Here is a 576716-nt window from a genome sequence, read left to right on the forward strand (position 1 = left end):
ACTTGGAAAGACAGAGGTAATATGTGAATATCACAACTTCTCTATAACAATTCTCTTTCCCTCATTTTTCTGTCTTCTTTATCATTGTCCTAAATCTTTTTATACTCATTTTATATCACTAATGAATGTGCTTCTTAGCGTCTATTTTTTCAATTCAGCATTCCACTTATTCAGTTTCATATTCTTCTGGATTTACTGACTTTTTGGAAAGTGGTACTAAAGCTTCACTTATTTATAAAACTCTTTCTCTTCCGAACCCCACTTGAACAAAGTCAGTGTTAGAAGTTCTATGGAAACAGGATCTTGATGTTACTTGGGAGGTTTCTTTTTAGAATATGATATGGGCACGAATTTATAAAGTTTCTAGATTAGCGAGAGCGAGTATTACTCAATCCTTATTTTTTTTTATTTATCGTAGACTATAGTTTACCCCTCTCCTCTGTTCTAGGTTTTCCTCAGACACCTCTGATAGCTGTTGGTCTTGTGAATTTCCTAAGTCAGATCTTATGCATATGATGTTCAGCTGTCCCAATTTGATTTCTTTTTGGCATAAGGTCTGGTCCCAGATTAGAAAGATTTTTGTTTTTGAACATTCCTTTAATATTTTGTATATTTTTTAGGTTCTTTAACTGATTACCTTGTATCATCTTTCCTTAAGCATAAGTTATTGGACATTTTATTAGCAATTGCTTTTCAGCAAATTATTTTTAATTGGAAATCATCATCTAAGTTATTTTATACGATGTGTTGGAATTCGGTGTGTTCACTTCATAAATTAGATGTTGTGTATACTGCTCAATGTTTATCTTCTCACAATGTTGCGTTTTTATGGTTTCCCCTCACTACATTTAGTATTCTGATTATTTTCTTTCTATCTTTTTGTTTTTGTTATTTTTCTTCCCTCCTTCTTTCTCTCCCTTACAAAATTAGAAAGACTTTAGTATTTCTCTCATGTACTTAATGCTATATGTAAGTTGCTAACGATTTATCAGAGTTCTTTATGATGTATTATGATATTTATTGAAACTAAATAAAATCTTTTAACACTAAACTAGTTTTCTGACAATCTGTATCGAAGATGTGGATCTAATGTGGAAGGGCAGCAGATTCCAGAGTCTAGTGGCTCCAGCAAGGAAACAGCTACCACCACATTTTCTTTTCTTGAGTCAAAAGCTCATCACTTTATAGGTTCCCAAAGATCGGAGGTTCCTGCTTGTGGCATACCAGGAGATAGTTTGTCTCAGGAATTCGGGACCCATACCATGCAAGGCCTTAAAAGTAAGACAGAAGGTTTTGAATTTGATCCAATTCCTGATGGTGAGCCAGTGCAGTTCCTTGATGGCAAGGGATACTGAGTAATGCTTAGGGAAGTCATGGCGGCCAAGCTGTGGAGAACCTGCATTTTGTTAATGTATTATTTCTGCAGATTGATGTATAAACCATTGCAATAGTCATTTTTAGATAGCATGAGGGAGGATATGACTGTTTTCCCAGAGTTAATAGGTATATAAGGAAGAATCTTTTTGACAGTTCTTAACTTATTGTAAGAGGCAGATATGGTGGCTTTAACTTGTTTGTTGAGATTAAGTTTATCATCAATAATCACTCCCAAACTATTGACTATGGGAGTCAGCATTGGAAGTGGACTCACTTCTAATGGCCAGCTATCAAGAGTCCAATAGTGAGGATTATTTCCGAAGAGAATAACCTCTGTCTTATCCGAATGTAACTTTAGGCAGTACCTGTCCATTCAGGTGCTGATTTCTCTCATGCAATTATGAAGCTGAGAGCTGGTGTGTTTAGCAGCAGGCCTGTGCACACGTCAAAGTCAAATGCAGAGTAAGTAGTCTTTCTTTCAAAACTTAATAATGCAACAATCACTGTACAGTCGAAAAATAAAGACAAAATGAACAATCTTAAGTATTGTGTTCTTCTTTTAATGTCGAGCGGTTGCCCAGCCAACACGTGTTTCGTCTGGGGAAATACCCCAAGACTTCTTCAGGGCTATAAGGCAATGCCAAGAGGGTATAATGATTCTCTAAGCCAGTTGTAATTCCGTCACGGCTTGTCGAAGGGGATGGGTGTAATCCACAGGTATTGAGGGTCTTGGGTACCCCGTGGTGGAGCCGATTGTGTGCTGCACTCGAGACCGGTTACACTTCCGTCCCGGCTGTGTGGGAGAGCTGAGAGTTAATGAGGTGGCGAAAGGTCCAGATTAGAGACCCCCTGATAAGCCAGTAAGGGCAATTCTGACCCAGCGAGTACGCTTTCTGTCATTGACGATCGCAACATATGGGACCGTCGATGACAGACAGTGTACTCGCTGGGTCAGAATTGGCCCTACTGGCTTATCAGAGGGTCTCTAATCTGGACCTTTGCCACCTCATGAACTCTCAGCTCTCACACACAGCCGGGACGGAAGTATAACCGGTCTTGAGTGAAGCACACACTCGGATCCACCACGGGGTCCCTTTACCCACGACCCTCGATACCTGTGGATTTCACCCATTCCCTACGACAAGCCAGGATGGAATTACAAACGGCTTAGAGAATCAAGATACCCTCTTGGCATTGCCTTATAGCCCTGAAGAAGTCTGGGGTACTTCCTCAGAAAAAACACGTGTTGGCTGGGCAACCGCTCGACCGTAAAAGAAGAACACAATACTCAAGATTGTTCATTTTGTCTTTATTTTTCGACTGTAAAGTGATTGTTGCATTATTAAGTTTTGAAAGAAGGAGTACTTACTCTGCATTTGACTTTGACGTGTGCACAGGCCTGCAGCAATTCTGTGAGACCTTGGTCTAGATTTCAGGGGGTTCAGGGTGGTTCCTCCTCCTGTTAGCACGTCTCACACACCTCAAATCCCAATAGACACGTACACCCGTTGTAGGCACCCTCTCCAAACCACATATGCTCAAAACACTGCCCTTTGCTCGCAGCTGGTGTGTTTAGCCTCATTTACAGCAGATAGAACTATTTGTGTGCCATCTGCGTGGGAGGTAAGTGAAAGACCAAAGTATCGAATCAGGGGGGCAAGATCAGCTACATATAAATTTAAAGGGCTGGGACTGAGCGAGGACCCCTGCGGAACCTGGCATGGTAGCGAGAAGGTGTTGGAACTGAAACTGTCGAGCATCACAGTATTTACCCTATCTTTTAGAAACGATCTGAGTAGCTGTAAGGCTGCACCCTTTATGCCGATCATCTTTAAATGACGGCATAGTATTGAGTGATCTACGGTGTCAAAGGCCACACGTGGGTCCAGCAATATCCCAGCTGCATTGCCACCTTCATCTAGGATGGTTTTAGGTTCATCTGTGGCTTTGATGAGTGCTTTCTCGATGCTGTGTTCTGATCTGAAGCCAAACTGAGAAGGGTCTAACAGATTGTGTTCTTTAATAAACTGTGTAAGTTGAGTATTCATGAATGTTTCTATGATCTTAGCTGGGAAAGGGAGTCTGGAGATAGGTCAGTAGCTAAAGGGGGTATATGGATCAAGGTTGGGGTTTCTTAAAAGAGGAAGAATAGAAGCTTTCTTCCATGAAGAAGGGAAAATGCCTGAGCAGAATATAGAGTTAAAATGTTTGTTAAAACCTTTGCTATTAGTTCAGGGATTTCTTTGAGCACCGAAGGTGGGCAGGGATCATTCAGCGATCCCGATTTCGTGATCCAAATAAGATGCGCAACTTGAGTTGTAGAGACTTGACTGAAACTGGCCATATCGACCAAAAAACAGTGTTTTAACTCTTGTCATTTTCGGTGCTATCCTCTGCTTGGGGTGTGTGGTACTTGTTCCCGGAGGCACTGAGAATTTGTAGATTTGGTCAACCTTGTTCCTGAAGTATTGAATGATGGGGACAGATTGGGATTCCCCCCGCCATCCTAATTCAGCGGTGGGAATTTCCTGCATAATGGCGGAAGGATCGCCACCACCAGCCCTGCAGTGGCGGTCATTCCGCCATCCTAATGAACCCCTTAATGTTCTCAGTAAAGCCTCTGCATTTAAAGCCTCTCTTGAAGCTATTACAATTGATGCTGAAAAAGAATTCAATAGAATACGTTGGGAATGTATGCTCCAATCATTGCCATCGCATGGTTTTGGTCCTAAATTCATAACCCTTATTTCTCTGTTATATTGTGCTCCCCATGCATCAGTACTGGTCAATGGTAGAGTTTCTTCCTATTTCTCACTTCTTAGAGGAGTCCGTCAAGGGTGTCCACTTTCTCCTTTGCTATTTGTCTTAGAGCTGGAACCCTTTCTCTTTCAAACTTGTCATAATTCTTCTATCATTGATTTTCCTTACGGAGATCAGCATTTAAAATGTGCTGCTTATGCAGATGATATTCTTTTGTATTTTCTTCTCCTGATAGTTCCTTGCCCCTGCTTTTACAGGACGTTTTTTAATGTTCATTTTCGCAAGTGTCTGGATATAAAGTAGACAAAGAGAAAATGGAAGCCCTTTCACTTAACAAATATACATTAAGTTAGTCCAACACCTCTCCGGATTAAAATTAACTTTAAAGAATTACATATTAAAATAGATGATATCAGATCTTCCTGAAATCCTTTATTTTTATCTTGGTGGGGGCGTTTAGACTCTATTAAAAAAATGATGATCTCTCCTCTTTTGTTATATCTTCTTTCTATGTTACCAGTTCATATTCCAAAATATTTCTTTAAGAAAATTAATGCTCTTTTTATTAGATTTTTATAGCATAACAAAAACCCAAGAGTAGCTTTAGTTATTTTACAAAGATCCAAATTAAAGGGTGGTATTTTCCGACTTGTTATAATTACCATAAAGCTTTTGCCTTCCGTCAAGCAGCATTTTGGACTTCTGAGCTGACTTTGTCTTTTTCTCTGCTGTGGCTTGAACTTGAAAACGCTCCTTTATGTCTTTTTACATGGAATGAGGTATTATCTTTTTCTTCTACAAAGTTGCTTCTCCAATGTTCTATTTTGGATTTAAATGGTTTCCCTGATTAAATCCACCCATCTTTTAGTCAATTTGACTTCCTCTAGATTTTTACAAATGCTGATATGGTATAAGTCTCTGATTAAGCTGAATAACAGACCTCTATTTTGGTGTACTTGGAAAGACAGAGGTAATATGTGAATATCACAACTTCTCTATAACAATTCTCTTTCCCTCATTTTTCTGTCTTCTTTATCATTGTCCTAAATCTTTTTATACTCATTTTATATCACTAATGAATGTGCTTCTTAGCGTCTATTTTTTCAATTCAGCATTCCACTTATTCAGTTTCATATTCTTCTGGATTTACTGACTTTTTGGAAAGTGGTACTAAAGCTTCACTTATTTATAAAACTCTTTCTCTTCCGAACCCCACTTGAACAAAGTCAGTGTTAGAAGTTCTATGGAAACAGGATCTTGATGTTACTTGGGAGGTTTCTTTTTAGAATATGATATGGGCACGAATTTATAAAGTTTCTAGATTAGCGAGAGCGAGTATTACTCAATCCTTATTTTTTTTTATTTATCGTAGACTATAGTTTACCCCTCTCCTCTGTTCTAGGTTTTCCTCAGACACCTCTGATAGCTGTTGGTCTTGTGAATTTCCTAAGTCAGATCTTATGCATATGATGTTCAGCTGTCCCAATTTGATTTCTTTTTGGCATAAGGTCTGGTCCCAGATTAGAAAGATTTTTGTTTTTGAACATTCCTTTAATATTTTGTATATTTTTTAGGTTCTTTAACTGATTACCTTGTATCATCTTTCCTTAAGCATAAGTTATTGGACATTTTATTAGCAATTGCTTTTCAGCAAATTATTTTTAATTGGAAATCATCATCTAAGTTATTTTATACGATGTGTTGGAATTCGGTGTGTTCACTTCATAAATTAGATGTTGTGTATACTGCTCAATGTTTATCTTCTCACAATGTTGCGTTTTTATGGTTTCCCCTCACTACATTTAGTATTCTGATTATTTTCTTTCTATCTTTTTGTTTTTGTTATTTTTCTTCCCTCCTTCTTTCTCTCCCTTACAAAATTAGAAAGACTTTAGTATTTCTCTCATGTACTTAATGCTATATGTAAGTTGCTAACGATTTATCAGAGTTCTTTATGATGTATTATGATATTTATTGAAACTAAATAAAATCTTTTAACACTAAACTAGTTTTCTGACAATCTGTATCGAAGATGTGGATCTAATGTGGAAGGGCAGCAGATTCCAGAGTCTAGTGGCTCCAGCAAGGAAACAGCTACCACCACATTTTCTTTTCTTGAGTCAAAAGCTCATCACTTTATAGGTTCCCAAAGATCGGAGGTTCCTGCTTGTGGCATACCAGGAGATAGTTTGTCTCAGGAATTCGGGACCCATACCATGCAAGGCCTTAAAAGTAAGACAGAAGGTTTTGAATTTGATCCAATTCCTGATGGTGAGCCAGTGCAGTTCCTTGATGGCAAGGGATACTGAGTAATGCTTAGGGAAGTCATGGCGGCCAAGCTGTGGAGAACCTGCATTTTGTTAATGTATTATTTCTGCAGATTGATGTATAAACCATTGCAATAGTCATTTTTAGATAGCATGAGGGAGGATATGACTGTTTTCCCAGAGTTAATAGGTATATAAGGAAGAATCTTTTTGACAGTTCTTAACTTATTGTAAGAGGCAGATATGGTGGCTTTAACTTGTTTGTTGAGATTAAGTTTATCATCAATAATCACTCCCAAACTATTGACTATGGGAGTCAGCATTGGAAGTGGACTCACTTCTAATGGCCAGCTATCAAGAGTCCAATAGTGAGGATTATTTCCGAAGAGAATAACCTCTGTCTTATCCGAATGTAACTTTAGGCAGTACCTGTCCATTCAGGTGCTGATTTCTCTCATGCAATTATGAAGCTGAGAGCTGGTGTGTTTAGCAGCAGGCCTGTGCACACGTCAAAGTCAAATGCAGAGTAAGTAGTCTTTCTTTCAAAACTTAATAATGCAACAATCACTGTACAGTCGAAAAATAAAGACAAAATGAACAATCTTAAGTATTGTGTTCTTCTTTTAATGTCGAGCGGTTGCCCAGCCAACACGTGTTTCGTCTGGGGAAATACCCCAAGACTTCTTCAGGGCTATAAGGCAATGCCAAGAGGGTATAATGATTCTCTAAGCCAGTTGTAATTCCGTCACGGCTTGTCGAAGGGGATGGGTGTAATCCACAGGTATTGAGGGTCTTGGGTACCCCGTGGTGGAGCCGATTGTGTGCTGCACTCGAGACCGGTTACACTTCCGTCCCGGCTGTGTGGGAGAGCTGAGAGTTAATGAGGTGGCGAAAGGTCCAGATTAGAGACCCCCTGATAAGCCAGTAAGGGCAATTCTGACCCAGCGAGTACGCTTTCTGTCATTGACGATCGCAACATATGGGACCGTCGATGACAGACAGTGTACTCGCTGGGTCAGAATTGCCCCTACTGGCTTATCAGAGGGTCTCTAATCTGGACCTTTGCCACCTCATGAACTCTCAGCTCTCACACACAGCCGGGACGGAAGTATAACCGGTCTTGAGTGAAGCACACACTCGGATCCACCACGGGGTCCCTTTACCCACGACCCTCGATACCTGTGGATTTCACCCATTCCCTACGACAAGCCAGGATGGAATTACAAACGGCTTAGAGAATCAAGATACCCTCTTGGCATTGCCTTATAGCCCTGAAGAAGTCTGGGGTACTTCCTCAGAAAAAACACGTGTTGGCTGGGCAACCGCTCGACCGTAAAAGAAGAACACAATACTCAAGATTGTTCATTTTGTCTTTATTTTTCGACTGTAAAGTGATTGTTGCATTATTAAGTTTTGAAAGAAGGAGTACTTACTCTGCATTTGACTTTGACGTGTGCACAGGCCTGCAGCAATTCTGTGAGACCTTGGTCTAGATTTCAGGGGGTTCAGGGTGGTTCCTCCTCCTGTTAGCATGTCTCACACACCTCAAATCCCAATAGACACGTACACCCGTTGTAGGCACCCTCTCTAAACCACATATGCTCAAAACACTGCCCTTTGCTCGCAGCTGGTGTGTTTAGCCTCATTTACAGCAGATAGAACAATGTGTGTGCCATCTGCGTGGGAGGTAAGTGAAAGACCAAAGTATCGAATCAGGGGGGCAAGATCAGCTACATATAAATTTAAAGGGCTGGGACTGAGCGAGGACCCCTGCGGAACCTGGCATGGTAGCGAGAAGGTGTTGGAACTGAAACTGTCGAGCATCACAGTATTTACCCTATCTTTTAGAAACGATCTGAGTAGCTGTAAGGCTGCACCCTTTATGCCGATCATCTTTAAATGACGGCATAGTATTGAGTGATCTACGGTGTCAAAGGCCACACGTGGGTCCAGCAATATCAAAGCTGCATTGCCACCTTCATCTAGGATGGTTTTAGGTTCATCTGTGGCTTTGATGAGTGCTTTCTCGATGCTGTGTTCTGATCTGAAGCCAAACTGAGAAGGGTCTAACAGATTGTGTTCTTTAATAAACTGTGTAAGTTGAGTATTCATGAATGTTTCTATGATCTTAGCTGGGAAAGGGAGTCTGGAGATAGGTCAGTAGCTAAAGGGGGTATATGGATCAAGGTTGGGGTTTCTTAAAAGAGGAAGAATAGAAGCTTTCTTCCATGAAGAAGGGAAAATGCCTGAGCAGAATATAGAGTTAAAATGTTTGTTAAAACCTTTGCTATTAGTTCAGGGATTTCTTTGAGCACCGAAGGTGGGCAGGGATCATTCAGCGATCCCGATTTCGTGATCCAAATAAGATGCGCAACTTGAGTTGTAGAGACTTGACTGAAACTGGCCATATCGACCAAAAAACAGTGTTTTAACTCTTGTCATTTTCGGTGCTATCCTCTGCTTGGGGTGTGTGGTACTTGTTCCCGGAGGCACTGAGAATTTGTAGATTTGCTCAACCTTGTTCCTGAAGTATTGAATGATGGGGACAGATTGGGATTCCCCCCGCCATCCTAATTCAGCGGTGGGAATTTCCTGCGTAATGGCGGAAGGATCGCCACCACCAGCCCTGCAGTGGCGGTCATTCCGCCATCCTAATGAACCCCTTAATGTTCTCAGTAAAGCCTCTGCATTTAAAGCCTCTCTTGAAGCTATTACAATTGATGCTGAAAAAGAATTCAATAGAATACGTTGGGAATGTATGCTCCAATCATTGCCATCGCATGGTTTTGGTCCTAAATTCATAACCCTTATTTCTCTGTTATATTGTGCTCCCCATGCATCAGTACTGGTCAATGGTAGAGTTTCTTCCTATTTCTCACTTCTTAGAGGAGTCCGTCAAGGGTGTCCACTTTCTCCTTTGCTATTTGTCTTAGAGCTGGAACCCTTTCTCTTTCAAACTTGTCATAATTCTTCTATCATTGATTTTCCTTACGGAGATCAGCATTTAAAATGTGCTGCTTATGCAGATGATATTCTTTTGTATTTTCTTCTCCTGATAGTTCCTTGCCCCTGCTTTTACAGGACGTTTTTTAATGTTCATTTTCGCAAGTGTCTGGATATAAAGTAGACAAAGAGAAAATGGAAGCCCTTTCACTTAACAAATATACATTAAGTTAGTCCAACACCTCTCCGGATTAAAATTAACTTTAAAGAATTACATATTAAAATAGATGATATCAGATCTTCCTGAAATCCTTTATTTTTATCTTGGTGGGGGCGTTTAGACTCTATTAAAAAAATGATGATCTCTCCTCTTTTGTTATATCTTCTTTCTATGTTACCAGTTCATATTCCAAAATATTTCTTTAAGAAAATTAATGCTCTTTTTATTAGATTTTTATAGCATAACAAAAACCCAAGAGTAGCTTTAGTTATTTTACAAAGATCCAAATTAAAGGGTGGTATTTTCCGACTTGTTATAATTACCATAAAGCTTTTGCCTTCCGTCAAGCAGCATTTTGGACTTCTGAGCTGACTTTGTCTTTTTCTCTGCTGTGGCTTGAACTTGAAAACGCTCCTTTATGTCTTTTTACATGGAATGAGGTATTATCTTTTTCTTCTACAAAGTTGCTTCTCCAATGTTCTATTTTGGATTTAAATGGTTTCCCTGATTAAATCCACCCATCTTTTAGTCAATTTGACTTCCTCTAGATTTTTACAAATGCTGATATGGTATAAGTCTCTGATTAAGCTGAATAACAGACCTCTATTTTGGTGTACTTGGAAAGACAGAGGTAATATGTGAATATCACAACTTCTCTATAACAATTCTCTTTCCCTCATTTTTCTGTCTTCTTTATCATTGTCCTAAATCTTTTTATACTCATTTTATATCACTAATGAATGTGCTTCTTAGCGTCTATTTTTTCAATTCAGCATTCCACTTATTCAGTTTCATATTCTTCTGGATTTACTGACTTTTTGGAAAGTGGTACTAAAGCTTCACTTATTTATAAAACTCTTTCTCTTCCGAACCCCACTTGAACAAAGTCAGTGTTAGAAGTTCTATGGAAACAGGATCTTGATGTTACTTGGGAGGTTTCTTTTTAGAATATGATATGGGCACGAATTTATAAAGTTTCTAGATTAGCGAGAGCGAGTATTACTCAATCCTTATTTTTTTTTATTTATCGTAGACTATAGTTTACCCCTCTCCTCTGTTCTAGGTTTTCCTCAGACACCTCTGATAGCTGTTGGTCTTGTGAATTTCCTAAGTCAGATCTTATGCATATGATGTTCAGCTGTCCCAATTTGATTTCTTTTTGGCATAAGGTCTGGTCCCAGATTAGAAAGATTTTTGTTTTTGAACATTCCTTTAATATTTTGTATATTTTTAGGTTCTTTAACTGATTACCTTGTATCATCTTTCCTTAAGCATAAGTTATTGGACATTTTATTAGCAATTGCTTTTCAGCAAATTATTTTTAATTGGAAATCATCATCTAAGTTATTTTATACGATGTGTTGGAATTCGGTGTGTTCACTTCATAAATTAGATGTTGTGTATACTGCTCAATGTTTATCTTCTCACAATGTTGCGTTTTTATGGTTTCCCCTCACTACATTTAGTATTCTGATTATTTTCTTTCTATCTTTTTGTTTTTGTTATTTTTCTTCCCTCCTTCTTTCTCTCCCTTACAAAATTAGAAAGACTTTAGTATTTCTCTCATGTACTTAATGCTATATGTAAGTTGCTAACGATTTATCAGAGTTCTTTATGATGTATTATGATATTTATTGAAACTAAATAAAATCTTTTAACACTAAACTAGTTTTCTGACAATCTGTATCGAAGATGTGGATCTAATGTGGAAGGGCAGCAGATTCCAGAGTCTAGTGGCTCCAGCAAGGAAACAGCTACCACCACATTTTCTTTTCTTGAGTCAAAAGCTCATCACTTTATAGGTTCCCAAAGATCGGAGGTTCCTGCTTGTGGCATACCAGGAGATAGTTTGTCTCAGGAATTCGGGACCCATACCATGCAAGGCCTTAAAAGTAAGACAGAAGGTTTTGAATTTGATCCAATTCCTGATGGTGAGCCAGTGCAGTTCCTTGATGGCAAGGGATACTGAGTAATGCTTAGGGAAGTCATGGCGGCCAAGCTGTGGAGAACCTGCATTTTGTTAATGTATTATTTCTGCAGATTGATGTATAAACCATTGCAATAGTCATTTTTAGATAGCATGAGGGAGGATATGACTGTTTTCCCAGAGTTAATAGGTATATAAGGAAGAATCTTTTTGACAGTTCTTAACTTATTGTAAGAGGCAGATATGGTGGCTTTAACTTGTTTGTTGAGATTAAGTTTATCATCAATAATCACTCCCAAACTATTGACTATGGGAGTCAGCATTGGAAGTGGACTCACTTCTAATGGCCAGCTATCAAGAGTCCAATAGTGAGGATTATTTCCGAAGAGAATAACCTCTGTCTTATCCGAATGTAACTTTAGGCAGTACCTGTCCATTCAGGTGCTGATTTCTCTCATGCAATTATGAAGCTGAGAGCTGGTGTGTTTAGCAGCAGGCCTGTGCACACGTCAAAGTCAAATGCAGAGTAAGTAGTCTTTCTTTCAAAACTTAATAATGCAACAATCACTGTACAGTCGAAAAATAAAGACAAAATGAACAATCTTAAGTATTGTGTTCTTCTTTTAATGTCGAGCGGTTGCCCAGCCAACACGTGTTTCGTCTGGGGAAATACCCCAAGACTTCTTCAGGGCTATAAGGCAATGCCAAGAGGGTATAATGATTCTCTAAGCCAGTTGTAATTCCGTCACGGCTTGTCGAAGGGGATGGGTGTAATCCACAGGTATTGAGGGTCTTGGGTACCCCGTGGTGGAGCCGATTGTGTGCTGCACTCGAGACCGGTTACACTTCCGTCCCGGCTGTGTGGGAGAGCTGAGAGTTAATGAGGTGGCGAAAGGTCCAGATTAGAGACCCCCTGATAAGCCAGTAAGGGCAATTCTGACCCAGCGAGTACGCTTTCTGTCATTGACGATCGCAACATATGGGACCGTCGATGACAGACAGTGTACTCGCTGGGTCAGAATTGCCCCTACTGGCTTATCAGAGGGTCTCTAATCTGGACCTTTGCCACCTCATGAACTCTCAGCTCTCACACACAGCCGGGACGGAAGTATAACCGGTCTTGAGTGAAGCACACACTCGGATCCACCACGGGGTCCCTTTACCCACGACCCTCGATACCTGTGGATTTCACCCATTCCCTACGACAAGCCAGGATGGAATTACAAACGGCTTAGAGAATCAAGATACCCTCTTGGCATTGCCTTATAGCCCTGAAGAAGTCTGGGGTACTTCCTCAGAAAAAACACGTGTTGGCTGGGCAACCGCTCGACCGTAAAAGAAGAACACAATACTCAAGATTGTTCATTTTGTCTTTATTTTTCGACTGTAAAGTGATTGTTGCATTATTAAGTTTTGAAAGAAGGAGTACTTACTCTGCATTTGACTTTGACGTGTGCACAGGCCTGCAGCAATTCTGTGAGACCTTGGTCTAGATTTCAGGGGGTTCAGGGTGGTTCCTCCTCCTGTTAGCACGTCTCACACACCTCAAATCCCAATAGACACGTACACCCGTTGTAGGCACCCTCTCCAAACCACATATGCTCAAAACACTGCCCTTTGCTCGCAGCTGGTGTGTTTAGCCTCATTTACAGCAGATAGAACAATTTGTGTGCCATCTGCGTGGGAGGTAAGTGAAAGACCAAAGTATCGAATCAGGGGGGCAAGATCAGCTACATATAAATTTAAAGGGCTGGGACTGAGCGAGGACCCCTGCGGAACCTGGCATGGTAGCGAGAAGGTGTTGGAACTGAAACTGTCGAGCATCACAGTATTTACCCTATCTTTTAGAAACGATCTGAGTAGCTGTAAGGCTGCACCCTTTATGCCGATCATCTTTAAATGACGGCATAGTATTGAGTGATCTACGGTGTCAAAGGCCACACGTGGGTCCAGCAATATCAAAGCTGCATTGCCACCTTCATCTAGGATGGTTTTAGGTTCATCTGTGGCTTTGATGAGTGCTTTCTCGATGCTGTGTTCTGATCTGAAGCCAAACTGAGAACGGTCTAACAGATTGTGTTCTTTAATAAACTGTGTAAGTTGAGTATTCATGAATGTTTCTATGATCTTAGCTGGGAAAGGGAGTCTGGAGATAGGTCAGTAGCTAAAGGGGGTATATGGATCAAGGTTGGGGTTTCTTAAAAGAGGAAGAATAGAAGCTTTCTTCCATGAAGAAGGGAAAATGCCTGAGCAGAATATAGAGTTAAAATGTTTGTTAAAACCTTTGCTATTAGTTCAGGGATTTCTTTGAGCACCGAAGGTGGGCAGGGATCATTCAGCGATCCCGATTTCGTGATCCAAATAAGATGCGCAACTTGAGTTGTAGAGACTTGACTGAAACTGGCCATATCGACCAAAAAACAGTGTTTTAACTCTTGTCATTTTCGGTGCTATCCTCTGCTTGGGGTGTGTGGTACTTGTTCCCGGAGGCACTGAGAATTTGTAGATTTGGTCAACCTTGTTCCTGAAGTATTGAATGATGTTGTCACAAAAGGCTTGACTACTACTAGTTCCTTTGGCTTCAGGTAGTTTGGTGAGTTTGTTAATAACTTGAAAATGCTCTTTAGGTGAGTTTTTGAGGATTCTATTCGAGTCGTGAAGTGCACTGTTTTTCCTTTAGTCAGGAGCGTTTTATAGCTGGACAGAGAAAGTATGTACAATTCCTTCTCATGGGCTTCATAATTGAGTCTACATTTTCTCTTTTGCCCTCTACACTTTTGCTTTTCTAAGCACAGGGCCTCTGAATACCAAAGCGCTGAGGGTTTGCTCCTATTTTGTTTAACACCTTTAGTAGGGGCTTGTTGGGAAAAGGCAGTATCTAGTCAATTTGAATAATACTGAGCAGCCTTTTCTGTCAGGGGTGCAGATCTTCTGTAAGCTGAAGTTGACTATAATCTAAGTATTTCCATTTTCGTTGGGAGATCAAGACAGTTTGCGTGTTAGAGTCGAGAGTGTCTCTGGAGCCTCTAAGTTAAAAAAGAATGGCAGAGTGGTCGGACCATTAGAGGGGTAGGACATCTAGCCCCATAAGCGATTTGTTATTGGTTAAAATGGCATCCAGTGTATGGCGTGCTAGGATTTTGTATCAGCTGAGTGAGCCAGAAGTCATTCATGGTTTCCAAGAGGGCACTCGTGTATCTCTTCACTTGAGTCTAGATGAAAGTTTAGATTTAAAGTCTGAGTTACATGAGGGAGCAGATGGAGTTGAGAAACCTACTTTTGGGGCCGGGTCGGCAATAGATAGGCAGCCCTCTAAAGGATTTGTTTTTGTTCAATTCAATCCAAAAAGATAGGGCTTCACAGTCTTCATTTGGCATGGCTGCAAACCTAGCATTAATCTGGTACCTATAGATAAGGCCAAGCCCACCTCCTCTTTTCAAGGGTCGATCTAATAATGAAAATAGTGTATATCGGGGGGAACTGCAGTGAGAAGATCTGGGGTGGAGGAACAATTGGCCCATGTTTCTGTAATGAACAGGATGTTAAGTTGATGGGTTTCAATTAGGATAGCCATTTCCATGGCATGTTTAATCAAAGACCAAGCATTGAGAAGTACACCCAGGTACAAGGAAGGGGGAAGACTTGAAGTAACCTCTGAATTAAATGTGGGGAAGCCCAGTGGTGGGGAAGGTGGATCAAGAGATAGTCTGCATAACTTACAGTTTGCGGTGTTTCCTGACCAGAGGGAGAGCATGTTAAAACATGGACATTCGTTAGTACACCTCCTAAATGCAAGTACATCCTTACCTGTGTATCTGATATTCATATTGTGATCTGAGTAGAAGCCGGCAGGGGTTCTGGCGCTGTACACGATCCAGGCACAGCCAGGTGCAAACGGGCTTGCCTTGGCACGCCAGTGGCGCGCCAGCTGCGTGCGTCTGCCGCAAGTCGGTGCCAGACTGCCATTAAATCCCTAAAGGCCCTGAAATGCTACTTCCACTGCACCGCAAGCTGTTCAAGATGGCAGCCGTCAGGGCACACCAGAATAGCATGTGCGTTCCGGCTCCCTCTGCACAAACGGAAAACCCACGGCAGACCGGGGATCTGGAGATGCTAATCATGTAGAGCCAGGAGATGTATGGGAGCTGGAGACAAAGTGCAATTAGCATAAACCACTTGTATTATAAGCAGTGCAAGCTCCTAGTTGCTCTAGTGCTGGCGATATCACCCCCAGTTGCCCAATTGCCCACACAGGAGCCGGAAGCAAAGCATTTAAAAAAGCATAAAAAGTTAAGGAGCCTTTCAAACTATATGACCAAATTAATGAGTCAAACAACCCCCTGCAAGCTCCTGTAAGAGAGTTACTTCTGGTTTAAAAAAGCAGAGAAATTGCCTAGACCTTGGTTGTAACTGATTTGCTGTGTCCGCTGCGCGTCGGCGCCAGACTGCCTTTAAATGCCAAAAGGTGCAGAAATGCTACTTCTGCAGCACCGCAAGCCATCCAAGATGGTAGCCATCAGGGTGCACCGGTAGAGCAAGGCGCCTTCCAGCTCTCTCTGCACAAACGGAAAATGCGCGGCAGACCGTGGATCTGGAGATGCTAATTGTGGAGTGCCTGGAGAGGTATGTGAGCTGGAGACAAAGTGCAATGAGCATAAATAGCTTGTATTCAGCGGCGTCACTATGGGGGTGCGGGGGGTGCGGACCGCACCGGGTGACAACCTCACATGGGGTGACACCAACAGGGCCGGTGTGCGCATAGCAACCTAACCTTTTAGGAGGGGGAGGTGCCTGTGCGCAGTGCGCACTGTCTCCTCTCCTTTCTTTTATTTGCTTCCCTGTGAAATGGATCCAAAAAATAAAATCACTTTGGCTGGAAATCAATGTCGTATTTTTCTGACATTTAATTCCAAAATGCAGCATCGGGAATAAAAGTTTAAAAATATGAAAAATAAATAACTAAATAAAGTAAGACAGAGTGGTAGCAAACTGTCCAGATTGATTTTATTCACACCCAAACACATTAGCGCCACTTTTACAGAGTTTGCCAGTGAAGCGCTTTTTTTGTTGTCTTGGCTTTGTTTTCCCTGGGTTTGGAACTAGTGCACCAATCCTGGAGGTACTGCAATGTGAGGATTGAAAAACAAAATTTGTACTGCTGCTCTGTATCTAGGAATGTTGTCTTTTTTTACCATACTGCTTACGTTTTGTAAGGATATAAGCAATGGCCATTGAAATGGGTCCATTCAGGGCCCTGTTGTCATGTCCTTAATTTTTCAGGCAAAAGCACTCACTGATTTCTGAACAGTGAGTGTAAAAGCATTAAGGTAACCATGTTGTTCCTGCGTACATTTCACATGGTTTGCGAAATTTTGCATTCCCTATGATTGTTTGCTTTTTCCAAGATGCTTTCACGTTTTTTTGTAGGCCACATATTGCTTTTGCCCAGTGCGTAATTTAAATTGAGCCGCATCCAGGTATTTATAGCTGGCAACAATTGGGTTGTAGTTGAAGGCAGTCTGAGTTTTTCTCAGTGGGGCAGTATGGTGTTCAGTGGGGGAGAGGATGTGGCACTATGGCCAGAGCTGCAGAATTTGGAACTGGGGAACCAGGTTCAGCCTTAATAACCAGTCCGCTAGACCACTCTCCTGAGAGAGCACTATCTCATGCTAGACCTTAGAAGGCTTCGCAAGACATTAGAAGCCCCGGTGTCGTAGCACCAGCAGGTGGACCCTAGCATGACAAGTCTGGGTTAACCTTCAAGGCTTGTCCACCACTATTCATACTGAAGATCACCTCCAGTCTTGCGGGCAGGCCTATGAAACAGTACACCCTAGAACAGTGACCCTGTCACTGAGATCACAGGACCCTTGAGAAGGGCCAGCTCTAGGGCGGTGCAACCGGTGTGACCGCACCAGGTGCTCACTTTAGGTGGAGGCATCATTTTTGCAAGTATATTATGGTTTTAAAAGCGCTTGCTGTTCTTCCTAGAGAGAGATCGGAATTTTGTCTAATGGAAGATTTGACTCATGGAAAGGTAGCTCAGAGGGTTAATGTACCTGCTGCAAAGAACATGTACCATTCAGATCACAAAGTGCACATAATGTAAATAGGCCAGTGGGCTACTGCTTTTGTCAGAGAGATCCTTTTGTTACTTGCAGTTTATAAGTTAAAATCCTAACATAGAACAGTGAGCTATTAACTGTCATCTACTCTGCAGCAACACAAGTCACATTTTTTATGAACTTTCGATACGTTTGAGCTACAAACAATTTATTAGTTTAAATGGTCAGATCATGCTGCAGATCTTGCATTATGAGGCAAATATGGCAGAGCCATTATTATTTAGAAAACATTTGCAAACTAGAATTTTTAGCCATTCATGGTTGAACTGCTGTTTTGGAAAAGGGAGAAGTCCTGATGACAGAAACTCAATGGCTCGGAGACAAATGGCTTGTGCTTCCACATTTTATCGTATTTGGGGACATTCTGTGATTAGAAGCATATCCCACTTTGTGAACACATTTTACTGTCAATAACTCATTATAACCTTAAATAATCATGTGTATCCATTGGTTGATAAAACTGGGCAGTGAAACCAAACAAATACAAAAAATTGGGATGTTTGCGCATTCTGCCCACTGATCCAATCCTTGGGTTATTCCCGCCCTCTCATTCTCCGCCCACAGTTCCCCTACTTTTTTTCCCCCACTTCGACCACTGATATATCGTGTTGCTGGATAGTGGGAACACCACACCAGTAAAAAGTACCATACCAATGATATTATAAATTCCAATAAACTGTTGACTAGCATTTAGCCCACTGTACAACCTGATTAACCCCTTGCGTGCGCACGACGTCTCCCGGCCGTCATGCATTACGGTGGGCGTGTGCGCACAACGGCCGGGAGACGTTGTGTTCCCGAATGCCGTTTATTTCTCCCGCACAGCGGGATAAATAAACCCGCACGCAACGGGTTAATGAATCATTATCACACTGTTGTTAACAGGCACATTTTGTAAATATAGGACCTACATTTACAAACGTTACTAAGGATTCTGTATGGTCCCGTTATTTGCCAACTGTGTCCACTGGCGGACTCGGGGCGGACTCGGTCCATGCGGTAAGTCGTGAGGGGGTGACACCATGAGTTACCCGCACCGGGTGACGCCAACCCTAGTGACGCCACTGCTTGTATTACCAGTAGTGCAAGCTCCTAGTTGCTCTAGCACAGGCGAAATCACCCTCCCCCCCCCAGTTGCCCAGTTGCCAAATTGCCCACACAGGAGCCAGAAGCAAAGAATTTAAAAAAGCATAAAGAGCTAGGGAGGCTTTAAAATCATATGACTAAGTTGATGGGTGAAGCAACCCCCTGTAAGCTCCGAAAGTGAGGTGCTTCCGGATTTAAAAAACGGAGAAATCCCTCAGACCTTGGTTGTAACTGATCTGCTGTGTCCAGTGTACAGTATAAAAGTATTTGAAAAGATCAGCCACGTTTAGACGCTTTCTGGCCCAACTGCTGTGCGCCTGCTGCTCCAAAGATGCATGCTGTTAGAAGTCTCCCTGACAGACTAATACACTTAAGAGCACACTAGTTCAAAGAATAAGTAATACTCAAGCATAGCAAATTACAGATGCATTGTTTAAGTGACTAAAATGCAACATCTCTGAAATTTTAGACAGTGTGGGACGCGAATGCCGCATCAAAAATAACAATCTGCTCATAAAAAGGCTCATAAAAAGGCATAAAAGACAAACCGGAAGTAAGCACACAGATTGGATCACTAGAAATGAATACACAATGTTGGCCTTTTAAATGTTCACCTGTGCGATTAAAATATAATTTCTTTGCTTTAAAAAAAAAACAATGCCATTACATGGCAACATTGTTACAGAGAAGAAACTGTCAGCCGGCAAAAGTTGATACATGAGACAATCACTTTAAATACACACCGAAGCCTTGGCTTTCTTGAATATATCGACAGACAATAGCAAGTAACTTTCAATTTGTTACAGTACAATTTAAGAAGAAATCTTTGAATGACATTGTGCTTTTCCCTGAAAGGAAGGGACTGCCAAATGGAAGCCTGCCGACACAACAACCGGAAGAAATCAAAGGCCAATGCGCTTTCTACACGCTTCAGTGAAGAATAGGAAAACGGTGGCCATGTTAAGACAAAGCACCAATAAATCATGTAAGTCGCATTTCCACAAAGGCATAAATGTCAAAAAGTTTGAATCCGACTGAAGCTGGACTGTAACTGCTAGTTTTTTTTATTTTTTTTATTTTTGGCTTCATAGTCTTATTAAAAAAATAGACACATTTGGAACAGACATTTAAAAAGGTAAAACCCGGAGTGAATAAGAGGGGCTGTAGTTATATCAAATATCCCCACATAACTGATGAAAAATGTATTTAATGTATTTATTTTTTCAGTTGTACCCAGTCCTTGGTGCAGAGGAGACCCCAAAACTACAGGGCTCTCAGAACGTTAACACCACATATTAGGGAGTTATATGATTTTCATTTTAGTGCAGGCAACCTGTTAAAAAACAGGTGCCTTGTTTCGGTTTAACTAACACATTATTACAGCCCCTGTTGATGCTTGATTGTAGGAGTATGGAAAATTGAGATCAATAAGACACTCCTAATGTTCAGAAAGTTTTTAACTGGTACATTTTATATTTGTCACAAATAGTTTGTTTTTTAAATTTGTAATTTACGCTTTTTGATGCAAAATTGAAATAAGATGTGGGTTGTTGAAGTATTTCTGACATTGAGTGATGGCTATGTTTTCCAATGCATATGATTTGATATGCACAATGTGTAAAGGAACAATGTTGAAGGCACACTATGGAAAGAGAATGTGGTCATGTTAACTAAATTTCTTGATCAAGTAATAATAATCTTTTGTGTTTGTGAAATTGTTTGAAACAAGGTACATTGTAGTTTTTTGTTGATTTTCATGGGTTCTCACCTTGCTAAATGGACAGACCCAACCTCTTGGTATATACATTCCAAAAGTGGCATTTCTAAAATAGTAATTGGAAATCCAACTTTACTGGTAACAGGACTTATCATTATCATTAGTATGATATATAACCTGATACAGCTACTCCTTTCTAATCAAGATTGGCAGCTTAAAGTAGTATTAAGAAATTCCCAAATTAAACCTATAAGAGGAGTAGGCCTCACAGTATGTAGTAATAAAGTTCAGGTAGCTGATGTGTAGTTTGTAGATTATTTATTAAGTCTTAGTTGCAGGTTGGTAATACATGTACAACAGCCACACCAGGAGCAGCCTGCATGCTGCTCAGCCCATACATCAACTGTCACACCACACCTAAGTAGCACCCAAGCATTCCATTCATCATCACCACTCCAACATTCCACGCAGCACATTCACATTGGCTGAGCAGCTAGGGCCAAAGCAACAGGGGAGAAGCATAAATACATTTACAAGATACTACACAGTAGTTTGTCACTATCAAGACATACAAAACTCAGATTTACATTTCCTACTTTATACTTACACAGCACCCTGCCATATGGACTAACTAAGGCTTACCTTAGGGTTGATTTATGTGTAATAACAAGGGAGTTTCAGGCTTGGCAAGGGGTTTTAAATGCCAAGCCTTGCAGTGGCAGGTCTGAGACAGTTTTGAACGGCTACTTGTGTGGGTGGCAGAAATAGTGCTGCAGCCCCACTAGTAAAATTTTATTTACAGGCCCTTTGTATATGGTATGCAACTTTACAAGGAACTTACAAGTAAAATAAATATGCCAATTGTGTATACACCAATTGTACCATGTTGAGGTGAGAAGCATATGCACTTTAGCACTGATTAGCTGTGGTAAAGGTATCAGAGTAATAAGGCTAACAGAAAGATACAGCAAAAAAGAGGGAAGCAGACAAAGAGGTCTGGGTGGAGACAACCCCAAGGATGACAGGTCTAACTCCCTACAGAGTTTACAAATTTATTGTGTATTTTGGCAGTTTAGGTCCCCAATTATCACTTGCATCAAAGACTACACCCAAGTATGAGAAGTCCTGGGTCAGAGCAACAGGATGGCCTTATACCCTGCATACAATTTTGCCTGGGATTACAAACATGATAAAAGTTTTCATTTGTTTGGTGACCAGGACAAGTGACCCCATAAACATAAAATTCTTGAAATAACATATTAAGACCATTGGGGGTTCTGGAGAGTAAAACAGGGTAATTTGTATAAAGTAAAATGAGAACCTTTTCCTGCCAATTAAGGGGGCATCTGAGACGTTCTTAGACAGGGCTGTGCCTAAACCATTAATATATAGAAGAAACACATACTCTATAGTTTCTGACCAGTGTTATTTATTCTAGGTTTCAACTGTGCACTTTTGAAAGGCTAGAAGGCCATTAACCAATAAAGGAAAAGAAAGGATCTTACAATAATGTTATCCTCATTCTTAGGTATACCTCTCTATATTGTCCCTACTTCATCACCTGACGACTATACCACCTCCACAACATCATGAAGCATTGCATTGTTTAATGTAAATTATTTAAAGTTAAGGGTTATTAATTAGAAAAACAGGGTAAAGGGTTATTGATCAAATAAATAAATAAGTGTGTGGGGATGGAATCTCACACTTCTGAAATTGTGAAATGCCCTGTGATCTAGTGATGGGGATGTCTGGGTCAGGCGATGTAGAGTTAGGTGAAAATGTAACACACAACCCACTGTTGAATAGCCAGCTTGTCAACATTACAAGATCAATGCTTTTACAACTTAGATGTGTCTTTGGAAGATCATGACATTGGTGTGTACTGTTTTACTAAGATAGCCATAAAAACCTGTCGAATTATTTCATTGCTTTTGAATTATCACCAATACATAGTCTAGATTATAACATTTAGCATTAATTGGAACTCATAGACCTTATGTTATTTTCTTTCAACTATACTGCAGAGGTCTCTGGTAGAAGGACAGCACCCAATAAGCATTTCCCTGGGGGTGAGCTCTGTTTTCATTCAAAGCTTGTGAAATATATCCCATCTGAACCCAGTACAGGGCACATTAAGAAGGACGCCTGTTGCCATAAAGCTGCATCTTGCCCATCGGAAAAGCAGTCAGGGCAATGGGAGGAAAGATGAATCTCTTCTCTTGGAGAATACACAGCATTTACGCTACAATTTCTCAACAATGATTGGACATTTTCTGTTTATTGCTCTTTCAGAAAGCGAAGGCAGATCATTTATTTTCGAATATGTAGTTCTGTGTCTACCTGTAGACCTGCTCATCTGATACATATGAAGTGAAATTAGGCCAGCAGCTGGATACCTCTTCTGCGAAATACTGCTGGTTGGACAAAGGAATTGGTGCACATCTACATAGCCTTGTTACTACTAGACCTGGATGTACTCAAGACATTTGGTAAAAGGCACTAGAGACCATATCACTTCTTGCTCTCATTGGGTGGAAGGAATGTTACTGAGATGCAGTAATATTCACCTACAAACTAAAATGGTTTGAAGGAAGTGGGACAGGGTGAACACAGAGTAATTCAACTATAAGTCTAGTCAGGCTAAGGGTATTGACATGGTATCACAACCTTTTAGATCTAACATGGTTGTTAGACCTGACATCCTTGGTGTGGGTTTTACCCCTATCTTTTGCCTCTGCTACCTGGATTTTTGATGCTGTGCTGGATTTCGTTTTTGCTGGTTTAGATGCTTTGGATACTCTGCCACTGCTAATCAGTGCCAGAGTGTAAGTGCTCCCTGTGTAAAATATCGTATTGATTGGATATACCTGATTGGCATATTTGTATCACCATGAAGTCCCTAGTAAAGTGCACTGTATGTGCCAGGGCTGGTGATGACAGATGCTACTAGTGGGCCTGCAGCACTGATTGTGCCACCCACACGAGTAGCCCTAAATGGTGTCTCAGGCCTGCCACCGCAGGCCTGCCTGCAGTCCCTGGACTGCCATGTTCTCCTGGCCAGTGTCCACACTGGCCGGGCCTAACCCTTCCCTTTTTATGCACATCAGTCATCCCTATGGAAGGCCAAAGGTACCCCCTTGGCAGGGTGCAGTGTATGTAAAAGGTAGAGCATGTACTAGTTCAGGTATCATGCTCTGGTAGTGAACAGCGGCCATTTTGTGTGTTCACTGCTGCAAGGTTATCTTGCTCCATAGGCTAACATGGGGGAGGCTGGTGCCAATGGCCATCAGCCTATCTTCTCATAGGAACAAGATAAGACATGAGTGTTTGATATCCCTGAGCTCAGCATTTAATAACACATCTTTTAGGAGAGGTTGTTGTTAAATCCTGAGTTGGAGAACAGTACTTTTTAGAGAGTAGCTGTTCTATTGTCCGACCCTTCTGTGTGCCTGGGCATGCTTGTGGATTGACTGTCTGGTTTGAGAGTGACAGGGGCTGGGGAGCCCCCAGGAGGTTGGATGAGTCAGCCCTTTGCTGAATGACTGCATTTGCAAGTAGAGTGGAGGGAGGAGATAGCACCTGGGAGTGAATAGGGCTGTGCCTGCCTGCCACACTGCTGGCTCCACCTTCTGCTGGGCGGCTGACGACTCTGCCCCTCACTCTGAAAGGAAAGCAGAAGCCAGGAAAACAAAGTGCTCCAGCAACACCCAGAACTGGATCAGACCGGGCTCAGGACCCACTTGCACAAAGACTTCAAAGACTTTTAGGGGGCGCCCCCAGGGCTGGCGAAGCTGGCAAAGCAGCTGTGAGGTTTGGCGGAGCCACGATCAACCCGCTGACCTGAGGCGCCTTGGAATATCCTGCCCGCAATTCACCGCTGCAGCCCGGGGGCCCGAGATCGACCAGAAGCTGTGCCACTCTGCTCCACAGTGCCGCGAAGGAAGGAGCGAGGAGGTCGCGACCGGATTGGCTGGCGGCAGGGGCTTGGCCGAAGGAGCCGCGCTACGATTGGCGGACGCCCGGTGATGTTCGACGTCGTCGCTGGAGGCTCGTCGAGGGAGCCGCAACCTGATTGGCCCACCGCTCGAGAAGCTGCAAGAACCTCGTAGCGAAGAAGGGCTCCGACGCGCCGAGTCCGTGCGCCCCGATCCGCAGCCTGGTGAGTCTGTGTACGGAGAGAAGCGCTACAGTTGTAAGCGCAGGGGCATAGCTGGAGGAGGTACTTTCGGTACCGAGAAAGCCATATACTTTTTGACACCCAACGCTCACAAGAGACTAGAGACTATTCATTTTACATGCCTAGCGATCCGAGAAAGCTAAAGAGAAACGGAAGATTAATGTGCAATGCTATGACGGTTGAATCTTACTGCTGAAACTAGATAAAGTTATATTTTTAATATACTCACCTGTGTGGTCTACATTTGTGGTGTACCGGGGGGGTCATTGTGGTTGTTACTTGCAAATACTTTAGACATTGCCTTGGGGATAAGCCTGTCTGCTCGAGCCAAGCTACCTAGAGGGTGAGCAGGGGTTATCTACCGTGTGTGTCCCTGTACCCTGACTAGAAGCAAGGGTCCCTATTTGGTCTAAGGTACTTACCTCTGCCAACTAGAGACCCCCAGATCTAACAATGGTATTAGTTCACAGTGTTGTCACAGGGATGCAATGAGTATTGCCTGTAAGGCTGGATGTTTCAGGACATTTGTGGTAGAGACAAAAGGGTACTTCACTAGTGGAGGGATAGGCAGAGCGAGGCAGGAACTAGGTAAGCAGTAAACCGACCTTGTGCACTTGGGATCTCCCATTTCAGTAGTTGTCTCCCTGATCTCATACTCTCAACTTCCACCTGGTTTTGTGCCTTACCTCTCTGCCAAATACGCTGGTAAGCAGTATCTTCTTAAGGATTTTGGAGGCACGACACCTTTTGGCAGCCCCCGTAAAGAAAAACTGTGAATATTATTGCCCCTTCCCTACTAATTCAAGACACCATGATTCCAAACAATGCTAAATATGCAAACTAATCTGGGTCACACACAAAATAGTTGAAATATGTCTTGCCCAGGACCCCCAAAATTCCTAAAATAGGCACTGGTGAGAGGGAGATAGAGCTATAGGTTGAGGTAGGCATTGATGGAGAGGGGTTTAGATGGAGAAATAGAATAGGCGGTGGTCACATAGACAGAAAATTCACTTTCTCTGGGGGTCCTTTGGAAGTTGGGGGCCCTGGGCTGTACAAGATGGCACCCTGTTTTCTGCTCTAGCATCGTGCTGTCTTGATGAGCGAGTAATTTTATGCCCTAAAGCGTGTGCCCTTTTAATGTAGACCAAAGAATCTGTTAATGTAATTGTTTCTATCCGTATTTCTTTTTGATACACCCAAATGTGGCCCCAGTTATGTTTGCTAGGAAAACAGAATCCGCTGGCAGCTACCAGTGGCCTTTAACATCAAGAGGGCTGCTGGCGTCTTTCCCATTACTATCTACACTGCAATCTTCTTCTTTGTTTGAGCTCAACAAATTGAAAGACGATGGCGTAAAGATTTAATCTGGAATAGATCCTTTATTTTAGCCAAGCTAGGTTGTAGGAGGATCAAGGAAATGACAGCCACTTTGTCTACAACCTACCACCAGACTTTTTCACCTCAAACTGCACCATCTGAAGGAGCCACCACTCTGGCCCACATCGACACACAGCTCTATACTCATCCTTAGTTTCTAAGGACTGTCAATATACCAGATGTTCCAATTACCCAATTTATGGTGCTCATTTATCCCACTTTGAAGGATTCAAGGTTGGAAAATTGTCCAAAGGAAAAGTGACAAAACGAAAACTGACAAAAAGAATTCTGAAAACGGGTAAAACAAAGAATATTCATTCAACTTAATTCATGCAGTCTCTATATGTATGGAAATTGTTATATGTACATGGGCATATGTGCCAGCATTGTGCCTTCTATTGTTTCCTGTATGCAATTAGAAGGAAACTGGATTCATTCCCTGCAAGGGCATCTCCGCATGTCATCTTCCTGAGATTGCATTGCTAAAAATTAGTATCACCGAGTCACCTCTTAGGAACACCTGTCAATTACAGTAGTACCAAGCAGAAAAATATACTGCAGCAAGTGCTTCATAATCAAAAGTTATAATATGTTTGTTTAAGTATATGACAGACACGCATCAATGTTAAAGTTACAATGGGTGGATGCTACAACACATAGTCTCAACTGTATTGGAACAAATCAGTTAAGGTGCTTTTTAAGAGGAAAACCCAGTTGAACCCTATAAATGGGATGTTGTGCACAGGAATATATATATGATTTTCTGAATGTACTTTCATTAATCTAAACATACATTTGTTGTGCCAGTACAACCATAGATTTAGATGTACTTTGTTGGTTAAAATTTACATTTATTACAATGAAATTGCACTGGTGTTTGTGAACGCACATTCATTACATCAATTGTATATTTGATATGGCTCAGGTTCATGTGATAGGATAAGATTATGTTTTTATGTGCAGAGTTCTCCATCCCAACTGCGGTGTCTCCGCAATTGTAAACTTACTGTTAACTCATAGTTTCTTGAATACCAAAAAAACCTAAACTTACACAAAAGTGTAAGTTTATCTTTGTGAATCAGGCCCAAAGTCTTAGGAAGTTCAAAACGATCCCAATTTACAAACATGGGTCACTTTTTCAGATATCTGTTGTACTGCGCCGTCTCCGCAGGGTCACTCCCAAATGTTCTCCTGTTTGCTGGATTCGTTTTTGTTGGCGTTAGAACTCAGTGCACTTTACCACTGCTAACCAGTGCTAAAGTGCTTGTGTTCACTCCCTAAAGCACGGTAAAATTGGCTTACACCTGAATGGCATATTTAATGTACTTATTAGTTCCTAGTAAAGTGGTATACCATATACCCAGGGTTGGGACATAAAGTGCTACTACACTTTTTGTGCCACCCACTTATGTAGCCATTTAAAACATGTCCCAGGCCTGCCATTGCAACCTGTGAGCAGTTTTAAACTGCCAATCTTACTTGGAAAAATAATCCCTTGTGGGGCCTAAAACTCCCTTTTTATTACATATGTGTCACCTCTGAAGAAGGCCCTAAGCAGCCCATGGGGCAGGATGCCTGGTATTTAAAATGTTAGACATACTTTTACATTTCATGTGTGCTGGTACTGAAAAACTCACAAATTTGTGTGTCAGTAATGTAAGGCCCACCTTTCCCATATAATAACATTTGGTTACATTATTACATTTAATAAATGATAACTTTTGATTGGGAGTAGGTAGATATGTTGTGTTTGGTGTCTACAGAATTGTAATTTTAAAATCCTAATCAATGGTAAAGTCACATTTTATGTCACAATTTAGAAAATGACACTTTTTGAAAAGTTAGTATTTTCTTGTCCTAACCATTTGGTGCCTGCAGCCTGTTACCTGGGTTGCATGGCTATGTGTAGTTGATAGTTTTTCTTTGTGCTTTCCTCCTAGAAAGCCACACAATATAGGGACTGGTGTTGTCAGGATGGGCTATCCAATCAGGATGGGGGGACTGAAGCTGTGGACAGGCCTAATTGAACTTCGAAGGAACTACCTCAGCTCACACACAAAGAACTTCACACTAGTCCATTGTGATTCCAGACAGCCTGGTACCAGGGCAGGGAGGCAGGGAATTACAGACACTTCTGTGGCGGGAAAACCCCAGAAGTTTCTTCCACGCTAAAACTGGCAGCAGATATAAAACTAAGACCCTCAAACCCACTCTTCAGTTAACTTCTGGACCTGCAGAAGGACTCTCAGAGGACTGCCCTGCGGCCTATGGCCTGCTATATACTTCAAAGGATTGCCCTGCTGCACCAGGAGGACTGCCCTGCCGCACCAGGAGGACTGCCCTGCTGCACCAGGAGGCCTGCCCTGCTGCCTGAAGCCTGCCCTGTGCCATCAGAGTACTGCCCTGCTGCTTGAGACTTGCTTTTCAGCTTGACCAAAGGACATCCAGAATGACTCCAACAGGTAGTTGGCTGAACTCCTGATTAGAGGCTCAGGGACAGAAAAGCCTCTAACCATCTTGAACCCACACCTGGCCCCAGCCTGAGTAAATCCTGACCCTCCAAATGATGTCTGTCTAATCCTAGACCATTGGAAGTGGTGCCCAGACAGCTCTTATCCAAAACTTGGGACTTAAAAAAATATTCAGCCAGAAAGTGCTCTGAGAATCAAGAGGAGACAAGGACCAACCTGAATGCCGATCCACCCACAGTGCAACGCCGGTCAGCCTGACTTTACAAAAGCTACTGCTAAGTTCTTCTCCATAGCAGCAAGTACTGTTCAGCGGTTCCTCGCAGAAGGGGTATCCAGCCTCATGGAGTCATTGTCTGCTATAACCTGCAGCTTCATCCTGCTGCAGATTTTCGAGTTCCATATAAGAGACTTAGGCCCAGATTCTTATCTGGTTGTTTTAACACACACCTGAAGCTAAATAAATTGGTATTTGCATTGGTTTGTATAGAATCGTAACGCAAAGCAGGGCGAAACGCTGCTTTGCATTACTTTGTATCACGGGCATTACATGGGTGGTACATGGGCATTCCCATGCAACCACTTATACTCTTTGACACAAAACCCTATCTACTAACTTTAGCAGACAGGCTTGGGAGAGGGGAGGAGAGTACCTAATCTCTGTGAATATGGTGCTCTCCTGCCCTCTCCCTGACACGCAATGCAGCACAACCTTTTTGGGTGCTGCGCTGCGTTACCTGACAGCTACGAGCATCTGGGCCTAAGTCCAATTGTAGAAATCTTCATGGCGACTTCACCCAGCAGATCCAAAATGACAATGCCTCCTCCTCAGACACCACTGGCTGCCTTGCCCGACTTTACCTTCTCAGACATTTTTATTCAAAATTTCCTCTAAGTGCAAAGGTAAGCGAAAATCGGGCCCAACGAGCCATAACTTTTGATTTCGCCCAGTCTCATGCAACCAGATGTTTGCTGTTGGCGCTTTGATCTTTTAAGTGCTGTTTTTCACTTTAAATTTTAAAAATGCATAAGTCTGGTTCTACTGATTGAGTTTTTGTTGTTTTGGTGTCAAATAATTCATTAACATTTACTCTTTTTTTTTTTTATTGGTGTAGGGTTTTTCTGGGGCTTTGTTTTCGCTGTATTGCTATTACGGTTTGAGTGTTGCATAAATTCTTTACGCATTGTGTCTATGGTAAGCCTGATTGCATTTGTGCCAAGATATAGAGGGTTTGGCACATGTTCATATAATGACTTTTTGTGGTTCACCCTGACAAGGAATAATTGTGGCTGTTGCTTGAGTACGGTTTCACCTCCTCAAACAACAACCTATTCTCACACTATCCTATCTAATACACTAATGGGGGCCACTTTTATTTTGGTGCCCAGACTGTACTTTGGGGCCTAACCAGATCCGAATTTACTTTAACAGTCTTACACTTTTCAACAGAATTTCAATTGCAGCGTATGCGTTTTTATCATTCACTTTTAATAGCTTGGAGATATTCATTTTAACTAACCCCATCAATTAATTTCCTCCAGTGCATGCTTATATGTTTTTTAAACTTTGGGCCACATTTACAAGGATTTAATGCCACCAGAACGTCACGTTTTCCGACGTTCTGGTGGCATTACGTCCTTCCCCTTATTTACAAGGCGGCGTTAAGCCACTTAATGTGGCTTAACATCGCCTTGCAATTAATGCCCCTCTGCACACAGCACTTAGCGTGAAAGGGGCACGCAATGGATGTTGCAGTGGGCGTTCTGCCACAACACCCATTGCTTTTTGACACTGCCCCATTTTTACAAGGTATGGGGCTATGCCAAAGATATCGCCAGGTAATACTTGGCCTTAGGCAAGCGATATGAGAAGAAATGCTTTTTTCTCCTCGTATTTTGCTCTTTCCATGGGTGCTGCAGAATGCAGCACATAGAAACAGGAAATCTCCTGTAAAGGTGTCCCTTCCCGCACATAAACAATCACCCCTGCAGCGCAGGCACCCTTGCAACATGGTGCAAGGGTTGCTGAGCTGGTGCTAGGCTGCTTCTTTAGTGCCAGCGCTAGGGAAAATGCAGGGGTGCCCAACATTCTTGTGAATAAAGTGCATACCTGCTTTTTGAAACTGGCGAAGCGTGACACTTAGTAATTTTGGCGTAACACTGCGCTCTACCTGTTTCTAGTAAATATGTGTTCTTTAGAAGTGTACAACTTTCCGCTAAACAGTTTGTAATTGTTCTTTTACGTTGTCATCTTTTGGCGTAATGGTTGTATGCACAAGTTCTATAGCTTTATTGCTAATTGAAAGATTTTTAATTAATCAAACAATAGATACTTACTTACTCGGCGCACGGACCTATTTTATGTCTCATTCCAACCCTGCAAGGCTTTAGATTAGATTCTCTTGGCTGCGGTGAGTAAATGCAACTTTGCCGGAGGAGAAGATATTGATTTAGTTTTTCTCAGGCCCAAAAGCATTCGAGTGGCCATGTTGTGGAATATCTCAAGCCTGCTGATCAGAAATAGACAGTCTTTTTTGATATATGTGGCAAAAGGAGAGACTTTTCCTCAGTATTCTTGGGTTGAGATAACAAGTAGAAGATCGCTTCCTTATGTGGCGAGTAAACGTTAAACCTGAATCAAATGATGCTCAAATTTCATACTGAGTTCACCACCAGCATGTATACAAGCCAGAGGCTGGGGGACACCTGGGAGACGTCCAGATTGAGGGGTAGTCCCTTCATGACAAGCACCTCCATCTTCTGCATGTGTAATTTTAATGTGCTATTTGGCATTGAGTCTGCTACAGCAGTTGAGACATGCTTGTAAGTTACAGGCAGCCTCGGCCACAGAATCAGCTACACAAACAAAGATATGGGTGCTGTCTCCATATGCACAGAAGATCCGGTCAAACTACATGATCAGGGTCTCCAGTGGGGTTATGGATGCATTAAATCAGTGTTTAATTTCTAAAAAGCATAAGCGCCAGGGCCCACGTCATGGGACCACTGCAGCTTGCACTGTCCATTGCCTCTGCCAGCGCTACCAATGGCAGTACCAACACAACTACTAACCATCACACCTCTACAAATGTGACAATTCAGACTATTCCAGGCCCTCTTAACTACAAGAATGGTGTTGGCAGTCGGTATTAGTCACTCTTAATGTATATTAAATGAATACACACCTATTGTTGTTTTAATCTCCAAAGTAGACAAACAGCGCCACCATGTGGAAGACCTTCATAAGTGCCAGTGTTTATAATTAAGTGCCAGTGGTGAGTACCGGAAACCACCTGCTCAAATTAGGCACTGTATTAAATAAAGTAGGTTAAATTGAAGACACTTTGGGCACTTTACACTTGCGAGAAGTAAAGTCCACCTGATGTGGTATCTATCACTATCTATGACGAATCCTGTATTAGAATAGTACTCGAAACAGACTTCACAAATAATTTCTTTAAGTATGATAGCCTTGCGCTGTGTTTACTATAGTGTTAGTGTGGATGGCGTATGATATGAGAATGAAATATTCAGCAGAGTGATTTGTAAATGTGAGCAGACCTCCATAACATTTTACCTGCTGTGCATCTTTTCTATTGGTTTTTTAATGAGAAAAATACATATTTAAAGCACTACAGCATCACACTGCAATATGCATGGTGGGTACATTTGTTCTGCACAGTTTATTAGTGGATTGAAATCGTTAAGTCACAGGGCTAGTGTAATTTCCAAGAACAATAGAACATACATAAATACCTTAGAGCATGGCGTTATTTCCGTGAAATGTAGCTGTCAGACCCCATTTGGGGAGCCATCGGACAGGGAGGGGCTACAGGCCTCCAATCATGGTGGCTGAGGTTGTTTGCTACTGGTGTCCCTCATCAGCTGCTACTAAGGTTCTGCAAACAGAGCCAAGTACAACCCGTTTTGCACCCAACTCTGAAGGTGGAGAAGGCGAGCAATCACAGGCTTCTCCTGGAAGTAAGGTGGGGAGCAAAAGCCTAGAAGTCCTCAGTCAAACAACAGACACAATAATGTACTGTTGAGCCCAGTGTTTACATTTTTGGAAAAGAAAGCACTTTTAATCTCAAACCTAAATACTACATAATTGAATTAAAGCAGTATACAGGGCTGCCATAAACTCTGCTAATCAAGAAGCACTATACACATTCCTTCCCCAGTAACTGCTCTATGAGGTTGCGGTTCCTGGTATTACCATCACCTATACTAGGGATTAGGCTTAGGTGCAGAGTGCTCAAAGGGCATGTGAGGCAACTCACTTTCAAAGTCTTTAAGATAGTTTTTAAGTTGTCAAAGTTTCAGTGAGTCAATTAATAAATCAATCAATCAATCAGAGGTTTATATAGCGCGCTACTCACCCGTGAGGGTCTCAAGGCGCTGGGGTGGAGCTCCGGATCAGTCGAAGAGCCAGTGGCGGTTATACCCACTTGTGTCTCAGTCTCTCTCATACCTAGGTGCAGCTCGGCCCGCAGTAACCTGTATTCGCTCATAGACGTCTGGGCTGAAGAGGAGGTACAGGGGGCTTTCCCACCTGTATGGTGCAAACTCCCCTAGGGCTTGTTCACCCCCATGGTGGCTGGACACAGGACGATCCCTGGGAGTTGGCTCAGGGAGGTTCCCATGGCGGCACCAGTTCTTGGCAGTAGTGGCCCTTCCGGGTTGCTGCAAACTGACAGTTCTTCCGGCAGGGGTTGAGGCCTCTAGATCTAGTGATATTCAAGTAAGCAGGTAGTTATAGCCAGCAGACCAGTTTCAGGCTTTCCACTTCGCCAACAGTTTAGTTCATTGGTTGGTGGTGGTAGAACCAATCACTTCAGCCCGCGGCAGGCTACCACGTCATTTAACAATGGTGCACTTCTGGTACAGTCGTAAGCACAGTGTGACTAACACTGCACAGAGAGAACAGCCCCTGCCAGCCCTCAGCAGAGGTCACTCCTGCATTATTCTCTCAAATTTGCCAACTTCCTCTAGGTACTCCTCATTCTGAGAAATTACTGGTCCATTACTTCCTGAACAGTTTCTCCTGCTGCCGGACTAGGCATACTCCTTCCCTCTCTCAGCAGGCGGGCAGGCAGGCTTCTAGTCTTCTTCAGGCAAATCCCCAGCTCCACCAGCAAAACGTTATGACTTCAGGTGATGTTCCCATGTCATAAGTTCCAGTGGCAGCAAGATAGATTGGTGGGTTACTAGATCTGCTGCACATGCATTAGAAGTTGGCACCTGCAGGTCATAGGCTCTGATTCAAATGAGGTAGATGAGTATGAGTAGTGTCTGCTAGAGCAATTTGTTTTTAAAGGTAAAAGTCACCCGCTGCAAAGCCAGTAGGCTACTTTGATGGATGTTAGGAACCTGAAAGGCATTTGGGCGTCTCCCATCCAGACTGCACAGATAAAGCTTCCTGGATGGTGGCTCTCTTGACACCTTCTGCGGAATCTCCAATCGTCCTGTTTGTGGGAGACTTGCAAATTGTCTGCACACTAGATAAGGTGTGTAAATGTTTCACAGACCACCACTATTACCCTGAAGTGCAGCTGATCCCCATCCATTTATGTTTACCTGTTGCAAATGTACTAAAGCACCTTTATTAACTGTTACTAAACTTAACCATCTCCTGCAAAAACAGACACCGCTGGATCCGGTCCCTCTGACTGGTTCCAGGACCTTCTGAAACCAAGTCTGGTCCAGGGCAAAACATTTTCTTGAAATTCGACAAAACTTGAAAATCTCGCGGGACGCAGAGGCGATATTTAATGCAGTGCTATTTAACCACACCCCTCGGGATCTCAGTGCTATGCATTGAGAATCCGTGAGGAGCAGAGTGCTCCTGTATCAGCTGCAAGAACCTGCAGCCATCAAGGAGTAACAAATGATCATCGGCTGACTCGGATAAGTCTCACACTCCATTTGGTTGTCGCTTGCAGAAATAAATCGAGATTTGTCTCTCCACTCTTTATACTCATGTTGAGTGAACAAGTGTCACTATTGTGAGAAGGGACTTATTTACATCCAATCACTTTTCCATCACGGAGTTATGTCTACATTTGATGGAACCTCAGCACAGAGAATAAGGACTCTGTAACAGCTTGGAGAGAATTCTTGGAGAATCTTAGAGAGTTTGAACTCCACAAATTTTTGACTTAAAAAATTGATGACTTTAGATACTTATGTGTTTTTTAAGTTACTTTCGGGAGAATATATAAGAACAACTTAAAGCTATGTAAGTTGAAAACCGCTCTACTCTTCCTAATTTACCTTGAGTACGGCATGAAGAATCTGTAACCCCATGCAAGGTGTTCTGAGGATCCCCTTGGTAGCAGGCCCCCTCAAAACTTGAGTAAGTGCAGGCAAGTAACTTAAACTACCCAGCCGTAGGCTTATGAATGTAAACAATGGTACTGTACTAACTGACTGCTCTGTTTTAGATTTGGAAAATCCCTCTAGCAGTTATAAAATGAGGAGTTCAAGATCCTAGGCTTACTGGGTAGAATCCAGGACACTCTTGAGTAGGTATAGATCATGGTAGGAAATAGAACTGGCAATTGTTAGAAGACAGGGATCTGAATCCAGGAAGAATGACTAAAACTTCTTTCTTCTTTTAATATGGGGACGCGCAACCTGTGTCTTTTCAGTATTTAATTCTGTTGTTTGAGTTTATTATTTGAGCCAGTCCCCTTCCCCTTGGGCTCATATCATTGCTGCTGCAGTGAACCCTGGCGGTGGTGCTGTGGGAATGAAGGAGTGAGGGTCAGGCGCGCTATGCTCATTGGGCTGAAAGGGCTTCAGATATCCCCCTCCTCCCCGTCTTGTGTCTCAACCTGGCCTGCTGCTGCAGCTCCAGCTGCGGGGGGCTCAGCTGGGCAGTGTCTGAAGTCTTATCTCCGACACACCTGAGTTTTTCACAGGTCTTTAAAGACCATTTGCATATGTAAATACTTTTGTAAACTGGTTAACGAGACTGTTTGCTTTCTGGTTCCCTTACCCCCTGGGGCCCCACTCTGCCTATTCCTTACATTTGGATTTTACTTTTTACTGCCTTAGTCTGAGAATGCATTTCATGAAAAGGAATATAAAGTAGGGTTACCAAAAGAAAAATTCCAGCCATTTGTTGTTTAAAGAGCCTGCAAATGGCTTGTCTTCACACTAAATAAGGTTATAAATAAAATATTATGCATTCATTTGTAATGTGACTTTTCAATCTTTGTTCCCTTTAATTATCAGTCATGGATCATTTATGCTGAAGGATAAACACAGTATTTATTTCCTCCACCGTCGATCCCTGAACCCTGAATAATGCTATAATAGCAATAGTTTAACTTATATCTGAAACTCTAGCCAGCCCCCAATAACATGCTAAGTTACTTCAAGTGTCTGGGAATGCAGCCTGCATTCAGACACTCATTCCTCATTCTCGCCCTTCACTTTCACACTCACCCTGCAGTCATAGGGATCACAATGTACTCACTAGGCCTGGGCGAAGCACTACGCTACGCTCGCGTAGTTTGCGAAGTTCGCGCTACTTCGCACTACGCGAACTGCACGTAGCACAGTGCGAACACGCGTAGCGTAGTGTTGCGTAGTACTGCGGTCATTTTTTGCTTGCTCGCGGTCCTCAACGTCAAGTTGGCGACCGCGAGCAAGCAAAATGACATCCCGGCGAGACTTTTTCCTTGTTCGCGATCAGCAACATCAAGTTGGCGATTGCGAGCATGGAAAATAAACCTCCCGGCGAGATTCCCAACGCGAGGTTTCTCATTGCGAGGGGTCGCGTATGCTCGCGACCGCTCGCGATGAGAAACTACCAGTTCGCGTTGAGAAAGCTGCCGCTCGAGTAAAAATCTACTCGAGCAGCAGAAAACTACAGCTCGCACTGTGCAAGATGCCATTTTCAATGATTGCACAGTGCCGGTTGCTTGTCCGCACTGTGCAATCATTGAAAACAACATCTTGCACAGTGCGAACATGTTACTACGCAGTTCGCGAAGTGCTACGCGTAGCTCGCGTAGTGCGAAGTGCACTTTGCGTAGCTTCGCGAAGTGCTACTTCGCGAACTACGCCCACCCTTAGTACTCACACTGATCACCATGCACTCATACCACCCGCTCACCCTGCACTCACAGTGACCACACTGCACTTACGCCACTAGCCATGAACTCACACAGCTCTCCCTCCACTTACTCTGCGGTCACATGAGCACACTGCTCACTCTGCACTCACAGTGATCACTCTGCATTCACAATGCTCTTGCGCTATTCACCCTGTACCTCACCCTGCAGTCACACGTGCCCACTACACACCCTGCTCATGTGACTCTTCACTCACCTGCCCCCTCACTGCTCACTCTGCAATCTCACTCAAACAAGCCCATCACTAACCATGCATTCATTCGTCCCACTCTGAACTTACATCCGCACCTAAATTCATATGGTCACCTCACTCACCCTACAGTCACTCCTCTCACCCTACTATCACACTGTCGCGTCGCTCACTGTGCACTCACATGGGCATTCCTGTCACCCACACAGTGCAGAGAGCTACTGTGCCTGCTGCAAAGAACGTGTACCATGCTGATCACAGAACTGATTGTGAGTAAACTATGAGTAGCACTGTAAAAAAGTAAAATGTTGGTCAGAAAGGTGCTATAGAGAGATGAGGTGCATTGTTGGTGAGTGGTAGCGAGAGAATTCCTAGAGAAGGAGAAAATGGGGAGGGGGCACCAAAAAAGACAGTTGCACCGTGTGCGACCAGTGTTAGGGCCAGCCCTGACTGGGAGTCTTAGCCGCCCCCCCCCCCTGAAGTTCAGGTCTAGTTGCACCCCTGGTGAGCGTCCATGCTGCTGCCACTATCTTGAGGGAAAAACAAACACTTGTCCCATCGCCCGGCTTGTCAGTGGGTTGATCAGCCTGTTGGGCAAAAGAGAGCATGCAAATGTAAAAGAGTGTCTGTGATTGGGCGAGGGAGTGAGCAACCTCATGGTAATTTGTATTTTATGTTTGGTATTAGATATTGTATGATACAAACTTCATGTACCAGGTAAGTGTGTTATAGACAGCATTTTTATTTTAGCTGAAGCTTCTCAGACTATGTTTAGAATTAGATTTCAAAAACAGAACATGATGATGTTGAGAATAGCAATATCTTTGTAGGACATTACTAAACAGTATACTGATGTAGAATTTGTTTTTATATTGCACATTTTTGTATCACAAATTTACAATTTGCGATACATGAAGGGACATCATTTTGATAGCAATCACAAATGCTGATACTCAGATGATTTTAACCAAGGTATGCAGGTTCTAAGAAAACAATGAGTATATTAAAATGTAATAATAATAAAAGCTGATCTCACAGTGAGAGGTAGAGTGTAAGAGCATATGTACAATTAACATTTTATCTGTTCCTTTGGGGCACTCTCCAACTGTAGAAAAAAGTGCATTCCAATATCAGTAAATTAGATTTTAATAAAAAAAAGACATCCAATAACCACTATTGCCAAGTGTAGGCTAGGATTGCCTTGTTGAAGACACATACCCAGAAAGCATGAACATCTGCATTGAAGATTTTATTCACATTCCCTAGTTTACTCATTAAAACTGCGCAAAGGGTTATGTACTTTTGTCTCAGTTCCATGCTCCTCTTGTCTGGTCATTACTGAGCAATCAGGCTTCAAAGATTTTAATCACTGCTCTGCCTGGTGAAGGGAGGGGGACCACTGCTCAAATGCAATGCTGCAAAAGATCAGAGCCTGGAGTGCTGCTGATGCAGAGTGAAATCCAACCCAAACATTTGCAATCCAAATAGGACCCCTTAGACCCAACTTATTAATATTTTTGATGGGTGTGACACCCCGTACAACCCTCCTGAAGATAATGCCCTGGACTAGGGTCTAGGCACTGCGCCTGGTACCATCCTCCCACTACCCATTGGGCATGGTTTCCAGCTGTGCACAGTAAGCAAGGGCACAGAGCATGGTGTGCACCCATGATCAGCACCCCTCCCTGCAGTACAAATTCGGCACCAGGCACAGGTTAATAGTCCTCTCGATTAGACCCAACACTAGTGAGATATGTAACTTCTTCGGCATGTCAAAATTAGACAGATGTCAGAGCCTAAAAATAAAGTCAGAACTCCAGACGCCCCCTCCTCCCCTCTTGTTTCCCATGTGCCCATTTGCCATGCACCTTCAAGGCCCAACCATGCCTCTTCATGGCCCTCCCAGATCGAGAGTTCTCAAGCAGAACCTTGCGAGGCCGCTGAGGATGTTTCACGTCAGCAGAGCTGGCCCTTGCGCAGAGAGCACCCTGGGCCAAATCAAATTTGGCTCCCCCTTTAATTCAACTTCTGTGACTGTGTTGAAACAAATAGGGGTGGTAGGGGGAAGTTGGGTGGGGGAGGGAACGCATAAAAAACGAGAGCCATGAGTCGAAAATCAGTCAAAGTACAGACGCAAGCACCAGCAGTCTCGGAAACAGTGTTCAAATGCACTTTTCTTTGAAGCCACGTCACAAGAAGCATGCGGCAGGCAGATCGTGCATGCTAGAGGGCGGCCTGCAAGCCCCCCTTCTTCCCAGAGTGTCACGCCTCTGCACATGTCCCCCTCTCTCCCTTCCTTCATCCCGTGTTTCAGCACCATTGAAGAAGTTTGATATAGAAATCTTCATGGATTATTATGAATTAATTCTTAAAATAGGCCATTAGAGATACTAGCCCGGACCTCACTTCAACCTCGATCCTCGCCCCCGGCCCCTGCAGCTATCTCTGACCCTTTTTGTCTCGTCCTTGCATTATCAGATACTACTGCTGATTGGAAAGAATATGCCTTCTAGCTCTGCAGGCCCGCGGCCGCGTGGACTGCGGCGGGAAGCGCTGACGCGGGACGCATGCTAATTAGCCACTGTTCCCAGCGTGCGCACAAAGGATTTTTTCTCTTTGAACGAGTTTCCGTCCCAAAAACCAACTGGCTAATTGAATGTTAATTTGAGGCGCCGGCGTGTCCCGGTGTGACAGGTAATATGTTATCATTTGGAGGCGCGCATCATTTGGAATGTATTCCGGCGGCGGCGCTGAAAACAGGCCCCTGCATTTGCATTTTGATATCACTTTTCTTTTTTTTCCATTTTTTTCTCCATTTTGTGTCTGATGTCAATCCTGCCAAGATCTGAGTGGGCCAGATTCGGAGGGGGTGAACCTGGTGCAGATGCAGGCTGTGACCTTCCAATTCAGGAGTCCTTGAATCTTAAAGCAACCGACGGATACTTGGCATTTTACAAGCAACGGCCGAATAATCTCTTGAGTTTGGGCCAGAGAGAACTGATCGAGGGTGGTCAGAAAATACAACTATAACAGAAACAAGCATTGGCATAGCCAATAGGTCTCGCATTTGGGACCTTATAAGTGTTTAGCAATGCAACAGTTGGTGTTGTTGCACCAAGGATATTCTGCTGCATAACTAAATACTTATAAGGTCCCAAAAGCGAGACCTATTGGCTATGCCAATGCTTGTTTACTTTTTTGTGTAGGAGCAAGGAGGGGGGAGGGAGTCCTGTGTCAGATTCTAAGTGAATTAAGTACAAAGGCTCTAATGATGCGAGGAAGCCATCATGCGTGTTAGGAAAAAAGTGGTATATGCATCATACATATGGTTAAAGGGACCACATGGCAATGGATGTAGTGAAGAAATGTCACAAGTTAGGAGAACTGTGTCCGCAAGTAAGCAAACAAATATCACAGAAACAGCTTCAAAGCTGAACACAGAAACAGTGTTAGGCAGTGCATGGGTTATTTTTTTATTTATTTTTTTGCATATTTATATAGCGCGAACTCGACCCGAAGGTATTGGAGCGCTTTACATGAGAACCGTATTTACATTACACGGTCAGGCATGGAGAGATTAAGTGATTTGCCCAGAATCACAGGATGTGTACGTGTCCCCGAGGCTCGAACCCTGGTTTCCAGCACCAAAGTCGGCAGTCTAGCCGACGGACCACCTCCTCTCCTCATATATGAAATGGGTATCGCAGGAGCCCCACCAGCTTGTGAATCTGAGCTGGAGGTTCCCTTCCATAATTCTGGAGGTGATAAGGTCAACAACCGGGAGAGGTAGTAGTGAGTTCTGAGAGAATTGCTCTTTCTCATCTGGCCCATACCTAACTTTGCGTCATTATTGCCACCAGGAGGCAATCTGGTGCCTTGAAATAACAACAGCAGGCAGCATCGGGAGTCTCCAATTCTCAAGGTGGCAGTGTTTTATCTCAAGACCGAAACTCCGGTAGCCGGTGTTGCTGACGTGTGTAGATCCTGAGACACAAGCAGTATCGGGTGCCTTCGAAATTCCTGGCAACGGCGGCTCAACATGTGGTCCGGTAGCCCTCACTGGTTCAAACACTTAGGGTGGGCAATGAGAAAGGCCCAGCAGCCAGCCCCAGCAGGCTATGGGTCACAGGAATGAACAGGTGGGTCGAGGTCAGGAGATGCCGGACAGCACAGCTACAAGATAGTGGCTCCTTCCGAAAGAGGTCGATAGGTTCAGATCTCGGACGATCGGCGGAAGGGGGCGAAAAGCAGCTTTGGCAGCATTGCTGGAGTTTTTGATGATGATAATACACAGAGTACTTTACTCGGTCGTTTTAGGAGTGTAAAAAAAAAGAAACACGTTTATTGGCTAGGAGTTTCAAGTTTTTATTATGTCAGGAGTAGGGTACTGGCCACCAGCATGTTTCTCAGCAGCAGAAAAGCTCAACTTTAAGTCTGTATACTGAATATATGATTCCTACTGTCCTATCATGTCCATAGCTAACATCAAAGGGAATGATCATTAACCTTTAGGGACAACAGGTGTGGACAAGTGGGTCGAGGTCGGGTGAAGCACATTTGCAAGATGGCGGCTCCTTCCGCAAGGAGTCGATCGGCCCAGATCTCATACGATTGGGGAGGGGGAGAATGAACGGGAACAGCGAAGTGCTGTATTGGCAGCACTGTGGGAGCTCAGAGGAGCCGACCCCTTTCAGGGTGAAAAGGCAGTGGCAGGTTCCAGGACATGGTAAGGGATGGCCTGATCTCCTCACCCACCTCAGAGAAGATGATTGGTTCCTTCGTCTGAGCAGAATGGTCAAGAACTTGGGCGAAGAGTGGGGAGCAGAACTGGCAGCACCAATGACCTTGCAGTCAGTCCCAAACTGGCTGTGGGTCACAAGGCAGAACAAGCACAAGCTTGCCACAAGTGAATCGCCAGACATGCACGCGTTGTAATTGAAGGCAATGAAACGCGTGCACGTTTTTGGCTTAAAAGCCGAATCGATTGCTAAAGGTCTTTTGCCTATGCAGCGCATGCAGGATGGTCAAGAACTTGGGCGAAGAGTGGGGAGCAGAACTGGCGGCACCAATGACCTCGCAGTCAGTCCCGAACTGGCTGTGGGTCGCAAGGCAGAACAAGCACAAGCACGCGTGCCTCACACAGCAGCCAGGGGAGGTGCGCGCACCGCACGGGAGGAGGGGGGCCTGCGCAATTCCCTTGCGGGAGCGATAATTGCTACCATATGGCGCCGCTCGCTCCCGCAAATGAATCGCCAGACGTGCAGGCATTGCCATTGAAGGCAAGAGAATGCGTGCACATTTTTGGCTGAAAAGCCGAAGCGATTGCTAAAGGTCTTTTGCCTAATCAGCGCATGCGCGCTGCGTAGGCGAGACCTAAAAACAAACAGAGTGGACAAGCCACGGGGGAGAGCAATAGTGCAAGCTTCCATTATACCCAAAAGGTACTAAGTGGTAGTTTCAGAGCAAGCTTCATATACAAACTGGACAAGTGAGTAACTCATAGAATCGTTGCTAGGGACCCTCGTGTTGAGAAAACAGCAGTAAGGTAACAACAATGCAAGCTTTCTTCACACACACTGAACTGGTACGATTCATGCAGTAATAGTGCAATTCTCACTCCTTAAATAACAAGTACAGAAGGTGCGCTGTGCATGCATTGTTTGTGCACACAGAAAGGATGCGGCACAGCAACAGCAGCACGTTTCCTCTATCACACAAACCGTAAAGGTGGAGCGCTGGCTACATCAGTGTCTACTTCCCTGGATCACAAGTGCAGCAAGGTCAGTATCTGTGCTAGCTTTAGTCTCAAAGTGCAGGTATTGTGTAGACAGAGGCAAGTACGCCTCCATCCGCACACACATAACAGTAACATCAGAGGTAGCACAATCGAAGCATCTCTCACACAAAGAATGATAAAGCACAACCATTCTCAATGCAACCTTTCCCACACACATAGAACAGATATAAAACAGGCAGCCGCAAATTAAATAAACCTCACTCACACACGACAGCCACATCAGTGGAAGGAGCACCAGCAGCGTTGTTAAAGATGGCAGGTATTGCTGTTAGCATGAGCTAAAAGCCATTTTGTTCCTGGCAGCCATTTTAGTTAGCCATGTGCTTTCTCCCTCTTTCAGAGCCTTGCACAAGCTCAGAAAGGTTTAGCTGATAGAATGCACCTGCTCCTAGTATAGAACTGTCAGGCTATTCTTGCTGATGTAAGGAGAAATATCTCTCCTCCCACTTTGTTGAGCAAGCAAATTTTGTATACCCATATTAGTCAGTAAGTATTATTGTATGTGTCAGGACCTTCCCTTTGTTTTATGCTGACTATGTAACCTATGCATATATAAGGCCCCTGTTCTCTGTACTCCTTAGAATGTCTCCTACAGTGGCCTGAGGGTACTGTGTGACGCAATCTCTCTCATGTGAGGTTAATAAAAATGTTTTCTTGATATTACAGCTTCCGTGCCAATCTCTTCTTTGTTGGTTTAAAGGACCAGGTGTATCAGTGAAACCCTTAGAAGGTTTTTATTTCTTCAGTGTCACTCACACTCAAACAAAGTACAGGGGGGTAGATTTACAAGCCCCATGTACCACATTTACGCCCCTGCTGCGTCAATACCCTGTGCCTGCTTGAAGCAGGCGTAAGGAGTGACGCAGCATGTTAGGCATAGGGCGCCCCTGAACATTGCTGGAGCCACTTCGCGTTTGCGACACGACTCTAGCAATGCGCCGCCCTTACGCCACAGGATGCGACACGCATCACCCTATCCTTCCGCCACAGTGCGCCGCATTGTAAATGCGACGCATTTGTGGTGGCGCAGGGAGGGAATTGCGTGTCACATCTTTTCTGGCGCATCCCTGCAGAACTCGTAAATCTGCTCCAGGATAAGCAGCAGCAGGCCATTCAGGGCCTGACTGGCTGTAGCGGGCACTGGGTGTTACCCCGGTGGGCTGCCAGGTTGGGGTCATTTTTGGACCCTTGGGGGGCCGTTTTTGTTACCGGGGCGGTTTTGCAGCATAGCTGCAATATCGGCCCTCTCTAACAAAAGTGGCAGCGGTGAGATGGGAGTGATGCTTACAACTAGCCTCCCACTCCCCCGGGGGCCAGCCGAGCTGTTTGCCAGGACCGGTTTCGGTTCCCAGTCCGGCTGTGAGGCCAGCCTTCTATTACCAGTGGTCAAAGTGGGCGGGATCGGAGGGGCATAATGTGCCCATAGTTTTTTGATTTATGAAAAAACTTTCCCCTAGCTTTTGTAAAAAGACAACCGTCTGGAATGGTTAATTCCGATAATTTAAATACTTCAGCTGAAGTGTCATTTAGTGCGCCTCCTGTGCTTTGAAACTGAGCTAGGTGCAGACAGCTAAACAAGCCTTGCAAGAGTGCCCGCCTGCCTTAAAGAAATGCAAATTTGCGCAACAAGTTAATCTGCATATGTAAAGGGTAATCTGTAAATGTAAAGGATGCTTGGGAGCCGGTACTGGCTTTAATTGATCAAATCACGCAAGCTTTGTGATGACAAAGATTTATTATTTTGAGTGGTAGTGCAAAGAGTTAACAGCTGAACTGTGAAGTGCGTGCTTTTAATTGTAATTGTATCTATATATCTCTTACTAACCCTGAAGAGATCTTGGCAGGACAGTTATGTAAAAAATGACATTACGTACAGCCAGGGTTAAAATCTATATTTTGAAAGCTCCATTTTATCTTAAACCTTTTTGCGCATTTTGTACTAGTCTACTTTATACTGTATGTAATGTAATTTAAAATAATGACTTGCATATCACAGTGGTTTCTGCCACAGGCTGTGACCTCGTAGCACTAAAAATACACAAGTCATTATGCTTCACTGAACCAACCAAGATTAATTCTGTGGTTCTCTGTTTACACACAGACCCCTGTCGTGCATTAACTAATAGAGGTTTCATAATGTACTCCAGGGCATTTCCCACTGAGTAGCATCTTTTGACATTTATTTTTCATTTCAGCTGTGCGTTATTTTATATGTAGCTACCTAATAGTGAAAGACCAAAAAACCTACAGCATATTTTGTCTTTAGTCACACCTTTGACCCCACCCCCACAATCACTGACTCCACCCCTATTTCATGCAGTATCACAGTTCCCATACTTTTTTAATTCCACTGTCTAATACTCACCAAATATGTACCCGGCCAGAAGAAGCCGCTGCACAAGCTTTTTACAAACAGAGAAAGCAGGTCAATGTGAATGTGTCATTCATGTGAAGAATGGATACCGTGAAAGCAAAAGCCGTGAAGTGTCGCGAATGGTTCTGTCGAAAAAGTTGTGTGTCTGCTAATTAATTACAGCAGGGTACGGCACAGTTCACTGAGGCTGGCCCGGATCTGGTCCAATTTTAGTTACTGGATCTTGAATTCTTCTGGATCTCCCTCTATTCCAGCACTGATCTGCAGAACAGAATTCATCCTGACATGCATAGAACAGGGATAGCACAGGGAGCAGCAGTAAAAGATACCCTGCCACTCACAACAAGACGCAGCATCGTCAAGAGCACGTTAAGCTTCTCTCACTGAGTAGCAGCAAAATAAGAATTAATCTGGGGTGATCTGCTTGGGTGGCATATGATCACACAAATTAAATGCAGAATCAAGAATTCGAGGGTGATGAGGACACAAAGAGGGACAGTAGAGAAGGGTAATTTGAGGGAAAGAAAAGGAAGGAAGAAGAGCACACTTTTTTTTTTTTTTTTTTTGAAACCGTTTATTACAAAGTTCAAAGAATATACAAAGATGGGCCTACAACCTTCAGGCCGGCCGCTAGCAAACAAGAGGAGCATATGATACACACAGTAGAACGCATGCTGCGGCAAAGGGAAACGTACAGGAGTTAGCAGCGTTGATGGCCACACCATCCGGACCCCACATGACGGTTTCTTTTTAACATAAATAACAACAAAAAATCAAACCACAAGGCAACCCACAATCGAAAACAGCAGCATGTGCTCCCCTAGAAGGGGGACCCTACCAATCCATAGGAGTATCAAGGGGGGGAGAAGGTCAGGACAGGGACTGGGTGGACTCAGTGCCCGGTACCGGAGAGCTAAACCGGCTAAGGGGACGGGGCAGGCGATGGATCGGGCAATAACGGCGGGGCACAGATTCCCCCACGGTAGGCATTCCAGGGGCCCCATACTTTCACCCATGTCCCAGGCTTACCTCTCGCTACATACATCCCCACCTTTTCCCGAAACATGCACCAGTCCATATTTTCCTTCCAGGCCGAAACAGTCGGGGACCTCTGGGAACCCCACAGTTGAGCAATATCGCGCTTGGCCACCATATATCCCAGAGTCACCCACCACGTCTGTGGCGCCGAGTAGTCGGTTGGTTCCCACACGTTCAACAGGCATCTCCTCGCTTCGGGCAGCAGCGACACACGCGTAACCACCCGCAGGACCTCATGCACACCACGCCAGAATCGCTCCACCTCTGGGCATTCCCACAAAATATGAAGAAAGGTCCCCAAAGAACCACACCCACGCTTACACAACCCGTCCACAGCATAGCCCATACGCAATAGCCTTGGCCCCGTTATGTAGACCCTATGGAGTATCTTGAGCTGGACGAAGCGAAGGCGGGCCGGTATGGCCACCTCTTTCGGGGAGGCCACCGCAGAGACCCAGTCCTCGTCGTCCAGCTCCAATCCATCGGCAACCCAAGCCTCGCGAAGATTAGTCAGCAATCCCGAGCGGTCATTAATCAGTTTTTTATAGATTAATGAGATCGTGCTTTCCGGTACATGTCCATCCAGCACTCTATCCTCCAGAGGAGAGTACTCCGGGATGGAGGCGACGTCCGGGAAGGCGGAGCATAGTGCATGACGGATCTGCATATACCGAAAGTACTCCCTGTCCTGCAACTGGAATTCTGTCTGCAGCATCCCGAACGTTTTGAATCCCCCCCTCGTCCAGAGATCCCCCACCCTGCTGATGCCTATCATGTCCCACTTCTCGAAGCTCTTCGAGGTCCACAGGGAGCCCAACTGCTCAGATGCGTATAGTGGTGACGCCCGGGTCAAACGATCCTTCCACCCCATCGCTACAGTAGCCGCGTGCCACACTCGTACCATGACACGCGTGGGGCCCGTCAGACGTGCGTCGAGCGAGCTGGAGTAGAGCGCTCGATTATAGTCACCACCCGGCAGTAGCATCTTATCCATTTCAAAGGCCGGGTTTAGGGCGGGCCCGTATAGGCCGTGATTAATCGCAGCCAGCTGGGAGGCCCAATAATACCGTTTAATATCCGGGAGGGCAATCCCCCCGTCATACCACGGGAGCGTCAGCTTCGCCAGGGCGATACGCGGTCTCCCGTCCCAGAACAGGCGGCGTTGCAAACTCTCCACCTCGCGGAAGTAGCGCGCCGGGACGAGGTCCATTGCATTCTGCAGAGCGTACAGGAAACGCGGCAGCGACATCATCTTAAACAATGCCGCCCGGCCGAGCGGCGAGAGCGGCAAACGCCGCCAACGCGCGACATCCTCCCTCAGGCGCTGGAGGGGGGGAAGCAAGTTCCGATCATACCGGGCCTCCGCGTCCAGGGTAATGAAGACACCCAGGTACCTAAATCCCTGCGGGGCGATCTGGATAGGACAGCCCCGCGGAAGGATAGGAGCCTCCCCAGAGAGAACATACACGCACGATTTAGCCCAGTTGATGACAAGGCCGGAGTTACGACCAAATGAATGCAATACATCAACCAGTACTATCAGTGATTTACGTGGGGAAGCCAGGTACAGGAGAATATCGTCAGCGTATAGAGATACGCGGTCCTCATACTCGGGGGTCCAGCGGAGACCACGAATAGAAGGTTCCCACCGCAGCCACTCCGCCAGGGGCTCCATGGCAAGCGCAAAAAGGAGCGGCGATAACGGGCAGCCCTGCCGCGTGCCCCTGCCCAACTCAAACGGAGCCGACACTCTACCGTTCACAACCACCTGCGCCAGTGGGCCAGAGTACAACAATTTAACCCAGCTGATAAACCCTGGGCCAAACCCAAATTTCGCGAGCGTCGCCCAAATATATGGCCATTCAAGTGTGTCAAACGCCATAGTGGCGTCCAAGGACGCCAAGATGGCCGGCTCCCGTATGAACGGGACACGTGCGAGCACCCCATGCAAACGCCGCAGGTTAAGCGCTGTGTTGCGATGGGGGATAAAGCCGGACTGGTCCTGGTGGACCAAGTCACACACTACGCCGACCAGCCGATTGGCCAACACCTTGGCGAGAATTTTGGGCTCCGCATTCAATAACGAAATGGGTCGATAGGATGTGACCCGGTCCCGTGGCCTCCCCTCCTTGTGGATAACAACGATGGTAGCCAGACGCTGGTCTAGCAGGAGGGAACCCACCGAGTGGGCCGCAAGGAACATAGCACGGAGATGCGGCGCCAGCGTATCCGGTCGCAGTTTATACAACTCGATGGGAAGACCATTAGGACCCATGGCCTTGCCGGAAGCGACCGAGCGTATGGTGAGGGCAATTTCTTCGGAGGTTGGAGCGGCGTCCAACGACACTCTGTCCTCCTCCGAAAGGGAAGGCAGCGCGATATCTCTGAGCAGGGCATGGGAATCCTCTTCAGAGCGGGAAGACACCGGGGAATACACCCCACGGAAATAGTCCGCGAAGCAGGAGACAATTTCCTCCGGTTCAGTGACACACACACCATTCGTTTTCTCAATCAACGGGACAACTCGACTCGCTCTCTCTTTTTTGTCCAGCCACGCAATCAATTTACTAGCCTTATCACCCACATCATACAGTCTCCCCTGTTGCTCTCTACTGAGGCCCCTGGCCGCCTCCGTGACGAGGGCCTTATAGGCCGCTTGCTTGAGTTGGAGAACATGTAATTTGTCATCCGTCACCCCACATTCTAGATCACCCTCCAACTCGGTTATCTCAGCTTCAACACGGGCCACCTCCTCCCGCTCGCGCCTCCGAGAGTGGGAAATAAGGGACAGGGCCTCTCCTCGGAGTACTGTCTTGAACGCCTCCCACAGCGAGACCGCCGATGACACAGACCCCACATTCTCGTCAAAATAGCGCTTAAGGGATTTAATCAGCTCTGCGCGAATGGTGGGGTCACGCAGGTACCAGGGATGGATCGGGACCACCCTACCCTCTCCCCTCGGCCAAATATCAAAGTGCAACAAGAGCGGGGAGTGGTCCGAAATACCCCGTGCCAAATGGCGCACCTCTCCCACCCTCCCCACATAAGCCGCTGGGACCAGGACATAATCTAGCCGTGAGAGACTACCATGAGCCCCTGAATGGAAGGTGTACTGTAGCTGCGTGGGATGTTTTAAACGCCAACAATCCACCAGCCCCAGGGTATCCAAGAGGCCAGATAACCACGCTTGGGCCCGGGGGAGATCCCTAGGGGGGTGACGATCCACAGTTCCGGAAACTACAGCATTAAAATCCCCCCCCACCACTAGAATCCCCTCCGGAAGGCCAAGGAGGAGGCGCCCCAGGTCCGCAAAGGTGGTCGTCTGCAGCCCCGGCGGGACATATACTGACACAAAAACGACCACTCTGCCCTCCATTCTGCCCACCAAAACCGTGTAACGTCCCCTATCGCATGGCACACCTCATCAATCTCCAACGGGAGCGAGTTTTTAACCATAATGCCCACACCCCTTGAACCAGACGTGAAGCCCGAATGGGCCACAAGACGGTAGCCCCGTCGATTCATAGCGCAAAAGGAGTTGCCAATGAGGTGTGTCTCCTGCAAAAAAACTATATCGGGCAAAATTCGCTTCAAGAACTGCAGGACCACACCTCGTTTTATCCTGTCCCCCAGTCCATTAACATTCCAGGACAACAAACTCAGTCCCCTACCCCCCATCATAAACAGAAGTCATCACTCGTCCCCCAGAGAGCACTGTAGAGATAACACAATGATACGTTTGCCTTGTGGTGTAAACGAACAACACCCCACCCCAACCCACCCACTCCAACAAAACTCCCCCCTCCCTGCACCCCTGCATGAGCCCGAACAGCCCCCCCAACTTGCAGTGTGCCTGTCGCCCCTATAAAATGAAACTAGCTAGACCCCCTAGAGGAGGAAAGAGTACCCCTTCTAGACCCCACACAACCTCCATGGGAGGGGAATGTACAAAGACAGACGCTTGATCGAAAGTAGCATCGTATTCGTCCAGAGTGAGGCCCAATATTGACCCCTCAGTCCCGATCCAGTGGGCCGTCTCCTCCCGCCGCCCCCCCCGCCATCTCGATCACGATCCCCAGACAGAGTGTCCAGCCAGTCCCCGGCCGCTTCGGGTCGATCAAAAAAGTGCGTGCGACCATCCACCTCCACTCGCAGCTTGGCCGGGAAGAGCATGGCGTATTTTAAGTTCAGGTCCCGAAGTCGGCGTTTGACGCTCAGGAAGCTCAGTCTCTGCTTCTGGACCGCTTGGGTGAAATCAGGGTAAAAGTTCACCTCCATATTTTCCAGCTTAACCGGCCCATGTAGTCTGGAGGCTTGCAGGATCGCGTCTCTGTCCCGAAAGTTAAAAATCCGGGCAATGAGAGGTCGCGGAGGGGCTCCGACCTTCGGCCTTCCCCCGGGAACTCTGTGGGCCCTCTCCACGGCAAAAAATTTACTCAGTCCCCGAGGCTGGAGATGGGTAGCGATCAGGTCCTCCACAAATAGATCCGCCGCCGCTTCCTCCCGTCCCTCGGGTACTCCGATGATGCGGATGTTATTCCTCCAGGCCCGACTCTCGGAATCCTCAAGGCGCCGATCCATAAGTGCACTCGTCTGACTAAGCCGGCGCACCTCCATTTGTAGTGTCGCCACCTCAGTCGTAAGGCCCGATGCGGTTTGGGCCAAAGAATCAACTCGGTCGTTGGTCTTGGAAAGATCGGCCCTCACCAGGCCAACATCCACAAGGACCGCGTCGATCTTCTGTGCCAGGGTGTCGAACCGCTGGCCCACCGAGGCCTTCATCTCGGAAATGGCGCCCATGACGTCGTGGAGAGTCAGATCCGCGGGCAAGTCCGGGGCATCAGAAGGGCCCTCAGGGGACTTGTGCGGTCCGCCGGGAGATCCCCTCTGGAGGGTATAGCGGTCCATGCTGTTGGCCTGATGGACGGTGCCACGCCGGGTCGACTTGGTCTTTGACCGATCTCCATCTTGTTTCGTGGCCATCGCCGCTGGTCCCACAATCGCACCAGCAATGCCGTAGAGGGCAGGCAATCAGGGCCACGAGCTCCGGGGGGGCCACCCCAGATCGGCGGGGTGGGTCACAGCCGGCAGGCAGGCAGGGTCCCCCAGCGAGGCCACACCAGCACAAAAAGCTCCGCGATCTCACTTGCAGAGACGGTGCGAAAGCGAAAGTGCGGGGTACGCGACTCGCCAGGCCCGGCCCGCCGTTGTTGTTCACTTTGCCACTGGGTCACCCCCAACGCAAATCCGGGGTCCGGCGAGAAGAAGGCCGCAAACTTCAATCGGTGCGCACTCCGGCACCCGAGGTCCGATTCGAGAACGGAAAACGGGTACCACCGCAGCTCAGGCTCACCAACACAGTCCCCTCAACCGAGGCAGGATGAATTCAGGATAGACGTAGGAGGTTGCGGAGGTCCTCGGGAGCCTCGCACCTACGCGGCCATCTTGTTTGCGCGCTAGGCTCCTCCTCCGAAGAGCACACTTTTAATATCTAAAATGATTAGTCTGAACCTAATGCGTATGTTATGCATCCATTGACGTAACTGACTGTAAGTACCATTTTTGTGTAACCTCCTTTCACAATATCAGGGTGGAGGGTTCTGCATTTCCTCTTTACAGTGTCTTATCATACTACTAAGGAAAATTATATATCCTTACACCTTCAATCTCAACGTAAAGATCCTATCTAGACTCGATGATCTCCCCGTAATCTGAGAATAGAGAGGAAGCAGGATTGGAATGGTTTATAGGGTAATCTGAACCGTCTAAAAGGTCTCCTCGTCAGACAGGCCAGTGTGTGGATGTTTTTCTTGCTGTTTGTTAGCCTGTTTTATACTCTGGTGGGCTCATTTTTACTGTTAAAGTTACCTGTTACAAACATTGCATGCAGCAAGCACAACTGCATGAAGTTCCCATCACCTTCCAAACACCTATACAGTATAACTGTACAAGTTCAAAACTACCCCAATGTGCAAATGTGGGACACTTTTATATCTATCTGATGCGCAAATGTGCCCACTTATATTTTGGTGCCCTGGCATATTTTCTGTCCCAGTCCGACCCTGAGAAGAAGAGGCCACAGAGAATCCCCATAAATTCCCATCTAAACCTAAGATTTTGGCCTCTTAGATATTTTTCACCCCTGTGGAGGTGGAATGGAAGAGACTCCCAATGTAGGAGAGAGGTATAGCTCTGAAAGAGCAGCTGCAGTCAGATCTCCAAGCCCGGAGAAACTTTGAGTCCCAAAGGACAGAAAGGGAGTAAAAACTGGCACCAGAGAAAATGATGCTACAACAAGAAGAGCACGGGGAAATACCCAGATCCACCCACAGTTATACCAGGGCTTTAAGGGGGCAGGTCCTGCCAGTACCCAGGCCAAGCAGTAATTAAAAACTGACTTTGAAATAGGTCCATACTCGACCCTCTCAGGATGTCAGAAAGATGTTGGTAGAAGAGTGCATGTGATGGAGCAGGTAGTGCAAAATTTTGTATACCTCCTCTATTTTGCATGAAAATACTAATTATATAATCTATTAACTGTAATATTATTAAACGAGTATTGCATGTATACTAATCAATATTATTAAAACTTGAACTACACATGGGATTTGCTATTTGCATGGCTAAATAACTCTTATAACTAAGATCTGTATGCATAATAACAGTAGTATATGTGGTAATAGAATACTGCATGATATATGTTGCTTTTGTGATGTTTGCGTTCCTGATTTGGATCGAAAAGGTGAGTATAAAGGCTTTAAATGTCGCTATATGCTAGATAAATACAAGCACATAGAGGGATTAGCAAGGGATTAACATTAGGATCACCAATTCCATTAATTAATTATTCTTTGTGTTTGTTTCGCTTAAGTTAGCGTTTGGGCCTAAATCCAAGATGGCCGCTGACACCACACGACGAAGTGGCCACAGTCTTTTGAGGCGCGGAGTGAGCTGCGCATGTGCAAGAAATCTCCTAAACCTCGTAGCGGCCTTTGCACAGACTGTCCCTGGTCAAGGATGGCAAATGGGACTTTCGCCAAGAAAGGAGAACAATCAACCTTACAGTAAACCGGAACAATCCGACACTTGGGCTAACAAGTGACATCACCCCTCGAACTGTACAGAAAATCTGGGAATAAGAATCGGACGATCCCAACCAGCCAATCACCACCAATCTTTGCCTAAAAATTGTATCGTGTTAACCTGGCTTTTATTATAAAGATGAGGGGTGGGTTAGGAAAAGAGGTGGGTTCGTTCGTTCACTGGGTTTGAGACGCTTTCCTGATGATCCAGATGCTGCCCGATTGTTTGATGACTGCAAACTTTTCTAAATCTACGGGCTATGATAGATGCTTGCACGGCTTCTGGTCCTTTGATAAATTTGGGACTGTAGCGTGCTGAGCAGAGGACTTTGAGCTTTGGCCTGCTTTTTGGACAATTTACAGCAAAATTTGGTTATGCAGAGCCAATGAATTAGAGGACTTCAAATAGCCAGATTAGGTAAATATGATGTTCTGCAATTTACCTGAATTAATCAAGAAATTTTAAACTTTGACGAGACAAATGCAAATATAAATTCTTATGGTAAATTTAGATAAACCATTATTGATTAACGAGAATTAATGAGTTTGTGGTTCTTCATTAAGAAACATAAAGATTCTGAATCTTAGTAATGTGTTTTAGCTGGTTCTAAATCACCATCAACCAATCCAACTAAATTTGTCCATTCGACCAAGTGGGAGGAGTGCCTTGATGTTTGAGATTAGGAATCTGTAGGCGAAGGATGTCAATGTATATTTTGTAAAATAACATTTCTCTCCCTATAGGTTTTTAGGTATTTCCCCTCACTTGTCCAGCGCTTGAATTACTCATCCCTCTTGTGTGTGCAGACTCGTGAGTGAGAGACGTATGAGTGTTGGTGTTATGGGCCCCACCAATGACTGCGTGTGTGAATGAGCTAGTGTGACGTTGGGTCTGCGACGCAGGGAGGATATCGGTATATTTTGTTCCCCATTTCCCAGTCTTGCGCGAGTTTTTCTGGTAGCAGTATGATGGTTTTTATTGTTTTGGTTTGGTGATTATTGCTTGTAAATTGATTATTGATTATTGATTGTGGGACAAGTATTGGTTTATGTATTAACACTCTATGTTGAGTCGCGTCGAGTTCTATGTTGTTTGACGGCTTCTGGGATGTAGGAAGTCGGAAGTTTGTAACGGTTCCGTAGTAGAGCAGAGGTAAGCGCTGCTCTCGGGAAAGACGGAATTGTTGTTGCCCTGTAGGTACACGGGGAAAACGTGTGACGATTGGAGTTGCACGACGCATTGTCTGGGTTCGATTCAGTAACATCGTCGTGTGTTGCCATTAAGGGTGGGCGTAGTGGGTGTAGTGGGGCTACGTGAAGCAGCGAGTAGTGTGCCCAAATCTACGTACACTTGCGCGCTCCGCGTAGCCCCACTACGTGCCGCCCGCCTCCCGCCCACCCTCCTTTTAAATAATACCCTGCATGCTAAATAATTAAAAGTAAAGAGACTTACCTGAAGCGCGGCGTCTACGGGGCTCCCTCTTCCTGCGCATGCGCATTTGTCACCAGAAGTTGAAAACGAGGAAGAGGGAGCCCCGGAGACGCCGCGCTTCAGGTAAGTCTCTTTACTTTTAATTATTCAACATGCAAGATATGATTTAAAAGGAGGGCGGGCTGGAGGCGGGTGGCGGGCGGCAGGCAGCTACGCTTCGCCCTGGCGTGTGCGTAGCGCTTGCCTGCTTCGCCTACTTCGAAAACTGTGAAGCAGGCAGCGCTACGTGCACTACGTGGGCGAAGCGTAGTGTAACTCCCAGGGTTAGTTGCCATTAGGGACATTTTTTGTATGAGAGAAATGTAGGGTAGCGAAGGTCACCTGTGAAATTTTGGTCTTAGGTACCAGGAGTCCAAAAGGCACTCTGATTACGCTTATCACTGGAAAGGTAATAGGTGTTCCCTAAGCTTGCTAGAAGGATAAAGTAGAGGGAAGTGCTACTTTATTAACGTATGTCATAATTCTGTAGTGGGGCAGACTGTTCGCTGCTCTCAGGAAAGACAGAATTCTGTGTGAATGAACTACATTTTCCGTATGAAAGTGCGTGAATGAAATAACATTCAGGTTAATTGAGAAACTCTGGTTTTATTTCTCAGGAGCAGAGCGTCTCCAACTAGGTGTCTTAATTCTGGAGAAACGGTTAGCTAATCCTTGTAAGAAGGGTAAGGTAGAGGTATGTGCTACTTTATCAACGGAAGTAACGATTCCGTAGTAGGGCAGAGGTAAGTGCTGCTCTTGGGAAAGATGGAATTCTTGTAAGAAACAGATAATGGTGGCGTTTTTATGTCGTTACTAACAGATTTGTGAGTCAGAAAGAACGTAAGAAAGTTTGCTGATAATTTTGTAAAGGAGGGGTCAGCAGAAGCAGGAGTAGCGAGAAAAGATGACGTCAGAAAAACCGCACTGGAATTGGCTAGTCAGAAAGAAACATAAACGCTCCTGATTGGTGCATTAGTGTGTGCTGCGCTGAGAGTGGAGAATTACAGGGTGACGTAGACGCTCCTGATTGGTGCGTTAGTGTGAGTCGCGCTGGGATTGGAGAATTGCAGAAGTGACATAGATGCTCCGGATTGCTGCGTTAGTGTGAGTCGCGCTACGATTGGTTAAAACAACAGAATAGTCGTAGGGAAAATCTAGCGATACACGGAAGAGAAAATTATGTATTACGATCCACCAGAAAAGGGGAAAATGTCCGGGTTTGCAAAGATCAAGAGATTATTTAAAAAGGACAAACCGATTGTGACTAGAGAGGGACAGTTGCTTCCTCCACCAAAATCGCCCGCATCCTTTATGGTTGCGAAATATGGATATCATACTTGTATTTGGTTGGACAATTGGGCAAAGTATACAAAAGATGATGGAGTTTTGGCATTTCCGGAACATGGTTCATTTAATTTAGCGGTTTTGAGAAATTTGAGAGAGAGAATGATGAATCTAGAACCGAGACCTAGACCCACACAGTTTAAAGCATTGACAGAGTGGGAAGATGAAATGCATGACAGAGAAAGACAGAGAAATGGCAGAAGGTATAAGTACATGTTTGGTAGATCATATGGACAGGAGAATCATGATGATAGAATGAGGAGATGACGAAGTGCAAATATGGCTGATGGTTTGTTCCCTGTGAGACATGCTGAAGAAGTTAGCAGTAGAAAATGTATGGAAAAGAGAAATAATATTGAGTCAAAAGGATATGGTGTGCATAAATCGGAGGATGATGTTCTTGACGACATGTTTTATAAAAATCCACCCCCTTATCAGTCAGATTCCACCTTATTGACACCAAGTGCCCCAATGAGAGAGACTCCACAGAATATAAAATTTGAATCAGTATTACAAGAGACAGGAAGGAACAATCCTTTTAAAGAATTAGAGCAAACACAACAGGGCAAAATGGGTAACGAAAATTCAGCTGAACTAGTGAAAACCACTTTAGAATTAACTGAAAAGATTAGGGAATTAACTAAAAATTTGGAAGCCGTAACTGTTCCTGTAACCATAGGACCTGTAATGCCTATTTTTGATAAACAGAAGGATAGTGAGCATTGTCTGACAATTCCTTATAACAGTAATAAACAAACAGAGAGGCCAGAAAAGAATATAGACAAGAACCCATCGAGACAAACAACAAGTATTTCAGAACAAAGTACACCTAAAAATTTGACAGTAAATCAGAGTTGAGTGGATAGAATAATAATGACGACGGAATCAGTTCCAGGATCACCAGAGAGATTAGCACAACAAAACACTGAGAAAGATAGTGTAGGGCCTACTTCAGAAGAATTAAGTGAATGGCTAAGGAGTTTGCAGCAGAAAGATAAAGAATCCCAATCTACAGATGTGGCCAAGCTGAAGGTTGTTTTAGAAGAATTAATGGTAGGGACTATCCTCACAGAAAAGTTAAAAGCTTATCAGGACTAAGAATTACTATTTTTATGTAAAAGCATAACCTGGAGACCAAGAAATCTACATGAAAGACTAGAAGAAGTGGCAAATGAAATTGGTATAGACTTTGAAAAGGTAAAAGCTTTACAAAAACCATACAGAGTAGATTTTGTCTGAAAAAGATATTGAAAATCTGAATACCGCTGGAAGAACAACTCAGATCAAAGACATAATAATTTTGTTAAGAAAATGGGGAGCTGTAGATAAATGGAAGAGTAGATGGTTCAGAAAACGAGATGATGCCTCGGACAAAATGTTTTCAGCTTTTCCCATAAGAGAAGAGGAAAAGGTAGTAACAGAATGTCCCATGAGAGAAATTCCAGGAGGAGGATATGTACATGTCCCTTGGACTAGACAAGATATTTTGTCATTCACCAATGATTTCCCTTGACTACGCGAAAAGCCGGTCGAGTGGTATAGGCAAGTGGATAGGTTCGTAAAGCTATCAAATATTTTATGGATTGATTTAAACAGTCTTTTTGACATAATAGTACCAGCAGATTTATGGACAGAGTGCAAATTCATGATAAATTGGTCTACACAAGAATACCCTAGGGACCCAAAAACGGGGGCCCCTGACCCCGAAGTGATGAAAAAATATGAACAAGTAATGACCTTTTTGAAAAACAAAGTACCTCCCAAGGAGACTTATTGGATAAAAATTGACAGGACTCATCAGGAAGCTAAGGAATCAGTACACGCTTATTATGAGAGGTTGATCCTTGCCTTTAAGCAGTTCAGTGGCGATGAGAATTTGAGTGAAAAGGATTTAAGTCACTTTGTAAACCGATTTGTGTATGGGCTGTGGCCAGAGATAAGTGAAATGATTAAACAGCATACAGTGGACTGGCAAAATAAGAAAATAGATGAAGCACTGAGACATGCAAAATATTTTAGTTATGAAATTGAAGCCAACAGCGTAAGTTAAAAGAAAAGGCTATGTGGGCACAGGTCAAGGTGGCAGAAAGACAGGAAGCTCAATTGATTGAACAGGCAAATGGTGCAGGTATGAAACCAAAATGTAATAATGGAAAAGGAAATGGACAATTTAATATAGAAGAAGCCAAAAAGAAGTGGCCATGTCATAATTTTGGATGAATAGGGCATTGGAAATCCGAGTGTAAATTTCCCCCAAGTACTAATGGTGATAATGCATCATTGAATTCGCAGGTGCAGAAAGAGGTGAGTTGTCCACCACAGCGACAGCAGCAGGTTGTTGCCCAACAGAATCAGGCGCCAAAACCGCCTTTTCTACAGAGCGTAAATCCTCCGAAATTCAGTGATGAGACAGGATTCTACAACGAAGAACAGGTAACTAAGCTGCCGCGTGCTAGTGCTGTTTCACAGTATTGGCTACAACGCGATGAGAGTGAGTCAGAAGAAAGTTATTGACGGTGCCGAGGGGAGGAAGAAGAGTGCGTACTTGGCGCAACTCTAGAAGTAGACCAGATAGGTCCTTTTGTGGATAGAAAGGTAAATGATGAAAATATTACTTTTCTAGTAGATACTGATGCTATTCGATCCACAGTCAGGTCAGCTGATGTTAAAAACCTTCCTCTCTCGGACGAAACGATCCAAGTAGTTGGAGTATCCAACAGACAGATTAAAACGTATCTTACTGAACCAGTAAAGGTTAACATAGGGAAATTTTCTGAAATGCACTGCTTTGTCGTGTGTGATTCAAGCCCTGTAAATTTACTAGGAAGAGATTTGTTGTGCAAAATGAATTGCACCATATTTTGCACTCCCGATGGTATAGCATTTGAGACCCCTGACGGACGAAGATGTACTGTACAAAATGACTATGGCGAATATGGAAACCGAAATTACTGAAGCATTTGCTGTATTTAACCCTGAAGAGCTACCAAAAGAAATGAAAAAGACAGTAAAGGCAGAAGTCTGGGATTTCACAGGAGAAGATGTGGGATTAATGATAAATGTAGACCCTGTAAAAGTGACAGTAAAAGAAGGAATAAGTTACCCAAATATTCCTCAGTATAAATTGACACCCGAAATAATTGAAGGAATTTCTCCTATAATAGAGAAAATGATTAAACAAGGTATTTTGAGAGAAATATTGAGTAGTCCATGTAATTCACCAATTATGGGATTGAAAAAGCCTAATGGAACGTTCAGAATAGTGCAAGATTTGAGAAAAATAAACAAAATAGTTGTGTCATGTTGTCCTATTGTACCAAATCCATCAGTAATTTTGTATCAAATTCCACATGATGCAGAATGGTACACAGTTATTGACCTGTGTCATGCTTTCTTTTCCATCCCATTGCATCAAGACAGTCAGCAGATTTTTGCGTTCCGTTTTGGCGACCGTATTTTGGCATGGTGCTGAATCCCACAGGGGTATACAGAGAGCGCCTCAATATTTAACCAGATATTGAAAAAGTCCTTAGAAGATCTAGAGATGTCCGAGAGCTCAGTACTAGTCCAATATATTGATGACCTGCTTGTGGCGTCTAAAACATGAGAAGCCTGTGTAGTGGATACCATAGCATTGCTAAATCATCTAGCAGATGGAGGACTTAAAGTATCCCCATCGAAATTTGCAATTTTGTCAGAAAGAAGTACAATATTTAGGCCATAAAATTGAAAAGGGACTGAGGAAAATAACAGCAGAAAGAATCAAGATAATAAAAGGAATGAGAGCACCAATGACGCAAAGAGAAGTGAGAATGTTCCTTGGAATGGTAGGATATTGTCGTCAGTGGATAAGTAACTTTTCCCTGATTGCAAAACCTTTGGTACGTCTGACGAGAAGTGATGTAAAAGATCCCATTGAATTGAATAAAGAAGAGTTAACAGCCTTTAAACAATTGAGAGACAGTCTGTGTGAGGCACCAGCACTTGGTATGCCTGATTATGAAAAAGAGTCCGAGTTATACTGCAGTGAAAGGAATGGATGTGCACTGTCTGTATTAATACAGAAACACGGGAAACTGAGAAGACCAATTGCATATTTTTCAGCTATGCTTGACCCAGTAGCTGTAGCGTTACCTGGTTGTCTGAAAGCAGTGGCTGCCACCTGTAAGAGTCTGGAACAGAGTGAAGGAATTGTGATGGGATATCCTGTGCGAGTGTTTGTACCTCATGATGTGGCAATCCTTTTATCAAGGAGCCGCACTCAGTTCATGACACATAGTCGGCTGACTAAATATGAGAAAGTTATATTAGGTGCAACAAATGTGAGCCTTGTGAGATGTCTGAATGTGAATCCTTCAACGTTATTGCCGGATGCTGAGAATGTGGAAGTCAGAGATGATGTGGATCATGACTGTTTGGATGTGCTTGATTTTTGTACTAAACCAAGTCCTGATATAAAAGATGAACCTTTGTCAGAAAGTGATTATGTGATGTTTGTGGACTGGTCATGCTTGAGAACAGACAAAGGAAATCTGAGTGCAGCATATGCAGTATGTACAGTTGCAGCAGTAATGGAAGCATCTTACCTAAAAGGAGTAAGATCAGCCCAGGTAGCTGAGCTCTTCGCATTGACAAGAGCATGTAAATTGGGAAAGAATGTGAGAGTGACTGTGATAACTGATAGTCAGTATGGCTTTGGTGTCGTGCATGACTTTGGCCAGATTTGGTCACAGAGAGGATTTTTGACTTCAAGTGGAACCCCTATAAAGAATGCTGAAGTGGTTGGAAAATTGCTTGAGGCAATACAGCTGCCTAAGCAATTGGCTGTTGTGAAGTGTGCTGCACACTCCAAAACTGGAGATTATGTAGCAGTAGGGAACAGGTATGCAAACAATATGGCTCAATATTGTGTGCGAAACCAGAATTCGGTTTACAGGGCAAACGAGAAGGAAATGAATTCATGTCCTTTGTTGTTTACTAACATTGTGAATACCTGGGAAGAGGTGAAGCAGTTACAGGAAGAAGCAGGAGATGAGGAAATGAGACAATGGGTCAGGGCAGGATGTGCACCAAGGGAAACAGATCATGTGTGGGTATATCGGGATGGAAGACCAGTTATGCCTGATAGCATGGTGTCAGCCATGGCCCAGATGTATCATGGACAAGCACATGTAGGGAGGGATGCCATGCTTAGATTATTTAAGCAGACATGGTACAATGCAAAATTTAGACTTGTAGCTAAGAGTCTTTCTCAACGATGCATTATATGTCAGCAGTTCAATTCTTGATTGAAAAACAGTGGTAAGTCTAGGAACGATAGGTCGAGAAGGAGGTCCTTCCACCAGAATGCAAATCGATGTCATTGAGATGCCTCCCTGTAACAGGTTGAGGTATGTTTTAGTGATGGTCTGCCTGGTTTCTAGATGGGTAGAAGCATATCCCACAAGAAGAAGTGATGGAATAACAGTAGCAAAACTGCTTTTGAGGGAGTTCATCCCAAGATTTGGATTTCCAGTCACAATTGAGTCAGATAGAGGAAAACATGTCCATAATGAAATCATGAAGCTAATTTGTGAGGCATTGAATGTACAACAAAAACTGCATTGCGCCTATCGGCCAAAGGCTTCTGGTGTGGTAGAACAGGTAAATGGTACTATTAAAAACAGATTAGGAAAAATGTGTTTAGCCACAGGACTGAAATGGCCTGATGTCTTGCCTCTGGTACTCATGACTATTAGATCACTTCCAGATAGAAACACAGGTTTTAGTCCCCACGAAATTGTAATGGGGAGAGCAGTGAGACATGTATTCATACCAGTCAACAAGTTATTGCCTATCTCTGATGACTTGGTGTTGGATTACTGTAAGGGGCTGGCTGACGCCGTACATTCTGTGTTTCATCAGGTTGGATCGGATGCCACCACCCTTGAAAAGAAGCCAGCTCATGATCTGAGCCCAGGTGACTGGGTGAGAATTAAAGTGCACAGAAGAAGTAACTGTTTGGTCCCATGTTGGGGAAAACCACGACAAGTGATTTTAACTACAACAACAGCTGTAAAGTGTGCAGGAATAAAGAACTGGATCCATGTTAGTCATACCTTGCGAATTCCAAACCCAGTGGATAACAAGGAAGGAGAGTATTTTGAAGAATCAGAAACTAGCTCTGAATCTGATACTGAAGACACTAGAACAGGAGAAAATTCTGAAAGGGGGGAGTCAGAACCAAATTTGACAGTTGCCCCAGAGAACATTCCGTTGAGGAGGAAGTTGCAGATCTCAGACACCAGCTCAGACTCAGAAACTGAACAAGCCCAAGTACATACAGGAAAAGAGAAAAACAGTGAAGAGTCAATTAAAAAGTTCTCGATAAAGAAATTCCTGATGAAAAACTGAGAGAAATTCCACCTGAAGTAACAAAAGCAGATGGTCAGATGCCAGATATAGAGAGTGAGGGAAAGGTTTTTGCGGAAGACCCCCGATGAGTTGTAGGGAATTCAAACATCTAGTTGGAGGAAGAGACAGTTATTCAGCAGGAAGATTGTGTGCAAGAATCACGAGGAGGGACAGAAGTAGGGAGAATTGAAAAGGTGGTGGAAATAAAAACAGTTGAAGGTAAAAGTCAAGTTGAAACAGAATCAGGAGACAGTGATGAAGAGGTACCTGAACGTCGAGTTCTGAGGAAAAGAGCATGGAGACCTGAGAAGAATGATAAAGGAAATAAATGGAAAAGACCAGCAAAAGATGAAATCTGGCCAAACAAAATAAAGAGATTGAGATACCGATAGACACGAGTGAATTCACCTAGAGCCGAACAAGTGAATGAGGTATCTAGTCAAGAAAAGTTGAAAGACGAGGGGAAACGACAACAGAAGAAAATAAGAGAACCAGATAACCTAACCAGAAGTAAAAGTCGCCGGAATGGCCATATGTGGCGCTGCCTGAAATAAAAGAAGAGGCTGATAGCCAAGAAAATCCAGAGGTGACTGTACCAGAAGTGGTTGAGGAAGACGAAGAATCAGAAATCCTGAGAGTTATCTTGTCCGACATTGGAGAAGAAACGGATGTTCAGGAAGCTCTGTATCAAGATTGTGAAAGAAAAGTGAAAGACGATCAAATGCCAAACTGAAAAGACCAAAAGTGATACCAATGGAAAGACAATAAAATTACTGGAAGAGACATAACTGATAGAACCAAGTAGGTGCTTAGAGCCTTGGGTTAGACAAAACTAGTTGTGGCTAAGTCAAAAGACACTGTTCATTTTTCAAAATGGCAAACACAGAGAATAGAAAAACTAAATGTATATTTCTTAGAAGGTGGTTAAAAATGTGTTGTTGTACACGATTACTAATGCTTCTATGGAGTGCTTTGGCTTTGATGATCTCATTTAAAGTTACACCAGATACAATAGAAGGACATAGTGAGAATAAAACTAATGTAGAAAAGTTTCAGAAAGTATATCCGATTAATATAGATAGAAATTATTCACATAAAGACAGGTCTATTAATGATTTCTCTAACAATGTATTTTCAAAACTACTATATGAATATGTAAAGACAATGGATGTGAGGGATTGCTACGTCTGCATGCAGTTACCTGCATCTGTATCTGAGGGAGTGACCTATCATCACCTCCCAGTAACGTATGGAATAACATGTAGTGTAATAGCAAGTTTGTTTTGCAAAATAGGGAAATTAGAATATTATTTTTCAGATGTAGATAACATATTTTCACAAGTACCTGTAATTAACAAATTGAATAAAGTAAAACCTGCAAAGGTATTAGGTGAATTTTTCTTAGAAACTAAAGAAATAACATTAGAGTCTATGTTTAGAAATAATCTAACTTGTAGTTTAAAGAAGGAGGAGAATGTGTTCTTGGATATGGTTCAAGAAAGGAGATTAAAAATGCAAAAGAAAGTATCTGAGGGAAGAGAGGAAAAGACAGTCTGGGATGTTGAGAAGGAAAAACATTTGAAAGGAGAAGTTAGTCCAACAATGGCTTTAGATTGGCCTCAGAAAGGAAAGCTGTGTATTAGAAGGAATCAAACTGCATATGATAATTATTTTGTAGGTAACAGTGATTGCCATGATACATATCGAATCATGGGTGGATGGGGATTTAAAGGAGGAAATGATCCAGTTTTTCCTGGATTATATTTTATCTGCGGGAACAAAGCATATTATCGATTACCGGATCATTGGTTTGGCACATGTTATGTGGGCCTGGTTTTCCCAAAGATATTCCATGTGGGAAGAGGGAGAGATGGTGTACATGAGCTAGTTAGACAACTAACAAGTAGAAAGAGAGAATCTTGGACAGAAATTGTGGGAGACATTTTTGGAGCATGGATGCCAGCAGTGGGAATATCTCTGAATGCACATAAAATTAGAAAATTATCAACAGTAGTGGATCGCTTTTCAACATGCACCGCTGGAGGATTTTTATTGGTAAACACAGAAATGGTTGCCATGCGCGCCATGGTAATGCAAAATCTTCAGCCCTGGGTGTAGAGTGGGGCAAATCTACTCCCACCCGCACACTTCGCATAGCCACATTACGCGCTGCCCGCCTCCCTCCCGCCCTCATTTTAAAATTAATTAGAACCTTACATATAAAGAAAATTACTTACCTGAGCTTCCGCGTCCCGGGGCTCCATCTTGCTGCTTCCTGGCTAGCTTCTTCCTCACGAATGCGCATGCGCCCACGCATGCGCATTTCTTGGGAGAAATGCGCGGGCGCCCGCGCATGCGCATTCGTGAGGAAGAAGTTAGCCAGGAAGTAGCAAGATGGAGCCCCGGGACGCGGCGGGACGCAGCATCTCAGGTAAGTAATTTTCTTTATATGTAATGTTCTAAGTAATTATAAAATGAGGGCGGGAGGGAGGCGGGTGGCGGGCAACTCTGCTCCGCCGCGGCGTGTGCGTAGTCTGCCCATGCTACGCCTACTTTGCTAAGCGCGAAGTGGGTAGTACTACGCACACTCCGCGGGCGGAGCGGAGCACTGCGCCCACCCTTAATAATTTTAGCAAAAGAAGGTGGAGTCTGTGGAATGCTGAAAGTCCAACATTGTTGAACTTATATTCCAGACGAAAGTCAAGATCTAAAGTCATACATTAAAAATATAACAGATTTGCATGAGGAAATTGCACCACTAGAGGCTGAAAGTGTTTGGGAAAAGGTTGGAAAGAAATTATCTTCTATTAAAGATTTCCTATTAAAATGAGGTAGTACATTTAAAGGTAAAATCTTATTTCCACTAACGTGTGTAATTTTTCTAGTATTAGTTTTAAGACTAGGGTGTTTATGTTGCAAAAGAAAGAAAATACAGAAAAACTTAAAAAGAGAAACATTAAGAAAGAAAGAGAATAAAAGACGAGAAAGAGAATTTGAAGAAGTAGAATTAGAAGAAATGAAAGATAGTATGTATAGAAAAGCGAGAGAAAAAGAAATTGGGGAAACAGAAATGTGAACTAAAATGTAATGAGTTCATTTTCTTTTCATAAAAAAATGTTACTACATTTTGGGTATTGTGGTGATAAAATCACCAAAGGGGGGATTGATGGAGCAGGTAGTGCAAAATTGTATACCTCCTCTATTTTGCATGAAAATACTAATTATATAATCTATTAACTATAATATTATTAAACGAGTATTGCATGTATACTAATCAACATTATTAAAACTTGAACCACACATGGAGTTTGCTATTTGCATGACTAAATAACTCTTATAACTAAGATCTGTATGCATAATAACAGTAGTATATGTGGTAATAGAAAACTGCATGATATATGTTGTTTTTGTGATGTTTGCGTTCCTGATTTGGATCGAAAAGGTGAATAAAATTACTTTAAATGTCGCTATATGCTAGATAAATACAAGCACATAGAGGGATTAGCAAGGGGTTAACATTAGGATCACTAATTCCATGAATTAATTATTCTTTGTGTTTGTTTCGCTTGAGTTAGCGTTTGGGCCTAAATCCAAGATGGCCGCTGACACCACACGACGAAGTGGCCACAGTCTTGTGAGGCGCGGAGTGAGCTGCGCATGTGCAAGAAATCTCCTAAACCTCGTAGCGACCTTTGCACAGACTGTCCCTGGTCAAGGATGGCAAATGGGACTTTCGCCGAGAAAGGGGAACAATCAACCTTACAGTAAACCAGAACAATCCGACACTTGGGCTAACAAGTGACATCACCCCTCGAACTGTACAGAAAATCTGGGAATAAGAATCGGACGATCCCAACCAGTCAATCACCACCGTTCTTTGCCTAAAAATTGTATCTTGTTAACCTGGCTTTTATTATAAAAATGAGGGGTTGGTTAGGAAAAGAGGTGGGTTCGTTCGTTCACTGGGTTCGTGACGCTTTCCTGATGATCCAGATGCTGCCCGATTGTTTGATGACTACGAACTTTTCCAAATCTACGGGCTATGATAGATGCTTGCACGGCTTCTGGTCCTTTGATAAATTTGGGACGTAGCATACTGAGTAGGGGACTTTGAGCTTTGGCCTGCTTTTCAGACAATTTACAACAAAATTTGGTTATGCAGAGCCAATGAATTAGAGGACTTCAAATAGCCAGATTAGGTAAATATGATGTTCTGCGATTTACCTGAATTAATCAAGAAATTTTAAACTTTGACGAGACAAATGCAAATATAAATTCTTATGATAAATTTAGATAAACCATTATTGATTAACGAGAATTAATGAGTTTGTGGTTCTTCATTAACAAAGATAAGGATTCTGAATCTTAAAAATGTGTTTTAGCTGGTTCTAAATCACCATCAACCAATCCAACTAAATTAGTCCATTCAACCAAGTGGGAGGAGTGCCTTGATGTTTGAGATTAGGGATCTGTAGGTGAAGGATTTCAATGTATATTTTGTAAAATAACTTCTCTCCCTATAGGTTTTTAGGTATTTCCCCTCACATGTCCAGCGCTTGAATTACTCATCCCTCCTGTGTGTGCAGACTCGTGAGTGAGAGACGTATGAGTGTGGGTGTTATGGGCCCCACCAATGACTGCGTGTGTGAATGAGCTAGTGTGACGTTGGGTCTGCGACGCAGGGAGGATATCAGTATATGTTGTTCCCCATTTCCCAGTCTTGCGCTGGATCACATGCCTAACAGGAAAATGGTGAACAGGGTTATACAGGGGTGACTGAGACACTTCGAAGTCCACTACCTTTTACACATATTATAGTAATGTATAATTTGCAGTCTCATGTTAACAAAATTGAAACATTTTCAATTCTAATTATTCACAACAATGGCATTGTTAATCATTTATCAGAGAAAGCTAAAACGTTTTTGAAAAAACAATAGGCTTTGATAGATCATAGGGCATGTTTTAGACTTCTGGCCACCTTTTGATACCAGTGTCCCTTTACAGGGTAACGGTCCTTTTTTTTGATTTGTAAAACAATTTAAGTGCCAGGGCCCTTCTTCACTGCAGCCCACACCACCCATTGCCCCTGCCAGTGGTGCCAAATACTGTACAAACACAACTACCAATCATCACACTCCTGCAAGTGTGTCCATTCCAGGCCACTCAAAGCTATAATAATGGCATGCGAGACGGGTATTAATCTTTTTTTAATGGATATTGACTTATTAAACACTGTTGTTGTCCTCATCTCAATATTGGATAGATAGCACTACCATGGGGTGGACTATCACTAGAGCCGGTACTGACAATTAGGTGTTGGTGCTGAGCTTCGGAAATCACCGGCTCTAAGTAAGCACTGGAGTAGTATGTCATTGGTGCAGTGCCATGTGCTCCTGTGTTTCTTATGTTAGTTCTTCTGTCAGACCCAGTATGTTTACCTGTTTAGGGAGACTTGTGACACAGTTTTACTGAAATGTGCACCATATGTGTCACGCCATGGTCATGCACTTTGTCACTGTTGCCCTTGAGTGGTCCTTGACGCCCTGACCGTATTGGGCTCGGGTTATGTTGATTTATCATCACTCATAGTCCTCAGTAAAAAGGCCTCCACTAGGGAAGATGGCTCTTTCTAGAAGGCTGGGTCCCCCCCGAAACTCCTTCATGACTTCAGGAGGGGCAGCCATCTTGGGCGTGGAACTATAAATACCGAGCCCACACACCCAAACCCTGCTTGGTTTTATCTACTTTCCCCCGAGAAAGAGATTACGCTTCAGCGCTCCTTATCTGATTCACTTACTGCATCCTGCTTTCGTCCCTGAAAAAAGGTTATTTCACACTTGTTGACTGCTCCCTGAATCCTGCAACCTTCACCTTCAAAACAGAAAAGAAAGACACAATAAACAAGCATTTGCAATGCAATAGGTCTCGCAGTTACCCGAGTTTAAGGTAATGGCATAGTAAATGACAATGCCTTTTATTTATGTTTTTAAAACGAAACCAAAAATAAAAGGCATTGTTATTTGCAATGTCAATAGCTCAAACTCGCATAAATGCGAGACCTATTGCATTGCACATCACACGTGTTCTTTAACAGCGACCATTTTAAAAGAAATTTCTAAAATCAATTCGCTGCGTAACAGGCAGTAAAGGTATCACGCCAGATAACTGGTTATTTAAATCAAGCACTAGGGAAGAGCACACACTTCTAGGCGCTTTCAAATCTTTTTAGTACGTTTTACTGCAGGTTCTAAGCACAGCATTTGAATGTTTGTCAACACTAATCCGTCACGGACTGGTGGGCACATACAACCAGTTACTCACCCCAGGATCCCTCCACTTGCGATCAAACGGCAGACTCTGGGATCCTTTTTACAGAGAGATCCGCCTTCTGCGTCTTTCCGGCATTTATCATTTGCACTTTTGTGGCAGTATCCAGGGGCCCGGGCTGCTTCCTCTGCGACTCCACAGAGTTAAATTGAACTATTCTCAGTATCGGCACCCCCTCCGCCCGGGAATGTTTATTTAAAACACTTCACTTATTTAGCTGAAAAGTCTGCCAGGCTCCCGGGAGGCTGTAAGCCAAGGCCTAGTTTAAGTCTTTCACTTAAGGATCGCTGTTAGGAGCGGGGATCGGGCTCCTAATGGGGATCCCCATGGCACCGTGCAGATTAAATCGAAGCATTCGACAACGGCGAGGAGGAAAGTTCCAAGCTGTTTACACTTGCCTGTGCACGCTGGATACTCGTGCACAAACAGTGCAGCATCATTCATCCTGTGTTCCTATATAATCCCACGGACAGCGGAGCGGTACAGCTCAGTGTTCCACTTTTAATGGGCCTTCATGTGCACAAATGGATCTGCGTCACCCACCACAGTCCACTTTTAATGGGCTTTATTCACCAGCAGAGTAGCGCAGTCTGTTTTTAATAGTCTACCCATGCACAGAGCAGCAGTTCCTGTATAAGAACAGGCTTCTTAGTGGGTTTCCCGTTCACAAACAGGAGCACACCATCCCTCTCCAGCTGTAACTGCCTCCCAGTGCACACATTGAGCAGTGACAAATATAACAGCACAATGTTATGAAAAGGTTTGCAATGCCGAAAGTGAATGCGATCGCGAAAGTGAAAGCGATCGCGATTGCTCTATTTGCAGAGAGAGGCAGGCACGGTGCGCATGCGGGTTTAGTTGTGTGTAGTTGAAGATTGGAATTCACAGGTAAGAAAGGAGGCAGTCACCCACACACGGGGAGCCAGATCCCAGCATTAATAGATGCACAAAAACAGACGGACGGAATTGTGGGCATGTACACGAGATATGAAAGTCATGAAAAGGTTGGCATGCCGAAAGTGAACGCGATCGCGAAAGTGAAAGTGATCGCGATCGCGAAAGTGAAAGCGATCGCAATTGCTCTATTTGCAGAGGGAGGCAGGCATGGTGCGCGTGCGGGTTCAGTTGTGTGTAGGTGAAGATTGGCATTCAAAGGGAAGAAAGGAGGCAGTCACCCACACATGAGGAGCCAGATCCCAGCATTAATAGATGCACAAAAACAGACGGACGGAAATTATGGGCATGTATAAGAGATATGAATGTCATGAAAAGGTTGGCAATGCCGAAAATTAACGCGATCGCAAAAGTGAAAGCCAACGCGTTTGTAAAAAAAAACTAGCCAGCGTGCACAAAAGTCTCCAATTACAGACGCAGGTTACAGCGAGAAAAACAGATGGCACACTGCATCCCAATGAAAAGAAGTGCAGACAAAGCGTAATTAAACTGTAGTTAGGCGCCACTGAAACGGGACTACACGGAAGTAAGCAAATGGCCAACAACCAACAGAAAGAGAGATAACGAGAAAGGTACCACAAGTAAGCCAATAGGAAGCGGAAAAACAGATTACATGAAGTTTAAGCCAATATATAGATTACTTTAAGTCTTGCTGAGACAGCCCATGCAGCGCATGCGCTGCCAAGGCGAGACCTAAAAATCGAGCAACATAGTAAGGGATATTACCCCTTCCTCCAACAAGGCAAATAAGAATGCAACAAAGAAAGTTAGGGCACTAATCTGTAGTGAGCCATAAGGCCGCAATACGCACTTCGTGCGTCACACTCATCCCAAGGGCTGGGAGCAGCCCAAGGGATTAAAAAAAGGACATCTGGCCACTCAAGCTCAGAGTGCAGAAGACATGAATGCAAGCAGTGGGCTCTGTATGTGGCTTGCAGCCAGGGGTTGGAACGGACCTAGACAAATGGGCCAGGGGAGACCTTACACTGGCGACGAGGCAGGTAACACCTGTCGGGTGGGCTTAGTGGCCTCGCCACGGCTGCTCACCCAGTTCATCGCCTCTGCTCCTTGACGGTTAATGCAAGGCTGTGCCGATGCGCTGTTCGACACTAACAGTGGTGCAGGAGTGCCCTGGTCTCCCTGATGGTTATCGGAGCCAGCTCATCAGCATGCGAAGTAAGCATGCCAGCAGACATTAACCCACAGGCTTGAGTGAACTGCTCTGAAGGTCTGACGTTCGGGCCCACCACGCAGGAGGTGAGGCGTGTGGGTGGGAGAGACATCAGCAGCACGCCATTATGCATTGTTTTCCCACATATGCAGAGACCTGTGGTTGGGGGATACGAAACTGAAACTGGAAGTGCCAGGGTGCCTTTTTCCTGGTGAAACCAAAACTAAAGCCGAAACTGAAACCAAAAAAAGAGAGAGAAGCAGCGGCAATAATACGAATACCGGCATAGTGGGCAGCAAGGCAGCAACCAGACACGCAGAGAAGCAGAGTGAAAGAGACCTGCTGACCCAAGGACATCCTGGTCAGTATTGGAACTCGGGAGCAAGAGCAGTACCACAAAGGTGTGGTAGTTGAAGTCATGTCCACACAGGAAGAGGTGCTGTGGTGAAAGAACTGGAATAGCCAGCACAGCACAGGAGTGGGCAGGCACCTCTGGTGGCGCTGTTGCCTCTCAGCCAACTAGAGGGCCCAGCGACAGCAGCCTAGAGGTGGCGTCACAAGGTTGGAGGACTCAACAACTTCTTTAGGACCACGCATGAGATGGATGGCGCCGTGAAGCACTCACTCATGTTCCACATGGACAGTGATGAACTATGTCACCTTTTTGTGAACTTAATACATACCCAATACAGGAGATCATAACAACTTTGACGTGGCTGTGAATGCGCTTAAAAGACATTTTGACCCGTAGCTGAATCCCGACTCAGAATGATTAAAAATGCGATAAGCGCATCAGCTAGAAGGTGTAATGCTGGACACATTCTTTGCGTGGCTGCGCAAGCTTGCAATTTCGTGCTCAGCAATTGATAAACAGGACAAGATTAGAGCACAACTAATCCAGGAGTATAAAACCTCCAACCTTCGTGTCACCATATCATTCACTGGGTGCACTGGGTGCCGATATCAGCTCTCATCTACACAGGAACCTCAGTTAATGTTATTGACTTTTAACAATTACTGAAGCTGAGCCCGCGACCTTTGATTCTCCCAACAAAGGCCAGGATATATACATATGGTGGCACAGATCCCATTCCGCTGTGAGGGGTTATTAAAGTGGAAGTGCCCAGTGGTGACATGAAGACAAAGGCCAAATTTCATGTAACTCAAGACAGAACCGGAACCCTGCTAGGGTGTCACACTGCTGAGGATTTGGGGCTAGTATTGTTCACCAAGCAGTCTCATGCGGACAATATACTTTCTGAATTCCCACAACTGTTTCAAGGGCTAGGGCGCCTTAAAGGGGTACAAGTGAAACTTCACATTGATGCCACCATAAGGCCAGTAGCCCTGCGTCACCGATGAGTGCCATGTCATCTAAGGCCACAAGTGGAGAGGGAATTAGACCAGCTACAAAGGGAGGGTGTAATTGAGAAGGTAACACCCGACACCCTGGGTATCACCAATGGTAATTGCCCCACAATCCAAACAACCAGGGGCAATAAGACTTTGCATTGATATGAGGCTGCCCAACAAGGCCATTTGCCCAGATCGGCACATAACACCTACTATTGAAGAGATCGTTGCTGATTTAAACAGTGCTAAATGGTTTTCTAAATTGGAGTTGAACTCTGGATTTCACCAACTTTCATTGGAGGAGTCGAGCCGGTACATAACTACTTTCCCACACACATGGGGCTTCGCCAGTTCATGCGACTCAGCTTCAGAGTGTTTTCAGGAGCTGAGGCCTTTCAGGGCATGATTAGAGAAACACTGTCTGCTTTGGTGGGTGTGATCAATGTTGGTGACGACATTCTCATCTTTTCCAGCACCCTAGAAGATCATCACACATGGTGCAGGGCCACTTTGCGTCATCTGGCAGACTGTGAATTAAACCTCCACAGGCACAAATGCCTGTTTTACACTAATGAAATTGAATTCTTCGGCTGTAGGTTCTCAGCAGAAGGACTCCAAGTAAATCCCTGGAAAACCGAGGTCATCAAGACCGCTGCTGTCCCAGGCGGCCCTTTCCGAAATACACAGTTCTTTGGGATGAACAATTATTGCAGCCGCTTCATTCCCTAGCTTGCCACACTCTAGGAGCCTCTGATGGCACTCATAAAAAAAGATGTCCAATGGGCATAGATAGCTAAGCTGCGTTTGCCTTTGTTGATGTCGAAAAAGCCCTTCTACACGTTTCCACTATGGCATACTTTGATCAGGCCAGAAGAACTGAGCTGATTGTGGATGCAAGCCCCGTAGGACTAGGAACCCTCCTACTATAGAGGGAAAAGGAAAGCAAGTGAGCCCCCATAGCATACGTGAGCAGGGCCCTGACGGATGTGGAAACTCGCTATCCACAAATTGAGAGAGAAGCTCTAGCCATTCGATGGGCCTGCAAACATTTCCATCTCTACCTCTGCGGGCAGAAGTTTCAAGTAGTGACTGATCACAAGCCCCAAGTGTCGCTGTTTGCAGAAATATCTCACAGCAGTCCTCTGAGAATAGAGAGATCTGCGATCCGATTACAGCAGTACTCTTTCTAGCTGACCTACTGCCCTTGAGTCAACAGCCCAGCAGACTACCTGTCGAGACATCCAATAATGGCAAAGACAAAATCAGACCAGCAGATTACCAGGAGACCTAGAATTTAGTGAAGATAGTTACGGAGATAGCTTGTCCGCGTGCACTCACATTGTCTGAAATAACCGAACATACCCAGGCAGACCGGTGCTTACAGAAGGTGAAAGCTGCCTTAATGGGATATTGGTGGAGGAATTTTCTTGATGGGGCAGGGGGGCTGACACCCGGAGAACAAGAGACACAAACCCAACTGTGGCTATGTCGAGAGGAGCTCAGTGAGAGTGAGGAAGGACTCGTGCTGCGGGGACATCAAATTTTCATTTCCTACAAGCTATGGGATAAGACCATTGAGCTTCGAATCAGGGGCACCAAGGGATGGCCAAAACTAAAGCAAGGGTAAGAAGCAAGGTGTGGTTCCCTAGCATGGACCAATTGGTCGAAGTGAGAGTCAGGACTTGCCACTCATGTATCATTACAAGGGGGGATCCTCACATCACCCCAGTTATCACAGAGGAGGCCTGTACCCAGCCATGGTCATCGCTCAGTATGGACTTAGGCAGTTTTCGGAATGAAGGGATGACATTAGTCATAATGGACAGTTACTCCAAATTTACCGCGGTAGAGGTGGTCAGCTCTACAGCATTCAATTGTGTTGGACCCGCTCTGGAAAAAATATTTGCATTACTAGGGGTGCCAGAAGAGATCAAGACCGACAACGGCCCTCCTTTCCATTTTGTATTTACCATCACAAGCTTAACATCAAGCATTGAAGCATCACTTCAGTCTGGCTGCAGGGAAATGAAGAGGTGGAGTGTTTCATGAGGACCCTAAACAAGGCTTTGCAAATAGGAATAGAGCAGGGTAAAAATCATGAGTGTAGTCTACACCAATTCCTATGTGCCTATCGAGAAACACCCCCACAGCTCTACAGGGTGTGCTCCTACCGGTAAAGAGACCAATGCAAGATGTCTTACCTGCTGGGCCTCACTGACAACCCACGGTTCTTGATTAACAAGCAACTCAAGAGCTAAGAAAGGCCACCAATGCGAGCGCGAGCCATGATGGGAGTGCAGTGAGCCCTTCCCTTCAAATTGGTGATCGTGTGGTAATAAAGGATCAGCCACTCAGGGTGGAAGTTCCGGACCCCATTTGAGAGAGAAGCATGGGAAGTGGTGCGAATGAAAGGGACCATGCTGACAGCAAAAAGGGGCAGCGCCAAAGTGTCAAGGAACGTGTCTTAGTTCCGGAAACTGCGCAGCAATGGATCAGATGAAAGTGTCCAAGGTGAACCCGATTGGGAAGCCAACAAAAGCATAGACACTGCCAATTAGGAGGAAGCTCCGAGTCCAGAGAGGGAAGGCCCAAACTGCAGTGATGGAGGAGCACTGAACAATAGAGGATGGGCTTCAGGGAAAGTGGATGGTCGCTCTGGTCAGTCGAGACCAAATTAAAGGGCGAACAGCAGGGGCTACTCCTACCTGCTCCGGGAAAACCCTCGTCCTAGTCAAAGGCTCCAGTACTTTGTGTGCCAGATGTCGGTGCTGAGAGTAACAGTGCTGACCCACATACCTCTGATGCTGAACACTGCATGAGGATCATAATGTGTTTTCATTGCCAATTTTATTTATGTTGTTTTTCTTTTCGTTGTTTAATCAGAAAGGTTACAAGGGATGTAGTGAGCCACCCAGCCACAATACCTACTACATGCATTGAATAAAGGGCACCTGGCCGCTCGAGGTCAGAGTGCAGATGACACAAATGCAAGCAGTCGGCTCTGTCTGTGGGTTGCAGTCCGGGGTTGGAATGGGCCTTGACACATGGGCAAGGGGAGATCCTATATTATCCTAAAAGACTAACACAATTGAATTTTTAACATAATTAACAGTGTACGTATACCAAGCGCACCATTGGATTTTCCTCCTAGGTTTTGTGGAACATTTGTGAACTTGTCGCTTAGGAATAGACCCTTCCTAAGTGCATTTGAAAATATCACAAGGTGAGAACAGAAAGGACCTGTCTGCATGTGGGTTCATGTCAGGGGTTTTGGGTCTAAACAAAGATCGCTTAATGATATATGTTTTATTTGTTGGACAGAATCTGAACAAAGGTGAATAAGGATTTGTAGCACAGTGAATGACAAGTCTAGGAAAAGAATGTATAGAAGAGCTAACCTTCCGAGCACCATAGTCAGGAAAAGTAAATACCGAAGGGAGGGACCATTTCTAAGGCCTGGAAACCAGAAAGGAGAGCTAACGCCTAATAATTACAGAATCTTGTTTGTGCTTTTCCTCAGGAGGGTCCCAAGAATCCTAAGATCCCGGAGTGCATGTGTGGAGCAGCTAGACATGAAAACGCCAACGCCCTGAAAGAGTTCGGGCACAGAAAGAAAGAAGGCATTGCACCACTCTAACTCTCTCTCTCTCTCTCTCTCTCTCTCTCTCCCACTCTCTCTCTCTCCCACTCTCTCCAGCCCCATCTCCCCTGGGGACTGTTCATACCACACCACATTATTAAGATTCTGTGAGGGTCATTACAATAGTGTGAGGGGGCATTGCCAGTCTTATCTTCGCTACTGTAGATTCCTGGGATCCAGGTGAGTGACATTGGCCTGACAATATGTTTATGGTGTTACTCCTCTGCAGAGTTCTAGACTTTGATGAAAGAGAAGGTAGACCCAAGTGTGCCCCCATTTTGATATGGGGAAGAACTGCCTACATGTTCAGACTATGACTTGACTGATAATTGTGGCAGTTCATCATATTGTCAGAATGTCATCTGTCAGCAGGTAGGCAGAGGCAACCACACTAGAAAGCAGTGTTTAAAATTCAGAATTTCTTCACCGGACATGGTGTCCTTGGAGCAGGCAAAGAACCAGTGGTGTAGCTAAGGTGCCATGAGCCCTAGTTCAAGCAAAGGTTACTGGGCCCCCTCACCAGGGATACATCTCATTCTGTCAGCTGCCCCAACACTTCTCAACCTCATTTAACAGAGTCTGCATCACCATATCAAAACTCACTACCATTCTCATACACACTATTGTATTTACACTCCCGGCACTGCATTTCAGCAAGTTAAAACCATCACCCTTAAAACCATTACCAAAGCCAGTAGGTTTGGCCTTTGTAAAGTGCATGCACCCAAAGACATAACATGCACGGACCCCACACTCGTATTGCTGCCCTTACATATGAACATTCTTCACGCTGCATTCACACAGACCTATGCCTCATTCTGCACACAGACAGGCACAACTTTCAAACTATAAACCACTTTACCTGCACTCACAAAAGACAACTTTAATCCTGCATTTACACAGGCACATCCCTCACAATGGACTCACAAATCATGGTAGCTATCCTCCAATCACACAGGCACCTTGCCTATTCAGGTACACCACTCACATTGGTCCACTAGTGTAATTCAAAGCTCTTTGAAGTAAGCTACACCTGGACCAACACTGCAGACTACCTGAGTCTGATCTTTGTGGAACTTTGCAGGGGAGAGTCATGGCATTACAAAAGTCCCACTTGCCTTCTAAAAAACAAGGTGGTAATTTTCTGTTCATTGCAAGCATAAGCTAAAATTCAGTAAGAAAGAAAGTAAAACAAAAGAAAATACATGCTGACTAAATGTGAGGGGGTACATGCTTTAATAAATATATTAAAACAAAAAAAGCTTTGCACTGGTCCGCCATTTAGGAACAGTAAAAAAAAACAGAGTGTACAGCATAGTATTTCAAGATGGTGGCATGATTTTGAAGTTTGCTGAGGCCTAGCACTCTGCACATAAAAGTTGTGGTTGGTAGTAATGGCAGCGGAGCTGATGGTACTCTCATTACTCAATTAGCACTAGTCTGAATTTGAAAGTGAGCTGCTGGGGACTGAACTAAAAGAAATATCGCCTCTCGTTCGACTTCACTAGATACAGAGTAAGCAGGTAAAATGCTGTTACCCAGACAATCTGACAACCTAAAGTCTAGCAGTTGTCTATTAGGCAGAGCCAAACATTGTCAACTAAACCAATGGCTGAGGAGGGCTGATGTATTGCCCAATTGTGTGTATGCTATTTCGAAGGGTTGAACTAACATGTGAATAACACTCTATCTGATGAATAACTGAAGTGGTCTTACCTAAAGCCTATTTACGCTAAGCAAGATTATGTACTATTTATGAGAAAATATGTGGCTGGTAAAATAGCCATAAGAGACTTTTTTTTTTGTCAGACCTAAACCACACAGAAATAGATAGAGCACAGGGAGCAGAGTGTATGAGGTCCTGGGCTCACATGAATAAGACAGAATACTGCTCAAGAGCATCACAATCTTTCCTGCAAGACATGGAACAAGTGTGATGCTGCAGGATCAGTGCATGTTTCCTTCAGCGACATGAAACAGGTGCTGTACTGCATTGCCATCCTGTGCAAGCTTCCTTCATTGACATGGAAAAGATGTGGCACTGCAGGGCCAGTCCAAGCTTCAGTCAAAGGCATGGAACAAGTGTGGCCCAGTAGGGTCAGTGCAAGCTTCATTCAAAGCCATGGAACAAGTGGTGTGCTCAGGGCCTGTGCAAGCTTGCTTCAAAGACATAGAACAAATGTGCTATTGCAGTGCCACTGCAAGCTTCCTTGAAAGACATACAAGTATGTACTGGGCAGCACCATTTAACACCTCACTTAAATACAATGGACAAGCAGCATTTTCAGATGTGGTACAAGTGTAAGGACCATCACTGTGGTGTTTGAGTGCAAGCTTGACTCACGCATAGCAAGATCTCCACACACAAAACAGATACAGCATCAGTACACGGTTTCCTCACACCCACAGAAAATAAACAGATCTGGTCAGAAACAATCTACGATCCCCCAACATGCACAGAACACAGACAGCATCTGCAGCAGCAGTCCAAGCCTACACACACATGCAATGTGAAGCATTTGAGGAGTGTACGCTCCCCTCACATGCAGTACAGGTACAGGATGGTTTTCAGCTGTGCAAGCTAAGATATCCTCACATACAAAACAGGTACCACACTGGCAATAACATATAACCTATTTCAGGCATAGAATAGCCAGAGTAAACTGTAGAGGTGGTTGAGCCACTGAAGGCTCGAGCCCGATGCTAGGTCCCGTTTCAGTTTGAAGTCTTCTCAAGCCCAAAATGGGCTGAGTTTTCTTGTTGCTTGTGCCTGCTACTCACACTCTAACCTCATGCACCAAGATTGAAAGATGAAGCATTGCAATTTAATGTCAAACAGGAGCAAAAAAGGGATGCCAATTTAGTGACTGAGTTACACTATGTAGGAGCAGAAAATCTGAGATTAATCCAGAGTTTGCCACTTAACCAAAATGTGTGATCGTAGGCTATTATTTAATTTTATCTTATTGAGCCTCTTATATTTTTTCATTATTGCATATGAATAAACCTTGAAATATGTGCTGTACAAAAATCTCTCTTTTGTTTGGCTTAATGGACTATAATTTTGCTCTTTGCAAAATAAGAGTATAGCCAACATATAGGGTGCACATTTTAACTGACTTTCTCTTAGGTCGCTAATGGTATTGTCGTCGGAGTGAGGGTTTGGGGCATGAACGATTTTATCATTTTTTTACATAATATTTGTTGCACAATATCCATACCAAATGTTTCCATGGCTCAGCTCAGGCTGTATTATTAGAGCCAAGACAGGCTCAGCTCTCCCTGTTAGTTTGTTGACTCACCCAACTCTAGTACAGTACTGTTTATAACAGTTACTCAAGTTCCCTCTCTCTCAGTATCTTGCTCTGGGGAGCAACATCCTGTTTTCAGGGATTTTGGACAGTTTTAATGGGTCTCAGAAGGATAACGATTCCCACTTCTGGATTCAGTAAAAAAGAATTGTGTAGCAACCTCAAGAGTGTGCATTGTTTTAGCATAAAATTAAGCAAACCGATCTCAAATCATTCATTTTCCTAGTTCCACCACTGTGTCCTGTGTAAGACTATGTTTCTTTACTAACTGCCGTCGACTGTGCTTCCCCTGTAAGGCTGAACACAATGATTACTGTGACTGTCATGTCTTAAAAAGCCACCCAGCAGCATGGGCATAACAGCTTCTTTTACCTCTGCTGGCATCAGGCAGCCAGAGCCGTATGGCGCAGTCTGCGTTTAGAAAAGTGAGCATGCCTATTGCTCGGCCATTCGGTGAGCGAACAATGAGCTTTAGCGATACCCCGTGGATGCTTCAGTAGATTCTGCAGGTCAGAATCTGGCCAGGGGCGTAACACAGGCCCCCGCAGCCCCCGCAGTGCGGGTGGCCCCCAGGCTCCAAGGGGCCCCTCAGGATAGCACTCTGGCTGCAGAGCTCCTGTTCGAGCCCGGAGGGGGCCCCTCTACCTGCATTGCAGGGAGGCCCCCTCCCGTTTCGTTACGCCATTGAGTCTGGCTCCTGTAGCTGAGGGAATCGGATGAAGCTAAAAGCAAACTCTCAGTGCTGTAAGAGCTCCTTTGGCCCTAATAGGCACTGGTAAAGGAAAGATTTTCAGACTGGTGGAGATGTCATCAATGTTGCATCACTGAACTCATAGAGATTCTGAAAACTGCAAGTATTGCACAAAGAACAAGTGTTGCAAATAAGCTATACCCATTCAGCAGGACAATGGTAAGGGTGTAGTATATAGCTGGTGTTGCATATAGGAGCACACTGTCACAAATATATTACTAAAACATGGTGTGGTAGCCTCTGTAATTTACAAACAACACATTTTCTGTTGAAATAAACACAAACTTTGGACACAAATTTTTACAGATAAAACTATATAGCGTACACATGCTAGTGTGTTGAAATTGAGTTTACGCAAATATTTGTAATTTGCACTCCACCAAGTAAAGTGTCTCAATTTGTTTTGACCCTATTACAAACTTTGTTTCTATCATACTTTAAAATTAGAAAAAACTGATTAATTTGTGCTTTCCTATTTATTTAGTTAAACATATTTATATAGTTCGTTTACAGGTATTTACATGTCAGCCTATGTTAGATGAAATCGACATCCTACAGTCTTTCCTTTCACACCAGCAAGATTTTCACATAGTTCACTTTACAAACTCCTCACACTTTGCAGTAAGTGTATGAAAAGTAAAAACCAGTCTCTGTTAAAAAAAATAAGCAGCAGTCTGTATAAGACTAGACTGACATCTGACCTCTGTCTTTGAAGGCACAACAAATGTGATAAGATAAAAAAACAAGAAATAAAGTCATCTTTAATGTGCGTTCAACCCAGCATGATTATTTAGGAGCCCTCTCTGGGGAGCTGTTGTAGTTGTGCCCTCTCCGGCCTCTGGTCCCCGGTGCACCATTGGTAGCCACGCCCATAATCTGATTTTTATTCCAGAGTTAATTCCCCAATAATGGCACTAATGGTGGACCAATCCTTAGAATCCGGATGTAATGACAAGGACTGGTTATGTGGTCCACTTCTGTCAAATCAGGTGGATATTTCGGAGTATATTTAGTAAGAATTAGCACTGTGTTTGTATCGCAAAAGTGACACAAATTAACAGAAAATCTTTTTGCGCAAAACTTGTTTTGCACTGGAAAATCACTTGAAAGTAGCGCAGATCAGCGCATAGCGCTGCTTTGCATTACTTAGCACCAAGGGGGCCTTCCATGGGTGGTGCATAGTCGTTTCCATGCAACCAACTAAGGTTTCTGACGCAATAGCCTATTTACTAAAAAAAGCAGACAGGGTTTTCCGTCAAAAAATTGCACCCACTTCAACCAGGCGCTATCACAGAGAAATGCTTTTTTGTCTCTCTTCTTTCCAACGTTTCCTGTGTGCTGCACTGTACAGCAAACATACAAGGTGAGAAAAGTTTGAAAGTCTAAGCATAGTATTCCGTACTGCAAGGGTAACCTTCCAGTTCAAAATCTATGCTAGACTCACGCATACACCCTTGCTCCATGGTGCAAAGGTGTGTGCATGGCGCACAGCAACAGATTTCTGCGCCAGCGCTAGGGAGAGGGGAGGAGAGTACCATATTTCTGTCAATATGGCACTCTCTTGCTCTCTCCTTCTCACGCAGTGTAGTGCAACATTTGTGGCTGCTGGACTGCACTGCAAGATAATTTATTAAATATGGGCCTTGGTAGCAAGGATGTCATATGTCCACTATTCTGCACCTTTGTAGAATGAGATGTTATTTGCCACTATTCTTCCTTCCAGCATGTGTGTTAAAGGGACTAATGACTCTACTAGGAATGCAGAAGTTTGTAATCACTGGACTGTTATGCAGTTTTTATTTAGTGCATGTCCACTTCACTCACTAGGTGTATGTGCTAAGAAAAATGAACATACACTGAGTTAACACTGCATAAAATAGGTGGCTGTGAGAAATGTTCTGCATTCGACTGATAACTGTCCTCACTCACTTTAGTGACTCATACATGTCACTACAGCAGCCCAATCGCCAAAGCATTGCCCAGACATTGAGTTGTCAAGCATTTGGAGGAACACATGTGGAAAATGGGTCTGAGACAGTTATATGTCAAGTTCAGCGGTATCCCAGGGGTTGGGGACTGGATGCCACTGTGCCCAATCACAACTGACCCAGTATTTCCGCACACAGGATTACTGGGAATGGGAACACTGTGCTCCATTTTACTGACAGCTCATTGACTGTGGTCAGAGGCAAAACCCAGCTCCTACTTTACACCCATCATCACCACGGGGAAGGGCATGGAATGCTTCCACCAGCCAGCATAGAGTCTGCCCTACCACCAACCATGGTCAACAGCCTCACCTCTCAGCAGCTGATAAATGGGAGCTAAAAGGGGTGCAATATTCAGAATAGGGATTCACATGCGGTGTTTGGCCCTGTAAAACCCAAATCCCCATTCCGGGCAGATTAATCCATAACAGCACGGTGTTGATCAGGGATAGTGTCTGGAAGTGTTTCAGCCACTGGGTAGTCCCATACCATATCTGGCCACATTTTTATTGGGTCCCTAGTTAAAAAAAAATTGATCTTTGTCCAATATTCTATGAATTCTTTTGCCTCAGCGTAAGATATTTAAGTAGACATTACCCACAATGCCGTCATTTAGACATGGGAGAATACATCAATAACAATTAATTCTCCCATAGTACAGGCTGCCAGCCTATGGAGTGCTTTACCCTTCAGGGAAATAGGAGTTTGAGAACTGGCTGGCTAGTAGTTAAATACATGGCCAGAAATCAGTAATTATACCCTTCCCCTTCTTGAACACTGGAGGCGGTGAGTGGGCTGTGTCCTTCACATAAGTGGGGAATGGTATCTTGCAGTTAGAACTAAGAAAACAGATCAATAGAACAGTCTTCCAACGTGTTTTTACAGCTGCTGTCCTCAGACGCTCTGCCATGTTCGAACATGTGCGTGCGCGAGCGACTGCGTAAATTAGCAGTTAGATGTAAGAACAGGCAACAGTAACAGAGCGCTATTTCCTTATTCTCGCCCTCATACAGTCAGAGTCATAGAGTGTCCTGCACCATTAGTAAGTGAACAGGCCTCTTTAGCTTTCTAGGTAAACATATAGGTAGGCATCAGTAATAATACACATTTCCCATTATCCTGCTAGGTGGAGATCTGTTGAGGTAAGCAAGTGGGAGAGGGGGCTGCGGTGGGCGGGCTACCGTGGGGTCAGCAGAGACAATTGGTAGAGAGCCATATTATTCCACAGTGCCTCGATGGAATTCTCGCCTGCCAACAGTGCCTGGTGGTGCACTTCACCACAACAGTAAGAGGAGAAATAAATTGATATATATCAGCAATAATATTTAACTCGTTTAGTCAGATTGGGAGTAAGATAAGCCGGCTGTGCTGCAGGGCAGAAAATTGATAGAGAAGCATATTTATAAACAACAGTGCCTTGGTGGAATTCTCGCCTGCCAACAGTGCCTGGTGGGGCACTTCACCACAGCAGTAAGAGGGGAAATAAATTGATATATTAACAATAGTATTTTGCTCTTTGAGTCAGATTTGGAGTAAGAAAAGTAGGCTGTGCTGCAATGCAGGGGATGCTGCTAGCAATAGTGAGTTGAGTAGAAAAAGGACTAAAGATACTGACCATAAGTGATTTTCACCTTTTCTTTATGGCCATGTATCCTGAACAATTGAACGTATTTGCTGCAGGGACGCGTGTAGCGGTCCTCATTCTCTCCTCAATGCCTGAGCCCACGGTAACAAAGTGGAACCTGCACCTAATGGACAAGCTCCACTTTGTGAATGACCCACCATCTACTTTGAGGAGTTGTTATGGCAACAGTTGTCTGTGACTGCAATTGTGGTGGTAGGAAATTGATACATTTCATTCTGATTGATAAGGGTTGGGGGCACCTCTTTCACTCCAGCTCTTCCTTCCGATGAGCAAGGAGTTACAATGTCTACATTAGTTGCCAAGATATTTGTGACCCATAATGTACTTTCTGTAAATTGCTACTTAATATTTTGCAGTCACAAAGCCTGGGGTTTTGTCAATTTCAGGCTGTGTGACTGCGAAGCCCTTCAATACTTGCTCACTGGAGATGCGCGGATTACTTTGCAGACAGTTGGAGGTCCAGGCAAGGAAGTTTAGACATTGTTATATTTTGAAAGTTATTTTCAAGTTAATTTATAAGCAGATATTAAAGTTACTGTAGACATAAACTCCTTGAGGTAGCATTTACAAAACTGATATTAGAAGAAGCACAATACATATAGTCCAGCATTATTACAGCTCGCAAGAAGATAATAACTTCAATGCAATCAAATCTGATAAAGATTGAAACAAAAAAAATGTTCTGCTCAGGCAGATCTCAGAGGACACCGAACCACTATCTGAGCACAAACAAAACAATATTCAAATATCAGGAACAGGCATTATGTGATTTCCTAGGTTCCTTAATAACATACTCCGACAGGGCTCAGATTATCTCATACTTTTCCCTTCTCCTTCAGAGTTATCATACATTTTTCCAGAATCAGTGTGTTCTGTGTTGTAACCACCACCTCCTCGCAAACCCATCTTAACAAGCCAATAGAAAATCTTTGGTTTTTATGGTAAAATCTGTGGAGCATATTTACACGTCACTTTTAAAGATGTTGTGCTGGTGATACGGGCTTCGCCTTATTTACAAGGCAGTGTTAAACCACTTAACGCAGCTTAACGCTGCCTTGTAAATAAGGCCCCCTTTCACGCTATACTTAGCGTGAAAGGGGAGGGCAATGGGTGTTCTACCCCAATGCCCATTGATTTTGACGCTGCCCCATTTTTAATAGGGTGGCGTAAATATGGGGAATCCCCAAAATTAAGACCAGGGAAAACCTGGCCTTACCTTGTCGAAACGAGGAGAAAATGTTATTATCTCCTCGTTTTTGCTCTTTCCATGTGTGCTGCGTTCTGCAGCACACATGAAAACAGCAAAACACCTTTGATTGTTTATGTGCAGAAAGGTGTCCCTTCCTGCACATAAACTATCATAAAAAATGACAATTTGCAACTTCTATGTGTGCTGCATTAAGCAGCACACATAGAAGTTTCAAATCGCCATTTCAGATTGTTTATGTGCAGGAAGCGATACCTTCCTGCACATAAACATTCATTCCCCTCAACGCAAGCCTCTTTGCACTATGGTGCAAGGGGGCCTGCTTTGGTGCTAGGCTGCTAAATTTATCGCCTGCGCAAGGGGAAATGCAGGGCTGCACCATATTCTTGTAAATATGGTGCAGCCTGCGTTTCCACAGTGACGGAGTGTGTTGTTAGCCTTCTTGGCTGAACAACACACTTTGCTTGTAAATATGCCCCTGTGTTTGCAGAAACAGCAATGGCAGAGAAACGAAATGCTAATGCCCCCATAGTACCAAACATTCTGCAATTATATGCTCTAGTATGCTTCTCATCTAGATTCTAGGCCAGAATGGATTTTGTATTTTCACCCCTCCTGAATTCCAAAATCAAGAGTGCTATTAAGTCACAAATGAAGAAGAGGAGGAGTATTTACTTGGTTCCATATCACACTCTCACAACTGGCCAATCACCCGAACATGTTCAACAAGGTCTGATGCTTTCTGTGCTAAAATAATCTAAGTGCTGCCCTCAAGTGGTCAGGAAAAGTTGATAGTATATTGTAATTTTCATGAATCAGAACACTCTAGGACAGACACCACAGGGCATTGTAAGCCCAAAGCACATCCCAGGTCTCTGTGACCAAGAGTTCTTCTTGGATACAATTAGGCAAAGTATGAGTTAAGAAGAAATGGACTCCGGTGACTAAAGAGGATAATCATGTACACAATAGGCTTCCTTATCATGGTACCACTTTATATGTTCCCACCAAAGAATTAAGACTAAAACTTTTAACCAATGTCATGACACTCCATTAGCAGGTCATCCAGAAATCCAAAAGACCTTAGCAAACTGTCAGCAATGGGTTTGGTGGCCCACATTGTCCAAGGATATGCATGACGACATTCAGACCTGCCCAATATGGTCTCAAGACATGGCATCCCATTCTGCTCCTTCAGGCTATGTACGAATCTTGCAAGTGCCCTCACATCCTTATCATACCACAAGCATGGACTTTATTGCTGACCTCCCCAACTCTAATGGCTATACAATAATTTGGGTAGTAGTAGATCTTTCTTCCAAGCTGGCGTATTTTATTGCCATAGAAAAATATACACTGCCAAGACCCTCGCAATGATGTTTATTCAACAAATCATGCAATTGCATGGATTCCCCTCGGTTATCATTTGCGATGGTAGAAAGCAATTCATTTCACGATTTTGGTACAGTCTTTGCACATCATTGGGCATTGATGCTTGATTCCTGTCTGCCTATCAAGCACAAAGCGATGAGCAGACATAGCAGGTAAACCAAGTTTTAGAACAGACACTGCGATGTCTATTGACTTCTACATCTAAGGGTTGGGAATTCTTGTTACCCTTCACTGAATTTGTGTACAATAATCCACAGCCTTCAGCCACTGGGATTTCCCCCTGCATGTTACCCGAAAATGTTGTAATGCATTCCAAAAATATACCTGTCATACGAGACTTTGTAAAACATCTGGCTGATTCACAACCTCAGGTGTTATCACTCACACTTACTTCAGGCTAAGCTAAGTATGGTAAAAAATGTTAAGAGACATCAATAACAATAGCCAGACTACAAAGTTGGAGATCAAGTTTGGCTGTCCACTAAGCACCTGCTAATACAGGGTCCGCGTAAGCTACAACCCAGATATGTGTGTTCCTTTTGTATTGAATGAGACATTAATCCAGTAGCTGTGAAATTACAGTTGCCAAAAGAATTACCTGTTCAGTTTCATGTGTCCCTATTGAAGCTCTATTGTGCCCAGACCCGTCCTACTCCCTCTCCTTTACCCATAACTCTTGATGGTCAATTGGAATTCGAGGTACTGAGAATCCTTGATTCTAAGCGTGAGAATAGATGCTTTTTTTTAAATGTATTTGCTTGGAAAGGATATGGTCCTGAAGAGCAGTCTTTGGAACCAGCCAGCAGTGTTCATGCACTTGATCTGGTTCATTCCTTCCATTCCCGCCACCCAGACAACCGCTCCCTGCAGGTCGTTCTTGCAGGGGGAAACTGTCACGATTCCCTCCTGCACCCTTTCTGTTACATTCCCTTCCTGTGCCCCCTGTGTAGTGTCCTAACACGCCCAGCTAATATTGCATTACCCCTGCAGTTCTCTATGGCACATTATGATACCATGGCTGATGTTCCCCAAGACCCATAATTCCATTAGGCTTGAAGCCCATCAAATGCAGCCAAAAACCCTTGAACCAATAGAGTATGTGCACCCCCTGTTACTAGTGCCTTGGATTGGTTTTCCATTGAATCCCTGCAAGCTTACCCCAGAAACCTGTGAGCCAATGGCCAGCCTTGCACCTGCTGTTGCAGGAGCCTTGCTGCCATTTTCCATTATGCACGTTCGAGTGAAAATGATACATTAGTTTTCTGTTATTTGATGTGAATCATCAAGTTGCATCTGCCCATTCTGTAAGGTCAAAGACAGTGTACTAACATGTTTTCTCCAATGGTCAAGAACCTTCCAGACTGCCATGTGTCCAACGTGCCATACGAGATGTAAAGACATCCGTTGAGGTGTCGAGAGGTTCTATAAACCCTGCCCAACACCGAATTGTGGCTTGGCCTCGCACCCTGCGGAACAAGCTTCAACCTTCCCACTCATCTGAGGAATCCTGACGGAACCTAGAAGCACTCCAGTCTCCTTCAAGTCCATCTGAACCCATGGTCCCATGGCTCCAGCACCATCTTCCTCCTCTCTGACTCCTGTACAACTACTCCAGACCCCCCGTGACTCCCTGAATCAAAGCCTCAAGAGCTTCTTCAAACCTCAGTCAAGTGGAAGAACTACGCTAAGTACTTGATATCAGGATAGTGCACACTAATCCTCCTGTAGTGGTAAGCAAGACCGAGTATCCACGTCTTCAAATACTATAGACTTTTCCTCCATGCCCTTTCTGTGATTTACTCCAGCTCTTCTTGTGTGTTTATTGTCCGGACCCTTCCTACAACCTGGGTGCTAGAACTATCGCTGCGCAAGGATTACACACTTTAGCTCTGTGTTTCTCTGACGAACAGTAGTGCCAATTGAAAGCACTTCAGAGTCTTTTATATATGCATTAACCATGTGTCCGAAGTGTATTCTTGGAAGCACAAGTAACTCATACATTTGTGCTGAGTGTATCCTTGGAAGTGTAAGTAACTCCAACCTGTGTTCAGAGTGTATCTTTGGGAGTGCAAGTAACTCCAACCTTTGTTCCGAGTTTATCCTTGGGTGTGACACACTTCAATCTGTGATTTTGGTTATTCTGCTCTCATGCTGTGCTGGTGATGAAACCTGTAAGGCCATGTCACTGAAGTTAATGCATGTTCATTGTATGTAGAGACCTGTTAGTGTACTGAGGGTAAGGGCCGCCTCTTGTTATTTCCAGTGTATTGAATCATCACAAAACCAGAGGTTCTGGTCCAGTGCAAATCAGAGAAGGTCTCAGATGTGATAGATCCTGTTACGTAGTGTCGCACTGCTGCTGAGAACAACGAGTACCTCAAGTCTCTTTTTTTGTTTTGTCCCAACCCTCCTTCCCCCTAGGGGCCATCCATGATCTAAGTAGTTAGGTCCCTTGATCTTGTGAAGCTCTGATAGGGATAGGAGGTTCTAAGGAGTTTGGTCCCTTGGTCTTGTGCCGCTGTGATAGGGATAGGACGTCCAGCATTGGCTCCAGTGTCATCTCCGTGGTTGGGACCAGGTGAGTGCGTGACATGGGCCTGCTCCCATTTGTGCTAGCGACCAGTGAGTGAACTCCAAGCGCTAGTTGGCTAGCCTCCTGTTCAGCTCTAGGAAAACACAAACCAAAGAAGCCCCGTAAGTGCCCAGGTGACCAGTTACAACTGGATTCGCCCTGCACCCCGCTGTTGCATCCCGGGACATTAAGTCCTAGCCCCCAGTAGGTGTACCCCTGGTCTTCGACGCTTGAGTGGGTCTAGAGTGTACTCTTTCACCTGAAAAACACTGCAGCTTGTGAGCCTAGAACTCAAAGATAATGGTTTTAGGAAAGAACCAGAGGCTACCACTGTACTGCTACTTAGCTCCCCGTCATCAAGTGACTTCAGATTACACCCACTGAAAATGTATGGCGGTTTATGGATAGCCTAAATTCCTGTCAGTAACAAAGTCTCATACCGGACATCTGGAATTAGCCTGTCTGCTGACATTGATCCAAGCCACAAAGGACCACGCTGACGAGCCCCATTGACGAGGTAAAAAAAAACCTGAAAAGTTTCTAAGTGCAAAGGTAAAAATTTGGCCAGGACTGACCCAGCCGCTGCACCCGACCGGTACTCCATTGCGGTTGGTCCAAACCTTTGACCCCCGCTTTTGTAGCTCATAGACTACTTCTACAAGGGAAACTGAGTGAATTGCAGTGGTTTATTAAACCCCTGAAAAATATTAACTCCAGTTCCCTTCAACAGATTTTTGTCACTTTGCTGTCTATTTAAAAACAGAAATATGTACTATTTTTATAAATTGGAGTGTGGTTATTATTGTGTTAATTCTTCTACTTGTTAACTGTTTTCATACTGGTAAATACTTTTGACTTGTTTTCCATTGAGTGAACCTGACTACTCTGTGCCACAGCTGACTGGGCTTGAGCTAAGGTTTGAATAAAAGTGACCTATCTTCACCTAATATAGACTAGTGATATTATTACTTGATGGGGTCTCACATCCACACCAACTAATAATCAATTTTTTCACACAGAGTTACACTAAAACACAGAGGGTATGAGACATAGAGTCAAAGAAAAGGTGTTTCTTTTCTATAGAAAGTAATACATGATTCACTACAGTGGTAAGTTACCTAAAGATATTCATCTTGTCTTTAGATATCCACTACAGTCAGCAGAAGTCAGTACCCAGCAGAGTGACCATTCAGAGTGGTGACTTCCAGTGTCTCTGTTCTCTTACTTTTCCCATTCCCCTTTCCCTGGGTCTACGGCGGACAAGCATATTGCTATTGTTTATAATTGACTGTGGATATAGAGATAAGTGTGAAAATGTTCATTGATTACATTGGATCTAGACCTCATGTTTATTGCTAATATGATTTACAGGACATTGATGCTCATCACTGTTTGGGACCATGGAGGCCCACTACTACTTTTTTTTAATTTGTGTCAATAATGTCTTGGTGTACTGATGGACAATACAGCGTCAGTCCATTGATGTTACTTGATTCTTGGGCCTTTATTGCTCATTTTCTTGGGGCCATTAATGTTCATTACTGCCTGGTACCATTAAGGCTCATTTCTGCCAGGAGCAATTACACCTTTTTGCAGCCTAGGTCAGCTGATGCTCAATAATTCCAGGATCCATTGATGGAACTTTGAAAGACTAATATTCATTAATTCTTGAGCTATTCAGACTCATTACTGAATGCGGTAATTAATGTTCATAATAGCATGTTGCAATGGGGAGGTTGAAACTATAGCGCACCTTTTGTGCGAGTGCCCTGCCTACAAAAACCCTCGTGCAAGATGGCTCAGTCCCGTCTGTAGGCAGCTAGGCACTGCGAACTATCGTGTTGCACTTAGAATTTTACAGTCAGTTACCAGTCCACTGCTGGCATGTGGCGTAGCCAAATTTCTTGGCTGGTCATGGATTATTAGATTTAGGTCTCTACGCTTGCTGATATGATATTTCTTCTTTTTAAAATTTATTTATTTGTGACTGTTTTTTAGACTGTCGTTTGTCTTTTTGGGGGGTAGTAATGTTTGGTGTAGCAATGTATCCCTCATTTTATGATTGCTCCCTTTGTAATTATATTCCTTTTATCTTCTTTCCTTTTTAATTCCAGTTACTTTATTTTTTTTAACAAATTTGTATGCTTTTATGATATGTTTTTTATCGAAATAAAGAGTTGATGATGATGATCATAATAGCATCAGTCCTTAGATGAGCCCACAGGTAGTAGCAGGAAGAAGTGACAATCAATACCTCCCTGTGGGAAAGTGCCTCTTTTTGCATGGTCAGCCCCCACTATTTTGCCCGATGTGATTTCAAACTGTAAGTGCACAGGGTCCCTGCTAACCAGTTTCCCAGTGCCAGATCTCTTACCCCAACATTTTCCATGATTGGCACAACTTCAGTTACCACTACAAGTCCCTAGAAAATGGTAACTCTGGTATCTACGGCATGAATATTGATGAGGGTCCTCAGGGGCTGCAGCACTGATTGTGCCACCCCAGCGTTCCCTTGCCGAGGCTATGCACTCTGCCACTCCAGGTTGCATGTCTTGGTGCAGGAAAATCCAAAGAGTCAACATGGCACACAGCCCTGTTTGCCATGCCTCCCATTTGCTGCATAAGATATAGGTAAGCCACCCCTACTGCAGGCCTTCAGCCCTAAGGCAGGGTGTACTATATTGTATGTGTGGGCATATCTGCATGAGCAGATCGGTCCCTACACTATAAAGCCTATTCTGTGATGTTGTAAGTGAACAGGGAAGCCATAAAGAGTACATGGGCTGGATACTGGTCAACACGAGATTGGATTGAATCAAAGTCTGACACCGGAACCAGAAAGGAGGAGTCAACCGGTTTCAGAAAGCGCAGCAGAGTCATGGAATGTTGGCTGCCAAGAACCGCTAGCCGAAAGCGGGTGCCAGCGCACCCAGAGCAGCAACAGTCAGGTGAGCAAGGGGGCTCAGCATACCTACATCGGACCTACATCAGGTGAGCTTAGGGCAAAGGAACCCACCTGCTTCAACGGCCCAATGGATCACCCTCACCTCTCAAGAAAGGGAGTCTGCATTGCTAATTACATAGAATACATATAATCCAGCGAGCACCAGGGAGGCTCCAAACAAATAAGATGGATTGCAAGTCATCACCCTGCAAATTCATTCGCACAGAGGATCCAACCCAAAAGACATAAAGTAGGAAATACTGTCAGCCCCCTCAAGGCCTGCTTCACCTGCAATTGGCCTGATGGGCGACTCTACAGAGACGGGGGATCTCACAGACTTCTTCCTCCAAATTTTGGAACTAAAAATAGAAAGAACTCTTTCTTGAACTAACTGCTAAATCGTTTGGGAAGCCGGCAGAAGCAAGGGAATCACCATCAGAGATTCAACTATCTGATGACAAGGAAGACCCGCACTCGACAGCCACAAAAGAAGCACAAAACACCTTAGCCAGAGCTTTAATATACCAGTATATGAAAATGGAGGTTCAAATAGACTTTCTGCATTCGATAGCGCAGTGCTTGGTGAATCTATGCAGTAGGATGGAGGCAATGGAAGATGACATTCTCAGGAATCTGGATATAAAATCTTGCTCTTGCTCAGGCGCAATAATTATCGATAAGTGGGCCACTTTCCCGGAGATTCTATGGACATAGTAGTGATATCAAGGGGGTGGGGAGCAACACCAATACCCACCAAATTAAGCACTGAGTGACCCCTCCCTGGCCTCAATTGGAAAAGGCGAACTCCCCTCAGTCCAAAAACAAAGGCTGGCTCAAAGCACAAGTCTAGTCAGGGTCCTCAGGGCCCAGCATCATGGCCTGAAGTCACAACCGCCCAATTGGTGACCCCACCGGCGAATGGAAAGTACTTACAAAGAACAGCCACGGTTCAGTAGCACCAACTAGTCCTGCTCTGCCAGATGCCCCTCTATCCAGGCGAACTAAGAAGCTGAGAAAACAGCAAAAAAGGACAAAGTTAAAAGAAGGTTAATACTGCCACTCACCACAAACAGACCCACTCCAAGAAGTAATATTAAAGAAAGACAGCTTTACCCAATGTTTGCTGTTAAACAGGAGGCCAGGCTAGGGGCATTAAAAGATGGAAAGATTCAAGGGCCAGAGACCCCGTCCCTCCACAGCAACACACAGGTACCCGACAGGCCAAAACTAGATCCTGGGCTTAAAGAAGTGCCTGTGATATGCCTCATGAAGATGGACACCAGCACTCAGGCCATGACCACCCCAAGTGCCAAAGTGTCAATAAGCCTGAAAGGGTTTCCCACACTTTCACAGTCAGGATTGATGAAGAAGTAGAGTCTGGCGAGTACATCAGGAGGGGCAAACTCCACCAACATGGAAACATTGTAAGGGTTCCATCAAGTCCAGGCTTTCTAATCAGTTATCAGGGTCAGGGCCGAGGAATAGGAGCAGCATTAACCTCTAAGGAAGCCCCTTGTATCTATGAGGTAGTGCTTACTACTGGATATTACAAGGGCCCTGATTATATCCTGAACAGGAGTAACACCCTTCATCTGTTCAAACATGTAGCATCTCTCGCACAAATCGATTCAGATGACCTGGAATAGATAAGATTCCTAAAACTCCACAGGAACACCCATGGTGACTCGAACCTAGTGGGAGTCCGCCAAGAGCGACTTCAACTCATGGAACAGGGTGAATCGCAAAAGCTAGCTGATTGGGGTATAGATGTTCAGTCTTCCCGGCCAAAGAAATATCCGCATGTCCTTATTTCCAGCTACAGGGAGAAGGCCCCCCTCAGTCCTGCGAGGCACTAACAGCAATAAAGTAGGTAGTAGCAACTAATCTAGCCCATGCGCACCACTAACATCAGGGTTACTTATTTTAATAACCAACGAGTTGCATACAGATGCCAACCTGCACCTGCTCCCATAGAAGCCCGAAGAGTACAGAGGCAGAATTCCTAACAACTATCACAGTCAAGCCTTGGATCATCAGCAACTGTCAATAATCTCCTGGAACATAGCAGGAATTAAGAAAATCATCAAGGATAAGCCAATCAGGATTATCTAGCCAATGGCAATATAGTGTGTCTCCAGGAGGATTGGGCCATGATCACCATTCCATTGGCAGGCTACTACGGATTTCAAGCAGCAGCTTCCAAACTGACCATTTTTTGCCAACCATCTGGAGGACTCCTGGTCTTCCTAAAACATGCATGTAAATGTGTAGTCACAGAAATATCTTCTAAAACACGAGAGATCCAAGCTTTTCTAATTTAAGACCTAAAGCTTAATTCTCAACCCCTTCGTCTTCTGCTAGATTCAGGAGAAGAACTTCATGGAATCCCTAACAAGAAGACTTGACAATCTTCTGACTAACCATGAATCTTATCAAGCAATCATAGCTGGAGATTTCAACATGAGGGACCTGTATAAGTCACCAGATTTGCCCAGGCATATGGGTGAGGCTACACTTTATCTTACCTTCCTCCAAAATCCTAAACTATGCTCGACCCACTCATTAAAGGGAACTCGCTCTCTCTCCTGGTGCCCAAAACCAGCCTTTTGGAATGCGTCTACAATCAACTGGTACATCCATGGGGAATTGTGTTGCCCCAAGTTATGCGAATATTTTTTTGCATAAATTTGAGTTGGACAACATTCTTAATGACAAAACCTGGAAAGCACATTTGGTGTCATACTTTCGGTACATCGATGACATTTTCATAATTTGGCATGGTTCTAGCATATCCCTGATCACAGCCATTGACCATTTAAACTCATTGAATGACCGATTGAAGTTTACATACAACATTGATAACACCCAGATAAGCTTTTTGGATGTTTTGGTGTACATAAAAAATCAAAAAATAGAGACCACCTTATACAGGAAAGACACCGATTGCAATAATTTACTGCACTTTAGCAGTTTTCATCAACCAGCTCTCAAAGCACACTTACCCTACTCTCAGTTACTGAGGATCAAGAGAATAGTATAGGATCAGGAACAACTTTTAATCAATACATCAGACATGGAGAATCGCTTCTGCAACCAGGGTTACCCCAAAGAAATTATAACTAAGGCAAAGAACAGAGCAGCCTCAATTTCCCGATCTCAACTTCTGACCACCAAAAAACAAACCACAGAGACATCTAGAGTGGTGATTGTGACTAAATTTTCAACAGAAACCAGACGTTTCAAAAGAATCATATTGAAACACTGGCCTATGCTCCAAGTTGAACTAGATTTCAGAAACACTTTCTTAGAAAAACCCCTGTTCGTTTATGAGAGAAGTAAGAACTTAGTTGAATATCTCAGACCATTTAAATCAAGAGGACCAAACATGTCATATAAGGTTACCATACCTTGCCACAATTGTGGAAATTGCAACAACATCATCAGAGGGAATACACCCGTCACCCAACCCAGGGTTATAACATCAAACTATATACCACTGCTACATGTGACTCCAAAAATCTTGTATATTTACTCAAATGCCCCTGTGGACTGGTGTATATCGGCAAAACAGAGAGAAAAATAAAAACCAGACTTAATGAACATAAAAGCAACATCAGAAATAAAAATCCGAAATCCGTTGTGGCTGCACATTTCATGAACCACAACCATAACATCAGTCAATTGCGATTCTTAGTATGTGAAGTAGTGGACATCAAAGAAGGAAGAGACAACCGGAAATTTCTGCTGCAACAAGAAACATTCTGGATCAAAAAAATGAACTCGTTGGTGCCGCATGGCCTCAATGATCGCATCGAATATAGCTGTTTTTTATGATTAACCAGATTGATTTTTGTACTGTTCTCAGAAAACTTATTAGCCTTGTTCTTCAATACATTTTTATAGGCTAGTTGTTTCGACACACCTGTCACACTCTTTCTGTACACCCTTCAGTTTTGTTGATTTCTCTTTCACTGCATCTTCATTTATCATTTATTATTCACACCACACAGTTTGAAATGTTTTGTACTGTCTTTTTCTATCATTTGCCCTTTTCTATCATTTGATTTTTCTGTCTTTATTTACTCAGTCGTTTCTCTCTCTTCATAATTCACGCACACTAAGCTGCTCATCTTTATATCAACACAGCTTAATCATGTTCTTTTTCACAATTTTCGTCAGGTTTCCGTTTCTCTAAATTGGATTTTTAATGTTCTATTTACTTGATTAGTTCAGCAATTTAGCTCGCTGTTTACAATTAATATACATGTATTCAGTTATCGATGTCAATTTCAATTACAACTTTATGCACTTACACGTTTTTTTTCCCCCATTTCAATATGGCCACTTCACTTTGGATTCTAACATGGCTTGGACCGTCTTTTATGTTTATCCTATGCACCACTTTTAGAAGCACCTCTTCACTTTCCACTTTCTCAGGTATTTCCGGCATTAACAACCGCACGCAGTTTTTGTGAACAACGGGACTCACTTCGTGAATCCTAATCGTTGGATGAAGGTAACGTTGCACAAATGGAGTTTTCGTTGATTAAGCGCGCCTCAAAGCGCTTGCGTTACGCTTCGTGTTAACCTTGTAGAAGACTCATTTTCATTGATACTACAATTCATGGTAATGCAGCTTACTTTGACTTTAACATTATAATTACGGTTGCTCACACATTTTGCGCCTAAGCACCAGGTTAGGTTTTTCCTTTTTAGCACACCTTCATTTACGGTAACGCTTCAAGTTAACACCACAATTATTATTTTACGATGATTATTATCTTATTGCGTTTTTTTCGTGCCCGTTCACACCTTCTTACCGGAGCACTGGGGTAGGGTTTCCACATTGTTTCACTCATCAACCATATAATCATCACATCGAACTGGATTATCAAAATACGCCTGGCACATATGGGATCTATTTTCATTTTTCTTTGCACACGTCTTACTTAGCAGAACATGAGTTTTAGGCCATAGACATGAGGTCGCCTTATTTCGTCTGTGTTTGTTTTTAGGAATTTATCCCCTGATGAAGGGCAGCACATCTGCCCAAAATGCATTGGGGTTCGCATCTAGATGTTCTAAACATCATGAATAACTAAAAGTGGATTTGTTGAAATAATATGATGATCTCATGAAGATAATGAGCAAATATTATCACAAAATCAATTAAAGAAGTTTTTGATTTGAATATTTGGAACTTTTCTGATTATCTTATGAACTTCATGAACTTTGCATCACTGGCAGTGCGCACAGAGAGACATCTCCCAACAAGGGAGGTGCAACTTAAGTGAAACATCTGTATTCGACAGACTCACCGGACGAGGGGACCACCTCAATGAGTAATTCAGAAGTAGGCGATGCCACCCCCCAAGGTATACCAATTACTGATGGCGAAGTTATAGAGATCATCAATAAAATGAGGAATGATAGAGCACCTGGCAAAATGGGATATCTGCTTCGGTATTTAAAACAGCACTGGTCTTCTGGGCATCAACTTTAACCCCTCTTTTTAATCATGCTTTTTTCACTTGCAATGCCTCTTGGAGGGTTGCATACACTTTCCCATTCACATAAAGGTGACCATTTCAATCAAGCAAACTACAGGCTTGTTGCACTACTCGATTTAGGAGCAAAAGCCCACGCCTGAATCTTCTTGAAGGAGCTGGAGTCATGGATAAAATAAAAAGGAATCCTTGCATTCTTCCAGTCAGGATTTAGATCACACTCCTCAACCATGGACAATATCATAGCACTGGCATATTTATCCACACAAGCGTTCAAGAAGAAGCACCTGCCCCTGTCCTGCATCTTTATAGATTGCAGCACCTCCCTTGACAGGGTGGACCACGTCGGGGAAATTGGCAGCATGGGGAAATTCTCCCACGCTCCTGAAGACAATAATATCATTATATCAGGGGACATAGGTCCAGGTTAAAACAAGCCCAAACACAGTAACTTCACGAGTCGCCACAAACAACGGGCTTAAACAGGGCTGTGTTTTGGCTCCCCTACTTTTTAAGCTTTACACTGCTGATTTACGGGACTCCCTAAAAGGCACTAGCATAGTAGTTCAAAGGCTGGGCAGGGTGAGACTCCCGATCTTGCAATTCACGAACGACACAGCAATAATTGACTATACTGGGGTGGTCCTCCAGAGATCCCACATGAACATTATAACTGGCAGAACCACCTACTGGTCACTCAGAGTAAAACCAAGGTAGTAGTGTTCTAAAAATACCCACATAAAAGGCAAATTCACTGGCACCTGGGAGATCTGCACATTGGGACAGCAACAGCTTATAACTACCGTAGGTAGGACCTGGTTTTCGGAAAGGGCAAATTTGGCTACCAACCTAAAGCACCTTAGCATAAAGGCCAACCGTGCTATCCACACCTTGAAATGACTGAGACCACTGCCTGCTAGGTCCAACAGTCGAACCAATGCTGACAGTTCAAAAAGCAAAATTGACACTGGCCATCAGCTACCGTCACCTGGCTTTTCCTGGAGCCCTGGACCTTAATTGCCGCACAGGCCAAGGCATGCATGTCAGTGCTGCCAGTACCGCGGCATGCCAGAAAAGCAAGTTTGAGGCAGGAGCCTGGCCTTGGCAGGTCAGACCTTGCAAGCCAGGGGGACCTAATAAAGCTCTTCATCAGTATGAGAGCCACAGAAGGTTCACTCAAATACCAATTGAGGATCAGTTTTGAGGAGGGGCGCTTCCCCAGGTATGCGATGAAAGTGGAACATCTTATTTCAATCTTATTTAAATCAATTAACTCTACTGTTAGGTTCCTAGTTTCAGTTAAGTCCTTTTTTGAAACAACGGACAAAAAATGTATTAACATCACGAGACTCGAGAATCATGAACCATACTAAGTCACCGCCCACACTCGGGCCCGGTTCTAGTGTACACAACCCGGTAGCTGCATTCTGATAAATAAACCAAAAGAATATTCCATTTCCAAAAATAAGATGTTCCACTTTCATTACATGCAATGAGTCATTTGTGAACTTCACCACTGCCTTCTAGGCAAACCGACCCAATCAACGTGCTCGTTTAAATGTCCCCGCTGCTCGGCCAGATTTCATTACATTTACAAAACAGCATACATCTTGATCTGCTGCTCTTCAAGCCGAAAATATAAATCCTAGTGAAATACTTGTTGTTTCATAAGAAGCTGACTCACGATTTAAAAACACAACTAATTTTGAATAGCCTCTGTTTCCAGACCTAGAACATCCACTGAATTCTAACAGAATTGGGCCGAGTTTTCCAATGTGCACAATGTATCTAAGGATGTAATTGGCCTTCCTTTAAAGATAGACGGTAACACTGGATTAAGGTTCTAAATAAATACTCTTCACTCCAGAGAGGTCACATGACAGCTAATACAGTGTCTTATACACTTTTCACAGAAATACAAGAATATTACCAGCACTACTCCTGATGAGAACCCCCAGCATTTAGTGGTTCGAAACGCGTCGGCGAGAACCATCAGGGATTTCATTCATTTTTCATCAGTATGTAGAGTGAAAAAGAGAGTGTAAATTCATTAATCCATCCATATTAGAAGATCTTGGAACCACAATCAAAGTACCAAGAAGGTGAGGATATTTTTTGTTGAATTTATAGCACTCTTAGTTATGTTAGGAATGAATGTACAATAATTATTGCACTGTGTTTTTTACACCATTGTTATTATCAAGTGTAGGAATGTACTGTCATTGTTTTTTATATTTTGTGTGGTACATTTGATTGATGATAAAGATGAGTAGTTTCCCTTTTTATGACATGTTAAAAATACAATAATTATGTCTAATAAATGTGAAATGAATACACAGGCCCCAGTTTATTGAGTAACTTGTCCTTGAGTAAAGTGACTTGAATCAACACAGCCAACTTTCTGTTTCTTGTACTCTGTCACAGGCCCAAGGTGGTTGTTTTAGAGGGCCCAACCCCCCACTGTTTCAACTTTTAAAAAGTTGGCATTTTTCTGCTCAAACCAACTGTGCCTTTCTGCCAGTGTACTGGACTAGATGACTGTGAACATCTCTGCTGTTGTAGGTTGTGGACTGCTTCCTGATGGTGAGACAAAGAAGGCCTAGGTGTGAGGGGAGAGGGTCCTCCATAGCTGGGAAGGAGTTGTGCCCTGCCCTGATTACAAAGGGTCCTGCCTAAAGCACACACAAAGAAACATAACTTGAGGCCTGTCCTTCTCTTTGACACCCTAGACATAACATAAGGAACATGTGTATTTGTAAAGCGCACCTTCACCCAAGGACCTGCCTGAGCCCTGCTGCTGGCTTCTGCTGGAGTGAGTCCTGATCCCCGATAGGTACCCCCTAGATCCTAGACCCATGGCTGGCTTCGGTAAGAAGTCCTCCTGAAGGAAAGATGAAGTTACAGAAGTTCTAGGCTCATTGAGACCACAAAATGACCTCTTTGCACCGAAAATCGACTGCCAGTTTCGAAAGCCAAATGCAAATCTCCAGTGGAACCTGCTCTTTGCGCCAACAGTGACCGTCTGCGATGACCGGCAATACGAGACTTGCACTTCACGTCAACAGCAACAGCCGCAATGATTGCCAATGGAATGTTCCAGCAACATTTGGCTCTTCACACTACACCACCGACCCCCCGTGAGACATAACAGACTCTTCGTGCTATAGCAACAACCATCTACGACGCTCTACCTGCTCCTTACACTGAGTCTCCTCCTTGCAGCCTATGCCAACGCTAGCAGCAACCTTCTCTCCGGACTTGAGAAGGTTATTCTTCCAAGGGACTAACCCTGATCCCTGTATCCCATCACGCTCCATCGCGGTCGGCCTGAACATATGATTTTCTCCTGGTCCATCGTTTCTAGCTAACCACGAGTGGCGTTTTGTGCTTCTTGGCATTATTTCCGCCCATAACTAAAAACTCATATCTCTGCGTCTACGGCTTGGATTTTTGTTGTTTTGGAGTCATTTACTCTTTTTTTCTGAATTATTTTGAGATTATTCTTATGTTGTGTTTTCACTTTCTTACTGTTTGAGTGCTGCATATATACTTTACATTTTGCCTCTAAGTTAAGCCTGACTGCTTTCATGCCAAGCAACCAGAGGGTTAAGCATAGGTTAATTTAGTGACTTTTGTGGTTCACATGGACAAGAATTGTGGTGAAAATTTGAGTGGGGCTTCCACCCTCTCTCAACTAATAACCCAATTTCTTACAGACTTTTTTACACTATCCCATAACCAGCCACCTTATTGTCTTCCATCCTGCGCAACCCTCCCTACTTAAACTGCAAAGCTGCACAACTCAGCTATGGACATCACTGATTACATCACTGATAACTTCTCAAATGACATCAATGATGACATCATTCACAGAACTGCCCAGACACCCACTCACATCCACATGCAACATCTCATACACCCACTTACACACCCACACAACCACTCACATACTCATCCACAAACCCATACAAATACTCATGCACCCACTTACTCATTCATACAGCCACTCACACACCCATTCACTCACTCATATGGGCACTCACACAACCAGTCACTCACCCATACAAATACTCACAAACGCGCTCACTTACTCTTACTGATGCTAACACATGTACTCAGTCACCTAAACAGCCACTGAGACAACCACATAGTCTCCCAGAGAGCCTCTCTCACACTCACTTATGCACCCTTACAAGCACTCACACACCCCCTCTCTCACCCAGACAGCCACTCACACACCCACTCACCCATACAGCCACTCACACTGCCACTCACTTACTCATACAGCCACCTACACAGCCACTGACTCACTGATACAAAAACTCACTAGCACTCACTCATCTATAGTCTCTCCCATACCTACTCACTTATCCATACAACTCACACACCCTCTCACTCATCCATACAGAGACTCACACAGCCACTTACTCACCCATACAGACACTCAAACAACCACTTACTCACCCTTACAGATACTTACACGCCCACTTATTCACCCATACAGCCACACACTCACACATGGAGATTCACAGTTAGACAGACTCATGTGACTCGTGTGATCTATGTTTTAAAATAGAATCCTTCATTAGTAATACACAAAGTAAACTACTTTAACTTTTGTGAAACCTTAGTGTATATGTTTAACACTCAAAAGCTTTGAGAAAACGATCACAATCACTGGATGATGTAATTTGAGAAGTCATGGGTGAAGTCACTGGCTATGTCATGAGTGATGTAGTATGTGAGGTCATAAGCAGGGCATTACGAAGGCATAAGTTATAGTTAGCTCAGGTAACTATAAGCGCTGAATTTCACTGGTTTTGTAAGAATGAAATCTGAGCCTCACCTCACCTTTGATTTATTTAGTAAAGTTCTACGGTTTTTAAAATTATATTTCCTAACTACAACTTCTCTGTAACCTTTTTTTCAGAGATATATATATATATATACACACACACACACAGACACACCCAAACACACACATAAAGTCTGACTGGCCATCTAGTTTATTGAGAGCAATCCCTTGTATTAGTACTGAAGTGAGCCTTAACTGCTTACCCTCAGAATCAAGCTCACAAAGGGCCTCATGTAGGTAGCTAAATACCGGTCGGTAAAGGCCGAAATTCGGTAAATATCCCGTTACCGACCGGTATTTAGCTATTTGGGATGTAGGAGGCATAATTCAGGATTCGGTAAATTACCGAATCGGTAAAATACCGAATCGGTAAATACCGAATCCTGAATGTAGGGAGCACTCTAAAGAGTGCAAATTGGAATTAAGAATTTGTTATTTACCACCAAATACAGGTTGGTGATAAATAACGAATACCTTGCAAAACGCAATATTTTGCAGATGTAAGAGTGCCATGTGGCAGACATACATGCCCTTAGGGCATGTATGTGCGCCACATGTGCACACATGCAAGAATCAGGGGTGCAACAAGGTGTCAATGTGACACCCTGCCACCCTTGTATATGCTCCCCCCATTACCGAATCGGTATTTACCGAATCGGTAATGGTGACTGGCTTCCCATTGATTCCTATGGGCCTCCAGGCCCATAGGATTCAATGGGAAGGTATGCCCCATTACCGAATCGGTAAATACCGATTCATATTTACCGAATTTTTCAGATTCGGTAAAATTTACCGAATCATTACCTACATCACATTTACCGATTCATAAATACCGAATCGGTAAAATTCGGTATTTATGAATCGGTAAATGTGATGCTACCTACATATGGCCCAAAGTGAGCCATTATTTCATCCATTTGGGCTGAATTTTATCTACAGCCATGGGGCACCAGTGATAAACAATAGTACCAAGGGTAGAACAGCACAGTATCCACTGGCTACTACCAATATCTGAATTAAAGGCCTCAGAACCATGTCATATTAGGGTACTCCAAATATGCCCCTGAGAGATGAATGGAAGGGTTAACAGGGCAGTGGACTGGCAGTCCTGCATCACCATTCTGGCCAGACTCTGGGTGAATTCAGGGTCTCAAGTCTGTAGGGTCATTTTTAGGATATTGGTAGAGTGGCTATGCTATACAAGGTCGCTCAGAGGTATCTGGTAATCTGATATTTTGATTCAAAATCAGATTTTTGGTCCACACGCGGCTGGTAGGTGGGGATTCGGTAAATGTAATGCTCAACAGGTGACAAATTCAGATTATCGCTAGCCTTTCCATCCTTCAGCGTTCATTTAAAACCGGTGCTAGCAAAATCTGTTATTTCTATTGCTTATAAATGGCAAACGTGAGGTATGCAGAGTTACACAAAAAAAAGTTTATTATAAAACAAGGCCGGGTGAGCTGGGAGCTCTTCACGGCAGGCAATTAGCTCCTGAGTGCACCGTGAATAGGAAAAATCTGCAAAAACTAACGAGTTTGTCATTGTGATAAAGCTACTGCAGAAAAGTAAACTGTTTCTACTTCTCGGCTTATTATACTGCCTGGCTAGAAATAAATGGTTAATTACCACGCTTCAAGCAATTTCAGGCAATAAGGCCGTGTTTCCTCTCTAGAGCTGCGACGATTAATCTTTTCTGTGCATGTTCATATTGCCGTGGAAAATCAGATTTCGCATATTACTGAACAACTCTTTGAAAGAATTGCGGTGTAACAAGGATAGGTTACCAGTAATGAGGCTCAATTGTGTGCTGATATGATGGGAGGCCTGATGGGAGGCCTGCCTACTGTAACACCTCAGTGGATGTTTTCTTAGCTTGGTGTGTAGCTGAACATTTGCTTCCAACACATACACTAGTCTGCAGGTCATGGGTTCAAATAACAAAGAAAGACTAGGCCTCCCATCCTCCTCAGTCGGGAACTTGAGTATTATTAAAGTGAGTATTGAAAACACCTGACATTTACAGGATTTAGAAGCAACAAAAGTCTGGTGAAAAGGGTTACCTATACAGAGACGTTTTAAGGAATGGGCAATTGCCCAGAGCTCCCATCTTTCAAGCTCGCCCCCACCCCCAGGAAAATTAACTTTCTTTCTAATTCACTTCTGTGTATTTCTCTTGCTAACCTTTAATGTATAATTCAATATTGTTAGGTGACATAGGGCTTGAATTAGCGAAAATTGAGGAATTAAATTTAAAGGGGCATATTCACAAGATCGTGTGATAACTACCGCAAGAGTAGCTCAACGCAACTCTCAACATCGCAGCCCATCGTGGGAAAATAACCCTGTGTCAACGTGAAATTCACAACAAGGCAGTACCATGCGATAGCAAGCCAGAACCGCGGACAATGACAGCGATACAACCACCTCGACGGAGATAAAAACACAAACCACAACACCAAAAAACCTGCGATGGGCCATAGCGAAAATAAAACAGTGACAACCAGCGCGAGGGCAGCAATGCACACCCGGAATGCAGGAAAAAGCACAAGAACAGCATATGGAAAATGCCACAGAAAAAAAGCATCAACAGCGGAGTACCACGGATGCACCCTGACCGACTGCAGAGGACAACATGTACACCACAACATCCAAGCACCGTGGAAGAACAGAACCGACCGGCACACCGCATGAAAGAGACCAGTGGCAGACCAATCGGAGCCGCAGGAGCGACTCGCCCACCGTGCAGGTAACGCACATAAGCAGAAGTGCACCTCGACATTGACAACATCCCGGTACAAACAGCAACCCCTCCACAACAGAACAAAGGAAACTACAGGTTCCGCAAATGTGCACAACATGGCAAATCACACCTAAAACCGCAGGGACATGGAACATGACAATGTACAAGTACAACCTGTTACCGGCAAATATGTTTTAATCACACTTGCATCGCTATTGGACATCCTCAATTATCCCACAATTGCCATGGACGGCCACAATGTGACGTGCTCATGAGAAGTAAGTGTCAATGATGGAGTTTCGACGGGCCATTCCTGCCGCAGCTGCTGTGGGATGTGGGACACCTGCCCAATCGTCACCATCATCGTCTGGTACCTCTGGAACTGGGATCCATGGGGCATTGTTGCAAACACAGACGTTGTGCAACACACAACATGCAACGACCATCTTGCACACGATGTCCGGGCTGTACAGGACCTTTCCACCTGTGACCTCCAGGCACCTGAAAAGTGACTTCAACACGCCGAATGTGAGTTCAACTATGCCCCAGGTACATATGTGGGCCACATTGTACTGCCTCTGGGCAGATGTGATGGCAGGCCCACCAATACAGTGACACCTGTGCTGGCTGTGTATGGGGTGAGTGTAACCCAGCCCTCAGGGAGTAGCTGATGTTGGCAACAACTCCAACAGTCATCAGGCACTCAGTGATGCAATGTCAGTAAAACAAGGGGGAATGACACGAGTCGCACAGGGCTAGTGGCCCCAGATGCACAGCGGCCGACAAGGGCCCACCGACATGGGAGGCTGAACTGCACGAGACTGGGTTAGGGTCATGAGGTCATAGCAGGGTCTCGCATGTGTCATATGTGCCTTCCGTGGAGTTTCACGGGGGGAATTGGGGGGCCTACCCCCAGGGCATGATGCAGAGGGCACATGCCAGCTGTGTCCAGCAACATGGCACATACGAATGCCACAGACCCAGGCCCGACACCAAGTCTGTACCTGCCCGTTGCTGATGAAAACCCCCATGCCACAGGCTTAGACACCAACAATGTTCTGCCGGTGGATGACGGTCACTCATGACGCACAAGGTTAGTGGCATCATGTGTCGCAGGCCTGCTTAATGGAATTATGCCACACTGATCGAAGGGAGTCTGGTGCTGTGGCCGCTGCCACGGTCTTGGGGTCACTGCCATTCAGGACTCAGGACACTGTTCCAAATGTGGGACCTACTGGTCCGAAGAGGACACCGGTGGAGCATGTCAATAAGTAAGGAGTGATGTGGGCCAGCGTCGGGGGGGGGGCCAGTGAGGGTCTGCGGAGGCTGCTGAGCTCGCGTGACTGGGACCTGGAGCTTGCACCGGCACGTGTTGGGCCCTCTTCAACACACGACGGTGTCAGCAGCTGAGCAGTGCGGCCGTGGTGCGCTGGGGCGGGCAGGTCTGGTCTGTGCATCAGCGTCCTGGGGTGCAGAGGGTGTCAGCCTCGTTGCAGGCCGCACGGCGCCGCACTGTCAGTGACGTTGGCCTTCCCCGGAGTGGACCACACCCTGCGCAACGGGGTTTGTCACCATACCACTGCACAGCCCTGCGTACTCAGGGCCAAAACACTACGCTCACGCACACAGGGGGGACGCATCGTGCGACACTTCCGCTATCTGTTCCATGGCTGGGGTGACATTGTTGCTTCCACTGCTCACTACTCTCCAGTCACCAGCAGTTGTGGTCTGCATGGACATGTCTGTGGTTTGTATAGCCATGTCTGTCCTGCACATCCACGCCTCACTTCTCGTTGTGTACATTCCCATTCACGGGTCACATGCATCCTCGCACATGGCTGCATTCCGCATCTCCACAAGTTCAGCTGTTGTGTGGCTGTGGTGCCATGGAATGTCTTTATTGGGTGCAGGGGTAGCCCAGGATGACCATGGAGTGGTGCTGTTGTGTCTGGTAGGTGGTCGTGTAGTTTGACATGGTGTATGTGGTTTGGTCGCGTGTGCATTCCCACAGTTGTGCGTTGTGTGTTGGTGGCTTTGGGGTGTGTAATGTGTTAATTTGGCACTTACCAATGAGCAGTCCCATTCCATAGGTGCCATCCTGGAAGCGCTGGCTGATGATGGACTTTCAGAAGATGAAGGAATCATGCACATGCCTGGGTAGTTGGGGACGACATTGGTGAAGAGTCCCCGGTGGTCCACTATTGCCTGCACATTGATGGAATGCTGATGCTTTTTGTTGCGATAGTGGTGTGCAGTATCCGCAGGGGGCACAAGTGGGACATGTGTGCAATCGATTGCCCCCAACACGGCCGGGAATCCGGCTATGGCGTAGAAGCCTTGATTTATCTCCAGCTATTCCTGCGCAGTGTTGGGGAAGTGAAGGTACTGGGGTACGAAGCTGAGGATGACACCCAGGACAGGTGTGATGAACTTTGATAGGGCTGGTTGTGAGACCCCTCCGACTCTGGCAGTTGTTGGTTGAAAGGTACCAGAAGCCAACAGATGCAGCACAGCCAGCAGCTTTGTCTGCGGAGGGATGTTGGTTGTCCGCTGTGTTGGTACCGTCAGTCTGTGAGCAATGTGGGTCAGGATGCGGTGGATGGTTGCCCATTTGAGCCTGTAGTGGGCAATGACTTCAACGGGCGTTAGGTCTGTGAGAGTGGTGCATTTTTGGTAGGTCCACTGTCTTACTCTGCGCTGCCTCTGTGGTGGTCCGTGGGGGGGGTCCGGGTCCAGGGGGTGGTGGAAGTCCTGGGGGTGGTGGCGGTGGGTGTTGTGGCCCTGTTGGGGCTCCGTGCTGCATGATGAGTAGCTCCATGGCGTCATTTGTTCTTCGGGTGTGGCTGTGTGCGTGGTTCCATTGCCTACTGCAGGGAGTCATCCATCTTTACACCTGCTTGAGGCAGGTGTTAAATACCTGCGGCTACCGTAGCTTATGGTGGACTCGCATCGCGGATCTGGCAGTTCGTTGTGAAAGTGGTGTTGTGGTTTTTTCACGTGTTTTTTCACGGGAACGCCTACTCTGCATCTCATTAGCGTTAGTTGCTGGTGTCATCCGTGGCGTTGTTTTTTGCGGCTAGTATCGCAGGTAAATTGGTGATATCAGCTGTTAGCACCCGCTTGTGAATGGTGCGATGAATTTATCACCACTTTGGCTGCTATAAAGTGCCGCTAACTTGGCGATAAGTCCTTGTGTATATCCCCCAAAGTTGTTCCAAACAGTGGTCCTCAAAATATTTTTTAGGCCTGGGTCCCCAAAACTCTCAAGATAACACTGTACATATATACACAAATATGTACTACTCAGACTACTACATTTCTTACTTGCACTATGTATCAAAGATTCATATTTTGTAGACAAAAAATGAATCTATTGAAAGAAGATGTAGTGATAGGGCCAGAGCTGCCCTCTTTGGAATTGGGGAACCATGTTCAAATCCTGGCATCGTCTTACCTTCCTGTGATTTTGGACAAATAACTTAATCTACCCATGCCTAAAAAATGAATCTGACCATGTGTGATGTAACTGCTGCTCATGTAAAGCACTCCAGTGCTGTGTTCGTTTTTAAAGGTTGTGACTTGGCTTGCTTACCAACTGCACACCAATTGTGTTTTCAAAAAGAGACCGCAAAGGGCTACAAGTAGTCAGTGCTGCCTTAACTCATGGGGCCACTGGGCATAAGCATAGGAGCCCCATGTAGACTAGAATTTAACGCAAATTTTCTGCTAAACATTTTTATTCCTGTGAGTGGTTGTGTAGACAGGACCCAGTGCACTGCTTTGCCCGGGGCCCTATAATGCTGTTAAGATGCCCTGCAAGTAGTTCTCTGAAACAGAAAGCCTAGATCATTGAACTAGCGGCTTCGACTCACATAACACCTTTGAAATGTGGCTATAAGTGTCAAGTCGCTCAAATTCATGTGCAATTCCTTCAGCCAATCATGTATTTTTGAGCCCATACATCTAATTTTAGTGGCGAGACTACACGCTGCAGAATGCAACGTGGTCCCTGCTAAAGTAAAACAGGACTGGTTGAAAGTGTCACCTGGAACCTGACATGGGGCTCCTGGGCAGCTATGTTCACCTAAAAGTGAAATGTTCTAGTGAGCTATGTTGTCCTCTTCCAGAGATGCTAGAAATTTGCAGATTCCTCAAGACATCAGGAAAGGTCAGTGAAAGGCCAGAAAAACTGGGGGCCAATTTACCAATTTCTCAAGCAAGTCAGTGCAACAGCAGCAAATGCTGCACTGCGCTGCGTGAGAAGGAGAGCGACAATTTACATAAATATGGCACTCTCATCCCCTCTCCCTAGTGCTGGCGCTGAAATTAGCTGCTGTGCGCCATGGAGGCACCTTTGTGCAATAGTGCAAGGGTGTCTCCGTGAGTCAAGCATAGGCTTTGTACTGGAAGCATACCCTTCTAGTACAAACTACTATGCTAAGACTCATTTTAAACTAACCCTGGGCGAGGACCACGCTACGCTCGCATAGTTTGCATAGTTTGCTCAACTACGTGCTACGCGAATTGCACTTAGCACAGTGCAAAAACGTGTAGCGTAGCAGACATTTTTTGCTTGCTCGCAGCCCTCAACGTCAAGTTGGCGACCGCGAGCGAGCAAAATAACATCCTTGCGAGACTTTTTCCTCGTTCGCAATCAGCAACATCAAGTTGCCGATCGCGAGCGTGGAAAATAAACCTCCTGGCGAGATTCTCAACACGGGGAGGTCAGGTTTCTCATTGCGTGTGGTCGCGTATGCTCGCGACTACTCGCGATGAGAAACTACCAGTGCGCGTTGAGAAAGCCGCCACTCGAGTCCAAATCTACTTGAGCGGCAGAAAACGACCGCTTGCACTGTGCAAAATGCTGTGTGCAATGATTGCACACTGCGGACAAGCAATCAGTGCGAACAGCATTTTGCACAGTGCACTATGCAGTTCGCGTAGCTACGCGTAGCTACGCGTAGTGCGAAGTGTACTTCGCATAGCTACATGTAGCTCTACTACGCGAACTACGCCCAGGGTTATTTTAAACATTTTCCATATTTGTATACGTGCTGTACAGTGCAGCACACATGCGAAGTCGGAAAATAAATGAGAAAAAGCCTTTCTCTTTCATACTGCCTGGTTTAAGGGTGCGCTATTTTCTGACATTAAAACCTGTCTACTTCATTTAGTAAATTGGGTTTAGAGTCAGGAACCTTAGGTGGTTGCATGGGAACACCCATGCACCACCCAAGGTACGCCCACTTGGCGCTAAGTAATCGCATTACTTTCACGTTATTTCCAGCGCTAAACAAGTTTAGCACCGGAAAGAAAATTGGACAAAAAGATTTTGTGGCGGACGCAAACATGGTATAAAATCTTAGAAAATCAGCCCCTAAGAGTCTGATGTACAAAGTGATAGCGATTGGAAACATTGAATTACAGGGTTTGCGACAGCTAAATTACTATTTCTGATGTACTACCCCCATTTTGCAATTTGGAAGGGGCATGTTAAGTACGTTCCTACCAAATTGTGGGTACAATAGATAAGTATCAATGTTTTGGGACCCTAATTCTAGTCACGAACCATTGATATGCTACTGAAGCCCAAGTTAGGATGGTAACTGATCTGCAAAGGGAAAGGGGTCCCCTTTGGAGCACCTCTACTTTTGTAATCAGTGTGGCAGCTTCAGAGGAATAAGCATGGTCTAAGGGAACTCCTGTTCTCACTGAAATTTTCTAAAACGGAACTTACATAGGAATTCTGGCTGATTTAAAAAAAAAAATCATCCCTTTCATAAAGCAATCACAGGAATTGTGATCTGCTGTCTTTCCATTAACTTACCCTGTGATTGTAGCCAATCATAGAGGTCGGAATTTGCGACTTGCCCAATGAATATTAAAAAGGCAGATTGTTCTGCAACACCCTCTGATTCAGTATTTTGTGAAGTGACCTATTTGTGAATTAGGCGGTTCGCAAAATCAGATTGCATTACTAAAAAGTCTGAGCACAATTTCTGATTTTTTTTTGTGCATGTAATTTTTGTGATTCGGAGCCTAACTAAGTTTGAGGGGAAAATTCGTATTCAACGGTTTCAACTTGTACACAGAAAACACTTGCATGCAGTAGCTATCAAAGCCATGCTCTGTAAGTTAGTGGTTCGCTCTGACATGCTCTCTATTACAATGCTCCTGATGCCCTAAAAAAAGAATGAGCAAAAGATTAGTATACAACTCTGGTCCTTTAATGACTCGCATAACATTCTTGACCCTGTACACTCTGGTTTCTGTATGCTGCACAATACAGATCCTTCTCTAATATGCTCTGAGGATCACCTTAGGCTACTGGTGGACCATACTGGCTCCAAAACCCTTATTGGACCTCTCAGCGATGTTCGGCACAGTGGCTCACCACTTCTTGCATCTCATCGTCACCAGGTCAGGATTCACAAGAATGCCATTGTCTAGGTTGCCTCTTGTTTCACAGACGGTGCCCGAGCCATAAATCGTCCACCTTTTGAATCCAAATTTAAGAAAGTTGGCTAAAGGGTAACCAAGTCTACTAACTCAGTCTTCCCCTTTTTAATGACTATGCCTCCCTCATAATTAGGTTCAGGGGCGTAGCTTCAGGGGTGGTGTTTGGGGTCCCCCCCCACCCCTAAAAAGGTGTCTGTCGGATTTCACCCTGAATTTTTACATACCCAAACTGACAAAAACACACACACATGCTATCTCTCATCTCTGCCTTAAAACTTGGTTAGTTTGAAAACTATTGTGTTTTAAGTATCCCTAACAATCCACACTCCTCTCTTTCCACTGCCTGTTAATCCCTCCCCTCGTAACCTGCTTCTAAATTTTAGCAAGAGATGCCAGTGTGATTGTGGGGTAATCTGAAGCTTACCCATAACCCCCCCCCCCACCCCCCTTATCTTACTGGCCAAGCTACGCCTCTGATTAGGTTATTGGATTATTCTCTCCTCTCTCTGATGTCCTGGTAACCAAAAGGTTCTTCGGTCTGTGGGTGCATCTCAAGCAGTATTAGTTCTGTAGTACAGATATTCCAGTAACAAGAAAATAAAACCCTAGCTTAACCGCGACAGCTTTGAATCATGAGCTGCAATAACTATTTATAACTGTCTCAATGCTGATGGTATCAATCATGCAAAAGTGATGGTTGGCCATAGTGAATGCCTCTCCCGCCAAGGAATTATATAGCAACTTTATAAAGCATATGCTAGGAAGACTGCACCAAGGCTGCGGTGAACATGGAATTTAGAGCTGGTTGGCTTTCCTCTTCAAAGGGAGAAATGGATATTACCATTTCGGCAGGGGTGAACATCCTCAAACAGTGTGTGTGCCAAATCACTATATCTTCTGTCTGAAGTTGTGTTTATCTTCACGTGGATTGAACGTTACAACGTCCACAGGAGTTTGTGTTGCACCATCAGTAGAACACATGGTTCTAGTAGAATGGGGGTGTACTCAAAGTTCCCGCCCCCTCAGTAGACTGTGGCAGGAGCGATGGCTGGTGGCAGCTCAAATTCTAAAGAGGAGCACATGCATTTTTATCCTCATCTCGTAGACAAAAACCTTGACCTCCTCCTGCATGTGTTGAGGTTTGGCATGGGACTTGCATATTGTGTGCCCATGTTAATCTTTTGGAGTCTATGGGCCCGATTCACAGAACTAACTTAAGACAAAATCCTAAACTTACTACTTTTGGTATTCACAGAAGTTAGGATTTTGTCTTAAGTTTGTCTTAAGACAAACTTAAGACAGACTTAAGACAGACTTAAGACAGACTTAAGTTAGGATTTTGTCTTAAGTCTGTCTTACGTTTGTCTTAAGACAAAATCCGAACTTCTGTGAATACCAAAAGTAGTAAGTTTAGGATTTTGTCTTAAATTAGTTCTGTGAATCGGCCCCTATGTGCTTAGTAAATTTACCTTCTGCATGAACATGACATTTGCGGCATAAGATGGGGGCTTCCCCTCAAGTAGCTGAGTCTATAATAATTTCCATGCAGACACCTCTCTGCCAGCCCTGTGAATCCATCCGGGAAGGCTGTGATAAAACGTGTTGGTATAATGTAAACTTCAGCTCTTAATTTCTACTAGAGGACAGCAGATTGGCCAAAATTGTTTCGGTGCCGGTAGAGCTCTTCTCCTTATCTTCCCAGAGATAGCTTATACCCGTTTGTGATGTTTACACAGCACATTTCCTAATGCACATCATTGTGGTCAATTGTGGCCGTCCCTCTCTCCCTGTGCTAAGAGCCGTCTAGAACTTACAGAGACTGTGCTCACCGAAGCTGCATGGTTCCCTCTGAAATCAATATTCATGTAACACGGTGGTGAGCCTCCATTACCTCTTGAGTCCTCTTGACATTGTTGAAGACCATACCATCCTATTACCTGCCCCAAAAGAAATTACCTTGGTCCCTGGAAAGTGCCGCGTTGGCTGAGGGTATCCATCTTGATTCCAGGACCACTGGGAGATATTGCAGCTCAAAGGTGTGGTAATATTCTAATTCTTTAAAAATACAAAAAGTCACTAAGGGAGAAGGAACCAGATGCTTAGTATGTGCCTCAGGTCTGTGGGTCATCTTCTCCACTAAACAATTCGACTGTGAGCACTTATTTCTTTTTCAATAAAGGCCCCTAAACTTCATTGCCTCCTTCAAATCTCCTTGGGTTACAAACCCAATTCAAGCCTCAATAGCCAGCTGGAACACTGCCTTTGAAGACCAGTTGTTGGCGTGACCTGTATCCCCGTGAGCTGCGCCTGATGTGAGGACCTTCTGGTATTTTGTATTTTTATATAGCTTTCATTGCACATTCTGTTTTCTGTGTGTGATGCTCGCCCTGACTCCATCACTCCAGCTTGTCAGATACGCCCCACATGGCACATCCTCTCAAATTGCATTATTAACCTGCCTCTCTGATTCTTCGTCAATACATCTGTTCTTGTATCCACCATCCCCACCAATGAGCAACAGCCCACTCAGGTCCTGCCCGCTCAGGTCCTCTTGCAGCTAATGGCACCTGCCACCAGATTTCCTGGGCTGAAAGGTCAGCCCTGCTGTAAATCCAGTAACCAAAACAGACGCATCACTCTGTAAGACTACTTCATAAACAAATGTAACGCCCAATCACAAAAACATATCAGTGACCAGACAGCCTTAGGATCTTTATGCTCTGGAGGTGAACTGGTACCTTTCAGCAGCCAAAGTCTGAAGGTGAAACACCACATTTTATAGTTCTGATGCCATTGGTAATGATGTCACCCGTCCCTAGATAGTGGGTGTTTTTTTTTCTATATTCAATCTCACTTCTTTCAATTTGCCCTCAAGGTTTATATTAATATTTGTAATGTCACTTTTAAAATAACATTCTGGCATATAATCTAGCCTTCACGTCATGCCTTGCACCTCATGCAGCACATACTGCGGCATTGTAAATTGTAAGCATGCCTTGCAGAAACCTTTTACTGGGCTTAGATTGTTTTGTTACAGCTGTTTTGATTTTTTCAACACATGCAACCCTATTCAATTATTTATTCTTATGTATTTATTTGTTTGCTTTTTGAAGGGGCTCTGCACTGTCCTTTGCATGAAAAAATGCACAAAATGCAGATATGGGTGAGGGAGAAATATGGGCCACCTAAATGCGAGATGTGGCACCCCAAGCGAGCGCTCCCTTTCAACATCCTTGTAATGGCCAATGTTTTTGTGAAACACAAGCCTTTTCATTTTTTCTTCACATGTTAATGTGTTTTTGGGAATATATAATTAATTTCGAGCTTTAGGCTGTTTTTAAACTAAGGGAAATCCTCCAGAGTACCTAGAAATGTTATGTGTCTTCCAGTCTGCCCGTCTTCAAGGCCACACGCAGTCGCGTGAGGGTTATTCAACGCTTTCAGATGAATTTGTTACCAGTATCACTGTGGTACATTGACAATTAGCACACATGGCATGAGTTATTGTTGCTTCATATATCCAATGGTCTGCATGGTCATACCCCATCAGTCGTCACTTTTCACGAATTCCCACCCTGGTTTTGTTCCACTTGTGTTGTTGATATTTTTCGATACATATGGTGAAGTTTAAAGGTAATTGACTACTGAGTTTGTGAGTAATGCAATTTCAGTCCAACTCATTACTGAATTTGTGAGTTCTGCTTGCCATGTCACTATTATTCCATTTTCTTTTCCTCTTAACTCCACTACCATAAAACCCTTCATTATCACTAGGGCCTTGCTGAGAATACAGACAGTGTTTCAGCCGCGGTCCGTGCAGGTAACAGAGGTGGGGCGGTGGGGCCAGGTAAGGGGGTATTTCCAGGAACGATGCTGAGGGGAAATAAATAAATAAATAATTTTCCCTCAGCATCGTCCCTCGAAATCCCCCCTTACCTGGCCCCACCGCCCCACTGCTGTTACCTGCATGGACCGCGGCTGCAGTGTTTGCAAAGTAAACTCTTCTAAACTGCCTTCAGAGGTACTTACTCTGTAAGGGGCCCGATTCACAGAATTAACTTAAGACAAAATCCTAAACTTACTACTTTTGGTAGTCACAGAATGCACTTACTACTTTTGGTATTCACAGAATGGATTTACGACTACTAACTTTACGTCCGCACTCGCCGGAACTTGCGGCCCGGAGGCGGAGCTTCCAGAGGCGGAGCTTCCGGCCCGGAGGTGGAGATTTCGGCCATGGCTAAGTCTCCGCCACCGGCCGGAATCCCCACCTCCGGGCCAGAAGCTCCGCCTCTGGGCCGGAAGCACCGCCTCTGGGCCAGAAGCTCTGCCTCGGGGCCAGAAGCTCCGCCTTCGGGCCAGAAATTCCGCCTCCGGGCCAGAATTTCCGGCCCAAGTGCAGACGTAAAGTTAGTAGTCGGAAATCCATTCTGTGAATACCAAAAGTAGTAAGTGCATTCTGTGAATACCAAAAGTAGTAAGTTTAGGATTTTGTCTTAAGTTAATTCTGTGAATCGAGCCCAAGCTGTTCTTATTCTTAAACTAGGAAATAGGCACCATGTGTACCCTATCTTTACATCCATACAGATGTCCTTATTTGTAATAATCAGGTTCAACGTCACCTAGATATGATTATGCTGTGTTATTAGCTGCATGTAAAGTAGACATTTTAGGAATTATATGTTATTGCTGCTGGATACAGAAGTAATTGACTTTCCATGCAACATCTGGCAAATTGAAGCCCAGCATCATCTGTGTATAAATACCCATTATTGAAATTTCATGAATAGCTTCACCTATGCCCTCACCCATCTGCTTATCTGCTTTCTCAGTAAAGGTGTACTCCGTGGAATTCCAAAGTGAATCATGTTACTCTTTCTAATGTAACCCCCAGCGGCTGCACCCCTCTTTAGGCTTATTATGTTTATTTACTTAACATATTAGTCAATTATGTAATTATGCAAAAAGTGTTGCATTCATCAATTTACGTAATTACATAATTATTCAACTAATTATCGTTGGTTATGCGATTATTGACTAGCTGCATTTTCCACAGACATTGAAGAGGTCTAGAATTTATTTGAGCACATACTGTACTCCACCTACATCCAGTGTGGTAAAGTCATAAGCTGACTTAAGTATCCCTGAGACATTTATTTTGGTTTCATCATGTATTAAACGTTTCTGTGCAGCTGCTTCCAAGTGCTTTAAGCAGAAAAAAGCTAAAGATGTCTCAGGAGGTAGCATCACAAGGGATCAACGACTTGGTTTCAACGGTGCGGGACAGGCAGGTCTACCATGTGCCATCCTTCTCAATCCAAAGAACTAACTAACATATTCGCCACTCAAATCGCTTTCATATTTCACTATACTAATTCACCACTAATCCTTTATGGGTTCCGCAGTAGTGTGCTGCTCACCGAAAAAGCATTTTGACGCCTCGTCAGGGGTAGTAAGCGCTATATAAATGCAATTACAATACAATAGAATGGTCCTTAGAAGAAGTTGACATGGCTTTTTCTGGGGTCTTGAGTTTCATCTTGAAGCGACTGTAGTGTCTGGTTAAGCTATTACAAGTAGGAGGGGCTTCCCAAGTCGCACTCCATTGGAACTGAAGGGACGGCTACATGATGTGGACTTCTTGATTTTGGGAATTGTTACGTGAGCCCTTTTTTGTAAATGGTCTAGCAGAAAAATTATGATTTATACCAGCAATATTGTCTTTTAAATGCTGACCTGCAACAATATCGACAGCAATATATCAACTTGCACTAATTCGTCAAAGTAAATAGATGTGTGGAGTTAAAATACGAAAATCAACATTGCCCTAGTTATGTTTACGTTGATGCTATTGTGCAAGTCGATATCTTGAAGTTGATGCTTTTTCTGGTTGGTATTTTGTATAAAGTTTTTTGACATGCAACATCTCCAATGCACCCCCTATAGGATGTATATAGCTGTGTTTTTTTCCTCTTTAAAGTGTAATAGCATTGGATGTCTTTGAGGAATCTGGTGGCTGCTCTTGTATGCTGCACTGGAATGTTATGATTTTATTGAAGATTTCTGGTACACATTTTAGGTAGGCCATGAGTTTTGACAACGTAATGGCCTCTGTCTTTTTATTGAAGTGGGAGCAGCCTTGTCGCCTTCCTAGCTAATAATGGGTGTCCATGGTGAAGGATTCAACCTGTAGATTAATGGTAGCAATCAGAAAGCGCTTTTAGGCATTTAGGTTTTACTGCGGAGAGCTCTCGTGGCTTACCAGGCTCATGCAATTACAAAAAAAGTTAAAACATATAGAGAGTGGATTTGGGCCAGCCCCTTTGTTGAGGTTCTTTATGGCAGCTTAGCATCTGAGTGTGGTATTTTATCCATTTGAGAGGGCTTGCATTGCAGTGCAGGGACTGTGAAATATCTGGGCGCTGCAATGGAGGCATCTTGTTATCATAATTAACACCTACCTCTCCAGAAGATGTACCCCTGAAGCAGCTGCTTAGACTGCTGCTATGCATTGTTCTGTTGCACTGCAAGGCAGAAACAGAAACCCGGCAACAGAAACTGCGGCTCGGTTCTGTGCCTTTCATCTGAGCCATGAGCAGGTCCAGTCTCACATCAGAAGACTCGTAAGAAGGCAGGCCCAGAGATCTCTTATATGAAGTATTTGGAAAATCAAAAGTTGTTGTTTCTAAAGACTTTGAATCCACAGGTCTTCTGTTTTTCCTTGCAGGAGGCCCTCCTCTGCTACTGTTCTTGAGCAGTGCTTTGGCCTCTCTCCTCCACCATCCTACCCTTGGCCTCTCTCCCACACACCAAGATCCACCTTCCCGCACCCCATTGAGGGGAGAGATTCACCCCTGTGTCTGCGTTCCCTGCCTTTCTCCCGAGGTACTGGAAGAGTGGTCTGCTCCACTCTTGTTAGGTCAGCAGGTCCATCACCCTTTGTGTGCTGTGTGTTATTTGGAAAATCTACCAGAAATTGTTATTTAACTACATAGTCCAGCATGCATTTTGTATCCACAGGTATTTGCCTTTCCTTTTACCAAGGCCCTCGTCCACCCACCCTTTATGGCCTATGTTTTGCCTTTTCTCCTCCCACCCTCATGCTCCTGCAACCCACTCACCATGGGAAATTTGAGAACCAACCTTTTAGAACATGTCACTTCGGAAAATTCGATTCCAGTCCTAAAATGTTAGTGCACAATTTGTGACCCATTGTTTGCAAATGTAATTTTCATTCATCTTGCCCTGTGTTCCTTTCACAGCATTGCACTCCTCTGACATCATTTCTCCCGGGTGCTTCGGATGCTCACCGTTTTTGGTTGTGTCCTGTCGCTCCTGGGTCTGGGTACATACCCCCTGGCTGCCTGTAGCCAGTGCATTCCTGTGGGTTGCTCTTGTCACTCCTTGAAGGACTCTTTAGAGCACATAGACTAGTGCATTCCTGTAGTTTATCCTTGGTCACTAGAGCACGAACCCTTGCTGCCTGTAACCAGTGTATTTCTGTGGGTTGCCCCTTATTTTTTTTTGGGTGGACTCCATAGTGCACACACCTGCATTCCTTTCGGGTGTTCTTCTGTGGTTCCTGGGCGGATTCCAAGGAGCATGGTTCCCTGTTATCAAGTGCATTCCTGTGGATTGCTCTCTGTCTAGCTTGTGTGGAATAGCATACATCCTAGCTCCCAGTGAGCTATGCGTTCCTCTGGGATGCTTATCTCTCGCTCCTGTGTTAACTACACAGAGCACAAACCCTGCCTACCTATGCCCAGTCTGTTGATCCTCCCTCACTCATGGGTGGACCTCTTTAGCTCCTGGGTGGACTATGTTAAGCAGATGTGATGGCTTCTAGCAACCATTGTATTCTTGTTGGTTGCTTCTCTCGTGCTCCTGGGTGGACTTCTTTGATAGTATATTCTCTCTGCCTCTAACATCTTTATTTCTGTGGGTTGCTTTGCTGTTGTCCAAATGTAGATTCCATGTATACATATCAGCAGCCTGTAACCAGCACTTTCCTTGTGTCTTTCTCCTCTTTCAGTTCAGTCTCTCTTTGGTGGTCTCTATACAGCATATAACATGACTTCCTTTTACCAGTGCATTCCTATAGGTTCCTTCTCTGTCACTCATGCATGGACTTAATGGCATATACATACTACTTTGTGTGTTACTAGTACATTTGTTAAGTGTCTCCTCTGTCGCTGCTGGGTCCATTCCATAGGGCAGAAAGTCTAGTGGCTTGCAAACAGTGCATTCCTGTGGGTTGCTTCTCTTGTACTCCTGGGGGACATCTTTCTCTCATGGGTGGACTCTACAGACAGTTTATAATGGCTGCCTGTAATTAGTGCATCTCTGGTGATTGCTCCTCATTTGCTCCTGTATGGGGTGAAAAGAACATATATTCTGGATACCTGGAACCAGTGCTTTTAGCTAGATTTCTCTTTAGTAACTCCTGAATGAACTCCATAGAGTAAATATCCGTGCTCCCTGTCATTGGTGCATTCTTGTGGGACGCTTCTTTACCATATCTTAGCGGACCCCTTTCTCTCTTGGGTAGACTCGATAGATATTTACCCTGCCCACCTGTAAACAGTGCATTCCCATGGGCTGCCCCTCTGCTGCTCATGGTTGGACGCTATGGTGTCAATTCTGCTAAGTTTTATGTTTGCTTACGTGTGACATTTACATGTTTTCAGTATTCTTATGTGTGGCAGTTCAAAGCTGTATATTTGACACTATGAGTGACACTTTATCACAAGTACTATCAAAGTTATTTCCATGGAATTAGATACATTTTATAACTGAATGCCTTTTGTTCAATTTAATGTTTCAGAAATTGCCAGTTGCAAAGCACAGAAGTGCTTAGGAATGGTCATTAAACTACATATTTTCATGTATTTTTAAAGAGGTGATTATTTGATGCAAACGGAATGGGTATTTTCTGTTATCAAACTTTAATCAGGTTTGTGTCTCCTTTCCTTAGTGTCAAATAACCAATTCAATGTGGTTAAATAGGGCTTAAAGGATTTCACACAGCAAAACGATTTCATAGGTTACAGAACCACAGACTGCAGCTTTAAAGAGCAGAATCACTCCACAGGGTACACAGGCTCAAAAGCTCTGGCTTTATAAATGAGGGCTGAGCTACCTATCGCACAGCTTTGGTGCAAGTCACCTCAGGTGTATGTGTGAGGCTCTGAACGCATACACACCAGCCGTCTCTCAAGGTGCACATTTTTTCTGGTGTTGGCATTAGCGGGTAGAGCTGTTCCTTAGATTAATTAGATCCGGCAGGCCCTTGCTTTTTAACAGCAGAGCCATAGGCCAGATTTCTAAACCTTACAGGCTCAGAATGTATTTATCAGAGCTATATCTTGTGTTGCACAGGTCTGACTCCCTGAGTCCTTCGGCAGTAATGCTCTTTTTTAGGATATACTGTGGCGGCATGATATTAGCCTCCGTGCCTTTAATAAAATCACGATTTTCTACCCATTAAAACTGTGGAAAATCTGCATTAAATATCAGAATCCAACCAAGCATGTTGTCCAGGATCAAGCTATTTGACATCAAAATGTTGGAAGCTCTTCACTTGAAGTCCAGTGCCAGGGTGGTATTTCCACTCTCCACCCAACTAGTTATTTTATGTTTCATTAGGTATTCCAGAGAATTTACAAGAGATATTTTAATGACTTACATAACAGATTGAGCTTCAGGAGGCTGAACGCTTAAACCCATCAGTGAGCCATCCAGTGAGGCCATTTAATCAGTTATCATCCTCAGTGAAGCTTCCATCCATGCCCTCAAAGTGGACGTGGCGAGAAGAAGCATTGCCATGCCTATCCGCTTCTGGCCATGTCTCATTCTCTTCACAGTATGCCAATATTCTGGTTGGATTTCCAAGTCTCCGCCACTTCATTTTGCAAAGCAGTTTGCGGAGCAATTACATTTGCCACTCCCCCCCCCCCGCCAATACTTCTACATCATTATATGTTTCCCATTAATAGGTTTTGGGAACCAACTGCCCACTCAAATCATGCACAACAGTGGGGTGCCTAAATCTTTTTCTATGGATGTTTAATAGTCGACCTCACTACAATATGGACGGGTGTGTGTGGAAAAGAAATGACTGAATATTATAATTGTTGGACTTTGACTTTTTTGTAGGGTCATCCCTAAACTTTTTGCCTTTCTCCTAGCCTTTTTTTCTGACTTGGTGTTGGTGGTGTTAGGACTCTGGGCACTTTAGCACTGCTGTCCAGTGTAAAGTGTGTGTGCTCTCTGTGATAAATGTGGTAAAGATTGGTCTACACCTGTTTGGCATATTTGATATACCTGTCAGTCCCTTGTAAAGTGGTATCTCAGATACCCAGGGCCAGTAGATTAAATGCCACTGGTGGGCTTGCAGCGCTCACTGCACCACCCACCAAAGTAGCCTTTAAAACATATCTCAGGCCTCTGCCATTGCAGGGCCTGTGCGCGCAGTGTTACTGATGCTGTGACGTGCCACCTAAAGTGCGTGCCATGTCTGTGACCCCCCCCCTTCTTACTGCTTGTCAGTCACCCCTAAGATAGGACCTAGCTAGCCCTATGGGCAGGGTGCATTGTAGGTAAAAGTCAAGTCAAGTCATCAACACTTCTATAGCGCAAACATATCACTCCGAAGAGTCTCATGGCGCTTGCAGCGGCTGGAAGCGGAGAAAGAATTGGAAAAGATTACTGATCAAATAACCAGGTCTTGAGCTTATTTCGAAAGCACCTTAGCATGGGGATGGATCACAAGTCAGCAGGCAACTTGTTCCAGAAAGACAGAGCTAAGTAAGAAAAAGATCTACCACCCTGCCTGGTGGTGTATATTCTGAAGGGGGTAATCAGGGACTTAGTACTAGACCGCAGTGCCCTCTGAGGCTTATACCAACAAAGATTTCTGGACCAGTATTGTGGTTTGTTCCCATAAAGATATTTATGGGTAAGGCATAAAACCTTAAAGAGAATGTGCTTTCTCACTGGGAGCCAGTGCAGAGCTGTAAGACATGGGGCAGAAGAGGTAGGACATGTGCCTTAAGTGCGTGACATGTCCTGGTAGTGACAAACAGCCATTTTGGTTTCTCACTACTGTGAGGCTGCCTTCCCATAGGAATGCATTGGGGATTCCCTGATAAGTGTTTCGGTGGTAATTCCTGATATGAGAGGGGCAGCGTGGTCAAGTTTGGTATATTTGGAATAGTGATAATAAATGCTACGCAATGGTGAGTGCAGATTTATTATAACTATTTTAGAAATGCCACTTTTAGAAGTTGGCATTTGTGTGTGCTATGTGTCTGCCTGCCTAATGTGGATTGTTTGTCTGGCTTTGGAGTGACAGGGGCTGGTGAGGTGTGTGTGGCTCCAGGAGGGGCAGGATGAGTCAGCCCTAGGCTGAATAGGGCATCTGCATTTGGAGTAGTGGGAGGAGTAGTCCCCTGACCCTGAATAGGAATGTGCCTGCCCTAGTGAATGCTGGCTCTGCCCCCCTGTGGTGTGTCTGATGATGAGCCCCCACCCGACAAAGGGGAAGAGGAGCCTTGTAAACAAAGTACTCCAATTCCCCCTGAACCAGTTTAGGCTGGTTCCCCCAAGCCCTGGGACAGGTATGCTCAGACGTGAGTCCCGTGCTCTCCATGCCACTGGAATCAAGTTATCCTGGCTGAAGAGGGGTGAAACCCCAAAACCGGTCCGAGGATGCTTGTTTCCAGTCCAGGGAGGACCTGGCCTGGCAGTTCGGGCTGGACTGTCCCCATTGGGCACAGGGTGAAGACTGATTTGCATATCGCTGGGTCCAAACTGGAATGGCATGGTGAGCAAAAAAACGATGGATTTAGGCCCAGATCTCTGTACTGGGGTGAATGTATGACATTGTTCTGCATTCTGTCCATCAATAGTTCTTTTTGCATTTGTCCCCCAAGCCCTATGCCAGGGCAGACAAAGCAAATATGTACTATAAATATAGGGGCTGTGACCCCATGAGTGTGTGCTGTTCTTGTGACTGGGGGCTTGTTGCTGGGCTCCAGGAGGAACCGCCACGAGGGACTGCCTCCCTGCTGGAGGGCCCTGTTTGCTGGCCTGACTGGGACCAGCCTTTGCCCCCTGGATTTTGGAACCTAGGCCTTGTGATCGCTTTACTGGTATTTTGAAGAGCGCTTTACTTTTATTCTGCTGAGAGGAGCATGTGACCTGGCAGCGAGGGGCTGTGACGTGCCCTGAGGAAATCCCGGCGTGTGGGATTCCCCCTGCGCTGTTTACCGGAGCGGGAGCCCACCCCGCATTTGTGCATTGCTGGCGGGTGCCCAACCCGCATTTGGGTTTATGAGCAGGTGCCCACCCCGCATTGGCCTCTTAGGAAAGCGGGTGCCCACCCCACAGTGCTACCTTCCAAACAGGAGCCAACCCCGCATTACTGCCGAAGAGAAGAGCCGCCACTCTGAGAGCGACCCAAAAGCCAGGCAGACTTGCCTGTTTGTGGGCGGGGCCTGCGGCCTCTTGGACATCCAGAGCCTCGCTGGCTCCATGTTGAAGTCCCGGTCCCAGGAAGGGGGACCGGGTGAAGTGTGGCCGGATCATTCCACGGGCCTCCTGGGAGTTGTAGAGAACCCCGCAGATTCCAGAAGCTGGCGCCAGAGAAGTTCGAGCCGTGCGAGCTCCATTCCGGCCATTCCCTGCCTCTGAGAGGGAGGTGAAGCCCCCACAGGAAACTGGAGGAGTTCCCGAGCAGCCCCGGTGAGTGGGGCTTTACGATTGCACATTGTTGGTGCCGATCGAGGCATATTGTCGGTGCTAATTGCCACAGCTGCCCCGCCTGACAGTGGGCAGCTGCAACGTTGGGGCACTTGTCGTTTAGTAGCCCCAGTGGGGGCTCAGTAGGCACAGTAGAGCCAGCACCATTTTTTCCTGTGGGGGCACATTGTTAGATAATACAAAGGCTATTTTTATACATAACCTTGTGTGGAGTTTCTTCTGTGGAGTGCCTAGTGTGTTGCTGCTGTGTGTGTGTTGCGCAAACACTTTACACATTGCCTCTGGGATAAGCCTGACTGCTCGTGCCAAGCTACCAAGGGGGTGAGCAGGGGTTATCTTCAGCGTGTAACTCCCTTGCCCTGACTAGAGTGGTGGTTTCTGCCTGGCTTAGGCGCAAGCCCTAGCCAACTAGAAATCCCATTTCTAACAATAATTTTTTGAATAACAATCAAATCAATATTATTTTGACAATAATTCACACTTGTAATTCTATGTGGTCAAGGACAAGATCCAAGCACCAAAGCCGGATATATAGAAAAATTACAATATGCAAAAGAGTATTGCATGGTAGTAATGCTCATCCGGAATAAATGATTAAGGGCATTCCATATGGAGAGGATCGTATTTTTTAACCAAGTTTTACTGGTAGACATTGGCTAGCTATAAAGAAAGCATTCTTGTAGGTCGGTCCTCTCTCACGTCAGGGTTGACTCCATGTAGCATATACCTGGTTAGCTGTAACCAGTACATTTCTGAGCGATTCGGTAAATACCGATTCTAAAATACCGACATTTACCGAATCGGTAATTATTTACCTACATTATATTTACCGATTCATAAATACCGAATCTGTAAAATTCGGTATTTAAGAATCGGTAAATGTAATTTACCTACATATGGCCCTTTATGTGCAGGAAGGGCCACCTTCCTGCACGTAAACAATCATACCTGTGGCACTTTTTTTACGCTTCAGTGGCGCTGCACCATTCTCCATATTTACAAGGTGTTGCTAAGCCACTTAACATGGCTTAACGCCACCTTGTAATTATTTCCCTTACAGCTGCAGTCTGCTGCGGCAAATGGATGAGCAATGGGTTTTGCTGTGTGTGTTCCACTGCAACACACATTTCTTTTTTACCCTGCCCCATATTTACAAGGCTGGGGTAGCGTCAAAAACTAGGGCTAGGTAATACCTGGTCTGAGAATGGCGATACGAGTAGAAATTATTAATTAGTAATTTCTCCTTGTGCTTTGCTCTTTCACATAGAAAGAGCAAATTGCCATTACTGATTATTTATGTACATAAACAATCGGCACTTCAGCGCAGGCACCGTTGCAAAATGGTGCAAGGGTACCTGCGCTGGCGCTAGGCAGCTTTTTTAGCGCCAGTGCTAGGGGAAATGCAGGGGCGAGACATATTTGAGTAAATTCAACAAATCTCTGAGTTTTGAAAATGTCGGTGTGCTGTGTAGCCAAATTTGGCGTAACACAGTGCTCCGGTATTTTCTTGTAAATATCCCCCTCGGTTCACTGATACATGCTTTGTGTGGGGCCTCATATCTCTGTAGCTTTGTCCATTGATGCATGCCATATGTTGAGCCACTGATGCCCAACACCAAGCACATTGATGCATGCACTATGTGAGGCCATTGATCACTGTTATCAGATACACTGAGTCATGCTTTGTCCATAAATTCCCTTTTTTTAGGCCTATTGTTAGATATCCTCTCTCGGGACTAATGGCAGCCATTACTAGACCCAATGATGTTTGCACTCTTGCATTAGGCTGAGCAAATGCAGTATCTGCCATTGTAGTGTTTACAACAAACAGACACCTAAACTAGGACAGACCAATTGGTTTTGCCAATGTGTGTTGGCTTTGATATTTATAGGTAGAGGCGAACTCAGTGTCAAAGACTTATTTAAGGGGCCAATCTCCCCGCTTTTGGGGAAGTTGCCAAGATAATACATTCTTCTATGGTTCCATTCGTAAGCTTGGTTCCTACAAATGTGAATACTGGTCCATACAGTAGCAGATGCTGGCATGCTTTTGGTGTCTAAAATAAATACATATGATGGGGCTCAGCAGCCTTTCTGTTTTCAGGAGAGTGCTTCTCACAGTCACGAAGCAATATCTCATTTTCTCCTCTACTTTCTGACTCAGGGCAACCAAGTCCAACAGCTAGGGCTGTCGACTTCAAATCTGGGGTACCTGGGTTCGAGTCTCGGCAACAACGCTCAACATCCTGTGATTCTGGACAAATCACTTAATCTCCCCGTGCCTAAAAAATAGGAATGTGTCCTTATGTAAAGCAACTGGCGCTCATGTAAAGCGCTCTGATACCCAATACCTTTGGGTCAAGTTCGCGTTATATAAAACTCAGATCTGATACATCTTATCTCAATAAGTTTGATATGTAAGTCTTCTACCTGAGCTTGGGTTGGTTATGCATGTGTCATGGTGATGAGGTCTCTCTTATCAGGGAAGTAACTGTATTTTGGATTCTGTGGTCTCGGTCCTGCTTGGGTACACTAATTTATTTACTTATATTGAAGTTCTTTGTTTTAAAATTGAACTTACTTGTGAAGCTGTTTATTAACTTTATTTGAGGTCATGTAATCATTGTACTGATTTTAATAATAATAAAATTATACTGTTTAAAATAGATATGCAAACATTCTGATGGAGTACACTTTTCGTGGAAATATTTGCATATTTGTTGGTTATTTTGAAAACGTGAGTGGAGTATGACACTCATTTCTGGGTGATCTCTCTCTTACCAGTAATCTGTTAAAACTCACCTCAGCTTCATACTCAGATCTGCTGGTGTGGTGTCACTAGAAGGGGGGGGGGGGGCAGATGGGGCTCTTGCCCCAGCTCTATTTGACTCCCCCCTCCCTTGTGTCTCACCATCACAAGTGCTGAATGTACCAGAAGGAGATATAGGAAAAACAGACACAGCACCTTTCCATTCATATCCTTTTAGTGCAAAGCAGTGTAGTTTGCTTAAAATGCTCAGATTTGACATTGTATGTATATATATGTGTATATATGTATATCAAAATATATCTATATCTATATTCACTTAAAAAACCATAGGTTTCACACATGTTATAGTTAGCTGGACATTTCACTCGTGAAAAACCATTGAAATTCCCCCGTTATAGTTAGTGCAGGCAACTATAACTCACGCGACCGCAATCCTCTGCTGATGACGTCAGATATTACATCACTGTATTTAGACACTTATTTACCCATGTCTTCTTCCATTAATTTTTAGCTATACATATATAACAAATAATTTTTTTTCAGAAAGACACATATGTCATCAGTGATGTAATATCTGACGTCATCAGCAGAGGATTGCGGTCGCGTGAGTTATAGTTGCCTGCACTAACTATAACGGGGGAATTTCAATGGTTTTTCACGAGTGAAATGTCCAGCTAACTATGTGTGAAACCTATGTTTTTTTAAGTGAATTTGCAAGGTTTTTTAAATGCTAATTCCTAACTATAACGTGTGTGAAACCTATGGTTTTTTCAGTGAATTTGTACGGTTTTTTAAATGCTAAGTTATGTATTTATGTATTTTTTTTAAGGTTTTTCACCGTACGCGCACCGCACGCCCACGTTACGCAGTTCGCGGAATTTTTCCGTTTCTACCGTACGCGCATGCTATGCGCACTCCGCGAATTTTCAAAACAAAATTAAAAGAAATTTTGGCCCTTGGTGGTCCTTCTGGGACCCCCTGACAAAGGCTGGGGGGTCAGGAATTGTCCACCCTGCCCCCTTTTCATGTTCTCCACCTTTGTTTTTCACCCCCTCAGACTGCGAGAGACAAAATGGCGGCCGACACTTCCTGGTTTCGACCGATTCGAATGTTTACTAAGATCTAACAACCAATCAGAATCGCGCTCGCGCACGACAGCGTGCGCGTACGATAAGTTTTACCGTACGCGCACGGTGCGCGCTTATAGATATATATATATGCTTTTAAATGCTATTTTCTCAGGAAATACTGAACAGATTTACACCAGACCTGCAAAAGGCAAATCCCTGACCTGAGGACTACCTCTCTGCCAAATTTCAAGTAATTCTGTTCAGCCGTTCGGGCTGTAGCTTGGACTAAAGGTCCTATGGAAAAATGCATGGGGAAAACGTGTTTTGGGACCCCCCCTTTTTCTCAGCCCCCGCTTGACGAATCCCCCCGAGACTTTCAGGGAAGGAGCAGAGCGGAGCGGAGCGGAGCGCCCCACCTATTTTGAAAATTTCGTGAGGATTCGTCAATCGGCGCCAAAGTTATTCCAAATAGAATGTTGCAGATTTCCTATGGAAACACGATCCTAACTATAACTATCTACTGGCGACCGCCAGTAGATAATATATATATATGTATAGATATATATATACACACACAAACCTACATTCAAAGCCAGATTTAGACAGTGCTTGATTTCTAAAAGAATGAGTGCTGGTGGGAAAAGCTCTGCTCCGAAGCCTGTGGCCGGTGCTACTAAATTTCAGCGCTCCGAATACAAGGCTGCGCATTATTGAATTAACCTCAGGTCTTTATACACTGTGAAATCAAATCGACACTTGGGAAGTCACAGTATCACATACTTATACTCTGCACACTTTTACAAACCACCCTTCAGGCAAATGTCACTCTTTTAACAGGACCAGTAGCACAACAATATAAAGAAGTACAAAGCTTTTAAAGGCGTGTTCACAGACACCGTTTTCAGTTGCAAATTGCAGGACAAGGGGCAGGCCACAAAACCCCCACCAAAGTCACACAGCACACATGCCCTGGACATACCTGACCCCCAGGCCCAGGTCACTACGAGGGGGTGGGGGCGTGTCCAGCAAAGCCATCGTCCGCCACAACGGAAGTGCTTGACGACGCGAACCGGCAACACAACAATACAGGTACATCCCGTACCCACGCCTTAAGAGCGTGGGTACGAGTCGTACCCCGCCCACACCTACGTCATCCCAACAATGGCGGGAAGGCTGTACCCACGTGGCAAAGGCCTGGGTATGGCCCGCACAAGCATCACATAGCGTGGGGACGGATATGTACGGACCGTACCCACACCCCCGTATGCATGGAGCGTACCCCCACCCCAACAGTGTAAGTACGACCCGTACCCTCACCCGCGTACGTATGGAGCGTACCCCCCACCCCAACAGTGTAAGTACGACCCGTACCCCCACCCCAACCGTGTATGTACGGCCCGTACCCTCACCCGCGTACGTATGGAGCGTACCCCCCACCCCAACAGTGTAAGTACGGCCCGTACCCTCACCCGCGTACGTATGGAGCGTACCCCCACCCCAACAGTGTAAGTACGACCCGTACCCTCACCCGCATACGTATGGAGCGTACCCCCACCCCAACAGTGTATGTACGACCCGTACCCTCACCCGCATACGTATGGAGCGTACCCCCCACCCCAACAGTGTAAGTACGACCCGTACCCTCACCCGCGTACGTATGGAGCATACCCCCACCCCAACAGTGTATGTACGGACCGTACCCCCACCCCAACAGTGTAAGTACGACCCGTACCCTCACCCGCGTACGTATGGACCGTACCCCCCACCCCAACAGTGTAAGTACGACCCGTACCCTCACCCGCGTACGTATGGAGCGTACCCCCCACCCCAACAGTGTAAGTACGACCCGTACCCTCGCCCGCATACGTATGGAGCGTACCCCCCACCCCAACAGTGTAAGTACGACCCGTACCCTCACCCGCGTACGTATGGAGCGTACCCCCACCCCAACAGTGTATGTACAGACCGTACCCCCACCCCAACAGTGTAAGTACGACCCGTACCCTCACCCGCGTACGTATGGACCGTACCCCCACCCTAACAGTGTAAGTACGACCCCTACACTCACCCGCGGACGTATGGAGCGTACCCCCCACCCCAACAGTGTAAGTACGACCCGTACCCTCACCCGCGTACGTATGGAGCGTACCCCCCACCCCAACAGTGTAAGTACGACCCGTACCCTCACCCGCGGACGTATGGAGCGTGCCCCCCACCCCAACAGTGTATGTACGGACCGTACCCTCACCCGCGTACGTATGGAGCGTACCCCCACCGCAACAGTGTATGTACGACCCGTACCCTCACCCCCGTACGTATGGTGCGTACCCCCACCGCAACAGTGTAAGTACGACCCGTACCCTCACCCCTGTACGTATGGAGCGTACCCCCCACCCCAACAGTGTAAGTACGACCCGTACCCTCACCCGCGTACGTATGGAGCGTACCCCCACCCCAACCGTGTATGTACGGACCGTACCCCCACCCCAACAGTGTAAGTACGACACGTACCCCCACCTCGTATGCATGGAGCTAACCCACACCCGTGTATGTCCTAAGCGTGCATATCGTGAAATAGGAGGGGTGGGTGCAGAGTCCTCCCAGCAGTGCCCAGACACAGGAGGGGTGGGTGCAGAGTCCTCCCAGCAGTGCCCAGACATAGGAGGGGTGGGTGCAGAGTCCACCCAGCAGTGCCCAGACATAGGAGGGGTGGGTGCCCATCACTCCCAGCAGTGCCCAGACACAGGAGGGGTGGGTGCCTATCACTCCCAGCAGTGCCCAGACACAGGAGGGGTGGGTGCAGAGTCCTCCCAGCAGTGCCCAGACACAGGAGGGGTGGGTGCCTATCACTCCCAGCAGTGCCCAGACATAGGAGGGGTGGGTGCAGAGTCCTCCCAGCAGTGCCCAGTCACAAGAGTGGTGGGTGCCTAACACTCACATCAGTGCCCCTGCAAAGAAAAGGGTGGATCACCCACAGATCTAATGCCCACAAATGTCAGTCAGGTGCACAAAGATCCTGCAGTACATGTACCACATGTGTGCGAGGCTGGGAGTATACACATGCATACAGCCTAAAAGGGAACATGTCCACATGAAGTCATGTCAACAGTCTACATACACAAGTACAGTGACCACCAAGGATGCCACGAATGATGCAGGTGGAGACATCGCTCTGCATGCCTGTGCAAAGTTGAAGGAGTCCGTCACACCCCCAGCTGATGTAGACACAGCTCAGCACCACATAGTGGAAACACCCTGCAGGGAAGATGTCAGGGTACACAGAGGAAGGAACACACCTTGGGACAATTTCACCATGCAGTAACTGCTTACATGAGCAAAGACACTTAGCTAACACCTTGTGATGGCACACAGATACCAGGGTCCCCACTATGACCAGCACACTACTAAATTTCCCATACACCCAACACATGTTCACCACCCAAAATCATGTAGCAGCCCCACCAACAGCAATACCACAAAAGCTGTAGTGATCTAAGGAAAAAAAAATTGGCTTTATTCAGCATTACGAAAAAATTTGTGAGTGGATAAAGTTCAATATTTACAAAGCCCATAGGGCAGTCCATGAGTCACAGCTGGATGGGGGACACAATGGGACGCGTGTCCCCTAGCTTGCCTGCACAGTCAGACTCCTTCGTCTTCCACAGCGGGGAGGGCATCATGTGGGGGGGAAGTACCAGGCACCGCAGGGACATGAGGGCGAAGGGTAGGCGTCGTGGGTGCAGGGATGGAGGACTCCACCACAGGGGGTGGGGCAGGGCCAAAGGCGGAGGCCAGGATCTCGCTGCACACCTTAGCAAGGTCCTCCAGCGTCTCCCCTGCACCCGAAGGAACCACAGGCCCCAAGGAGGGGGGGGCGGAGGGATGGGTCGCAGCGCCACTGGGGGAGGGTGTGGACAGGGGGGGGGACACAACCACCCTGACCGGGGACTCCCTTGACCGCTTGCGGGGTGGTGTCACAGTGGGGCTCAGGGACAGAGCGGCCATGAAGGAGTCCTTGCCGGATATGTGGCCAGGAGAGCTGAGGGGAGGGGATTTGGAGGGAGTGGATTGGGTGGAATGCGGACTCCCACTCTGGCTGCATGACTTGCGTTTGCCCCCCGACCCAGTGGGTGTGCCTACTTCACCCTGTGTGTGCGTGCCAGGAGGTGTGCGTATGACCTTCCCTGCTGGTGTGGTGCCTGTGTCTGTTGTGGTGTGTGCATGCGTACGTCTGGGTGTACGTGGGACAGGCATGGGAGTGGGAAGTGTGGATGGGGCAGGGGTAGGGGGAGGGACGTAGCGCTGCAGGAGACCCACTGCTGCAGTCAGTGTTGAGTCTATGGACCTCAGCAACTGGCGTTGGTCAGCCTGCGATGAAAAAATGCCCTCCAAGTATGCCTCCATGTTGTGCAGCACTTGGCTGTGGCCATGGAGGACATTAAGGATCGCAGCCTGACCAACCTGCAACTGCCGCTGGATGTCCACAGACTCAGCATTGGCGGCAGCAGTGGAGACAGGGGCAGGGGGTGCGGTGCCTGGCAGGAAGGAGACATGTGGTGACCGGGCACACTGGGAAGGGACACGAGCAAGTGGGAGGCGGCTGATGGCAATGGAGGGGGCAGGGTGCGATGTTGTGCCGCTGTCAGCTGCTGGTGCAGCCTCCGCCCACTCGGAGAGATCATCCTCGGACCCGTCAGCTTCATATTCAGTCGTGCCAGTGGACAGGTCCTCGGCCTCACTCTCCTCCGCCTTAGTACCACTCAATGTGCCAGCCACGATGTCAACGCTGGCACTGGTGCTCGGTCCCTCCGCTCCGTCTGTGCTCATGTCTCCCTCCGTGTCCCCCGACGATCCTGTGGGCAAGGTGAAGAGACAGCAATTAATCACACACCTGTATACATATGTCACATGAGTCCAATCTACATAGGTTACCGTGCATAGCCTGAAAAGAAAGATCCGTAACATCTACAAAACAAGGTACAGATGTAGGGCATGCAACACACAGTTGGTAGACCCACCATGCCACTGAAAATCCATGGAGAGCATGACACAATTGCAAATGACATGAAATGGAGTCTGACATAGGAGCCAGGCCCTGGGGACAATCCAGCACTGCATCTGCACCACACAGCGTTGCCGAAAATAGGGATGAGCAGGGACCATATCCATGAACTTGAGGCGCATGCTGCATAGGTAATACTGAAAACATGGCCAACATGACTGTCCCACTGCACCTTGAGTGTATGTCCAGACAAACATCACACACTGGCCAGACCTAGCAAGGATATTTCAGGTTTTGACATGTAGGCGTTGCCCGCACCAACCACCCCCTACATGAGACAATTTGTTGAGACACAGGAAGCACTTACATCTCTTAGTCTGGGTGAAATACACAGGGGCAGCATAAATGCAAGATTGGACGCCAAATTCCCAAGGTGCGCCTGTCCAAAGAATCATGTACTAATTGCCATCATCAGATGATTGTAACAAGACACACAGGCACTGGCCACTGTGACTATGAACAAGGGAAATCAGGTCAGGCTGTCCAGTGGACACTTGTACTACATTCCACGTCAATATACATGGTGCCAGGGGACAATGGCACAGAGCACAACCTATGCTGTAGACCCTGAGAGTATCCACGTTTTGTGATGACACACATGACACCTAGGAAAATATGCCCCAGGGGACAGTAGTGGCCACACAACTCCATGGTCCTGAATGGGAATGACTGCAACACACGCCACCATCCCTGCACTATGCGTATCGCACACTCATGCACATCATGTCACAGGCCACAACATAGGACATGCGCGCTGTAAGGCATGACACTTGAGAGACTAACTCCCATGTCTGGACTCTGCATCAGTGCCAACTGACATGGAACCCACATGTACTGAACTGGACAGGGCACAGGCAAGGTCCCAAAACCTGTTACACACCACCCCCACACATGATGCTACAGCCATAGTTCACGTGGAGAAAGTGCCAGCCTAGATAACCTTGTGAAGGAGTGACTACACACAGACCAGGGAACACATTGCAAGGAGAGGAAGGGAGGCAGGAGAGCACAGCTATACTGTGGGTAACTGGATCTGCACAGCACCTGTAAAACCTGGCTGTGAATCCATGCAACTGTGCACTTACAAATGCTGGTGACACACAACAAACACACATGTACCTACCCCCTTCCTGCTGCTGCTTCTCCTGTAAGCACCTCTCCAAGTCTGGAAATACCACCGCCAGCACACGCTTGTGGATGTGGGTCAGACGGCGGTGCCCCCGGTTCTTATGGGTCTCAGGTGAGTCCCCCAGCAGGACCCGTGTGATCCTCCGCGTCCAGCACCGGATATCCTGCCAGCGTTTCCTCACCTGGGACAGGCGCCGCTTCCGACCATCCGCACTCCTCACGGCACTGACGGCGGTCAGCCATATCTGCTCCTTGGCAGAGGCGCCCACCTGTGAGGATGAACAAGTGACACTACATCAATACACCAGGCACATGTCACAGAGAGACATATTAGAACAAATGTGCTGTGTAGAACAAGGCATAGTATGCATCCAACACATTGCACCTTTGTCATAGGGACATCATCCTCTGGGGAAGGGCAAAAGCAGTACATGCCATTGAAAGTACACAGGTGGAATGAGGGCAACTACACAATCAATGATCCAGGCTCACACTGTGCATCACAAGGTACACCAGGATAATGTGCAGCACCTCTATGCAGTCACATGCCACAGGCCACTGACGCTACCGCAGCAGAGTACACAGACACACACAGGCACAGGACATTCACCTTCCATTGCCAAATGCTGCGACAAAACTCACTCTGCACATGTGCCACTAGACGGGGGGGCTCACAGGTGTGGGCTGGCTCTGCACGTCAGACATACAGCACTGCTCCCTGCTCACATCACATGGGCAGGGTATATCCATACCTCATGCAGCCCGGGTGCCACACCCCACATATGCACCCACCCACATGACAGGGGACTTACACACACACCGATGTCCAGGGTACGCCCACATCATGTGGACACTCTCAGCACAGGTACACAGAACTAACACACATCTGTGGGTACAGTCACCTGTCACACTGGGCTGACCACATAATCACATGAGGACTGTAGAGGCTACATTCCCAGGAGGGTAAGACAGGCAGAATGTGGTATGCACCATGCAGTGATTGTCACAGTAAACACAATGCAAGTGAGGACGGCAGACATGCACCACAGCATGCTCTGGCTGGGAGACATCAGGCATTCCCCCCCCGGGACCCCCCCTACAGTACATAGCATGTGTGCCACACCTGGACACAATGCCAGAAGTCACAGTCACAAAAAAGGGACACAGTCTGTGCCAGTGGACTCTGCACTCACCTGATACCCTGGTCGCCCATACAGCATGGGGTACTGTGGGAGGATCACATCCAGCAAAGCCAGGTTCTCCTCCAGGGTGAAGGGCTGTGACCTCTCCACAGACCTTGACATGGTTCCAGGGAATCAGTAGCAGCAGCTGGGTCGTGGAATACAATGATGTGCAGGCAAGTGCTCCCTCATGGGACCTGGCTGCCTTATATCTGCCTTGCTGGCCTGTTCCATGCACAGGAGTACAGAGTGATTGGTCACTCACATTTGCATCCTATGTTTCCTCCAATCCCTTCAAACCTAGCACACTCAGTGGGTTCTCATTGTGGTTTTTTCTTCAGCATGATGTCAACTCCTGAAGCACATTGCAACAAAGTAGATTCATTCAAACTGACTACTGCTGTGCACCTGCTTCCAAATATTCAAACTTTAAACTTGGTCTCCATGACAACCAGCATGCATGTAGGCCTTTATACTTGTCCCTCATGTGTCCACTATGTAATTTTGAGCTTCACACATAGGTACGGTGCGTTCCGGGGCCCTAGGGCACCCCAAATGCATAGCAACGGCCCGTACAGGCGTGTGTACGCTCCGTATCACTATGGGTGTTCTCGCGTATGCGTACTCATAGTGGTACGGCCCGTACACGCCTGCGTATGCTCACTATCACTATGAGTACGCATACGCGAGAACACCCATAGTGATAGTGAGCATACAGGCGTGTGTACGGGCCGTACCACTACGAGTACGCATACACGAGAACACTCATAGTGGTACGGCCCGTTCACACGCCTGTACGCTCACTATCACTATGGGTGTTCTCGCGTATGCGTACTCATAGTGGTACGGCCCGTACACGCCTGCGTACGCTCACTATCACTATGAGTACGCATACGCGAGAACACCCATAGTGATAGTGAGCGTACAGGCGTGTGTACGGGCCGTACCACTATGAGTACGCATACGCGAGAACACCCATAGTGATAGTGAGCGTACAGGCGTGTGTACGGGCCGTACCACTACGAGAACGCATACGCGAGAACACCCATAGTGGTACGGACCGGACACACGTCTGTACGCTCACTATCACTATGAGTATGCATACGCGAGAACAACCATAGTGGTACGGCCCGTACATGCCTGCATACGCTCACTATCACTATGGGTACACATACGGCAGCACTCCCATAGTGATAGGGAATGTACACAGGCCCTCTTTGCGAAAGTACGGTGCCTTTCACACATCACAGTGGTGACAGGCAGCACACAGGAAGGAATAGGGCTGACATATCAAGCCATTGTCTGGGCAGTACTACATGTGTGGGGCACAGGTGTGAAAGGCTGTGATGTGGCAACTCACTCCTGAGTCGAGAAGGCACCAGATGTATGATGAGATGTGTACAGATGTTATGTGTGACGGTGCAATGTGTGCCGGGCATGCCCTTGACTCCTTTGACATGTGTGCATGTCGTACTGCACACTTGGGATGAGCGTCACTGGCATGGCACGGTCAACAACACACGCAAGTGTCCCATGATGCCCGCTACAGGGGTTACCACACCAGACAGGTCACTACCCACGGTGCACCTTGTGACTATGTCATGTATGTGTGGGGGGTTCACATTGGGTTGATGTTGGTGCTCCCTCATAAGCATCAGCTGTTGCAGCAACCAACATGTGTCTGTGTGTAGATTGACATGGCACACTGTTCCGCATACCAGGCCACATGTGGTACCCGATGTGAGGTGCGTATGTATGCATGGGACACAGAGTAGCGTAACAAGGACATGTCTCCATCCTCTGTATGAATGTGTGGTGAGTCATCACATGTACACCTTCATGGCAAGGTGTGTGGCCTGTCCTAGTGTAATGTCATGTGACCTGTGGCTCTAGTGTTCCGCTACCAGTCTCTGCAATCGACATCCTACTTCTGCTGATGTGTGGATGTATGTCACTCCTGTCTTGCGTCTGGCTGTTCACTTACACTGGGACACAGCTAGTCCCATGCCATGGCATGTGGAGGTTCACAATCTCCGTGTGTAGCTGGGTCTTGGTAGGAGTGTCACCTGGCAGCCATACGTGTCCAGGGCATGTAGCACATACCTGACTCCGTATGTAGCATATGTGTATTGACAGATTAACATGTGCTCAGTACATATAAATTGTTGTTGTAGTGCACTCACTCTTCCTTGTCACTTCCAAATTACTGCAGAGCGTCGCCTCTTCCCCGACCAATTCCGGACTTGGCTGCCATGCGGGAGAATGACTGTATCCGGTGCTACCGCTTGCCCCAACGGTTGATTCTGGAGTTGACGGCGAGACTGGCACCACACCTGCAACCGCTGCACAGGTATCGTACGGCACTGACACCCAAGCTGAAGGTAATGGCAGCCCTACATTTTCTGGCCACGGGTACCTTCCAAAATACCATAGCTCATGTTGGTGGCATGTCCCAGAGCATGTTCTGCCGTGTGCTGCATGATTTCTTAGAGGCCATGTTGCTTCACCTGGATGACTTCATCCATTTCCCAACCCCTGAAATGTTGACTGGGGTCAAGCGTGGATTCTATGCCCTGGGAGGGATGCCCCATGTCATTGGGTCCATAGATGGGACACATGTGGCTTTGGTACCACCACAGGCACAGGAGGTAGCGTACAGGAATCACAAGCACTACCACTCCATCAATGCCCTTGTGGTGTGTCTTGCCAACATGGTGATTTCACATGTCTGTGCTCGTTTTCCAGGATCAGCACATGATGCCTACATCATGAGGCGTAGCAGGGTGCCTGAAATGATGACGCAGCTGCGCAACAAACGAGCATGTGTTGTTGGTGGGTACACTCTGTCTGTCCTGTATTTTGCGTAGACTTCCAGCACGACCGCTTCTCCTGTCCTACTTATGTCCATGTGCTTTCCATGTAGGGGACGCTGGCTATCCAAACATGCCATGGCTGATCACACCTCTCCGCAACCCCATCACGCCAGCCCAGCTCCGCTACAACACTGCCCATGGCCGGACAAGGCGAGTGATAGAGAGGACATTTGGCCTCCTGAAGAGCCGATTCCGATGCCTCCACAAGACCGGCGGCGCCCTCCCATATGCCCCGGCGAAGGTCTGCAAAATCTTCATGGTCTGCTGCATGCTGCACAACATGGCAGTTGAGAAAGCTGTGCCACTCATCCTGGATCAAGATGATCAGGACCACCCACCCGTGGAGGACGAAGGGCTTGGCAATGGGGCTAGTGATGTGAAGGATGTGGAGCCGCAAGAGGACATCCGGACTCGGCTCATACGCGACTTCTTTGCTTAGTGGTGAGTACCAGTGTCTGAGTGTGCATGCATTGGTCCCCGTGTGGCATGTGTTGCGATGTGTGTGTCCATCTGCATGTATGCCATGTGAGTCAGAGGTGTGTGTGGATGTGTCACTGGAGTGATGGTGCCAGTGATGAGTGTATTTCCCCAGTCATAATTGTGACCTAGCATGTTGTCATCCATACATGTGTCGAGTACATGCACATGCAAGTGGCTGTGCTTTTTGTGGCTGACTTCTTGTGTGTCTCTCTTCCCCAGGTACTTGCGCATGCCGTCTGCTGGTTGCATTGTTGTGGCACTGCTATTCCTCATGGACACGTCATCGTGTGCTGACTCAGCGTTACACGCACGGACAAGTTTGGAAGTCTCCTTAGGGTAAGGGATGCATCAGGGGTGTATTGGGTGTGGCAGTTGTTCACGATGTATGCACACTGCCTCTGTCGATGTTTGGTTCCTCTGCAGACATGTCGCATCACCATGGTACACACGACATGCAGATGGGTACACCTGAATAGATGGTCAGACTTGTTGACAGTCATCAGTGATGGGATTGTGGAATGTGATGATGGCATCAATGTGTGTTACACTGCCCTCGGACACATACGGTTTGCATTGGCTTGACATGGTGTGGGACTTCCACATCAGCGGTTCAATGGTGTATGGCAGGCTCTCCGTGAGCAGCAGGGGGTGTTTAGCTGTTAGCCGACACTTGTGTGCCAGTTCCATGGATATCACGCATTTGTGGTGCAGAAGGGGGGTGCCAGTGTTGGACCCACATGTTACTCCACATGACCTGTTCATGTGTACTCCGAGTTGCCTCTGCAATCCCGAATACATGACTAATAAAGGTGTCCCTATGCCTCCAAGGTGCCTCTTCTCAGTCAATGCTGGTGTGTTGCCATGGGGCATACGGCATGTCTGGCATGGTTTACCGTGATAGTGGCTATGTGTCTATGTGTAGAGTAGCAAGATGCAAGCTGTTTGTGTGGGATTAGACTGTGTATTGTGCATGATGTCCATGACTGTGTGGGTATTGTGACATGTGCCATCCCCATGCATCCAACGTTGGCCAGGCCACCATTATCTGCACCCACCTGACTCAAGCTTGCAGGACATGGTTCTGCCACCTGTCCACACATACCTGGGTACCCCCCAGGACACTCCACATGATCCCTGACCTCTGCGCATGGCTGTCGCTGTACTCAATATGTCTGTCGGCAGGGTTGTGCGGCCCCCCCCTCAGCTGGTTGGGCCCTTCACGAGTGTGTATGGTGCTCCATGTCTGTCTTGCCTAATACACTGTGACCCGTGTGTCCTGTGCCAGACTCAGGCCCCAGGGTTTGGATGGTTGAAGTCCAATGAGAACTCAGGCATGGTTAGACTTTACAAGACACATGTAAGGTAATAATGCAACCAGTAGGCATCTTCTCTTCATGGTGTGACTTTTTATTTTAGTGGGGTTTGACATGAGGGGCTTTCCGGGTGTGTGGAATCCAAAGTTCACTAGGGGAGTTGGTGTCCTTGCCATTTGAAATCCTCAGAGTCCATGCCACAGTCTTTGTCAACATTGGTCAGACAGTGACCAGCAAGGCCATGTGGCAGAGAATGTCTTTTGATGCTGTGCAGCTGTTGCTCCAGTGGGCCAGGTGCCAGGCCAGGTGTCCTGGGAGATGGTGCTGTAGCGCCGACCCTCACGGTCTTTTACGTGGACGACCCGCCCTCCTGCGGGGACCCTCAGAAGCAGGCCGTGACGATGTTTGGGATGCTCCATCGGATGTTTCCCTCTCCTCCTCCTGATCCCTCCCTGTGGGTGGTGATGTTCTACACCTGATGGCACAGGGAGGGTTGCCCATGTTGTCGGCCATCCGACGGAGTGTACTGTGAATTCCCGTGAACACCGTCACGAGCTCAGCCTGTCTGTCCTCCATCCGCCGTTGGTGTTGCTGTAGACAGGCATGTTGCTCCGCATGTTGCTGGGCCTGCTGGGTCTTGATCTCCTCGAGGATGGACACAACCTGGGCCATGCCCGTGGTGTCCTGCCGGTATGTGTCCAGGATGTTTCGGACATGGGAATATACCGGTTCCCCAGCCAACTGGTCAGGCTGGCGCCTCCGCCGTCCTCCACTCCCACCACCCCTGCCCACTTGCACCTGGCCTGCCCTTGTGGGCACATCGGGTCTCCAGGACCCCTGAGGGGTGGCATTGGCGTTGTCGCCTGCCTCCTCCTGGGTGCCCGGGACACCGTGTCCCTCCTGGCCAGCCTGGCTGCTTTGTGGTGGTGGGGCAGGGATCCTGGGTGTCTCCTGGGATGTGGCAGGAGTGGGGGTGGTGGTTGACCCGGTTGTACCTGACGCAGGTGCTGCAGGTCGTTGGACACCAGAGGGGCCAGGTTCGTCGGGTCGGGTTCGTCCACAGGGTGGTGAGAGTCGTCGCTGCCGGTGGCTCCTTCATCCCGCCGAGCCGGGTCCAGTGAGTCTTCCCCCCCAGTGTTGGGGGGTGATCCACGACGTTGACCTGTGTGTGAGAGAGACAATGTTAATTTTGTTCCATGCAACATCCATGTTTCATTCGTTTCAAAGTTGGAACATTTCCTCTGGGAATTTGGTTATGTCTTGCATTCCACTCACAGTGCACTTGTGCATGGGTATGTCCCTTGGGCACAGCTTTGGCGACTTTACCTATGTGTGGCACCGTCTTACTTGCTGCGTCAAGTGTGACTGCAGTCAGCAGTGGAGTGGGCAGGTGTGGCGAGCCGTGCATTGGCGCCTTCCGTGTAGCACTGTACGTGGCACATGGAGTTGTTCCACACACTTATATGATGCAGGTAGCTGTCGTTGTGCTCGTGCACAGGTTGTGACATGGCCCTGTGTTTTGCCATGGAGGAGAGGGGGGGTTCTGGCCACCCTTGTCTACATGCATGCAGTCCACCTGCTGACGAGCAGACATTCCCACACACCACAAGGCTGATTTGCTCTCCCTGTGTCTCCCTCCCTCTCTGTCCCCCTCTCCCTCCCTCTGTGTGTCAGCCTCCTCCCTCTGTCCGTCTCCCTGTGTCTCCCTCCCTCTCTGTCCCCCTCTCCCTCCCTCTGTGTGTCACCCTCTGTCACCGCAGCCCAGCTTACTGTGCACACACTGTTAGCAGATCTTTGAATGGCCCTTGGATTGTTGATGTGAGTTTGTTTCTGATCTCCACGCACCCATTGGGTGTAGTGTGTGTGTCTGCACTGCTGCTGTGGTGGTGTGTGCTGCCACTCTTTCACAGTGTTGGCTGTTCATTAGCTGCTGTCATGTGCAAGAACGTGCCGTCACCCCCATGTGTTGATGCAAGGCGTCCGCCATTTGCTGGCAAGTCATTCCTGTGTTGGGACACACTGTTTGTCTGGCTGTGACCTAGGCCATATTGGCAGGGGGCATTGTTGTCTGCTTCTGAGTTGCACTATGTGATTTTTTGGGCCCACCCTCCTGCCATCCGGCTTACCGTGTCATGTGTTGGTGTCTTCTGTGGCCTGTGACTTGACATTGTCCAGCTGGGTGCATGGGGCATGGTGGCGCCAGTGGCATGTGCGTGTTCATGGAGTGTGGTTGAGTCATGCGATAGCTTGGGGTGGTTGCGTGCCTGTTTGTGAGTTTGGTTGTGGATGACGTTCCCCCCATGTGAGGTGAGTTGTTTGTGTACTCACCCGGCTCTCGGAGTCCATCTACTCCGTCCACTGCCACCACTGGCAGTATGGCCATCACCCTCTCCTCCCAGGGATGGTAGTGTACGGGTCTGCGGGCCGGCCCTCCTCCAGTGACGTTGGCCTGGTTGTGTTCATCGGTCATCTTGGCTCGGACCCTCCTCCGCAGATCGTACCACCTGGCTTGGCATTCCTGCTTGTTCCTTCTGGTGTCCGCAACAGCATTCACAGCATCGACGATCGTCTGCCACATGGCTGTTTTTGCTGAAGTGCTGGTCTGTCTGACCAATGTTCCAAAGAGGTGTGGCTCGACTCTGAGGATTTCATCGACAAGGACCTCCAACTCTCGGCTAGTGAACTTTGGATTCTTGTTAGTGGGCATGGTGAGGGGTGTGGGTGTGGATGGTGGGGGGGGTGTGGATGGTTGTGGGTGTGTGGGTGTGGTTGTGCAGGTGTGTGTGTGAATGTGATGAGGGGGTGTTTGTGAAGGTGTGTGTGTGAAGGTGTGCAAGTGTAAGGTGTGGTAAAGCTTCTAGTATGGTGCTGTAGGTTGTCTGTGGGGTCTGGCAGCAGTGAGTCTGTTGCAAAGGCTCATGGTTTGTGTGTGTGGGCCCTTTTTATTGGTCCATTGGTGGGTGTGGCTGTGTTTGAACTTTGGGTGGGTGTGTTATAAGGAGTGGTTGTGTTTTGGGCCTCTGTTTTTGTTTTTGGCAGTTGCAGGTCAGTGAATGTGTTGTTTTAGTGGTTGTTGGACATGTTTTGTGCCTTTGTGCCATTCGAATGGTGTATTCTTGTGTCGTTTTGGTTTGTCCTGGTTGTGTACGTGCGTTTTTAGCGTGTGTACGGTGTGTACATGGGCCATTTTGTTGTACAGTGCTGTCCTTGTGTGTGGCTTGGTACGACTCGTACATGCGCGATGTTGTGTGAAGGTGGTGATGTTGGGGCCTGGGGTGCGCTCCGTACTTAGAATGTTGGGGTGGGGGTACGCTCCATGCATACGTGGGTGGGGGTACGACTCTAACGTACACGGGTGTACATACACGGGGGTATGACACATACACGGGTGTACATACAGGGGGGGTACGACTCTTACGTACACGGGTGTACATACACGGGGGGTACGACACGTACACGGGTGTACATACACGGGGGTACGACACAAACGTACATGAGGGGGTACGACACGTACACAGGTGTACATACACGGGGGTACGACACGTGAACGGGTGTACATGCACGGGGGTACGACACGTACACGGGTGTACATACACGGGGGTACGACACGAACGTACACGGGTGTAAATACCGGGGGGGTACGACACGAACGTACACGGGGGTACGACACGTACATGGGTGTACCTACATGGGGGTACAACACGTACACGGGTGTACATACCCGGGGGAGTACGACTCTAACGTACACGGGTGTACATGCACGGGGGTACGACACGTACACGAGTGTACATACACGGGGGTACGACACGAACGTACACGGGTGTAAATACCGGGGGGGTACGACACGAACGTACGCGGGGGGGGTACGACACGTACACGGGTGTACATACACGGGGGTATGACACGTACACGGGTGTACATACCCGGGGGTACGACTCTAACGTACACGGGTGTACATGCACGGGGGTACGACACGTACATGGGTGTACATACATGGGGGTACGACACGAACGTACACGGGGGGTACGACACGTACACGGGTGTACATACAGGGGGGGTACGACACATACAGGGGGGGTACGACATGTACACGGCTGTACATACACGGGGGGTACGACACGAACGTACACGGGTGTAAATACCGGGGGTACGACACGAACGTACACAGGGGGGTACGACACATACACGGGTGTACATACACGGGGGGTACGACACGTACACGGGTGTACATACCCGGGGGGGTACGACTCTAACGTACACGGGTGTACATGCACAGAGGGTACGACACGTACACGGGTGTACATACACGGGGGTACGACACGAACGTACACGGGGGGGTACGACACGTACACGGGTGTACATACACGGGGGGTACGACACGTACACGGGTGTACATACACGGGTGGGGTGTACATACACGGGGGGTACGACTCGAACGTACGGGGGCTGGGGGGAGTGTTGGGCGCGTATGCGGGCACATGTCTCCATGGTTGCTATGGGAGTTCGGTGCGGACGGTGTTTTTTCCATACGGTTGTAACATCGGACGCACGGGATGGATCGTGATTCCGCGGTCGGACTTCACTTTTCACATTTGTACGGTAAATCGTCCGAGGACGTGTCGGACACATTTTCCGACACGAGGACGTGTGGGGAATAATTCCCAATGCGATTCGTATGGTCTTTTTCCCTTGCGAATCGTAATTGGCAGTTTGTACGGCACTTGTACGATTCGTACGGTAAAAAGACCGGATACGAGTCGTACGGGGAAATTTTTACTGGATCGTAATTGACACCTAAGAGTGCATGCACGCCAACTTTTGAAAAACTTGGATACTAAAAATGATTCTATTTACAAGGCAAGGGTGTGCTTCAGTTTAAACTTTGTTGCATGTAACATCCAAGTCACCATCTATTGTATCACAATATTAGACAGATTCAGTGCATCAAATACGCCGAGGCATTTCAGTGGACTTTACAGATTATTGCCAACCTTCTTCAGGACAATACATATATTCCCCCACACATATAAGATAAAATATAAAAAATCAATAGGTATGATTTGAAGTTCCTTAAAAGGGCCTGTACATTAGTATCGGTGTGCCAGGAGGGCTTCTTGTCTTTAAAGCTCAAGGCTGCCAGAGGCCAGACTGTAAGAGGCATTCATTACATGGATGATACCACTTCAACATTTCACCGAATAATGAGACCATATTCAGATTAGGAAATCAAATAAGGGAAGTTTATTCTCATCAACACATCGATAACCGCCTCTCTTATTCATACAAAAATATTAATCAGCTTGTCTCCTTCAGTCTGTGTGACACGGACACCAATATGCGTTCTTTAAAAAAAGCTCTTTAATCCACTACCAGACCCTCCCTGCTCATTTATCTCGCTCTTGCCAGCCCCTGCTTTCTCCCTTTGTGACAGTTTTTCCATCTTTCTCTTCCTCCTTCTTTTCCATGTGTGTTTTTTTCTGTCTCTTGCTCTCGGTCAATATCGGATATCTGAAAATAAGTGCTGGCCTGGTCCCCAAACATGAGTGGAGGAGACCACCTGCTCAAATTAGGCACTGGATTTAAACATTTTAAGCTATATTTTTAACCTTTCACCAGTTTTAACCGAGTCCCAAAGTGTGCCTCCCCTCAAAATTCACTTCTAGAAACTCTACTGTGTGGAAGTGATTTGTTCAAGTGGAACCATCAGCTGCTCTGAAACCGATGCAGCCGTATGCTTGTTGTCACTCAATTGTTTCTCAGGCTGATTTGGGAGTACAGCATGGTACACAGCACTCACAGGCAGCACAACAAATCCTCATGGAGTTTTCCATTTAATAATAAACAGTGAATAACTAGGATCAGATTTCGCAAATGCCATAAAAGTGCAGCGAGCGTTTGTGCCGGCTTTTCGTGCTCATTGGGTGCTTGGGTGAATGAGTGCCGGCACCCAAAGCTCTGCTCAGAAGCCAGCGGCCAGCGCTACTAATTGTCGGTGCTCCGAATACCAAGACTGTGCAGGCTTGAATTCACTTCAGGTCTCTTTCATCCACTACCAGACACTCCCTGCTCCTTTGTCTCACTCTTGCCAGCCCCTGCTTTCTCCCTTTGTGACGGTTTTTCCATCTTTCTCTTCCTCTTTCTTTCCCGTTTGCGTGTTTTTAATATTAACAACTATAAATGTTTGTTTGGCCCGTTCTAAAATAAGCACTGAGGGTCCTTCAAATTGTAAACGAGTCTGTGACCTGCCTTATATTACAGAAGTAGGCACTAGGCAAGGAGGACCTGAGGCAGTGCACCACCTGTGCCACCCATAGGGGCCCTTTGGGAAGTGGCATGGGGCGGTCCCAGTAACTGCCCAGTGGCAGAGGGATGCTTTCACACACTGCACCCATCGGCCACAGGCTGTCCATAGCCCCCTTTCAAAGGCAGATGAGCCTCTGAAATCAAGCACGAAGCAGTAGTCCAAAGTGCCATCACTTCTTTAATTGCTGCTCCATTTCTGTGTAAATAAGTGTACATATCCAGTTTGCGCGTGCGCACTCAACGAAGGTATGCGCCAATGCAAACAAGGAAAGTGTCCCTAGGTATGTAATCCGGCCCCTGGTGTTACATTACAAAATTTAATCTAAACAGCACTGAATATGAAAATCTGTTTTCGCCCTGTTTGGACTGAAACCTGTAATGCGTTCTGTCATTTATTGGCTTAAAGCAATTTAAATTGATAAGCTTAAACAACCCTCTTCAAGATTTGAATGTTTTGGATTGCAAACCTATTACTTCTTTATTTATTTTAATGTGTTTGGATAACCGGTTTAATCTGCCAAATACTTTTTCCAAATGATCTTTAAATATATATTTTGCTCGTGGGTATTTTCCTTTTAAGACTACTTTTATAATATTTTTCCAAATAAGCATAAGTGACAGGAAAGTGATTGATTTTCCACCTCAGCTGTTCTGACTGAAAGTCATGCTGAATGAACTAGATTTGCATAAGTGGCCATATTGCAATAAATGTAATGACTAATAGAGCAATTAGATTTGAGAGAAGGGATTTAGCTCAGATTAATCTATGGGGTGATTATACTTGCACCACTCTTACTGAGGAAAACCTAATGAATTCTGTAAACACTTTGTGCTCCATGTGCATCAGTATGTTGTTGATATGAGCTGCTGCCTTCTTGCTGCAGACCTGGCTCCTGGATTTTTCTGGAAACAGTTTTGCGCCTACTCCGGCCGCACGTGTAAAATCCCACATCTTTGTACTAGGCTCTTTGGATGACGCCAACGGAGCTGCTCACACCCCTTCAGTGCCTTGAGACCCTCACGGTTGAGTATTGCGCTCTACAAAACCCTGATTGATTGATTGGTTGAGACTCCGGCATTTCTATGGAAATCCACGTCAACAACACAAGCTTTGACCAAGAAGATATTTACTTGGTTGGAAACATCTAACAAGCCACCCCATATATGATGTAATTTCTATGTCAATTCATAGTGCTCGCCTGATTGCACTGCTGGCACCGGAGTCCTTGAGGAACAGCTAAGAATCCTCCTAGTCACCCTACCCAATAAATATCTGTACTGCTAGTTTTATTGATAAATTGAGAGGTCACAAATTTGTTTTCAGGTGTTAGCTTGCATCGATAATTCAATATGGGGCTTATGCTGATGCATGCAAACACCTGTGGACGAATTTGCGACCTCTAAACTTACCAACAAAAATAGTAGAGGACATTGATATGGTGCATGCCAGTGACCTCTGTGAAGCTGCAGGATACAAGGGCTGTCGGCTCCTATTTGGGTCCTTATTCTTACCTAAAAAGACAGTGAGAGAGCCTTGGGGGCAGATTTACAATAAACTAACGCAGAGCGGTGCAGCAAGTAATTTCGCTGCGCCATCTGCGTTAGTTTGGAAGTAAAGGGATGCGACATATTTACAACAATATGTCGCATCTCTGTGATTCCCCCTGTGCTGGTGGACAAACTGCTGCAATGCGCTGATGCAGGCACCCTTGCACCATGGTACAAGGATGCCTGCATCACGGGTAGGCTTGCTTATGTGCAGGAAGGGTTCCCTTCCTGCACATAAACAATCAGAAATGGTGTTTTAGAACTTCTGTGTGTGCTGCATTAGCACACATGGAACATGTAAAATGTCTTTATTTAAAGGATTGTTTATGAGCAGGAAGGCACACCTTCCTGTATATAAACAATCACTAGAGGTTATTTCCTCATTTTATGTGTGCTGCAGAATGCAGCACACATAGAAAGAGGAAAAAAAACAAGGAGAAATTAATACATTTTTCCTCATTGCCCTTCCCTATGCCTCCTCTGGGGAGGTGTAGCATTCAGACGCATTCCCAGATTTACGATTTCTTGTAAATCTGGAAATGTGTCTGGTTCCATGGGTGTTGCGTGGGAACACCCACAGCAACACCCATGGAATGTCTCTTTCACGCAAAATGCTGCGTGTAAAGGGGCCATATTTACAAGGACAGGAAAAGCCATGCAAGGTGGCTTTTCCTGTCCTTGTAAATAAGAAAAATGCGCTGCCTGTTTGGCACAAAAAGTGACGCACTGGCAGCGCAAGGGGCTTGTAAATCTGCCCCATAGTTTCTAAAGCCACACTGCAGTGATGTGACTACTATATTTTTTAAAAAATGAGCAAACTGTGACTCTGTTTACTCTGACATCAAGATGGCGGCTTGAGAGAGGATACCTCTATAAAAAGGAGCTGGTAGCCGTCTGGATTATCTCTGCATGAAGCATTTTGGCCATTGGTTGAGAAGGGAAGGTGGGCTGGAACTTGAAGATGGTCAGTGACAAGAACCCACGTAGGAGAAATAGTGCTCAAAAGCAAGAACTCACCATTGTGTACCCAAAAACCATGATGAGCCGCTTAGCCATGTCCTTACAGCTAAACATTGGTGGGGTAATTGAATATTGTGCCCAAAACTAGCTCCCCAATGGAGTTTATAATAGAAAATTGTTACCCAATGGGATAATATTCTCATAAACAAAATTTAGAACACAACATTTCAATCAATCAGGGCATTTAAATAGCACAGCATATCACCAATGAGGGTCTCAAGGTGCTTGAGAAACTAACTGTCTCATGGTGATCTCTTCATTTGAACAGCCAGGTCTTGAGTCCCTACCTGAATTGCAGGAGCGATCGGACAGTCATGAGGTGCAGGGAGGTTGTTCCAAGCTTTAGCCACCAGCAGTGAGAAGAGCATCCTCTGCTGTTACTTAGGCAGATCCACAGGGTTTCTGAGAGGAAGAGGGAAGCAGATCGTAGGTCTCTGGTCGGTTGGTGGATGGTCATGTGTTTGTTGATGTATGATGGTCCTTTGTTGTGCAGGGCTTTGTATGCATGGTTCAGCATCTTGAACTGGCATCTCTTCAGGATGGGGAGCCATTATAGTTTCTTTAGGTGGAAGTTCTTTGGTTCTGCTGGGTCGGAGGATGGTTTCTTCAGGAGGGGCCTCACTTCAGCATGTTTCCAGTCTTGGGGAAGGAGGCTGAGGTGATGGAGGTGTTTTCTTGAGCTCTTCGCAAATCGTGTTGCTCCAGAGGTTGGAGTTGTGGTGGGGACAGGGGTCCATGGATGCTCCAGAGTGCACAGAGTTCATAATGGAGATTGTGGCATGAGTTGTGGACGGGTTCCAATGGTGGAAAGGTGTTTGGGGTTTGTGTTCATTTGTGTGAGCAGGCTGATGCTGGCGGCGGCGGGGAGTTGGGGTTTGAAGTTTTCGTAGATGACTGAGATCTTGTCGTGGAAGAAGTCTGCTAGGGTGTCGCACAATTCTTGAGAGGGTGTGCTGTCGTTCTCGGCAGCTGCACGATTGCAGAGCTCTTTTGCGATCACCCAAAGGTCCAAGCTGAGGTTTGAGTTGGCTTCTAGGCGGTCTACTAGGGCGATCTTCTATGTTTCTTTCAGGAAATGTATGCTATTCGGTATTTTTGACAATGATATTCTCACATACAACCCTAAATAATATATATCACTTACCTAAATAACACAGGAGTACAGATTACCTCATGTCGCTTCCTATGATTCCATGAAGGCAAATTGTGTGTGATTTCACTACCACTACATCCATATTTTTTGGGATTAATGCCACTGAATGTGATAATGCTCTACTTGACAGCCTGACCGAGTTCTAAACTGTTTCACTCAAATCCACATCCATCCGGCACAAGAGCCCACAACTTAACTACATCCCACTTTTTGAGCTTTTAACCCTGCCCTCATCAGGAATCAGCTTCATCTGAAACAAGGCACTCTCCCCAAATGCTGTTTCCCAAAACTTGAAACGGTTGTATTTAGTGGTGTGATAAATTGGTGTAATTTGCTTTTGTGTGTTTATGCAAAATTTCTGCAAAATTACGTGCAATTGGGTAAAATGCAAATCCGTCATTTTGTGATATATTTTATCACGTAATGTGTCCCTGGGGATGTATTTAAACAAAGTACTGCGAATGACAGCAGCTCTATTTGTGGTAAATCTTTGCCATGAATGGCATGTGATTATGCAAAGTTGCATAATGGCATAATTTTGGGAATATCAAGTAACAAGCATAACGTAAAATTCCTGACATTTTGCGAATTACACTACCATAATTAAAATTTGGCTAGGCCTTGCTGTATGTCAGAAAATGGTATGCATAAATATCCCAATAAATAAATATTGTGTCCTAAATATGGTTTACAAAAATAGTGCCTTCTTCGTTGTAGATATTCTAAATTCCACTGAATTATATTTTTGTCAACAATATTTAGGACATAACATTAATGGCTTGCAAGATTATGACAATGATATTCTGGTTCCACACCGTTAAGAAAAATTTGTTCTTAAGCATATTGTGCAAACTCATCATTTTTCTGTGCATTCCTGATATTACCACCCTTCCTCAAGACAACCTTCTGCACTCAAGTGTTTGCCCCTATTGAATATCATCACATACTGCACATTGCAAGAATATTTGTCATTTTTTTAATCTCAGGATGTGATATTAGTAATTTCTTAACTATAGATTTAGGGTCGCTTATGCTGTTGACTCACTGTGAGTCACAGTTGTAAGAAAGCACACTTCAAAAGTATCTCATTATTCCACAACATTGAGCTTCTCACAGATGCCACCTGTACTAGAGCAAATATTGCTACAGTTTGGTTGATTCTGCAAAAATGGCTAGGTGCAACCTTGGACATGTCAAGTCTACGATAACAGCATTTCAGTATCCTTGCAAAGGTCAGTGCCTTTCCTGTGAAACTACATTCACACATTATCTTACTGAGACTTGAAAACATAAGTTTAGCCAAGTGATACAGGACATGGGCAGCAAACTGATTGCCCATCATCCATCTGCACAGGAAGGGACATTACTGGATTTCCCATTATCCATCTGCTCAGGAAGGGACATCACTGGTTCCTGAGCAGATGGTTTCCCACCAAAACCGTCTTCAAAAGAAGAAGCCAAGCAAGAGGACTTCATTTCCCATCATCCATCAGCACAGGAAGTAACTTCACTGCATTTCTTATCGCCAATTTGCACAGATTGTGATATCACTGGACTTCCCATCATCCATCTGCACAGGAAGTGACTCACTGGTTTCCCACCTATGATCTCCTGCACTCCACCCTTTTCCCAGGACTTATGTCATGGCAGTTTTAGCGCGGAAGCATGCAGCAGGCTCACTACGGGCACGCCAAAGGCAAGCCCGTCTGCAGCCATCCGTGCTTGGACTCTGCCTAGTGCCAGAAACCCTGGTTCTCCCCCACCCACCACTAGCTTGCTGTGCTCCTCTGTGCTCCTAACTCTGGCCGCCACTTACCACACTTCTGCCACACCGGCCCACCTAACATGGAAGGAGCACTTACAGGCACCTCCTGCAAGTTCTCATGAACTCTTCCACACCCAACACCCACCACTCCTGCGCCACCAGTACCCAGCACCTAGCACACTCACACTCACACAAACCAGCTATCCGCTCATGAAGACCAAACACCACCCAAACAAAAAACTACGCTCAAATGCATGCTCTTCAACACCTGCTTGCTCACTAAACATGCCACAGAGATATGGGACCTACTGCACGACCATGCTCTGGACCTGCTCTTTCTCACAGAAATATGGCAGAACCAATCTCGGCATCGTCCATTACATCGCCAGGCATGACTGACAGCACAAGCCCGAAGTTGGAGTCGCCATCATATTCAAAGATACCATCAGCTGCACGACCTACACAACAGTCCCACCAGCTACATGGAGCACCTCACATTTAGGATATGCGTCACAGCCAACTTCTCACAGGGAGGAACCCTCCTATATAGACCACCAGGACCCGTTCCAAATTTCAACAGCTACATCATGAACTTCATTGCACCCCCTCATCATCCACAACCCCCTCATCATCAACACCAGCACCTTCACCTAGAAGACAGCACTGACCCAAACTCTACCCTTCTAGGAAACCTCAGAAACCTTGGCCTCACTCAGCATGTTACCAAACCCACCCACATCGTCGGGCACCTATTATACTCTATTTTCTCATCAATCAGCAACATCACAGTCAACAAGCCATCAGCTATGACTTGTACAGACAATGCACCCTTCAATTTCAGCATACCACTGGAACTGCCTGCTGCATCTGGAAAAGCACCCCAGAAGAGGAGTGGTCTCCACTAAGGGTGGGCGACAATTTCCGTTCCGCTCGCGGAAATTGCGAAATTTTGACATTTTCGTGTTCCACGCGAAAATGTCAAAACTTCCGCAATCCACGGCGGAACGGAAATATGCAGGGCAGGATTCATTCTGGCACGATGCTCCTGTCACTAAACCTCAACAGGAAGCACTTACAGATATAAGTAAAGCAGGTGCCCGAGTTGAAGCTCAAATTCTGGAACGCATTAATCTGCCAAAAAATTAGTGAGCGTGGTGCTGGCTAAGCAGATGTCAGTTCTTCCCATTTCCACTCTGAAATGTTAGCTGTAATCCTTGACGGTGGTGTTTGCATCCTTCTTTTTCTCGAGCGCAATCCTCGAGTAGAATTCATGAGCGTGGTTAAGCAGATGTCAGTTCTCCCCATTTCCACCCTGAAATTTTAGCTGTAATCCTTGCCGGTGGTGTTTGCATCCTTCATTTTCTTGAGCGCAATCCTCGTATAGAATTCACGAGCGGGGTTAAGCAGATGTCAGTTCTCCCCATTTCCACCCTGAAATGTTAGCTGTAATCCTTGCCGGTGGTGTTTGCATCCTTCATTTTCTCGAGCGCAATCCTCGTGTAGAATTCGTGAGCGTGGTTAAGCAGAATGTCAGTTCTCCCAATTTCCACCCTGAAATATTAGCTATAATCCTTGCCGGTGGTCTTTGCATCCTTGATTTACTCGAGCGCAATCCTCATGTACTTCCTGTGACAAGGCGGTTCCTTCTCCTGGTCTACCTCAGAGACCCTGCTCTGATCCTTTATAAACAAGAGGCATGTGAACTGGCCCAGAAGCCCTGCCCATTTGGCCCCACACACACTAGCGGTGTGCAACGTCTTCCCGCCCTTTCCCCACTATGATGGACAGCTCACTCAAGGGATTCCGGCGCCCATCGGCACGGTGGCAAAGTTACAGGCACACATGGTCACTGGAGGCAACTCTTCTGGCCCTTTACGCAGATGTAGTGTAGGAAACGGACTATGCATTTACCCAACGAGGTAGCACTTACTGATTAGCCAGTAGAAAGTACTCCAGTTGAATAGAGGTATTGCACAAAACGGTGGCATCTTCTTGGATAAACATGCAGGGAAGGATTCATTCTGGCACGATGCTCCTGTCACAAAAATTAAACCTCAACAGGAAGCACTTACAGATATAAATAAAGCAGGTGCCCGAGTTGAAGCTCAAATTCAGTAACGCATTAATCAGCCCAAAATCTCTGCGAGCACGCGAAATTTCACGTGTTCGCGGAGATTTTTTGCCATTTCGCGAAATTTTGCGAAAGGCAATTTCGCAAATTCCGCCCACCCCTAGTCTCCACCCTATCTTAGCACTGGCTCATGCATATCAGGAACTTGCTGAAAGGCATCAAGACTCTCGACAGCTGGATCACCGCATGTGCCAAAACCCTGGCTCCCCTCAAGCACAGCCCAATGGCGAGAACCCGACCACAGTTCATCTGGTACACAGAGAAGTTCTGGCTGATTAAATGCCACCACAAGCAACTGGAGCGAAAATGGAAAACAAGTCAAGACACTACAGATTAAGACATCTTCAAATGAGCTCCAAGACGCTACCACCAGCTGATACGGAACACCAAGTGTACAGCTTTTGCAGTTCACATCAACCATGCAGCAGCAGCAGCAAGGAAATCTTTGCCATCATCAAAGATCTAACTGTACCTCATGCTGCCTCCAGCAACATCACCCCTTCAACCGGTCACTGCCGCAATTCAACTTCCCATCATGGCCGATGAACAAACCTTCCTGGCCTGCCGTCACCACAGTTAAAATCGCTGCTACCATGAATACCATCCACGCTGGGGCTCCATCTCCCCTTTGCTCCCACCACATTTTCGCCAAAGCACTCCTACCAATCAGTGAATCACTAACACCCATCATCAATGCCATAGACTTCATCCGCATGATCCTTGACAGAGGACACACAGCATCCCTCATTCTCCCAGACTTCTCTGCAGCATTTCACAAGGGCTCACACACCATCCTTATAAGTCTCCTGCACAAGACTGGCATCAAAGGATCCATTCTATGCTGATCTTCTCCTTCTCAACGGATAGAACACAAACTGCTACCCTGACACCTTACTCCTGGAAAGCCTACAAACTCATCTTCAGAGTGCCTCAAGGATCATCTTTCACCCCCAACCTCTTCGACACATTCATGATCCCTCTGGCCAACGTCATCCAGGCACAACATCAATATGCTCTCCTACGTCAACAACATGCAACTCATACTCTCCTTCTAATACAAAACCCCAAACACAATAAACAAGTACATCACCTGCATGACCAACGTCGCTAACTGGATGAAAGCCATCTGCATCAAGCTCAAAAACCGACAAGACAGAAGTAGTGATCTTTGGCAAGAACACCTTACCCTGGAACTCCAACTAGTGGCCGGCTGAAGTAGAACCCACACCCGGAACCCACACCAGGAACCTCTAAATAATCATCAAATATCAAACTGGACATGGCTGGACAAGTCAACACCATCACTGAATCCTGCTTCCACACCCTGAGGAAGTTGAGGAAGATCTTCAATGGCTCCCAAGCAACACTAGAAAAACTGTCACTCACACCATAGTCACCGGCAAGTTGAACTATGAGTATACTCTGTACACCGGGATCTTCAAGCAACTCACTATAACACTATAAACTATCCAGAACTCGACAGCCAGACTCATCTTGAACCTCTCACCTAGAACTCACATCACACCACACCTTAGGGAACTCCACTGACTTTTGATACACAAACACTCTCAATTCACACTCCTCACACAGATATTTAAGACACAACACAACTTTTGCCTCACCTACCTGAACAGTTGCATCTCCTTCCACCAACCACCCTGAAACCTCCACTTTGCAGGACTCCTACTCGCTCATATCCCATGCATACACAGAATCAGATAGGTAGAACAGGGGCCGCATTTCAGAAGGTGCCCCTGGAGCGCAACGGGCATATGCGCCCTCTTTATGCGCCCTCTGGGCACTTTGGTATTATAGAAGGGGGCACAGACGCTTGTGCGTCCCCTTCTATAATACCGATAGCACTGGCGCACTTAATGCGCCATCGCTACCTTCAGAGGGTGTTGCCTAATTTGCATAGGGGAGTGCCCTATGCAAATGAGGGGATTCTTTTGACTCCGCGCCCGCACCATATTACAGACAGGGGCACAGAGTAAAAGAAGCTGCAGGAGGCACACTGACAGTGCGCCATTTAAAAGGTGGCGCACTGTGAGTGCGCCTCCTGAGAGCAGCCCTCACCAGGGGGTAAAGGGGGTCCCATGGACCCCCACAACATCCCCTTGCAGGCAGGTGCAGTCACTGACTGCACCAGCTTGAAAGGGGATCTCTAATCCTCTTTGAAAGTGCAGGGAGGTGCCGCCTGCACAGTGAAAACACGGAGCAGCTGCTCTGTGTTTTCACATGAATGCCCTGCCCCTAGGGCAGCGCGAGTTTGCGGCTGCCCTGGAGGCGGCGCATTATCATTGTTTGCGCCCGGTGCACAAGATGCAAACAATGATAATGTGTAATACGGCCCCGGGTGTTCTCTTACATCGCTCTGAAAGTATGGAAGGGCCCTCCACCTCAGAGCCTCCTCTTTTCTTATTGAATTCTGCAAGAAGCTGAAAACCCAGCTTTCCAATTAACCAAACCCCAAGGTTAGTCACACACATCGGCTAGCACCTGGTTACCCTTTCGGGTGAAACTGTGCTGTACAAATGCACATGACATATCTTTTTAGCCTTTTCGTTCTCGTGCTTTGACCTCTCCTTCATTCTTCCATTTGAACCTTCCGTCTCCTTCCTTTCATTAAGTTCATCTATTAAATTTCTTTCACCATGGTTAATTTTACGCGAATGCTCACATGCACTTGTGTTAGTAGTATTAAGGTTCAAACAAGGCTGGAAATACTTCACCATGTATTCCCATTTATTCACATTGTCACGTGGCCCAGGAGGACATTGTCGTCTTCCCTCTGTTAGCATGAGCATGCTGCAGACTGTCCGCTGCTTTGTGCATGTTCCTACATGAGCTTATTTTTGCAAATGCCTCTTTTGATATTTTCACATGAGAACCTACTGGAATATATGATGTTACAATGCAAACAACTACAACGCATGCTTTTACAACACAGTTTTTACATCGCAACTACCATTACAACTCATGATTTTACAACGCATGCTATTACAACGCATTTTTTAAAACTACCATTACAAAACATTCCATTACATCTCATACCATTACAATGCATACCATTACAAAGCATAATACTTTTAGGGCAACAGTAGGGTAAGTGTTGGATAGTGTAGGGGTAAAAATTACTCTTCCCACTCAAGTGAGTGCAACAATAAGGAACGTGTTGGATAGTGTAGGGGTAAAAATTACGATTCCCGTGTACCCCAAAACCCATACCCACCCTAAAACTAAAAAATCTCCATTACTGACCTTATAATGCGTTGTAATGGCATGCATTGTAATGGTATGCGTTGTAATGGCATACGTTGTAGTGACATGCGTTGTAATGGCATGGGTTGTAATGGCATGTGATGTAAAGGCCGTCGCGTTGTAACAGTTGCGTTGTAATGGTAGTGCGTTGTAATGACCTCGTTGTAATGGATGTTTCCCAACCTACCGCTGTTTTCACGCTTTGCTGGTTCCTGGGATTTAGTCTGAACAGAGTGAATAAGGACGAACAGCAATGCCCCTTGTTATTCTGTTCTGGTCAGGCCCTAGCACCTACACAAAACATACAGATGCAGCTGTTGTTCTGGAATACGTACTTTGGTCTTATTGGAATACACGGATAAGTAGCACAGACTTGTAGAGGGGCCTTTCCAGGGAGAAGAGCATGACAGCACCTATGATGTAGATCTACCATTCATAGACTGAGGTACGGGGTCTGCAGATAACACACAGAGATCTTCTAATATATAATCATTCTGCTTCTATACAGGGGTTAGGCTACGCTGTCTCTCATTATGACAGCTCCTGTTATGATTTATGGACTACTTGCTATGCTGACCGTATTTGTGATATGCATTTCTCTGCTTATTGGGGCACGTATACTGCATATTAGAGCATGTTAGTTAAAATACATATTTTAAACAGGTTTGTGTCTCTGTCAGATCTTGTTGTGGACAAGTACAAGAGTGTGAGCAAAAGGGTGGGTCTTGTAACCGCGATTCCTGAGAGAGGCAGGAGTGTTGTGTTCTGGGGTGTCTAATCACTTGTTCCTCTGTGAGTTAGTAGGAGGGCAAGTGAGACACTATAGCTAGTCGGTCATGGGTACGAAGGTGGAAGGATGACTCAGTCCCTATGTACTAAGGTCCCATAATCCTAAGCATAGTTCTGTGTTTGTGCAGAATCCCTGCAACAGCCCTCCCTATGCTTTTGAAAATTAGTGAAGTAGGGTTTGTCATTCATATGTGCAGATTTGAAGAACTTGTTACAGGTCACTAAATGCCGCTTTTTGCAAAATCACCTCCAGCACAGCTGATTTTTTGACTCAGAGTCCACGGAGGCCTGCTAACCAGACCTTGAGGCCAGTGCTCTGATCCTTACAAGTATATGTTTAATTGGCTTATATTCAATTGACCAAGTTAATTTACTTATAAGCTCCTAATATATGCTACCAGGGGTACCCAGAGCCTATAAGTTAAATTGCCCCCCCCTAGGTCTGCAACACTTATTGTTCCTCCGTCAGCATGACAAAGTGAATCATGACTAATAATCGACTTTGCCATATAAAGTAATAACAAACGGCAACCTCCCTTTCTAACAAATAAATAAGTCACCCATACAGCAGGCCTATTGAGTCCTAAGGGAGGGTGCTGTATGTTAAAGATAGAACATTTTTTTTTTAAACCCCAAATTATAATTTTTATGGTGGAAAGGCTAGTAGTCCCAAGTGGTGGGCACAAGGTTAAATGCTGACAACTCAGCTCTGCTAACTTCTGAATGGAACTACTAAAGTTGGTACTTGAAGGTATCAAAATAACCATCACATTTAACCTTACTTAATGCCCAAGGCAACTTTAATATTACTCTTAAATAAAGGCAACTTTCAGAAAGTTGCCACTCTGCTGCCCACGTTTTCCAGTGGTACACCGTCTTGCGATGGGCGCCTTTAGAATTTAAGAAGTAAACTCAGCTTTCTTTTTCTTGTCTTTCAGGTACTTTTCAGGAAGAAGTCTCCCCCGATGTCTAGAAGATCTTCTTTGGTGAAAACGGATATCCAGAAGCCTGCTGCGCTGACTTCGTGGTGAGTTGCACGAAGACAGGACCTTCCGTGAGACAGGAAGGAAGGCCATGCAAATTCTAGAAGCTGAGTGTGGCCTTATATAGAAGCGCCACACCCAACATCGCTGCCACGTAGGTATCACGTCCAACATGACGTGAGGAGCGGCCTTTATTCTCAATGCAACATTTTCGTTGCCAACGCTGCTTCTCTGCCGATATCGAGGCAGCGCTTGAAACAAACAAACAAGTGCATTTGCAAAATGCTTCAACGGTGAAAGAAACGAATGTTCATAAACAAGCAAACCTTTCACATGTTAACATTATTGGCCTAAAAGAGTTCACAACGCTATTTCCTGCAATAAATGCTGAAATACAAATGTGTGAATAAACATGATCGTAACAACACCATTACAAACACTTACTTTAAAGGTAGTGCTGGTTGCACGGGAAAGGGGTGGGTTTTTATACGCAAGTCTTTTGGACTTTCTCAGGAGTAGGGTGGCGTAGAGGAATCATGACAGTACTCCCCCCTCAAAATCCCCCCTAAGACTACAGGAATGGGTTTTGGTTTATCAGGGTTTTGCAGATGGAAGGCTTTAACCAAACGCTGAGAGTTTTTTAAATGAACAAGGGGTTGCCAAAAATCGCTCCTCAGGACCATATCCCTTTCAATCCACTAGATAATATAATCTGCCTCTTACTCTTTTAGAATCAAGCACTCTTTTAACCTCATATTCAGGAACTCCTTCAATATCAATAGGTGGAGGTCACACTTTAATGCGAGTCATTGGGTTGTAAGGTTTCACAAGAGACACATGAAAGACTGGGTGACATTGATATTTTGGTGGAAGGGTCAATTTTATACTCACTGGATTGATTATCTTTTCAATTGGAAAAGGACCAATGAATCTGGGACTGAATTTTGTATTCCCTTTAATACGCAGATTTTTAGTAGACAACCAAACCTTATCTCCAATTGCAAATAGGGTTTGACCAGATTGATGGCGATCTGCTTTACTTTTTGGTTTTCTTTCGCTTTTGCTAAATGGAATTGTGCCTGTAATTGAATGGTTGTCAGTTTAGCTACGTAATCTTGAATGGAAGGTACTGACAAAGAAGAGTTCAGTTTTCCAGGAATGTTCTTTGGATGAAAACCATAAGTACAAAAAAAAGGTGACATATCAATCGAGGAATGTTTAGAATTATTAAAAGCAAACTCTAATGCCCATAAAATATCTCTCCATTCTTGATCACAAGTGCCCAAAACACAATGCAGGTATTGTTCTATTCTCTGATTAGTACATCCTGTTAAACCATCAGTTTGGGGATGATAGCCCGATGAAGTGTGCATTTCGGTGTCTAACGATTTACTTAAATTTTGCCAGAAATGGGAAATAAACTGAGGGTCTCTGTCGGAAATTATAACAGAGGGAATGCCATGAAGGCGGATGATTTCCTGTGCAAAAATTTGAACTAAATCTGCTGCTGTGGGGATTTTTTTTAACATTATAAAATTAGCCATAGAGTGAAGTGATCAACTACAGTTAAAATGGTGGTAAAGCCATCTTTAGTAGGTGGGAGTTCTACAATGAAATCTAAAGACACAGTATGCCATGGTTGAGGTGGTATTGGTTGTAACAAACCACTGGGAGCATGATGTTCGGACTTATTTTGGATACATATGGCGCAAGAATTAATATATTCTTGAATGTCATTAAACATGGAAGGCCACCAAAAATGTTGTTTAATGGAATGGTAAGTTTTGGTGATTCCTGGATGAGCTGACAAAGTAGTATCATGATGTAACTGAATTACTTGTCTTTGAGAGTTTTCAGAAGGTACGAACACTTGTTCATTTATGAATAACGTATTGTCTTTCCAGTGCAATAACGGATAAAAAGAAATTCATTCAGACTCAGTATTTGCTTTTAGTTCTTTTTGGATCTGTATTAACACATCTGAATGAGTAATGCTAGCTTGGAAACAATGTGTAGGTAAAATAGGGTTAATTTATTCTTGAAGAGATGTGCTTTTTTCTTCAATACCAATGCGTGATAAGGCATCAGCTTTATTGTTGTCCTTTCCCGGACGAAAGGTGATAACAAATTTGTAATCATTACAAAATAATGTCCATCGAAGTTGGCGAGCGGACAGAGTTTTTACAGATTTTAAACTTTGTAAATTACGATGATCTGTATGTATAGTAATTGGGTGTCTTGCTCCTAACAAGTAGTGTCGCCACTCTTCAAAAACTGCCTTGATAGCCAATAGTTCTCGGTGTGCATTGGCATCATTTTGTTCTGCTGCAGACAGGTTGCAGGAGTAATAAGCGATTGGATGCATTTGTCCTGTATCTTTATGCCTCTGAGACAAGATACCTCCTAAAGCAAATTGTGAAGCGTCTGCTTTTACTATGAATTGTAGGGTAGGGTCAGGATGCATCAAAATGGGAGCCGAGGTAAACAGGTTCTTTAGTTCTTGAAAGGCTTTTTCAGCTGATTCATCCCAGTTAAACTTTACACCTTTGCGGAGAAGTGTAGTAATTGGGGTAATGGTTTGAGAGAATTTGGGAATAAACCACCGATAAAAGTTGGCAAAACCCAAAAAACTCTGAATTTGCTTTACAGACACAGGACTTGGCCAGCTAAGTATTGATTCCATTGATTTTGGGTCCATTTCAATACCTTTTGGACTAATTATATATCCCAGGAAATCTACTCTGGAAGTATGGAACAAGCTTTTTTCCCATTTTGCATATAAAGAATTTTGTAACAGTTTTTGAAGGATGGCTCATACTTGTTTTACATGTTCTGATACTGAATTGGACTGGATAAGAATGTCATCTATATATACAACTCAACAGATGTCTATGAATTCATGTAACACCTCGTTGATAAAAAAATTTAAAAAGCTGCGGGAGCGTTGCAGAGTCAGAAAGACATGACCTGGTATTCAAAAAGGCCAAACCTTGTGCGAAACACAGTTTTACATTCGTCACCCTCTCGACTCTGAAAAGATGAAAAGCTCCGCGCACATCGAGCTTGGTAAAAATAGTTGCTTCCTTCATTTGGTCCAATAATGTAGGTATTAAAGGTAAGGGATACCGTTTTTTATTTGTCACGTTATTCAGGGCGCGGTAATCGATGCACATGCACAATTCTCCCCCTTTCTTCGGTATAAAAAATAAAGACGAAGAGACTGGAGATTTGGAATGTCGTATAAAACCATTAGCCAAGTATTCGTCAAGATATGTTCTTAAATATTCTTTCTCCTTTTCAGTGAGAGCATCAATACGGCTACAAGGTAATGTGGCTCCGGGTACTAAATCTATACGACAATCATAGTCACGATACGGTGGTAGAGTGTTTGCTCTCTTTTTATCAAAAACATCTACCAGATCTTCATATTCCTTTGGGACACCATCAATAAGTAAAATGTTTTGTGACTCCTTTGGAAAGTCATATCCTTGTACCTGTTCTTCTAACACATTGTGTTGAAAACAATGAGCGATGCAGTGTTCAGACTTGAATGTTATCATTTTCTTAATCCAATCTATGTGAGGATTGTGTTGGATTAACCATGGAATGCCTAATATCAAGCGAAATTGAAATTGAGGGGCATCTATGATATCGGACACAATCTTTTCTCCATGGTTTGTGGAACACATCATAGTTAGACTTTCTGTTTGATTTTGTATTCAACCAGAGGTTAATTCTTTCCCGTCCACTGCTCGTACAATTTCAGGATGACTTTTAGGCACAGACCGCAACCCTAATTTTAGTAAACATTGGGTATCAATAAAGTTTCCAGTAGCCCCAGAATCAATCAAAGCATCAACTGACCAGGTGTGTGAGGCATTGCTTTCAGTTTGTAATATAACACTAATGCTAAGGTGGTGGAAGGAAGTGGCATGGACTGTGGAGGCCAAACTAGACAACCTACTTGACAAACTAACCTTATCTTTTATCGATTTTTCTAGTTTTCTGATGATTGACCGATAGCTACTTCACTGGTCTTAGTTTTCCCTTTGTTTGGACGAGTGGGGCATTCCTTTATGAAATGACCTGTTTTCCCACAATATAGACATTGGTTTAATTTACTACGTTTTTCCTTTTCCTCTTTTGTGAGAGGTCCTCTGATGGTTCCAATTTGCATTGGTTCCCCCAAATCTGGTTTGTTAAGGGTTTCAGTTTTGGAATAAGTTTTTTCTTTAAAGACAAACATTTTAGCTTCTGTCTTTCCTCGTTCCTCATCATGTTCTAATAAACGGTGATTACGTTTTACTACTAAGTCATGAAATCAGCAATTCTTCAGGGGGATCTAAAATTTGGGTTATCATATGTTTTAGTTCATCCCTCAATCCTTTATTAAAGAGGGACAGCCTTTTTACTTCAGGCCATTCTGTTTCAATAACCAATCGGTTGAAAAGAGAAATGTAATGTAGTAAGTCTGATGAACCTTGTTTTAAAAGCAATAACTCATGATCAGCTGATTGCACAAATACGTGTTTAGAGAATAATTTTTTCATTGTAGATTTAAACAGATTAAAATAGGAGAGTAGTGGGTCATCACGCTCTACCAGGGGTACAGACCAAAGAGCTGCATCTCCACCTAAGTATGACAGGAGAAAGGCCACTTTAGAGGATTCATCAGGAAATACAGTAGTCTTAGCAATAAAATGTAAATGACATTGGTTTAAAAAGATGGTAAACTTATTGATGTCTCCATGAAATCATTCCGGAGGCGCTAAAGGAACTGATATAGGAGTTACTACCTGAATTTGAGTAGGAGACGTAGTGGTGGATGAATCCAATGTCTGTGTAGGAGATGGAAAATTTGGTTGAAAGGTAGGTGGTTTTAAAACCGGTCTTGAAGCTGTTGGTGTATTCCAAGCTGAACGGTTCTGCACTACATTCTAAAGAAAAGATAGATCTCTGCGTAAAGATGCATTTTCTAACTTAATTTCAGCCAACATAGTGGCTATATCCTGTAAAGAAACTTGCTGATCTGGGTTCATTATGTCTGGGCGAAACGTTAACCGTGGGCGTGGCCTTCTGTCAAGGTAACAAGACACTCTTACCTGTGTTTAGGTGTACTGTTGGTTTCGCAGACACGTAGTGGACCAACTTCCCTCAAAACCTACTTATTAACTAGGAGGTTATGAATTCACCTCAAGCTAACCAATAGGAATTGGGGAGGAAGGCCGAATACTGGACGCTGATGGACTGGTTGGCTCTTGTTGTCAACCTGCGAGGCAACAAATAAAGTAACTTAATGGGGAACAACCTTTACAATGCAACTGTTACAACGCACTACACTTACAACGCATTTTTTACAACGCAAAATCCATTACAACGCATTCCATTACATAGCATGACACTACAACGCATTTTTAAAAACTACCTTTACAACGCATTCCATTACAACGCATACTACCTTTACAACGCATACCATTACAACGCATAATATTACACTACACTATCCAACACTTACCCTACTGTTGCACCCCCTGGAGTTAGAATAGTAATTTTTACCCCTATACTATCCAACACTTACCCTACTGTTGCACCCCCTGGAGTTAGAATAGTAATTTTTACCCCTATACTATCCAACACTTTCCCTACTGTTGCACCCCCTGGAGTTAGAATAGTAATTTTTACCCCTATACTATCCAACACTTACCCTACTGTTGCACCCCCTGGAGTTAGAATAGCAATTTTTACCCCTATACTATCCAACACTTACCCTACTGTTGCACCCCCTGGAGTTAGAATAGTAATTTTTACCCCTATACTATCCAACACTTACCCTACTGTTGCACCCCCTGGAGTTAGAATAGTAATTTTTACCCCTATACTATCCAACACTTTCCCTACTGTTGCACCCTCTGGAGTTAGAATAGTAATGTTTACCCCTATACTATCCAACACTTACCCTACTGTTGCACCCCCTGGAGTAAGAATAGTAATTTTTACCCCTATACTATCCAACACTTTCCCTACTGTTGCACCCCCTGGAGTTAGAATAGTAATTTTTACCCCTATACTATCCAACACTTACCCTACTGTTGCACCCCCTGGAGTTAGAAAAGTAATTTTTACCCCTATACTATCTAATACTTACCTTAAATGCAATTTAATATTATGCGTTGTAATGGTATGCGTTGTAAAGGTAGTATGCGTTGTAATGGAATGCGTTGTAAAGGTAGTTTTTAAAAATGCGTTGTAGTGTCATGCTATGTAATGGAATGCGTTGTAATGGATTTTGCGTTGTAAAAAATGCGTTGTAAGTGCATGCGTTGTAAAAGTGTGCGTTGTAACGACATACATCCTAACTTAATATCTGTAGGTGGATTTGTCAAGTAACACTAACTCACAACTTGTAACCTTTCTTATTAAGCTCCCATAAATTGTCTTACCTGTGAACTCAAATACGTGTACCTTGCGTCCTAGTATGTTTTGTGATGATTAAGGTGATTTTCAATGATAAGCTTTGGAGGGAGATTGTGTTCCAGTTCCTCAAGTTGGGATTTCGCACTCTTCTTTCTTTAAAAGAAAAAGTACATCATTTACCTTAAGCTCTATCTCAATATTCTAAATACCAGTTATTTATCTGTACTTTTGTCCTGCTTTCTATGATACTCACGTTAATAGGTTTCCCATACTGATGTCATCACTTTTTCATCACTAAATAGAAAGTAAAATAAAATAGAACACAAAACAAATAACATTCCTCTTTGCGCAACTCATAAAGTCTTTTGTTGCTGTCCTTTAATCAGTTCACGCTGCAGATATTGGCTAATCAAACTTCTCCTTAAACAAGAAAAAGTGTCTCTAAAAAGTGTCTTTTTTAATTCTCTGCGTCAATTACATTGCACTGTCTTGCGATGGGCGCCTTTAGAATTGAAGAAGCAAAGTTAGCTTTCTTTTTCTTGTCTTTCAGGTACTTTTCAGGAAGAAGTCTCCCCCGACATCTAGAAGATCTTCTGTGGTGAAAACGGAGATCCAGAAGCCTGCTGTGCTGACTTCCGGGTGAGTTGCACGAAGACAGGACCTTCCGTGTGACAGGAAGGAAGGCCAAGCAAATTCTAGAAGCTGGGTGTGGCCTTATATAGAAGCGCCACACCCAACATGGCTGCCACGTAGGTATCACGTCCAACGTGAAGTGAGGAGCGGCCTTTATTCTCAATGCAACATTTTTGTTGCCAACGCTGCTTCTCTGACGATATCGAGGTGAAAGAAACAAATGTTCACAAACAAGCAAACCTTTCACATGTTAACATTAGTGGCCTAAAAGAGTTTATAATGCTCTTTCCTGCAATAAATGCTGAAATACAAATGTGTTAATAAACATGATCGTAACAACACCATTACACACACTTACTTTAAAGGTAGTGCTGGTTGCACTGTAAAGGGGTGGGTTTTATACGCAAGTCTTTTGGACTTTCTCGGGAGTAGGGTGGCGTAGAGGAATCATGACACACAGGGTATGAGACCAAAATAGGAGCTTCAAACATGAATTTGCCTTTGAAGTGCAAATTGTGGACACACATGAGAGGACCTGCTCTTGTGTTGAGGCAGGTGGGTTGGAGTTGAGGACAGGAATGGGAGACTATTTACAAATCATTTTTCCGTGGCCTTGAAGCCTCAGATAGCCAGCCCTATAGGGTGAGCTGCCAAGGTCCAAAAACCAAGAGAGGGGCTCGGACATCTTAGACGTGGGCAGAATGGTTTACTCCGGGACAGCTAGATGCTACACACTACAGGAACTCGTCATCAGGCTGGAAAGGACCTGGTAGCCCATTAGCTATTTACATACACAACCCCAAGTGCACTTTCTGGGCATAAATATAGCACCCCTGGCACCCAGACCTCAGATCACATCTGGACAGAAGAGAAGACTGAAGAAGGACTGCCCTGCTGTTCCTTGGACATGGCAAGATAGGCTCCACCCACGTTTGGACCGCACCTGCTGATCCTTAAGCTAGCAGAGAGCGAACTGTGTCTGTGGTGCCTGCCTCAAGGAAAAGTCACTTCCGGGCCCCAGAAATAAGAGGTGAACTCCAAAAGTTAGTTAGCTGACTTCGTGTTACAGCTCCAGGGCCACAAAAGCTGAAGACGCCAGTTCTAACTAGTCAGTAGCCACAATCACTGGATTGCCAGTGCTCACAGATGTACAGTCCGGGAGTCCCAATGCTCTAAAGTTGCAATATAGTCTGCTGGACCTAAGAGAGGCATCGGAGTGCAGTTTGGTCACCCAAGATGCACACTAGCCTTCACCAAAGGGAACCACTTGTTTCACTGTGACCGGAGACCAGTAGCCCAGTGGCAAATAGACTTTTACTGGACCCAAAAGACCTTCAAAGAACATCAACTCCTGTGGCCAAAGTTACCCACCATGATCGTGTATTGGAGAGTAGCCCCAGGAGCCCCCTCATCGAATGCACAGCATCCTCTACATCTTTCAGCATCCTCAGTGTTCTGTATCTCTTGCACAAGGACCACTCCATTGATGTCTACGACGGTTTGCCCATAGAGCCTGGAACTGGACTTGAGACTGCTTTGGTCACAAGGTAACTGTTCTATAATTCCTCACTACTTCCCTTGATCTCTTCCCTCCCAGGATTGGTCACACAAAACGGGCCGGAGTAGCCGAAAATAACTTTATAAACGTTTTACAACATTTCAGCTAACTGCGGTAGTTACCAATGCTTGTTAAATTATTGGGTAAAAAGAAGTGATTTATGTTTTACTTAAAAAATCTATATCTCTAAATCCCTCTGGTGGATTTTGTTCATTTTGCTGTCTAAAAAAATAGATAAAAATAAGATCTATGTTTATAAATTACTGTCAGATTCATTTCTTAGTTCGTTGTTTTGATACTTCTAAATGCTTTCCACTTGTTCATTTCTTTAAGCCTGACTGCTCAAAGCCAAAGCAACCCTAAATTGCGCTAAAGGTTTAATAAGTGAGCCTGAATGTACCCAAGATGGTATTGTGAGTGTATTACATGGTGAGATCTCTCAACCATATGAGATAATACACTACTTTCCTCACATTGGTGCCTAGCAGTGGGATCCAGAACTTATGTTTAATGTACCAGCTAATTAATAAGTTAAATCCATCAAGTTGACATCTAAGAAAGAGTTTTTAAAAGTCTGCCAAGATCTGATTCTCTAGAGCACAGTTTTCCTGGAGTTTACCAACTTTTAGAAAAGTTTGCAAAAAGGTTTTCAGGTTTGAAAAACTTAGGTAAATGTTTGTGAAGTCACAAAACGTTCAGAGAAAATGGAGATGGAATGGGCCACCCTGTCCACACAAAGATTAAACAACCTATGGGTGATATAAAAGGACAAGAAAATCCACCTGGGCATCTCTGCATACAAGGAGAACCTGGAAAAGCCCCTCAGGGCTTGGGAGGATGCCAGGAGAGCCCAAGCACTACTTGAAAGTTAGATAACCCCTGACTGTGGGGAAGAGGGAGATGGCAGAGAGGTCATTGAAGGAGAGGATAGAGGGGGCAACGACAGCTAGACACCGCCCATCCATTCAAGGCACCTCTTCACATCTAAGAGTGAGAGTAGCACTACATCGGAGAGATGGCCAAGGAACCTTGAGGCCAAAGTTAGCCTCCAGGAATTAGAGGAAAGGAGACTGGCCCTGGAGGAAAGAAGACTGGCTCTTGCAGAGAAAAGAGTCAAGATGAGCTTGAAGTGCCAAGGACATGGTGGCAGCAACAAATATACAGAGGTAATTGCAGGGAGTGTCTGTGATTCCAGATTGCCAAAGGGTATTGTTCCTAAATATGCAGGGGGGAGTGACATTGACAAATGGATAGATTCCTATAAGAAGCTATAAGAATGAGAAAGGTGGGTGTCCAACACTGGGGGTCCTTGTAGTGGTAACTGGTTCCAGTAGTGGGGAGGGACAGGCTCTTAACACTTGTAGATGAGGTGGCTGAGACTTATCCACACATGGAGCCACTCATTGAGATCGTTGTTCTTACCCCCTAACGAGTACAGGCAAATATTCAGCAACACACACAAGGTGGCAAAACAGACACAGGTGGACTTTGTGGATGCTTCTGTGAAGTCACTAGGATCCTGGATCAAGGGTAACAGACTGAACACTTATTAGGTGCTCTCCAATTGAATAGTGAAAGAGTACATATTCACTAATTGTTCCTCAGCACCTAGTAGATTCCAAGCTAATAAGCCCCAGAGAACTGGGTCAGGTGGCCGATCAGTGGGTATGCAGTAGAGTTCCGAAGCAGTCCCCTGGAGGTGATCCTAAGAAAGGGGGACAGAACTCAGCTCAGGTGAAACAAGTGAGCAAAGATAAAAAGAAAGAATCTCCCAAAGAGTCCCTAAGAGAAGCCAGAAGGGGAAGGAGCCCAGAGCCAAACCTCCTCCAAAGAAATTATGGAATGAAGGATAGACTTATGATGCTTCAAAGGCTGCTGTATGCTGTGACTGTAGACAGCCAGGGCACAAGAGTGGAGATGCTGTGTGCACCAAAAAGTCACTCACTGGTGACCATCCCAAAGGCATTTCTAGTGCAGGGAAGGGGTGGGAGCTGTACTTGGGAATTCCAAAGGGTACACAGAGGCCACCTTAATTTCACTGGGTGGGGAGGAAATGTGACCCTTGGCACACTGGACTCCAAGCATGGAAAAGTTTAGGCAGTGGCCAAGAATCAATGGGGTTGAAGCTCTGAGGGATAAAAGTGTCAACATAACCATGGTGATGGTTAAACTGTTTTCCCAAAACCAAATAATCCCAGATGAGGTGCTCCAGATTGTCCATTCCAGCAATGTTACAAAGCCCTGTCCCTTGGCTATGGTGGACTTTAAGTGGGGAGTGGCTACTGGCCCAGAGAAGGCAGCTGTGGCCCCTACCATCGCAATAAAGTGTCTGTTGGGAAATTACATTAAAACTTCTGCCTTGGCAGAGGTGGAAAGAAGAACTCATGAAGAAATGCTGGGTCTCCCTGAATGGGTGTATGTCTCCACTAGAGCACAAAAGGCCTTGAAGGAAAGTCAAGGAACCCTGGAGCCTAGAAGAATGTCCCAGGTCTCTTCTATCAAGAGAAAGGGCAGGAAGGCTAGTCAGCCAACTTCCAAAAGTCCTCAGGCTCAAAAGCAGCCTAACCCCGAAGGGGGAGGTCCTGGTGCCTAAAAGGTTGCTTCCTTAGGAAACTTGTCAGAGTTGGCAGATCTTCGAAGAGCAGGAGGACTCTCGAGCGAGAACTTGAGTCAGGGGCAAAAGACTTGTCCCACTCTTGAAGACCTGAGGCAGTTGGCTGTCAGGCAAGAACAAGATGTCAATAGTACTCATAAGGTATACTGGGAGAAGGGAATCCTGTATAGTGAGCCAGAGACCAGTCAAAATAGGTCAACATGTTTCTTGCCAAATGTTGTCCTCTAAAGGATGGGTGGCAATTCATTAAGACCAGACTTGGAGGCCTAATCTATGTGAGTAGGTTGCCTACTGAAGGACTCTATAGAAGTATTGCTGTGTATGACCTGAGTCTTAAAGGACTCAGGCCCCTTGGGAGTTCATGGGAACAGGGCTTCTGTGTTTGCCATCTCAGCCATTCGCCTACCCTTCTATGTGGTCCAGAACATTATTTTTCAAAGAGATCCTCACTGTTTTTAATCTAACAGAGGTCCCTTGAATATAAAGGCTTTGGGGGCTTTAGTTAATTTATATCAGTGTCACATTTTCTGACCAATCTACTTTACACAAACTTCTTTCCCCACTTAAGTGTCCCTTTTAAGCAGCCCTCATTTGTACCAGCATCAATTTCTCTTTCATCCTCTTGTGTCTTGACTCAACCTCATCACTACAGTACCTCGCATAACGCAGAATTTCATCGACAGACTTGTTCTGCCAGCAAATCAATTGCTGTTGTATCATGAGATTAATCTCAGGTCTTAATCCAGTTATAATTTTGGACACAAACTGTCCCATGTCTTTGGAGTCAACGGTGTCTAATCCACTACACTGCTTGAAGGCCTGTAACATTCTTTCATATTAGGCATAATTAGTTTATTTGGGCTCTTGGATTGTTCAATCAATTTTGAACCAATCAATGTCTTGTGAGGCTATGTTAGATTGCAGCCATGTGGTCACCTGATCATATTTTTTCATTACCATCGGCAACGGACCATGAGTCACAGAATCCCTCTGTGGTTCTCTTTCAGGCTATTCTGTGGCGATCTTACATGCAGATCACAAGTCACTAGGGATTACGATTTCAAACAAGTGTTCAACTCAAGCCACAACACCTTTGAAATCTTCACAAATCGATCTACATGTTTGTACCATTAGGTAAGCTTTTCCCTCAACTTCAGGAATTCATTTGTGAATGCAGCAAGATCACCTCGACTCCAAGGCACATGTGCATAACCCCCACTAGGCGCTTCCCGTAATGGAGATGCCACTACTTCTGCTTTCCCTACTCCGGAGGAGGCAGCTCCCCTGTCACCTTCTTCGCACTTTTCTTCTTTGACCACCCTTCTTTCCACTTGTCTAACATACTCCATGCTCTCATTCCTATCACCAATTTCTGAATGTGTGCTTTTAATCCAGCTACTCTCTTATTTCCTGATCACTGTATGCAAGTCTGTGATGCCCTTGTAACATTTTGGTTCAGTGCAGATGTACATCATATTTCTGAACCAGTTCCGTCAACTTCTCATGTGCCTGTCTCGCCCTCCTGGTAACATCTTTTGCCATAAACAGTAGTTCATCAGGTTCATATGACTCTATCCGATCAATGAATAGATTACCCCTGATTATCTCATCCAATTCAGCTCTCATAATCACCACAGCCACAAATTCCACCTTCACCGCAGATTTCAAGGTACCCTGATTCAATTGCTTATTCTGATTCTCCTTGGTATTACTATGATACCTAAGCCACGAGTCAAAATCTGAGATATCAAAACATGCTGATTGTCGGGTCTTCCTTGTGTCGCCCCGGTCTCCCATGGTGTGCTTCTTGGCCCCCTGGGAAGTGTTCTCCACAGTGTTAGGTCCAAATCAGTGCTTCTTGCAGGTAGGGGTCTCACAGTTTAAGAGCTATTCTGAACTACAGAACTGTCTGCTGTCATTACATACAGATTACTTGAGGACACAGGAGTCAGTGGAACAAAACCCCCATCCATATTTGCTAATCTGCCTTGTAATGTCCCTTCAGTACCCATGTGTTGTAGTAGATTTCCATTCCCTGTCGAGTTCGGTCATATATGGAAACGATAGGCCCAATCGTGACTGGTAAAGTAAGAGCTGCCGGTAGTCTCATAGCAGCATTAGGGTTACACTGATCTGAGCCATCTGTCATACCTGTTCCCACCTTTTCTCCCTTTTTGCTATTAACTTTGACCCTGCCGATATCACTCCCACAACCCCAGGGTCCGAGGCTACTGGTGCTGACACACCCTCAGTGTTAAGAGTCTCATCAGTACTTCTCTCATTTCCACCATGTAGTGGGCTATAAAGGGGTGGACAATCAACCAACAATCCATTTAACAAGCTATCATCAGTGTCATTATCATCATTTCCATCTGCCTCCTTTTTCTTGTCTCTGTCTTTCATGTCCTCATGTTTCATCAGTGCAGGATATATTCTCTCTCCGTCAATTATGTCTACTCTCCATCTCTTTAAATTAGAATCCCCCTGTGCCTCTTGATAAACTCGCATTGTTTTCTTCATCTTTCCCTGATAGCGATCTCTTTGCTTAGCATGAGCCACACGCATCCATGCATCAAGCGCCTCAAACTGTGTAGGTCTAGGTAAAGGTCTAATTTCATACATCACTCTCCTGATTTGATCAAGTAGCTCCAACTTGAAAGTGCCATAGCGTGGAAATGACAATGCATTCTCTTTCTCAGTGATCTTGTGCCAATTTTGAAGCCAAATAATAGTATGGATTCCTACATTTGTCACCATATAATGAGCCGGTGTATCTTCTGGTGGCGCCTCTTCTCCCACTTGGGTAGTGATACCCTCATCCCCTTGAAGCATGTCTCGAACAACTTTGAAACATCGCATGATTTTACCTATTTATGAAATTTCAACAATTCAAATGCTAGTTAGAGGCCAAATAGTACAACCATGCGATCTAGAACACCCCAGATATAATTGACAATCGTCAATGAATCCTAGCACGGTGTAACACCAACCGATCTATCCTAGTATAGCACACTCTGAGGTCATGCTCACTCCTAACAGCGGTTCACCCTCCTCCACAATTTCTCCGTACGCATTCACTCACACAATTATTTTATAATCTGTAAGTGTGTGCCTTTCTAAAAGAAAATGGAGACACACTCGCACAACAATACACACTTGCAGCCAAGCCTCGACCAGCAGGGATTCACCTGAATCAGTGCAGTTTATCCTCTGCACAAAAAGGTGTAAACAGAATTCACAATCGTCCAATTCAAAAAAAGATTGCTGTTTTAGGTGGGGTTGTCGACAGCGTCTCACGACAATCTCCTCAACTCTTCAGCAGACAATCACAGTCTCTTTGTGTCTTCTACACCTTCACAATATCCCGGGATCTTAGGCCACTTCGGGGCCCGAAAACCATAAATGATCGCCTCAGGCCACGTCGGACCCGACAACCACATTCAATCAATCCTCGCGACAACTCCACAAGACATTACAAAATCAAATCATCCCCGCAATCTAACACACTCCACACATACCCTATTAATACTCACTTCTCCTCTTGCGGCTGCTCTTTCCGCACTTCGTCAAACTCTGTTCTCTCCAGTTCTTGATCGTTGGAGCTCTACTTGGGGACTTTTTAAGTGAAAGCTCCAGACTATTCTAGATCGTTTTCTAGATTCTCCCCTTACTTTCATGTGCAAACCATCCGACTCCGCTACCAACTGAAGGCGCCAGGGCCCATTTGTTCAGTTCTTCTTCGAAGTTGATCCCTCGATGGTTCGTTTTAGCAGCATGAAAGTGTAAAGGGGAGCAAAACTTTGATAAATCCATTTAGTGTACAGTGTAACTCAATATATGGTTACACAACAACTCAGATCGACAACCAAATGAAGGTTAGTCAAATTTTATTACAGATTCAAAAATAGTTGGACGTATACAAACCTCAGCATAAGGGTATAAATATACAAAGGAAACAGAAGAAATCCAAATCTTCTAAAGAGATTTACTCAGTGCAATAAGAGAAGAACAATGAGTTCTATGACTATTATGCATGTAATCAGAAAGCAAAAGCTAACATCCCCCTGCATCAGCACTTCGTTGGAGAAAATCATTTATTTCTATATATCCCTACAGTAACTCTAGGAGAGGCATCCCTAAATCAGCATTTAAGCAGGAGGTTTAAAGAGAATAGGTGCCAGTGGGTAGAGTCTTCCTAAGAAGTCACTCCACCATCAGATGGGTCAAGCAACATAAAGCCAGAAGCAGAGTAGCAAGCTAGCACTTAGGTGGTCTCTGTCAGAGAGGTAAAATGGAATCTGCCTCTGTCCCTCTCTACATTGCATCATATATTCATACTTGTATATGGTAATGTCCAATAATTGCTTTTCTCACACGTAGTCTACAGTAACCTGAGCTACAAAATTGTCCATGATGTTGATTCTTTTCATGGCCTTCTTCATGTACGCCCCTCCGCAACAGCTCATCCTTGGTCTCCTCTTCTTCTTCCATGTGAAAGCACCTCCCCTCACCTTATCTTCACCAGGCCAGGCTAACTGTAACTCCTTCATTCCTCAACTACTGAATAGAAACAATACCCATACTATCACTAATAGGTGTTTGTCCACCTGTAAGGCAAATCATGGGAACAAGCAACATTCTACAAGACTCGCATGGGACTCTAAGCACTAGTAGCAGAAATGAGAACATCCAAAATGTACTATGAATTCAGGCCTACAACTTAGGCTAAACTAATGAATACACCATGTTATTTACGTTTAGTATTTCCCTAAAATCATTAGCGTTTTCAATAGAAAATGCTCTCTAAAATACATTAGTACGTCTATTTAAACGACATCATTAGCCTAAAAACATTCAAAATGCATTTAGTGTGTCCTTTCATCCCACCACTAATGAGCCAAATATAAGTGCGTTACATTGTTTATACATAACTTGTAACATTCTATGAATCACTAATTAAGTTTCACATTAAATCATGTTAATTTTGCAAGAGCACGTTACTTGGTTCGTGTTGCTTCTAAGAGCTAATTTCATCAAACACTGAATATTATGTGAGTGCAAACTACAAGAGGTTACATTGCACTCCTAACGGGCACCCCATGTAGGATACACATTTTCTCTATCAGGTGTATCATGGCCAGATTTATAAGTCTGTGGGAATATGGAATTGCAGAGATTCACTTACGGTCTGGATTGGCTGGATTTAATTACATCTTGGAAGTCTACTGCAGCCTGCCAGGTTAATCACGAAGCTCTGAAGAAGCACGTTGTGCAAAACACTGGCCACCTGTGAATAATCATTGACTTATTTCTACGAAACTAATCAGAAATTGGATCTATGAAATAAATAATGCAAAACATGGTAGAGAAACTCATTGAATTTTATTTTTTAAAACAAAGCTGTTTGGTTTTTTGGGAATACACAATGGTCCTTTGAGGTTCCCGCAAACACATCAAGTCTTCCCTAAACAGCACTATTGGATAAAACAGTGCTTGCCTTGGGGTTGATCTAAATTGGCTTGGCAACTCCATCTAGCACCTCACGAACAGTTAACACCACCACTACACTACAGACACTACATCAGCAGTCATTACATCATAGGCTCTACATTGGGAGTCATTACATTGATACGTTTATATAGCTTGTTTCTACATCACATGGGACATTATTTTGCAGGTAACTGTAGGCAAGTAATAAAATGTTATATTTTTTTAAACGTTTGTAGCCATTTCCATGTATATATTTATAGTTTACACAAAGAGAAATGGTTCCACTTCTGCGAGCTGTTGAACTTTGAAACCTTTTAATGCTTGTTTACCTTGCCATAAATGTATCCGCCACTGTGAGTGAACTTCAGACATTTTCACTTGTTTCAGCTTCTTCAGGGAGGAATGGATGCTGGCTATGCAAGTGCTCCAAGTACAACGCAATGAGAGTGAGTAGGCCACAGAGTCACTGTCTTAGAAAACCAAGGGGCATATCAGCAACACCCGGCGATAATTATCGCTCAGCGCTCTTAGCGTGAGGATAATTATCGCCGGGCAACGTGGATTTTTATTGCTGAGATAGCGTGCTATTAGCAACGCTTATCTCCTCTATCCTCACGCTAACTGCCTAACGTGAGATTATCGCTGGAAACCCAGCGATAATCTCACGCAATGTGGCGTTAGCTTGCTGATAGGGACTCACAAACTTAGCCATAATATCCACCTTCCATAGGATATCATGGCTAAGTCAGTCCTGAAGCAGGCGTAAGGAAAGTAGCGATAACAGGGGTTATCGCTACTTTTCCTGATGCTATGCTTCATAGCGTGGGGCTTGATGATAGGAGAAATGTCGCCTAACGACATTTCTCTTGTCATGTTAGGTCAGGAACGCCCACTTTGCATCTCATTAGAGATGCAAAGCTGGGCGTTAGGAATCCTGACGCTAAAGCAAGGTTTCACTGGCCTTGCTAATTAGGCGATAAAATTATCGCCGCTTTTCGGCAGAAAACGGCCGCAAAAGCAGCGATAATTTTTAATCGCCTGCTTGTAAATATGCCCCCATGTAAGGCTGGGAAATATTAGAGCTCGCAGAGGACTGGTTCGGTCTGAATAGACAGTTCTGTGTCACGGCTGGTGGAGCTTTCGCATTACTTGCTGGTTCCTCCTATAAAGCAGTGATTCTCAAAGTACGGCCCGGGGGCCGCATACGGCCCTCCTGACCTTCACTTGGTTAACAGTAGCCCTGGGCTACTGTTTACACAACAGAGTACTAACATTAAAATATGCTAAATAAACGGGCAAGCGTTTATTTGAATGTTAATTGCAGTTAAAGAGAGGAATTAACTAGGGTGTCCTGACCTGGGTAACTTTAGGAACACCTTCATTCATAAAGAAATCTTGCAGCAAGCGTGCAAAAATATGATAAAGTCTCTTTAAAATTCAAAAAGTGTATTTCGTTAACATACAGAACCTTTCACCTTAGTAAATCAGATTCTATCAGTGCACTGAGAAGTTTTTTGTTTTAAAAAGGTGATAGTTTTCAAATATGAAACATTCATGCTTCCCCACCATCCTGGCAACAATGCCAATAGTGAACAGTTAAGAAGTGCAGCCCTTGGGCGGCTGGGGTCCCTACCATACACAAACATTATTGTTTATCATATGAAACACAGCAGAATTTTTTGTACAGCGCACATTCTGAAGTCAAGTACTTTGAGGTTCTCTTGTATGTGAAAATGAAGGAAATGTAGGGAATGTAAAATAAAACAATTGTGCAGGATCACACAATTTGGTCAAGCGGCTGGTGAAGTTCCCGGGTTTTCTGTTTCTACACTGTGCAATTCAATTCAACCAGTGGATGTACTTGCTTCGCTTCCTATACACCCACCTTACCCCCCCCCACACCTCACTCGACCACTCCCTGCTGGTATCAGTTGGCCCTCGATCACACCAGCGACCAAACATTTGGCCCCCGGGAAAATGTTTGCGAGTACCCATGCTATAAAGAGACTGAGAATCAGCAAGATGGCGCCTGGCAGCTTTCCGCTTATTGGATGACTTCTGCTGTCGCTGATTTCACCACCACATTGCGTTATCACATCTGTTGTCTTCTTACTTCAATGGTTCAAGTATTCTCCGTACCTTGCTTGTCTTACTCCCTTTTCCCAGGTTGTGCCTTAATTTCCATGCATTTCATCACAGCATCTGGAATATTGACTTACCGCCAATCGGTTGCTTCTGGGATCCATGGCCTTTCCTGGTGCCTTCAGCACATGTTACACCTAGTTCATCTGAAGCATCCAGCGAATCTGCAAGACCTTTCCTTCTCTTCTCAGGCTTCCATGTTTGTTAAGGGGTACCGAACATTTCCGGTATAACTGACATAGCATGACCCATCAACGTTCACAAACAATGTTCATATTGTAAATAAGGTGTTTGTAAGAAATTGTGGGGGGATATTCTCAAGAGCGTGTGATAACCATCGCAAATGTAGCTTAATGCAACTTTGCATTTCGCAGTCCATCGCGAGAAAATAACACCGTCTTAACGTCCAATTCCCAACCCGGCGGCACCATGCGTAAAAACCAAGGCGACAAACCAAAAATGCGATACATGAACGCCCAAAAAGTTACGATGCCCCAAAGCGCGATACCAAAATCAGTGAAAACCAGCGACAGGCCTCCAATTCCCACGCGTCATGCGTGAAAATGCACTATAAAAGCAAATAAAAAGAAACACCAAAACCAATTCGAACTGCGTAGCGCCATGGATGCAGCCGGACCGAGTGCAGAGGACAACCCGAACTCCACAAGCCCCATGGAGGACCAGCCTGGAACCCCGTGTTCGGGGAAGGGCAACAGGAAGAGGAAGATGAGGTTCAGTCCTCAGGAAGACCGGATCATCGTCATGGAGGTGATAGAACACCATCAACAACTGTTCGTCACCTCCACTGCGGCACTGGCAACCCAAACGGGCAGTCCATCGTCAATGCAGTCAGAGTGTCAAGTAGGTGAATGGAGGAGGTCAAGAGGTGCTGGTATGAAGTGCACAGCCAAACCAAGGAGAAGCTCGCCGCCAATAGGAAGGCAGCAAGGGCAACTGCGCCACAGGAGGAGCTGGATGAGCTGGAGGAAATGGTGGCCACGGTCATCAGCGTGGAGACGGTGGCAGGAGTTGGGGGCATGGACAGAGCTCGATATGACCTGACCCAACAGCAACAGGGTGAGTAACGACCAGGGACTGTCCCTCATCCCCGTGGCACACTGCAGCACACACATAGCAATAACAGCACATCCGACGACAATGTGGTACAAAGTGCAACACCTACACTGCAGAACGGAGGACACAACAGGTTCCACTTGTGCGTAGTAACTGTCCACTCACATTTGGCATTTCCTGACACTGTGTGAGGATAATGTACGGGTACTACCAAACATCCATCATGTAGTCAAAAATCCCACTGTCTGCCATCAAATAGCCAGCTCCACCAAAACAGTCACACTGTGCCTTGTCATGCAGTCTGTATGTAAACATCTGCTAAGCGTCAACATACATGGGAAACTCTATTAACCTGCATCTCCCCTTAACATTGCAGAGGGACAATCAACACTTACTGCAGAGCAGACCACAAACCCCATCATTGATGATGAAGAGGACAACCTGCACAAATGTCAAGACACCCTCCAACGGATAATGGACAGCCTCCGCACCCCACCCCCAGGAACAGGGCAGGCCAGCTGCCTTGAGGTGACCCCCTCCACTAACACAGACCACACAGCAGGAAACACACACCACCACGGCTATCTCCCAGGACCCCCACAAACAATACTTGGAATTCCAACGCCGTGTGTTGGGTTGCCAGGTGGAGTTGGCGGATCAGCTGCAGGTGGGTTTTGAGCTTGTGGCAGCCAAACTCGGTGCCATACGTGGGTGTCTGAGTCCCATCAGTGACCAAGTACAGCCCCTAACGGACACCCCCTGTCCGCACGATGCTCACCGACAATCCTTGCCTGACCTCGCTGGGGCCATTTCTCGAATACAGGAACTGTCTAGTCAGACAGGCACCAGCGATGACAGCACAGAGTTGGCACAGATGCCGAGGACAATGGAGACCATGGAGCAGATGCAGGCTGGAAGTACGGCTGTCACGGCTGAACACCAGTGAGATGTAGCTGGGTTCTTCCATGCCCTTCAATTCATCATCTTGCCATTGCTGCCACTGAGCCGGTCCCAGATAACTGCAGCGGGAACTTCGACACACACATGTCCGACCCTTGATGTGTCAGTGGCACACAGTGATGCAGCCCCATTACCTTCACCCCCTGATGTGTCAGTGGCACACAGTGATGCAGCCATTACACTGCCACACACACCGGACACACCGGACACAGAAGAAGTATCAGAGGAGTAAAACATGGATGGTAATTGCTGTGTGAGGAAGGAGGTAGTAGCATCCATCACCGCCAGATGGCATGTCCCTGCCTGGTTCTGCCCTATGCATCATGCCCTGGAACAACACCTTCCACTGACCCCCAGAACACTCTGCAACATCCACCCTGACCCGGACATGGACTGCCACATCTTCACTGCTTGATAATTACACAGCAATCGTGCTGCCGACTGCACTCTCCCTCTTCCAAATCACCTTTCAATCCCCTAAGGACTCTGGTTGGTCCACCACTGGGCTTCCATGTTATGTGGGCTTGGATGGCCATGTACAGCTCCAGCTCCGTCATTCACCAGAATGTGAAGAAAACATTCAAAATCACACAGATGTGTCATGACTATGTTCACTCATGTATGAAAGTATGGCTGGATGTAGGGACAATGATTGCACAAGAAGGTACACCCTGGTGAATGACATCAATGCGCATGTTTATCCTTGAGACACATGACCAATTGGATGACTGTGAAGGTGAGTACTAGCTGTGTCCCCATTGCACATTAACAACAATCTCACAACTCCCCAATGTAGGCACATGTCCATGTATTGAATAGGGCTGTGTGTAGGAATGACCAAATCGGTAGCAGGTCAGGAGTGGTGTCCTACGTCATATGTGACAACAGAACTTCACGTCGCATACCTACTCACACACATCTGTGTGGACACATTCTGTTATGATTTATGACATTGCTCCACATGGTCAGAGTTTGGACACCATACTCACATTCCTGAAGACACGCAAGTGCACAAGTCTACCAGCAACTATCCCAAAACGCTCACTTAGGTGGAGCTGTCAAAAGGGACCCACCCCCATTGTATATGCGTCAGTCAGACCCTCCCTGTGTAGGGACGATGCTCATTGTGGCACACAAGTGGTCAATCTTATCAACACTCATCACAGTTAGACACCAGTGAAGTTGTGTAGACTTTGTTGGCATGTGTGTGTCAGTACGGACAAGGCAACGGTCACAACATGCAGGGACATGCTTAAGACACTTGCACGCACCCTGGGAACATGTCGAGGTGCAGGAAATGGGAGGCAGAATTGAACACCAATCATTACGGATGGCAACGGTCTCAGGCCACCTTACCTTGCTGGACGAGTCATGTGTTGTTTGGCGTCTGCCCATTGCCCCGTGTGAGGGAGCACGATTCACAGCCCATGGGGTCTGCATAGTACTCTGCCACCGGACTGCGCCAACTGTCTGCTCTGCTGACAGTGATCAAGTGAAAGGGTCCGACAAGGTCACATGTCGTGTCATGGGCCCTAGTGCTAGGAAGGAAAGGGCCCTCTGCCTGCTGTTTTAATTGTAAGCTATAGCAATAGTGAGGGTGCAGTGGGCCCCTCAGGCCTCTGGGCCCCGGTGCCCAGCACCTGCCACACCAATGGAAGCTGCGCCCCTGGAAATGTCACTGCTACATATCTAAATTAACTCTTTCATCACCCAAATTCCACTATTCTGAATTAATTGATTAGAACATCATTTAGTTCTGAACACAGGTGCACAGCCTTTCACTTTACTTCCTGTCACATATTCGTGTAAATTCCAGTTTATAAACGGAGATACAATCACAGAAAAATGCTAAAATGGCAGGGAGAAAAGAGCAGGTTCAACATTCTGGAGAATCAAAATGTAAACCTTTCAATGACTGCTGGTCCGCTCTGCCTTGAGATGTCCCCAAATTCGAAAAAGAGTTACCAAGCTGGCATGAAACTGTCCAATCTGAAAATGTTTGCCTGTCAAGCCTTGCTCCTCTCTCCGGCTATCCAAGGTTTGCTTACGTAATATCACATCTGAAGAAGGTATGATACACTGTGTGCTCAGTGCCATTGGCCTAGTGGGCAACACAATACATATTTGCTAATTCTATCACAATTGACTCGAGTGGCTTTGATGGAGGACGCCATTGCCAATTTACCAGCCTTGCAGCAAATTATATTAATCTAGCTCTTATTGTTGTAATCAGGTAGCAGAGAATTTAATGAACCATGAGCAGACAATGAACATTGATTTATCTCGGATCTGCGAAATTGCTTTGCGGATGACAGAACACCACGTCTACAAAGATGGCCGGATGAGCTCACCTGTCTGCCTGACCCTTATTAAGCCTCAACCTATGTAAAAATATACTGTTGATAAAGTGCTTGAGCCGCCTACTAATCCACCATTCTGTAAATGCGTGCAAGGAAATTAAATTGAATGCCAATTTCTGAATGGGAGTTATTAATAACAACCATTATACATAATATATTATTTGCTGGATCCGTGTTTGTCAAAATGTAGTTGTTGACACTTTAAATACCACATCTCCAATCTTTGAAGTGCCTACCTTAGCACAGGTTGTGCTGTTATAGGCACCCAGCCATTGTTTTAGTCAAACAAATCTGTGTAACGTTGAGAACTCCTTAAAATGCATTAAGCCCAAGATGACACCATGGTGTTTCAGAATAAAGGCGAATAAAACCTATTATTTACTTCCCTGATTTCCATAGCACATGAATGTCACCTAAATGTCACTTACTAGCGCTTGGTTGCGTAGTTCATGCACCAATGGGAACGTGCAAAGTTGAGAATATTTGTTTTGAAGAAAAGTTTGTGAAGGCTATGAATTCTTCAGTGACTGGCCTTCATTCTTTTTATGTAGCTGCATCAATTTTTCACCCTTCTCACAGCTTCCTGGCACTCCTTATGAGTCGGGCACATCTCTTCCCTTTCCCTGTGGAACAGTTTTACAAAACTGCGATTTTCATGATTGTGGGAATAAACATGATGCATTTCATCAGCTAATCACATTCCTCAAAAAGATGTTATTGGCAGAAATCATGACTTTGGTAATCGCAGTAACAACTACAGTATATACAAAAGCTCCTTTCAAACCCATCCAGTGGTTCTTTTTAAATGGTGCATAAAATGCTGATACCACAAACATTACTGCACAGTTTGACACCCAGCCAGGAAAAGCACGATTTCTGAGTGAAGTATGACAATCATGCCAACTTTGGTGTCAATCTACTCAGCGTCTTTTACTGCAGCGGTGAGCTTATTTCCTACTTGAAACCATATATGTTTTGATCCTCCCTTTCGCTTTTTTCCCATGGTTGCATCTGTTTGAATTTTAGAATGGCGAAACTTAGGGCCTCATTATGATGGTGGTGGAACGGCCACCGTCACCGCGAAGGAGGCGGTCCCACTGCCATCGGACCCAAATTGACCACCCGCCACATTATAATTACGGGTGGATGGAAGGCGGTCGTAGAGACCGACCGCCACAGATCCAACGGGCTCCCCGTCCGAGGGACTTGTATCCCGACAACAGTGGCGGTGCCTGCTCAGGCACCGCCGTAAGGATTACAATGTCCCTTTCTGCCCGCTGTTTCATGGCGGTTTACTCGCCTTGATAAGGCAGGCAGAAAGGGACATTGGGGGCCCCCCTTCCTCCGTGGCCCTCTGACATAGCCCAATGGTGCTCCCCAAAATATCCCTGCACCATGTGGCATGGATATGCAGAGGGTGCATATTTTGTACAGCGGCATTTACTGCAGCCCGTAGCACCCTCCGTAGTATAAAATATACATTTTGCGACCACCTTGAAGGCGGTGCATTGCGATTCAGGGTGCGGGACCGCCGAAAGCTTGTCGGGCAGTCCAGTTCCCCACCAGGATGGCGGTCGGATGTAAGTCTGACCACCATCCTAATCAGGCCCTTAGTAGCATCCACTAAGCGAGTGTGAGATTCTGTGCAGATCTGACTGTGTATGTAGACCAAAGTTATATCAAAGAAATCCTCTTCAATTATATATTATTATTTGTAAAACGGCATAACACATTTCGGCGTTTCTCAAGACACCGGAGTTTCTCATTGTCCATCATTTTGAATGTGCTGCCTCACTCCTATTGGTGGGAGCACAGCTGACCAAAGTTAATTGAAAGAGCATTCTAACAGCACCTTATTTCGGACTGCAGTTCCCATCATGCATCTTTTTTGAACATTGGGAAAATGTCTCTTTTCAGCCCCGTTGACATTAATTCTCATGGTGAGTGCAGGCTATTATTCCAAAACGTGGTCATAGGCAGTTCTTCCCGGCATACTTTACAGCAATCAACGTGTTCTGCTTGCCCCCTACATCCTGCCACAACTGCCGAGGTGAAGCATACCTGGAGACGCCGATCCAGTTAACACATCTCTCCGTGAAGTCACAGACTGTTTTGGCAATTCTCACCAAATCAGAAATAACGCAGCACTCTGTGTTGTTGGATGATATTATCTACTGGCGGTCGCCAGTAGATAGTTATAGTTAGGACCTATTTTCCATAGGAAATCCGCAACATTCTATTTGGAATAACGTTGGCACCGATTGACGAATCTTTGCGAAATTTTCCAAACTTTTGGCCAGCTCCGCTCCGCTCCTACCCTGAAAGTTTTGCGGTGATTCGTCAAGCGGGGGCTGAGAAAAAAGGGGGTCCCAAAACGCGTTTTCCCCATGCAATTTCCCATAGAACCTGTTGTCGCAGCTACAGCCCGAACTGCTGAACAGAATTACACCAAATTTGGCAAAGAGGTAGTTCTCAGGTCAGACTCGTGCCTTTTGCTTAAATGGTGTAAATCCGTTCAGTAGTTCCTGAGAAAATTACAGTTAAAAGTACATATATCTATGGCCGAGGAGGATCCGCGGACCCTCCCCGCACCCAGCACGCACCCTGCCGTGCACGAGCTGAATGCTAATTGGCTGTCAACTCTCCAGATCAGGAAGTGTTGGCAGCCATCTTGTGCCTCGGTAAAACCGAGGCACAAGAAACCTAAAAAACAAACGCGAAAAACGCGACAAGGGGGCAGGGTAGAAACACCCTGACCCCCTAGGTCTGCTCAGGGGGTCCCACAAGGACCCCCAGGGCCAAAAAAAGATTTTTTTTTTTTTTAAATCGGCGAGATTCGCGCACCCAGCACAAATTTCGGCCGAAAAAAAAAAAAACATTCAGCGCGGGCTCCCGTGCTGAATATTCTATTTTGCCCCCGGGGGCCAAATCCTGGGGGCATAATTTTTTTTAAAAATGTGGGGGGGTCCCAATCCCCCCCACACTGCCCAGAGGATCGCCACCCCCGGGGCTCCAAGATTGAATATGCGGGGGGGCTCACGGCCCCCCGCAGCCCCGGGGACCGCCACCCCCGGGGCTTCATTATAAATGGGTGGGGGGGCTCAAAGGCCCCCCCAAGTCCTGGGGACCGCCACCCCCGGGGGCTTTAATTTAGTGTATGCAGGGGGCTCATGGCTCCCCAAGCCCCGGGGACCACCACCCCCCGGGGCTTAAAATTAAGTGGGAGGGGGGCCCCCCTCCTGGAGCCAAAGATGGCCCTGGGGATCGCCACCCCCCAGGGCCGGCTCCTGCAGTGTCCCGGGGTGCCCACCCCCGGGACACTGCTGTTTGCAATGGCAGGGCGGGAGCCTCGCGGCTCCCACCCTGCCATTGCAATTGAAGCGAGAGCAGGGTGTTACACTTCAGACTTAAAACCCGTTTGGCGAGCAAACTACATTTCCCAGAATGCAGCAGTACAGGGGGAGTGGTTGTGTGCGCTCACAGCGATCACGAGTCATGGGAGGGGCATATAAGCTTCCCTCAAACAAGCACAGGTGCTTGACAACCTTCCTTCTGGATGGACCACGCCTTCCTGAGCGAACCATTGCTTACTGGCATTCGGGAAATACCTCGAGGAGCTTGGTGCTCCCTTCCTACCTCGTTTCCTGCTTCCCCGGTCTTTGGAGAGACTCACTACCGCACCTTCCCTGGATTTTCGTGCCGCTACCTCGCGGCTTCATGGAACTGGCCTGTAGTCCCAGGCGCAAGGAGCACCCATTAGTAAAAGCCGGAAGATTCCAAAATTGCCTTCGCTAATCTTTTGTGCTTTCAGCATTTCCATGGATTCATGGCTTGTGACGAAGAGTGCTGAATATCCTTCCGCTCGCATCCAGCAGGTGGCGCCCCCGCACCTTATTCCCTTTGCAAATACGGAGCATTGGACGCTCGTTTTTCTTTTCATGATTCTTGAACACCTCTTCTACATTGGGGCTGCTTGATTTCTTTTGCACCTGCTGAACACTTCATTGGTCTCCCTATTTGGCAGCATCCCTCCCCTTCGAGACTATGTGTTGATAACAATACCAGGACTTCCTTCAGGGCTTATACAGTTTGGCTGCCAGCTGCTCCTGCCTCATTGATCTTTGTAGCAGCCATAGACTTCAGTGAAGCAGCATTCCACGACTTCCTGAATTTCTCTCTGTTATTCGTTCAGGCCTGGACATCAAAAATCCGACGGTGAGTCTGGGAGAGCACACAACCTAGTAGGGGTAGGGGCGTAGGCAGAACACTCTGTGGGCTGAGTCAGCATACATTTATAATTGGGGATTACATACATGACATTAGGGGTAATCTTGTTCCTCTGCTGTCCCTCTTCTTTTTCATAGGAACCTCGCACATCCTGACAGTCCTGTACAGCTCCTTGACTAGTCATCACCTAGTGGTCCTCCACAGTCTCGTCCCTCCCATCAGGGTAGTCGCCAGAATTTCGAGTCTCATTTGAGTTCGGTGGTACCCTGGGGGGAGAGTAGAGATATTTCTTCGCTCCAGAGGATTTGGATCCCTCCCGTTTGGAGGTCGGACCCTGACAGATTGTCAAGCCCACGTTTTCTCCTTTTCCCCTGAGCGAAGATGGATAAGAACGGGACTTTAGATACCCTCATGAACGGGGCTATGGCAGACCAAGCTTCAGAAGTCACTATAAACGAGTTAGCAGCTGTAGTCACCAGTTTGCAACGTGAGTTGCAGGCAGTAAAGAGTGAGAACTTGCGACTAACTTTAGAAGTGAACACCCTGAGAGAACTACGACAGCCAGCCAGTAGCATGCCCGATAGCATGGTTAAACAAAAGAAACCGTATATTCAGCCTGCACGGTTCCACATGCCACGGTTTTTACCCCTCCGCAAACTCCTTTGGCCATGCGCGAAAGGTTCAATGGGGAAAGCCACAGATATGCAGTATTCATGAATCAATGCCACTTACAGTTCTTATGCCGAGCCGCTTCTTTTCCGGATGTTGCTGCAAAGGTGGCTTTTATAATATCTTATCTGTCAGGCAATGCTGCATTATGGGCAGTCCCTTTGGTGGAAAACGACAATCCTATCCTGTACGATCTGTCAGGATTTAAGGACCGTATGAAGAGTCTCTTTGCTCGTCACGCCTATATGCAGGCAAGCGACAACGAGCTGTTAGGGCTGAAGCAAGGAACCAAAGACCTGGTAACATATATTACTACATTCAATCGGCTTGTAGCCGAAACACAGTGGCCCGAAGAGAAGCAAACTTCCCTGTTCTATAGAGGGTTACGGGATGATCTGATGGACATCATTTCACAGATAGTAGACCCCCCTGAAGACTGCCCGTCTTTCATAGACTTGGTAGTCAAGTTAGACCACTGCCTCAGTGAGAGGAAGGGAGAACGCATAAAAGGGGTTTTTCCTCGCCTTCTGGTGACTAGTAGTGACAGGAAGGAGAGGAAAGAAGGGGTAGAACCTATGCAGATTGGGGGAATCCGAGGTCCGCTAACCAAGGAGGAAAAGGATAAGCGCAGGAGACTTGATCTTTGCCTTTATTGTGGTAAAGGGGGGCATTATGCCAAAGATTGTATGGCCAAGCTTAAAGATAGTCCTAGACCGGTTGAGAGTAAGACAAGCGCGGCGCTTCACTCGGAAAACTAACAGACTTGAAGACAAGAGAGACCAATTCTTCAAGTCTTCAGATGTCTCAGGTCTCCCTATTTTTGGCCAACACGTCAGTTTTAACGCCCCGACACTTGACTATGTCCATGACATTGATCCTGTCACCCCATGATAAAACCTCGCTATCACTAATGTTGGATTCAGGGGCCACTGGGAACTTTTTGGACATTACACTAGCTAAGACCCTGGGTATAAAATTTGTTCCCAAGTCACATCCTGAGACAGTAAAGGCTGTGGACGGAACAGACTTATCGTCAGGTAGAATAGCCTATCAAACCCCTGCGCTTACCATGGTGTGCGCCAATGGCCAGACAGAGGACATAAGGTTCGATTTAATAGCAGCACCAAATTTTGGTGCTATTGTAGGTATACCTTGGCTCCAGAAACATAACCCCCACATCGATTGGGTTACGAGAAGAGTTACTCTTCGATCTTCCTATTGTATGCAGCACTGTTATGTGGAAATCACTCCTACCACTCCTTCTGTGAGCTGTGCCCTGACGGATTCTGGTCCCAACGTTTTGCCTATAGAATATCAGGAATTTGCGGCGGTATTTGATGAGGTCAAGGCAGTAGCCCTTCCTCCACATAGGCCATTTGGTTGCCGCATAGACCTTATCCCGGGCGCTGATTTACCAGTGAGTAGAATCTATGCGTTAACAGAACCAGAAAGTCAATATCTATATGACTATTTACAGGATATGTTGCAGAAAGGCTTCATACGACACTCGTCTTCTGTCTCCTCCCCTCTGTTCTTCATACCAAAACGTGAAGGGGGTTTGAGAGCCTGCTTAGACTATAGAGCCCTCAATAAGGTAACAATCAAGAACAAGTATCCTCTCCCCCTCATTTCTGGTCTCTTGGACCAAGTCCGCAGGGCGCAAATCTTCACCAAACTTGATCTAAGAGGAGCATATCATCCCATTCGGGTTAAAGAAGGAGATGAATGGAAGACGGCATTTCGCACGAAATTCGGACTCTATGAGTATTGTGTAATGCCATTTGGGCTCTCCAACGCCCCGGCGGCGTTCTAATTTTTATTAATGAAATCCTAAGAGAATACCTAAACGTGTTTGTTATTGTATACATCGATGATATCTTGGTATATTCACAAGACGAACAAGAACACGTGACCCATGTTAAAAAGGTACTCCAGAAGCTTCAGGACCATCATCTCTTTGCCAAACTAGAGAAATGTCTCTTCCACACAGTAAAAGTAGACTTTTTGTTGTTCGTGATCTCCCCCCTAGGCATACATATGGACCCTGCTAAAACATCAGCTATCACCCAATGGGCCAGTCCTACTTTGGTTAAGGAGGTACAATCCTTCCTGGGATTCGCCAACTTTTACAGGCGCTTTATTGACCATTTTTTGGACCTTATTACACCCATTACCAGATTGTTAAAAAAGGGGGTACCTTTCGAATGGGATGGCACAGCAGAAAGTGCCTTTCAGGCATTGAAAGATAAATTCATTTCCGCTCCTATTCTAAAGCACGCAGATGAAACACAACCTTATTATGTTGACGCCGATGCTTCTCAGTATGCGGTTGGAGGGGTTCTGTTACAAAGAGACATCGAATCGGGAACACTCCACCCAGTAGCCTACTTCTCAGAAACCCTTGCCCCTGCAGAACAAAATTATACAATCGGGGAGAGGGAACTTCTGGCGATAAAATTGACTTTTCAAGAATGGCGACACTACTTGCTGGGTTCCCCTCATGTCATCACGATATATTCGGATCATAGAAATCTTCAGTTTTTTAAATCCGCTAAGGCTCTCACTCCACGTCAGATGAGATGGGTATCCTTCTTTTGTGAATACGACTTTGTCATTAACTTCAGACCTGGGGCTAAACATGGCAGAGCAGACGCCTTATCCCGAATAGGAAAAGAGAGCAAACACATTATGGAAACACCCTTGCCAATAATCCCTGCAAGCAAGATAGTGGCTGTGGGGGTAGGACAAAAAGAAACAGACCACCCTTTCCTTAACAAACTGCTTGATACATACTCCTCACTTAGTACTCAAGAATGGTTGAATGATTCTAGGAATAAAATAGAAAACAAACTCCATGGGGCACTGTATATCCCTACTGCGGAATTACAGAGAGACATAATTGAGTGGTGTCACGTGCTGCCTCTTGCAGGACACCCCAGGGGAGACAAAACAGTACAGCTATGCAAGAGGTGGTTTTGGTGGCCGACCATGTCCCCGGACATACATGAATACGTAAAGGCCTGCCCTGACTGCGCTAGACAGAAATCCACTCATGGTGCCCCTGCTGGGTTGTTACACCCCTTGCCCATTCCTCAGGTCCCTTGGTCTTCCATTAGTATGGATGTTATTACTGACTTACCCCAGTCTCATTGGTTCACTGTTATCTTGGTCGTAGTAGACATGCTAACAAAAATGGCGCATTTTATACCCCTCAAAAGACTGCCATCAGCTAAAGATATGGTAGATACTTTTGTGTCTCATTTCATACGCCTGCATGGATTGCCCTCTATTATAGTTTTGGACAGAGGCTCATAATTCATATCCAAGTTCTGGCAAGGGCTCTGCACTACCCTTCACATAGATCATCGTCTCTCATCTGCATACCACCCACAAACTGACGGGCAAACAGAACGCACTAACCAGACCCTAGAACAATTCCTTAGATGCCTCCTCATCACTATCACAGGAGACTGGCTACAAGCACTCCCGTTGGCAGAATTTGCCTACAATAATACTAATCACTCTGCTTCGAAAATATCGCCTTTCTTTTTTTTTCCTATGGTTATCACCCCCGGTTTTTGCCCATGTACCAACCCCCTTCCGTCTCTCAATTCCCCGCAGTGGAGGAACACCACACCCATCTTACACATATCTGGAAGCAAGCCATACATGAACTCACAGAAGCTAAAGACCAAATGAAAAGACACGCAGACACACATGGAACACCAGCACCAGAGTATCAAAAGAACGACCAAGTCAGGTTGTCTACTAGGAATTTGAGGTTGCCTGGACCCCGAAAGCTTCAACCCAAATATGTGGGACCCTATACAATTCAGAAGGTGATCAACCCCGTAGCCATGAAGTTGAGCCTTCCTTCAGAAATGAGAGTACATCCAGTATTCCACACTTCTTTGCTTAAACTCTATGTAGCCCCTTCCTGTTCTGAGACTTCTCCACCTCCTCTACTCATTGACGGAGAGGAAGAATACAAAGTAAGACGTATTCTTGACTCTAGACGATATAGAGGGAAACTACAATATCTAGTGGATTGGGTGGGGTATGGTCCTGAAGACAGAACTTGGGAACCCGCTGCACATGTTCATGTCCCTGTCCTCGTAAGAAGATTCCATGCACTGCATCCCAACAAACCCAGACCTGTGGGGCGGTCGTTAGGGGGGAGAACTGTTACACTTCAGACTTAAAACCCGCTTGGCGAGCAAACTACAGTTCCCAGAATGCAGCAGTACAGGGGGAGTGGTTGTGTGCGCTGGAAGCGATCATGTGTCATGGGAGGGGCATATAAGCTTCCCTCAAGCAAGCACAGGTGCTTGACAACCTTCCTTCTGGATGGACCACGCCTTCCTGAGTGAACCATTGCTTACTGGCATTCGGGAAATACCTCGAGGAGCTTGGTGCTCCCTTCCTACCTCGTTTCCTGCATCCCCGGTCTTTGGAGAGACTCACTACCGCACCTTCCCTGGATTTTCGTGCTGCTACCTCGCGGCTTCTTGGAACTGGTCTGTAGTCCCAGGCGCGAGGAGCACCTATTAGTAAAAGCCGGAAGATTCCAAAATTGCCTTCGCTAATCTTTTGTGCTTTCATCATTTCCACGGATTCATGACTTGTGACGAAGAGTGCTTAATATCCTTCCGCTCGCATCCAGCAGGTGGCGCCCCCGCACCTTATTCCCTTTGCAAATATGGAGCATTGGACGCTCGTTTTTCTTTTCATGATTCTTGAACACCTCTTCTACATTGGGGCTGCTTGATTTCTTTTGCGCCTGCTGAACACTTCATAGGCCCCCCTCTTTGGCAGCATCCCTCCCCTTCGAGACTATGTGTTGATAACAATACCAGGACTTCCTTCAGGGCTTATACAGTTTGGCTGCCAGCCGCTCCTGCCTCGTTGATCTTTGTAGCAGCCATAGACTTCAGTGAAGCAGCATTCCACGACTTCCTGAATTTCTCTCTGTTATTCGTTCAGGCCTGGACATCAAAAATCCGACGGTGAGTCTGGGAGAGCACACAACTTAGTAGGAGTAGGGGCGTAGGGGGAACACTCTGGGGGCTGAGTCAGCATGCATTTATAATTGGGGATTACATACATGACATTAGGGGTAATCTTGTTCCTCTGTTGTCCCTCTTCTTTTTCATAGGATCCTCGCACATCCTGACAGTCCTGTACAGCTCCTTGACTAGTCATCACCTAGTGGTCCTCCACAGTCTCGTCCCTCCCATCAGGGTAGTCGCCAGAATTTCGAGTCTCATTTGAGTTTGGTGGTACCCTGGGGGGAGAGTAGAGATATTTCTTCGCTCCAGAGGATTTGGATCCCTCCCGTTTGGAGGTCGGACCCTGACACAGGGAAACCTGCTCTCGCTTCAATGAAGCAAAGACGATTGCTTTTCCACATGGGGAGCAGCATGTTAGCTGTTCCCCATGTGGAAAAGCAATGCCGGCTCCCACAGGAAGCGGGGAGCCGGCTGGGACCGTGGGGGGATTGGGACCCCCCCATGGTCCCCAACGAGATGGCCAGGCCCCGGGGGATGGGGTCCCCGGGGCCAGTAGTGGCCCAGGAGGGGGGCCACGCGGCCCCCCTCCTAAAAATAAATAATTTAAGTAATGGCCCCAGGGGATGGGGTCCCAGGGGCCAAAAGGGGACACAGGAGGGGGGCAAGGCAGCCCCCCTCCAACAACAAAAATAAAAAAAAAGGCCATGCCCCGGGGGATGGGGTCCCCGGGGCAAATGATGGCCTCGGGAGGGGGGCCACACAGCCCCCTTCCCGATTTTTTTTATTATAAAAAATACAAATTGGGGGCCGGCCCTGGGGGATGGGGTCCCCAGGGCCAAAAAATAAGAAAAAGAAGGAGGGCTACACAGCCCCCCTTCTTAAAAAGAAGCATTTTTAAAAAAAGGGGATGGGGAGGAGGCCCCCTGGCGCGTTTGCAGAGGGGGAACGAATTCCTCTTCAATACTGGGGGTCCCTGGGGGCCAACTAGCCCACTAGGAACCTCCAGTATGCGCCAGGGGCTGCCTTGCAGAGAGGTGTAATGAGGCCATGCCCCTTTTAACACCTCTCTGCAACGCAGCTCCCTGGCGCTTACTGGAGGTACCTGGTGGGCTAGTTGGCCGCCAGGGGACCTCAGGATTCAAGGGGACTTAATCCCCCAACTTAAAATACCCCACAGGGTGCGTTTGCACAGTGGTGAAGGTAGGGGGCGGGGCCTGAGGTGAGATCTGTGCAAACACGCACTGTGGCGCGTTTTAAGTTGGGGAATTAATTCCTCTTCAATCCTGAGGGTCCTTGGGGACCAACTAGCCCACCAGGTACCTCCAGTAAGCGCCACGGAGCTGTGTTGCAGAGTGTTGTAAAAAGGGGCGTGGCCTCTGAACACCTCTCTGCAATGCAGCTCCCTGGCGCATACTGAAGGTACCTGGTGGGCTAGTTGGCCCCCAGGGGACCTCAGGATTGAAGAGGAATTAATTCCCCAATTTAAAACGCGCCACAGTGTGTGTTTGCACACGTCACCTCAGGCCCCTCCCCCTTCCTTCACCATTGAACAAATATTCCTCTAAAATCAGCCGAACTACGAATTCCGATTTACTTACCTGTAATCAGGAAAGAACCCAGTGCTGCATCTTTTAGCCCAGCACTGACCCTGAAAAGTAATTCTAAGCGTACTTACCAGTAACTTGTATTTCCTTCCATAGGAATCCATTGTGTGGTTTTCACCAGAAAATTTTCTAAGTGTCCATTTTTGAAACGTACAAATATTCCTCTAAAATCAGCCGAACTACGAATTCCGATTTACTCACCTGTTATCAGGAGGGAACCCAGGGCTGCATCTTTTAGCCCAGCACTGACCCTGAAAAGTAATTCTAAGCGTACTTACCAGTAACTTGTATTTCCTTCCATAGGAATCCATTGTGTGGTTTTCACCAGAAAATTTTCTGTGTCCATTTTTGAAACGTACAAGTATTCCTCTAAAATCAGCCGAACTACGAATTCCGATTTACTCACCTGTAATCAGGAGAGAACCCAGTGCTGCATCTTTTAGCCCAGCACAGACCCTGAAAAGTAATTCTAAGCATACTTACCAGTAACTTGTATTTCCTTCCATAGGAATCCATTGTGTGATTTTCACCAGAAAATTTTCTAAGTGTCTATTTTCACAAACTATAAATATTCCTAAAAAATCGTCTGTATGACTTAAACACATTCTTTCAACTGTTTACAGGAGGTTGGCCAGTGCTGGATCCAGGATCCACCACTGAGTAAGAAAAAGTAACAATAACACTACTTACCTGCTAAGTGAATTTTCTGCCATAGGATAACATCGGTGATTCTATGTGAAAAACTTTCTAAGTGTCAAGTTTTAAAATACAATAATATCCCTTAAAAATTACTATTGTAACCAAAGCGCTTTTACTCAACGGTTTACAGGAGATGTCCAAGGACTGAATCTAGGATCCAGTCCTGTGGTTGGAAAAGTAATCCATAAAGTAACTAATTGCATTTAACTAGAAATTCACATTGAGCTCAATGTTGCTTTGTATTTGAAATTGTGTTGCCCATTGCAACAACTGTAACTATTGTACTTAAAAGTCTGTTGCCTATTTGCCAAGTATTTAAACTAAAGTAATTCATTCTGAGAAAGCATATTTTGTATTGTAATGTATAATGTAATTATAATGTAATTAAAAAAATATCTAAAAATAAATAGTTAAAAAAATGTAGTAAATCAGTATAAAAAAATCAGTATAACAATTAATACATTAAAAATCGTCACTTACAAAACCTTTGAAATTCACTGAAAAAAACATAGGTTTCAGGCCTGATATAGTTAGGAATTAGCATTTAAAAAACCTTTGAAATTCACTGAAAAAACCAAAGGTTTCAGGGGCGTTATAGTTAGGAATTGGCATGTAAAAAACCTTAGAAATTCACTGAAAAAACCATAGGTTTCAGGGGCGTTATAGTTAGCTGGACATTTCCCTCGTACAAAACCCTAGAAATTCCCCTGTTATAGTTAGTTCAGCTAACTATAACTCGCGCCCCCGCAATGCACTGCTGATGATGTAACATATTACATCACTCATGACATGGTCAGTGACATCACTGATGACATCACTGATGACATCTGAAATTACATCACTGATGACATCACTGATGACGTCATCCATGTGATAAATTAGTGCATCTTCTCACACCCTTTGATATACTCAATCAAAATTTAAGACGTCCATTCTCAAAACCATAGATACTCCAATACCAATAACTACATACCCACTCATTGACTCTTAGATCTACACACACATCCACTCACTCACCTGTACAGTCACCCATACTTACAGTCACTCAGTACAGGACTATCATATGCATTTATACACCTACATAGACACTCACACACCACCAATCATCCATAGAGGTACTCTCACACCTAGTCAGTCATGCAAATAATTAATCACACTCCCATTTACTCACCTATGCAGTTATACCCACACAAGTTCACTTACTCATCAAAATAGTACCACATTCTTACGCTCTTATACAATCACTAATACAAGCACACACTCATCCATACAGCCACTCTTACAATCACACACTCTCACATATACCCACTTATATACTCTTACACACATATATACTACCTTTCACATATGTAGTTACTCACACATGTACTACTGAGATATACATTCAATCACTAACACACCCATACATACACTCACCCAACCATACAGTCCATCACAGATGCACACTTAAAACCATGCACCTATATAATCACCCACTTATACATGTATGCACAGAGTCACACACACCCCACCCACACACACACTCAGGCACTCATACAGATACTCAGACAACCAATCAATAACCCATGGAGACACTCATATAGCTATTCACAAAACCATGCAGCCGCTTATACACCAACAGACAGACAGATACAGACATTCACACAGTTTAGTCACTAGTCTGCAGTAAGATACATTTAATGACTCACTTATAGAGTCAGTCACGCACCTACTAAATCATCCATTCACACACTTATACACCCACTCATTCTTCCATAGGTTTTTCCCTATATCTATATTAAAAATATTTAAAATTTACAGATACACACACTGACTGGATGACGTCATCAGTGATGTCATTTCAGATGTCATCAGTGATGTCATCAGTGATGTCACTGACCATGTCATGAGTGATGTAATATGTGACATCATCAGCAGTGCATTGCAGGGACGCGAGTTATAGTTAGCTGAACTAACTATAACAGGGGAATTTCTAGGGTTTAGTACGAAGGAAATGTCCAGCTAACTATAACGCCCCTGAAACCTATGGTTTTTTCAGTGAATTTCTAAGGTTTTTTAAATGCCAATTCCTAACTATAACGCCCCTGAAACCTCTGTTTTTTTCAGTGAATATATATATATATATATATATATATATATATATATATGTATATACACACACAAGAGTTCATACGAGTGAGAAAACAGGGACATGAGCAATTGAGTACTAAACTAATGAATTAATAAAGTGAGACGACTCAAAGTACCCTGACAGGATAGTTGTCAACCATCGTGAACAACTCCAGACCAACTGGAGAAGAAAGACCACCTATCCATAATTCTCACGCAAAACAGTGAATTGACAATGAAAAATACGAAAGTGGTGTGTTTAATAAGTGAAAAACGAAAACATGATAAAACAATGAAATATAAAAACTATGTGTCAACTCGAAATAACAGGAGATTAATCCCTGATGGAAACACTCATAAATGGAATGAAAGAAACATTCTGAAACAAACAAACATTACAAGTCCCATAATGCCTCATAATGGGCTAATATGGCTGTTCTAGAAATAGTGGACATAGAAGGTGGACTCATGAGACCATGAACAAGACCATTTCTTGGTCGAAACAGTGGTGGGCTATGGTGATATTTGTGCCAAATAAAACGTAACCCAAAGAAGAAGACTTGAGGAGTGCGATGTATTCTTTGATGAATAGTATTTTACGAGGTACAGTCCAACCTCGACATCTGCATCTGGCTGTGTAATAGAGCACGCTGAACTTGGGACTGTGTGTGGGATAAAAAAAATATATATATACATATATATATTACCTACTGGCGGTCGCCAGTAGGTTGTTATAGTTAGGACCAAGTTTCCATAGGTAGAGCATTTTTTGTTTTGCTTATAACTTTGGCGTTGTTTGATGAATATTCATGAAATTTTCTAAACTAATTCTTTGTACATATCAGCTCCTATGTTGAGAGTTTGGGGGTGATTCATCAAGGGGGGGCCGAGAAAAAAGGGGGTCCCAAAACGTGTTTTCTCCATGTTAATTTCCATAGGAAACTTTAGACCAGGCTGCAGGTCGAACGGGTGAACAGAATTACCCCAAATTTGGCAGGAAGAAGGGGCTTGGTCTAGAAAGCATGCTTTAGTTTATTTGGTGTAAATCCGTTCAGTAGTTTTGGAGAAATATCAAAATTTGCAGATATCGATATTTGGGAATTCTGCGATCTGATCGGCTGAGGCGTTACAAGCACAAGCTTGCTGCTTATTGGCTGCGAGCGGTGAGAGTGGTTGCAACTAGGAAGTGTTGGCAGCCATTTTGTGATTCTGTTGAAGTGAGTAAGGGGAAAAAAGGGCGAAAAGAGTAGGAAAGAGGAGGGTAGGAGCGCTGTGAGCTCTGTGGGGTTGTTAGGGTGTGCTATACAGGGAGTGTGAAGCGATGTATTCACCCCTACCGGTGTGAAAGTGCTGTTTTGCTCGGAGTGAGATGGTGCTGAGGTGAGGTGCCAGTACACTCGGGGATGAAACCGTATGCTGATTGCTGTAAACTGATGTGCTCTGGGCGCTGTAGCATAATGGCCGCTGTAGCATAGCTGTGCAAGTGGTGTTAGTGTGGGTTTAGACTATAGCAGGAGCGGTAAGCAAACTACTCACCCCTACCAGTCTGAAGACTCGAATGGAGTGTTTTAGCAAGCAGGAAGAAAGAAATAATCGTGAAGAATATAATGCAGAATGTTGCAATGCCACAGAAGACAAATGGTGAAATCAGGTGTGTTTAAGAAAGTGGCTGTGTGGGATAAAGCGATGGAGTCTGCAAGTTATATAAAAAAGTGTCTTTATTTAAGTGCCATAAATGGACCCACTGGTGCAAGAGCTAAGGAATCCAGCTGAGGCAAACTCCAACCGCTTCTGCTGTATTCCAACCTAAGCTCCTGCATCAGTCAATTCCACATCACATGTTACAGTTCCATGTGACATAAACAATACCTATTAGACATGAATGACTGTAAATTGTAGAATGAAAATAAAAGTAGGATACGATTACCACACTGTGCCAACCAGTTCCTAAACAATGCCATGTTTTTTTATCTTGATCGCCAGCTCGTGAGCAGAGGCTGAGGATGAGCTAATTTGTGTGAAAGGGCTTTGTGGATACCAGGCAGGCAGAGAGACGTGTGTACAAAGAATAGACATGGTTTCAAAATGGATGTCGGGTTTAGGCTAATTTAGCAAGTAAATAGCATGTTTGCATAGGCCATACATCACCCATCCCTGGTTAGTCTGGAGACGTAAGGGGCAATAATGAAAACAGAATTCAAATGCCTAAGTTATTATATGAAAATAGTTCAATTGAAGTGCATTAAAAAAAATTATAGGAAAAAGTAAAAAAAGTTGGAAAAAATCCATCCAAGAATAAAGTGAATTTCTTACAAGTCTTGGAGATTGCAGTCCGGAAGTTCTTCAGCGGCTTGAGATGCGTAATGTTCCAAGAAGCGATTGTTGCCATCGTGTGAGAAAAGCGAAGCGATCCAATTCATATCCTCGAAGGGACAGTAATGTTCCTTGAATGTTGGAGCGGCAATTTGAATTGGGAGGCAATCTGCGATGTCGTCAAAGGTCGCACGTTGCAGGTGATCTTTCACGGCTGTGCAGGAATCCCATTCTGCCAGGATACCTTTTTGCGTTGCATCCGCCATTGCTCCACTGCCCGAACAATCAAGTTCATGGTTTTAAAGATACTCCATTACCTGCTGGATATCGGGAGCATTTGCTGGGATGTTGGAAAGGCATAGATCCATTCGCCAGTCGATTGGGCAAGTTTTGCAATAAAAAGATGGTTGCACGCAGAATGTATATGTGTAAATAAATGTTATGTTGTAGCTGGCTTCGATAATAGATAGAGGTAGGCAGCCAAAAAGTTATTCCATTTTTTCACGGTATTGATGTAGCTTCGAGTAGAGGCGTATTCTGTCGGACATGCTTGTTACCACGGCGCAGCCATTTTTTATAAACTAAAATAGTAGTAGGATCGCCGCAAACAGAGCGAGAATTGTGGGCATTGTTCCTATTATTCTAGAGATGATCGAATGAATAAAGTCTGGTATTATACCAAAAACAGTTTGAAAGCCTGTGACAAGCCCGGAGGAGACAGTTTTAAAAAAGTGTGCAAGAGCTTAAATGTCAGATGTGTTGACAATTGTGTAACAATTCACAAAGTGTAATGGGAGGTTCGTATTTAAAAGGGAGTGTATTTTTCTTGAAGTTTGTGCTATCTGCAGTCGATAAATTACTTTTGGATAAGTGAGGGACACTTCTGTTTGAAACAAAAGCGCTCTCAGTTTGCTCCGTTTAATAAAATCTGTTTTCAAAGTAGGTATTGAAGGCCAAGTTGAACTTTGGGAGTTACTTTGTGTGGGTGGGAATAGAGATTGCCACAGGAAGTTATCCGGTGTAAAACAGTAAGGACATACGGTATGCCAGCTCACATTGCATAGCAGTCCATGTTATTAAGAAGCAGATAACTGCCATTAGAGAGCTGTGTGAATGTTGGTCTGATTGTGGGAGTTGGCGTGCTTTTAAGAAATCACGCAAGATTGGGGGCTGTAAGGTCAGAAGCGTTGTACAGTTGGACATTCTTGCATAGTAATTAATGAGTGCCATTGTGGTCCCACTTTTCACCTGTGAGAAAGTTCTGTATCCTCTTTAACACAACGATATGTAAATGGGAGAAACCACTGCTTGTAAATGAACGCGCTACCTTATATAATCATATACAACATGTACACCTAGCAGACACAACGACACTATGTACTGTGGGAACCGTGGCTGGCCATGTACACAAACCAAACATAGCCCCTCTGCCACACAATGCAGAATGCGGGGAGAGATGGGAGCTAAGTATGTGCGAAGGTGGCAAGTGATTCTCGATTATAAAAGTATACAATGCAAAGTGTTGAGGGGATGTGCCAGACAGACTTGAGTATACAGAGCACAGACATGTACATGTCAACATACACTGATGGTCTATTGAGTTAAGTGGACAGTGGATGCAACCATGATAGTACAGTCAGTAGGGAAGATTAGGAAAACGTAGTGCGTACGTGCCCCCTCCCCCCCCAAATCTTTAATATAGTGGGCTGGCTAGGCGAACGCATGGCTAGCGTAGGAGTATGAATAAAAGGCACGTTTCTCTGGGTGTGGTTCTCTTCCGGAATGGCAAACATGTCTGTCAGGTCTGCGCAGCTTACACCGCCACAAGGCTGATGCCGTGAGCGAAGGTGGCTGCGGGAAAAATGCTCTCAGCCTGCTGGTACCCAGAAACCGTCATGGCCGCTGCGACGCACATATACCCTACAGTTCACCTTTCGACACCGCTGTATGTGAAAGAGGGCCCACCACGTACCGGCGGAAGGTTTTGGGCCGAGGTCTGCGAGCTGGGAAGGCTCCTGAGATCAACGCTGGCTACCGCGACACAGGCAGACAGTGCCCAGCCTGAGGCACAGCACCGTGGAGTGCTCTGTATACTACTAACACAGTAGTCCAACAGGTACCAACAGTGGAACGGTGTCTTGATCCCACAATGGACAATGTTATAACTGCACATGAGAGTGCAGATGAAGGTACTCCCTTCGACCAGGTGTAACCAACTCTAGGTCCCAACAGTGGAACGGTGTCTTGATCCCACAATGGACGATATCCGATATTACCTGCTGCTTGGTTTTCACAGAACTCCCTCCGTTGAGGTGCATCAGACTCTGTGCTTCCGTAGCTAATTGCTGCACATGATTATTGGGCTTGGCTGAGTGCAGTTGCTGGAGTACACCACGGTACAGCAGATCCGAACAGTGAAACAGGGTCTTGATCCCACAATGTACGATGTTAGAACTGCATCTGAGAGTGGAGATGAAGGTACTCCCTTTGACCAGGTGCAACCAACTCTAGGTCCCAACAGTGGAACGGTGTCTTGATCCCACAATGGACGATGTCCGATATTACCTGCTGCTTGGTTTTCACAGAACTCCCTCCGTAGAGGTGCATCACACTCTGTGCTTCCGTAGCTAACTGCTGCACATGATTATTGGTCTTGGTTGACTGCAGTTGGTGGAGTACACCGCGGTACAGCAGGTCGGAACAGTGAAACGGGGTCTTGATTCTGTGATTGAGGATGTCAGAAGTTAAAGTCTGGAATGATTTGTGTGTACCCCCTCCAATCAGGTGCAACCAACTCCGTGCTTTCGAATCCAATGGCACGTGGCTGTGAGGCGTTAATGACCACTGCCTCTGGCCTACACTGCGGTCAGCAGGGCTCACAATTCAGATCGAGTGGTGATTGTTTAATTACAGAATCCAGTAGGCAACTAACTACAACGTCTATTGAAATATACAAAATAGCCTTTTAGTATACTTGCTTGAAGAACTTTTTTTAGATGACTTATAGGTCTAGTACAATGACCAAATTCTTCTTGGTAGTGGTAAAGAACACGGAATAACAGTCTACACTGTGGACAGCAGAGATCGCAATTCAAATTGTTTTGATTTATTTATTGCAGAGTTTTTTGTAATTTATTTTGTTGTTTTTTGTGAAGAGGAAGTGAGAAAAAGTATTCATGGATGACTGTGCTCACTACTGCCTTCAATTTACACTGCAGACAGCAGTGTTCACAATTCAGATTGAGTCGCTATTGTAGATGACGCAGTCCTGTAGGCAAAAGACATTGCTCCAGTGCGCTCTGTCCGCACCATGCATATGCATCATCACAGGGTCCGCACACGGTTTTTGTTGCTTCGCGTATGACAAACTGGGCAGCTCAAGTCAACGCCACGTGGCTGTGGGCCCTTGCTGACTGCTCTCTGGCCTACACTGCAGACAGCAGTGTTTACAATTGAGATCGAGTCGCCATTGCAGATGAGGCAGTCCTGTAGGCAACAGACATTATTCCTCGTACAGCCCGCCCGCAGCACGCATCATCGCTGGCTGTGCACATGCTGAATGCTTTTGATGTGGCTATCTGAGTGCACTAGAACCGATGGACCCTTTATGATACAATCTTTTTGTGTATTATTTCAGATCTACTGCCTGTATCTCAGTATACCACAAGTTATGGTTCTTTTACGATAGAATCTTTTCTGTATTATTTCACATCTTGGTGTCGATTCCGATCCTGGAAAAACCGGGTACGAATCGTCGGACGGAGCGTTTTCTCCGTCCGACCCGTACCCGAGAAAAACACCATACAAACCCGCAAGTACGATTCGTACAGAAACACCATTTCCGTACGAATCGTAAAAAACACCGACCGGCAAAAAATAACATACAAATCGGATCCGGGACACCACGGACGTGACGTCCGGACGGAGTCAGGCAGCGTTTCACGAACCAGCAAGTACGATCCGTGCCCACGTCACTCCGCACGGATTATATTTTACGGCAGCCAGAAATTGCCGGGAAATCAGGACGACGCGCAGAAGGAGCACCTGTACGCGTTGGACAGCCATGGACCCCAACCTACGTGTCATCCCGGCCCTCATAGCAGTCCACCTGGTGTACAGGAACCGACGCAGACGCCGCAGAAGGTCAGAACAACACCCAGGGGCCAAGGGGGTGGCAGGGGCAGGAAACATAACCCCCACCCAAGTTAAAAATCATACATGCCCTGTACATACCTGACCCCCAGGGCATGGTCACTTCGGGGGGCAGGGGCGTCTCCACCAAGGCCTGCGTCCGCCACAACGGAAGTCGACATGGACGCGAACCGGCAACACAACAATTGTGGTACGCACCGTACCCACGCCTTAAGAGCGTGGGTACAGGTCGTACCACGCCCACCCCTACGTCACCCCAACAATGGCGGTACGGCCCGTACCCACGTTCCAAAGGCATGGGTACGAGCCGTACCGCCATTGTTGGGGTAACGTAGGGGTGGGCGTGGTACGACCCGTACCCAAGCTCTTAAGGCGTGGGTACGGGCCATACCCCTATGGCACCTCAACAATGGCGGTACGGCCCGTACCCATGTCCCACAGGCATGGGTACGGGCCGTACCGCCATTGTTGGGGTGACGTAGGGGTGGGCGTGGTACGACCCGTACCCACGCTCTTAAGGCGTGGGTACGGGCCGTACCCCTACGGCGCCCCAACAATGGCGGTACGGCCTGTACCCACGTCCCAAAGGCATGGGTACGGGTCGTACCACGCCCACCCCTACGTCACCCCAACAATGGTGGTACGGCCCGTACCCATGCCTATGGGACGTGGGTACGGGCCGTACCGCCATTGTTGGGGTGACGTAAGGGTGGGCGTGGTACGACCCGTACCCATGCCTTTGGGACGTGGGTATGGGCCGTACCGCCATTGTTGGGGTGCTGTAGGGGTACAGCCCGTACCCACGCCTTAAGAGCGTGGGTACGGGTCGTACCACGCCAGTGGACAGACACATAGGGGTGTGTGGCCATCAGCCCCAGCAGTGCCCAGACACAGGAGGGGTGGCTGCAGAGTCCTCCCAGCAGTGCCCAGACATAGGAGGGGTGGGTGCAGAGTCCTCCCAGCAGTGCCCAGACACAGGAGGGGTGGCTGAAGAGTCCTCCCAGCAGTGCCCAGACACAGGAGGGGTGGGTGCTGAGTCCTCCCAGCAGTGCCCAGACACTGGAGGGGTGGGTGCAGAGTCCTCCCAGCAGTGCCCACACATAGGAGGGGTGGGTGCCTATCACTCCCAGCAGTGGCCAGACACAGGAGGGGTGGGTGCAGAGTCCTCCCAGCAGTGCCCAGACACAGGAGGGGTGGGTGCAGAGTCCTCCCAGCAGTGCCCAGACATAGGAGGGGTGGGTGCCTATCACTCCCAGCAGTGCCCAGACACAGGAGGGGATGGGTGCAGAGTCCTCCCAGCAGTGCCCAGACACAGGAGGGGTGGGTGCAGAGTCCTCCCAGCAGTGCCCAGACACAGGAGGGGTGGAGGGGTGGGTGCAGAGTCCTCCCAGCAGTGCCCAGACACAGGAGGGGTGGGTGCAGAGTCCTCCCAGCAGTGCCCAGACATAGGAGGGGTGGGTGCAGAGTCCTCCCAGCAGTGCCAAGACACAGGAGGGGTGGGTGCAGAGTCCTCCCAGCAGTGCCCAGACATAGGAGGGGTGGGTGCAGAGTCCTCCCAGCAGTGCCAAGACACAGGAGGGGTGGGTGCAGAGTCCTCCCAGCAGTGCCCAGACATAGGAGGGGTGGGTGCCTATCACTCCCAGCAGTGCCCAGACACAGGAGGGGTGGGTGCAGAGTCCTCCCAGCAGTGCCCAGACATAGGAGGGGTGGGTGCCTATCACTCCCAGCAGTGCCCAGACACAGGAGGGGATGGGTGCAGAGTCCTCCCAGCAGCGCCCAGACACAGGAGGGGTGGGTGCAGAGTCCTCCGAGCAGTGCCCAGACACAGGAGGGGTGGCTGCAGAGTCCTCCCAGCTGTGGCCAGACACAGGAGGGGTGGGTGCAGAGTCCTCCCAGCAGTGCCCAGACATAGGAGGGGTGGGTGCCTATCACTCCCAGCAGTGCCCAGACACAGGAGGGGTGGGTGCAGAGTCCTCCCAGCAGTGCCCAGACATAGGAGGGGTGGGTGCAGAGTCCTCCCAGCAGTGCCCAGACATAGAGGGGTGGGTGCCTATCACTCCCAGCAGTGCCCAGACACAGGAGGGGTGGGTGCAGAGTCCTCCCAGCAGTGCCCAGACATAGGAGGGGTGGGTGCCTATAACTCCCAGCAGTGCCCAGACACAGGAGGGTTGGGTGAAGAGTCCTCCCAGCAGTGCCAGACACAGGAGGGGTGGGTGCAGAGTCCTCCCAGCAGTGCCCAGACACAGGAGGGGTGGGTGCTGAGTCCTCCCAGCAGTGCCCAGACATAGGAGGGGTGGGTGTCTATCACTCCCAGCAGTGCCCAGACACAGGAGGGGTGGGTGCAGAGTCCTCCCAGCAGTGCCCAGACATAGGAGGGGTGGGTGCAGAGTCCTCCCAGCAGTGCCCAGACATAGGAGGGGTGGGTGCAGAGTCCTCCCAGCAGTGCCCAGACACAGGAGGGGTGGCTGCAGAGTCCTCCCAGCAGTGCCCAGACATAGGCGGGGTGGGTGCAGAGTCCTCCCAGCAGTGCCCAGACACAGGAGGGGTGGCTGCAGAGTCCTCCCAGCAGTGCCCAGACACAGGAGGGGTGGGTGCAGAGTCCTCCCAGCAGTGCCCAGACATAGGAGGGGTGGGTGCCTATGACTCCCAGCAGTGCCCAGACACAGGAGGGGTGGGTGCAGAGTCCTCCCAGCAGTGCCCAGACATAGGAGGGGTGGGTGCAGAGTCCTCCCAGCAGTGCCCGGACATAGGAGGGGTGTGTGCAGAGTCCTCCCAGCAGCGCCCAGACACAGGAGGGGTGTGTGCAGAGTCCTCCCAGCAGTGCCCAGACGCAGGAGGGGTGTGTGCAGAGTCCCCCAGCAGTGCCCAGACACAGGAGGGGTGTGTGCAGAGTCCTCCCAGCAGTGCCCAGACACAGGAGGGGTGGGTGCAGAGTCCTCCCAGCAGTGCCCAGACATAGGAGGGGTGGGTGCCTATCACTCCCAGCAGTGGCCAGACACAGGAGGGGTGGGTGCAGAGTCCTCCCAGCAGTGCCCAGACACAGGAGGGGTGGGTGCAGAGTCCTCCCAGCAGTGCCCAGACATAGGAGGGGTGGGTGCAGAGTCCTCCCAGCAGTGCCCAGACACAGGAGGGGTGGCTGCAGAGTCCTCCCAGCAGTGCCCAGACATAGGAGGGGTGGGTGCCTATCACTCGTAGCAGAGCCCAGACACAGGAGGGGTGGCTGCAGAGTCCTCCCAGCAGTGCCCAGACATAGGAGGGGTGGGTGCAGAGTCCTCCCAGCAGTGGACAGAGACATGGTGGTGTGTACACCATCCTACAAGTAGCAAAACTCCATGGGTGCATGAAGGCATACACAAAGTGCGACTATATTGAGAGTGGCATGCCAACACATCACTGACAGCAGTGTCCTACTCCCATGAGGGTGGATGTCCATCCCCCACTGCATGACACACCACATGTGGGTGTGATGACAAATGACACATGCTTACCCACCCCTGGCAGCACAATACACACACTGAGAGCATGCAACAAGACTGTATATTCATGTGCCACCCTACTAAACTAAGAGACCCAAAGGGAACACACACTGTCACGCACATTCCAGGACTGATAGGAATGTACAGGTGCTGGTGCAGCCAACAAGTTGGTGCCTCCCATGGACGGAAAAGGGTGGAGTATCCACAGATACAATGCCCACAATTGTCAGACAGGTGCCCAAAGACCCTGCAGAACACGTAACACATGTGTGCGAGGCTGGGAGTACACACATGCATAGTGCATAAAAGGGAACATGTCCACATGAAGTCATGTCAATATACTCGATACACAAGTACAGTGACCACCAAGGATGCCACAAATGATGCAGGTGGAGACATTGCTGAGCATGCATGGCCAAAGTTAAAGGGATCCGTCACACACCCAGGAAATGTAGACAGAGCTCAGCACAACAATTGGGAAACACCCTGCAGGGAAGATGTCAGGGTCCACAGAGGAAGGAACACACCTTGGGACAATGTCACCATACAGTAAGAGCTTACATGACCAAAGATTATTTGCAGATACCTTGTGATGGCCACAGATACCAGGGTCCACCCCATGAGCAGCACACTTCAACATTTCCCAGACACCTAACACATTATCACCACCCCAAATCATGGAGCGGCACCACCAACAGCAAGACCAGAAAAGCATTTGTGTGCAAATGAAAACCAAAATGCTTTATTCAGCATAAAAAATTATAGCTAAAGAAATGTCCACTATATACAGGGCCCATAGGCCAGGCCATGTGCGAAGTCCTGGTGGGGGACACTTGGGGACGCGTCTCCCCTAGCTTGCCTGCACAGTTCACTCTTGCATATCATCCACAGAAGGGGGGGCATCATGTGGGGGGGAAGGACCAGCCACCGCAGGGACAGGAGGGGCAAGGGTAGGTGTTGTGGGTGCAGGGACAGACGACTCCACCACAGGGGGTGGGGCAGCGCCAAAGGTGGTGGTTAGCAGGGTGCTGCACACGGTTGCAAGCTCTTCCAGCGTCACCCCTGCACCCGAATGAACCACAGGCCCAAAGGAGGGGGGGGCGGAGGGATCGGTTGCAGCGCTACTGGGGGAGGGTGTGGACAGGGGGGGGACTCAACTACCCTGGCCGGGCACTGCCTCCAACGCTTGCGGGGTGGTGCCACACTGGGCCTGAGGGACACACTGGCAGTGAATGACTCTTTGTCCGACTGTTGGGCAGGAGAGCTAAGGGGAGTGGTTTTGGAGGAAGTGGGTCGTGAGGACTGCAGATTCCCACTGTGGCTGCGTGTGTGCCGTTTGCCCCCCGACCCAGTGGGTGTGCCTACTTCCCCCTGTGTGTGCGTGACAGGAGGTGTGCGCTTGCCCTTCCCTGGTGGTGTGCTGTCTGTGTCTGGTGGGGTGCGTGCATGGGGACGTCTGGGTGTGCTTTGGACAGGCATGGGAGTGGGAAGTGTGGATGGTGCAGGGGTAGGGGGGGACGGAGCGGTGCAGGAGACCCACTGCTGCAGTCAGTGACGAGTCTATGGACCTCAGCAACCTCCGTTGGTCAGACATCGCTGCTGACATGCCCTCCATGTACGACACCATCTGTGTCAGCAGTCTGGTGTGGCCATGGAGGACATTAAGCTGCGATGTCTGACCAACCTGCAACTGCCGCTGAATGTCCACAGACTCGGCATTGACGGCAGCAGGGGAGACAGGGGCAGTGGGTGCGGTGCCTGGCAGGAAGGAGACATGTTGGCGCCTAGCACGAACGGGAAGGGACCCGAGCAAGCGGGAGGCCGGTGATGGGAATGGAGGGGGCGGCGAGAGATGGAGTGCTGCTTTCAGCTCTGGGAGCAGCCTCCGCCCCCTCTGGGAGCTCGGCCTCGGACCCGTCAGCGTCATAGTCGGTGGTGGGACTGGACAGGTCCTCCGCCTCACTCCCCTCGGCCTCCGTGCCACTCGCTGCGCCAGACTCGCCAGCACTGGTGGCACCGGTGCTGGATCCCTCCTCAAGGTCCGTGCCAGTGTCTCCCTCAGTTTCCTCCGACGATGCTGTGGGCAAGGTGAAGACTAGAGACAGGAATAATCAGACACCTGTATACATATGACACATGATTCAAAACTACATAGGTCACAGTGCATAGCATGAAAAACAACATGAGTAACATCTACAATACTACGCACATATGTAGGCCCTGCACCACACAGTTGGTTGACCCACCATGCCACTGGGAAACAATGGAGAGCATTACACAACAGCAAATAACTTGATATCAAATTAGACAGAGGAGCCAGTCTCTGGGGACAGTTGAGCACAGCATCTGGACCACACACCGTTGCCAAAAAAGGGATGAGCAGGAACCATGTCTCCTAACTTTTGGCACATGCTGCTTAGCAAATACATTAAAGCATGCCCAACATGACTGGGTCACTGCATGTTGAGTGTATGTTCAGACAATCATCACACACAGGCCAGACCTGGAAAGGAGACATAAGGTTTGGACATGTAGGCCTTTCCTGCACAACCCCCCCCACCTGAGACAATGTGATTGAGACAGAGGAAGTGCTTACACCTCCTACTCTGGGATTACAAACATGCCCTTCAATAAATCCTGAGTGTACACAAAGTACCCCTCGTGCGCCTGTCCACACATATAATTGACAAACAACCATCATCAGATAGTTGTACAAAGACACACAGGCACTGGCCACTGTGAGTATGCACAAGCCAAATTGGGTCACCCTGTACAGTGGACACATGTAGCACACTTTACGTAAATACAAATTAGGCCAGGGTACAATGCCACAGAGGCCAACCTATGCTGAAGACACAGAGAATGTTGGATGACACACATGATACCTAGGAAAAGGTGCCCCAGGGGACTGTAGTGGCCACACTCCTCCATGGTCCTGTATGGATATGACTGCAACAGAAGCGACCGTCCCTGCACTATGCATATCTCACACTCATGCACATCATGTCTGAGTGCACAACATTGGTCATGCATGCTGTAAGGCAGTACACTTTTAAGACACACTCCTATGTCGGGACTCAGCAGCAGTGCCAACTAACATGGACCCCACAATGACTGAACTGGCCAGGGCACAGGCAAGCTCACAACACATGTAACACACCACCCCCACACATGATGTTGCAAGCATTGGGCACTTGGATTAACTGCCAGCCTAGATAACCTTGTGCAAGAGTGACTACCCACTGACCCGGCACCACATGTCAAGGAGGGGAAGGGAGGAAGAACAGCACGGGTTAACTTTGTGGAACAGGATATGCACTGCACATATAAACCCTGGCAGTGTATCCATGCGACTGCGCTCTTCCAAAAGCTGGTGACACACAACAAACACACATGTACCTACCCCCTTCCTGCTGCTGCTTCTCCAGTAAGCGCCTATCCAAGTCAGGAAAGACCACCGCCAGCAAACGCTTCATTATGTGGGTCAGGCGCCGGCACCCACGGTTCTTCTTCCCTTCTGGTGAGTCCCCCAGCAGGACCCCGGCGATCCTCCTGGTCCAGCACCGGATATCCTGCCAGCGTTTCCTCACCTGGGCCAGGCGCCGCTTCCGACACTCCACCGACCTCACGGCCCTGACGGCCGCCTTCCAGATCTCCCCCTTGGCATAGGCGCCTACCTGTGAGGATGACAAAGTGAGACAACATCAATACACCTGCTACATGTCACAGAGACACACATTTTAACAATTTGGCAGGTGTGAACAGGGCATAGTATGCAGCCAACTCATTGCACCTTTGTCATAGGGACATTATCCTCTGGGGAAGGCAAAATGCACTACGTGGCATTGAAAGTACACCGGTGGAATGAGGGGTGCGACACAATAAATGATCATGGCTCACACTGTGCATCACAAGCTACACCAGGATCATGTACAGCACCTCACAGCAGTCACATGCCCCCGGCCACTGACGAAACCTCAGCAGAGTACACAGACACACACAGGCACAGGACAATCACCTGCCATTGGCAACTGCAGGTACAAACCTCACTCTGCACATGTGCCACTTGACTGGGGGGTGTCACAGGTGTTGAGCTAGCCCAGCACGTCAGACACACAGCACTGCTCCCAGCTCACATCAGATGGGTAGGGTATATGCATTCCTCATGCATCTGGGCTGCAACACTCCACATAGACACTCACCCACATGACAGGGGACTTACACACACACCAATGTCCAGGGGACGAACACATCATTTGGACACTCTCACCACAGGTACACTCAACTCACACACATCTGTAGGTACAGTCACCTGTCACACTGGGGGGAACACAGAATCACATCAGGGCTGTAGAAACAACATTCCCAAGTGGAGTAGCCAGGCTGAATGTGGCATGCACCATGCAGTGATTGTCACAGTAAGCACTATGCAAGTGAGGAGTGCAGACATGCACTACAGCATGCTCTGCATGAGAGACATGAGGCATTCCCCCCCCGGGACCCACTCTAAACAACATTGCATGTCTGTCACACCTGGACACAATGCCAAAAGTGGCAGTCACAAAAAAGGGGGACAGTCTAAGCTAGTGGAGTGAGCAATCACCTGCTTCCCTGGTCTCCCATACAGGATGGGGTACTGTGGGAGGATGACATCCAGCAATGCCACATTCTCCTCCAGGGTGAATGGCAGGGCCCTCTCCACAGACCTGGACATGGTGCCAGAGGAATCACAAGCAGCAGCAGTGGTGTGGAATGAAAGGTTGTGCAGGCAAGTGCTCTCTCATGGGACCTGGCTGCCTTATATTTGCCTTGCTGGCCTGTTTCATTTACAGGAGTACAGAGTGATTGGTCAATCTCATTTGCATCCTACGTTTCCTCCAATCCCTTTAAACCTACCCCAGTGAGGGACTTTGCATGGTTTAAAAATTGAGCATGATGTCAAGTCAACAACCATTTTGCAACATAGTATATTGTCTCCAAACGACTCTTGCTGGCCACCTGATGAAAAAATTTGAACTTGAAACTCGGTCTCCATGACAACCAGCATGCATTTAGGCCCTTATACTTGTCCCTCATGTGTCCCCTATGTAATTTCACTATACACACACATGTACGGTGCGTTCCACGCCCCTAGGGCACCACTACACCAGTGATACGGTCCGTACACTCATGTGTAGGGTCCGTATCACTATGGTTGTGTTGCTGTAGGCGTACGCCACAGGGATACGGTCCGTACACGCGTGTGTAGGGTCCGTATCCCTATGGCGTATGCCTACGGCAACACAACCATAGTGATGCGGACCCTACACACGCCTGTACGGACCGTATCCCTATGGCGTACGCCTATGGCAACACAACCATAGTGATGCGGACCCTACACACGCGTGTATGGACCGTATCCCCATGGCGTACGCCTACGGCAACACAACCATAGTGATGCGGACCCTACACACGCGTGTACGGACCGTATCCCTATGGCGTACGCCTACGGCAACACAACCATAGTGATACGGACCCTACACACGCGTGTACGGACCGTATCCCTATGGCGTACGCCTACGGCAACACAACCATAGTGATGCGGACCCTACACACGCGTGTACGGACCGTATCCCTATGGCGTACGCCTACGGCAACACAACCATGGCGATACGGACCCTACACACGCCCTCAGATCATGTGTACGGTGCGTTTCATACCTTACACTGGTGACAGGCGGCACACACAAAGGAATTGAGCTGTCATACTTGGCCAAGGCTGGACATCAAGTCATTGTCAGTGCAGTCCTACATGTCTTGGGCCTAGGTGTGTCAGGCTGTGATGTGGCACAAATCTCCTCATGTTTGAACCCAATAGATGTGTGATGAGCTGTGTAGACATGTCATGTGTGATGGTGCACTATGTGCCACACATCCCCTTCACACCTTTGACATGTGTGCATGTAGTACAGACTTGTTGAGCAATGCGTCACTGGCATGGCACAGTCGCCAACACCCGTAACTGTCCCCTGATGCCAGGTACACGGAAAATTACACCTGACATGTGACTACCGGCGTTGCACGATGTGAGTATGTCATGTGTGCGTCATGTCTTCCCATAAGCTTGCTGTTGGTGTTCCGTCAAATGCATCTGCAGTTGCTGCATCCAACATGTGCATGTGTGTGGATGGGCATGGCACACTATTATGCACACCAGGACACATGTGGAATCAGACGTAATGTGTGTATGTATGCATCGAACATGGACTTGCGAGACAAGGACATATCTGCGTACTATCAATGTATGTGTGATCAGTCTTGACATGTACCCCTTCATGGCAAGGTGTGTGGTCTGTCCTTTTTTCAGGGACATGTGACCTGTGCCTCTGGTGTTCCGCAACCTGTCTGTATGATAAACATCCTTCTTTTGCACACATGTGGATGACTGTCACTCCTGTAATGCGTCTGCCTGTTCACTTACACTGGCCCACAGCTAGTTTCATGCCACGTCATGTTGAGCTTGTGAATCCACGTTTGTAGCTGGCTCTTGGTAGGAGTGTCACCTGCCTGGCATACGTGTCCAGGATATATTGCACAGACCTGACTCTGCATGTAGCATATGTGTATTGGCTGTTTAACATGTGCTCAGTACATTGACATTGTTGTTGTACTGTACTCACTCTTCGTTGTCCCTTCCAAATTACTGCAGGGCTCCGCCTCTCCCCCGACCAATGCCAGACTTGGCTGCCCTGAGGGAACGTGACTGTATACACCACTACCGCTTCACCCAACGGTTGATTGTGAACTTGACAGCAAGGCTGGCACCACACCTCCAACTGCTACACAGGTATCCTACTGCACTGACACCCATGATGAAGGTGATGGCAGCCCTACATTTCTTTGCCACGGGTACGTTTCAAGAAACCATAGCTCATGTTGGTGGCATGTCCCAGACCATGTTCAGCCGTGTCCTGCATGATTTTTTAGAGGCCATGTTGGTTCACCTGGATGAGTTTATTCATTTCCCAACTCCTGAGCAGTTGACAGGTGTCAAGGGTGACTTCTATGGCCTGGGAGGGATGCCCCATGTCATTGGGTCTATTGATGGGACACATGTGGCTTTGGTACCACCACAGGCACAGGAGGTAGCCTTTCGCAACCGTAAACACTACCACTCCATCAATGCCCTTGTGGTGTGTCTTGCTAACATGGTGATTTCCCATGTCTGTGCTCGTTTTCCAGGATCAGCACATGATGCCTACATCATGAGGCATAGCAGGGTGCCTGAAATGATGCTGCAGCTGCGCAACGAACGAGCATGTCTTGTTGGTGGGTATACTCTGTTACTCCTGTATTTGGCATCATCTTTCTATCTTACTGCTTCTCCTGACCCACTTCTGTCCATGATGTTTCCATGTAGGGGACTCTGGCTATCCCAACATGCCATGGCTGATCACACCTCTCCGCAACCCCAGAACCGCTGCCGATCACCGGTACAACAACGCCCATGGGCAGACCAGGCGAGTGATAGAGAGAACCTTTGGCCTCCTGAAGAGCCGATTCCGGTGCCTCGACAAGACCGGTGGCGCACTCCCATATGCACCGGTGAAGGTCTGCAAAATCTTCCTTGTGTGCTGCATGCTGCACAACATGGCAGTGAAGAAAGCTGTGCCACTCATCCTGGATCCGGATGAGCAGGAACATCCACCCGTGGAGGACGAGGGGCTTGGTGATGAGGCAAGTGATGTTGAGGAGGAGGAGGAAGAGGACATCCGGAGTCGGGTCATACGCAACTTCTTTGCTTAGTGGTGAGTTGCAGTGTCTGAGTGTGCACGCATTGAGCCTTGTGTGGCATGTGTTGCAATGTGTGGGTCCATCTGCATGTATGGCAAGTGAGTCAGAGGTGTGTTTGGATGTGTCACTCGAGTGATGGTGTAATAAAAGAATGTCTTTCCTGAGACACTATTTTCACCTAGCATGTTGACAACCTTATACGTGTCGAGTACATGCCCATGCATGCCGATGTGCTTCTTTTGGCTCACTTCTTGTGTGTCTCTCATCCCCAAGTATTTTCGCATGCTGTCTGCTGGTGGCATTGTTGTGCTCCTGCTATTCCTCATGAATACAGCAATGTGTGCTGAATCAGCGTAACATGCACAGACATGTCGAAAATTCACCTTAGGGTAAGGGATGCACCACGGCTTTTTGGGTGTGCTATTTGTTTGGAATGTGTGTGCACTGCTCCTGTTCATGTTTGGTTACTTTGCATACATGTAGAATCACCATGGGGCACATGACATGGAGCTGGATCCACCTGAATTGATAGTCACACTTGGTTGACAGTCATCTGTAATGTGATTGTGGATTGGGATGAAGGCATCAATGTGTGTAACACTGCCCTTGGAAACATACGGGATGCACCGGGTTAACATAGTGTGGGACATCCCCATTTGAGGCTCAATGGTGAATAGCAGCCTCTCCGTGAGCAGCACGGGGTGTTTGCCTCAAACCCGTCACTTGTGTGCCAGTTCTATGGATTTTCTGCATCTGTGGTGCAAAGGGGGGTGCCAGTGTAGGTTCCACATGTTCATCCACATGACCTGTGCATCTGTTAATATAGATGCATTTGACTTCCCGCAAACATGACTAATAAAGGTGTCCCTCAGCCTCCAAGGTGCCTCATCTCTGTCAATGCAGGTCTCTTGCCACTGTGCATGCGGCATGTCTGGCATAGTTTTCACAGATTGTGCATATGAGTCTATGTGTAGAGTAGCAAGATGCAAGCTGTTTGTCAGGGATTATGATATGTATTGTGCATGATGTACATGGCTGTGTAGGTATTTTGTCATCTCAGTCCCCACAACGGCCACTTTGCTGCATGTGCATCCATTGTCTGTGTGTGTGCCATGTTGAACCAGACACTCCTTCCTTCTCATACACCTTTTGCAGTAGCCCTTTCTGACATGCTTGTGTTTGTGTGCAACTTGTGGCATGGTTTTCAGGACATGGCGCCTGCTGCTGCAGGCCCTGCAGCAAGGGCACACAGAGTTTCTATATTTGCCCTCACACACACGCCTCTAAGCCGCACCCCCCTTCCTCCCTCCACCCATTCATTTTGGTGTAATCTGCTTGTGTGTGACACAGTTGCGGTGGGAAAGGCTGGACCGTCTGCACATGCTACGTGCACATTGCACGTGCCTCATGTCCTTGCATGTGCCACATCACGCTACACCATGATGTTGAGGCCACCCACCAAGCAATGTCCATCCAATACATCTGTTGCATGCACTCAGGCATGCACTCATCGCCCACACTACACCTTTGCATAATGAGTGTGCAACTCCAACTGCCTACACAGCGCTGGCACGCCTTCCAGGCCCTGTTACACCAACCATGTCATGTCCCTCCTACTCCCCACCGGCTCTGTACCCCAACAAGGCCATGGGAGTGGTACTCCAGGCCTCTGCATGTAGTATGGTGTCGTTGTGGGACACATGTGTTACAACAAACAAATGATGGACGGAATGCTGACAATGCAGACATTCTCCCCCAGTCAAGAGATCTGGGTTAAATCCATCGTTCTTTTGCCCACTACACCACCCCAGTTTAGACATGGCCATATGCAAATCAGTCTTGACCCTGTGCCTCATGGGAACAGTCCAGCCCGAACTGCCAAGCCATGTCTTCCCTGGACCGGAATCAAGCATCCTAGGACCGGTTTCTGGCTATCAGCCGTCATCAGCCAGGATAGCATGACTCCAGTGGCGTAGTGAGCACGGGTCCCACGTCTGGGAATACCCATCCCACTTAGGGCGAAAAGTGTTACAACAAACAAATGATGGACGGAATGCTGACAATGCAGACATTCTCCCCCAGTCAAGAGATCTGGGTTAAATCCACATGGCACAGGTATCATGTCTCAGCGTGTCAGTCTACAATGTGTCCAGGATCCCCCTCTACACCATGACATGCGCACTGCATCTCATCATCATCTGGTGTCCCATTGCCAGCCAGGTGCTCCTCACCCTCCCCAAAGACGCAGTCCTTGCCAGTTCTCATATTGAATAATGCATGGTATCCATTGGCAGATGGCTGAACATCGGCCACCTGATGCTGGACTTGTACACGACTGAGGTGTTCATCTACGGATTGTCCCCTTACAGCTGGGTCAACTGCTTGTGTCCCACCCGCAAGGGCCCTGCACAGGCACAGGCACACAGTGTCCATGCACACGAGCTGGTGTGCATCATGGATTGCTTGCTCACATGTGCTATGCTGATCACCAGCATCTGTACCTCAGGCTTCAGCACACTCTGCATTATGCACAAGATCCACAGTTCGATCCACCTCAAGGCAAGACAGACCATCCCCCAGGTCAACTACAACATCCATGTCTAATCCTACCCTGCACTCTACGGAGAAGTGCGTTGCAACTCCCATGATACTTGTCCACATCCAGGGTGCATCTGCACAGCTCTGCTTCAACATCCGGCAACCCAGCCACATCACCGTCCAACAGAGATAGCTGCAATGGATCACTGTCAGCTGCAGGATGACCTTCACAATCCACGCCCACACTCAGGATGCAGCCCACGACCACGACCCCAACACAACCTTGTGGCACTGTCATCCAAGACCCCATTGTGCCATCTCCATGCATCCAACCTTGGCCTGGGCACCATTCTCCACATCCACCTGACTCCAGCATGCAGGACATAGTTCTCCCACCTGGCTACACATACCTGGGACTCCCACCCCAGGACACTCCACATGATCCCTGACCTCTGCGCATGACTGTTGCTCTTCGAAATAGATCTGTCCGCACAGTTGTGCAGGCACCCCCTCAGCTGGTTGGGCCCATCACGGGTGAGTATGGTGCTCCATGTCTGTATTGGATGATACATTGTGACCCATGTGTGTCCTGTGCCAGACTCAGACCCCAGGGTATGCATGGTTGGAGTTACTTCAAAACTCAGCCATGGTTTGACTTTCCAACACACACATGTTATGGAATAATGCAAAATGACGGCATCATCTCGTGATTTTTATGATCTTTATTAGTGGTGGGGTACGTGTTTGGGGGGATGTAAAGAGGTGCTCGCCGGGTGTCTGTAATCCAAAGTTCACAGGGGGAGTTGGGATCCTTGCCATTGGAAGTCATCAGAGTCCATGCCACAGTCTTTGTCAACATTGGTCAGACAGTGACCAGCAAGTCCATGTGGCAGAGAATGTCATTGGATGAGGTGCTGCTGTTGTGCCAGAGGGCCAGGTGCCAGGCCAGGTGGCCTGGGAGATGGTGATCGTCTGCTGACTCTCACAGTCTTTTGCGTGGACGACCCACCTTCCTCGGGGGACCCTCAGAAGCAGGCCGTGACGATGTCTGTGATGCTCCGTCGGACGAATCCTCCTCCTCCTGATCCCTCCCTGTGGCTGGTGTTGATCTTCGCCTGGTGGCACAGGGAGGGTTGCCCATGTTTTCGGCAATCCGATGGAGTGAACGGCTCATGTCCGTTAGCACCGCCACGAGCTCAGCCTGTCTTGCCTCCATCCGTCTTTGGTGTTGCTGTTGACTGGCATATTGCTCGGCCTGCATGTTCTTAATCTCATTGAGGGTCTCTACTACCTGGCTGATGCCCCTGGTGCCACGCCGGTATGTGTCCAGGATGTTGCGGACGTGTGACATAACGGGTTCCTCAGCTGTCTGGTCAGGTTCGCGCCTCCGCCGTCCTCCACTCCCACCACCCCTGCCCACTTGAGCCTGGCCTGCCGTTGTGGGCACATCGGGTCTCCGGGACCCCTGAGGGATGGCATTTGCGGGGTCGCCTGCCTCCTCCTGGGTGCCCGGAGTACCTTATCCCTCCTGGTCAGACTGGCTGCGTTGTTGTGTGCGAGCAGGGCTCCTGTGTGTATCCTGGGATGTGGCAGGAATGGGGGTGGTGGTTGGCACAGTTGTACCTGACGCAGGTGCTGCAGGTGCTTGGGCACCAGAGGGGCCAGGTTGGTCGGGGTCATCCACAGTGTGGTGAGAGTCGTCGCTGCCGGTGGGATCATCGTTACGCCGAGCCTGGTCCTGTGATTCTTCCCCCCCAGTGTTGGGGGGAGATCGACGACGTTGCCCTGTGTGTGAGAGAGAGACAATGTTAATGGTGTTTCATGCGTCATCCATGTTTCATACATATTCAAGTTGGCACAGTTCCTCTGGGTAGTTGGATATGTCTAGCATTCCTCTCACAGTGCACTTGTGGATGGGTATGTTGCGGGGGACAGATTGATATGTACTCCTGGTTATTTGGCCTGTCTAATGAGTGTTGGGATGCTTATTTGGCTATGGATTGGTCTTGTTGTGTCACATATCCATTGTGGGAGTGCCAATATGCGTTGGCTGCCCCGGGGGTGTGTGCTTGTGTAAGGGGGGAGGTGTGTGTGACCGGGCATGATGTTGGGTGTGGTGTGATTTGTCATTGGGTCTACCAGGTGATGTGTCTATCCCCTCATGTTGCATGCTGGCATGACAGTGAATGTGAGTTCCTGTGGTAGGTAGGTGGCATGTGGAGTTGGTGTTTGAGTGTACAGTGGTCACAGGATTGCCTTGTGCTGTCTACAGCAGGGCCAAGTGTCATCTACCTTGTCTGTACTTGGCAAGTCCCTGTGCATTGTGCATGGTGCATGGGTATGTCCCTTGGCCACAGCTTTCAACACTTTTCCTATGTGTGACACACTCTTTGTCGTTGCATCATTTTTTAACGCAGTGAGCAGTGTAGCGAGCGTGCGTAGCGAGCGCTGCAGAACCGGCTTACGTGTTGCACTGTACGTGGCCAAATGGTGCTTTTTCATATCTATTGGAGAATGCAGGTAGGTAACTTATGCAGTTGTGACTGGGTTCTAACAAACACAGTGAGAGGGTATGCTGGGTGTAAGGTTAGGTTTGTGTCTGCAGCAAGGATCTACTCGTGCACAGTTTGACACATGGCACAGTGCTTTCCAAACGAAAAAGGGGTGTTTCACGCACTGCCAGACCTTGTCAACATGCACACAGTCCACCTGCTGATGAGCGGACATGCCCACACCACCCAAGGGTGATTTTGTCTCCCTCTGTCTCCCTCTCTCCCTCCCTCTGTCACCCTCCTCCCTCTGTCTGTCTCCCTCTGTCGCCCTCTGTCTCCCTCCCGCTCTCTCCCTCTCTCTGTCTGTCTCCCTCTGTCACCTCAGCCCAGCTTCCTGGGCACACACACACTTTGCAGGTCTTTCAAAGGCCATTGGCTTGTTCATGTGGCTTTGTTTAAAATCTCCCGGCCACCATTGGGCAGAGTGTCTCTGAGTCTGCGCTGCTGCGGCGGTGTGTACTGACACTCTTTCACAGTGATGCCTCTTCATTAGCTGCTGTTATGTGCAAATTTGGCCTTCATACCCATGTCATCCTGCAACGCGGCGGCCATTTGCAGGCGACAGAGGACTGTGTCGGGACACACTGTTTGTATAGCTCTGCCCTAGGCCATATGGGCTGAGGGCATTGGTGTCTGCTTCTGAATTGCACAATGTGATTTTGGAGGCCCACCCTCCCAGCATCACGGACATCCTGTCTTGTGTTGGTGTTTTGTGTGGCCTGTGACTTGGCATGGCCTTGCTTGGTGCATGGGGCATGGAGCCGCTAGTGGCATGTGCGTGTTTTTGGAGTGTGGTTGTGTCCGGTGATGGCTTTGGGGTAGTTGCGTGCATTATTGTGAGTTGGGTTGTTGATGCGGTTCCCCCCATGTGGGGTGAGTTGTTTGTGTACTCACCAGGCTCAGCGACTCCTTCTACTCCGTGTACTCCCACCGGCGGCAGCGTGTGCATCACCTTCTCCTCCCAGGGATGGTTGTATTCGTCTGTCATTTTGCAGCGGACCGTCCTCCGCAGATCGTACCACCTGGCTTGGCATTCATGCCTGGTCCTTCTGATGGGCGCAACAGCATTCACCCTCTCGATGATCCTCTGCCACATGGCTGATTTTGCTGCTACGCTACGCTGGTCTGTCTGACCAATGTTCCAAAGAGCTGTGGCTCGACTCTGATGATTTCGTTGACAAGGATCTCCAGCTCCGCTGTTGTGAACTTTGGATTCCTGTCTGTGGGCATGGTGTGGGGTGTGGGTGTGGATGGTTGTGGGTGTGTGTGTGTGGTTGTGAAGGTGTGTGTGTGAATTAGGCCTGGGCAAAAATTTCGTTCCGTTCGCGGAAATTGCGATAATTTGACATTTTTGCGTTCCGCGGAGAGCGCGAAGATGTCAAAAATTCCGGTTTCCGCAGCTTGGCGATAATTTGTTTCTTGCTCGCGCTGTAAAATGATACATTCTCGCGCGCGCGCGATCGCCTTACCTGATTCCCTGCGTTCGCCGACAAGTTTTCTTGATCCGGTCGCGTTCTCCATGAGATGTTGTATTGTTTTTAGCCATTTGCGCTGTCTCGCGACAGTTCGCGCCCGCAGTGACGTCATGCGTCGCGCGATCACGTCTTTCTTCTCGCGATCATGCACCGCGAGAACAACTCAAAACAAGATGGCCGCGCCCGCAAGCAGCCACATGGGTAAGTTTGCGACCCGCAACCATGCAGAAAATCGCGCGAACATGCCGGAAAAAACCTTCCGCATCTTCGCGATATTTCTGCTTGTTTGCGATAATTTTAAACATTCTCGCGATAATTTGCGAAGGTTAATTCCGCAAATTCCGCCCACCCCTAGTGTGAATGTGATGAGGGGGTGTTTGTGAAGGTGGCTGTGTGAAGGTGTGCAAGTATAAGGTGTAGTAAAGGTTCAAGTATGGTGCTGTGGGTTGTCTGTGGGGTCTGGCAGCAGTGGGTCTGTTGCAAAGGCTCATGGTTTGTGTCTGTGGGCCCTTTTTATTGGTCCATTTGTGGGTGTGGCTGTGTTTGAACTTTGGGTGGGTGTGTTATAAGGAGTGGTTGTGTTTTGGGCCTCTGTTTACCTGTTTGGCTGTTGCAGGTCAGTGTATTGGATGTATTTGGGCTTGTTGGATGCGTTTTGTGGTGTTGTGCGATTCGAATTGACTCTCCTTGTGGTGTTTTGCAGTGTCCTGGTTCAGTACGTGTGTTTTTCGCGTCTGTGAGGTGCGTACATCGGCCATGTTGTTGTACAGTGCTCACATTTGCTATGGCTTGGTACGACTCGTACATGCGCAAGGCTGGGTGAGGGTGCTGGTGTAGGGTCCTGGGGCAGGGTGCGTACAGGCACGGGCAGGGTGTAGGGGCCTGGGGGTACATGCCGTACATACATAAACCGAGGGTACGGCACGTACATATGGGGGGCTGGGGGTACGGCGCGTACATACGGGGTGCTGGGGGTACGTTGTGTACCCCCACCCCCATATGGATGGTGTGTACCCCCACCTCCGTATGGAAAGTGCGTACCCCCAGCCCCCGTATGTAAGCACCGTCCCCCAGCACATACCCCCAGCCCCCGTATGTACGCGCAGTACCCCCAGCCCCCATATGTATGTGCCGTACACCCAGCCCCAGTATGTATGCGCCGTACCCCCAGCCCCCCCGTATGGACGGTGCGTACCCCCACCCCCCTATGGACGGTGCGTACCCCCACCCCGTAGGTTCAGAGCGTACCCCCACCCCATAGGTCTGCACCATAAATACGGGGGTGGGGGTAAGCTCCGTACCCATGGGGTGGGGTGGGGTTACGCTCCGTACCTACGGGGGTGGGGTGGGAGTATGCTCCGTACCTACATGGGGTGGGGGTATGCTCCGTACCTACGGGGTGGGGGTACGCTCCGTACCTACAGGGGTGGTGGTATGCTCCATACCTATGGGGGTGGGGTGTGGGTACGCTCCGTACCTACGGGGTGGGGGTACGCTCCGTACCTACGGGGGTGGTGGTACGCTCCGTACCTACGGGGGTGGGGGTACGCTCCGTACCTACTGGGGTGGGGTGGGGGTACGGCGCGGACATGGGCGGGTGCTGGGGTACGGCGCATACATGGGGGGGTGGTCTGGGGGGTGTTCGGCACGTATGCTGGCACATGTTTGGACGTCTCCATGGTTGCTATGGGAGTTCGCACCGTACAGTGCTTTTTCCATACGGTTGTGCATTCGGGCGGACGGGACGGATCGTACTTGCGCGCTCGGACTTCAGTTTCCCGATTCGTACGTAAAACTGTCCGGGGACGTGTCGGACACTTTTTACGACTCGAGGACGTGTCGGGGAATTTTCCCAATGCGATTCGTATGGATTTTTTACATACGAATCGTACTTGCCAGTTTGTACGGGACTTGTACGAATCGTACGGAAAAAAATCCGGATACGATTCGTACGGGGAATATTTTTCACGGATCGGAATCGGCACCCTAGTGTCCCTACCTTACTGTAGCACAAACTATTGAACCTTTTATTATTGAATCTCTGTGTGTGATCCAATTATTACTGTTGTAGTTGATGCTAGCAGCAACCATTCCCTGAGGGCTGGTTTACACTCACCCCACACGCATTCAGCACAGACATCACTGGATATGTGACCCTGGTAATAAAAAGGAGTCGAGCGTACGTGCCCGTACCAACTTCCACTATCTATCTGTCTCCGTATGTTCATTATCTATGCATGGTACTGCCTCTGGGCCGTACCACATTACATTGTGCTGTGGACAGCGTATGCAACCATGTTACCTCTGGCAGTGGGGAAAACTTCTGTTATGTAGCTTTTAGATGCATGACTATCACAGGTGGAAAGCTACTTTACAGAGCATGAATATTGATGAAGATGATGGTTGCATGTTGTGTGTAGTGTCAGATATGTGTACATAGCAAAAGGTTTTAAAAAAAGCTCTCTAAGCAGAAGAAGAGTCTCTCATCAAACGCTGTAGAGAGAATGACTAAAATGGGTGGGGGGGAAATGATATGAACCAATCAAATGCTTTTCTTTAAGGTCACATGGCAATCGCGCACCAAGAGCGCAAGGAGGCCGCACCCAACGCGATTTTGAGAAAATATATTTACCATAATATAAGTTTATTACAGTTAGAAATATATAAATGTTTTAAATATTTTAGATTATCGCTTGTTCTCAAATACACTTTAAAGTTATTTAGATATAGTTTTGAGACAAAACAAACTGAGGGAATGGCGTACCCAGCGCGACACCATACGTCTTTGATGTAACACAGGGTCTGGCAGCGTGCACTCATCGCATACGCAACGCACAGTGGGCGCGACCCCATACGTACATGACGTAAAGCGTGGCTTGGTACTGCGTACCCGTCGCATACCAAAGTAGCAGCTGGCGCGACCACATACGTATATGATGTTACGCGGGACAGGGTGCCACGAACCCGTCGGATACGAAATGCGTATCCTTTACCAGTTTAGCAATATGGCGGATAGGATTCGCGTGCTGATGGAGCTTGATACACTAACGGCACGGGACTTCAGTTTTCTAAAAAAAAAAGATATAGATACTTTTTTTTGAAGATATAAAACATTACATATTTTTTAAAATTAATAAAAAAAAGGATAATAGAGTTCCAAAATATTGCAACAACAAAAAAGAAAAAATATAGGTTTTATATATATTAAAATATGAAATTAACATTTAAAACACTTTCGAAATTCACTGAAAAAACCATAGGTTTTACAGACGTTATAGTTAGGAATTAGCATTTAAAAAACCATAGAAACTGATTGAAAAAAACCATAGGTTTCAGGGACGTTATAGTTAGTTGGACATTTGACTCAAATAAAACCAGAGAAATTCGCCCGTTATAGTTAGTTGAGCTAACTATAACTCGCGCGCCCGCAATGCACTGGTGATGGCGTCACATATTACATCACTCATGACATGGTCAGTGACATCACTGGTAACATCTCAAATGACATCACCGATGACATCATCCATGTGATAATCTGATGCACATACTGATGGCCTAATATAAACTTTGATACACGCACTCTAAAATACGGACTACTATTTTTTAAATCATACACACAACAATGCCAGATACTACATACCACCCACTATTTCCTAGGTCTACACTCACATCCACTCACTTATACATGCAGTTACTCATCAATACAGTTCTATAATATGCACTCATACACCTGTACATACAGTCACAGTCCGCCACTCATTCATAGAGTTACTCACACACCTAGTCAGTCATGCAAAGAATCAATCACATACCCAATTACTCATGTATACAGTTATACACACCAACTGTGTTATTTATACACACACCACATCACTTATTTATGCAGATACTAACACATACTTACTGTCTTATACAATCACTGATACAAGCAGACACTCTTTTATGCACCCACTCTTCAAATAACTTACTCTCATGTATCGTCATTTATATACTCCAACACTCACATATACTGCCTTAAAACATATGTAGTTACTCACACATATACCAGTGAGACATTCATTCACTCACCAACACACCCATGCACACACTAACTCACCCATACAGCCCTTTCCAGATGTACTTTTGAATCCATTCAACCAGTGAATCACCCACTCAGACATGTATGCACAGAGTCACACACACCCCCACCCACCCACAGAGACACTCAGGCACTCATACAGATACTCAGACAACAAATCAATAACTCATATAGACACTCATGTAGCTACTCACCAACCCATGCAGCCGCTTATACACCAACTGAGACACTAATACAAACTTTCACACAGTTTAGTCAATGTTAGATCTGGGGGTATCTAGTTGGCAGAGGTAGGTACCACTGTCCAAATAGGGACCCTTGCTTCTAGTCAGGGTAAGGGGGATACACTTTTTAGATAACCCCTGCCCACCCCCTAGGTAGCTTGGCATGAGCAGACAGGCTTAACAAAGGCAATGTGTAAAGTATTTGTACCAACACTCACAGTAACACAGTGAAAACACCACAAATGGACTCCACACCAGTGTAGATAAATAAAGTACTTTTATATAAACTACACAAGACCAAAACGACAAACATCCAACATACACAGTTCAAGAATATGGTTTCAAAAGAGTTCTTAGCTTAGCGACAAAATAATCCACATTAGCGTCGATTTTAGCCAACAGTACCTGCTGATGCGATAAAAGTTCCTAGCAGCGCTCAGGCATCGAAAAACAAGCAACAGCGTCAGTCCTGAGACCCTGGGGAGGCGATGCGACAACCCCGCTGCATGCAGCGGGCGTGTGCGACGAATCCGGTCTGTATGGGGAGTGAGGCGATACTTGTATGGATTCCAAGGCGTAGCTTCTCCGGTAGAAATTTACTCGCAAAGGCACGATGCGACAATCTTCGATGGTTCTGCGATGATGTTCTCAGCGACGAAATACGGCCTGCTAACGAGCGGTGCGACGATCTTCGATGGCTCTGCGACGATGTTCACAGCGATGAAATGCGGCCCGCTAACGAGCGGTGCGACGATCTCACTCAGCGGCGGCAGGCTCTGCGACGATACTCGCAGCAACGGGAATCCTCCCGCTCCGGGGGCGATGCGCTCCGAAGATGAACACGGCGTTGATGTTGCAGCGGCGATAGGCGCTGCGACGATCTTCGCGGCAACGGAAATTTTCTCGCTAAGCCGGCTGTGCATGAAAAAGTTGCAGATCTTTCACTTCTTTTCTCTTGGTCAGCTTCCCAACAGCAGGCACAACTTCCAGAGGCCCCACAATTGGATCAAGCACTCTAGGAAGGGCAGAACTCACACAGCAGAGTTCAGGGTGAAGCTGGGGGTGAAGTCCTTTTGTTCCTGGGACTTCTTAACAGGAGGCCAGCTCTACTCAGGCCCCGGAGATTCCTTCAAGCCAGGGGACACAGCACATAGCAAAGTCCTTCCCCTCTCCTTGGCAGCAAAGCAACTGCAGTTCAGCCTTACAGCAGGTCAGTCCTTCTTCTCTAGTCTTCCAGCTTTATTCTTGGCAGAGGTTCCTTCTTGATTCCAGGATGATCTAAATTCTTGGGATCAGGGTCCCAATATTTATACCCCAAAATCCTTTGTCCTCTGAGGGCAGAGGGGCCTTTGCCCAGTCCAAACCAGTTCTGGAGCATTCTGTTTACATGACTCCTTCCTTCCTTTCACAGTGCAGGGCAGAAACATCAGACGCCCCACAGGAGGTGGAGCCAGCAATGTGGAGGGAAAGCACAGCCCTGGAGCACTTTGTTGACATGATTCCTTCTCTCCTTTCACAGTGTAGGGCAGAGACATCAGACACACCACAGGGGGTGGAGCAAGCTTTGTGGGGGGCAGGCACTGTCCTATTCAGGTCCCAAGTGCATCTCCTCCCTCCCATCTAGATGCAGATCTCTCTATTCAGCCCTGTGCTGGCTCACCCTGTCTCCGGGAATTCCCCAGCCCCCTGGAATTCCTCAGCCCGTCACTCAAACTCCAGACAAGGAATACACAGCCTAGCAAAGGCAGGTTTGGATGGTTAGACAAGAAAATACCTACTTTCTAAAAGTGGTATTTTCAAACACAGAATGTTAAAACCAACTTCACTAAAATATGTATCTCATCATTCTGAGTTCAGGCATACTAAAACCGAATTTCTACCATGTTGCCTGAGTCAGTTTAGGATTATAAGATGTAATAATCAAACTGCCCATTCTGGCCTATGGAGAACAGGTAGCCTTGCAATAGTGAAAAACGAAAATGGCTGTAATTAACTACCAGAGCATGTCACCTACACCAGTACATGCTCTACCTTTCACATACACTGCACCCTGCCCAGGGGAGTACCTAGGGCCTTCCATAGGGGTGTCCAATGTGTACAGAAAGGGAAGGGTTAGGCCTGGCCAGTGTGGACACTGGTCAGGTCAGCATGGCAGTTAGCAACTGCACCCAGGCACTGCGGTGGCAGGTCTGTGACACCATTTTAGGGCTACTCCTGTGGGTGGCACAATCAGTGCTGCAGGTCCACTAGTAGCATTTGAATCACCAGCCCTGGTACACTCAGTGCACTTTACTAGGGGCTAACAGGTGAAACAAATATACCAATCATGGATAACCAATCAATATAACAATTTACCTAGGGAGCACTTGCACTTTGACACCGATCAGCAGTGGCAAAGTGCCCAAAGCATCTAAACCAGCAAAAACGAAATCCAGCACAGCGTCAAAAATACAGGAGGTAGAGGCAAAACGTCAGGGAAAACCACGTCAAAGATGCCAGTTCTAACAGTCACTAACCCACACATTCAGTAACACATGTTCAATCACTCACTTATACAGTCATTCAGGCACCTACTAAATAATCCATTCAGGCACTTGTAAATCCACTCATTCTTCAATACACCTTGGCATAGATATATATGAAAAATATTTAAACTTTACAGAAACACACATACACTGGATGATGTCATCAGTGATGTCATTTGAGATGTCATCAGTGATGTCACTAACCATGTCATGAGTGATGTAATATGTGACGTCATCACCAGTGCATTGCAGGCGCACGAGTTATAGTCAGCTCAATTAACTATAACGGGCGAATTTCTCTGGTTTTATATGAGTCAAATGTCCAACTAACTATAACGTCCCTGAAACCTATGGTTTTTTCAGTGAATTTCTAAGGTTTTTTAAATGTTAATTCCTAACTATAACATCTGTAAAACCTATGGTTTTTTCAGTGAATATATATATATTACCTACTGGCGGTCGCCAGTAGGTAGTTATAGTTAGGACCCCTTTTCCATAGGAAAACCTCAACATTCTATTTTGAATAACTTTGGCGCCGGTCAATGAATCCTCGCGAATTTCTCAAAATAGGTGGGGCGCTACGCTCCGCTCCTACCCTGAAAGTCTCGGGGGGATTCGTCAAGCGGGGGCTGAGATAAAAGGGGGGTCTCAAAACGCGTTTTTCCCATGCATTTTTCCATAGGACCTTTAGAACGAGCTACAGCCCGAACGGCTGAACAGAATTACTAGAAATTTGGCAGAGAGGTAGTCCCTAGGTCAAGGAAGTGCCTTTTGTAGGTTTGGTGTAAATCTGTTCAGTAGATTCTGAGAAAATAGCCTTTAAATCAATATATATATCTGAGCCCGCTTACGGTACGCTTACCGTACGCTTACCGTAAGCGTACGGTGGCGTGCGCGAGCGCGATTCTGATTGGCTCTTAGATCTTAGTAAACATTCGAATCGGCCGAAACCAGGAAGCGGCGTCCGCCATTTTGTCTCTCGCACTGAGTGTTGTTTATCAAACATGATGGCCAAAAACATGTTACGGGGCTGTTTTGACAACTCCCTCCCACATAGTCATGTTGAGGGAGTCCCCAAACATCCCCCAAGAGCAAAAACGGTTTTATTTTTTTTTCGGCAATTTCGCCGAGTACGCTTACCGTACGCTTACCGTAAGCGTACGGTAAAAAAAATAAATAAAAAAAACACTATCCACACTTACCCCACCCCCTGTGCTTTTGGTGGCCGTAGGCCACCAAATGTACAGGGCTTATTAATAGGTAAAAAAAACTAAATTTTGGCAACATGAAATTATAAAATCGAAAAAAAAAAACACTATCCACATTGACCCCACCCCCTGTGCTTTTGGTGGCCGAAGGCCACCAAATGTACAGGGCTTATTAAAGTTGATAAAAACCGTGCACGGAACGAACTGCGTTAAGTGGGCGCGCACGCCTCGAATGGCGTAAAGTAACTTAGCATTTAAAAAACCGTACAAATTCACTGAAAAAACCATAGGTTTCACACACGTTATAGTTAGGAATTAGCATTTAAAAAACCTTGCAAATTCACTGAAAAAACCATAGGTTTCACACATGTTATAGTTAGCGGAAATTTTACTGATAAAAAACCAGTGAAATTGCCCCGTTATAGTTAGTGCTGGCAACTATAACTCACGCGACCGCAATCTTCTGCTGATGACATATGTGTCTTTATGAAAAAAAAATATTTGTAATATATGTATAGCTAAAAATGTATGGAAGAAGACATGGGCAAATAAGTGTCTAAATACAGTATTAGCATCAGCAGAGGATTGCGGTCGCGTGAGTTATAGTTGCCAGCACTAACTATAACGGGGCAATTTCACTGTTTTTTTATCAGTAAAATTTCCGCTAACTATAACATGTGTGAAACCTATGGTTTTTTCAGTGAATTTGCAAGGTTTTTTAAATGCTAATTCCTAACTATAACGTGTGTGAAACCTATGGTTTTTTCAGTGAATATATATATATATTCACTTAAAAAACCATTGGTTTCACACATGTTATAGTTAGCTGGACATTTTACTCGTGAAAAACCATTGAAATTCCCCCGTTATAGTTAGTGCAGGCAACTATAACTCACGCGACCGCAATCCTCTGCTGATGACGTCAGATAACAGGCAACTATAACTCACGCGACCGCAATCCTCTGCTGATGACGTCAGATATTACATCACTGTATTTAGACACTTATTTACCCATGTCTTCTTCCATTCATTTTTAGCTATACATATATTAAAAATATTTTTTTTTCTGAAAGACACATATGTCATCAGTGATGTAATATCTGACGTCATCAGCAGAGGATTGCGGTCGCGCGAGTTATAGTTGCCTGCACTAACTATAACGGGGGAATTTCAATGGTTTTTCACGAGTGAAATGACCAGCTAACTATAACGTGTGAAACCTATGGTTTTTTAAGTGAATTTGCAAGGTTTTTTAATGCTGATTCCTAACTATAACGTGTGTGAAACCTATGGTTTTTTCAGTGAATTTGTACGGTTTTTTAAATGCTAAGTTATGTATTTATTTATTTTTATTTATTTTAAGGTTTTTCACCGTACGCGCACCGTGCGCGCGCTGTGGGCGCTTGGTGCACTTCGCGCACCAAGCACCCACGTTACGCAGTTCGCGGAATTTTTCGGTTTCTACCGTACGCGCACGCTGCGCGCACCCCGCGGTTTTTCGTAAAAAAAATAAAACAAATTTTGGCCCTTGGGGGTCCTTCTGGGATCCCCTGACAAAGGTTAGGGGGTCAGGAACTGTCCACCCTGCCCCCTTTTCACGTTCTCCACCTTTGTTTTTCACCCCCTCAGACTGCGAGAGACAAAATGGCGGCCGACACTTTCTGGTTTCGACCGATTCGAATGTTTACTAAGATCTAACAACCAATCAGAATCGCGCTCGCGCACGTCAGCGTGCGCGTACGGTAAGGATTACTGTACGCGCGCAGTGCGCGCCTATAGATATATATATTGATTTAACTGCTATTTTCTCAGGAAATAGTGAACAGATTTACACCAGACCTGCAAAAGGCACATCCCTGACCTGAGGACTACCTCTCTGCCAAATTTCAAGTAATTCTGTTCAGCCGTTCGGGCTGTAGCTTGGACTAAAGGTCCTATGGAAAAATGCATGGGGAAAACGCGTTTTGGGACCCCCCCTTTTTCTCAGCCCCCGCTTGACGAATCCCCCCTAGACTTTCAGGGAGGGAGCGGAGCTGAGCGCCCCACCTATTTTGAAAATTTCGCGAGGATTCGTCAATCGGCGCCAAAGTTATTCCAAATAGAATGTTGCGGATTTCCTATGGAAACACAGTCCTAACTATAACTATCTACTGGCGACCGCCAGTAGATAATATATATATATATATATATATATATTCACTGAAAAAACCATGGGTTTCCCACACGTTATAGTTAGGAATTAGCATTTAAAAAACCTTAGAAATTCAATGAAAAAACCAAAGGTTTCACACATGTTATAGTTAGCTGGACATTTCACTCGTAAAAAACCATTGAAATTCCCCCGTTATAGTTAGTTCAGCTAACTATAACTCGCGCGCCCGCAATGCACTACTGATGACGTCACATATTACATCACTCATGACATGGTCACTGACATCACTCATGACATCACTGATGACATCTCAAATGACATCACTGATGACATCACTGATGACATCATCCTTGTGATAGAGTGGCAGACCTCCTCTCCCCCTAATATAACCATTGAAACACACATTCAAAAATAGAAACTAAAATGTTCAAAATAATGAACATATCAATATCAGTTACAACAACCTATTCAGTAATTCTAAGAACCACATACACATACAGTAATTCACCAACAGTCCTCTACAGTCACTCATACATGTACTCACTCATCATATGTACTCATACACCTGTACATCCCGTTACACAATGCCACTCATCCATAGAGTAACTCACACACATAGTCACTCATGCTAATAAAGAATCAATCATCCATTTACTTGCATATACAGTTATACACACACCACCACACTTACTTCTACAGAAACTTACATATACTTACTCTTTTAAACAATCACTTATAGAAACACATACTTATTCATACAGGAACTCTTTCAATCTCTCACTCTCACATATACTCACATATATACACCAATAGTCACATATACTAGTTTAAAACATATGTAGTTACTCATAAAGACACTATTGAGACAGTCATTCACTCACTAACACACCCATGCACACACTCATCCACCCATACAGTCCTGCACACATGCTGTATTCAACACATACAAACAGTGAGTCACTCATTCATGCACCTATGCACTAAGTAATACCCCCCACCGAACCATACAGAAACTCAGACACTCATAGTGATAAAAAACCAACTAATAACCTATATAGACACTCATGTAGCTACTCACCAACCCATGCAGCCACTTATACACAAAGTAAGAAACTGATACAGATATTTAAATATTTAAAGATTACTCAGTAAGCCATGTATTCACTATGATACACTTAAACAGTCAGTTACACAAAAAAATTCCAAAAAAAAGTATCCATTTAGACACTTATATACCCATTTATTCTTCCTTTGACCTTGAGATATACATAAATATAAAAAATATATAATTTTCATAAAAACACACAATCACTGGATGATGTCATCAGTGATGTCATCAGTGATGTCATTTGAGATGTCATCAGTGATGTCATGAGTGATGTCAGTGACCATGTCATGAGTGATGTAATATGTGACGTCATCAGTAGTGCATTGCGGGCGCGCGAGTTATAGTTAGCTGAACTAACTATAACGGGGGAATTTCAATGGTTTTTTACGAGTGAAATGTCCAGCTAACTATAACATGTGTGAAACCTTTGGTTTTTTCATTGAATTTCTAAGGTTTTTTAAATGCTAATTCCTAACTATAACGTGTGTGAAACCCATGGTTTTTTCAGTGAATTTCAAAGGTTTTTTAAATGCTAATTTCTAACTATGCCTACAGAGATAGGACATGTGAAGAAAGAAGAAAAAATGCACAGAAAGAAACAAAAGAAGTGCAGAAAGAAGCAACAGAAGTCCTCAAATACGAAGATAAGTGCAGGAAGAAGGATAACATGCAGAAAGAACAAAAAGAAGAGCAGAAAGAAGCCTTGTTGCAAAATCATCCTGTACCCTCAACTTTTTCAGACGGATACTGGTGGTAACTGAGTCTGACTAACCAGTCCTAGAGCCAGTGCTATGTTAAAAGACACTTAGAATACAGTGAAAACACCTACATACACTAGGGAACATTATGCGTTGGGGTCCCCCTGTGATTAGCATGACCTCCTCTGTAAGCCCCTAGTGTATAATAGGGCATGGGGATTAAAACTACCTCTTAAAACAGGCCACAGGGCGTTTTTGCACACATTAACTCAGGCCCCGTCCCCTCCCTTCACCACTGTGTAAACACGCCCTGTGTCCATTTTTAGTTGGGAGATTAAGTTCATTTGAATCCTGAGGGTCCCTAGGGTCCAACTAGCCCACTAGGTACCTCCAGTAAGTGCCACAGAGCTGCGTTGCAGAGAGGTGTAAAAAGTGGCACGGCCTGGACCACCTCTCTGCAATGCAGCTCAGTGGCGCTTACTGGAAGCACTTGGTGGGCTAGTTAGCCCCCAGGGGCCCTCAGTATTGAAGGGAAATTATATCCCCAATTTAAAACATGCCATAGTGCGTGTTTGCACACGTCACCTCAGGCCCCGTCCCCTCCCTTCACCACTGTGTAAACGCGCCCTGTGGCTGTTCTAAGTTGAGAGTCCCCCTGAATCCTAAGGGTCCCTAGGGTCAAACTAGACCACTAGGTACCTCCAGTAAGCGCCACAGAGCTGCGTTGCAGAGAGGTGTAAAAAGGGGCTTGGCCTCAGAACACCTGGCTGCAGCGCAGCTCCCTGGCGCATTCTGGAGATGCCTGTTGGGGGCGCGTTTGCAGAGTGCTGCACGGAGGGGGCATGGCCTCCGGCACGATGCCAGTCTTTTATTTATTTTAGTTTTTTAAGAAGGGGGGCTGTTTGGTTCCCCTTCTTATTCTAATTTATTGGCCCTGATGACCCCATCCCCCAGGGCCAGTCTCCTAATTATATTTTTTTGACCCCAATCCCCAGGGCCGGCCACTGTTTTTTATTATTTTTTAAAAATATATATTTATAGACACACCTAGGACATGCTGGACAAACCGTACGTACCTATCACCATGACGATTTGCGTGATATTCATTAAAAGGCGACTATGCATGCAATGAATCCACGTGGAATGTATTTACACCACTAGTGAAGCTCTGACATGTCTGATGCCCTACCGTGCCTAATCCTGGTAGACACCCTTGTCGTTTATTTATACAAACATGGGTAGCTATTGACGGGCACATTTAATACACATGCACACCAAGCCATTCAAAGGGGATTCGACAAAAATTCGACCAAAACTATGCAAGAAACCCCCCTCACGGTTAATAAAACACACATCCACTGCCGGATGTGTAATACTTTTTATTTTACTCTCTGGAAAGGGGACGAACATCACTTGAGAGTCACAGCGTGCTCCTGACAGAGCCCAATGCTGTGTTACACCCACCATTGCCTGCCGAGTGCCACACACCTCTGTGTTGTATTCCACTAGCTAGTGCATATGCTATGACACTCTCTAGCCCATGTGCACTGTAACACCACCCCGTGAATATGTCATGCCACACTTGTCTTCGCACGGGTTATATTGCCCCATCTAACGTGCCTTTCTCGATGCCTATGTTATAACGCACAGTGCTATGCCATACATATTACAATCTGGGATCCATATATTTGTCACAGTGCATATGCAACGTTACACTCCCCAGCACATATTTTATATTACAACTTTAGAGACTAGTTAGGTTACACAACACTGCCCTGTGCATATTACACTCCAAGGCGCATATCGCATAGCACGCGCTAGTGCCTGTGCTATCTCGCGCTCTCCAATGAATCTGTCATTGCGCACAATGTATTGCAAATTATATTTCACGCCCGGTTCATCTTATATCACACTTTTTGGTGCATAGTTTATACCATACACTATATCTAGTTTTCATTTTCAATCGTGCTCTCAGGACTATGTTCTATATAACACTGTGTTCACCTACCCTTTTCACGGGCATTACATTTTGCGATAGGGGGTGGAGGGTCAGGGGGTGTTTCTGCCAAGTGAGCCCGGAGTCACAGTCACAAACGTCCTCTTCTTCCTGAATAAAAGTGAGATTATGCTGCATACTTGTTCATATTTTAAGTAGTTCGCACAGACACAATGTTTTAAAAACAATAAAGTTCCTAATACCCGCCTTCTCTGAACAGTTAGCTTGCTGCCCCATCCCCTTCCTCCCTATCCTCTGTTGTGTGAATCCATGGACTAGCCTCCTCCCTCCTGCCATGCATGGTCTGATGTGCTGCCACTGCCCTCAATTTAGTATGATGTACCAGTCCAGTCCTCCTGCCCTCCATTGCCCAATTCTATGCCCCATCATTGACCTCCTGCTTAAACTCTGTGCTTAGCTTGCTGCCCCTATTCTCCTTCCCCCTGCCCTCCGATGTCTTTGTGCATGCCCCTGCTCCATCCTTTTTGCCCACCATGTCCCATGGACCTGCCACTCCTATCTACTCTGAGTGTTCTGTTGAGCTGCCACTCCCCTCCCACCTGCCTAGCATTGTCAGATGACTGTAACCTGTCCCTGCCACCTCCACCCTGCCTGACCACATGCCATGCCCCTATCCTCTTCCTCCTGTCCTACATGGTCCATTGTACTGCCACACCCTTCTGCCCTCCCTGGTCTGTTGTGCTGCAACTGCTCCTCCTGCCTGCCCCGTGTGGTCTGTTGTGAGGTCCCTTCCCCTGAACGTTCTTGTCTGTGCACAGGTCCTGACCCTCCCTTCTATCCTCCATTGTCCTTTGTGCATGCCCCTCCACCCTCCTTCTTGCCCATCATAGCCATTGTGCTGCCACTAACCCTCCCACTTGCCATGCATGGTCTTCTGTGCTGCCATGGCCCCTCCCACCTTCCCTGTGTGGTCAGTTAGCTGCCCCTGACCCCCTCCCACCTTCCCTCCATGGTCTGTGTGTATGCCATCACAGTCTCACTGTTGCTCTTCATGGTGTGTCTTGCTTCTAGTGCCCATCCTGCCTGACCTCCATGGCTATCTTGCTGCTCCTGCCCTGCCCCCTTGCCCCCAGCCCTACTCCCTCCCTCCTGGCTTGTCTGTTCCATTGTAATGCCCCTGATCCGTCCCTCCTGCCCTTTATGGTCTGTTATGCTGCAGCTTTCTCTCCTGTCTGTCCATTATGGTCAGCTAGCTACCATTGCCTCTTGCCCCTCTGTTCTCTGTTGTCCATGTGCATGGTCCTGTCCCCTCCCTCTTGCTTTCTATGGATTGTTGTGCTGCACTCCCGTCCTGCATGCCCTGTGTGGTGTATTGTGCTGCTGCAAACCCTGATGCCTGCCCTGCAGGGTCAGTTTGGTGCACCTCTCCATGTCCCTCCTGTCCTCTGTTATCCAAGTCCATGTCCCTATCCCATTTCCTTCCATGATCCAATGTACCATACTTGCGAACATTTTGAACTTGGTAAGAGGGAGATTTTGAAAAAAAACTGGGGTATTGATTTTCCCCTTTGAGTTACATTGAAAAAGAGGATATTGTAGACAGGAGACAGATCAAATAAAGCCCATTTGAGCTTAAAAACATTGGACGTTTCCTGGCTGAATCGGGTCTGTTGGCATGTATGGTTGTACTACCATTGCCTCTTCCTTCTGCCCACAATGGTCTATTACATTGCCACAGCCTTGAAGGAGGGTAGATTTTGTATCACAGGGGGCCCCTGGCCCGTTCTGTCCACACCTGAAGTATGAGACCCTTGTCCTTGCCCTGCCAGCTGCATTTGTAGGCCGTATTAAATTGACCAGCGGGTCCTGTATTGCTATATAATTATCCTGAGACATCCTTACCACTCAGCCAGCATAAAACCCCTGTGTAGGCCCTTCTGTTCAATATGTAGGCCTCTTTGTTAAATTGACCATAGCTCTGCAATTTTAGTGTATAGCAGTCTGAAGGCAGGTCTGCGAGGCCTTCTGATCCAAACTAGTAGCCCCCACCCTACCCGAGTGCTCCGTGCTCGGTATCAAAGTTCAACATCCCCCTGAAGCTGTCGACATACAGTAGGCTGCATCCTGGACTGGTACTTGCTTCCTGGGCAGGTTTCCCGCTTTTAAGGAAGTGGCAACCGCAGAGCGTCAAGTTAGGAGAACTGAGGAGATTTTATACATGAATATATTGAATTCCCGTACAATACCCATTATTTTCTGCTTGCTCTATGGAACTTACGATAAGCGATTGGCCTGAGAGACTGACCTTTTCACCCAGTCCATTGTCAGCATTAAGTGGGTAAATGACGAAATGTCTGGTAAAATCTGCAGTCGAAGCTTTTGGGTAGCATACGTAGGTAGATGTAGCGTGCAAAGGAGCCCACAAAATGATATAAAAAGGGAGCACCCACAGATATCGACGGACTACCTCGCCGTCTGTATGTAGGTTAACAGGCAGTGCAGGTTTTCCCCAAGAGCTGGGAGCTCTTGTCTTCCTTTGCTTAAAATGTCTTGCTCTGCTTTGCTTGAAGTATCTTATTCTATTTTACCTATATGAAATGTCATGTTATGTTTAACCATTGTTCTCTTTACTTTTGCATTTAAAAGATTTTGTATTGTAATTGCAGGAATGCTTGCTCTAAGAGTAAACGTGAGTGTTCCTAGGTAACATTTTCCTTGGTGTAACTTGTTTCTCATGATGCATTTATAGATGTGTTTTCTCTCTCTCTCTGTCAGTACATTAATTGAGATACAGAGAATATTATGACAGCTGTATGATTATCTGGATTCTGTTTTTTGTACTTTATGTCTCTATTCTGCGGTTTCTTTGAAGTTGCATCTTCTCATTAAACTGCCATTGTATTCTGCCTCCAATTCCATGTCTCATATGTCTGTTTTCTTCATTTTTGGAGCAAGCGTTCCTAGGCACCCCGGCTCAAATTAAGGTGCCCCTTTTGTCCCTGACTCACTCTCCTGCTCAGTTCTGTGGTGGCTCCCGGGGATCTGGGGACCGCCCCTAGCTTCCTTGACCCGTAATTGATCTTCCCTCCAACAGCCTCTCTTGCAAGTCCTGTATTGTTGGTTTGTTGCCCCTACCCCCCTTTCCACTGCCCTCCATAGTCTGTTGTGCTTCCACGGCCCTTCCTGCCTGCTCAGTGTGGTTAAATTGTTGCCTTTGCACCCTCCTACCTGCCTTCAATTTTCAGAGTCCGTGCCCCTGGCCTCTGCCTCTCAACAGTATCCTAATGAACAACTAGATTGCTAACATTCTATATTTATTACAAAAGTGTGGAACGCCTGACATCATCTTGATGTAATCAAAACTGTAATACCTAGAGCATTTCCTTTAGAAATTACATATATGAGAGGGTCTTATTGGCATCAAAATTATGGTTAGTGCTCTAAAAGACTAAAATAAGGACATATTTTCTGAGTTTTCAAATAGCGACAAAGCACTTTTAAATTATTTGTTATCTTTAAGTTTTTTTATCCAGTTGACCACTTGATTAAATGTTGCACTTAGGGGAGAGGATGTGGTGTTACTTCCAGAACTGCAGACTTTGCAACTGGGGAACCAGGTTGAAGTTTCTGCTTCAGCTCGACATTCTGTGATTCTGGTCAAATCACTTAGTCTCCCCATGTCTACAACCAAAATGAATTTGTTCTTGTGTGATGTAACCAATGCTCATGTAAAGCACTCCAATACCTGACAAGTCTGCACTATATAACACTGCAAAAACACAAAATAATAAGTGTTTTGCACACTTCTGTCATTGGGCTATATTTGGGCTACATCTGGTTGATTTTGGGCTACATTTGGGCTCTTTTGTCTCCGGTGGCCATCTTGGGAGATTTATTTGTTATGAAGTTTCCTAATTTCCTCATGTACTGCAGTCTCCTCAGTAGGAAATGCTTTCAGTTTTTTACTTTGATTCCATCATGAAGGTATTCAGATATGTCACACATTTGCCATAAATTCTGAATGTTAGCACTCTAGTTGCTCATTAGATCACTGTAGTAAAACTACTCCACCATGGAAGTCTGCTCCTGGTATTAAAAGTGCATGTTTCAGTCTGCATGTCAGAATTTTTTAATGAAATAGAAGAGGATTTGTGAAGTCACTCAAAATGTGCCCTCATTTTCTTTCTTCAGTATTAATCATAATTTCTATGGCAAAATGAACCTCCTCATTGTGTTCCTTTTTAAATTAAATGTTTTAAGTGTTACCAGTTTATTCCAATCAAGATGGATTCAGGTGTGCCATACTTTTGTCATAATGAAGACAGTAAGCGCTCTAGTTGTTTTTAAGAACATTCTGGGACATTCTGTCATTGGGCTATACTTGGGCTACATCTGGGTGATATTTGGGCTACATTTGGGCTCTTTTGTCTCTGGTGGCCATCTTGGGAGACTTATTTGTTATGAAGTTTCCTAATTTCCTCATTTACTGCAGTCTCCTCAGTAGGAAATACTTTCAGTTTTTTACTTTGATTCCATCAAGAAGGCATTCAGATGTGTCACACATTTGCCATAAATTCAGAATGTTAGCACTCTTTTTGCTCATTAGATCACTGTAGTAAAGCTACTGCTCACCAGGGAAAACTGCTGCTGGTATTGAAAGGGCATGTTTCAGTCTGCATGTCAGAATTTTTTAATGAAATAGAAGAGGATTTGAGAAGTCACTCAAAATGTGCCCTAATTTTTCTTTCTGCAGCACTAATCATACTTTTTATGGAAAAATGAACCCCCTCATTTTGTTCCTTTTTAAATTAAATGTTTTAAGAGTTACCACTTTAATCCAAGCAAGATGGCTTCAGGTGTGCCATACGTTTATCATAAGTAGGACTGTTAGCGCTCTAGTAGTTCTTTGGAACACTCTGGGAAGCTGCAGTAGAACACAAAGGAATCAACTGACAGTCTCTGCCCTTGTTGGATGTACATGTTTTACTGAGAATATCAGACTTCATTCTCACATGACTGAGAAAGATAATGTGAATTTACAGATAATAAGCTCTCAGTTTAGCCTATAGATCACCTTCCAAACCTCTGTGGTAAAAGCATGAGAAAATATTTTTCTCTCAATCATGATATCCCAGCAGAAGGCTTTTTCACATGGTGAAATCACCTTAGAACATACCACAATTCCTAAAATGAGTATGGTACCATCAACAAATGATTTATAATGTAACTAAAGTCTTAAAACCTTCTATTAACTGCAATGCTTTTTAATGAGGTGCTATCATGTATATTTGTCCCAAGATGGCTGCCAACACTTCTTGGATGAAGTGCTGACAGCCAATCAGATCTCAGGATGAGATGTGTGGTTAGGCTCCGCCCACATATATATATGCTTTTAAATGCTATTTACTCAGGAAATACTGAACAGATTTACACCAGACCTGCAAAAGGCACTTCCTTGACCTTATGGCTACCTCTCTGCCAAATTTCTAGTAATTCTGTTCAGCCGTTCGGGCTGTAGCTCGTTCTAAAGGTCCTATGGAAAAATGCATGGGAAAAACGCGTTTTGGGACCCCCCTTTTATCTCAGCCCCCGCTTGACGAATCCCTTCGAGACTTTCAGGGTAGGAGCGGAGCGTAGCGCCCCACCTATTTTGAGAAATTCGCGAGGATTCATCGACCGGCGCCAAAGTTATTCAAAATAGAATGTTGCGGATTTCCTATGGAAAAGGGGTCCTAACTATAACTACCTACTGGCGACCGCCAGTAGGTAATATATATATATATATATATATACATACATTGCCTGTCATAAACAACGGCTCCTCCCCACATGTAACAGTTGTAATTATGAACATAATAGAGTATTAGGGTCTGCCCATATTCATTGATACTATATACATATGCAGCCTCTCTGTGAGTCTGTTGCAGCCAACATTACTGTATTCAATAATATTTCAATGACAGTGAAGTGGGTTATGCGCCACAGTAACTACAGAGAGGGGTAAGTTGCAAACCATAAAGATTTATTAGCATATTAGTAAAGTTGCAATATCAATCAAATCAATGAGTTATAAATCAAGAAAACGTGTGTGTAATCTTTTATGGCTCTTTTAGAGTCGAATGAAGTCCCAAAAAGAAAAAATCGAGAGTCACCTGAAAAGAGCAGAAATGGATATGATACAAGTAATTATATTTAGTAAAGGCAACCACTGCATTATTTCGACAACATATGCAAATCAAAACGAAGTCTTGTTTCCATAAAGGAAATTCCCATAATGCTGAACTAAAGTTGTGGGAAGGTCAGGGAATTCAGAAGCAGCAAATGTCAGCAAATATAGCATTGAAAGGAGAATCAAATAAAGGTTCCAATTAGAATGAGAAGTAATGTGCTTGCTCTCAGGAGGATTTGTAGAAGCAGAAATATACAGAGCATTAGCCTCAAAAGAAGGAAAAGACGTGCGCCTGCTAAGGTGGAAAGGGACGAGTAATCTAACTAGCTTTACACAGTTAAAACATGAAATCTCATCAAGAGTGATATATTGCAGAGGCTCCCATTGGGTTAGAACCAATCAGAAATCAGTGCTTTTTCTGTATTTGATGTCAACATACTTCTCACGGATAGTAAAATGCCAATGTCTTCAATCATCATGGCCTTTACAATATCTCACAAAGGAGTATTCACCTCCTATCCTACCATCCTAGGCAGGTGCTGGGAATCATTGTCCAAACTAGTTAACATCTACTACATGACCTTCAAAATGTAAGCTAACAACGAATAACATTTCCAAATGAGACAATGGCGAATCTTGCGCCAGAAATTAAAAGAATGTTATGGACAACAAGCAGAAATGCTAATAGTATAAGGCACTTAGGCCCATTCACGTTAACTTTAAGATGCACATTCTACATAGAGTTAATCAAAAACTTACAATTCATTCATTGTGTTAAATCTAAATGTGCAGTAATGTGTAAAATTATATGCATGTAATGTGAACATACATGTACATAATGATTAGAAATGTTAAGGGTGGGCGTAATGTGCGTAAGGGACCTACGCGGAGAGGCACGGAGATGGAACCAATCTCTGCACTCTCCGCATAGTTCCCTTACGCACATCCCGCCTCCCGCCCGCCTCCCGCCCGCAGTATTAAATACATTAAAAATAAATGTTTAAATAACCTTACCTTATCGGCGGCGTCCCCGGGCTTCAAACCTCTTCCAGCGCGTCTTCTTCTGAGAACTGCGCATGCGCAGGAGCTCGCGCATGCGCATTCCTCGGCAGGAATTTGCATGCGCGGGCTCCCGCGCATGCGCAGTTCTCAGAAGAAGACGCGCTGGAAGAGGTTTGAAGCACGGGGACGCCGCCGATAAGGTAAGGTTATTTAAACATTTATTTTTTTATGTATTTAATACTGCGGGCGGACAACTTCCGTTATGCCCCGAGTGTGCGGAGATTTGCCCTATTTCTCCGCCTATTATCGCGGAAGGCGGAAGGGCAAATCTCCGCACATTCCGTCGGCGGAACGGAGTTGTCTGCCCACCCTTAATAAATGTTATAGGTGAATGTATTATTTAAGCAAAATAAATGAGAATGATCGTGTCACCCCAGTTGTGAAAATATTTTATTTATTTGAAGTGATCTACTCTCTCTCTCTACTGTTGCAAATACTGGAGTGAGAATAGTAAATGTTACCCCTATGCTGTCCAATGCTTTCTCTACTTTTGCACAGACTGGAGTGGCAATAATACATTTTACCCCACCTGAGTCCAACCCTTTTCCTACTGTTGCACAGACTGGAGTGGGAATAGTAAATATTCCCTTCCATATTCCAAAACTTTTCCTACTTTTGCACAGAATTGAGGGGGAATAGTACATTTTACTACTCTATAATCCAGCACTTGTTCTACTGTTGCACCAACTAGAGTAGGAATAGTAAATTGCACCCCTCCTGAGTTCAACGCTTTCCCTGCTATTGCACAGATTGGAGTAGGAATAGTACATTTTGCTCCTCCTGATTCCAACCCTTTCCCTACTGTTACACAGACTGGAGTGGGAATAGTAAATTGTTACCCCTCCTGTGTCTAACCTTTTCCCTACTGGAGCACTAACTGGAGTGGGAATAGTGAATTTTACCACTCCGCAATCCAATGATTTCCATACTGTTGCAAAGATTGGAGTGGGAATTCTATATGTATTAACCCTACAATTTTATAGTTTTGTTTATATTGTTTAGATTTATATTATTATGATGTTTCTGTGTATTTAACATTATATTATTTGTATTTATTAATGTTTGCAGTATGTAATATATTTTAAGTAAAATGTAATTTTGTTTTATTTCGTTTACTGTTTTATGCGTAATTAAATTGGTATGTTTTTTAGAATTGTTTCCAATTTATTGTGTTCATGTGTATATATATATATATACATATAATATACATATATATTTGGATAAAATTTTGTAAATTGTAAGACACATTATAATTATTATTTTAATATTAGTTTTAAAATATATATGTTTAAATAAACAGACACATATACATAAATAAATGAAGTATAAAATGTATATATCATTTTAAATTATTTAAATATATGTAATGTTAATATAGTTATTGTTTACTCTCTTTAAATATGTTTGTAATAAAAAACAATATTTTTGTGCTTGATATTATTGTATAGTGATATTTTTAGTTTCAATATTTTTGTTATTCACATTATAAGTATAGGATAACAATATGTTTGTGCTCAATATTTTTTTTTTTTTTTTTAAAGATTTTATTGTGCATAAAAAGGGTTACAAACTCTGGCCTACAACCACCAGGGCCGGCCGCTAGTAGTCGAAGTGTTCCAGCATATCAGAAAACAATGACTGGCCCACAGGGGCTCCGCACTATCACAGTGGATCAGACTGCACATAAGGAAAATCAGAATACACACTTTTAATATAAATAACAACAAAAAAGAAAAATACAGAAATACAACAAACAAGGCGAAACGACTTATGAAGGGCGGCGAACACCAGCCGGGGGAGTCAACACCCAACCACCCGAGGGCGGTCAATAAAAGAAGACCTGAGAGGGAGGGGGGGACCACGAGAGAACCAAATCTGTACTCCAAAGTACGAGATACACAAGGAACCCTCAAGGATCAGGGGGACAAGGCAACCCCGGATGTATCCACCAAAGGGGGAGCACAGATAGACCCACGATACGCGTTCCACTGCCCCCAAATTCTACCCCAAGCCCCCGGTTTACCACGAGCCACATACACCGTTTTCTCCCTGAACATGCACCAGTCCATGTTCTCCTTCCAGACGGACACGGTGGGAGGCCGCTGGGAACCCCAAAGCTGTGCAATATCTCTCTTTGCAATCATGTTCCCCAAGGCCGCCCACCGAGCCTGAGCCTCATTGCAGTCATTGGGCTCCCATACATTCAGCACACAACGACGCACCTCCGGCAGCAGAGCGACCCCGGTGACTCGTCTCATAATATCATGCACCCGGCGCCAGTATTCCGCCACCTCGCGGCATTCCCATAGGATATGGAGAAAGGTAGCACTGAGCCCGCAGCCACGCTTACAGAGTCCGTCGTCTGAAAACCCCATCGAGACCAGGCGGGGGCCCGTCACATATACACGATGGAGAATCTTAAGCTGGACCAGGCGGAGACGGGCCGGGATGGCCACCTCCTTAGGGGATGACAGTGCAGTCTGCCAGTCCTCATCGTCCAGCTCCACCCCATCTCCCGTCCATGCCTCCCGAAGACGCACCAAGAGGTCAGCCCGATTGTTTATCAGTTTTTTGTAAATCAGGGAGATAGTACTGTCGGGGACGTGACCATCGAGTATGCGGTCCTCGAGAGGCGAAGAAGAAGGGACCGTGGTCCCCTCCCCAAAGACCGAAAGCAGGGCGTGCCGAACCTGTGCATAATGGAAGAACTCTCTGTCACTAAGCTCATACTCGCGCTGAAGCGCCGCGAAGGATTTAACCGCACCTTTAACCCACAGGTCCCCCACTCTGCTGATGCCGATCGTATCCCAACGCTCGAAGCCTTTCGTTGTCCAGAGGCTTCCCAAGCGGTCTGAGTCGAATAGAGGAGTGGCGCACGTTAAACGCTCACTCCAGCCCATCGCTACGTTAGCCGCCTTCCATACACGGACCGCAATCCTGGTAGGGCCCGTAAGGGCCCTACCAGCAGACCGCGAGAAAAGCGCTCGGTTATAGTTACCGCCGGGGAGCAGGAATTTATCCATCTCATATGCCGGGTTCGAACCAGGAGCGTACGTAGCATGATTAATGGCAGACAGCTGGGAGGCCCAATAGTACCGTCTAATATCAGGAAGCGCGATGCCCCCGTCATACCAGGAAAGAGTCAGCTTGGCGAAAGCGATACGCAATCGCCCAAACCAGTCTCCTCTGCAAACTCTCCACCTCCCTAAAGTAGGCCGCAGGAATGACATCGAAGGAGTTCTGGAGTGCATAAAGGAATCTGGGAAGGGACATCATTTTAAACAGCGCCGCGCGACCAAGCGGAGACAAGGGCAGCTTACACCACCGAGCCGTATCTGCCCTCAAACGCCGGAGTGGAGACAGGAGATTCTGCTCATAGCGGACCGCCGGATCCAACGAAACGTACACCCCCAGGTATTTAAAGCCGGACTGAGATATTTGGAGCGGAAGCCGAGGCGGCAAGAGAGGAAGACCACCAGAGATAGGATACACACAAGATTTGGACCAGTTGATTATCAGACCCGAGTTTTTCCCGAAGGAAGTAAGGACATCAAAGAGAACATTGAGCGACTTCCGCGGTGAGGTGAGATACAAGAGAATATCATCCGCGTACAATGAAAACCGATCCTCGAAGCCCGGGGCCCACCGGAGCCCTCTAATCGAGGGCTCCCAACGGAGCCAGGCAGTGAGCGGTTCCAGGGCGAGAGCAAAGAGCAGCGGGGACAACAGGCACCCCTGCCTAGTTCCCCTCCCGAGAGTGAAAGGCCGAGAAACCCGCCCATTGACAACCACTCGAGCCATTGGTCCCGCATAAAGGAGCTTCACCCAGCTAAGGAACCCCTCCCCAAAACCAAACTTCGCCAAGACGGCCCAAAGAATTGGCCATTCAATGGTATCAAAGGCCATCGTGGCGTCTAGGGAAACCAATATGGCCGGTTCAGCGAAGTACTCAGCCCTAGCGAGGACGCCGTGCAGACGCCGTAAGTTGAGAGCGGTATTACGATGTGGGATGAAGCCACATTGATCCGGATGTATCAAGTCACATATGACGCTCAGCAGGCGATTGGCGAGGACCTTAGCAAGGATTTTGGGTTCGGCATTTAGCAGGGAAATAGGCCTATAGGAGGCACAGCGGTCACGTGGCTTACCCTCCTTGGGAATCACCACTATAGTAGCCAGACGCTGGTCGTCAGGAAGGGAACCCCTCTCGAGCGATTCCTGAAACATATGACGGAGGAAAGGCGCGATTTTATCCGGGCGCAACTTATATAGTTCAATCGGCAGACCGTTGGGGCCCATAGCCTTACCCGAGCGGAGGGAGCGAATCGCAGTAGCTATCTCTTCGACAGACAAAGGGGCATCCATCAGCTCGCGGTCCTCGGCGGATAAGCCGGGCAGGGCAATATCCCGAAGCAGAAGACGAGAGTCGTCCTCATCTCTATCAGACACCGGGGAGTACACTGCACGGAGGTGGTCAGCAAAACACTCAACAATCTCACCAGGCTCAGTCACACACACTCCATCCGACACCCGAAGCTCCGGAACCACACGATTCACTCTCTCCTTCTTGTCCAACCAGGCAATCAGCTTACCCGCCTTGTCTCCGGCGTCATACAACCTACCCTGCTGCTCCCTATACATAGTCTTGGCAGCATCAGTGACGAGAGACTTATATTCAAACTGCTTCAGGCTGAGGGCATGCAGCCCATCCGGGGTGACACCCGCCTCCAAGGCTGCCTCCAGCCCCGATATTTCAGTCTCCAGCGTCACAACCGCCTCTCTCTTAACCCTCTTGGCCTCCACTATCTGGGACAGGGCATGCCCGCGGAGCACTGCTTTGAAAGCTTCCCACAGGGACACCAAGGACAACACCGACCCCTCATTCTCAGAAAAATATTGATCAATCGACTTAATCAGGCTATCACGGATCTTGGGGTCTCGCAGGTACCAAGGGTTAATAGGAGCGATCCGCCCAGCGGACCGCGACCCGGTGTCAAAAAGCAACCACAGTGGGGAATGATCAGAAATACCCCTGGCCAGGTGTTTGACCTCTCGAATCCGAGTAGCCTGGGCCGCGGGCATAAGGAAATAATCCAGTCTGGAGAGACTCCCATGGGCCCCAGAGTGAATGGTGTACTGACTCTGTGTCGGATGCATTAACCTCCAACAGTCCACCAGACCGAAGGTCTCCAGGAGCCCGCCCAGCCACGCCTGGGCAGCAGGGAGGGCCCTGGGCGGATGACGGTCCAGGTCACCCGAGACAACCGAATTAAAGTCCCCACCCATAAGCAAAAGACTGTCAGGAAGCCCAAGCAACATACGACCCAAGTCTGAGAAGGTGGAGTTCTGGAGGCCCGGGGGAACATAGACCGAGATCAAGGAAAGGGACTGCCCCTCCCACCTCCCAGTCAGAGCCACATAGCGCCCTCTATCGTCTGGGACCACCCTGGTGATCTCCAACGGAAGTGAAGCTCGCAAGAGAATGCCCACCCCTCTCGAACCAGTGGTGAAACCAGAGTGGGCCACAAGTCGATATCCCCCCCTGTTCATAGCCCGACAAACATTGCCAACCAGATGGGTCTCCTGTAAGAACACCACATCAGGAGTCAGACGACGCAGATATTGCAGCACAATGCCCCGTTTGATACGGTCCCCCAATCCATTGACGTTCCAAGACATCAATCTCAACCCGTCCCCCCCATCCCCTCCAGTAGATCAAGGGCCCCCTAGCAAAGAGCTCAACACACAAGGATGAACCATAGCCAATACTTCGCCTTGAAAACAAAAAACACAAATCCAAACAACCCCACCCACCCACCAACCCCCCCCCCCAACTCCAACACCCCCCACCCTGCACCCCTGCGGTCCAAAAACACCCCAACTTGCAGTGTGCCTGTCGCCCTACAAACCCCATTCTACGAAAAGACCCCGGAGGAGGGAAGGGACCCGTCCCCGCCCGCTCCCCACACACAACATAGTGAAACAAAATGCACAAAAGAAGTAGAACCCAGCCGAACAGTACAACATGGCAGAGTCCGGGACCATAAGTCACTCCAAAGGAGACCCACCACCCTCGGTACCGGCAGAGGGCCCAGTCCGGTCACCCCGGTCCGGCAGCGAATCCAGCCAGTCACTCACAGTCGCAGGAGAGTCAAAAAAGGTAGTCCGATCTTCATGTTCCACTCGGAGCCTTGCAGGATAAAGCATAGCGTACTTGAGACCGAGGTCCCGGAGACGCCGCTTCACCCCCTGGAAGCCCATCCGCTGTTTCTGGACAAGTTGGGTGAAGTCCGGGAAAAAGTTAATGGACGAGTTCTCATGTCGGACCGGGCCATGGACCCGTGAGGCCTGCAAAATCGCGTCTCGGTCTCTGTAATGGAAAAGTCTCGCAACGATAGGCCTCGGGGGGGCACCCGGTCGCGGCCGGCCACCTGGGACTCGATGGGCCTGCTCCACAGCGAAAAACTTACTCAGGCCAGCGGGAGCAAGATGTTCGAGGATGAGCTCCTCGACCAGCAGATCAACCGGGCGGTTATCGGAGGTCTCCGGAACGCCTATGACGCGGATGTTATTGCGGCGGGCCCGTCCCTCGAAGTCTTCCAGCCGCCGGGCCATCAGATCATTGGCCGACTTGAAATCGCCGAGAGTGGCCTGCAGGTCCGACACGTCCGTACCAAGGGAGGACGTCCGCACATCCAGCGATTGAACCCTCTCGTTGGTCTTAGAGAGATCCGCCCGGATTAGCGTAATGTCAATGGCCACCGTGTCGATTTTACGGGCCAAGGCCTCGTACTGCGTAGCGATGGTCTCTCTGATGCCCTTAATGGCGCCCATGATGTCCTGCAGGGACAGATCCGGAGAAACGGACGGGCCACCGCTGGTGTCCTCCGGGGGGACATTGGCCGTCCCGGGGGATCCTTTACCCTGAGTGTAGCGGTCCATGTTGTTCGTCTGGACCGGTCCCCCACGTAGGGATGTTTTGGTCTTACGCCTCTCGGGGTCTCCCTTGCCTCCCATGAGAGCCTCGATCGCCGAAGGGGACCACCGAGGAAGCGTCGAGGTGGCACAGGCCAGGCAGACGCGTCGCACCACAGGCCGCAATATGGCGGAGCGAAGGGACCACCGTCAATGAGCACACTGGCAGCAGACGAAGCCACCGGCATCAAGCGAAGGCAAAATGAAAGCCCAGTCGCACCAAGCAAGTCCACAGTCCAGCCCCTCAAAGACCAAAAGTGAAACCGAAAGTGATGTGACGGCCACTGGCACAGCCCCGCTGCCGTTGTTGTTCAACTACGCCCCGGCTCCACAGATCACCCTCGCCTCGGGCACAGCCGTCGGGTGGGCCTCAAAAGTTCAAACCACCATAACTCCGGATTGCCAGGTCCGATTTGATTTCCGAAAGGAGTTTAGTGTTCAGCCAGCATTCGTCTCCCAGATTCCATCAACCAAGTCAGGATAGAGTCAGGATAAATTCCGAGGAGCAGCGAGGGTCCGGGGAGCCCTGTGCTCACGCGACCATCTTGGATGCGCGCTAGGCTCCTCCCCCTGTGCTCAATATTTTTGATGGAATATTTATATCTCACAATATTTGTGGTTTCGATATTTGTCAGTAAACCTAGCAATTTCTAACAGTGGAATGGTTTCACTCCTTGAAACTGAACCCCTTCTCTAAACATTTTAAAAGTTTCGCACTTTGCGAAGCTTGCAAGTTTTTAATTGAGTCTTAGAGCTTTGCACACTTTCACACTCCTATTTAAGCCTGGGCATATAACTACGCTTTGCTGACGGAGCATGCGTAGTTTGCAGTACTACGCACTACGCAAAATGGACGTAGCACAGTGGAAATTTGTGCTCCAACACATAGCTTAGCAGTAATAGCAATATAACCCACAAATACTTTACTACAGCAATTTTACATGCTAGAAATCATATAACCAATTCACAAAAGTGAACTGTGAATGAAAAATGTTAGGCAATGAGAGAGGTGATGATTTTGGGGTCCCCCCTAACCTATGGAGAGGACCAAGGTGAAGCCTTGAACACAAAGAGCATATTATGCTGGTGAACGATTCTGTGGTGGTCCCTTCCTCCTAGCCCCACCCCAAGCACAGTTATGGGCAAAAATACAATCCCAGCCAAAGGCCCTGCAAAGCATTATGGGACGAGGTTAGCAGTGGGCAGTGAATATTATAAGTGTCCAATATCAAAATAATTCTACAAAGAGCTGCAGTTCAACTAGTCATTACTAGATGTCCCTCACGAGTCAAATGCAAAAGCATTGAAATTATTATTACATCAAGCTGCAGTTCCACTAGTCGTTACTAGATGTCCCTCACGAGTCAAATGCAAAAGCATTGAAACCCTTTCATGAAACTTTTGCATTTGACTCGTGTCGACTCGTGACGGACATCTAGTAACGACGAGTGGAACTGCAGCTTGATGTAACAATAATTTCAATGCTTTTGCATTTGACTCGAGATGGACATCTAGTAACGACTAGTTAAACTGCAGCTCTGTGTAGAATTATTTTGATATTGGATACTATAATATTCACTGCCCACTGCTAATCTTGTCCCATAATGCTTTGCAGGGCCTTTGGTTGGGATTGTATTTTTGCCAATAACTGTGCTTGGGTTGGTCCTCAGAGGATGGGACCACCGCCGAATCGTTCAAGAAAATGTGCTTTTTGTTTTCAAGGCATCTGTTTGGTTCTCTCCCTAGGTTAGGGAGGATCCAAAAATCCTCACCTCTCTCACTGCTTGCTAATGTTTCATTTTCATTAATATGAAATGACTATATGCGTTATAGCATATACAGACAGAAATTCTAATTTTATTGTAACTTGCAGTGTGCAAGATGCTGTGTTATCAAAGATCAAAGTAGCTGAACGTAGATAAAAGTGTACTCTGTGTAGCTATGTGTAGTGTTACTATGCAAACTATGCCCAGGGTTACTCCTATTCACATATAGATGAAAGTGCATTTCACTTGTAATACTACGAAGAAGAACAAACAAAAGGAAAGTAAATCAGCATGTCGCACTCCTCGCAACTAGAGCTGCAAGGCTAAGGCCTATGACCAACGTGCTCACTTTTTAGGTTAAGCTTACGCGACAGCACATGCATGGACTGTCTGCTGCATGGCATATTGTGGCTTACCTAGGACTATGACGGGCTTGGAGCTCCCCCATTGTTTTCCATTGGTTGGCTTTCACTCTCATTTGCAGAGGCGGCTAGCAGGGAACGGGGGTGGGAGGGCGAGGGGGGAACAAAACATTTTTTTTTAAAACACTGAACTCCTCACGGCCACCTCCTACTTCGTTGTTGCTTCCTGACAAGTCCCGGAAGCACACAGGCTCCCCTAAGCCAATCACAATGCTGCAATGCAGCGCTGTGATTGGTCTGAGCGCCGTGGTTCAGTGCTCAGGCAGGGACAGAGAGCCTGTGCATGTTCCCCACCAGCCTGTGTATTAAAGCCTGGTGGGGAACATGCAAAGTGCGCATAACTGATTGGCCAGCCCAAGATGGCCGGTCAAAACGTCATGCGCACTTAGACTGTGCATGAGGCACTCCTCCCAGGATCAAACACCGGTCCCGCCCGCTCTAACCCAGCCCCGTAGCGAAGAAATATGAAATCATAATAACTTGGTTATTATTATTTTTTATTTTTTCCTGCTTTGAGAACAGTGGGGCAACGCTCTGCGCCTAAGCGGAGGGGCCGCCCCTGCTCATTTGCCTGTGTCTTTTTCATTTCCTGGCTTGTCAGTCTTGTGTTTATCCCTCCAATGGAGCATTATCTCTTTACAATCTCTTTGATTGGCTGCATCACAGCTTCCACTGCTCGCTCTTCAAGCACTACTCTTTTCGTTTGTGTGCCTCGTGCATGTCTCTCCCCCTGCAGTCCCCGCTGCTATCTATTGCCTGGCTGCTTCTCCCCACCCCCTCTCCTGCCCTCCCCCATTTGTTTCTCCCCATTGCTTTCGCCACCCGCGTCCCCCATGTTGATTTCCTCCAACCCCTCTGTTGCTTTCACTTCCACTCTGTCCCGTTGTTTTCGCATCCCCTCCAACCTCGCCCCCGTTGCTTCCTTATCACTTCCATGTTGCTTTGGTGCTCTCCCCACCATCCCCATGGTGCTTCTTCGTTCACCCTCAAACTTCCCCGTGTTGCTTCGCCATCTCCCCACTGTCCCTCATGTTGCTTCCGTCGTTCCCACCAGTCTGTTAAAAAAAAATGCTTTTGTACATTTTATTTCCTTTTTGGGGGCATATTATCAAGACAGGCGATAAAATTATCGCCGCTTTAGCGGCAGAAAACTGCTGCTAAAACGGCGATAATGGGCTTGATAATATGCTCTATGGAATTCCAATTGAAGCTCAGGTTAGATGTGAAGGACATCTAACATGGGCTTCAATTGGAATTCCATAGAGCATATTATCAAGCCCATTATCGCCGTTTTAGCGACAGTTTTCTGCCGCTAAAGCAGCGATAATTTTATCGCCTGTCTTGATAATATGCCCCTTAGTTTTTACACCACATCATAACCATGTACTTACTGCTCTCTTGGTTTTGTTAGCTATAATTTTGACCAAAGCTAAAATGACACGGAAAAACGACACCATCCCAGCATCCATCCGTCAGAATGCACCACTGTTTCCACTTATTTATCAGCCTGTTTATCCTTTTATTTGGTTAAGCCTCCATACATTAATGCATTCGACAGCCATTCAGCTATTCATCCTTCCAGCTATCCTTTCTGCCACTAGATTTACCCACACATGTCTGCATGGGCATCATTTGGATTGCAGTCGGAAAAATATAATTGGCTTTAGAATTGTAATTTTCTCAGTTAACTGTGAGAACCAGTGTACACCATGGAACAAGATAGGAGCCTTGATGACATGGGCAATGCCAGAGGTGCAGCTAACAGGAGCTGATCACTGGATTCCTGCTATCTGTCTGCAGCCTGGACCCCTGATCTGCCATACTCATCGCCTCCTTTCCTCCACCCTCCCCAATACCCTCCCCCTGCAGAGATAAATGCTGTAGCAAAATTCAGTGAGTGAATCAATCCCCTTGCTTGAAAGTGCCTGGAGCTTCCTCGTTGTATCATGAATGCAATAAACACCAAGTAATTGTGACATTCTCTCTCTCATCCTTGGGTTCTCATTGTAGCGGGTTTGTGTTCCCCTACAGAGCTGTTAATAATCCCGCATTTCCATTCTACTTCGAGCAGAGCTGCCCGAGCAGCATCACTGAGTGTTTATTTTTAGACACTGAGGGGAATCTGCATATGCCTTCCTTGGAACAGTAACACATTACAACCCTACCCGCAACCTAGTGACCTCTAAAATCGACCAAGATGGCTGACTTCATGATAACTGCATGGATCTGTATTAAGGAATAGAGGTGCTTGTCAACTAGGAGAATCCACCGGAAGCTCATGCTGTCCCTGGCTTGTCTTTTTGTGTCTCTGGCACTAAACTGGATACTGGGGATGGCTGAAGCAGCAGGTGTAGAAAACAAATCTAGTTCTAAGAGCACTGTTTATTTACATAGATTCCTCGCCTTAACCTTCCTCTTCCCCTCAGCAGCGAAGAAGCAGGGGCTAAGGATGAAACAAGGTGTGAACCTTGTTATTTCATCAGATGTTAAAGGCAGTGGATGACACCTCAACCCTTTAACATTCTGGTAAATTTGCATCCGTGTTTAAGGATAGTGGCCAATCAACTTTCAATTATATTTTCTGCACCAAGGAAATGACGTGCCACCATATCCTCCCATCATATTTTGCATGTATGCAAAATGGTGAGGGCTGGTTTCACTTAACCTCTGGGACTTAGGTACTCTTATCTTGCAAGACGACCCCTGTGTACTGGCGAGAGAAACTATGGAGGTATCTCCCTACACGGCCACCAAGAATGGGTAGCCAAATCCGTCTGCAAGGGTCATAACCAATGTTCGCGGGAATCACCCAGGCTGTTGAGGTTTCGGACGGTGGTAAAAACTTAGGGGGTCATTAGGATGGTGGTCTGACGAGCATCCGACCACCATCATTGCAGGATCGGGACCGGCCGACAAGTAGTCGGCGGCCCAACCTGCCAGATTAGGATGCGACCACTGTGTGGGCAGTCAGAAACATCCCTTTTTCAATTGTGGCTCGTGCTGCGGCCCATTAAATGCCCGCAGCACAAGCTACAATAGAAAAAGGGATGTTTTTAAACATCTATGCACTGTGTTGCAGTCACCTTGTGGTGCCTTGCACATGGTGGAGGCACCATGTGCCCCCCTGGCCACATTCCAGTGGCCAACAGGTGACACGGGCCATCCTTGGGGTTCCCAAAGTCTCTTTCCGGCTGCCTGTTTATGGCAGTGGGATCGCCATGAGCACGCAAGCGGAAAGGGATATCCTAATCCCTATGGCGGTGCCAACCTAGACACGCCCCCATTGTAGGGATTGAGAATCCAACAGTCATCCCAACGGAATCCCTACCACCGCACCACTTCGGTCCAACCGGCTGCATTGTATTGCAGCGGTCAGACCGATGCCCTTAATGGACTACCACTGACGGCCTGTTGGTGATGGTCCACCCACCATCGTAATGAGGGCCTTATTGTTTATTCTTTGAGTCCCTTTAATGTTAATTCGGTGATGTGCACAGTAATCAAAAAATATTGTTTCATAGCAGCTCAACAGCACCTAGAGCCAACAGAACACAGTTGAGTTTGTAGAGTGCGCTTGAAAATAAAACACATTTTAAACAAGCATTGATAAAGACAATTGGTTAGGGGGCGTGGCCGAGCAAGATGGACGATTAGTCGCAATCCGAGATGGCTCATGTCAGCATTATCAGAATCCTGAGTAATCCTGGTCCGTAGGGACAGTAAAAGTCTGCCCCACCCCAGTTCTCATGGGGTGCGTGCTTGTTTTGGAATTCTTCGACAACCAGCCCCGGGGAGTGTTGGCTTAGACTGAGGCCCGGTAGAGGAGCATTGACATGACGGTGGAGTTTTGGAGGCCAAGCCGGGCCTTGCTGCACGTCAGAGCCACTATCAGGAAGGGAGTGGTGAGCAGGGCCGGACTGGCCATAGCGGGCACCGGGCATTTCCTCAGTAGGCCGCTAGAGTGGGGGGCGGTTTTGGGCCCCCTGGGGGCCGTTTTTGTTACCAGGGGCCTTCAATATCAGCCCCCTGTAACGAAATCGGCCGAAACTGGCCGTAGCAAACAGCTCGGCCGCACCCACCCTCCCCCTCCTGGGGGCAGGTCGAGCAGTTTGTCAGGGCCGGTTGCTGAGACCAGACAGCAGGCTGTTTGGCAGGCCTCAGAGGGCCGAAGCGACAATAGCCTGCTAGGCAGCTCACACAATGTTGGATTGGTGTGGACCTACTGGGGGGTCTGCCGCCGTGTCTCCGGAGGCCCTGGGGCTACGGCCTGGCTTGAACATGCGCCAGCGCTTGCTGATCGGAGGCGCGGCCAAGACCAAGGGGCATATGTATCAAGCTAATTTTTAATCGCAAACGCTGCGATTCGCAAAATACAGCGTTTGCGATTAAAAATTCGCAAAACGGGATGTATTAGGCAAAATCCCATCGCAAAATTAAGGAATTGCTAATTTAGCGATTTTTTAATTTTGCGTAAGCATTTAAGAAATCGCAAATTGCGATTTCTTAAATGATATGTAAAAAGCACCCAAGTTGTGCGAATTATCCTTAAGAAATCGCAAATTACCACCAACTTCCAGTTGGTGGTAATTTGCGATTTCCTTTCAAAATGCACTTTTTGGAATTTTGCAAAGTGCCACGTGACGCTCATACATGCCCTTAGGGCATGTATGTGCGCCATATGCACACACATGCTCATTTCAGGGGTGCTTCAGGGTGTCATCATGACACCCTTGCACCTTTGAAATTATTCTCAAATAGCGATTAGCAAATTGCGAATTCGCTATTTGAGAATTACTTCTCATTCATTCCTATGGGTCTCCTGGCCCATAGAAATGAATGGGCAGGTATTCCTTAATTGCGATTTCGCAATTTGCTAATCGCAATTAAGGAATTTTAAGAAATCGCAAAAAGTTTGCGATTTTTTAAATACATCCGGTTTTGCAATTCTCAAATAGCGATTCTTTAAAAATCGCTATTTGAGAATCGCAAATGGTGATGTTGATACATATGCCCCTAGGTGAGCTGCGCTGCTGCTTGCACGTTACAGCTATGGGAAGTAGCAATATATCGGGGGATGCATTGAGCCTCTCGTCCCTGTGGGGCTGGTTTAGGGCCACTTGGACACCTGCTGGGGGAGACGGCAGCCAACAGTGGGGCCGAGTGAAAACAGTGAGGTGGACTACATCAGCACCGGTGGCTTATAGGAGCTGGCAAGAGTCTGATTTTGAGATATCCATGTTTGATATTTGTTCAAAATGATTTTGCGTTATTGTATTGCATTTCTGTGGTGGTTGCCAAATATTCAAAATAAACAGTTTGCTGTGAGGGTAATATTAATTTATGCCTTTAAATGTGCATATTGATGCATCCTATGGTTGCCGACCGAACTATGGGTAATGTTGGGAGGTAGTTTAGGAGGGCTGCGGTCTCCTGGGGGAATTTAGAGTGCCTTTAGCCTCGATACTCTTCGGCCTGTTGGGGACGAATGGGGTGGTGGGTGCTATGTGTTGGCATGGATGTTCTGGGCTGTTGTTGTTTGGATTCACTGCCTGTGGGAGGGGGGTTGTTCTATTGAGATGTGAGTTGATATTGTATGTGGAGTGAAGGGGCAGGCCCCACTATGGGCAATCTTTGTATGGCTGTGGGAGATGGGTGTGTGTGTGTGAAGAGTGATGGGAAGTCATATGTGGTACCATGTCTTAGATAGAACACACTTAGAAATTCCTAACGTGGAATGAGCGTGGTCTGGGACAGCCAACTAAGTGGCATAGGGAACACTCTTATCTGAAACGCTATGGGGTCTCTGTAGCCTTCCTGCAGGAGACAGACACTTGGGGGGATTGCATTGGACAGTTGAGACAGAGATGACAGGGACAGGTGTTTGTGATCTTCTACTCTAGCTTTTCCTGGGGGAGTTGATCTGGGTGGCACCAGGGACCCCATTTTTAGCAAAAAGAGTAAAGGTGGATGCTGCAGACTTCTATGGGTGAGTGATGGGGTCTGCTGCAGAGTGTCTAGGCCCAGAAGTAGTGGTAGCTGGGGATTTAAACTGCGTGTTGGATGGCTCTGTGGGCTGTTTCCCTGTCTTGATGCTAAGCTGCTACAACTGGGGCACTGCGGGAGGTAATTGGAGGTCTGGGATTGCATGACATATGGAGGGTGCAACGTTCCCTGGACCATGTCTATTCATGCTACACTTTGGTGACCGGAACACATAGTCATTTGGATTATTGTTTGGTATTCGGGGGTATGGTTCAAAAGGTGGTGGAGGTGTCGTAGCTGGTGTGCTCCCTCTCGGATCACTACCTATTGTTGGTCACTTACAATGTGGGTAGACAGTCCCTCTGGTCCAGCTTTGGAGGCAGAGAGTGGAGGGACTGGCGAACCCAGGTGTTGCTCATAAGATCTAGGTAGTACTAGATCATTACTTCAAAGGCAACTGGGGCAGCACGCCTGCTGGGCCACCAAGTGGGATGCAATGAAGGTGGTCATTTCCCAAGGCTTGTTTGCAGGAACCACGCCTAGGTGCACTAGAGGGGTGTTTGGTTACTGAGCCCAGGTGCTTGGTGGAATGGAAGGAATGTAGGAGGGTGCTGCTGGAGACCTGGGATTGGCTTGAAAAATGTGTGCACACCAGCTATTGGCAGCAGCTCCATTAGCAGGTGACAAGGCATGCAGGATGCTGGTCGCCCTGCTCTGAAGTGGGCTCCAGAGGGCCCCAGTAGTTGGAGTGCAGGATGCACGGGATCGGTAATACATGCACAGCAAGACATAATGGTGGTTTTCGTGGCACACCTGAGGGTGGCATGCAGGGTGCTGGGGAGATGTATCTGAAGGGTCTGTAGATGGCCCGCCTTGCAAGCGAGGGTATAGATAGGCTAGAAGTGCCCATAGCTAGAGAGGAGATCGTGGCAGTGATTAGGGCTTTGAAGACAGCTAAGTCTCCAGGGGAAAGGCTTCCCAGCTAAACTGTACTAGAGGAGGGAAGGCATCTTTACAGACCACCAGCTGGAGGTGTATAATAAGGCATACAAATGAGGTCAGTTGCTTGAATCGATGAGGAAGGCTGTCATAGTCATGCTGCCTAAACTGAACAAAGATGCTTCGGATGCCATATCCTATCGCCCCCCCTCTCCATGCTGAACGTTGATGTAAAAATACACCGCAAGATTTTGGCATCACGTCTGCTGGAGTACATGTCGTCACTGATTCATGAGGATCAATGTGGCTTTATCCCTCACCGTAACACTCAGTACTACCTGAGAAGCTGTGCTCTGGTCATGCATGCTCCGGCTCTAATGGATGACTCATGTTTCCTGGCATTGCTTGACATAGAGCAGGCATTTGACTCCCTGGACTGGGGTTTCCTCTGGCAGGTATTACGCAACATAGGATCTGGGGACATTTTTCATATGGTGGGTGCAACTGTTGCAACTGTTGCACACTTCTCCAATGGTGAGGGTCCGGGTGCGGGTAGGGAGAATGGTGTTGCAGCGCTTCTCCCTGTTTCAGGGAACGAGGCAGGGCTCTCCATTATGGCCCTTGCTTTTTGCACTGGCCATGGAGTCGTTGGTATGCAGATTGTCGCTGGTCCTACAGGGGTGGGGCGTCATGGTTAGGAATTTAACACACATGGTTTCCTATTCACGGATGATGCCCTGATATATTTCCAAAGACCGGAAAACTCGGTTCCCATTATGATGGCCACTATGGCGGACTGGGTGTACTGGGGGAGGTTCCCTATAGGAGCTTCTAGACGTTTGTCTAGTGTGGAAGACTTCTGCCGTGCGGTACCTTAGGATTAAGATAGCAAGGGATGCTGCACTGTTCGAAACCCTGAATATCAGGGAGTGCTCGAAGGCCTTTGGCAAGCTGTAAAATTCTGAAACACCCTCCGCTTGTCTTTGATGGGGAAACTGACATTGGTTAAGATGATCGTCCTTCCCCGCTGCTCATATTTTCAGGGGCCCATGTTTGATATCTCTAGAAAGTACTCTGCAGAACTAGATACGTTGATAGTGGAACTGTTGTGGGCCTCAGGGAGAAAGAGAGTGAGCCAGGCCATGCTTAAGTGGACCAGGGTGCAGGGAGGGTTGGAGCTTCCAAACTTGGAGCTCTACTACTTGGCAACCCAGTTGCAACATGCAATCCATTGGCTGGATGAAGGAAAAAAACTGGGAGAAGAGGTTGTTTGGGGGCACATGCAGTGGGGTCCCCGTGACAGAGCTCCTGGTGCTGGTGCTAGAGTTCCAGACACGGTTCCCTATGTCGTCGGGCAGGGCTTGGGAGAGGGAGATTCAACTGGTGGTGCGGTGCGCCCCCCATGCGTTGGACTTAAATATTTTGTCACCCTGACCTCTCACGCAGATAGCACGAACAATATGTGTCAATCGGTGGTGGGCCACGGTACGCAATACTCTCCGGAACTTTTACCCTGAGGGTAGGTTTTGTTACTCTGATCTATGCTGTGGCTGCCTTTGACGTGGGATCAGGTCAATTTCTCCAGGGTATCTCCCACATCTACTGGGCATTGTGAGAGATCTCCCGTTGGGCGCCCTTCCAATTCAGGACAGATTACATGAGATACTGGGCAAACCTCTTATGGGGAGAGATATGAAGGAGTGCATGAAGGGGTATGGAAGAACTCTACTTAAACTGATAGAATATAATGTAGTGCACCAAGCGTACCTCACCTTGAATACCTTGAATGCTATATACCGGGGTGGACATTATCTTGCCCACGCCTTCAGGCAGCAAGGGCAGACTTTGTGCATATGTGTTGCAGATGCCCCAACATAGGCGGGTTATGGGAGGCAGGGACTGATCGTCTGAGTGTGGCCACGGGGTGGACCTCCCTTGGGGATATTAGGAAATGTCTGCCAGGAATGGTCTAGGTCAAAAAAAAAGAAACACTTTAGCAAAATATTTGTAATGCTGGGGCTGGTGCTAGCCAAGCATAGAGCGGCTATCCGTTGGATTTCCTACAGCCTTCTGTGGGTGGATAAATGACTGACGGACATGGCAAAATGGGTGGTTGTAGAGGACTGTCGTACACGAAAGACTTAAAGGTTCAACAGATTTGGCAGATGATTTGCAGGCGTAGGAAATCATGTTTACTGAGCTACTCGAGCCACCAGATGCTCGACCACCTTGAAGACTGTCCAGTGCTGTGTGTGGGAGGTATATAAAAGATGGACATATAAGTGTTTGGAGAAAGCATTGGGGGGAATCAGGGGTTGGTTAGGTCAGATCGTAGAAGCGTGTGACGTCTTTGCCGCAGCGTGTGGATTTTGGGGGTTGCGCCTTTTGCACACTTGCCTAAATGGAATCTGTTATGAATCTGTGCCCTGTCAACTGCGAATAGTATGGTAAAGTAACGCAAGTGGAGTGGGAGTCGGTTCTACCATGAAGTGCATCTTTGTATTGTTTTTTTGTTTACACCAAATGGCAAAAAAATGTATATAAAAAAACCAAGACAATTAGTCAGGCTTCAGTTTTTAGTCCTGTTCTTAAGTGATTTAAAAAAGCCTGCTGCATTGAAAATCAAAAGAAAAAGACTATATTGCTTTCTGCATACAATGCATCCGTGATGTGTTTATCAGATCTGTGATAGTTTCTCATGCGTTTCAATATAAGCTCTTCTAACGAGGCGGAATAATACATGTAATAGCCAATAGCATGAGGTAAAAGGGAATTATTACTTTGGATGGAGCCTAAAAGAACTCTAGGTATATATTTTTTTTAAAATTGGTAGCAATAGGTCTCCTGACACCTGCACTATCAGGCCAGTCGTAAAAAAAGAAGCAAATACACTATCACCCCCTCCCCTGAAAAAACCTCCTCCAAACACCAGTACTATAGTCCCCTTTCCCAAGAACCAGTGTTTGTCCTTACATTGGAGCACTTTCATGATGTCCTATTGAGTGTGTATTTAGAAAATAGACTCTTATAGGAGGATTAAGCTTCACTAGTATGTCATGCATACGTACTTCAAAATGTGGGTTTCTTCTACATCTCTGTAAGGATTTGACTAGGAAGAATGTTAAAAAAAATTTCCATGGCTCAATGTGAGAATTAATTTATTTGATAAAAGTACTACCAAACTGAAATTTTGAATACTTACATGACAGTAGTTTGAGTCAGTTACCAGTCTGAGAACTACATAAAAGGCTGCACAGTCAACTGGAATGTTATGCAAGTTAAAATGTCCATCATAATGTTTCAGAATGCACCTATGGTTTATTTGGGACCAATGTACCTCATGGTGAATCTGCTAACACATCCTGCCTGCCTTTTTAGTTCTGGACTAACCTATATGATTTCCATTGAGGGCTCACATCTTCATATCACTTGAAGATGGGCTGCATATTTGTGTGTTTATGCCCGAGTAGAGTTTTAGTCTCTCCTGCACCTTGAGTAAATACAAAGGTGCTGTTTCCTTAGAGAAGGGTGGCAACTGTACACTCAACAGGTGAGACCAAAGATTGGTGGTTGATGATTCACCCTGCAGGGCGACATGTGTGCTGATCCTGGCCCTGTTAACATTTCATACAGTCTCTCTTAACTGGGACCCTTCAGTTTACCCTGGGACATTGTAATGTATGAATGTGTATTCTGGGATAGTACATTTGATTCTACTCCTACTTTTCAGGAAGGAACAGAAACACTCCTCTTCAAGTGAAAAATAATCCACGCATAAACCTGCAAAAGATTCACCTCAGCTAGAAATACCCCAAGTCCAAACTGGTTTCTCTCCATCATATTCACCAATCTAAGTCCAACTGTGAACTGCACTCTATCACTTTGCAGCTGACTTAGCAAACTATACATCCCCTTACATACATGGTGCTGCTCTACATCATCAACTAGGCCTTTCCAACTTCCATTTCTTTGTAGCAGCCCATGCTGTTTGCACTTCATAGACCTCAAACCAGTTTCATCTCCGGGTGGGTTTGATTATAATTCACATTAAGTACAGTGACCTGCGATGCAACACTATTTGCTGAAGTTGGTATGGCTTTCTCTGAAGGTCAGTCACTCACCATCAGAACACCAGACTCAAAGTGAACCCACTCAAAGTCGAGGGCGGCAAAAAACTCTTGAAACAAGGATATGAGGAGAATTATTGTTGTTAATAGATGATTCTAGGCTGTTGGAAGCAGCCTTTCTAATGGTACCCATAGTGGGAGGGAAGCCTACCAGCCATCCCTGGTAATATTTGTTCAGTCTTTGATAAGTAGGGTCTTAATCCTACCTCCCAGGTTAACGTTTCCTAAAAATGGTTGTTCTTTAGAATGTCCTTGGTTTTACTGTGCACTCCTATGTGCGGAAACGTGGCTCAGAGAACCCATAAATATCTAGATGAACTGGAGAGAGCACATTGCTTTCTTGACAGGCTGCCCAGAACTTGGGCCAAGTGACAACAATTGTGCCCTGCTCTCAGCCTCTAGGGTCTTGAGTATCATTTAGTAAAGAGAGATTTAGCCTGGAGAGTCTGACTGGCCTCTTCTTGAACTCCACCAACTGACCTTTTGGTACCTGCCTCCTTCCCTGCCATCCAAAAGCCAGAGAAGAGATGCTGAATAGATGCATTATGTGCCATGTGTTTAGTGTCAGCTTGAAGGATTACCTGGTCCACTCTAGAGGCCAGAGTGAGTTCTGCAGAGCACAAACTAGATATTCAGGGAATTCAATCTCCAGAATCATGAAAGCCTGCTGGTCTATGTTGGGTGCAATGGGCGGAGCAGGACCATACAGCCCTTGAGGCAAGGGTCCCCACTGTACTCTACTGGGAGGCCTCGACTACCCAGGCTCAGGGGAGAACATTCATAGGTCTTGCTGTGGATTTTTGGATCCTTGTGGTGCACGTAGGGACAATATTTGATCACCTGACTTCTCTGACTTCCAATAGATAGCTGAAAGAATTTCACTGTCAGGAAGTGTTTGTCATGCTTAATAATCTGGGTGTCACCTGAACTAAATGCTCCTGACTTTGGTAAGGCTTGTGCAGAACATTTTTATGCAGTACCAAAACAGTCATAAAGTTGAAATGCAAAACAGTAAAAATCCCACAGCAAATTCGAAAAATAGAGTAAACAAAAATGACACCACAATGAAAAAAATCGACTAAGGGGAACTGGAGATATACTTTTTAAAGTTTTAAATAAGAATAGCAGTGAGAATAGCACCTATAATCAAAAAGGTCCAATGATAGTCAATTGTTGCAGCAGACTGGGACCTAGGTGCAATTTGAGCGCAATGGAGCGTAGGTCGAATACACCAACCAAGTTTGCCATGACCAAAGATTTTATCTTCTGACTGTAATCTTTCAAGTCACAGTATTACATTGCTAAATCTCCCCAGGAACTGGTGGGGGGTTGGCACTTACAGACTCACAAGGTGTCAGGCAGAGGCCAACAGCAGGGTCCAGTGGAGGTCCAGTTGCAACTGGTTAGCTGGGCATTTGCAGGAAAGGTCTCTTGTAACATGTTGTATCCCTGTAGCTTGAACAGGCAGTCAGTCTTATGATGCTTGGAGTCTACTTCTTTGTTCTGGGTACAAGACAGAGTAGACCCAGTCCTTAAGGGCTCTTATCAAGTCGCAGACATAAGGTTCCGTCCTCCTCTGATCTTCCTCAGGTCCAGAAGTGCTCTGAAGTCAATGCCTGGAGGTGCCACATGTATGCCTGGCATCAGCTAGTGGATGGGAATGATGCCTGGGTGCACCCTAACTAATGGGGTAAAATCCCTGGGCCAATATGGCAAAAGTCTTTGGCCACACTAAACTTAGGCTCTGAAGGCTGGGTGTGTGTGTGGGTAATGTACTATGCTAATCCTAGTGTACTCATTATCTAACACTAAAATTCAGTTAGAGGCAGCCACTGTACCCACAATAAACCCAGAGACAAACGTCTGGTAGAACAAAATTATGGTTTCCAGCAACCAGACAGTAGATACACAAGAATTGTTTTGACATCCTACTTCCCTTCATTTCAAGTGTGCCCCAAAGTGTTATATGTAACCCCAACAGACCTGTCAAGCATGATTTGACATTCAAGCAAGATTTGACATTTTAATGTCAAAATGGAGGCTGACAGAATCCACCTTGTATACTTAGTGAAGTTCAGATGCGTCACCTCTGACAATTTAGGTCACGTAATGTTACTCCTGGAAAGAATTTCACAGCTGTTTCACACCTATTAAAGTGCTAATCCCTGGTTTGGAGACGTTTGAAAGCTAATGCACATTAGCCTCCAGGAACGTCATGCAGATAAAATGCAACTTTCTAAGAGTTACTGTTCCCTAACATTTATTCAAATTTGACTTCACCATTGAATTGGATTTTTAATAACTATTAAAATTAGTTGTTTAATTATTTTTCTACCAAGTCCCATTCCCGAGATATACTATTAGGATTTTTAGTCTGTACTCTAGTTTTCCACACTCTGGTTTTCTATGTTCGACAGCTAGGCCTGCCACAGTGAAAACTAGCTTTTGTGTTCTAATCACTGGAAGGACATGTTAACATTCAATTTCTGCATGCAATACTTTTAAATACCGTTCAATCGTTTTGTGAGACACAAGACTTACATAGCGGTGAGTTAGTAACATTTAAAAGTGAGGTTTTGACCTATCAAATTAGTTTGTTTTGACAGCTCGAATTACATTGTTTAAACTGCCACAATCAGGCTTCAATAGTAGACCTGAAGCTATGTCTTACACTGTCTCTGTAGTGAATGACACAATAGGTGCTGCAGGCCAGCAGTGTCATTGAAATCACAGGTCCTCTATTCATTTTGTTTACCATATAGTAGGGACTTATAGGTAAGTTAAATATACCAATTATGACTTTGCCAATTCGACCATGTTTAAAGGGGGAGCACAGGCACTGGGTAGTATAGGTTAAAGTGCATAGAGTGCTAACTCCAGCAAAAATATAGGGTCCAGCAAAAAGCCAAAAATGTGGGGTGACAATGCAGAAAAGGCCGATTTCCTACAGATAATATTTCTTGAGGCTCTAAGAATGCCATCTGTGGAACCTCAACCTTCTGCTCCAACTGCGACAAGTGATGCCCAAACTATTAGTTCTCGGTATGTTACATTAAAGCTGTGCATTAGTGCAAGACGGCACCGCTGAGCTACAATGAAACACTGCATGTTGGTGAGTGATTTCAGTCATTAAATGTATGAAATTACAGTGCAACAAATGAACAGCCTGGGGGACATACTCATGCTCTGAAAATAGATGCCAGTTACTGTCTGACCTGTTGTGCGGAATTCCACCTTGATTTAGACGGATGATGCTCACTCGTCATGTCATGTTCTACCACTGTAAGAAGAGAGTTTTCTCGCCGGCTTTTAAGTTATATGGGGGGTGCAGGGAACTACAAGTACAACTTTTAAAATCTGATGTTTTATGGAATGTGTTATGCATTTAACTGTCTTCCAACTTGATGCCACAACTACCCTAGGAAAGGTTCCATATGCTTGAAAATAAAGAATACAAAATAGAGTCGGAGAGAAAGAGAGTGAGAGGAGAGAAACAGAGAGAGAGAGAGAGAAAGAGAAATGCTGGTAAATACACCACGAAGACTAAAGCTGCAAGTTATCAGAGTATCATTACCACCTGTAATGAGTCAGTTGTCCAGCTGATGGTCCCCGCTGACGCCGGATATGTTGCACCCACACGCTCATGCCGGCGGGCGGAGCGTGGCTAATGAAAGGGGGCATGACCGCACTTGGTCAGTCGGCACCCAGTCTTCATGCGGAGTGGTGACTCTTTTGTTGCCACGAGCCTGCTCTCATTAGTAGCACGCGCAAGACTCACCAAGCACCAGGCTTTACACTGGCGACGAGGAACAAGCCAGAACCACGCTCCTGTACCCCACCGTGCCAGCAGTACAACGCACAGACCCTGGCAGCCCGACACGCCCCACAAGCGAGTAAGAGCGCCATCCATGCCTCCACAACCCAGTAGCTGCCGGTAAGGGAGAAATCACTCGTGGTCGACCTGCAGCCCAGGCACAGCGCGAGGCACGCGCCAGACCGCCCACGCGGCTACAGAAGGCAACGCCCACGCAGGTGAAGAAAGGCCACTGAAATGTGGCGACCTAGGACGTATGGGGGCACAAGGCCACATAAAAGTGAGGTTTTGACCTATCAAATTAGTTTGTTTTGACAGCTCGAATTGCATTGTTTAAACTGCCACAATCAGGCTTCAATAGTAGACCTGAAGCTATGTCTTACACTGTCTCTGTAGTGAATGACACAATAGGTGCTGCAGGCCAGAAGTGTCATTGAAATCGCAGGCCCTCTATTCATTTTGTTTACCATATAGTAGGGACTTATAGGTAAGTTAAATATACCAATTATGACTATGCCAATTCGACCATGTTTAAAGGGGGAGCACAGGCACTGGGTAGTATAGGTTAAAGTGCATAGAGTGCTAACTCCAGCAAAAATATAGGGTCCAGCAAAAAGCCAAAAATGTGGGGTGACAATGCAGAAAAGGCCGATTTCCTACAGATAATATTTCTTGAGGCTCTAAGAATGACATCTGTGGAACCTCAACCTTCTGCTCCAACTGGGACAAGTGATGCCCAAACTATTAGTTCTCGGTATGTTACATTAAAGCTGTGCATTAGTGCAAGACGGCACCGCTGAGCTACAATGAAACACTGCATGTTGGTGAGTGATTTCAGTCATTAAATGTATGAAATTACAGTGCAACAAATGAACAGCCTGGGGGACATACTCATGCTCTGAAAATAGATGCCAGTTACTGTCTGACCTGTTGTGCAGAATTCCACCTTGATTTAGACGGATGATGCTCACTCGTCATGTCATGTTCTACCACTGTAAGAAGAGAGTTTTCTCGCCGGCTTTTAAGTTATATGTGGGGTGCAGGGAACTACAAGTACAACTTTTAAAATCTGATGGTTTATGGAATGTGTTATGCATTTAACTGTCTTCCAACTTGATGCCACAACTACCCTAGGAAAGGTTCCATATGCTTGAAAATAAAGAATACAAAATAGAGTCGGAGAGAAAGAGAGTGAGAGGAGAGAAACAGAGAGAGAGAGAGAAAGAGAAATGCTGGTAAATACACCACGAAGACTAAAGCTGCAAGTTATCAGAGTATCATTACCACCTGTAATGAGTCAGTTGTCCAGCTGATGGTCCCCGCTGACGCCGGATATGTTGCACCCACACGCTTATGCCGGCGGGCGGAGCGTGGCTAATGAAAGGGGGCATGACCGCACTTGGTCAGTCGGCACCCAGTCTTCATGCGGAGTGGTGACTCTTTTGTTGCCACGAGCCTGCTCTCATTAGTAGCACGCGCAAGACTCACCAAGCACCAGGCTTTACACTGGCGACGAGGAACAAGCCAGAACCACGCTCCTGTACCCCACCGTGCCAGCAGTACAACGCACAGACCCTGGCAGCCCGACACGCCCCACAAGCGAGTAAGAGCGCCATCCATGCCTCCGCAACCCAGTAGCTGCCGGTAAGGGAGAAATCACTCGTGGTCGACCTGCAGCCCAGGCACAGCGCGAGGCACGCGCCAGACCGCCCACGCGGCTACAGAAGGCAACGCCCGTGCAGGTGAAGAAAGGCCACTGAAATGTGGCGACCTAGGACGTATGGGGGCACAAGGCCACATAAACGTGGCAGCAGTGGCGGCTCCTTGAGGGAGTGCTGCGGGGCGGTGGGGAAGGGGAGGGGCAGGGTGGGGGTAGGAAACTCCGGAATACGGCCGAACAGAGTTCAATAAATAAATAAAACAGTTTACATTGCGCGCTCTGCATCGCCGAGTTGGCTTTGCAGCGCGTGCAATATAATTTATTGTATTATATTTTATTTATTTATTTATTTAACTCTGTTCAGCCGTATTCTGGAGTTTACTACCCCCCGCCAGGCCCCACAGCCCCGTCGCGCTGCACTACCATCGAGGAGCCGCCACTGCGTGGCTGGCGAGGGCGTTCACGAAGGGGGTGTGCCTGCATAGCCTGGCAGAGCAGCAGCAGCCAACCCCGCAGGACAAGCACATGAAGGGTGCGGCTCAGACCCAGCAGACCCCACACCATACATTGCCAGGACACGGCCCCAAGACACAATGGGGGACAACCCCGAAGAGAACCTTTCCCAGTCCGGATCGTCACACAGCATGCTCCCATAGGCGTGTTACCCCCATTCAGCGAGGCGGCTGACCCCACCACGGTGTCCCCAAGGTGGAAGACGTGGCTCGGACGTCTTGAGAATTACTTCATAGCCATCAGGAAAACAGATGGGGCAGTAAAGCGGTTACTCCTGCTCCACTATGCAGGGGAAGAAATCTACTTGCTTTTTAAACATCTCCCTAACACAGGGGCCCCAACTGACTATGATGCGGCAGAGACAGCACTCAAAGCGCATTTTGACCCCCAACTGAACCCGGATTTCGAGAGGTTCAAATTGCGACAAGCCAGGCAAAGAGAAGGCGAATCCATCGATGCCTTCCACGTGAGATTGAGGGAGTTAGCAAGCACAGACCTGGTTAAAGACAGGGCAGCGGAAGAAATCAGAGCTCAGCTCATCCAAGGAATACGCAGCAAGGTGCTACGCGAACTTATACTACGACAGCCAAACATACCCCTAAATGACATACCGAGCAGAGGAGATGGACTTGACACTGATGCGCACAACCGAAAAGAGAGCAAGCATCAAAATGGAGAGAGACGATGCCGCCAAGACACTAAACAGGGGAAGCAGGGCAAGGGACATCCCGCCCCAGACCCCGAGAGGCCAATGCGGGTACTGTAGGCATGAGGAACATGCACCCCAGGCATGCTCTGCCCAAGGAAAGATATGTATCAATTGTGGTATACCAAATCACTTCGCATCCGTGTGCAGAAGGAAGACCCCGCGTAAGGACAGTAGAGGAGCAAAGCCCATGCGAAAACTTGTGCAACAACTGTCAAGTGTTTCCCTCGCATCCTCCCAAGGGGGAAGAAAGAATGAGCGGGTTGCCTACCAAGCAGAAGACTCCCCCATGTAAGATGAGGAGGGGGAGGCGTACCTAGTCTCTTTCACACAGGCGCTCAAGAAACGAAGAATGCCACAGCCCACATGCAGTGAGAATCGCTGGATCCGAAGTAAGCACTGTGATTGACATCGGCGCATCAGTCGACGTCATAGGGATTTAGCAGTATAACCAGTTAAGGTCCAAACCAGAACTCAAACCTTCTAAAACAAATATCTTTGCATACGGAAGTGATTCACCCCTGCCACTCCGAGGCAAGTTGACTGTGCCAATATGGTCAGAAGACAAAGAAATCACCACCGGCATCCATGTCATCAACCAAGACGCCGGCACCCTGCTAAGCGGCCACGCTGCAGAAGATCTAGGGTTAGTGACATTCGCAAGAAGCGTGCAGGTGAACCAGACCAAGGAACCTTTAAGCCAATTCACAGATTTTTTCGAAGGCCTAGGACGAATCAAGAAGGCCCCAATCAAGCTGCACATTGACCCGTCTATCCTCCCAACAGCACTACGCCAATGACGGACCCCTTTCCACCTCAGACCACTTGTGGAACAAGAACTACAAAATCTGGAAGACCAAGGGGTCATTGAGAAAGTTCCCTGACCCACGCCATGGATGTCCCCCATGGTGATCGCTGAGAAACCCAGACCGCCAGGGAAAATCAGGTTGTGTTTTTATTATGCGCATCCCTAACAAGGCCATCTGGCACAAATGCCACATCACGCCAACGATAGACAACAGCATAGCTGACCTCAACGGGTCACGTTGGCTTACAAAATTGGACCTAAATGCAGGCTATCATCAGCTGGTCCTAGCAAAGGAGAGTCGTTACATCACCACGTTCAGTACCCACCTAGGGCTGAGAAGATACAAACACCTTAACTTCAGAATATCATCTGCAGCTGAGGTGTTCCAAGACGCTGTGAGAGAGATCTTGACAGGTCTGCCAGGAGTACTGAACATGTACTCATCCACTCAGGGACTGCGGACGAGCATTACATACACCTGAGAGCTATGCTGAAATGGCTCTAAGAGCATGGCATCACCCTACATAGAGAAAAATGCCTGTTTTTCCAAAAGCAGATAGAGTTTTGGGATACATGTTCAACCAAGAGGGAATCCAAGTGGACCCACGAAAATCCCAAGCAATTAAAGATGCACCAGCCTCCTTGACCGAGTCGGAGGTACGAAGCTTCCTTGGGATGGCCACTTACTGTGGCCGGTTCATCCCCAATCTGGCAACCATCGCGGAGCCACTCCGGAAACTCACTTGAGCAGATGCCATGTGGAAGTGGGGGACTTTGGAAGAAACAGCGTTCCAAACGATCAAGAACACCCTCCTCGACCACACCACGTTGGTGTACTTCGACCCTGCCAAACAGACAGAGATACCCCGTAGGCCACAGTTCAGTTCTCACTCAGGAACAGGAGCCAGGAAGATGGGCGGCCCTAGCCTATGCCAGCAAGGCGCTCTCACCCACTGAGGGGCGCTATGCGCAGATTGAGAGAGAGGCCCTAGCCATCCGGTGGGCGTGCCGCCACTATCACTTATACGTCTGCAGCCAACCATTCAAGGTCGTCATGGACCACCAGCCGCTAGTGCCATTGTTCAAGGGGTCGGCAGCACATCCACCCCCGAGGATTGAGCGATGGGCCATAGGACTCCAACAATACGAGATGGAAGTGGCCTATCGGCCAGGTGCCAAGAATCCCGCCGATTTCCTCTCGAGACATCCGGCCCCACAAGATGAACAAGGAGAAGAGTCAGATGTGGAAACACACCTAAACATGATCCCCACCATCACGTGCCCAAAAGCACTAACGTTAGAAGACATTGCCGCTGCAGCAGAGGGAGACCCCGTGATCACCAAAGTCAGCGCCGCTGTCCAAGGGGGACGCTGGCACCACTTTTTGCAGTCTGCCAACAGCTAGGCAGGTACCGAGAAAGAGTGCCTAATGAAGATGTGGAGGATTTGGAATGAGTTAAGTTTGACACAAGGGGGAATTCTGCGAAGAGGGTCCCGAATCGTCATCCCGGCAGCCCTACAACACCAGGCAACACAGTTGGCCCATGGAGGACATCAGGGGATCGAAAGGATGAAAGCCCGGATGTGGGAAAAGGTCTGTTTCCCAGGGCTGGAGGCCCAAGTTGAAGAAGCTGTGAAAAAATGCCCAGTCTTCCAGTTGACCAGCGCCTTAGAGAGACCGGCACCCATCCAGATGGAAGAACATGGGAAGGCCCCATGGGAGAAGGTGAACCTCGACTTTTGGAGTTTTCCCGATGGACGGACGACCATAGCCATGATCGACAGCTACTCCAAATATCCCCTCGTAGAGACGTCAGCTCCACCACTTTCTCATGGGTTGCCCCAGTGCTTGAAAAAATCTTTGCAATGTTCGAGGAAATCAAAAGCAACAATGGACCCCCATTCTAGGGCAATGAGTTCCGGGAGTTCATGCAGCATCATGGGATACGACATCGCCGTATCAACCCACAGTGGCCACAAGCCAACAGGGAAATCAAAAGGTTTTATGAGGACTCTCAACAAATCCCTACGAATCACTGTGGCTGAGAACGCAGACCATGAGAGGCACCTGCAGCTGTTCCTCCGAGAGAACTGAAGCACCCCCCACAGCACCACGCGTCAAACACCATGGGCACTTATGTTCAATGGAATCTGCCGCGACACTCTCACTACCTGCCCTGGGTTGGCCCCACCACCCTACAGTGAGGAAGATGCCCTCGAGCGAAGAGAAAGACAGAATCTTGCCACCAGCCGGACAAGAAGAGTGACACTCCGGATGGTACAAAGAGGGGACACAGTCATAATGAAAGACAGGAGACACGGAGGAAAGTTTCGGACCTGGTACGAACCAGGTCACTGGTCATTAGTCGGTGTCAAGGGAACCATGATAACTGCCTAGAAAGGAGGGGAAGAAGTGACACGGAACATCTCATGGTTCAAGAAGGTGCCGGAGCCTCTCTCCGGTGAAGAAGCAGTCAGTGTCCCGGAAGTGTGGGAGAACAGCGGAGCAGAGCATGAGGAATCCCACGGTAGCCCGCCGGCACAACTACCACCTGCAACACCTAGTAAGGCGACGACGGGAAGAACCTCGGAAGCATCATCAACATCCAGAGCACTGGGGTCCCCATCAACTGATCGAGGTTGCCACCCCCGGTATGGACTGAGAAAGAACCTAAGGCCGAGCTCCCGCCTGAAGGACTTTGCATGCCAGGCAAAGGGGCGGCAGAGGCCCAGCAAAAGTAAAAAAGACTAATTTGGGATGGGCTGTAATGAGTCAGTAGTCTAGCTGATGGTCCCGGCTGAAGCTGGATATGTTGCACCCACGCGCTCACGCCGGTGGGCACAGCGAGGCCAATAAAAGGGGACATGACCGCACGTGGTCAGTCGGCACCCAGCCTTCATGCGGAGTGTGTCTCTTTTGTTGCTGCGAACCTGCTCTCATTAGTTGCACCCGCAAGGCCCATCAAGCACCAGGCTTTACACCACCGTTCTGACAGAAATTGTGCATGCGGTTTCAGAAGGCCGTGGTTCTAAAATATACAATTTTCACCCCATATAACCCAAAAGAAAAGCCTAACTCCTAATCCCGATTTACTTTACATAGCTTCCACTCAGTTCTTCCACTTGCCCCTCAGAAGCATATGGAAGGCTGTCAACAGGCTATGGGTCAGAAAAGCAGGTAACCGTCGGAAGTCATCGTGGGTCAAAGGGTAAGAGATGTCACTTCCTTCCTCTAGCATTTTGATGAAAGACGTCAATGTCCCCGGTCAAAGCCTTCTAGTCTGCCCTCAATTATAGCTGAAGAAATACACCACAGTGTCCTACCGCTGTAGAAACTATCGCCTGCCGAGAAACTCTTCTACCACCTCAGATGCCAGGGATTTCGCAGCTCTAAAGAAAGAGCATTCATTTGTCCTGCTTATTAAACCCAGTCACCCTGTTGGTTTGTCCTCTAGCAGTAAACCCATTTCAACCCACGCCGCACTGCTGAAAGCCAGGCCTGCTGTAAACACCCCTGTTTAATAGGTGGTTTTAACCTTCATGATCAGCTTACTCTAGCATGTATCCCTGAATCATGGCTTTCTGACGATAATACAGCCGCCCTCGGGGATTTGATGGCTGCAGGATTTAAGCTCCTTATGCAAAATTGTGCTGCTGGATGAGGCGGGGAGTGACGTCGGCATGGAGACGCATACATTTGATCCCACCTTGAGATTAATTAGGAGTGCACCATATCTATGAGTAGCCAGCACTCAGATATATTTTGTGTGATTAATGAACTAATAAGTATAAGCATATATATAAAGTGCTTCATGTATAACACAGAAAGCTTGTAAAAGTGTGTTTAAAAGTGGTGACTAATAGAGAAATCTAATGTACTGATTTATTGGTGATTGAGGGAAGTTTATAATCTTGAGAGGATATTGTGAAACTAAAAAAGTAACTTGTGGACACTAATGTTTAGGAGATTCTGGTGAAAACGACATCATGTTCACTTGACAGAAACTTTATTTGAAATTCTTAATAGTTTTAACATTAATTCATGTGTTATAAGATTTCAATTGTGATGCATTTGCATTTTGTGCATGTATTTGTAAACTAGTGCACTTGCTAAAGTTAGCCATTAATTTGAGGCCTAATGAGTATTTTAGTTTATGTTGCTGTGCCATTTCATTGTAGCCCAACGTAATGTTTCGATGCGAGCTCACTTTGCAGTTTCGCGTTCTGATTGTGTTTAACCTTCACTGTGGAATGTTTCATTGCATTCTGTTTCCACTGAAGGTGTGAGCAAAGCCTCTTTAGTTAGTATAAGGGAGTTTTGTGTTAATAGATAGCATGGTATGGCAAGATGGAGTTGGCAGAGATAATCGCGGTAATGAGCGAGGAGAGGGGTTCTCATGGACAAGGAGAAGAATGGCCAAGGACCAACAGGGGGTTGACCCCCTGTATCTGTTGCCCCTTTAGGAAATGTAAAATGAATCTCTTTAAAATGAGGGTTTTAATTTCAGGTTTGCCCGCACTGTGGGCTTTTTGCCTGAACTGGTACCTTTCTGTGAGGGAGGGGGGGGGGGGGTGGCATAAAGCAGGCAGAGAAGGGAAGCGGGCTTGAATTGAAGTGCACATATCTAGATGAACAGATGACTTTCCGTGTCCAGCCAGACATGCGCATTTGAGGACTCTCCCTACTTGAGCAACTTTATGAGCTCAGGGTACCACAGCCGTAGTCCCCCGTCTCCTAGGAGTGTATGGTTTGCATGCCCCAGCCAGTCCTGATGCTCCACACATGCTATTTACAACAAAAACAGCAAAGTAGCTGCATTTGGATTGGCACAGGAGGAGACAGAAGTTGGCCGCTCAAGTTCCCATGCACATGAGGCAGTGCGGGGGCGGGAGTTTCTCATAACATGGCCAATCACTGTATGACTTTGTTTTGAAGCCTTGCAGTGATTGCCCATTTTCTATCTGGCTTTGCTCTCTTCCCTTCATGCCCAGCACCATGGCATTGCGCACGAGGGAGTGGAGACAGAGACAAGATACCAGCATCTCCTGCTGCACATGTGGTCCTGGATCAGGGAGACCTTCCTTCAGTTCTGCTTTCAAACCAGGCCGCCTGCTCCCAGAAAAACACATTTTCAAGGTATCTCTGGAGGGTTCACAAAAAAGCACCTAATGCGTTACAAAATAAAAACGGACTGTTCTGACTTCCCGGTTATATTTTTTTAAAGCTCCGACGCCATTATGTGACGAGTTCACAAACTTTTTTTATTTTTTATTTAAATAATTAACCATGATGATGTAAGGCCCTAGGGCTGATTGTTGAATGCTATAAAAATTAACAGTTTCCGGCAGCGCACTTTCCCTCCCATTAGGAAACAACAAAACATGCTTACTGACTAAAATCTCTGAAGATTTTAGTCAGCATGTTTTGCTTTTCCTTTTCTTCAACATTAGGCAGATGAGCGAGGCAGCATGTTTTCAAGGAATGCTTGCAGTGTTGGTCTGATTTCCACTTTCCCCAGTATTTTATATTTACATCAGGCAACCATGGACATTAATCTATTAAGGTAGTAGCAAGCCTTTTTCCTGGAATAAATGCTTGTACACAGTGAAACGCTCATATTGAGTAAGCACTGCCAGATTTATACGTTTCATTGGCCACAACCAAAAGCCATTCTGATTTATTTCAGGAAATAAGTGTGCACATTAGTAGATTAGCACCCGAGGCTGCCCATGCATATATGGTTCCAGAGAAAGTGGAAGCCAGATAAACCACGCTGCAAGCATTCCTTATGAAAGTTGTGCCTCGTTGGTCTCCTATTAAAGAAACAAAACTACAAAACAGACGAGGTGCGACTTTACTATGGAATGCCTAGTTATAGTCTGAATGTCCTGGGACCCCCACTCCCAAAGACAATAGCTTGTCGCTGGAAGCTACTGCTTGGGTTTGCAGTAAACTGGTCAGGGAGGTGACTTGAAAGCCAAGGCAGGTGCATCTCACTTCCTCACAGTGCTTTAAATCAGCCGGTACTGTCCGGTACTCAGTACTGGCACTTTTTTAAATTGAGAGGGAGAGTACCTGCACTTTTCAACAGGGGCGTAATACTGTTGCTTGGAGACTACCGGCACTTCTCAGAAACAAGCAGGTACTCTGGTGCAAGGTACCTGCACTTCTATTTTTCCAGTTTAAGCACTGCTTCCTCAGCTCCCCGAGTATAATTGCAGGCACAGTGGAACTTCAAGATTGAAGGAGGATGGTGGAGAGAAAGAGATCAGAGAGGGAGGACACAGATTAGACAGAGAGAACGGATGGATGGAAAGAGGTAGAGTGGGGAGGGAAATAAAGCAGGATAGGTTTAAGCAATTTAGCAAGGACTGCTTTTGGTGCCCCAGTCGGGTCTTCTTGAAGTTGTGAGCTCTGTGTAACATTTTATTTTTCGATTCCACCCCATTCAAGTAAATACATTCTTACTTATCTTAAATGACTAACGAATACACTTAGAGATAGCAGAAAATTAAAGGAAGTGGCAGCTAAATTGCATGGCACGGTCTTGCGAAGCTTCTGTCCCCATGTAAACAAAAACTCTAATTTTTACAGGTCATAATATTATCAAACATGGTTTTAACCATCTGCGGCTTTTAAGAAAGTATTTTCCTCACTTCTGTTTATTCCCTGAACATGAGGTACTTTCAGACCAGATAAAAACTTCTTTAAAAAAAGCATTGGACAGCAAACTAAGGAGCTTGAGTGGCTGCATTACAAGAGCAAGTTTAGACTGTTTGCCTCTTGCATACGTCAGCTAAATAAGCAGCACACACAACAAACAGTATTAACATGGCACAGTAAGAAAGATTTTGCAATGGGTATTCTATTTATTTCTATGGTGCTATTTCTAAAAATGTGATTTAAAATCCACCATTTGCCACTCTTTAAAAAAAAAATCTCGGTGGGAACTTCCTGATCTCCCTCCCCTCCCCTATGTCAGTCAGGCTCGCTAGCAATGTAACACTTATTCCCAACTTTCACACTCACCACTTTAAATGTCACTATCCGCCACTGAGGACGAATGAAGTTGTAACTTATCGACATGGGAAAGGAGGGGATAAAGTCCAATCTTGCTGGGAGCCTGGAAAAACACTGAGAAAGAAGACTAATGTGGGATTGTCTGCATTGAATGCAACTAGTATTATGTTGGGCTTAGTGAGGGAGAGCATTCATTCTGCTCTTCTCTCCTGTTAGGAGGAGAGATATCTTGGTAATTCATAAGGTGCAGATCTATGCTTCTGTATATGTGACTTTATGCTACTTGACCCAATTGCTTGGAGCGCTTCTACTGAAGATTTCGGCAGCTGACACCTTTCTTCTCGTATTCCAAATTTGAAATCAAATGCTTGGTAGAGTAGTGGGTCCCCGTTTGTGTAGCATAGGTAAAGACATGACTAATGCTTTCTTTTGACAATCGATTGATGCAATTTAACTCAAAATTCTTTTTTCTCATTTTATGCCTAACGATAATTGAATTAATAGTGTTTTTTCTTCTGTATAGGGTATATCTCACCAAGAGATTTGGACACGTTTTGTTTGGTCTTTACTTTTATACTCTAATGTTGAGACTGGTCTATGAAAATTTATTTTTGAATTTATGAGTAAAGTCTCACTAATCTCATTTTCAGTTGTGGTCTGGATTATTGCGTGACCCGATTGGTTGTACTGTATTTGGAAACTCTGACGATTGATAGCTTTCTCCCTTTACCTCTCATGCTAGATAATAAAAGACCACCGCATGCGGGTAAGAGTATAAATGGCCCGTAGCATTCACAACTAATAATCGAGCTCCAACTGTAGGTAGCAGTGGGTGAGCTCTTGCAGCCACATAAAGAGAATCGACAAATCAGAAGCAGCCACCAACGCCCTATTGATAAAGGTGAATCATTGCTCGTACAATGGTCTTCCCCAGACCACTACTGCTGTTTAATGATTTTACGCAAACAGCAACCTTAAACTCTTGGGGGGCGTGGGGGGGCAGTGGGGACCACCTTCCTGTCAGTAAAATTCAAGGTTTGCCCCACTTATAAGTTGTTAGCTAGATGAGGGTGTCAGTCCTGAACCATCCAATTGTGCTCACTGCAATTGTGGAGCAGGAGTCTGTATATCTTGAATAGATTGCATAGTTTCTGCTCATGCCACCACCTGGATAAATAGTCCTGATCAACTGTGATTATGTAATGTAATGTAATGTAATGTAATGTAATGTAATGTAAAAAGTACTTGTAAAGCGCAACTTACACCGGACGGTTTCTTGGCACTTTTAGTGTAAGCGGACAGCCCTGCCTTGCACTCCAGGCTTAATCTGCGGCATAGATGAAATTCTAGTTGGAGAAATGCAAACACTGGCCACCATGAAAACACGCTTAATAATACACAATAGAAACAACATCCCACATTTCATCCAGCGAGGTGTATAGACGCTATTAAGAGTGATGTCAGATTGCTTCCATTCACACAGCATCACAAGGCCAAGCCTGTCTATAACTGTGACTGAGGAGGGCTTCTGAGAAAAACCTTTTGACCCGTACACTTGTTTATTTGCAAACAAAGCACTGGGGTAGGGTGGCAATAATGGCAGGATCACTGCCAGGCAACAGACAGTGGAGGAGCATGGAGCTTGTCCAACAAGGAGATGTGTGCCAGGGTGGGATGCAAATTTCACATGCTGATGCAGGAGCGTCGGTTTGCAGTGCTTCAGCCAGTTGTGCAGGGGAAATGCTACAGCACGGAGTAGAGAAAGAGGTAACAGAAAAGCCGCAATGAGAAAAGGCTTATACGCCAAATCCATCTGTTAAAATGTTTACCCGGACCAAGGAGGTGCAAGGGTACATTAGATCTGTTTACCGGATAGTTTCAGAATTCTGTAGAGTGATCCCATGAGGCGGATGAATGGTCATCGGGAAATGAACACCCCGAGATAGGGCAAGTAAAGGGGAGCATAAAAATAACACACTAGAAAGGGAGATTCACAGGCACCCTCAGGGTGTGCAGCTTGTTTTGCAAGACTTCAAGGGGCAGATTTACAAGAAAGTGACGCATCTGTAGAGATGCGTCACTTTCCCTGCACCACCATGCAAAACCCTTGCGTCATCATGGATGCGCCATATTTACAATACGGCGCACCATGGCGCAAGGATTGACAGATGCGTTAGAAATGTTGACGCATCTGTTGATGGAAAAGTCACGCATTACTGGAGTTGTGTCGCAAGCACGGTGCAACTCCAGCATTGCGTGTTGCGGCCTATTCCCAATACACTGCGTCACTCCTTACACCTGCTTCAAGCAGGCGTAAGGTTTTGATGCAGTGGCGTCCTAAAAGTCACGCAGTGAAATCTTGTAGATTTCACTGCATCATTTTTGCGAGGCTTTCCTGCGTGGGAACGCCTACCCTGCATACATTATACCTGACGCAGGTATAATGTCATGCAGGGCTTTACAACGTGGTGCATCTCCCTAGATGCGTCACGTTGTAAATGGGCCGCAACTTTTACGATGCCGATGCGTCACAAAAGTGACGCAACGACGGTGCAAAAGTGACGCAAGGGGCTTGTAAATCTGCCCCCCAGTATCTATGGGTGTGCAGATCTTCAAATCTAGTGAAACAGAATTGATGGTGGAAGCAAGAGATTCCTTTCCAGACCGAGGACAAAGGATCCAAATGGTATTGGGGTTTTTGCTATGGAATAGCAAAGGGCTGATTCCCCTTAAAGAGGGGTATCGGGAAAACGACCGGAGAGCCTGAAAGTAAATGCAATGGGATAGAAAAGAGTTTGCAGTTACCTCTTCGAGGTTTCCCCTCTTTCGGGTTTTCACAGTCATTTAAAGTCATTATTACTGATTCATTTGGAGAAGTAGCAAAAGTAGGCACTTGCTTGTTGCCGAGGGGTTCTATCACAGGAAGTGTATGTCTCTTTGTACTTAAAATGAACTCCAGCGTTTGTGGGACTTGATAGATGAGCCAATTTTACTTCCAACGTTGAATTTGATAATAAAACATGTACCAATCCATCAGAGGTTGTCTGTTATGTGGAGGAGCTTCGTGCTGCATTGCCAGGTCCAGAGCACCAGCGGAGTAATGCATGTATAGCTCAACAGAAACATGCAAACACACAGGCATACACAAGCACAGTAGCAGTGGAAAGGAATCTTATTAAGAAGTCAGTGAGCTGCATGATCCTCTACTGCTTTTGGCATAACTTACTAGTAACACAAACTTTGCTTTATCTTGATAAGACTTGGTCTAAAGATTTACCAAGATCAATGTTACGCAACAGTCTGCAGTACTGTGCAACCTGAATGGAAAAGGGAAAAAAATAGCACAGCACCACACATACTAAGACCGCAGGTGGGGTCATCACTCATGCAAATAATTCCATACAAGCAAGACACAAAGGGCTTTAAAAAAGGGTCACTTTTTGCTTCATATTGCTCAGGGCAGTGCCTCAAGGCTTCTTGCTGCGCTGCCCTGTGTCAAAGGAAAAGCGCAGGAATGCGCTGTATCTATGACATACAGTGAATTCCTGTCCTCTTTCATTGCACTGGCGCACAAATGGCTGCCTTGGGCCAAAGCGTTGTAGGAATCATTGTTTTTGTGCATGAAGGGACACCTTCCTGTATAAAAGCACCCAATGGAGACGGTTTCCTCTTTCTATGTGTGCAGCAGAATGCAACACATGTGGAAAGAGGAAAAAACAAGGAGAAATAACGTTATTTCCCCTCGTTACACCATCCCTGGGGAGGCACATGGTTTTGACACATTCTCTGATTTATGCTGTGTTGTCAATCTGGGAATGTGTCAAAATCCATGGGCGTTGCTTGGGAACACCCACCGCAATGGCCATGGCATGCCTCCCTGATGCAGTCTGAGGCAATGCAGCGACTTGCGCTGCGTTGCCTTACATCATATCTGCAAGGCCATGAAAGGCCATGCAGGGTGGCTTTGCATAGCCTCGTAGATATGGGTCTTCACTATGCACTGCCGGAGCATAAAAAAAAATGACACTCTGGTGGAGCACTGGGCTTGTAAATAAGCCACTTAATATGTATGATTTCACAGATATTCCACCCAGACCTTGTGTACATACTATCAGATGAGAATGTATAGGTACTTTATCAAGAGCAGAGCTGTTAGGAGATTTGGCCTTGTTATTATTCCGTGAAGAGCTCTCCGAGGTATCTGTGATTCATGGGGCAATCCTTCTGGCAAATTTTGCTGTTGTCCTCGGAAACACAGGAACCACCCACTGCTTTGAGTTCACTGAATATCATTTGCTAGTATGTTTGCTAGGCAATGGCATACAAGTGCTCAGAAAAATGATCGCACAGTGTGACAAACGTGAGGAAGTGACGTGCATAAAAAGAAGAAACAGATGACTTGCATGATGTTCCTGCTGTCCCTGTGCACCCTACTGGTATTTCCCTGTGGTGTGTCTCCTGGGCAAGAGTTGCATGTAGGTTTTCCAATTTTTATGTTAAATAATTCCCTTGGTTGAATATCCAGCAGTGTACCTGTATTTCTTGGAAGTACATTTTTCTTCAATTCACATCTTAATTAGACACAAGGCACCTGTCTGCCACCCATTGAGGATGACACCGTACCCAGATCCACTCCTCCTCCTGTGCCCATTTTCAGGGATGGCACCTCCGCTATGGTGGAGGAGCATCGCACCACTGCTTAAAGGCAGAAAATGAAAAATATAATGATAATAAAACACTTTTATTCCCATTTTACTTTTCATTGACTTGGCCGAGTTTGCTGAGACCGCAGAGTCTGGGTCTCGTCGGGGAGGGGCCGGGTAGCAGCATCACCAGCAGGGGAGCAGTGATAGTAGGCACCGAAAGTGCGCATGTCGGGTTGACCGGCGGCCCACAGCTGACCAAACCGATATGTGCACTTAGATATCTTCAGGCTATTGCATGGAGATATCTGCAGGGTTCAGGAGCACAGGCTCTCAGTCCCTACTGGAGGGTGAAACCGGCCTGCTCGCCCAATCCCAGTGCTTCTTTCATGCTGGGAATAATAGCATGAGAGAAGCACTGGGATTGCGTAGTGAGCTGGGAGCCTGTGCTCATGGGAACTGCAGTGCTGGAAGCAGAGGAGCAGCGGGATGCAGCACAAGAGCAGAAGGTAAGTGTATATTCATTTATTTTGTATTTATTTTTCCCCGCCCTACCCCCGCACTGCCCTGCACTGCCCCACCACGTAGAATAGTCAGCAGCCATGACTGCCCGTTTTTTTCATTTTCTTGTCTCTGATGGCAGACCAGCAGACATCCTATTCACCATTTATGATAAGGTAGATTTTCCTTGTTCCCACCAATTATCACCGGTCAGTGGAATGACTGCTAACTATTCTATCTTTATATCCCATCCCGGAACACCTAGGCTACTCCTCGGCTACTCCTCTGCTCGCAAGTGTAGCATGATTGATTACTAGTGGAATTCTCCTGTTCCTTTCTATGCCCAATTGACATACGCTTTAGCTTGCTTGATTGCCCACTAGTGAAATGCTTCTGCTTTCCTTTCTATGTCCAATCATCCTACACTTTATCTTTTACTACTCCACACTGAGATGCCTCCCTTATTGCGATTGATTTGTCCACCTTTGAGGGAGTATTCCCCTGTCTTACTGCCCATTTCATCCCAACACCTACCTTCTCTCGCATCATGGTATTCATGACTCTTTCTCTTTTCTCCTCTTTTTCAGGGTCTACACCTTCCCACGCTTCTACAGGAACAGAGCGGGTGGAAAGTCCTTCTCCTACCTCGCAGCCAAGACCTGGATCGACCTCCCCCTCCACCTCCGGCAAAGCCCTACACTGCTCCAGGTCAGGAAGGACCTCAAGACCTGGCTCTTCAGATATCCCCAATGGAACCGCACCCCCCTCCCCCCAGCGCCTTGAGACCCTATAGGTGAGTAGTGTACTTTATAAACCCCCTGATTGATTGATTGATATGCCTCATCCACTAGCCATTCATCTACTATTACTTTGCTTGTGACCGTGTGGCCCTGCGTAAGTGTCTTTACCCCCTTAAAATCACCTGCTTCTGAATTAGGTAGCAGTCCAAGCGTGATTGACTATTACCCTGATTAATTTGTCAGACTACAGTGCTCTGCGCCATCCGCAGTCCTGAAGATGACCTCCTTCTGTTCATGGAGGTCAAAACACAGTCGACTTGACTTACTGGTCCCTCCATGTTCTGTAGGTCGTTGAGTCCAGAGTCATCTGTTTCTTCTTTGTATACATGCATGTCACTTCTTCATATTTTGATCACTTTATAGAGCACTTGAATGCTGTTACATAGCATACATTCTAATAAAGGTATTCATAACAATTGTTTTTTGTGTGATTGGACATTATGTTCTGCTGATATATTTCTTTTTTGACTGACTTTCTCATCCATGCAGTGTTGAAATTATGTTTTAAATAATTCTGCAGTGTACCGTTGTTTTTTGTATCAATTATCTCTGTTTAGTCTTTATCTTTCAAAAGAGAGAGGTCGCATATTCAAGGCTCACTCTTGCAAGGTGTTCTAGTTCACCCAGTTCATATCTCTTACTCACAATAAAATATAACGTGCATGCATTGTTAAAAGATATAGATTGTTTAGATAATGGATTTATGCTTGGAACTTTAGGAAGTCTTATGGCATAAATCGCTCTTCTGGTCACCAACTAATCTGTGACAAATGTTTCTCACTGGAGGGACAAGCTAGTATAAAAACGATAGTTGCACAAATTTGTTAATACTACATTCAAGTGCTTTATTTGATTCAACTGCTTTTTAATACAACTTTAGTTCAAAGTTGGTGCGGAACTGTAAGAAATTAAGGGGCATATGTATCAAGCGATTTTTTACTCGCAAACGCTGCGAATCGCAAAAAACAGCGTTTGCGAATAAAAAATCGCTAAACGGTATGTATGAGCCATGTTTCAGTGCTAATTTAAGGAATCGCTAATTTTGCAATTTCCTAACTTTTCGCAAGCATTTAAGAAATCGCAAATTGCGATTTCTTAAATGACATGTAAAAAGCACCCAAGTTGTGCGAATTATCCTTAAGAAATCGCAAATTACCACCAACTTCCAGTTGGTGGTAATTTGCGATTTCCTTTCAAAAAGCACTTTTTTTAATTTTACAAAGTGCCACATGGCGCTCATACATGCCCTTAGGGCATGTATGTGCGCCATATGCACACACATGCTAATTTCAGGGGTGCATCAGGGTGTCATCATGACACCCTTGCACCTTTGAAATTATTCTCAAATAGCGATTAGCAAATTGCGATTCGCTATTTGAGAATTACTTCCCATTCATTCCTATGGGTCTCCTGGCCCATAGAAATGAATGGGCAGGTATTCCTTAATTGCAATTTCGCAATTTGCTAATCGCAATTAAGGAATTTTAAGAAATCGCAAAAAGTTTGCAATTTTTTAAATACATCCCGTTTTGCAATTCTCAAATAGCGATTCTTTAAAAATCGCTATTTGAGAATCGCAAATGGTGATGTTGATACATATGCCCCTAAGTTATTTGTTGACGGGGGTGAGGACCTATTGCAAGAAATAACCACATTCCTTGTTATGGTCAGCCGTGGCCGCTGCAGGTAAGAGCGGTGGGGCCCGCTGGGGCAGGGGGGGTTTCGAGAGACGACCGCAAGGGGAAATTAAATAAATAATTATTTTTCCCTCGTGGCTGTCTCTTGAAATCCCCCTCAGCCGGCCCCACCGTTCTTACCTGCGGTGGCCGCGGCTGACCATAACAAGGAATGTGGTTATTTCTTGCAAAGGGTCCTCACCCCCTTAACCCTCTGGTAGCCTGGCACAAAGCAGTCAGGCTTGAGTTAGAAGCAATCAGTAAAGAATTTGTGTAACACTCAAGTGAAAACACAACTTAAGAAAAATTCAAAACCAATTTTGAAACACAGAGAATATTTTCCTAAATACAATGACACCTAAACGACAAACATCCAATAAGTAGGGTCAGAGATATACATTTTTAAAGTTTACATAAAAAATAGAAGCAAAAACTGTCAATTACAGTTATCTGGTGTGTCTAGAATAGGTCAAAGTAAAAAATTAAGGCCTACTGCGATCGACCATGGGTCGGATACAGGGACCACGTTTGTTCCGGTGGAAAGTTTTCCTTGCACTTAGAAACTTTTTGGAAGAAAAGTCCTAGTTGTCGGGATAGTCGGCGGTTTGTGCTGCAGGCTGGATCTGAAGAGGGGTTCATCAACAGCAGCTGGCTGAAGAGCGAGACCTCAGTGGAAGCCTCGGCTCTGGTAGAAAGTTCAAGGTTCTCAATGTCAACTGCGGGAAAGCTCAGAGTGGACAAAGTCCGAAGTCCAGGCCCAGGAAGGTGTGGTTAACGGCAGGTTGCTGCTCGGCACTAGTCCCAGTGAAATACTCGACATTCGGACTTAAAAACTTATATAGAAGTGAAGATTCTTTCAGCAGGGAAAATCAGCAAGTCGAATCTGACCGGCAATTGGACATTGGCAGTTGGGGCTTATAAGGAAAAGTTTCAAAGGATCCAGTTTGTAGTCTTTGGACAGGAGAAGTACACTCTAACCCAACTAAAGGTCCAGGACCTGGGGGGAACATTTTGGGGGTTAGGACTCACTCCAGCAGAGGCCAGTAGCAGTGTCCAGGGCAGTATCAGTTTAGACTGAACAACAAGAAAAATAGGAAAGTTGCAGAAGCTGGCATCTGGAAGCTTGTTGTTTCCCTGTAGCTAACATAGGAGGTCAACGAACTGACCTTTTGAGTCGCTTCCGTGGTCCTGGGTGCAAGGCAACCAGGTCCAGTCTTTTCTCAGACTTGAGACTACAGGGGGTGCTTCTTCTGAGGCTTCACAGGCCCAGGATTGTAGTGATTTCAAGTTCTGTAGTTGACACATTTATGGTCAGTGCCAGCCTGTGGTTGGTGGACAATCCTTAGTCTACCCCAAAACTAGTACTGGTCATTTTTTCCCTCTTTCCTGGGTATGGCTCCCCCCCACCCAGCAATAGTGTCAGGAAGACCCATTCACCTCTACACCCAGGCCCTTTGTCCACTATCTCGGTCCAATATTCATTTGTCAATGGGAGAGCCACCAAAAGCTCTGGGGCAGCTGGCCATTCACAGGAAGGGCCCAGAAACATTTGGTTGGAAATGCAAACTTTCTAAAAGTGACATTTTGAAAATATTCATTCAAAATCCTCTTTATTATTAAATATCATTTTAATTTATGGTTAAAACGAGTGGAAGAAGTGTTTCCAGCTGCTGCTTTACTGAATTCAGCCCTTATTAAATGCAATAAAGTAAACCAGTGTTAGTCAATGGGAGGCCAGCTTTGCCCTTGAAAAACGATTTTGTTTTTTGTTTTCGCTGCCAGGACATGTCCAACTTTTTAAATACCATGCACCCTGCCAAATTAGTATTTAGGGACTACCTTAAGTAATAAAAGGGAAGGTTTAGGGTTGACAAAGGGACTATTTTGCCAAGTTAAAATAGCACTTTATAACTACCCTACAGGCTGCAATGGCAGTAGTGCAACACGTTTTAAAGAGCTACTAGTAGGTGGTACAATGAGTACTGCAACCCACTAGTAGCATTTAATTTAAAGGCCTTGGATACCTGTAGTACCATATATTAGGGACTTATACACCAATTAATGGTACCAGTCAAGTATATGCCAATATTAACATGTGTGATGGGTAGAGCACACACACTTTACCACTGGTTTGCAGAGGTAAGGTGCACAGAATCCTAATGTCTTCAAAAACGTGTTCAGCAACAGAAGGCAAATATCTGAGGGAATACCAAGAAAAAAACGTTGTTTCTAACAGAAACATATGCATGCCTTTACGGGCTGCACATGGGACTGTGCTATGAAACAATTTCTAGACCAGGTAAGAGTCTCTGGGAACCAGTTGCCTGTTGAAGAAAGGGTGACTTGCAGTTAGGGGACCTAGGAAGAGCAATGGTGGGCAAAAAACACCAAAGACATCATTCTCCAGAGTTGCCACTCCAAAGGAGAATCATTACAGCAATGCTGGGGTACAGGCTCATGGGCCTCACGCAGACATCGGCATAGTTCAAAATCAAGGAAGGCAATGGCTGTGTTGAGGACAGGCACACGAGCCTCATACGTACATCACTATTGCTTGAAGACAGTGATCATAATGGCAATTCAAGCACAAGGGTCCAATGCTGATATCAGTGTTGCTCAAAGTCGATGATTACTATGCTAATGCTGCAGGTACACATAGGCTTTACACTGACATCAGTACTCCTCCCAGATGAATTTCAGATGAATTTCAAAAAGGTGTTCTTACTCTGACATCAGTGTCACTTATAGATGTAAATCAGTGATTGGGAAGCAGATCTAGACTTTCGATATTTCGAATTGAACTCTATGGAAGGTTCTGTACATACTTGCCAGTCTACTTCTTTCTCTTCTTCAAATACAGCAGCACCCAAAGACAGAAGACTGTGTATTTCAGAAGAATTGAATGTTACTATTCAAGTTCATTGTATTAGGTTGTCAGTTTTTAGAGGCCGAAGGTGCACCAAAGCTGATAGAAAACCCAAAAGTCCTAGCCATTGGGTCTACCAAATTAATTCCTGTCAAGAAGGGTCTGTCCTGTGCTGATAGGGCACAGACCCTCTTGAAGAGGCTTGTGCATCTAATAACACAACTACTATATTGGTTCACATCCCCATACACACAATAGTTGTGTTCTTCAGCAGGTCAACTGCTCTAGCAATGTGCTGTTTTAATAAATACAAGACACTACCAATTGCCACTTGCTCCCTCCTCATCTCAATTAAGTAACTTTCTAAGTGATTCATTTGTTGGATGTGTGAGAAGAGTCACACAGTCGCCTGGCAAGGATGCCACGGGACCTGGTACAAGCAAGGAAAAGGGCTCTTGTAACTGTTAGTGAGGTAGTAAAATACAGCATTGTCAGGGTTCAATGGGTCCTTGAGAGCTCTGGGCACTGGTACCACTGCACCTGCTGAACCAATGGTAACTATTCCCCTGAGTCAGACATCATAGTTTTCTGAAACAGGGGCGTCATATATTTAGTTGATGAGTATTAGACAGAGTTAATCCTCAAGGTACAGATACATTCAGTGTCACACAATCAGCGTCAATATGATATTGTCCAATCTTATATTTGTGGCACTGAAACTGGGATAACTTTAACAGAAAATACAAAACGTTATATTTCTTCTTCCTTTTTACTTAATCTCATTGACATTCATATCTCTTTCTACACTTAGGGGCCGATTCCGATCCAGGTCGGAAGGTCACCGAACGCGATCCGGCCGGAAAAACTACGTGCCGTACGCGTGTTTTCCACCCGACTCGTACAGCTGTACGAGCGAGTAAGTACAATGCGAGCTACATGAAATTCACCGACCAACTCATTTCCGGGTCCGAACCGCTCCGTACGTCTCGGTCGTAAGCTAACCGTGGCGTGCAATGGATGCGATTCACGACCAAGCCAGTACAATGCACGCGTCGGACAGCCTGTGCGAGCCGGAGTGTCTGGATCGCAAATCGCCCGGGTGGTTGCCTTTGGGGATCCGCGTCGGACCCCCCGTCACCCGCAGCCCTACGACTTGGACACAGGGGGAGACCCATGGGTCTCTCCAACACAGGCATGTACGGTGCGGTTGGCACCGACGCGTACTCACTGTAGGGGGCGCTCTTGTCCGCGACGTACCCATTCAGTCAATGGGAGCCCATGTACGCGTCATACGACCGGCTTCCATTGACTTCTATGGGAGTCCGACCGAACCGAGTCCGACCACATACGGCCGCATCGTACTCGCTCGGTCAGACTGCAGGACTCCGGCTCGGTCAGAAAACACTCCGGATCAGGCTCGGTCCGAGTGCTTTCCGACCCCGGATCGGAATCGGCCCCTTAGAGTCTAATTCACAAAGATATCTTACACTTATGAGTAATTTATACTTTTGAGTAAATTTTCTCCTTTTGGCTGTTCATAAAATGCGAGTGTAAGTTACCACTAAAAAAAACGTGGTAGGTTCAGCAACCCCACATGGACAGCCACTCGTACTGTAACACCCTCCCATAGAAAATAATGGAGGTAGGAATTAAAATAAAATCTTTGTTTTTAAATTGAATAACTTTTTTTAAAATAGTCACAAATATAAATAAATGTAATTTAATATAAAAAATACATACAAATCATACATATATATTTTTTATATAATTACAAAAGATTGCAATACCAAATTTGAAATAAAAAATGTGTGTAACAATAATTTTTATTAATATATAACTAAATTAATTTTAAATAATTCTCAACATCACTTCTAATAATTAATAATGCATAATAAAAATATTTTTTTCTTTAGGGTGGAATTTATTTTGTAAATTTAAACTTCAGAATAATCATTTTAATCTACTTTAGTATATTTCAATTCATTGAAGTTTTATTTGAAAATTAAGTTGATAGTGCTGTAGCACTTCATTTTATTTTAAAATAAATATATAACATGAATTTACATTTATATTTAATAGAAACGTATTTAATATTTATTTTCAAACTAAATAAACTTCCTTTTATTTTTCCCTATTGTTTTCCATGCAGAGAACTTTGCCCGGACTGTCGAGTCTGCCTGGCTTAAGTATTGGGAATATGTATGAATACAGGGCTCTTGCCCTTTGTATCACTCATTGTGAATGCTGTAATTGATGACATTCCTGCTCTGGGAGAAGTTTTACTTTTCTTTTACTCATTCAGAATATTGGTAATATTTCTGTTTAGAGATGTCTTTCACTTCATTTGACTCATTCCAAGTACTGGTACTGGTAAGAATTATGGCGAAGGGGAATCATGCACTTTCTTTTATTCACCCTAAGTACTGGTAAGATATTCATTCAGGGTACTCATACTGGTAATATTTTTGATGAGGAGCGCTCGTCCTCTTATAAATGATCGATTTTGTGGGAAGATGATGTAAAATTGTTAAACCTTTCAATAATGAGATTTAAGTCGAGGTGCGAAGATAAGGGGTCTGCTTCTCACCTTACAGTGCTGCATTCAGTGATTTGTCAAAGTTTTTTAGGAGCCCGCTCATGAAATTGAGGAATTCCAGGAATAGCTGAACACCAAGGCTGCCTAGCTTTAATTCTACATCAAACCTCTTTCTTCCATCGCCCTACACTTCCTATCTCTGTGTCTCACTCCTGCAGGTTCTTTTCTATGCCTGATTTCTCACTGTGTTCCTGTTGCCCTATCTTTTTGTTCCTCTTTTTTCTCTCTTTTCTTTATATCCCTTGCTGTGGGTTATAGTATGAGGGTGAAAAATAAGTCCCTGTCCCCACAAATGAGTGCCAGTGCCCACCATCTGCAACCACTGGCACAAACGACTCACTAGCTACGCTATTGTAAAGGTTGGTGATATAGATCCGGACCAGGTCTCCACACACCTCTGACCTTTCTTATGACTAAAACAGGAAATGTCCCCCATAACTTTATTTAAATAAAAAGCCTCCCCTGAGACTATTTTCATGAAGGTTGTTCTTCAGAGAAACTCTTCACAGCTCATTCCAGTCTTAAGGCTCTGTCCCTGTTTGCTGCTTCTCTCTCAGCTCTTTCTGTCTCTTCACTTCTTTGACAACCATTTTCTGTCTGGAATTCTCCAACCATCCATGGCTTTCAGCACTAATGACCCAGTTCAAGTTGATCATGGAATATTATCTACCTGAGCGTATGAGAGTCACATAGAAACCAACCCAGCAAAATGTGTACACCAAGACACACTGTACAGGCATAGATGCTGAGAAAATACCGAGACTAAGGAAAACAATGATACACAGTCCAGCTGTACTCACTAACCCTTTTGTTAAAAATTTCCTTTGCACAAAGTACTGGAGCTAGTACCTGATATGCGCTACACCTGCATACTTTCCCCTATACTCTCCAGAAGCATTCCATCAAGACACCCCTACAACATGATAGTACCTTTTCACCTCAATATTCAAGATGCACCACAACACTACCATCTGCTGTCTCTAGGGGAGTATGTCTCTTTGTAAAAAAAAACACTGACTACATTTACACTCACAAACCTTGCCCCCTCCGTTTTGTTGCCATCTATGAGACAAGGATACATTAAAATATACATCCCTTTGCAATGACCAAGCTGCTCTTGCCCAATCAACAATAACCTAACACAGGCATGGGGGCAATTCGAAAATAGAACATACGAAAAGGGTAAACTGTCCACATAAAATCATCAGTGTTGGAATGTGAGTTATTAGTAGTGGTAAATATGCATCTACCACTGGCAATAAGGCCACTAACACGGTCTAGGGCTCAGTATAGGTCTCAGTAAATTATTCCCATGCTCGACCTTAGTAGCATGACTGTGAGCAGGCAGGCTTAACTTAAGGGTCAGGTACGTAAAGCATTTGAAAATACCAATTCAGTGAATAATTAAGTCACTACACACAATAAAAACTCCCAAACCCATTAAAAAAATAGGAAATATTTATATCATTAAAATGACTGTGGCACACTGGGGTTGTAAATAAGCACCTGGGTGTAGGGGCGAATGCAAGTGATGCACACTAGAAGACCATTTGTGCTGAAACTAAAGATGGTGCGTGCCCTGGTGTGCAAGTGCAGTGCATTGTAGGTGCTGGCTGAGCATGTACAATTGCCAGTGTGTGTGGATGGGGATACATTGCATTGGAAGGAGGTGAGAAGGCATATGTGTACAGCAAAGTTGCCTGACAAATATACATGGACTGCTGTGTCTGATAGTGTGATACTTGTGTTGTAGCTGGGAAGGGATGACAGAGAGGAGCCCAGTGGGGCACTACTTCCTACATGTGGTGTGGCCCTGTGTGAAGATGTAGCACGTGGCAGGAGAGAGTCTGGAGGCATAGTTTCTCACTATGCCACATATGTCAAAGTTGAAGGATGTGTATAGGAAGAACTAGTTTGACACCACAAAGCCCTTGAGTCGCAGGTGGTACGAGGCTGAGGTGGATGGGCCCAATTGTGTTACACACCTGGGTAGGTACATATCACAAATTCCAGCACTACTACCATGTGGGGTTCAGGTTGACTCAGAGACCTCAAAAACAGGCTGGCATGTCAGTCTATTGGATATGTGCTGCGCAATCAAATGATGGATGGAATGATGAATAAATTATACATTCACCCCCAGTCAAGAGACCTGGGTTAAATCCATTGTTCTTTTGCTCACCATGCCACCCCAGTTTAGACCCAGCCATATGCAAATCAGTCTTGACCCTGTGCCTCATGGGAACAGTCCAGACCGAACTGCCAAGCCAGGTCCTCTCTGGACCGGAAACAAACATCCTGGGACCGGTTTCTGGGTATTACCCTTCATCAGCCAGGCTAGCTTGAATCCAGTGGCACAGTGAGCAAGGAACCCACGTCTGGGCATAACCATCCCACTTAGGGTGAAAAGTGCTGCGCAATCAAATGATGGACGGAAACCCCGAAACCGGTCCTAGGATTCTTGTTTCCAGTCCTGGAAGGACCTGGTTTGGCAGTTCGGACTGGACTGTTCCCATGGGGCACAGGGTCAAGACTGATTTGCATATGGCTGGGCTTAAGCTGGAATGGCATGGTGAGCAAAAAATGATAGATTTAGGCCCAGATCTCTGTACTGGGGTGAATGTATGACATTGTTCTGCATTCTGTCCATCAATTGTTCTTTTTTCATTAGTCTATAGCAGTGGTTCCCAAACTTTTGACTCCTGAGGACCCCCATTGAGTCCCCACTGAAAGCCGAGGACCCCCAAACAATTTGTAGGATTTAAATTTCAAACATTAAAACAGTATTTCGAAAACAATAAACATGTGTGCACACAAAACAAATATTTAAATTACTAAGGATTTTAGGGGCATATTTACAAGCCCCTATCACCATGAGAACGTCACTTATGCGACGTTCCGGCGGCGATAGGGGCTTCACCTTATTTACAAGGCAGCGTTAAGCCACGTTAAGTGGCTTAACGCTGCCTTGTAAACAAGACCCCCTTTCACCCAATGCTTAGCGTGAAAAGGGGTGGGCAGTGGGTGTTGCGGTGGGTGTTCCACAGCAACACCCATTGATTTTGACGCTGCCCCCTATAAACAAGGGCAGAGTAAATGAGAGGCAGCGCCAAAATTAAGAACAGGGAAAACCTGGTCTTAACTTGGCAAAACAAGGAGAAATACTTTATTTCTCCTCATTTTTGCAAAACGCCTTGAATTGTTTATGTTCAGGAAGGTGGCCCTTCCTGCACATAAACAATCTTTTTAAAAAATGACAGTTTGTAACTTCCATGTGTGCTGCATTACGCAGCACATATAGAAGTGACAAAATGGCATTTCAAAATTGTTTATGTGCAGTAAGGGGTACCTTACTGTACATAAACAATCTTCCCCTGCACGCAGACACCCTTGCACTATGGTGCAAGGGTGTCTGCGTTGGCGCTACAGCGCTAGTTGGCGCTAGTGTAGCGCGAACATAGGGGAAACTCAGGGCTGCATCATATTCTTGTAAATATAGGTGCAACCCTGCGTTTCTGATGTGGCGGAGTGTGTCGTTATGCCAAGGAGGCTAACAACACTCTCCGCCACTTCTGTTGTATTTTATATTGAAAGAATTTGCAAAAAATGAAAAAAATTAATGGGAAGGTTGGTGCTGCATCTCCTTGACTAACTTTTAAATGTTTGGTTTTATTTTGCCGTATGAGCCTCCTGCTCCTGCCAGGGCCAGACTGGAAACCCAAAGCAGCCCTGGCAAATGTTTTCAGACCAGTCCCCATACGGTGCAGACCAAGTGCAGTGAGTGAGCCTGACCACTACCAAGGGGGCTTTGGGATGCTTCACCCCAAAAGAAAAATGTAGGAAATAATGATGCAGTCTACAACAGATTTATCATTACACATCGAATTGTATTAGCTTTTAAAGAAAAGTAAATTAATTATTTACTATGCACCAGAATACAACAATCTTTTGTGGGCTTCTTCAATGATTCCCCCACTATCGCCCTCCAACAGTGCCTTTCATTTCTCCATAGCCCCTCTGTCACATGTATTAATTTTTTATAGCATCTCTCATACCATTGTAGGATGTCAGAGCACTTGACATCACACACATATAGAGACAGTGAATCGTCTGTGTAAATCAGTGTATAGAAAATGTCACATAAGGCAAAGGGGACTACAAGGTGTAGAATTCACATGCCATTCATACTGGTAGGCATTTTTAAAGAGTGCTTGGTCTAGAGAAGCACAAACTCAGGATTCAGAACATAACACAGTGGTTAGCATTGACTTTAACAATAAACATGTATTTCCACCCAAATAAACCTTTTTAGCATTCAGCATCCAGCATTTCAGATAATGAAAGACTGGAAAAAAACGTCACTAACTTGTACCTTGCAGTTTGCAAGCAGCTCTTTGATGACATTTTATAGGTCACTGTGCTAGATTACTATTGTCACTTATGAACTTCACAGTAACAAAATAATCTCTGTGAAAAAAGCAGTAATCCATTGACCTATGCACATAAAATACTGTTTTTTTAAAATGTGTGTTACTTGTTCTTTGCAGTAGGCATATTAATCCTCTGTGTTAGATGAGTCAAAGCTGCCACTGGACAAAACTCTCATCTCTCTCCAGCAGGTACATTAATCACTGGTGTTATCTTGACACTTTTATTGTTGTTTGGAAACTGCTAATTATACAAGATACTTTGCAGTGCTTTTAAAACTGCTGCCTGCGGACCCCCTGGGAATGTGTCACAGACCCCTGGGGGTCCGCGGACCCCAGTTTGGGAAACACTGGTCTATAGGATATGGTCACATATGTTGTTGGTGTTGTAGGCATATGAGAGTTAATGTAGGATCTGGACTCCAGCAGTGTGTAGCGGGAAGTTGTGTCCCTGGTCCAAAATAAGAATTGCCGGAGGAGACATTGCACGTACAAGTGAGGGGGCGTGAATCAAACAATGTGTGATACTCTGAAGATAAACTACTCTTGCAGTGATTAAATGGGGTGAGCGTAAATGCTAGCAATCTAAATAGTTTGACTGGGTCTATTCCCTCAGAGTTGCTACACTGTGCCCACTGTCCACTAATATGGAGTCAACTGTGTATGTAATGAACTCACAGTATAGACCACTTGGAAAAGCATAATAAGAATATGCACTCACATATTCATGCAGTACATCAAGGCTGGATGTTGTGTAGAGGTATGCAGGATATATGTGAAATACAGACCCCTCTGGCCACTTGAATGCACAATGTGCCTCCAAGACATCACAGCAAGACACTGTTTTGTGGTGTACTTTGTGAATGGAAGCTCTCTGGGAATTGGGTGCAGGGTGCATAGTAGCGATGCCAATATGTCCAAATACATGTGGGCATATTTACAAGTCCAGTGCGCCACAGAAATTCCACTTTTAATGATGTTCCAGCCACACACTGGGCTTACCCACATCTATAAGGCCACGTAAAGCCAAACTGTGTGGGTTTTCCTGACCATTAGATATGCAGTGAGGCAATGCAGGGCAAGTCTCTGCGTTGATTCACACTACGATAAGGAGCCGTTGTTATATTCCATACAGGTACCATTTTAGAGGCCTCAGCAGTTTCATTACCCTTCACCTATATTCTTTCCTACATTACACTTGTCACGATTTACAGGGACTGACCTTTTACCTAGATATGACACTGCATTCAGAACGCAGGTTTTCCCTAAGTTCAAAATCTCATACATTATGCATGACGATTCTTGGAAGCACAGCAGGACTACCATCTCCTGTATAAAATCTATGTTCAAAGTTCATGCCCAACGTCATCCTTAGGCCGACACAGTAACACAGCAAGGTACGACCCTTGGGAAGACCTATGGGTATATATACATCACATCTTGCTAAGACAGACAGAGACCAAGACTTCCCGGCTGACACACTGACCAGAGACGCTGAGGTTCCTGCATGCAGACACTCCAGCTCGCAATGGTCTAAAACATCCCTTGGGGGTGTCCAATTCGAGACCAGTATGGGGTCACCCATCTCTCACTTCAGGTAATGGGGTTGACTAAATCCTTGAGGGATTATTGGCTTAACATCTACCTACATGCTAGGTACACTTAGGTACATCTAGTTAGGGAAGCATTGTAGGAGTACGCATCTTTTTATCATGTGTTTTATATACTCAGATATATTCATGATTATTGTAAGATGGTAGAGCTATACCATCCATTTACCTTTATAGTACTGCTAATCATTTATATATTATACTGCCTAATGGTTGTTGCAGCTCATCTATTTTATACCAGAATAACAACTGTTCAATAAATTCTTATTGAAAATGCCCAGTCTGTTTATTCTGTGTATCTCTCTGAGACAGACTAAGTAAGCACGAGTGACTGAGCAAAAAGTAGTGTATTGTTTCCACGGTCCTGAGGGATCAGATTTGTCATGTTTGATGGTTGCCAGGAACTAATCGGTCCTTGGTAAGAGGAGATTCTAGTGGCACTGTGAGCTAGTTGGTACAAAAGGCCAACATACCCGATGGGGGTGATCAGAGTTTGTCTGACACCAATCCTACAGTGTATATTGTCTAAACGCGCAGATCCTGTATACTTTTTATAGGATCTACACGACACCGTGCCATCGGCGTTACGGTGGGTGTTTCCAAAAAACACCCATGGGATTTGACACATTCCCAGAATTACAACAAACTAGAAACCTGGCAATGCGTCAGTATCCAATGCCACCCCAGGGGAGGTTTAGGGGAGGCACAATGAGGAGAACTAACTTCTTTGTTTCCTTGTTTTTGTCTCGTCCTATGTGTGCTATATTCAGTGTCACACACAGAAAGAGGAACTCACCTCCATTGATTGTTTTTGTGCAGGAAAGTGCTCATTCCTGCACACAAACATTCCACCCTACAATGTAGGCACCCTTGCACTATTGTGCAAGGTTGCCTGCGTTGGTGCATGGTAGACATTTGTGCCCCAGCACTTTGGAAAGAAATGTGCTGTATCTCATAGATCATTCATGCCTTTTACATTTGACATAGGGCAGCACAGCAGGAGGGCTTGCGGCACTTCCCTATGCCAATAACCTGTAAATTAGCCCCTGAATATCAACCTTTTAACTCATGTGAACAACTGACATGGGTCACCATCAACATAAATCTTTTAAATTCCAGAGAATGTACCACCAACTCATGACCAACTACATGTCCTGCAAGAGGATCCTTCTGAGGATGACAGACTGCCAACCCTTGATCAAGAAACCCTCCGGCCAATAGTGGACTCCATTCAAACACCATCCCCGGTCACAGGAAGTGCCGACAGCATTGCGGGGTCTCTAGATGATCAGTCTCTCACGCTCCAAACACCACCTGCCAGCCCAGGACTCCAAGGACTCTCAAATAGTCTTCCAACATCGTGTGGTAGGAGTTCAGTGGGAGCTGGTAGATGAGGTGCAGGTGGGGATAAAGACCATGAAGGGCCCCGAGAGGGAGTCTGTAGGTGCCTCAGTCCCAATAAGGACACCACGGAGGCTGTAAGAGGCACCTAACCTCTGCTCCATGGCTTGGAACAGTCCGTGGCTGACATTGCTGGTGTCATGAGGCAGAGGAATGAGCAAATGCCATGCCAAAGTGGCACCAGCGAGGTTGCCAACCAGCTGGGGGCAATATGCACCATCCTGGAGTCCATGGAGCAGAAGCAGAACTCCTACATAGCAACAATGGGTGCCTACCACCGCGATGTTGCTGCTGTGCTGACAAACAAGCAGGTCCTTCTCAGTGCTTTGCTGCCTTACCTGTTGGTGCAGGGAAATGCTGCTGGGAACATGAGACCCACATCTTCAACCCCTGATGTGTGTGTGCCTCCATCGGCTCTGACACCTTCAACACCACCCTCACGGTAGGCACAACACACATCAGAGGAGGAAGATGTGGACTGCAACACTTTGCAAAGAACATCTGCCTCGTAGCATATCTCTGTGCCACATGGCCATTTTCTCCAATAACCTGTGCTTATGTCCATGCCAGTGTACCTCTCAACAGGTACTGTCCTCCATTTGTGTGCCCATTTGTTGATGTCATCCATGTGTGGACTTTCTATGTGGCCTTTCTTTCCTAATGGCAATTGATCCTCCTCCTCACTGGAACACTCTACCCCTCAACATGTCCCATGCATGTACCCCCCATGGACTCTGCCTGGACATCCAATGGCTCACAAACTATGTTGGGGTTGTTGTCCCAAGGACTGCCAGTAGCCCCTTGGTTCACATGGGAATAAAACTACTTTCCGGACTCAGCATGTTGTATTTCTGGTCATGTTTGCAGTAAGTAGACCATGATGGATGTGCTGACTCTTACGTCACAACCTAACATCTAAAAGATAAAATGTGTTTCGGAAAGACGGGGGTAAATATGCACAGTGCATGCTAAATCGTTTATGTGATCCCTATCTGCTACTAATCTAGCAAGTTGTTACCCAAGGTCTCATGCATGAAGTGCAACAATTGCCAATCAGTCAATGGTAAGACTGAATGCTGTTTCTGCACAAGTGGGTGATACTACCATGCATACTAGACTGAAAACAACAGTGATGCGACTACAAAATGGTGCTAGGTAGAGTATGTAAGTGACTGCCATCAGTATGGCACCAAACACATCTTGGATTAGTCACAATGATTTGACTCTATCACCCTTTCTAAACATGTAGCATCACGTACACATACAGTACTACGTCAATTAATACCTGTTTTGGGCTGTGTGTCGATTCACAGCAAGTGTGCCACTTACAGTGACCAATCATGTTTGAGGATCCCTTAAGTGACTCCATTGCTAACTTGAAATTATTGACTCTTTAGGTGCTCCACCTAGTAATAAACGTAGTCAAACACTGGCAGGTAGTCCTAACGCATGTGCTTATCCCAACCTAAGTAGATGTCACAACTGGCAAGCAGGAAATAAGTAAGCAGTTGTGAATGTATAAAACAGGATTTATTTAACTCATCACTAATCTTAACATCTAAAAGCTACAACCTACACTAATTGTATCTATCTAAAATATGCCTAAATTAAACTAATCTAACTTACCTACACTGTCCTAACTTAAAACTAACCTAACCTACCTAACCTTAACTTATCCTAGTCTACACATATACCACATCAGAAAGTTTAAACATCAACCCTCAATCCCCTTATGGCATATTTGCACATGAGACTAACATAAACTACACCTATACACAAACTACCTCAACATTAAAACCTAAACATATATATATTCACTTAAAAAACCATAGGTTTCACACAGGTTATAGTTAGGTGGACATTTCACTCGTAAATAAACAATGAAATTCCCCCGTTATAGTTAGTTCAGATAACTATAACTCGCGCGCCCGCAATCCACTGCTCATGACGTCACATATTACATCACTCATGACATGGTCAGTGGCATCACTCATGACATCACTGATGACATCATCCTTGTGATAGAGTGGCGGTCGCGCGAGTTATAGTTATCTGGACTAACTATAACGGGGGAATTTCATTGGTTTTTTACGAGTGAAATGTCCACCTAACTATAACCTGTGTGAAACCTATGGTTTTTTAAGTGAATTTGCAAGGTTTTTTAAATGCTAATTCCTAACTATAACAAGTGTGAAACCTATGGATTTGTTACGTGAATTTGTACGGTTTTTTAAATGCTAAGTTCTGTATTTATTAATATATATATTTTTTTTTTTAAGGTTTTTCACCGTGCGCGCACCGTGCGCGCAGGGTGAGCGCGCTTTGGGCGCACGGTGTGCTGCGCGCACCGTCCACCGTGCGCACACCGTGCGCGCACCCTGCGATTTTTATAAAAAAAACTAAATGTTTATTTCACCCGTGGGGGTCCTTTTGTGACCCCCTGACAAAGGCTAGGGGGTCAGGAACTCTCTTCCCTGCCCCCTTTTCACTTTTTCCCCCTTTTTTCCCCCTTTCCTTTTCAGTGCGAGACACAAAATGACGGCCGACACTTCCTGATTTCGACCGATTCGAATGTTGACTGACATCTAACAACCAATCAGAATTTCGCTCGCGCACGGCACAGTGCGCGCGTATAGATATTTATATGCTTTTAAATGCTATTTTCTCAGGACATACTGAACAGATTGACACCAGAACTGCAAAAGGCACTTCCCTGACCTGAGGACTACCTCTCTGCCAAATTTCAAGTAATTCTGTTCAGCCGTTCGGGCTGTACCTTCGACTAAAGGTCCTATGGAAAAATGCATGGGGAAAACGCGTTTTGGGACCCCCCTTTTTTCTCGGCCCCCCCTTGACGAATCACCCCGAGACTTTCAGGGTAGGAGCTGAGCGGAGCGCCCCATTAGTTTTGAAAATTTCGCGAAGATTCGTCAACCGGCGCCAAAGTTATTCAAAATAGAATTTTGAGATTTCCTATGGAAACACGGTCCTAACTATAACTATCTACTGGCGACCGCCAGTAGATTATATATATATATATTTTTTTTTTAAATTTTTTTATTTTTTTTTTATTAATTTTTTTTAATTTTTTTTTATTAATCATCAACCCCAACCCACTATCCTGACATACCCGCCACCTAAAAACAGATAAATACTAACATCTATAAAAACACTAAAACTACCCTAAACTACCACTATACTAACAACTATCCTAACCTATGCTAAAAGTCTATAATATAAAAACAATTAAGAAGAACTGGAGGGGGCATGAAAGTTGGAGGGAGGGCCTACATTTCAAATTCAATACGGTCCATAGTCTGCTGCAATTGAAGCCTTGCCAATTTCAAATTATTCTCTTGCTGGTGCTTCAGCAACTGCCTCTCTATTTCTGTTGGCTGCTGTGAGGTTGTGGCAACAGGCTGTGGTACCATTGTTGGTGGGGCTGTGGAGGGTCCTGGAACTGGTCTTGGAAACCCACCATGAAGATCCTCCACTTGACACCTACTGCTTGTCCTGTTGGTAGCTTCCTGTCCCTGCGGTAGCAACTTCCAGGTCCCTGCTGCACTTGCTCGATCAAAATCATGCTCCATGCACCTGAAGGCTTGGCAAAGTGGCATATGTGCCTGCATCACTCCAGGCGGATACAATGAGCCTTTTCCTGCTCTGGAGTCATGTTAACTGTTGGAGAGGAAGGGCACATGAATCTGACCAAGCTTATTTGTCACAATTGTCACACTTACATGCATTAATTACTATTAGAAGCACAAGTGGCATGGCCTGCCAACTACAATTAATTCTTTGTATCGTATCATGACCAACCATCATGAAAAACATGTACTTCCCCTAAGAAAACAATGGTAAATTACCCAGGTTTTGGCCTTGTAGGTACAAGATATGGCAGTTTCTCCTGTATTTCTTTCTTACCTTAATCTTGCTCTAGTTTAGGGTTGATACTTTGAAAGTAGGGTAGAACAGGGACCGATAGGGGGATTAGATGCAATCTGAATCAAAGTTCTGTTTGCTTATTACTTACAAAGCCATAATCAAATTAGTTTTTTTTTTTTTTGTTATATGGAGTTAGTCGATTTCGAAGATTTGGCAGCATACTATTTGTATTATATTTCTGATGATAATGCTCAGACTAGTCTATACTAATCTGTTTCTGGGTCTGAATTTGGAATAAACCTACTAACTTGAGAATTGGTGTCATACTGAGTTATTGTGTAACCAATTGGTCTACACTGTATTTGGAGATTGAAAGAAAGTGTTTCCCTTACCTCTCATGTCGCACAAAAAGATCGTTGACTGTGTTACTGTGTAAGTGGGCCCAGACTCCATCAGGATGGAATCATGTTTTGGTATGCGGAGCCTCTATACATGGTGACTCAAGTCCATTGCAGTCCAAACTTTATCTAGACGCTGTACTACAGGTATTTGTATGGAGCAACGAACAATAAACTGTTTGAGTGTCATGAATTACTGATATGTCTTCAATCATTTAGACTGTGCCAAAGTTGGGAAGGTAGAGACCAGTAATCTGCAGGCATTTGCTTGGTGTGATGTAAACCCACAATATGGGGAAACATAATTGGTAAAATGTCCATTGTGCACATGTCAACATTCAATGTGCTGTAGACTATTGGAAGGTTGGCCTGGGATATGTGTGGCACTCCAACCACACCTGTGTCCTGCTCAGATTTAGACTTGGGAAAATATACTGTGTCAGAGAATTCACTGCCTATACCATGCAACATTTGTGTCACATATTTAGGGTGACATGTTGGTAAGTTCGATCCACAGTATAAGTGGGAGACATTAGAACTAATTACCATCAGTAGGTTTTGGGGCAGGCGATGGTACCTGTGCCATAAGTATCCACACCATAGCTGCCACAACAGTAGCACAGCATATTAAGAGGTATCCATCACATGAGCCTGCATTGCTAATGAGTCCAAAAGGCAATTTGGCCCTATCATTTGCACATGCAACTCTATCCTACTTCTGTAGTAATCCACATGTAAGGTGGAGCTTGTTTCCACAGAGTGATGATACCCCTTGTATATCTCACTGCAACCCATTTCAGCAAACACACACATTCCTTACAAATCACAGAAACAATGAGGTGGCACTCACCAGTAGCATTGGGATCTTGGAATGTCACCACCTCAGCAATGGTTCATTGCTTTGGTGTACCCAGAAGACAAACACAATGTACATAGCTCTATAAATGCTGAACATGCACACTGTGTACATATGAAGCACAGTACATTGACTTCACAAATGCCTGGCATTGTTGATACATTGGACTTGTAGCATAAGGCACAGTTGGAGTGCCATCATCACAGACATATGCATGCCATGTTGCAGTGTATTCAGATGATAGCAGGCACATCACATATGAGATGCACAGAGTGCAGACAAGGTACAAGACCAGCCTAGCTTGCAACATGGTTCAAGGGTGCCAGGCTTTGATGCCTATGTGAACACAATTTGATTGACCACACTCTGTATAGTATGACGATGCTGGGGCCTTCTTAAGTTCATCCGTGTATTTTACCATGCTACACACGAGACAGTACCCATGCTTGTTTGCCTCCTTCACCTAGCGCCTTACATGTTACCAGTGCACTGTAAATGAACAATGACCATCCATGACCCATACAGGCTCATAAAGGTATGATGATGTTTTTATGTAACAGAGATGTATGTGTGACCATTTGGGGGTAAACAAAGACCCTGTCCAAACTGTGGCCTGATGACATTTTAGTGCGCTCCCCTGCAACATACATGGCGTGTGTCTCACACAGTTCTGAGTCAGTAATAAACAGCAGGCTGGGTGTAAATACTCTCTGCACAATGTGGAATGGGTCTCACATCACCTATGGTTAGTCCCTGCACTGCAGGGTCTGTTTTGGCTATTGTAATGTCCCGTGAACAGGACCCTGTGCCATGTTCAGTGTAAGAGTTAGCCCGTATCATACCATAGTTATCTATATACATATCTGGCCCTTCCAGACACAAAACCGTTAAGAGTATTTAGCTACCGCCACACAGCTACAAGTTCATGGTATATAGAAATGTACTGCTAGCCCACCAACTTCTATCCCCAGGTGATCCAGCAGGTCCTGCTCCCAGCTGACGATATCTGCCCACCTGTGGTTGTAATTGTGGACGGTAAGCCTGACAATAATAACTCGGCTCATCTGATAGTGTACCTTTTCCCACCTGTGCCCACTCCGGTGGGTTGGGTAGCCCTGGATAACACTGCCTTCACTTCTGATCATGTTGGTCAAGTACTCCACCAACAGCCACAGCAGGTTCCCTAACTCATCCTCCATCAGACTCTTGCCCTGCCACTGCCTGACATCTTCCTACCCCCACTATCCACCCTAAAATCAACAACAAAAACCACTATCCCTTCCCACTACCCCTATAACTATTAAACCCTATTGAGACAAACATCCCACAATACACTACACAAAATACAAATAAGGGAAACATGTGACAGTTTTGGGACACAACAGGGACAGCACAAACACCAGCAAGACCAAGAAACAGCACCAAACTCTCCAGCAAACAACAAACACCTCCACCAGCCAGCACAGACAAAAAGACAGCAATGAAAGTGAAAGGAACTTCGCACTTCCTAGTTTGCAGCATGGCTGATCCATTGCATCATTTCCTGTGTGGATGTGTCACGTTTCCGACGTATGCGTCATGTTTCCTACTAAAGAGTTGTATTTTCCGATGCTTCACTAGAGAAATAGCTAAGTCGCGAGTTACACTATGCCCAAAGCATTGTTTTTGACAGTTTGGCATTGATGGGTGGCTTCTGCCCAACGGTCTTTCCACTCAAGTGTCACAATTAGTGGTAAAATTTCACTTTTCCTACAAAAGCATTACATTTACTACTAAAAAGTCACCTTTCCTAAAAAACGTTTCACCTTTTCTACTCAAGCATCATGTTAAGTGGTAAAGCATCACTTTTCCTACAAAAGAGTCACGTTTACTCGTAAAAAGTCACCTTTTCTAGAAATGTGCCACCTTTCCTACTGGAGTCTCACCTTTTCCCACTCAAGCATGGGTTTTTACTGACATTCCTATGGAAATAGGCAAGACACAAGTGACACACAATACATGACAATGCACTGTGCATGGTTTCTGACGCTTTGACATTGATGTCTGGCTTCCAACCTGATTGTAAACGTCAATGGGCTACTTCTAGTTGATGAGGTGTGTGTATGGAGATGTTTCCTGGGACTGTGACATAAACACAATGGCAAGAAATGGTTTCAAACATTATTGTCATATTGAACCTTTATGACATGTCGGTTAATGTTCCATTCCCGCACATGTGGATCAAGTAAACAATTGTTGGACAATGGTGTGTGCGTGTGTATGATCCCAAGCAGCAGTGTTTTGAATGTCTCTGCCATTGGCATCCTTCTCGTCCTCCTCCATCGGGTCCTGCTGTTGTTTGTCCCCATCCCAGGGGACATTAGTCCGCACACACATATTGCAGTATGGCACACACCAGTATCATTTTGCATATAACTGGAGAGGAGTAGAGCAATCCCCTCTGAAATGTCCAGACAACGAAACCTGGCCTTAAGCAGGCCGAAGGTTCACTCAACAATATTCTGTGTCTTGGTGAGTGCCTGGTTGTAAGCCTTCTCCGGCTCCATATGGGGGTATGCTTATGGGGTCATGACCTATTGCTGAATCCCATATTCCTGGTCAGCTGAAAGTGTAAAGAAAAGATAACTTAAAAACCTTTGGTGTTACTGATCCATGGCTGACTCTGTGTGTTAAGTGTAGTTACAATGTCATACATATTTCTAACACAAAATGTGTTAGTCATACAGTTGTTCATAGGTTGACATGTATCTTCCATTGCTCTGTCTTATAGCAAATGCTGGGCATGGGCTGATACACTGTAAACTTCTACATCCTGACTTTCATGTTGAGCCTGTATTGTTATATTTGGAGATGCTCCTGACCAGTCTAAGTTATGTACTCCCACCACATGTTTGAAGTGGCTGATAGTAGATCAAATATTTGGGTAGCTGGTCCTCCCTAGATAGGTAATGACACAGAAGACAAGCCTTACACTGACACATGCATATGCCTATGGTAAACCGCAGACGTCAGTGGTGGGATACATGACATGCCCGATGAATCATGGAAGTGGCATGTAGACACCCCCATAACCCCCATAGGACCCCCCCCCCCCTTGCACACAGTTTTGCTACAAAGCATTTGGCCCAGTGATGCATTTCTCTGTACCCTTCTACCATTAAAAGTCAACCATAGTGGCTTTGCGTGTCTTAAGATTGGTAGCTTGTGGGTTTGCATGACACATGTACCATGATGCACGGTGCATGTTTTAGCCACACCCATCTTACTTATGTTCCTATCTGCATCAACAGATACAGTGAGGGGTATTACATCATCCATTTCTAACTGTTAGTGGGTGTTTTAGGTATCTGAGTTTTGCTTTCCCATATTGTCTATTCTGGAAGGGATCATTCATGATGGAGTGCCTGAATATGTATGCATCATGCACACTCCCAGGGTATTTAAGCAGCACGTTAGTGAACAGGCACCGATGGTCCACAATGGCCTGCACATTGATGGAGTGGGTATGTTTCCTATTGCTGTAGAGATGGGATGTTGCAGCAAGGGGAACCAGTTGACATGAGTGCAGTCCATGGTACCCAATACATGTGGGAACCCAGAGATGTCATAAAACCCTTGTTTTGTCTCCAGCTGCAGTTTGTGGGTGTTGCGGAAATGGAGGTGGAGGGGTATCAATTGGAAGATGGCATCCAGGATGGAGGGAGGGAATGAGGAGAAAGATGGCTGGCTGTTATCTGGAAGGACCCCAATGCCAGCAGATGTAGTACCTCCATGAACTTTACCAGTGGAGGGACGATGGTAGACCTGTCAGATGTTGGCTTGAGCTTTGGCACAATCAAGTGTAGAAGCTCTACAATGGACTCCCTCCTCAGCCGATAGTAGGTAATTACCTCATCCTCCCTGAGTCCTATTAGAGTAGTCTGCTGGCATTAAACACGCTCCCTTCTCCTAAGTTGCCTTTGTAGTGGTGGGGGGTGGGGCGGGTGGTTGGGGTAGGGGGGATGGCAGTGGTCATCTCCTTGTGACTCCCAGCTGCAAAATAAGCACATCCATGGTGTATATGTGGCAATGTTAATGCATCATTTGATTCATTTCCTACATGTGGGTTTAACTGGCGCAGGATTTGTGACATGATCGGACCGCTGTGCTACTTAAGCCGCCTCTGCAACACTTTGGTAAATTCTTGTAAATAATTATTCATCAACTTTACTCTGAAAATTACGACAGAACGCCTACCTTGCATATTTGAAATTTTAGGTGGCTCAGGCACTTCCAATGTAGGTTCCTTTTGACACAGAACTCCAAAAAGTGACGCATCCTCCAAGATACTTCACCTTGTAAATATGGAGTACTGACAGCGCTGCCAATGCATCAAAACTTTGGACGCATTGGCGGTGCAAGCTCCTTATAAATGAAGCCTCACGTGCATATTCCCAGGGCAGTGTTCATTCACACATTTAGGGCTCTTTATCAGCCGGTGGATGGATTATATCTCAGCATCTCATTTGCTTCTGAAGCTGCATTGTTCAGGGCCAGTCCTGTGCTGCTGTAATTCCCTCCCAGCCACCAGCAGCAAAACGTGTGGCCAGTATTGCCTCTGTGTGGTCAGTAGATCAGGTGCCACGGTTGCAGGACAAACCTGCAAAATGCGGGATGGTTGGCCACCCTACTTTTTTCTGCCATCTCAACCACCAGAATCAACAATATCGTAAAACTCCCCAGGGTACTGGTAGCACAAAGGCCAGATTCAGCTCTCAGTGAGTCAGAATAAAGGCAAATATAACATAGTTATATGACCACTCATTTGCACCAGTATTCAAGCTGCCTGAAGCTGCCTGTTTGTTTGTCAGAAAAGCGGATGCTTTTACTATGCATATCTGCGCATGTGCAGTGAGCCACAGGATTGTGTTGATAGCGATAGCAGTAAAACGATAACGTACCTAAAAAAGGTAAAGGCTGTAGTGCTGCATGAGGTTTCTAATAGACCTGGTTGTTTTGATCCACCTGCTGTGTCGTTATTTCCTTATTGCTCATTTGTAATGGCCCAATACCTGATGTTAAGAGAGAGAGGCAGAATCTTAGCAACAATTGGCAGTGGTACTGAAGAAGTACCAAGCCCGTAAACTGCCTAGCTCCCAGCTGGAGAGTTGCTTGGCGCAATTTCTTCAGCGGCTGCTGTGTTTTACAACACGCTACTGATGGAAAGGGAAATTAGAATCGCTCAGCAGTAACCAGACGGTGTTAAATTGCTTTTGCTTTGTAATTAGAAAGCTATCCCTGACTCTTAACTACAGAAGGTTTTGTTATAGGCTATGGAATGGTTCCTGCAGTGTGCCCTTCATGTAGGAACATGAACCTCGCCCTTACAGCTTAGCAAATAGTTGTGTTGTTTTCTACACCGCATGCATTTTTGTGAACTGCCATTGGTAATTATGGGAACTTCCTCTGAAGACATATACATGGCCAAGAGAAATGGGGCATGGCATACTAATTACTGGTCGCACAAATTTGGTCACAAATTGTCAGCAATAGGAATGCATGCCCTGCCAGCATAGTCAGTCTTGGGGACGCTGAGCCAAATCCACACAGGGGCCCATGACAGGACCTTGGTTTTGCATGCAGCAGGGTGGCGTTGAGGGTGCTGAACACTCCCTCTCCAACCCTGGTTACTGGGCAAGAGATCGAGCGTCCTCGTGGGCTGGCCTCATGGGATGAAGCTCATTTGGCATCAAGAAGCCCACCAGGGCACGAAATAGCACCCACCTGATTGGCCAGCAACATCTGAAGCAGTCAATAAGGAAATGTGTTCAAGCAGGCCGTAATGTCAAAAAAGCAATGCAATCGAAGCTGAAACCCTCACTGCAAGAAAAGCTATTGATTGTGAAGCAGTTGGCGAATGGTTGGCAGAAAATATTTTACTACGAAGGTGATTGGAGGATCCTCGCAACACTTTACCCCACTCTACCCCAGTCTACCCCACTTATCCCCATTCCATCCTACCCCACTGCAATCTACGCCATCCTACTCTACCCCCACTACAATCCACTCCACTCCTTTCTACCCCAATTCACTCCAATCCAACACACTCTGCACTAATCTACGCCACTCCAAACTACCCACTCCAATCTTCTCACTTCAATTTACCCCACTCCATTTCAATCTACCCTACTCTAATCCGCCAATTTACCCCACTCCACCCTAATCTCCCGCACCTCACTCTTACCCAATCTATCTCAACTCCACTCCAATCTATACAACTCCACTCACCTCACTCACCTCACTCCAACCCTCTCCAATCAAGCCCAATCCACCCATCTCTACCCGCACTCCACTCTACACCAATCTATCTTGCTCCACTCTACCCCAGCCTACCCCATTCTACTCTACCCCAATCTACCCTACTACAATATACCCCACTCCATGCCACTAACCTTTAGTCATGCTGACAAGCAACCACACTGGTGTACAACATGACTAAAACACATTGCCAATACCTCTCACATACGCAAGACCTTTAGTCTTTGCAAATGCTTGTTGCTCTCTAGTTGTGTGCCATTCACTTTTATTCACATGCATTGACGTGCTTCTTTGTTCTTTTCTGTAACAGGCTGGTAGATTCAATGTGCAGCGGCCACCTTGGTGTCTGCTGCTCATTTACAATTTAAGTAATGAAAATTTCAAACATATATTTTATAAAATGTGTGCATACATTTTGGAAAAAGAAAACCTACAACCAGCCTTCTTCAGAATGGCCCCTAGAATTTGGAACTCCCTACCATGAAATCAGACTGAAACCGTCAATCACGTCATTAAAAAAAGTAGTCAAACTGTTTTTGATTAACAAAACTCTACCCTAGAACTTTCCGACTCAGTATATGAATAATTAGCTGGCACAGTGTCTCGACCTGGGCTCTCACTCACCATCGATGTCCAGATATATAACTCACTAACCTCCTACCAATTTGCAAGGGGTATTGACAGTGTTTGTGTTGCTTGGTTGTCATATTTTCTTCTTGCCTAACCAATTGTAAAGTGCTCTGATACCCTACTAGGGTCAAGTCTGTGCTATATAAAACTTTATAAATAAAAATAAATGCTATGCATTACCAAAAATAGGTGATGTTGTTTTTTATGTATTATAAATTTAATATGAAAATACATTTTATTATTTTTTAATCCTCAAACTGATGACAAATTCATGAATCGAGCGCAGATGACTCAAAGCTTCATCAGTTTTACAAAGCTGCATGTAGAAAGTGCTGCACAGACATGGAGGACAGAAATACCTGTCAAATAATTGACAGTACTTACATCATTATTGGCTCTGCCTTCTAAGATAAAATTACTGGAAGTGCTAGTAAAATAATGTTACAGTGGCAATCCCAATTAGACCAGTCTTCAATATTGTATATTAGGAGCCAAGCCACCTTTCATCTATCTCTCCAGGAGTAGGCATTTTGATAAGTCAGAAGTGCCAGGACGTGCCCTTACCTGCATCCCTGATGATGATAAGAGGAGCAAGTACAGCTACAAGTCACCTTGTGTCTCAGTGCCCCTGGCCCATGTTCAGATTCAGTAGGGTGCCTACATAGCCACACTGGTGCTTATACATCCCTGCATAAACCCATCCTTAACCCCTCCTTAGTCCTTCCGATCCCCTCCCCAGTAATAATTCTCATTTAACAGTCACTCCCCCTGTCCCTCAAACATTTACTTCTAATATGTATACTTATGCATGTGGAGAGTCTGCAGCCAGAGGAGGGTGTTTGAAGGGGGAGGATGAGATCTCTGCACAGAAAAAGATAGGTGAGGCATAAATACTGCACATTGGTTTGTTAATAGCATTTTGTAGTACTTCAAAACATATTACAAAGTTAAAGTTTGTGAATATTCAGTGTTTCAACATCCAGATATGCCTATATTCATCGTCAAATGACCTGCCCTGCAGTGAGGTTTATGCTGCTGCTACGATCACTGATGGGCACCATCCTCCTCACCTTCAAACCCGGTTTGCAAGCAGTTAGAGTGGTGGCCAGCACGTAAACTGAGATTATGTTTTTTTTAATTTGAAAAGTATGTTTATTGAAGAAAACATCAATGCTTCATACAGTTAAACATAAAATTTTACATGGGTAAAAATATTAATATTACATATTCTATTTTAAAAAGATAAACAAAATACATTAAGAAATATAAAGATCTGGGGGCCGATTCGATTCACAGAACTAATCTGAGATAAAATCCTAAACTTATTACTTTTGGTATTCACAGAAGGCATTCAGTAGTAGTAAAGTTAGGACTCCTAACTTTACTACTACTAAACTGAGATAAAATTCTAAACTTACTACTTTTGGTATTCACAGAAGGCATCTAGTAGTAGTAAAGTTAGGACTCCTAACTTTACTACTACTAAATGGCTTCTGTGAATGCCAAAAGTAGTAAGTTTAGGATTTTATCTCAGATTAGTTCTGTGAATCGTCCCCCTGGTTCTTGGAAATCTCAATGTAATAAGAAAGGAGAAGAAAAACGTAATATACTAAAGAGATGCAATCGTATGAGTAATACAGAAATAACATACTAAACAATGTCATTCTCAATATAAGGGAAGTCAGGGGGGCTGAGCAACTTCTTGTAGTAAGGGGATGGGAACAAAGGATTTTTTTGCACTATTATCTGAAAATTGTGTGACAGGAGACCATAGTTGTAAACATTTTTTGACAAGAGATATAGGATATACAAAGGTTGTGTCCAATCTATGATTATGAGAAACAGCGTACCACCAAGTTAAATATGATAATTTAGATGTATCCTTCCAATTCTTTATCTGCTGAAAACCAACAGCCAGCAACAAGTCTATGATTTTATTTGTGATTGTCTCATATTCCAAGCGATAGATAAGCTCCCAAAAAAATGTTGATGGGAGAAAAAAGGGCTGTGGTATTAAAGATAGTGTTAATTTGAGTCCTGAACTGTTTCCAAAATGTAAGTACGGATGGACATGTAAATAGCAGGTGTTTTAAGACAGCATACTTTAGGCAGCATGTCCAGCAAGTGCTAGTAATTTCAGCATGTATTTTGTGTAAGTTTGTGGGTGTTAAGAGGAGTCTATTATAAATGAAAAAAATAGTGTGTGTAGTGTCTGCCGCTCTGGATGATTTCCTGATTTTTGTCCATATCTTATTCAACATGTAAATGGACCAATCTGTGCCAAAATCAGTTTCCCAAGAAAGTTCAGTTTTGGTTTTATCCCTGTTAATGGAAGATTGTGTTAAGCAAGAATAAATACTAGAAGCTTTAGGATTTAAGCAGAGAAAATTATACCACATAGAGTTGGTGAAGGAGGATGAAGGCGTTATAGATTGAAAATGAGTACAAGCTTCAAGTATTGCACATCATAAAACTGAAAATTTGTGTTGAAAGGAAAGAGAGAGATGAAGAGAGTGCACCTTTGAAAATGTAAGAAGTGTGTCCTGATCAAATAGCTGATGTACCCAGAGTAAACCTTTATTTCTCCACGTTTTCCAATAAATGGGTTTGTTTTTGATGAGTATAAATTTGTTGTGCCAAATTGTGGAAGCGAAAAAGGTATCAAGAGTGTGAGGGGCAGAATGGATGAAAGTGCCTAATGCCTTACAGGAATGTTTAATTACCTGTGTGGAGATTTTTTGTGGTTTACGAGTGAAGGAGAGGTATTCATGAAAAGAGAAGGGTGATATGAAGCAAGTCTCAAGGTCAACCCATAGCGGGGAGTCTGCTGATGGGGCAGACACCCACTTCGATAGCTGCTTCAGTAGGAAAGCTTTATGATATTTAGAGAAGTCGGTAAAGTTTACACCGCCGTCCGAATTTGGACGCGATAGTTATTGCAGCGACCTTCTTGATTTTTTGTTATTCTATATAAACAATAAGAGGATGGAATCGATTTTATGAAAAAACTTAGCTGGTATGGATATTGGTATATTAGATATGATGCAGAGTATGATAGGGGTAGGCATCATTTTGATGGTGTCTAGGCAGCCCCACCAAGATAGAATAAGGGGGTTGCCATTTCGTAGTAAGTGTTTTTAATTTATCTAGGCATTTATCAAGATTTTTGGAAATGGATGTCTTAATAGATGGGGAAAACCACAAACCAAGGCATTTGATGTATTGAGGATTCCATGCGAAATTAGAGGTCAAGAAATCCTCCTTAAAAGTATACTTGGTCAAGGGCAGTATTTCACATTTCTCGTTGTTTAGTTTATAGCCAGATACCAACCTATAGGATTCACCTCTTCCAAAAATGCTGGGAGTGAGGTTTGTGGGTGAGAGAGGAACATTAATATATCATATGCATATGCTGCTAATTTGATCTGTTTAGTGTAAGAGATGAATTCTGTGATGGAATGGTTTTGTTGAATTTTAGATAAAAGTGGTTCTAGTGCTAAATTAAAAAGAAAGGGGGATAGAGGGCAGCCCTGATGTACTCCTCTAATTAAAGTAAAATAGGGGGGATGTAAAACCATTAGCAAAAATAGCAGCTTTGGGTTCAGAGTAACGTAAAGCAATTAGGGAAATAATGTTGGGCCAAATCCAAACCATTTAAGAGTATGAAAAAGAAAAGGTCAATAAACTCTATCACAGGCATTTTCTGAATACAAGGCAATCACTGCTGGGGGTTCTGAATAATTGGAAGTTTTGGCTTGAACCAATAGAGTTGTGTGATATGAAGAAGGAGGAAATAAGAGTGTGTAAGTATGGAGGAAGTATTTGGGCAAAGTGTAAATAAAATTCAACTGTAAAGCCATCTGGGCCTGGATCTTTTCGAAGAGTCTACAATACATCAAGCATTTCCGTCTGTGTTATATCAGTTTCCAAAAGGTCTAAATTTGTTGGGGGCTTAGCATGTTTCTGGATCGTAGAAAGATTATGAGAAATGTCTGCATCTGAAGGCATGTTCTCTGGTGTATATAAAGACTTATAAAACTGTACAAATTCTTTCAAAATTTGTGAATCTCTAAATTTTAGTACTTGATTTGCATCAATAATGGATTCAATTTGAAGTTTGTTCTGCTTAATCTTGAGGTAATTGGCTAACAATTTGCCTGATTTATTTTGGCCCCCATAAAACTTTGAACTGGTTTTCAGTAAATAAAGGGAAGCGCTTACAGTGGATACCTTGTTAAAATTAATCTTAGCATTTCTAAGATCTGATAGACATTCCTTTGACTTAGAGGTGTAAAAAGAGTGTTCTAGTCTTTTTATCTTAGTGAGAAGTTCGGTATTAAGTGTTCGGAGATTTTTCGTTTGCTGGATACATATCTGATGAGAAAATCACGTACAGCAGCTTTAAATGCATCCCATATTGTATGGAAGGAAATGTTATCCATTTGATTAATTCGAAAATATTCATGAAAAAAGGAGACAAAAGAAGCATTGAAGTTGGAGTCTAAAAGTAAGGAGTATTAAAAGCCATCTTTTAGGTAATACAGGTTGATGTAAAATATTCAATTGAACCCAGACAGGAGCATGGTCAGAAATAAGTATAGGGCCTATGTCAACTGAACGTAAAGATTGAGAAACATTGTGTGAAATGAAAATATGGTCAATTCTGGGCTGGGTTTAGTGAGGTGGGGAGAAATAGGTATATTCCCGCGAAGAGGGATTGCAGAGTCTCCAGGCATCCATTAGGTTCCTGTGTATTATAGTTTGTAGAAAAGCTTTGTGTGCTTTGATGGGGTAAAACAAAATCTAAGAATTCCGATCTATAAAAGGGTTAACCACTTGATTGCAATAGCCTGCAAGAATAACATTCTCTGAAGGATACTTTGCAAGTAGTTAAGAAATCTAGGAACAAAAAAGAGCATCACCATTAGTAGGGGTGTATATATTGAATAAAGAGACTGAAGTCTTTCCTATCATTAAATTAGTAAATAGCCATCTACCTTCACTATCTGATTTCTGAGAAATAAGCTTAACATTCGATGCCTTATGACATAATGTTATAACACCATTCTTTTTACCATCACCAGGTGAGAAGAAAATTTCCCCTACCCAGTTCTTTTTAAGTTTTAGTGACTCAAGCTCTGTTAGGTGTGACTCCTGTATTAAGGCTATATTAACATCTAATTTAGATAAGTATGATAAAACTTGTTGTCACTTAATGGGGGAGCCTCTGACATTTCATGTATCAATTTTTAAAAACATAAACTAATCATACAGAATGAATAGTTAACTGACCAGCAATAACATGTATAATGTCAAATATAAACCATGCAATAAGTATGAATGTAGTACCAATGAAAACCAATGGGTGAGAAGAGGGAAAGAAGAGAGAACAAGAAATAGAAAATTGATATTAAGAAAAATATTAGGTAACTGCTTTGAGGATGGAAAACAAGATGCCAAAGAAAAAAGAAAAATGTATATTAGAAATAATAGAAGAAAAGATATTGTACCTACATAAAGTCCAAGACACATAAGGGGTGAGAGGGGATGACACGTCCAGACTCCAAGAGGAGAAGCGGGAAAGATTGCAGGACAAACGACATGCAAGACTGGTAGATCATACCATAAGGAGATGAAACCTGTAAAGAGAAAAATTGGTTAAAGTCATCTAGAAGCTTTTGTTAGGCAAGAACAAATTCTATGATCTCACATGTAAGTCATCAGAGCCATTAGAGAGAACATGAAGTATAAAGTAAGACAAAACAAATTATTTAGTACGTGTTATAGAGATGTCCATAGTTTCTGTACTGCACAAATTGAGGAAGCTTTTCAACCTAGCTGGATCCTCATAAGTAGTAGTATTATTATTGTAAGTTACTTTGACTGAGCAAGGGTAAAAAAGACCACACCAAGCCCCAAGAGAGCGAAGAGCTGGTCTTATAACGAGGAAATCTCAGTGTCTATCCGCTGTGGACTTTGTATAGTCTTGTAAAAAGGAGAGATGATTACCTGACGATGAAATTCATTTTGCGGACCTAACTGCTGACAATACCTTAAGAAGATCGGTATATTCAAGAAAATACAGTATAATTCCTCTCGGTTTTCTCATGTTGGAAGACGTTGTATGTGAAGGGCCCAGTCAATGGACACACTGCATGTTCAGAATAGTCACCTCTGGCACATTCAAAACTGTCGGAAGAAACGATTTGAAGAAAGTGATAGGATCAGAGCCTTCCGAACCTTCTGGTAAACCATATATTCGAAGGTTATTCCACCTGGTCATGTTTTTGAGATTTTCAATCTGCTTCTGTAGTGATGTGACCTGGGTTTGAAGAGCTTCTACTTTAAAACAGGATGATCCTAGGGACTCAATGATATGTTCAACCTTGGGGATTCTTTCTTCCATCTTTGTCCAACCATTTGTTAGAATTTGTAGTTTGGCGTTTGTCTCTTCTACAAATGGATGCAGAGTGCGAATCTCTTCTAAAAGAAGGTTCATAGACATGGTTGAAGTCTGCCTTGGCGGGGAAGGAGGATCTGTTTTTCAAACGTTTGGTTGACGCTTTGTTAACTGTAGAAGGAGCATTGATACTGGATGAAGAAGCACTTTTAGGTGGGGAGTTCAGAGAGTCTTCCATTGAGGCAAAATGGGTGTGGAAATTCGAGCGGACTATAAGTCTGCAAGTTGAAGGCGTCAGCAGAGTTTTTGCCTTTTTCAGTCTGCCATACGAGGAGGCAGTAAAGCACAGGATGCAGGAACTACCCCTTATTACTTTTATATGATGAATTGTATGAAAAAAACAGTACGTATACTTAAGTAATGTGAGTAAAGTTAGTGAGACCCTTCAGAGCAAGCAGCGATTGTATAAGCACGTTGAGACTGGTTGTTGCGCTACTTCACAGCACCAATGGGAAATGTGCAGGTGAGAAGAAGCTATGTACTATAATTACATACTCCTGTTCTATACCGTAAAGTGGAAAGCTCAGGCCAAATTCATATAAATATTCATATAATTTACAGGCGGCTGTTACCTCAGCCATTAGTAGCCTTGGGTATAGATATGTATGGAGAGAATATTTTACATCTCATATTTGCCGGGAAGAAACATGTGGGAAAATATCCTTCTTCAAACTGCCTGTGAAAGCATTGCAAGTTATGAAGTTCGCCGAGGAGAGAATTCGCGCAAAGCCGGCTTTTCCTACCTCGCATAAGCTCTCAAGATGGCGAGCGTCATGCGATTGAGCTGCTTGTAACAATAATAAGAGGGCGTGAGGTTTGCAGAGCTCTGTGCAATGAAACACTTACTTCCCAATCGTCTTCTGTGGTTACGGCATCTACGAGTCCATTTTCAGTGGCTCGTAGGCATAAAGAGCATCGTAATGTCCGTTAGTCTCCGCGTCACCTCAGAGAGAGTCACGGAAACGCCGCCATCTTTCTTGGGTGCTACCCACGCCCCATTAACTGAGATTCATAAGTGCATCAATTACACGGAATTGCATAGAATAAACTTGCATGCCTATTCTACTTTGCATGGTGACCAAGGCATCCTTTGTTAGGACTTACTCCTTTCTTGCAATACAGAATGAATGTAATTAATTAATTTTCTCAATTGCAAAGCACTTTTAACATAACTTAACAATATGAATGAACAAATGGAAAATGTATATTATTAACAGTTGCATAGAAGTGGTTGTATGTTCACTGGTTTCTCTTGTTGTTTCAGGACAAGGAAGACTATGATCATTTGATAACTTAAGAAAGTTCATAATTTCACATTGGGATAGACACTTGCTCCCTACTGAAACTATGTATAACTTGTCAATCATTAATGGAGAGAACACCTATTCCTCTGATTGCATCTCTACCTGTACAAAAGAGGAGTGTATACTTTTACAAGCAAAAGTAAGAAGTGTACAATCTGAGATTGACTGCTTAAAAGGTAATTAAAGAATATTCTATTTTGACCAGATAGTTAGCAACTAATTCCATAACACTTTTCTCCACCCTCCACCTGTATAACCTAAAAATATGCCTGTGTTTCCCAAATCTGCTCACTTGAAATTATTTATTGCCATTAGAGGCTCAGTTATATGGCAAATGCTAAAAGGAGATGGCTATAAATTGTGTGCAGGCAACAGTTTGCGTTGACAAGGTCAAACGGTCCACAAAAAATCCTCAACATCATCAAAAATATTGACTGGGTCATGTGCAATACAAAGGTTGACTTGCTTTATTTTTTTCTCCTTTGGTATATTATTCGATGTTACAATCTGAAAGTATTATTGTGGATATTACAGACATATCTACTTTATTTTTAAGAATTTGAAAACATAATTTTTGTCAGTGTTAGCTGCCTAAATGTCAGATTACTATCCGCAGACTACTACTTTATATGTTTGCATTGTGTTTAAAACAATATGATGGCATGTATGCTAATACTTCATGTGGCTATGTGCAGGAGATGCTAAAAGACTCCACTGAGAGGAGAGTATTACAGAAGGAACTCAGTTTTTGCCCAACTAAATATCATGATTTTACTGAGTTGGAAATAGATTTGTACAAATTTGCTAGGAAATTGAACCTTAAACATTTTCTTTGCAACCCTAGATAGGAAGGAGCCTCAGTAAGAAAATCTGAATTTTCAATTTCTGATTTACATGTTGTACATATACTGATGTCAATAAAAGTACCTTGACATTTGACATAAACATGAATTAGAGGTTGATGACATATAAATTATTGGATATGGAACTGGATTACATATGTGAGAGTAGATTTAGTCTTCCCTCAAAATGTATTCCTCGGGCAGACAATTTTCAAATATTGGTTTGTTTACCAAGAGGATTGTAGAAGAGTTACACACATTAGAGGGTAAATGTTTTATGAAAAAGAAAATAAGGTCATGCATTAATAGGGACAGTTTGACCATTGATGAATGCAGAGCTTTGATTAGCTTGAGGTTTGACTAATTGATTATCATACAAAAAGCTGAGAAGGGAGAAAAAATGTTGTGATTCAGGCGGTCTGATTATGAAGATGAGATCACAAGATAATTAAATGATGTTAAGTGTTACATGAACGTTACGAGGGATTCCTTGAGAAGGGTCAAATTGGTTGATTTTAAGACGTTGATCGCATGGACTGAAGACTGACTCAGTGTATAGATATATGAAGGTTGAGAAACCTTGATATCCATTTATATACATCTTACCAAAAGTACAGAAGCCTGGCAGATTAGCACCCGAAGATCTATTGTATCTGGTCAGGGAAGTATCACGCATACCTATCAGGATATGTAGTTCAGTATTTGAACCCTCTTGTGAAAATCACTTTCTGTGATTTATAAGTCAATTGAATCTCTGATGCGATTTATGGTGTAAGATTCAACAGGAATGGGCAATTTCTAATTTGAGTTTATTCGCCCCTCCCCCCCCCCCCCTTGGTGTTGGATGATTTGGTTAATTTTTTTAGTTTACTTGATTGGGTTTCGATGGGTTTTATATTGATGAGATTCTCTAGTTTTGGGAGATTGAAGGAGTAGTTTTCTATGTATTGGTGCGGCTAATCTTTTGTATCTGGGTATAAAATGATTGTGAATTAGAAATGTAATATAAAGGATTTTACTTCTGTTTCTAGCCACTATCAGTGGGGCATCTAGATGACATTACATTGATTGAGCCTTTAAAATATTATTGGTTGATATATAATTTGTGAGTGGCAGCAAACTTCTGCTATAGAAAGACGGGCCTGTCTTAGCCTGGCATAGGCTGGGCTGGGTCACCCCTCTTAGTCCTGTGACCAGGCTACTTGAAATAGGACACTTATCCTAAGGTACTGTGTGTTTTGTTTAGTTTTCGCTTGGTGTATTGGGATTCTTCTTTCTCTTCTCTCCCAAAAGCCTTGCTTTTTGTACTAACATGGGAAAAACGAAGGGTGCCTCTGGAGTTCCTATCATCCCTCCTTTGCGTACATGCTCTACTATTGACAATTTTTTACATGGGATGTGCACATGGTATCCAATGCAATTAGATTGGCACAGCGTCGTCTCTCACTTACTACTGAGGGCTTTGTTCCACCTCCACCTTACTCCCAGGATAACTGCTATGCTTCTGCAGGCACCCCTGAGCCTCCTCTTTTAGGGGCTTTCTGGCACCTAGGGGCCTAACTGTAATGAAATGCTGGGTGGGGCGAGGGGAGAAGTACAAGTACAAGAGAATGAACTTGAGTATATTTGCTCGCCTGACCCAAACCTAGATCCTGACCTAGACACCGGGCCAATGGCCAAACACAGGAAGAAATCCCTGAAAACCAAGCCCTCTGAATCTAAGGGAAAACCTGTGACCAGCAGGAGGGCTGAGTCTATACTTGTCTTACCCGCTGATTGCCTGGAGCACTTGAGTAAACACTTAAGTGAATTGTTGGATGTTAAATTGCAGCCTGTTTTTGATTGTCTTGCCTCTATTGAGGCCCAATTGTTAAAGCTGGCTTCTAATAGGACTTCTGTTTGCCTTCAGGAAATTTAGTGTCCTCCAGCTGATCGCTCATTTAATTCTGCTCCACTAACCATGTTGATCTAGGCCCCTTGTTCCGGGGGCGGCGTGGCTGCCAACAGCCAAGTATTGGCCACTACTACTGGACTAGCTATGAACAGGGTGCCACAGAGTGACAAGAATCAAGCCCTTCCTGTCAAGCAGGTTGCCAAGCAGGTGGAAATTAGATACCCCAGATTGACTCCTCTTCCTGTGATCATCTCCCTCCTGTTTCATCTCCTTATGTAATTGTACCAGCAAATATTCCTCATCTTCTTGCTGACAGTTCAGAATCCACGAGAGGTCTTATGAAAAAAGTTATATATTGGTTAAACATTAATGTGTGTGGTTACTGGCATTTCTCTAATGAGATACTTTTTGCAAGACGTTTGGGGGGCATTGGTGGTATGGATAAGCAATACAACAGTGAAGATATAGTCATCAATTTTCAAAATCCCATGGTTGTTAATGAAATACTAGGTTCAGCCAGGCCTGGAATGGTTAAAGCTAGCCCTGTGCAAATGTTGCCATTGAGTTTTTTCTACAGGCATCTGGCATGCCCAATTTTCAGGCCTGATGGATCTATGGCGCCTAATCAAAAATCTCCTAGACCCCCTTGCACCAATTATTACCTTTGCAAAACAGATTTGCTGTGCTTGCAGGGCTGAAAGATAATGATTGACAGAGTAGTAGCGAGTGTGGCTGTGCTGGAGTACTGGTGAACGGTTGTGCGATTAGTGCAGAGACCCCTGGGGTGCATTTGCCCATCCTTCCACTACCAAAAAATCCTGGTAATCTGGATGGGGATTTAGTCTTAGACTACTCTCTAAAGAGATAGGAAGGGATAGAAGCAGGTGTATCTGAAGATGCAGGAGCTGAACGTTGCCCATGTATTAACTTTTTAAGTTGGAACGTGGCTAGCCGGGCCTTTAACGGTGCTAATTGAAGGTTGGCAATCCCTTATTTCAGATTATAATATAGTATTTATTCAGGAAACATGGGAAGAGAAAGAGGTGGTATTCAATGGTTATACGTGTTTTAGCCTTCCAGCTGTACCCTTGTTAGCTGGGCGTGCTAAAAGGGGGGATTGACAGCCTGGTTTAAAGCAAATAGTGGCTGTTCATTCTCACACATTTCATCAGATCAGGGTGAGGTTCAGGGGTTTTGCCTTTGCTGGGGTGGAAACATAGGGTTTATATAGTGAATTTTTATTATAATAATTTCTCTAGTAAGGATGACTTTTATTTTGAGGGCCTGTTTTCTGTAATTGATTTTTTAGCTAAAAGGGAGGTTTGGGTCGAAAGTCCTTTTAATCTGCTACTGACAGGTGACTTTAATGCCAAGTTAGGTCTTTTGTCCACCCTATGAACCAATACTTTTTGACCCTCTTGCTTGGAAAGTTGTTTTCAATGCATGCAATGGATGCTAGGGGCTGTGTTCTATTTCTCTGTTGGCTGAACATGATCTAGCAAATGAGGCCCCAAATTCCTTTAGTTAAGCTATTCCAACCTTTATTGGGAGGGGCACCGGGACTACAATACATTATGCTTCTATATCCTGAAGCTGGTCCTCAACTATTATAGGTAGTGAGGTTCCTGTCCAGATCTATAGTGACCATAATTCCATTGCAGTGCAGCTTGTGCCCCCCTTAAACCGTCATAAACCAAAGCTCATGACCACTCAAGCCTTAACTGTTTAGGATGCAGGGCGTAGGGTGGTATGGCGCTCTGCAAATATGAAGCGTATAATGACCCTGGTTGTCTGCTATAGTAAGGCGCTGGTATACTCTTGTAAACTTGAAATACATCATCTCACTTCCATACTAAACCACGTTACTGTCCTCTGAACCCAGATTAAAGGGTTCTTGCTGAGACCCATAGCTCAGACTCCTACTTAAGGAAAAGTCATGGTTTGATAAGGAGTGTAGAGTAGCAAATGAATCCTTGCATTGTGCACTAGAACAGCCCACACAGATCAGTGTACAATAGCAGCCAGCAGAAAGGTTTCTGCCTTGGCTTTAAAGAAACGGAAGCTAACTATTGAGGAGTAGAAATGGGAGGCAATAGTTGGTGCTTGTCAGTGTAAAGATTCTCAAGCCTTTTAGAAGGCAGTGCGGTCAGTCTTATATCGATCGAAGTCCCCTGACAAAGTTACTGTCCATATATTACTGCGGAGGCCTGGCTAGCACACTTTTCTGCGATGTACTCACTTGGTAATGGGTCAGTAGACCAAGCACAGATGGTAAGTTCCTCCTGTGCCAAACTTCATTTTAGGGAGGAAGAGGTGCTTAAAGCCATATTTAATAGCCTTTGCAAGAAGGCACCAGGTCTGGGCGGTGTCCCCCTTTATTTATTCAGTGAGGACCCGGGATTCTGGACTGCTGTCCTCACCTGCGTATTTAATTCTGTTTGTTGTGCGGATATGCCCCCGTCCTGGGGCACATAAAAAATGTACCCTAGCTTTTAAAAAGGCAATGCCCATGATATTGTGTTGGATCTCCTCCTTGTTTGGGTAAATCAAAATAATGTCCTCCACCAAACATAGTATGGGTTTAGAAAGGGGCTTGGGACAATCAAACAGTGCCTCAATCTCAACCTGGATCTATCAAGCACCTTTGATTGCATCAGTAGATCCAAGTTGTGAGCTATTTTAGAGAGTATGGGTGTTGATGCGGATTTGGTCTCTTTTTTAAGAATCTTACATGACCTTACACCATCTGTAAGATTTGGTAACGCTGGTGAATGTACTCAACCCTTTAAAATCAATCGAGGGGTGTGACAGGGTTGCTTTCTCACCCCCATCCTCTTCCTACTCTATATCAATGATCTGGATAGAACACTGGCATCTGCTGGGGCGAATGATACTTTTGTCAAGCAGAATGTAGAGCAGGGGTACTCACAAACTTTCTCTCGGGGGCCAAATTTACAGTGTGGTTTGTGGCTGAGGGCCGCACCGGTGGGGGCGGGGTCAGAGGGGGAGGGGCGGGGCTAAAGCAAAAAAATTGTGACCATGAGGTTGAACACAGGTCCCTGCAGCAGACGCCTTCGTCCACTGAGCCACCAGACCCGGCATACACACATCTCTCTCTCTCTCCCTCTCCCCCTCCCTACCCTCTCCCTTCCCCTCCCCTCTCCCTTCCCCTCCCTCCCCCTCTCCCTCCCTCTCTCCACCTCCCTCTCCCTCCCTCTCCCTCTCTCCCCTTCCCTCTCCCTCCCTCCCCCTCCCTCTCTCTCTCTCCCCCGTCTCTCTCCCCCTGTCTCTCTCCCCCTGTCTCTCTCCCCCTGTCTCTCTCCTGTCTCTCTCCCCCTGTCTCTCTCCCCCTGTCTCTCTCCCTGTCTCTCTCCCTGTCTCCCTCCCTCTGTCGCCCTCCCTCCGTCGCCCTCCTCCCTCTGTCTCCCTCCTCCCTCTGTCTCCCACCTCCCTCTCTGTCTCCCTCCTCCCTCTCTGTCTCCCTCCTCCCTCTCTGTCCCCCTCCTCCCTCTCTGTCCCCCTCTGTTGCCCTCCCTCTGTCGCCCTCCCTCTGTCGCCCTCCCTCTGTTGCCTCCTCCATCTGTCTCCCTCCCTGTCTCTCTCCCTCCCTCTCCCTCCATCTCCCTCCGTCTCCCTCCACCTGTCTCTGTCTCCCTCCCTGTCTCCGTCTCTTTCCCTGTCCCCCTCTGTCTCCCTCCCTCTGTCTCCCTTCCTCTGTCTCCCTCCCTGTCTCTCTCCCTCCCTCTCCCTCCGTCTCCCTCCCTGTCTCCGTCTCCCTCCCTGTCTCCATCTCCCTCCCTGCCTCCGTCTCCCTCCCTCTGTCTCCCTCCCTCTGTCTCCCTCCCTGTCTGTCTCTCTCCCTCTGTTTCCCTCCCTCTCCCTCCGTCTCTCTCCCTCTGTCTCTCTCCCTCTATCTCCCTCTCCCTCTGTCTCCCTCCCGTCTCTCTCCCTCTGTCTCCCTCTCCCTCCGTCTCCCGTTCTCCAACTCCCTCCGTCTCCCTCCCTCCCTCCATCTCCCTCCCTCCCTCCCTCTCCCTCCCTTCCTCCATCTCCCTCCCTCCCTCCCTCTCCCTCCCTCTCTCTCCCTCCCTCCCTCTGTCTCCCTACGTCTCCCTCCCTCTGTCTCCCTCCATCTCCCTCCCTTTGTCTCTCTCCCTCTGTCTCCCTCTCCCTCCATCTCCCTCCGTCTCTCTCCCTCCGTCTCCCTCCCTCTTCCTCCATCTCCCTCCGTCTCTCTCTGTCTCCCTCCCTCCCTCCCTCTGTCTCCCTCCCTCCCACCGTCTCCCTCTCTCCCTCCGTCTCCCTCTCCCTCCCTCCGTCTCCCTCCATCTCCCTCCCTCCCTCAATCTCCCTCCCTCCCACCATCTCCCTCCCTCCGTCTCCCTCCCTCCATCTCCCTCCCTCCATATCTCTCTCTGTCTCCCTCCCTCTATCTCTCCCTGTCTCTCTCCCTCCCTCTCTCTCCCTCTGTCTCTCTCCCTCTGTCTCCCTCCCTGTCTCCCTCTCCCTCCCTCTGTCTCCCTCCCTCCCCCCCTGTCACCCTCCGTCTCCCTCCCTGTCTACCTCTACCTCTGTCTCTCTACCTCCGTCTCCCTCCCTCTCCCTCCGTCTCCCTCTCCCTCCCTCCCTCCCTCCCTCCGTCTCTCTCCCTCCCGCCGTCTCCCTTCCTCTCCCGCCGTCTCCCTCCCTCTCCCGCCATCTCCCTCCCTCTCCCGCCGTCTCCCTCCCTCTCCCTTCATCTCCCTCTGTCTCCCTCCGTCACTCTCCCTCCCTCTGTCTCCCTCTGTCTCCCTCCCACCCTCTGTCTCCCTCCCTCCATCTCTCTCTCTGTCTCCCTCCCTCTATCTCTCCCTGTCTCTTTCCCTCCCTCCGACTCTCTCCCTCCGTCTCCCTCCCTCTCCCTCCGTCTCCCTCTGTCTCCCTCCGTCTCTCTCCCTCCCTCTGTCTCTCTCCCTCTGTCTCTCTCCTTCCGTCTCCCTCCTTCTCCCTCCGTCTCTCTCCCTCCTTCTGTCTCCCTCCGTCTCCCTCCCGCCCTCTGTCTCCCTCCCTCCATCTCTCTCTCTATCTGTCTCCCTCCCTCTATCTCTCCCTGTCTCTCTCCCTCCCCCCGTCTCCCTCCCTCCGTCTCCCGCCCTCTGTCTCCCTCTCTGCCTCCCTCTCGCATCCCTCTCTGTCTCTCTCGGTCTCCCTTCCTCTCCCTCCCTCTCTCTGTCTCCCCCAGACTGCGCCTCTCAGTCACCCTCTGTCAACCTCTGTCTCCCTCCCTCTGCCTCCCTCTCCCTCCCTCCATCACCCTCTGTCATCTCACCCCCTTTGTGTGTCAGCCCTCAGCCCGGGCTCTGACAGATTCCCAGCGCACACACACAGCTGCACTGAGACAGCTTCCCAGCTCGCACACACAGCCGCACCCGAGTACTTCACAGGTCTTTAAAAGACCATTTACATGTTAATAAAGCTTTGTTGTATTTCACCTCTTAGGCCCCTGCATCTCCACTTTGACAATCACTGGAATCCCCCTGCCCCCACAGAGCAGAGTCTGGGCTGCTGCACCCGGCAGTGTTTGCTATTTTTTTTTTTAAACACAGGTAGAATGTCTGCAAGGTCCGCGGGCCGCCAAGGAAGGCTTGCCGGGCCGCTGGCGGCCCGCGGGCCGTACTATGAGTAACCCTGATGTAGAGCCTGCTCTATTATATGTGTACAACTCGGCCCTTCTTGCCAGAGCGGCCAATGGTCTCAAGATTTTAATTTCTAGCTTTCTTACCTTGGCCTGGAGTTCGATGATGCCCACTGCTGGTCACCCTGCATCAAAAGTAGGATAACCTGCTGTATTTGAGTGGTGTGCAGTACCTTTTCCCTCGCCACGTCCATTGGCAAAAAAACGGTTTCCCCAATTTTAGAGATATACAACCCAAAATGCCTGCCAATTTTAACAAATGGGATGGGTATTTGGGGCTGTAGAGATGTTGGGGTAATCCAGTTGGAGGAGAATAGATTCTGCCGCTGGCTACTAGGGGTTCCCCTTTTGACACTACATTTTTATTTGCATCAGGAGTTAGGCATGGAGCATGTGCAACATTCTATTAATGATGCTCCTTTGGTCCTCTGGTGCTCAATTTGCGTAAATAAGGAAGCTTAGCTCAACCTGGCAGTCATTAGAGACTGCCTGTCTTGCAGCCAATGTCTGACTATTCCATGGTTAAAATACATTAAAGGTTCTTAATAGCTCTGTGCCGTGTACGTTTGTTTGAGCATTCTGAGACGATTATGATAAAAGATAAATATTGGGTTCAAGAAACCTTCACTAAGCACAGGCAGACCACTAGGGAGCTAGTGTAAGTGGCTAAACTATTGGTTAGAGATTAGTGCATAATCTAGATGTCACCTGTGATTGCTCCATATTTACTCTTTGGGGCAAAGGTGTATAAGAGTACATTATTGACTAGATTTAGGTTAGGTTCCATACGATGGCTGATATGTTTCCCATTAGGGCAATACTCTACTGCAGATATTTGTATGTGCCTATGTGATGAGCAATCAAGCCAATTCTTACTGCATTTTGTTTGCTTTTGTAGTTATTACTTGCTGTTTACAAGGAGGTTTTTTTACCGTTGTTGCGTAGGTATAAATTCTGTAGTGTAAAGTTGCCCTACTCTTTTTACTGCAACTCAATGACTATGACGTGTTTCCTAGTTGCTTGCTTTCTGAAGAGCATTTTAACTTAAAGGAGGAATATGCTGTTTTAACTATAGTGTTTACGTATATAATTGCACTTTGTGCCACTTGTTTTACACTATGATGATGAATTTTGATTTATGTATTTCTTACCTCCCCAAGTTGATGTTTTGCAATGAACGTTATTAAGGAGGATAATGTTAATTTAACTATATTGGTAGTGAGATTTTTCATATTATATGCTGCTAGTTATGCATTATGCTGCTGAAACTAGATCCACGCACTTTTAGCCCCTCCAAGCGGAAGTCTTTTGATTAATTTTATTGTGGATATTTTAATGCTTTCTGTATATTTCTTTGTCTTTTTATTGTATGTTTTTATATGTTTGCTTTTGGAAAATCGAATAAAGATTATTGATATATTGATTATTAGTTTCTTTGTAAGCTTATGGCACAGTGAATGAATATATATTCGAAAATGCAAGGTGCACCCTCTGGGAAGGTGAATTTGGGTTTAATAACAACTTTGACTGATAAATCTACACTACAAAATGGCAGATCTTTATGACTGATAATTCCGCTTAATGAGATCAATGCTTTTTGTTTTATGTTGTTGCATTACATTTGGAGAAGGGGGTATTATCATACATATTTGTTGACTGTTTAAGGAATTTGGAAGGACCTAAACATGAAGTTTGGTCTGACGCCCTTTTTCCAAGAGGATGACTTAAGATTGCAATATGCCGGTTACTTTTGTTGTGTGGAGACTAAGACAGATGTTGAGCAGGAAATATAAACTGAATACTTTTGTGAGTTATTTGTTTAAATGACCTGATATGAATTGGCCTCATTGCATATTTCATGTTAGTCTTTGGTGAGACTTAATGTGTCACTAGACCAGACATAATGTAACAACTGGATGTCCCAAAACGGTAAGAAGTAACACCAGGACACCATTGGGGACTCTACCCTGAAACATTGACCAATAGGGTTGCTTCTGTCCCCTTTTTAAACCAATCGAGTCCAAAATGGCTGTTTGACTATCGGTTGGACTATTGAATGGCGTGGTGGTGCCGTTATACTGGAGTTAAGACACTTTGGTGTTAATACAAGATAGATGGGGGGTGGTCCTCTCTGCCACTGTTGTGAGGTACATTTGGGACACAATCTTTTTTATAGGTGTAAATGTGCTTAGGATATCAGCACAGTAGGAGGTGAATGTTCAGTGGTGTTCTTCTACATCTGGAGTGATCACAGGATTCCTTATAGTTAGTCTTTGTCTGTGAGTTACCTATGTAAATGGTTTGGGATGAATTGGCTGTGCATGATATTTAATGCTGGCCTACTGTGCAAATTATTGTATCGTTAGACCACGCACAATGTAGAGATCAATTGCTTTAAGATGGTGGAGTGCAGAGCTAGGATGCCACGGGGTATTTTGCTCTGAATTGTTGACCTATGGGGTTAGTCCTGTTCGCTCTCTAAATCAATTGAGTCGGAAAAGGTCGCTTTTGAATGGTCTAGTGAATGGCATGGTAATGCTGTTTTATTGGATATTAGAAAATAAAGGGGAATATATCTGAGGAATTGTTAGGGGCAGGTTTCAATGAACTGAATATATTTTATATGTTCACTCCTAGGTTACATGGATTAAGGAATAATGGAATGACAATACTGATAGATTGGATAATTTATGAGATGTGAGAATGCATTAATGTGAGTAAAATGTTTTTTAATGAGACTTGGTTAAAATAATGTATGTTATATCCTTGCAATATAGGTTTATATGTGACAACCACGTACCACAAGAACACTGGATATGGTGGGATATAGAATGGCATCTATTTGAGACCATTTCCGGTTAGGCTATCCTTCTTATAAAATAGTATTTCTATTGAAACAAGTTTAATTCCTTCTCTATAATTAATTGCCATATATTATTTATATGAAGTATTGCCTTAAGAGGCAATAATTAGGTTGCACAACCTGTGGTATATACCTTGGAGTCAGAGCGTTGAGGAATCTTCCCCTGGTATTGGAAAATGTATCCATACACTCTAGCAGTGCACCACATACAATTCATGGTGACTAGGAGGCTCTATATACCCATCTTAGGTAGAGCTCACTGCATGGGCTGTAGCTCCAAGAAGGAGTCCGATTTTGGGGAAAACCAAAGAACGGTAAAGACTCTCGGGAGAAATTAGCACAAATTTAGAAAATCAACTTACTCATTGTGTTAAAATTGCACTTTAGAATGCTTTAAAATGCTGCAGAAATGTTTACTTTAGAAAATGACACATAGGAAAAAGAGTAAACGCATAATGTTTAGAATCCTAATAAAAATACTATGAAAATATATTAGTTATTCACATGTAGGATTGAGAATGCTCTTAGAATGTTTGCAAATTAATGCCAATTTAAAAATATTTTGCACCAGGCAAGCATTTCTTAACGTGTATATTAACAAGGCCCAAAAGTCATTTCACTCAACTCTTGCTCACAGTTACATGAATTAGACATTTGGTAAAACTGCTAGCATTAGTGACATCCTTTAGAAATATACTGACTATAGCATTGTGTTCGATCAATAGATGTATAGATCAATTCTTAGAATACAAAGAACTTATTAAAACTGCTTATATTAAATGATGACTTAGAGACTTTTATTAATGCTGCTTACCAATAGCATTGATAGTTTATTTCATATTACTGACTAGCCATCGTTCACACATCTAGCTCACAGTGCATTCTTATTCTTAGGTTAGGTAAGAGGCTTTTCATGAGAACCTTCGCTCATGCAACAAGTGCTATAATAATATTTATCAATCATGGCAACGAGAGTGCAGACTGTGGGAATCAGAAGAAGAAGCATCATATGACTGAGGACGCCACCTCATGAACTACTCACATTGCATATCGACAGAAGATGCCTGCACACCAGTTACGAAAGTATGAAACTATATTAATGAGTGTTCCTAGCTAGTTAGCACCATATCCTCATTCTCTTACACTTACTACCCTTACCCATCATTTTTAATTCCTTTGATTTTTACGGTGGTCCTGCTGCTGGATCCTTCCCAGCTCTTAGATTCTTTTTTATGGAGAGTTGATTTCTTTAACTATTTCCCTGAGGTGACTGATTCTTTTTCATTTTGATCTTTTGGATTATTAGTGATCGAGGCTACTGCAAGGATCACACTTTTATTTACAGTTGGTACTGCAGCTGTAGGGAACTCGGCTGAGTGTTCAGAACTACACCTTATTAGAAGTTAATCTCTTACTCGCTCTTCTCCAGAGGAACTCCTTATGGGTTCTATTTCGAATAGGTCCTTTAGTTAGCTCACGGGGTTTCTTTATAAAATACTGTGTATTTTTCTAATGCTGACTTCTAACCAAATCTATTTTATATTTCTGTAAACTTACTAAACTGAATAAACATAATTAGAGATTCTAACTTTAAGATAAATAAAGTTTTATGAAACCTTCACCAACCTCTCATTATTGACTAATCGCTAAAATCTAAATATCATTAATGTTTTGATTATTTTAAAAGAGCTCTAATTCGCCTATGGTGGAAAAGGTCCGTCGGCCTCTCTGGAGCCGCAAGGATTATCCACAGCAAGATTTGTAAGTGGGTGTATATGAAGATTAAACCATCTTGGTGAGTCCATGGGCTCCCGCAGTTTCTGGAAGCAGAATTGATAGTTTAACACCCAGAATAGAGCTCAAAATTAGTGCCCAAATCCAGATGGGGTGACGAGCAGTTAATGTCTTGGCGGTTGCAGTTTGGAGTTGTATCAATAGGGAGAGTAATGTTGTGGTTGTGAGTGTAGAGTGAATGTTTTTTCTTTGTAGATGAATCAAATATCACAAGAAAATTATTAAGAAATTGTTGTAGTGAAGAAGTTGATTTCAGACTTCAAGAAGTCGAGAGATCCTGGGATATTAATCTTGTTTTGCAAAGAGATCAATAGTTGTGGAGTGTAAGGTACCATCACTTCCATCAGTATTTGGGTACAAACATTGATGAGTGATTAACTTTGATAATGTTGGTGGAACATTATTGTGTAATAGGGTGAAACTGCATTAATTGGTGTGAATTTTGACTGGTCACTTGCGATTGTGGAATCCTCTTGAATGGATGTAGATCTAAATTTTCCTTAGAAAAATAAGGGTTAAGCAAGGAAGTTTTTAAAATAGCAAAGAAGACATTTTTAAGGAGGGCGGATGCTACAAGGAGTGAGAAGTTGACGTTATAGTGTTCTGCGCTGGGATTGGCTGTCATTGGTTGATTGGCGATCTGTGCCGCACTGCGTATTGGATATTATCAATTTAAGCTCTGTTCACGAACTGGACAAAGGCGTCACTAAAATTAAAGCTGTTATTTGATTGGCAATTTAAAATTCAGACGAATACGGAACCAAATCAAAACATTTGGGTCTCAAAACAAATCGATAAATTGGGTTGCTAAATTGAAATGTCTTAAGGATTTTAAGAAATTGGTGAAGGGAGATGTTACTATTCCTGTTCAGAAAGGTGAGAAATCACCTCCTGAGGGTACTCCAGCTTATATAATGACTACTGGTCATGGATTAACTACATGTTTATTGCTAAAACAATGGATGAGGATTACGAAGGATGAGGGTGCATTACGTTTTGATAGATTTGGAACTTTTAACACCAGAATACTAGATCATTTGAGGAGAAAATTAGATGAAATTAAGCCGCCACCTCTACCCATTCAATATGAAGCTTTACAGATCTTGTAAAAGAATACAAAGAGAAGGAAAAGGAAAAATATCAGAGTAGAGCAGATAGGACATTGAAACATTATGCTAATGCTCAATGGGGCGAAGAACAGCATAGATGGAGGAAAGGAATTATTGAAGAAAGCAGACTGCACCCAGTTATTATATCGGGGATTAAGGAGAAGGATAGGGGTGCAGCAAAGCATGAAGGGAAGGATTCATATACTGATTCAGGAGATGAGATATTGGCGAAAATGCTGTCTTCTCGAAAACATGAAAAGAAAAAGAAGAAAAGCAGAATAAAGTGAGAGAAGTGACAGAATATCCAAGGAAAGAAGTAGTTGGAGGTGGTTACGTATATATTACATGGAATAGAGAAGACTTGACTGCATTTACAAAAAAAAATCTTAAAGCTGAGAGACAAGCCAGTGCAGTGTATGAGCAGGTGGAAAGGTTTATTAAGAGTGTTGTGGAAAAACCTGTATCCGTTCTTTGAAATTGTTGTTCCGGAAGATTTGTTATCAGTATGTAAGATATCTGTACAGTGGCTGAAGGCTGAGCCTCAGATAGAAAAGGGAACAGGTGCTCCCTCACCATTCGTGATAGAAAAGTATGAGGCAGTCATATATTTTTTGAAAGGGAAAATGTACAAAAGAGTTTGATTGGCTGAAAATTAAAAGAACAACTCAGGATTAAGGATGAACCCCTAAATGAGTCCGACTATGCCCTATTTGTTGATGGGTCATGCCTGCGAAGAAATGAAGGCACACTGAGAGCAGCATGTGCCATGTGACCTATATATGTTGTGATTGAAGCCTCCTGGCTCCAATCTGTTTCCGCTGCAAAAGTTGCCCTTACCCGAGCCTGCAGTTTAATTGCTCAATTGAGAGGCACCATATTTACAGACAGCCAATATGGTTTTTGGTGTAGTGCATGATTTTCGGCAATTATGGATGCAGAGAGGGTTTTTTACTTCCACAGAATCTCTTATCAGAAATGGACAAAATGTGAAGCATCTGCTTGAATCATTGCAGTTGCCCAAAGAATTTGGTGCGGTGAAGTGCCCAGGGCACCAAACAGGCAGCGGATACATTGCCATTGGCAATAGCTACATTGACTTTGTAGTGAGGTATTGCGCCTTGTTAGCATATATAATAAATGGAGGGTTTTCAATAAATGATGGTTACATTTGCAAATATGATGAAGAAAGTGCTTTTGCAATGATAATGGAAATAACTGATACGTGAGAAGAATTAAAGAGAGTAGAGGGAGCTATGACAGAAGCTGAACAGAATGGGTGGATCAGAGCAGGTTGTACATAAAAAAGCAAATGACGTTTGGATGTCAGGAGATGGGAGACCAGTGTTTCCAGACAGTTTGCTGTTTCCAATGGCTAGGCATTACCACAGGTTACACACATTTAGGGAGAGATGCGATAGTGAGGCTTTTCAGACAGAGTTGGTTTCATCTAAGATTTTGAATGATTGCTGTCACATGTCAACAGCTGAATGTAGGGAAAATTACACCAGTCAGAAGCACACACCTAGCTAGATCAGGTCACCCATTCATCAGACTACAGATAGATGTTATCGAGATACCTTTTCAAAATGGGCTGAGATATATCCTTGTGATTAGATTTGCATTCTCCATATGGGTGGAAGCCTACCCAACAAGGAGAAATAACAGTATCACTGTAGCTAAACTGTTATTGCGAGAAATCATACCTAGGTTCGGAATTCCGGTCCTTCTTGAGTCAGGTAAAGGTACACACTACAATAACAGAGTGATAAACGTGCTATGTGCTGCATTACAGATTGAACCAAAGGTACACTGCAGTTACAGGCCAGAAGCGTCAGGCATAGTTGAACAGATGAACGGAACAATAAAGTCCAAGTTGGCAAAAGTATGTGCTTCAAAATCACTGAAATGGCCAGATTCTTTACCATTGGTAGTGATGAGTGTTCAATGCATTCCGGATAGGAAGACAGGACTATCCCCACATGAAATACTCATGGGAAGAGCTATGAGGTTACCTGCAGTTCCCATCCAACGCTTCAGTGAATATCACTGATGATCTGATTATGGACTACTGCAAAGCCCTTGCTGATGTGGTTCGTTCTGTCTCTCAACAGGTGTCAGATGCCACACCAGATTCTCATCACAAACAGTGCCACAACTTCAACTCAGGAGATTAGGTCTTTGTCAATAACCACTTTCAAAAGACTTGTCTTGCGCCCAGATGGAAAGGCCCCTACCAAATCTTGCTCATGACAAACACTGCTGTTAAATGTGCCGGAGTTACAAACTGGAATCATAACACACACACCAGAAGAGCGAGCAACCCAGAAGAAGCGTTGTTGGTCTATGATCCTGAAAGAAGAGCTCTAGTGGTTGCACCACCGGTGGAGAGACTGGTCCGAACTATAGAACCTGCAAGAGAGCAAACAGGAATACAAGCAGAAGCACAAGGAGTATGGGATGAAGATGAAAGACAAGAGCAAGTGCCTGAAATAATGAAAAGTGGGATCGAAGTTTCCACTGAGGAAGAAGCAAAGACTTAATTAACAGAACAAGGAGAAGAAGTATATCCAATTGAGGGAACAAGTTCCAGAACGAACAGACGATGTCAATAAACTGAGTGGCCAAAAAGTTCTAGCAAAGAAAGACCAAAGAGGAGTCTGTCCATAGCACGAATTCCTGAAGCAGTGCCTGAAGAAAGTCAGACAGAAAAAGAAAACTCACTCGTCCCAAATCATCAAGTCCTGAGAAGATACAAAAGGGCTTGAGTACCCAACAGAAAATAACCTGAGTGGTCCTACTACATGAATACAGCACTGAATGTGATCTGTGCAAGCTGAATCTTAAACTGTCAGAACCTCCCTGAAAACAAAAGGTTTACAGTTTACGTTGAAAAACATGGTGAGATCTAATGATAAAGAAAAAAAGATATGAGCTGTGACTATTAGTGGTTGTTATTTTAGTTATTTTTATTACAGGAGACTAACCTAGGCCCGAGCAGAAAGTTACACAAGAAATAGGGATGACCTTTTAGAACATGGAGTAGAGTTAAGGATCGTCTATTAGGGATTTTCCAAGTAGAAAGTGGAGAAAGAAGAAAATGAAGCACAGGCAAATGATTTATTCAAGAGTTAACTACTGACTCGGAAAGATGTGTTGCATTAGAAGGCATTATACATGCATTATGTGTGTGATTTAAGCAGTAACAGTTATCATGATTTCAAAAGTATTAATAGGATTTTATCTAACAACCGATTCAGAAACTCCTAGAATTAATGTTACAAATGTATATGCTCAGAATCTTAGCGATAACACATTTACTAAATCTTTCACTAATTTCAAGAAGGAGGATTATTCCACTAATATTTATTCTAGATTAGTGCAAGAACACACAGATGCTTTAAGTCTTAAGGATTGCTATGTTTGTGCACTTTTGCCATATCAGTTTCAGAAGAAGTCACCTACTATCACCTTCCTATGTCTTGTGCAATATCATGTACTATTTTGCTTTCACTAGTATATAGGTGAGTGCGTTTTGAATATTCTTATTCAAATTATGATTTAGTGTTGTCACAAGTGCCCTCAAAAGAAAGCATTAATTTCCATCTGCAAAGGAAAACAATGGGCATAGCTTGGTATTATTTCTTCCCGCACTTACCTATAAATAGTGTAGAAGCCTATACAAATAATTTGACCTACTTAATGCATGCTGAAGAAAAAGCTTACATTATGGCCTTAGAAGGAAGATACATGAACATAACAACATAACAAGGAATGCAGATAAAAAGGGAGAAGTGTTAGAAAATACATGGAAGAAGGAGGAGAAAGGAATTTAGATAGAAATTGATATATCCAAAACTTAGATTGGACAGTCGACATAAAGGGAAAATTTGTTTTTATAAAAGGCTAACACAAAAATGTACAAGACACATAGGAACTAGTAGTTGTGAACATACTTTTGAATTATTAGGGGGAATTTTGAAATTTTACAGGGAGACAAAAATGTGATTCCTGTGAGAGTAGCAAGTTTGAAGAGTTTGCAGGGAACATATCAAATTTGTGACCCAAATTGCAGGAATTGGAAACACCAAGTCTGTGTGAGAACTTTGGCAAGGGATTAAATACAATTGGTAATTGGTGCTTGACGGCTGGAAAGGGGATAAAATAAGCTATATTAATGATTAGCCTCCTAATAGGATTATGTTTAATCTTCCTGTATGTCTTTATTTGAGCTGTAAATGTTTCTTGTGCAAACGACAAGATGCTTGCCAAAGAAAGCGTTTCAAAAGGGACATGTGTTTAATGGGGATAATGAATGACGATTATATGAAGACATTGCAACGCACAAGGGGGATAATAAGGAAAAGGCGAGACACACTTGAGGACGAAACAACCTTTTAGATTCAAATTTGAAAGTGAAACAAATTATGATGATGATTTATATCATCAAAAGGGAGGGAGTTTGGGAGAAATGAGAATGCATTTAGAAAAGCAACTTACTGTTTTAGAATTGCACTTTAGAATGCTTCAGAATTGCTGCAGAAATGTTTACATTAAAAAATGAAACGTATAATAAAGAGTAAACACATAATGTTCAGAATCCTCGTAAACAGACTGTGAACATATATTAGTTCATCACATGTGGGATTGAGAATGCTCATAGAATGTTTGCAAATTATTGCATGTTCAAAACAATATTTGCACCAGGCAACCATTTCTTAATGTTTATATTAACGAGGCCCAAACGTTTTTTCACTCGCCTCTTGGTCACAGTTTATTGAATAAGACATTTAGTAAAGCTGCTTAGCATTAATGACATCCTTTAGAAATATGCTGACTATAACATCATGTTCATCCAGCTCCTCACCCCATGTTAGATCAAATGGTAGAATACAAAGAACTTATTAAAACAGCTTATATTAAATGATGGCTTAGAGACTTTTATGAATGCTGCTTCCAAATAGCATTGATAGTTGCTTTCGTATTACTGACTAGCCATTCTTCACACATCAAGCTCACAGTGCATCCTTAGCTTTGGTAAGAGGGTTCTCTTGAGAACCTTCCCTCATGTAATATATGCTCTAATAATTTGTATCGATCATGGCGACGAGAGTACAGACCGTGGGAATCGGAAGAAGAAGCATTATATGACTGACAACACCACCTCGTGAACTATTCTCATTTGATATCGTAAGAAGACGCCTAAAAAATTGTTACACAAGTATGAACTAATATTTATGAGTGTTCCTAGAGAGTTAGCACTATATCCTCATTCTCTTACACTTACTACTCTTACCCAGCAATTTTCATTCCTTTGACAATTCTGGTGGTCCTGCAGCTGGATATTTCCCGGCTCTTAGACTCCTCTTTATGGAGAGTTGATTTCTTTAACTATTTCCCTGAGATGACTGATTCTTTTTCATTTTGATCATTTGGATTTTTAGCGATCAATGTCACTGCAAGGATCGCACTTTTATTTACGCATGGTACTGCATCTGTAGGAAACATGACTGAGTTTCCGGAACTACTCTTAATGAGAAGTTCATCTCTTACTTGCTCTTGTCCAGAGGAAGTCTTTATGGGTTCTATTTAGAATAGGTCATTTAGTTAGCTTACGGGGTTTCTTTATAGAATACTGTATAATTTTCGAATGCTGTCTTCTAACCAAATCTATTTTATAGTTCTGTAAACTTACTAAACTGATTAAAGATAATTAGAGATTCTAACTTTACGATAAATAAAGTTTTGTGAATCCTTCATAAACCTCCCATTATTGACTAATCGCTAAAATCTAAATGTCACTGTTAGAAATGGGGGTCTCTAGTTGGCGGGTTGTTACCCTGCTCAAGTAGGGACCATTCTTCCAAGTCAGGATAAGGGGATACACTACTGAAATACCCTATGCCAAGCTACCCCCTTGGTAGCTTGGCATGAGCAGTCAGGCTTATCACAGAGGGAGTGTGTAAAGCATTTGCACATAACATACAGTGATACAGTGAAAACACTACAAAAAGACACCACAACTGTTTAGAAAAATATCCATATTTTATCTATGTAAAACAAGACCAAAATGATAAGAATCCAACATACTTGTAAACAGTACCTTATGCTCTGGCCACCCAGGGCGGTGGGTGCCGGTAGTGGCAGTTGTTGAGGCTGCGGTGTGAAGCAGAGCAGTGCGGCGTGCGTGCCCTCAGGTCACAGTGCGGGCACCGGCTCGGTGACGGTCGTCCAGTGGCGTCGGTGAGACCAGGGCTGTGGTGTGATGCAGGGGGGTACTCGTCACGGTGCTGATGATCACGGTGCAAGCAGCTCCATCTGTCGGCGGTCGATGGGGCTGGAGCCAGTGGGCCGTGGCTGCAGTGTGGGACGGGCAGTGCTTTATGTATCTTAGGAGGGGTGCCCCAGACCGTTGTGCAGACCACAGAGGTGATGTCAGCTGAAAACAGCGTCCTCAGTGAGACCAGGACGATGGAGTGTAGAAAGGCGGTGCGGTGTCCACAGGTCGTGTTGCCAGTAGCGGCTTGGTGGTGGTGGCGGTCATGTCATCAGTGAGATCAGGGTTGCGGTACGAAGTGCAGCAGTGCCCTCTGCGGTGCCTTTAGGTCACGGAACCACCGGCGATATTGGTGGCGGGGTCGGGTTGCAGTTTCCCTCTGTGACAGCTGAGACACACAGTCCCAGAAGCGGCAATAAGAGGAAGGTGAACTCTTTTCTGTTCCTGAGACTTCTTGAACAGGGGGCAAGCTCTTCCTCAAGCCCTTGGAGAAACTCAAACAAAGAAGTTGCAGAAAGTTCAGTCCAGTACTTTCTCTGCCCAAGACAGAAACAGCTACTGTAGGCCAACACAGCAAAGCACACAGCAAAGTGGTAATTCCTCCTCACAGCTTCTCCATCTCTTCTTCTTGGCAGGTTTCTGAGTCCAAAAGAGTTCTAAAATTCTGGTGTCTGGCCCCAATATTTATACCACATTTCCCTTTGTTCTCTTGTGGCAAAGAGTCTCTGTGCCTAGTCCAAACCAATTCTGTAATCTCTGGCCTAACTACATAGCAGGAGGTGGAGACAGCATTGTGTAAGGCAGACGAGGCCTATTCAGGTGCAAGGAAATCTCCTCCCACTACTCTAAATGCAGCCCATGTCTATTCAGCCCAGCCCTAACTCAGTCAGGAAAGGCAGGACACAACTCAACCCCACCCCCGTGACTGAAGCCAGACAGTAAATCCACAACCCAGCAGAGGCACACAGGATGGTTAAGCAAGAAAATACCCACTTTCTAAAAGTGGTGTTTTCAAACACACAACAAAAATATCATCTTTACTAAAGATGCATTTTTACTTCCTGAGTTCAGGCATATTAAACTCCATTTCTGGATCTTTTCCCAATGGGAAGTTATACTTGTAAGATGTCACAAAGTATCTCCCATGATATCCTACTGGACAGATAGCCTTTCAGTAGTGAAAAACGAAATACACTGTATTTCACTATCAGGACATGTCACATACACCAGTGTATGCCCTACCTTTCACATACACTGCACCCTTCCCATAGGGGTACCTTGGGCCTACCTTAGGAGTGACTTACATGTAATAAAAGGGAAGGATAGGGCTTGGCCATGGAGTGCACTTGCCAAGTCGAAATGGCAGTAAAACCTTGGCGCAGACACTGCAGTGGCAGGTCTGAGATACCTTTACAGGGCTACTTCTGTGGGAGACACAAACAGTCCTGAAGGCCCACTAGTAGCATTTAATTTACAGGCCCTAGCACTCTCATTGCACCTTACTAGGGGCTTACCAGTAAATCAAACATGTTAATTATGGAAACACCAATCCATAACATATTTTACAGTAGGCGCACTTGCACTTTTACACTGAACAGCAGTGAGAAAGTGCGCAGAGACACTAAACCAGCAAAAACCAGGCGGTCAAAAAGCAAAAAGACAGGAAAAACATGTCAAAAGATGCCAGGTCTAACAGTCACTAATGTTTTGATTATTTTAAAAGAGCTGTAATTCCGTCGACCTCTCCAGAGTCGCAAGGATTCTCCACGGTGAGATTTGTAAATGGGTGTATATAAAGACTGAACCATCTCAATGAGTCCTTGGGCTCCCGCACTCTCATGCAACTGTGCATGAACAGAGTAGAACTGTACTGGCTGCTGACTCTGGAATGACCTCTAGTTTCATGGTCTTGTTACCTCCCTAAAAGTAAAAGGACAGGGGTTTTTCTTTGCAGATTTCTCTTATGTCAAAGTCTTGCTAGATAAATGTGACCCCCTTTCAGTAATGTCTAGCACACCACAGCAAGCTGCATATGGAAGACGTAAATGTGTAGGATGCAAATGAAGGCATTTAATTGCTGGGTTGGACGGCAGATTGGCCACGATAGAAGGACTTCATGAGGAACCTTTGGCAGACTCGTATCTGTGATTTTATCATGCTTCAAACATGTACATCGATACCTAAAGTGATATGAGTATTGATAAGGTTTCTCTTCATATAGAGACTGCTATATAATGATTTCCGCAGTAAATGTTTTCAGAAGAGTAGGCCTTATAAAAAATACATTTTTGACCCAGATTGTCAATAAATTGTCACAGAATACGACTAGAGGCAAAAATAAAAAAAACAGCAAATACAACCAGGCTGCTTTGTACCGTACTTGTCCCCAGACACAGTCTTATCGGTCGGATTGTTTGATGCTTCCCACTGCACAAGCAGAAGAAATTGAAACACACCCCTGCCTGCTTTTTTATGTACTTCAAAAAAGAAGGATGAATTGTGATATATTTTCGTTTCGTGGAATTTGAATAATTTAGCTCCCTGACAAAATGAAAAAATAAGCCGCCTGTGGCTGGTGGGACAGTTCGCAAGTATTTCGGTATTGGAAGAGGATGCCTTTTCAGGCATTAAGATCATCTGTTCCTCCCTGTTGGAACAGCATCCTTTACCACGTGCTGGAGTACTTGTAGGACAAGCTAGGTCACTGGTTTATTATAAGGGCAGTTTATTTTTGTTTTAAAGATTTGTAATTGAGTTCAAGCTGGATGGAAATCTGTCACATATGTACATAACACCATGGAGAAACAGATTATACCTATTGTGGCCACGTTAATTCACAAGGTCCGAGTGCAATGCAGATTTTTAGGACATCCAGTAGCTGCCCAAATGATTCCCATTTAGGACAGCTCAATTAGCTGTTTGAAAACCTGGTATAGCCATCCCTCATGGACAGTGGTACCTGGTATTTAACAGCAGTGGGGGTGGATGTGGGCGCCGGGGAGAGAGGGGGGAGGGAATGAAAAAAAAATGTAAACACTTACCTGTTGATGCAGTCGCTGCCTTTTGTTCCTTTTCACCCGCATTCAGGGCAGGAAGCAGGAAGCACCCGGCTCCCAGGCTCCCATAGGCAATCACAACGTTGCAATCCATCGATGTGATTGGTCTGAGAACCGTGGATCGCCACTCGGCCAGGGAATGTGAGGCTGGGCATGTTCTGCACCCAGGCTGTAAGGCAGCAGAACATGCAAAGTGCGCATGACAGATTGGCTGGTCCAAGATGTCCCGCGCACTCGGACTGGGCAAACCACTCCTGCCCTGCGAGCGAAGCAGCCCACCCCTACCCAGCTGAGCAAGGACAGAAAATATAATGGCCTGCTCAGTGGGGTGACGCTCCTCCGCCTTAGCGGAGGAGCCGCCACTGCTCGTGGACTAACTTTGGACATCCCACATTCCACTCGTACAAACAGTTTATCAGCTGATTAAAGCTGAGACATAGCTTGTCACCAGTAGGCTGGAGGGCAGTACCCCTATCGATAGAAAGACTCTTTTCCAATGAGAGAGCTCAGATTGGTGGAGACAGCCTGACAGCTCTAATAGATTCACAGCCCTATGTAAAGGCTTCAAATTTAGAACCCGCAATGGTCATTCACTCAAATCCGAGAGATTAAAACCAGCTCTATTAAGTTCGCAAAATTGTAAAAATGTCATGCTCACAGCCCACCACCGTCCAGCTCCCAATGCACACCTTCCTTGCTTAGTCCATGATTGGCAGCTTCACCAAAAATGTGCAGTTGATGAGACGACATAGCCAAGGTCCATTCTCAGTACATGCATGCAACTCTCGATATTAAGTACAGATTCTGAATTTTTGGTCAAAAGTCAGATCTCTTGACTGGGGGTGAGTGGTTGAAATGTTTCACCACTCCGTCCATCATCTTGTGTTGGTTATGTTCGCTCTAAGTGGCCAAGGGTATGCCCAGACGTGGGTTCCTTGCTCGCTGTGCTATTGAATTCAAGCTAGCCTGGATGGTGAGGGGTCAAACCCTGAAACTGGTCCAGGATGCTTGTTTCAGGTCCAAGGAGGACCTGGCCTGGTAGTTTTGTCTGGACTGCTCCCATGGGGAGCAGGGTCAAGGCTGATTCGCATATGGCTGTGTCCAAACCTGGGTGGCACAGTTATGTTATGTTATAAGATAGATGTCGCTAATACCAACAAGGCGTCTTTGCACTAGTATCCGAGAAACCAAATAATTGAGGTGATAAAGGAGAACAAAGTAAAATGGAACTAGGAATCGGCTGTTTAAAGAAGTCAGTTTAAACTGTAGATTTAAACAGCCAGGTTTTGAAGACCTTCCTCAATTTTTAAAGATTAGATTGCTATCGCAAATGGTTAGGGAACAAATTCCATCATTCTGTAGCAGCGTAGGAAACTCTCCACTCCCCACGTTTTCCTTATTATAGGTACTTGCATTTTTTGGTCCTACTAGACTGCAACGTGCTGGAAGGGGAGTACCACTTACAGATGTCTTGCAGAAAAGCGGGCCATCTAAATGCAGTCTCTTGTGGACCCAGCAAAGTGCTATAAACTAAATGCGTGCCCAGATAAGTAGCCAATGAAGCTCCCTGATAGAACTTCATGAGCAAAGAACTGATGGATTAAACCCAGATATGTTGGCCAGGGGCGAGTGGTTGAAAGGTTTCACCACTGTGTCCATCATCTTGTTGTGTTTGCTATGTTCACCCTAAGTGGCCAGGGGCATGCCCAGACAGGGGTCCTTTGCTCGCTGTGCCACTGGATTTAAGCTAGCTTGGCTGATGAGGGGTGATACCCTGAAACTGGTCCCAGGATGCTTGTTTCCAGACCAGGGAGGACCTGGCCTGGCAGTTCGGGCTGGACTGTTTCCCATGAGGAGCAGGGTCAAGACTGATTTGCATATGGCCCAGGTCCAAACTGGATGGCAAAGTGAGCAAAAGAATGATGAATAAAAACCCAGATCTCTTGACTGGAGGTGAGTGGTTGAAAAGTTTCACCACTCCGTCCATCATCCATGTTTGCAAAAGTGACATTATTCATCTTTTATAACCCCTTTCCTCCTAATACATCAGTGTCAAAGTCCTATTAAATTCATGATGTCATGTATGCCAGACCAACACTGGTGGTCTAGAACTGCTCGATTTATGACCTGATCCTGACCTGCACTAAGCAGTTCACCTTTGCTCGGAGTACTCCGATTTCCAAAGCTACTGAAAGAAGTAAACCTATGCCTTCTGACTGATCCCATATAGAAACATGGTGTCCCTTACACAGCCATTTCATTAAAATGTATTCATTAGATGGAGCTGGCTGTGGCAACATACAAGATAAAGGGACATATGTTTAAAAATTAAAAGAGCAGCAGGGAGTGGGAGAAACAGAGGGAGAGGATGAAAAAGGAGGCAAAATAAAAGCAAGCATTGGAAAAGCCACTAGGGTTTGCATCTATAATTCAGGTGCCGAGATGTTGGATTTAGTTAAGTTTGTTTGTAAAATATTGCTTAAAAAAAGTTTGAAAAAAATGAAATACTGCAGGAAAAGCAAAAACGTTTTTAAATGTTTAGAAATAGGATTTTGTAAATACTTTCTACGAAGGAAACTGAAAAGAATTTAAACAGAATGAGTAAGTGTTAGAATGTAAAGGGGAATTGCTTGCCAAGGCCTAATTTTCTTTCCACTAGATTTAGCCATTTGGTCCTTTGTGGTAGTCCAGGGAGCGGATTTATGGGCCTCTACCATCTGCCTCAGATGCCAGCTGAGTGAGTGCAGCAGATGAACCTCTAGGGTCATAAAAGTCTTTGTGTGGCAAACTTTGAGCTTTTATGCATCATGTGGAATGCAGGATATAAAACCAAAACAATCCTAAAACTCTGATTATTAACTATACTCCACGAAAAATATCTCTGACACTGTTGTTATGCTTTTACAGTGAAACTGGGAGGAGTGGAGAGCAGCATAGTGCATGGGGTAGATTAGGAGGCAGATATTTGAGCTGGGAAAGCAGGACATGATGGCGAGAGCTATAATACACAAAGGGGTATATTCACAAGAACGTGTGATAACTACCGCAAGAGTAGCTTAACACAACTCACAACATCGCAGCCCATCGCGGGAAAATAACCCCGTGTCAACGTGGAATTCACAACAAGGCGGTACAATGCGATAGTCTGCCGAAAACGCAGACAACAGCCGCGATACAACCACCTCGTTGGAGATAAAAACACAATCCACAACACAAAAAAAACCTGCGATTGGCCAAAGCGCGATGAGGAAATCAGTGATAGCAGCGCCAGGCCTACAACACACACCTGGCAGGCGGGGAAAAATCGCCATAAAAGTAGAAAAAACACCCAAACACAAACTGGCCAACACCCAACCACCATGGAGGCAGCCGGAGCAGGCGCAGAGGACGAGTGCAACCCCACAAGCACCCCGGACGACCAGCCTGGAACCTTGGGGACAAGGAGGGCAAGGACAAGAAGAAGAGGGAGACGAAGTTCAGTCCGCAGGCAAACAGGATCATAGTCACTGAGGTGATGGAACACCATCAACAACTGTTCGTCACCTCCAACGTGCCATTGGGAACCAAAACTGGAATATGGCGGGACATCGTGGACAAGGTGAATGCCATTGGAGAGCACAAGAGGACAATGGACGAAGTCAAGAAGCGATGGAATGACAACAAGCGGAAGACCAAGGAGAAACTCGCAGCCAACCAGAAGGCAGCAATGCAGACTGGAGGTGGGGGCCCAGTGCCACAGCTCGTGCTGGATGACATGGAGGAGCTGGTGTCAACAGTCATCAGTGTGGATACTGTGGCCGAAGTCGGGGGACCGGACACTGCTCGACAGGACACAACACAACCGCAAAAGGGTGAGTGACCACCAGGTACTGGGGGGGACGGGTGGAGATAGACACGATGGCACACATGCACAATCAAGCAGAGCACAGTGCACACCCTCAATGACTCTGGGTCATCGCTCAGATCTATAGGCTGTCACAATGTACAATGCCATGCTGTCTGAATGTCAACATGTACCATGCGGCTACATACATGTGGACACATTTAAATACACCATCTCCCCTTCACATTGCAGGGCCACCGTCAACACCCCCTGCGGAGCAGTCCCAGACACTCTTCACTGATGACGGGGAGGACAACCCCAGCATCGACGTACAAGCCCTCCTAGACATCATTGACATCATCCGCGACTCACCTCCAGGATCAGGACTGACCAGCTGCATCGAGGAGACCCCACCCACCACCCAAACCACCCAGCAGGAGGCCCCCATGGCCCCGGCAGTCTCCCGAGACCCCCAGGAACAACACACGGCCTTCCAACGCCGTGTGCTGGAGGCCCAGAGGGAGACGGCGGAGCAGGTGCGGGTGGGGTTTGACCTCATGGCCAACAAACCATGGCTGTCTAGGCCCACTCCATGGTCTCCAACGAGCTCTGACTGACATTGCTGGAGTCCTGACGTGAAGAGAAGAACACCTGTCCGCTCAGAGGGGCACCAGCGATACCAGCCGTGAGCTGGCACCCATGCGGAGGCTCATGGAGGACATGGTGCGGATGGAGGTGGAAAAGATGGCAGCCACCGCTGCACATCCGCGAAATGTAGCTGGGATCTACCATGTCCTGCAGATCATAATCATGTCATTGCTGCCACAAGGCGTGGCGCAGATTAATGCTGCCGCCCCCTCACCATCCACATCTCCGCCCCCTGGTGTACCATTGCCTCACAGTGCAGCAGACGTATCCACTCCTGCACCTGATGTGTCAGTGGCACGCAGTGCCTCAGTCAGTACTGCAACACCCACAGGTGGGGCACAGCACACATCCGGGGACAAGAAAGTGGATGGGTTTGTGATCAGGAGGCACTAGCATTCATTTCTGCCACCTGGCCTGTTTCTGCTTGGTGCCGCACATGGCCTCATGACCTTCCAGTGACCCTCGATACACTCCGATGCACTCACCTTGGACAGCGACATGGACTGCCATATCCTGTATGAAGACCAATGACACGGCGACAAGACTGCGGACTGAAACCTTTCCGCAGTACTTGTCATCCCCGGATGGACTCTGGCTGGCCCTCCACGGGCCCATATTGTGTAGTGTACTCGGCATTGCCCTGTACCGCTCCAGCTACAGGACTGCACTGGATGTGCATTAAAAATCCAGTGACACACTGCTGTGTCATGTCTTTCATCATTCATTTATGAATGTGTGGATGAATGTAGGGACAGTGATTTCCCTTGCGTCAATGATTCTCATCCTGTGAGATGCCAGTCAGAGGGTGCTACATTGCATATTGTGTGCCGGGTCCCGTGACCACTACAACAGTGACACACACATCAGTCACTTCCATGTCCGGACATGGACTAAAACACGCCCAGAGCCCATGAGTCATTTTTGCAAGCCCTGCGCTGGTCCGGTGTACGGAAGGCCAGACCACTCCACTAACGCTCTGAGGGGTGACCCTCATTGCTACCCGTCGCAGGCATACTCGCTGGTGGTGTGCAGGTCACTGGTCTAGTTGTCAGCATGTCACAGCCACTCCCTGAGGGCAGGTTTCCACGCACACCACACCCATCCGGCACAGGCGTCACAGGTCATGTGACTTCGCCAACATAAGGGGCCGACGACGTCACATTCCTCTCTGCTGGTGGTGACTGGATGACGGACGCTCCACGGTTCTCAATCATAAAGGGCCCATGAGTTGTTGCGCACAGGGTTAGTGACAACAGAGGCCTTGCGGCCGTCACAGGCCTACCAACACGTGGTGCTGACTGGGGTTGCACAGGGTTAGTGGCACCTGGAGCATTGTGGCCAGCACAGGCACCCCGCCACGGGACGATGACTTTGGGTGCACTGAGTTAGTGGCACCTTAAGCTGCTGAGCTGGTGTGCAGCCTGTGAGGATTGCCCAGTCCCGGCAGTCCGGACAGCTCAGGTTTTGTGTGCCCTGCAGGAAAGGCAGTGTAAGCCAGAGCCAGCGGGCAGCGCTGGCCTACCGCCAAGTGGAGGTGCTTCCGGGATCCCAGAGTTAGTGGCACCCATTGGGCTGAGCGGGTGTGCAGCCTGCGATGATGCTGGGTGCATTGGTATGTCCTATGCCATGGTGTAATCAAGACCCAGCACCAAACGTGAGACCTGGTGACCTGCGGAACGTGGCTGCATGGTGTGGAGGGTGCCATGTCCGCGGGTCCCGGGCTTGTGGCTTGCAGCGGCACGTGGTGGGACCTCCTATCTACACACCGGTGGCGGAAGGTGAGCAGTGAGGCCTGGGTGTGCATGGGCGGGCATTCTCCGATGGGTGGAGGGAGGGGCTGGGGTGCCTCTGCCTGGATGTGCATAGGTGGGCAGGCGATGTTGTCTTGTGCAAGTGTGTGTACTGTGCCAATCATGTATCTAGACTCTGTTTCAGATGACGGCTCTGTCTCAGATGTGTGACCTGGTGTACTGCTATACATACCGGCAAGTGGTTGGAGACACACCAGTGGCAGCAGGTGAGCAGGGTGGCCTGGGTGCGCAGGGGCGGCACTCTCTCTCTTTCTCTCCCCCTCTCTTCTCTTCTTCTCTCTCTCTCTCCCCCTCTCTTCTCTCTCTCTCTCCCCTTCTTTTCTTCTCTCTCTCTCTCTCTCTCTCTCTCCCCCTCTCTTCTTCTCTTTTTCTCTCTCTCTCCCCCTCTCTTCTTATCTCTCACTCTCCACCTCTCTTCTTATCTCTCTCTCTCTCTCTCTCTCTCTCTCTCTTCCTCTCTCTCTCCTTCATTCTCTCTCTGTCCGTTTATGTGTGTAGGACACACCTTCTCATCATGATTTTTGTCTTACAGGCTGTGACCAACGGATTGTCCCGAGGGGAGACGCCATGTGTCTTCATTTCATTTCAGTGTTCATTTTAATAAAGTTTAATTTGTTGCTTCGAAAGTGAATGTGTGATGCTCATTTCTGTGATGACACATGCATGTCACCAGTTGTGATTGTGCGACATCAAGCGGATTATTTTGTACATGTTTAGGTGTAGCTGATGTGGCATGTCTTTGGTCGGGGGGTGCCGGGAAGGGGGGGTCCTGGGGGTGGTGGCGGCGGGTGTTGTTGCCCTTTCGGCCCTCCGGGCTGCATGTTCAGTTGCCCGGGTGCATCTGTTGTCCTTCAGGTGTGGCTCTAGGCTGGGATCCCTTTTGTGGTGCAGGCTGTGGTCCGACTTTGCACCGGGTCAGAGCAGGTGTTATTTTCCTGCTGCTAACGCGCCTTATCGCCTGTTTTGTGTTCTTATTGCAGTTCTGTCTGGTCGTTGTGAATGTTGTGGAGTGGTGTTGTCGCCGCTTTTGGCACGGGAAAGCCTACTCTGCATCTCATTAGCGATAGTTGCAGGGGTCATCTGTGGCGATGTTTTTTGCGGCTGCTATCGTGGGTAAACTGGTGCTGTGGGCTGTTAACACCAGCTTGTGATTGGGGTGATAAGTTTATCGCAACTTTCGGCGATAGATCCTTGTGAATATCCCTCATACACTTTTGGAGTGCTGATTGAAAAAGAAAAAAGTAGTTCCTTAAATTTGTAAGCAATGGAAGGGTCCAAATCAACTATTTCAATGGATTGTAAACAGGGTATGCTTCAGCGGAGGGATTAACAGGAGAAGAGGAAGGCAAGGTAAGGGTGGGCGGAGTATGAGGAGTAGCACTCCGCGGAGTTCCACGGAGTTAAAAAAAACTTTGTGGAACTCCGCTCCACTCCACCCACCCAAGTCCCACTCCCAATATACAAAAAAAGGGGGAAAAAACACTTACCTGCTCTCTGGCGTCTCCGGGCTGCCCTCCTCCTTGCCCTGGTCTCTCCTCCTCACCGCCGTCCTCGTTGCAAACTCCTACGTTTTACGCATGCGCAGTCCACGCAAGACGTACAATGCAGGGGTTTGCAGTGAGGATGGCAGTGAGGAGGAGAGACCACGGTGAGGAGGAGGGCAGTCCAGAGACGCCAGAGAGCAGGTATGTCTTTTTTCTGTTTACTTTGGGAATGGCACAGGGGCTAACTCCACTCCACAACGGAATTGGAGTTTTGCCTGAACTCCGTGATACCAACGGAACGCAGAGTTGTCAATACTCTGCAAACTCCTCTGGTGGAGCGGAGTTCGCTGCCCAGAGTTACTATTAAATAGGAAGCAAGGAAACAAAAGTTAGACTAAAGTTAACCAATGATAAGTAATTGATAGCTGCCAAGTTTCTCAGGTTTATGCATTACTTGTTGGGCCAGTCATGATTTCTTTTGGAATTTTGGGATTTCTGGTCTTCATTAGCCTAGTATGAAAAAAGGTCTACAAGTCTTAGAATTTTAAGCAGAAACCAGGACTGAACTAATCACTTGACTTGCGGACCTGGCAAACATCACACCTATGGCAATGAGCCGTGGCTGTAAGCCTATTGTAGATTCAAAATACTGGTCGGCGAGACCTAAAATTGTAAACATACAGAGGAAACAGCCTTTGCACCCTAGGCTTTACCACACATGACCTTTACCATGCAGTCTTTACCATGCAGGTACGTACCATGCAAGTAAGTACATAGTATCGTTTTTTACTTTTACCACACATCCTTTACCATATATTACTTTACCAAACACATATTTTTTAATAACATAATATTTATGTTATTTTAAAAAAAATGGTGGGGCAAAGGGAGTTAAGGGTGGTTTTAGGGTTAAGGGGTGGTGTTAGACCTGACATCCTTGGTGTGGTTTCCCCAGTTTTTGCCTTCTGTGTCTTTAAATGTATGCTGGACTTTTTTTTCTGCTGGTCTGTTTACTCTGGGCACTTTACCACTGCTGATAAGTCTTAAAGTGCAAGTGCTCCCTGGGTGAATTGTGATTATGATTGGTTATCCATGATTGGCATATATGAATTACTAGTAAGTCCCTATTAAAGTGTACTGTGAGTACCCATGGCCTGTAATACAAAGGCTTCTAGTCGGCCTGAAGCACTGATTCTGCCACCCACATAAGCAGCCCTGCAACCATGTCTCAGATCTGCCTGTGAGTGTAATTTTAAACCTCCATCTTGACATGGCCAGTGTACCCATTTGTCAGACCCAAACTGTCCCTTTTAATACATGTAAGGCACCCCTAAGGTAATCCCAAGGTAACCTCATGGGCAGGGTGCAGTGTTTGTAGAAGGTAGGACATGTACTGGTATGTTTTAAATGTCCTGATAGCGAAATACTGCTAATTTTGTTTTTCACCATTGCAAGGGCTATCTCTCCAATAGGTTATCATTGGAACTGCTTTGTAACATCCTACAAGTGTAACTTTCAATTGGGAAAACATAGAGATTCGGAATTTGGGCTCCCTTAACTCAGAATTTAAAAATACATTTTTTAGTGAAGCTGGTTATTAAATTGTGTGTTTGAAAATGCCACTTTTAGAAAGTGGGCATTTTCTTGCTTTGCCATTCTGTATCCCTGCCTGCCTGTGGAATCAATATCTGGTTTAGACTGACAGGTGCTGTTTGTGCATTCACTCTAGACAGTCACCCAAGGGAGCTTAGGTGTGCCCTGCATATCCTGATGGCCCATCACCACGCTTATGGGCCTTCATGAGCTAGAGTGGCTGGAGGGGCTGTAACTGACACCTTAATAGGACTGTGCCTGTCCTCATACAAAGCTATCTCCACACCCTTGTAGTGTGTCTGGAGCGAATTCAGGGCAAGGTAGGATCTTGCGGACTACAAAGACTTTCCTTTGAACGTATGCCTACTTCAAAGCCTGAACTGGTATAAGTACTGGAGCTATGACCCCACATTTTTGGAACACTTCTGGACAAAGAGGAGATTCTGCCGAAAAGAGGAGCTGGAGAAGCTTATGCAGGGGAACTGCCACTCTGCTTGTTGCTGTGTTTTGGTGGCCTACTGCTTGCTGCTTTTGTCTTGGAGGCTGAATGGACTGAACTGTTTAAACCTTTTTATAGTAAATCCTGAATTATGTATAATGGATTGTTGTCGTTTTGGTATTGTTTTGATTAGATAAATATTGGCTATTGTTTTAACTGGTGTGGAGTTCTTTTGTGGTGTTTTCACTCTGTTACTGTATGTGTGCACAAATGCTTTACACTTTGCCTCTGTAGTTAGCCTGGCTGCTCTGTGCCTAACTACCAGAGGATGAACACAGGTAAACTCATGTGCTTACTTTACTCATCCTGACTAGAGTGAGGGTTCCTGCTTGTAAAGGGTGCATACCGACTGACAATCAGAAGCCCCTTTTCTAACAGACGGGAAGAGGTAAAGGGAGGTAAGAGTGCTTTTAGGGTTTGTAGATGGGTAGAGGTAAGGATAAGTAAGTGTAATTATAGAGTTTAGTGATGGGTAGAGGTAAAGGGAGGAAAGGGTAATTCTAGGGTTTAGGAGTGGGTAGAGGTAAAGGGGGTAATGGTAATTTTAGGGTGCAGGGGACGGAAAAGGTAAAGGGAGGTTAGGAGTAAAAAAGGAGGGAGTTTAGGGACCCCACCAAAAAAACATTTTGATTGGGAAAATAATGTTTAGGATTGTAGTGACTGTGATGGTAACGTTACAAAGGGAAGTAATGACGACATGCAGGAAAGACTCAAACATACATTTTGGAGAAGTGGCACGGGTGGAAAGAAGGGAGACATATTTTAAAAATTATTTGGTTGCCTATATTTTCAAATCATAAAGCCATTTTGGATAGGGTGTCTAGATTATGAAGAAAGGAATGGACATAAAGTAATGTGCAATTACGGCTTCCATGATACTGTAAAATAGAGGAGCACAGGGCTTCGTGACTGTTTGAGAGGGGCAGTAGAAGATAATGGGGGTTAAAGTGCATATTATGATAATGTGAAATGTGGAAAGAAAAAAAAACATTAAGCTAGAGATGTCCGCTTGTAATAACTAACTTGTTACAAAGTAGAGGAAAGGAACACAGTACAGGAAAAGTGAAAGGCACATCAATGTGCTGAAGTCTAAAGCAGAATAAAAGAGAAAATTGCACATGAGTGCAGCTAAAAATGTGAGGCGGTTAAAATGACAAGTACGACAATATAACACTATAGTTATATATTTAGGGAAAAGTGGGCGGAACCAGAGAAATGGCATGTACTCAGAGGAATAGGAAATGCGAGTTTGATGTTATTTAGAATTAAATATATGCTAGCTGAAGGGTGAAAACACAGAGAAGGGGGAAATACATGTATTGTCAAGGAGTATTTTTAGAAAAAAAGAAGAAAACGTTCCTCAAAAGCAGACACTTGTGAAAGGATAAAAGGAACTAATCAGAGAGATGGTAAATAGGATGTGCTCCATGAGAAGGACAAAGAGGAAGTGGGTGGACTAAACAAGTAAAACCATCAAACAGAAAGCAAGAAAATAAAACTGACAAAACAAAAAGCCAATGGAAAGCAGTGAACGGTGTTTCTTTTCAGGTCAGCCAGTAACATGTCCCCAATAAGTCTTTTGCAACCAGGCAGCGGTGCTGTCTGACAGGCTTCGACCTAAAAAGGAAGGTGAATCAAACTGAAATGGAATGATTGGCTGTGTTAATATAAATCCATTAGTATCTGGTAAAATACAAAAATAGTTCAAAAGCTCTTTATGGAAAATGTTTACCAAGGCTTGGCACAAGTAGTATATATACAATAGCAAAGCAAGGTAATGTGCTTATCATAAGCGAAGACATGCTTCTTATTAATATTAATAATATTTATACCATTAGCTGTGTATCATAAATAACTACAAAGTGGAATTGCGAATCATACCAGGAGTCGATTAATAATTTCAACGTAAGCAGTTACCCTCAGAGCTTCCTATGGTCAATGTGTGTTTCAACCACATGCCAACAATGAGAGACCTTCACCCGGGCAGGTAATAAGCACATTAATAATAAACTGACCTAGCTTTCAAAGACTAATTCAATATCAGGTGATCTTTACAAAGGGTTGGAACACAGGGAAAGGGGGATACATGTGGTGGCATGGGCAGAAATAGAGGGAAATTGGTGTGATAGGGATAGAAAGAAGGGCAAGCTAATTAGAGCAGAACTACAAAGAGGCATACAATATCAAACAAAGGTCTTTCCAAGTGGAGAGTGCATTAGAATTCCATCGAAATGTGCATCTGCTAAGGTCCCTCAAATGTTGAGGAGGGCTCTAAAAATTCAGGGATGTGTGGGGAAACGCTGCCAAGTGCAGTCATTTGAAGCGCATCATCCACATTGACATCAATATCACCCTCCCGGGCCACCAAGTGCCTCCTGTAGATCTCACCCGCCCACAAAGCCTCATCACCTTCCAAATAACTATTCACCTCTTCCTTGGAGAGTAAATATGACTACACATATAGCATGCCAATTATAGGGCCCGATTCACAGAATTAACTTAAGACAAAATCCTAAACGTACTACTTTTGGTATTCACAGAATGCACTTACTACTTTTGGTATTCAAAGAATGCACTTACTACTTTTGGTATTCACAGAATGGATTTACGACTACTAACTTTACGTCCGCACTCGGGCCGGAAAGTCCGACCCGGAGGCGAGGCTTCTGGCCCGGAGGCGGAGCTTCCGGCCCAGAGGCGGAGCTTCCGGCCCGAAGGTGGAGATTTCGGCCATGGCTAAATCTCTGCCACTGGCCGGAATCCCCACCTCCAGGCCGGAAGCTCCGCCTTTGGGCTGGAAGCTCCGCCTCCGGGCTGGAATTTCCGGCCCGAGTGCAGACGTAAAGTTAGTAGTCGTAAATCCATTCTGTGAATACCAAAAGTAGTAAGTGCATTCTGTGAATACCAAAAGTAGTAAGTGCATTCTGTGAATACCAAAAGAAGTAAGTTTAGGATTTTGTCTTAAGTTAAGTCTGTTGACTGGGCCCTTAGTTATCACATGTACACTCCAGTGAATGTCTGCTCCAGGTCCTTATCTAATGCAGCAAGTGAAACACCCAAACTCACTCCTCTACAAATGGAGAAATATACCAGAATATAACATAGCTAATAGGCAGTTGAAATACTGTGTGCAGGCGATTTCAAATTGCCTCACCTTACTTCTTTCAACTCCCATTTCCTTGCGTTTTACCAGCCTACCCAATCCACGTATATATGACTTTACACAATTCTCACTGCGTTTGCTCGGATTGGATGAGTCTTAAGTATCAAACAGAGCTACCAATTAAATTATAACGTATTCAGGTCTGAACCAATCCCGCGGTTGAAGACCTCAGACATTGGTATTGTGACTACACGATGACAAAAAAACTCTCTATATCGTGAAAACCCTCAACATGGGCATTAAGTCCACAACGCAGATCCAGGTCTAGGTAAGAAACATCATTATTGAACCGGACGCAGCAATGTCCAATTACCATCCTGCATCGCCCAGTGCTGGTCCACAACTGCAGAGCATGTGAGAGAAGCTGCTCTGGGACGTGTTAAACATGCTCAACTAATGAGGGAGAAAAGATCTAACTACTAGTAACATGTAAGCAAGGATCTAATACATCTAACCTTTACAAGCGACACTAAAAAACAAACCCACGGCAATACACTCAGACACTGTGACAAAAGAAAAACAGCACACAAGACACGGACACAAAAAGAATAAAAACAAGTTCTTTAGATTTTCCCAGAACTCTTGTTGGCTGTGACCCCACGCCATGGCTCCCAGCATCCTTGAGTTCTGCTTCCCATCCTGAACCACAGAACTTTCCCCCAAGACCCTGGGAACCCAGGCAGGAGTCAGCAACAGTTCCTTCTGCTGCTGCCAGAGAGGGAGCAATCTTTGATTCTGATCCCTGCCAGGTTCTCCAACAATCTGCATTCCACTACCCGTGAGGAGCGTGGGCAGCAAGTCCCAAGGCTGGTGCATCTGCCCTCCCAGACAGGGACGGGCAACGTGCCTGGCCATAGCTGGACTGCTCTCCTCTTGGTACCAGTTATGAGGTAACCCAGGCTGGGATGTGCGAACCCAAGAGATGGAGCTCACGGAACCAAAAGCTATTTCGGGGAGGGGGTCCCACGCACACCACTTTCCCCATTCAAAAAAAAGGGGCCTGCATTGCAGGGATGATTGTTTTTGTGCAGGAAGGGACACATTCCTGCATAAAAACAATCACAAGAGGTGTTTTCCTCTTTCTATATGTGCTGCAGAATGGAGCACCGGTATTTCTCCTTGTTGTGACTCTCCTTAGGAGTTTTAGGAATCTGACGCATTCCCATGTTTACTAAACCTGAAAATCTAGGAATAAGTCAGATTCCAAGGCTTCATGGGCTTTGCTGGGAACACCCACAGCAGCACCCATGAAATGCCCCTTTCAAGCAGAGTACTGTGTGAAAGAGGACCATATTTACAAGGCCATGAAAACCACGCAGGGTGGCTTTGCGTGGCCTTGTAAATACGGGCCAGCACACTGCGCCACCGGAGCGTCAAAAAAAGTGATGCTCCTGTGGCAAAAGTGCCTTGTAAATGAGGCCCAAAGTCCTTAGTCCCTCTTGGCAGGGCATCAGGTGGCTTCTCTTACCAGCTGGTCAGTGTTGTCGCCTTCTAGGTCACAGGGTCTTCCCTTTGTCTCTCCCTTGTATAGGTGTTTTTAAATGGGGGTGGAATATTCTGGACTGCAGGCATCGCTGCCAATCCCAGGATGCCACATCATCCCTCTACCCCTGTCTCAACCTTCCTGCGCAGCATTCTGGCACAATTCAACATGGCGCTATCAAGTTTTCTCTGAGAAGAGTTTTCTGAGATCCTCAGCTCCACCCCATCTGCCAGAAACCTTCCACCCATTCCACCCCAAAAGATGATCCCCTCCTTTGTTTAGTGGGCCTGGGATGTCCCACCCAAGGTGCAGTGAGACAAGTTAATTATTGCCTACAGATTTTCCTCCTTACCACTTCCTTCGCAGGAATGGAGCCCATCACTGATAATTATTCCTTTGTGTGTGGAGGAGGCCTCGGTTCTCTCTGCTGGGGTGCAGAGTAAGTAAATAAAGGCTTTATTCGGTTTTAAGACATGTAAGCTAAAAAATCTGTGCTTAGCATAGTATGCCACCTGACTGGTATTTTGTTGCTTCTGTCATGTATAATAAAACAAGTAATATTAAACCTACTACAGGCCAGGAGTAATGGCTTTGTTAATGGTTGTAAGTTGCACAAGAAAAATAGGCAACACTTATGGCTTCCTAGTATGTAATATTCAAAATGCTTCAGTTCTGAAATGATGAGACTGTGAAAGAACTATAACAGGCTCTTTGAAGTTACATCAAGTGCAGTGAAGGATGGTACTGCTGCAGAGTTAGTATTGTTTTATTTCACCCTGAAAGTGAGTGCAAAATTGGAGAGACCAACAGGAACCCATCTCAGCACCTGCTTTTTAGAACTGCTGGTGGTGATCACCGGCAGGAACCAGCCCACTTAAAGCCAGGGGGGGCCACTGGCTCAGAGCCAGCATGTGAAAAATAAAAATACAATTCTATCATCGTTTTATTTTTCATTTGCCGGCTCTGAGCCAGCGTGTTCAGGGAGGGGTGGGGGCCAAGGCATGGGAGGGAGGAGGAGTTCTAATTGTATTTCTAAGTGAGCATGTGTGTATGGCCGGCCGTCTCAGGCCGGCCAAACACACATGTGCACTTATGTTTCTCCAACTGTACAGCCTGGCTGGAGAAACTGCACAGACTCCCTGTCCTGAGCAGAGTGTCTTTTTGGCCCACTCAGGTAAATCCCCATGCTGCTTTCACAGAAATTGCACAGGGAGTCTATCCCAGTGCATGATGGGAGCCTGGGACCAGGAAGAGCACACGGAGGAGGGAGCTGACGGGGAGCCAGCCGGCAGCTTAAGGTAAGTTACATTTTTTATCTATTATTATTACCCCCCCCCCCGCCCCCCCGGCGATCTCCTCCCCATGCGCTCCCCCTACCCGCATCACCACCCTTTCTTTGTGGCGTCCGCCACTGTTTAAAGCCTTGGGTAGGTGGCTTGCAAAACTTTGTTATTCTAAAAAATGGGGCGTGGTTCTAAAAAGTTTGGAAACCACTGGTCTACAACGGTCTCCACATGCCTTGTGGGCATCTCATCTCGAAGTATGGTGGTCGGTCTTATGAAAGGCCTACGAAGGAGATCCCTCCGATGCCATGTGCGACCGGTCAACAAACTCTAACTAAGGCACTGTCTGCCAGGGAGTGCTATGGATGAGAGCTAGATGGAGCAAGTGGCAGAATCTGCTGTCTTGTTTATGTAGGTCACACTCTTGCCCTGAACCTCGCCCCTCAGCAGCAGAAAGATGGAGTAAGGATGGCCCTGTGGGTTAATTATGTGGTAACGGATGCAGGATGGGGATTAACATACATTTAACACTGCTTTTCCATTACATGTGGTATGGTATACTACATCACAAAATGGTAATGACACTTTGCAATGCTAGAAAGCTATTGATTCACCTATACAGTTGCCTAATACTAATGTGGTGGTTCAACTTGAAGACCATAATACCACAGTTAGTATTGCAGAAGGCATACTTCTGGCTAAGATAGAGTTACTAATGAAATCCCTGCTCTTACCACTATTCGAAAGGACAAGACTATTGAATACAAAAATGGATTCCTTGGATAGGTTGGTTAAAGATAATATAGCATCTACAAACAGAACTCTTGCCAGTTTAGCCCCCAAAGGCTTGCCCCCCACTGCCCTGTCATCATCGAAGTCTACTCTGGTGAATAACAAAGCAGGGGCCTCAAGTTCAAAAGTGGGACCCACTACGTTAAAAGCCCCGCAGCCAACAACTGTATCGGCCCCCAAGAAAACAGTTAGCTCTGAGGGCGCACCTAGACAGAAGGCCGCAAAGCAACCCCAGGCCAAGAAAACTCTTAGCAGTCACGACCAAAACATCCGGCCCTATATCAAACCTATCCCGAGGAAACAATGTGTTAATCTCCCCCCAGAGTCACAGCCTTACACCATCATCTTAACTGGCGTGGCTCCTTTAGTAGATGGTAAAAGAGAAACACACAAGGACCTCTACAATAAAGTAACATTCTGGCTTAATAAAAATCGCCCGCTCCCACCCAACATGAATCCTGAAATTCTTAATGTAAGAAGGGTGGATTGGATAGGTTATGGTAAGAAAGATCTTGAGGGGGACTGTGTGGTGATAAGTTTCAGAGAGCCATGGGTGGCTGAATTTATCAGCAGGGAACCTAGATTCGGAAGAGTTGGGGATGTGCAAACATTATTGTTGAATTATTTCTATCCTGCTTTATATACAAGTAGACCCCAAACCCCATTTCAACATTCTAGAAGAGACAGGCCAAGAGGGAGATTTCACTTTGATACCCCAGTCTACCCTTTGTTTCACCCGCACCTCACAAACCGGTTCGCTCCGCTATCCGGCTTGGAAGGTGTGGATTGACTTGACAATCTACTACTGATTCCCGGGCCGAGTGAAGTTGTACTGAGTTCCCCTAACCCTACTCCATCTCCCAGGGCTGAGATTGTAACAGGGCTGAGTGGTAATTCCCAAGGGGAGGTAGAAAGGGTAAAACTTCCAAATCCCACATATAGACCCCTGGTCCCTGAGGAGACTGTGAATCCATTTAACAACTTGCCGAAAGAAACAAGTAATACCCTCACAGTTTTGTCTTGGAATATAGCGGGATTAAAAGGGAAAATGTCTGAGGATGACTGGGGCTCTTATGTGGACTCTTTTGATGTTATCATTTTACAGGAAAGCTGGTCAACTGATGCTATCTTTCGGGTTGGCTATCTTAACTACTATAAACCAGCCTGTAAAGGACCTAAAGGTCGTCCTTCAGGTGGTCTGGTTATTTGGATCAGACAATCCCTAGCCTTTAAAATTATAGACATTCCTACCTTAAGTAGTGATATTCTTGCCTTGAAATTGTCTGGTAAAAATAACGAGGACTTTTTTCTGATTAACATATATGCAAGAGGGCAACCTGGTGGGAAGCCTGCGAGAGCAGCTAGCGATTTAGATTCCCTATTAAACAATATCACTAGCGACAAATGTATAATGGTGGCAGGTGATTTTAATTGTTCTTTTGAACCTTTTCCTAGTCTTGACAAAGAAGGATATGGGGAAATCGATCAAATTTGGAATATTCCACCATTATCCATCCCTCCAATTAAAAAAGTTACCGAGGCCGCAATGCAGTGGTTAGGCCTCTGCCTTGAATGGGATCTGCGCGCAGCTAACGGTAGAACTAAATCAGATTTGATGGGAAAGGTCACTTTTGAAAATTCCCAGCATTCGAGCCGTATTGACTACTTCTTAATAAAGATAGAGTTTTGGAAAATCCTAGAGGATATGGAAGTAGTCCAAAGACCTGAAAGTGACCATAATCCCCTGGCAATTAAATTACTACTGAATGAGGGTCTCAGATTGGATTCTGCATCCACTACCGTTACAGCCGAGACTGTTCTCACGAATGACTGTAGAAGGGTACGCTGGACTAGGCTTATAGACAACCCTACCGTATTAGAAAGGGTTGCGGTGGAGGTCTCAGCAGCCACCAATTCGATGGTACCCATAGTTAATGAAGGCACTTCCCTGGAAGAAATAGGGTCGATCCATGAGTCTCTGTTTAATAAGATTAAAACTTTTTTTAATGAACCCACAAAAGGAAGGAATAATGGTCCAGTACCAACTAGGACCAAATGGTATGATAAATCTTGTCGTCTTGCCCATAGCACCCTAACAGCTGCTATTAAATCCAAGTCAGCCAATGATATTAGGCTAGCTAGGGTTAATTACAAGAAAGTACTTAAAGAGGCAAAAACCAACTGGGACGAACAGCGCTGGTTAGATTTATACCAAGCAAGCACCTCATCTAACCAACAAAAATTCTGGGAGGTTGTGAGGTGGGGTGGGACTGGGGACTCGAAAGTCCCTGTTAACCATGTGCCTGCAGAACAATGGGTCAAGCACTACGCGACGCAGTTTAGTAACACGGTACGGATCTCCCACACTTGGGAAGATGCCAGTGTACAGACTGCGGTGCCCATACTTGACCACATTGTCTTCACAGAAACAGAAACTGTAGTTGCTCTTAAACGAGTCCAGAACGGTAAGGTCCCCGGTATGGACTGTGTCCCAGCAGACCTTTTTAAGTATGACCAGGTGCATTGGGTTCCGTACATAACTACCCTAGCAAATGCGATAGCTAGAGGGACCAGGATCCCAAATTCATGGAAAGGGGCAGAGATCCTGCCCGTGTATAAAAAAGGGGACAAAACTGATGCTGGAAACTACCGACCCATCAGTCTTATTGATGCCCTACAAAAGGTAGTGGCTAGAATGCTTTTAGGAAAAATCGACACCTGGATGACCGAAGCTGACATTCTCTCTCCATTACAAGCTGGCTTTAGGGCTCACATTAGTACTGTAGATCAGATCTTAAGATTTGTTATGATCTACTGGAAAACTGTGTTTTTGAGAGGTGGCACGATATACGCTGCATTTGTGGACCTCAAATCAGCGTTTGATTTGGTCCCCAGAGGAAAGATGTGGGCTGCATTAAGAAAGATGGGAGTTCCTTCTGCGCTCCTAGAATTTACCATCAGGATGCACGAGGGAAATTTTGCTAGAGTTAGGTGGGGTCGCCAGGGCCAGGTCACAGAACCCTTCCCTGTGACTCGTGGAGTGAGACAGGGCTGCGTCCTGGCCCCTACCCTTTTCATACTTTTTATTAACCAAGTGGTTAAGTTTCTCTCAGAAACCCCTACCGATGCCCCATCACTGGGTGGGACTAAATTCCCCCTTTTAATTTTTGCTGATGACACGCTCATATTGGCTAAAACACAGAAGGGTCTGCAGGTAGCTATAGACAAATTTGTGGATTTCTGCAATGAGAACGATTTAGAAATTAACATCAACAAAACCAAATGTATGGTCTTCACAAAGAAAAAACCACAGAGGGGCAATGTTACGATGAACGGGTCTAGTCTGGAACAGGTTGAAGTTATGACCTATCTTGGTGTGACAATGGACTATAGATTACGCTGGAAAGAGCAAATAGCGGCGCTTAGCTTGAAATTTACGCGTCTGTCCGGTTGTCTGGTGAAGGAGCAGCGGAGTTCTCTGACCAAAAGGGTATTGCCCGCTCTTAAAATATATAGTGCAAAAATCAGCTCTGCCATATTATACGGGGCTGATATATGGGGTTGTGTGGACCTGGCTGTCCTTGATAGGATACAGAACAAATTTTTCCGAAACCTAGTCAGTCTTCCTCCATCAACACCCGCTCTACCACTATTGATGGATATGGGGTTCCATTCAATTAAACATCAAGCCCAGTACAGGATGGTGGCGTTATGGAGACGAATATGGTCCACACCGGAACTTGCCATGTTTGCCCAAGAGCTTCAGGATGTTAGATCACAACAGGGGGCAGGTGAAATTCCATGGTTTAAGTCAATTAGAAACACTCTTATCGGAATGGGCCTCCCCCAGTTGTGGTTTGAGCCGGGCTCTCACATCTTTCCCTCTAAGAAAGATTTTAAATCTCTCTTCTGGTCTATGGTTAAAGATGAACACGTTGCTCTTTCAGAGAAACCGAACCTGACCGGTCTGTTCCTGCTACATAAAATAGTCCCTCATACCGAGTGCTTTTGGGATGTAATTGTCAAAACCTTAGATAGGAAACTTTACTTTCAGTTCCGTCTAGGTACATTGCCATTACGGGCCTTCACCAGTGGTTGGCAGAAGCCGGCGACTTCACTTTGTCCATGTTGTACTGACCATAAAGAAACAATAGGTCATTTCTTGTTTGTTTGTAATGCTTACCGTGAACCACGCCACAAGTGGCTAAAGCCTATATGCTATAGATTAAAGACCCGGTCGAGCAGTGAAGCCTTGCTCATTCTAAGAACTAACACCTCTGAATGTCTTTCCATTGGATTGGCCAAATTCCTTGGATGGGCTTGGTTATTAAGGTCTAAGACAGTTTGTAACATACCGTCATGAAAAACCCATATAGTACGTTACTTTACTAGATTGTGTCTCCGACCAGTATTGATGTTGTGTCTTTTTATATGCATTTGTTCAATAATAATCTTCTCTTGTCGTCTTTATGCACATATTTAATTTAATTGAGGTTTTAATCAACTCTTAATTCTTTTTGTTTTATTGTTCTTTACGCTTAATTTTCATATAATATCATTGATTATGTAATATTGTTATTATTTATATGTATGTAAATATTTTGTCTTTTATGAAGAATATTCGAAATAAAGACGTTAAAAACTGAAAACTGGAAAGCTACACCTGTGAAGAAAAAACTGAATCAACAAATATGGAAACATGTGCATGTCCTACCCCATGAATAGAAACATTTGAGGAAATCCAATTATTAATGGGCGAGAAACACTATTACCGATGTGTGTAGTGACCAAAAATGTGCCCATAAAGTTTAAATGAGTTTGTCTGTGTCTGACGTAAAAAGAAGATAGGGACATAGAGGGCTGATAAAAACCCAAGTGGCCCTACATGGAGGCCTGCAGCGTGAAACGGACCACATTAAACCTCCATTTAAAGATAAGAAGCTACGATATTCTGCAGCATTTACTGTCACCAGACTTTCAGACGCCGTGTGGGCTGGAGAGGAAAAGGATAAATATATTAAGAGCCTGTCCGCGCAAGACCCCCGAGCATTAATGCATAGTGAGTGCGCACTGAAAGACCCATGTGCGTAGGAACGCCCCAGGCACTAATGCCTCCTCGTTTTATATCGGAACGGGGATGACGTACCACAAGCTCCTCTGTTCTGTGGTCTAGCCCTTGAAGGATTCGAACCGGAGCTTTAAATCCACCACCGTGCAAAAGCAATTTTTTGCAGATTACATTAGCATAACGTGCCATAATGGGAACATTTAGAGAGGAAGACACGTCATCACCCGCCTCTAATGGCCGGGATTGAGGAAGGGGATACACTGCTTTGGGCTGTGAGATAGCCCTGCAGCAAAACATATCACCTAAAAGGGCTCACTTTGAACTCTGAAATGGCAAACACAATATGTTCCAGCTTCCATTGATGCAGCAGGTGCAGTGGCCGGAGGGGGCTGCTAAATCCTGATTATTCTTGTATTTTACACTTCAAGCAGAAGCCAGAGAGGCCACATCCTTTCTTGGACTGGGGCCCATGACAGACTAGCTACGCCACTGGCAGTGTTGGGTGAGGTGTGTGAGATTCAAATACATGCATCAAACATAGCGTGGTGCTCATTGCTGTGCAAAAGGCATTGGGGAAGTGTGAGAATAGATAAACTGAATGCACACCTACCATTTTTCAAATCTGGCACAGATATAGGGTGCAAGGCATGTGGCTCAATCGTGAACTATGAGTGAACCTTCTGGTGGCACTGTTAAGCCACCATAGTACGCTACAAACCATACAGATCTACTGTGAGTGCCAGAAGTGACAAAGGCCCAACCCCTTTGAAGGTACAATTAAGCATCTAGAGTATACAAGGAAGATCCAGCTAAAAGAGACATAGACTTAAAACTAAAGAAGTTCCTTCAACCGGGCCCACTCTCTATATACGCTGCAGTCCCGGGCCACCGCCAGTGAGGGCCTCCATGCAACCAGTGGGAGCATCACCACCTTGCTACTTCCGAAATCCATATCAGAAATGGTGATGGAACCATCAGTAATGGGATTTTTCTGGTAGTAATAGTCCCTCTAAAGCCTCTTCTAAGTACCAATAGACGAGGTGTCAAGTTTCATTAAACGTCCACTGAACTCTCCTCAGCAACTCAGAAACTACTCAGGGGCCTCAGTCCGCTCTGCTAACCCTGTGAGTAGCCATTGCTGCGTGCACACCTGAAAGTAAACTACTGCCTAGACTGACCAGGCCTGGACAAGTAGAGGAGCTTTGAGGTGATTGTGGATCAGCACAAAACTTGCAAATCACTCAAGAGGCAGGTCAGTAAGAGGTGGGACGCTCCAGTCTCCGATAAGGAGAATAGACACTCTAGGTAGCAACCCAGTGAATTTTGTTACAGTAAGAGACTCAAACTTCTACCCAACAGGCCTCCTTCTGATGGATCATTCAAGTAGTTGTTTCTCAAGATGTTTGTGAGAAGAAGTTGTGTTAATTCATATGTACAAAAAAGGGGCACATTTACAAGCCCCTATCGCCACAGGACCATAACTTTTAAGCACTTTACTGTGGCAATAGGGGCTTTGCCTTATCTTTATAAATGTGGCTCAACCCTGCATTTTCGGAATGGCAGAGTGTGGCGTAAGCATTTTGTGCTTTACGCCACGCCATGCCATTCCCTTGTAAATATGCCCCTCGGGGGGGGGCATATATTTTTTTTTTTTGTAAACTGTTTGAAAATCAAAGTACTATCTATAACAGCATCATCATGCACCAAATAAAAAAAATAAAAAAGTAAATATGCCCCTAAGTAAGATGTAGAACGGCCTGATTTTAACCTACAGAACCCGGTGCTAGTCTTTTATTTAAATACGTACAAGGGGGATATGTGACGTTACAACGTGATCAAAATTATCGCGATACGTTACATTGCTGATTTTGCGCTGGAGGGCGCTGGACTTAATATTCCAACACCAGAATACGTACAGTAGGGAAGGTGTTGGAATAGTAAATCATACTATTCCTTAGGTTAGAGCGCCATCCAGCGCAAGTCGTTGTAACAACTTGCGTTGTAATACTCGCAATGTAAAGGCATTGCGATGCAATGCCCGCGTGGTAATGGATGTCTCCCGTACAAGGGTATTCCTGTCTTGATTGCATTGTAGTAGTTAGAAGACACCAATTTTGTTAAACCAAAGACCCAAAATACAAAAATAAGCAAAATCTTAATAATCAATAATTCTGGAGCAATAAATAGTAATGTACAGTAATAATTCATGGATACTCTAAAAAAACACCTTATCTTCACAAAATACAGAAAACATGCTGAATGTAATAACCTATGATCAGTCTCTTTATTGCTTATATTGACATATATATGGGTCTATGTATCGCCCTTTTCGCTACAGTCCTTAAGGCCTTTAGTCTTTCCCCCAAATTTGTATGAATGTTTTGATTGCCCCTATTCTACGGGAATAGAATTCTTCCCTTTCTTTAGTTTGTCTCATTTTGGCTACCCACTGCGGAAAGCTAGGTGGAGTTGGTAATCTCCAGTTTTGGAAGTTCAAGGATTTGGCTACCAGAGAGGCAATAAAGACAAGCTGTTTTTGTCGGACAGATATTTTTAGGCTAAAAATCCCAAATAGAATGGCCAGGGTATGGGGATCTAGGTTTTGATTGAGTTGCCTGCTAATCCACTGGAAAATCCTTGTCCTGTAGTCTGATAATTTGGGACAGGAAAAGCAGATATGAAACCAGTCCCCGCTTAGGTGGTTACATCGAAAACAGCCTGATGGCATTTCTGGGGAAAAAAATTGAAGTTTCTCAGGGGTATAATATAGCTGCCATTTAGAGAAGAACTGCATACGTTTAAAATTAGCTCTGCAAATGGCCTTATTGGACCATCTATTGCAGTCCTTCTATAATGCTGCATCTATACGACATCCTTTTAGATCCCTGTATTTTTTACGAAGACACTTGGGACTATTTGTTCGTAGAGTTGGCTCTGCAAAATGCAATATCAATTCCCTATTCCCAACAATTCCCTATTCGCGAAATTTAGACAATTTAGTTACACCTTTGTCTACAGAAGAATTCGGAACCTTTTGTTCCCCACACAGAAAGTTGTGGGTGAAGTGTGTGATATTCAAAGACATGCTTCAAACATGGTGCTATTTTGTGATATACACACACAAGGAATTATGCGACTGCAAATAACTAAGTAGACAGAAATAACTCACGTGGCTTTATAAGGGGTAGACGCTTCTCCAAAGTTTTGAAATGACACAGGAGGAAATCAATATGGGGAAAAGAGCTGTATTAGAGTTAACCTGATATGTCTGGGCACCTGGACACGTGACTGGGTCTGAGGTCCTCGTGGCACTGTTGTGCATCACCAGCTTAAGTTGGGAATGATTAACCTACACTACATTAGGCCTCTTCTACTAGAATATAGAATGGCGAACCAATAATCCTAACCCAAGCGTATCTGTGCTGTGGTGACCTTTGCCCCTTTTAATATCCCAGATCCCTGCCTACTGTCTACAGGTTCAGCTGGGGAAAACCAGGCAATGCCAATCACATTCTCTACATCATGTATGATTTTGCGATTTTTGTTTTAGCGCAGAATCGATCTTCCTGTCCAAAATGGATGCAAGGATTCATTTGTTGAAATCAGTTGCAAAAAGCTTGACAAGTTGCCACACTCAAAATTTCGTACCAAAACCTAGGTTCTAATACCCTGATATAATATACATTAATGCACGAAGCAAGAGAGGCACGCCACAGCATGTAACAATTTCTCTTTTTTGATTCATGCCACAAAAAGTCTTTATAGTCCTGGATTCAAAAGCAGGTCCAAATGTAAAAGCTGATTTATTCATATCATGCAACGGCCCAAAGACAATTAAAAAGTAAAAGAAAAGCTTAATTGCATTCTCATAACATCAATTAGATAAACAGCCAATACGTTTCATCCCGAATACAAAAGGACTTCCTCAGGGCTGTTAATACAAAAAACAAATACAAACATATTAAAAAACAAATAATACTAAACTCTGCAATCTCTGTTGTGAGATTAGTTTTGGTAAAAGAGAGGTATTCAGACTATATGACCTGGGTTGAGGATGTACTAGATGATATTGTGAAATATAGAGTGGTCAAGAAAACAAGATCTACTCCGTCAACCCCTTGTAGTTCCTTGAGGGAGGCCAAACTAGGCTACAAGAAACTCACGAAACTTTGGAGGGTAGACTATTGTCGGATCCCGATGATGAAACTTAACGAGAAATGGAGGGAATCTAAACAGATATTTGTCGCTAAGATAGCCTTCTTTATGGCCAAAGTTCTGGAAGCAGAAAACTCCTCAAAAGAATTGTTTTCTATTGTTCGTAAATTCTCCATCACAAAGTGCATTGTGAATAAAATGGCTAACTCTCAGGAGCTTGCAGGCATTCTGTTGGATTTCTTTGATGACACAATTACTGGATTTCCTAAACATTAGAGGAATACGTTTTTGTTGTCTCGAATTTAGGCGGGGTAGGGATCCGTCCAGACTATGGATGGGTGAAGTCCCAGATGGGACTAAAATGTCCTCGCATTCGACCAGTAGGTCATCAATACACAATTGCTTCCAGCATTCTTACGGGCCTGTTTGGCTTTGTTGAATTTCGCCTGTGCCTCCCCACCATCAACAGTTTTCCTTTTCACCATTTCTAGTCCATACTCTGTAACGGAGAAATGCCACTGGATGAATCTGGAAAAAAGCTGCTATATAGCCACCGGGGCGCACAGTACCTCAATGTCCAAGAGGTAGTAGTTCTCAGGGGGGTGGCCCAGCCCAGCATCTTCTGGGCTCTGATGGGTGCAGACGGGCCCTTTTTGGACCCGGTCTTTGCCCGGGCATGTGGCCGGGCTGCGTCCAATGCAGCGGGAGCTCCAAGCAAAACAAATACGCATCTCTGGACATGAGAAGAGTGGCGTGGGTGGCGGCTACCACAAGTGTCTCTGGGGCCTGTGGTCTCTCCTCTGCCCACTCCTTAGCAGTGACATGGGCGTCCCGCGCAGCGGGACACCCAAGCAAAACAAATAAGTGCCTCCTGGCGCGAGAACAGTGGTGTGGGCGGCAGCTGGCACAAGTGTCTCTGGGGCCTGTGGTCTCTCCCCTGCCCCCTCCTTAGCAGGATACACCCTCCAATCAAGCTAGAGCATATTGTACCGGTAAAATAAATTTCCAAATGAAGGCACCAAGGGCTGCCTTTGGAAGATGCAAACAAGGGTCTGGTTGTGCATAGAAAAAGCTCCTTGAGCATTCAAATTATAGATGCTACTCAGGTCAAAAACGTTTGAGGTAAAATACTCCTCAATAGTCCAGCTCTCACCACGTCAGGGCTCTTCAAACCAGGCAATGAGTTTACTTTGTTATTGCTGTTTTTATTTAACGTTCATTTCAGTTTGCACTCCTCACGAGCACTGTGCTGTCACATATTTGTATTTTGTGGAGCACCAAGTATGTTTTCTACTGTTTTCATTGATGTAATATATAAACCACTTGATGTGGACCAATATAGATGCATGTGTTGAGTATTTCCAATAGAACCTTATATTGGCCTCTTTTTTAAATTACAAAATAACACCATTTAAGCAATTTTTGACAGAATCAATTGAATTATAAATGACGGTAACGTAGACCAGCACTTTCCACTGCATTGCATTACTTTGCGTTAAGGCGGCATTTCGTGGAATGTGCATGAGCATTCCCATGCAACCACCCATGGTTTATGATGCAAAACCCTATCTGCTAACAATAGTAGACAAAGTTTTGCTCCCCCAAAACCCACTTTGAGGTAGACATAAAAAAGAGAAATGCTTTTATTTCTCCAAAGTTTTCCGACTTTGCATGTGTGCTGTACCGTAGAGCAAACATTCAATGTGGACAAAGTTTTAAAGTTTGTCTAGGCATACTATTTAGTACTGGAATGGTACCCCTCCAATTCAAAGCATATGCTAGACATTTCGCAGATACCTTTGCACTTTGGTGCAAAGGTGTGTGCGTGGCGCTAAGAAACCTGATTGTGCACCAACTCTAGGGAGAGAGACGGACAGAGTCACATCTTAGCAGATATAGTGCTCTCCTACTCTCTCCCTCTCGTGTAACGCTGCACTGCAACTTTGGATGCTGCGCTACGTAGTAGGACATCTTAGTAAATCTGGTCCCTGCTATTTAAAGTTGATATTACTGAGGGTGTAAGCTTTGATGATGCACATTTTTTTTTGTATATGGCATTGCTGTTCAGGCTCATCAAACATGATCATTTTCTGATTGCAATGTCAGTGGCTTAGTAAGGGCATCATTGTGCTGAACACAAGCAGGGGTTTTGGACTCCCCTCGTCTTGGTTTGCCACCCTGCCAAGTATTTCGCATTTGGAGTTAAATTAACAAAAATTTGGAAAAATGTCCCCGTATCACCGCATGTGCTCAAATTGTCACGCATGTTCCAGCTGCTTTCCTCATGCTCTGATGATTGCTAACAGCACTACTAAAGTACAGCCCTGAGCTCTATTGAGTTAAATGATTCCAGAAGCTAACATGGCTTTATTATCATTCAGCTGCTGCTCAGAGACCATGGAGAGGTGTTGTCATGGTCACAGGCTCCCGGGCTCTAACTTTTCTCTGCTTCAGAAAGGCTTCTGCCCGATGGAAGAGATGCTTAAAGCTCACAAACTTGCTCACAAACTATCCTGCTGAACAAAGTCTGTCGAAAGTTTATGGTATCCAGTCTTTGGCAGACAGTGTCTATACCTGTGCCATGTTCTAAAAAGAGGATAGAGGGAGGTTTCTAATCATGCTATTTTTAGGTTAAGCACATACGCTGTCTCTTCAAGGCATGCTTTATTCACTCTGTGGGCTCACAGCCCACCCATTGCCTTTTTATTTGTCCCTTTTTTTTTTTTTTTTTTTTTGCAGAGTTTTATATAGCGCAAACTTGACCCGAATCCAATAGGGTATCAGAGCGCTTTACATAGCACCAGTTACGTTACATGAGGACACACATTCATTTTTTTTAAAACACATTGTTTTGCATTTGTCGTTTAAAAATGCTTGGTTGCCAGTGATTAATCCTTCCTCTTTGTCCCCCACTTTTATGTTTAGTTTCTTCCCACAGAGCAGTGCTCAATTACTGTTAACATTACGCTTATGTGTTTATGTGTTCATTTGGGGGTCTATTTATTTCTTTGATTCCTGCTTGTGTCACTGTTTGCCTGTCTACAGTGGATTGACTTCCGTGCCCGTCACTTAATCTCCCTATCACATTCAAATACCGAGATGAAATGTCAGATGCTTGAGATGCTGTTTTTAAAATCGCCTCTTTAATCTTCTCTGACTTCAAAGTGCAAGGATTTCCACCAAAACCCTCCCGTTTGTTGCTTTAGCAAGCCTCGGGCACCAGACCTTCAGGAGCCCAAACTTGCAACCCAGTTATGGGCAAGGCTTGGACAACTCCCGTTGCATTTTCTCTGATGCTTGTTTATATATTATGAACTCGAGTGACCCAAAGGTGTCAGAGCACTTTACATGAGTTCTAGTTACATTACCAAATGTCAGATTCATGTCTGGGGCATTTTAATAGAGCGCAAACTCGACTGACCGAAAAGTATTGAAGTGCTTGACAAAAGCGCCAGTTACATTCCACAAGGTCAAGTAAATTTCTTTGGTTTTAGGTGTGTGGAGATTAAGGGCCTCATGTAGGTAGCCTAATACCGGTCGGCAACGGCCGATTTTCGGTAAATATACCGTTACCGACCGGTATTTAGGCTTTTGCTATGTAGGGGGATAATTTCTGTATTCGGTATTTACCGAATCAGTAAAATTACCGAATCGGTAATTTTACCGATTCGGTAAATACCGAATACAGAAATGAGATGTAGGGGGACTGTGTGGTGGGTGTGGGGATTCGTTATTTACCACCAACTAATAGTTGGTGGTAAATGACGAATAGGTGTGAAAATGCATTTTTGTGCACTGTGAGGTGTGCAATGTGGCAGACATACATGCCCCTAGGGCATGTATGTGCTCCACATGTGGACACATGGACGAATCAGGGGTGCACCAGGGTGTCAATGTGACACCCTGCCACCCTTGAATGTGCTCCCCCCATTACCGAATCGGTATTTACCGATTCGGTAATGAGGCATACCTTCCCATTGATTCAATCAATGGGAAGGTATGCCTCATTACCGAATCGGTAAATACCGATTCGGTAATTACCGACTTACTCCGATTCGGTAACATTTACCGAATTATTACCTACATACACTTTACCGATTCTTAAATACCGAATCGGTAAAATTCGGTATTTAAGAATCGGTAAAGTGTATGCCACCTACATATGGCCCTAAGTGATGCTGATGCCGCCCCGGTTTATTAATTATTTCCCCTCTACTTGACAAATGGGAGCCGCTTTTGTCCCTCCCACCTCCTCCGATGTTGCTGAATGCCCACCAAGCTGCCTCTTCCTGTCGTCCTCCTCCTCTCAGAGCTCTAATTTCAAAGCACATTCTTGGCAACTCTCCAGGGACTGTGAGGCATTTGCTATTATATAATGTGAACTTGAGCAACCCGAATGTGCTGAAGCGATTTACATGAACGCTAGTTACATTACACAAGGTCAGATTAATTTTTGGTGGCATTTTTATAGAGCACAAACTCAACTACCTAAAGGTATTGAAGCGCTTTTCAAAAGCGCCAGTTACATTACACAAGGTCACATTATTTTTTTTATTTTAGGTGCGAGGATATTAAGTGATGCCAAAGCCATCCATGTTTATTCATTATTCTCCCTCTACCTGACAAATGGGAGCATTTTGTTGTTGTTGCTGTGTCCCGTGCTCCTATACCCAGGAGGCTGGGCCACAGGGCAGGGCCGGTTGCTTGCTGGTAACAGGATGGTGTGGGCTGTGTTTTGAATGGAAAACAGTGGAGATGGGTGCCTGGTGAATGGAGGCCTCGGGGAGGAGGAATGCGACGTCTCCACCATTGGAAAGAACTTCACTACTTTTTTCCATAGGCTGTTTAATACTCTAGTGACGCAGTCACACACAGAATGTTGTAGTGCTGTTGACTTGCTTCGAGGCATTTGTCGTTCTTTCTATCTGCGTTAAAAAGCCTTGGAATGTGTCCATATTTTTTTTTTATTCCTGCAAGCTGTTTTGGGGTTGAATTAACATTTTCTGTCTGCAGAAGCTAATTAAATATTATAATTGTTCCTACTAGATCTGGCACATTTTCTGATAAGATAGGATTTTGCTGGTGGGGTTTTGTAGCCCTGCCTCGCAGAGACTTAATTTAATTGAACCTCATAGCTGAATGGCATGATCTTTGCCTTTGTCTATGGATGCAGACTAAACAAACAAGTAGAACTCCTGGTTGAAAACATTGTCAGATAGATTTTGGCTTATTGGCATAGTTAGCTTTCCTCACGGAAACCTGGAGCACCCTCCCCCTACACCTCAGAGCAGCACCGGCGCTCTAACAATTCAGGAAGGACCTGAAGACCTGGATGTTCAACCAATAGGAACAGGCATTGTGATCCCGCAGCAGGACCCCACAGTGCCTTGAAATCCTGACGGGTGAAGCAGCCACGCTGTACAAATCCCGATTGATTGATTGATACCTGGCATACTGATATTACAGAATTTTCTCTAGATATCTATGTCAATTAAAACACATGAATATTTCCAATGTATTAAATGGTGAGTGTTATTGCTTTCCACACATGCCATCATTTACTGTTCCATTTGCAGCCATAAAAAGAAATCGACTGAGTCTACATGCATTTGAAAAAGTAACAAAATGTCTTGATTGTTGTTAGTTATGACAAACATATTTTTCTAGCACTATTGAGACATGGTTTAAGCATTTGGAGCTCTGCAGCATTGTGTTGGCCATTTCCGAAAAGTATCTCATTATATGAGCATATCTGCTTCGTTCTACTATCAACAAACTGTCACTCACAGTGTCACACATAAGGCATTGAAATGTCACACATAAGCACACTAAAACATAGAAATGTCACACATACGTTAATGACCAAATTGAGGCTAAGTGGCCCCTCGCGCCCCTGGGCCCGCTACACCTGCTGCATTATCAACAGCAACGCCCCTGTGAGATGTGGTTCCCCAGCAAGAGATTCACTGTGATTAAGCCAGTGAAGAAACAAAATGGCGCCCACAACAGCTTGCAACAGCGCTGCTGGCACGGGAAGGAGTGTAGCCTGTGCTTGAAAAACATCCGCTGGGTTTTGCTGCCATAACTCCTAGCAATGAAGCCGCCCATGAGGAGATGGAAGGCGGCGGTTAGCGGTCCACTGCACATTGGTAGATGTTGAGATCCAGACTAATTTGCTTTTAATGCTAAACAAATAGATTAAATGCTAGGAAAATTGTGACGGGGAGATCATTAAGTGGCCGCCTCGGGCGTCAATTGCTGTCCTCAGAGAGAGGGGGTGGGCCCCTGCAAAGACATGAAGGAAAGAGTCCTGGTGTAGGATGCAGTGGCTCATTAAGTTCTGGTGAGAGGGAGGAGGACAGGGGCAGAATCTCGCACGGTTAAAAAGATTTATACTGCAGCCTAAGGAAAGGACTAGTAGGTCCATCACAAAAAGTGGGCCTCTCTCTTGTTCAGGAACAAAGTCTGAAGGCAAAACATAATAATTCTAAGTCCCCAAAATGAGTGCTGTTGGGCCCCACCTGCTAACACCAGCTCAAATGTAGTGTTGTACCCGAGGAATCACCGGCTGGTGTGACTTGACAAAGATCACACAATGACAAATGGGAGCCATGTTGTAGACTACATACTTTACATACTGATCCTCGCGCTGAATGCACACATTGATTGCGCTACCTGTTAAATAGCCACTTTCTTTCAGCCAAATTAAATAGACTTCGATGAAAGTTCTCAAGCGGAGTAGGGGATGTTTATCACACCCATTAAAAAACGACACTCCATGGGTTCAGAATTTAAGGGATATGATAAATAGCACATATTGCTGGTTTGACCCGAAGAATGCAACATAGCATGCTGATATGGTGTTTTTCCCCCAGAATCTACATGTCCCGGTGTTAATCAGACCTTTTCCTCACTGCAGGCCTTACCACTTCTGGTAACTGCAGAGTTCGATAAATGGTTCTAAATTACAGAGACACTTGTAATCAATGCTTTAAATTGTACTGGTTTCTGTTTTCCACTTACTGATGTAAAATTACATTTCTGCACCAGTAAATGAGCGCAATTTATTTTGTCCTTTTGAAGAGGTGCAATCTATGTAATTTGAAAATGTCTGTGCAAATTGTACCAGCACAAAGTGTAATCTGTCCCTCTGTGATTTATTTAAGGAAGTCTCCCATTTGTATGATCTTTAAAGTCCAGAAAGAGCATTATGGAAAATATTTAGGTATTTGTTTACTCTCAAAGCAGATTTTTAGCAAATAGTCTTTCCATCCTAGTGCTCATGGTCACTTGTAGGCCAAGGAAATGAGGCATATTTGAACAACCATGGTCCTGGTTTCGAGCTAGAGGATTGTTAGACTTGGCATCTTTTGGCGTGTCTCCCCTGAGTTCTTGCTTTCTCACCTCCCGGTTTTTACTCTTTTTTTGATGGTTTAGTGTTTCTGCACACTTTCTCACTGCTGATCAGTGTTAAAGTGCAAGTGCTCCTGTTGTAAACTGTGTTATGGATTGGTGTTTCCATGATTAGCATATTTGATTTACTTGGCAATCCCTAGTAAAGTGCACTGAGTGTGCCAGGGCCTGTAAATCAATTGCTGTTAGTGGGCTGCAGCACTGGATTGTGCCACCCACGCAGCCTATAAATGTAACTCTGGCCTGCCATTGCAGAGCCTGTTTGCAGTCTGGGACTGCCATGTCGACTTGGCAAAGTGTACTCACTTGCCAGGCCCTAACCTTCACTTTTCTTACATGTCGGTCACCCCTAAGGTAGGCCCAAGGTACCCTGTGGACAGGGTGCAGCGTATGTGAAAGGTAGAACATGCCCTGGTGTGTGTGGCATGTCCTGATAGTGAATTACTGCCAATTACGTTTTTCTCTATTGTAAGGCTACCTGTTCCCATAGGACAGAATGGGGAGTTTGTTTATAACATCTTATAAATATAACTGGCCCTGGGAACTAGGTGGAAAAATAAAGTTTAGTATGCCTGAACTCAGAATCAAAAGATGCATCTTTTAGTGAAGGTGATTTTTACATTCTGTTTTTGAAAATACCACTTTTAGAAAGTAGGTCTTTTCTTGCTCAGCCTTCCAGTAGGCCTCTGCTGGGGTTGTGGTTTGACTGTCTAGGCTTTGGATGACAGGGGCTAGGGAGGAGCAGTGGCTCCAAATGGTCTAGGTGGGTCAGGAAAGAGCTAAATAGACCTGGGCTGCATTTAGAATAGGGGGAGGAGATTTCCTTTCACCTGAATGGGCCTGGTCTGTCTCTGACAATGCCGTCTCCACCTCCTGCCAGGAAGCCACACCAGAGAGTGCATAATTGGTTCTAGGTGGGCACAGACACTCTCTGCCTGAGAGGACAAAGGATTATGGGGTTATAAAAAGTGGGGCCCAAACCCCTGAACTTTAGAACTATTTTGGACCAAGAAGACTGCCAAGAAGAAGAGCTGGGGAAGCTGTGAGGAGGAACTACAACTTTGCTGAGTGCTTTGCTGTGTTGGCCTGCAGTGGCTGCTTCTGCCTTGGGCAGTGAAAGGACTGGACTGAACCTTCTGCAATCTATTTTTATGAGCTTCTCCAAGGGCTTGAGGTGTAGCTTGCCCCCTGTTCAGGAAGTCTTAGGAACATCAAAGACTTCAAGTTCTTCTGCCCTCAGCACTGGGGACTGTGTGTTTTGTGCTGCAACAGAGGAAAAAGCAACCCAACCCCGTCTATGACACCGCTGCCAACTCCGTGGCCTGCTGATGTCGCAACAGAGCCGCTGCTTGCACCGTGACCTGAGGGCACCGCACTCTGCATCGTCTCGCTTCCCAGCGCCACCTTGGTACGACGATGCTCCACGCCAAAATCAATGCCGCTGCCTGCACCGCAGTTTGAGGGCACCGCTCGTAAAGTTACACGACGCACTGCCCTCATCCTGCACCACATCCTTGGCCTACCGACGCCAGCGCCATCGACTCCAGTTCGTCAGTGGACTACAGTGCTTCAGCAATGACGACACCGCTGCTTGCAACATGACTTGCCAGCACCGCGACGAGCACTGCATCACTTCGCGCTGCGACCCTGGTCTCACCGACGACGCCATCTGATGCCGCCACCGAGCCGCTGCTCGCACCGTGACCTGAGGGCACCACGCGCCACACCACTGCACTTCGCACCGCAGCACCTGATGCCTGCTGACGCCAGCGCTCCTGACTTCAACCGCAAGGAGTTTGATCTGCAACGCGCGTGACTTCAAGGGCTCAACGACTCCTGTACTGACCTCCAGAACTAACGTCTGCTGACGCTGTGCTTTCGGAGCTCAACGAGAGGTCGCCGATGCCCTGCATTTCTAAAGGCACTGTTTTGCAGGTCTTCCTGACACCGTAGCTGGCCCGCTACACCGCGGTCAGCCAGAACTGTTTGGATTTGTTTGTCACGATGCCGTAATAGCCCCAGAGGGAGCAATCGACTTCAAGGAACTGTTTCGATAGCTCAAGATTTGTAAGTACTGTATTGTGGATTTTTATCGTTTTTGGTCTTCTCTTAAGTATATAAAAATGTTGGATATTTTTCTAACCTGATGTGGTGTTCTTTTGTAATGCTTACACTGTATTACTGTTGCTTATGTGCGAGTGCTTTACACACTGCCTCTAAGATAAGCATGACTGCTCGTGCCAAGCTACCAAGGGGGTGAGCAGGGGTTATTTTAGGAGAGTAACTCCTTTATCCTGACTAGGATGAAGGGTCCCTACTTGGACAAAGGTGCAAGCCCTTGCCAACTTGAGACCCCCATTTCTAACAAGGATACATTCCGATCCCTGTGTGAAACTGAGGCTTGCTCAGTGATCAGAATTCTGAGTTATGGAATAATTATCATATCCCTGCTGTTTTGATCTTACAGATTGTGTCAGGTCAAACCTGCTGCAATATATTAGGTGGAAAGGCCTGAAAAAATGCAATACCTGAGGAATTTAATGTGTTAAATACAATTTCTGCATGTTATGCCCCGTTTCCTAGTTCAAAAATCAGGGTCAGAGGGGGTATTACTATTTTCCACATCCATTAAATACATCATCACAGGTTTATAGTATTTACGGAGAGTTCGAGCAGCGCCTTGAGACCCTCCCGGGTGAGTAGTGTGCTTTACAAATCCCTGATTGATTGATTGATCATGAGATCATTTTGATACCTGCGCAAAATACTCTTTATGCAAGGACCAGATTTACACATTTTGCTTTAATTACATCTCTGTACTTTTCCTGGGATAATCTTGACTGGTTTAACTGGAAAGAACCAAATTGTAATGTAATTCCCCATTTTACAGCAGGAAACTTATTTTAGTTGCTATTTCCTAGGGGTGAGTGGAAACTCATAACCAGGGCCTATGTCAGATAGCTCAGAGCCTATCAGCAATACATGAAGGCATCTCCTTAATGTAGCAAATCCTGTAAGACTTGCAAATCCTGTGTTTTAATTGGAGTTCACAGTTTAGGCATGATTACACATTAGCATGGCCATGTGTGATAACAACGTACAGGTAGGTGCAAGTGTTTTTAATCTCTTGGTCTATGTCACTCTCTATGAGGTTGACTCTTGGCTTTTTCGTGAGTGTTCCTTCCATTTATACTATTTCTACAATGGGAAGCAGTTTCTCATGATTTTTATCAGGGTTTGGGGGTCAAAGACATTGATGTTTGTAAGTGGCCGCAGACTTGTTAATTTCCATGTATACACTCTTGTTGGAGATTTATTCTGAGCAGCCCTGTTTTGTGAAAGGAGACACATCAATTATATGAAGGTCTTGCAAGTACATTCCATGGAACTGTTTTTTCACGCTTCCGCAGAAGGTGGAATCTAAGCAAAAGTGAGTTGTTTCTTCCATATTCTGGGGATTATTTACAAGCCCCTTGCACCACCCTTGTACCACCGGTGCGTCACTTTTTGTGATGCACCGCTTGTGCAACCTCATGCCCCATATTTACAAGGACACGTAAAGCCACCCTGCGTGAATATGGCCCCTTCTTACGCAACACTCTGCGTTATAGGGGCATGACATAGGTGTTGCTGTGGATGTTCCCACGCAACACCCATGTATTCTGCCGCATTTCCAGCGTTACGAGAATTCGTAAATCTGGAAATGCGTCAGAATGCTAAGTCACCCCAGGGGTGCCATACCGAGGCTCAACAAGGTGAAATGTTTACATTTCTCCTTGTTTTTCACTCTATCTAGGGGTGCTGCACCCTGCAGCACACATAAGAAGAGGAAGTCACCTCTTTTTATTTTATTGTTATTGTTTTTGTGCAGGAAGGTACCCCTTCCTGCACAGAAACAATCGACGCAGGCACCCTTACACCATGGCGCGAGGGTCCCTCCATGGCGCATAGCGTGTGCCAGTGCAGGGGAATGCACAGGGATGCAGCACTTTCTTGTAAATAAACCCCTCTATCTATTTAGTTTTCACATGAGTAACTAGTCTCCTTGGTTTATTGTTTAGTTGTCACATTTGTTTTAATATTGCTTGTGTTTCTCTTCGAACTGAATGCCCTCTGGAGTTAGTCGTGCTTTTCATCTTTCTATAGCTCTGGTCACTTTTGCTTCCTCGTTTTTCAGTATTTTCGATCATCCAATTGCTGTGTTAATTTGATGATTACTCCTTTTGAGATTAGTATGGGAGATTTGTGCTTTATTTGCCAATTTGGTCACCATATTTACTCACATGCCTTGTCCCTTCCCTATAGGGTTCAAGTTTACATCACAGGTGTAATAGCCAGGCATGTAGATCCCCGTTTTGACAACTTATTTATGGTCAGCTGTTGATTTGTGGTGGTTCCATCACTGGCACTGTTCACACTTTCGGTCATTGTTGGTGGATTTATAGCAGTGGTCTCTTCCACAGTGTTGGAGGCGGAAGTGTAAAATGGAACCTCTCAATTGACAATTTCTGTCTTCCAGTTTGTCAGTGCTTTTGCTTTCCTGGCTAACTCTTTATCTGGCTAAACAATTCCTTCATATTTGTTGCTTTCCTACTTTTACCTTTTTTTATCAGTCTGAGTGTATGGGTTCTTAGTATTTTGAGGGCTTGCTTACATTCATGTTTTTTTTAGTGTACAGTATTTTCATTCATCCATAAATTTGTCTCAGGGAGTGTACTGATTCTGGACTGCTCATGGTTTACAATTGGGTTGACACGGTTGGTGGTGATTCTAGTTTGGTGGCCTTAGTTCTGCTTAGGTTAAGGTTTGGCTTAGATTATTACATTTGAATGCTCCTTTTCCCTGCCAGGGTTATCTGGTGATTAGGACTTCTTAGAAGGATCCTAGGTTTTTTTTTTGTTTTGCAGAACCCCCGAGTGGATGGGAACCTGATATTGCACAAGCCTTTTTGCTGGTAGCTCGTTTGAGCTGTGCAGAGCCTGTTACGCTGGATCTGATTGTATCAGTTATCTGGAGTGTTCCTTTGATTAATTATTAAATATTTTTCCATACCGAAAACCTGGTCATCTAGTGTGCGTAACATGTAAGAAAGAAAAGGAATATAACAACAGCATAGAATCGTTGAGAGGTTATGGTGAGTCAAGTTGCTTTCTGAAAAGGAGTGTTAATAGCTGTGGCACAGCCCCTAAGTTTGCCGTCTGGTGCAGATAAGAGGGGGGGCGGCGGACATATGACTTGTTTGGGGGCGGAGGGTTGGCGGCCAATGGACGACTTGTTCTTCTTGGGGGCATGGTGGTAGTCAACAGACCCGACTTGCTCATCTGTGCCGCCCCCAGAAACAATGCAGCCCGAGGCGGACCGCATCCATGCTCCCCCCTAGCTACACCACTGGTTAATAGATCATTTCACAATGTCAACACTCTTGGACTAAGTCTGAAATCCAAAGGTTCTCTAGTGTTGCTGCTTGGCAGGTTAGGATGTGTTGGGACTATTTTTACTTGCAGTTTTGTAGGGCAAACTTTCCCCAAGAGTAATAGAGCGCTTTACATGAGAACCAGGTTATATGACCCATAATTTATTTAGGGTCAGGGAGAGTATGTGGTTTCCCAAAATCACAGGATTTTGAGGTGAATTCACATCCAAGGTCGGCATCTCTGGTCATAAGGGCACTTCTAGTCCTCCATTTTTTGAGTTTTTGCTTCTCAGAATTTCCTCTACAGGCTCTTTATCCTCATGAAGAATGTGGGATATTTTCCAGGTAGTTAACAGGGCTAAGATATAGAGTCTGTGTATAATTCAGGTCATTTTGATGTCAGTTCTGGCTTTAAAGGGAAGCCAGGGTGATACTCTCAAAATGAGAGCGATACAATCTGATTTATTTACACTTTTGATGAGGCATGAAGCAGCACGGAGATTTGCATTAAGAGGAGCTACAGCAGATTTGCCGAATAGAAGACATTGTCACTTTCCACACTCAAAAGAACTAGTGCACACACTCAGTCAGTCTGCCACATTACTAAATGATTTCAACAAATGACTCTTCTGCTCCGCTAAAGAATTCAATCTCAGAAGAAATTGTTCAGAGTGACACTTTCCAACCTACTCAGACACACACTCAAGTGAAACCTCGACCAGCTGGGAATCACCCAGACTAGTACAGTTTCTCCTTTGCACAACAGGATCCACCGCACCAATCATAACTTACTCTCACACAAAGTTATATGTTCCTATCACAATTGTAACGCCAATGGTGCCTTATGACTGCCACCAGAAAACTAAATTACAACGTAGTGTATACACACTTATCCCGGGATCTTGGGCTACGTCCAGAATGATAACAACGTTAAATGATTGGCATTAAGCGTATTGACACCTACACATCAACTAAAACATCGTTGCATCACGCTACACACTTTAAACAAAATACCACAAGCGTGCCATACACAATTGCATAATACTCACTCCTCCACTGTTACAATTATTTTGCGAACTGCTGGAACTCCACTGATTCTCTGAACCGAGACATGAGCTTTAACTGCTTGGACTGGGTGTGGAAAAGTATAGAATGTCTACAAGGGTATTCTACATCCCTTCACTTCAGTAACCTACCATCCAACATGCTACCATCTAACAGTACACTGTTCAGTGCATTTCATGCATACACAGAACAGAACTTCTCCTACATCACCATTAAAGTATGGAGTATACAAGGAGTATTCCCTTTCTGCATGATTCAGTTTTAGGGAAAATGAGCTCATCAACCTTGGAGTTTATTTTTTTCTGGGGCACTTTTCAGAATTATTCCTCACTTGTTCAGTTTTCACTGCTTGGATGTCCCTTGAGGATCTTCTTGGCTCCTGTTACAGACACATTTTCTGCCTTTGCACATTTGTGCTTTCTTTTACATTCTATCCTTCTGTGAATCTAGAGCAGTGGTTCTTAACCTTTTGACTTCTGTGGACACCCACTGAATCATTACTGGAATCTGGGAACTCCCACTGAGTCATTATTGGAAGCTGGGGATCCCCAGCCTAAGAAATTTCTATAATTTGAACTTAAAAACACTACACAAAAATACAAAAACAGGTATACATTAAACACTCAAATATTGAAGTATTTTGTTTAATCTCTAGCCTCCGTTGCCTGCAGAAGGCCCTAAAGCAATCCAAAAGCGTTTGTATACCCATAGTGGATTTGGATAGCAAAAGGGTATTATCTGCAAACAACAGGGCTGGGATCTTAACCCCGGCAAGGGACTGAACATCACCCTCACAATCCTCTAGATGGAATACTAGTTTGTTAATGTAGAGGAGAAACACAATCGCCTGCCTCCCTCCCTGATTTACAGGAACAGGATCAGTTAGCTCACCCTGATGTCCACATCTAACCTGTGCATAGTTCTTGGAGTGTAGCCTAATGATGTCTTATAAGAGACAGGCAGGGGCCCCCATCTCCCCTAAGACCTTTCATAAGGATTTTCTGGGGACTAGGTCGAAAGCAGAGCTACAAGAAGTACATAGAGTTGGCCTCCTCTCAGAGATACATACGTCCAATACAGTAACTGTAGACGAAAAACCTAGTCACTTGTACCTATTCTGTCTTCGAAGCCGGCTTGCAATGGGTTCAGAACATCTGCATCTGCCATTCACTTGCTCAGCCTGTTCAAAATAAAATGACTGAACAATTTTTGTGCACTATCGATTAGGCTAATTGGTCTATAATTAGCAGGAGAAGATCTACAGCCCTTTTTAAAAACTGGGATTATCTCCGCCCACGGTGGTTGCATAGGAGGCCCAGTCAACAGGGCAAAAAAGAACAAATTAAGGATGCCATATATCCTTAAACAACTTAAACAGGTCACCAGGCACTTTGTCCAGCCCTGGTGCCTTGTTAGTTGTAATCATGTCCAGGGCTTTGGAAATCTCTATGCCCGATATATAAGGTACATGTTGTTGCGCTAAATCAGTGAGTGAATCAACCGGGCCTCGCCAAGGGGGTTGCTACTATTCCACATTGCTTTCTCAACGGTGATTGTGGTCTGGGATACTACTTTGGCTACTGCGAGTCCTGTGCAGTATCTATCAAGTGTGGTTTGATTGATTCCAAGGCTTCTTCCACAGCAAACAAATGGAATGAGTGCTCAACCCAAGCGTCCGCCGCAATGTTAGTTTCAAGTGCAGCATGGATTTCTGAATCACCCCCTGCAACTAAGCACCAAAAGATACAATGATCTTCACTTTTAATGTCATTCAGCACTAAAACCCATCAGTTGCACTCCCACGCTCTTTTTGATTTAGAGATAGTGCTTTATAGAGTAACCTAAGTGCCCGAATGGTATCTCTGGACCCTGCTCCTATGGACTCTAACACGGCATGTCTTGCTTCTCTACATGACTTTGTGTACCAAGTGGCCTCCTTTTTTCTTATCACTGTACCTGCAGTAAGCTCCTGAGGGAAGCAGACATTGAATTATGTATTACACTTAAATTCACCAGGGAATCTATACGGTCGCTGGACACATTCTCATCTGCCATGGCTTCTAACCCTGCGGTCACAATCTCTAACACCTTCTTATGGGTTTCCTTTGCTCAACTACCACACTCCACTCCACTCCACTACCAACCCTCAATCTAAAACCTCATTTGGGGCTTTGTGAATGAAATCTCCCAGGGTTACTGGTGTTAGACTCAAGGTATTATGATCAATATCCCGCCTTGAAATTATCATTGTATCGGCCAAGCCTGGCCACAGCCTAATATCCTAAAGGATATAGTCAATTGGACTGGTAAAATGCAGGTGGTTACATATGTATCCCCCTTCCTTGACGGATTTGGATCTCCCGTTACATTCCCAAAGGCCATTGTTAAGGCAAACGCATTCAACTGCATTACTGCGGCAGACCATCTCTTCACAGGAGGGAGTGTGAGTCCAGGGACATCCCAGGCATGGTCTTCATCATTACTACAATCCTCATAAAAGGATGAAAAGTGTTCTAATTTGAAATTAAAAATCACCTACAGCTATTTTAAAAGAATTTGTATGTAAATCTGCCAGATGGCCACTGTGCGAATCAATTACCTGCAAATCAGCTCCATTGCCCCCGGGTCTTACAATACACATTGTACATGTGAAATACACCACCAGAAGGACACGTTAGAACAACACATTGGACATCTGGGCTGCCCAGAGTAATCTCCTTGAGCGTGCATTGTAGTGAAGTCTTGACCCAAATTGATGATTCCCCGAGGGCCTACCTTTCCCTGAGGTGGTGGCAGCCACAAAAAAGATGACATACCCTGCACGAAATTTTGGGACCAGTCTATAAGCATACCCCATAAGGGACAATAGAGCTTTGATGCTAAGCTAGAAACGTTCCAAGAAACTAGCATAGTGGAGTTAAGGATGCAGGGAAGGGGCATCAAATTCAAGATGACCTGATGCTCCCAATGGAATAAAAGGTAGATCCTAGCACTTAGGAGACAGTACACACACACCAGAGTAAACATGCTCGACTGGATCTGCTCACTCCTCTCCGGTAGAACACAGCAGTCCAGACTCACACCCTTCCTCTCGGATCCCACACCGATTGCCTGCGGAGTTCCCCAAGGATCCTCCATCAGCCCTACCCTGTTCAGTATCTACATTGCCCCGCTTACCCCCATCGTCAGATCCCATGGACTCAACATTGTATTCTACACAGCCGCCACCCAAATCATCCTCTCCCTTTCCAACGAACCCAACGCATCCAAACATAACTTTCAAGAAGGAATGGTAGCAGTCACCAAGTGCAACTCAACTCAGACAAAACCGAAGTACTCATCATGGGCCCACACATCGACATATAGAACGACACCTGGTGGCCACCTAGCTCGGGAACGCGACCACCCCCACGGACCATGGACGCAACCTTAGAATCATCCTGGACTCCGAACTCAAAATGGACTGCCAAATCAACACTGTCTCATCTTCCTGTTTCCACACCCTCCGACTCCTACGAAAGACCTTCAAATGGTTCCCCCTCAAGCACATAAAGACTGTCACCGATGCCCTCAGCAGCAGCAGACTCGACTACCGCAACGCTCTCTACACTGGAATCAACAAGAACCTCACCTGTAAACTCCAGAACGTCCAAAACGCCTCTGCTAGACTAGTCCTCAACCTACCACGTCACCGCCACATCACCCAACACCTGCGTACACTACATTGGCTCCCCATCGAGAAAAAATTACCTGCAAGCTTCTCGCCCACGCCCACAAATCCCTCCACAACACCGGACCTGCATACTTGAACCACCGTCGTACATTCCATGCACCCCAAAGACCCCTCTGCCCAGCTCAACTCTCCCTTGCTACAGTGTCTTGCATCGAGAAGACCAGAACAGGAGCTCGTTCCTTCTCCCTCCTCGTGGCCAAGGGATGGAACACCCTCCCGCCCAACCTCAGACAAACGCCTACACTTTCCAAGGTCACGAAGGACCTCAAAACCTGGCTCTTCAACAGATCTCCTTGAACATCCTGGACCTGCGCTCTTCCCTTCCCCCCTTCCAGCACCTTGAGACCCTTTCGGTGAGTCGCTGCGCTCAACAAACTCTTGACTGATTGAATAGCTAGAGGTGATCAGTGAGGACTTTACTCCAGTCGGTTCCCAACAAGAATGAACCTCCCTCCACTCCCTAGCCGGGTCAATGGCTGGAAGAGCACTACAACTTCTGACTAAAACTGGGCAACATTCCTGGCCATCCAGATCAGTTAAGGACAGAAATCTATTGGAAATCAGCACTGGGGGTCTACTGTCACCAATTGCCCTTTGGGGCAGAGCACCAAGGACAAGGACTCCCGGCTGCTTCAACTGGGGGACGGGGTGCTATAGAAGAAACCAAGCCGGACAAAACTTATACCAACTCTCTTCATACAAATCCCCATCCCACTCCTAAACAACTGTCGAGGTAGACCAGGGCTCGTACAATTTATAACAACCCAATCCCCATCAATGCTCTTAACAGGCCACCCTCCTAACTAACAGATTATCATCATATTCCCATATGATAAAATTAAAGTTGCACACTAGCCAATGACAGACTTTAGTTTTAAGATAAACAAAAGATTCTTTGCTAGGGTTCAGGGGGCAAGGTACTCCTGTGAGGACAGCTACAAAAGGGCAGCAGTCTGGAGGATGAGTCAGTCGGGGTAGCACCTGCAAATTAAAATCTTTACCAAGAGGACTGGTCCTCTGTTGAGGATAAATGTGAGCCCTATTCTCAAGACTTTACTTAGAGCCTGCCCCCGACTCTCCCACCACCCCAACCATAACCATTTGTGGATGTGGCGGGCCACCTAGCACCTGACAAGGTAGACATGGCCCATCGATATTTCAGAATCTGGGTGGACCCACCACGCAAGCAGAATTAACATCAGGATTAATCACTGCACTTGTGCAGGTGGCTGTGGAGCTGCAGGGATATTTACTGTTGAAGCCACCTGCCTAATAATAACCTCTAGTGAGTGTAGCTTTTCTACCAAAGGATATGCATGTTTGAACCAGTGAATCAAACAGCACCAGAATGTCATCTCAGTCAATAGGTTCTGACTTATTTGGCTGCAGTAAAGGAAGATTCATTGGCTCCCTAGGTCTGCTACATTGCTTGCTCCTGGCGTGGGTTTGAACACAACCCTGTTGCTTTGTTTTTCGCTTATGCTTGATACAAGGGCCATTATCACTGAGAAGCGTAGCATCAGGATCTCAATGGGAAGCATTGGTTGACTCAGCCGCAACCTAGTCAACAGCTGCGGAAGGGGTGCCTTAGAATGGCACACAAGTAGAATGCGCTGCAGTTATATTAGCAGAAGAAGCTAATAAACCGCCAGCGGCAACACCACAGTTCCAAGATGATCACTAGCTAACACTCATTTGAGACAACACTTACTGCGCAGACTAAAAAATAATCCAAAGTCGTGCCATTTGTCTGGTTGGTAGGTGCAGGAACCTACTCCCCTGTGGCTTTCCTCTTCCCCAGGATTTTAAATGTCTGTGGAGCAGTCTAATAAGCAGAAGACGAAGCCCAGCCCAGCCTGGTCCAACCGTGTTGTGCTACAAGGCCGATAATCGACGTCAGCGTGTTTTGAACTGGGTCACCGCCCTCTTAAAGGCAGTCAGTACCTCCAGTTTCTGTGATTGTTGGACCCTACCAGAGGGCTGGGAGCACTCGTGAAGGATCCTGTCTTGCTACAAATCACTGACAGTTGCCCTAAAGATATAAACCAGTCACGGCTCCCAGGTAATATAAGCAGAGTAAGCCCCAGACTCCCTGGGCGTATCATTCCAGGAGAGGGAGCCACAACTTGTATCTGCAATGAAAAAGCAGTCCACGGAGAGATGGACAAAACAGGACACAGGAGACAACAATAACCACCAATATGCCTGCTGGACAAGCAAAGGGGGGTGGCCCCGCACTGCTTCTTCCTGTTGCTGACGGGTACAGGACAGGCCTGATCTTGGCCCGGGCGCGGCCCATACCCGTCCTGCACTGTGGGACTGGGCAATGTGTTTTATAGCACCTTCAGGTAGCCAGGTGCAGGGAATTCGCAAGGACTACCTCCAGGGGCCCGTTGCCTTCTAGTAAAAGAAGTCCCAAGTCAACACGAGGACGCTGGAACACCCCATGTTTATTTGGGTTTTGGTCTGCCTGTTTCTGTATATTGTTTTTATTGTAGTGTTTTAGACAGCTGAAGAAACTGGAGTTTGCTACTGTGTTTGCTAATGCATAGTGGTTTATGGTTTTGTTTATGGTTTAATAGCGGGTTAGTCTTCAAGTGAAACTATTGACTACAGAAGAGGTTATTAAGGACTACATTGACTTTTGATTGGTGTTCGAGTCTGTGTTTCCATGGGTTACTTTATTCTTGAGGTTTCATCAGAAATGCAGTTGTTGCAGCTGTTTAATAAATAAAAGAGAGATGCATACTGGGGGGCCTCAGGGTGTTTAATAAAATCAAGATTGTATCACTCTGACAACAATTACTGCTTTAGAGGCCCAGGAAAGTGCACATCTTTGAAAATACTTCTCAGCTTTTGCCAAGGAGGAGCAGCTCCCTATTGTGGTCACTAGATGCAAAGCAATACATGCATAGACATAAGATTGAATGATGAAAAAGTACACAGGAAATCTGCACAGTGAGCTTTCCGGCCACAAATGGGTGCTGATTTCTGAGTTTTTGGAATTCACAAATGTTTTTCTGGTTACACGTGGAAATCTCAAACAGTCATAGTTTTCCAGTCATAATCCTAGAAAACATTTGTGAGCTCTATTTTCTGATGCACAAATATGCACGCCTTGTCACATGGGAAAATCGGTTGCAGAAGTGTAAATGCACTTACGGGCTTTTTCTTTCAACACAGGCAACATATTCCCCCTCACCTCCCTGAATACACCCACTAATTTTGGAGGCGGTTAAACATCCTACATTTGCGCCTGACCGTGATCAGAGTAATTTGTCCAGCAGCGGCTGCTTATCAGTGCCTTTAGAGCGCCCCCCCCCCCCCGCTTAATGTGAGGCCCCTGTGCATTTTTCAATTTAGCAGAGTTCAAGAAAACACTAGTTTTGTGTTGTCATGAACACAGACCATGCAGGCCCACCCTCTCTGTCTCCATGCTCCTGATGACAGGAGGAGGAGGAGGGTTCTGAGGGGGCTGAGGCATGATCCAGCTACAGTGTTGCTACAACACAGCACTCCATAGGTAAATGTCTGAATTGTGCTTGTCTGAGGGGAGACCCCCTCACACAAACACAGTCCATTTTATTTAGCTGACATACTGAGCATGCCTTAGGCAGCACACTGGGGGGTATATTTACAAGAGAATAGCGCCACCAGAATATCGCTTTTTGCGACATTCTGGTGGCGCTGTGCCCTTCGCCATATTTGCAAAGCAGTGTTAAGCCACTTTTTGTGGCTTAACGTCTTCTTGTTAATACAGCCCCTTCAGAAGCATCACTTTGTGCGAAAGGGGTGTACAATTGCTGTTGCTGTGGGGGTTCCACTGCAACAACCATTGCTGTTTGACGCTGCCCCAGATTTACAGAGATGTGTAAATCTGAGGCAACGCCAAAAACGAATGCCATTCTATAGCAGGTGTTAGAATGACAAAACGAGGAGAAATTATTTTATTTCCCTCGTTTTGCTTTTTCTATGTATGCTAAATTCTGCTGCACACATAGAAAGAGCAAAACGCCATGAATGATTGTTTTTGCGCAGGAAGGTGTCCCTTCCTGCAGATAACCAATCATTAAATAATGACGATTTGCTACTTCTATGTGTTCTACAGAATGCAATACACATAGAAATAACAAATCGCCATTATTGATGGGTTTTGTGCAGGAAGGTACACCGTCCTGCACATAAAGAATCAATCCCTGCAACGTCGGCACCCCACCCTTGCACTATGGTGCAAGGGTGCCTACGCTGGAGCTAGGCAGCTAATTTTAGCGTCAGCCCTAGGGAAAACACAGGGGTGCGCTGCATTATTGTAAATATGGTGCATCTCTGCGTTTTGGAAATGTCCGAGGATGGCACTGCCAAATTTGGCGTAGCACCATGCTCTGACATTTCATTGTAAATATGCCCCTATGAAAAGCCATACAGGGCAGGATCCGCAGCACTGTCCCAGCTTCTGATAGGGCTGTGCTTCCTGTCCCATTAAGAAAGTTGGGAGAGACATAGAGGGGGGCCTTCCCCTTTTCAATCCTGCCCTTCTTGCTTCATCTGCTCCTCATTAGGAATCATGACTTGCTGGTTCCAATCCCCAGCACCACATTTCTGTTCTGCTGATGCCGTGGGGCCGCCGAGTTGCCAGCTAAGAAAGCAATCATTTGCCAACCATTTCCAGGATGGTAAAGAGTATGTGATGAGTTTGGTTTGGGGGAGACTAGGTCGTCAGTTGGCATACCCAGGAAGGAAGGGCCAATGAGTTTGTAAACACCCCAAAACGTGCATGTTTTTAGATGTAGTTACATGAAAATATTCCTGTGAGTCAATCCATTTATGTGGGTGAAACCAACTTTGGCAGCTCTAAGTTAGGCTTTCTGTGATTTTCTTACTTTACAAGCTCAAATAACTTTGAGAATCAGGCGCGTCACTATGTAATACGAGCTTTAATATCAGCAGATGGTCCCGGGAATTGGATACGAAATATATTTCTAATATAAAATGTGAACTAGGCATCTCTTTAACATTCCTGCAGAACTACTATTGAACCCAGGAGGTACAGCCAAAAAGCTAAGCCCTTCATTTTGAGCTGGACGCTATTGTCACACCCAACTAAAAGTGACACCGAGGTATTAGGTATTTACCTCAAACAATTGTTATTGCCTCTCACGGGTTTTCGATAAAAAAAACGCATATTTTAGTGCACTTATTTACTGCCCACCTCACCCTCTAATAAATATAATCAGGTCTGAACAACCAGTATTTACCAAAAAACTCATGAGAGGCTTAATATCCTAACGAGAGCACGAAATCATGAGAAAAGCGGCCATAAACCGCAGGAATTAAACCATCGTGTCGCAGACACTACGCTCAGCTGAGTCACAGGAGCAAATATAGATTTTTATTCAGCCGGCACCTTGGAGTCGTGACAAGCCTGACCCCTCCAAGCCCGTTGCCTTCTAGTAAAAGAAGTCCCAAGTCAACACGAGCACGCTGGAACACCCCATATTTATTTGTGTTTTGGTCTGCCTGTTTCTGTATATTGTTTTTATTGTAGTGTTTTAGACAGTCAGCTGAAGAAACTGGAGTTTGCTACTGTGGTTGCTAATGCATAGTGGTTTATGGTTTTGTTTATGGTTTAATAGCGGGTTAGTCTTCAAGTGAAACTACTGGCTATAGAAGAGGTTATTAAGGACTACATTGACTGTTGATTAGTGTTTGAGTCTGTGTTTCCATGTGTTACTTTATTCTAGAGGTTTCATCAGAAATGCAGTTGTTGCAGCTGTTTAATAAATAAAATAGAGATGCATACCGGGGGCCTCAGGGTGTTTAATAAAATCAAGATTGTATCACTCTGACAACAATTACTGCTTTAAAGGCCCAGGAAAGTGCACAGGTTTGAAAGTACTTATCAGCTTTTGCCAAGGAAGAGCAGCTCCCTATTGTGGAGGAGTGTGGCTCAATGGTTAGAGCGGCAGACCCTGAAGCAGAGTTCTGGCCAGAGACAAGGGTTCGATTCCCGCCTCGGCGGGGCTCGGGCTCAATTTCCTCGGACCTGTCTATTCTCGCCTCGGTGCCTATTCTAATCATGGGCCCCACGCTGCAACTCTGGGCAATAGCTTGCTTAGCCTCCACACCGGCCCCAACAGCGCTAAGGATGCCTGGCTTCACCCTGGGGGTGCCCAGGAGTGGACACTTCACAGGGAAAGCCAGGAGGGGTTCCACAGCGGTATGAGTATCAGCGCCAGGAAACCGCAAAGGCGACACCGCAAGGTGGCCGTCTGGTGACAGTGCGCTCTATAAGTACCTTGACATTTGACATTTACATTTACTAGATGCAAAGCAATACATGCATAGACATAAGATTGAATGATGAAAAAGTAAGCAGGAAATCTGCACAGTGAGATTTCCGGCTACAAATGGGAGCCGATTTCTGGGTTTTTGGAATTCACAAATGTTTTTCTGGTTACATATGGAAACCTCAAATGGTCATAGGGGCATATTATCAAGAAACGGCGTTAAAATTATCGCCGCTTTAGCTGCAGAAAACTACCACTAAAGCGGCGATAATGGGCTTGATAATATGCCCTTGAGAATTCCCATAGAAGCCCATGTTCTGGTGTCAACATGAGCTTCTATTGGAATTCTCTGCGGCATACTATCAAGCCCATTATTGCCGCTTTAGCTGCAGTTTTCTGCCGCTAAAGCGGCGATAATTTTAACGCCGTGCTTGATAATATTCCCCATAGTTTTCCAGTCATAATCCTAGAAAACATATTGAGAGCTCCATTTTCTGATGCGCAAATATGCACGCCTATGTTGTCACATGGGAAAATCGGTTGCACAAGTGTTACTGCACGGACGGGCTTTTTCTTTCTACACAGGCAACATATTCCCACACACCTCCCTGAATACACCCACTAATTTTGGAGGCGTTTAAACCTCCTACATTTGCACCTGACCTTGATCAGAGTAGTCTGCCCAGCAACAGCTCCTTATCAGTGCCTTTAGAGCGCCCCTCCCCGCTTCATGTGAGGCCCCTGTGCATTTTTCAATTTAGCAGAGTTCATGAAAACACTAGTTTCCTGTTTTCATGAACACAGACCATGCAGGCCCACCCTCTCTGTCTCCATGCTTCTGATGACAGGAGGAGGAGGAGGGTTCTGAGGGGGCTGAGGCATGATCCAGCAACAGAGTGTTGCTACAACACAGCACTCCATAGGTGGATGTCTGAATTGTGCTTGTCTGAGGGGAGACCCCCTCACACAAACACAGTCCATTTTATTTAGCAGACATACTGAGCATGCCTTATTTACAAGAGGATAGCGCCACCAGAATATCGCTTTTTGCGACATTCTGGTGGCGCTGTGCCCTTCGCCATATTTACAAAGCAGTGTTAAGCCACTTTTTGTGGCTTAACGCCACCTTGTAAATACAGCTCCTTTAGAAGCATCACTTTGCGTGAAAGGGGTGTGCAATGGATGTTGCTGTGGGGGTTCCACTGAAACACCTATTGCTTTTCGACGCTGCCCCAGATTTAGAGGGATGTGTAAATCGGAGGCCGAGCCAAAAACGAATGCCATTCAATAGCAGGTGTTAGAATGACAAAACGAGGAGAAATTATTCTATTTCTCCTCATTTTGCTGTTTCTATGTATGCTACATTCTGCCGCACACATAGAAAGAGCAAAACGCCATGAATGATTGTTTATGTGCAGGAAGGTTTCCCTTCCTGCACATGAACAATCATTAAATAATGATGATTTGCTGCTTCTATGTGTTCTACAGAATGCAACACACATAGAAATAACAAATCACCATTATTGATGGGTTTTGTGCAGGAAGGCACACTTTCCTGCACATAAACAATCAATCCCTGCAACGTCGGCACCCCACCCTTTCACTATGGTGCAAGGGTGCCTACGCTGGAGCTAGGCAGCTAGTTTTAGCATCAGCCCTAGGGAAAACACAGGGGTGCGCTGTATTATTGTAAATATGGTGCATCTCTGCGTTTTGGAAATGTCCGAGGATGGCACTGCCAAATTTGGCGCAGCTCCATGCTCTGACATTTCATTGTAAATATGCCCCTATGAAAAGCCATACAGGGCAGTAGGGGCAGGATCCGCAGCACTGTCCCAGCTTCTGATAGGGCTGTGCTTCCTGTCCCATTAAGAAAGTTGGGAGAGACATAGAGGGGGGCCTTCCCCTTTTCAATCCTGCCCTTCTTGCTTCATCTGCTCCTCATTAGGAATCATGACTTGCTGGTTCCAATCCCCAGCACCACATTTCTGTTCTGCTGATGCCGTGGGGCCGCCGAGTTGCCAGCTAAGAAAGCAATAATGTGCCAACCATTTCCAGGATGGTAAAGGACCTGTGAGGAGTTTGGTTTGGGGGAGACTAAGTCGTCAGTTGGCGTACTCAGGAAGGAATGGCCTATGAGTTTGAAAACACCCAAAAACGTGCATGTTTTTAGATGTAGTTACATGAAAATATTCCTTCGGGCAATAATAATGACCCCAAGCTAAATAGTGGGGTAAAAGGCCGCTTTATTGGACAGGTGGGCAAAATAATACATTATGGGCACAAAATACATATTCCGAACTATCACCCCCCACCCCTACTAAATTTTCCCAACAACCAACTTCCCCAACGTTGTTCGGTCTAATCCTCCTCCCCAAACCCCAATCTACCTCTCCTGCCTACCCCTTGCCTCCAACCTCGCTTCCCTCTGTCCGAAACTATTCCTGATGTGCCCAACCCTTCCTGCCTGTCTTGCTCTCCTTCAACTCTGCCACCTGTCCAAGCGACAACCACCAACAGATTTTAATTTTTTTTTAAATATATTTATATATGTAATATGAAATGTAAGTCTCATATAAAGGGTGGGTGGGCCAAAATTACAATCCCCCTACCTCACGACCTCCACCAACGGTGCGCGACGGTTATTTTGCGACCTTCGCGCTCGCACTGCTGCGATACCCAATTAGGGAGCGCGCCACCTGTCCGGGGCATACCATTGCCCGAATCTACCCGGGGGTGGACAATCTGCGATTGCCACCCCCAGGAGCCCTCAGTGAGTCAATCCATTTATGTGGGTGAAACCAACTTTGGCAGCTCTAAGTTAGGCTATCTGTGATTTTCTGGCTTACAAGCTCAAATAACTTTGAGAATCAGGCGCGTCACTATGTAATACGAGCTTTAATATCAGCCGATGGTCCTGGGAATTGGATGCGAAATATATTTCTAATATAAAATGTGAACTAGGCATCTCTTTAACATTCCTGCAGAACTATTATTGAACTCAGGTACTATTGAACCCAGGAGGTACAGCTAAAAAGCTAAGCCCTTCATTTTGAGCTGAGCGCTATTGTCACACCCAACTAAAACTGACACCGAGGTATTAGGTATTTACCTCAAACAATTGTTTTTGCCTCACGGGTTTTCGAGAAAAAGTGCATATTTTAGTGCACTCATTTATTGCCCATCTCACCCTCTAATAATTATAATCAGGTCTGAACGACCAGTATTTACCACAAAACTCGTGAGAGTCTTAATATCCTAACGTGAGCACGAAATCATGAGAAAAGCGACCATAAACCGCAGGAATGAAACCATCGTGTCGCAGATACTACGCCCAGCTGAGTCACAGGAGCAAATATAGATTTTTATTCAGCCGGCACCTTAGAGTCGTGACAAGCCTGACCCCTCCAAGCGATGCTTTCAGAATCCCTAAGAAACGTTGCCCATTTGTTAGAAGAGCCTTTCATCTGAAACCGGCGTCTGAAATTCCCCGCGCAGAGTGGTGCGAAAGACGCGCGTCCATCAATAAAAGATGGACGCCTTTCAGAGCGCCGTGAAAGATTCATGACCGCTGGGCAGGCGGTGGCATTAGCGGCCAGCAGAGGAAGCGGCCGGACGCGGCGCGAGCCGATCAGCGCAGAAAGATCACTTCAAGGGAAGGACGCTGCGCGAGCCTTGGGCTTCCGACTGATCCGCCGCTCGTACTAGAAAGTAGAAAGCGGAGCGATACGCAGTCGCTTTCTAGCAAGGCTGGGAGTGCGGCCTGGGGTGCATGAGACCAGCTTCATTAATGAGGGTTAGGTGGAGGGGGCGGGTGAAAGCGACAAGCGGTGGAGAGGGAGGTGGAGGCAAAGGGAAGAAAGAAGGGAAGCAGATGGGTAGAGAGAGGACAGTAGAACGCATTTGAAGGCGGCTCAAGTCTCTGCACTCGTGCAAGGTTGTTAAATTGTTAATAAATATGATGGATGAGAACAGGAACAGGGTTTGACAACGCCCACAGGTTTGTGGCCTAACCACTAGAGCGGTCCCTTTGAAGCTGGGGCCTCGTGTTCGAGTCTCAGCAGAGACAGTGTTTTAAATAGAGGAGAGGATGTGGTCTGTCTGCTAGACTGCCGACTTTGGTGCTGGAAACCAGGGTTCGAGCCTGGGGGTTGCGTCCACATCCTGTGATTCTGGGCAAATCACTTAATATCCCCGTGCCTGAATATGTAATGTAAATAGGGTGCTCAAGTACAGCGCTCCAATACCTTTGGGTCGAGTTCGCGCTATATAAAAGATGAACACCAAAAATAAAAAAATTGGGTCGGTACTGAGTACTGGCACTTTTTAGGTCTCTCCTAGCGTTGCTGCGCACATGCGGAGCTCGCTTGCGAGAGTTATTGAAAATGAGGAGTTTTAGAAAAGGGCTTGAAGCCCCGCCCCTTATTTCCATTGGCTTGCGTTACCGTTTATGGTAAACGGTGGCCTGCCATTGGAAATAAGCTTTCTGGGGTGCTTCCTTTTCCCTTTTTTGTCCTGCCCACCCGGACTGTATCGCCTGCTTCACGGCTGTCGTGAAGCAGTTTCTTATCGCAAGGAGGCGTGCTATGTAAACAAGCCGTGCGATCCAGTCCGGATGGGCCGGACAAAAAAGGAGACATGGCGCCGCGTGTTTATTTTTGCATCTCGCTTTCACTTTAAAGTAAAAGCACGATGCAAAAATAAACGGCGGCTGCCTGGCGAGCGCTTGTTTTAAAAGCACGAAGGCTGTGTTTGCACTTTTTTTTTTTAAGAAGCGGACACGTGCACAGAGACCACGACTGATAGAACTTCCAGCAGCAGGGTGACCAAGAGTTTATTTTCCATCATTTCGAAGATATCAAGTTTTGCCACAGCGCAATAACTTTGCGTCAAAATAAGCGATTGAATTTTATGCACATCACGTTACAGTTTTTAACCCGATAACTAAGCAATTGACAGGCTTATCTACCACCGCTTATAGCTGCATAAAATCATCCCCCAGGGCAGAAAGAATATCCTGCGGAATACTGCGGAGGAGGCAGGGCTGACCCTGCTCCCTGAGGGCACAGTCCACAATGCCGCAGATCACGGGCAGTTATGGGGGAGGGACAAATGGTTGTAAGAATGCTGAGTGCCAATTTGGCTTGAAAAACATTTGAGTTCTCACCCATGCCAGGTGCACCCAACCCTCCCTCCCCAAGGTGCCGCTGTACTCACAGGGATCCCTGCCATGGCCAGCATCATCTCTTCCATCAACTCGTCTTCTTCCTCCATAGCCGCTCCCACGGGTGCGGGCGCTCACACGCCCCGGCAGCAGGGATTCCATGGACGGAGCTTGAGGCGGGGAGGAGCGACCACGCGCCAGGACCCACACGATTCTTGTGATGTGGCGGTTGGGGTCTGAGCGGCTGGCACGGTAGAAGACGCGCACCCTCCCTAGAACCCGCACCTTGCTGGGATGGGGGCAGAACCACTGTACACTCACCCCCGGCCCGAGCAGTTGAAATCCCTGCCCTCAGTGCCTGATCCGCGGGAAGGCAGAGGGGGTCTACTGCCTCACAGCAAAACCAACCGCACAATGTGCTGACACAGGGAGGGGGTAGCATATGTGAAAAACTATATAGGAAACATAATGAATAGTAGACTGTCTGATTACCAAAAACAATTATGTAACCACCCAAAACTTATTTGATGTCACAAACACATTTTTTTGTTGATTTTTAGTTTTATTCATTCATCATTTTTTGATATAAAAGTTATTTCTTTTTTTCTCTTATATTTTCCTTATATTTTATAGAAAGTCAATTAGCATAATATGTACATTACATTAAAACAAATGTTGTTCTGTACATTTCCAACCTATTATTACAATTGCACAGATTTATCTGATAGTGCTAGTCTCATAAATGTAGCAACTATTCAATTTGAATTAGTAGACATACGTAATTAATCAGATGAGATTACTAAATAGTGGAATCAATGGTTTGAGTACAGTATATCGGAGGGGGTAGCCCAACTAATGCCCGCGTACAGCAACAGCATCGACGGGCTGGTAGACGGTTGGTGACCAGGGCTAGTTTATTGGAGACGTAAGGCTTCCAATGGTAGGAAGATCGTGTGCTACAGGTGCCCAACCACAGACTCTTCACTTATCCAGGCTCTAGAGGATGCATGCAGGTGTGGTTCTTCGCTTGCTAGCTCTTACGTTGCTCTGCGACCACCCCTCCCCCGGGAATGCTAACTAACCTTCGATTAATGAGAAGATGTGTGACTGTATTCTGGGGATATTAGATACTTCGAGTACTGGGAAGAGAAATAATATGTATTTGGGTTTTCTATTTGAAGAGGATGTTAGCACGTTTCACAGGGAGTATCTGGACTTATTATATTTACACAGTTCAAGCAAGAAAAAGAAGTAGATGCATATGACTTGACTGTGTGCTGTTGATGCTTTAGACACGTCTTTCTGTTATGTAGACTGCTTTGATACAGATGTAGTGCTTATACTGTGGTTATCACATCGTAAACACTATTGATGAACCGGGAGAGGTGTTAATCCTTTAAGGAGTTTGTTGCTCCACAACTGGACTTGGTCAATATGGAAATTTAATATCAAATAACACCTCAGAATTAGACGTAAAGCACATTAGGCTTCACAATGAAGACTGAAAATAAATAAAATGGAAACCATGAAGGTTTATTCAAAGTGTAAAGGCATTGCAGACAAGGACAAGCATTTGCAATGCAATAGGTCTCGTATTAACGCGAGTTTGAGCTTTTCACATTGCAAATAGCAATGCCTTTTATTTTTGTTTTTGTTTTTAAAACATAAATGTTGGACTTGGCCCTTTTGGCAGGTTCACCCCTAAACTTTTTGCATTTATCCTAGCCTTTTTCCTGTGTAGTGTTAGTGGTTTTTGGCCTCTGAGCACTTTAGCACTGTGGCCCAGTGTAAAGTGCGTGCACTCTCTGAGTGCGTGTGGTGAGATTGGCTTGTCCTCCCATAGGAATGCATGGGGGATGTGTGTGTCCATGGTAATTACTGGTGTGAGAGGAGTGCAGGGTCGAGTTTAGTATGTGCAAACTCGTGAGAATATATGCTGCGCAATGGTTTGCGCAGATCTATGGTGACTGGTGGAGAAGTGCCACTTCTAGAAGTTGGCATTTCTGTGTGCAATGTGTCTGCCTGCCTGATGTGGAGTGCATGTCTGGCTTGTGATTGACAGGTGCTGGATGGTGTGGGGAATTCCAGGAGCCAGGGTGAGTCAGCCCAGTGGTGAATAGAGAGATCTGTATCTAGCTGGGAGCGAGGAGTTGCACCTGGGACCTGAATATGGCTGTACCTTCCCTCCACAAGGCTGGCTCCACCCCCTGTGATGCGTCTGAGCACCTAGCCCCCACCTGACAAAGGAGAGAGGAGCTGAGTACAACAAAGTGCTCCAAAGCTCCCCCAAACCAGTTGCATCTGGGTTTCCCCCCAGCCCTGTGATGTGTCACAAAGGAAAGGGGTGTATAAAAGAAGGGGCTGTGACCCCATGAATGTTCTCTGTTGTTCTCCTGACTTGAGGGGGGCCTGCTGCTGCCGGGCTCCAGGAGGAACCGCCACAAGTGACTGCCTTTCTGCTGGAGGGCCCTGTGTGCTGGCCTGCCTGGGCCCAGCCTTTGCCCCCCCCCCCCTTGACTTAAACTCTAACGCCTTGTGAGCGCTTTATTTTTAATTTATGAAGAGTGCTTTATTTTTCATTTTGAAGAAGCGCTTGACTTTTGTACTGATGAGCGCTGTGTTTCTGCCCCAGAAGGACTGCTGGGGGCCAGCAGCGCGAAGCTGCACCGTGTAGGATTCCCCCTACTTGACGTGGGGAAAGCAGGAGCCCACCCTGCATTATTGCCACCTTTGAAATTGATTTCTGCAAGCGGGAGCCCACACCGCGTATTGGTGCCGGTTTTAATAGGACTAGAAAGTGGGTGTCCAATCGCTTTGATCGTTAATTTGGACAACGGGAGCCTACCCCGTGTGGCCATCCTTCACTGGTGCCCACCATGCATAATTGCACCTTTAAACGGGAAAAAGTCACTGCCGCAGCCCGGGGAGAAGAAGCGCCATAGCCGGGATGCGGAAGACAGGCTGCTTTGCCTGGATGTGGGCAGAACTTCAACCGAGGCATCACGCCGGAACCAGGAAGCTGAGAGGAGTCGTGGAGGCAAGGCTCCCGCAGCCGCGGTGCGAGCCCTGCATGTGGTGACGTCCGAAGCGGTACTCCCATAAGGGTGAGAGAGCCCCGTGTGCAGCTTCCACAGCCACCGCCGCCGAGAGGACCAGAGGAGACTCTTCGTCCCCTCCAGCAAAGAGCCCGGTGAGTGAGGGCTCTCTTTTTGGTGCCTCGATTGCCCAGCAGACCTGCGGGAGAGCGGGCCGCTCCAACGTCGTGGGGGGAGGAGGCAACTTGGTTACAAGGGCTCCAGAGAGCATTTCCTCACCACAGCTGCACCGCCATAGGGGGCAGCTGCAACGGTGCCCATAATTTACTCTTAGATCCTCCGTGGGGGCTTCTCAGGGCACAGTGGTGCCAGCGTGCTTGGAGGCTTCACAGCGGCACCGCATTTGCGGGCCGGTGCAACGTCTTGGCATTTCTTTTGTTTATTTCTGAGTCCTGGAGGGGACTCCAACGTGTCAGTACTTTGCTGGTCTTCAGTTGAGCTGCCGTAGCATGCAACTGCAGCTGGGGGTGCATTTGGTTTTCAAGAGTCCCAGTGGGGGACTCACGGCCGGGTGGTTCCAGCACCATTCCCTGTGGGGGCAGTATTATCTCAGAGAAGCCCAGTGAGACCCAGAGCAGGGCCCTCAAGCCCAGCGCCATTCTTACAGTAAGTGCCCACATTTCTGCGTGCACAGCTGCCAAGCAATTAGTGGGCAGCTGCCACATTTAGGCCTGGTCATTTGCACACTTTGCTTTCGCTGCATGCGCAGCCAGCACTGACTCTGCAGGACATAGGGCATTTGAGCCCTGTGAAAGGCCAGTTGGCCTGGGGCCAGTTGCAGTGCATTGTGCCCCCGATTGGGGCACACTGTTTTTAGGCCACTTATTTCCTAAGGTGGTTTATGCTTGTGATGCCTACTGTAATGCCTATTGCGTAATGTGTGATGCTAATGAGGTTGGGGTCTAATGTAATTTTATGCCTAAGGTGATTCATGCGCAAAGTGGTTTATGCATCCACTGTTTTACATTGCAGGATCTCATGCTAAGTTCCTAACTTAACCAGTAGTTACTGGTTGTGCGCTACATTTACTATTTGTTCTACATTTACAAGTGGTGATTTGTGATGGTTTTGACAGTGGCCTCATTGGCTCTGTCGGGTGTAAATAGTCCCTTGTGAATATTGCCTAGTGCCAGTTGGCACAATGTATATTATGTGATTATGTTTCTAATGTATTTATGACAATACAAAGGCTATTTTTATATATAACCTTCTGTGGAGTTCTTTTTGTGGTGTATCTAGGGTGTTGTTGCTGTGTGCGTGCGCAAACGCTTTACACATTGCCTCCGGGGTAAGCCTGACTGCTCGTGCCAAGCTACCATGGGGATGAGCAGGGGTTATCTTTGGTGTGTAACTCTCTTGCCCTGACTAGAGTGGTGGTCTCTGCCTGGCTTTGGCACAAGTCTTAGCCAACCAGAGATCCCATTTCTATCAATAAATAAAAGGCATTTTAATTCACAATGCCAATAGCTTAAACAAGCGTAAATGCAAGACCTATTGCGTTGCAAATGCTGGTTTATTTTGAGAGGGACAATACCTGCACTTCTCAAGAGAGATGTAATACTTTTAATTGGAGAGTACCAGCACTTCTCAGGAACAAGAAGGTCCTCTGATAAAGACTACCTGCACTTCTATTTTATCATTTCAAGCACTGAGCAGAGACACTCATCACCCTGTGATTCTGTGCAAATCATGTAATCTCCAGTGCCTAACAAAATTAATGTGTCTTTCTGTAACGCAACTAGTGCTAAAAAATGTTAAATAACCCCTAAGAGAGCAAAATAATTCAAAAGCTATTGCTTTCTGGACAGTGGGTATAGGGGATAAATACTCAAATCTGACAGTCAGCATCCTGATTGACTGTACTTTCCATATGTTAGGTTGTCCATTGTGCGTTCAAGAGAAGCTCTTCCTCGAAAGCAGAATGATATACCAGCTAATAGCATGAGGTGAGACAGAAGTACACCTCTGGGTTGAGCCACAGCTCTCTGTATGCCTATTTGAAAGCATTGGACACAATACGTTATCAAACAGATGAACTGTCAAGCTAGACCTAAAAATACACTTGAAGTGGCTGTACTGGAAACACCGCTGAAATTATAATGTTGAACACATTTTTTAATGTTAGTTGTCTACAATTGTATAGTGCCGGCTAATGTGAGTATGGCATTGCAGCGCATTCTTAATCTGAGTCTCCTTATTTACAGTTCTGAGTTTCCATTGATCAGTTGTGTATATGGACGTATATGATCAGTAGTGATATGTTCATTACAATCCTAGTTTACTGATGGAAAGTTTTGGTTAACATGGAAGTAAAATTATTTTGATCCATATACTGATCTCTTTGCATTGTATGGATGGGTGTCCCAAAGGTGCTTTGCCCTTTTTCTTTATGCTGGGTAATTGGTTGTTCATTGTTCTGCATGTCCATTTATTATCTAGACAGATATGATATTACAGGCCAGATATTTAGCTACTAGTGGGCATCAGTAGCCCTCTAAACATGTCTCAAGACTGCCATTGCAGCCTGTGTGTGCAGTTTTAAACTGTCATTTCAACCTGGCAAAATAAATCTTTGCCAGGCCTAAACCTTTCTGTTTAATGCATATGTCACTCATACTGCTGGCCCTAAACAGCCCATAGGACAGGGTGCAATGTATTTAAAAAGTTGGACAAGTACTTTTAACTTTTACATGTCCTGGTAGTAAAAATTACTAAATTCATTTTGCACTACTAGCAGGCCTGCTTCCCCCATAGGATAACATGTGGGTACCTTACTTCATTTAATAAATGACAGCCTTCAATTGGGAGCAAGCAGGAATTTCAAGTTTGGTGTCTAAAGAATTGTAATTTAAACTCTCCTTCAATGGTAAAGTCGGATTTTAAGTCACAATTCTACAAAAGGCCAGTTTTAGAAAGTTGGCATTTTCTTTTCCTAACTATGAGGTGCCTGTATTCTGGGTCACATGACTAAGTGTAACTAGCAGTTGGGCTCTATTACTCCCAGACAGTGAGACAAAGGGGAAAGGTGTTGGCAGGATGGGCCAACTCTGACTTGATAGAGGGGAGGGGCTGTTACCTACCACACTTGCCCATCACAAAGGCTCAGCTTCAGCACCCTCACAAAGGGTTTCACAACACTCTATTGTGCCCCCAGACAAGCTGGGACTAGGGCATGGAGTCAGGAAATTCCCAACACCTCTGTAGGGGGAGGACTGTAAAAGCCTCTCCCACTTCAAAGAGGGCACCAGGTACAAATATTAAACCCTGAGACACAACTCTTCAGTACACATCTGGACCTGTGGAAGACTCAGAAGAAGGACTGCTGTGCCGCTCTGCTGCGAAAGAACTGCTTCTCTGCTGGGGTGCTGCCTGAGCAAGAAGGACTGGACTTGCATCTTGAACCCAGGACTACCAGAGTGTCTCCAAGGGCTAGTTGGCTGAGCTCCTGATCAGAGCCTAGGGACCGAAAAAGCTCCAGCTCTCTAGATCCTTGTACCTGGACTCTGCCTGCTGTGTTATTACTGTTTGAAGTGGGCATAAATACTGTACACATTGCCTCTAGTTAAGCCTGACTGCTTTGTGCCAAGCTGCCAGAGGGTTAAGCAAAAGTTAATTTGGGTTTGCTTGTGTTTCACCCTGATAAGAACTGTGGTTGCTGCTTAAGTCAGATTTCCTCCCCTCAACCAGTAACCCAATTTCCTACAGAAGGTCAGCAACCATAGTAACTCATTTTATATAATAGGTAGTGATTTATTGTATAGTTTTCACCAATTCAGAGTGCTTTATCACCAGTACCCTTATTTAATGATACTCAGTGTATCAGCCTGGGATGGCTGAACACCCAAGTTGACCGAGCAAGGATTTCAAGTCATGACCTGTAGTTTACCAAAAATGTCAGCAGTGAGCACTTAATTGGATGAGCAATCTACCTTTCAAATCAGTCCCAAAGAGCCACCAGACATGTTCATTCATGTTGGTTCTCATTAGAGATGTGCAATAAGAAGTCCTACAAAACTCCATCAATCCTTAAAGCAGGTGCAGTCGCCCTGGGACCCAGGGAAGTGGGGCCCACTTCAGCGCAATTACAGCTCTTTTTTACTTCCATATCATGGCATGGGTAACTCATTTTCTCGCTTGCATTAGGGATCTTGGCACCCCTGCTATGCCATTGCTGATAACTTATTGAGCTTTAAGGAAGAGTGCAAACTGAATGCAAGAGATAATCACTGCTCCTATTTTGCTTTCGGAAGTTAACATGCTCTGTATTTTTGTAATGCCATTCACTTTATGTTTTTTAAGACGAAATTATATCAGATGGAAATAGGAGAAAATAATTGTTTCGGAGCTTCTCAAAAGCTTTTGCGCCAATTATTGTGAATGTGCTTAAGAGTTCAAAGCCGATACGTTGCTCTATGTATTGTAAAAAATGCACTCTATTTGCAAAAATGAAGAATGACCTTTAAAATTACCACCCAAATGATCGCTGGGATCAATTTTTGGTCGGAAAATGCACTTTATCTTTGGCTGTGCAGGGCGGGCTATGATTGCTGGGAATAGATTTTATAAGATTTTTACAGTTAACAAAATGACACATGTGGTTTTTGTATATCATAGAGATGAAAAGGTATGTGCTGTTAGGTATATTGTTTAGCAGGTGTCAGACAAATATGTATGATAAATATATTTGTAGCTAGGCAGAGCTCAATGCCAGCAGAAGTGCAACCAACAATATATGCAGAGAAGCCAAAAGTAGAATGCTTGTCTGCTCAATGCCCTGGAGTCACTTCAGTTAATAGTGTGTAGCAGCAGTCTTCATTAATGTTGCCCCTGTCATCATTGCTTGACTACCCCAGAAGTCTATCGGTCGATTTTTTGTCTGAGAGTTCTAATGCGATGGATGGAAATGCTTCATTCAGTTTTAATCACAGGTATCTCTTCTGTACAGCATTCCATTCCATTATTTTTAGCTCATCCGTGGCAATACAAAAGTGGAACAGTCATCTCTAATTCTGTTTCACCTGGTCCCAAAGGGAGGCCCTCCAGCTCTTCTGAACACAGGCCAAGCCTAAGTAAAGAACATTAATGGGTACTCCTTGGTGAGACATACTGTGCTGATGTATGGTCATTTGGTAGTAAAATACCCCTAAAGACCGGAGGCCAGATTTATCAATATTTGACACAACCCAATGCAGCAAGAAAACTTGCTGTACTGTGTGAAAGGGAGAGGGCATAAATGTCCTATATTTATCAATATATAACACATTCTTGCTCTCTGCCTGCGATGGCGCACAAGCTGCTGCCTAACGCCATAGCAGGCACCCTTGCGCCATGCTGCAAGGGTGCCTGCGTTGCAGGCTGCCTTGTTTTTGTGCAGGAAGGGGCAAAGAGAAATAAAGTTCTTTCTCCTCATTGTTTATCCCCAGGGAAACTGTAGCAATTTGATGCATTCCCAGGTTACCAGTCTTGGTAAATCTGGGAAAGCACCAAAAGCCATCGGTGGATCCGTGTGAACACCAACACTCCACTCATGCAACACCTCCCCAGGGCAAAGTACCGCAAGGCAGTGACTTGCACTGTCTTCCGTTTCTCCTGATTTACCATCAGAGCAGGGCCGCGCAAGGTGGCCTTGTGTTGCTTGGTAAGTCTGATTTAAGTATTGCGTTGCCCTTGCAACTCCATGCAAGTCGCAAAGGCAACACAATACAGTAGTAGATCTGGCCTTGGTTTGCTTTGGTTCACCACCCTAAACACATTTAATCTGAGTCTTAGACACAGTCAGATAAGGGCCAACACTTGGGAACATCCCCAGCTTGGGGTTTCTTACTGACATATTTACCTCAGAGAGAACAAATGTGAGGGAAGGAAATGTTTGAATCTTTCGTATTCATGGCTGGTTCCTGTGCACTGCGTTGCTCTCTTAGGGGTTATTTAACATTTTTTAGCTTGTTTAAAGGATAACAGAAGGATATCTAAAATATGTCCTTCATTCTTAGCTCAACAAATCATCCCCACCCGCACTCTAGGCCGTGCTCCTCTTAACGAGAGGACAAGCAAACCTATCAATCAATCGATCAATAAAGTAGTACTTGATCGTGCATCTTATCACCCGAGAGGGTACCCAGGCACTTGCTGCAGGTCTCAGTTGAAAAGCCAGGTCTTAAGCGAGGGTGTTGTGCGGAGGTGGAGGGTGTTCCAGGCTTTGGTGGCGAGATGGGAGATAAAGCGTTCTCTGGTGTGGCAGTGGAATTGCAAGAGACCTGTGCGAGGGCGAGAAGAGTAGAGCAGAGGTTCCTGTGGGGTCGGTAGAAGTGCAGGTGGTGGGTCGTGTAGGGGGGTCCTGGAGGGCTTTGCAGGAGTGGGTCAGGAACTTGAAATATCATCTCTTCTGGACTGGGAGCCAATGAAGGTCTTTCCAGTGCTGGGTGACGTGGATTCTCTTGGGCAGCTTGAGGATCAGTCTGGGTGTTGCGTTCTGGATCATCTAGAGCCTTTACATGAGTTTGGTGGTGGTGCCTGCATTTCGTGGTTGCCATAGTCCAGTCTGCTGGTGATGAGGGCCTGGGTCAACGTCTTCCTATTGCTGATGGGGAACCACTTGAAAATTTACGAAGCATGTAAAGCTTGTGAAAGCAGGATGGAGAGACGGCGTTGGCCTGATGTTTCATGGTGAATTCGCTGTCAAGGATGATGTTGAGGTAACTGGGGCCCATATTCCTCATGGGGTTACTGAAACCTGATTATTGCTGTATTTTATCATTTGAACAACAGCAAAGTGGCCTATTTTCTTCCTTGCACTAGAGCCCATGATACGCTGGCTGCTCTACTGTCATAAAGCTCTTGGCTTATGTCGAGGGCTACCTTTCAGGTTATGGGTGACTCACTTGGACAGCACAAAGTGATCGATGGACCCGTATATATCGATCTAAATCATTGGTAATACATTTTATATAGTGATTTATTGCATAGGTTTTGCCATTTCTGAGTGCTCCATCACTACTACCCAGTTTAATGATACTGAGTGTAGTAAAAGATGAAAAGAGCAGCTGGCCTTGCAAGGATTTCACACCATGGTCTGCTGGTTGGCCAAGATGTCAGCAGTAAGCACTTAATTAACTGGGCAATCTATTTTGCCACTTATGTGTGATTGTAAAACCGCCCCAGTCAGCCACCATACATGTTTCATTTATGTTGGGTCTCATTAGTGATGTGCAGTTTGACGTCCTATAGCACAACCAGGACAGGGCTGCCATTTATTCTGTTGGTCCCTCTTCTTGAGGGCTGAAGTCATTGGAGGCTTTTTGAAGGCAGAGGATCACTGTTTACTCCTCTGCCATTTTCTCTAATTCACACAGGTTAATTGCAGTAGGCACAGTGGGTGCTTTAGGAAAGAGCAGGAGGAGAAAAAGAAAAAGACAAAGAGATGAGAGAGGAGGAAAAGAGCAGGCTGGTCTGAACATTTTTACCAGAGCTGCTTTTGGTTCCAAGTCCAGTCCTGGCACAAAAAGCTCGGGACCGACATGTTGAGTCCCATTGGTGAGGTGAGCCACATGCCACAAGAAAGACCACCATCCAGGCATACTCAGCTACCTAAGAAAGACTCAGTACAAAAGTGATGCACAAAAATGCTCGAATCAGTGTTCTCAATACGTCAATCTTTCTTTATCATCATATTGTGCTGTTTTTAGGTCTCGCCTAGCTATTGCGTTTACGCAATCGCTATGCGAGACTCTAGTAAGAGGGGCATTTCAAAGTGCTCCCAAAAGTGGATTGCATGGCGAGCACGCGCACAATTTCGTGCATCGTGCCGCCATGCAATCCGTTTGGGGAAGCGCTTCAGCCCACTGGCGCATGCACGTGTAGCCACAGCCTCGGCATCATACTTCAAAGGGTCCGCTCCCCCGCCTGGAATGCGCTCCCCCCACAGCATGCCGAGAGATTGTTTCCTCATGGCACCTCTCACAACTGTCCCTCCCCCACCACAGGGCTAGTCTCACGGACGCATTGCCATCCATCGATTTCACTTTCATGCCCGAGTTTTTGTCCGCTTGTCGTGGTTCGTGTGTCTCCGAGGGGCTGCATCTTTTCATATAAGGATTACTTCTTTGTTTTGTTTTTAAGCGCCATGTTTACCCGACGCCATGACATATCTTTAAAATGCACTGCCATTTGCTTATCTTCTGTGTGTGCGTATACGTGTGTGAAGGACACAGTGTTTGTTCATGTGTATGTCTGCTTGGTGTGTGCGTGTGTGTAGTCACCAGTTCCTCGAATAGTTACATCAACAGCCCTGTGCATGTCTTGTTTTGTTTAACGCTCCCTCCCCCGCCTAGGCTAGAGCTGCTTTGAAGGTCGCTTTATTTGACACTTTATATTTACAAAGTGCTCGCTCGCACACCGCGACTTCGCACTTTAACTTTCATTATGTGTGTTCCTTCCTTGTTTAACAGTTGCCAAGCTGTTCACCCCTTCCCTCCCCTTCCTAGGAGCCATGGCATCCCAGGAATGCCAGCCCCTGCTTTGTGTGAGCAGCGGTCATGCGAGGGGCCACTTGCCAATACTCCTAGAACTGGCATCTGTACTTGTTTTCAATTTTTGGTTATCGCTTCTTGTTTATCTTTATTGGTGATGTTTTTGGTGTCGCTGCTTTCCCCCTTCCCCTGCAGCAATCTTCTTTTGGCCCGTTGCCGTTTTCAATCCCCTTCACATTATAAACCCTCCCACCACCCTCCGAGCGCGCACAGCCCCTGCAGCCAGTGACGTGTATGGGGTATGCTCCCCGATGCCAGTCTATCATCAGTTTGAAGTTCAGTTATGACTCCAAGCTCTCCACCTCCCTCTCACACATTTCTTTCCTCTGACCTTCTGTATCCTGTATCCTGTACCCAAGCTCTGACAGTCTCCATGATTGTGTGACCTAGTGGCTCAGAGGCTCCTGTACACATACGTGCTATCCTTAGCCAAGTCTGATACTCTGATGATTTGCTACTTTAATGAATGAGTACCTCAGTCATTGCCTACGGTGTTACTAGTCTAAATTAGCCATCACTGCCGCTCTGTCTCATTTCTGATTTTCCCCGCTTTCTCTCTGCTTTGAAACTTAGCCAGATGTTATAAAAATTTGCTGCAACTAAGTTATGAGTAATTACAAGTCGTTCACAGTGAGCCTTCCCAACTATCTATTTTGTACTGTGTTCACACTTTTGGGATCTCTAATCTTTTTGCGCAGTCTATTTGCTAGAAACTCATGCAACAACAATGGAGGAAGATATGGTTTATTTGTTACTGTGTTTTAGTGACCTCGATCACAGGGCGTGGCATGTCCGTGTGCATTACTTGGCTTCTCACTGGATTTTGTCCTTTTTGGACGCGGATGTGTGTAGGTTTGCATAAGCCATTTATTGTCTTACTTGCAAAGGGGGTGTTTAAGGGGGCATCTTGCTGTACCGGTCGATAGATTTTTTTTTTTACAAGCGCTCTCAGTTTGAGCCACATTATTTGCCAGATTCGCGCTTTGTTTTACATTGTGTTGAATCCTAGACTAAGACAGTGGATCCGAACGAACGGAATCTATGTACCGAAACGCTCTTCCTTGGGGCGAAGAGTGCTGTTACTGAGTTTCCAGTAAACTGAATTAGCTGCTTTTTCGATTATATATAGCAGTAAAGCAGCTTTATTTCTCGTTGCATCAGGCATGGCTGAACTGTTTCTGTCTAGGTTTGTTTCTGAGCTAGCATCTTACTCAGTGTGCTTCTATAAGCATACAGGACTTCAGACCACCCAGATTTTCGAGTGTACACATGCTCAACACCGTCCGATCCTCCACACAAAGCGGATGCAGTAGGCATTTCTTTGCTTTACATAAGCTCAGGGCACACATCCTAAAACAAGCATTTGCAATGCAATAGGTCTTGCATTTGCGAGAGTTTGAGCTATTGGCATTGTAAATGACCATACCTTTTTTTAATCTGTTTTGAAAACCTGCAAAGGCTGTGTAAACCCACACTTTGTACTTATAGTCCTTGCTTACGAGAAGCAAGGCTGCTAGTAAAATGGGCGCAGATACTTGCTTCTCGTAAGCAATGACTATAAGTACAAAGTGCTTGTTTGCGCACCGCTTTCAGGTTTTCAAAACACATAAATAAAAAGCATTGTCATTTACAGTGCCAGTAGCTCAAACTCTCGCAAATGCGAGACCTATTGCATTGCAAATGCTTGTTTTTATATCTTGCCCGTTAAATTACCGAAGGAGAATCACCAAATGTAAATCAGACTGGGCTCCACACCAAAAGCATCAGTTTCACCTCAAGGACTGGACTAGGTCCTTTCTGAGTGCGAAAACAATAAATCTCAAAAATGAAACTGCCTTGTTGCGCCTAAGATGCAGGATAGATCACTGTGTAACCATTCAGCTAAGATACTCACTTAGGGATTTATTATGACTTTAGCGGTGTGGGAGTTGGGCCATCACACTGCCGCTCCGCTCCCACACCACCAAAGCCAAAACAGACCGCCTGCCAAATTACAACTTTTTAATTTACTGGCAGACAGTTCTTTGGTGTTCCCATGGCGCTGCTTTTAAAATAGGCCCAGCAATGGGAAAGTCTAAGCAAGTTCCTGCACGGACCAAAATACATAATGTTGAGCACTTTGTTCCATGCGGGAACATAGGGTTACATGTAGACGGGGGGACACCATGTGCCCCCCTGCATGCACCCCATGGTGCAAAGACACCAGGGGCCCTGTACGGCCCTCTTTGTTTCCCACAGCCATGAAACGGGTGGCATTGAGGAAACTCGAAATATGTTTGGTGGGGCTGTATCATCCCGCCAAGCATATTGCGGCCTCAGGACCCCCACGCAACCACCAGAGAATGGCGGTTGCTGCAGTTGCGGTGGTCCCAGGTGGCCCGACACACCTCGTCTTAATAGGGTAGTCGGGAGACTGCCATCGTAAGTCTCGTGGTCCATCGACCACCAGACTCATAATAAGGCCCTTAGGCAGCACAAAAATTATTGATGCAAATGCGTGACTCAATGGTAAGTACTGACTTCTGGGTAAAATTTCACTCTATCATTTTATATTTCCTCTTTGAAATTACAGAAATGCAGCAATAATAATCAAGTCACTTCTCTCAAAGCAAAGCCATCTACGAGATGAGTTGAATCTCTACTAGCAATCCCAACCCAGCACTGACTATAATTGAACTTGCTTATCAAGATGGATGATCGAGTTGCTATGTGAGGTTCTTAGGTGACTACAGTCTATGGGTTAGTGAGTTCAGTGGGTGCAGGTATGGTAGATGAATGAGAGAGTGGATGGTTGAGCAATATGGGCAAGGGTTGGGAGGGCATCGTGGATTTACATTTTCCCTGTATGATGCAATATAATTAGGCTCTCATTATGAGATACCTTTAATCTCTGGTGGGCCCTCTAGCACGTCCGCACGGTTTACCTCAGGATTCCGCCTACTCAGAGCAGCTGAAATCACAAAGTAAAAAATCTGGGTAGGCATGGGAATAACCAGGGGAATCAGATGAGTTCAATTTGATCCCCCTTGGAAATTCCCCACGCCCAAGTGCATCCTCATGGTCCAACCCATCATAGACCTCTGTTTCTGAACCTTGGATAAGATCAGGAGAGAAAATTACCAGAGGCAATAACAGAACACTCATAATGAGACCCTAAGAATTCGATTTAGACCCTAGGAAGCAGGGTTGGATTGGGATCAAAAATAGGCCAGGCACCTTAAAAAAAAGTGGCCGACATTCGCAGATTGCCCCTTTTCTCAAAACACTGCTTCAGTGTTTTAAGTATAATGAAAATAACGTGGGAGGGGGGGTTCTCTAGAAGAGTCACGTTTTCTTAACTTCACTGAGAACAAAAAAATGCAAATGTTGCCAGGACTCTTTGTTCACGAATTAGTCCACAATGGTGAACTACACCTGAATATAAGTGAGGCCACTTCTGATCAGGCCCCTGCTCAATCTACATCAGGCCCGGGCAGGGATGCCAATGCAGCCCTGTCAATTTTGTCGGACCAACTCCCCCTGGGTGAAGGGCAGGGGGGGGAGAGGTGTGCAAGTGTCCACTGCTGCTTTTGTCACTGGAGACTGATATTGCAACACCACTGCAAAACTGTCCCCCAATAACAAAACCGGCCCCCACAGCTGAAAAAACTGTACCCACCCTTCCAACCTCCCGGGGAAATGCCAGGTGCTCTGTCCAGCCATGATCTGCATACATTAATTGGCTAGCCCTGCGAGAAACTAGGAATGACACCACCACCCCATTGGTAAAAGTGAGGTAATAGAGGGCCATCTGTCTCCGGAAAGGCCTCTGGTGGCATCTTAACAGCAGAGACACAACCCAAATCAGCAACCATATTAGCCAGAAAAGCAGCCTATAGTTGCAACTCAGACACCGGCCCATTACCAAGTGCCTGAGCCCGTCTTACCAGTCCGACCCTGCTGGGAAATGTCTTGCTTGCCAGCCCTATTGAGAGACCCCACCACTTGAGATCGCAGCAGCGTAATCTTGTTGCGGATCTCCCTGCTGTGAGGGGAGTCGCTGCAGTGGCGATTGCATTCACAGCACCAGAGGGTTGTCCAGCAGGCGTCACGTTTACAGCACTCCCACAGAAAACTTGTATTTTATTGAGAAAATTAACTCCCAAAGTGGAAGTTGGTTTTCTTATTACCCAAAAATAAATGCCCTGATGCACATGGAGTTTTGGATATCAGGGCCATTCTACAATGTCTTTGCCTATTTCTGTCATGCCTTGTTTGATTGATGCCTTTCCTGCTCAGGTTAATCATTCCTTGAGGTACAGTACACCTAAATCTACTGAACAGCAACAAAATTTCACCTACTGCATTCAACATTTCTTATCAATATTTTATTACTTTGAGGAAGTTGGGTAAGGTCACGTTACACATCGATTTCATCATTAGACATGATTCACAAGGCTTGTCTTCAGTCGTGCTCCCAAAGCAAAATAGTGAACAACCATCACATGTGGGAATATACAACAAAGTGTACAATTGTGTATGGGCAATCCTGGTTCCAATAATTAACAACGGGAAATATGATACACAATCTTATTCTGAAGCACCAGTCCTTAGACATTATAGTCATCATGGGCATTTTTCTATATTATTTACTGCATTACTTCTATTTATTAGCATGGATCCCAGTGGGATTCCTTTGTGTGTCCAATTTCTTTTCTCCCCTTGTTTTCGAATTATTTTGACTTCTATAACCATATGACGTTTCCTCAGGACGGGGGCTGATGTGGAAGATCTGTGGGGAGCATGACGTCTAATTAAATATGTGAGGGTACATATTTACAAGAAGGGCCAAGGATGAAAGAAGAGTGTCCATGTACTTATAGTTCGGCTATGAGGATCTTTTTTCCTGTGGTCGGAGGTGGGCAGGCAAGATGTCTTCAGCCTAGATACATTTGGGGCATACCTGTACACAGCATTTTATACTCCTACATACCTGGTATATATGGAAAAGTTTGGTCACCTTAGGGTCATCTAGGAGTCATTTTTAGGTTTCGCCTGCACAGCGCTTGCGGTGTGCTTTTGAAATCTATTGCATTTAATATATCTTAAAAGGGGGCACTTATCAGTTATATACATTCGGGAGGACCGGGAGCGGACGTATAGGTTGCGGGAAGCGCGGATTACGAGTCACAAGGAAACACAACTGTGGTTTTCTTCTCCGCCCCTTCCCCCATGGGGCAAATTGTCCAAACTATTAGGGCTTCACTATTGGAAGCAGCTCTTAGACGGTGAAGTGTGACCTATGCCACACTCCCGCAGTGGTGACACATTACCATATGTGGTAAGAACGGAGCCCATTATTCTTTTTATTTAGGTCCTGATGAATGCCACGGACCCTTCGGGGCCACCCAGGCAGAAACATGTCGACCATCCACGAGATCATTCACTAGACGGTTGGGAACAATAAATATCCCAATCACCGTCGCACTTATATTTTAATATCATATAGTTTTCATCTCACATTAAAGAACTGCTACTGACTACTATAATGATTTTTAACTTCACTCACATAGTCACGGGCCCCCACTCTATCACTTAGAAGTGCATCCTTGTCGTCAAGTGTATGCCCGCCCTCCATCAAACGAAGGTTTTGGAGGGCGAGGACTGGTCAATGATGAAGCATGACACCAGGTGGTGTGTGAGACCAGTCCGTATCTTTTTGTGAGATGCCCACACTCACGACGTTCTTGTAACTCGTTTGGGTTATCACACTAGGAGCAGCTCTTTTGTGATGAATATTTAATATTGGAGGCTGCTGCTCCTAGAACCCCATGCCTCTAGTTTCCCCCTCCACACATCCAGTGGAGTTTTCTTGTGATTGGCACTTATCAGTTACCATAGCTGAATTACAGTGTTCATTCGCTTTTGTGTGGAACCTTTTATTTTGTTAACTTACCCTAGCGGCTGTTCACACTGTTTAAGCCCCAATGGCTGTCAAAATATGATCTCTTCCCACAGAAAAGGCAGACAGCTTTTAACAGTATGCTGGAATGTTTGCTTTTTATTACTTAAATGTGTAAGGAGATGCTTTAGCCTTAGAACGCCTATGGCATTTCCCTTTCATGCCTCAGTACCTTTCTCTGTAGTTTGTATGCATTATTGGATAGATTTGATCAACTTAATCTATTTTGATATTATGATCAAATTCAAATTGTGGTAATAAACAGTGGCATCACTAGGGTTGGTGTCACCCAGTGCAGTAACTCATGGTGACATGCGGTCCGCACCCCCCGCACTCCCCTAGTGACGCCACTGCTTGCCGCCACCTTTATGACACTTTAAAATAAAAAATAAAGGGGCATATCAACAAGGGCTTTATCTCTGCTTTTTTGGCTTTAAAAGCCAAAAAAGCAGAGATAAAACTAGCGCCCTATCAACAACAGGGTCCTAACATGCAAATTTGCATGTTAGCACCCTTTTACTCTACGCTTCCCCGTAGGGGGCGTTCCAGAGTAAAATAATAGGAGAAATGTCGCTAAGCGACATTTCTCCTATTATCAAGAATGTCGCTAACCCTGTTAGAGACAAAAAAAGCAGCACTAACCACGGTTAACGCTGCTTTTTTACGTCTGCTAATTTTCAGACTTAGTCATGATATCCTATGGAAGGAGGATATCATGGCTAAGTTTGCCTGTCCCTATCAACAAGGTAACCTGTGATTATCGCTGGGTTTCCAGCGATAATCTCACGTTAGCCTGTTAGCGTGTAGATTTTTATCGCTATTGAGATAAGCGTTGCTAATAGCACACTATCTCAGCGATAAAAATTCACGCTAGCCGGCGATAATTATCCAAGCGCTAAGTGCGCTTTGCGATAATTATTGCCGGTTGTTGTTGATATGCCCCATACTGTGGAGAAAATTTGGTCTTGTGTCCACCGGAGTCAAAACCAAAGTGGATCTTACTTCGTCTTCCGCATATATAAATACTGTGTGATCTTGGGCAGACCGCTTTAACTCATCGAGCCTAAGCCCCCTTGGTCTGCCTAGTTTAAGCGCGGGCGGGACACACTCAACGGACCTTATGTTATCATCCGTAGTTAAAAGGCTAAATGTCACTAGGACTACCCCCTTCCACTGGCAAAAGAGTGATTTACTGTCAGTCAGTGCTACAGGGCATCTTTTGTGGAAATCTGACCCCTAGGCTCCCATTTACAACCAAGGGCGGAGGGGGGAGGGGCAGACCTTGATGATCCCAGTGCCGGGGAACGAACCAGTAAGCGGTCGCACATCAGAAGGAGAGAAGTCAGGATGATTTGGCCTTGAATCAAGCTCATGCCTTCAAGATGTCAGCGACGAGCGTTTAACTCGGTGAGCAAATAGAATGAAGTCCAATTACTGTACATGTTCACTGACAACACTGTAGCCTGTTTCATGCATGAAAATAAACACGTTGATTTTGTCACCCATCATCCTATTAAGAGAATAAAGATACTACTGCACCTACGAAGGCAAACAATCAATCAATCAATCAGTGCTTGCTAAGCGCAACTACTCACCTGTGGGGGTCCCAAGGCGCTGGGGGAGGGGGCTGCAGGTCCTGATGGGAGCTGAGGTTCAGTCGGAGAGCCAGGTCTTGAGATCCTGAGGCACATATTCCAAGCTGTATTTCTGACAAGCCCTGTGGAAACTAGCTACCTGTCCTCCTATTTACATTGAGTATTGTTTATCTACTCAGACCAGGTTCTTCGTGCCACCTGAATAACATGGCTCATAGCACAGTAAACAACAGCCATGTCATGGACCATAGATAATCACCTGGGTCCACCCAGTCTGAGTAGATAAACAAAACACACAGCATTGCACACTCTCATAGCAGCCTTAAACCAATTTCGGATGTCAGTCTTCCCGAGCCAGCGAAAGTGATTTAGCTCAAGGGGAAATGAAGACTGTTTATGACCTTTATCTTGTCAGGACGACCTCAAAAATACACTGAGAAGTTTTCAGCAGAGCTCTTCCCTCCCGTTCATATAATTTCTCCACGCCACACATGACAAGTGTTCATAAAGTCCTCATTCCGTAGCCACATGCGCCTTACCTTTCAATTGGTCTGGCGCGTTATGTCGGCACAGCAATGTAGAAACACAGAGGTCAGAAGGAATTTGGGCAAAGGAACGAAAATACAGGGTATTGCTGGTCCTCACAGTTTGAGAATAAGCATTAGATGCTCATTCCGTTCCTGGTCCCAGTACTTTGTCATGAGGTGTTTTGAACTCACTTAACAGTGGTTGCCCAAAACTACCCTTTGCACAGACACTTCCCCTGGCAGTGGAGGTGAAAATATCGTGCCTGAATCTCAAAATGTATTCCTGGTCTTAACAACTTGGGGGCATATTTACAAGCAGGCGATAAAAAATTATCGCCGCTTTTGCGGCCGTTTTCGCCCGAAAAGCGGCGATAATTTTATCGCTATATTAGCAAGGCCACGCTAACGCGTGAAACCTTGCTTTAGCATGGGGATTCTTTACGCCCAGCTTTGCATCTCTAATGAGATGCAAAGTGGGCGTTCCTGACCTAACATGACAGGAGAAATGTCGCTAAGCGACATTTCTCCTATCATCAAGCCCCACGCTATGAAGCATAGCGTCAGGAAAAGTAGCGATAACCCCTGTTATCGCTACTTTCCTTACGCCTGCTTCAGGACTGACTTAGCCATGATATCCTATGGAAGGTGGATATCATGGCTAAGTTTGTGAGTCCCTATCAGCAAGCTAACGCCACATTGCGTGAGATTATCGCTGGGTTTCCAGCGATAATCTCACGTTAGGCAGTTAGCGTGAGGATTTTTTGTGTTTGAAAAGCTTTATTCAAGAAAATGTCACTACAAAGATATCAGCAAAAGTGCATGAAATAAGCAAATAGAAATAAAATAACAGTAACAAGCTAATATCATAGAGAAACAAGCAAAAGCATTTTATACAGTTTTAAGGAAAAAACGGGAAAAAGGGAAGGAAAGGAAGGATAAAGAAATAAAAAAGGGGGGGAAAAAGGGAAAATGTTAGGAACATATTACGAAGATATAAAGGTACATCTGAAGAGTAAGTGCTGTAAGTAAAACAGTAATCAAATACAGCTTAGAGGAACAACTATAACAATACATAAATTGTATACTGCGAATATAATAAAAGAAGAGGCAAAATCTTCAAGGTGGCTCAAAATTTTCCAAAGTGATATGAGATACATTCTTCCGAACCATCCGATCTAAATATGAAGTAAGAGGTAACCAAAAGATATCCCTATTATGTGTAGAATTACAGGAAGATGCAAAAGCAATATCAAGCCTATGAAAGTGACATAAAGAATTCCACCAATGACGTATGGAGAGCTTAGTGAGGGATTTACAATTAGAGGAAATGTGTTGAAAGGCGAGAGCAGGCATAAGGTCAAAAAGACCGTGAGAGTGTAAAGGAAGATCTAAAGAGTCAGATAGACTACCAAGAAAAAGGGTAGAGATTGAGTATTGGGGCGAGAGTTTGAAAATATGAGAGACGTATAGCCAGACATCATTCCAGAATTGAGAAACAGAAGGACATAAGAATAAAAGATGAAAAAGGTTAGCATTAGGGGCAGAACATGTCCAACAATGAGACTCCGATGAAGAAGAAAAACGAGCTAGAGAGAGTGGAGAGAAATATAGTCTGTGATACAGGTAGAACAAGGATTGAGTGAGGGAAGCAGAACGAGAAATTTTCAAAGATCTGGACCAAAGTTTATCCCATAGGGCAACGGACCAAACACAACCCAAGTCCGCCTCCCAAGAGAGCTCCGTTTTAGACTTAAGGCGATCTGGATTAGGAGATAAAAATAATTTATAAATGAGAGAGGCTTTAGGAAGGGATGAAAGAATTTTGAGAAGAGGAGCCTGGGACTCAGAGGGAAGGGAATAAAAGATGTCAAAGATAAGTCAAATCAGAGTAACAAACTTGTGCAAAAAGGAACGAGGACAGCGATAGGTCATCTGAAATTGGGGAAAAGAACAAGGAGATACTCCATCAAAAAACTGGTGTACCCATATGATGCCCTTAGACCTCCAAGAGTTCCAGAATATGGGCCTATTATTTATAAGGATGAGTGAGTTATACCAAACCGTTGAGGCTAGAAAAGATTCCCGAGTAATAGGTGTACAGTTGAAAATAGGCTTTAATAAAGAAAAGGTATGCTTAAATAAAGGAAAAGACATATGCGGAGCTTTGGCAGAAAAGCGTATGAGTTCTCCAAAAGAGAAAGGTAACAACAAGGTTTGTTCGATGTGAAGCCAAAGAGGAGTAAAAGGAGAAGGAACTGACGCGAGCCATCTGGACGCCTGACGAAGAGAAAATAATTTATGATAAAGACGAAAGTCTGGAAAGTTGACACCACCATTGGACTTGGGTTTGCGAAGCTGTGTTAGAGAGATTCTGGATTTCTTTTTGTTCCAAAGAAATTTTGACAAACAAGAGTCAATACGCTTAAAATAAATCGCAGGGATATGAATAGGTAACATGGACAGAATGTAAATTAAAATAGGCGCTATCATCATCTTAATTGAATCCAATCGCCCCCACCAGGAGAGAAAGAGGGGGTTCCAGGAGGAAAACAATCGGTCAATACGAGACAACACCGCAGACATGTTTAGGGTGATTGGGGAGGAAATAGAGTTGGAAAACCATACTCCTAGATATTTAATTTTGGAGCTATTCCACGCAAATCCAGTGGAGGAAAAGGCATGAGGAGTGCAAAATTTTGTAAGAGGAAGTATTTCAGTTTTATCCGAGTTGATTTTATACCCCGAGACCTGTGAGAAAGAATCAAACTCAGATAGCAGAGAGGGAATAGAAGTTTCTGGAGCAGAAATGAATAGAAGAATATCATCTGCATACGCAGAAAGTTTCAACTGATCATTACCATAAGGAAAATCTGAAATGGAGGTATTGTTACGGATAGAAGACAAAAAGGGTTCAAGCGCGGGAACAAAGAGTAAAGGAGATAAGGGGCAACCTTGACGAACGCCTCGCTGAAGAGGAAAATATGAGGAAACATGGCCATTGACCAAAACTGATGCTTTAGGGGAAGAGTACAATAAAGAAATGAGAGAGATGAAATTAGGACCAAAACCATGCCAACGCAAAGATGCAAATAGGAAAGACCAATCAACCCGATCAAAAGCTTTCTCTGCGTCAACAGAAATAGCCGCTAAGGGAATAGAAAGAGAAGGAACCTTATTTAAAACATTAAGAAAGAGGCGAGAATTATCAGAGGTAAGGCGACCTTTAACAAAACCACATTGCTCCTTACCAATGAGATGAGGCATTAGAGGGTCTAAGCGAAGAGCCAGCACTTTAGCAAACAACTTATAGTCCACATTTACTAAAGAAATCGGATGATAGTTCTTGCAGAATTTGGGGTCGCGACCATCCTTGGGTATAAGACATATGGTAGCTTCTTGAAATGTGCCCTCTGCCTTACCCAACAGATAAAACGATTGAAAGAGAGAAAGAAGTTTGGGAAGTAAAAGATCAGAGAAGTGAGAATAGAATTCAACAGAGAAACCATCAGGACCTGGAGTTTTACCTTTGGTAAGAGTATTCAAAGTTGCAGAAAGCTCATGTAAAGATAGATCAACTTCCAGGTCAGGGAAATTAAGATGAGGCGACGAAGGATTCGAAAGATTGTCAAAATAAGCTTGGATAAGAGAGGGAGAGGGAGAAGATTCAGGTGTGTAGAGGTTACGATAAAATAACTGAAACTGGTCAAGAATATCCTGAGCCTTGTGCAATAACGTGTTGTCCGGAGAATAAATAGAATCAATGAAAGAGCGTTCCTTGCGTGATTTAAGATAATTGGCTAAAAGCTTCCCTGCCCTGTTGCGACCGCCATAGTAACGAGCACTACTACGAAGAAGCATCGACGAAGCATTATCCGTAGTAGATTTATTGAATTCGATCTTTGCACAAATAAGATCTGGGGAAATGGAATTATTAGGGGAAGAGTAAAACTTATGCTCTAAAGATTTAATATGGGCAAGAATTGATTTCTGCTTCTGAAGAAAACGTTTCTTCTTCTTGGAAACAAAGTCAATAACAAACCCTCGAGCTGTAGCCTTAAAAGAGTCCCAGAGAAGATGGGGGGAGATATCAGAAGTATCGTTTAACAGGAAGAAATCAACGGCAAAGGAACGAAAAGAAGAGGAGAAGAAAGGGTCATCAAGAAGAGAGTTGTTAAATCGCCAACGAGAGGGCTTGGGATGCGGAGGAAGAAGGTCAAGATCCGTAACAATTGGAGCATGGTCCGAGATAAGTATAGGTTCAATAGAAGAAGAAAGGAGAGTTTGTGACTTGGAGAGAGAAAGAAAAATATAGTCGAGACGAGAGAAAGATGAGTGAGGAGGCGAGAAAAAAGAGAAGTCAAGAGTGTCAGGATGTGAGAGCCTCCAAGAGTCGGTGAGATGTGCGTGAAAAATGGTATCTAGAAATTGTTTGTGAGGTTTGTGAGGTAAAAACCGAACCGTTGACTTCCGGTCAAGAAAGGGATCCACAATCTGATTACAGTCACCACCTAGAATGAAAAGGTCATCTTTATGTTGAATACATTTGCTTGTAATTGAGGGCCAAAAACGCAAGTCAGGTTGTGTAGGGCCATAAACATTAAACACAGTCAGAGGAACAGAATTGATTGACAACTTAGCTAATATCCACCTACCATCAGAATCCGTTTCTTGTAGCAAAACCGTACATTTTAATTTTTTATGACACAAAATAACAACACCATTCTTCTTATTGGTAGAAGGAGAAAATAAAACCGTACCCACCCAACCACCCTTTAGTTTGAGGGACTCAGCCTCAGAGAGGTGAGTCTCCTGTAAGAGAACTATGTCAGGGTTATATGAAGCAAGATGAGAAAGAATCCTCTGACGCTTAATGGGGTTGTTAAAACCTTTTACATTCCAGGAAATTACTCTGAATTTAAACACTGGGGAACATAAACAAGAACAATACCTACAGCAACAGATAGGAGGAAAGATAATGAAAAAAGTGAAAAAGAATAGAAGCTAGACAAAACGGCTGAGTGAAAATAGATGAAAAGAAGAGCAAAAAGCGCAAAACTTAAATATAACCACTAAAAACATAGCCAATAAAAAGAGAAGATGATACGACAGAGACAGAAAGAAGGAGAGAAGAGAAAATCAATAAATGGAACAGATACAAAAGGAAAGGAAAGGAAGGGTAAAAAGAGAAAAATACAAGAAAAGACAGTACAAATCCAAAAAGGACGACTGATAATAACATACCTGAAGGGGACAGGAAGAGGATAACGGGGCAATGGAGAGACGAAACAAGAATGACCACCCGGAACCAGGAGACCAGACCGCACCAGGACGAGATATGAACGGACGAACCATGTACAGGGATGGGGGAACACAGCAATCATCTAGATGAGAAAAATAAATATAAGAAACGCATATGAATGACACGACAAAACATCAAACAAATGAGAGGTGATATTAAGAACGGAATATAAGAAAGGATGTATAGAAAATAAACCAGCAAAAGTAGCAATAGATAATGAGAAACTTCATAATAGGAACTATAAAAAGTTAATCAAAAGACAAATTAGCAATATAATAAACACAAGCAATGAAAAACCATTAGTAGAGAAAACCTGCAAGAAAAAGTAGAGTTAGACAATCAGCCACTAGCAGAAGTAGAAGTATCCATGCCGGCGGTAGACTGAATATGAATAAAATTCTTAAGTTCAGCAGGATCTTGAAAAGTCCAAGTCTGATTTTGATGAGTGACTTTGAAGGTACAGGGATGGAATAGGTCATATCTGGCTCCAAGAGAGCGCAAAGGGGCACAAAGGCTCAAAAACTCTTTCCTTCTTGCTGCAGTAACCGTAGAAACATCCTGAGTGAGAAAAACCCTCTGGCCCAACCAAGAAACTTGACGTTTGGATCGAGCCGCAGAGAGGACTAGAAGTAGGTCTGTGAATTTCAGAAAAAGAATAATGACACCTCGAGGCCTAGTGGAAGTTGATGAACGAGGACCAAGTCTATGAGCTCTTTGGATAGTGAGAGAAGTGGTAGCAGGCAAGTCCAAAAGTTTCAGGAGGAAGGAAGAGAAAAACGAGACGGGGTCATCACCTTCCAAAGACTCAGGCAAGCCATAAATGCGTAGGTTATTCCTCCTATTTCTATTTTCCAAATCCTCAGTGTGTTGCTGGAGGGCACAAACGGACTTTTCCAGGGAGGAGATACGTTGAGAGTTGACTTGGCTTTCTGAAGTCTGTTGTTCCACGGAAGAGACTCTGCTTTCCATAGTTGACCATTTTAGTTCAAAAAGCTGCATTTTATTATTGGTCTCCTCAACAAACGGCCTCAGGGCACGTATCTCTTCCAAGAGAAGTTCCATGGTGATGGAAGGCGATGACTTATCTAAAGGAGGAGAGTCTTGTTTCAGGCGCTTGGACGACGTGGTAGGAGGGGAAGACTTACTGGAAGATGGCTGAGATGAGGAGGAGCGATTAGGGACTGGCGACGCCATTTGATCAGTGTTAGAAGAAACGTCAGTTACTAAGGAAGACGAAGATGGCTTTGAAGAAGAAGCTTTTGAGGGCACAAAAACAAACTTCGGATTACGTAGCTTGCCCATAGAAACTTGAGTAGATAGACTGTATGGTAGTTGAAGGTAATATACAGCACAAGCGCAGGCACATACGTGACTAAAGCATGAGATACCCCACTGGGAGTAGACAGGCCAAGCATGCAGGAGCCACAATGGAGGAAAGGATGGTGCGTAGCAGGGACAAAATAAATATGAATATGAGTATGAGTGAGTTCATCCAGGCTGGTGTATTAATTCTGAATAAAACTGGTCCCAAATGTCTGACGTGTCGAGGCGCAGGACAGGAGAGCATTACAGCTTTTGCAGAGAATTGCCAACCGATGATCACTGAGGAGAGAGTCATTAGAAACCCAGAACCATCAGAAAAATCAGGAAGGCAGCGCAGAAACCAGCGTCAGCGTTAAGAAAAGAGAAATCCGTCCTGGTGAGATGGAGGAAAGGAGCCAGCTGGACAACTGAGTTGATAACAAGGATGTGCGTCTGACTAAGTGACTGAAGACACAGAAGTTGTAGTTGCTAGCTTCCGTCTCAATTGCGCAGCGTTAGCAATAGAGTGCAAAATAGGAGTAATATCAGGAGGCTCTCATCGAACTTCAGCCAAATTCACACAGATTTCCAGCCCTTCAATAAAAACATAAATCCTCAGAGTAGAAAGTGCCAAAAATTACAGCACCTGTCTTCCAGTAGCATATCTCTTTGGCGTCTCTGCCAGAAGTAAAATAAGTCACTCAAGGATGAAGGTAAAAATAAATAAAAAAAAAAAACACTGAGCAATAACAAATATAAATCCAAATCCATATGAGACTCATCTGATTGTAAATACTGTGTCTCCTCAGTAAAATTCCATCAGTGCCACAATAAATTGAAAACTGCAAAGTCTATTGCTATGTGCCCATAGTAACCAAAAAATTACCATAATGCGCCTTTCAGGAGCATCAAAACAGGCTGGGAAGGCTCAGCGCGTAAACAGGGAGCCGTGACAGAAGCATTCCACTCGAGCGCGTTGCCTCACGAACGCGCTGGTACGGAGACAAAATGGCGGACGCACTGAGGCGTCTAGAAAATGCAATAAAGAAGAGGCCTTTTCTGCTTAAATGATGTTCCCCCAGGCCTCACCCGGCGCAGCACACGTTCCGGTATTGAGGACTGCCATTAAAGTTGGAAACGGAGCCGTAAAGCCGCCGAAAAGCAAATAGGCTCGTCTCGGTGCGGCGGAGCTCCGCAGTCAGGCAGCCATCCGAGTCGGCGTCCAAGCCACGCCCCCCAGCGTGAGGATTTTTATCGCTGAGGAGATGAGCGTTGCTAATAGCACGCTATCTCAGCGATAAAAATCCACGTTATCCGGCGATAATTATCCTCACACTAAGAGCGCTGAGCGATAATTATCGCCGGGTGTTGCTGATATGCTCCATTGATATTTGAAATAGCGCTTCTTTTCACACTTCGGCGTTTTCTAAGCGATGTAAGCAATGAGAGATACTTTCACGTAAAGCGGTCGTACATCAGAAGGATGGAAGTCAGGTTGATTTAGCCATGAATCAGGCTCATGACCTGCAAAATGTCAGTGACAAGCGTTTAACTCGGCGAGAAAATAGTATGAAGACTGAACCAGGAAATAACCTGTCTACATCAGTCTATTGCTACTCGCGCTTTCCTAAAAAGAATACGACAAGCGAAGGGGGGCTCCGGGCTGTGCTGTAAAAGCATCCAAACCTGCCCGCCCTACCCTTCCCGAACTCACAGTACTAGTAGCACTTGACTACATCTGCTGAAAGGCACTGGCGATGAGGGACAGTCGCTTCTCACCATTTCCCCCAAATAGTGATTCTTTGCCTGATTGAGCTTCTGCACCCCCTCCCCCAACCCAATTTAAGAATTACCAATCCCCTTATCGCCCCCACAATGTCACATTAAATCCATTGTTCTTTCAAACATCAGCCATTTCCAGTAATTGAAATGCCTTGTGCTCTTCTTGCACAGATGAGGCCCCCATCCATTCTGGGGAACTGCTCTGCCCCTACCACCACCCCACAACCAGAGATGTCCCCGTCAGAGACAAAGGCCTCTTTGTTGCCCAGACAGAACATCCCTCCTCCCACCTACACATCCCTGACTATAAAACCACTATCCCACACGGACACTCGTGAACGGGTAGTCAGAGCCCTGGCGAGACCCCGCGGTCGTACCCCTAAGATCCCCATAACACTGCGAGGAATGATTTTGAAATGATTCCTGCGGCGTCAAGACAGACTCACCCCTCACAGCTCGACCCACCCCTTATAACTCGAACCACCCCCCAGGAAACCTTAGGGCACCTCGTCTGCCCTCTCCAGTGTGACCCATTGGCTTTTATTTATTTGTATATTTTATGCAGTGCCGCTCTGCCACGAGTGGGCATCGGAGTGCTAAAAGACCGAGGCAGGTAACAGACTGCGCACGCTGTAATTAGAAAGCAGACACCAGGAGTGTCACGGTGTCACCCCATGTGAGAAAAAGGCGGGGCTGGCATCGGCCCTGCCGCAAGTATGGTGGGGCACCGACCCCCTCCCTCCTCGCCTGCTCTCCCTGGTGCGGCGCGCTCTGCCGCATCATCATGACGTGGTGGACGCGCCGCAGTGGGAATTGGCCTGAGGGGGCTCCACCTTGACCCGGAAGCGACTCAATCGGGGGGAGCAGGGGGAGCAGGGGTCAGGCCGGTTAGAACCAGCCTGCCCAGAAATTTAGGTTAAAAGGCTAGGGAGCGCGGGAGTCGGTCTCTTTGTCCCGCGCTCCCAGGTCTGCCGCACTCAGCCTCTAGGAGGCTGTAAACTTTTTGCCCACCCACCATCCCCTGTGGCAAAATTGGTTATTGTATTATAAAGTTGACAATATGGTTTTTGTTCCTTAGACATTTTCCCGTTTACAGGTAATCGATCGTCGTATTTATTGCTATTCCTTGGTCAGGCGGTAAGGTCATGACTGGTGAGCAGTAAATTTAAGGTCCTTAGGGGGCGGCGCCATTCTTGGATGGGGTCGCCCAGGGGGAGGGACAAGGGGTCTCTCCTATAACTCCAGGGGCGGTACATCCGGTTGGCTGGATGGGTGCGGGGAAGGGGGGAGTCACACTTTCTTTAGGCTGGTTGGCCACCCCGCACTGGCATGATGACATCACTAAATGGCGCAGGGTGCAAGAGCCCCCACTTTTAATGGAGTTCAGTGAGCGTATGGGGGTAACCGGGGGGGGAAGTACCCTCTCGGTAAACGGGCCCTCTGCACATGCGCACTCCTACGGGAGGGCGTGGCTAATTGATAAGGATCTGACACCGGTTAGCGACCTTGCCGTAGGCCCAAATAGGATACGCAGAAAGTAATTAATGTATGATTATGATCCAGATGTTAGACTCGGATAGGAAATACTCTGTATTAGAAATATGTTACGGTTAGCCATCTGATATCTGTACATATGAATTGTAATCAAATGTCATGCTACGTTTTCTGCGTAAAATTGTGTAAATATTGTTTAATTAAATTTTTATTTGTTTTCATGTTTTAATAAATACGGCCGGGGGTTGTACGACCCCCGCCTCCAAAGAAACCCCACTCTCATGTCCATCATTAATAAATGTGGTTTATACACAAGGCGGGGGAGGGGGAAGTTCGGTAGTCACAGGCCATATGGTGTCACCCGGTGCGGTCCGCACCCCCTAATGACGCCACTGGTAATAAACATTGCACATTAAAAATACAGTTAATATACAAGAGCTATGCTATATTTCACTACCTTGCTGACAACAATTTAAAACTAAACAGGCAGCCACAAGTGCAGTTACCTTGCAGACAACAGGGTCATGATCTGAATGGTGCAGCAGGTGCAGTAGCACCGGGCTCGAAAGTTGTCAGAGCTCCTCTAAACACTTGCAGTTAAAAGGAACTTTTTTGAATGGAGCAGCGGGTGCAGTGGCACCGGGGCCGAAGGCTCTAGGGACCCCACTAAAGAGATTATTGCTAAAATTTTAAACTAAAGAGGTAGTCGCAAGTGCAATTACCTTGCAGATAACAGGGTCATAATTTCACTGCTGCAGCAGGTGCATTGACATCAGGACCAAAAGCTCTAGGCACCCCACTAAACACCTAAAACTGCTATATGTCCCTACTAAACAGTCGGTCACAACAACAGTTACCTTGCAGACAACAGGGGCATGATTTCAATAGTGCAGCAGGTGCAGTGGCACCGGGACTAAAAGCTCCAGGCACCACACTAAACACCTAATATTGATAGAGATTTTTCCTAAACAGGCAGCCACAAGTGCAGTTACCTTGCAGACAACAGGGTCATGATCTGAATGGTGCAGCAGATGCAGTAGCACCGGGCTCGAAAGTAGTCAGAGCTCCTCTAAACACTTGCAGTTAAAAGGGACTTTTTTGAATGGAGCAGCAGGTGCAGTGACACTAAAGAGATTATTGCTAAAATTTAAAACTAAAGAAGCAGTCACAAGTGCAATTTCCTTGCAGACAACAGGGTCATGTTTTTTTTTTTTTTTTAAGTTTTATATAGCGCTAGCTTGACCCGTAGGTATCAGAGCGCTTTACAAACATACTGTAAAGTAAAACAGACGGAAATTGCATTACATAGTAGGCAGGCAGTAAGGAAGCAAAACCAGGGATAAAAAAAAATACAGCATGGAAGATAAGGTGGTTAACACAGTCCGGTCACCAACTATCCTTGAATGTCAAGAGAGAGGAGTAAACTTGGATATTAAAGTCTAGGTTAGTTGACGTTGGTCAGGAAAGTATTTGTTAAGGAGATGGATTTTCAGGTCCCTTTTGAAACAGGAGAAGGAGGGGTTGCATCTGAAGACTCTAGGGAGAGCATTCCACATCCTGGAAGCGTTGCCAGAGAACAATCGGTATTGTGTGGTTTTCTTTTTCAGTTTTGGAGGAATAAGAAGGAGTGAGTTGGAGCTTCTCAGCAATCTGGATTGACCTGCTCTTACCAGTTTGTTGTTCAGGTAGTTAGGGGCCGGAGAGTGAAGGGTTTTGTGTGTGATGCAGGCCAGTTTGTAAATACACCTACCTTCCATGGGAAGCCAGTTGAGGGAGTTGACAGCTGGAGTGATGTGATCAAATCTTTTTACTCCAGATACGAGTCGAGCACCCATGTTCAACACTGACCTTAGAGGGGCTAGGTGAGCTTTTGGAGTCCCTGTTAGGATGGCGTTCCCGTAGTCGATTTTAGAGAGAACTAGGGATTGGACTACTGTCTTGAGGTCATCATGGGGAAGAAAAGGTTTCAATTTTTTTAGGTGTTTTAGAGAGAAAAGAGCACTTTTTGCAGAGTTTTTGATGTGGGCCTCCAAAGATAAGTTCTTGTCAAGGGTCATGCCTAGAGACTTAACTGAGTCGGATAGGATGATGGGGCAGTTCAGGGCAACCAGATTCTTGAGCCACTCTTGCATTGCACGATGGTTGCTTTTTGGAGAGAATAAGATTAGTTCTGTTTTATCTGGATTGAGTTTTAAGTGGTTAGCGTAGAACCAAGTTTGGATCTCGGTTAGAGTGGCATTGAGGTGTTGGATGTCACTGGGAGACTTGATTTTGAAATAGATTTGGGTGTCATCACCGTAAAGGTGGTAATTCACTCCAGCTTTTTTCAAGATGATTGTGAGGGGCTCCATGAAAAGATTGAAGAGGGCCGGGGAGAGGATCGAGCCTTGCGGGACCCCAAGTGTGACTTTTGTTGGCTTCGAGAGACAGGAGTTGATTTTAATTTGTTGCGAGCGGTGTTGAAGGAAGGAGGTGAACCATTTTAGTACTGTGCCATTGATGCCGGAGCGCTTCGACATGGTCTCCAGAAGCGCTGGATGATTTACTGTGTCGAATGCCGCAGATAGGTCAATAAGGATGAGTAGGCAGGCATCACCTTCATCTAAAGCCTTGTGAATATCATCAGAGACGTTGAGCATAGCTGTTTCCGTGCTACAGCCTTTCCTGAATTCTGATTGAAAGGTGTCGAGGAGGTTGAACTCATTAATGTGTTTGTTGAGTTGGTGGAGAACGCATTTCTCCAATGTTTTTGCAAGGAATGGGAGGTTGGAGATCGGTCTGAGGTTGTTGAGATCATTAGGGTCGGTCCCTGGTTTTTTGAGAATGGGTGTGATTTGTCCAAGTTGAAGGGAGTCTGGGACACAGCCTGAGGTGAGAGAGGCGTTGATGATTTGTGTCCAGAAATGGGAAATGGTGTGGTTAAGTTCTTTTATGATTGTGGATGGGATAGGGTCCATAGTGTGGGTGGAAGGTTTTAGGTTAGAAATTATACCTAAAACCTCATTTCCCGACATTAGCTCAAAATCGGACCAATGCGCATTGTTTTTTAGCTGGAGGCAGACCTGATTGTCCTTGGTAGGAACTCTTTCTGAATGATCGGGGGTGGTTAGAGTGGGGCAGGTTAAGAGGGAAGGAGGGTTAGAGGTTTGGATGAAGGATTGATCAATTTTCGAGACTTTATTAGTGAAGAAGGTGGCAATTTCTTCACAATGCTCATTGGTGGCTTTGATTTCTTGAGAGGGAGTGTAGTTAGTTTGGCTTTTGACAATTTTGAAGAGTTCTCTCGGTCTGTTTTTTGCCAGATCTTGTTGGCTGTGGAAGAAAGACGCCTTTTCACTGACAATGTGTTTTTTGTATGCTTGCCGAGCAGATCTAAGTTGCGCTATGTGTAAGGTCGAGGGGTTTAGTCTCCAAGACCTTTCTGTTTGTCTGAGTTGACGCCTTTTCTCATTCAGATCCACGATAAACCAGGGTTTAGATTTGGTTCGCCTCAATTGTTTGAGTTTGAGAGGAGCTACTTGGTCTAGAACCTCTGTCATTTTTGAGTTAAAGTGTGAAGTGAGGTCATCGGCCGTCGATGATGAGGGTTGGAGTTGAAGATGGGCATGAATCTTGGATTCGAGTTCGGATAAAGGGATTGCTTCGATATTTCTTGTCCAGTGTTTAGGTTTGTCATCACGAATAGGTTGGTGGAAGACAAGTGCATCAATCTTGAACAGAATGAGGTGGTGGTTGGACCAGTCAATGAGAGAGATCGCTTTCAGAGAGACCAGATCATTGTTGGTAATTATCGCATCCAGTGTTGCACCTTTGATGTGAGTTGGTTTATTACAGAGTTGTTTGAGGTTATATATTTCAAGTAGGTTGGATAGGTTCTGGGCAGTGGCGTCTTCTGGGTCGTTCCAGTGGATATTGAGGTCACCCAGGAACACGTCTTTAGTGGCTGTCATGGAGAACCGTGATATCACGTCTGTTAGTTCTTCGGGGGAAAGGGTACGCTCTCCAGGAGGATGGTAGATGGTGTGGAATTTGATGGGTGAGGTGCCCTTAGCATTCAGTTCGACACGCAGGTGTTCAGACAATAGGTATTCTGCAGGTTTAAGTTTGGTAATCTGTATTCCTGCCTTGTGGATGATGACTAGTCCTCCCCCCGTTTTGATCGGTCTGTCTTGTCTGATGATGGTGTACCCTGGAGGGGTGAGAATGTCAAGAATGGCTGTGGAGTGGACATTGAGCCAGGATTCAGTGAGGAAAGCGATGTCAATTTCTTCAGCGAGTAGAGCTTCAGCAATGTCTGTGGCGTGTTGTACTGCTGATCTGCAGTTGAGGAACATGCAAGAGAGAGGACGGGGAGCCTCGATGATGGGGGGAGTAAGGTGGATAGAGGAGTATTGAGCAGGCGGTCTAGGCGAGTGGACATTTTTAGGGATTCTGTTAGTGCCGATAATATCAGGGATGGGGAAAGGGGCTGACTTCTGGCTCAAAGTGAGGTAAGAGTCGTTGATCTCATCAGGTTTCGGTATCGAAAAGGGTTGGTGATCCCGGTTGGGTCGAAGTGCCTGACTCGCTGACGGACTGGAGGGACGAGGGGTGAACTGAGGGGCCAAGGGAGCGGTATTGAGTGGGGTGGGAGGAAATCTACCCGGGGAGAGGGAGCACGGCGGCTTGGTCCTGTTGAGAAGATCTTGTTGTAAGTATAGGAAATCAGCAGCAAGGGAGTTAATTTTCAGCTCCATTCTGTTCAGTTGCTGTGCTATTGAGCTGAAAAAGTCAAAGGTTTTAGGCAGGGGCCGAGAATGACTTGGGTCTTTGGAGGGAGAGTGAACAGGGGTCGGGGATTGGACAGAGTCAGTGCGGTTAGGAGAGGGGAGAGGTTGGACGCGGGGAGCCGGATTAGTAATGCTCCCATTCAAGGGGTTCAAAGGAGGAGTAGAGGGTCTACTGTCCAAGTGAGGAGGGAGAGAAATTCTAGGTAAGAAGTCAGATTTCCGGGGAATGTCAATGAGATTAGCGGTGGAGGCAGGTTGTGTATGTGGGTGTGCGACGGCGGAGGGGGAGCGTGTAGTGATAATAGGGGGTAACGAGTTTAAAGGATTGGTGACTACATTGGCCATGGGGATGTCGTGGGGGTTGTCAGTGAGGTAATCGGTGGAGACCGGTTGTGTCTGTGGATGTGGGACATCGGCGGGGGAGTGTGCAGTGGTAGTAGGGGGGAGAGAGACCATTGGATTGGAGATGACGTTGGACATGGGGGAAGTAAGGGTCGGGGGAAAAGGGTCTGTGTTGGAGGAAGAGGTAGTTTGTGAGGGAGGGTTCAGATCATCACGGGTCGAGCGGAGAGTGCCTGTGGGGATTTCGGTCATGGGAGGGCAGAGGTTAGAGTCCGATCTGTCAAGATCTAGATCGGTCTTGAGGTGTTTGTTAATTGTGAGTTTGTTGTTCCTGGTGTGCTCAGTAGATGTAATAGTTGTGGGTGTTTGGCGTCGGAGAGTAATGATAGGGGTAGTGTGATTACAGTGAGTGATGGTGGATGTCCATGATTTGGAGAGAGGTTCTTCAGGGCGGGGAGATGGGATCAGTTCCACGTTATTAGTCATGGTGATGATGTGTTGGGGAGATATGGTTTGACGGCTCAGTTGAGTTAACGAGGAAAGAAGTGTGGGTAAGTGGCGGTCAAAAGTGGTGAGGTGCGATTCGGTGGCCTGTATGAGAATGGTTCCAGTTCTGTAGATGGAGATGGTGAGTTCCCCTTTGAAGGTCGGGGAGATGGAAGTGGAGATTTTTTCACCATAGGGAATGATTACTGTCTTGGCGACTTGAAGGTGAAGAGAGAAGGTGTTTTTCCATTTAGCCAGGCGATTTGTGTAGAAAATGAAGTTAGTTTTCGTGTTGCCATTGGTCGCTGTGTGGTAGTTACCTACAATTAGTGTTTCCGGGTGTTGTTTTAGAATACTATGCTTGAAGTTCTTTTTTGCATTACTGGTCATTTTGTCTGGGTAGTTAATGGACCAGGATTTTGGTCCGTAGCACACAAGATTCGAGTTCCGGGTGGGGTAAGGTGGGCGCATGGTTGAACGGTAGAAATTCCGAGATACAATCAGGACTTAGGCCGAAGAAGAAATGCCGAGGCACAGTCCGGAATCAAGCATAAGGCAGGGAGGTAATTATCATATAATTGTTTGCAGTATATACACTAAACTTTAAAGTGCCATATTAACTGCAGTGTAAAACATTTCTAGCAGTGTATCTCCTAAATCACAAAAGGTCAGGGCCCCACCAACCATGTTTTTACAGTATCTGCTGTGCCTTCAGGGGGGTGAGGGAGCAGTGCAGGCCTCTCAAGCCTGGGCGAGGACGTCAAGCGAACTCCAGGTCCGCACCTGGACCAAGTCTCATTGGGCACTCCAGCCAGCCGAGCCCTCACCCATCAGCAGTGCCACCTGGGCCACACTCGAAAACAAAGGCCCAGCCTAACCTTGAGCCGCAGTCACCACCATCGATCCAGGGATGTGGCAAAAACCAACGACCTGTCGGGGCACTACTCCTGTCCCTTCTTGAAGCGTCCCGGCCACTGGCAGTGAGTCCTCATTCAGATAGGTTCCCCAGCATGGGTCGAATGTTTCGATATCGGCTCGGGTTCCAATGTACGGAATGTGAGGCCAAACAAGGATTACAGCTCGCTTGAGCAATCCACAGCCTTGGAGCTCCCTCCTGGAGCTCCTCACCGTCTGGCGGCCATGGTGGATGACATTTACTTTCCCAACCTCATAGCATTACTTGCCTCAGGACTCCTGACACTACCCCTAACCTTTTACACTGAGACATCTCACCTGTGCCAAGCTGTAAGGTCTCCGCGCGCACTCCAAGGTCGTGAAGGGCACTGCCGGCTTGCCTCCGAAGACCCTGCTGAGAGCACCTGGGGCCGCAGCTATCCCGCACTGCAACATCTTTAATCGTCGAAGGGTGCTGGAATTGTTCAAATCACAGAGGCACAAGGACTTTGATGCCTCGTCAGGGGTAGTAAGCGCTACATACAAATGTAGTCGGTGGGATCGATCTGATGTTATTACAGACTATTGATTATACAGCAAAGCACTCCCACTTTGACCCAAGCGTTAACACTGTAACTTATTATGTACTCGCCAAATCCTTAGCATACAGCAAAACAAGAAGAGGTGGGCTCCCCCTCGTCAGCATGGGGCTGCCAGTCCAGAGGATCAAAGAGCACAGTGGTCACCCGGTAGTACCTTACCGACCATCCATGTACTTCACCCACTTGTCCCCAAGTCCAGACCACAGCGGCCGTGCAGTTCCCAGCTAGCTTACCCCACCCTGCACGTAGAGCACCAGCAGGGGGCAAGGTCGTAGATGGGGGCACTTCTATGCGTTCCTATGCCTAAATCAGCTGTAGCAGCAAGATCACAGCTGCCACAAGATAGTCTGGTGCAGTCTCTCCCAATAGCCCGCTGAAATGCAGCCTCTGCAAACAAGGTTACTCAACAGGGGGCAGCAAGTGAAGGATTCAGCAAGTCTAGCCCTGCGTTGGTAAGCACACTGGTATGCACTGTTAGGGTGTGACCGCAATAAATGCCCCGACTCTCCAACCTCCCTCAAACACTCATGCATGGAAAAAAATAGTTGTCTGGCAAGTTGAACATTGGACTGCTGGGCTGCCCTGTTGGGCTAAACACTACTATGCGCGCTGTGCACGGGGCGCTATGATAATAATTGTGCGAAGTAGCTCACCCCACAGCAGCATGGTATCATCAAGGACGTCCCCCGTCGTTGAAGTGAGAAGGCAGGGGTGCTGATCGGGCCAAATCCAATCGTCTTGTCTCGGCTCACACCTCTCGTATGCTGGTGCGGCCTCTCGCAACTCTGCAGGAAGGCCCAGCCTCACCACCAATGCTGTTGTCAGAAGGAAATGAGGGAGGCCCGCAACTGGCTATGTAGGCCGCCTCTGCCACTGACTTCGCATGCATCGGGGCAAATGGGCACCTCCAGGTGCGGTCCGGGGAGATCGCCAGCAAAGGTACATCAATGTGCCGGTCTGGGGCATGGTTCCGGGCCATTCAACAGAGGGCCTTGCCACGCCCTGATGCTGGTCCGCCGGGCCGACTATGATTGATAGTAAGGGCGATGCTGCTGCCCAGACTGCCCGCTTTTGCCACTTGTCAGCGGGAGGCGAGCCCACCCCCGCAATCCTCAGGCGATCGGGAGCCTCGCCACAATCGGAGTTCCGCCCCAGGCTCTGTCAGTGCAGCTCCGCAACTCGCAGAAGATATCAGCCTTGTACCCCTCCTGATCAGCGCGGCCTTGCGAAGCAAATGTCCGCCATCCTAGGGCTTCCCGCTGGGCTGTCCGCCAACACCCACACTGTCAAAGGGCCCCCATCAAGTCCTCTGATGCCCCCAAGTGCCCCAAGTGCCCCAAGTGCCTCCGCTCACCTGGTGTCACAGCATGCGTCACTTCACTGGTTGAAGCGCCAGTAGAAAGGGGTCTGCTCACTGGCGTTAAGCCCTTCCAGGTTTCACAGGTGCCTGTAGCTGCCGCAGCCATCCTCGCGGAGCCCCCCACTCTCTGGCTCGCTGGGGTCTTAGTCTCTCCCTGAGGCAGGGCTATTATCAGGCCTCCGGTTTGAATGGAAGGCACGCTCTCGCAACCTCAGTTACTGCCGCGGGCCCCGCCCGGTCTGCCTGGTCACCGCTCCCTCGCAGCTGCCGCGGGTTTGGTGCCTACGCGGCCTCCATCTTGTCGCCGTCCCGCCGGCGGCTCAATCGCTATATCCGCTCAGGACGGCCCCAGCAGCCACAGCCAGAGTCGCCGATTACGTGAGCCTGCTCCGCTCACTTTCCGCTCGCTCTACCGTGAGTTGGGGGTAGGCACTCCCTGGGGACCGCTAGACGACAATCCCGCGCGACGGAGCTCCGCAGCTTCACTACCGCACGGCCGCCGTTTGGGGCACTTAACCTCTGGGTCGGTGTCCAGCTCCTCTGGGGCCACTCTGCCGGGGTCGGTCTCCAGCTCTCTGTGGGATCACTCCACCCAGGGTTGTTGCCCACCTTCTCTTGGGTCACTCCACCCAGGGTCGGTGCCCAGCTCCTTGGGGGTCACTCTGCACAGGGTCGGTGTCCACCTCCGCAGGGTGCAGTGCCGGGATCGGTGTCCACCACCTCTGGGTTCACCCCGTCCAGGCTTGATGATGTTTACAACTTGAAATGACACTTCCCAGGGTGGGCACCGAGCTCCTCGGAGGCTGGGCTGCCCAAAGCATCTGCCATCGTCTCCTCGGCTGCTCGGGGATTTCACTGCTTCAGCAGGGAAATTTCACTGCTGCAGCAGGTGCATTGACATCAGGACCAAAAGCTCTAGGCACCTCACTAAACACCTAAAACTGCTATATGTCCCTACTAAACAGTCGGTCACAACTACAGTTATGTTGCAGACAACAGGGGCATGATTTGAATGGTGCAGAGGTGCAGTAGCACCAGGCCCAAATGTTTTCAGAACTCCTCTGAACGCATAATATTGTGATATTTGACTACTAAACAGGCAGTCACAATTGCAGTTACCTTGCAATTAAAAGGGACTTGATTTGAATCGTGTAGCAGGTGTAGTGACACTGGAGCCAAAGCCTAGGGACCCCACTAAACCCAGATTAATGCTAAATTTTGCTACAAAGCAAGACAGTCACAAGTGCATTTACCTACTGTGTAATAGGGTCATGGTTTGAATGCTACAGCAGGTGCAGTAGCACCAAGACCAAAAGCTCGAGGCACCCCACTGAACCCCAAATATTGCTATATTTTACTACTAAACAGGCAGCGACAAGTGCAGTTAACTTGCAAACAACAGGGTCATGATTTGAGTGGTGCAGCAAGTGCTGTGACACCGGGTTCAAAAGTTGTCACCTCATATTGCTATATTTTACTACTATACAGGCAGACACCATAGCAGTAATCTTGCAGTGAAAAGGGGCTTGATGTTAATGGTGCAGCAGGTGCAGTGCATTGGGGCCAAAAGCTCTAGGGACCCCACTAAACATCAAATATTGCTATTTTTAACTATTAAACAAGCAGTCACAAGTGCAGTTACCTTGCAGGCACTAGAGTCATGATTTCAATGGTGCAGCAGCAGGTGCAGTGACACCGGGGCCCAAAGCTCTGGGAACCTCTCCAAACACAAAATATTGCAATTTTTTACTACTAAACAGGCAGTGGCAAGTGCAGTTACCTTACAGGCAAAAGGGTCATAATTTAAATGATGCACCGGCACCGGGGCCAAAAGTTGTCATAACTTTTCTAATCACCAAATATTGCTATATTTTACTACTAAACAGGCAGGCACAAAGGTAGCTATCTTGTAGATACTAGGGGCATGATTTGAATTTTGCAGCAGGTGCAGTGGCACTGGATGCAAAAGTTGTCAGAACTTCTCTAAACACAAAGGGCCTGATTTCGATGTCGAGTAAACAAAGTAGGAAACCCAATGTACCCTTGGAGGCTTGGGCAGTTAAATATTGATAAGTTAAGGTGCCTACAAGGGATTTAACTTGAGAAACTAAGTTGCAATATTTGACAAATTACTTGAATAATTAACCCAAAATCGTGGCTAACATGTAAAAACTCTATGTAACAATTTACTCATTAAGATAATAATTGATATATAATAACCAATTAGAAAACACAGGTGTAAATGTCTCAGTTTAGGCTCACTTAATGTGAATAAACAAAATAAAGGGTACACAAACTGATTATCAAAACACAGTGACAGAGGCAGATGGATGATATACACAAATAATAACCTTCAGATCATTAGTGTAAACATCTGGTCAAGCACTAAGATTGAACCAGGCGATTGCCTAAAGTTGTAGAAAGTTTCACGCCGTCTGCCGTGACAGCGGTATTTTTCGAGGAGCCGCGCCCCGTACGTGTCACTCGATTGAAACGAGTGTTATCCTGAGCAAATCCTTTTGGATTGAGCGTGGAAGTTTGTTCAATTGGTTTGGACATTCATCAGGTTTTCAAATAACTTGCTATTGCGGAGTATGTGACCTGGAACTTTCTACAACTTTAGCCAATCGCCTGGTTCAATCTTAGTGCCAGTCGGAAAGGAAACCAAGCGGCCCCTTATGATGCGGCACTACCTTTACGGGCCGCATCGTATTCCGCCCTACAATATTGCTATTACATCAATTGATACTATTATTTCCCGCTTTCATTTAATTTTTCAACATTTTGCTATTACTTACCTGCACTATACCACTAGTAAAAGCACAATATATTGCCTTTTTGCATATAAACAAGTTATAACACTTTAACAGTTTTTCTTTAACTAATATTGTACAACTACTCAGCAAGCTACCCCTTATAAACAAAAAATTGTTTATCATTAATCACATAGGGGAAACCTAATGCATTTACCAATGCTTGTTTGCAGTTGTCTGGCTGTTTAAGAGAAAAAGGGGAACTAGTTTGATTGATCGTGTTTTTGGAACAAAATTTGAAAATTATGCAGCAGTGGGTCGCAGTGGTTAGCTCACCTTATTATACTCAATTTGGATTGGGTTCATCAAATGGCTACGAGATAAGCAAAAGGAAAGAGTTCATCTGTTCTTCGTAACACAGTCCTGACAGCCTTTCTGATTTTTAGGATTCGATGCCCAATGGTAAGCTTACCTTTAACTTCTCCAAAGTTATCCATGTAGCCAACTCATTTTAATGAGTGTGCATGGCACCTCATGTATTTTTCACGTAATTCGTTAAATTCCATTTGGTGGTACCTTCTTTTTTACAATCATGTAATTGAATTTTGCGGAAAATTCAATTGTTTGTTATTTTCACTTGGACGTAATTCGTGGGGCTTGCTAGAACAAACGGGAGTCCTTTTGATAGCACTCCCATTTGATGCTGGGACAAGTGAGTGTTTGATGTTACGGACAGGACTTTTCATCTCACGTAAAACTTGTGTCTCATCTGAATTTCCCATGGGTAGTCTCCCCTTTCTCTTCGTCTGCCTCTCCCTAAAAAAAATATTGTTGGGGAATGCTTCTGTTATAGTTTGTGGCAGAAGATCCTTCCCATGGGTCGTGATGAGCAGATGATTCAGGCGATGATGAAGTATCTGAAAAGGTTATACACCTACCCCGTGAATGGGTTAGGGACCCTGTGGCCTCAGGTCTTGAGTAGAAATCTTTTCTCAGAAAAGGGTAGACGACTTCTTATTTAAAGATCTTTTTTGTCTTCTAATTTTCACAGCTTTGTATACATTGTAAGTTCCTTGAATTCCACAATTTGTGTTTCAATGTTGACCAAAAGATCCCTCCACAATATCACGGTTCTTGATTTCTCCTTTCAATTTCTGGATTTCCATGAGTAGTTGTTTGCAAATCCGTTGGGCTGTTTCTATTGAGAGGACTTTGTGCCGATGCAGCTGCATTCTTTCTTATAAATAGAGTTTTGAGTAATAATGGCTGGTATGTTTTTATCTTGAAGACGAAAGGGAATGGTAAATGATTTATCTGTTCCAACAGTTTATGCACAAGAATGTATATCCTCATAAGCTTCTTCTTTAACCTTAGTAGGTTGTCAGTCTCCTTCTGGTTTTTTGATATAGTCGATGGTTTTGTGGTAGGAAAGAGAGAGTGAATAGCCAATAGCTTCTGAATGTGGTCTTCAGTGTATGGAAGCGTGTTCTTCTCTGACATATCAGGGAGAATTACAAATGTGCTCTTTCCTATTAGTTTGTTTATGGGATCTTTTTTTGGATCCTAGGGTACGGTGGATCCCTCCCAACTTACTTTTGTACTACCCTGCAATCGAGCCTTCATGAGTATTTACTTACCTTAAAATTTACAAAACAATTGTGTTGGACCCTGGTCAATCGGGGTGAAAAGTAGGATCACGTAAACACTGTATGCACAAGAGGTGCCTTTCCCGCTCTTATTCATCACGTCTTGAGGTACAGTACACCTAAATGTAATGTATCAGCAAAACTAATTCATCTACCGCATTAGACATTTTACATCAATATCTTTTCACTTTGAAAAAGATAGGTATGGGCACATAACCTGTGCGTACAGAGGCAGCCACCTTGGTACCAAGAACAGAAAAGGGCAAATCAGCAGTATCAGCTACTGACATTCATGACGCAACCAAACGAGACATTAAGGGGCCTATTTATGAAAAAGTCACGCAGCGCAGCAAGTCACCATGCTGCGCTGCACAGCTTGACAGGAAAAGGGCAGGAGTGTGTCATATTTAAGTAAATACATTGCATTCCTGCTTTTTCCTCTGCACTGGGGCCCTTTTGGCAGCCTAGCACCAATGCAGGCCTCCTTGCACCATGGTGCAGGGGGGCCTTCGTTGCATGCAGGATTGTTTTTGTGCAGAAAGGGACACCTTCCTGCACAAAAGCAATCCTGGAAGGCATTTTCCTCTTTATATGTGTGCTGTAAAATGCGATTTGTGCAGTGTTGCATTACTCCAGATTTATGGAGCAACGCAAAGTGGCCCTGCATGCCTTCACAAATCTGACTTAAGGTTTGCGTCAGTCAGAGCGACTCAAACCAGCTCGTAAACAGGCCCCCAAGTCTACCTCATGGCAATCTATTTGCATGTTTATGGGCTGTGAGATGCACATTCACCTTCAACAGAACTCAGGGGGGATGATAGCCATCAAGGTTTAGCTCGAGGCTGTTTCTTGGAAAGCTGCTGGTTGCTCTCTGGCTCTTAAGAGGGGCTTACACATGCACTCCAGGGGCTGTACCAGGAAAGTGCACGCGGTTATACCTTCTTCCCTAGAACAATTATTTTCAAATGAGAGCAGTTCTGACAGGCACTCCTGCTTCTATTGATTTGTCAGTGTGTCTACTGTTGCTGGTTGTCTATAAATCTGTATTTCTTATTTCAAATGCTAATAGGAATTTGTGGGTTGATCTTTTTTGAGCGCCGTTGAGGTGTGTTTTTTGTAATACGATTAAAATTGATTATTTTACTTTTCGTTCTGGCGGCCCCATTTGTTCATTGTCCCAATTAAGTTGCAACCCAGGAGTTTTCAACAGTCTATTCCTAGCTAGGATTAAGTGTTGCACTCACTTTACATTGTTTTCCATTTATTATATGCCTACCTAATTTCTTTGCCTTATTGAAGATGATGTGAATACAAAAATGTTTGTATATGTTTATACAAGGCATCTGAAATATTTGTATTTCTGTATTTCGCCACTATAGTTATAATCCCGAATGGCTCACCTTTATGACCTTGGTACTTTAGATACACGTCTCGAGGCCACGCCCATAAGGAGGAACCAATGGAAGACCGCCTGACTGTCCTAGAAACCAATCCTGATATCGGCAGCAAAGTGTGGCTAGGGTGAACACCTGCCATGGAGGCAAATTCAGGACGGTGGATGTGAAAATTCAGGACAAAGGGTCCAAATTCAGGTAAAAAATTCAGAACAATAATATAATAAGTAATTGAATAGACACCTACCATTTCAACCACAATTTAAAATAGGCTTGTGTCATTTGGTCTATATAATACATTACAGTATTGAGTACAGATTTATATGTAACTGGACACATTTGAAGATGAAAAATATGCAAACTAATCAAGATTTCACCACTGAAATAGTTTTCATAGGATTCCGCCTCATTTACGTGACTTTTGGTAAAATGTGATATGATAACAGCAGACCAATGGCTAACGAGTGTTGGCTGAAAGAAAGTATTATATACATCCTATATAGCATACTTCGCCTTACCCCAGATCGATCTTGGCAGCAGTAATATAGGAAGTTTACAGTCTAGCTACACTGAATTGATTGGTGTGTATCAAAAGTGATAGATATTAAACATGAACTTAGAAACATCCCTACACCCATGCCATAATAGAATTGCCACTAATGAACTACTCAGATGTTATAGGCAACCTATTTGTGGGCTAGAATATTACAGGTGGAGTAATTTTATATTCTGTGAAATCAAAAATGAGGTTTTTCTACAGTGCACTTCTTGAACTTACATATTGTAATTATAGTTAAATAGTGTTTACTACCCCTAGTGAGGTGTTGAAGTGCTTTATGCCAGGCAGCATGCTGCTTTGGAACCCAAGGGTCAGTGGTTAGTCTAGTATAATTGGTTATTGTTAGCTCCTGGGATTGTTCTGTGTGCCCAAACAAACCATTTCATTCGTTTACCTAAGTTTCTTTGTGGTGGATTAAATATTTAGTGGGGGAGGGGAGATATGTGAGCTCTTGGTGAGATTAACAGGTGAGCTAGAGAAAATTAGTTATTTTGGGTTGGAGGGGTATGACTTTCAGAGGAAAGAGATGTTGTGTGCTTTAAATTAGTTGTGGGCAATTTGCAGACATATACTAGTAAAGATTAAGGCTACCAATCATGTGACACTAGGTTATGCTCAGAGAGAAGTGGCATGCAGAGAATGAAAGGGAAGGAGACAATTTTAAAGAAAAATGGACAGGTGGCATTCAGTCGTTTTAATTAAAGGTCAGTTTTTCATGCCGGATTTTAGGGATAGAGCAGATATTTTTGATATGTTTGTAGTTTGAGGATGCAAGACTGTAGAAAGAAACAACATTATTTACATATGCAGATTGTGCTATATGAAGTATTTTCATAACTAGAATCAGGTAAACAGTCTTTCAGCTACTAGGCTAATGCTAGACCATCACTGCTGCCAGGTCAGGTGTTCTGCTCAAGGTACGGAAGCAAAAAGTAATGGCTGGACACACGTCACGAAATAGAAAGAGCTTTGGGCTACACTCAAAGGAAGCACCAACCTCAAGATCATAGCAATGTGAGAAAATACATGGACAAGTAATGTACACATTGAAAGCGGGATTCTGCAAATGTTGGAGCAGGCATCTTCTAATGTTCATCCTCATGTTTTGCTCATTGTATTCATTGCAAGGCAGAGCGGGATCCATTTGGATGCCTCTAGTTTGTGTTAGAACAAGATGGAGGTCAAGGGCAGTGTCCCAGACAGTGGAAGTGTATTCCCTGCATTCCAGTTGGAGGGTGGCGATGCAAACACTGGTGTGAGGAGGACTGTGACAGGACTTCTTTTACAAATTTGTTTCTCTTGCTTGAGTATATATTATTGTAAAACATTATCCTGAATTATCTTTTTTAAATAATTTAATACAAAGCATTATCAAACTGAAAGATAAATACGGCCAATTTGTATATGCTCAATTATGCTCAGCAATAAGAATTATAACCTTGGATTTGACATCAGTGTATTTAAAACCAAAATGCATTCAAAGAAAGAAGGTACCATGGCACCAAAGTAGTTACTTTCAATTCCAGTAGGTTTAAAATATGCAATTTAATTTATTACTGTGTCAATTTGAGCTACAATGTTTCTCTCTATCAGCTTGACTGTGAAAAATATAGGCCTTTCAAATGATGAGGGCTAAGGTGCACAGGAGCTCAACTTGCAAGATGAGGGAGACCAAGCCATTATTTTTATGGTAATAGCAGGAAGGCATCTTTGAAATTGTTTTCAGGAGAGAATCCACCATAATAAGATTTTGGTATGAACGGAAAATACAATTACTCTCTTAAACTAAGCAATGAAGCTAGTAATAAATCAAATATTAATCCCCAACGAAAATAATACCTTTAGCAGTTTTCGAAGGCTTAGTTGCATCTCATTTGAGCATAGTTTGAGATTGTACCACCTAATTGGCATCTTCCAGTCATTTAAACCCATGAGCTTTTCCTAATATAATGGTAGCTATAACTCGCAATCCCAATGCGCATCTTCCTTTGTTAACGTTTTGTGACAGACATGATGCGCTGGTCAGACCCACAACATGGTCATGGATGTCTGATATAAAAATACAATTTAAATCTCTTAAGAAGGGAGTGTATGTTTTTCAAAAACCTCCATATCAGTGTTGGACTTTGCCCTGCTTGCAGGGTCATCCTGAACTTTTTCGCCTTCCCCCTACCCATTTTGCTGTATGTGCGTGGCTGAATGCTGTGCAATGGTGTGCAGAGGTTTATTTTCACCAGGGAAGGAAATGTCACTTTTAAAATGGACGCCATTGCTGTGTGCTTTGTGCCGACTGCCTGCGGTTGGTTGGCGGTCTAGTGTTAGAAGTGACAGGGTGCCCTACACCTCCCCCACAGTGACAGTTGGGACTGGAACTGTCAGGAGCCTTCTAGAAGGTTCTGGCCCTTTTTGGTAGGTGGGGTGAGGGGGGTATATATAGGGGAGCTGTGCCTCCATGTCCTCAGACTGAGCGTGGATTTGATTGAGAGGGGACACTCTGCCAGAAGGTACCGCCGCAAGGGCCTGTGTGCTGGCCCCAGAGCCCACCTGTACCCCTCTGTTGTGCACAGGGCCAGTGAGAGCCCCTTGCTGGAGTAAAGACTGCTATGTCAGGAGGAGTGCCACTTTATGGGAGTTGACCGTTTCCAGGAACTGCTGTCCTGTACTGATGAGTGCCCACTGCCTGCTCATCTTGCCCAGCATTGCCTGCCTGCTCTCCTGCCCTAGCGCCTCGTGAGCGCTATCATCTGGTTGCCTGCACTCCAAGGAGGTGATGAGCGTGGGTGCTACTCCCTCGGGTGGGACCCTGGGACTGTGAGTCGTCTAGTGCCTCATGAGCGCTGCCTCCAGCACCTGCCCAGGAGAAGAAGGTGTGTGGGTCCTGCAGCGCTGTGCTGCCAGAGCGCTATATTCATAGTGACTGTGCTCTGCTTGCCGTCTAGTGCCTCATGAAGTGCCACAACTGTTTCCCTGCCCCCAGGACTCTTAGTCCTGCATTCCTGGCCTGAGCGCTGCCTCCAGCACCTGCCAAGGAGAAGAAGGTGCGTGGGTTCTGCAGCACATGCTGCCAGGGAGAGCTGGTGGTTTTAAAAGCACAGCGGGAGTCTACCCCGCATTTTGCCGCCCTCGCAGGTGCTCACCTCGCATTATTGCTGCCTTGATGTTCATTTGAAACAAGCGGATGCCCACCCCACGGATTTATGGTCACGTCAGCGGGAACCCACCCCGCACTTTAATCATGCCGCAAATCACCGCCGCAACCCGGGTTGTGAAGGAGAAGAGGACCGCCACGCTGCCCGTGGCAACCCGGAAGACGAAGCTTGACTGTGGGCGGGGCCATGGAGAATCGTCCGTAGCTTCGCGGTTGTCCAATTCAAGTCCTGGGTGAAGCCAGGAGAGGAGACGGCCCCAAGAAGGCGGGAGCATCCAAGGGAGAGTCCCGACGGTGGAGCCTCGTGGGCTCCAGTGGCTGCAGGGAGGACCGGAAGCACTGTGCTGCTCCCCGGAGACGCCGCTGAGTCCGCAGCCACCGAGGAGCCAGAGCGGCACACCTCCATTCCGGCAGCCCGCCTCCCGCCAGCAAGAGGAGCGGAGCAGAGACCGGAGCAGCTCCACCGGGATCCTGGTGAGTGGGACTGGGATCCGGCTGCCGCCCCAGTGTTGGGGGGCCAGTGCTGCATTCTTCCCCAGCGGCGCCACAGTGGCGGGGAGCTGCAACGAAGGCGGGTGATTATTGTTTTGTAGAGCCCCAGAGCAGGGCTCTTTTCCCTCCCAAGGCACTGTAAGGGCCAGCACCAGTGCTCTTGGGTCTCCACAGCGGTCTGCCGGACAGTGGCCGCTGCAACGGTAGGCATCTTTGATCTCTGAGTCCCAAAGGGGGGGGGCTCTAATGGACCAGTGCCTCCCTACTTGATTTCCTGAACACAACTGCCCCTCTGGACAGTGGGCAGTTGCAACGGCGGTGCAAGCCTGTTGTTGAGAGTCCCCGAGTAGGGCCTCCCCAGGCGCAGTGGCGCCAAAGACTAAACTGCAACATTTGGGCAATTATTGTTGGTATGCCACTGTGTGCGCTACTGATTGCGTTTTAGGCCTTCATTCAAGGCCCTTACACCGCTGAGGTTTTTATGCCCACTGCCATGCATAATGTGTTTTCCTGTCAATGTGATACTGATGGGTATGCCTAACGCTTTTCCACCCATGTGATTATGCAGCTACGCTGATGGTTTTGCGCCTAGTGTGGTGAAGGCCTAATATTACCGCCATTCCTAATGCATTTGTGCTAATGAGGGTCATGCCTAATGCTAACTTGAGATATGCCTAAAGGGATTTACGCTCACATCCGTGATCTTGCCAGTAGCTGCTGGCTGTTACACTTTTAATGCTGTTGGAATGTATACCTAAGGAGATGCCCTGTGCTATGCCTACTACCTTTATCTGGTTATGTCTAGGGCAGTGATGGAGGGTACATGGGATTACCGTGCTATTCATGAATGTCATGCTATGTCACATGCATATGTTTAGGCCGACTCTGATTTATGCAAATGTGATTCATGCTCATGGTGTAGGCCTCATCTGAATAGAGTTATGCCTAATGTCTTTTTCGGCCTAAGGGGTGGCTCATGTTTTCAGGCTACTGCAATGATGGGTTTTTTTCGCCCTAAGGATGATGCCTTCGCACTGATGATTTGGTGCAGGATAGACATCCCTCAGTAATACTTTGCTGACTGCATATTGTACTCATGACTGATGCCTAATGATAACGCTTTTATGCCTCATGGGTTTAGGTCCAGGGTGATGTATGCAGATAAAATGCATAGTGTGATGTCCCCGTCTATGCCTAATGTTACATTTATGTTTATGGCTATGCCTAACCTGATGTTTTCCTTCCAGGCCTGCGGCAAAGGTGATTTATGTCGGAGTCTAAAGTTATAATGCTTTATGTTCCTGCCTGATTACGGTTTCAGGACCTATGCTAATGACGATGCCTTATGTTTAGGCCTGATGCTTGTAGCGATGTTGCCCAGTGCCTGGACTTGCCAGTAGGAACTGGATGTTACGCATTTATTGATGGAATTACATTCATTCTTGGACTTATGAGGTTCTGGCAGCGGCCCGATTGGCCCTGCCTTATAAATAGTCCCCTTGTATATGACTACCTGGTGTCAGTTGGCACAGTATTACAACTGTGATTGCCTTATGACGTGTTCTGCATAATACATATGCTGTTTTTTTCCACCTAACCTGGTGTGATCTCGTTTTGTAGTGTGCCTGGTGTGTCGCCTGTGAGTGGGCTGCGCATATGCTTTACACAATGCCTCCAAGTTTGGCCTACCCGCTCTGCACCACGCTACCCCGTTTCTAAAAATCAGGATTATAAATAGTGTTTCCAGTGGGACACTGTCAAGAAAGGTAGGACTACAGCTTAACAAACACAGAAATCCACATTGCTAGATAAAAATATGAAACCAGCCTTTCCTAGCCAGTGCTAAGGTGCTTGTGTTCTCTCCCCTAAACATGGTCATATTGTCTTAACCACAATTGGCTTAATTTTAAGTCCCTAGTAAAGTGTACTACATGTTCCCAGGGCCTGCAAATTAAATGCTACTAGTGGGCCTGCAGCACTCATTGTGCAACCCACGTAAGTAGCCCTCTAATCATGGCTCAGGCCTCTAATTTGAGAGCCTGTGTGTGCAGTTTTACAATGTCACTTCGACCTGGCAAGATAAACCTCTTGCCAGGCTTAAACCTTCCCTTTATATACATGAACGTCACCCCTAGGGTAGGCCCTTTCTAGCCCGCAGGGCAGGGTGCCATGTATTTAAAAGGCAGGACATGTACTTTCAAGCTTTACATGTCTTGGTAGCGAAAAACTCCCAATTTCGTTTTTCGCTACTGCAAGGTTCATCTCTCCCATAGGATAACATTGGGATTCCCAATTGTGAAGAGGTAGACTTTTCATGTGTGATGTTACTGGACTCACAATTTAAAATCACAACTTATGGGGAAGTTGGATTTTAAATCACAATTTGGTAAATGCCACTTTTAGAAAGTTGTCATTTATTTACTCTAGCAATTTGGTGCCTACTTCCTGTCTCTGACCAGTCTGGGCTGGGTGTATCCCCTCTAGACAGCCACACCAAAGGAAGCTTAGGTGTGTCTTGATGGGCCACCCTAGGAGATCGAGGACGGAGCTGGGCACAGCCTCACACTTACACATGAATGGCCTGTTTCCACACACAAAATGCTGCATACCCTCCTGTAGTGAGCCTAGAGCCAGGACAGACAGGAAGGGAGGACCTCTGTACCTTTGAAGCTTTCTTTGAAGTCTCCCCCACTTCAAAGGCACAACTGGGTATAAGTACTGAACCCCAGACACCATGATTTCAGTACACTTCGGGGCCTGTGACGACTCTGCCGGGAAGAAGACCTGCCGTGCTGCTGAAAGGACTGTCACTCTGCTGGACTGCTGCTTTGTTGGACTCTTGCCTTGCTGAGCTGCCCTGCTGCCTGGTATTCTCTTGCATGGGTGGTAAGGACTGGACCTGTTTCACTTAAGCCCAGAGTGACTCCAAGGGCTTGCTGGCTTGCCTCCTGTTCTAAGTCTCAGGGACATCAGAGACTTCAACTCATCCTGCTAAAGCCCCTGGGCTTTGCTTGCTGCAAGTCTTGCCCTGCCAAGTGGTGCCAACCCAGTCCTGGGCCATTGGAAGTGGGTATAAAGTGCTGTTTCGACCAAAACCCACCCATCCTCATCATAACCGGCGCATCTTTGCCTTTGCATGAGTTGGAACCAGTGCATCCTTGTCATTGCGTGGAGCATACCTGGCACATCGCCCTAGGAACCAGCGCATCGCCATCGGAATCGACGCATCCTCTACTGCGTAAGCAATAACCACGCATCCCATTTGGACCAGATCTGGATCCCCCCTGGATATCATCCCAGCTAAAATCTCTTCTAGATTTGCGGCTCAGCTAGCCTCTCCACTATGCTCTATTATTAATAGTTCTCTGAAATCTGCCAGTCTTCCGCAAAGGTGGAAACACGCTCAAATTATCCCCATTCGTAAAAACTTAAACATCTCCCCTGAGGAACTGTCTAATTATCGTCCGATTTCTTTGCTTCCACTACAGAGTAAGATCACTGAAAAACATATTAATAAGCACTTATCTGCTTTTCTTGAGTCCTCTAGTGCTCTTGATGTTTCTCAGTCAGGCTTTCGTGCTAAATATAGCACTGAGACTGCCTTAGTGGAGGTAACGGACAATATTAGAATGGCTCTGGATCAAGGTCAAGCGGCACTTTTGTTGCTGCTTGACCTTTCAGCAGCATTCGATACCATCTCTCACCAAGTTCTGCTGCACAGATTACAAGAGTTCGGTATTAACGGATCTGCATTGAGGTGGTTGTCAGATTTCTTGTCCAACCGTACTCAGGCAGTGTCACTGGGTTCCTTTTCTTCTGCTCCCTCACAGGTTACCAGGGGTGTCCCCCAGGGCTCATGTTTGAGCCCTACCTTGTTTAACATCTATGTGACCCCCCTGGCTAAACTGATGAGGGATTTGGGGTTTAATCATTTCTCTTATGCAGATGACACCCAACTCCTCCTCACCTTCGACAAAACAAGATCAGATACACAAATCATTTTTTCTCAGGGTATGATGGCAATTGCTTCCTGGATGAAAACTAACTATCTCCAGTTAAACTCTGAGAAATCTGAGATTTTGTTGTTTGGGGGTGCTGACATCTGTTGGTCGCCCAGTTGGTGGCCTGAGGAGTTGGGTAAAGCTCCTGCTCCTAAAGAGGTAGTTAAAAATCTGGGCATTAGGGTCGATAAGAAACTCACCCTTCAGACCCATGTTAATACAATCGTTGGTTCCTGCTACCACATTTTAAGTTTACTTAGAAGAGTTTTTCCGTTGCTCCCTCTTTCCACCAGGAAGACTCTAACTCAGGCACTGATCATGAGCAAGATTGACTACTGTAATGCTCTTCTTCTTTCTGCCCATGCAGCTTCATTGGATAAATTGCAGGCCATCCAAAATACGGCTGCCCGTCTGGTAACTGATTCACCTGCTAGGACTCCCTCATTGCCTTTGCTGCATGAACTACATTGGCTGCCAGTCAAAAAAAGAGTGGAATTTAAAATGGGCTGCATGATTTTTAAGGCTCTTAACGAGCTTAGTCCCCTCTATCTTGCTAGGAAACTGAAAGCATATATTCCTAGATGCTCACTTAGATCAGGATCTAAAAAACTCCTTTCTGTTCCTAGAATTAACAAAGCTCGCACTGGTGGCAGGGCCTTTTCGTACCTGTCTCCAATGTTCTGGAACAGTCTCCCCCAATATCTTCGTGCGGAAATGCCCCTTCTCCAGTTCAGAAAGCTGATGAAAACGCATCTTTTTTAGTGCCGAGATAGTCTTCTGTTGCAAGCGCAGAGATACCCCTTAGGGTGATTCAGCGCTATATAAAATTATAAAAATAAATAAATAAACATCCCACTTGGAACCAACGCATCACCGCAGTTGCCTGGAGAAAATCGACACATCTCATCCACTGAGTGGCTCGACACGAACGCATCACTGTGGCTGCACCTCGCATCTTCATCCAGAACGACGGATCCCAGATCAAAGTACTATAATTCAGTGGGGCTAAGTGGGTCCCTGTTTCTGGCCCATGATCTATCGCGGTTTACCTGAACCTTTGACTTTGCCCCAGTCCAGCATGATTAGATATCCCATTTTAGCGCTTATTGCTTCTAAGCACTATATTTGAAGTTTATTCCTTGACAATTCATATCTGAACCCTACTTTTTGGAGTTTTGTCATTTTGGTCTTGTTTTATTTATAACATTATTCTCTATTTTTCTAACCTGGTGTGAAGTCTTTTTGTGGTGTTTTCACTTTGCTACTCTTTGAAGTGTTGCACAAATACTTTACACATTGCCTCTTAAGTTAAGCCTGACTGCTCTGTGCCACGCTACCCGATGGTGAGCACAGGATAATTTATGCTGTGTTGTGACTTACCCTGACTAGGATTGTGGTTCCTGCTTGGACAGGGTGCATACCTCTGCCAACCAGAACCCCAATTTCTGACAGCTAATTACTGTAAGTTCGATTCAGGCTTGAGCCAGATGCTTGGTTCTAGCTCCCCTAGATGTCCTTGCTTAGCCTCGAGCCCAAAACAAGCCGAGCTTCATGTTGCTTGTGCCTGCTGCCCACACTTCTAGAGAAAGAGTTAAAATCAAAGCATTAACATCTGAAGTAAAAAGGATATGTATATAGTGATTGATTTGTACAAATTGAAACCAGAAAACTAGGGATTCATCTTGGCTTCCCGCTTAACCAAATGGTGTGACCTACTGCAAATATTTTATTTTACAATTCACTTCATTATCACATATCAAATCATCTTCAAATACATGAGCTCAGAACAACAAGCTGTAGAAAAACTAGGGTGTTCATTTATTAGACTATAACATTGCCCTATCTATAAGAATGCAGCCACATACAGTATGCACTTGACAATTGACTTGTCTCATAGTTCACTAATGGCATTGTCGCCAGGGTGCAGAAGTGGCAGGAAGGGTTCCAAGTTCAGGTTTAAAAACAATTACTTTTAAAATGAGTAGTAAGTTCAAAACTTCTGCATGTTCAGGAAACACAGTTTGAAATTTGAAGAGATTTTAATATAAATTACATGATGCTTGTTGCATACATGGGGGACATCTACTCTCCCTGTTAATTTGTTGGCTCACACGCCTCTAAAATTTCACAATGATAAAGGAGGCTTTTTCAAATAAAATATTTGCCTAGGTTTACACAATTTGGTCAAGCAGTACGCTGCTTGACATTTCAGTAGTGCCCTCACCCCTGATTGTGCTGCTGTGTTTGCAAACCCCTCACTTGACATGAGGGAAGAACATTTACACATGCGTAAAGCAGGTTACAATAAGCCCTCTAGCCTGCACTGGAACCAGGGAGGCAAAATAGCGAAGGTTTGCTTGACTTTCCCTAAAGTAAGCCAGACCCAAGCAACAGGAACAATTAAAACATTCTGATGGTAGGGGTTAAAAGCCCTAGAATTGGTTGATCACATACAAGCCAGTCTAGGTAACGTTACAGGCTGTGCCCACAGTCCTCTGAGGCCACTGGAGGGTGAAATCCAGCCACAGCATTGGCTGTCATCCTGCACTGTACAGCAATTACAGACAAACTGCATCAGCTGAAGAAACCATTACGGACAAAGGACAGAGTCTGAAATTACGCACTGTTCATGTAAGTAACAGATGGGTGGTCACCCTACCTGTGACAAAAAGCACTGTGAATGTGTGAGTCCTTATTTGAAACTTGAGTTACCAACAGTATAACATACACTGCCACAAAATGTGCAAAAGAATTAGGTCTAAGATTAAACAAGCATTGGCATAGCCAATAGGTCTCGCTTTTGGGACCTTAAAAGTGTTTAGCCATGCAACAGTTGCATAACTAAATACTTTTAAGGTCCCAAAAGCGAGACCTGTTGGCTATGCCAATGCTTGTTTATAGAGGCACTACAGTTGAAGATTCTAAGGGTGGAAGAGCACTGCTCCATTAGCAAGCATAGGCACTACAGCGCTTCCAGCTTCAAAAGTAACTGCAGACACAAAAGGACATGGAAGGGGGGTGGCGTGAGTGCTAAAGCAACACAGGGAAGGCTGGCATATGGTGAGCACTTTCGCGGCCGCTTTGATGTTCTCAGTGGCCTCGCGGCTCACTGAGAACATCAAAGCGGCCGCGAAAGTGATCAGCAGGCTGCCAAATGGTCCGCGCGCCCGGCGCACATGCACTGTAGTTGGCGGCCTGAAAAGCACTTGTTTGCACTTCCAAATCCCGCTTTCTATAGCTCTCGCCAGAGCAGCGCTAAAGCGCTGGCTCAGGCGAGACCTAAAAAGCACTTCCAAAGAATAGATATTAGTTATATAGTATGTACGTAATGCAAAAATTATTTTGTAACCGCCATTAAAAGCAGGTACCCCACAGCTCAGCTGGTTATACCCATACAACACCTCTCAAAAAGGATACATTGTTATCATTATGAAGCTTCAATTGACTCCATCAAGTGGCAGGAATACTGGCTTCCAAGCAGCCTTTACATTTGTAAATTAACCAATACTGCATGTTTAAATTTCTTACAGACAGCAGGCACCCTAGCAAGAAGGCAATGTAGCAACATGTCCCTCCCTTGACCTCACAGGAGGCTCCCTCACCTCTTAAATTGCAGCACTTTAAGTGTCAAATTAACCTTTCTCTTTTAACAGAAAGTCTAAAATTACGGACAAATGCCATCCATTTAAACAAGCATCATGGACTACAGACAAGAGGGCTAATTTACGGACAGACCGTGTAAATTACGGAGGGTTGGTCACTCTAAGGGCCACATTCTTAAGGAGCTATCGCCGAGTTATCGCCACTTTTTTGCAGCCAAAGTCACAATAAATTTACCGCCCCATTCACAAGCCGGTGCAAACAGCCAACATCACCACTTTTCCGGCGATAGCATCCGCAAAAAACATCACCACGGATGACCCCGGCAACTATCGCTAATGAGATGCAGAGTAGGTGTTCCCGTGCAAAAAACAGCGACAACACTACACCACAACATTCTCAACGACCAGCCAGATCGACGATAAGAACTCAAAACATGCGATAAGGCGCGTTAGCAGCAGGAAATTAACACCTTCTTTGACCTGTGCAGAGGACAGTCAACAACCTGCTGAAGCCAAGGGAGCACAGCCCAGAGCCAAACATCAAGAACAACAGATGCCCCCGAGCAACTAAACAAGCAGCCCGGAGCCCCAAGAGGGCAACAACACACACCGCCACCACCCACAGGACCACCCCCCCCGGACCCCCACAGAGGCAGCGCAAAGACAGCGGACCCTCAGGAAACTCACCAGCCTCACAGACCTATCACCAGACAATGTCATTGCCCACTACAGGCCCAATAGGACAACCATCCTCTGCATTCTGACCATCACTGCCCACAGGCTGACGGCACCAACACAGCTGACTACCAACATACCACCTCAGACAAAGCTGATGGCAGTGCTGCACCTGTTGGCTCCTGGCACCTCACAAACACCACCCGCCAGAGCCGGAGGATCGCCACAGCCAGCCCCATCCAAGTCCCACACACCTGTCCTGTATGTCAGCATCAGCCTGGTACCCCAGAAACCACACCTCCCCCATAATGCGCAGGAACAGCTGTAGACCAAGCAAGGACTACACGCCATAGCTGGATTCCCGCACGTGTTGGGGGCAATCGACAGCACACATGTCCCATTTGTGCCCTCTGCCGACACTGCACACAATCACTGCAACAGAAAGCACACACATTTCAACAATGGGCAGGCAATCGTGGACCACCGGGGACTCCTCACCAATGTCGTCGGCAACTACCCAGGCAGTGTGCATGAGTCCTTCATCTTCTGACAGTCCATCATCAACCAGCGCTCTGAGGCTGGCACCTAGGGACATGCACTGCTCGTCGATAGGTGACAACTGAACACACAACACAACACACCTCAACTCCACCAACATACAACTTACAACTCTGGGAATGCATACCCTACAAAATCACATACAACATGACAGCAAACATGCCCACATACCAGACACGACAGCACAACTCACTGTGTCAACCTGGGCCAGCCATGTACACAGGCCATCAACGGCATGGCCCCTCAGCCACACAATAGCAGAATGTGGGCAGAGATTGGAACCAGGCATGTGCAAAGGGGGCATGTTACCCATGAATGGGAATAGACACAATGCCAAGTGTGGCGTGGTTGTGACGGACAGACCTGAGTATGCAGACCATGGACATTCCCATGTTGCTATACACTGCTGCTGTTTGGAGTGTACTAGACAGTGGATACAACCATGTCACCCCTGCCAGTGGGGAAGATTGCGGTAGAGTAGCTCGTTACGTCCCCCCGTAGGTGTGAGCAGAGTGGGCTGCCCCAGCGTACGCCAGGCCAGCGTAGGGGTGTGAATAAAAAGACCATTGCTCTGGGTGTGGTTCTCTTCCGGAATTGCCAATGTGTCTTCCGGGGCAGCGCCTCTCACCCCGCCACGAGGCCGACCTCATGAGCGGTGGTGCCTGCGGTCCTGTGCGCCTGCTGCACCCCAGGCCGCCCTATGCAGAACCGTCTAGCCCGCCCCTGCGCACCTAGGCCTCACTGCACACCCTCCGACACCGGCGTGTGTCAAGGAGGGCCCACCACGTGCCAGCGCAAGCTCCAAGCCAGAGGCCCATGACACAGGCCCCCACTACTCCTTTCTTGTTTATGTACTCTACCGCCACATCCAGCCGCAACTGCGGTCAAGAAGGACACACATGTGGAACTGAGTCTTGATAACATGATGTCCGATGCCACATTGACAAGGCAGCCTTATTTCACTGTACTCCCTTTGATCAGGTGTCAGCACTTCTGTACATAGCATCCCAACAACACCTGTCTGTGGTGCCTTGCTGACCGCTGCCTCGGGCCTACACCGTGGTTGAGTAGGTCACACATTGGGCACTCAGTCTTGATTCATCCATGTCCGATTGTATGTCATTGCACTGGCCTCATTGCAGACTGCATCCCATTTCAGCTCTGGTGCCACTAAGTCTGTTCCCCGACATGCAAGGACACTTTCTGGTTAAACTTTGGTGGCGTCTGAGTCCAAGGCATGAGGGTTGTCGTCATCATCATTTCGGTGATACTGACTTGGTGACAAAAATGAGGCAGTCGCATTCCACTCCTCCATTTGCTGCTTCCAGCCAGCTTCTGCCCTCTGCATCATGCCCTGGAGGACACCTTCCACTGTCCCACGCAACCCTCCGCTACATTCACCTTCGACATTGAAGAGGACAGGCTCAGCTCCGTGGCCCATCTCACTTGAAAGCAAGTCACCATCCCATGGCGGGGTGCTGTGCCTGCCCCAATGCATCCGGGGGCACTAACTCTGTGCAGTTCAAGCCAGGGACCCTGTCTTCTGATATATTGGATGACCTCTGAGACGATGGCCTTGGGACATCAACACCATGTGTCTGTGGCTCTGCGTTGTCCGCTGCCTCCGGCATCAACTGCGGTCCACCAGGGCTCACACATCAATTCATGATCTGACCGGCCAGGATGTTGCATCACCGCAGGAGGCACACGCCACCACCGCCAGGACCACCTCCAGATGACAACTGCCAGAGTCGGAAGTGTCTTACTGCCAGACTGTCAGAGTTGGTCAAACCTGTCGTGTATGCCGTCATCTGCCTGATGCCCAGCTCAGCACTCCAGGTGCCACTGACTCAGTGTACCACGAACCATGGACCATTTCTGAATGAGTTGTGTGCTGTGGAGAGGTCACGCATCAATCTCACCTTGGGCAGTGTGGGAGTCCTTGGATGATGATGAGGAAGGTGATGCAGGTGTAACACACCCCACTGCAGCTGCATTAGGTATTTCCCTAAGGGACACATTCCTAGACATTTTCTTCACATGAGCACACACAGCTCCAGTGCTCCAAGCTCAGTGCACTGCAACTCACGGACACATCTGTTTGCATATTGGGTGACCTCTGTACTTGCTCCTGCTGCCAACATGATGCTCCGCAAATTTCGCTGTAATGCTGGTGTTTTCTGTTTCTGTTTTCATGGTGTTCATAGTTCCAAGTTGTTGCCAGCACCAGCCACTCCGTGCTGGCCAGCTTACATTCACATGAAAAGTTAGAACAGAAGTTGCGCACTCAAAATTTCTCCAGGTCAATATTTTAAGCAAAATTACTTGGTGCAAACGAATTAATCCCCCTGAGTAGGGAATTCAAATTGTAGATAATGATAGCACGTTCCTGAATAGGAAAATGTCTTTCGGTTTGCACTCAATCTCAGAGATATGATCTCTTTTGTGAAATTAAACTCGGGTAAATCGGAATTTATTCAAGTGTAACTTGAGTTTATTAACCGTTGTTCAAAGTTAATGAAGTCAAAGAATTGTATTCATTCTTTATCAATGCATCATATATCCAACTGCCCAATGCATTTCGGGCTTTTTTTAAGCCCTTCTTCAGGGGCGGTACTCTGAAAGGATAAGGTATAGGGTTCAGTATATATATACATTTTATAAACACTCAATGGAAAAGAACAATTTTTATCCAAACAATTATACAGTAGATTTTGATTGTAACAAACATGGTCATGTTGAAACAGTATTAAAAGTAATACGTTCGTAATGAGTAAAAAAACACAATACCAGTGTTGGTAATTACCAAAATGGAGGTACACTACACATCAAAGTGATGTGAAAATATCCACTTGTTTTACATGTTAAAACAACATACTGTGATGTGCATTTACCAAGGTCATAGGAAATAGTGAAGCCGAAATGGACCAAGAAAGTTTGGGTGGTAGTGTAAGTAAAAAAATTAAATGAAAAAATGAAAATGCCATATAGGACAAAGTAATGTGGTGTGTTTTTGCCAAAATTGTAGGAAAAAGTAAAAACGAAATGAAAAGAAAAATCTAGATGGTGGTGTGGGTAACAAAAATACATACAGCGTGGGGCCTTTTAAAAGAATACAATCACTATCTGACAAGTAACGGAAGATCAAACTTACAGTTGGTATGGTGATGTATATGTTCTCCTGAACCCGGGAGAATCAAATTGGAAATGCTCCGGTCAGTGTAATGGATGGTAATCATGTGATATATAGACATGTGATAAGGAAAAGTGCGGGAAAACGAGAACTACAAAGAAAACAGACTTGTAGTTCCAAGAGGTAATCATGTGATATGTAATGAAGAAAAATGCGGGAAAAGGAGAACTTGTTGTTTCATGGTCAGTTAACTGTTGAGGATGAGGCCAAGGTTAGTTGGCTGTCGAGGATGATGCTGAGGTTGTGTGGATGATCAGTTGGTGTGGGTCCAAGTTTTGCAGCCCATCAGTGGTGGTCCCATGCGGAGGTGTTCTTTCCGAAGATCAATACTTCAGTTTTCTTGCAGTTGCGTTGAAGCCAGTTGTCCCTTATCTATTTAGCTGTGTTGGTCATGGCATTGCAGAAGTTGGTTTTGGCATTGGAGGGGTCTTCGGTAAGTGAGAGAGTCAGTTGAGTGTTATCTGCATAGGACATTATGTTGAGTCCATGGGATCTGACGATGTCTGCGAGGAGAGTCATGTGAATGATGAATAGGGTGGTGCTGAGGGATGATCCTTGGGGAACGTCACATTTAATGTCTTTGGGTGCGGAGGTGAAAAGAGGCATTCGGATGCTGTGTGTGTGTCCTGTGAGGAAGGAGGCGATCCACTTAAGGGCGTCTTGCTGTATGCCTATGTTGTAGAGTCTGTTGATGAGTGTGCTATGGGAGACAGTGTCAAATGCCGTGGAGAGGTCGAGAAAGATCAGGCCACAGTTTCTCCGCGGTAGAGATGTTCTAATGTAGTCTGTGGCGGCAATCAGCAGGGTCTCAGGGCTGTAGTTGGCAAGGAATCCTGAGGCGTCTAGTAGGTGGTTTTGTTCCAGGAATTCGGTGAGCTGTTGATTAATGGCTTTCTCGAGTATTTTGGCCAGGTAGGGGAGCAGGTAGATCGGACGATAATGGGGTCGACAGAGGTTTCCTTTAGGAAGTGTCTGACGGCTGTGTGTTTCCATCTGTCTGGTAAGATTGCTGTGGTGATGGAGGTGTTGAGGATACTGATGATACTGAGTTCCATTTATACCCCCAACCAGGATAGACCATCCTTTTATTCTTGACAAAATTTGGCAACACTAAGGTACTAATGGGAGGTGAATGGAATATAGCGCTGGACACCATCTTGGATCACTCAGGACCTCTAGACAAACCTAATGCCTGGGTCAGAGCAGAGTTACAAGATATTTATATGACTCATGAAGTTTGGCATACCCTCAAGACAGAGAATATACTCTCCTCTCTTGCGTACGCAGGACTTTTTCAAGGATAGATTTCTTGCTCATGACCCACATACGCTGCAGGCATATTTATGTCGATACCTACAAGACAACTAATCTTCCACTTCCTCATCACAGGTTTCTCTGGGCAGCAGGGAAGGCTACCCTATGAGGGCACCTTCCTATGGGATTCATCAGTTAGAACATGTGAAATCTAAGAGACCAAAGTCCTGTTAGAAACCTAGATATGTGACCCTACAGAGAAAAACACAAGGCTCCCCACAAGGGACCTCTTACATCAGTTAGGACAAGCAAAATATCACCCAAATGCACACTTCACAATAAAGGCTGAATAAGCTCTCCCTCGTCTAAAATGCCACCATTGTGAGGTGGGGTGTAGACTTCTGGCAGTGCAAATATGCCAACGAGAGGCCAGCTTTGCCACCTCTGCGGTGCAAAACATCTCTGCCAAATTGGCAACTCATCCAATAGAGATTTTAGATACATTCGCAAAATATCTTGGTCCTCTCTTCAGATCAGAGGCGCCAGATGACCTTACTTCAGAATAGAACGTTTTCCTCAGATCTCTGTATGCCCACTTTGTCCAAAACAGGCTAACAGCTCCTCGAGGGGGAGATTAAGGAAGACGAAATATCAGAAGCCATTATGGCGTTATTCAACAATAAAGCCCCAGAAGTGGATGGCTTCCCTGCTGAAATTTACAAAATCAACAAAGACTTGATGGTACTCCTACACAATAAAATGTTTAGGGACCTTGAAACATCTAACAAGTTGTGACCGAAGTTTAGTAAGGCAGATATCAGTCTCATTTTGAAACCAGGCACAGACCCCATTAGTTGTGGCATTTTTCATCAGCTATCGCTCATTAACTCAGATATGAAGATACTTGCTAATGTCCTAGCTACCCAGCTGCAACATGCCATCCTGAGCCTGATTCATGACATGCAAGAAGGATTCGTGCCCAGCTGCTCCTCATGTAACAATGTGCGCCTCTTGGCAAACATTATCTGGCACATGCGCAGGCATACAGATGAAAAGCTCCTGCTCCTCTTAGATTAAGTAAAAGCATTCAACAGAGCTGAATGGGGGTGCCTGTTCCTCACAATGAGCAGGGCAGGTCTAGGTCCTGCCTTTCTGGCAAAGGATTGCTGGCTCTACCCTACCCGCACTGCCCAGATTTACTGTGGAGGACATGTCTCAATGGTAGACAAGGGCTGTTGGAAGGCTCAATAACTCCTAATGCCAGCATCTAGGAGAATTCCTCTTTGATGCTGGCCCTCACGCAGTCAGACAACCTGTGAGTTTTGCGCTTAACAGGAAGGCTATCCCCAGTGTCAATGTCATGAGTTCACCAATGGGTGACTCCTGGGGTGAGTGAGAACAGAGATGCAAACTGTCCCAGTAACTGCTGCACTATGGCCAGAGTAGAGGAGAGGCTCACACCCTCTACTGACCCATCCTGCACTTTAGAAGACAGTAGGTCAGCGAAAGGTTCACTCTCCTCTTCCACTCCATTGTCTGTGACTAAGATCATGGTCAACTCAGACCTCTCAAAGTGTGGCTTGAGGCAGTTCCTTTGAAGGGACCTCAAAGGGTTCCTAGGAGTCTGCAAGTCCATCAGGAAGCTGACTTCACTCTTGCGTTCTTTCACCTCAAATGGTCCATACCAACGGTGTTGCAGAGGACAGGGCTCTATGGGTCCCATCACCCACACCTTTTGACCCGGCTGAAACTCAACCAGAGTGATATTCTGGTCATACCAGTGTTTCGTCACCTCCTGGCTAGCTTCCAGATTCTCCTGGGCTAATTTCCAGAAGCGGGCAGTCCAGTTGCGGAAGGCCAGCATGTAACTGAATACATCCTGAGGGGGCGTCCAGGGAGCTTACTCTCAGCCCTCATTCATCAATCTGAGAGGTCCTCTCACAGGGTGTCCATATAGAAGTTCAAAAGGGCTGACACTAACCCCCTTCTGTGGTACTTCCCTGTAGGTAAATAAAAGGCATGGCAAGAGTACGTTCTACTTATGCCTCATGGGTTCAGAGAGACTCATAATCATGACTTTGAGGGTACGGTTGAACCTTTCAACCAAAGCATTGGTTTGGGGGTGGTAGGGAGTGGAGAACTTAGAGGTTACTCCACATGCATGCCACATGGTATTCATATACAAGGACATGAAGTTGATACCGTGGTCATATACCACCTCATGTGGGAAACCCGTTTGGTTAAAGATCCGCCATCAGTGCCCTGGCCACAACGGGCACAGTCACCGCCCTCAGAGGGATAGCTTCTGGGTACCGGGTGGCATGGTCCACCAAGACCAGGATGAACCTGTTGCCCATGGCTGTTTTGGGATCCAGAGGCCCCACAATGTCAATGCCCACCCACTCAAAAGGGACGCTCACAAAAGAAATAGGTTGCAGGGGAGCCTTACATCTCCCCCCTTGTCTTGCCACTCACCTGGCAGGTAGGGCAGGACCTGCAGAATGCATCTGAGGCCTTCCTAATTTGAGGACTATAGAAGTGGGTGACAAGCTTGTCTAAGGTCTTGTCTTGCCCCAAATGACCTACCAGAGGCACATCATGAGCCAGACCCAGTAGGAAGGCTCTAAAGTGCTGGGGTACCACGAGCCCACGGGCTGCCCCAAGCTCAGCAACCTTAGGATCGCTATGCAGGGGATCATTCTCCCATTAGGTCAAGTGAATTCCAGAGGCATCACCAGCTGCCTGGGCCTCCGCCTGCTTCTGAAGATCCACAAGAGCAGGGCACTGCTGCAACTGGGACAGCTCAAGCATGTTCCCCAGTTCGTCCACACCTTCCCCAGTAGGTTCCGGGGCATTACCCTCAGGTTCAGCCTCCTCCTGGAAGTTGGGAATTTGATGATTGGGTTTCCCATTCCCCTTGCCCCGCCTCTTCTTGGCAGAGACTTGGGCCACTCTTTCAGGCTCCAGGTCCTTCTGACCACCCTTAAGGCTTTCCTGAATGGAATCAACTCTTCTTTTCAACAGAGGGTTAGAATCCTTACCCTGGGAACTAGTTTGGGCCCTTTAAGAACCCCTTACTTTTATTTTTGTCAACCTCCTCCTTCTTCAATCAGGGACTCTGCCCACGCTTGGCTGAGTCTCCCACATACTACTTCTTTTTGACCCTGGTGCTGGGCCAGAGGTCTGCCTCCTTAGAAAGCTTCCCGGGGTCAGAAAGCTCAATGTCAATCAAATGCTGGCACAGCACTGGAAAGCAAAGACTAAACATGCTCTCGTGCAATCAAAATATACAGCCCTTGATAGTCTGTTACCTCAGTGGCCTTCACCCAACCATCCGGTGCTCTGCGAAAAGAATCAAAACACTCTCCCCAAATCTTAGGACCAAGATTCAAACTTTCCCTAAACCTTTGCCTGTATTTCTTTGGAGTCAGGCCATATTTCCTAATCAAGACTTCCTTCATGGCAGGATACCTTGTCTTGTCCTTCTTCTCCAGGGACAGTGAGGTGCCCCTCCCCTCCACTGAAAAATGCTTCCACAAACCTGCACCCCTATCCCTCTCAGGAATCATATGCATCTCCAAAGCTATCTGATAGGTCTGAAACCACTGATCTATGTCATTTCCCACTCCATAATCAGGCACCAGATGTTTGGGTATGTGTACCTTCCCCTTTGAGTGTACTGAAGAAATCATGTCACCATCTGTGCTGGACTCAGCCCTCCTGGCTTTCAAATCAAGCTCTTTCATACTCAACTCCTGAGCCAAAAGCATTTTATTTTCCTCCATGGCCACTTTATCCTTATCTGTTGCCAATGTTTGCTTTTCCACATCCACATTGAGTTTTGCCAAGTCCAACTTGAGCTTCCATTCTTCCCGCCTGTCTTTCAACTCTGCTGACTTTTAGCGACAATTCTGCTGCCGGCTCTGGAGGGAGTCCTTCCACCATTCAGGCTACCCCACCCTCACCCCACAGGCATCCAGACAATCTAGGTGCTTCCTTTTTAATTAGGCCTTTAAAAGAACACTTGAGCTCCCTGCAGAAACCTTTGAGCTGGGAGACCGTGCAGGTATTTCCAACTTCTCCTGCTCAAACTCTAACTCTGCAGGTACAGCTGATGGCTCTTTAGATGAGACATGGTTGTTGCAAAAACTCAAGAGGTAGCAAAAAAAAGAGGAAAAAGAAAAAAATAGTAAGTTGGCACGTAATGGTCTGAGATATTGAAGTAGTGTACAACAATCACTGTATGTATAGCACACCTGCAAGCCTTATCCTCACCCCTGATCTCAAATTTTAGAAATGGTGTCTCTAGTTGGCAGAGGTATGCAGCTTGTCTAAGAAGGGACCCACACTCTGGTCATGGTAAGTGTGGTACACACTAAAAGTTTACCTGTGCTCACCCTCTGGTAGCTTGGCACAGAGCAACCAGGCGAAACTAAAGAGGCAATGTGCAAAGTAGTTGTGCAACACACAGTACAAAGTGAAAACACCACAAAGTACTCAACACCAGTTTAGACAAATAACCAATATTTATCTGAGTAAAATAAGACAAAAATGAAGTCAAGATATGACTGTTTAAAGATAAAATCAAAATGCAGGGCTTAGAAGCCAATAGATCCAATTGGGGCTATGTGGTCACGTTTGACTGGGACATATCCACAAGTTCAGTCTGACTGTAATGGAGCGCGGCCGGATACAGGAGTCACACAGACCCCTTTACAGTACCTTGGCGGTGTCAGAAATTGAAGATGACATGTTGTGCAGAGGAGATGAGGCATCGCAGATACAGGTGATGCATCGCTTCCTGAAGGCGGTGCAAGCTCGTTGGGGCTTTGAAGCTTGGAAACGATGCATTGTGCACAGGAGGTGATGCATCGGTTGCTGGTGCGAGGCCTCGGTTCCTGAAGGCGGCTCAGTGTTGAGGAAGAATCGGTCAAGTGCGCGGTCCATCGATTCCTTGATGCGGAAGTCAAAACCACTGGACTGGAGGAGATGCGTCAGTCGAAAGTCATGCAGGGCCGGGACTGCGTCAGACTCAGAACGGTGCATCATAGACTTCTGTGAAGCGGTGTTCAATACCAATGCAGTGGTGGTTCTTCTGAGGCGCTGTGGCAAAGTTGGGGCTCGTTGAAAGTCGAGATTGTTGTGTTGTGCACATCGGTGTCCACGGCTTCAGTGCAGGCAGCAGGGATGCGTGGATTTCATAGGGATGCGCCGGTTCCGAAATTACACTTTGGTTTGATGCGTTGATTTCTTGGTTGTAGCACCAAATTCACCTCCAAGAGCCCTTTCTCTCCCAGGCAAGAAGCAGCAGGCAGCAGGCCGACCGGCAAAGCAAGCAGAAAAGTGGCAGTCCCTCTTGGCAGCACAACAGCTCTTCTTTCTTGCAGAAGGCTCTCAGTTCAGAATTGTTCTGAGTATATGGGGTCAGAGGTCCAGTACTTATACCCATTTTAGCCTTTGAAGTAGAGAGACTTCAAAGAAAGGTCTTTGTAGTGCACAAGACCCTGCCCTTAAATCTCTGGTAACAGACACACTACAGGGGGGTATGCAGCTCTTTGTGTGGGGACAGGCACAGCCCTATTCAGGTGCAAGTGTCAATGTCTCCCACCATTCTAGCTCAGGAAAACCCATTCTGGGATTGTACAATGGCAAATGCACCAATCAGCCTAGGGCTCCTCTATGACACCACAGCATCAAAGTCGGCCCACTGCCCTCCCACACTTTGAGCTATGTGGACAACTTGGAAAGAAGCGCACCTATTTCTAGGTATAGACAGCCTGGTCTATAAAGGCGCACCACTCTGGTCAAATGAGGGCATTCACATCAGCCGTGAAATAGTTAGGTGACTGGTATGGGAAAGAAGTGAGATTGAAACTTTTGGGTATCTTCTTAGTTAGGACACTTTTCACCCTTTTGCACAGCTTCAGTCGGACTTCTTCTTGCCCCCATCACAAAAATTGTAGTATGGACAAATTAAACATTGCTTGCGGGGAAGACTAGGGTGGTACCGTTTACACCTTCCTGAATCATCTGTTTTAGACTATCTGAGAAGTGGGGCCTCTCTAGGGGTGCTGTCTCCAACCTCTACCGGATTCTTATTGATAACTTATACGTCCATAGCACACAACTGACGTCTAAAACTTATTGTCAGGACAGGTTAGGAACTGCCTAGTCAGATGGAGACTGAAAAGAAATCATGGAGTACCATGACCACTGGCTCAGAGAAGCTTGACTGAAATGATCTTACTTGAAGATCTTCCACAATTGGTATTGGTTTCTGTATAAGTTGCGTAGGGTCCACCTATTCCCAAATGACTGTACCCTACGCCACATACTGTGGTTCTATGACTCCCTAACATACTACTGGCACTCAATTTAGAAAACACTCCACAATACTAGCCTATGTCTTTCAGAGGCTCTGTCAAGCTGGCCTTTTTCCTAAACAATACGGATGTCGATGACACAACATCCCACTGGCATCGATGGATATCGACAGCCCTTATGGTGGCCAAAATATGTTTCTTGCGTCGCTGGAGCTCCACATATATACCCATACATTAAGAGAGGTTTGTATACTGACTGGCCACCTATGAAAGATGCATTTACAAGCTCCAAGATCAACTGCAACCTATTTGAAGATACTTGGGGCTTTTCTTACACATTCAGGAACTGTAACTTTTTCCAATACCAATGGCCCATACCTACTCCTCACATCAACTCAGTAGGTTGGCCTTATATTGCAATCAAAGATGTAGAGGAAAACCAGACAAATCGGTGCATCCTAGGTAATACACTCTGCTGTTCCTGCATGGGTTCATGGGTACTCCTCATCTGCTGGTAGAAATCAGTCAACAGGGAATGTGACACTGTCTTATATATACACAGGAAGAGATAATTCCTTTCATAACAGCGATGACTGATGATATACTCAAGCTTATGCTTTGCATCTCTGTTTTATTTACTAATGTGATACCTGCTGATGATACTTGGACAGCAAGGAAGTGCTGGGTTGCTTGCTGCTTATTTTATTTTCTAAATATCTGTTACTTATGATGGAACTGTTCATGATCGATGTGGAAAAACCCAATAAAGAAGTACTGAAAAATTAGGATGATCCACTCCCTCATGATATGATATGATATGATATATGATATGATATATAATATGATATGATACAATATGATATAACCAAAATGTATAAAGCACAACAAAGGCCCGTGGGTGTCGAAGCACTGTAGTCTTGCTATGCTGCACAACGGAACTATTATAAAAACTTATAATTATGCTGTGCCTTCCTACAGGGTGAACAGCCAGGTTTTTAAGGCCTTTTTAAAAGGGAAAATGCAACTTCATGGATGTGAGATGATGAGGTAGCGTTCCAGGCTATATACTGCAAAATATGATTAAAAATTGTTCAGCCCAACCTGTACGGAGAGGATCACCCAGCCTCAGACTGGTGACTGGGAACACTGGGATAGCAGGGTGTATCAGAGCTTGTTCAAGGCCTCCAAAAAATCACATAGTCTTCGCAACTTATATGTATAAGTGCCTCTCCCTGCTCACAGACCAGGACCCCTAAAACATACCCAGCTGACGTCATAATGCAAAATGTTCATTTATCACTGTAACAATGACCACAGCGTACGGAAGAATGAAATAGTCTGTTTCCTTTGAATGTCAGGAGCAAAGGATGCATGGGTGAATGCCAGGGATGTGGGGCCCCGGCTTCATGGGTTATGTGTACAAAAGTCAGTGTTAGCTTTTTAGGCAGTTGAGTTTTTTCATTCACTGTTTTCTAAGGAAGTTGCAAACTACTACATTAACTGGCCCATGGACCGCCAGACTCGTAATTAGGCCCTAAGTGATGATGGGGTATTTACTGGAAACCAAAATTAGCCCTGGCACAAATGTTCATATCAGCTCCATACTGCAGGAGGCTGGGACTAGAATGTGTCATTGTTGTGATGGCACCCCCCCCCCCCGCTCTGAAAGTGCACCCCTTGTCTGCAGCCAACTGAATGGCCTGTCCGGTCCTGTCAGCGTAAGCACAAGGAAATTACGCATGGTACTCATAGCCCAATAATCGTTGTGCTCGTAGGATTATGTTCACTTACAACAATACTAATAGGTCTACATGAATCGCATATTCCCAGTTCTTGATAAATGTTTTGCAGTTTACCTTGGCTCTCTTTTCAAAACACTCAGAGGAACCCACGAGTCCCTGATGAGGGAAAGTGATATGTGACATTTGTCGTTTAAAGTTAGATCAAGTAAAGATTTCGAGCGGCGTGGATGGAGTTGATATTGACGGAGGGCATTAATGCAAACCCATGGAGCGCAGGAACAGAAGAATGAGATTTTACCAATCATGGAACATGGAGTCAGGCAACACAGCAAAAGATCAATTTTACTGAAATGGACACCACTAAAATTGATTGCACACTCCTAAACAAACAAGAGGGAAACTTGGAGCAGGTTTGCAGCATTAAACAAGGCAAAATGTATGATCTTTTGCGATTCTGCGGCCGCAGCGTTTCTCGCATGATTATGGATTTGCCACATTTGCTACATAATTCATCAACTGCTACATAATCTGCCGATTTTAGTCAACTAAATTGTTTCTAGATCGAACGGATCAAAAGTTACTTAAAAATGCTGCAACATGTGATGCTGTGCAGTGAGACATCTTTCGAGAAGGTTGACTAGTCACTTTTCATTAATTTATTGCTGTATTTGAATGTTAAAGTGGTACTAATGACGTGAAACATTTGCCAAGACAGTTTTAACATGGGTATAAATGACAAAATAATGAAGTAATACTCTCACAAAGTGTGCCTCATTAAGCCACATAATTTTACTTCTCTTGCCTTTTCTCAAAAACATGTTCGAGAACAATGAAGTCCTAATCTCCCAGGCCCACCTGCATTAAGGATGTCACAGGCATGGTAAAGGGCAGTTAAATACAGCAGTGTTTGATGGACCATCATTATGAATGTAAAAGAAGATTCAAAATCCTCCTAATGTCCAGTTGAATGGGCTTGGTTGTCTTGATTTGCAGATAGGCGAACTGAAGGCAGGAACTCCAGAGTACATGCAGTAGTTGCAAACAAAAGGAAAGAAATTGAGCTTGGTAGAAAATGATATTTTTTCAAAGTTGAACTTGGCCGCGTGTTTTTTTCTAAAATTTCTGTCCTGTTTCTCAGATCAGAAGGAGTAAAATTTGAGAAAAAAAGCGGTGGTATTGACAGTTGCAACTGCACACACCCTACAACTTGTAATCGACCAAAAACCTGCAGCACTAACCTTATTTTGTAATAAGGCCCTTAGCATTTGCCACACCAAGAAGTCTTTTTCGAATGAACAAAGAGTCTCAGGCCAGAACTTCTAGCATTGTTTAGCTCTTAAGAAACCGAATTTACAATCAATTAACAAAAACTACTATGGACTTAATTCTAGTATTCACAGAAAAAACCATTACAACCCAGTCATAACCACGCAGTCATTACCACGCTTCAGTCTTTACCACGTATGCCACTGCCACGCATATACCTTTAACATGCATGACATTTCCATGCAATGTTTTACGACTAAATATTAACTTATACACCCACCATGTGTGCCTTTAACATGCATTATTAGGTAAGTTTGTAGAAAGTTTACATTTAGGTATATGGTTTATTTATCTGCTGATTTAATATTAGTATTTAATACTATATTATTGATGGTTTTTAATGTGTTCTATATGTTGTTTTTTTTAAAAACCTTTAGGGATGGGATTCAAGGATTATAGGGATATTGGGAGGGGTAGTGTATTAATACTCAGACTTTAAAATGAATACCTGACTATTAAAGTTTAATGATTAAAATGTATGTTATTAAAATATAAAATGAATAATTAAAATTATTTGCAGGACTGTCACACTAACCCTAAGGGATGGGATGCAGGAGATATGGGGATATTGGGTGGGAAACGGTATTAATACTGGGGTATTAAAATGAATACTTGGCACTTTATTATTGTAATGACTCGCTGCTACTCTTTGTTTTTAAATGATGTTTTAACATTTTGTGCTATGTATAGATATGTTTTTATCAGATTTATATTAATGTGACGATGTACTTATGTGGATGTAATGTTGACTGTTTTATATGCATGCACTTTTATGGAAGGGTGAACTTTCCGAATAAAGTAAAGAAACTGAAACTGAATATCCGAGTATTAATGCTTAAAGGCTATAATGTATGCAATTTAAATATATTTTAAATGAATTAAATTATTGACAGGGCTGTCACACTAACTTTTAGGGATGGTATGCAAAGGATATAGGGATACTGGGTGGGGAAGTGTATTTATACTCAGGTATTAATTATATAAGTATCATTTTGTTTTACAAAACAACACATTTAATACTAATGTATATTAAAAAATATATAGAAAATATGTAACACACACCTTTAGGAACAGGATATAGGGGTATTGTGTGTGCAAGTGTAGTAATACTCAGTTATTAATTTTATGCCTCAGTATGAATCTTTATAATTAATTTCAATACCGATGTAGATGTCTAAAAATCATTTTTTTTTTTTTTACTTCCAGAACATGCCTTCAGGGACGGGATGCAAGGGATATCGTAGTATTGGGTAGAAAAGTGTATTATTACTCAGGTATTAATTCTGATACCTGAATATACATTTTTAAACAATTTAAAATAGAAAATGTTCAAGTTTCTACGAAAATAAAAAATTAAAAGTTTATAATTACTCTACATATTTTTTCTATTTAAACATTCTTTAAAGTAAATTCATAAAAATAATGTTAGATCTTTAAAATTAAAAAGAGACACTGAAATAACCACACCATGTTTTTAAAATAACATATTCATTAAACATTTATTTAAAAATCTGAAAAACATCACAAAATGCTTAAATATATGCTATCTTTTAAAAATATAACTTCATTTTTCATTCTTTACAGCATTTTAAAATAGTATTTTTAATGTATTTTCCCACGCTTTCCCATTGACTTCAATAGGGAAAACTGTCCTTTTTCTGTTTTTACTTTCAGCCTTGGCGCCTGCAGTTTTATGTCTGTTTCTTTAGTCAGTGGAGTGTCGCAGTCAAGATCAGAAGCAAGGAAAAGCTGCGGTCCAGAAAGAAAACTTTATTTCACTTTTTTAAATAGTACAGTGGACAGATTTACTGTAAGGAAAGATGGGGGGGAGGTTACTAGGTGTAGTAGATAGAAAGTATGTATGTTTCTACTGTTCAATCCATGTTTTCATAATCATGCAGGTTACTTTCATACACACACTTCAGGATGGTTTGTTCTTTTTCAATGTAGGCATATAAAAGGAGGTTTTAAAAAATAACAACACCAATTTAAAACTATATTGAGAAACAAGAAATATTTTTACTTAGTGGCATTGCATTTTTGTTTATTATTGAGTAACGTCTCACAAAGAGGAAAACGAAGGACTAAGAGGGGATGACAAGATGGTTTGGAGAAGATTCATTTTTGGAAGGAGAGCTTTTGATTGTTTAGCTAAATTTTATTCTTTTTAGGGTGGCAAACTCATTTGGATGGCCTACGAAGAGCAGATTCGGGAAGATGAACAGTTTGGAGCCATTTTTTGTTTGGATAGAAGATTCTTTTGTACACTTTTTTTTTTTCAAAAGGAAATAATCTTTGGGTTTGTGGGACATTTTCACTTTTTTTCTAAGGTCTGTAGTGGATTGTGGTTTCTCAATTTGGATTGTTTGGATTGATTCAGTGAATTGCTTTAGATTCACAGTGGCAGGATTTTTGAAAAATCACCATGACTCGAAAAAAGAAGACATCTACAGGTAGGATTTGGAAGTGTTGTTTACTTTTAAATGTGCTAAAACATTTTTAGAAAAATGCCAATAGAATCAAAAATATGGTTGTAAAACAGGTGAATAATTTCACAGGGACAATGTTTTGGTTTATAATGTAGTATACAAGCAATATTTACCAGGTAGTCTGAAGTCCCCATTAGTGGAAACTGATGGATTTTTGCCAATAGTTTGACACACGTTTCTTTGCGTCTTTTGGATACTCGGGGATTCAGACTACCAGAAAATGATTGAGCTACTCTCATTTCTTGGAAATGTTGCCCCTTTGTTTAAGTTTCCAAGAAATGGTACAGGTTTGGGTGACGTTTGCCAAGTACTTTGTTGAAGGAGTTATGCCATTCTTCAATGTCATTGTTTGTTTTTGCACCTCCCTCTAAGCAGGTCGAGTAGCAGTTCCACCAGTCAATGGGGTGCCTTAACTTACTCATTCAACCCGACCTGCGTCGATGGCCAGTCCAAGTATCTTTGAAATAATTTTGAAGGGTAGCCAATTTTTCTTTCTTTTGTGTGAAATGCTTTGACTGTATAATTGAAGTGTAAAAGTCATCCACACACTCAGGAGGTTAGTTTTTTTCAACTCGTAATGCAGTTTACTGTTTGACATGTAATCCTCAGCTAAGGATGTTTTAAAACATTTTCACCAATTAGCCTGGGAAAAGTGCAAAAAACATTCTTGAATTTGGGCATCTGGGTATTGGTTAGTAATTGTATTTATCTTCTGTAATCTGAAGCCAATTTTATTTTCCCTAGGACTTTTACTGGCAAGTTTAGATTTTATAACTGATAAAAACTCAGTGTAAGTTGAAGAGTGATTGTCAGGGAGTAAGCTGTACAATAAGGGGATGGTAGTAATGTTAATATTACCATGAATAGTGTACATGTGGGTGAATGGATGGGGTGTTAACACAAAAGTACCATCCATCATCCAAATTTCTGTATTTTCTAAGGTTACCAAGTTATGTGTTGTGGAGAGACTTACTATAAGTTTGAGTGGGTTTTCATTCTCATGCAGAAGGAAAGGTTCATTAGTAATAGTAATATTGAGTTTAGGGGGATGTTAATATCTGAGTAGGTTTGTGGTGTTATTCTTTGTGGATTACTCTCCTGTTTTGTTCTCTGAATCATTCTTCTCCAATTGGGGATTGTGGGCATATTACTTGCAACATGCAAAGCTGAGCTGCAGGGTTCATTGGAGGTGCCTGTTAATAATGTTTCTGTTGCAGGTATTCTCTTACGTCCATTTCCATTGAAGAGGCAGAGTGGTAATTCACTGTCCTTTCCACAGTGTCACCCAGAGTAACAGCTCTGTCTTTGCAATGGGATGAGAAATATTCTACACACCTCCAATGACTCCTGCGTTCCGTCAATCTTTCCTCACAGTAAATGTAGCCACCATATTTTAGAATCCCATTACCCCGCTTTGACTGGCTATAAATTGCTTGCGGAGCTGAATCCATTATGGTTGGTTCTGTTGAAAGAAACGAAACACAAAAGAGTGTATCAATGTATTTTTACTATAATGTTTTATTTTGCAGCTCTCCATTCTTGCTTGTTAAGAGAAAGAAAACATGTTTTGCTATTGGCAGCACTCTCTGGAGAAAGAAGTGAGATTACATGCCCTGTTGGATTGAGACGTTTATTGTTCTGTTTGCTTTTTATTGTTAAAAAAATATTGTTAGTTAGGTTAGGGGAAATGTATTGACAAGATTTTGTACCTGATATTTGGATGGTTGTCGCTTTTGGTTGTCAAGAGTTGTCTCTTGGGCTTTCTGCTTTGACAGTGGATTTTCAGTTCCTCAAGGTTGCCTTTAGGTTGGTATCTGGGTAAAAGTAGAGAGTAAGATTTTGAGAATTGATTTTTATAAGCATTTTTCATTATTTCTGTGTTTTATTTGTTCTTTCTAAATGCATTCATGTACTTTAGCTCACAAAATGCTGATTTATTTATGGACATTGCTGTGTAGTATGGAGTAGTTGTTCTTAAAAATGACTTTGAATGTCTCACAGATGGTGATTTGCTTGTAGTTCTATCTGTTTTAATGACCCAAAAAAAATGCAGGAATTCTTTGTCTTTTAATTCTCAATTTTGTTCACTAGCCACTGACCCATACCTTCTCTGAGGTAAGTACCCGGTGGAGTTAGAATAATATGTTTATGGGTGACTTTATTTCTTAACGTAATTTCTGTAGCAATCTTTGCTAATCTCACTTACAGTGTTAGCATTCCAGTAATTGTTTCCAATACAATGTCTTGGCAAAATCCGGATAAAATATGTGGAATTGTTTAGAAAAATATATTTATATATGTTTTTGGAAGTTACTCGGTTAATATTGAAGTTGTGTGCAGATAGATGACAGTATGGTGCCGATTCCGATCCTGTAAAACCCGAGTACGAATGGTCGTACGGAGCGTATTCTCCATCCGACTCGTACCCGGGAAAACCACCTTACAAACCCGCAAGTACGATTCATACAGAAATACCATTTCCGTACGAGTCGTGCAAAACACCGACCGGCTAAAAAATACCCACAATTCCGATCCGGGACATCGCGTATGTGATGTCCGGACGGAGTCAGGCAGCGTTTTACGGACCAGCAAGTACGATCCGTGCCCACGTCACTCCGCACCGCTCATTTTTTACGGCAGCCGAAAACTCCCGGGAAATTGAGGACGACGCGAAGAAGGAGCACCGGTACGTGACGGACAGCCATGGACCCCATCCTACGTGTCATCCCGGCCCTCCTAGCCTACGACCTGGTGCACAGAAACCGACGCAGATGCCGCAGAAGGTCAGAACAACACCCAGGGGCAAAGGGGGGGGGGTGAGGGGCAGGAAACATAACCCCCACCCAATGTAAAACATATACATCCTGCACATAAATTACCTCCATGGTCTGGTCACTTCAGGGGGGCGTGTCCACCAATCCCAGGTACCGCCACAATGGAAGTGGACGTGGACGCATACACGTCACCACTCCAATGGTGGTACGGACCGTACCCACGCTCTGGGGGGCGTGGGTACGGTCCGTACCACGCGTACCCCTACGTCACCACTCCAATGGTGGTACGGACCGTACCCACGCTCTGGGGGGCGTGGGTACGGTCCTTGCCACGCGTACCCCTACGTCACCACTCCAATGGTGGTACGGACCGTACTCACGCCCCCCAGAGCGTGGGTACGGTCCGTACCACCATTGTTGTGGTGATGTAGGGGCACCGTGGTACAGACCGTACACACCCTATGAATGCAGGGGTACGGTCCGTCTCACCCGTACCCCTACGGCACCAGTACATTATAGATACAAGGCGTACACACGCCACAAATGTCGGACTACGGCCTGGTGCAGCATATTAGCTGTAAATTTGGGGGGGGGTGTATGGCCAGGACAGCAGTGTACTGCACCAAGCACCAAGGGGGTGGGTGGGTGGGTGGGTGGCTGCAGAGGACTCCCAGCAGTGTCCAGACATATGAGGGGTGGGTGTATATCACTCCCAGCAGTGCCCAGATATATGAGGGGTGGGTGTATATCACTCCCATCAGTGCCCAGATATATGAGGGGTGGGTGCATATCACTCCCAGCAGTGTCCAGACATATGAGGGGTGTGTGCAGAGGACTCCCAGCAGTGCCCAGACATATGAGGGGTGGGTGCATATCACTCCCAGCAGTGCCCAGATATATGAGGGGTGGGTGCATATCACTCCCAGCAGTGCCCAGACATATGACAGGTGGGTGCATATCACTCCCAGCAGTGCCCAGACATATTAGGGGTGGGTGCATATCACTCCCAGCAGTGTCCAGACATATGAGGGGTGGGTGTATATCACTACCAGCAGTGTCCAGACATATGAGGGGTGGGTGCAGAGGACTACCAGCAGTGCCCAGACATATGAGGGGTGGGTGCATATCACTCCCAGCAGTGCACAGACATATGAGGGGTGGGTGCATATCACTCCCAGCAGTGCCCAGACATATGGGGGTGGGTGCATATCACTCCCAACAGTGCCCAGACATATGAGGGGTGGGTGCATATCACTCCCAGCAGTGTCCAGACATATGAGGGGTGGGTGCAGAGGACTACCAGCAGTGCCCAGACATATGAGGGGTGGGTGCATATCACTCCCAGCAGTGTCCAGACATATGAGGGGTGGGTGCATATCACTACCAGCAGTGTCCAGACATATGAGGGGTGGGTGCAGAGGACTCCCAGCAGTGCCCAGACATATGAGGGGTGGGTGCATATCACTCCCAGTAGTGCCCAGACATATGAGGGGTGGGTGCATATCACTCCCAGCAGTGCCCAGACATATGAAGGGTGGGTGCATATCACTCCCAGCAGTGCCCAGACATATTAGGGGTGGGTGCATATCACTCCCAGCAGTGTCCAGACATATGAGGGGTGGGTGTATATCACTACCAGCAGTGTCCAGACATATGAGGGGTGGGTGCAGAGGACTACCAGCAGTGCCCAGACATATGAGGGGTGGGTGCATATCACTCCCAGCAGTGCCCAGACATATGAGGGGTGGGTGCATATCACTCCCAGCAGTGCCCAGACATATGGGGGTGGGTGCATATCACTCCCAGCAGTGCCCAGACATATGAGGGGTGGGTGCATATCACTCCCAGCAGTGTCCAGACATATGAGTGGTGGGTGCAGAGGACTACCAGCAGTGCCCAGACATATGAGGGGTGGGTGCATATCACTCCCAGCAGTGCCCAGACATATGAGGGGTGGGTGCATATCACTCCCAGCAGTGCCCAGACATATGAGGTGTGGGTGCATATCACTCCCAGCAGTGCCCCGACATATGAGGGGTGGGTGCATATCACCCCCAGCAGTGCCCAGACATATGAGGAGTGGGTGCATTTCACTACCAGCAGTGGACAGAGACATGGGGGTGTGTACATCATTCTCAGATGACCACAACTCCATGGGTGTATGAACGCATCCCCAATGTGCGACTATGTTGAGAGTGCCATAACAACACATCACTGACAGCAGTGTCCCACTCCCATGAGGATGGATGTGTTCTCCCCACTGCATGACACACCACATGTGGGTGTGAGGACAAATGACACATGCATACCCACCCCTGGCGGATGCAGCACAATACACACACTGAGATCATGTCACTAGACTGTATAGTCATGTTAAAGCCTACTAAACTAAGAGAGCCAAAGGGAACACACACTGTCACGCACATTTCAGTACTGATAGGAATGTACAGGTGCTGGGACAGCCACCAAGTTGTTGTCTCCCATGGAAGGAATAGGGAGGACGTCCCACAGATACAATGCCCACAATTGTGAGTCAGGTGAACAAATACCCTGCTGAACAAGTACCATATGTGTGCCAGGCTGGGAGTATACACATGCATAGTGTGAAAAAGGGACAATTTCTACATGAAGGCATGGCAACATACTCCATACACAAGTACAGTGACTACCAAGGATGGCACAGACGATGCAGCCGGAGACATTGATGAGCAGGCATGGCCGTAGTTGAAGGGATCCGTCACCCACAAAGGAAATGTAGACACAGGTTCAGGACAACAATTGTGCGACTCCCTGCAGGGAAGATGTCAGGTGCCACAGAGGAAGGAACACTCCTTGGGACAATGTCTCCAACTACAAAGAGCATACACGACCAAATATTATTTTCTGATACCTTGTGATGGCACGCAGATACCAGGGTCCACCCCATGAGCAGCAGACTGCAACATTTCCCAGACACCTAACACATGATCACCACCCCAACTCATGGAGCATCAGCACCAACATCAATACCTGAAAACCAATCCTGGTCAAAGGAAAAACAAAATGCTTTATTCAGCATTAAATTAAAAGGTATAAAAGGACAATATTTACAAAGGCCATTGGCCAGTCCAGATGCGAAGTCCTGGGGGGGGGACACATGTCCACGCGTCTCCCCGAGCTTGCCTGCACATACTAAACCTCTGGTTCAGCGACTGGGGGGGCATCATGTGGGGAAGGACCAGGCACCGCAGGGACAGGAAAGGGAAGGGTAGGTGTTGTGGGTGCAGGGACGGACGACTCTACCACAGGGGGTGGGTCAGCGCCAAAGGTGGCGGTTAGCATGGCGCTGCACATGTCCGCAAGCTCGGCCAGCATCTCCCCTGCACCCGAAGGAACCACAGGCCCCAAGGAGGGGGGGGGGTCGGAGGGATGGGTTGCAGCGCTACTGGGGGAGGTGGTGGACAGGGGGGGACTCAACTCTCCTACCCGTGGAGTGCCTTGCCCGTTTGCGTGATGGTGAACCAGTGGGGCTGAGGCCCAGCACAGCCAAGTATGTCTCCTTCTCATACTGTGGGGCAGGGGAGCCAAGGGGAGTGACATTGAAGGGACTGGGGAGTGAGGCATGCGGACTTGGACTGTGGCTGCGTGTCTGCCTGTGTGCCCTAGACCCAGTGGGTGTGCCTTCTTCCCCCTGAGTGTGGGTGACAGGAGGTGTGCACTTGCCCTTCCCTGTTGGTGTGCTGCCTGTGTCTGGTGGGGTGCGTGGCTGGGAATGTCTGGGTGTGCTTGGAACAGGCATGGGAGTGGGAAGTGTGGATGGTGCAGGGGTAGGGGGGGACGAAGCGCTGCAGGAGACTCACTGCTGCCGTCAGTGACGAGTCCATGAACCTCAGCAACATCCGTTGGTCAGACATCGCTGATGACATGCCCTCAATGTACGACACCATCTGTGTCAGCAGCCTGGTGTGGCCATGGAGGACAATCAGGATCAATGTCTGCCCAACCTGCAACTGCCTCTGAATGTCCACAGACTCGGCAGTGAGGGCAGCAGGGGAGACAGGGGCAGGGGGTGCGGTGCCTGGCACGAAGGAGACACGTTGTTGCCCTACACAGACAGAAGGGACCCGAGCAAGTGGGAGGGCGGTGATGGGAAGGGAGGGGGCGGTGACAGTTGTAGTGCTGCTGCCAGCTGTTGGAGCAGCCTCCGCCCCCCCAGGGAGCTCAGTCTCGGACCCGTCAGTGTCGTAGTCGGTGTTGGTACTAGACAGGTCCTCCGCCTGACTCCCCTCGCCCTCCATGCCACTTGATTCCGCCGACTCCCCAGCAGTGGTGGCACCGGTGCTCGATCCCTCCTCCTGGTCCATGCAGGTGTCTCCCTCGGTGTCCCCCGATGATGCTGTGTGCAAGGTGAAGAGACATGAAATAATCAGTCACCTGTCTACATCTGACACATGAGTCCAAACAAAATAGGTCACAGTGCATATCAGGAAATGCATCATGAGTAACATCTAGAATGAATACTCCGCACATATGTAAGCCATGCACTCCCCAGTTGGTTCACCCACCATGCCACCTGATAAAATGAACATCAGGACACAACTGCAAATAACTCGATATCCAATTATACAGAGAAGCTAGTGTCTGTGAACAGTGGAGCACAGCCAGACTATGAAGGCATGCCACCTCTTGTTCACTGTGAAAGAAACAGTATTGGTGCACCCAAGGCCAAATAACAGAGGCCAATGCTGAAGGTGTCCCCACACTCAGAGACCTGTGAGTACTTTGTAAATCCTAAAGAAATACATTGTGATCCCTTGGGAATCACAACACTTTACACAATCGACAGGTTTGGAATGTGTGAATGTGCCACTTTTGGAACAGAACACACATGCGCTTGGATAACAGAAGTCACACAAGGAGGTGCACACAAAGCTACTTTTACACAGTCATTGTATGAGCTGCCAGCCTAATGCAAATAAGCCACTGTTAAGAAGAAATGTGGTATCAGGAAGTACATATACATGGCACCACGGTGGTCTGGATGACTTGACACCCGTAAGTTGGTATCAGCAATAACCGAGGACTAACCCAAATGCAACCACACTGTGGGAACATGTATATGGATAATCTCTAATCAATTTCATTACAGAACTGTACCTTTGTTTTAAATGTGCCAGCGTGTCCCCTAAAAGTGTAAAGGTGGTTTCTTGTGCACTTCCTTGGGAGATATCTGTCATGCAGGCACATTATTGTCCTTCACAACAAAATATCAAAGTCAAGCATATAAACTATTGAGACATGTTGACAAGTGTAGTCAGTGCCAAGGTACAAGACATCTTGACTAACAACTTGAATCATGCCACCTGTCTCATGGCCATCCGTACCACGATGACACAGTTGGCAACACATCTGACCCACTACCTGTCATGTGGAGTGGCACACATGTCCAGACACAGGACAATGCATTAGCTAATGGCCCTACAATTGTATCGGAATAAGGAGCACCTGCACTGAGGAGACACCCTCATGGGAACCAAGAATGTCCACACAGATGTCAGCACACACATACCAAACTACGTAGCATCTGGAGCACACACCAGTGCCAAAAATGGATGAGCAGGAAACATGTCTTTTAACTTCTGACACATGCTGCAAAGCACATACATTACCCCCTGCACAACATGCCTGGGTCACTGCACGTAGAGTGTCTGTCCAGACAATTATCACACACAGGTCAGACATGGCAAGGAGACATAAGGTTTGGACATGTAAGCCTTGCCTGCACAAACCACCCATACCTGAGACAATGTGATTGAGACAGAGCAAGTACTTACACCTCTTAATCTGGGATGAACAAATGTGCATCAAGAACTCCTATATGTACTCAACATCACCTCGTGAGGCTGACCACACACATTTGTGACAAACAACCATCAACAGATAGTTGTACATACACACACAGGCACTGCCCAGTGTGAGGATGCAGAAGCCTAATGGGGTCAGCATGGACAGTGGAGACATGTAGCACACTTTACGTAAATACAAATGAGGCCATGGAACAATGCCACAGAGGCCAACCTATGCTGAACACACAGTGAATGGGCACAGTGTTTGATGCCACACATGATTCCTAGGAAAAGGTGTCTCAGGGGACTGGAGTGGGCACACTGCTCCATGGTCCTGGAATGATCTGACTGTAACACGAGCAACCGTCCTGGCACTATGCATATCTCCCACTCATGCACATCATGTCTGAGGCCACTACATCAGTCATGCATGCTGCAAGTCTGTTTATTTGAAACCTCACAATCCTATGTTGAGACTCAGGACAGTGCCAACAATTATGGACCCCCAAATGAGTGAACAGGACAGGGCAAAGGCAAGGTACCTACACATGTCACAGACCACCCCCACCCATGATTCTGAAAGCAGTGTGCACCTTGATTAACTTGCAGCCTAGATGACCATGTGCAATAGTGATTACACACAGAACAGGGAACACATGTCAAGGAGGGGAAGGGAGGAAGAACAGCACCGGTTGACTTGGGGGAACAGGATATGCACTGCACATATAAACCCTGGCACTGTATCCAGGCGAATGAGCACTTCCAAAAGCAGGTGACACACAACAAACACACATGTACCTACCCCCTTCCTGCTGCTGTCTCTCCTGTAACCGCCTATCCATCTCAGGGAAGACCACCGCCAGGACACGCTTCATTTGGTGGGTCAGGCGCCGGCGCCCGCTGTGGGGGCGTGGTGGTGAGTCCCCCAGCAGGACCCGGGCAATCCTCCTGGTCCAGCACCGGATGTCCTGCCAGCGTTTCCTCACTTGGGGCAGGCGCCGACTGCGACCCTCCACCGTATTCACGCCCTGGCGGCCCTCTTCCAAATTCTCCCCTTCTGGTAGGCGGTTACCTGTGAGGATGACAAAGGGAGACTACATCACTACACCTGCTCCATGTCACAGAGACACACATTTTAACATCATTGATTTGTTGAACAGGGCATAATATGCTGCCAACTAATAGCACCTTTGTCATAGGGACATTCGCCTCTGTGTAAGCGCCAATGCACTACATGGCATTGAAAGTACACAGGTGGCATGAGGGGTTCGACACACTCCCTGATCATGGCACACACTGTGCATCACAAGCAACACAAGGCTGATGGACAGCACCTCCAAGCAGTCACATGCCCCAGGCCACTGACGCAACCTCAGCAGAGTACACAGACACACACAGGCACAGATCTTTCACCTGACATTGGCAAAAGCGGATACAAACCTCACTCTGCACATGTGCCACTTTCCTGGGGGGTGTCACAGACGTGGGGTTAGCCCAGCAAGTCAGACACATAGCACGGCTTCCTTCTCACATCAGATGGGTAGAGCATATGCCTCCTGCATGCAGCTGTGGTGCAACACTCCACATAGACACTCACCCACATGACAAGGAACATTCACACACATCAATGTCCAGGGGGCATACACATCATTTGGACACTCTCACCACAGCTCCACTCAACTCACACACATCTGTGGGTACAGTCACCTGTCACACCGGGGGGACCACAGAATCACATCAGGACAATAGAACAAAAATGCCCAAAAGGATTAGCCAGGCTAAATGTGCCATGCACCATGCAGTGATTGTCACAGTAAGCACAATGCAAGTGAGGAGTGCAGACATGAACTACATCATGCTCTGCATGGGAGACATAAGGCATTCCCCCCCCTGGGACCCACTCTAAACAACATTGCATGTCTGTCACACCTGGACACAATGCCAGAAGTGACAGTCACAAAAAAAGGGCACAGTCAAAGCTAGTGGAGTCAGCACTCACCTGCTCCCCTGGTCTCCCATACAGGCTGGGGTACTGTGGGAGGATGACGTCCAGCAATGCCTCAGTCTCCTCCTGGGTGAATGGCTGGGCCCCCTCCACAGACCTGGACATGTTGACAGAGAAAGCAATGACAGCAGCAGTGGTGTCCAATGATGTGTTGTGCAGGCAAGTGCCCTCTCATGGGTTCTGGCTGACTTATATCTGCCTTGCTGGCCTATTTCATTTACAGGAGTACAGAGTGATTGGTCAGACGCATTTGCATCCTACGTTTCCTCCAATCCCTTTAAACATACACCAGTGACAGCATTAGCATCTTTCAAATTTGCAGCAGCATGTCAAGTCAACAACCACTTTGCAACAATGTATAATGTGGCCAACTGCTTTTTCCAGCCCACATGATGGAAAATGTTGATATTGGAACTCGGTATCCATGACAACCAGCATGCATTGAGGCCCTAATACTTGTCCCTTATGTGTCCCCATTGTAATTTTAAAATCCCCACACAGGTACGGTGCGTTTCACACGTACCCCTAGGGCACCACTACTATAGTGATACGGCCCGTACACGCGTGTGTACGTGTCGTATCCCTATAGTAGTGTTGGCGTAGGTGTACGCCATAGTGATACGGCCCATACACGCGCGTGTACGAGTCGTATCACTATGGCGTACACCTACGCCAACACTACTATAGCGATATGACCAGTGTGTACATGTACGTGTACGTACGTGTACACACTGGTCGTATCCCTATAGTAGTGTTGGCGTAGGTGTACGCCATAGTGATACGGCCCTTACACGCACGTGTACGGGTCGTATCACTATGGCGTACACCTACGCCAACACTACTATAGAGATACGACCAGTGTGTACACGTACGTGTACGACCAGTGTGTACACCTAGGTGTACACACTGGTCGTACACGTACGCGTACTACCGTAGTACACGTACGTGTACACACTGGTCTTACACGTATGTGTGTACGGTCCGTACACACACCGTACTCCTACCCAAACCCAATATAGTGATACGACCGTACACACGCCCTCAGAGCGTGTGTACTGTGCGGTTCACAGCTTACACTGGTGATAGGAGGCGCACAGGAAAGGAATGGAGGTGTTAGACTCACACAAGGCTGTACATCAAGTCATTGTCAGTGCAGTCCTTCATGTGCAGGGCCTAGGTGTGTCAGGCAGTGATGTGGCACATGTCTCCTCATGTTTATGCACAATCGATGTGTGGTGACCTGTGTACACATGTCATGTGTGATGGGGCACTATGTTGCACACTTCCCCTTCACACTTTGCACATGTCTGCATGTAGTACAAACGTGTCAAGCACTGCATCACTGGTATGGCACAGTCCCCAACACCCGCAGCTGTCCCCTGATGCCAGGTACAGGGATAATTACACCTGACATCTAACTACCATCGTGCCACTATGTGACTATGTCATATGTGTGTCATGTGTTCCCATGAGCTTGCTGTTGGTGTTCCGTCAACTGCATCTGCTGTTGCTGCATCCAACATGTGTGTAGATGGGCATGGCACACAATTACGCACACCATGCCACATGTGGAATCCCACGTAACGTGTGTCTGTATGCATCGAACATGGTATTTCGACCTGAGGACATATCTGCGTTGTCTCAATGTCTGTGTTATGAGTTTTGACATGTACCCCTTCATGGCAATGTGTGTGATCTGTAATTTTTAAATGACATGTGACCTGTGTGTCTAGCTTGCCACAAGCTGTCTGAATGAGATAACATCCTTCCAATGCAGATATGTGGATGTATGTCACTCCTGTAATGTGTCTGGCTGTTCACTTGCACTGTGCCACAGCTAGTTTCATGGCATGTCATGTAGACCTTGACAATCAACGTTTGTAGCTGCCTCTTAGTAGGAGTATCACCTGGCTGGCATACGTGTCCTGGATGTATTGCACAGACCAGACTCTGTATTTAGCAGATGTGTATTGGCTGTTTAACATGTGCTCAGTTCATTGACATTGGTGTTGAATGTACTCAATCTTGGTTATTCCTTCCAAATTTCTGCAGGGCACCGCCTCTCCCCCGATCAATGCCAGACTTGGGTGCCATGAGGGAACGTGACTGCATACGCCGTTATAGATTCACCCAACAGTTAATTGAAGACCTGACAAACAGGCTGGCACCACATCTCCAACCGCGACACAGTTATCCTACTGCGCTGACCCCCAAGATGAAGGTGATGGCAGCCCTACATTTGTTTGCCACCGGTACGTTTCAATTCACCATGGCTGATGTGGGTGGCATGTCCCAGACCATGTTCAGCCATGTCCTGCATGATGTTTTAGAAGCCATGTTGGAGCACCTGGATGAATTCATCCATTTTCCAACTCGTGAGCAGTTGACAGGTATCAAGGGTGAGTTCTATGCCCTGGGAGGGATGCCCCATGTAATTAGGTCCATTGATGGGACACATGTGGCTTTGGTACCACCACAAGCACAGGAGGTAGCCTATCGAAACCGAAAACATTATCACTCCATCAATGCCCTTGTGGTGTGTCTTGCTAACATGCTGATTTCCCATGTCTGTGCACGTTTTCCAGGGTCAGCACACAATGCCTACATCATGAGGCATAGCAGGGTGCCAGAAATGATGCTGCGGCTGCACAACGAACGAGCATGTCTTGTTGGTGAGTATACTCTGTTTTTGCTGTATTTAGCTGTATCTTTGTATGTTACGGCATCACCTGACCCACTTCTTTACATGATGTTTCCATGTAGGGGACTCTGGCTATCCCAACATGCCATGGCTGGTGACGCCTCTACGCAACCCCAGAACAGCTGCAGATCACCGTTACATCAACGCCCATGGGCAGACGAGGCGAGTGATTGAGAGGACGTTTGGCCTCCTGAAGAGCCGATTCCGGTGCCTCCACAAGACAGGCGGGTCCCTCCCATATGCACCGGTGAAGGTCTGCTAAATCTTCCTTGTGTGCTGCATGCTGTACAACATGGCAGTGGAGAAAGCTGTGCCACTCATCCTGGATCCCGATGAGCAGGAACATCCACCCGTGGAGGATGAAGGCCTTGGTCACGAGGCAAGTGAGGAGGAGAAGGAGGAGGAGGACATCCGGAGTCAGCTCATACACAACTTCTTCTCATAATGGTGAGTCCCTGGGTCTGAGTGTGCACGCTTGGAGCCTTGTGTGGCATGTGTTGCAATGTGTGTGTCCAGCTGACTGTATGCTAAGTGACTTAGAGGTGTGTTCTGATGTGTCACTCGAGTGATGATGTCATTCCACACATTTTAGCTGACACACTCAGTTTTCAACTAGTATGGTGTCAACCTTATTCATGTAGGGTAAATTACCATGCATGCGGATGACTATCTTTTTCCCGACTTCTTGTGTGTATGTCATCCCCCGGTAGTTGCACATGCTGTCTGCTCGTGGCATCGTTGTGCTCCTGCTATTCCTCATGAGTATTGCAACGTGAGCTGAATCAGCGTTACATGCACGGACATGGTGAGATGTCTCCTTTGGGTAAGGATTGCAGCAAGCCATTTTGGGTGTGGTAGTTGTTTGGAATGTGTGGGCACTGCTCCTGTGCAGGTTTTGTTACTATGCATACATGTCGACTCACCATGGGGCACAAGACATGTAGCATGACTCACATGAATTGATAGTCACACTTCGTGACAGTCATCTGTAATGGGATTGTGGATTGTGATGAAGGCATCAATGTGTGTAAAACTTCCCTCTGAAACATACGGGATGCTACGGGTGGACATAGTGTGGGACATCCCCTTAAGAGGCTCAATGGGGAATTGCAGCCTCTCCGTGTGCAGCAGGGGATGTTTGGCTCTCCCCCATCACTTGTGTGCCAGTCCAATGGATTTACAGCATCTGTGGTGCGAAGGGGGTGTCCAGTGTAGGTCCCACATGTTTATCCAAAAGACCTGTGAGTCTGTTCATATTGATGCATTTCCATAGGTGTGAGCCTGAGTAATAAAGGTGTTCCTGACCCTCCAAGGTGCCTCATCTCTGTCAATGCAGGTCTCTTGCCACTGTGCATGCGGCATCTCTGGCATAGTTGTCAAAGATTGTGCATATGAGTCTATGTGTAGATTAGCAACCTGCATGCTGTTCTTCATGTATTTGATTCTCTATTGTGCATGGAGTCCATGGCTGTGTATGTGTTTTGGCATGTTGGTCCCCAAAACGGGCCGTCAACACCTGCTGAGGGTGTGTTTCCTGTGTGCAGCTCGCCCTTCAGTTTCATGAACCGTTGTCAGTCATCTTTGGTGATTGTGCATCCTTTGTCTCTGGGTGTGCCATGGAAAACTGGACACTCCTTCCTTTACATACACCTGTTGCAGTAGTCCTTTCTGACATCCTAGTCTTTGTGTGGAACTTATGGCATAGTTTCCAGGACATGCCGCCTGCTGTTGCAGCCCCTGCAGCAAGGGCACACGAAGTTTCCGGATTTGGCAACACACACACATCAACCCCTCCCTTCCTCCCTCAACCCATTCATTTGGCTGTCTTCAGCTTGTCTGTGCCACAGTTGCGGCCATGCGGTGCCAAAGGCTGGACCGTCTGCACATGCAACGTGCACATTGTACGACCCTCAGGTCCTTGCATGACCCACATCACACTACAGTCTGATGTTGCAGACACCCTCCAAGTAATGTCCATCCACGAATCTCCCGCCTGCTCTCAGGCATACACTAAACGCACACACAACACCTTTGCATGATGAGTGTGCAACTCCGACTGCCTACACAGCACTGCCACACCTTCCAGGCCCTGTCACACCAACCAGGTCATGTCCCTCCTACTCCCCACCAGCTCTGTACCCCAGCAAGGCCATGGGAGTGGGACTCAAGGCTTCTGCATGTAGTATGGTGTCGTCGTCAGGCACATGGCACAGGTATCATCTCTCAGCGTGTCAATCTATAATGTGTCCAGGACCCCCATCTCCACCATCACATGCGCACGGCACTTCATCATCAATTCGTATGCCATTGACAGCCAGGTGCTCCTCACCCTCACCAAGGACGCAGACATTGCCAGTCCCAATATTCAAGATTGCATGACATCCATTGATGAATGGCTGAACATCAGCCACCTGAGGCTAGACTTGTACAGGACTGAGGTCAACATCTGAGGATTGTCCCCTTACAGCTGGGTCAACTGCTTGTGTCCCACCCGCAAGAGCCCTGCACAAGCACCCAGTGTCCACGCACACAAGATGGTGTGCATCATGGATTGCTTACTCACATTTGCCGTGGTAATCAGCAGCATCTGTGCCTCAGACTGCAACACCCTCTGCATTATGCACATGATCCCCAGATAGATCCACTCCAAGGAAAGACGGACCATCCCCCAGGTCCACGACAACATCCGTGTAAAATACTGCCCTGCCCTCTACGGAGCATTCACATCCAAACTCCCGGGAAACTTGTCCACATCCAGGGTGCATCTGCACATCTCAGCTTCAACATCCCGCGCCCCAGCCACATCACCGTCCAGCAGAGAAAGCTGCAATGGATCACTGTGTGCTACAGGATCACCTTCAGACTCCCCACCCACACTCAGGAGGCAGGCCACAACCCCGACCCAAAACCAACCTTGTACCACTGTCATCCGAGACCCCGTAGTGCCATCTCCGTGCATCCAACCTTGACCTGGCCACCATTCTTCACATCCACCATACTCCAGCATGCAGGACATAGTTCTCCCACCTGGGAACACATACCTGGGACTCCCTCCCCGGGAACCTCCGAATGAGGCATGACCTCTACGCCTTAATGATACTCTTCCAAATAGGTCTGTCCGCACAGTATTGCAAGCCCCCCCTCAGCAGCTTGAGGCCATCACAGGTGAGTATTGTGCTCCATGTCTGCATTGAATGATACATTGTGACCCATGTGTGTCCTGTACCAGACTCAGATCCCAGGGTATGGATGGGTGGAGTTAGTTCAACACTCAGGCATAGTTTGACATTTACACACACATATGTTGTGGACTAATGCAAAATGACAGCAACATCTCATGACAAAATTAAGTATTTATTTACGGTGGGGTACGTGTTTTGGTAGATGAACTAAGGTGCTCTACCGGGTGCATAGAATCCAAAGTTCACAGGGGGAGATGGTATCCTTTGCTTTGGAAGTCATCAGAGTCCAGAACACAGTGTTAGTCATCATTGGTCAGACTGTGACCAACAAGTCCATGTGGCAGAGAATGTCATTGGATTAGGTGCTGCTGTTGCGCCAGAGGGCCAGGTGCCAGGCCAGGTGACCTGGGAGATGTGGATGGTCCACTGACTCTCACGGTCTTTTACGTGGACAACCCACCTTCCTGGGGTGACGCTCAGATGCAGGCCTTGACAATGTCTGTGATGCTCCGTCGGACGAATCCTCTTCCTCCTCCCTCCCTGTGGCTGGTGGTGGTCTTCGCCTGGTTGCACAGGGAGGGTTGCCTATGTTGTCGGCGATCCGACGGAGTGAACGGCTCATGTCCGTTTGCACCGCCAGGAGCTCAGCCAGTCTTGCCTCCATTCGTCCTTGGTGTTGTTGTTGACTGGCATGTTGGTCGGCCTGCAGGTTCTTCATCTCGTCGAGGGTCCCCTTCATCTCTGTGAGGTTCGCCACTACCTGGCTGATGCCCCTGGTGTCACGCCGGTATGTGTCCAGGATGTGGCGTATGTGTAACATACTGGTTCCCTCAGCTGGCTGGTCAGGTTCGCGCCTCCGCCTGCCTCCACTCCCACCACCCCTGCCCACACGAGCCTGGCCTGCCGTTGTGGGCACATCGGGTCTACGGGACCCCTGAGGGATGGCATTTGCGGGGTTGTCTGCCTCTTCCTGGGTGCCCGGAGAACCTTGTCCCTCCTGGTCAGACTGGCTGTGTTGTTCAGTGTGAGCAGGGCTCCTGGGAGTCTCCTGGGATGTGGCAGGAATGGGGGTGGCGGTTGGCACAGATGTACCGGACGCAGATGCTGCAGGGGCTTGGGCACCAGAGGGGCCAGGTTGGTCGGGGTCATCCACGGAGTGGTGAGAGTCGTCGCTGCCGGTGGGATCATCTTCACGCTGAGCCTGGGGGGAGGTACATGACGTTGCCCTGTGTGTGAGAGAGAGACAATGTTAATGCTGTCTCATGCCACATCCATGTTTCATATATAATCAAGTTGTCACAGTTCCTCCAGGTAGTTGGATGTGCATAGCATTCCTCTCAATGTCCACTTGGGGATGGGTATGTTGCGGGGGACAGATTGATATGTTCTCCTGAGTGTTTGACCTGTTGAATTTTGGCTAGGATGCTTATTTGGCTATGGATTGGTCTTGTTGTGTCACATGTCCATTGTGAGTGTGGGTAAATCCATTGCCTGCCCCGGGGGTGTGTGCTTGTGTAAGGGGGGGTGTGTGACCGGGCCTGATGGTGGGTGTAGTGTGATTTGTCATTGGGTCTCCCTCATGGTGCATGCTGGCATGTCAGTGAGTGTGAGTTCCTGTGCTAGATATTTGAGCTTGTGGAGTTGGTGTTTGAGTGTACAGTGGTCACAGGAGGGCCTTGTGCTGCATACAGCAGGGCCAAGTGTCAGCTACCTTGTCAGTACTTTGCCAGTCCCTGTGCATTGGGCATGGTGCATGGGTATGTACCTAGGCCATATGGGCTGAGTGCATTGGTGTCTGCTTCTGAGTTGCACAATGTGTTGTGTGTGCCCCACCCTCCCAGCATCCCGGACATCCAGTCTTGGGTTTGTGGTTGGTGTGGCCTGGGACATGCCATTGCCTTTATTTGTGAATGGGGCATGGAGACGTTAGTGGCATGAGCGTGGTTTTTGAGTGTGGTTGTGTGCGGTGAGGGCTTGGGGGAAGTTGCGTGCCTTTGGTGTATTTGTGGTGTGGATGCCATTCCCCCCATGTTACGTGAGTTCTTTGTGTACTCACCAGGCTCTGCGACTCCTTCGACTCCGTGTACTCCCACCGGCGGAAGCATGGCCATCACCTTCTCCTCCCAGGGATGGTAATGTACGGGTCTGCGGGGCAGCCCACCTCCAGTGATGTTACTCTGGGCGTATTCCTCGTTCATTTTCCTCTTGACTGCCCTGCGCAGATCGTACCACCTGGCTTGGCATTCATGCCTGGTCCTTCGGATGGACGCAACAGCATTCACCTTATCGACGATCCTCTGCCACAGGCTAGTTTTTTGGGCTATGCTGGTCTGTCTGACCAATGTTCCAAACAGCTGTGGCTCGACTCTGATGACTTCGTTGACAAGGAGGTCCAGCTCCGCCCTTGTGAACTTTGGATTCTTGTTTGTGGGCATGGAGTGGGGTGTGGGTGTGGATGGTTGTGGGTGTGTGTGTGAATGTGACGGTGTGTGTGTGAATGTGAAGAGGGGGTGTTTGTGAAGGAGGTTGTGTGAAGGTGTGTAAGTTAAGGTGTAGTTAAGGTGTGAGTAAGGTGCAGTTGTTTGTCTGTGGGGTCTGGCAGCAGTGGGTCTGTTGCAAAGGCTCATGGGTTGTGTATGTGGGCCCTTTTTATTGGTCCATTTGTGGGTGTGTCTGATTTTGAAATTTTGGTGGGTGTGTTATAAGAGGTGGTTGTGATTTTGGGCCTCTGTTTGGATGTCCCAGGTCAGTCATTGAGATGTATTTTGTCATGTAGACATGTTTTGTGGTGTTGTGCGAGTCGAATTGACCCTCCTTGTGCTGTTTTACAGTGTCCTGGTTCTGTACGAGTCTTTTTCGTGTAGGTGAGGTCCGTACATACGCGATGCTGGGTGAGGGTGCTGGGGTACGGTGTTGTGGTGCGGCGCGTACAGGTGCGGGGCTGGGGTACGTGCCTGGGGTGCGTTGCGTACAGGTACGGGGCTGGGGTACGGACATGGGGTGTGGTGCGTACAGGTACGGGGCTGGGGTACGGGACTGGGGTACAGTGCGTACAGGTACGGGGCTGGGGTACGGCCATGGGGTGCGGTGCGTACAGGTACGGGGCTGGGGTACGGTCCTGGGGTGCGGTGCGTACAGATGCGGGGCTGGTGTACGGCATGGGGTACGGTGCGTACAGATACGGGGCTGGGGTACGGGCCTGGAGTACGGTGCATACAGGTACGGGGCTGGGGTATGGGCCTGGGGTACGGTGCGTACAGGTACGGGGCTGGGATACGGCCATGGGGTGCGGTGCATACAGGTACGGGGCTGGGGTACGGTGCGTACAGGTACGGGGCTGGGATACGGCCATGGGGCGCGGTGCGTACAGGTACGGGGCTGGGGTATGGTCCTGGGGTGCGGCGCGTACAGATGCAGGGCTGGGGTACGGGCCTGGGGTGAAGAACCAGAACCTTTTGGACCTGGCGGCGCAGGGTACGCCCTCCGTCTTCTGGGTTCACCTGCTTCGTTACACAGAGACACGGGACACTCTGTCCGCGTTAGAAGATTGGATTTATTTAGCTGCAGCTAGTACAGTTATCCTAGAAGTACACAAAGTAGGTTCTCAGGAGACTGCCACTTCACTCTGTGGCGCATCAGATTAAATACCATACAATACAGAATTATTAACAAAACACACGCCCCAAGCAAAGAAGGAAAGAGCCAATAGGGTAAGTGGAAAACAAAGCGGAACCAGTCAGAAGGGTTCGAAAACAGAAAGATGACTCGAAGAGACCTCTCCTCCAACTGTGTTTGTCATCCCACCCCCGAACTAATTTATTAACAGATTACAACTGACTTGCAGGTGGTGAGATACGTTTGTGTGTATTGGAGGACAGGCATGACACAAGAGAATGCTAGCAGGAGACAGTGAAGGCCAGTCGATAAGATATGATCGGGAAAGAATGTCGTGAGCCTACAGATAGTTGAAACAGGGATTAGGAAAGCCAGACACGGATTAGTGTACTCGGCTTGTCCAAACATCAGCTTCACAAACAAGGCCGAGGACGGATTTCGACACCAAGCTACGGGAAAAGCAGAATAGACTTTGTTCGCCATGCTGCCTGAGTGATGGCAACACAAAATGGCGGCGGGTTACAAAATGGCGGGTCGATTCAATCGTGATCGAAAATCAAAGTTCCTCAGACCCTCCTTTTGCCAGAACTCAGGCAAGATAGACTCACGTTAATCTGAGTCCACATCAATAGCCATGAGTTCATCAAGCTGTTGTTGTAACATCATCCTTATGTTTTCTGTTACTTGAGGTTTGGGTCTTGAAATTCACATGGTAGCACAAAGATCACAAATAGCGGGACCACAGAGCATACAAAGGCAACAGGAAAATACGATTGTCAAGATTATTCCAAGGAATGTCAATGCTTTCCAGACCCATTTGGACAGTAGTCCCCAAAACCATTCCGTTAAGGCCCAATCTCCTTTGTCCCGATGAATAGACTCGGAGATTATATGCAACTTGGAAATAGCTTGGTATACTGTCGGAGCGTCATTAGGAATGAAAATACAACAGCTTGACCCGATCAATTTACATACTCCACCACGATCGGCAAGTTTAAAGTCTAAGGCAACTCGATTTTGCAAGGTCATAAGACGATCCGCCTGTAGTTCCGCTGTGATATTACTCAAGGCTCCTACAGTGATGTCTATTGTAGTCTCTACGACACGGACCAGTTGCCTTATATTTCTGCTATTGGCCATTGGACCCCAGAAGGGAAGAAAACCTTTTAGGAAATCTCCTCCTGCTTGTCCCGTGGTGTCTTTTGAGTCAATAATTCCTCAGCTGAGGTGGGTTCGGTGATAATTGGCAGAAGCAGTGTAAGTAGGAGGAAGAAGGAAAGCTATGTAGCAGGTACCAGAGAAACCCGTTGGCAACCAGGTATAAGCTCTATCATGACAAATTAAATAGGTGCCTTGAGACGGTACTAGAGGAGGTGAGTTCAGAGAGGAATAAATGTATGTGTAGGAACAGTTACTCTTTGGTGCAGTGTCAGAAGAGCGATCGTTTATTTTTAAACAGAAGTTACCTTGATGCGGTACAGTCCAGATTGGTGAGGATTTCTCCTTTCCCATTTTATTATTAAGACTCGACATGTATTGGGTGACGTTCCAATTGGTGTATGCTTTTCTTTCATCAATAGAAATCTTGCTATTCTCCATGATTTTAGCCATAACTACCATACCCTTAATCAAAGAACTATGACTAAAATCCGGATAATTAATTTGTGAAGCAACAGACCGTCTGAATTTAATTTGATATGCATTTGAGAAAATAACAAAGAATGCCCAAGCAGAACCCTCGTAGGAGAAAGGAAGAACTAGAAATGGTATTCCTTTCTCAGTAGTATACGGCATAAGACCACATACCCAACAATCAGTTGTGTTAACCACTAATTGATGCTGGTGTAATAGTTGGACAAAGGAATTGTTGTAATACTCGGTTCTTCTGACAAGTTCATGTGAAGGAAAAGTATGAAAGAGGTGTGGAGAGATATTAGAAGAAGGCAAAGAGGAGGAAGGGGAGGTGTTTCTTGGCTGTAAAACATAAACTATCCAACCACCAATCGCCAAAGCAATACATAATGATATCAAAACACATAGAGTTACATTGTAACGACTGTACATTATTTTACAAGACGCTTTCTTCATTTCATTTCTTCTCTCTTTATTACTTGGTGTAGTTTCCATTTTCACTAGTGGATGCTCACGGCAATCTTCCTCAATCACTGAAGTCTCGATGCTCAACCATCCTATGACACTGAAAATCCTGCAGACCTATTGCCACTACTCAGGTCGTGACCTAGACTCCTACCGTGACCCTGCAACCTAAACAGAACACTACACAAGGGAGAAGAAGAAAGTTCAATTGTTCTTTTGTCTGGACCTAAGATGGTAGCGCTCCTTCCCTAGAACACTCTGATCTTGAAACAATGTTCTTGGTTCAGTCGTATTCAAGCGATGATGCAATGGGATTGCTTCCTGTAAAATGTCGTCGTCCTCTTTTTCAGACAATGTCCTATTCAGGTGTGCATCGCTAAAGGGTACAAATCGTGGAACTATTTCGCCTTCACAGTCACCAACCCCTCTACGAACCCACTGATCAAAAGGCAAGGGCAAAGGTACTTTCTTGCAATGCACACCGTGAATCCAATTTTTCTTTCCTTCAACTTTAACTGCTGTCCTCGTCGTTAGTAGGACCATTCGGGGCTCCCGCCATCTGGGCTCCAAATTCTTTTTCTTCTGAAAATCTCGGGTGCAGACCCAGTCACCTGGTCGGATGGCGTGTCCTGGATCTGTGGAAGCCTCTGGCAAAGCACTCTGAACCTGTCGATGAAGGACATGCAATTTAATTGTAAGGTCATGCAAATAGTCAATCAACATTGGGTAGGGCAAATTTGAGAACTTTTAAGGACGAGGTATTCCCCATACGTTGGCCGGACGGCCAAACACCACTTTGTAAGGGCTAAGTCCCAGACGAGAGTGTACTGCAGTTCTGGTGGATAGCAGAGCTAACGGCAAAGCATCAGGCCAATTAAGTCCCGTACTTGCTTGAATCTTCGCTAATTTTAACTTCAAGGTCCCATTGTAGCATTCTACTAAACCCGCTGATTGGGGATGATTTGCCGCATGGAACTTTTGCTTGATTCCAAGACCTGCACAAATTTTCTGCATGACATGGCCAACAAATTCGCTCCCATTGTCACTCCAGACAATGCGCGGCAATCCAAACCTGGGAAAGAACTCTTTTAGAAGGATTTTGGCTGTGGATAAAGCTGTATTGTCTTTCAAAGGGTATGCTTCTATCCATCTTGAAAGGCACATACTACCACCAGAACATATTTGAGGTTGTTGCATCGATCCATGTGAATGTAATCGATTTGCAACACTTCAAATGGGTATGTCGGAGGAGCAAAGTGACCTGCTGGAGTGGGGGTTCCCTTTCCTGGATTATACATCAGACAAACAATACAATGCTTTACTACGTTGTCTGCACATTTCGGGATATTTTCATTCTGCCAAACTGGAGCTAGAAGTTTACAAATGCCTTTTGCACTAAAGTGAGCTGGACCATGAGCCATAGTAACCACTGAGAGTACATAAGCATCCGGTAACAACCAACGTTGATGTTCGGATAACTCTACCCAACAACCCATCTCATCTAACATTCCCGTACTTTCTCTCCACTTGCTTAACTCTCTTTCTGTAGCCTCTTTCTGAATCGTTTTCACGCTTTCTACTGTATTCTCACACATTTCTCTCTCCCTGACCCAATTCGCAGGACCTGCCATATACATTCGACTCGTTGAATCTCTCGCTGTTTTCTTTGCTGTTTCATCAGCAAATGCATTTCCTCGTCCAACATCATCCGTAATCTTCTTGTGAGCACTACACTTCACTATCGCTATTTGGACAGGTAAAGCAAGTGACTCAAGGAGATCAGTCACTAACTGACCATGCTGTATCTTAGTGCCATGTGAAGTTGTGTCTAACACGTGCAGTTTCCACAATCGTATGTAAGGTGGTTACAGCATAGGCGGAAACCGTATCTCCATTAGGCATCTTAAAACAAGAACCATCTACCCATAGAGTCCCATCTGGATTCTCTAACGGTGTGTCTCTCAAATCAATTCTTCCTTTTGTCTCTTCCTCAGTACGGAAGAAACAATCATGCTGATCCTCAACACTCTCCTCATTTGGAAGGGGCAACAAAGTGGCTGGATTCAGAGTATTGCATCGTTTGATGTGTACGTGACTAGCCAATAGCGTCAGCTCGTAACCAGTTAAACATGCACTCGCGAGATGCTGTGTCTTCGTTCTGTTTAGTAAGGTATCCACTGCATGTGGCACCATGACAATGAGAGTGTTATCTAACACTATCCCAGCGGACTGTCGGATAGAAATTGCTGCGGTTGCTGTGGCTTTCAGACAACTAGGCAATGCTTTAGGTACGGGATCTAACGTAGCCGAAAAATAAGCACATGGCCGCTGTCTATCTCTAAATTGTTGTGTCAAAACTGATAATGCACAACCTTCTTTCTCGTGAACATACAGCATAAAAGGCTTAGTGTAATCTGGGTACCCAGTACAGGAGCAGAACACAGAGCAGTGCGTAAATCAGTGAAACTCTTTTGGCACTCTTCAGTCCAAGGAAGAGGCTGAGGCGTATCTTTTAAAGTGAGTGCCAACAAAGGTTTAGCAATCAAAGAGAAGTTAGGGATCCACTGTCTACAATAAGAAGTGATTCCCAGAAAAGAACATATTTCCCTTTCTGTGGATGGTACGGACATTCGAGCAATCGCCTGAATTCGCTCTGCTGTCAATCGTCGTCCCTCCTTTGATAGAAGATGACCCAAGTAGGTAACCTCTCGACAACATACTGTAGTTTGGAAGGTGAAACCTTGTGTTTCCGCTTAAACAAGTGACGCAATAGTGCAACAGTGACATCCTTACAGATATCTTCTGAATTGGCGGCGACTAACAAGTCGTCCATGTATTGGATAAGAGCAGCACCAGACGGCAAGTGAATAGTATCAAGATGACATTTCAAAGCTTGGCTGTAAATGGAGGGACTTTCACAGTACCCTTGGGGTGCGCGCTTAAATCGGAAGCTTCGGCCTCCAAGAGAAAAACCAAAAATATCCCTACTCTCTTCTGCAATTGGAATACTGAAGAAGGCATTTTTTGGATCAATAACAGAAAACCAAGTCGCTGTGGAAGGTATCATAGTCAACAAGGCAGTGATATCTGGAACAACAGGAAATTGTGGAATCACAATTTTGTTTACTTCTCGCAGATCAATCACAAACCGGTACACAGGAGGCTGAGAAGGATCAGTACGTTTAAGAACAGGAAGAATAGGACTATTGCATGTGTTGCCTCTCGTTTCTTCAACCACACCCTTCCGAATGAGATCATGAATGATTTCTGCAAGCGCCTTTTCACCTTCAGGAGAAATTCGATATTGTGGAATACGTGGTAATTCAACATTGGGCTTGAGAGTAACAACATAAGGCGGTATCTCAAGACAACCCACATCGTTCGGACCCGTGGCCCAAAGTGCTGTCGGAATAGAAAGCAACTCAGGAGGAAACTGATCTTTGGACAGATACATTGGGGAGATCAACTTCTGACCTAGAGTGAGATGTACGCCTGAAGGAGAACAATATATTGTAGCATGCATTCTTTTCAATAGGTCTAGACCCAACAAATTCTCACCACAACCATTCATTAATAGAAGTGAAGCTTCCAAGTCATAAGGACCAACGGAAATGGGCAAAGGACAAGAAACCGGATTGCGAACAGGGGCGCCAGAGAATCCTACAGAAACATTCGTTAAGCCAGACCATGGGTCTCCAACCAGTCGATCGCGAGCTACTGGTAGCTCGCTGACACCTTGTCAGTAGCTCGCGACCTGACTTTCAATTTAGCATCCTATCGTCGTTGTTATGTATATATTTTAGGCTTTTTCAGCCCTCTTAATTGTGTCGTCCGTCATAGGAACCTGCTGCTCCTACTGGCTAATGAAGCCTATCTGGGGCGGGGTTAAGTGGCTGATGCAAGCCCAGCATGAGCAGTGTCCGCCTGCCCACGAGAACCACGAGGCCTGCCTTATGCTGCCTGCATCGTGCTGTGACCCTGCCTGACTTGGAGGCGAGAACGTGAGCCTTGCAGGCACAATTGTCTCTGCATACAGCAGCGCAGGAGCTGCATCACTTCCCATATTAGGAACAACCGGACCTGCATCAGTTTTGCGGACAAGATAACTTTTTTATTTGAATGCGTGTACAATGCTTTGTTTGTATTTTGGGCTTTTTCAGCCCTCTTAATTGTGTCCGCCGTCATAGAAACCTGCTGCTCCTGCTGGCTAATGGAGCCTATCTGTGGGAGGGTGATATGGCTGATGTACGCCCAGCATGAGCTGTGTCAGCCAGCCCACGAGAACCACGAGGCCTGCCTTATGCTGCCTGCATCGTGCTGTGATCCTGCCTAACTTGGAGGCGGGAACGGGAGCCTTGCAGGCACAATTGTCTCTGCATACAGCAGCGCAGGAGCTGCAGCACTTCCCACATTAGGAACAACCGGACCTGCATCAGGTTTGTGGACAAGATAACTTTTTTTTCCAAATGCGTGTGTGCATTGCTTTTTTCTGGCATCTGAAACACGAGCCGTTTCCAAGTCTCAGGAATCTTGTATGCCTAAAAAAACACTTGAGGTGGGATTATGTGATACCATTTTTCTGGGTAGAATAGATGCGCATTGAATTTAATCAATAAAAACTTTAGTTTAAAATCACTAAATATCGTTTGTCAATTTCTAAATGTGTTTGGATACAAATCTTTCCATACCTGCAATTGCATCTGCTACTACAATCTGTCATAGATGGAGCAGTCTGTGCTCGACATCCTTCCAAACGTGGCGATAACTAAGATTACATCATTATGTTGAGTAATTGGGAAGTTTCTCTTTTGATAGCCATGATTGCTCATGTGTGGAGTAGTCCATGGATAATGGCTATGCTTTGTCTGGTTTAAAATGCGATTTGTATTGTAATGCAATTGTGGGTGTATAATGCAATGGAAAGCTTACAATTGATATAGTATTATTTTTTTAAAATCCATTTGAAACACTGTTTTAATTTCATCATTACAATTAAGCACCATTTCACAGGCATCTTTTATTTTTAAAGAAATAATGTCCCTTGCACATTATTACTGGCCACAAATCGGAACCAGGACCAGAATTTTACGTGTCTATTCACTAAATTTTAATGAAATTATGGGAGAAATGTAAAATTAGGTTCCTGACTCCAGTTTGTGCTCATGAAGAACTTCCAAGTCCAAGAGTTACTTTATTTAATTTAAAAAATCCATGTAAAATGGTGCCTTAAGTTAATGACATAAAGGGAAAAAATTAAATCGTACTTGCGCGCTCGGACTTCTGTTTTACGATTTGCACGTAAAAATGTCCTGCTCCCTATCGTACACTTTTCCCGACGCTATTCGGACGTAAACATTTTCAGCTCCATCTCGTACCCTTTTCTCAACGCAATTCGTATGTATTTTTCACGTACGAACTGTACTTCGCAGTTTGTACGGTACTTGTACGATTCGTACGTGAAAATATACGGATACGAGTCGTACGCAAATTTATTTTGACGGATCAGAATCGGCACCTATATGTACAGCAAACTGTCTCAGATTTCCTCCTCTCTGTCAAGCGTGTGGTTGCAAGCAATGTCTGTGAACCACTGACCACAAAATGGTGGACGGCTGCTTATATATGGTTTTTGAGATGATATACATTAATTTTAAACAAAATATGAATTGGAATGTGTTGTTTTATGCAAGTATTAATCTGATGTTTATTTTGTTTTTTGGAAGAAAGTCTTCTTTTACTTGCCTCACATATGACGACAGACATTTTAATTAGGGGCAGGTAACGCAGTTAGGATTAAAATAAAGGAAGGACTACAGTACAAGCAAGTCAAGTGTAAACACTTTTATTTAGGAAATTATTGTGTTCCAATATGTTTTTACAATAATGTCCTTCACTGAACTATGTTACAAAAATGATTACTGTGCCAGATGTTTGACTCATTCTTAAGAAGTTTAAAAAAATAAAATAAATTCTTGCCAGAAAAGTATTTATATTATTATAATATATAATATTATTTTTATTTTTAAAATACGTTGTGACTGTATGCCTGGTAATTATATGCATGTTAACGGTATGCGTGGTAAAGGTATTTACAATGTACTCTTTTGTTGTGACATGCTTGGTAAATATGTGGTTGGTAATGGTATGTTCATTGTAAACAACCGCATTGTAAAGGCATGCATGGGAAAGGCATTTGTTGTTTCATCATACAACCCCTTACCAGGAATGTTCTTCTTACCTATACATCTACATACATATATATATATATACCTACGTCAGACGTACTCATGGTAGGACAGCGCATGCACGTGCATGAACAGTCCTACCATGACGTACGGGATTACGGCGAGGAGGAGGAGGGCAGCCCGGGATGCCGCGGTAAGGTAAGTGTGCTTTTATTTAACTTTAATTGTAAATTTTATTTAAAAAATATTTATTGCGGGGAGGTGGGAGGGGTTTATTGCCAACTCTGTAGAACTCTGCCTACTCCGCCCGGGGGTTAATTTCCACACCATTTCCAATAGTCTCGAGCATTAAGAGAACTACTTTGTGTATGGTTGTGCTTCTTGTGGAAGAGAGGAATGACTTTACTCACAGTGAAGTCAGCCAAGGGCTAAAGTTGGCTGATCAATTGTTCCAAGATGTATGCTTTAGTGAACGGAAGTCAATGTGAGTAAAACAACAACAGGCTAATGGATGAAGATAGCTAGTAGAAAGCCCCTGAAAGTATGCATATCACATATAACATTTGAGTAAACTTAAAAGTCTTTGCTAATGCCCGACCTACAAATGGATATCTATCTACACTAAACGTTATCTCCTCTGTTCTAGAAATGTTCTTTGATAGAATGTATCCGAGTGCTGCTTTCTAAAAATGAATTAAGCGTCTGTAGTATATAATCTGTTGAATAAATATCTGTTCAGAAATGGCTGTCCGTAGTAAAAATGTCTCTGTCCAGAGTGAATTGAATCCCTGTCTGTAGACAAAGCCTCCTCTTTTAAGATGGTTGGGTTTATTTCTCACCCAGATTTATGATCTTGATGACTAACCCATGGCAATATATCTAAGAGCTTATTTACACTCTATCATATTCTGTGCTTGTAGTCATCAAGTCCTTTGTATGTAATAATTCTGATGAGCAGAACCACAGATCGTCTGGGTCAGTACTTGGGTGAGGCTAATGTCTTGCTCTGCAGTCACACTCTTTGAGAAGAGGTGTGCAATGTGCTGTTCTGGGGCGACTTACTGTCTGGCAGGGGCCACATATGGACACAATTGCTTAGGGGGGTCCGCAGATTTTACAGAGAGGTTTACATGCTAGGGGCACTATCATCTCTCATGGGGGATAAGCCTTGTGTTGTTGCTGAGGAACATATCCAAATCTGAAGTAGGAGGGAGTCATTTTCTGATGAACAGAAGGCTCTGAGACTCAATTTGTGTTCATGTCATTATTGTAGTGGAAGGGTTCTTCTTGTGCCATCTTATCCAGTAAGACCAATGAATATTTTGGAAAAAAAGTTCTGTAAACACAATGTTAGTTCTTGAAGGTGATATTCAATTGTATTATGGCCACCATTGCAGGTTCAAGATTCTTTAGACCATGGCCTTCTGGAACTTATGCAGATCAACCACGGGTTAAGCAAGAGTCAAGTTACAGAGTGAGAAAGATAATGGTAGACATGGATCAAGCTGTGGATGTTGACACCAGGGCTAAGATTTATTCCAAACGCATGTGCATCACATTTGGTGGATCATCCTAACATTGTTTCACTTGATATTGTCATTGGAAACTACTCTAATGACAGAGGTTGCATGGTTTGCCAAGATACTTTTTAATACCTTCTGTTCACTGGACACCAGTGAGTTCTGAGAAAAAAGGAAGTCATTCATATACACAAATACATGAAAAAGGCATTGAGTTATTGTTCAATTATCTTCAGTGATTAAGCCACATTATTCTTTTTTCGATGTGTTTTTTAATAGAAACTGCATTGCTTGCCACTAGTTCATGATTGTGATTATTTTGTTGTACTTAAGCCCGGGTCTATAAACTCTTTTGACAGATGTATACTGAGTCTGAAGAGGAGAAGGGTATTTGAAAGGATTTTAAACATGAGGATCTTCTTAATTGTTGATTTTGCTAGTCTCGGGTAGGTGTCTTCTTTTTTTGTACCCAAGAAAGACTTAAGGGCTGATTATGAGTTTGGCAGGAAGACCGCTAGCCCACAGCAGTGGTGGTCCATGAAATGCCGCCAAGCTGGCGGCATTCCGCCCGCCACATCATGAGTTCACAGCGGACTGGCTGTGTGTGTCTGGGGAAAACATGGCGGCGGCATGCTTCGGCTCTGCTACTGAGCCTAAAACAGTTGATGGCCATGCTGCACTGCCCCCAGCCAGCCAAGCGCACTGTTTCCTTGCAGAATATTCTGCAAGGGAAACAGTGGGAGCAACCGACACAATGGCATGGGGGCATGGGGGCATGCAGGCACCTGTTAACTCGTCTGAAGGGCATACTTGCCCTGGAGAAAGTTCTGCACTCCAAAACCTGCTTTTACGCTGACCTTCGCATGGCGGTGTCCCCACCAGGAAAAAGACGGCAGAAAGGCAGGTCATAATGCACACAGTGGTGCCAATGCCGGTGATAGAGATCAGGGTATCTAAAATATGCCCACTACCACGGATAGAGTAATCACACAGTTATACGCACATACATTCATCATACGCTAGGGCCCATTTCACTAACATACGCTCAAATACTCTACCAGCAATAAACCTGTGGAAAGAAAACACCTAAACACCCTGCATCTATATCTAGGACGATAGGACCTGATTATAGTGGTTGTCCTTAAACATACTCTATACAATCTATACAATAATGATCAAAATATACACAATAATTGACAAGAAAGGAAATTCAACACCATGTTTAAAAATTATATTGCTTTATCTAAAATTAGTCAAAGTAGATCAATCAGAATAAATCATTTCTAATAGTTACCTATTCTAACTAAGTGTCAGAACGGGTCAGGACAAGTCTCTCGGTAAAGTCTCTCAGGACGAAGTCCCTCAGCATCGATCCTCAGCAACGCAAGTTCACGCAGCAAAGGTAAAATGGCAAGTGGCAAAAACCCTCCCTAAGCTAACAATTCTTATAATGAAAAATACAATGGAAACACACATAAAGTTGGCAGAATAAACTGTATCACTAAACAGAGCGAGAAGGAAGGGATGTAACATTGCTACATCTGAAAATCTTCGCTCAGGAAAAGTCACAAGACGTGAACTACGGAACAGGAACCAAGAAACTATCAAAGTATCCAACTTGTTCAACTTCCCTCGGCAGCCGGGCCACAGTACATTGTTCGTTTCTGAAGCTCCTTTGTTTGCCAAGGACGTTCCATTTCTTTTGGAGATCCTCCAAACTGCTGATGTCCTCATGGAAATTTACAATAAGGACCATGGTCAGTTGTCTTCGACCTTTTTCCAGCAGGGGTCTCTCTTGCCACATCACAGAATATGCCACAGCCAGGCTTCGAAATACTGTCAGCTCGATTAAGGCCTTCATAGGCCACAATAGACCATCTTAATTAAAGAGACAAAATAAACGTTACTACAGCATAATGATTAAACAGTGTTAACCCCACTAATACCCTTATGTGTATGTATTTATCTAGCTTTGCGACTTAAAAAGCATTAATTCAGACAGCGTTTTGTGCTTAAAATAAATAGCACACAGCAACGTTTAAACATAAAAACTTGCACGTTATTATTAGAAAACAAAAACAGCACACACACGCTAACCCTCGTGTAACTTTCTCTTATGTTAAGACAAACGAATTGATTAATAAAATACACACTTGCACAAAACAAATAATTAATTGTTAATTATTAATAAATTAATAAAACCCATAGACATGCCAGAGCTTCAAAAGCCCATGAATTTTCTAAAAGAAAACTCTGCTCCAGCAATCCCCCCTTTGGTGATTTTATCACCAAATAAACCCAAAAAAAAAATTAGTGAAAATTTAGTCCCATTTTAGGAAAAATCAGAAATGTCTTTTCCCCTTACACAACATTAAACACCAGTCACTCTTTCATCATCTCTCTTTGTCTCTAAGTAAACACTCTCCCTCAATTCTTCTAGTTCAATTTCTTGAGGTTCTCTCTTCAACTTCTTATTTTTCTTTTCCTTTTCAATTTCTTTCTCCCTCCCCTGTTTTTACAACACACACACACCAATCTTATTATTAATAAAGCCACAATTATACAAGACAAGGGAAACAATATTCTACCTATAATAGTACTACCTATTTTTGCAATAAAATCTTTAACAGCTATCATTTTATTAGCTATTTTAGTCCACAAACTCCCAGCTTCAAGTGGAACTAATTCTTCATGTAAATCAGTAATATTTTTGATATAGACCCTCAGGTCTTTACTTTCGTCAGGAATGTAAGTGCAACAATGTTGAACTTTCAAAATTCCACAAACTCCACCCTCCTTGGCCAATAGGATATCAAGGGCAAGTCGATTTTGCATAGACATGGCACGTACGGCACTTAATTCCGTATTCACCAAAAGAAACCCTCCTGCGGTATTTGTCGATAAGCGATCAACCACTGTGGACAGTTTCCGAATTCCATAAGCATTTAAAGAAATTCCCACTGCTGGAATCAAAACCCCAAAAATATCACCCACAATTTCAGACCAAGTTTCTCTCTTAAAACGTGTTAATAAATTAATATCTTCTACATCTCTTATTTTATCTGTATGAAAAATCTTAGGAAAAACCAGGCCCACATAACACGTGCCATACCAATGGTCAGGTAACTTGTAATAAGCCTTGTTCCCACAAACATAGTACACTCCTGGAAAAACATATTTTCCCCCTTTCTCATGCATGTTCACTCTCCTTTCTTCTACCATATCCAGGAAAGCTCTCTCCTCTTCTTTCAAACTGCAAGTTAAATTATTCTTAAAAATGTAATCTAATGTTAATCCTTTTTCTTCAATAAAAATCTCACCAAAAGTATTAGCTTCTTTAGCTGGATTCAGCTCTTTGTTCATTGGCAAGTGCCCAAAAATACTATCTCTGTTAGACATCTTATAATCTATTTTCCCTAACAAATAAAAAACACTACTTAAAATACTACAGGAAATACCATATGTAGCTGGTAAATGGTGATAAGTAACACCCTCTGAAACAGATGCAGGTAATTGCATACAGACGTAGCAATCCCTTACTTCCATTGTTTTCACATATTCATATAACAGTTTAGAAAAAACATTACTAGAAAAATTATTAATTGACCTATCTTTGTGTATGTAACTACTACTTCTAATTGGAACTACTTTTTGTGAATTCTTCTCTACATTTGTCACATTCTCTATATTCATTCCAAACTCTACTCTAAAAGTAACTAATAAAATTAAAACACCCCATAGAAGCATTAATAATCCAGTACAACAGCAGCACATTCTACACCACCTCTTAAAGAAGGCACATCTATTACTATTATTCTCTATGTTAGCCATTTTAGTTTAGCCTCTACTACTCCACTACTGTTTGAACTTCTTCAATTCTTCAACAATTCTTCAGCTTTCAGTTTATCCAAATGATCTCCTCGTTCACTTGATCCAAGTGAATCCTTCTTTCACTCAGTTTGGATATTTGTCATTCTTCACTTCAATTTCTTCAACATCAAATTGTATCAGATCTCCAACGTCAGAATCCTCAGTACTCGACTCTTCTCCAATGTCAGTCAAGAGTACTTTCAGAATTTCACCAGTATCTTCCTCAACCACTTCTCTCAAGACCACTTCCGGATTATCTCGAGTCACTGTTTCTTCTTTTCCTTCTTCAGACAGTGTCACATAAGACCATTCCGGTGATCTGTACTTTTGGTTGGGTCTTTTAACTCTTCTTATTTCTACTGGTTCTTTTGATTTCTTTGATTCTTCTCCTTCAGCCTTTGAAGTTTGACTTGATATTTCATTTACTTGTTCAGCTTTCGATGAATTTGCTCTTATTACTCTGTATCTCACCCTTTTAACTCGGTTGTTAGGCCAACGATCTCCTTTCACAACCTTTTTCGGCCTTAATTCTTTAACACTCTTTTCTCCAATCGAAGTTCTCTTTCTCAGAACTCGACCCTCTGTTTGTTCATTTTCATCATCCGATTCTGTTTCAATTGCCTTTTGCTTTCGTTTCTTAGCAGTTTTCTTTTCTTCCACAGATTTTTTCACCACTATTTGAGACTTCCCTACTTCTGTCCCTCCTCGGGTCTCCGACACACAATCTTCTTGCTGTCTACTTGTCCCTTCACCTAGCTCCTCATCAATGTTCCCTACACCTCCTCGGGGGTCTTCCGCAATCTGTCCCTCTCTATCTTCTTCTGACCCTGTTTCTTCAAGAATAATCTCAAGTGGTTCTTCAATCTCCTCCTCTTCTGATTCAGGAGTAATCTCTGTGTGATTTCTTTTTTCTTTTCTTTTCCCTCCACTGCTACTTGAAACTTCAGGCTCTCTAACAGAATCTGATCTTTTCTCTGATACTCGCAGTGATTCTCTTGAAGCTCTCTGTGCTTCTTTTCTCACTGATTCCGTATCTTCAGTATCTTCATCATCACTGGAATCTGACTCTTCAAAATACTCTTTACCAGTCCCCTCTTTCGGGTTTGGAACTCTCAGAGTATGACTTGCATGTACCCAGTGCTTCACTCCAGCACACTTTACTGCAGTCGTCGTAGTCAGAATAACTTGTCTTGGCCTTCCCCACCTTGGAATCAAGCAATTTCTTCTCCTGTGAACTTTTATCCTCACCCAATCTCCTGGACTCAGATCATGGGCTTGCTTCTTCTCAAGTGTGGTAGCTTCTTCTCCAACCTGGTGAAACACAGAATGAACTGCGTCAGCCAGGCCTTTACAGTAATCCAAAATCATGTCATCAGTTATTGTCACCAACTTATTGACAGGCACGAATGCATGGCGCATAGCACGTCCCATGATTATTTCATGCGGGCTCAAACCAGTAGTTCTATCTGGAGTAGATCTCATAGTCATCAGAACTAGAGGTAACACATCTGGCCATTTCATGCCAGTAGCTAAACACATCTTTCCAATTCTATTCTTGATTGTGCCATTGATCTGCTCAACCACACCAGAAGCCTCTGGTCGGTATGCACAATGTAGCTTCTGCTGTATTTTCAATGCTTCACAAATCAAACCTATGAGTTCATTTTGAAAGTGTCTACCTCTGTCAGACTCAACTGTAACTGGAAACCCGTACCTAGGAATCAACTCTCTCAACAGTAATTTTGCCACTGTTAATCCATCATTTCTTCTAGTCGGGTAAGCTTCCACCCACCTTGAAAACAAACAGACTACCACTAGAACATACCTTAGTCTGTTCACTTGGGGCATCTCAATGAAATCAATTTGCATTCTTGTAAAAGGACCTCCTTCTCTGCCTATTGTTCCCAGACTCACCACTGTCTTTTTCCCAGTGTTAAATTGCTGACAAATTAAACACTTTTGACAGATGCTCTCTGCAATTGTCCTGAACTTTGCATTGTACCAGGTCTGCTTGAACGACCTCACCATCGCATCCCTCCCCAGATGTCCCTGGCCATGATACATCCTTGCCATTGACGACAAGATTGAGTTAGGCATCACTGGTCTGCCATCTCTGTAGACCCAAACATGGTCTGTTTCTCTTGGAGCACATCCTGCTTTAACCCAATCTTGTTTCTCTTCTTCTCCTGCCTCATCTTGTAACTGCTTTACTTCATCCCACGTTTCTAGGACATTAGTAAACATCACAGAAAGAAAAGACATTTCCTCCATTCTGTCCCGATTAAATGACTGATTTGTCTTAGCACAATACTGCGCCACATCGTTGGCGTAACGGTTTCCAACCGTGATAAAATCATCCCCTGGACCATGGGCAGCACATTTTACAACAGCTAACTCCTCAGGCAGCTGTATCGCCTCAAGCAATTTTCCAATCAATTCAGCATTCTTTATCGGAGTTCCACCCGATGTCAAGAAACCTCTTTGCAGCCACAGTTGGCCAAAATCATGCACCACTCCAAATCCATACTGACTATCAGTCAACACGGTTGTCCTCAAATCCTTCCCAATCTCACAAGCTTTTGTCAATGCCACTAATTCAGCAACTTGCGCAGATTTCACTCCTTTCAATGGTGATGCTTCCATGACCTCTGAAACTTTGCACACTGCATATGCTGCACATAGCACACCATCATCATTCCTCAGGCATGATCCATCCACAAACAACACATGGTCATTCTCAGGTAAGGGAATATCCCTTATGTCTGGTCTCGGTTTTGTACAATACTCAAGCACATCCAAACAATCATGATCATCTTCCATCTTTATACCCACATTTTCAATATCCGGCAAGAGTGTTGCTGGATTCACATTCACACATCTCTCAAGAGTCACATTTGAAGCTCCCAGAATCACTTTTTCGTACTTAGTCAGCCGACTATGTGACATATGCTGAGTTCTGCTTCTTGTCAAAAGAATTGCCACATTGTGAGGTACGAATACCCTTACAGGATATCCCATTATGATCCCCTCACTTTGTTCCAGGCTTCTGCATGTTGCAGCCACAGATTTTAGACAACCCGGTAAACCCACAGCTACAGGGTCAAGTGTCGATGAGAAGTATGCAATAGGCCTTCTCAATTGTCCATGTTTCTGGATTAACACTGAAAGTGCACATCCATTTCTCTCACTGCAGTACAACTCGAACTCTTTCTCATAGTCAGGCATACCCAAAGCTGGAGCCTCACACATTTTACTTTTGAGCTCTTCAAATGCTGCCAATTGTTCTGCATCCAGATCTAATGGATCTTTCATTTCACTTTTCGTCAGCTTAATCAGTGGTTTTGCTATCAGAGAAAAATTAATTATCCACTGACGACAATATCCCACCATACCCAGGAACATTCTCACTTCCCTCTGGGTTTTTGGAGCTTTCATTTCTCTGATTATTCTGATCCTGTCAGTAGTCACTTTTCTCAGACCTTTTTCAATATTGTGTCCAAGATAATGAACCTCTTTCTTGCAAAACTGCAATTTGGCTGGAGATACCTTTAATCCTCCATCTGCCAGATGATTCAGTAAAGCTATGGTATCTACTTCACAAGCTTCACGTGTCTTTGATGCCACCAGTAGGTCATCAATATACTGCACTAACACTGAGTTTTCGGGCATAATTAAACTCTCCAACGATTTCTTCAATAACTGATTGAATATCGAAGGACTCTCCGTATACCCCTGTGGGATTCGACACCATGCTAAAATACGCTGGCCAAACCTAAATGCAAAAATCGGCTGGCTGTCATGATGCAATGGAATTGAAAAGAACGCATGACACAAATCAATCACTGTATACCACTCAGCATCATGTGGAATTTGATACAAAATCACTGATGGATTTGGCACAATGGGACAACATGCCACCACAATTTGATTAACTTTTCTCAGATCCTGTACGATCCTAAATTTGCCATTGGGCTTTTTCAGTCCCATTATCGGTGAATTACACGGACTACTCAGTAGTTCTCTCAGAACTCCTTGCTGAATCATTTTCTCAATTATAGGAGTTATCCCTTCAATTATTTCTGGTGTCATTTTGTACTGAGGAATGTTAGGATATGTAATTCCCTCTTTCACTGCAATTTTTACTGGATCTACATTATTCATCAATCCCACATCCTCTCCTGTAAAATCCCAAACTGCTCTTTTCACTGTGTCTCTCAGCTCTTGAGGCAAATCCTCCGGATTGAACACAGCAAATGCACCAATTAACTCATTTTCTCTATTTTCTAGAGTCATTCGGTACAAAACATCATCATCTGGTGTTTCAAAAGCTATTCCATCTGGTGTACAAAAAATTGTGCAATTCATCTTACACAATAAGTCCCTACCTAACAGGTTCACTGGACTCGTGTCACAGACAATAAATCTGTGCATGTCTGAAAATTTCCCTATCTGTACTCTTACTGGTTCAGTAAGACGTGTTCTGATTTGTGTATTGGCTACACCAACTACTTGGATTGCTTCATCCGAGAGAGGAAGATTTCTAACATCTGTTGACCTGACAGTTGATCTTGTCGCTCCTGTGTCTACCAAAAAAGTAACACTCTCCTCATTTATTTTCCCATCCACAAATGGTCCTGCCTGGTCTATTTCTAGAGTTGCACCAAGTATGCACTCTTCCTCCTCTCTTCGGCACCGTCAATAATCACCCTCAGACTCACTCCCTTCACTCTTTAACAAGTACTGCTGTACTTTGTTAGAACGTCTTGGTTTGTTTACCTGCTCATCATTGAAGAATCCCGAGTCCTGATTGTACTTTTTTGTACCCCTCTATTCTGCGGCAAGGGCGGTTTTGGCTCCTGACTCTGTTGTCTCACAACTTTCTGTTGCTGTTGCTGCTGGTTATTCCCTTCATTCTGCACCTGTTGATTTAAGGATTTACCCTCATTATTCACTAATGGTGGATTAGGACATTCAGATCTCCAATGTCCCAGCTGGCCACAGTTGTGACAAGGGAACTTTTTCTTCACTTCCTCAAGACTTCCTTTCCCCTTTCCTGCATATCTGGGTCTATTTCCTGCATTATTTCCTGGATTATTCGCCTGTTCCACTAACTGTGCTTCCTGTCTTTCTGCAACTTTCACCTGTGCCCACATTGCTTTCTCTTTCAGCTTTCTTTGTTTTGCTTCAATTTCATCACTGAAGTATTTTGCATGTCTCAGAATCTCATCTACTTTTTTACTCTGCCAATCCACCGTGTGCTCACGAATTCTCTCACCAATTTCAGGTCTTAAACCATATACAAATCTGTATACAAAATGACTCAAATCCTTGTCACCCAGGTGTTCATCTCCACTGAATTGTTTAAAAGCCAGTATCAGCCTTTCGTAAAAAGCATGAACTGATTCTTTTGCTTCCTGTTGTGTTCGATCTATCTTAACCCAGTCTGTCTCTTTTGGAGGAACTTTACTCTTCAGGTATACCATCACCTGATCATACTTCCTCATCACTTCTGGATCTGGTGCCCCTGTTCTTGGATCTCTTGGATATTCCTCAGTAGGCCAACTCACAACTATTTTACACTCAGTCCACAAGTCTGCTGGAACAATTATATCAAACAGACTATTCAGGTCAACCCACAGCACTTTTGACAACTTCACAAACCTATCTACCTGCCTATACCACTCGACGGGCTTTTATCTCAATCGAGGGAAATCATTCGTAAATGATAAAATATCCTGTCTGGTCCAAGGAACATGTACATATCCTCCTCCAGGTATTTCTCTCATAGGATAATGCTCCACTGGTTTCTCCTTTTCTCTCACTGGAAATGCTGAATAAGTTGTTCTATCTTCAGATTCCTCTCTTTTCTTATACCACCTATCCTTCCACTTTTCTACATCACCCCATCTTCGCAATAATGCCACCATTTCTTTAATCTGTCCTGTTCTACCAGAAGTATTCAAATTTTCAATGTCTTTCTCTGTGAAATCCATCCTGTAAGTTTTCTGCAAAACCTTTACTTTATCAATGTCAACTCCTTGCTCATTTGCTATCGCTCTTAGTCTATCATGAGTATTTCTTGCTCTCCATGTTATGCTTTTACACATAAACATTAATTCACCATCATGATGACTCTTCAGAATTTCTGTTGGAACTGTTCCTGTCACAAGCTCTTCTAATTCTATACGTAACTTAACCACATCAATAACTTGTGAATCCTTATCCTTTTTCTGAAGAACCTTCATCCAATCATTCAAATCATCAACTGTTATTTCAGCAGTTTTTCTCACTGGAACCACTTTTTTCTGCGGTTCTAAAATTGGCATCCCTGAACAACTGGGTTCACTAACATCCAATAGTTCACTACATGTGTCATGTCTTGTTTGCCTCAGGTCACTTCTTTCTGCTCTTTTATCTGAATCTCCTGATGGACCAACTGAATTTGTCAGATTATTCCCAACATATGGAATCACTAGTCCATTCTCACCTGTTCTCTGTTTGTCAAACACAGGCATAACTGGACCTATTGTTACAGGCACCGTAACAGCTTCCAGATTCTTCGTTAACTCCCTAATTTTCTCAGTCAGTTCTGTTGTCGTTTTTGCTAGTTTTCTGGCATTTTCCTCACTACTTCGATTCTCTCTCTCCCTGAAAGAACTATTACTTCTTGATTCAGGTGTTACCTTTTCTTTTTCAATAATACAGACTGTATCTTTTATCGGAGAAACAACTGGTGTACTCTCATCCGGTTCTGGTCTATATGGAGGTGGTCTCTTGTAAATCATGTCATTTAAGACCTCATCCTCATACTCTCCATATCTTCTCATATCTGACTCAGGAACCCTTTCTACAGAAGGAGCAGAAACTTCAACTGTTCTCATTGGATATAATCCCTCCGTCATATTAACATCTCGCCATCTTTTCATTCGATCATGATGTGTTTCACGATCATGTCTCCTTCCAAACATGTTCCTGTAATACCCTCCAGACCTTTGCTTTTCTCGCTCATGAACTTCCTCTTCCCATTCCACTAAAGCCTCGAACTGCGTAGGTCTCGGCTTCGGGTCCAGACGTACCATCTTTTCCCGTAAATTTCTCAACACGGCCAAATTAAATGAACCATGTTCTGGAAATGCTAGAACACCATCTTCTTTAGTATACCTAACCCAATTCTGCAACCATATACAGGTATGTAATCCATATTTCGCAACCATGAAGGATGCAGGTGTTTTCGCTGGAGGTAGCAACTCACCCTCTCTCGTTTTAACCTCTTTATCCTTGGTAAACCACTTTTTAACTTTCCCAAAGAATGTTTTTTTCTTTTTCTCCTCTTGATAATACATTTTAGCGCTTACTAAAACTCTCTACTCTCTCCGTATTATAAATAAACAATACGAGTTTTCAACCAATAGCAGCCCGACTCACACTAACGCACCAATCCTGGAGCGTCTACGTCACTAAACAGCTCTTCCAATCCCTGCGCGACTCACACTAACGCACCAATCCTAGCGCGAACCCTATTCTGATCCACTATCCAATCAGAGCGCGGACTTTCTGACGTCAACAGTCGCTGCAGTTTGTCTCTGTCTTCTGTCACTCGTCTACCCCTCCTTTACAAAATCTCTCAGTAGACTTCGTGTCAAGATTTCTACAAAATCTATTAGTTACAACATAAAAACATCTCCATTGTCTGCTTCGCTAACCACAGAATAGTAAAAGAGAGTCTTTTCATAAGAAACCTTTCATTGACACAGTAGCACTTCTTCTACTCTGCCCTACTAACATACATTCATTAACTGTTTCCTCTAGGACTTGTCCAAAGAGTCTTACAATCAACTAAATGTACAAACATCCACGCACATTCATGCAAGAAAAATATAGTACATGCACACAGAATCCTGTTTTCTGGAAACAGCGCACAATCTGTCCCACTACAGAATTATAACACACATTAACTAAGCAACTTCGCCCAGTTCCTCAAACAAGCTCAGAGAATACCTATTACTCCTCCCGCGATAAGCTTTAACGGAAATCCTTATGGATCCCTGGGACTTAAGACCAGAGTTTCAAAGATAACCTTCACTACAATACACACTCCTTACATACCAGAAATATCTAATAGTAACATACGACGATGTCACTGATTCCGAACCCAGACAATGTGAACGCGCAACTTCAATTGTCACACGTTATTCCTTACAATCCCGTCTTTCCCGAGAGCAGCATATACTTCCCTCTGCCCTACTACGGAACTGCTACAACAGCTTCCAAGTTCCAGAAGCACTACATATAACTCAACATGACGACTTCAACATATAGTATTAGTACATATACCAATATCATCAAAAATAAATCAATAATCAATAAGCTAATATACAAGCAATCTTATCTTATCAGATCAAGACAACCATCTATAACCATCCTCTGCTACCAGAGAAATTGATAGAGATCAGGGTATCTAAAATATGCCCACTACCACGGATAGTGTAATCACACAGTTATACGCACATACATTCATCATACGCTAGGGCCCATTTCACTAACATACGCTCAAATACTCTGCCAGCAATAAACCTGTGGAAAGAAAACACCTAAACACCCTGCATCTATATCTAGGACGATAGGACCTGATTATAGTGGTTGTCCTTAAACATACTCTATACAATCTATACAATAATGATCAAAATATACACAATAATTGACAAGAAAGGAAATTCAACACCATGTTTAAAAATTATATTGCTTTATCTAAAATTAGTCAAAGTAGATCAATCAGAATAAATCATTTCTCATAGTTACCTATTCTAACTAAGTGTCAGAACGGGTCAGGACAAGTCTCTCGGTAAAGTCTCTCAGGACGAAGTCCCTCAGCATCGATCCTCAGCAACGCAAGTTCACGCAGCAAAGGTAAAATGGCAAGTGGCAAAAACCCTCCCTAAGCTAACAATTCTTATAATGAAAAATACAATGGAAACACACATAAAGTTGGCAGAATAAACTGTATCACTAAACAGAGCGAGAAGGAAGGGATGTAACATTGCTACATCTGAAAATCTTCGCTCAGGAAAAGTCACAAGACGTGAACTACGGAACAGGAACCAAGAAACTATCAAAGTATCCAACTTGTTCAACTTCCCTCGGCAGCCGGGCCACAGTACATTGTTCGTTTCTGAAGCTCCTTTGTTTGCCAAGGACGTTCCATTTCTTTTGGAGATCCTCCAAACTGCTGATGTCCTCATGGAAATTTACAATAAGGACCATGGTCAGTTGTCTTCGACCTTTTTCCAGCAGGGGTCTCTCTTGCCACATCACAGAATATGCCACAGCCAGGCTTCGAAATACTGTCAGCTCGATTAAGGCCTTCATAGGCCACAATAGACCATCTTAATTAAAGAGACAAAATAAACGTTACTACAGCATAATGATTAAACAGTGTTAACCCCACTAATACCCTTATGTGTATGTATTTATCTAGCTTTGCGACATAAAAAGCATTAATTCAGACAGCGTTTTGTGCTTAAAATAAATAGCACACAGCAACGTTTAAACATAAAAACTTGCACGTTATTATTAGAAAACAAAAACAGCACACACGCGCTAACCCTCGTGTAACTTTCTCTTATGTTAAGACAAACGAATTGATTAATAAAATACACACTTGCACAAAACAAATAATTAATTGTTAATTATTAATAAATTAATAAAACGCATAGACATGCCAGAGCTTCAAAGCCCATGAATTTTCTAAAAGAAAACTCTGCTCCAGCACCGGCACCCCCACCATTGACCGCCACTGTCCCCAAAGCTGCTGCCCTGGGAGCTCAGATCTTGGTGGAGGTGGCGGTCTGGAGGTGGTCTGGATGCGCCCCCCCCACACACACATTCTGATCCAGTGGTCCGACCGCCAGGTATGCAGGCAGTCGGACTGCCAAAAACCAAGGCGATTCCTGGACCGCTTGGGTCATAGTCAGGCCCTTGAATGTTGTCCTTATGTTCAGTATAGAAAGTTGAATAAAGTAACAATAAAGGTTTGGCATCGGTTACCCTTGATAAGTGACATCTTAGAGTCTGGCAATGTCAAAGTAATGGAATCCTCAACACAGATTTGGCAATGGGAAGTATTAGGTAATTGCACACGAGATTTGGTAGTAGTATCAAATGTAATAAAGGCTTCCTAATTGAACAAGGTGGTGGCTAAGCTTCTATTGTGGCACAAACTCTATTTAAGTTGTGCATTACTGAGGTTGCTTATTAAATGGGTTTACAACAGGATAATTCTGTAAACTGAGTGGAAGTTCTGTATTTTACTGTTTGCAACATCAAGCTCAAGAGCACCAAAATATACTCATACCTTACTTAATGCTTTTGAGTCATTTTGCATTAAGTGGACATTTTAAAACACTCAAGAAGTGGTGTTCCACTCAGCATTTAGGTTAGCTGAAATTGTATTTGCCACACAAGATGCACGTTTGGCAGAGATCCCTCAAAGCAGAGGGAGTTTCTGAAAGAAGAGGATGAGTGGCCACATGGTGGGGGCACGAATTTAGGAAGCTGACAGAACAGGACATCCACCCAGCTCTAAATCAACCCTTTCATCTCACATGACGATATGCGGTATACAATCATCTTGCTTTCCCTAAAAAGACAAGAAATTGGATGATGTTGTTAAAAAGTAGGTGCAGACACATATCTCAAAGGGATTTCTCTTTTCATTAAATAAAACCAGAACCCAAAGATGCATGTTACATATATGATGACTTACTAAGCACTGATGTTGCAATTTGGATGTCCTAATAGGAAATCAAATAATGTTCCCTTGACTTCCTTTATTGTATAAATTATGGTAGGTGGAAGTCTACAAATGTTGGAAATGTACCTTTTCCTGCTGAGTGATTCTCTTCAACTTTTGAGTCATGGCCATTGATGAAATTGCTCCATATATATTTGAGTCACTAACTGTAATTGTATCTCTTTGAGGTACTTCGAATCCGCATCATGCTGGCAGGAGGAAATTGCTTGGCCTTTGTTGATGATCTAGTTGAAAATAACTTTTCAGCCTCTTTGTTTTTAATTCATAAAGATTTACTTACAACTACCAAACATTTAAAGGATTGGGAAACCATGTCTATTCTCAGGAAAATCAGGTCTGCCTGACTACAAATCGTGCACCAGTTTAGTTTGTTAATTAGTTAGTTAGTTCATTAATTACGAGTTTAGTTAAGTGCTACTACAAACAAAGGGCCATATTTAAGTAGATTTCATGCAGCACAGCAATCCACCTTACTGCACTGCCTGAAAGGGCAGGAATGCGCCTTATTCAACATAATATGTGGCATTCCTGTCCTTTCCTTGCACTGGCATCCTCTTGGCTGCCTAGCGCCAATGTAGGCACCCTTGCACCAGGGTGCAAGCGAGCCTGCATTATAAGCAGGATTGCTTTTCTGCAGGAAGGGGCTATTTCTCCTCGTTACGCCTCACCTGGAGAGGCATAGCATTTTAACACATTCCCAGATTTGCCACTGATGAAAGCAATATGAGCTGTTTTGCGTTACTCTGGATTTATCAAGCCACTCAGGGCTACGCATTGGTGGCCTTCTGTGGCCTGATAAATCTAACTTTGTGGTGGTGCTGCCCTTGCGCTCCTTTGCGTAGTGCAAGGATGACACAACTACTTGATAAATATGTACCAGAGTATATGAGAGAAAAGAAGTCCCATTTAGATTGTCAGGAATGAGCCAAAGCATATTTACATGAAATACATTATTAAATTAGACTTTTATTTTATAGAAATCAAATGCACTCTCAATTAGTTGTTACTGATAATTACTATGTCCAAAAACATACCTGATAATTTTCTGACAACAAAATCGGAGTCAAAACTTCAATATTGTCGATTACCTTAAATATTTTTAAGAGACTAATCAACAAAGATGTATGGTTTCAAAATGACATGGTTGGTCATAAGAAAAGTAAGCTTAAAAGTGCTTGTTGATCCATAGAAATGTAAAAACTTCTCTTTTACCCGAGGCCATTATTCCAAAATAACACATTGGATGGGTTAGTTTGGTGACTTAATAGAAAGATAATGAGGAAAGATAACAGTTGCTTACTTAGTGGTTAAAGTGATGTCATGGATATCAAAACCTTCCAATCAATCCAGACAGACCTCATTTGAAACATCTTGATGAGTACATTTTGCTAAATGAATCCACCTAGAAACAGAAATGTGTACTTAATCCACAGAAAAGAACTCTCAGGGAGAGAGAGAGGAAGGCCAGTTTGAAGTGGAATGCTCAGGTTCATGAAATAGAGGTGGTTAATTTTTCAATGTGAAATTATAAATAAAGGGATGTGTGGACTCTTGTCTTTAGTCCTTGGCCGCCTAAATGCAATGTCCCAGTCTGCCAATTCCACCATGAACCAACCTTGCCAGTGTGTCGAGTTTTCTACTTGTCCTGTCTCATTTAATTATAAGGTGAGTGATTTAACTGTCCCTCTTACTCTTAAGTGCTATCAGGAATAATTTAAGAGTAGAAAATCATTGACGGATACATATGGATGTGGGTGGTGAAGTTGTCTCGGAGTTAACAATACAAAACACAAAACAAAATGGGTATTCATCCATCTTGGAAACTAATAACATGTACCAAAAGGAAACCCTTGCCTGTGTTTTTTTTCATATTTTACCACTATGACCAAAGTAACACCTTCTGATTATAGGTTAAATGCATCTCTGAACTGTTTGTTGGATTTTTGCCAGTTGACAGGAGATCCGAAAGCAGACAGGCACTTGGAGGTCCAACTCACCATCCTCACTGGGGTGACCTGCTCATTGATGGATAGACATCTTAGAGTCTGGTAAGGAAAAGGGGCAACAATAAATGCCTCCAGAGGAGTTTGAACAGAGTTCCACACCCTGATGCTGGATATGTGTGAGGTGAAAATGGCTTGCATTTGTGCTCAGATCCTGTGTAGTGCAGGAGGGTGGCAATTTTAGGAATAAACATTATGTTAGAACTAATCTCCTGCACTAAATAATTATTATGATCCATGGACTACAAACCAGTTCTATGTTCCCCATGCCTAAGGATAGAAAGGTTAGAGCAAGCAAACAGATATTAACTATGAATAATGTCACACATGGCCAGATTAACTCAGTCCTACGCTAGAGTGCAATTTACACCTATAGTCTGTATTTATTGGCATGCCTAGCGGGTCCCTCGAATATGTGTTTGGTTTCTTAGGTTGCTGAGCATGGCTGAGGGCTTGACACCCTTGCAACGGTAAATTAAAGATGGGGACTCGACAAAGGGATGGGACCCGGTGTTAATAATGAGCCAGTGGTGAAATAATGTGCAGAGTGGCAACCACCACTGGGTGTTTATAAAAGACTACAATTTGGCTACCTGCAGAAGGTGGGAATTCAAAAGCAAAACAGCAAATGCAGCATTGCAATGCAGTCGAAAGACAGTGGCCCGCTAATAAATCCCCTTGGTAACACACAATTGTTTACAGTTTCTGGAGTTCCCTTCCAGGGTGTGAAGTTAATGGGTTCCCTTTGGGCACCTCCTGGTGAAGCATATGGAAATCAAAAAGTTCTTGCAATGTGCGAATTGCCTGCAACTGGATGCTGGCTGGATTTCCAAGGCAATCTGTACAACAAGTACAACCATCTTGATGGTCTTTGACTTGGGTCCCAGTGAGTGACCATGCGGTGTCTCCTGTCAGATGGCTCTTCCTTGAACTGGGGCTAGAGACAGTCTCGGGTTGGTCTTGACATTTGTCCTCTATCATAAATAAACTTCAGTCAGAGCTGGCAAACTCCTCCTGTTACTCCTGCAAGGCCTGGCAGCTGTATGGGGTTCTTCAAGTCCCTTAAACTTATTCCAAATCTCAAGGGTCTATGTGATACTGTCCCAGACCCGACAAGGTTTCTCTAAACCTTGAAGCTGAAACTCAAAACAGCACTCAGTGCTGATTTGGACAGCCAATATCATATTAAAATAAAGCTACTGCCTGAAAGTCAGGGCCCTATGAGTCCTTATCCCACCTTTGAATTTCAGGTGCTCAGCCATCCAACCCATAGTGTTTTTGTGGCACAATTCAGTTGCACCTGTGGGAGGACATTAAAACAGTGATGAAACTGATGTTGGATGGGCATTCCAACACAGGAATCTATAAATTAAGTCTAGAGCTTCCTGGTGAAGCTCCCGATGCCTGTGGTTGACCAGAAGTTATACTGCAGAAGAACGTTCCAGTCCAACCCAGACAGGTGAGGGCAGTGAACCCAGTTTCTGAGGCGCAGGTCCCAGGGATGTCAAATTGGTTGGGATGATGGGAAACCATCTTCTTTTGTAGTCCCCATGGCTTACAAAGGAAACTATTGGCTTTTCATTCACCCGTCATACTAAACATAGTCAGTCATACAGATAAATGGTGCTTGTGCAGCCAACTGTACTATTCAGCCACAATTTAGTGTCATTCTGAAATGTCATATTAGGAAATGGTGTCCTGTCTATTTACGACTCATAGACAAACAGTCCTTCATGAACCAAAACCATGTTGTGGGCACACATGCTATTTACCACATTTAAGCATTTCCTATTGGCTGTTCTGCAACTGCGTAAAAAGTAGCAAGAAAGGATTGTTTTCTGATTAGAATGAATATGGAAAATAATGAACTGAATTTGGCAAACACTTTGATGATTAAGTGTCCTTTTCAGATGTAAAATAATCCCTCATGCATTTCAATGGAAGCATTTGCTGGAAAGTGAATCGATACACTGAATAGCCAATAGAATGTGGGAGAGAGACAGCTCTGCTGTCAAGCCACCCCTAAAAAAGTATTAATCATTTTCAGCCAAAATACCTACATTCAACAGGTGAAATATGTCTTTAAGAAAAATGGTATCAGTTGATGAAAAACGATCAAGAAATTGATCAGATTTCTCAAAAGAATGGCAATATTCATAAATATATCAAAAACCCTACAATTGCAATGACCACAAATGGCACAGCCTAAAAACAATGTGACAAGGAACAACAACTTGCCTGATTTTATAGTTCACTATTTGTTAGGGCATCACACAACTCATGAATTAAATACATTGTCTCCTTGTTGCAAGTAGGGGCAAGTTTAAATCTGTGGTCAGCTTTTTCGGCACATGGAGGGTGACGAGTTAGACCTCAATACACCCAGTCTAGGGTAATAGCAATGCTACACTGCTGTAGAACTCACTAGCATTGGAAATGTCTTCCTTGAGTCACTTCATTGCCAACCAAACAGAATTTAAGCCTGATAATGAGTTGGTTGTGATTTTACTGGTAATACAATGTTTCACCCTCTTCCGAGGTGCAAAACTCAGATTGTGTGTTTTTTGCCAGTACAAATTCTACCATGCTGTACTTGCCAAAAGTTTTGGAGCCAGTACTCTGGGGACGCTATAATTAACACAGATCAGAATCCTATTTGTGCCTGAATCGAGATTACTGTTAGGTGCAATGAGGGTTTTTCTAGTAGGAGATTGCTTCGAATGATAGTCCAGTATGTTTGTTGACATACATCAACTAGTCTTAGGGCTTTATTACCAGTATGGCGGTCTACGGACCACCAGACTCGTGGGGCGCAGTGGTGGCGGTCTTCCTACCGCCCCATTACGACGAGGATGGGACCACCATGAAAAGTGTGGCGGTGAGAAAACATAGGGGGCCCTTGTGCCTCACACCATGTGGATGCACACATCGGGAGCACATGTGCCCCCCTGTGTACATGTACAACAGTATCTGAATGGCATGGACTGCAACAGTCCATGCCACGCAAGTACTGCCTTTGGCGTTCCAATTGCAGTGACTATTTCATAGGCATCGCCCTGGTATCGCCAAAGAACCGCCCGCTAGACAGGAGAAAGCTCCTGATCTGGCGAGCAGTTCCTGCATGGGTTTGGTGGTGTGAGAGCAGGTGTTCCCACTCCCAGACCGCCAAACTCTTAATAAAGCCCTTAAATATGTGGTAAAAGTCTATCTATCCTCTCATCTTAACTTTTCGCATTTTACACATTATTTTCTACTTTCTGCCTCCTACGTCCCATTTTGTTTGTGCTTAGAAGCAGTTTTCTAGAAGTGCATAATGCTATACAAATAAATGCATTCCTTCTAAACCACCTTTCATTTATCTTTAGGCTTATTCTCCTTTTCCAGTCATCCACCTCTAGATGATATTCGAAGCCTAGCTTCACATAAAGGTGGTTAGAATGCACTGAGTACTTACCAGTAATCTTAATCTCTTTTTTCCATTTATCCCTCCCTGGACCAGTACTTACTGGACAAGGTATGACCACATGCACACAGGACCACGTGATCTAGATAAATCTGGAAACATAATCCTACTGCCTCCTTCTCTGATCTCCCCCTCAGACCCTTCCCCGCTGGACAGCCAGTATTTCATTTGAAAAACAATGAGTGCCTGGGCGCAAAGTTTTGCTCAGAAGCCAATGTCTGGCATTACCGAAGGTGGTGGTTCTAAATACCATGGCTGCGTAGTCTTGAATCCCCCACATGCTTCTTTAATCCACCACCAGACACTCATTGCCTCTTTATATCACTCTTGCAGGCCCTTTTTCATCCCTGCTGCACTGATTTTCTTACACCATTTGCCTTCTTTCACTTCTTACATCTTTCCCTTTTTTTGTGTTTTTCACTCCTTTGCTGTGGATCAAAGTCAGTTAAGGAAAAATAAGTGCCAGTCCGCAAAAATGAGTGCCGGTGGGCTACACCTGCAACTCCTGGCTCAAATTAAGCACTGTAGAGAGCCCATAAAAAGGAGTCCTGTCTGCACAACGTGGACACAACTTGTAGTAAATCCAGCAACAAGGAAGGGTTGGGGTGGTAATGTTGAGTACACTAGTGTGCGCCATAGTGCTCTGATTAACCAGCCCTATATGTCTTTAGTCTCCGTTCCTTTAACATTCCTTATTTTTTCTCTTCTCCTTCACCCAGTAACACTGCACTACACAGGTATAATGTATGCATGGTGGGCATTCCAGCGCAGAAAAAGCTTGTAGAAGTGTCACAGTGAAATCTATGAGATTTCACTGCAACACTTCTACGCCCTCACTGCGTCAAATCCTTACTCCTGCTTGAAGCAGGGGTAGGGGGTGATGCAGGCCTTTTCACATGGGGCTTGCCCCATGTGAAAAGACACATTGCTAAAGTTGCATCTGTTTCCAGACACACGCCAGCAATGCACCATTTTTGCGCGAACAGATACATCAGGAATCCTTTTTTTTTTGTTTTTTTCTCGGATTTAATACATTTTTATTAAAGTATCATGACATTAATATTGTCCATCAAAATAAAATGTCACAAGAAAAAGAAATACAAGGAACTAATCACGGCATGCATCATCTATATCATCTGTATCATGACTCTTATTTGTACAATTTTCAACCCCGAACCCCCCCACAAATACCCACCCAACCCCCCCATGGTTGCTGTGGATAGAAGATAAACATGAGAAATAAATTAAACAGTAAACCAATTTTTCCCGATAAATTAATAGCTCCAGAGCACACTATATACAATATATGGAATATATATATATATACATTGCTATCATACTTCACTTATCTCAAAATTCATTGATTTACACGATCCAGCCAATTAATTAGTGGTGCCCAAATTAATTCCCCATTTCTACGGGCCCTTGGGCCTCTCTTTCTAAAAATCAAAAGCTCCCACTTCCCGACATTTATAAAATTGCTAAACCACTCATGTTCTGATGGAGGGGTAGGATCTAACCAAACAGTTGCTAAACATAATCTGAGTGTAGCCATGGAAATAGAAAATAACTTCTGCTCTGGGAGCGTCATATTCGCATCGGCTACCCCCAATATAATTGCCTGAGATGATAATTGAAACGTACGTTGAAACAATTTCTCTAACCATTGTTTAACTTTATTTAACAGAGGAGTTAAATTAGGACAAGAAGAGAACATATGAATAATATCGACCGCAAACTCCCCGCATCTGGGACAGTTAACTCCCGAGATCCCACCCCATTGATGTATGCGCTGTGGAGTTATATACAAATTATGCCAGGTTTTAAAACATTGGACCTGGAGATTTGCAGATAGAGTGGAAATATAACTAAGCCGTAATGACTCTTCGCAGACCTCCTGTCCGGCATGCAATCCTATTTTATAAATGGAGGATATAGTGGAATGGCCACCTTTAATAGCCTCAAGTAATGGGAAAGAAATCCAACTAACAGTCTTCCGAGAGCGAATGTCCCGGATCTGTAAAAACTTTCAAAAATGTTGATTATTAAGATTAAATTTCTGTTTTAGATAATCAAATGTCCTTACCCCATTATCCAAAACGAAATCCCCTAGCTTACTAACTCCTTGGGCCCTCCAGTCTCTAAAAAACCTGTCAGCAAAAATTTGAGGCAAGAGAGTATTTCTATTAACTGGAGTGTATATATGTATTCTTTCTATATTAAATAGTTTCCGAATAGATGTCCAGACTATAAAGGCAGCTAATAGACCTTTAAACCTCACACGTTTGAAATATGCAAAATCTATATACCTAAATAAAACCCCTGAAACGTCTTCTCCATAAACAAGCTTATAGATTGATTTCTGCGAATCCTCAAAATCTGGACAATCCAGCAACACAGAGATATGTCTCAGGGTAATTGCCCAATAATACATCTGAAAATTGGGCACAGACCAGCCCCCCCTTCTCTTGGTAACGTCATAAATATAAAGGCTCGTCTGGGTCTTCTCCCTGCCCACAGAAACCATGAGACTTTACGTTCTATTTTTTTAAACCATATTGGATCAAACAATACAGGGATAGCTCTAAAAAGATACAATATCTTCGGTAAAAATAGCATTTTTACGACATTACATCTCACCATAAGTGTTAGCTGAAGGTTATTCATCCTACGGGCATCTTTTTCAATCTTACACAACATCGGTTTAAGATTAATCTCCACAATTTCTTCTGGATTTGAGTTTATTAGAATTCCAAGGTATTTTGCAGTATCAGTAACCCTAGAGTCCACCAATAGAATCTTATCATTACAAATAATTTGGGTTTTTGACTCATTAAGATGATAGCCTGACAGTCTGCCGAATTGAGATGTCAATTTTTGAATTTCCAGCAATGCCTGTTCGGGTAGATCTGTTAAAATGGCAAGATCATCTGCATAACCCAATATTTTAGTTTCACCACCCTTGGATCTCACTGGACTAATCAGATTGTTCAAAAGAATTTTTTTTATTAAAGGATCTATATAAATGGCAAATAATAAGGGGGAGCAGGGACAGCCCTGTCGAGTGCCTCTTGAAATATTAATAGTTCCCGACTGGGTCCCCATAATTGAAATTTGCGCTGTGGGTTGTCTACACATAATCTGTATTGCTGTAATAAATCCTTCTCCAAAACCATAATGTCTCAAAACCGCCCATAAAAAGGGCCAGGAGACCCTATCAAAAGCCTTCTCCGCGTCAAGCAGAATTAAGGCCATAGGGTCCCCTGAAACCCTAGTGAAGTCGAACAATGTAATTGTACGACGAATGTGATTGATTGTTTCCCGTCCTGGGAGAAAGCCATGTTGATAAGCAGAAACCAGCGTCTTAATCGCCCCAGAAAACCTCCTAGCAAGCACCTTTGCATACATTTTTATATCGCTATTGATAGGCGTAATTGGGCGGTATTATCCCATGTCCATTGGGTTTTTATCTTTCCTTAAAAATGTAATGATTCGGGCCTTCTGCCAGGACTCAGGGGAAGATTCTCCCTTCTGCACTATCCTAAATAAAGCCAACATAACAGGAGTAAGTTGAGGCCGGAATATCTTATAAAATTCTCCTGGCAAATAATCTGGGCCAACAGCTTTCCACCCCGGAAGAGAATCTACAGCTTGCAAAAGCTTTTCCATACTAGTTTCAGCATCTAATAGATCACGTTCTTCGGGAGGTAGTGTATCAACGTCTATCCCCCGCAAATACTCTTGTATTTCCACCTGATGCATATCATTATCGCTGATATCTTCACTGTACAGTTGTTGATAAAAATTTTGGAAGGCAAGCAGAATGTCCCCATCACCAGACACCAAACCAACATCTGGATCTTGGATATTTTTAATACGCGTAGCTGTTTCCCTCTCCTTAATTCTTGAGGCTAACATATGCCCTGCTCGCTCACTATTTTCAAACATTTTAGATTTCCAAATTAAAAATTTGCTGGCTGCCTTAGCCTGAGAGAGTTCAGTTATAGCTGATTTAGCTAAAATAATCCGAATTTGAGCAGAATCGCTATCTCCACCCATCCGTATCTGAACAATCAGGTTCTGCTCTGCTTCTGCCAATTCTGTATATAATCGCTGCAATTTAGCCTTTTCCTTCCTTTGAGATTCCCAGCCAAACTGAGTTGTTTCACCCCTTACCCCTGCCTTTAATGTATCCCATACATTCTGAATACCTGTACTGTCGATATTTTCTTCCAGAAACCTAGTGATCCATAAAGACATATAATCAATTTATTCCATGTCCTTAAGCAGGGCATGGTTAAACGTCCAGATGTTGGTTTGAGTCCTACAGACTAGTGTGTTTATTACAAGCAAAAGCGGATTATGATCCGACATTACTCGCGGAAATCTGATAATTCCAGAGCCATGAAGTAAAACGGGTGAAACAAAAAAATAATCCAACCTTGAACACATTCTATGCGGTGCAGAAAAATATGTAAAGCCAGGATCATCCGGATTAAAAAAGGCCCATACATCAATTAAACCACGCAAATCTATTCGGTGCTGTAAAGCACAAAATACCCTTGGCTTTCTCCCATTATAAACACTCCCTGTTTTGTTTAAAGTTCCACACTGTATATTAATGTTCAGGTCTCCGCAGATAATGAGCGGGGATGGCCATCCTACTAACTCTAAGCTAAGCCAATTAACTAAATCAGGGTCATCCAGTACAGGACCATAAATAGAACAAAGTGTAACATTTTTGCCCTGAAAGTTACCATAAACTATTACCCAACGACCCAAGCTATCCGCTGAGGAGCGAGTAATATTGACCTTTCCTGGTCTTGCTAAAATTGCAATACCTCTAGTTTTAGCCTCAAATTTAGTCCAAGATATAAGCTGGAATCCCTCAATCTCCAAAAATTTATGCCGGCTAGCTTCAACATGCGTTTCCTGCAGGCAGAGAACATCTGCCCGCAGGAAGCGCAGATCCTCCCCAATCCGGCGTCGTTTAGACGGGTTATTAAGTCCACATATATTTATTGATACAATTCTTAAATTAGCCATACAGAAGAAAAGATAGTTCCAGTAGCCATTTCTCAACCCCTTGCATAAATTCAAATTTAGTTGAGTTATCATAAAATAGGTTTGCAGCTCCTCCCAAAACAAATCTCCGTCCACAGCCCCCCCCTCTGTGTCTCATCCCTCCCCCCCCCCCAAATACAGGCAAAATAGGCCAATAGACCCATATGATGGCTTCCATTACCCGAGTGTCCCAAGGTCGCTCCCTGTCCCTAAAGTCTCTAGTCTAGCATGCAGAAAAAAAAACACCGTTCCCGGTGCCTGGTGCACTAGTTGAATCTTTACCCTTCCCCACGTCCTTTAAGATATTCTTCAGCCTTTACCTCTGATGAAAATACCCGTGTTCTGCCATAAAAAATAACCTTTAGGCGTGCGGGGTTCATTAAGAACACCACGCACCCTTTCTTTTGGAAGGGAGTAATCAGTGAACGGAGTCGCCACCTCCTTTCCACTGTTGTGTGGCAGAAATCTGGGCGAACGAAAAAAGTATGCCCTTCTACGGATCTTTTAGCATCAGGACGAGCTTTCTCAAAAATAGCTTGTCTCAAAAGAAAATTACCAAAAAAAATCATAATTGCTCTTTGTTTAGCTCCCAGATCTGGGGTCTTTTTCAACGTAAGGGGAAACCGGTGGACTCTCTGTCCCACGATCAATGAGAAAGTTCTGGGAAGGCAGCTTTAAACAGTTTTAAAACAAAACCTCTAATATCCTCTCCCTCCACATTCTCTTCTATTCCTAATAATCTAAGGTTATTTCTTCGAAGTCTATTCTCAGAGTCTTCCAGTTTCCACATTATGTCAGCCAGTCTATCATCATTTGTTGTGGTTTTCAGATCAGTCTTTTGTAGCCCCGCCTCGAGATCAACAATTCTTTCCTCCAGCGCAGTTGTCCTGGCAATAACCTCAGAACATGCTTTTGTATTTCTGCGAATTGCGCCCTGAATCTTCATCGTAGCGAGTTGAGCCCTTTTATGCTCTTGTTGTGCCTCCCCTTGTATTGTAACAGTCTTGGGAATATTGTAGCGAGTAGAGGCCTTCTTAGATGTACCCGTTGTTCTTGGGGGGCTACCTAGCTCACCGCTTGAGGTTGAATTATCGTTAATAGACCCTCCCTCAGACTCCATATCTGACTCTTCTGCTACAGAAAAGAAGCTATCCCCATCAATCAGTTCAAACAAGGGGTCCTTATTCTTTCCTAGCCTTCCTCCAATGGGGGTTTGAAAAGTGTAAGAAGTTACAACAGAGTCATTCGAACCCATTGGTTTCTCTCCACTGATATCTTCATCGTTTATCTGAGGAGATATAACATTTGATAATTCCAATAAAAGTTCAGAGTTAACCAGATCTCCAGCAGTTTTTGTAGCCCCTTCACCATTTTCAGCCACCATATCTATGGAACCCTCGTTACCCTTCATTCATGAGCCCGCAGGATTAATTACAGATACTGATGGGACCTGTAGCTGATTTTTAGCTACCGTGCTTCTTCCAGCAAACATTCCGGGGACCGTTAACATTTTCACCTGATCGGAATTGTCCGTAGCAGAGGGTATCGTTCCTGGCTGACTAACAACCTTAACCTTAGAAGAGTTGCTACAGGGCGGTTTCTCAGCAACTCTATCCGCTTTATCTCCTTGCTTTCCTCTAATCAAGGCAGCTTTGCCCACACTCACCGCTGAAATCCTTCCAGCCGATTTCCTCGGCTTCTCCACCTTGTCTGCAGTATCCACTTTGTCAGCGGCAGGGTTTCTCCTCCCCCCGACACCGACGCGATCACCGGCAACTCTCCTGTCGATTTCGCTGCTGAGGAACTTCCACCCTTGCGGATAGGCATCCTGTTGATCGCGGTAGCCTCGTTCCTCCCTTCCACTGCAAGCCACACCCGCCAGGCCCTCAGGTGTGCACGGCTCAGGAAGGCGGAGACCACCCGTAGCCAGGGTTGCCGAACGCCGAAGACGGTGAGCATAGGGTTTCCGATTTTTCTTTCCTTCTTTGATTTAGGAGCTGTTAAGAAGCGACAGATAATTTCCTTCAGGGATCAGGGTTGAGTTGTGATTAATATAAATCCAAACCAACTTGTATTTTAGCTCACATACAAGTATCTGCAATTTAAACCAGAAAGCCGGGAGCGACCTTCACTCGGCAATCAAGCGGCGCCATCTTACCTCGATACATCAGGATTCCTGACGTACCGGTCAATCCTTGGGACATGGAGCACTGTACAGTAAATACAGCGCATTCATGGTGTTGCAAGGAAGGCGCACTGAAAAGCTGTGCATCGCTGTCTTACCGCAGCAATGCAATACTTTTCATAAATGAGGCCCCAAGGGGCATATTTACAAGCCCCTATTGCCACAGAAACGTCACTTTTTTTATGTTCCTGTGGCGATACAGGTTTCACCTTATATACAAGGCAGTGTTAAGCCACATAGGGGCCGATTCCGATCCTGGAAAAACCGGGTACGCGCCGTCGGTTGGAGCGTTTTCTCCGTCCGACTCGTACCCGGGAAAAAAACCCTACAAACTTGCAAGTACGATTCGTACGGAAACACCATTTCCGTACGAGTCGGAAAAAACACCGACCGACAGCAAAATACATACAAATGTGATCCGGGACACCGCGGACGTGATGTCCGGACGGAGTTAGGCATGTTTTTATGTACCAGCAAGTACGATTCGTACCGACAGCAGTCCGGACGGCAATTTTTTTACGCCTCCCAAAAAGTGCCGGAAAAGCGAAGTACGCCGCGATGCGAGCGGAATAGGGGGCCCGGTATGCACCGTCCCCCCCCCCAGCCCCCCGTATGGACGCGCCGTCCCCACGCCAGCCCTCGGTATGTACGCGCCATCCCCCCCCCAGCCCCCGTATGTATGCGCCGTCCCCCCCCAGCCACCCGTATGTACGCGCCATCCCCCCAGCCCCCCGTATGTACGCGCCGTCCCCCCCCAGCCCCCCGTATGTACACGCTGTCCCCCCCAGCCCTCCGTATGTATGCGCCGTCCCCCCCAGCCCCCCGTATGTACGCGCCGTCCCCCCCCAGCCCCACGGATGGACGCGACGTACCCCCAGCCCCCCCGCGGATGGACACGCCGTACCCCCAGCCCCCCCACGGATGGACGCGCTGAACCCCCAGCCCCCGTAGGTATGGCGCGGACCCCCACCCGTGTATGTACGGCGCGTACCCCCACCCCCGTAGGTACGGCGTGGACCCCCACCCGTGTATGTACGGCGCGTAACCCCACCCCCGTAGGTATGGCACGGACCCCCACCCGTGTATGTACGGCGCATACCCCCACCCCCGTAGGTATGGCGCGGACCCCGAGGGCGTAGCACTGGGGGTCCACGCAGTTCCTATGGGGTTGGGGGTACGCGCCGCACATACACGGGTGGGGGTCCTCGCCGTACATACACGGGTGGGGGTCTGCACCGTACATACATGAGTGGGGGTCCACGCCGTACATACACAGGTGGGGGTCCGCGCCGTACATACACGAGTGGGGGTCTGCGCCGTACATACACGGGTGGGGGTCCGCGCCGTACATACACAGGTGGGGGTCCGCGCCGTACATACACGGGTGGGGGTCCGCGCCGTACATACACGGGTGGGGGTCCGCACTGTACATACACGGGTGGGGGTCCGTGCCGTACCTACGGGGGCTGGTGGTACGGCGCGTACATCCGCGGGGCTGGGGGGGGACGGCGCGTCCATCCGCGGGGCTGGGGGGGGGGCGGCGCATACATACAGGGGGCTAGGGGGGGACGGCGCGTACCGGGCACCTGTTCGGACGTCTCCATGGTTGCTATGGGAGTTTGCTCCGGACGGTCTTTTTTCCATACGGTTGTACAATCGGACGGACGGTACAGATCATACTTGCGCGCTCGGACTTCAGTTTTCCGATTCGTACGTAAAACTGTCCGGGGACGTGTCGGACACTTTTCCCGACCCGAGGACGTGTCGGGGAATTTACCCAATGCGATTCGTATGGACTTTTTCACATACGAATCGTACTTGCCAGTTTGTATGGGACTTGTACGATTCGTACGGAAAAAAATCCAGATACGATTCGTACGGGGAATATTTTACCAGGATCGGAATCGGCCCCTTAATGTGGCTTAACTCTGTCTTGTAAATAAGGCACCCTTTCACGCTATACTTAGCATGAAAGGGTATGGCAATGGGTGTTGCCGTGGGCATTCCACAGCAACACCGATTGATTTTGACGCTGTCCCATATTTGCAAGGGTGGTGCAAATATGGGGCAGCACCAAAATTAAGACCAAAAAAAAACCTGGTCTTGACATGGCGCAACAAGGAGAAATGATTTATTTCTCCTCGTTTTTGCTGTTTTTATGAGGCTCATTAGGATGGCGGAAGGCACCACCCACCAGATTACAATGCTGGCGTTAGCCAGCCTTTCCATGGCGGTGAAACCGCCATGGAAAGGCTGGTGGTGGTTGGATTCGGGGGCCCGTTGCGGGCCCCCTCTGTGTTTTGTGGGAGGTGTTGCTGCACTGGGGGGGTACCCATGGTACCCCCTGCATTTCCCTGCACTGCGTGGCAGACACCACGTGGTGCCAGCCAGGTAGTGCAGGGAAATGCACAGCATGACATTTTGACATTGCGTACGGTGCTGCCGCCTGCAGCACCGTCCGCAATGTTCAAAGCCCTGGCTGCGCCCACCAGTATGGCGGGCGCATCGTAATTGCGTGGGTGGGACCGCCATGTCTGGCGGGCGGTCCCAAACACCGCAGGTGTCCCTTCCTGTACCTAAACAAACATTTTAAAACTGATTAGTTGCAACTTCTATGTGTGCTGCACAAAGTAGCACTCATAGAAGTTACAAATCCCGATTTAAGATTGTTTATGTGCAGGAAGCGACGCCTTCCTGCACATAAACAATCATTCCCACAAGGCAGGCACCCTTACACTATGGTCCAATGGTGCCTATGCAGGTCTAATTACCGCCAGCACAGGGGCAAAGGCAGAGTTGCACCGTATTGTTGTAAATACTGTGCAGGCCTGCGTTTCCAAAGTGGCTGAGCGGGGCATTAAGCCAACAAGGCTAACGCCGCGTTACGCCATTTCCCTTGCAAATATACCCCTAAGGTTCCCCAGTGCTCCGAGAACCCTCCTTGGACCCCCATTTTCTCAGGGTCATCAATTTGCTTCGCTAGAATATACCTGCCAAGTGGAAATAAAGTCCAGTGAAATAAATGGCATTTTTATTGCTAATGTAGCTCAGAGGTTCCTGCACGAATCCCACTGATTGAACGACATCGCGCCCAGAGCTGCCGACAACCTACAATTACAGAGATAACAAGGGAATAATTAACTGAGCAGCACATTTTCTCTCCTAGTAAGAGCTTATTTAATCACCTGCAGAAGAGGTGGGGGTTTGAGCAATGAAGGGAAAGTAAAGAAGAACTGACGGGGGAGTGGGCGCAGGGAAAGCAGGCAACTGAACAGCGATGGGGTGCTTAGCAGCCCCCAGGGATAGGAAGTCTGAAAGACATTGTGCTGGGATGTGGAGTTTAGAGGTGCGAGGGAAAACCCACACACTCTAAACCCTGAACATTACACCTCTCAGAAACAGTTGGTGCTGCATGCAAAGCATATCACTTGCTCTGTCTGGAGAGGGGAAGGATCAGAGAGCGACTGAGATGTTTTGTGAGCAGCACAAAAGTTATATTTGCCAATCCTGCTATAAAGGTGCCCAACTTGAACACTTTTCTCATCGCCCATGAAGCCCTGAAGTTGGTGATATGTTTAATTTATTATTTATTTATTTTATTTGAGTTTTATAGAGCGCGAACCAGACCCGTGAGGGTATCAGAGCGCTTTACAGGATTGAAGGGGGGGAATAAAACATGAGGATGGGAGGGATCACACTGGGAGATAAAGGGATACAGGAGGAACACGCAGTTTAAAGTCCAAGCTAAATGAGGGAGAAAAATTGAAGCATGCAAAGTAACAATAAAAAGGTTTCCAATCCACGAGGTGCATCATAGCTGAGGTCGACGCTACATTTGGGATAAAAAGAAATTTGAGCAGGTAGTTATAAGGTACAAGAGGCAAGTCTATGAGGTGATTGTAAAGAGTACGCTAGATGAGGTATTTTCCCATTAAGAAAGTTTTGGTCTCCTTCTTAAAGTGTGCCAAGGACGGGAGTCTTCTAATGGAGGGTGGGAGAGAGTTCCAGATTCTTGGAGCAGCTCCAGAGAAGGCTTGATTGTAGGTTTTTTTCTTCCGGAAGTGTGCTGGCTGCAACAGCAGGTTTTTGGCAGATCGGAAATTTCTGGCCTGTCCGGATATCACGAGTTTTGTGCAAGAAAAGTCGGGGAGTTCGCGTACAGAGCTTTGTGAGTTATGCAAGCCAGTTTAAATTGTATTCTGGCCTCCAGGGGAAGCCAGTTCAGAGCTTCATATTCACAATCGTAACCCCACCCAGTTGTCACCAAGATAGCTAGATTTTTTTAAACACAGTTAAAGTCCATTTGTGGTTATGAAATAAAACCAAAACAACCTGATGCTGACCAGTAATAGTTAGCTCCATAAACCATAAATTGCGTTCCTCTGAAGCCAATACTCGCCCAACAAATGCACCTGCGTATGACCTCACACATGATGTCACAGATGAGGTCCCATGTAGCAGCATGGCAAAATTGATACACCATTGAATATTGTCTTAGCATTAACATTCTGGATGATATGACTATAAATAGAGTAGCATTTAATTGTTAGTATGAGTGTTGTAATGCTTTTTGTTACTTATTGGTATTATTAGTGTGAGGTAGTAAGTAATGGATTTGGTAGGAGGGTAATAGTTTTCATGGTCGGGGTGAGAGTTATGAATTATGTAGCACAAATGGTCAATTTCATGTCTTTTTTTGTTTTATTTTGTAACAATTGCTTCACCTTAACTGTGTTTAAAACTTAAAAACATTAAACAAATACGAAGCTGTTATAAACAGAAGAAACCATAACTTTCCTTTCACAAAATGTTTGTTTATCTGAAGATTTATGGTACATCCATCTCCTACAAAAACAGACCCTAATGCACACTGCCTTCAGATGTTTGCAATTGGAGTTGGCCACCAGGAGTCACTTTTGGCGAGACTTTGCGGCCAAGCCTCTGCAGCTGTCTAAACCTCCTCTGAGCATGACGCCTGCCCAATAGCTTTTTGTGAGCCAGTTTTTCAAAAATAAATGAACATATTTTCACCGAGCCAAGCAAAAACTCACCTCTGGGTTAAGTTATAGTTTCATACCAAGCTTGTTGTAATTCTGTGGAGGAGTGCTTGTTGTAAGAACGTTGGAATTTCAGTGTGGTGTATGTGGGAAGAGTTTGGTACCATTCTTTAGTAATAGATGTGGTGCTGCTCTCTTATTTTTAATTTGCTGCGCCCAGGCAAGTAATAAGGACAAGAGGGGTCAAACTTAGGGTGCATGCATGTTCTTTTTTTTTTTCTTTTAACAATGTGAACGCTTATTTGAACATTTTTGTCAAACCAAACACATTTCTTTCATAATCATCTAAACACTGTTAAAATCAGTGGAATGTAAAACAGAGAATAAACGAGAAAGCATCAGTTTATGAAACTTGGGACATCTTACTAACATCATTAATAAAGGGTGCAACTGTAAGGTAACACTGTTAGATTCTAGTCCACAGAAATAATTTAAATCAGAAATGGCAGTGCAAACACCTGCCTTCTTCAATGGTGGCTTTTAATATTTTCTTCAGTGAACATTTTAAAATACTGCCTTAGCATAACCAGCCACCTTCCTGCCCAATGCTAACCGGGCCTTCAAGTTCTGTACTTCTCTGTTGTGTAAATCCTAACATTCGTGCCTCTCTGGACCTGTTGTCAAGACAATTCCAAATACCTTGCTCTGCGCTGAAAGCTTACATTTCTGTATCTGTTTGACGGTTGTTTGCCACCTTTCCCATGACCTCAAATCCTTCACCTCTGTAGCTCTTTTGTGTCAATCTCATAACATGATCTTCATTTGAGCCCTATACACGGAAACATACATTTGTGTCTTCTAACTGCTTGGATAGCTTTATGCTCATTGGGCTGCCGGGAGATCCCCTTGTCATGTGTTTTGTGATTCACAAGGTGATTTTTCTTTAGTTAATATGCATTTGGGAGGTCTGGGCATATTTTCTGTGGCACTTCTTTAATCCAATACGGGAAATGCAATAAAAAATGTGCCAGTTCAATGGGTGCATTCCTCAGAACAAATATTTTTTTTATTGTGGTTAGATGGAGTAACAAGCTGAATGTAAAGAGAAGCATGAGGCGGGCGTGGCGCAAATTACGACTCAGAACACAAAGCATTGCGAATGCGAAAAAGGCGTTTTACATGTATCAAAACCCAGTTTGCGATTCGGTTACCTGTTACCAAATCACAGAATGGGTATGCGATTTGGTACTTGGAAGGGACGTGTTTAGGGCGTCCCTTCCAAATAGTGAATCATAATGGTATGCATGAATGTTTTGTGACCCATAATGCGGCCGCAAAACATTTGCATTTTACCACCTACTTCAAGTAGGTGGTAACGCATTCGCAAATGGGAAGGGGTCCCTAAGGGACCCCTTCCCCTTTGGGAATGGTTGTAAAAACTTTTTTAAGAGCAGGCAGTGGTCCCATGGACCACTGCCTGCTCTTAAAAAAATTAAAGGAAAACTTTTATTTTTTAAACGCAACCTGTTTTCCCTTAAGGAAAAGGTGCTGCATTTATAAAAAAGATTGCTTTATTTAAAAGCAATCATGGACATGGTGATCTACTGACCCCAGCAGGCCACCATCCAAGTGCTTTTAGCGGTTCCTAGGGGGTCGCAAATTGAGATCTACCTCATTAATATTGATGAGGTAGTTCGATTTGCGACCCACTAGGAATCGATGAATGAAACTCATGGAGTTTCATACATTGGAAATTGCCATCATCTAATTGCGATTCGCAGAAAATCGCAATTAGGTAATCTCAATTACCAACTTTGATACATGTGGTCCATAGTCTTCCACTCCCACATCATTCTTGCAGTCAGAATAAGCGCCAAAGATTTTTTACTTTTCATAAATTGTAGGAAATCCACCTTTTCTGCGTGGTCGCCCCTGATTTTTTGCCTTTTACTGCATGCTATATTTTTGTTGGCTTTAGAACTCCATGCACTATACCACTGCTATCCAGTTCATGGCAAGTGCCTATGCATCCCTTTTTAACATGGTCAAATTGGCATATTCCTAACTGGTATATTTAACTTACCTACAAGTCCCTAGTATATGGTACAAGGTGTACCCAGGGCCTGTAAGTTAAATGGTGCCATAGTATTGCAGCAACTTTTGTGCCTTCCACTACATGGCATTGCAAACCTGACTTCAGGCCTATCATTGTAGTCTGACTCCAACAGAGCCAAAAAAGCACTGCAGCCTGTCAAAGTAAACAACTTTAGACAGGTAAAAACCTATTTTGATATTTTAATAAGTGATCCCTATTTGGGGCTTGTAGTCAACAAGGCAGGGTTCATGGTATTTAAAAGTAGAACACGTACAAATGCAATGTGGCAGGCCTAGCTCTCGTATGTAGAAAATGTAGTACATATTAAAATACTAACTCTGTATCTTTTGAATGGGACCAGCTAGAAAAATAATGAAATAATGATTTTTAATAGTTTTGAGAAACCAAATCAATGGTGAAGTTGAATTTAGACAGTTATCCTTTCCCTGCCTAAAGTTCCCGGAGGATAACTTGGATTGGTTCTCTAGCTTCTCTCAGCCAGTAATGCACAGTGAATAAGTTATGTTGTTGTTGATATGTTTTTTGATATGTTATGTCATTTTTAGAGCGCAAACAAATCCCCAAATGTGTCAAGGTGCTATCACAATGGGAGAAGACACCACAAGTAAAAGAAAATTACTTAGGGAACAGCCCAGTTTTTAGATTCTTCCTAAACAGAAACAGGTTCGGAATAGACCTAATAGAAAGGGTAAATGCGTTCCATTCTTTATTCTTGGAGTTCCCAAAAACTCTTCGTCCCCAGTTTGTTTGTTTCATCCTTTTGACAATTAGTTTACGGGTGCCTAAAGCCCTTAAGCATCTTCCTGGAACATACCATTGAAACGAATGCCTAAGGAACTCAGGGCCCATTCCGAGTAGAGCTTTGTGGGCAAAGCAAAGAGCTTTACATTTAATGCGCTGCCTGACAGGCAGCCAATGGAGATATAGATTAGTTTGTGCAGCTGATTGCTGTTTAGGGATTCCAGTTAACAGTCTGGCCGCTGCATTTTGCAGGACCTGTAGCCTGGTAAGATGTTGCTGCTGTATGTTTAGATATTGAGCATTGCAGTATTGAGTTTTGGAAAGTATGAGAGCAGTGATCAACGTTTTCTGAGAGTGGAATGAAAGGAAAAATCTTTATAAGCATTCTTAGGACAAACAATTCAAGTACGTGACCGCATTAACCTGCAGTCCAAAAGTCAGCTTATTATCTATAATAGGTGTGACTAGGTGTGAAATGCTTCCCAGGGTCAGAAAATAGGCTGACCGGAATGGGCAGAGATGACTCATCTGATCTCCACCACATTTGTAGGGTAGGAGTTGTGGTCATTCTTTTTGACACTACAATGCTAAATCAGATTGTACCACTGAATATTGACACCAACAATATTGTGGTACAAGAACATAGAGGACAGGATATCAAGGGCAACATTTTGAAAGGTAAGTAAATTAAGGGAAGTATAGATATACTATTCCTAACTGCACATCTATGTGCCTTGAACATATATGTACAACATAGGTACAGTGTGGAGTTAGGTATAGAAAATCTAGATTTACTTACCTGTTGATATTTTATAACAATTTTCTGTCCTTGATGTTGTGTCCCATTGGTATTGGGGTCTCAATATTCAGGGGGGCACCCCATCAGATCCTGCTTGAGAATCAAATCCTGCTTGACAGGTCTGCTAGGTTAGCATAACACAATTGCAAGGGAAAAGAACGGGATGCCAAGACAACTCTTGTGGAACCACTGTCTGGTTGCTGAAGGGCTCTGCTTCCAGGCTTTTGTCTCTGTATTTATTGAGGGTTAAGTGACTGCCTCAAACTGGATTTTAGTTGATTATTGTGGGAAGACACCAGGATTGCCACAGTACACTCCCTACACACACCCCAGCCATCAGAGCCCACGTTAAGGCTGGCAGAAGAATTTTGCCAGCTTGAAAATGCCCAAAGTGGTTAGGGTTGGCCACGGGAAATTTTATCTCATTGGTCATGGCATGCCAAGGAGTCATTCCCACCCAAAAGCTAGTGCCAGGCATAAATGTGGTACCCACTTCGGAAAACCTCCTGGACCTGTGGAAAAAAGAAGAGGACTGGACCTGCCGTCTGTGACCTGAGAGGAGCCCTAAATTTCTAGACCTGTACCCTCTTGAATTTGAACCCAGGACAAATAAGTGGCCTGTTCAAGCTACATGTATACAACAAGCTGCAAGAGGAAGTTCCTAACTGACCAGTGGCAAATGGACCTGGATTGGACCATGCAGATGGTCTCTGTCTGACATCCTGTGTGTCTCCAAGTTCCTCCCTTGAAGTTTAGCTGGGCTTTCGAATTTACTCCTGTAGTGGATTGGGAGTTAAAGGACTAAGTTAGAAGGTCAAATCTTTGGCCAAGACATACCAGGTTGGTGTATGCATCCCGTGCTTCATTGCGGTCAGCCTCAAATTGCGCTTAGGTTTCTGTCTACAACCACCATTAACTATCATTGGCGGTTTGTGCTTTTCAAAGCTATTTCTGCTTAAAACCTTAAAAATCCATATCTCCGGTTTCCCTTATTGGATTTTGTCATTTTGTTTAATACATTTTACTTTATAGTTCTAATTCGGTTTGGGAATTTTTTATTGATTTGCATTTTGACTTTGTTTCTGTTTTCGTACTGCGGAGATACTCTACACATTGCTCTATGTTACACCGTCTGCTCTGTGCCATAGCTACCAGGGGGTTGAGCTCAGGTTCATTTGAAGAATTTAAGAGTTTACCCTGACAAGAGTTGTGATTCTTCCTTGAAGTGGGAAGTCACTCCCACTTCAAATAATAAACCAGTTTCTTACATATATTGAATAAGAAGGTTGAAAGATATTTCTTTCACGTTATCTGTTAACCTTCTCTTATTTGCTGTACAATAGCAGGCTGACAAAACTGACTGGCTTTCAAAGCTCAGGGCATATTTTGCACAGACATGCAAATCTCTGCCTTGCACTTATTTATTGATACTCAAATCCATTAACACACTGCTGCCTCAGAGTCAATGACTGGGCAAGTCAATGAGTTTACCAGTTTTATACCTAAAGCTTCAACCTGGCAATTTAGCGAGCATAGCCCCAATTTTAATCTCAGTGCCTTAAACCCAATAGCCTTCTGAGTACCTTCTCTTCAAATGCATTGAAGTTTGGTGCATCCTCTGTCAAGAGCCCAGGAACTCCATAGTTGACTATAAGAAGAATCTTGTATTGGTAAGATTGCCATAAGGGACCCACTGAATATCCACCATATAATATCTTTTATTGATTATGCAGGTCTTTTTAAATCCAACAATGCACAAGAGCGCAAGAGAGGGGAAGTTCACAGAATGCAGTAGACACGGGCAATAGAGACTCTCTACAATCCTTTAGGAGTGAGGAGGGTAACTCAGGCTTTCGCTGTATAGAGACAGTTTTGGTGGATGTTTTCACGCGGTCCCGGGTTTGTTTTGGGCTGGATACAGCAGTGTTAGTGTAGGGTCTTTGTAATCCTTTTACAACAAGAGAATGCCAGTCTGTGGGCTTAAGCTGCATAAATCTACAGGAATTAACTTGTCTGAAAGTAGTCATAACACACAGCCCTGCTGCCTTTGCAGTTCGTGTGGCCCCCAGGCTTCATCATGCTGGGGTACAATGCATCTCTTGTGTACCTCAGTACCTATTTTCAGACACTGTTACTGAGTAGTGGAGGGCTTAGTTGCACAAGGGGGTGCAGATATGCATTTAATTTTTTTATTACAAAGCCCACTGTAGAAAGTGACTCAGAATGTGGCTCAACAGAATCTATTTGGTGCTCCCACATCCACCTCACTGAAAAATGTAGCTGGGACCATGTAGAGGTTCTTTACAAGGGGGCGTCACATGAAATTCACTCCCAGAGCTTGAGAGACTGATCCTTCCTAGCTCTTGACTTCTCATATATACCTGTTGTTAGCTGATAAATTAATTTCATATGTAATATTTCCCTATACTAATTCACCACTAATCATTTTAGCATGCTACTCGTTGAAAAGTGCTTTGATGCCTCATCAGGATAGGTGAATCTGCAACACTCACGAGGAGTGTAAGGCTGGCTTTGCAACTATGAAAGTGCTGGGCAATCTCCTGAGTGCTTTTTCAGCCCTTTGGCTTTGTACTGTTTGAGCCCTATGTTTAAAAAATTCCCCTTGGGTAGACTCTCCCTCTTGAGGAAGGTAGGATCACAGTCTTTGTTCCCTGCCCTCAAATTGGATGATGGCCATGCTGGCAGAGGCACTGCCAGTGGTGGAATAGAGTGGCACCCTTGATGCAGTGCCCACCTAGGTAATAGTTAGGGAACGTGCATTTATTTTCTTACAGTTAAGCACTGATATCTAGCTTGTGTTGTGTGATGGTGTCTGTGATGTCATGGGCATGGGGAACTGCCAAAAGTTCATTGGCGAACTTAAGAAGGAGGGTATATTGTGTTGGTTGGATATGTATGCTGGTGCGGATTGACGAGCACTTAGATAATCGGCATGATAGTGGCACCTAATTGCGGGGCCAAATGGTATTAACCTCAAGAACTATGCTGTAATGTGTCCCTAGAAACAAGATTCAAAATAGCATTTCAATTACAGTCAATAATAGAGGATTGACTCAAAAAGGGAGTTTGAAATCAGAAATCTAGAAACAACCATGAAGGTTTATTAAAATGTAATGCGTTATACAGGAAATAGAAAATTGCAACTGAAGCAGTAATCACATTAAATCAAAATGGAAACATCAAACTCAATTGCCACGAAGGCTCTCAGTTCCAGAAATAATGTAATAATAAGCAAAATCAGAAAAATGGACCAAGTCACAAAGGTGCAACAAATCAACAGAGAATCGGACCGAATCCCTATTAAAAATCCAATGTCTCATGGCTCACCCTCAAATCCAACGCTTTAAATAGCTAATTTTGGCATATAAAGTGATGGAACCTGCAAAAGCAGCATAGTCTGAGCAAGAACTTCATAATTCCAACACATCACATTACCATTGTCTCAAATGCCATATAACCCTACCATTTTAGCACTAACCCACTACATAATTATTAATTCACCCCTTTCTGACCAACTTGTCAGTTGTGCTACCCATAGGGTAGGACACACCTTGGACGGCATATTCTCCAATAACCCTCAGCTGGTGTTCATCGACCTTCTTCCACTAGAATGGTCAGATCACAAGGCAGTGCTATTCGCTCTGACCATCTCTGACCAACAAATGAAGAAACCAGTCAATAAACGAGTGGTTAGCAGAGCATGGAATAGAGTAGAAGCCAATGAATTGAGAGAACTTTTAATCTCTACTTCTATTGATCTACCAAGAGATTTAGACGAAGCCACTGCTTCATATACTAACTGGTTGGAAGCGGTAGGGAACAAGCTGGCCCCCAAGAGATTCCTACGCCCTAAGAGGGCTCAACCATCTGCCCCTTGGTATACCCAAGAATTAAGGGAGCAAACATTGGCCAGTAAACATCGGGAAAAAATTTGGAGGAAGGAGTACAACGAGAATGAAAAAAAAGAATATAAAATGAGCCTAGCTCAATATAAACAGCTGCTTCAGAAAACTAAACAAGATTACTATACTAAAAAAATAAATACTGCTAAATTCTCAACAAAAGAATTGTTTAAAACTGTAACTGCACTAGCACACTCAGCTTCTCCACCTATTCTGGCGAGCCAGGAACTATGTGAGAATATAGCAACAAAAAAAATCGACAAGGTTGAGGCTATCTTTTCAACCTTTGCTGGATCGACAGTTAATAGAGTACCAGCAGACACAGCAGCTCCAAAGTCAGGATCCAGTGCTTCACCACAATTTGATAATTTCGCTCCAGTTACAGTTACAAACCCCTTGGATTTACTTATGACTACGAAATCAGGTTCTCCATATGATCCATGTCCAACGTCAATATTAAAACTTGCACCCGAGCCTGTCATTACAACTCTAACTTCAATTATAAATGCTATGTTCAGAGAAGGTTACTAAAGTATGGAAAAAGCATCCAGTCTGCCTCTTCTCAAAACAATCTAGTCTTGACCCTAAAGACCATAATAACTTTAGGCCCATCTCTAGACTCCCACTTCCAGCAAAAATCACTGAGAAAATTAAAAACTCTCAACTCAGTTTGTTCCTAGAAGATGCTCAGGTGCTGGATTCCACCCAATATGGCTTCCGGGGGGGTCACAGCACGGAGACACCTCTTCTCAAATCCATGGAAGAAGTTAGAGTCATACTCGACTAGGGAGGAAAAGTGGCCCTGATAATGTTGGACCTCTCAGCCGCCTTAGATACGGTCCATCATGCTTTGCTGATAGACCGGCTGCATGAGATTGGGTCTGTTTCCCTTGGCAATGTTACTGCAAAACCATTCACTCTGTCCTGTGGAGTTTCTCAGGGATCATCAATGAGCCCAACACTTTTTAATATATATGTGTCATCATTGGCTCCCCTGATTGAATCCTTTGGTTTTAAGTTGATGACATGCGCCGATGGTACCCAAATTGCAGTAGTTTCATCTGTTTCATTTACTCTTAAATCCTGTAAGAAAATCTTGCTGTTTCTGCCTTATCACTGCTTTAGCCATGTCGAAACTAGATTACTGCAACAGTTTGTACCTTAGTATACAAGAAGGGCTCATGAATAAAATGCAGCTTCTGCAGAATGCAGCTGCCAGACTGCTCACTGGCACGCCATCAAATGCCTCAATCTCGGCAGAGATTAGAAGGCTTCACTGGCTGCCAGTTAAGAAACGTGTACAGTTCAAGGTGCTATGTATTGTACATAAAGCCCTTCAAGGAACAGGGCCAAATCATTTAAAAATGCTATTTCAATGGTACACTGCCTCAAGAGCACTACACTCGGCAAAAGCGAAATTGGTGGCGGTACCCCTGGTAAAGAAAGCCAACTGGGGCGGTTGAAGATTTGGAGTAGGTGCTGCCAAGGCATGGAATGGTCTTCCGCTGCACCTCAGATGCATTACTAATCTACTTCAATTTAGGAAAGCCCTCAAAACGTGTTTTTTTTACCAGTTAATATCTACCTGTTTCTGTCCACCAAGTAGGGTCTCCGTAAGACTTCAGTCAGCGCCAGGACACCTTCGGGTAACAGTTGCGCTTTAGAAGTAACAATAACATAACATAATGTGACCTAATGTCATTTGGAGGTATTAGAACAAACTAGTTCCATAAACAAAAGAAAAGAATCCTGAATTAATGCAATACATTGTGTTAGCAGGAAGTGTCTCGGAAAGTAGCAAAAAGGCTTCCACCAGCGAGTTCTTCAAGAACAATATGTCATACAAATTAAACAGAACACATATTGCTGCATGTGGTGTCAAATTAATAAATATAAACACACAATGACCATCACGATATGTCAGCCATTTTATAATGACTGAGTCGAATCCCAACTGTGGCCTAGTTTAACCCAAACTAGAAAAACACATTAAAACGCATCATAACAATTTTGTTTCAATTACAATAGCTTCATGTTAATACGTAAGTGTGAATTTGAATGTGGAGCAACTAATATTAACGCACATATATAATTCAAACGTGAAATAACTTCCACAAAATCTCCCCTCTGATAACTACATGAATCTGGATACAATTTGAGATAAAGTGTGGTGAATTTTGTGTGGGATCTGCAACATAAGGCTAATATGTTTTAATCTATAGCCACAGAATAATGAGCAGACTTAGACAACATAATTAGCCTTAGTGTATTTCAGCACCACTACTGCTGCGTTGAGCATCACTTGCTTAATTTAGCAGCTACAATGGCAGGGGTTTTGGCACATTTAGTATTATCTTTAGCAGCACCTCAGAATATTTCAGCAGCACACTTTAATATTTGAGTATCATGCACATGTATTTAGAAGTACTCTGGCACATGATAGCTGCTCCATTGCATATCATTTTGTCTTCGAGAAATATAATAACGCCATATTTGCTACTATTATACCAGTGAGGATGACAGAGGAAATAAAATAATTCCTGCTGATAAATGTAGTGATCTGAAGAGGTATTTGGAAAAATATTGAGTCATAAATGTTGAGTGACACTAATATCGAGTTTTTTATAACGTGTCACAAAACCATTGTGATGCAGGAATAACATTGACAAAAATATGGATTTTTTAAGGTAAGTAGTATCGATTTCAAGAATAGCACTGTCATTAATATCATTTACAATAATATAGGTGTAAAAATATCGTTTTTTAATTATGTTTGTGTTTAAATGATATTTTAATTGTAGATGTTATATATTGTTTGTATAATTGTTGTTAACGTTTTTTAAATATAGTTTGTAATTTTAAGTTATTTTAAATTGGTATTTAATTGTTAATAGTGATTTATAGTGTTGTAGTGGGTTCTGAGGTCTAGAGGGGTACAGTGTGAGGACATTAAATAAGTATGATTAAGTAATAATTAATGTTTAATTATTATGAATTATTTAACTAATTATCTAAATTGTGTAAATATTTTTCTAAGTTATATTTTAGGTGTGGGTTGTTGTGTTTGTAGGGGTTTAGGATGGGAAGTTAATTAGGTAAATATTTATGAATAATTGCTCATTCATTTATTACTAATGATTTAGTTGATAATTAATTATGTTATTTATGTAATTATAATTTGTTTAAGTTATGTTTTAGGTGTGAGTTGCTTGGTTTGTGGGGGTATAGGGTGACTAGTTTATTATGTAATTGATTAATAATCAATCAATAATTATTTAATGTACTACTTATTATGTTAATTGTTTTATAATTTTTTATTTTAATTACAGTTTACATTTATGCTGCTAGTTATATGGGAGTAAAGTGTGGCAATTGAATTTAATAACCAATTAATAGCATTTTGTATTTGATATTTATAATTAACAACATGTATAGTTATGTAATTTGTTTAATTGTTTATAAAAATGTCTATATTCATAATTGGTATATTAATAGTTTATATTTTTTTCAATTAATACATGTATTAAAATATGATATGTGTTTGAAGTGAAGTACTTTCCCTACTGCTGCACAGACTGGATTGGGAAAAGTTACTTTTACCCCTCTTGAGTCCAACCCGTTTGCTACTGTTGCACTGCCTGGAGTGGGAATAGTACATTTTACCCCTCCCCAATCCGACACTTTTCCTACTGTTGCACAGACTGGAGTAGGAATAGTAAACTTTACCCCTCCTCAGTCTAGCGCTTTCCCTACTATTGCACCCACTGGGGAGGAAATAGTATATTTGTTATTTCTAAAATTGAATAGGTTTGTTAATATTGTTTTAAATATAAATTATTATTATGTATTTGTGTATTTCATTTTATATTTTCTATATATGGAAATGTATCTTATTTTTAAATTATTTTTTTAAAAACATATTTTTTTCAATTGTTTACTTTTTATGTATAATTAAATTGCAAATGTTTTTAAAGTTCCAATTAATATGTTATAGTTTTTATTTTATAAGTATGTATATGTATATATATATATATATATATATATATATATATATATATATATATATATATGTATATATATATATATATATAATATATATATATATATATATATATATATATATATAGATATATATATATATATATCCACACCGTCACATTCAAAGCTAGTGCGCTCCCAGAAAATCGCAAAACTCCGGGAGAGTGCTTGTATCACCATTTATTTCACAACGCGTTTCGATTCAAAGAACCTTGATCACGTGATGCGCCACCCTCCGTGGGGCCCAGATACATAGATAGACAGATAGATATACACTTGTTTTATCAGTAAATGAAAAAATAGAAATTCATAATTAGAATTAAAAAGAATCCAAGGTTCAGTACCTGCACAAACAATAGACTAGGAGCGAATTGCACTGGCTCATAATGATGTCAAATGTCCGATCCTTCAGCTACTTGCTGCTGTGTAAAATTCTCTCCCTGTGTGTCCTTAAAGGATGAGGGGGACCCAATGAATAATGGGGATGAGTTGCAGAACTTGGAAACAGAATCCAGGGGCAGCACAAGCAATAATGGTATAATGCTGGGACACAGAATTTGGGGGGTTTGTGGAGCTGGTGTGAACTTGGGGTATTGTGATGGAGGGGGAGGATAGCAGGAGACCTGAGACCTTTAAATTTGACAAGGTGAGGGAGGCAGGTTCTCTTCAGTCAGGCCCTTGTACTGTATAAGCATAGCATTCCAGGCACCAGCTATAGGGTGCCAGCGTGTACGATGGGCCTCCTTCCAATGCAGTGCAGAGCTTTTTGACTCTCTCCATTTAAGTAATGCCTTACGCCATAGACAGAGAGCTGGGGGGGGGGGTGTTGGGCCCTTCAATGGGTGGTTAGTAGACACTTTGCCAACAAGAGGGCGGGGTCAGTGAAACGCAGCCATACCCTGTGATTCTTTTGGGCTGTGGAAATTTCCTAAAAAAGGCAGTAGCCTCCCATTAATTTAACTTAGAGTGAGTTCTGTGACAATGTTCAATGAAGCATGTACTGCGTGCCAAAAACTTGCAGTGCTGGGGTAGGACCAGAGCATGTGCTGAAGGTTGGCAACCTGGGTAAGACATTAAGGACAAGTGATATTGGCTGCAGGAACACACAATTTAATTGAGAGGGTGTAAGATAAGCCCTGTGAAGGATCATATATTGGATGCTTTTAAAAGGAGCAGTCCTCGAAAAAGTATTTGGGGACTCCAGGGCCCTATGCCACTCAGTGTCGTGGAGAGGTCTTGTTAAGTCGTCCTCCAAGAGGTATCGAAGGTGAACCAGAGAGATGTTGGTGTGTTCCCTAATAGCTTTGTATAGCTATGTGATGAGATGTCAACATTCCCCTATGAGCTATAGAGTATGTATCACTGCATGAATAGAGGGTTCTTCGTCCAGTGCTCCCCATAATGATCAGAGTACCCCAGCAATTTCTCATATGTTGGTAACCGTTCTGGGGAGAATATTGTAGTCCTGACGAATTTTCTCGAACATAAGGATCTGGGCATCTTGAAAGGGGTCTCTCACCATTTCTAAAGAGTGTGCATGCCATTCTGACAAGCTGCTCATTCGTAAGCAGAACTAAGGGTCCCGGTAGGCCCTGAAGGGGTATTTTGGGGGAGTAATTGGTGATTGCACTTGTGAGCTGGTAAACCCTAGTTAGACATGTTTGGGCGATCCACCCGGGACCAGGAGCGATGTTTATTGATGGTGTGGTGTAAGAACTGGCGTATTATATAGGAGGGGAGAGGACCGTCTCTTGTGCTTGTCTGATAGAGGTTTGCTCCTTCCAGCCATTGGGATATCCATTGGAGTTTTGCCACTAGATACTAAGGGCCACATGTATCAAGATTTGGTATAGCGATTTCCTAATTGCGATTTCAGAGAATCACAATTAGGTAATCACTATTCCAAATGTTTGAAACTCCAAGAATTTCATTTAGCTTGCAAATCGACCTACCTCATTAATATTAATGAGGTAGGTCACAATTTGCGACCACCTGGGAAGCGCTAGAATCACAGGGATGGTGGCCTGCTGAGGGTCAGCAGACCACCATGTCCGTGATTGCTTGTAAATAAAGCAAGCATTTTGTTTTTTAAATGCAGCTTGTTTTCCATGGGACCACCGCCTGCTTTTGAAAATGTTTTCGCCATCATTCCCAAAGGGAAAGAGGTCCCTTGGGGACCCCTTCCCATTTGCAAATGGGTTACCACCAACTTGAAGTTGGTGGTAAATTGCGAATGATGTGCGACCACATTCATGGTCACAAAACATTCATACATACTGTTACGATTCAGTATATTGAAAGGACACCCTAAACATTCCACTTCTAAATACCGTATCGCAAATTCCTTTTGCGATTCGTTAAAAGGTTACCAAATTGCAAAACAGGGTTTGTTACAATGTGAAAAGCATTTTTTGCGTTCTCCAACGGGCTGATTCTGAGAATCGGCCCGTTGGCGAACTCAAAAAATGTTTGATACATGTTGCCCTAAGTTTCAAAGGATGGCACCCTAAGCCCTCCTGGACCCATTGGCATCTGAAGTTTTTAAAGAGCCACACGTCGCCTCCCGTCGTGCCACAACAGGTCCCCCAACATTTGATCCAAATCACGGAAAAAAGTGATGTTAGGGAAACACGGGAACATTTCCAAAATAATATAGGAGGCGGGGAGGACGATCATTTTAGAAAGTGTTATCCTGCCTGTGAGTGCAAGGAGGAGCCGTTACCAGAAGCGGTTTTGGGATCTAATGGACATGTAGACATGTTTCAGGTTACCTTCAAACAGGTCTTTTGGGAGTGGTATAGACAAACCCCTAGATAACGGGCCAAAGCTGTCTTCCAGGCTCTTGGAGTGTTGCGCATTTGAATTACCTGTGGGTGGGCATTGGTGCAAAATAGAAAGGCACATCAATTCCCCCAGTTCGCTCGGAAGCCAGCTTCTCCCTCAAAGTCTTGGAAAGTAGACAATATTAAGGACATGTCTGCTGAAGCGTATCTGATATATAATAACAAGTCATCCGCATAGAGCAACACAGTGTATGTGGTTCTGTCTAGAGGGGTCCCCCACTGCTAGCCCTCCAAACTAAGGCGATGAGCCAGAGGCTCCATGGTGATTGTGAATAGGATAGGGGAGAGAGGGCAGCCCTTATACATACCATGACCTATTGGAAAGCGGAGTGAAATCAGTCAACCACTGCGTGCCCTAAATGAGGGGTTTGTGTACAACAGCTTCGTGTAGGTCAGCAGGCTTTGGTCCAAGCCAGCTGCCTGTAGAATTTCGAAGAGGTACTGCCAAGATAAAGACTCACAGGCCTTCTTTAGGTCCAATATGAGCCATGCTGCCTGCGGGTATCACAGCAATACGTGATCCATTACATGTAAGAGTCATCTCATATTATTAGACATGTTGCTTCCTGGTACAAATTTATTTTGGTGGGAGTAAATGAGGACAGGAAGTTCAATCAAGCACTGATCTGCTAGGACTTCGCTGAGTATTTTATAGTTGATGCCAAATATGGCCATCGGGCGATCGGAGGACAGGCGAGTGGACTCCCTATCAGGCTTCATCAGGGATACTAGAAGAGATTCCTGGAGGGAAGCTGGGTGCCCGCCTGTGGTAAGGGCTTCATTGTTTTCCTTGACTAAACGTAAAGCCAGGCTGACTGAGAAACGATCATAATTGGAAACCCATCTAACCCGGGGTCTTCTTGAGAGCTAGGTCATATATTGCTCTCTTTACCTCAGCCACAGTAATGTGTTTGTCTAGCTCCTCTCATAGCAAAGTGCTGACGGTTGGCAGGAGTGTTAGGAAGCGTCTGATTGTGCCAAGGGGTGGGGCAGGAGGTGCCGTGTACAGCTCTGCATAGTATGAGCTAAATTCTTGTAGTATTGCTGATTGAAATCTCAAAATTGGACCCATGGTGGGTCGATTTCTGTGACTGAGGAAGTATGTGTTTCTTCTCATGCCAACCATACCAGTAGATGACCGGGTTTGTCCCCAGCAGCGTGAATGCAGGCTGTGTATTGTGGGAAATTTTTACAGCGGAGGCGTTCTACTAAGGCCACTTGTTGTTTCTTGGCGTCTATCAGGGCATGGCAAGTCGTGTCACCAAGAAGGGGACGGTTATCCAATGCAGTCACTGTCTCATCCACGTCTCAGGGGGCCCTCCTGGTCAATTCCCTTTGAACCACAGCTTTGTTTTGAATGAAGAAGGCCCTAGTGATCACTTTAAAGGATTTCCATTTAACAGCACAGCTGGTGGCTGTAGCATGACTTTCTTCAAAGTACTAGGCTATGTGGGTTTAATGGGTATCACTAAATATTGGGTGATCTAGTGTATCTTTGGGTAACCTCCAGGTAGGAACCAGTGGGTGAGGAGTAACCCTATCGATGTCTACAGTGTGCAGCATGGTCTGATATCACATGGCCCAGGAAGTCTGAGTTGAGAAGACATGGAACTAAGTACTGAGAACACATAAAGCGGTCTAAGCAGATGTAAAGATCGTGTGGGGTCGAGTAATGAGAGTAAAGGCATGGCTGTGGATTATGGGCTCTGCATGCATCGAGAAGGACCACTGTTGAGCCCATCCAGAGAACTGCTTGGAGTGTTGGTTAGCTGGAGCATGAAGGAGTGGGGGGTGAGAACGGTGAAAAGAGACATCCAGTACATTATTATAATCACCATCTAGTATCCATAGGATACCTACCCATTGGGCTAAGACTCTTGATAGTGTCATCCAGAATGTCATTTGCTATGAATTTTGTGCATAAATACAACCTAGAAGGACAGACTCACAGTCTAACTGGCCCTCCACATTTCTTTTTCAATGTATTTCATTTCCATCAGCATATTCCTCACAAAGTAAACCAATGAGGAACCTTATTTATTTTATTCTATTTATTTCTTTATTTGCAGCGTTTTATATAGTGCTGGCTAGACCCGGAGGTATCAGAGCACTTTAGATGCAGAGAAGCGAGTTACAGGTTACAAAAATGTCATCAGTTACAGGATCCAAGTATAGGCATAGGAGAAAACCATGAGATTACACAATAATATAAGTTATTGGCGCGTAGCATAGCCAAGACACACAACATTATGGGGAGTGGAAGGTAGAGGGGGAAAGGTAAACAGGGGAAAGGAATGCATATAGGGTCAGGCAGACCGGCAGGGGGAAAAGTACTTCAGGGGGAACAAAGAAGTCAAAGCAGTTAAAGTGAAGGACAGACAAAACCGTGAGAAACCGTGAAAAACAATGTCCGATGTCTGGCTGGGTAGGTGACGGCGTGGGGGTGAACCAGAGCCAACCACCGCTACAGCTGCATAGGACAGCTCCACCAGGCATCGGCCAAGGGTACTCGGGCTCCGCGGTAAGTAAAAACAGTTATTGGTTTCCGCCCATGGGGCATTGTCATCAAGCACCGCAATCAGGTCTTAGGGCTGCAGAGAGGCCGTCAAGCTTGCTCCGCCAAATCAAGGCCCGGCTAGGCCCACTAAAATTCCCTCCCTCTCAGGCAAGAGGGTAATCGGCCCAGGAACCCCCACCAGGCTTGGTGCTTCGCAGGCAGAGCTGCATTGATTGAAGAAATTTATGAGGCCATGTGCAGACAGCCATCATTTTGTAAATCAAATGTTGGTATTACCTGCCGTCATCATGACAGCAAGTCATGTTTATAATTTTGAAGCTAATTGTATCACTGAAACTCAGGTTGCAAAGGTTGCGTGGTGAGGAACTCGAACACGTCAGGTGGCAGCATGATTGTATGTGGGGGTCCCCTCTCTGTATCCTGCGATGGTGGAGCCCTGAAGTTCCACCACAACAAATGCAGCATGAGTAAACCTCTGTTCTCCCTATATTGAGATGAGAAGGACTCCTCACTCCATGGCCACCATATCTGCTGCCTTACAGGTGCACGCGAGCGGCCCTTCCCACCACGCAAAGTCCTGGGGGTGTCGCAAGGCTGCAGGAGCTGCGCGAGACACTTAACTGCCACTACCTCCTCATCTACTTCTTCATCCCATTCCTTACATAGTGAGGTTTACCTCACATATCCCATTCATACACTCTCCCAAGCTGTCTTCTCTTTCTACATACTCCAACCTAAGCCAATCCCAGAAATCCATCCTTTCCCCAAAACACTTTGAGGCATATTTACAAGCCCCTTGCGACAGTTTTACGCCACCGTTGCGTCACTTTTGTGATGCAGCGGCGGCGTAAACAATGCGCCACTATGCGACATATTTACAACGTGACGCATCTAGTGAGATGCGTCACGTTGTAAAGCCCTGCGCTACATTATACCTGCGTCAGATATAATGTATGCAGGGTGGGCGTTCCGTCGCAAGGAAGCCCCGTAGAGGTGACGCAGTGAAATCTGCAAGATTTCACTGAGTCACTTTTACGTCCCAGCTGCGTTAAATCCTTACGCCTGCTTGAAGCAGGCGTAAGGAGTGACGCAGCATATAAGGTATAGGGCACCCCTGAACAGTGCTGGAGTTGCGTCGCGCTTGCGACACAACTCCAGAACTGCGTCACCTTTACAGCGACAGATGCGTCACACATCTGTCTATCCTTGCTCCACGGTGCGCCGCATTGTAAATGCGGTGCACCCATGGTGGCGCAAGGGGCTTTCTGAGTCACACAAAATAACTGGCGCATCCCTGCTAATATGCAGGGATGCGCCAGTTATTGTAAATCTGTCCCTTCTTGGTTTTTTTTTGTGTAGCAGTTTTTTCTCTGTTCGATATGGAGCTGCTTTGGCGCTCCTTTCTTCCTATTTTGTAAAAAAAGGCCACACAACAGCCTCCAACGCCAGTGAGCTGCAGAAACTAAGGTATGCCAGTGCCTGTTTCAAGGCGTGTACGAAGAGGTTGCGCTGTCTTACAGAGATGCCTTTGATGTGGAATGGCTCGTGCTGCTGTGCCACTGACAGCTTTTGCCCTTCTCCAGCACATGCAAGAGGGCTCTGTGGGGGCTGCTGGAGCTGGTCCTTTCTCCTGAGCCAGCATCGGGAAGGAGAGGCTTTCGGATGAGCTTTTCAACTGTGTGACGCCCTGTGAAATCTCTATTTTGACAGGTAACACTTTTATATCTATTTCATGTCCTTGCTTACTTTATCCGTCTAGGACATGTTGGAATAAATATAATGCATTCCAGTTCAGGTATTTCTGTTAGCACTTCATTGAGTTGCCTTGATACGTGTTTACATGAATTAATGATTGGCAGAATATTCCTGTGAAGTTTCTTTTTCTAGGTATTCTTTTGAACTCCTATGGAAAGGACTCTACTGACTATATATAGGATCCTTATTTGGGAGCCCCTGATGTGTTTCACTGCTGAGCTGTCAAGATGTCGCAGAAGAAAACACATCTGTCTTCTTCTTGTTCATCTGAGGAAGACATCCTGAATGGTGTCAGAGGCCATCCTCACAGCAGATCCCGCTCATCTCCAGTGGCACGCGGGAAGTTACAGGAGATGGTTGAATCGCTCTTTGAGGCATACGAACAAGATAGGGGAGAATTGAATCCCCCCACTATTCTCCTCTTTCTTCAGACTGTTCTGCTTTTTCAGTGTCCTCCCCTTCTATTGTCTCTTCCTGGGCTTCACCCTATTATGATGAAGAGGATCTCAGATTTCCTGATAACCCTTCTGGTCCGAGACAAAAATATATTCTGTGTACATCTGGGTTACATTGGGGCCAATTTCCGGACAGATGAGGCCAAGGTCTTTCTTCTGACTGCACGGAAAAATAATTTACGTACTCATCTAGACCACCTCCTGAGACGGCAGTCGGCTGCCGTGGAGGAATGGCTTTAAGTCCAGGCGGACATGGTAATTATGGTGTTGTTTCTGTTCCCTAGGGTTGAACTACATTCCTCCATAGAGGAGGTTGTTTTGATCTTCTCCTTCTCTCTTTCAGGCGGAAACGGTGTTCATCATTTCTTGGGCTTGCTTTCACCTGCTACATTGGTCCCCAGCTTAAGCAGACTATGAGATGTTCATTCCAACAACTCCTGTGGTCAGAATTCATCTGAGTTGGTGGATGGATTCCACTGCTCATGAGCAGGGGGCTTCCTTTGCACTCTAAGACCCTCTGATACTGACAACAGATGCCGGCAGGCGGGTGGAGTGGGGAGCAGTTCTAAAGGGTTTCAGTGCTCAGGGACATTGGTCGGTCCAGGAGATCAGTCATTCATCAAACTGAAGAGAATTGATGGCGATGCAAAAAGCTTCTTTGTGTCTTCTTTCCACAGTTGAAGGGTTAAGCCTTGGTGATCAGGACAGACAACCTGATTGGAAAGGTTTATATCAACCGTCAATTTGGAATGAGAAGGCATTCTTAGAACCGAATAGCCGTACAGATGATGTCAAGGGTGGAATTGACTATGCCTTCAGTCAGAGCAGTACAAATCCAGATGTGTCTAAACATTCAAATGGACAGATTGAGTTGAGTATTTCCCAGCTCACAGCAGTTTTCTCTTAATTCCCTGATTTTTCTGAATTTATACAGATGGTGATGGGTTCCAGCACCTCTGTTCTTTCCTGAGCAGGGAGCAATCGTTCTCTGGGAATAGATGCCTTTCTCCAGGCAAGGGGTCTCCTTTATGCCTTTCCTCCTCCCTTCATCTGGAAAGTCATTCTCAGATTTCAGATGGAGAGGTTATATATCATTTCCCCTTTGGCAAAGGTGAACTTCATTCCCTCTTCTTCACTCCATGACAATAGACAACAAATGGAGTCTCTACTCTTTTTGGCTGTTTACCTGGAGATTGAAATTTAAGGTCTTCTGAGAAAAGGTATTTTTTTTCGTTGTCTCCCTTTCTATTCAAGCCTCTAGGGGGGAGTTGACTAGAAGATCATACAATCAACACTGGGCAACTTGTGATAAATGGTGTATGGTGAAGGGATTAGCCTCCCTGGAATGTTCCCCAGAGGCAATTCTCGACTTTATTCAGGAGGGTTTCAACAAAAAAGCTCTCAGTCTCTGTTTGTAGCTTCAGCGGTCTGGCGTCAGAGCCTTTAGATCTCCTCTAGGGGACCTGGTTGCTATTGATTCCCTGGTAGGTAAGCATTTTTGTGGAATTTTCTTGATTAGACTAAGGATGAAAACATGTTTTCCTCCATGTGATTTTTCACTTGTACTCCCTTTTTAGCAGGGTCCACCCTTTCAACCTTTGGAAGAAAACTCAGAGAAATGTTTATCTCACAAAGTTTTTTTTTCTGGTTGCCGTAGCTTTGGCCATGAGACTGGGGTAGTTGGGTTCTTTCCAATGCCACTATTCCTATTAGAAATGTTTTGAGGATAGGGTAGTTTTATCTTTGGGTTCTAATTGCCTTCCAAAAATCAACTCTGCTTTTAATAGGACTCAAGAAATTGTACTTTTCTCCCTCTCAGATGTGATGTCCTCCTACCCTTCCATTACCTCTCTGGGTGTAGTAAGTACTCTAACTATCCATCTGAAAGAACCTTCTGGATTTAAGAAATCAGGTTCATTGTTCATCAATTCCGCTCATGCTAATAGAGGGGTAAATCTTCTCGATCTACTTTAGCCAAATGGATCATGACTGTCACTTCCTTGGCTTTTAAGCATGATGGGGCAGAGTTTCCCTATCAGGTTTTGGCTCATTCAACAAGGGGCATGGCTGCACCTTGGGCTGAATGGGCCTGGCTTTCAGACATTTGTGCAGCAGCAACCTGGGCTCCTCCATCTACTTTTATCTCTCAATATAGGATAAATGTAGTCAAGCATACTGGTCTCACTTTCGTTCCAGTGTAATTTCTAAAGCTGCATCCTGTAACTCTTTATAGCTTGGCTATCTTAGTTTTTAATGATGTTTCTTTGCATTCGGCTTGAATTTGAGCATTTTGTGGGGTTGTTCTTTATTACGATAACTGGGGGCCCGATTCACAAAAGTAATCTGAGACAAAATCCTAACTTTACCACTTTCGGTATTCACAAAAGGCAATTAGGAGTAGTAAAGTTAGAAATCCTAACTTTACTACTCCTAAATGCTTTTTGTGAATACCGAAAGTCGTAAAGTTAGGATTTTGTCTCAGTTTAGGAGTAGTAAAGTTAGTAATCCTAGCTTTACTACTCCGAAATGCCTTTTGTGAATACCGAAAGTCATAAAGTTAGGATTTTGTCTCAGATTACTTATGTGAATCAGCCCTGGGTTTCATTTCCAGATGTTTATATGCTTTTATTCTTCCCATTTGTGTTGTGATAAGAGCTTGGGTATATCCCCACTATGTAAGGAATGGGACGAGGAAGGAGATGAGGACGTAATGCTTATTGTACTTATTGGTAATCTGCATTACTCCGATTCCCTCTTCTTCGTCTCAGTACTTACAGCCCTCCATCCCACCCTTATTCTTGGCCTTCTTATCATGGTTTTAAATTACAGTGCTTTGATATGGCTTAGGAGGTGTTTTTGGGAGGGATGGATTTATGGGCGTGGCTTAGGTTGGAGTCAGTAAAAAGAGAGGACATCTTGGGAGAGAGTGCGTGGATGGCATACATGAGGTAAACCTCACTGTGTAAGTACTGGAAGGAGGAAGAGAGAATCGGAGTAATGAATATTACCGGTAAGTAATCTGAGCATTAGAGCGTGACACCTGAACACAATGGGCTTTTAATGGCGGCTCATCACAGTTGTCGCTCCGCAGAGTCATTACTGTTTAAGGCAGCGTTGGCAACAGGCAGACTCCAAGCACCGTGTCGGCGAGCAGTGTTTCTCCAGCTTTCAATTATTGCCAATTAGAGCTGCTGGGAAGGGGAGGCCGAGCTTTGTGCTTAGGTCCTGCAATGGGCTCTAATGGCAGAGCCAGCTCACCTTTATTTTTAATGGAGAGTGCTCGGAAAATGCTTTTTTTTTCGCCTGTGAGACTTTAGCACAATGTTTACTTATCTCCTTTCTTCTTTCAGTCCGCTTGCAAATTCTGCTCCGATCTAAGATGCATCCCACGACACAGTGTGTGATCTTAGGAATGCATTCAATGGTCCAATCAAATGCATCCGTCTATGATAAAGGACCAGTCTTGCCCTAGCACACCTCCCTGTCCAATGCCTTTTCTTAGGTCACCTTTCTGCTTTGGTGAAGAATGGATTTGCTATGTAAAGAGTGTGCTGGAGGGTTGCAGGCCAGCCCCAGCATCTTCGAAATATGTTTGGGGCGCTCCTCGGAGATGTTCTGCGCTTCACAAAATGAGATGCTTTCCTTTGTCAGAAAGAGTGAATTCCAGCTCCTGCGGGACAAGGTGTCCTTTCCAGACGAGGGAGGATTGCGCCGGGGGAATTCAAGCTCACATCTGTTTCAAACTGATATTAAACATTTCACACCTGGAGGAGATGCAGGAAAGATAAATAAATATGAATAAAGCCTGACAGCATTTATGCGTATACATCGACCCCACCTGGCGGCATTACAAGAGAGAAACAATAGACAGCCAATGACATGTAGACCACAGAGGAGATACAGATGCCACGCCGGACAGCAACTGCCAGAAAAGCAGACATACACTGAGAAGGGGGAACCCTTGCCTTGAGCGGGCATGTAGAGACAAGCTAGAAAAAGATAGTCATAGATGAGAAGTCAAACAGAGACATAGCGCCAACCAGAAACTGTATTAGATCATTTATATAGCGCTTGCTACTCCTATGTGAGGCGCTTAAGTACTTGCTTACATTGGTAGCATGCTGCACCGTGTGGAGTTCATGGCTGGAAATGCATTGTCTTGGCTGTGATCCAGCTTGGGAAGTGTTTTCATGCCATGAATGACATGGTGATCTCTGAGGTATGATTATTGTCTGATGAGAGATGATGCGCAGCGCTTAGAAGTGTGATGGATGAATGAGTGTGAGACAGTATATGGTTTTCAGTCACTGCTCTGCAGGTCTCTTCATGGTATTCTGATGGTGATAGCCCACTTAGCTGGTTAGTGCACTGGGATGTCCATTCTGACATAGTTTGCTTAAACTTTATGGTTGGGGGGGGGCATGCTATTTCTGAATGACATTGCAAGATGTCAAGAAGTGGTCATAGGATGTAACCTGTTGGGGCCTGCACTGTTGAACTACATTTCAAGTTCTCCATTGCCCAGCAGCTTGTGGCAGTTCTCTTCAGGTATTCCGTGCCTGCTCAGTCGGTGATGGGTGGTTCATTATTTACCCTGGGCGTAGTTTGCGAAGTAGTACTACGCGTAGCTACGCGAAGTGCACGTCGCACTACGCGAGCTACGCGTAGCTTCGCAAACTGCGTAGTGCACTGTGCAAGATGCTGTTCGCACTGATTGCACAGTGCCGGATGCTTGTCCGCACTGTGCAATCAGTGCAAACTGCATCTTGCACAGTGCAAGCGGTCGTTTTCTGCAGCTCGAATAGATTTCTACTCGAGCGGCAGCTTTCTCAACGCAGATTGGTAGTTTCTCATCGCTAGCGGTCGTGAGCATGCTGCTGTACTGCCCTACGGCAAACGAAAATGTCAGGAATGCACCTTATCTATTAGGTATGGCGCATTCCTATCCTTTTCCCCTGCGCCGGTGCTCAAATGGGCTGGAGTGCGCCAACGCAGGCACCTCTGCACCATGGTACAAGGGTGCCTTGTCTTGCGGGGATGATTATTTTTGCACAGGAAGGGAAACATTCCTGAACAAAAACAATCATAAGAGACTTTTTACTCTTTCTATGTGTGCTGCAGAATGCAGCGCACATAGAAAGTGGAAAAATGAGGAGAAATTAAGATTTTTATCCTTGTTGTGCCTCCCTTATGCTTCCCTTGGGGAAGCGTAAGTTTTTGGCGCTGCCTCAGTCTTACGATTACTGGTAAATCTAGGGCAGTGTCAAAAAGCCATGGGTGTTGCTGGGAACACCCCCTGTGACATCCATGGAATGCCCCTTTCACACAGTTTTTCGTCTGAAAGGGGCACATATTTATAAGGCCATGAAAAGCCACATTACATGGCTTTACGTGGCCTTATAAATATGCCAGTGGCACATTGCGCCACCGTAACGTACAAAAAGTGATGTTCTGGTGGCGCAATAGTGCCGGTAGGGACACCCTTAGTCTCTTTTTTGAAAATCTCCAGCGGGACAAAGCTGCAGGCTGTAGCTGATGAGGGTTCCAGGAGGCCAGACACCCTTTCAGAGAGGAGCTGCAGAACAAGATTTGCTGCTGTGGAGAAGAATGTCGAGGGAGGTACTGTGAAATCAGGCCAACCGGCAAGGCACCTCGAGCGGATCGTTGAACAGGTAGGTCCTGGTCACCACTTTTTGGCAGAAAATGTACTATGATTTTGGCTGATTGGGCACCTTGAACACCATTTACAAGGGTCCAGATCTGGTGGGCACCACTTGGTGGGCCGGGACTCACTTCAGGCTGGGTCCAGGTGCACTTTGCAGATTTTTGGAGCTTTTTGAATCCCTGTAACTCTGGAAGCTCACAGGTCAGGAGGAAAGCAAACTAATCCTTGGAGTCATTTTGGTGATCTTTGGTTCAATTAGGAAAGCAGGTCTCAAGCAGCAGACCAGTCCTCTGAGCGCAGGCCAGGCTTTAGTCAGGAGAGCAATCCTCCTGGTGCAGTAGGACAGTATTATGAAGTACACAGCAGGCCTCATGCAGCAGAGCAATTTTTTGAGAGTCCTCCACAGGTCCAGAAGTGAACTGAAGAATGGGTCTGAGGGTCTTATTCTTTACCTGGTACAAGCTTTGAAGTGCATGAAATTTCTGGAGTTTTTCCTCTACAAATGGTTCTAGAATTTCCTTCCTCCCTGCCCAGGCTCCACAGGATATGGTGCCACAAACAATTAGTGTGAAGTTTTGGGTATGTGTCCTGCGATTTCTCATTTGAAAAATAAGTGGGGCTGTGCACAACTTTACCCTCACCATCCTGTCAGGATGGCCCATCCTACCAACACCTAATTCCCCTTTGTGTTACTGTCTGGGAGCAAAACTCAAAGGCCAACTGCCATCTGCGCCTAGTCCTGTGACCTAGGAAACAGACAGTAGGCATCAAATGGTTTGGGCAAGAAAATGCCAGCTTCCTAAATATGGAATTTTCAGAATTGTGACTTAAAATCCGACTTTGCCATTAAATATGTTTTCAAATTACAATTCTTTCAACACTAAACATGTGATTTCTATCCACTTCCAAACAAAGTTATCACTGATTAAATGTAATAAGGTAATCAAATGATATCCAATGAGAGAGGTAGGCCTCGCAGTAGTGAAAACAAATGTATGAGTTTTTCACTACCAGGACATGTAAAACTTAAAAGTACATGTTCAACTTGTTAAATACAATGCATTCTGCCATATGGGATGCTTAGGGCCTAGAGCAAAACACACAAGATGATGGACGGAATGATGCACATTGGCAAAACATTCACCCCCAGTCACAGATCTGGGTTTAATCCATCGTTATTTTGCTCACCACACCACCCCAGTTCCGACATGGCCATATGCAAATCAATCTTGACCCTGTGTCTCATGGGAACAGTCCAGCCCGAACTACCAAGCCATGTCTTCCCTGGACTGGAATCAAGCATCCTAGGACCGGTTTCGGGGTTTCCCCCCTTTTCATCCAGGATAGCTTGACTCCAGTGGCGTAGTGAGCACGGGACCCACGTCTGGGCATACCCTTCCCACATAGGGCGAACAGCAAAACACACAAGATGATGGACGGAATGTTGCACATTGGCAAAACATTCACCCCCAGTCACAGATCTGGGTTTAATCCATCGTTATTTTGCTCACCACGCCACCCCAGTTCAGACATGGCCATATGCAAATCAGTCTTGACCCTGTGCTTAGGGCCTACCCTGGGGTCGACTTATATGTATTAAAAGAGGAGTTTTATAATAATCCACATTTGTACAGCGCAAACAATCACCCATAAGGGTCTCTAGGCTCTGGGGGCTGTCAGGAAGATTAAGCAAGCTATTGCTTAGATTCACATGGTGCTGGACTAACCAGCTGCCGGAGCCGGGGGTTGTAACTGTGATCCCCAGATTCCGAAGTCAGTCGCCCTGGCCGCGGCGCCACACCACTTCCTCTTTATGCTTGGCAAAGGGTTTATTTTGGCAGGTCGATTCGGCAGTTTAAAACTGCCCACAGAATGCAATGGCAGGCCTGAGACATGTTTTAAAGGGCTACCTATTTGGGTGGCACAAGAAGGGCTGCAGGACCACTAGTAGCATTACATTTACCGGCCCAGGATATAGGGTGTCTACTTTATTAAGGACTTATGAATGAATGACATATGCCTATCTTGTGCAAGCCAATTTCACCATGTTTTAGGGAGTGAGCTCAAGCACTTTAGCACTGGTCAGCAGTGGTAAAGTGAACTGAGTCCTAATCCAATAAAAAACTAATTCAGCAAACCAGGGGAAAAGGCAAAAAGGTTTGGGGAAAGACCACCCCAAAGCCTGATAGGTCTAACAACAGGGGAATCTTTTTTTTATATTGCATGCAAAGTAAGGATGCAAAATTGAAAAATAACCAACATTGCGCCTTTAACAGATCTGCACTCAAATGCGACACCAACCTTTTGACCATAGCAACATGTGAAAGTATATGGGGTAAATAATGCAAATATTGAAAAGGAGATTTAGCAAATTCTAGAGCAGATGTTTTCTGAAGATGAGCTCACAGTATTAATTACGAAAGTGAAGTGGGATCCATTTTGGGTGCCGCTGGTTGTGGCACAACATGAAGGGGGTTAAAATAGCTTCTCCAGACAGTTGAATTGTATTGCCTGCCTTCCTGTGCCTGGAAGGTTTAAACCCAGATAATGAATGAAGTGAGGAGGGTCTTACTTCTAGCAATTCCATGAACCTTGGTAGCAAGGGGTTGCTGGTTAGTCTTTCCTGAGCACTGCTATTCGGTAGATGGCAGGGGCAGGGTCGGACTTGCCTTAGGTGGGCACCCGGTATTTTCCCGGTAAGCCGGAAGGGTGGTAGACAGCTTTGGAGTGATGGGAGCTGTTTTTTTGTTACTGGTGGCCAGTTTTGCAGCAGTGCTGCAATATTGGCCCCCTGTAACAAAAGCAGCAGCAGTGTTTCCCACCAGCACCCCCCCACCCCACGGCCAGTATGACTTAATTTCCAGGGCTGGTTTGCATTCTCAGTCTGGTCACGGGACTGTAGTTTCCGTTTTGAAGGAGAGGAACTTTCAAAGCCAGGCGTGCCCTTTGTCTGTCCCTAATTGCGTCTTCGGGCACATTAATGACAGCCAGGTGCAGAGTTCTCACACTTCATTGTGCCCATATGCTGAGTACTCCTGCTTGGGGCCGGCCCCAGATTGCATGCTGTGAGAAGCATCACTTTACGTGAAAGCAGGGTGTCTCAGGAGAGCACTTGCAACAGGAACCAAAGCGAATCAGTTCTGCAGCATGAGACACTGGCTGCACTCTCTTTGGTGCCATTTGCAGTCCTTCATCTCACTGCCATTGGAATGCAACATTAACTGCTCAGCAGAGTGTGAATTATGTTAAAAGAAGCAGCCTATATATGGTGCTTTATCTGTCTATTTATTTGTGGATGGCTAATTCTTTTAGTGAAAACATTGCCAAGTGAGGGTTCAGTGCTCTGTACAGCATTTTCAAAACAACCAAAATATAATATAAGATGAAGACAGAACACTTAAGAATTCAGAAAGTATGCTGCAAGGAACTTACCCCATGCAGTGAATATATGTGGCTTTGAACACGAAGGTGAACAAACAAACACATTCTAGGTCAAGTATCGGAAGGGCAACCTGTTGAGTCCTTTGCATGTCTTTTGAGCTATGTCAGTAATTCATGCGTGTTGGACTTGGCCTTTTTTGCAGGGTCATCCCTGAACTTTTTGCCTTCCTCCTGTATTTTTTCTGACCTGTTGTTGGCTGTTTTATGACTCTGGACACTTTACCACTGCTGATCAGTGCTAGAGTACATATGCTCTCTATTGTAAATTCACGTATTGATTAGTGACTCCATGATTGGATTATTTGATTTACTTGTCAGACCCTAGTACAGTGCACCATGGGTGCCCAGGGCTTGTAAATCAAATGCTGCTAGTGGGCTTGAGGCACTGGTTGTGCCATCCACCAAAGTAGCCTGTAAAGTGCGTCTCATGCCTGCCATTGCAGAGCCTATGTGCAGTCTGGTACTGCCATGTTGACTGGCCAAGTGCACCCACTTGCCAGTCCCTAAACCTTCCCTTCTCTTCATATCAGACACCCCTTAGGTAGTCCCAAGGCTGAATAGAGAGATCTGCATGTAGAGTTGTGGGAGGAGTTGCACCTGGGACCTGAATAGGGCTGTGTCTGCCTTCCACAATGCTGGCTCCACCTCCTGTGGTGCGTCTGATGTCCCTGGCCCACACTGTCAAGAGAAAGAAGGAGTCCTGTAAACAAAGTGCTCCAAGACTGACCAGAACTGGTTTGGACTAGGCAAAGGCCACTCTGCCTTCAGAGAACAAAGAGAATATGAGTATAAATACTGGGGCCCAGATCCCAAGACTTTAGATCACTTCTGGGAAACAAGATGAAACTTTGCTGAGGAGAGGAACCAGAGAGAGAGACTGCAGGAGGAGACTATCCCTATGCTGTGTGCTGTTTGAGGATTGGCCTGCAGTGGTTACCTGATTGCTAAAGAAAGGAGAAAGGACTTTGTGCTACTTTCGTCAACTTGTGAGAAGATCTCCAAGGGTTTGAACTAGAGCTTGCCTCCTGCCTGAAATCTCAGGGATAGAAGACTTCACCAACCATCTCCCCTGAGTTCCCTGTCTGGGAATCTGAAGTGCCTGCTGTTGAGCTGGGCCTTCTGAGAGACTACGTGTCGCTGGGAGCTGGAAGCACGACTCAAGACGAAGAACTGTGTCACCGCCACAGCAATTGTCATCGCATCGCTGAGGAAGCGTGCCGCCACTGCCGCTGTCACCATCGCATCGCCGAAGCGCCTCGCATCACCGGAGAAGAGTGTCGCCATCGCAGCAGACGCCGTTGCATCACCGGAGAAGCGTATCGCTGCCGCAGAAGCAGTCATCGCATCGTTGAGGAAGCGTGCCACCGCTGCTGCTGTCGCCATCGCATCGTGAAGCGCCCCGCATCTCTGGAGATGAGTGTCACTGTCGCAGCAGACGCCGTCGCATCACCAGAGAAGCGTGTCCCACGGCCTGTCGCGGCTCAAGAAGATTCACCGAGTCGCTGCATGGCCGTCGGGCGTGCACGCATCACCCCTTCGTTGTTGCAACATCAAGAAGACACCATTTTTGTTCATTGCATCGGGTCGTCATCGCGGCCTTGCTAGTCGCAATGCTACAGAAGTGCAGTAAAAAACTGATGCATGACCTCCCCATGCAGTGAAGAATTGATGCATCACCTCCTCTCTGGTAAGGAACCGACGCATCACCCTCCCCCACGCAGCAGTAGGGAACCGACGCATCACCTCCCCCGAAGCAAGGAACCAACGCATCACCGTTCTTGTGTGTAAGGAACCGACGCTTCACCTTCCCAGCAACTCTTTTGTTTGTATCGCGTTACGCATCTAAAGGTACATTGAACGCTAAGTGTCGCATTTACCATCTAAAGAGAACTAAGCTATTTCTACCATTATAAAGTACACTATAAAGTTCACAAATGCTTTACACACTGCCTCTGAGATAAGCCTGTCTGCTCGTGCCAAGCTACCAAGGGGGTGAGCAGGGGTTATTTTAGGAGTGTACCCCCTTACCCAGACTAGACGCAAGAGCCCCTATTTGGTCAAAGGTACCTACCTCTGCCAACTAGAGACCCCCAAATCTAACAATGCACAACTATATTGTGCACATATATTATGACATATTTACGGCTTTCTGTTACTGAAATTCTACACTATTTAATATACTACAACAGAAGTTAATACTTTTATGCAAGTCAATTAGTCATATGTTATAACTTAAAGTGTGCAATACTTGCCCACCACACTCTTAAAAGGCCTGCGTGTGCCAAACAACAAATATTGGGATAATGACCACTCTTGACTCGCTTGGGTTGTGAATAAGGCTGCTTTATATCACAGATGTGTAACCTTCGCCTTAGCCACACATTCTAACCCTCAAAGCTCTTGTTCTAGCAGTAGGTAATACATCCCTCTCTCCGGTCCCTAACCAATATCCATCCCTTTTTATGTCCATCCTCTTTTCAATAACTTTTGTCAAATATCAACATATTTACCCATAAACTTGTTCATTTTTTATCCTTGCAGTACTATCTCTTCCGGGGGCTTATTTACAAGCCCATTGCACCGCCAGTGTGTCACTTTTTTTTACGTATCGGTGGCGCAATGTGCCTGCCTATACTTAGAAGGCTACGTAAAGTCACTGTGTGTGGCTTATCATGGCCTTGTAAATATGCCCGCCTTTCACAAATTACTCTATGTGAAAGGGGCATTCCATGGGTATTGCTGTGTGTGTTTCCACACAACGTCCATGAAACCTGATGCATTCCCAGATTTGCAAGGTCAGACTCCTATGCCTCCCCAGGGGAGGCGTAAGGGAGGCACAACGAGAAGAAATACCGTTATTTCTCCTCATTTTTCCATTTTCTATATGTGCTGCATTCTGCAGCACACATCAAAAGAGGGAAACACTACTGATTTTACCTCTGTATATTCACCTAGACCCTTCTTTGCAGGGACATGTTGGCCTCGTTGCCACCAAAGTAACCCACAAGCTGCAGATATCCGCGCAACAATGCCAAATACCCCTGCATAGGTAGGGAGTTTTCTCTCATTCTTGCAGTGCCTGCTTTGGGATAATGACCACCTTTTTACTTGTTTGGGTTGTGGAAGAGGCCACTTTGTTGGGCAGGTAGAGCTCACACATGTTTAACCTTCAGCATAGCCGCACATTCTAAACCTCATACCTCTTGTTCTGGCAGTAAATTATAAACCAATCCTCCCCTACTCCTAACTGAAATCCACCCCTTGTTCTCTCCTGCCCCATTTCAATAATGTTTATCAAACATTAACATATTTAACCATAGATAAACGTGTTCATTTTTCATGCTTGGGGCCCACCAAAGGCCCACGCGGCCAAACATTCTGATTCGAATGCTGCTTTCTGGTACTTTTTCTTAGTCAAACTTACCATCTCAACCCCCTGCCTTCTCCTGAGCTCTCTTCCTGCCACCAAAAATCCATGCATGAGGTGCCCCTTATGTTCCCCATCTACCTCCCCTCTACGACCTCACCATTCTTCAAATATCTACATCACCTTCATCACGTACATTCTGTTACCCCCAAACAGACAGGTAAACCCCATCTTGCCAAAATAATATGGGCAACTTGTTAGCAATGTCCAAGTGGCTCATCACTTCTGGACCCCTGGCCCTTGAAAACCTGACCACTTCCTTGTTTACCTTCTTGTTAGATTTGTCAATGGCCACTATTTTTGTTTGGCCCTCCGTGCCCTTCATGGCATCAACTGAGTTCAGAGTATCTCTGTTCCCTTCCAAAGGTCACCAACCACAAATAAATCTTTTAAAACTATATTCAAAAGTTCCAGCCCAGCCCAAATGAATTCCTTTAAAGCGCCCTAGTAGCAGGTCTGGTCTCGATGTGTATTCTCTTCAATTCCACAAAACATCAGCCATGCCATGACACTGCCACTTTGATGTTGTCCAGTTCCAGTTGCTGCCTGTAACACTCTTCTTGCATGGTTCCCCACCTGCTCTACAATTAAATGAACCCATATCCACAGTTATTTCTTCCTCCCAGGGACCAGCTCCATTCCTGTGGGAAAGGCAAAATTGTTTATGTAAATGCTGCCAGTTCCAAAGAATGCACTCAAAGTAATCTAACACTTGTAGCAACTTGATTATTATTAAACATGTTGTCCTGATGTGTTGTGCTGACAGTAAACACTCAACAGTTTACAATTGCTGATTATTGTAAAACAGTGCAAATCAGTCCAAGACGCACTGCCTGTCAGAACAAACTCAAGCTTAATCAAAATAATCAATTCAACGCTGAATTCATCCCAAACATCTTTGATAATAGATCAATCATCATCCTTTGTTTCTATATAGTCAGATCATTGGCAATCACTCAGTGCATTCTCGCAAAACTGAAGGATTCTCAATGATACCTAAAAAATAAATGGTTTTACCAGTGTCCAGCAACAAACAAAACAATTCCCAATGCATTCTGTGTCTGAGAACCTTCATCAGGGGTATACTCGTCCACGTTATGTTAAAATTATTTGTAGAGTGCACATACACCGGTTGGTTTCTTAGTGATATGTATAGGAGTAGCCTGAGTCCTGCTGAGTTAATAGGCCTGAGTGAACAGGAATGTCTTGAGAAGTCTCCTGAATCTAAGGAGGTTTGTACATGGTCTGATATCAAGGGGAAGGGCATTCCAGAAGCCGGGGCCAGCACCGCAAATCTGCTGCCGCCCAGCTGCTTCAATTTGTAGGACGGGTTGACCAAAAGGTTCACGTGGGATTAGCATAGATTGCGGGTGGGTATGTGTCTCTGAATAAGATTGGAGACAAATTTTGGGCAGGTGCCATGCAAGGATTTAAAAATGAGGCACCCGACTTTGAAGGCACAGCGTTGTGGTATGGAGAGACAGTGTAGCTTCCTCATGAGAGGGAAAACTTGTTACCATCTGGGCTGATGGACAATCAGTCTAGCGGCCTGGTCCTGCACAAGTTGCAGTCTTTTGACTAAATATAGCGGTAGACCGAAGTACAGAGAGTTGGCATAGTCTATGTGGGAAATGACCATGGCTAGAACAGCCTACACTAATGCTTCCCTGGTGAGAAGTCTGCTGACTTTCCGTATCTTCCGCAACTGAAAGAAACAGGTATAAAATACCATTCCAATCTGGGACTTCATGGATAGGTCGCAGTTGATTGTAACCCTGAGGATCTTAGCTGAGGAGGATAAGGTTGGGGGAATACCCAGCTCAGCTGGCCAGAAATGTGAGCTTCAAGGATTTCAAGTACCCCCTATCAGGATCATCTCGGTTTTGTCCAAATTTAACTTTAGGTGGTTGCTGTTCATCCAATTCCGAATGTGCAGCATGGTGGCTTGAAATTCAGACATAGAATTGGGTGTGTTGTCAATGATAAATATTAGTTGCAGGTCGTCTGCATATTTGAATGTCCTCACATTTCTTTCACTTAAGGACAGAATCAGAGAGTGCAGATACAGGTTGAACAGGTGCGAGGATATTGAAGATCCCTGTGGTACTCCTCACGTTGATTTCATATTAGGGGCAGTAAAGTGGGAAAGGCGAACAGACTGGGAGCGGTCCTCCAGGAAGGACGTAATCTAGCTGAGAGTCGAACCCTTAAGTCCTGCGTCCCTGACACGGTCCACTAAAATACTATGGTCGATCATGTAAAATGCTGCGTATAGGTCCAACAGCACCAGAGCCTGGGAGGGGTCCTTGTCACCTTCCTTCCGTAGTTTGTCCAGCACAGTCAGTATTACTGCCTCAGTTGAATGAGAGGGACGAAAACCTGCTTGGTGTGGGTCAAGGTATTGAGACTGTTCAATGAATCAACAGAGGCATTTTGCCACATTGGATTCCAATACCTTAGCCAGGAAGGGAAGCAAGGAAATGGGGCGGTGGTTAATAGGGATCAAGGGGTCTGCCCCAGGGTTTTTTAGGGACTATAATCGCTTTTTTGAAGGCTCTAGGGGCACAGCCCTGTGTCAATGACTCATTCAGAAGAGAGAGAGGGCAGGGTCAGGGTATACAGTAAAAACTTCTTTTAAAATATAAGGTGGACAGCTATCGGTAGGGGATCCCGATTTGACAGTAATTCCAAAAAGGCTTCTCTAAAGATTGCCGGAAAGCGATGAAGGGAGCAGGGGTTTCTCAGCGCCATTGGTAGTGCCTCATAAGCATGGCTGGTAGGAATACTGGCTTTAATCGTAGTAATTTTACTGATAAAAAAAGTGTCGAAGGAGTTGCAGAGTGCTTGGGTAGGTATGGGTTTTATTGTGACTCTATCGGGATTGGACAGCTCATTAACAATTGTGAATATTTCTTTCGATTTATTAGTAGACCTCAGGATCTTTGAAGAGAAATAAGTAGCCTTGGTAGTTTGAATGGATTTTTTGTATTTCCTAAGTTGAGCTAGGTAAGTCTCTTTTTTATCAGGGGAGAAGTTCCATCTCCATTTCCTTTCAAGAAGCTCTCATATTCAATATCTGGTGTGTAAAGCCCAACGAAATTGTTCCCAACTGCTCCATCTCCTTTTTGATGCGTCTCACATACGCCACATTTTTCCTGATTTCCATCTTCCTAAGCTCTTCAATTTCTCTTCCTGGCATCCAAGTCCAAACGCTGCTGTTACTGTTCTCATTCTGAATAATTTGGCCTTAAAGCAAGACCTTAGTCAACCACCAATCTCAGACATTTCTGCAGCACACTCAAAACATACTTATCCAATACAGCCCCACCACCCTTGTGAAGGAATAGGCACCCCAGTCCGCTTCCTCTCATCTTCACATAATACTTGCATGCGTGGGCGTGTCTTATCTGCCTGGCCTGCCCATTTTTGTCCAAGCTGAATTCGAAACCGCCCCATCCACCTTCACATTACCTCCTTGTCTGTCCTTCTGGATGCGGTCCTCACGCATGAGCTACTTCTCCTTTCTGGCAGAACCAATTCCCTAGGTGAAACCCAAAAGGTTCCCCCACGATGGCCCCCATTAACCATAAGCCACAACAAAAAGGGAGGAAAAAATTAGGTACTTCCTGTAACATTATATGTACTAAGAGGGTAGCTGTTCCTCAGAAAACAGACAAGAGACCAAAGGTTGGTGTGAAAGATTATCGTGAGGTTGGGTCAGCGTGAGTATGAGGAGTATGAGGGGAATTGCTCCTTTAGAATATAGTGCCCTCACACACCTTTGCGAGTGTCATGCTTCACCATCGGGCGTTGCTCCTCGTGGGGGTGGCGCTGCAGTCCCTCACGGGCCCCGCAAGAGGGCTCTTTGGCGGAGATCTTTTGAGGAAACGCCGCAGTTGTGCATGAGGGTGTGTGGGCCTATAAAAAGGGAAGGTGAGTGAGAGTGTTAAAATTACTATATGGAACCCAGAACCAAAGTTTTATTCACGGGTCCATATGGCAAATTAAAAAGAAGCGGATCCTGGAGCTCCTCTTTGGAAAGAATATGGAGGGCAGATGGGTAACTAACCACTGCTCTCAGGATGGGTGCTGTGGTGAAAAGTCCTACTAAAATGGGGTCAACATGTTTCGCCACCCCCACTGCAGCGCCACCCCCACGAGGAGAAACGCCTGATGGTGAAGCATGACACTCGCAAGGGTGTGTGAGGGCACTATATTCTAAAGGAGCAATTCCCCTCATACTCACGCTGGCCCAACCTCACGATAATCTTTCACACCAACCTTTGGTCTCTTGTCTGTTTTCTGAGAAACAGCTACCCTCTTAGTACATATACTGTATCCTGTGGGAAAACGGGTACTGGACCTCCCCCTTTTTCTAACTTTGCTCCCGGTCCCTAATTCTCTCTGTGTTACAACTTCCTGTAACATACCACGCCAGAAGACACAAGAAAACAGGAAATAGTCAACCACCATGCCTGGGTTGGAGGGCGTAAGTCAGGACTACATCCAGGAAGACCAGGATTCGGAGTAATGGAGATTACTGGTAAGTAACCGGGGCATTATCCATGTCTAGTCCCCAACACCTTTTACTTCCCTCAGCCTCTGACACATGAAATACTCCGAGAAACATCAGTGAAAAAATTGCCCTGAAAATGCACCTCTCAGGGGGATGCCTATCCTGTTTTTGCCTGGGACATTATACCTCTCAATATCTTTACCATAATTGCCCTTTTCCCGCCTGTCTTCTTCCCACATTCTCTTGCCCAGCCTTCCAGAATCCCCACTAGTTTTCCTGCAATCGTTACTAAGGCCTGTCCTTTACTGGGAACAAATTGTACCACATCTTCTCCTCTCTTTTCAATCTCCTCCAACCACTTCCTCTTCTCCTCACAACACTCCTCACAAATTCCATCCACACATGTTTACATACAGTACCGGTTGACATTGCCAATGAAGGAGGCGGGCTTCACGCAAGTGAGGCCGGCTTTAGTTTTTCTTCAATCTCTAAGTAGTGTCCGCATTACACTTTTTGTTGCTAATTTTCTAGTAGCGGCATCAAGGATAAAATTAAATAATGTACCCCGATTCATGATCCAATGAAATTTTAATTGTATTACATTTTTATGACAGGATATTTCTCATTGTATTAAATGTATTATATCACATATATATTAATGTTTTTATGCCTTTTATGATTGTTATAAATCGAATAAAGTGTATTTGACTGACTGCCAATGAAGGTCCACCACACTTTGTGTTCTCATCTGCCTAGCTCCCGAAGCTCCAACTGCAGCTCTTCCCCATTTTGCTCTGCCTCTGATGCCAATCCACAGAGCCTTGACCTCTAGAATCAGACAAAGCATCAACCAGGTCATTTCTCAAACCTGTTATGTGCCTCACTCAAAACAACACATTCAGCTGCAAACACATCATCACCATTGCCTTCAGCAACCCCAGCAGCCACCATCTTACTCTGTACCCACCCCCGCAGAAGTACATCACACCTGAAAGCGTAGGTGAGACAATTGCAGCATGAGGAGTCAATGCTTATTGTCCAGTTCCCCCTATGACTGACAGATCAAGGCCCCTCCTCTCTTTGAACTCTTCATCATAGCATAGCCATACTATACCGAGGAAGCTTACTTTTGCAATCCTAGTGACGTCCATGTATTTAAATAATGCTACACTGTTTTTGGGATGTTTTTCACACTATGTGTTGGTGAAAATAGTGAACGCTGTTGTCCACATGCCAATATTAGTGGAGACCATAGGTATTTCTTCCAGCTCTCTCTGCTCCAACTTTGATTCTTCCTTACTTCTTGTCTCTCTGTGTAATAATTTGGGTGTGTAAGCATATTTGAGGTCCATATCATTTTCTTGGCAGTTAGCAGTAAGTGACTGTTTAATGGGGCTACTATGTCCATGTTTGGTAGTCTCGCTGTCCTCTCTGTTCCCCCTTTTTGTTTGTCCTTTGCCTCATTATCCTTACCCTCCTTTTGCCCTGCCCCCTGTCATCTCCCATCCATTTACTCTGATTTTCACCGTCATACAGTCCACACATCACTGCAGTTGTTAATTCCACCATGTTTACTACCCCTACGTCCATTACCCCTTCCTTTGCCACCATGTCGTGTGTGTCCTCTTTTTTGCTGCACTTTTCCCTTTCTTTTCCATGAATCTCTCCCAAAATTCCTACCTCTCAAGCACTTTCCAACCTCCAACCTTCCTCTCCCTGCACCGTCACTATTCCCTTCAGGATCTCCCACTCCTTCATCCTTTCCCCACCACACATCACACCAGTCATCCGCATACTCGCTGTTTGTATCCTGTGTGGTGGCATACATTGGCCCTGGCTTCCTTGTCCTCTTATCAATGTCTCTGCTACTTTTTCCACTCCTTTCCAGCCACAGCTTCATCTTCTCTGGTGCTGTTAGAAATGGGGTTTCTGGTTGGCTAAAGTATACATCTAAGTCAGTCAGAACCCACCACTCTAGTCAGAGCAAGGCAGTTACACACCAAAGATAACCCCTGCTCACCCCCTTAGTAGCTTGGCAGAGCAGTCAGGCTTATTCCAGAGGCAATGTGTAAAGCATTTGCACAACTCACTCCCAAAGCAGTGACACACTAGGCACACCACAAAATAAACTCCACACAAGGTTATATAAAAATATTCTTTGCATTATCCATAAAAACACATTAGAACACAATCACATATATTACGGTGGCACTAGGCACTTGTCATGACTTTACAGGGATTATATAAATACCTTGGCCAATCGTACCACTGTCATGAAACATCACAGTTAGGGAAACCAGTAACTACTGGTAGAATTGCACATTATGCATTAACCTAATCAGCAACAGTGGACCATAGTAAACACTTGCAGCAGTGCATATATCATAACCACATCATGCCCACCTTAGCCATGTGCAGACACCATCACTGAACACATAGGCTGCAGCCCAGACAATGTAACCACAACTACATGAGATCATCAGGGCATATGGGGCAGTAGTTCACTTTGCCCTGGTAATAAACCAACACTCATGGCCTTGCGCCCCAACCCCAATTTCCACCAGCTTCCACCGATAGGGCACCTTAATCCTGTGCCACTATCTAGGAAATGCGGAACGCTTGTGGAGGTCCTGCCTCTTTTGGGTCCAAGGGGCCTCTGTCGAGGTTTCTCGCACACAACAATCGAGTGCCCCCAATGTAGGCAAGTGCACCAAGAGGTGCGATCCGGCCAGGCAGGAGCCACAATCCTTCGGCGCAGCTACTGACACTGGCCTCGAGTGCCCACGGTGCAAGCAAAATGGCTCAAGGCCAACCAGGCCCACTATTGGGGCAATCCCCTCTCAGGAGACATTCCCCGTTCCACAAGCCTCCACTGACCTGGCGGCTCAACGGGTGTCTTACTTCCTCCTCTTGAGGGAGTCTGCCTTCAGTGTTGGCAGCACTCCACTCTGTGCCAGCAAAGAGCCTCCTTTGGGCCAAGGCCTCCGGCACCTCACTCTTTGGTCCATGGTTGCCCCCAACCACACGGTGCAGCCGCCACACGTTGGGGAGGAAAGCGACCGGATGAACATGGGGCTCTTTCTGCACTGCTGGGCCTCCCTCGCTGGGGATGCGGGGCTGGCCTCTCTCCATGGAGAGAAAATTCTGTCGGCTTTGCTCTTCTCCTCTTGGCCTTCCATGGCAGTGGGTCCCGCCCACAACCAGGGTCAGCCACGTGGCTTGTTGCCTCCGCATGGCTTCTGGCGGCTTCTCCTCACAGCATGAATGCTTTCGGCGCCGACCGCATTGGTGCCAGTGTAAGCCCACGTCTCAGGCTCAGGTCACAAATTGCAAGTTCCCACTACAGCGCTTCGGAACACAGCACCTCTGAAGCGCTCCATACACACAGAGTGGGGAGCAGAGAAAACAACAGCTCCTCCCGCTGGACAAAGGGTAAGAAGGTAACCGGCACAGCGCTTGCCATATGCGATGTCCTCTCAAGCCCAGTGCTACCCCCAGGAGCAGTCCGCAGCGCTCATTCCGTGCTGGGCACACATGGTCCTTGGGCATAGGGGCAGCCCCTTCAGTAGATCAGCTCCCAAGGCAAAAGTCCCAGTGGCAGTTCCCTGACAGTACAGTTTTCTTTGGTCCTAAACAGTGTCTTCTCTCACTTCACCAACATATGGGGTCACAGCCCCTTTACTTATAGTCCAAATGTCTTTGGTCTGGGGACACTTTACAATACCATTACAAGTGCACAACACTCCCCATTCATATTGTAAGCCTTGGCTCCAGACACACCACCGAGGGGCGGAGCCAGCTTTGTGGAAGGCAGGCACAGTCCTATTCAGGTACAGGTGCTACTCCTCCCACCACTCCAAATACAGACCAGGCATATTCAGGTGCAGGGAAAACTCCTCCCGCTACTCTAAATTCAGCCAAGGTCTATTCAGACTAGCGCTGAGTCACTCAGGCATGGCAAGCCACTTGCCTCAAAATCCCCCCACCCCGGGACTGGCTGAAGTGAATGTACATCCCCTCTCCCCTGCCAGTCAGAACCAGATGGTCAATACACATCAGGCAGGGCACAAATACACATGGCAGACAGAAATGCCCACTTCTAAAACTATTTACCATTTGGCAAACAGTATGGAAATAAGATTCGCTCTAAGGGAACTGTTTGAAAGTCCGCACACCTTGTGTGCTTGAACATTTGTTCCATTTGGTCAGCAAAGTACAGAGGAATTACTAACTGAACTTAAAATCATGTTTATTGGTGCTGTGAAAGTAATGACTGGTTGAAGACTGTTATTCATTTGCAAACCATCATTTTTTTGTATTTGTAATTTTTGTGATATTGTTGTAGTTTGTTTGCATGTTTATTGTCAAAACAAACAGTGGTTTTGCTGTCTCTAGTTTAAAAGATAAAATGAAATGGTCTTCCAAAAACAATTCAAAAAGATAATTAAATAAATTATGAAGACCAATGCAATCAGGGATTGGTCTTAGTCTGTTAAAGTTGAAAACAGCACTATAATATGACAGCTGGGTGCTCTGTTCTTTTTCATGTATAGGCTCTATCTAGCTGCCTGTATGAGGGCCAACCCCCTTTGACAGAGTAAACACTTCTAAAAGTGGCATTTCTAGAATAGTAATAATAAATCTGCTTTCACCAATAAGCAGGATTTATCACTACTATTCCAAACATACCAAACATGATTGTGTTACCCCTCTCAAGTCAGGAATTACCACTGAAGCACATATCTGGGAATACCAATGCATCTGTATAAGAGGGCAACCTCGTCATGTGACGGTGGCAGTAAACTACGCAGTAAACTATGCATGCAGGCCCTGCAGTGGCAGAGGCCTGAGACAGGTTTGAAAGGCTACGTTATTGGGTGGCGCAGACCCCCAACAACAGGTCAGAAAAAATACAAGAGGAAGGCAAAAAGTTCTGGGATGACCCTGCAAAAAGGACCAAGGGCCAGATGTACCACCGTTTTTGCTGTCGCAAAGGGGGTTTAGGCCCATTTGCGACCGCAAAAAAATGTGGCCAATGTACCAACCCTATTTTGCGAGTCGCTAATCAATTAGCGACTTGCAAAATAGTATCATTCCAAGGGCGTCCCTTCCTAATAGCGACTCCAAAACATATGTATGAATGTTTTGCGACCGCAATTGCAGTCGCCAAACACTCACAAATTACCACGCTTCTCAGAGACCACTGCCTGCCCTTAAAAAATTAAACTGAAAAGTTTTATTTTTTATTTTTTAAATGCATCCCGTTTGCCTCTAAGGAAAACAGGCTACATTAAAAATAACTGCTTTATTGACAAAGCAGTCCCAGACATGGTGGTCTGCTGACCCCAGCAGGCCACCATCCCTGGGAGTACCAGCCATTCTCAATGGGGTCGCAAATTTCGATAGTCTCATTAATATTCATGAGGCATGCAGTTTGCGGCCCCATTGGGAATGGCTGGTACTCCCAGGGATAGTGGCCTGTTGAACATAGTATTTTGTGACTCGCAAATTGCGACTCGCAATTTGACACAATTTGCGAGTTTCATAATGCTTTGGTCGTACATCTGGCCCCCAAGTCCAACAGGTGCATTATTTCCAGGAGGTGTCTGCTTCCATATGTAATTCTCACCTGCAGTGGCCCTCTGACACCCGGCTGCTCATGGCTTGTGCACATCACAGGGGGCCCTTCAGGCCTTCTCTTCTGCTGCAGCCTTCCAGATCCCACCTCACTTAATGCACAAAGTGAAACCGGAAAACATGGGATTAATTTAGGCTTAACAAAATGTTGTGATGCTAAGCAAATGTTTTATTTCACCCAACCACCTTTTTCTGCATTATCTCATGAGAGCACCTTCAAATACGTGACTTTATGATGCAAGTTGTACAAAACCGTCTTATGTTCCATTTAATAGACTCTAATGTTGGTCTGTATTTGTGTATACCATAAAAAATATGTCCAACATATATGGTATACATGACAACTGACTTTCCTTTTAGTTTACTAATAGCATTGCCATGGGGCGGGGGGGGGTAAAACTATCACTTTTAATAAATACCTCTCCAGTAGTAATGTGAGACAATTCCGCATGTTAAAGAAGTAACCTTTTTACATTTTGAAGAGACTTTGGGCCATATGTAGGTAATTTCTATTTACCGATTCCTAAATATCGAATTTTACCGATTCGGTATTTAAGAATCGGTAAATAGAATGTAGGTAAAAAATCGGTAAATTTTACTGATTCGGTAATATTCGTTATTACCGATTCGGTATTTACCGAATCGGTAATAAGGCATACCTTCTCATTCATTCCTATGGGCCTGGAGGCCCATAGGAATGAATGGGAAGCCATTCACTATTACCGATTCGGTAAATACCGAATCGGTAGTAGGGGGAGCATATTCAAGGGTGGCAGGATGTCATTGACACCCTGTTGCACCCCTGAATCGTGCATGTGGCGCACATACATGCCCTAAGGGCATGTATGTCTGCCACATGGCACTTTTAAAAAAGCACAAAATTGCTTTTGAAAAGGTATTCGGTATTTACCATCAACTTGTAGTTGGTGGTAAATAACGAATCCTTAAACCAAAAATGCACTCACTTGAGTGCTCCCTACATAGTATTTAAGGTTTCGGTAATTTACCGATTCGGTATTTTACCGATTTCTTAAAATACCGATTCGGTAAATTACCGAATCCTCAAAACCTGCCTCCTACATTAGAAAGGGCTAAATACCGGTCGGTAACGGGAAAATTACCGATTTTCGGCCGTTACCAACCGGTATTTAGCTATCTACATATGGCCCTTAATCATATTTTAACATGATGTGTGTTGCATGGGTTATTTACAGGGCTCTGTTCGATCACAGAGTTTTAGAGCCAAACCAGACACTTGGCTTGGCTCTGACTAGGCTCTCCATGTTACTTTTTTGGGAGGTAAAGACTGGCACAAACCAATACAAGAGCCTTTTGAGTAATCGCCAACAGGATTGAGAGGGACGCAAGAATAATAAATAGCTGGGAAGAATTGGGCAGCTCACATGTCGATGACCTTCTCAGTAAAAAAAGGTACTCTAGAACAAGAACAAAGCAATGGCGCTGGGGTAAAAATCACACTAGATCTGCCCAGCCCTACAAGAAGGAAGTTGCTCTAGTCACTGACATCACCAAATCAACAGTATACAATGGCTAGAATAGCAAAAGTGATCTCGGCTGGACGAAGTGATGGTGCTCCTGGCCCAAATGGCATTCTGCAGGCAATTTACATGCCAGATCCTGAATGCTGGTCAAAACCGCTAACTGTGCTGTACAATGAGGTGGAGGTAACTGGCCTAATACCTAGCAGCTGGAGAGGGTCAATAATAAATCAAATCAACAAACGTGGGTATCGATCAAACCCTGCAAACTATGAGCTCATTGCGCTCATCGACTTCGGAGCTAAGCACTATGCCACACTAACTCTGGAAGATTTAGTTGCATGGTCCAATGTCAACAATCTGGTTCCCCTAAAGCAACCAGGGTTTCGGAAAGGTTACGGAGCCACAGTCAATTTACTAGCAGTTACAACATTGGCAGACAAATGCAAGCGTCTCAAGAAGAAACTACATCTATGTTTCATAGATTTAAAAGCTGCGTTAGACCAGGTGGACAGAGCTCTCCTGTGGGCAAAACTAAGGAGGTGGGGTCTTTGTGACATAACAGTGCGAGCTATTGAGCAATTATACACAAACATGAGGATACGAATTAAGCTGGGAGATGGGTCAAGTCTATCCAGGAGAATACCAACAGCCATTGGCCGATTTGACCCCCAGACTAGACCAGGTTAATGCCCATCCCCAAAACTAGGATCACTAACCCTTACCCTCCTTGCTTACGAGGATGATATCATCCTACTGAGCCACACAACCATAGACTGAATTTGCTGCTGCTAACAAGCTAGAGATAAGCCCAACAAAGACAAAAATCATTTCCATGTGGAATGTCCCTGCTTCTCCTCTTAAAATCAACTCCGGTGATGCACATTTGGAAGAAGTCAGCAACTACAAATATCTGGGTGTGTACATCAACAAGAAACTAAACTTTTGGGCACACAAACAGTGCATGGCCAAAAAAAGTAAATCATTGACCTACGCCTTTTAGGCTCTCAGTAAAAAGCTGAATGGTCCGTCATTCAAGCCAATATTGGATGTTATTACTGCAAAATGACTCCTTATGGTAACCTACACAAGTGCTGTCCTGCATGGGAAAGAGGCACCAATTCTGGATAAATTGCCAATGTGTTTATAAGCGAGCTCTTGGACTACCACAGTGTGCCTTGCCCGTACAAGTCCGACTGGAACTCGGGCTCGTGCAGCAAACCATAGCGAGAAGATACCACACCATCAAAACATGGTACGAAGTACGGTTAAATCAAGATAGCCCTCTGGTCCCTGGAAAGTGACCCCCACTCAGTTTACAGCAAATATCTAAAGTCTTCATTACAAAAAACAAATACAATAGAGTTATGGCATTTAGATTTATCGTAAAGGGCGTCTTGACGTGCCATTAAGAAATCCTCCAGAGTGCATTCACTAATTGATGATAAGCATAAATTCACTGCCCGTTCCTATGCTTGGATGACAATACAATCATATGACATCTCAAAACCAGCAGCACTGTTCAGAACAACCTACCCACTACATTTAAAGAGGAAACTGTTGGCCATCAGGCTTGGGACCCTGCCATCTATGGCTGACCAACCAGTATTGAAACACCAAGGCTCTAAATCGTGCAGATTATGTAATGCCCCTAAAGAAGAACTTATACATCTGGTTTGCATATGTCCAGCTCTAGAGAAGCATAGGAATCTGCTGCTGAAACACCCCTTCAATGAATGGGGGTTCAAACTTGTCGGTCGGCCATAATCAAGTGTCTCGATTCCACGGATCCCCAGATTAATTGTAAACTATTGACATTTCTGGCACCACATGGAAAACTAATGTTTGAATTAGTATAAACCACTGAGGCTTTTGAGCAATTTTGCCATACGATCGCGCTTTAATGATTAAGTCACCAAGAGGCCTAACAAATGTTTACGTTATTTCAACTGGTGTAAGCAAGAGCGAATATAGGTCGCGGTATCCAAATTCTATTAAGATTGCCCAGCTCTTTTATTAAACATTCCCTACTAATTTTAAATGTGGTTAAAACTATCTTTTTGCACTTTATAGCACTTTACTAACTGGCACCAAGACTGGCAGCCCCCAGAATATAAAGCATATAGATGTCAAATCCAAGCAGGCTCCAGTGATACTTTTATATGTTCTTTGATTATTTCATTGTACAGTATATTAAAGTTACAGTACAGTGTTGTCTGGTTCAGTCAAAATGAAATAGAAATGTATTTTATATTAGTCAGCATTGTTTTAATGTGCTTATCCTTGTATTTTGGAACATGTAATGGTTCTAAACAACTATGCATGAGAAACAATAAAATAAAATTAAAATAAAAAAAAATCAGACTGGCAGAAGTAATGGCCCAACAGAGATGCGCCCAGCGACAGACAAACACTTGCAGAACCAGACATATACATGGGGAGACACAGATAGAATGACACATATTTACAGATGGACAGGCAAACAGACACACCTGTATGGAGTCCCAAACATAAATCTAGAGTGAAGTGGGGGGAGTAGAGTATCGTAAACTCGATTTGCTCGAGTATAGTGTCGTAGAGCGGAGCAGGGGGAGTAGAGTGTTGCAGAGTTGAGTACAGGGGAGTAGAGTTCAACGGTTCAGAGACAGTCACAGAGTGCAGTATCATAGAATGCATTGTTGTAGGGTGGAGT

This window comes from Triturus cristatus, chromosome 9 (assembly GCF_964204655.1).
Source record: "Triturus cristatus chromosome 9, aTriCri1.1, whole genome shotgun sequence".
Taxonomy (NCBI): domain Eukaryota; kingdom Metazoa; phylum Chordata; class Amphibia; order Caudata; family Salamandridae; genus Triturus; species Triturus cristatus.